Source organism: Astyanax mexicanus, chromosome 9, assembly GCF_023375975.1.
Source record: "Astyanax mexicanus isolate ESR-SI-001 chromosome 9, AstMex3_surface, whole genome shotgun sequence".
NCBI classification, from domain to species: Eukaryota; Metazoa; Chordata; class Actinopteri; order Characiformes; family Acestrorhamphidae; genus Astyanax; species Astyanax mexicanus.
The window spans coordinates 18,673,964-19,116,486 of NC_064416.1; the positions used below are offsets into that span (position 1 = coordinate 18,673,964).

Below are 442,523 nucleotides of genomic sequence, written 5' to 3' on the forward strand. Positions count from 1 at the left end.
GTTGGGAATGAGGTGGGGTGGTGTGGTGATAATCAAAATCCTGACCCATCACCTTCCTAATACCCTTGATTTTGGAAGAAACAATAAATAAGCCAGTGTCACACAACTTATTAATTATTGTACACAATTCTAATAGCATATGAAAGCTGTAAATGATTGAAATGAATTATCCAGTTCACCAGATACAGATGTGTTAAGCTGTGAGTTATTTTCAGGTGAACTGGATGACTGGCCTGTGCTGTAATGCTGAAGTAAGGCACTGGAGCAGAGTTTATTTTCAGACTAGCTTGTGCCGTGTAGTCCTTACCTCCACCCACCCATTATAATCCTGTATAATTCAACAGCAGGGTAGAGGCAGGCTATGCCCAGTGGCCTGAGCTGAGTGCAGAGTGAGCGTATGACTAAACCCACACTGCTCGGCTCTGTTCAGTCCCTGCTGAATAATTACCACATACCCACCAAACTCTCCTGTCTATGTCTATTTCTTCAGTATTCTCCATCCACAAGACTTAGGTGTATGATTCTTTCTATATTCTCATGACCGCAGTAGGGTTCCACCGAGAAAGAGAGAACAGCAGAGTATATATCCATCCCGCCTACAATTACAACTAAAATCAGCAGCGTGGGATTGCACAGATGAACACAGATTTCATGAACACTGTCAACAACTGTCAGTAAGTTATCCAGCTCAGAAAAACAGATAGTTAACACTTTTCTTGGATGTTCCATTTTATGGCCTTGTTGATGCTCAACTGACATTCAACTAACAATCAACTGCATGTCTATTAAATGCAACTTAACCCTATACTGACTGTAAATAATTCAAAATAGAACCTATCACTACACCCAACTCTAACCTTAACCATTAATCAATCAACCTTAAAATCCAACCCTAACCATAACCTTAACCTAATTTAAAAACTAAATCATAAACTGCTGTCTCGATTAGCATTGAGGCTAAAACTTTTCTAAACCTATTCTAAGCCATGATGAGAATAAGCCTATTCTCATCATGGCTTACATGCTATTCTAGACTTCATAATGCTGGTTCACCATAACCTACAGACATAAGTGAGCTCAAACAGCAAGACCTGGGGTGTTTTTATGTCTCAAAGTCTGAACAATATAACGTTGCAACCCTAAACCTATAAGGCACTGGCGGAGCCATACCCCCAGGCAATTGGATGAGACTAACCTGCTGGTGGTGGGGAGGATAGAGGGAAATGTGAATCAGCCGCTTCTGAAAGCAGGAGGACAGGTTTGATTAAAGGTTCTTTAAAGACAGGAGGAAGCTGGTGATTGGTCACGTAAGGTGACAAAGTGAGTCTTCTGGTGGAAATATGGAGAGCTTACAGTTCTGTTTGCATAAACAGCCAACTTTCCTTTGAGATTTGTTTTTTCTAAAATTCGATTTAAACAATCGCAGTATTTAACCGTGCTTACAGTATCACGATATTTTGCAACGTATTAAATCATGGCTCCTGGAATCATCCGAGTAGTCAGAGTAGCTGAAAAGAGTATGAGTACTTGGAGATGTCGGAAATCTGTGAGGAATTTAACTCAATGCATAAGAAATGCAATAATTTGCAGTCTTTCTGAGACTAGAAATTCATTCCGAACAGGCAACCTATGTCTCAAGGGCACTGTTCGACAGAGAGTCACTTACGCACAAACCTGAAGCACAGATAAGTCCTCATAAAAACATGCTCAAGGGCACAGTGGCAGTAGGAAAGGCAGGATGGTACAGTGTGTCTGGACTTCCTTACGCCTCATATATGATGGCAGCAGGTGCTGGGCACTGGCCTGGAGAGAGGGTTTTCCACCTGTCAGCTTCTGGTGTTTTCTTTTCCTTCAGGGTGTGTGAAACTAAAAGTCTTTTAGCTGAACTCAAGATATTTAGTTGATATTGCCACTATGCAAAGACTCTAAGCACGATTTTGCATTATTTACAGGGTGATAAAATTAGTAGCTAATGTTTTATATATTTCATATGATGTTTGTTTTGGCTCACATTAAAGTTTCTATTGACCAGTGGCGTGCAGTGAATATAGTGGGTACCCCTTCTGCAACCACCCCCCCATACCCCCCCACCCCTCCGCCAGCTGACCGACACATAGATCTACATATTACAATAACTACGTGTTCTCTCTCTTGACTTAGTTATATTAACTTAATACAAATCAACAGCCCACAAATACAGCTACAAACTACAAAAGTATACAATAGACCCAACAATAAATGCTTAATTTGCCTACAAGTACAGACGTTCAACAAGGATCATTCATTTGTATGTCTACAGTACACCAGGGCAGCCAAAACATTAGGTACACACAAAAACTCACCAGTCAGGTGGCCTATTATTGTGATTTAGTTGCACATTGAAGGAAAGACTTTAAAAAGGCCTTTTAATATAATATGACACAATATCTGTCTCATATGCAGCTGCAATTCCACGATAGTTAGCCAACTATTGAATTAATCCAGCATAAGCTCCGTTTATGACTAAGCAATGCGTAGCACCTTCAACACAGCGCTAAGAAGGGGTTAGACAGCCATGGCCCCGCCCCCGTAGTGAAAATCATGAATCTGATTGGTTAGACTTGCTTTGACTTTGCTAATAGATTCATTACTACACCCTTCTCAGTAATTTATAGTAATAGTAACAGAAATTTTAAAAAGCTCTTCCAAATACTTTGAGCCCAAGTGTATTTACTGTATGACGTGGCTGGTACTTAAGTTCCTGCTATCTTTAACACCTCTGTTATGCTAATACTGAAGTTTCTGATTTTCAAATGGGGAAAGTCATTTTAACCAGCCTTCTATATCATGAATGCCAAAGTATAAACATACTAAAGCTCCTCAAGAGCCTACATCTCTCTACATTTCTATTCTGTGATATAATTATAACAATATAACAGGCATGTTGCTTTAAAGCATGGTGGTGGGTGGATAGCCACAGATCTTCCAGGATGTACATAATTGCAATGTTAATTGGGGCTAAATGCAGAGTTAAGTGGGGCTAAATGCAGAATCTACATGCTGTCGTTCAGGAAAGTGTCTAAATGAGAGAATGGCTTAATAAAATCTCTAATGTTTGAATGTAACATTATTTTAAAGTGGTCTCTAGTGCCAAACAGTAATAACACTGATACTTAATTCAGGGGTTGGGGGAGTTATTCTTGTAGATGTACGCTGGCACATTTAATTTCCCGCAAGGATAAATAAATTAATTAATTAATTAGGCAAGGCCTATCTATATTTACCAGTCCTGCTAATTGTAAGGGAATTAAGTGTAGCCATCTGTGGTGCATGTGGAAACAATTGGACTGCCACTCAAGAGCTCCAGGGCAGCACCTGACTGGATGAGTGTCAGATATAAATATGGCATGTCTGAAAGCTTATGTGGAAGTTCAATGTTTAGTCAGTCTGTGCTGTTTATACATTAGTTATAGGACTAGGAAACTACTGTAGCTTGCATGGCTTTAATGTAAGTAATAAGGAAGAAGACAGGAAATGAATGTTAGTGTTACTTTAAGAATACTATAAGTGTTTGAGGTCTGCAGGCTGTGGTGCCACGCTGGTTTATAGACAGCGGTTTTAAAGAACACGTCTGGTTCCTAGGGAGGAGAGATTAATTTGGTTGGAGATTCATAAACTCCCATCCGTTGCCTGGTGTAGGATGGAGCTCTCCACTTGTTTCTGTGTATTACAACTCATTAAAACAGTAATGGGTGACCACCAGAGAGGGAACACTGGCTGTGTTTTAAATGAGTGAAAGGAAAAGGATCTTTTACATTTTTATGCAAGTTTGAAGTCTAGTACATAAGTGCTACAGCAGGGGTCGGCAATTATGTTTGACCGCAAGTCAGATAATTTCCAAGCCAATAAGTTGCGGGTCACAAATAAAAAAATCAGTTTTGGAAAATGAAGTGTAATGGAATGAAGTGCTACAGACTTCAGCCCAGAGGGTTGTTGAACCCAATTGCAGAACAGTTGATTTCAAAGCAGGTAAACCCAAGAAAAAAGGAAAAAAATAAAAATAAACACACTGCTCCTCACGCAGGATCGTCATTGTCCTGGTCCAATACACTACAGCTGCTCTGGCTAATTTGGACACGGCTGGGAAAAATGCCCTCATAAGGCTATAAGGTGCCCGAGAATGGGTGGAAAAACTAGAACTGGCCGAAACTAAGGGAAGGAATGTAAATAAAAGCTCTCCAGTAAAAGCATTTGGACCTGTGCTACAGTATATATTGCATATAGGTGATTATTATTGTATTATTAACAGTATTTACATGCTTTAAAGTAAAAAATGATAGCCAAGACTGAACTTATATTTACATATATTATATTTTGGATATGGGAGTGATAAAAGCATGTCCAATGTCCTACACATTTTCAATAGAGGATAGGTTTGGTGTCTTTTAGGGACAAGATCTTGAGATGGCATCAGTATGTGGATAAGCATTGTCCTGTTGAAATGTAGGGTCGAAGAGGCAGTAATGAAGTTCAAATGAAACTGAAATGCTTTTAAGCTATTTTAAAATATACATGGAGATGTTATTCAAATTTGATATAAATAGATGTGTAAATTGGCTCTTTGCTTTTTGCTCTTTACACAAATTATCTCTATGTGGACCGAGCTGATTATGCATAAATCAGCACAAAAAAAAACATAATTAAAGTTGGAGAATGTGCCAGAACTTCATACTTATTTACTTAGCTAGTTCTCCATTGGAGAACTCAGCCATAGAACTTTTGTTTCTGAACATCTGTGTCTTCAATTCTTGTTAATGAGCATTCGATGCGACAATCGCAAAAAACCCGAATTCCCTTCTAGGCTCATTAGCAGTGGTGTGGCTTCCGGTTTTAATAAGGTGGCGTAAAGCGTAGTCTGATGATGTTCTTTGTTGAATGGGAGAAGTGAGGAGGAACCTGCTAGTGTTTAATTGACTCCTCTATGTGCTCTTCCCTCTTGAATTCAGCTCTACAGCGCTGCTGGACTTTGAACACACATTACACTTTTATCTTCTGTCACATCTGCAGGAACGGCTGGCTGCGTATCTGATGCATGTGTGGAACACGTTCTTACAGGAAAAGGAAACGGCTTTAAAGAACTGCGGCTTAATTGACGTCTTCCCTGTTTAAAACACAGCTGTGATAAATCCATCACTGAGATCTGATAGAATTAAAGACCGGTATTAGTGCTCTATCAACACACTGAAGGAATCCTACCCCAGTCTCTTTCTGTCTCTCTTTCCTTTTCCCTTGTATCTCTATTTAGCTCTTTCTATCTTTACCATTACTTTCTTTGTTTTCTTCTTTTCCTCACGCTTATTCTCTCTCGCCCCTTTTTTCTCTTCTTTCTCTCTCTCTGTCTTTCTAGATTTATATTACTTTCCTTGCTTATTTCTTTCTTTTTCACACACTTTTTCTTTTCTCTTACTTTCTCCCCATTTGCCCTCTTTCTTCTCCTCTTTGTCTCACTCCTGTCTAGTTGCCAAGGTTTCTTTTTTTCTTTCTTTCTTTCTTTCTTTCTTTCTTTCTTTCTTTCTTTCTTTCTTTCTTTCTTTCAATCACCATATCTCTTTCCTGTCTCTATATTTCTCTTTCTCTCTCTCTCTGCCTATCACTTTTTTCTACTCACTGTATTTAGTATATATTTATCTCTGTTTCATCTTTTCCTCTCCTAATTCTTTCTTTCTTTCTTTCTTTCTTTCTTTCTTTCTTTCTTTCTTTCTTTGTCTTTTCTATCTCCATCATATCTTTCCTATTTTGACATCTATACAGTATATGTATATATTGACATACTGTATATAAATTAGTGCAATGTTTTCAAAAATTAGCATGGAAAAAAAGCCACCTGATACACAGTCTTCCACACACACACACACACACACACACATACACACACACAGCAAAACAATTAACCTAAGCCTGATCTGCCATCTGGACTCTCTCCATCAAAGGAACCACAAATAGGAATTCTCTCTCTCTCTCTCTCTCTCTCTCTCTCTCACACACACACACACACACACACACACATGCAGATCATAATTCAATCTGAATCAACAGCGCAGCTTCTCACTGCGGCCACCTGCACTTCCTCTATCTCTGTGTCCAGCAGGAGTTGAGGAAGTAAAGGAGAGGCCTAATGACCGCACTGCTGGTCATCACCACACGCTCAGCTGCCTCCTCCTTCTGCTCCTGCAGCTGCGCCCATCAGTCAGAGGCAGGGAGACCCCCGTGCCCACCACAGTCACTCAGAGCATGTTCTGGGTAAGAGGGTGAGGCTGTCTCACACAAACACAGCTGGACTTGCTGTAGAGGGCACACTGCTGACCCAACAGAGAGAGAGAGAGAGAGTGGGTAAAGCGACAGGGAAATAAAGTGAGTGATGTAGACAGAAGAAGATTCTGGACCAAAAGCCTCGGGCTGAATCTAAGCTGCATTGTCCCAGCTTTATTTTGAATTTATGCTATTCTGGCCCAAATGCACTTGCGTTTGCCAGCTGTGTCACTTATGCTAACACTCTGGTTGCTGAGAATAATATAAGAATCAGCCCATGTAACTTTTGCCAACACTCTGGTTGCTGAGTATTATATGGGAATCAGCCCACCCTGCTTGTGCCAACACCCTGGTTGCTAATTATAATATGGGAACTGGCCTGTGTGGCTTATGCCAACACCCTGGTTGCTGAGTGTAATTTGGGAATCAGCCCCCCCTGCTTGTGCCAACACCCCGGTTGGTGGGGATCAGCCTACCTTGATTTCCCCTACACCCCAGTTGTTACGTATAAACAACATTCGGCCCAATTCTGCATGGCCACATGCTAAGCTTATGCTGCCATACATCGGCTAAGCTCGGGTTGATTCATTGTGCTATTTGGGATAAACTCATTTTGCTCTTTTACATCCACAAAAATGTTTTATTATGGTTCATTGACCAAATGTTATCATTTATTTGGCAAAAAATATATATAATTCATGTTCATAGGACTGTCTTCCATTGTCTTCTATACCTTCAAATTGTATTTAACAGATTGTTTCTGTTACTGTTCCTTTAAGACTGCTACATTGTATGTAAATGATTACTCGTCTGATTGTTTGCCCTGTGTTATGCCTTATTCAGCCTTGGGTAAGCATTGGACTTTTAAAATTATTATCAGGGTTAAACTGCTAAAAGGCCTAATAAGCAGTTTTGTGGCATCACAAAAACAGCAAATTCTCAGGGGATCACTGTTTTGAATCCTAGATTATGCTGCTAACCATCAGCAGCCAGAGTCTGAGAGAACTTTCTCCTAGTGGTGGGTAGATGGCCTTCTCTCCCCGCATCGCTTCTAGTGTAGTGTTGGTCAGCACAAACTTCTGCTAGCATATGTGTTGGAGGAGGCATGTTCTAGTTCTCACCCTACTAGTGTTGAGAGCATTACTAGTGATAGTGGAGGGTATATGGACCGGGTTGGAAAATTGGCCTACCATATTAGGAAAAATGCAGCTGTTTCTATGCAGTATAATTCTCTATCTGAAAATGATAAATAAAAAGTTGTTTTCTTTTATAATATGGGCCTATTACAAAACAAATTTATGTGATGTTAAAGAACTTCAACTGATTGTAAAGAACTTCAACAAAAATATACAGCTTAGGTAGGTAGGGACAAACATGCAATGTTTTATTTATACAATTTATACATAAATTTATTTAGACAGTGGAGTGGACAGAGACTGAACAACCCCCACTCTCTCTCTCTCTCTCTCTCTCTCTCTCTTTCTCTCTCTCAGCCAGATGATTCATATTTAATGCTCCAGCTATATGGAAATGGGCCACAAAAGAGCAAATGTGAGAAAAAGGAAGCCTGCTTTTACCGCCTAAGCTAGGAGCTTCTAGTAAAAGACAGGCAGATCCTTTTCTCTTTATTCCAGTTCTCCATCTACCAGTAGTGCCACACCCAGAGGACAAGCAGGCCTAAATGCCGCACAAAATACACTTGTATTAGAGAAATGGGCTTCAGTGTTTGGCAGGAACCCAGATTCTGTTACTAAAGATAGTTTCAGGCAATGGGTTCACCTTCAGAGGGCTACAGGCAATCTTTTTAATATTAGTACAAATTATGTATAAAAATTGCATTATAATATGTATTATTTTTCTGTGCTAACTAATAAACTTACAAGCTAATAAACAATACAAAGAAGCGTATGTTCTTCTTTGTATTGTCTGTCATGGATCAGATATCTGTCTGTTTTAGACTCTCACAACTCATACCCCACTCCTGTTTCCTCATCCGGGTTTGCCAGATGTGGAACACAATAGCAGATGAACACAGTGTGCTGCAGCCTCTCTATCCTTCTAAAAAGCTCCATGAGCAAAGATGTAGCTAAAAGTGAATAAATATTGGCAATGCGTTTGATAGACAAAGAAAGATTAAAACCCAGAAGGACTACAAGACGGATGTCAAGATGTCTTCATTTCTCCTGAACAGGAAAAATGGAATCACTAAGCCTAAGCTAAGGTTATCTAACATAAGCTAGGCAACTAATTACATTAGTATGGATGGGAATTCTAAGACGTTTCAACATTCAAGTGTCTCATTTATCACTGTGTGGTTGTGGTCTGTGTGCAGCTGGGTTATCCAGGCAGTCAGTATTTGAGATAGGTAAAGTGGTCCAGACTGTACACAATCATGATGCAACATGCTAACGTGACCTGTCAGTCACAATGGAGGAGTAAACAGGCCACAGCTGTTTATAATTTTGGTAGTAACCAGCATAACAGAAATACTGTACTGTTTACATGACTGAAATGGATTGGTTGACACTATAATTGCTCAGTCTATCTATGACCATGATATAATATATAATAGAATAGGATAGAAATATATAAGTTGCTAATGCAAAAGTATCCTATGCAGCTGAATATTCTCATATATTTCTTGCTGATTTTGTGGTAGAAGTGTAGTGTTGATTGAGGATCCATTAGCATCCTGCCCATTTTTAGGGGAGGAAAGGTGTGGCAATGTGGCTAGTCATTGCATAGAAGAGAAATGGGCAACGGGGGGCTTAGTTTAGCAAAATGTCCTGATTTCCTTGCTCTAACAGACCTACTTACCATGATAATTGACAGGTTGGGAGTTCAGTCATGTGTGCTTGAGCTGCTAAACCATATTTTATTGATGTCTTAATATTGATAATATTATAATATTATAATATTATAATATTGATGTCTTCAAGGTAAGCTTTTGAGAAGACAGCAGTATGTGGACTAGCATTGTCCTTAGCTGTTTGTAGTGTACATTCAAAAAGGTTGCAGGACCTTATTAAGGTAGCGGACTGTTCAAGTGCCTGTAATGAAAACCAGTGGCGAGCTGGAATCTACTACCTTCAAGCTTCATTCCTGTTGCGTGATTCCTTCACATATAATGGATGCAGCTACTCATATGATGATGAATACATACTGTATAAATACATTTTTGTGCTAATTTACCCATGGATGGCTGTGAAATACATTTAAAGTGCATATACATATCATGTATTTACATTACAACCCTTTTTATGAGGGTTCTAAGACTTATCGTACATGTAGTCATTTCCTTCAGATGTCTGGTTTACAGTAGGTGGAACATAACTCTTAGCTGAGGCACTTGTCCAAGGCCATGTGTTCATATGAAAGCAGTTTTATTTTCAGAAGCTCTCTCAGCCCATGTAGTTGTCATAGTGACCTAGTTGTGAAAGCACTGATGCTTTGAGATCTGCCAATTGTGTGCTAAAGAGAGATCTGTTTCACGAGAGGATCTTGAAGCTGGCACACGGAACCGGTGGCACTGATCCATGCAGCGTACGGATCAGCTGCTTTACAACCTGCACTCCTCCAGCTCGCTGGAGTTACGGCTGCTGCTTATGTTCTCTGCTCCAGTGCAATCCTATATCAGCCCAGCTGCAGACTAACAATCCCACATGTCTCCAACAGTGGGATCAGAATGATTCTATGGAAAAACAACACTTTGTTTGTGTGCTTGTGTGTTTGTGAGTTTCTGTTATAGACTCTGATCCAACCTACCGCCAATTCCCACAATCCTATTTCAATACCAATGGTTGCCAGCGTGCTGCAGTGTGCCTCTGTATTCGTCTAAAAAGTTCAGTAAATATTGCATAGGAAATCAGTTTGAAAGATAGATACAGCTCAGATAGATCCCAGAAGGACTACAAGACAGACGTGGATCTGGCTGATTTTCTTCTCAACAGGTAAACACTGTGCTTCAATTAAAGCAAGGCAGCAAGTATTTGAGCTAACTATAGTGATCCAGACAAGTGCTGGTTAATGCTGTTTAAGCATTTGCAGCATATCTTGACCAGCAATACTTTAGCCAGTAGGCATTTCTTTAAATTGTTTATTACAAAGCAAAAAATCTCTTTTTGTTTTAGCTTCTGATTCTGCCCACTACCCATTCCACAGTACTATGCTGTTGCTAAACCATGGGTTGCCAGGTATGGAACACTACGCAGAGTGCTACAGTGTCAATATTCTTCTAAAATGCTCCAAAAATGTTGGAAATTAGTTTGATAGATGGAGACAGCTAAGAGCCCAGAAGGCCTACAAGACAGATGCAGAGTTGGCTAATTTCCTGAATAGGTATAGGTAGCTAAACAGGTAGCTAAGCACTGAGCTTCAGATAAGTTAAACTAACCCTTTAGGCATTTTAATATATTTACCATTTTAATGCTCGCAACCGTACTCACTATTTAAGATGTGTAAAATGATCCAGATAAGTGCAGGCTAATATTGTTTTACCACTGGCATCTTTTGAAAGCAGAGCCTCACTTAGTATGATTGAATTATGATTGAATTGTCCATTACAAAACACAAATCTGTGTGTTTTTTGTATTCTGATTACCCATTCTAAAGTTTCATTATCTCACCCTGGGTTGCTAGGTATGGAACATTACACAGTTACTGCTGCAGTGTCCACATCATTCTGAAAAGCTCCATAAATGTTGGAATTTAGTTTAATAGACAGAGACAGCTTAGAGCCCAGAAGGACTACAAGACAGATACAGCTAAGGTTAGCTAACCTTTGCTCACAATTATGCAGCTGGGTTAACCAGACAGCAAGTATTTAAGACAGGTAAAGTGATCCAGACTAGTTCTAGATAATATTGTCATGCTACAACATGCTAACATAAATTGCTATCAGTCGCAACGAAAGGACATATGGGCCACGGCGGTTTACTACCTCAGCAGCATCCAGCATGAGAGAGATATGAAATCCTATATCAGCCCAGCTGCAGACTAATGATCCCATACTGCTCCAACATTGAGAGCAGATTGCTTCAGTGGAAAAATAACTTGTTGTTTACATCTGAACGTATTTGTTTGTGAGCTGCGGTTTGTTGTACAATTGTCATTTGAAGCAAGAAAGATTAAGCAGGCCTGCAGACAGCATGTCGCATGTCAGCAGAACTGCGTTGGGTTTTTATTTGTTTATTTATTGTTTGCGAAGCCAATGCATGATAGAAACAACAAGATTTAGAATGGATTTTTTTTCCTATAAATATCCCATTCCATAAGCATTATACAATCAGTCCGTTCAGCTCTAGCCAATCTGCTTAGGCCTGCAGGGTTATGTTTGCATCTCATTTGCCGCTTTCCTTCCCCTAATTATGTTTCCCCTTCGTAATGAAATGTTTAACGGGCACAGTTTCATTTCAGGTCTTGGATGCGTGCGAATGATTGGACTGTATGTGGACGCACGGCCAGATGTTTGTTTAGGGAGCCTTATCATCTTTGATCTTCATCTCATTAGAGAGAGAATCGAGCATGGATGGATAGGCTCTGGGTGTGCTGCTGTAATCTTTCTGACACACGGATGCAGATATTCAGCCTGTTCCTTCACTCATACCGACAAAGGTTCGGGTTTTTGTTATTTTTGATCAAAAGAACTTCTGTTTTTCTTGTTCTGCTGTTGGAATTGCTGTTGTATAAAAGCAAAGACAAGTTTCATTACATTCTGACTAAAACTTAAAAAAAAAAGAACATAATATAGAAAATATACTGTATGAAAGAAGGTAAGTGTAAAGAACTAGCTAAAAAAGTGCTCCCACTTCATAAAAAATGTTATAGCAGTGTAACTTTAGGTGAAGTATGGATTGTTAGGGGATAATTACAGTTAATTACAGTACAGGTTATTTAATTACTCATGTGTATAAAGGTCATTTTCACATATTAGAATATTTTTCTTCTTAGTCCCATAATTAAATCTGAATCGTGGATTTTAGTATTCAAGACCAATTATAGTCCCAATTACATATCACACAAAAGCTGTTGGAGAAATATAAATTTTTACACAACTTATTCTGTGCACACTTTATTACATGAACAAATTTACACACACTGTCGCCAATTAAACACAAGTCAAAACTGATGCTGACACATATGTATTTACATAACCTGTATAACTGTAACTAATGTGTAATAGTGCATACTTCACCAGTAGTTACACTGTAATTATATGGGTTGCTAACGTGTAAGTACATAGTTATTAGATAAACTTGTTAGAAGGCGTGACTGAAAAGTAAACATCTGTGTAGCTAATGCTCTGTGACTTTTAATACACCCTGAGGATTATTTATTTGCAGTGCAATCTGACTGAGATATTCCTAATATATTTACAGTGGAGGAAATAAAAGAAAGTCTATAGTTCTACAGAGTTTAAAAGGTTCAAGTAACAAAGTGAAAGTACACATAAAGAATTACTTTGATATTCTGTGAAAATGTACTGTAAAAAGTGTGCAAACATTAGCTAGATATATAAAATCATTGTAAAGTATTAAGTACAAAGTCAATTGAGTGTAGTTTTAGTTTAAGCTAAAAAGGTAAATTTGACATTAATGTAAATTTTAATAAACAGTAAAGTAACTATAAAAAAGTAAAAACAGAAAAAGTAAGCATAAAATGTTGGCTTGAAAACCAAGTATTAACAGAAAATACACTATTAAAAGTGTGGATGCATTCATTCTAATTTAATGTTTTTTCTTTATTTTAATTATTTTATAGATTAATATTGAAGAAATAAAAAGTTTTTTTTCTTTCTTTCAATTGTTTCTTTCTTTTTTCTTCTGTAAAGCAACTAGTAAATCACCCTTGTGTAATATAGCTGGAGAAAAAACAATATATATTTTTTTGTATTGCTATTTTTATTATTCGCTGTAATGGTAAGAGAAGTGTAAAATATTAGCTATTTACAAGGTAAACATAAAATGTAAACAAAAAAATACTGTAAAATTGGCATACATATTATGTGAAAAGTAAAATAAGTATAAACTTTAATCTGAAACAGTAAAGTGAGCATAAGTATTGCATGATTTGCAGTGAGTGTGTTATCATGCTGTTTTAGCATGCAGTAAAGTCCAGCTGTTGTGTTACAATTATTTTAAATTTGCCCAGGGCACCCGCCCACCATGTTTCCTTTCACACCTTTTCTCTTTTCCAGTAACTTAATGCTGGTCAGGTCCTGTCCAGCGGCTGTAATACTCTCACCAAGGTTGCAGAGTGTTTAAAAAGCCAGCCATAACAGTCTGGCAGACACAAACCATTAGTGTCATTGTGTCTCAGTGCCACAGCCTGGTATCCATCAATGCAAAGTCCATCCTGCCACCGCAATCCTGCATGTATAACAAATCAGACAGTGGTTCCTGTATGTTTATAGAATGCCACTACTACTGCCTCAGCAGCGTAAACCTTTCTGATTCGTTTCCCTCTGGGCCATCTTGATCTTAAAGTACTCTCAGATTCAGTCAGGACTTTTAGATGAGTGTGACAGCACTCAGATACTGAAGCCGAGATTTATAAAGTCAGTTTTTCTGTGTTTGATCTGCAGCGTTTGGGACTTGAACAGATGTGTGTTGTCTTGCTGGGTGTCAAACACGTTTATTTCATTTATTCTCTCAGACATGTGTGTCGCAGTAGACAGTGCAGAGCTGCCAGGCTGGATGGTTCGGAAATGCAGCCTGAAGGCTCCAGAAGAGCTGGGCTTGCATCAGGAGCGCTGGGCCGGACTGGGACGTGATTAATTGCTGGTGCTGTCTCAGACACACCAACACCACCTGTTGACGACAGAGACGGATATTCTAGATAATCCACACCCAGCTGATGAGAGCTACTGCTGCCAGAACCAGACAGAGAACCACTAGATCCATCCAATCCATGTTTTCCTCCACATTCCAAAAGAAATATAAATGAAAAACAACATCCTTGAAAACATGACACTTTTGTCATTCTAATAGATGAGCCACATCATGTTCTGCTGAACAAAAAGGAAATATTAGATTGGAGTGTTATTAATCCTTATGCAGAAACTACTGTGTATTTTATACTGTGTATAACAGTTTAGCTTATCTTGCAGAGACCCTCTGGTGTCACACCTTAGCCTGTGTCTGTCTTGTATTTTTCCCTATTTTGGTTCCATGTGCTCCTGTCCTCTGTTTTCCTGTCTTTTGTTTCCCAGCCATGTTCTCTTTAGCCGCACCTGTCTCATTTGTAACCTCACCCCCTTGTTACTTCTCCAGGTGTTCCTTGTCTGTGCCTGTCTATAAATATAAACCCTGTGTGTTCCTTTTTTCTCTAAAGGAGCACATGGGACCAAAATCACAAGACACAAGACAGACACAGGCTAAGGTGTGACATCTGGGTTCTATTTAAGGGCCTATTTACATTTTTTGTGGTTTGTGAACATTGTGCTCACTAGAATTGGATTGGCCACCCTACGTTAATTTTTTTTTTTAGTTCTGGAATTGCCAGTGACTTTAATGTTTTTCAAAACTGTGGGGAACTAAATGTTTCAGGCTCTTAGCTTCTATCAGAAAATGGTTTTGTCAGTTATAGTCAATTGGTGTTGATTATTTCCTTTGACTAAGCCTTGAGAAATGCAGTGTGTAGGTTTTACACTGCATTCCATTCCATATACTGTTCAATCAGTCATTGATACTTAAGGGGCCACTAAACACCAGATTTTTGCTGACTTTACCCTAAGTTCAAATGTAAAAAGGCAAAAAAATGGTTGATGTATGGGTTTAGAGGCAGGGCTGGAGGGAGAGCTGATTGGCAGAGCTGCAGCAGTAGTGCTCCTCTGATAGTGGTGAGATTCAGATGGTTGGACATTAGCAGGAGTCCAGTATTTTTGACTGACTGATCTGCAAATCTGATGGTTCTATGCACCAAAGTACAGGACACATCATTCTTGCTTATAGCACAGGTCAGACTAAGAGGGCGCTGCAGAAGTGGAAATTACCACAAGAAAGTGCTATTAATGGAAAAAATATAGTTTAGGATTTATTGGCTCTTTAAGGAGAAACTATTGTAAAACTATTGGAACAGTAGCCTTATGTAGCCTATCTTGTGGAGTCCCCCAAGGTTCTATTTTAAGACATATAAACTGATGTTAACTGATTCATGTAGTAATGCAAGTTAAGACATGTTTGCTACAGGATTCTATCAAAAAAGTTATTTCAGAAAACCACACATGGTTATTCTATAGCATCAATTTAAGCTTTTATATAGCTTTCTTTCTTTAATTGTCCTTTCACTACAAATACACCTGCAAACTTGGTGAACAAATTCAAGATGGTGTGCAAGTTTGAATGTCTCTCTTGTTTCTGCTAATGGCCACATTCCTCACTGTCTTTAGCAGAAGGTCAGATGCACTGGCCAGTATCCTGGCTAGGGTGGTGGTCATTCATCAGCACATGCAGTTCTGGAAGTTCTGGAAGGATGTGTTGGAGAAACCTTTCACTGGAACTCTTCAACTGCAACATCTCAGAATGTCAGAAACCTCTCTTTAAAAATGTTCTGCAGATTAATGGATCCTCATCAGTCCAGTCATGCAGTTCCATTCTCAATCATCAGTCTAGGCCTCATCCGCTGTGTGTCTCATTTAGAATGGCAAAACACATTAGTCAATATGATTTGGTTGGATATTTGCAATGACATTATTTGTTTAACAAATTCCTTTATATCATGATCCATCATAATTTCTAATTTAACATTTTATAAATATTGTATAAACTATTTCATTTCATCATAATACTGCTCATATAAAATAATTCTAAACATTCATTAAAAATATTTTTTTTTATTATTATTTGCTTGTATTTTTTTAAATACTTACAGATTGTCACATACCTGGGAAAATCTTTGGATTTTGAGGGCTGGGTGTTAGGAGTGTGTAGCAGACTGTGTAGAAAGAGGAAGAGAGGGAAATCTGAAGAGAGAAGATAACGAAGAAGCTGCATGTACAACAAGGATGAGTGCCCCATAGTAATGACAGGCTGCTGATTAGCGGAGGCCCAGATCCAGGCCAGATAACCCAGCCTGCCTCAGGAGACTTACTCCAAAGCAAACTTACACTGTTTTTCCATCATTAGTTAAATAACTTCGACACTGAGAGACATTTTCAGCAATGTTATCCTGCTACTCTCTTGTCTTCACTTCACCATTCTGAAGTAATGAGTGTAGTAATGTTACTGGAGTGGAGTGGAGTGACTGTTTGGAAAGCTAAAACTTTATATTTTGAGGGAATCACTGTTCTAATGTTTCTTGTAAACTAAAAGTGGTACTGATGCTGTAGTGCCACCAATGCCAATTAGTAAACATGTTTATTAGGTATAATAAATGCAAAAGAAATCAATTACAAACTAGGAAAGTGTCCTTCATCAAGGTACTTTTAGAGGAGCTTATTGATTAAATTGCTTTTAAACAACATGTCACATCATAGCTTTAGTGAATACTCTTTAACACATAACTGGCCATTGGCCTGCCAATTGACCCAAAATGCCATTACACACTAGTATAGCTGAAGAATTGCCCCATGAGTTTGCACAGCTGCAGTAAGTGGAGTTACTAAATAATACATCATAGTATTTAAAATGCTTTTTGTCCTGCATTGAGTAAAAACCAAATCACCACATCAACAGACATTTATACATTTCTAAAGAGAAAATGTATACAGTTTTAAAAGTAATGGTTGCAAAATAGTGTCAGATTGTGATACAGCTCAGTAAAATAAAAGTTAAAAGGACCAAAAAAAAATGTTGATTTGTATGTGCAACTCTTTGTCATATTTATTGAGCTACACATTCAGTAGCCTGGAGTTGTAGAGGTTCCTTACTGCGCCCTGTGATATTTTTTTTCCCTGCAATACAAACTTTCTCAAATTTCCTGCAGATTTTGCAGTAGGGGTGGGGTGTCCGTGGTGCATTCAATCAATTTTGAGACATTTTCAAATTCAATTTTATGATCAGTTCATGTGCGACATAACTTTGATTAATAACTTTGATAATGAATTTTCAGATTTTCAGACATTTTTAAATTGGGGATAGGTCTAGCGATTTGGCTGGCCTGGATGGCATAGTATCTGAGTCTTCAAGGCAAGCAGTATGTGGACGAGCGTTGTCCTGTTGGAATGGTGCACCATAGTGTGTGTTTAGAAAGGCTATTCTAAGTCTCTCCATGACTGTCTGGCATCACAAACAACCAAGTTTCATTTCTGTCAGTTAATTACTTTTGTGTGCCACTAATTCTTGTTGATGAGTGTATGTGTACAGAGCAGAAATTCTGCATGCTGTTGCTAGCTCATTGTATCTATTGACTGTTTATTTGACTCCATCTTTTGGATTGCTGAACTGTTGGTATATGATGGAATCCTCCATTGTCCTCCACTGGAAATGGCTGGTAACCCTTCTTATAGCTCTCTGGCAGGTAAAACGTCTGAAGAAACGATGACTGCCAGTGACCTGCCATTATCTCTACCATCATTTTATGCATATCTTTCTAATGGTTTGGTCTTTATAAACTTTAACTGCAGGTCAGGAGGAGTGCCATCTGGCTCCTTGTGATAAAAGCCCTCTTTAGCTGCAGCACTATTGAGAACACTGCTGGAGTCTAGCGCCCATCCAGGAAGGACACCTGCATTTGACAGGCTAAGAATACTGCCGCAAATAGCTAAACAGCTAAAAATAAGGCCATCTGATGAGTAGTATCTCTTCTCCTCGTGCCATTTCTACTCCCTCCAGGAGCTGGGGTTCATCTCATTTGGCTCTGAGAGTGTAAGCTGAGGAGAAGTGTGGACAAAGGCTTTGGGCAGGGCACCTCTTTGTGGTGATAACGAATTTCTGAAGAGCTCTCTGGTGATGTTAGCTGGGCAGTGTGACCTCAGATAAGATTTTGTTATGTGTGAGGGATTATCTCCATTGCACTCACACTGCAGGAGAATTGAGACCAGTTCTCCCATACTGACAGTCACAAAAGGTTGGTCTGAAAGGATTATCTTCCTAGATTTTTCTGTGGTGTGGGCTATGCATTATTTACTTATCTGATCTACTCACAGCTCAGTCATGGCCATGCATGAATTTGACTCGTAAATATTAAACATGTTCAATATTTACAGCTCAACATCCTCCAGAGTGAAGAAGAGCGTTAAGACTCTCATATGAAACATAGTGTTGATGCCATGCATGAAAGATCCTTAACCAGTGAGAGCTAAAAAGAACAGACAGCCAAGCTGAACAGAGAGCCAGGGTGAAATGAAGGACAAAATTCATCCATGATAACAGAGAACATCATAAGAAGGTTTAGCAACATTTTTAAAAGGTTACAGGAAAGTTATCTTGCAATGTTACAGAAATAATGTCCCAAAAATATTCTCAAAATGTAAACATGACTAAATAATGGTTTGCTAAACAATGTTTTTGTAATGCTTCTCCCATAATGTTTCCAGCTAGATGAATACCAACATTATGGAAAGTACTAAAACTAAAAATTGAAACACTGACACAAGTGTCTTTGCAGTGAGATTACCAGAATATTAAAAATGTTGAATAAATATGTTCCAAGAACATCCAGAAAACTTGACAGATTGAGCGTTCTAAGAATGTCAGAAATGTTCTGCTAAACAAAACCTGTTAGCTGGCATGTTAACATGTGTATTCTAAATTTATTGATTTGTTAGTAATAACCATAATGCAGAAACTGGTAGGAATTATTTGTTATTTTATCTGCTTGGTTCAGCATATTTTGTGGAGGCCCAAAGGGTTCTAGTATAGGGTCAATTAAAATGATTGTTTTAATTACAGTGTGCAGCAGATAGGAAGGTAAAGAAATTAAATGCATACACAGTTTAAACACAGTTTAACCCCTTCAGTGGCTGACCAATAGTCTAATGACACACTACAAAAACCTGTCACACCTGTCACCTGTCACACCACATGATGGTTGTGTAGTACAAAACACATTGTTTGCTTTCTCAGTCAATGCACAAACTGCCCTCCAGCACTACAGTCCCCAGAATGCATCCCTGGAATTTAAAACCTGTTCTCCTGTTGCTCATTAAGTTTTGATAAATTAACCTCTCTGTTTGTACAACTTGTTTGAAAAGTTTTGTCTGTTTGTTTCATAATTGTATCCTATTGTCTTACTGGGTAGCCATAGCACTTGGAGGAAAGCGTGGTGACCCAGCTTCAATACATCAGCTAGCAAAAACCTGTGATTTGGGGAGAGAGCGCCATTTAACCACTCAGAGAGAGCAAAGCCAATTGTGCTCTCTCTCTCTCTCTCTCTCTCTCTCTCTCTCTCTGACTCCAGCTGCTGATGGGAAGAAGTATGGACTACGATTAAAACCAGTGATCCTCCAATTACAGTAGCAGCACCACTCTGTAGTGGTGCTCAAGTATTCATTCTCTGTTTGTATGTTCATATATAACCCTTTTTTATCCCTTTTTTAATGTAATTTGTTTGTAATTGGCACTAACTTCTTCACGTATTGCTAATTTTTCACACAGCTGGCACAAATCTGTGTTTTGCTGTTGTATGCCATGTGTAACGTGTGTGGGCTTTGATGGCTGAAGGAGAACTAAGAACAGTCTTAAGAAAATCCGTAGAATTTGCCATTGTGTGGGAAGACTGTGACATTTTCAGTGGTTAGGATTTTTTAAATCCTGGAGTGTGGGCAAGGCATGCGAATACAGATTTGATTTGTTTTGGTGGAAGTGTACAGGGTCTTATACAAGAACTGACCCACCCTTTTAAAAATAGAGTTTTTAAGTGGATATTTGCTTGAATGGATGTGTCAAGGACAAACAAGGAAAAGCTAAAAAGGTCAACTTTATTACATCACTCCAAAGGCATCATTTTAGCACAATTTTTGAAAGAGCACGCTGGGCTAGATTAATGGAATTTATTTAAAAATGAGAGATTAATAGCAAATAGCGCCACAGAACACATTTGATCATTTATTTTAAGAGTTAAGCACAGTGTTTTAGGTTCTCTAATCACTTTTATTTACATATGAAACACTTGTATGTGGCCTTTGACAGATTTAGTTGGTTTTACAATAGTGATAGGACAACTAGTGAACTTTTATGCCAAATGTGGTTCAACTATCCTAATGACATGCTGTCAAATATATTTAGCCAATTGCTATTTTGGGTGAGTTTGTTTAGAGACACTTAATTGAAGACCCCATACCAAGAATAACCTTATCAAATCCAGAGTGACCAAAAAAGAGCACTAAAGGTTAGTTACTTATACTGACCTCATTACCATAGCAACCCATGCGGATATATTAGTGTTGTCTAGACATGCAACTCTAATCTGATCACTTTACAAGAAATAGCAGTGTAAAACATCATCCTAACAGATGTAATTTTTAGAACGAAGAGCTAAGAATTTCTATTGTAACTCAGGACTTACACATTTCTGTACTGGGTAGGGGGTTCATCCTTTAGTTTACCTCTGAATTTGACCTTCAAACCAGCTCTACATAGAGTATCCAGTCAGGTTGGGGGTGTAAGTGGGGGTCTGTTTCCTGTCAGGGTGGTAATAAAGTGTTGCCCCTGCCCCTGGATTAGCTTTTTGTCCATTCTGTGTGGTGATCATTTGCTGAGGCTGAAGGGCGAGGGCTCTTTTATCAGGCTGGAGATGGGTCTGTCATTACTCATTGGCCCTTTTCCTGTGTTCCCTGCTGTGTGGTGGCATCATCCTTGATCACTCATGTTATGGTGGCTAGGGCTCTGAAACCACGGTGCAGATGAGGTCTTTACCTTCCCCTCAGCATCCTTATCAGACCCCTGCTCTCTAGCCATCAGTGATACATTTGACTGCCTGGAACACAGTCATCTTAAAGAAAATAGTCTATTTACTGTCTATATATGTGTATGTGTGTGTGTGTGTTTGTGTGTGTGTGACTGTGTGGGAGAGAGACAGCTCTGAAGCTAAGTGGATTTATATAAAATGCGTCTCATGCCACTGTGCGTCCTTCAGCTTCAGAGACACAGGATAGCACTGCACTTTTCTTAACTCTTAGAAGTCAGGTTTAGAACTGATACTGAATTATTAAAAACGAAAAATATAATACATTAATAATACACACTAAATAGACACAAGTATTGGGACACCTTCTCTTCTGAAAGAGCATTGTTCCTTTTGAAATCAAGGGAACTGGAAAATAGTTTATACTTCTTTTTATTTTGTGAATCTGGAGCCTCTACTGTCCAGGGACGGCTTTCTACAGGGGTTGGACAATGAAACTGAAACACCTGGTTTTAGATCACAATAATGTATTGTCCCGACGGACAGTTCTGGTGGAAACAGGAGAGTTGAGGTGCATATTGAATTCTGCCGTGATTTGAGCAGCCGTGGTTTTATGTTTTTTTGGATACAATCCGGGTTAGCACCCGAACATCCCTTTCAGACAGCTTCCTCTTGCGTCCACAGTTAATCCTGTTGGATGTGGTTCGTCCTTCTTGGTGGTTTGCTGACATTACCCTGGATACCGTGGCTCTTGATACATCACAAAGACTTGCTGTCTTGGTCACAGATGTGCCAGCAAGATGTGCACCAACAATTTGTCCTCTTTTGAACTAACTCTGGTACGTCACCCATAATGTTGTGTGCATTGCAATATTTTGAGCAAAACTGTGCTCTTACCCTGCTAATGGAACCATCACACTCTGCTCCTACTGGTGCAATGTGCAATTAATGAAGATTGGCCACCAGGCTGATCCAATTTAGCCATAAAACCTCCCAAACTAAAACGACAGGTGTTCAGTTTCATTGTCCAAGCCCTGTAACTTTGTTTTGTAATTCTGAATCAGATTCCAGTGGAGTTTTTGGGTGCCTCTGTGTCTATGTTACCTTCTGGCTCTCTCCCTTTAGTTAGGCTATTTTATTCAGATCTGCCAGAGTCATTAACCACAATGATCATGTTGTACATTGTCTGTTCTCCATTAATCCAGGCAAAATCAATTCCATCTTCCTCCAAGTTATTGACCACCTACCTGTTCGGTCTGTTACCAATGCAAGTCACCTGTCCAGCCAGTCTAATGGAGCTTCTAGTAATTCCCCATGGCTCCACATGACCTACCACAGATCAACACAGAACAACTAGTTGCTTACTCTCCACTAACGATTACACCAAAGTTTAAATGAACACTAACAAGAAAAGTTCTAACTGCTTCCACTGCTGGCTATTCACGTGAATATATTAGACCTTTGTGTATGTATAATGACTTTTAACATGTATTTATAGTATTTAAAGTAGTCTGCCCACAGGATGATGGGTCCCCTGTTATATATTACTCTTGATAGAGCATGTGATAGTACATGTGATAGTACATGTGTACAAGGTACAAGTGAGCCTTGGTTCCTCTCAAGGTTTCTTCCTCCTCCAGCTCTGAAGGAGTTTTTCTTTGCCCACATTGCTCACTGGGGGTTATGTATTGTATGTTCAATGTTTTGGCTGAGTCTTGTGTTCACATTTCTGTAAAGCTGCTTTGCGACAGCATTAGTTGTAAAAAGTGCTATAAAAATAAACTTAGAGTCAGATTCTGTTTTCATACTGATGCCATTCATTGCATAATTGCAATTCTGTACACGTTTAAATTGTGCATATTTAAATAATGTAAGATCATTACTCATCTCAGAGTATTTGCTATTAACTGCTCAATAACTTTTAAGAGGTAAACCAAAGGTCTCTCTAACCTGTAAAGTCTCAGATCAGTGGAGCTATGATGGGAAAATGAAGCCTCAGAGCTTTATGTTTGTCAGATTTTGTCTTTGATCCAACTCCAGTAGCTTTAGCGTGGGTGTTCCTCCACTTTGAAGCGGCACTTTAGGAGCCAGTCGAAGCTTTCAATTCTAAATTCAGGCCTATCACTCCTCCAATTCATCTCCTCTGTGATGTGTAAGTGTTGGCCTCGCGCTCTCTCACACTCTCTCAGACCCGTACTCTTATGACTAATTAAAGGGCCGCTGCTAGAAAACTTGGGAGAGGCTCTTTCTGTATCCATCGCATCTACAGGACTAATACTCTCAGAGCCGAGGCTGATTTTGATGAGCGCTGCGTTTGTGTGTACTGCAGTGTAACCTCGCTGCCATCAGCAGACAGCTTTACAAATAACTAGCTCTTCAAGCAAGGCCTTATGAGGCTCATTTGAAAAGATTCATGGTTTTGCGCGCAGGCGTCGTGACTTCAATTTCAGATTTGTTTGTGAGAAAGTGCCTCACACTCGTATATGAGCAGAAAATTACTGCAGGAGAAACACAAGCTGAAGCACTTCATCACAGCAGCACTGTGAGACGCACTGTGATCTCTTTCCATTCAATACTCCACTGAGCACTCTAACAAAAGCTGAATCTATAGGGTACCAACAAAGATTCTTGAACTTGGTGTAACAACAATAGAATCTTTCCGGTGCTGTGCAGAAGCCTTATTTTGTAAAAAATGTAATAGTTTTAGACAATAGGAATTATACACACTATTTTAAACTAGTTTAAACTACTAGTTTAGTTCTGGAGCTTCATGAGAGAAAGTTAACAGGCACTAATCCTGTATGTATTGCCCATACTGGGTAAATAATAGTTGGACATGTTAAGATAAAGTTACAGGTATCATTCTTGCATTGGTATGGCAAAGTTTATACACTGCATGGCCAAAAAATAAGTTGCCACCAAAAGAAAAAGGTCACACCCTCTAATATTTTGTCAGACCGCCTTTGGCTTTATTGCGGTTTGCACAATTTTTCACCAAGATCTTGCATTGATGATGGTACAGTCTGACTGCTGCACAAAGTCTTCTCCAGCACATCCCAAAGATTCTCAATGGGGTTCAGGTCTGGACTCTGTGGTGAACAACTATGATCTCATGCTCCCTGAACCATGAACCCTGAACCCTTTCACGATTCCAGGCCCATGAATCCTGGCATTGTCATCTTGGAATATGTTCGTGCCATCAGGGAAGAAAAAATCCATTGATGGAATAACCTGGTCTATATTCAGTATATTCAGGTAGTCAGCTGACCTCAATCTTCAGCACATACTGTTGCTGAACCTAAACCTGACCAACTGCAGCATCAACCTCAGATCATTTGCTTAGTTAAATCCAGGTGGCAACTTTTGGCCAGGCGGTGTATATACTAGATGCTAGGCAGTGTTGCTTTTATTTCATTTAATTTATATTAGGTCAGCAGAGGAAAAGCTATAAATATATGGTTATGATGGAGTTCACTTGGAGGTGGATATTAGGGACCAGGCAAGGTGGAATGTCTGTTGTCATGTGGGCACCTGGGATTAAGAAGGTCTGAGACCCTCCAATAAAATCTCAGGAGCTATTGAATGTCTCAAAATGTAAACTATTGGGGGTCAACAGGAGTTGTCCACAGCTCCTTAGAAACCTATAGGTCATGGGTCCAAGTTCTGCAGCAGGACCAGGAGCAGGACTTCTGGATCACTGCATTTTGAAACACATTTTGGGTCTTGCCCAGATTCGGCCTTTATTACAAGGATAAAGTGGATAAGAAGCTAGTGTTAGAGTAATTTATTGTTGTTCAGACTTGTTAGTGCTTTATTTCATTTAGGCAACTCTCTTCCCTCTGCAGTGGTATCTTGTGGTGTGTGTGTGTGTGTGTGAGTTTCAGGCTGTAACGGCTCGAGGACCCTGTGTTAATTCTGTTCTCAGTGAAATGGAGCCTCGGACTATATTTGACAGGGCTGGTAATGAGTTGGGTGGGAGATGGGGGCTTGGGCTCAGGCTGGCTTCATTAGCGGCTCATCATGCAGGAGGATCTGGAGGCTGGAGCCGAGCTCTCACTCGCTCGTCTCTGAGACATCTGCTGCCAGGAGGCTGCTCTGGGGCCAGACAGGTGGCATCCCAGGCCCTTGTGGCATTTTTTTTAGGCAGCTGTGTCATTCTGATGATGACACATCATTTCGCTGGATCCCGCAAGCCCCTCCGCTGAGAATCCTGTCCCAGCTATTGCCTCTTCCACTCCACAAAGCATAATACCCATCACAGCAGCAGAGACAGGAGTGTGTGTGTGTGTGTGTGTGTGAGTGTGTACTGCGCTGTTCTATGCCTCTGCCTCCCTGACGTCTCAAACGGCACCTGTCAGAATGTGAGGTAATCAGAGGAAGAGAAGAACAGAGTCTATCTTCAGTTCAGAGAGCCCTGCTTTAAAAACACATTAACAACTCAATTGCCTTTCAGATCAAATCATAAAGCTGGTAATACAGTGAATGCTCAAATAGCTCAAATAGCAGAGTTTCTGAAAACATTCAAACTGGTTTAAATTGGAAAAACAAACTGTAGGGAGTGGGACATTACTGGGACAGGGCTTTATATGAAAATGCACTGATGTTGGTGGTGAAAAGAACCAAGGACCATCTTAGATACATAGAGAACATTTTAGCATGGTTTAAATGATGGGGAAAATTTAAATATAAACTCCTGAATTTAAACTATTGTAGAATAGTTTAAATTGTTTAACTGCTGGGAAAAATACATTTTAGAAAAGTGTGAATTCTGTCTAAATGTAATTTGTATTTTTTTACATTAGTGTTTCATTCTGTAAATTAACTCTTTTTAAATTAAATGCTTTTCCACTTGGTTCAGTTTTTCCACAATTCTGTGCACATACTGTATATGATATCAATTCTTTAGCATTAGAAATTATTTTGTAAGGTGAATATTGCAAAGGTGTTAAAAGTATTTTGACATTCACTACTCAGGTAGAAGTATAGATACTAGGATTTTAAAATATTTATCTTGAAGTTGAAGTATCAGCTTAAGCTTTTTAAGTAAGTAACAAAGTAAAAGTATAAAAGTACTGATTTTAAAACTACTTAAATATAAAAGTAAAAATAATGTAAGAGGAAAAAAGTTTCAGTTGCATATGTGCCCATTGAAAATGAATGCGTTTTAATACAATGTAAATATCGTCGATGTCCAATGAAAAACAAGTATCTCCATTTTTGTCCATTTTTAGTTTACTACATATTTTGAACAGACAAACTATCCCTTACACTGTGCCAAAAAATTATTGATGAACGCACCAATAGATGACCTGGAATTAACTCCTGGTATATTGACTTCCATTGAAAGTTTAGAAGGTTTTTTCTCTCTCCTGTAAAGTTGCTGTTTTGGAGAAACTTATTTTTAAGTGGACAGCGACGATATATTAAAGAAGCCTAGTTGGGACATTTCTAAAGCTGGAGTTCTCTTGAGTCTCTGCACAGATCATCTTCATGCTCGGATAAATAAGTCTGCTATGTTCTTGTTAGAATGTGATGTGATGTGCAGGTGTGTTTGATTTAAATTGCATGTTCCATTTGTTTAAATTTGTCTATTAAAAACAATGTAACATGGGGTTAGGCCTTTGTCATAAACTATATTTGGAAATTCTGTTTTAAATTCTGTGTAGTTCACGTCTAGGAATCTGCCCCATGATGTCCTGATGTGTCAGTATGTCTGAGTCCAGCTTATTAAAAGCACTGTCGCTCTTTATCTATCTATCTTTCTCTCTCTCTGCTTTTGTCTCTCCCACTCTTTCGCTTTGTGGTATAATGAAAGCACATTTGTCACTGTGTGACAATAATGATCTGTTCTTACGCATGAGAGAGTGCTTTTTAATGCTCACTCATGGGAGGGGATTCGGTTTCCACTCTCGCTGAAAGTCATTTCCAAAGCTTTTTAATTTTTTTATTACCCTAATTAATCTGAATTTGTATCAGATAAAAATAGAGCCGGTGAATGGAATGCTATTATGAGATATTCTGCACTTGAGTAGCTCTGAATGCTCCTATTTGTTGCAAAACATAAACTCAGCCACCTTGGCTCCGTTATGAATATGAGAAAATGGATCTGCGTCTGGTGCGCAGTCGGCTGGGTCTGATTATATGATGGTATAATGGTCTGTTTTCACACGGCTGCACTTGCGCAGTCATTGCTGGAGTTCCGTTCCAGCTGTTCTGTTTAATATTCTCTTTGTGCTGCTTTCAGAGGTGGAGAGAGCAGGTACGCACTCCTGCAGGTACATCAGTCTCCGTTTGTGCTGAGGTGACAATCAGCTCCAGGCACAATGAGCTATGAGGAGGATGTTGTGGCTACGGAGCTTCAAGTGTGAGAGAGGGAGGAAGTTGCACACATCTAAACTCATGTTAATGAACATTAATATATAAATGTTTACTTATTTATCAATATATAATATAATAAATATCATTAACCTTTTCAAAAATAGGTTTAACTTTAGTACATTTTATGTAGCTTTTTTTATTTAATGTAAATCTTCATATTTCATCTAAATTACTACTACTACTACTACTACTACTACTACTACTAATAATAATAATAATATAAAAATACATACATACATAGATGTATAATAAATAAATATATATATTTTATTATTTAGTTACACAAGCTTTCCTCTTAACTAAAAAAAAAAAAAAAACACACATAGCATCACAGGAACAGTCCTTTCTCACAAAGCCCACTTCTGTCGGTACAACTTTAAAATAATGCTTATTTATAAAAAATAGTTTACAAATCAATAATTAATGGTTATTAATTAAGTTATAAACCATTAATAAGCAGTTACCACACATAAATAAAAAGGGCAACAGTGGCCTGCCATGTACCAAATATTGATTTCACATTCACTTTTACTGTTAAACCTCAGATTTTACTAGATGCTTATCTTACTTTATCTTCTCCATCAGTCATCATTACCATTTTTGTTAATAACTATATTCATTTAACTATAATAACAAACAGACTTTTTGTATTATTTTATTATTAGATATTTAAAATAAATATATTTTCGCTGTTGTTTTTTCAGTTTATGTGTTGAAAGTGCTTATTATTGTGAGTATTCACAACTTTATTTATAACCATTAATACATTCATTTTTAAAATACTGTGGCGGCTCTGGGTTGTGTGTGTGGCTGCCTGTAGGCATGGTTCTGTTCTCCTGTGTGCGAGGATGACAGGGGTGGGGCATCTCCCTTGGGAGGGGTTATGCAGAGAGGGTGGGCACCACTCTGGATCTGCCATCTGGGAGACACACAGCTGGGTTGGTGGCCTTTGGGCTATTTTAGCTGTGGGGGGAATGGTTTTAGCTCTCCTAGTCTTGTTAAAGGCTGTAAGTGAGTGGCAAGCCTGTTCAATAAAAAAGCTGTTGAGCATTCAGCATGAGTCTCACGGGTCTTCCTTCCTCTTCCACGCCACAATACTTATAAACCCTTTATAAAGGAGCTTTATTTAAAAGTGGTGCGCTTCTGTCTTCAGTTGTATATTTTTATACAGACAATTTATGTATGACATTTATAAAATTACAGTAATTAGTATAATGAACAGTGCATTCTTATAATTTAAATTTGCTTTCCCCAATATATATATTTGCATGGAAAACTGAAGAGTTTACAGTGTAGGCTAGAAAAAGTTTTTTTTATAAAATACACTGTTCAGTAGGCCACTTGGTACTGGTATCATTGTGTGTATCATATTGATTTAATACTAAAAAGTTAGTTCACCAAAGTAAAAATATAGTTGTCTTTAACAGATTTGTGTTTAGTTACATTTTTAGGAAGTGAGAATTTGGGAGATAATACAATAGAACAATACAAAATCTACAAAATAACTACACAGAATGTTAATGCAAATTCATTATGAAATCACAGATATTCTTTTTTTACATTTTAAAAAGCCCAGTCTGATATGTCAGCAATTTTTTCAGATCTATTTTTCTCAGAACAAAGGGGCATGCCTGGAGAAAATCAGACAGAACAGCAACAGTTGCTTTTTGTCTATAACTATTTTGGGTAAAACACATGCCTCTGTTGCTTCAGTTGCTCTGATTCTTGGTTTGTTCATGATTGATTTAAATTTTTTCAAAGTCAGAGACCCCTTTAACCCTAATACCCACACTGCAATGGTTTTCCCAGTGCAGTCTGAATGGCTCCCCCTGCTGGCCAGGCATATGCAGCACGTTTGCCCATGCTGGCACTGTGGCCTGTATAAATCCGGCCTGAATATTCTGCAGCTCCCTGATAAATGAGCTGACAGCTCTGCTTCTGTCCTCATTTACTTTCTCCGGGACTCAGGAGAAACAGGAACGAGGAAAGGTGTAAAATAGGAGCAGAAAGACGGAGCAACACTGAGGCACGCGCTGCAGGTGAGCTATATATAGTAAGAGCTTAATGTGATACATCATGCTCCTGCACTGTGAGGAGATGGACTTGGGGCGAGGGCCAGCTGCTGCTCCTGTACCCACAATCCAGTGGTGGACAGCAGAGAGGAAGAAAGACAGTTCTTCCCATTTTAGAGCACTGGTTCAATTCTGAATCCAATATAATCCAAAATCCAAATCTATCAGTTTTACCAGGTGTGCCTGTAAACCTGTGCGCCCCTCAGTGAATAACAATCAAGGACAACAATACGACCACCTTGTTGATATACAGTGAACAGCCCTATTTGAGTAATGTTCAAATCCATATTATGTCAAGAACTACTCAGTTAATTTTAAATTTAAAAATAAATATTTTAGGAACTGAAGATCAGTAACTGTGAAAAATTTCAAATACTTTGAAAAACACGTTATGATGAAACTGGCTCTCATCAGGATCACCTCAGAAAAGAAAGACCGAGAGTGCCCTCTCTTGCACCAGCCCCAGATAAGAGCCACCTAAATGCTTCACAGAGTATTTTGGATTGTAAACTTTAAAGTTACAACATGATTCTTTATGTGTTTCTTTATAGTCTGGATGACAATATTTATTAACATATAGGAAAATAAATAAATAAATAAGAGCATTAAGTTGGCATGTGTGTCCAAACTTTTGATCATTACTGTACGTCTTTTTTATGTATTAATGTATGACAAGTTTTAACGATAAAACTTTTATATATTTAAAACAGCATACATGTCCAATACTTCTGCAATAAGCATTTGCCATTTGTAATTCCAGCATGGTCTATAATAATAAATACTGAATGAATCTTCAGACGAAGTTCATTCATCTGCTTTCAGGTCTTTTTAGTCCATTCAAACCCGTGTGGTCTGGGGTCTGGGTAAGGTTTCCCCCTCTCTAAAGTATTTTACTATTAGGTTCTTCTGTTCCAAAAGCTATTGAATAATGCAGTGTTCCCTCCATCCTGGCGTTTAAATGAACTTTGTAATGGTGATCTCTTCCTCTGCACCATGGTTCTGAGATGCTTGCTTTTAAAAGTTCGGTTTCAGAGCCATAAAACACACTGTGGTCCATGACGACTGGAGCAATTCTAGAGGTATTGACAGGGCTATCATGTGTGGTCAAGCTTCACCCTATCTATTCCAGCGTTTTAATAGCCTGAACAATACTTTTTTGTTTCCTGTGCTTGTTTACAACAGCATACTCCCTCTGCTCTGAAGTAGATCTTTGGCTGGTGCCTTGCGTACGGCTCTTTTAGCATCCATGATTAACATATTGCATCGCCAGCTGAAGCTGATTGATTGCGGGCCTGTCTCCTTAGCTCAACATCAGCCTGAGTTTTGCCTGGACGCTTTGATCATATGCAGATTTTTGATCTAGAGGATACTGCTAGGCCTCCATTCTTAGCAATGCGCTTTCTCATAGCAGCCCCGAAGAAACAAGAAGAGAATAGCAGTCTGTGTGCTTTGAAAGGCTTTCTGTTTCAATTAAAGTGGCCATCTAAGCTGACGTTGAGCTCCAGACCATGTCTCAGTGACCTGTCAGCGCTGACAGAGTGGTTTAGCTATACTAACACAGTGAGCCCGTCCCGCTCGGAATAACTCACAATAGCTATTGTTATTGGTGCCAGGGTCTGCCTCGATCGTTATGCCATGCGTTTCACTGCATCAACATTGGTTAAGGTTTGCTGCCTTCTTCAAAAATAAGAAAAGAAAGCTTTCATCTACTGATTCTAATTTAATTTACGGCTTCAGAAGGATAATTTTGCATATGGGCTGCATTTTACCCTTCGCTACACTACATGCACTATAACGTAACCTAGCTGTTTGTGGGCAAGCATTAAACTGCTGAAAAAACCTAGTTGGGAGCCGTGCTATGAGAGGCAACATATGTCAAAGCAAGATGTCTTGGCTGATATGTGTAGAGCTGATAACATCAACCAGTGTCTGTATTGGTAAAATCCATTGAATACAATATTGCTAGCATATTTAATGGCATGCAGTAGAGGAAACATGGAAGGTTTTTAACTTTTATGTTGTGCATTTTACAGCAAGGCAGCAGAATAGAAATTCGTAAAAAAAAAAACGTAGGTGGCTCTGAGTAGACCAGCAGACTAAGGCGCTGCCACTATGATCGGGAGATTGCTGGTTCGAATCCCATTTATGTAGCTTGCCATCAGCTGCAGGGCCCTGAGAGAGCACAATTGGCTCTCCACCCACATCACTCAAAAGGGTGATGTCACTCAACACAAGGCGTCTGTGAGCTGATGTATCAGAACTGAGTCGCTGCGCTTCCCTCTAAGCACGCTGTGATGATACTCTGCGATGCTACATCAACGGCAGTTGGAAAAAAGGCAGTGGCTGACTTCACATGTATCAGAGGAGGCATCAGAAAGTGGTACAGTAGGTGATCTCAGAATAGAATTCTGCTTGAATTAAAATGTTAAGGACTGAAAACTAAAGTTTTCACCAGTAATTTCTAATTCTAACATTACGTTTGTTAGTGTTTTGTGCTTTATCCTCAACATCAGTTTCATTGGCTCTTAAGTAAAACCCTGTGGAACACCACAAGATATGTTATATCAACCAACAGTCGCCAACAGTTTCTGCATTACAGTTAGTAGTTAAATAAGGTAATAAACCTTATAGTTAATACAGCAAGGGTTTTCCAGCAATTTCTTCACCAGATTCCACCAACACTTTCTTGACCTATTCGTACACTAGATTTATTATTTCTGCTACAATGAATATTCTAGTAAGGAGAAGATTAACTGGTTTCATTTTATGTTGCATATGCATTATTTTTGTCTTGTATAATTTTAAGTGAAAAATCAGTAAAGGACCACTAGACAAAACCTAGGAGATATATAAGTTGTTAATGCTTGATACACAATAAGAGGAAAAAAGAAGAACTCCAGAAATGATATAGTATAATGTTTTCTCTTAGGTCTGTTTTCTTCCTCCAGGATGCCTCTGAGATTTTGGTTTAGAAGTTTCTGTACCCCTTTATAGACTACTGAAAACACTTCCTTGCTCTATTGTACCTGCTCTCCATCCGGAAGCTTTTTAAAAAAAAATAACAAATCCCTCAACATTTCCACTATAGGGTTGTGAGGCCAGATTGCTTTCATTTCTGCTCAATAGACCTCTCTCCACAGTTGCAGTGTCCATCAAGAGTTTCCGATAACCAATAAGCCTCTACTATTGCTCCTGAGAACAATATGTAGACTGTGGTGGGAGTTGGTGCTTCATTGATCGCTGAAGTCGAAGCTATTCTTCTTTTTTGGATTGCCATCGAGCCGACCAGCAAAGGTGGCAATACTATAGGACAGCATGTGACCAGGCCATAGCGCATTTATTTTAAACCTGAGAGAGTAAATAGTAAGATATATAACAGATCATAGAGTAAGAGCATAGAATGAAAACCTCAATATTTAATCAATCAAATAAAAAATCAAATGTCTGTATATTTAAGTGTATTAAAAAAGAGTAATGTTTTCACTTCACTATTGGGAGAAATTGGGGAGTGTGTGATCTTTAACATTTCCTTTTCAAACTTCAACACTCCCTTCAACAATCAAGGACAAACCAAACTCAATAAAACAGGCTCCTCCAACAACTTCTCTTTCCATGTTCTAATCATTTGCAGCTGATGTGCTGCACCTGATTCTAATTTTAAGTGTTTAAAAAATGGGGTGGTTTCTTAACTTTGTCTTTACAACAAAATTGCATTTATACTAATTACATTTAATGACAAGTTTAGTGGCATGTTTTATTCCAATGAAGATCATATGTCTGTATTTTTAAAACATTTCCATGGGTCTACTAATTATTTCACGTAACTCTGGACATACATTATCTTCAGTAAATGCTTAGAATAGAGCAGGAGAGCTAGACACAGATATATATCATCTTAGCGAATATGAGACACACACACTGTACAGTTTTTTTCCAGCTTTAGTCTGAATAGTAAAGTGGTTCCACCTCACCAGGCGCATATTGTTTTTGACAATGAGCTGATGAAAGCATCAGCGCATGATCTGAGCACACAAGCAATGGCATCTGTCTCATTAGAAGAGAAATGAAAGGGGTTAGCTGTCACCAGGCTCAGCATTTTATTTCCACCCAGTGATCTTTTTACTACTTTTACATCGACGAATAGATATGCAGACAGGTGACATATAAGAGCGGGCATTGCTGTAGTCTATACCCCTTAAATAGGGGGTTAGAGAGAGAGAGAGAGAGAGAGAGAGACAGAGAGAGACAGAAAAAGAGAGAAGCTAAGTACACATATGGACCCACTCACTGAACGCTAGTTAATTCTGCTTTAAAAGCCTGACTCCCTGTGTTTCCTCCTCCCCGAACCCTTTTCATCAACTCCCCCCTCACCCCCACCCTCCCCAGTGCCACCCAATAGTGAAGTGAAAACACATTGCAATTAAATCTGCCCTCTCCTCCTTATATTTCCCTTTCTCCTCCTTCTCCTCCCTCGCTTTGTTTTCCTCTAAAGCCTCAATCATTCTCTCCAGCCTGGAAAACTAAAAACACTGGAACCCCAATGTGCTGAAGGTTCACATCATCTTATACTCATTAATTGAATTATACTTCCCTAGTAGAAGAAGCTGCCAAAGAAGAAGGCAGATACACCCTGATGACCCTCTCAGCACAAAATGTGGCAGCTCAACAAATCACACCACATTTTTTGCTTTCCTTCTGTTTAACTTTAATATAATCAGTTCAGACCAGCAATGAGCCACAGGCACTGTCGTCTGTAAACGTTCCGTCCCCACAGGGATTCGGGAGAATCATTAGAGAAGTGTTCCCGAAACCAAATCAAACACTTGCGTCTCTAGGACACCCCCAGGGTAACTGAACGATGACCAGAAATTGTTCACAAATCACCAGGCATTAAGTGAAGACAACAAGCAGAAGTTGTGCCTCAAATGGACCTGAGGGCTTCATAACTTTGCAGGCCTTCAGAAGTTCACAGAGTTCAAAACTCATTAGTAAAGATTTTCACAACCTTTTACAACTTTTTGTTTTAAACTTTGAGTATGCATATCTATTTATATATTTATATGAAAGCTGTCAACATTAAAGTGTTTACCCACAAGATTGATTTGGAACCAGTAATGCGTTATTATTTTTTTTAGCGCGATTTAATTATGACACCACACCATTAGAACACAGAATCGTTCTGCTATATTTACCTCAGACAGCTCTGACCAATCAGACGAGACAACATGCTCGCATGGTTTATTGGTGTGCATTTTGGTGGGTTTAGGGTAATGCCTGTGTGAAACCAAACAAAAGAGAGGGAAAAAAAACTCATCAACTGATCTGGGTCATAGACACCAATTACAGGTGTGAAAGATTCCTTTTTTTATACTCAGCAAATTTTATTCTAATTCAGAATTACAAACAAGCTGAGATGTTTCAAATAAAATAAAACAAAAAAAATCTCATTTGTTTTATCTCCCCTCAAACATATAAGCATTTATTCTAGTATTTTAATATAAATAGAATTGCATTTTACATTTCTTAAATTAATTATTTTATTTATCTTAAGAAGAACAGTGTGATTAATCACAGTTTATCACAGAATACTGTTGTGATTAATCAGAAATCAAAATCTTTAAATCGATTGACACCACAAATTTATATACAGTACATATGCATGGGTCATCTTTGATATTTAAGCAACATAACACTTTCTTGTATATTTTCAATCTGGCACTTCTGTATAGTGTTTAATATGTTCAAATAGCATGATGAATGGAGCAATTTCTTTGTAATATTACTGTACCTTGCATTGAAAGTTAGGAAGGTTCTTGCTTCACAGCAGCTTGGGAATGTCCACACCTGTATATGTTATGAGGAGTCATCTTGCTCAACAGGTTTAAAAATGGACATGTGGATTATTGTAGTTTGAGAATGGGTACCATATGGATAGAATATTCCATTTTGGACGTTTTGCTGGCATTTAACATTCCTTAATCCACAGTTTTATGCCTATTGGAATTATGTAAAAAAAATTGCCACCCAGAGTGGACAGTGCAGTGGGTTGTAATGACTGGTTGTGTGACATGAGCAGGCAAGCCATTCTGGCAAAAATAGATACACATACTGTACAAGTACTCAGATATCTGGATACAATATTTTTGGTATTTTAGCTGATTTTTTTTTTAAATACATTGCTGTAGTTCATTGAAGCACTTCAACTGAAGTAGGCCATCAGTCTCTTAAACTAGTTGTAGGCAAATGTATTGTTTGGAGTCTTGGCCGAGGAGTCATACTGATATAGTGGGCTTCTCTGACCAAGGAATTGAACTCTAGTCAGCTACATGAAAGACAGTGTAGGTATTTTTTTTATTAAAGGACATTAATTATACATCATATAGAGTTAAACCATTGTAAACATTCAAATCTTCCATTTGTTTTACTTTTATGTCTCACTTTTACAGAAGAACCCATTCCTCCTAAACTCTGGTCTCCCATCTTCATTCCTACATTTTTGAAAGTTTGCCTCCTCCTACACCTACTCAGATAAGCACTCTGATTGGTGGGAGAGCCAAGAAGAGTGACAGATAAACAAAAAAGAGCTAACAGTGACATTCAAAAACGCAATCCAACACATCCCAGCATCAGTTCCTGCAATATATTACATATACTGAAGTGTTTTTTTTTTTTTTTTCGGTGACTGATGTGTGCTGCCATGGTGACCTTACACACTGACTGTGTATCATATGTGTGATGAGTGTGATGAGATTAATATAGGAGACAAAACCCAGTCCCTTTCCTAAGCCCAAAATCTGGACGTCTATATAGACGTGATAATTATATGCTTTCTAACAATGGAGTGATTTCCAGTCATCACTCTGTTTTAGTGCAGAACAATTCGATTGACATGCCATGAAACATGTGTTGGGAGTAGAGTCTTATAAATATAGCCTGAAGTGCTCCAGAGTAACACACACCCTGATGACTTCTGATGACTGCAATGCCAAACATGCCTGACTCTTCTCCCAATCACCAGACTGAGAACCCTGCCCATGTATGAGAAAGTTATGCGGCAGAGTTTAGGAAGAAACTGTCTCTGCTGACCGTATATCGACCATATATCTTAGGACACTTAAAAAACTAGTGAAGAAAATAACAAATGGGAGGTGAATTAAATGGATGACAAAGGGTTAATCATTGAAAGGCTTAATTGCTATGAATAAAGAATGAATGAAATTAATGTAATTTCTCAGTATTTATTAAAAATGACAAAGGAATAATTCATTCAAAAGCCATACAATTATACACAGTTATTTTTTAAACTGTGCAACATTTCTTGCTGAATAAATACTTAACCCTTTCATGCATAGAGGTCACTACAGTGTACAGCTGTTTAAAATTTTTTTTTCTTTAAATATGCTTGCAATTTTGGGCACTGCTGCATATAGTCCACTGTAGTGGAAGCTATTGCATCATCCTATACAAAAAAATCCCATTGGTTGGTCATTGTAATGGGAAAAAGAAGTCAATGAAATCAAGATGGCCAGCAGACAGGGAAAACCACCAAACACCTTGGCTATTTTTGTTTCTACCTTTTATAAAATTATATCACCGCAGGTAAAAAAATATATAATTACATCAAGTAACATCTAAGGTGACATATTATGTAAAGATTTTCGAAATTTTGATTTTATATTGGAGGGAATTGTAGATTAATCATCTGTCCACTTAATTGTACATCATGCATCATTAGCTATTTTTCAACTTTTATGCAATGTCAATTACTTCCAGTGTTGTTTTTAAAATAATTCATATTGTTTAATGTTTTGGCTGTAAATCAACTTCTTTAATTGAGGAATGTCTGCCAGTACAGACAGTTGCGAGCAGAGAAGTAGGGTCAAGCAGTGATAGTGAAGGTGAGTCTGGAAATGTTACTGAGGGAGTTGAGGCTGAGGAACGGAGATGAAGGAGATGAGGCTGTTGAAACTAAGGGCACCCCAATATCCAGTATGCCCCTGGAAACCACTGGCCCCAGCTCAAGAAAGTATAAAATGCCAGCACACGAAGAACCAAGTACATCTGCATGCAGTGTCTTGTAGCTTTGTGCCCTGTATGCTTTGGCAACCATCATAGAAAATAGTCTCAGAAATTAGCAACAAGCATGATTTGACAGGAAATATGATACATGCTATAAAATACTATAAGAGAATATGCTCACTTAACAGTTCAGAGACTTGACAAGAATACAGTATGATAATTCCAGTCACAATCAAGATTCTATAAGGTTCTACGGTTCAGAGACATTTTCTTGTGTCACAATATCCTCCTCAGTTCCACTATTCCAACAGAATACCATATTACAACTGTATAACTGAATTACATTTGTGTTTTTTTTACAACAAAAAATGCATGAAGTACACTTGAGTGGACAGATAAATATTTCTTTATCGAATAAAGATAGAATATATATTTTTTTCAAACCTTGTTTTACATCCCTAAGGATGTATAAAAACACTTAGAAAAAAATCCTGACTGAGTTTATTATAATTCATGCATGAGAGGGTTAATACAAAAGTTCCTTTAAACTTTTATTAAAACTCAAAAACATTTCTTTCTGTATTTTGCAAAATCCGAAGTCATCTCCTTCTATACTGTCCCAGCTTTTCCTGTTTTGGGGTTGTAGTAATCCTGCATTAAAACATTATTTTCATTATAATTGTAAAAAAAAAATACAAAACCTAAAAGATGCAATACTTTATGATGTGCATGGCTCTACGTTTTCTCTACGCTAATGTTTCGGTTCCATAAGGAGACCAATGGTATATTCTGTAAGGTAAATTTTACTAAAAAAAAATGTTCTACCAGGAGACTCTAATGCTATGTGCATAAACAAAAATAAAGGCCGCATTAAATCATTGGTTCTACACTACTTTTAGGCTGTTACAAGCATTGATTCAAACCAATCTCTACTAAGGAACCTTAATTTTAAAGAATAGGGATGATGTGTGATAGTGATCTAAGCTGTAGGCTGGTGGTGAAGATGTTTTTTATCTTAGTTATCCTATAATTAAATCACTCATTAACCTCTTCATTCCTCCATTTAGGCCATAACACATGTGATACATGTTTGCAGGTTTATTTAGGGGTATTGTATAAAGAGATGCCTCTTCCTGGGAACACTGGGACACATGGGAAAATAAGAGGAGAAGAAGTCTGTTAATGGTGCAGTAATTTATTTACTCTATGCCTCATCGGCAAATGATGAGAAGCATGTTGAGGGTAAGAAAAAAGTGAGTCATGCCCCGGGGCCAGCACATAAACAATCAATGTGTTTGCATTTAAAGTGTTGTTTCAAAGAGGCAGAGGCATGGGACCTCGCCGAAGCAGGGAATAAAGTGGCTAGAGGCTTGGAGCTGAGAATGAATGAGACACAGGGGACAGAGTGAGCCTAAGCCCTACGGAGACCCACATGCTCCACGCTGGAGATGAAGTTTACACTGGGCTGAAATGGTGTAAAATAACTGGGTAAACTATGTGCCTATGTAAGACTGGTGATGGTTCTTGTACTGTAAAATGTCTGACAATGAGACTCTAAAGAGGCTTTCACACATGCACTGTAACCCAGAATTATTTTTTGATAGCACTCAAAGAAGCTGAGGTGAGAACAAGTCAGTAAGTGGAAAGTAATACGTTTATTATATGTTTAGTTCACACTGCTGAAAGACAAATATTTAGCATGTTTAGTATCTGACCCAGTCGACTCCTAGGAGGAGAGAGCTGCGGCTACCAACAGCCAATGGGATTGGGTAGAAAAAGAGAACTATGGGTCTAAAACACTTCTTCTGAATAAGTAAAGCAATAAGTAAAGCACTTTCCGTTTCCCTTGGTAAACCAGGAAATGACTGTTAAACACTAGAGGGAGATCGTGAGTGAGTCCTCTTTCAATGAGGATGAATGGAGATAAAAAGATACAGAATTAAATTATAAATAGTTAAATTAAAAATGTTTGTTGAAAGTAAAATAATACATTTTACTTAAAAAGCTAAATTTTTGTCCATTTAAATTTTTCTACAAAAAATGGATTTTACCATTTTATGGATTAAATACCTTTGCATTTCTGCTACTGAGTGCTGATTGGTTGGTGAGTTGATGCTTGAGTTATAGCTAAAGCTTGTTTAAAAGGCATTTAACTGGAGTTTATACCTTAAAAACGTATATCTACAATACAGTATAAAAATATGGGTTATCAATTAAAACCAAAATATGCTACATATGAAATTAGATCAGTTATGCGGATGCGGTCAGACAATTCATGGCTATGAAGTGCATATACATATATTAGATATATATAAAAGAGAGAAAATACTTAAATTGATAAATTAATAATTCAGATGATTAATAAAGTCCTGGATTAACAAAACACTGGTAAACTCTCTGGAAAGACTGCACTAGTGTTTTTTTTTTTTTTCTTGAGCCATCTACATTTTAATTTCATTTGCATTTTCTATACCGTCCCAGCTTTTCCTGATTTGGGAATGCATTAACCCTGCATTAATAATACATTATATTCATTACAATTGTATCAAAAAACGATTTTATACAGAACGTAAAAGAAGCAACGATATATGACTTGTATGGCTCTACAACTTCTAGTTAAGTGGTTCCTGTAGGTTCCATCTATTACAGAAACTCATCAAGTGTAACAGGGTGAGGAAAGGGGCTCAAGTTCCTTAATGCAAAGATTTAGTTTCCCTTACTTGCAGCAGGAAAGTAACAATATTATCCCATTCATTACACGGCCCTGTGTGAAAAATGCTGATCTGAGTTGTTCAAAGGTTCAGTTGAAAACAAATATTTCCCGGTTGGCACAGCCACACAGTTCTAAAATGTACTGTGCCTATATAGTGAATGTGTTTTCAAACAGATGCTCCGCTTGGAAGGTTGGGGAAGAAGGAAAGCCAGGAAAAAAAGAGAAAAAAAGAAAACCTGAGGAGAACCTAAATCTGGTTTTCAAAGGAACAAATTGCAATTATCCTGCAGCGATCTCAGTACATTGGAAATGCCAGTTGTAACTGCTTCAGGTCTAAGTGACTGAGAGGCCTGTCATGCAGACAGTGCTCTCTTGGGAGGGATTTGTTAGATTGTCTTTATTTTCCTTTTGATGGATGACAAATTAAGAAAAAAAGCTCTCGCCAGTTTTCAGGTTTGTGTTGTCTAGATTTATGGCTACAGCAGAGAGATATCAATTCTGCACAGCACACACACACACACACACACACACACACACACACAGTTGCAGCCTTTATGTGGGTATGGAAAGCTGTTAAGGTTAAACTAAAAGAAACATTGCCTTTAACCCAGGTTAAAAGGTATGCTGTGTGTGGAGTGCTCATGCTGGGTAAGATCTATACTTATTGGTTTATAAGACTAAGAGAAAAGCAGGGCTGAATTTATCCTCACATTTGCCGCAAGGTCACAGAGATCATGCTATAGGCATTTGCATTACTTCACACTGAAACTAATGGCAGTGGGATATTAATACATCATTTTAAGGTTTCTTGTTACAGTCTGCTTTAACTGGCTGTTCTGGGAGGCTCTTAATAGCTGTAGATTTTTCATCAGCCTCAAACAGAGCAGTGATCACAATTTACCTCTCAGGATATTAAAGCTTTGCTCTCTGGGGAGAAATGAATTTTGCATGATTGGTATGTTTTAGGAAGAGTAAATGTTATTTATGGTAAGGCAGGTACTCTTGACCTAGAAAGGGTCCTAAATGACTCTGCAAACAGTTAGCTGGTTCAAGGACAAGGCTTGAACTGGTGTAGATCCCTTATGAGAGCGCGGGGAGGAGGGGAAGCGTGGCACAGTGTCTTGCTATCCCATTGTGCACAGCTGGCTCCTCTCTAAATATGGTTTATAACTGTAAATGTTGTTCTGACTCTAAAAAGAGTGGGTTTTTGTTGTCGGGTATGCCATGTGTAAATAAAGTTTGTAATGTTGTGTTGGTATCTATTTCAGGCACCTCCCTGGGTTTTCTCTGTGGTAAGCATATTTGTCTTTAATCCCTGTGTGCACAACAAGTGTGCAATAAGCCTAATAAACATGTAATGGGTGGGGAGCAGTAGCTCTACAGCGCAGAAGGTTGTAGAACCCAATTGTAGAGCAGCAGAATACGAAGCAGGTAAAAACTCGACAGGAACCCCTCAACAGAGGTGGAAAACAAAAACCTGAAACAGGCGTAAAAAAAGGCAGAAAACAAAAAGCAGAAAACGTGCGGAAAACAAAAACCCAAATATCCCAAAATAATGAAGAAACTCTGATGAATATCAATCTGTACAAGTGTTTTTTTTCTGTAAAGATTGGTGAATAATTGTTTTTTGGAGTCATCTACTGAAATGTATTTCAGATTCTCCTCAGGTTCTCCTATGGCTTCATTTGATTGCTTTAGAAGCTTTGTTTTAAAGTAGGTGGTGTTGGGAGGTCCAAAGAAGAGAGACGCTCATCCCTGGCTCCCACAGACTTAAGAGAGAGAGAGGGATAGGGGAAACTCGAAAAGGGAGGAGAAAGCCGGCTATGCTATGCTGTCCAGTCTTACTCCAAGTACAGGCAGGAAAAGAGAGCCGGAGCTCTGAGAAAATTCCGGCATAGATTTGCTCCCATGACCAAGCTTTCTTAAAAAAACTATGCTGCCCCTTGCGGATCTTTCCTCTCATATGCTACAATATCTTCATAAGAATTGTCTTGAATTCGTTCTTGAGAAAGTATTCAGGAATTGTTTGAAAAATGCAGACTAGATCACAGCTTTGCTCTTATGATAACAGATGCCATTGTTTATTTAATTTGAACTTGTATGTAATGCATGACAGAGTAATTAGACACTTACATATATAAAAGTATGTTTGGTCTACGCTTAACACTGTACTAGAAATAAACAGATAATTCACAGATAGGACATGATTGGTTTGTAACTATAGGTGTGTTGGCAATACTTCGCAAAGGTATGGACAAACTGAATGGACATTTATACAGAGACTAAATGGGTAATGTGAACTATCTTGAAAAATTCAGATGACTGGATCTAGCAAACAGTTTGTGATTTGTGATTGTGGAAGGACATGTGACAGAGGTTTCAAAGAGAGAGATGCATTGTGGAAAATGTTGTCTCTAGAGTCAGCAGGGACAGAGGCCTGAGAGTGCAACAAAATCCAAAAATAAAAACCTTTGATGAAAATCAATCTGCACAAGTGTTTTTTTCTATAAAGATGATTAAGGGCCAATGTTTTTTTTCTTCATCTACTAAAAGTTATTTTATAATCTCCTCAGGTTCTCCAATGGTATCCTTCAATTGCTTTAGAAGCTTTGTTTTAAAGGTGGCGGTGTTGGGAGGTGCAGGCTCTTTGCCGAAAGCTCTTTTGATCGACAGACAGGGGTGAAAGTGCAGCCAGTAAAGGATGCAGACGGCCTAACCACTGGACCCCCCAGCCGTTACGGCCCAGCAGAGTATGGATCCTGGTCTCAGGCAGGTTTTACTGTCCAGAAGTGGCCTCGCTAATTCCCCAACAGTCACCAATACCTGCTCTCACCGGGAGAGTATGTTTTCACCATAAAGCAATGAGCCGCTCTTTACGCGTCCTCAGTTAAACATTTACATAGAGGTGCTGTCCGCTTTGATCCCTGCAGGCATTAAAGTGCAATTAGCATGAGCTCATCTGTCTTCCTCTGCTCTTCTCAGCGGCTGGGCTGGTTGCAGCGTTTGTTAATGCTGTGAATGACTGCGTTTATGAACGGCTAAGATTTCAACTTCATCTATCAGCCTCCTGTGCGTGCAAGCGTCTCACCATGCTACATCATCATTATTCTTAGATCCGTCTCCCTGTAGAGCTTGTTAGGAGACACTCCTGAAACATCCCATCTCCTATAAGCTAATGTGCAGCCTAGTGTCAGTTCAAACAGAAGTTAGTTCAAGACCAAGTTTGAAGGGATTTACTTTATAGCCTAATGACTAAAAAGAAAACATAGAAAATATTGGGACACCTGTCCATTTATTGTTTCTTCTGAAATTAAGAGTTTTATATACTGCCTGACCAAAAAATTAAAATCGCCACCAAAAAAGGTCACAGATTCTAATATTTCATTGGACCACCTTTAGCTTTGTTTGTGGCACACATTTACTGTGGCATTGTTCCGATAGGCTTCTGCAATGTCACAAGCTTTATTTCAGTTCAGTGTTGCATTAATGTATCTTTGATATTTGAGCATTGATGATGGCAGAGTCTGACCACTGCACAAAGTCTTCTCCAGCACATCCCAAAGATTCTCAATGAGGTTAAGGTCTGGATTCTATGGTGGCCAATCCATGTGTGTAAATGATGATCTCATGCTCCCTGAACCACACTTTCACAATTCCAGCCCCATGAATCCTGGCATTGTCATCTTGGAATATGGCCGTGCCGTCAGGGAAGAAAATGATGGAATAACCTGCTCTATATTCAGTATATTCAGATAGTCAGCTGACCTCATTCTTTCAGCACATACTGTTGCTGAATCTAGACCTGACCAACTGCAGCGTCAACCCCAGATCATTTGCTATGTTAAATCCAGGGAATTACTTTTTTTGGCCAGGCGGTGTAAAAGAGTAACTGTAAAATAGTTACTCTCTCCAGGAAGACTTTCTACTAGATTTCCTAGAACATTGCAGGATTTGATTGCATTCATTTCCAAAAGCATGAGTGAGGTCAGCATCCCATCCCCAACCCCCAGACTCATCCTAAAAATATTAGAAAAAGATCATATTTGCAGACAACACCATTCCACTTCTCCAAAGCTTAATAGGGTGGGCTTTTTAACCCTTTAGTCCACACCATGCATTATACATGGTGTCCATAGTTGTATCTTTATCTGCTTGCCTGCATATTTTTTTGCTGTCCAATAAAAAAAAAAAATGTGTAGCTCAAAAAAACAGCAACTTTAAAGGAAAGAGAGAAAAAACTTATTAACATTCAATGAAAGTCAAAATTAAAAGAGTTTATTTCAGGCAAAATTTTGACACAGTGTAAGAGACTGTATATTAAAATCATCAAAAATTAAGATTTTTTTTTTGGACAGTGACGATAAATACTTGAGACTTTACTTAGAGTCACACTTAACAGAGATATGTAATTAATGTTTGGGTGGAGGAACATGCCTCTTGCCCGCCTGTTATCAAGCACCCTATAAATACCATCTACCTAGCTTATGTACCTACATCAAGATATCACAACCCTCCACCTTCCCATCTCCCCCTTTAATTCCTATCTTTCCTTTCTTTCTGACTCTACTCATCAAAAAGGGGGGACCAGTTGAACATCGCAAAATGACTCAGAACTTGAATTTTGTGACTTCTAAACATCTTTAATGTAATATAATGGAACTCTTACCAGTCTCCACAGCAATGCTGTTCACTTTGATGTTCTAGATTAAACCTAGACATTTTCATTTTAAATTAAATTTCATTTAGCTGTTCTGTGGATGTAGCGGTTTTAGAGCTTCTGCTGTGGTTTTGATTAAACTGATGCTTTTTTTATTATAGTAAATGACAGAAAGAACCAATTTAGCCCAGTTTAATAAATATCACAAGGATATTTAATTTGTTGATTCCAATTATTTTCTAATTGTGTTGTTGTGTTGTTAATCTGATACCATATGGCAAATCTATGCATTCACGTAAAGGGTAGGGCTACAATTTATACAGATATTGTATAAAACATGCTTGTTTAACCTTATTAAAGTTACATTTAGATTACATCAGCATATTTGTAATTCACAGAAATGATTATGATTTTTCGAAAGGTCAGGAAGACCTTGTTCCCCATTGATAATCAGGCCTCTGTACCTGATTGTCTAACCTGTACTGTACCTGATTTAAACTTGATTAAACTGCTGTCGGCAGAATAAAAGGATGCATATAATCACAAAATGGGCTTTTGTACTAGGTAGTCTGCTAAAAACATTAAAAATGTTAACATACTTCAAATAATAAAAATTATTACTATACAACTGCTAGTACTACTAGTAACATCTAACTACAGTCTTTCCTCTTTTACTTGTGACTTTCTGTAATTTTGTGATGTCACTTCAATATTACCTAACATTGCGATTAGTGCCTGGATTAAAGAGGGCCAACCTACACACCCAGAGAAGATGAAGCCAAAGAGTTACGCACAAAGAAAAATACCCATTATGCAGCTTTGTAGGTTGGCAATACTTCGCAAAGTGGCTACAAACTGATAGGGGTATTGGAGCAAAAAGATAAATTACACACAGATCAAACAAATCTGTAAGAACAGAGTCCCCCATAAGAGGTGAATTATGGGTATTGTAGTTATCTGAATCAAAGGAGACATGGGAAAGGCCTGAAAGTGTGCTAGCAATATAAAAAATATACAGTTTAAATCGAATTTACTCAAAATAGTAATGTCAGTAAAAAAAAAAAACTTCCAAGGTCACATGCTGGTGAAGGGACCTAACATGCCTTCAGGTGTGACCACACACTGAGATCTACAGCTTTACACCCTTCTCCTCTAAATAGGTATAAAGCCTCCCTGCCAAGCACACACTTACACCACACACACAGATGAGCTACCTCAACAAATAGAAACACATACACCTCAGGGAACACACTGATGAACATGCTATTCCTGTACACCTCTCTCATGCAGAACCTCTGTAGGCTAATAGGATTTTACACACACACACACACACACACACACACACACACACACACACACACACACACACACATACATACACCAGCATGGGTGAAAACAGCAGATCTGATGTGGCACAGAGAGAGTGCCAATCAGCACAGGCATCCAAATCAACAAGCAAATGAAACTTCACAGGGGGCACGTAAAACTGATTATGTACTCATAAATCCATTTAAAAAATGTTTAAAAAGTTCAACTAATCTTCATACCAGTAGTAAGAGCTTATTGCACTGCTGCTATTATTAATTATACCATAGTACTAGATCTTCATTATCTATCACAATATGACCTACAGCTTAATAAATGGTCCAAACCTCCATAACCAATTATTTGTTGACTTGAAATCAGGGTCATTTTATCCTTGTTAGTTCATGTATCTGGGCTTATTAGGAAAAATCCATCATTATAAATTGTTTATTTTGTTTTCCTGTGTTTTATTATTCAGAAAAAATAATGCTAAATAACAATATCTGATTTTGTCCTCTTGCCACCCCAAGACAGATGCCGAGCTGGATATTTTTCTAAATACAGTAGATGGAAAAGCTTAAAACTTAAAACCCAGAAGGACTACAAGACAGATGCCGAGCTGTATATTTTTATAGTAAACAGGTAGGCACTGAGCTTGAGCTAAGGTTAGTTAACCATAACTAGGTAAGTTATTACATCCACTACTGGGGTTGGCATTTTAACCCTTTCAAGCCTGAATTATATGTCAGTGTTGAACAAAAAAAAAATAAAATAAAATAAATAAATAAATAAATACTACTACTACTACTACTACTACTACTACTACTAATAATAATAATAATAATAATAATAATAATAATAATAATAATAATAATAATAATAGTAATAGTAATAATAATAATAATAATAATAATAATAATAATAATAATGTTTTTTTCTGTCTGCAATGCATTCTAAGGAAGACTCGAATATTTATTATATAAAATCTATATGAACATTAGTTCCATTTAACTAAAATAAATTTAAGTGTTTTTTATGTCTATTGGATTGGAGGCCTGTGCTTTTTAATTTTTAACATTTTATTTTTTTAATTTGGTATTGACCTTTTTGTTTACAAGCTATCCATAAACGCTGAAATTACCATGATTGTTTTTTTATAAATTAAATAAAATGTAATCTTTCTAATAAAATAAATTTTTAAATCTTTGGTTCTAGTGCTGTTTTTTCCAGTGCAGTGGGCAGGGCTAAGCTATTGTTTCATTGGCTTATAAACATTTTCTTTGGCTCATTTATAGTCTATTCTGAATAAAAACAGGTCTCAACAAGTGTTATGTCCAACAAAACATTTGAAAAAATAAGAAAATATATAATGTCCATTGTAATGGATGCTGGGTCTGAAAGGGATAAGTAATTTTAATGTTTGAGAGTTGACATTCATTCTAAGTGGATTACCAGGCAGCTAATATTTGAGATAGGTATAGAGATCCAGACTAGGGCCACAGCTGTTTATTACCTCAGCAAAAACTAGCAAAACAGAAATATTCAATAGAAACCAAAAAGGTTGACATTGTATTTAGTTAATCTATGGACATGAACGGGTTAACTATTACAAGTTGTTTGGTATGTTTTAGCAGTCTGTCAGCTCTGCTGCAGTCCGTGGAAGTACGTTGAGGAACGTTTCGATCTCTTTTTATCTGTAAAGCTTCTGTAATTCTGTGATGGAATTTTAATGTGCCTGGATGCTGAGCAGAAATTGAATCAACCCTACACAGAGCCCTTAAAGGCCTGTTTGTTCCAGTCATTTAAGCCTGCCCCTGCTCATGTGTTTCCAATAAGATCCAATCTATCTCAGCCCAGATCAAATGAGGACTGTAGATGAAAAAGGTGAATATGAGCTCGGGGGGAGGAGCTGTCTGAAAGCAGCATATCTGCACATCGACTGGTGCTTCAGCGGAGACACTAATCTGCTTCTGTACGTCATCTCTCTGCTGTAATTGAATTCTCTTTACCTTACATCAGACTCTTAGAAACCACTTTTCCTTAGCGGTTTAATGTTTTACATTCCTCAGACCCTCAGTCACATTAATTGCTGGAATTTTGGAATATGCAACTGACTGTTATGGTTGGTTTTGAAAGCGAATATGCACAAAAAAAATTAATTGTCTTGATTTGAGTGTGTACAATGAATTCACATTTACTTATACAGACAAAATTGTGTTGATGCTGTGTTGGGCTGTGTGTTGGCATGAAATTAGAGATATGATGAGGTTACGATTCAATATTCTGTAATATATAACGATATTGCAAGCAATATGATATATTGTGATTGCTTACAAATAATTTTAGGAATCCTGTCATAGATTTTATAAATGATTTTAAAAAGTTTAAATTTTTTTACAATCAGAACAGTGGGATCTAACGACAGAATAGACATTGCTATTTAGCAGTCAGGGTTTAAACACAGCACTAAATAAACCACTTCTGACTCCAATCTTTACATATAAACTAATTAAAAATTAATACAAATGATACAGTATTGTGAAACAAAATATCACAATATTTAATAAATGTTTTCTTACATCCCTAATTAAAACCAGGTCATTGTTTTGTTGAAATACTCAAAGTATTTTCAATCTAGCAGATGGTTTTAGGTTCTGAATTTTCAATTTTGAGGAAGTCCTGAGACCATCTTTATTCTTTTTCATTCCACCCAATCCATCCAGACCCATAAAGTGATGCTACCACCACCACGTGATACAGTGATTTTCTGTTAAATGATGAACTTTGTCATATTTGTCCATAAAAACCATCAGAAAATGAATTTTCACGTTTCTGGTCTGTTTTAACTTTAGTTGTGGTTGAAGGTGTTGTTTTTGAAGCCTCAGTCAATGAAGTCTTGTATACTACAAGCATTTTTAAAAAAAATTAACTGTGTACAGAACATCACCCTTGTGCGTCTATTACAGTTCTGACCAATGCATTCTGGGAACACCCCCAAGACCTGCTGCCTGATGTTTTACTGATTTTTATATTAATTTGTCTGAATGATTTGTCTAGCCACTGTCAACGTGGTTCAGATTTGTATGATTGCTTCAAACATGTCAACTTTAACAACATCAAGACCGTTCACTCTGGTTCACTGTTATTGTGGTTCATTAGGTTTTTTAATGTTATGGCTAATCAATGTATCTCAGAAGCTAAGTCCAGATACTGCTCAATCCAACCTACTAAAATATGTTTACTATATCAGAGTGATTAAATGAATAATGAGGGAGCTATGATCAGAAAGAAATCACACAAGACACATTTGCTAGTCATCAGCGAGTGAAGTATTGGCACAGCTGATTGCTGTAGGTAGAATCCTGAGTCCTCCTGAGGATTTATCCAGCACTCTCAACTGATTGCATAATTTATTTCTGAAACTGCAGCATCAGCAGCAGATGCCCATCTCATCCCTGCGATGGAGATTAGAGGCTGACCGCTGTATCATTTACATATGACACTTAAAAAATAGAGCACAGGGCTGCATTTTCAGGCAAATGAATGCCATATGAAACTGCCCCTAACACTTGGGGTTAAGTGAGGGTATAGAGTTACAGCAGCGTTACTGATGTTAGAAAGCTGTGATTTTCACATATGTGTCTGTTTAGGGATTAACCCAGACCTCTGGGACCGACCGCTAACCTCATTCATTGTGAAAACAAAACAAAAAGATTACCTCCGAAATTCACTTTGCATGAAAACAAAAATAAGAACGAGATTTTGACAGAGAGACAGAAAGAAAATGGGAATGGAAAAGAAAAAGAGAGAAAAGTATAAACAGAGAGAAAAAAGAGAGAGAGAGTGAGACAGACAGAGATGTAATGGTGAGAGAGAGATAGTCTTGGTTTTGCCCAAGGTTTCTTCCTCTTAGTATGAGGGAGTGTTTCCTCGCCACTGTTGCCACCACGACCTTCCCACTGTATCTCTTGGACCTGTATCTCTGAAAATCTGCTTTGTGACAACATTTATTGTAAAAAAAAAGTGCCATATAAATACAATTTTTTGGTAACACTTTACTTGGATGGTCCATTTGATGGCCTCATTTATGTTCAACTGACATTCAACTAACATTTAACTGAATGCCTATTAACTGCAACGTAACCATATATTGAATGTAAATGATTAAAAATAGAACCTAACCCTACAAACAACACTAACCTTATCCCTCAATCAACCCTAAAATATAACCCTACACTTATCCCTAACCCTAACCCTAACCTAAACTTTAAATCTAACTCTAAACCCAATCCTAAAATGTTAAGATTAGAGTTTGGGTTAGAGTTGGATGTAGGGTTACATTCAATAGTGAATCATTTACTTTCACCTTTCAGTTCAATTGCATTTAATAGACATGCAGATGAATGTTAGTTGAATGTCAGTTGAGCATCAACAAATGGACCATCCAAGTAAAGTGTTACCTTTTTTTAATAGAAAATAAATAAAGAGAAGAAGAAAATGGGTTATGAGAGAGAGAAATAGATGGTAATAGTGAGAAAGAGAGAGGGTAACAAAATAGAAAAAAGCAAAAAAGTGTCACAACTGTGTAGCAAGGAGATGACGTGAAGAGCTAGTATTTTTTGAAAATATAAACAAGAAAACAAACAAAGAACCAGAAATAAACAAAGAAACACAGAGTACATAGGAAAACATACGCAACCTTAACAGCCGATAAACGTACAAGAACCGACAAACTAACACTGGAGACACAGGAGCTTAAATACACACACACAAGGTGGGGAAGGAAACAGGGAACACCTGGGCAAAGGTAACGAGAAGGCGGAATTACAAATGAAACACAGATGAAAACACTTAAGGAGGAGACACGGGACCAACACACAGACCACATGAGGAGAGACACAAGCACAGGGGAAAGGTAAGCAAACACAGAGAGGAACACGAGCACAGAAGGGAAACGACAGGGAACAGGACAAGGATTTGACAAAAAGAGGGAGAAAATGTTTTTTTTATCCACAATTTTACAGATGATGAAAAAATGTACATGAAAGGGCCAGAACCCAGTTTTCCAAATGCATCTTAGCATTATGATTATCCCAACATGGAGACATAACTATACTCTCAAACATGGGGATCGCAGACAATGTGCTGTCATGGTTCAGATCGTACCTCACTGGGCGCTCGTTCAAGGTGTCGTGGCAAGGACAGCTGTCCTCAGCCCGCTCCTTATCCACTGGGGTTCCCCAAGGTTCGGTACTGGGACCCCTTCTCTTCTCCATATACACCACCTCTCTTGGTCAGGTTGTCCGCTCACACGGATTTTCCTACCATTGCTTTGCTGATGACACCCAGCTATACCTGTCGTTCTCACCTGAAGATCACTCAATCTCTGCACGGATATCGCAGTGTCTCGCTGACATATCCTCATGGATGAAGGAGCATCACCTTCAATTAAATCTCTCAAAGACTGAACTTCTGGTTATACCAGCAAAACCATCTTTTCAACACAACTTCTCTATAAGCATCGACTCTCTCTCTCTCTCACCGACAAAGGTTGCTAGGAACCTGGGTGTTCTGGTTGATGACCAACTCTCCTTCACGCACCATGTGGCCTCAGTTGCTCGGTCCTGCCGCTTTGCGCTCTATAACATCCGAAAAATTAGACCGTTCTTGACGCAACAGGCCACCCAACTCCTGGTGCAAGCGGTCGTCATCTCACGCCTTGACTACTGCAATGCCCTGCTAACTGGCCTCCCGGCCTGTGTAGTAAAACCACTCCAGATGATCCAGAACGCAGCAGCACGTCTGGTCTTCAACCAGCCAAAACGGGCACATGTCACCCCGCTGCTCATTGAGCTCCATTGGCTACCAGTTGATGCTCGCATCAAATTCAAAGCTCTTACAATCGCCTACAAGGTGATGACAGAACAGGCTCCTTCCTACCTGCACTCGCTCCTGAAGGCTTACGCTACCTCCCGGCCGCTGCGCTCCTCCAGTGAACGTCGCCTCGCTTTGCCAAAAACTCACACAAAGCAATCCAGACTGTTCTCATACAGAGTTCCCCAATGGTGGAACAAACTACCTTCCACTACCAGATCAGGAGAATCTCTCGCTATCTTTAAGAAACTCCTGAAGACAGAGCTCTTCAAAGAGCACTTACTCTCTTAACACCTCTAACACACTAACTACTTCTAACCTCATTTCCTTCTTCCTCTCCTTCACTCCTCTATCCTATTACTCCCCTTTGTCCTCCTTTTATCCCTATCCAAAGATGTTTTACCTTTAAACTTATTTTACATTGTACTTGACTATTGTAAGTCGCTTTGGACAAAAGCGTCTGCCAAATGTAATGTAATGTAATGTAATGTAAAGTAATGTAACAAAGTGCTCAGTGTGATGCTCACGCAACCATTTAAGAATTACAATAATGCACAAAAAATAGTTAGGTTTTTTTTTGGCTGCCTGTGGCCACTGCACTGGAACGTTTTAAGAGCTGATGCACTCACACACCCTATACCTGCACTACTGCTTACACTTGCACTGTCACACCCATTTTAATTCCCCCTAAAACTGTGACTTTTAAAGAACTTTACGCACTCATTCATTTGTTTACCAACTAAAAGCTTTAATACCACTATATTTCCACTAATGTTTATACAGGTTCTGTTTATACTGGTGCTGTCACCCCCCCCCCCCCCCCATTACTACTGCATCTCATGTATGTCTATATCTGTGACCTTGTTGTATTGTACATTTAGTGTCTCATTCTTTTTAACTTTCTTTTTAAAACTTTGGGAAGGAGAGTAATGTAATTTAAGTCCTTTGTATGTCCTGAACATATGCAGTATTGACAATAAAACAACTTGACTTGACTTAAAACCCAGAGACAGAAAGAAAAAGAGAGAGACTAATAGAGGCAGATCAGAAGAGCAAAATAGACAGAGAGAGAAACAAAGAGAGAGAAAGAGAGAGAGAGAGAGAGAGAGAGAGAGAGAGAGAGAGAGAGAGAGAGAGAGCAATGAAACTCTAGTCTCACAGTGAGTTCATGATCTTGGTAAGAGAGAGGATCCTAATATTTGCTGATAGCTTCCACATGTCACACTTAGTGAGTGTGTGTGTTTTTGTGTGTGTGTGTGTGTGTGTGTGTGTGTGTGTGTGTGTGTGTGTGTGTGTGTGTGTGTGTGTGTGAAATACAAAAAAGTGACTCTTGCTGTCAAAAGCTGAGTGGCTTCATCAATTTTACTTCATCAGGGTTAGAAGATGACCCGGCTCTAATTGGACTTTAAAGACTTTAATGAGTCAGACTGCCTCTCACTTACACTGTTTTTAATGTGGAGCAGCGGGGGCACTGACACAGTCAAACAGACCAGCTTAAAAGAATGACTCTGCCATGAGGCAGCAGCTCCAATGGCAGCATTCCTAAAGCCCAGCGTGAGCAGTGTTTTCAGGGATGCATTAAAACATTGTGCTGTTGTAACCGAAAACATCAGCTCTATAGAAATGACAGATTTACAGATTTGTTGAAAGGGATGCAATTGGTAATCTTAGTTATTTTTTGTTTATTTATTTAAAATTTTACCATTTTTATCATTTTTTGATTTGCATAAACCTTCTCTATCACTGGCACTGGAACACATGATGTGTGATGCCATCTATCGCTACTTTTTGAACTGTTGCTTAGCAGCAAACACACTTAGAGGAATTCTCTGAATCCCCAGCTATGAAACATCAGCTAACAGGTGCCTGTGCTGACCAACGTTACACTAGGTATGACGTGGGGAGAGAACGCCATCTAATCACACAGAGAGAGCAAGGCCAATGGTACTCTCTCGGACTCCGGCTGCTGATGGAGAACAGCATGATTCAGAAATCAAACCAGTGATCCTCGGACCATAGTGAAAGCACCTTAGTCTACAGGACCACCTGAAGCTCTGCTATCTTGGTTTTAACAGGGCTTATGAATATGAAAAGCTGAACTGAAACACTGTATTTGAGATGGCAACACATGCTGTTGGGTTTTTGAAAAATAAGAAAAATATATAAAATGTAGAAGGTACTCAAAATTAAACCAAAGTTCATATTGTTTATTTTCTCCAATTTTAATCTGGCATTAAGAAAGCAATTTTATATCACTGTCATTGCTGCCAGCATAGCCAGGCTGCCTGTGCCCAGCATTGATCCTCAGGGCCAGTTTTACATTGTGTTACAGCTTATTAAAAGTGTCCCCAGGCTAGACACATACACACAATGATCATTAGCTCCATTAGTATTCTCCTCACTTTTTATATCACCACTTTATCACCTACTCCGCCAAGCGAAGACAAAGGAGGGAAAAGTGAAATGCAAAGGTAATGGCCTACCACACAACTCTGTTAGAGCACTAGACTATAGCCTTTACATTCACACCAGTTCTTCTCATTCTTGCCCAGATTCTTCAGCTGTGGAGAAATCACCAAGAGAGTGAAGAGAAAAGGGTTTCGAAAAACAGCACACGAGTTTGAGGAGAAAATAAAAAACATTAGAAATTCAGCAGTAATGACCCATTCCATATATCCTCCTGAGCCCCGGACTTTAGCTTTGTGTGCATATTTAATTTCTTCAATCTATTCAGGAGGACCTAACAAGTATAAAATCTTAACTTTGTATTTGTATAGGAAGTTGTTTTAACAAAAAAATATTTATGTAAATGTATTTTCTCATACATAGTTTCAAATATAAAATTTGATTACATTTTTTTTTCCTGTCCCATGTTTCTGTCTGGACCGGCTGTAGAAACCTTTGTCTTGTTTTCAATTACTAAACTATAATGTTGTCATGTCACCACTAGATAGCACAGCCGTTGTCTCCATATGAAGCTAAAGAATTAAGTATAATGGTGTAGAGAAGCAGAAATGTAATGTCCTCATATGAGGGCACTGGGTCTCAAGAGTATATACCTGAGATGGAGCATCAGAGATTTTTTAAAACCACTTTCAGCAGCCAAAACATGTTTGGGATGTGTTTTCCAGTTTTAACACTAAAAAACAAATATGAAAAGAGATCTTAACAAAACCCACATAAACATGAATAAAAGACTATTGCATAAACCCCATATTCTGAGACCAAGCCACACTCAGTGTCTACTTTCAGTAAAAACATGATAAAAATAAAGAACATATTTGAAATTTCAAACACAATGCTTACATTTTCTATCCAAAAATAAATATTAAAACTTTTTTTCTGGGTTTTAGGAGGACACTTGAGGAACAGAGGACAGAAAAAATACTGCTTAGAGTTGCACAGTGATAATGGATTTATATGGCTTTATATCGGCAGATAATTGTTTTTTTTTTAATCCTACAGAAATTGCTGTAGTATTACTATTGATCCTTTTCACACAGGAGAGTTCTTGGTGTTTACATTAAATTTCGCTACATTTTCAGAGAAGTAAAAGCCAAATCAATGTGTAGACCTATGCAGTATATGTATCCCAGAACAGGGGTGTCCAATCATGTACTAAAAGATAAAGAGCCAGTGTGGTTGCAGGTTTATAATCTAAACCACCAGCAGAACACCTGGTTCTGATGGATCTTTAAAAAACTGATGACATGTTCTTCTGCTAGGCTGAAATTAGAACCTGCTGAGAATGTCACAGTGGTCCAGCAGGCTAAGGTACTGTCACTGTGAGGATCACCGGTTTAAATTATTAATTAATGCTGCTTACTATCAGCAGCCGGAGTCTGAGAGAGAAAAGTTGGCCATGTTCTCTCTGGGGTGGGTTGATAGTATTTATTCCCCACTTTACTCCTTGAGTGATAACGGTCAAAACAGGTGTCTAGATGCTGCTAGATGCTTTCCTCCAGGGATTGCATAACTGACCTTGCAAACATGGTAAAAAAAAATAAAGCAAAATTAGAAATAAAATTGCTAGCCCTTTTCTGGTAAGATTGGTCATGCCAGAAAGACCTAAAATGCTGTGATAAATAACAGTGTATTTTTTGCAGAAGGAAGCACTTAATAAGTAATGACACAAACATTACAACAATAGTTTGTCCTTTCTTCAAACAAATGTAGTTTTCTTTGTGTGCTTTACTCTGTGGCCTTTTTGAACTTTTCTTATATAATAGACTGGCATTCAAACGCTCCGGGTAATTTTCTCCCAACACCACTGTCTGTTTTTCATACCTGCTGTAATTCCAGCATTAATGTTTTATTTCAGCAGAAACAGATGAGCAATAATGGGTGTAAAGCGTTCCTTACTGGGTCAGAAAAAGACCAAAGTCAACCTGTTGTTGTGCATTTGACAGTTGGGGAATATAAATGAGTCTCTTTGTTCTGTGTTAAGAACAGAGAGTCTTATCTTTCGCATACTATTGTATGAGGAGCGGTGGTAGATTTGATTTTATTCATAATGCAATTACATTTCTCATTTTTCATTCAGTACATTTCCTTGTACTACTGTAATCTCCTTAAAGTTTATAATGGATCTCTATTGTCTGAGAATTGAGTAGCCTTGGTGCTTCATTCACACGCATTAAAAAATGAGCTGGGATGAAATGTGTCTTTTACATTTCAGATAAGGAATGTTCTTATGTACACGTCATTTAAATTCAAAGTGCTACATCTGCACCGCTTAGTAGATTTTGCTGTAACACGTCTCCTTAAATTTCCAAAAGGATGCCATCAAAGACACTTTTTGAAAATAACTCATTTCTAATTTCACCCCCATTTTCTACCCAATTTAGAACAAAACTATCCAATTTCTTCCTATCACAAGCAACGCCCCAATGCTGGGAGGATGAGGACGAGCAGAGTTAGGCACGTTACTTTGAAAAAGTGATTAGTTATAGTTACTAGTTACTTCTTCAAAAAAGTAACTGAGTTACTAACTGAGTTACTTCACTATAAAAAAAGTAACTATTGCTTTTTGCTTGTGTTAATAGCGTGTTTCATAAGCAAGATAAATAGAGTGCACAACAGCCTCCCTGGTGACTCACACACACAACGCACACACACACACTTGCGCCTTTGTCTGTATGCGCGAAGTAAAAAAAAAAAGTTCATTGAGCGGCTAAAGTAACGTGCAGAACGGGGTCTCGGAAATGGTAACGGCGTTATAGTGACTGTCATAGTAATTTGTTAGATTACTTGTTATTGAAAAAAGTAACAGCGTTAGTAACTCCCATCACTGACGATGCCATGCCTTCTCTAATGCATGAAGCCAACTGCTTTCTCTTTTCAAAATACCTCTGATGCAGCATCTCTAGGCAGCAACCATGCTCAGAGGCTCTGTCTGATACATCAGTTAACAGACACTGCTTTCGCTTCACAGTAGGAATGATGTCGGAAGAAAATATCTTCGACCCACCTCTGAGAGAGCAAGTTCAACTGTGCTCGCTCAGACTCCGGCTGCTGATGGCAAGCAGCATGATCAAGGATTTAAGCCTGTGATCCCTGAATCAAGAGGATGGCATCATAATCAGCTGGACCCCTCTGAGCGCCTTTTTATTTTTTTCTAATTGATTTCTAATTTTATCCTCAGTTTGGAAGGCTAATTACCCCATGCATTCACTAGGACTCCCCTTATCACTAACAATGTCCACCGGTCTGTACACTATGTCAGTAAACCTTTCAGAGCTCTTTACCTTCTATAAAATGAGCCACAAAAATAACCCCCCCCCCCCTGCTAAATAAATAAGAATTCAGTTAAAACCCTCTGGAATATGTGTTTTCACAATGTTTCTGATGTCACTCTTGGTTTGTTCAAGTCTGTGGCAAACATCAGTTAAATTCAGATGCCGAGCCAAAAGACTTCCTCAGACACGCCATACTCCTGTCAGCTTTTGGTCAGTCATTGTGTAGCATAGCTTTTGTCTACATATACATAATGAACATATAAAGGTTAAAGTGGATTATAAGATTTTTTTATAATCATGTTTTTAGAGTGCATAAATCAAGTAGCCACTCCCATCCCATTTCTTATCCTGTGCAACCCATTGCTCATATATTTTCCTGACATCTTGTAGTAGAACTACTTTACTCCTCCTCTCTAGGTACAACTAATCCTGTCAAAATAGGGCTTTAAAGTGGTTCTGAGTTTCGATCTGGGTCTCAGGAGGATATAGCATATCTTAAAAACCTTTTAAAGCATCCCAGTTGTTTAGGAATTTATGAAAGTCACTCTGCAATTTTATCCTCTTCTCATGCCCTGCAGTTCCTGAACGCTCGATGCATTTCTCATTAGATTGGTTTATGGAACATTATAGATCCTGTGGAGCTTAAAAAAACCCTGTTAACATTGTTTAGCAGTGTATTGGCAGAGATCCTGTGTAAACCACCCCTCTCTGTAATGGACTTTATAAATGGTTTACCACCTCCACCTACTCATTTTTAAAACCCATATATCTCCTCACACTGCACTGCCGTCCAGACGCTGGTAATGTATTTAGGTCATTTTCGAGTCTGTTATGAATATATTGAAAGTTTCATCAGATAGATTCTCCAATTAACTCTGCATAGTCTGAGCAGCAGGAGGCTAAGAGTGAGTGGAGGCTGCTCTTCTGAAGTCAGATAGAATGACTGAAATGACCCGTAGGGCAGTCACTGCAATGCTTCAAGCAAATATGTTAGAGCCTGGACTGTTCTGAACTTTACTGAACTGTACAACACTGTTCAGATGTTTGGAATCATGTGTTATAGTAACAAGTGTAGCTTTTGCAGGTTTAATATTAACTTACACAGTGTAGATAATCTGAAGTCACATCCATAAGTATTTGGAAAGAGTCACATTTTTATTATGAACTAAACTGTTCTTTTTAGATCACTTTGTTACATTTTATCTTGTCTCGCTTTTTTAACCAAATGACAGCCACAACACATACAATTAATAAAGAATTATCTTATCGGATGTCTTCACTTGCATCTACACTTCTTTGGACCCAATATACAGTTTCTCTGATTTTGCTATTTATAGGTATATGTTGGAGTAAAATGAACATTGTTGTTTTATTCTATAAACTACAGACAACATTTCTCCCAAATTTCAAATAAAAATATTGTCATTTAGATCATTTATTTGCTGGAAATTATAAAATGGCTTAAATAACAAAAAAGATACAGAGCTTTTAGACCTCAAATAATGCAAAGAAAACAAGTTCATATTCATAACGTTTTAAGAGTTCAGAAATCAATATTTGGTGAAATATCCTGGTTTAATCACAGTTTTCATGCATCTTGGCATGATCTCCTCCTCCAGTCTTACACACTGCTTTTGGATAACTTTATACGACTCCTGGTGCAAAAAATCAAGCAGTTCAGTTTGGTTTGATGGCTTGTGATCATCCATCTTCCTCTTGATTATATTATAGAGGTTTTTAATTGGGTAAAAAAAAAATAAAAAACTTTTTTTCTGTCTGTCTGTCTGTCTGTCTGTCTGTCTGTCTTCTACCAAATTCAAAATCCACACTTCCAGAATCCCAGACCAATTATCTCTTTAATTTGTCATGCAATAATAAGGGAACCCACCATGCCTGGCTTAAAATCTTGATCAATTTCCAAAATTAAATATGTAAAGAACCATCTAATCTTCTGAGAGGTTCTTCAGATTATCAAATGTGGTTCTTCCATGGTTCCCCTCTAAAGAATGTTTTTCAGCACCCTTTTCCATTTTCAACAAAGCGTAGCTGATAAAATAGTCCACCCCTGATTTGGTTATGAATTTATGGGAATTGCTTCTGTGCTTACAGCTTGCAGATTTCATACAGTACCACATGCCAGCTCAACTCTGTAGATGCTTCCACTGCCTCGTAGGAGGATGATCTGACTGCTTGAGAGAGCCAAGAGCCAGCTGGTGCTAGCAGATATTTGTATACTCGTTGGAAGTAGAGGCTCACTGGTGTCCTTTGACTGCCTAATGCCGCTCATCACTGCCTGTATATACCCTACTGTATGTTTACAGTGTGTGATTAGCCCAGCTCCGCTGCCAAAGAACACTAGCCACTTCCAGATGGCTCGGTTTCAGACACTCACTGTCTTCTCCCTGAGGACAAACGGGAAACAAATGACCCTCTCCAGGGGTTTTCCTTGGATGAACTGGGACAGTGCAGTGATTTAGAGTTGCTTTATTTTAGTCAGTTTTTTAGGCTGAATTAGAGCTTTCAGGACTGCACTACCTCACAGTATATAGTATGGAATGTAGAATGTGTCTATAAAGTATATAAACTGTAATGTTTAAACTGGATGTGCATTTTAAAGCAGTTCCAAACACCTTTCCAAGTTTTAATTTGTTGGTTGGATTGTGCATTTCAGGCTTGTATGGAGCTTTTTAAATGTGTTTTTTTGCATAGCAACATTTTTCCCATAGGAATAAAGGCTGTGCAAAAGTTTGTGAACTCTTATTGTGCAAAACATGATAATACAAATACACAAGTAACACCAAACCAACCGCATTGGGGTACCACTGCAACCAATTGGCAACATATGAGCAACCACTTAATATGCCATAGCAACCCCCAAGCACAACATAATAGTAAACACCTTAAAAAATCTACAAAAACTTTAGAAATCACTTTGTAATACTAAAGCACCATCTAGCAGGTATTTATATGCACCATAACAACCACCTGTGATATCATAGCAACCACTTAGTAACACCATAGCATTTTTATCAAGACTTTAAGGCTTTTTAGTTTGGTCTGAACTGAAGTAGCAGGTGTGAAAGAGGTTGTAAACCAGATTTTGGTCCAACCAAAAGAGATGTTCATGGCCCAGATCTACTGAATTATAGTCCAGTTCAGCTGCAGTGTGAAAGCACCTTTACAGAAAGATGATGCAGCCTTTAAACAAACCAGAAAAAAAAATAATTAGTGTTGTGCCGAAATCTGACTCCCTTTGGCATGTAGTTGCAACATACAGTAGTAGGACACAAATGGAAATTTATTTATATACTGTAAACTTATTTATGAACAGAAATAAAATATGAGTCTGAGGATAATATTTCACACATATTCTTCCGCAGGAATGTTATGTTATGTTAGGCAAAAAAAAATCAAGTAGAGGTCGCTATACACCAATCAAGTCTATCTACATACCAAATGCCCAAAAGTCATTTTTCTATGGTTTCTCCCAATAGAATGTTTTCTACACCCTATTCCATTTTCAACAAAGATTAGCTGATAAAAAAGTCCACCCTAGATTTGGTTATGAATTTATGAGCGACTTGAATTTTCTAGGAGTGACTTGTATTTCTATTATCATACAACATTGTACTTCTGTTTCTCTGCATATTTTATTATCTGTTCTTCAATGGTCAGGGCCCCATATGACCACCACTATATTATTAGACACTATTAGACACTCCTTTAATAAAGAAACAAATGTTTTTAATATGGCCCCTAAAAAATACAGAAATAAAAATAATTGCGTTGCTTTTTTCATATTGAGGATGTTAAAGATTTAATATTATATGTTTTTAGCTCAATAACTGATTACTTAGCTTTGGGTTGATGGGGTTAAACCTGTATTATCATTCTTTACAAGTATAAGTCTGAGTGGTCTAAGTGGTTATGTTCTCCAGATATATGTGCCGTAGTGGTTATGGCGTCTTTTGTCATGTATCCAGTGACAGCTTGGTAGGAGTTTTTCATTTGAAAAGCTACAAGCAGCATGAGAACATTAATGGAGGTACAGGTTCCATCTCTCACAGTGAGACCAGCACTCAGGACTGGCCACTCTCACATACCTGACCTCCCTCGCCTGTTCTCACTCCCACTGCTTCTCTTCCTCCACTCAGCTCCCATACATCACCTTCTCCCAACTACCCCCAATTACAACCCAAAAGTAGGCATTGCTTGCTTGCCGTTCCCATGGCGACTATAACATTCAAGTGTTCACATTGTTAACAGGCCTTTCACTAAACCCACCCACCTCATTTTACAGGAATCCACCAGCTTTCATGGGTCTGTGGTGCAGATCAGGTTTAACAGAGTGTGTGTCCGTCAGATTTGCGGATTGGCTTTTACTGGGCGTTGGATTCCTGTACAAAACTCACAAGTCCCTCTGGTCCATAGGAGAACAACCACTGGCCAAACCACTGGTGGACTCTCTGGACTCCTGGACTGGAATGAACTCTGAATGAACATGAATCTGGAAGGACACATCTTTAGATAACATTCTCTTAGTTCTGTTAGTAAGTAGAAGCTGCTCTGTGTTGTTTACTTTGTTGAGTCTTAAGGCTTAGATGCACTAAGCTGACTGGAGGCCCTCAGCTGTTGTCTGGCTGTTGTTGAGTGTCTGTTACAGACCTTTGACCCTGTGTGTTCTGCACTTATGGTGCTACTTGGACTTGACAGTAGTCTGTGTTGGAGGTGAGCAAAGCCTTTTGGCATGTGCCAAAAAATTCCAGAAAACCACCATCCACCACTGGAAGATTGCATTGCGCAACAAATTCCATACAGTTGGAAATAACTAAGGCTATGTTCACACAGCATGTAAAAGTTGTCCAAATCCGATTCCCTGACAAAATCAAATATTTACCTTGAACTGTTCACATAATCTTTTTAATCTGACCTACTGTATACAAAATCTGAATGATTCGCACTTTGAAAGTTGCACGACTGCATTACAGAGCAATGCTTCACATTAAGTTTCACTTTAATTCTTGTCAGAATCTCAAGGGCTATGAATGAGTTCAGACTGCAGCTGAGTTTATCACAGAGAAATTACTCCAGCCCACAAAAAGTACACGTTATCTGGACATGGTCAGGTTTTTATTTTTTTATTTTATTTTTACACTGCAGCTGCAATCTGTAGCCACGTTTGGCCAGTTCATTAAGAACACTGCCTGGCTATGACACAAGCTTCTAATATTATTATTGGAGGAAACACTCAGTCCAAATATGTATGAGGTATGTTATCTCGTTTTCCTGCAACTTAAGTTATTAAATCGCTGCTGCTGCCCATTTTCCTGTCCACTCATGCTCATTTTCTGTTTTCCTCACGGCCATTTTTCCTTCTCCTTGACATACAAAAATAGTCCCCTGAATAATGAGTCGCATTGCCATGAATTGGATTTATTTCGGATTTCAATTTTCAGTATTGAAATGTCAGATTCTGTTTTTTTTTTTTTTTTTGCTGTTCACACAAACACACACATGGCACACCTGTATCACATATAACGTAAAAGATTGTATTTGAGCCACATTTATCTGCTGTGTGAACGTAGTCTAATTTACCTCATCACAATGCTTTCTTTGGACTGTGTGAGGAAACCCATGTAAATATATAGAGAACATAGAAACTTCACACAGATAGGGACTTAAACCCAAGACTTCAGCACAAAGAAGCTAATTTGTTAACATAGTGCCACTCAAAAAATAGTTTGGACTTTGTTGGACTGTATGTATATACTGTTGACATTATTTAACAAGTCAATACATTTATGATCAAATGATTTGGAATATCTATGTAAATTATCTCATTATTAATAACAAATAAATACAACAAAGAAATACCTTCATGTTAACCTTCATGTTATTTTATTCTTTATTGTAATCAATGAACTTGACTCTGACCTGGTCAAAGGTTTTCAACTAACTCCACCTAAAAACACTGGATCTTCCAGGTGGTGGATGGTGGTTTCTGGTTTTTGGCCTAGCTTTAGACTGGGAACTATAAATATCATATTCTCCACCCAAGTATGCTGTAACTAGTTACCTTTTAAAAGTGTTAAATTGCTGAACTTTACCTTTAAGGACACTCAACTTAGCATAACGAATGTAAAATATGTATGTTCTGTGTAAAATGTATGCTATCTTATATTCTAATAAGGTTAAATCAGGTGAGCTGGTGAATTACCTCCAGCAAATACATGCATTGTCTGGGGGCATTCTAAACTAGCTCACAATATATTGCTGCAGTAAAAAACTCTCAAAGTATCAAGTATAGGTAGATAAAGCAGCAAGCCCATCTTTACAATATTTTCCTGTGTGACAGAAAGATGAAGTGCAGGGACTAAACAAGGGCTGTTTATTTGAGGGATGGGCCTCGGAGGAACCGTCAAACGTGTTTATTTGTTTTTAATCACCACATGTGTTTACAGTGCCCGAGTGCTGTACTAGAGGCATAATTAATAAAATGTGGGCCGCTTTACTGTTTATTACGTTTTTTCTTTGATGGCCTTAACAGGAGACGGTCCCCAACAACTGTTTGGTGGGGGTGTTTGGTTTTTATGAAGAGTATAAAACTTCAAAAGCCTGCTTCTAATCAGCAATATAAAGTTGTTTTATTTTTTTTTTCATTAACTGCTTTGTGTGGAAGAGGATGGAAACTGGCATAGGCCTACAGGGGCAGTGTAGCCACCACTGCTACAGTGAGTGCAGGCTGGAGGTCTCTGTTGGGAAAATGGTCTATTACAACTTGTGTTACAACAGCATTGCTTACAAATGTGCATGCAACTGGAATACAAAGCCTGAACAAGGATCTCATTGGGTTTCTGTTCCATAATGAAGGTGAATGAGTGTAAAGAGCGAAATAAACAAGGAGAGGCAGTTTGTGAGAAAGAGAGCAAGAAAAAGGCAAATCCTTGGCTTTTCAATGCTGTATTGATTGGTTGAAGGTCAAACTCTGCTTGTGTTGTTTGTTATCTGTATGTCTGGAGCCAGTAGAGGGTTACTGCCTATGTTGTAGTTGAAAAAAAGGACACAAAAACAACACTTCCTTGGATACTGAGCTAAACTAAAAGGTTACTTAATATTATTATTTGTTATTTCTTATATATTAGTCATGAAAACCAACAGCATTTGATCATCATTTAAAACATATTGAGTAAAACTTTAGAAGAGTGATACTGTTTGTTGAGAGGTAAAATAACTAAATGAAAAATAAAAATAAATTGTGCACTAAAGGTACAGCACATCAGCTGCTGATGACCAGTACATGGTTAGAGAGGTTCTTGGAGGAGCCTGTCTTAATTAAACCTCAGATATTATCTGCTTTCCAAAGCCTAGGCTGCAGTCAAGGTGGGACAGGTCTTTAGTGGAACAGTTTAATGAAGACTCTTCTTCTTTGTAGCCTATTTGATACATATATGGAACAGTATAATAAGACTGACTGTCTGCTCTATAAATACTTTTAAAGAATAGACAGGGTTCTGCCCAGCAATCTAAAATTACAGTATTAAAATAGTTTATTACTTTAAAGTGAGTACTTTTTGTTTATGAGACACATTTAGGTTTAAAAGGTGTGCACTGTAAGTAAGTATGAAGCAACAAAAACTCTTTTACAGTTAATTTAAAGTTTTACAGTTTAAAACAAATGCAAAATATGGGTAAAGTTCTGACAAATAAAAAGTGCAATCATATCATATTACTTTAAGTCAATCAGTAAAAGAAAGAGACCTTGGTCTGTGAAAAAAATGTTATTTCCAGTGTGAACTGTCTAGTTTATCTATGCCTTGAGATGACTTTCACCACATCCTCTGCAAAGCCCATTTATGGAAATGTTACATCTGAAAATTACTCCAAACCACTAGAGGGAGTCAGCAAGTGAGTCTAAAAACAAAAATTAAAATAGTAAAAAATATATTTTTTCTGGGTTGAGACAATCCATAACATTTTCAGTTTGAAATTTTTTAAACATCAAGAGCTTATATAAAGCTCAATTGGTCCATATAAACCCATTCATGTTGGACTCAACATGAACCAACTTAAACTAACCTAGAAGAAATTCATAAGTATGTATCTCCTCTGTATTAGAAATTCTGTGGTCATAGTCCAGCTTATCAAACACCTCAACAAGCTAAAGGGTACAAGAAACAAAAAAGGCTAGCCTCAGAGCATGCTGGGAGTTCTTCTGATTGCTTGTAAACCCCCTACTATATTCTGTGCTGCTGCAATATCTGCAAAAAGCTTACTCTATGCATTGATGTAGCACCACCTGATGAGTTTTGTCTAATGTATTACAGAAGGAGGCGGGGGGAGGACATCTGGACTTCTGTCTAATATATTTTGTTCATAGTATAAATAGAGTTCCATAGACAGGATTCTTGTGCCGGTCATGGTGTTGATGGCCTAAATAAATATCTCTGCTGTAACTGTGACAGTCGACCTGCTGTGGACCTTCAAATGATGTCTGTTAAAGTCAACTAAAGTCATGTAATGGTTTATTACAATTTACTCAACTTTTCATTACAATCATACTTTTTGTTATCCTGCTTTAAAACTTCAGAACAAATATATGTGTGTCACAAAAAGGGGTTCAATACATGAATGTCCAGAAAACACTGACTTGGCTTTCCTTTACAGACTTCATTGAAGGTCTACAGCTGGTCAACATTGGAAATTATAGCAGAGATGAGAGCTGTTGATGCCCTCCACTAACCCATCAACGCTATCATGGACATTATTTACAGGATTTAAAACTTTTATTCCATTTCTGGCTTCTGTATAGTCTGAGTTTAATAAAATTATGAAAAAATCCAGTCTTTCTCTCCATGCCTCAGCCCTGTTCCTCTCAGATGCAGGTGTTGGAGCTGGCCTCCCAGCGGCCTTCCCTCCCATCAAGCTTCCCCTCATTGTTCCAGCTCGTACGGCTGGGCTCACCTCATTCTGTCTTTAATCTGTTCTGCATGTTGAGCTGTAATGAAGCACGTGGGGCTCCGGCTCCAGCCTGTTATCCATGACAGCTTTGTTGAGTGACGCCCGAAGGCACGTCATAAAAAACTCAGCATCTTCTAAGTGAGTTGTTTGTGCTCCAGCGTGAAGTGAATCATTATGGAAGCTGCACATGTGCCATCCCTGTCATGCCTGTCACTCTGCTTTCCTCCCATTTCTGATCCAGTCACTTGTGATGGCTTTAAGGGGGAGAACAGCAGTTTTTTTTTTGTGGAGGGCTGGTCAGCAGCAGCAGCAGAAGCATATTTCTGGCTCCAAAATGGCACCACATATTCAGTCAATCAATTTGTCACGTCCATTAACCTTAATGCTTTTCACAGTGACACGGGAGCGCGAGCTTCGGCATCAGGAACAGGCTGCCGTTGTTCACAAACAGCTAGATGTTAAAAACAGGGAAATGGAGCGAGCTAACCGTGTAATTTAATATGCCCGAATTGATTTGAGAAGCCATCTGACTGGCCAAAAGTATATCCCTGTGGGCTTCTGGGCAGTAAAAGCCAGCTAGTTTCAACAACAGTTGCTTCTACAGCTTTTAGCACTTCTTAAGTGCTGGGTTTCAGTTCAGATTAGTGTGGAACCACACCACCGTTCCAGTGCAAACATACAGACAGATACGTGGTCAAAGGATTAGGTCCAAGTTATTGGTGAATGGGGAACAGCGTAATGACCCAAAGCTCTAAAATGAGACCAGATGGTAAATCCAAGCCACACAATAGAAAAGTTAGGGCAATTTCAATGTACAAATGGCAGATTTACTGTACATTAGTTACATAAGTTAATGCACACCACTGACAGTAAATCGAATTATACTATAGGGATTAAAAATGAGCCATAGCATTTTGGAATCATGTACTGTAAGTAGATAATGAGCTCATTCAGATATCATTAAATAAATTGCAAATGGGAGGCCAGAAATGTCTCTTATTCTCTAAGCAATGTGTCATGGTTATTAGCTTACTGTTAATTAATAGCATAAGTGCTCGTTCTTGTACATCTGGGTAGAGAAGCCTAGATGAATTAAACATTAACAATAAAGAATACGCAGTGTATTTGTTCAGATCCCACCAAGGCCGTCAATTATATTATGTTCACATTGTTTTATTTAGTTTATTTTTTGTATTGTTTAATTTGTTGTATTTTTTTTTTCAGAATTACTGCCCGAATATTTGAACATCCATTTGAAATATGTTCTAAATGTTAATAAAAAAAAAATTAAACATTCTTAATGCTTCCCATTGCTCTGGGTTCTTATTAGAAACACCTTCAACTTTGTCTATCACTCTGGATGCTTTATAAAATTGCTAAATTGTTTTTTAAAAGCTTTTTAGCTTGTAATTGTGATGAAGTTAGAACATTAATTCCTTGTAAATCTGCCTGTATTATTTTCCTTTGTTACCATCTTGTTTTCATGTTTTTGACTACTCTTTTGCCCTGCCTTTATTCTGCTGGACTTTCCTGTGTATGATCCTGTTTTCCAGACTCTGGTATGCTCTGGTATGTTATTTACATTTACTGCCATACTATTATTGACCCTGCCTGTCCCAGACTACTCCTGTAAGCCTAAAGCCTTTATTAATAAACTGTGAGTTTGCTATCTGAGTGGGTCTAGCTTGAAACATTTTGTTCTAATAAGTTCAAAAGTTCTAATAACATTGTGATGCAAACCATTATTACAGCACACATTTTCAGAATGTTCGTGGAAGGTTATTTTTGTGAAACGTAATAAGCTAACCTTCCTGGAACCTTGCTAAACTTTCTTATGTAGTGCATTTAGTGTGGTGAGGGTTTCTCACAGTGTTAGCAGCATTAGCTGTTTTTCACATTGACAGATCATAGAATAATGTATCATGCTGTGTAACGACCACATTAGAGCTAAACTAATAAGCCCATACTACAGAATATACACTACACTCACTACATTCAGTCACTCTAGCACCAGTGTGTACGGTATGAGGTAAGAGTGAGGCCATAAAAGTGAAATTAGTACTGACGCCCTGAGTGGATACCGCAAACATTCATTTACTGTAATCTGTCAATGTCCTTTGATAGGTGAGTCATTTTAAATGCTTCACTCTGTCTGTTGTTGATTTTGCTGAGTTCAGTGATTAATGTAATGAGGGCTGAACAGTGGAGTTTGTGTAAGGTCTTCAGGTCTGGCTGTGTGTAGACAGAATGTCAGCGGACCCTTCGCACCTGAGTCACGTTTGTGTCAAAGGGAAGTCCCAATAGCTATAGCAATAAACAACATGTGCTTCTGCCTTCAAATGAATGTGCTCTGCCTGATTAGAGCTAATTAAACCAATTACATGACACTGGATGATAATGTCCTTGAGCCAGGAGAGCTATTAACGTGGGAGGAGGTTCATCGTGACCACCTAGCACCATTGAAAGGACTGGGCAGGCTTTAAGTGTGTTTAGTGTCCTGGATGACTCAACCTCTTATGTGTCATCACGGGCATGATTCAATGGCGCCACACGACGCTCTGTGTTTCGTCCATGCAGATGGCGAACACTCATGGCAGGACAGGCTGTTGTCACGCTCTCCGTGTGTTGGCCTACAGATAATTGTCACAGAAGGCCGCGGCTACAGTCTGAAGAAGTGGGATATTTCTGTACTTGAAAACACACAGCCTAAATTTATCCGACCCTGAGCCGAGCTGCTTTTGTTTTCACACTCCAACAACCACATACAGCCTTCTGTGCTCTGTGGCATTTAGTGCCAGTGCAAACTTACACTAGTTATATATTTGTGTTTATGCAATGTCTATTGGTAATAGTACATATTTCTCATTTGTATAAGAAATATAATGTACAGCTTTGGAAAAAAATTAACCCTTTATGGCACAGATTTGTTTCTATATTTTTTTTTCTATATATTTCCAACAAAAGTAGTCTAGCTGCGTAATGTTGCTTTGAGGCAACAACAAAAAAAAAAACAATGTTTTAGTTAGTAAAAAAAAAAGTAAATGTGATATTTTAAGACATTTTGTGAAAAAAATAAAATAAAATTGGTAAAATAATCAAAAAAGTAGTTTGTTGCCTGAGGGCAACACCATGCCATAGAGACCAGTTCAGTTTCTGAATCAGTTTCTCTGATTTTGCTATGTATAGGTATATGTTGGAGTAAAATGAACATTTGTTTTGTTTTGTTTTATTCTATAAACTACGGACAACATTTCTCCCAAATTACATATAAAAATATTGTCATGTATGGCATTTATTTGCAAGCATGTGTCTTTAATTGGCTGGACATGTGGATGCAGGATAGTACTGTTTACTTTTTATATGTTTTTCGTTCAATGTCAGGTAATTTTCCATCATTTTAATGTGCTACAACAAAGACGAATGCACCTACATACTGTGAATACATTGCTGAAGGTCCAGTTATAGCTTGCTCTATTACTCTGCATCTGGCTAATGTAACTGTCACACTTATTGCAGATGATCTTTCCCTCAGACAGCTAAGCTGCTCATCTGAAACAAGTCCAGTCAAGAAGAATGCTTCAGAGCTGTCCTGATATTGGTGGATTTTTATTTTCTGCAGCAAGAATGTGGTCATTATCAATGCATCGATTTAAGTCCGGAGGGCGGCCCAGGTGTGTTTACAGTAATAGATCTAAGATGGGACAGGCAATTGGGCTCTGTTTCCTGTCTCTGCTCCAGGTGTAATCCCTTCCACTCATAACAATTAAGTGCTTAGGACTGTGTGTTTGACCTGAGACCCATTCTGCATTATGACTCATTACCACTGTCAGGAAGACTGCACTCTGTCTGCATGCTAATGCTGCGGCAGCACTCTACAGCATGCCGTCTGCGTTCTACCAGCTGCCACATGAAAGCAAAGGTCACTCGCCATCGATAAGACAACAGTATATCCACCATATGCTTAGGAAGTTTTGAAAGGACTTTATTTGTAGAGCAAATTGTCTTCTGTGCTCCACGAAGCACGAACATCTGTGGAATACTGTGTGTTTCTTGCTTAAATTATGTGGAATAACTGTGCGGGAGGTGTTATTTACAGCAATGGAAGCATGTCTAATCATGCATGAGCTCGGCAGACAGCATTTTGCCCACCCACATGCTGTCAAATGCATCATTTCTATAGGATATGTTTTGAACACGGCCAAAAGCATCCTGTAAATAAATGTTAAACATCTTTTTTTCTTGGTATCTAATGCCAGAGGTATTAACTATAAAAAAAAAATACTTGTTCAAGACAGCATGATTATGTGAGGTTTAAATGGGTGGAACATGGGCTAGGTGGGTTCTAGAAGAGAATGGGATCAGGGTGGGCTTCTCTAATGGGTCCAGTCATTTTAGCCCACCCTAATCATACATGTGTTTCTTCTAGAGCCCATGTGCAGTGTACAACCCAGATGGGGCACGTGTTTAATCCCTTTTGGTCCCATCACTGACCCTGGTTGGCATCCATATGTGTGGTCTGGCCAATATGGAACCAATGGACAAAACATTTTGGTTCCCATTTGGGCTACCCATATTGTGAATTTATTTTATTAGAAACGCTATAGTTAATAGATAAAAAAAAAAACTATTTTTGCCTTTAAAAATTGATTCTTCACAATATGGATTCCAGAAGATTCTATGTAGCAAACACTCCTTTGTGATTATGATCTCTACTGACATTGAGGCCTTGTCATGAGCTATTCAATCCTTTTCTGTGTGGGCAACAACACACTGCCCCAACTGCTGATGTGTTGATACAATGAACCCTATAGGTGCTCAGTAATATGTGCAGGACATCCTGTGTCCACATGTGTTGCTTCTCATGGCAGGACTTATAACTGGCATTTTTGAGCTGGATAATGCTCACCCACATGCAGCAAGAAATGGCCCAGAAATGTCTTCAACAGATTTGTTCCTCACCAAAATTTCTTTGGCGTGCTCTGACACCATATTTATCGCCAATAAATAGCATTTATGGCACCAGATGGGACACAGCTTTAGCAACCTACCTGTATGTCTCCATGCCCAACTGTATCTACTCTTGTGTCCATGCTAAAGCTGGCTCTACAGGGTGCTAGAGCCTCCTTTCAACATAATTTGGATCAATTTTCCAGTCAGTTGTCCTCAATAAACTTGTTTTATAATTCTAATCACTGCATTCACACATATAAAATCTTATTTAATTTGAATAACTCACTATTGGCGTGTAATGTTTTTGTCAATGAGTGTACAGTATATATATACTGGTACATTTCCATAAGAATAATAAACTCTGGGACAAATGCACAGGCTAATTTTGTTGTGCTGCTGTGTAATGACTTTGAAGGAGGATCTTTTTTTATTTGTTTGGTTTTAGTCAGCTCTACACACATTTTTACTGTCTATTTTTTTATAGTCTTCTACTTTCTCCCTACAAAACAAAATATATAATTAAATTTTCTCTTGCTTTCTTACTATCCTAAATTAAGTCAAGGCATTACTTTGCTCTAAATCTCTCCAGTTCTGGTGAAGTTCCTTTGGACTCGTTTTGTATGCCCTGGAATCTATTTCTTGAAATCTTCGACATGAGAGAGTAGAGTGCAGTCCAATCTGGACAAGGCCACAGATGGCCCTGAACAAAGGAAGCAGCCGTGATCAGCTCATCTACTCTCATTTTACTTGCAGTCACTCACCACTTGTATTTGTAATTACTTACATGAAGAATTCATTATCGGTGTCTGGCTAGGAGCCTCGTGGGTGTTCCTCCTGCTACCAGAAATAAAAACAGTACTCTCATTATCATCAGTGTCCGCCAAGTAAGATTCACCGAGATGACCAGAAGAGTTTACACCACGCTTTAGTCAAATTAGTCCTGCAATATATTAGATTGCGGAGTCGGAGTCAATCTGTAATCATCCTTTGTTAGTTTTCTTTCTAAATGATAGGAGTGTGAAGCGGTGAGTAACAGTGATCGATGCGAACGCAGAGCGGAGTCAGCAGTGTGGCATCGTGGGAGTTGGAGAAGTTTACACAGCAGGATTACTGGAGGTATGTCCGCTAAGCGCCTGGTAAAGAGATTTGATTTGAGTGTTGTACCCACTCCTTAAACAAGACATTTACACACTCCACTTAAAAGCTACTCAAGCAGCACTTAACAGCTCCTGTGAGAGTAGAGCAGTCATTTGGAGGATTTTAGAAAAAGTACCAGTAGAGTGTAGACCTACAACATACACCTCAAAAAAAGATATCAGTACAACTGGATAGAATGAGAGCAAAGTAATGTCTTGTATTTATTTAGGATGGCAAGAAAACAGGATAAATTGAATTACACTTTGTGGTAAACATAAAAAGCAATAGTGACAGAAGAGGTGTATGGAGTATGTAACCGCAAACCAAGTCCATCTCAAGTGGAGCCATTGGGGGTTGAGGGCCTTTATAAAAGAGAGAGATAGGAAAGCACTATTACTTCACTCTCTGAGATGAGAACAACAGGTGAGATGACAAAGAGGACAGGGATGGAGCTGGAAGATGAAACGGAGTAAGACACCAAAGGAGGTTGAACCTTGTATCAATGCTGGTGTAATTCCAAGGGATACTAACAGCTCAGCAATATATACAGGACATCTAGCTATCACATATGTTGCCTGTTATGGGAACATATTTACAAATTACACTTTACTATTTTGATACTATGCCTTGGGTCAGTGCTGGTGCAACGCCATCACTTCAGCCACTTCACAGAGTTCAGCCACCCCAAGTAGTGATATGAGGGACACATAACAGCTCAACAATATGTACAGGACATTTTACTAACACACGCACACACGCAGTAAGGGTTTAATAGGAATGTCTGATATCTCTTTTGTCAATACTTTCTTGGACTGCCAAGCCTTTGCAAGACCAGCTGGAGTGCCAAAATTGAAGCCTACAAGTGTGCAAGATCTAAAGGCCCAGCTGTAATACCTGTGGGAAAATGTGTCTCATTATGTCATACAGAACCTGTAGCTCTCCGTACCCAACTGCACTGTATTGTATGTCCCCTTGTATCCAGGCTGAAGGCCTTTTGCTTTAATATTTTGAAAACATATATCAACATTCACAAAAGTAAAGCTTTATTTAATTCCAAACACCCCTTGTTGTGTATGCTGTGTTGTCAATAAGTGTATGTAAATACAGTAGCTTTCATTATCTAAAAAACAATTCAGCTCCTGGTCTAAAAAGGTCATATTGGGCATCATTCACCAGGATCTTTCTACGAATTTCTTTAAATGTGTTCTTGGGAAAAGTCCTAACAAGGAGTTCAGGATAATGATGGGTCCCAACTGAGCAAATCCCTAATGAGAGAATATTGGTAAATGTCAGATTTGTTGGGGAAACTGTGTAGGTGGATTTCAAGAAGTTTTTTCCCCCTATGAATGGTTAGTAAATAATGCTCAGTGTTTACATATGGTATCAGTGTTTAAAAAAAGTAATTATTTTACTCTATCTTCCCATGAGTTTACTAAAAATATGCACACATGCAATCAGTGAACATATGCAGAAGCTTGAGGCCAAAGGTAAAAAGCTCCAGGCTAAACCATTTTGCAGTTTTTACAGCATGTTCCTTTTGGCCTGGTGTGGGGGGACTCTGGTCCCTGAGGATTGCTAGCACTGTTTTGCGCTTTTCCTGCTCACTCACACACTCGATTCAGCTTACCAGTTAATTGCCAGGTTTAGCAGGTGTGTTAGAGTGGGGAAATTAGCGAACTATATTGGGATTCAGCCCCAGTCCTTCATTCCCGCTCTAAGCAAACTGGAAATAATGTTAGAATGGCAATTATGTATAAGAAGGAATACTTCTATTCCGCTATACCTCTAATATTTTGCATAGACTGTAGTCTTGATGGATCCTACATATTTCACATTAAACAAGTTAATCTCAGTCAGATCCATAATGATCAGAAGAACAAATACAGCTGCTTTGAATTGTCAATTATTATTCATTTTTTGCATTTTAACAAAAATGTCTGGCCCTCAGACACAGTGCTGGATGTAATTATTGGATGTATCTACAGAATAAAAAACAGCATAAAACATTTTCAGGATTTTGAAATCTGAAATGGACATGTTCCCATGACTAATTCACTGGCTACAACTGAAACTTTCAGCACAAAGAGATGGCCATATCTCCCAGCCAGTGACACAGAAAAACAAACACACATTATGGAGATTATACTGATCATACAAATCTGGGTTATTAGAAGAATAGTCTAATCATCTTCCATAAACTCACAAACAATAGGACAGCTGGGGATACATTGTTCTTTACGAAGAAAACGTTACAATGCTTATGAATATGAATCTGACACAATGAGAACCAACATAATCTCTCAAGAACTGAAATGACCTCTAGAAATGAATATTTTCATTTTATTTTCACTCTGAAAGATGTCTACTGTTTAAATCAGTTGAGCTACATTTCTTCAGGAAACTCTACTCTACTACTAGACTAACACTTTTTGCATCTCCGTTGTATTTAAGCAGATTGTATTTAAAGAGTAATTCCCTGAAGTAACTTTATTCTTAATTAAAGCAAAAGAAATGCATATATATTAAAATATTAATGAAATTTTTCATGCAGTGATTCCTTAAGACAACTTTAATATGGATTTTAAGCAGCTATTGAAACATTGAAATATGATGTAAGTGAACTGGATTATAAATTCATGAAGTATATGTCTTATCAATTCTCAGACAGAGAATTATTTTGTTATTGCATATTTTGCCAAATCGATGCCATTTCTCTCCCCAGGAAATTACATGTATAAATATGCACACACATTTTATTATTAAGCATATAGTGTCTTGTACATTGACCTAATTGCAAAAGTAAGATATGTTATTAAAAACAATAATAACTACTACTTAGAACACTAAAAAAATAGCATTAGTTACCTGGCCCCTCTCTCTAACTATAAATTTTACCATGAAATATAAAAATCTGGAATATTCACTGGAATAAGTCACATCTACAACAGGAAGTTACATCAGCAGGTTCTTCTGAAGACCATGGGATGACCAAAATTAAGTTCCCTCATTTGTTTTTCTGTTTGATCTGATTGTAACTATGACTGAGGAGTAGGGTTGCCATTTTTCCTGTAAAATACAGAACACCCTTTATTTGGCAATAACATTTTGCATCCTGTATTGAACCAATACAGGCAACTGTAGTGAGGAGGTAAATCCCAACATTCACTCTTGTTACTTAAATTAATTATTTGATAGTATTTGTTTATTTTTAAAATACAGATTTTGAGAAAATCACTAAAATGTTCTTAGTGGCCATTTAGCTATTTTTTATGTGTTTGCTAAAACTCAGTTCTGTTAATTTCAGTCTTGTTACATACATTAATACAGATATTTAAAAAATATATATTTTAAAAAACTCTCCCAATGGGTTAGCAACTAAAAATGCAAAAAAAAAGGTTGTCTATGAACTATTAATATTTTAAATTAATTAGGGGTAAAAAATAATAATAATATTATTAACTCTTTTCTGTTTGTTTTTGTGTGTGTGGTGTTGAGTTGATCTTATCCACTAAAAAAACAATATTGTTAGTTATCTGTATTTGTGAAACAGTTTCTTGCCAAAACAAAACAGGAAAAAAAGCAAAACTAAACTAAGCAGAGGTTAAAGAAGTTGGGAGTGAAGCTCGTCCAGCTGCTGCTCCTCCTGCAGAGATAAAGCAGGGCTGCTGACTGTAGGAGTCAGTAAGCCTCCTCTCTGAACTGCCTCCATTTCACCGGAGTCAACTCCGGTTCCATTTCCGCTTCCAGAGAAGCGCTGCTGCTGCTGCTGTCCGGCTGAACTCGGCAGGGTTTGGGAAGTGCTGGAGCTGAGAGGAGCTGCTGTTTATAAACTCCTGAACTAACGTTAACTGTTACACGCCGCTCAGTGCTGCACTTCTCTGTACTGAAGGCTGGAGCTGCTCTGAGGGAGGGAGCAGAGCCTGTAGGAGTGCTGTGGGAACTCTGTGGAAGTCAGAAAGACAGCAGTGATTTGTTTGGAGTCGGTGGGACAGACGGTTTCTCTTTAAATCACTGAGAAGAAGGAGGAGAAGAAGAAGGAGGAGGACCCACTCCACACAGGTAACACAACTTTAACTCAGCTTCTCACTGTTACTGCTCATTTCTTCTGCTTTCTTATGCATTTTGGCTCTTCTACTTAAAGGAAACAAGTGTTCAGCTCTGTTAAAGTTTGGATTTAACCTCGTGTTTGGTCTCCACAGTCTGACTCTGAGACTGAAGGTGAGAAATAATTAGTTTTTAGAGGTTTGGACACAATGTTATTACTAATTTAATCTAGCTATAAAATAGCTAGGTTAGCTGTACACAGATAACTTAGATACGTTAGTTGGCTTTATTAATCCCTGAAGGACATTCACATATTAGCTAAAGTAGCCCAAGGTTCAGCAATAGCAAATAGTAAAATAAAACCTATGAAAATAAAATGTAAAACTACAGAAAAAAAAATATGTGCATATGTTGTACAAAAAGTGTAATTCTATTTGTGGCTAGTTTGATAAATTGTATTGTGCATTGTTAGCATTCATTGAGCATTTAGCTTTACTGTTGTAACTTATATGATGTGCATGTGTTTAGCTAACCTAGTGTGTTTGTTTGTTGTTGTTGTGGTTCAGAAATGTTAGTAAGTTTGAGTGAACTAGAAAAATTGAGTGCTTTTAAAAACCAACTCTGGAAGTTTTGCTTCAAGAATTTCTAATATTGTTAAACTGGTACATACACATGTTTAAATGTCCTAAATAAATAAAGCATAAATAGAACTAAAGCACTGTTTATAAACGAAGCCAACTTACTGGCTCATTCACGCGAATGGCCTCTTGAGTTCAGTATGTTTATATCCATAAATTGTATGATAAGTCTTCATGGAATATGTATACATTTTTGTTTGGTATGTAAACACACATATTTTTATATACACTTGGACATGACTGTAACTCTATACAAAGCTATACTGGAACACACATGGAATTATTTTGTAAACAAAAAGTGTTAAACAAACCAGAATATGTTTTATGCTTTTATTTTCTTCTAAGTATTACATTTAGCTTTGAGGACAGATCTGCACACGCTTGGTATTTTAATCTCCGTGTCTTCATGTAGTACAGTCACCTGGAAAAGTTATCTAAGCGTCTTGAAGGCTTTCCTTCAGGCTGTGAAGCTCCAGTTCATCCTAAATCACCTCAGATCACCTCTCAGTTGATCAGGTTTAGGTCAGGAGATTGTGGATGGCAAACACTTTTATTTGTTTACTACATAATTCCATATATGTCCCTAAAAATACATTAAATAAAGAGAACCATTAAATGTGATTTTGACTGGTACTGTATAAATAGTAAACATATTAAGTAAATCAATCTAATTTAGTTCTACTTTAGTTCACATATGTAATGTATGACAAATTAAATCTGTCCCACATTACTCATCTTAAAATAATCTAAAACTAAAGGTTGTTCTGTATACTATGTAAAACTTTTATAATGACTTTAATAATGATTAATAAAATGCTCCAACTTTGAGTTAAATCTGTTCACATTGACTTCAGTTAAAAGTTCAGAATGATTGTCATTCTCTTTTAAAAATTGTTTTTGGATTATCCATATATGATTGTGTATGTTGATAAATGACTGAGATTTATGGTTCATATTTGAAGATGTCCAACTTAAATGATTTAGCATATAAGGAATAAATAGATATTTGTTGTATTATGGAAATACTATATATGTTTTATATAAAGGAATTCCATCCTTTCTTATACGTCATATATTTGCCATTGCTGTATATTAGATTTCTCTCTGGGAGACTAGTACCAGACTAATATAAGACGGTGATTAGGGCATAATGTAGTTGTGAGGTAATGGTAAATTACTCTGGCACACAGTATTACAATGGGACAGTGTTTGTGTGCTTTCTGCTGGTCATGCATTACCAGCCTGTGTAATCATAAGTGACTCAGTCAAAACTCCAAACTCATGGTGGGGGTGTTTGGGGGAGCCCATACAGACATGAGGAATGTGAGGAATTAAAACACACACATTCTCAGCACTTTGAGAGGCAACAGCTGAGTAATGATCAATATAAGAATGTGATGAGAGACTTTATGCTGGCTGTTGCTCTCTGTTGTTAGTCACCCATCAGTTTTGAGGCCTAATTTGGGCCTTTGTGTGTCGCTCATAACCAGTGTTTAATAATTATTTGTGTTTAGGCCTATTTTTCATTTCAGATTTCAGACATTGCAGATTTTTTTTTAGACTGGTGTTATATTATGTTATGGATTGTTGCGCTTTCTTCATGCCATGGTAAAAATGAAACTTGTTAAATTTGAGACCTGTGCCTGTTTTTTTGGTGTCTGAACTTTAGTCAGATCTATACAACATCGTATCAGTGGGTAGACTGTGGCTGACAACTTTCGACAGTTGATGAGTGGTTAATCAGTACTGCTTTGAATATATGTATGTTAGTGTTAATTTATTATCAATATTACAGAATACAGCTTTGGGGGAAAAAAAAGACCACTTTAAGTTCAGAAATCAATATTTGGTGGAATAATCCTGATTTAAATCACAGTTTTCATGCATTTTGGCTTGTTCTCCTCCACCAGCCTTACACACTGCTTTTGGAGAACTTTATGCCACTACTGGTGCAAAAATTCAAGCAGTTCAGCTTGGTTTAATGTCTTGTGATCATCCATCTTCCTCCAAGAATTGAACATTTCACCTAAAATAATATGTTTACACACACATGCAACCTCACACTCCTTGACAAAAATGACAAGTCTTTGTCTTGGTTAAGACGACCAACAAATCCATGGTGTCAGGGTGTGGGGTACAATTTTGTACAATACCTGATCATCTGTGGTGTTTAATACAGGTGCTTTGACAGCCCAACATTACGTTAATAAGATCCTGTGACTAGAGGCCCTACATTTTCTGAAGACATGCTCTAGCTTTTTAAACATGATAATGCTCATACACACACTGTTGTTTTTTGAGTTTAGCATTCATTATTTTATTTACTATGCCATGGCCAGCTGCTTCACCAGACTTATTGACCTCTAAATTTTTAAACATTTGACATTCCTGGAGAACTTTACCTTCTTGTGTTTACATTAGGGATGTACCATATTGAATTATATGCAATAATATCGGCAAAATTGTGAACGATATTATACCCTGAAATATCATGCCATATCACGCCTCTAATTATCAGGGTACTACCTTTTTAGCTGTTGTTAGCAAAAGAAAAATTCACACTTCTTACTTTACCCTTACTTCCTACTTCCTGTTATATATCTACTAGAGACAGATTATATCTGTTCAGTGTCATTAATTTGACTTATATGTAGATATGGATATATGGAGAGATTTGGAGTGCATTATTAGCTTTGGACAAAAGCGTCTGCCGAATGTAATGTAATGTAATGTAATGTAATGTAGTATCATGAAATTCTGGATCATTGACTTTCCTGAGACAAATCTGATAAAATTCTTGTACTTTTTATTATCTCAGTTAGGGGTGTGCCATATCATATTATATGCAGTAATAAAATTACATTTTATTTTGTTATATTTTGTTTTATTTTGTTCTTGGAAAATTCTTGTGTTTTGTCATATCACCAAAAGTTTTCGCAAAAATACCATAAAATATTGTGAGATTATTTTAGGGCCATATTGCTCACCCCTAGTGTACATATGTAGTCACCTACTTTGACTGTCATGTTTTATTCTGTTCTCCAGTGTATCGTATTGGATTCACCACAGTGTAGCTCTAGAGAAGGGTCTTTTTTTTTCAGAGAGGAGCCTGAACCTTTCTAATCTAACCCTGACCTCACATTCCTGTCAGGCTTCCTGCTTGGAGCAGGTTACTGCCCTTTGTGGCCTTCCACTGGGGGAAATTGGCGTCAGCTTCCTGCCTCTGTCCTGAACTGTGTTATATGGCACGTGTGGTGGAGCCTTTAGCTGGATGAGGCTTTTCCACTCCCTGCTCTGTATATGTGCTCCATCTTGCCCCTGCTTCAAAAGACTGTGGCCTGCCATTAAACCCACCGCACCCAGCATTGAACTCAATCAAATCAAACCCCCTCAGCTGGTTCTCATTGTTTCTGTACACTTGAATTGGCCTCTTTAAGGAGCTGAACGAAGCCAGCATATACCGCTAAAGCTCAACTTAGCAAACATCCTACTTAACGTATGTCGTGGCAGTTAAAAGCTGTAGCAGCAGCAGCAGCAGCAGTATGGGTCTTCACACTGTTTATAGCGTCGGTGGGTTGTGCTCATCATGGCGATTATTTTGCTTTTCCACCCTGATGTTCGTGAACGTTCCCTTTTTTCTCTGTGGTTGGCTGAATGAGCACACACACACACACGCACTCACACGCTGATACTATGCCGGAGGCCCACAATGACCGAGCTGTGCGTTAAATCAACAGTTTTGTTCTCCCTTTGACCTCATTGGCGCAGGCCTGCAGTGCCAGGCTGCTCAGTGCAGGCAGTGAGCTCTGGCCACTGGCAGAAACAAGAGTGTCTCTGTGTGTTTGGGAGTGGACTGGGCATTTCTGGCCGGACAGTTTGTTGGCTGTGACTGAGCAGAAACCGAGAAAACCACATGACATAAGCTGCCACACTTGCATCACCAATCAACATCATACAGCACAGCGCAGTGCTCGTCATGGTGGCTTACATTACAAATTGCCACAGACTGTGACGTCCGAAGTTTTGTCATGTAAAAGCCTTACAATTTTTTATATAATTAAATTTGCCATTGTTTACACATTTTATGGTGATTGGACCAATAGAAATGCTCAAATTTCCTTGGAATTAGGGTTGTACAATATATATCAGATCTCAAATAATGCAAAGAAAACAAGTTCATATTCATGAAGTTTTTAGAGTGGAATAACCCTGTTTTTTAATCACAGTTTTTATGCATGAAAACTGCATGAAAAATGTCCTCCTCCACCAGTTTTACACACTTCTTTTGGATAACTTTATGCTACTCCTGGTGCGAAAATGATTGCTTGGGATGGCTTGTGATCATCCATCTTCCTCTTGATTTTATTACAGAGGTTTGATTTTGGTAATATTTTTAAGTGGTCTCTTATTTTTTCAGAGCTGTATATGATTCTTAAACACTGTCTATATTTTAATGTTTTATCTGCACCATCTGTCACTGACTGACATGCATTATATAAATTGCTATGTTAATTTTTCTAAAGTTTTTAGGTATAGACATCCATTTTTGATGTATGATATAATTTTTGCTCATATCGTCCTGCCCTACTTAGAATGTAATCTTTTCTGTTTGTAGTGACTGAGGTTTTTTCCTTCTTCTATAAAGTTTGTACATGTATCGTATCTTGGAATGGAATCTCAGTGGTCAGGTCATATTTTAAGTCAAACTTTATCATTGATTCTTCTTAAAGCTATATGATGATAGAGAGAGAATAAATTTATTTACTCTGAAACAACAAAATTCCTAGCAATGTGATCATTTACAGTTCATATACAGCTGTGTATGAGACAGTGTTATTGGAGCTTAACATGCTTGGAGGAGAACACTAATTGCAAGATCTGTTACTTCAGCTAAGACATGTCCTGGCAGGCTAGCGTTACATTAAGCAATACATTCCTTAATCAAGCCCAGCTGAGCAGCATCAGGCCTGTGAGCACAGCCCTGTGAATATATTTATTCAAATACACACCTGTATCAGCAGTGTGTGCATCTTAAAGTAGCTGAATGCATTCATTAAAAAGAGTATCCACAAGATATATATGTTCACTATATACATATGTACTGTATGTAGTGGAGGACTGAAGGTACACATAAAAGAAAATGAGGAGTAGGGGTGGGCAATATTATATCGTATACAGTATACCGTGACACAGAAATATCATGATATTAAAAATCCATATCGTGATAATAGGGCTGTTCTTTCTTAAAAATAGTCTATTATTTACTGTGAAGCTTTAGGTGTATTTATTGTATAATTGTTTCAGTTTGCAGTTTATATGCATGCATTAAATATTCTGCAATATTATTTGCTGCATTATATTATTTTATGCTATATTATTTATTTTGCCACATTATGATTATACTGTTATACTATTATACTATATTCCTGAAATGAATTAATTATTTTAGTTTTCCTATATCGCCAAGTATATCATTATCACAAAAATACCCTGAAATATCGTGATATTATTTTAGAGCCATATCGCCCACCCCTAATGAGGAGTTTACTTTATTTAAGTACACACATCATACACTACACATTAAGAATATATTATATCAACAGATGTATTGGCAAAGAAAAATGATTGATATGCAGCATATACAAATGTATGAGGTTCACATTTGAATCAAGTATATCCAATACACATACACAGAACACATTAATATACATAGTCCAGTCATTGAGCATTATATAAGAGCAGGTAATGAATAATTACATTAATAAATTAGGGCTCAGCTAGAATGTTAGACTATATGATGACTTGTTCACAGCTATGTTGTAATTATAAACAAAAAAGAAAAATCATCATAAGGATGTCACTCAGTCACAAGACCCGAAGCAGCCCAGGAATGCTGACTCTCCGTTCAGGCATCTTGTAAGATGATATCGAGTTTTATGGTGGGTGGTCAAGCGCAGGGGAATAGGAGATTACTAAATTCATAATCTGGACTCTGACTCTCTCTCTATCGCTCTCTCTCTCTCGTGTTGTGGAGTGTTATGCATCTCTGTAATGTAAGCTCTTGTCTATAAGGCGAGCACATTCTGTGACTATATTTTAACACCTCAGCCTGACCACATGCTGGGCTTTACTGTCTATTCTATTTTAGAGGAGGGTTTGGAAGTTGTGGCTTTCAGGCAGCTGAACTGTGGACATCAAGAAAAGCCTTTGAGCTACAAAAATCCTTATAAACACTATATGTGCTTATAAACACAGCATGCTGTCCAGAAGAATAGAGGTTTCCTGTTGTTTCACTTGCTGCACTGTGGTGTGAGTGTGTAGTTACTGTTCAAGTGTGTTATTTTGATGCTCTGTGTTTTTATGAACCAAATGAACCCATGCACAGCAATTGGCTGCATGTTTTACCATGCCTTTATGGAAACGCTTAAGTAACTGTAATTCATGCATGAACGCCTACAACTATACTCTCTTGCAATTAATCAGTAATAGGGGTGGGAGTTGCAGGGCGTCTTGCAATACGATAGGATCACAATGCTTTGCGCATGTGAAAGATACTTACAATACTGTGATTCTGCGATACTCAATATGTCATAGGACAATTCTCTACAATGCTTCATGGCATCTGTGTTACTAAAGAGGATTGTAGTATGTGTTTATTGGTGTTAGTTTCACAGAATTCCACGACCAATATTATTCACCACAGGTTTACCCTATTCATGTGATTAGTGCCATCATGTGGAGTAAAGAAGCATTATTATATTTTTTGCACTGTAACGTACACTTTAAATACTTTAATTTTCCAAAAAATCTAAATATGAATGCTAGCAGTCAGGATGTATAGAACAGTAAAGCCACTATGCAGAAGTACAGCGTTAACAGAGTTTCAGTGAAGTTTCTCCAGCACTGAGGCTGGATGCAGCATTAGCATTAGCCACAAAGCACTGTGCTAGCTCTTTCGCTGCTCAGGGGCGAGTACGTCGAAATGTAGTCTAGGTGTTTGCCGTGTTAAAACAAGCTATGTGGCATGAACCCTTTAGCTGATAACACCCTGGGTCACCAGAACACACTGGGTATCTCAGTCTAGCGCTATCAGGTGGCATGTACGTTCCGCTAGTACTAGCGGATAATACTAATGCTGCTGCACCCAGCCTTAGTGCTGGAGTAACTTCACTGTAAACTCACTCTTAGACAAAATATTTGAAATCTAAGCTTACTGTAAATAAACGGAAGCGCTTTACTTACCCAAATAAATGGTTTTCAGGAGAGAAATCTGTGTAGATTAACATTTCAGCACTCGTTTGACTTTGCTCACTTCGATGTAGGCATCCTCACCAGCATCATTTAATGCGCTTTATAATCCGGTGTGCCTTATGTATAAAATTGTACCAGAAAATAGACGTTTATTGATACAAAAAATGCAGTAGACAGTTTTTATTTGTTTCTACTGAATGTTTGGAAATTTTATACTGTGTAAAACATCAACACTTGTTCTGTTGCAGTAGTATATTATTGAAATGTATATTTATTTTTTTATTTTAAGTGTTTTACCATATCACCAGGATTATTGTTATCTCAAAACTAAATATCATAAAATGTCTTAAAAATATCATGATCATATTTTAGGGCCATATTACCCACCCTACCTTCAAGTGTAATATCTTTCAGAGTAATCAGTATTGTCTTTGTTTTAGCTTCAGTCCATTTATTTTTTTTTGGAAACTCATGAAGCCTAGTACTGGTTAGTCTAGTGATATACTTGTTCTTTGGCCATGTGCTCAGGTTGACAAATGGCTGCGTTTTGACTAATGGTTATATTTGTTTGTGTCTTATGCATGTTACTGGAGGCCTTCACTACAGTGCAGATCAGGCGTCTGATGTCCGGTAGACAAGAGACACGGTTGGCTTTGTCCCCACTCCGTTCCTTCAGCCTTTTCCACCATGTGTTGGACGTAGTGGTCTCAGATTTGTTTCTATTCCACATTAACACATTTTCACATCAAAAAGTAAATCAATCCGGATCTCTCGCCAGCTTTTCTCATGAGCATATGGACGCTTTGCAGTGTCAAGCACACATCATACAGCTGCTTCTCAAAACTTTCCTCTAGTTTGATGTCACTGAATGCTGCCCCGCCCTTAGTGGTTTCGTTTGTACTGCACCTTAATTTCTGAAGGACGTGTACCAACACACCGAAAAGACTCCATATACATCATGCATATGTGGCCGCATAGTTAAACCTTAGTGTTCTGTGTTGTCCAAAATCAACTGGAAACTGAACCAAAATCAAAATCTTATCACTGTCATATCAAAACTATATAAAAATCTCTATCTCTCATACTAGAAAAAATGTCAAAATCTGAATGAAAATTGCAGCATTAGATGTGTTGACCTGTTGATGCATGGCCACCACAAGACCTCTGAAGATGTTCTGTGCTATCTGGCACCAAGATGTTAGCGGCAGATGCTTTAAGTTCTGTAAGTTGAGAGGTGGGGCATCTATGGATTGCTTCAGTAAGCCTTGGGCACTCGTGACTCGAGATGTTGCCGCTTGGACAACTTTTAGTAGGGACTGACCACTGCATTCCAGGAACACCCACAAGACTGACCAAATATTTCCATATTTCCTTCTTCCAACACATCCACTTCAAGAACGGACTGTTTGCTTGCTTGCTAATATGTAGATTCCAACCCTTGGCAGATTCTACAATGTGTTTCACTTCAGCTGTCAGCAGTTTTACTATTATGGCTGTATTGTGATGTAAAATGCCATGTTAAAAGTCATGGGATAGGAACTGGTATCATGTCTCATGTCCCATGGCACATGGAAGGTAAAGACTCTGCACTGCCCTGTGAATTATTAGTGTGGGGTGTTCTGCATTGCATGTAAATGTGGTGATTTCTGCAAGAGTTACTTGTCTGTTTTCACGATCATTACCACCCACTGCGCTGTATCCACTGCAGGTAATTTAGCCTACTATAACATATTTCCAGTACACACGCTGCACTATGGCTGAGACATTTTAACATCCACACGATTTCAGAAGTGGAATGTACCAATCCATCAAGCAATCACTATTAGGATTTACTCAATAATTCCTCACAACTTATACAAATGTTGTCATTTCATAATCTAAAATCATAGATGATAATTTAAATACTTTAGAAGAGACACCCTGTAGTCATTGGTAAATATAAAAGCATAACTTGCCTTTATTTTCTGTTTAGTCATGATGCTAAATAGTCTGTTACCTCAGGCTGGAATGTTCTGTGGAAGGAAGTCCTCCATGAAATGATCTCTGCAGTGTTTTGTTGGTGTTTCTGTTGGGCATCCTGCTAGTAATTAAGAAGTCTTATCTCCACTGTCTCTAACCGCTCTGTCTCGGATTGAGTTTGGACTGTGCGGGTATTTGCTGCTCACATTGTTTGCTATCAGGGGACAGCACTGAGCTCAAGGCTAGGAAATGGGTGGGCAAACAAAACAAGCAGGGATTTTGCAATTTCACTTGTTTTCTTAGGCTTTATTAGAGTCTGCATGAGAGTCTGAGAAGTTACAAATGTGCACACAGGTTTTTAATATATTGAAATATTGAAGTACAGCGCATCATGTGCAACAAATGAAGACACCCAATGAAAATCTTTGTCTTTTTGAACAAATTTAAACATTTTGACATTTGATCTTCGTTTGAAGATCTTTAGATATGTAGAGACCTAATGTAACTAAAGTAGGGATGGTTTAAAATGCCAATAAAGCACTTTTGTTGTTTGGCTAAATAAGTGAAAAGACAGTATATCTTTTGCTGAACAGGGATTTAATCTAAAGTCATATTGCATTGTGTTCTTTAATGTTGGGATTTATTTCAATAGTTCAGGAAGTAGCTAAATTAATAAAAACCTGTGGAAAAGCTGTATTTAGTATTTAGCCATCACTCAGATGATTTATTTCATTCTGTTTCAGTAAATCCCTAATCTAAAGACACAAAACTGAGGAAATTTAAAAAACAAAATAATAATAAATAAATAAAAAAAAGTGAATAAAAATGCTATTTTCTGGTGAGGAAAAATTCAGGACATCCCTCAATACTTAAAGTTTGAGGTATGGCACATCATCTACAGATGATCTTATATAACCCTGAGACCTTATGTTAGTTTTACATTTGATTGAGTCATGAAGTAAGTGGATCATCATGGGCAAATCCAAAAAGCTCTCTTCAGGCCTTCAGAAAGAAGATGCAGTTAATGCAGATGGCAGGGCAGTTACCACCGCTTCTGTGGTTATCATTCATCCAACATCCTGACCTTACCAATGCTCATTTTGCTAAATACTAACAGATCTTCACAGCATCCTAAAGAAAATCTTCCCAGGACACTAGAGACAGTTAACCCCTTTTATTTAATGCAGTTGATTACGAAAGAAACTATAAATGAGCATGAGTCCCAATACTTTTGTCCATATTATTTACTTTTGTTCACACTGCTTGATGTCTGACACCCACACTTCCGTACAAGTGTTAGTAATTCAGACCACATGCTTGTTCTGATTTTAGAGACGTGCGACTTTCATAGAGCGTAACAGACTTCCATCACATTGTTTCATGACATGCAAGAGCACACTTTAAAGGCGGATGTTTTATGGGGTGAAAATGAGATCATTATGGATTGGACGCTGAAGAATGAAAGCTGAGATATGCACTCAGAGTCAAAGACCCCGCAGTCCAGTTCTTATCCTGTTTCAGCTCTGGAACTGTGCAGGTCAAAGCCATGTGACAGCTTGTATTGAAGACATGTGCTAGAGTTCACGGGGGCGTCACAGACAATAGAATAATTTAGCTAAGTGAAGCCAGACTCAGTCGAGTCTGTAGAGTCTGGCATTGGAAGTGTGATCTCTTAAAGTTAGGAGAATATGCACCACAACTGCTTAACCCTGCTGAATGTATTTTTATTATAAGAAAGACATCTTTTTATTAAGAGGGAAAGACTGATCGTACAACGTTGTTTGCTTTTTTATTTATTTATTTTTGTCCAATTTTCTCACACTGTTAAAGGCCAGTTACCCCACCCCCTCACTGTTTAAATCTAAATTTTGTCTTTTTTAATAGTTTAGAAACATAATTTTCAGAATAGTTCATATGGTCTATCTGTGCAAACTCAAAACCTTTTTTTTTTTTGTAAGTTAAATATATTTTTTGATGCATAAACATCAACAAAACGAAACAAGAAAAATGTTGAATGTGGAAGTTTTAATCCAGTGTAACTTACTTTGTATATACAATTGTTTGTGGACACTTGGGGCAATTCTAGTATTGGAGATTTAGGGGTTCTGAAAAGTGCTGCAATGAATGGTTGATATCCGCAATGTTAAAAATTAGTTTACTTATTGTTTGTTCATAACAGTAATGCACTACAAAAAGTGCCCAAGCACAACAGATTAAATATTCGTACTTTCCCTATTTTATCATCTTTTTGACATTTAAAGAGTATTTAAATCCCTTGTTGAGCTGTTTCTTTCCTTTAAAGTGATTGAGAAATTATAGACTAATCGAATAGATAATAATCAGATTACTCGACTACCAAAATAATCATTAGTTGCAGCCCTAGTGCTAAGTACACAATGAGCCAGATACAATTAGCAGATACAAAGGTAATAAAAGTGTATACGCATACGCAATGTTTACTTAAAATGTAAAAAAATAAAAGGTAGTTAAAATTCTATTTAAATTAGCTAGAGACACTTCTCATCTACGTCACAAAAAAAGATGTATCGTGATGACAAATGTGTCCTGGCCTGACACTTTAAACACAATGTAAAAGCAGGTTGGAGGGGAGTTTTGCTCAGGCACAGTACAGACAGCTGGGTCTAGTGTGAGTACACCCTTAGATCGCTTTCTATACTCAGCTGTAGAAAACATTCCTGCTGAGTCATGAAAGGGATTTTCCATAGACGCTTAAGCGAGGCACCTGGAATCTGGAGTTTTTCAGGTTTAGACTTGATCTTGAATCCAGTCCCCAGTGTCTTTATAATTATTTCATGATTTCATCAACACAAATAAAACTATTATTAAATCTGTTCTCCTAGTCCAGTCTGGCCTGAGGGGTGTTGTAAATTAAAATGTGGGCCGGCTGGTTGGTTTAGAATTCCCTGTTTAAGATGAAAAAAGATATTAAAATATCTTTTCAGGATTTTCACTATATTTTTCCAGAAGGTAAAATTTAATTCTGATACTACTCCATGTCATGATATTAATATTACATTATATCTATCCAGTATACAAGTAAAATTTTGACTATATTTGGCAGCTATAATGTGCTTGTTTCCTTAAGTATGAATGTCTTAAAACGTTTGTTACATTCTGTGTACAGAATGTCCTGCAATGTGACTACTGCACACATGCACTTTCATTACAATCCTGTGACACTTCTTAAATTTTTGAGTCAAAATGTCATAAAATCATTGTATTTTGTATACCAATCTCGTAAAAATGCCAAAATCTTGTATTTTCATTGTATCCCCATTACCTTTTTTACTTTTTGATCAATGCATTGTGTTGAAATTCCTTGATTAATGGACCGATAGCAATGCTCCAAAGTGTAAAGAAAAAAATGCTGGAATCAAATTATTTGCTTGAAGATAAAAGTTTGCAAATTTGCATAATATGGACTATAAACTGAATACGGCTTAGTTTGAGAATTGTATCATTAAATTAAGGAGTCAACCCAGTTGCATGGGCAGTGTGATTGTAGAGCTGTCAAAGTGTGTTTGGTTACTGTACTGTAATGCTATTGTCTGATTTAAAACTTCAGAGAGCTGTCAGCCTATAAAAGAGCAGGACATTCTAAAAATCAGGTCACCTCTAAAATCAACAGATTCAACCACTATAAAAGGAGACTCCACCACAATAATCAAAATGAAAATATTTTAGCATGATAGCCTATCGTTACATCTTCTGTATACTAAATGTCATCACAACTTTGCAAATGAAACGCCTAATTCATCTTATACATGATAGGGCCTCACTCAAACTCTGGTAATTCTGTAATGTCGCCTTTTCTTCAGCACGCTGGCCAGCATTTAGCTTAGGTGTACGGCAGTGTCCGGATTTGGTGTGGGCATTCCTAAACTATCTGTCCCCTGAGGTAACAGTTCATGATCAGATTACATCCTGCTACCCAATGACTTAGTAGGTCTGTGTACTTTCTGTTCAGATTTAGCCAAATCCTGCAAAGCTGAGAGAGCCAGTATTTACAGTACTGATAGAGGGAAAGCAACCCGAGAACTAATGAAATATTCCAAAATGTCAGGGAGTGCGTCACCTGACGTCAGTCCAAATCAGCAGCTGTTCACTTCAGACAAGGGACACTTCAGACAAGGGACAGACTTAGTCCCTGGCCATTACAGGTATATTACACTTAAAAAAACAAAATGTAAAAATCTTAAAATAAAACTTAACTTTTTTTAAAACCATCAGTTCATAATTTTATGTGAGTTTGTCATATGTTACTAATGTGACATACTTTAAATTTAATATTTTAGCGCTTAACTATTAAATGATTGACCACATGTATTTTGATACATGTGAAATTTATTTTTTATGAAAATCTCACTGGTGTTACATTAATTTGGTACCCACTTCTTTTAAATAAATACACACAAAAAATAAATACACACAATAATGACTTATTGGCATTCAGCCAATAAGTCAAGTAATAACATAGTATACGTTTAAATGTAAAGAATTAAGACATTTTGCCATTACAAAAGTGCGTGCTGCTGCGTCTTGATGTTGGTGTTTAAGTGTTGAGGGTTGATTTGTTAAAGCATTGTTGGTAGAGATACTTCTGTAAAGATACTTCTGTATCTTTTTAATGTCTGCATATTTTTAAAATCTTAATGGAAAGATTACACTAGAATTTCCTTTGACACATTTTGCCGTGCTGGATCTTTGTGATTGCTTTGTGCATGTGTCTGTGCTGTTTCTGAATTTAAATAATATAACCAAATAGTCTTGTAGGCAGTCAATTTTAAGATTTGACTTTTTTAAGTCAAAGTAATTCTAATCTACAATTCAGATACTGCCTCTTCAGATTCAACTTATCTTCATTCCAGTATCTAAAGTATGTTTGGGTTGTTTATAAACCACTGCTGAAAGTACTAACAATATGCTGTTAAAGTACTTTGGCCACTCTGGCTGCAAGATAAAGGCCAGTGAGGCCAGGTTCTGAGAACAGAGCGTGTCTGAAGCTGTTTGTTTGGCAGCCATGTGGCCACGTCTGTCCCACTGATATAAACCATATTTGACACAGCTTTAATTCAGTCATTAGTGTATCTGAAGGCAGCAGAGAGCAGCTTTGATTGCCTTGTGTGTCCCAGCAGCAGCAGGAGCAGCAGCACAAGAACAGACTGGTCCTGGGTCATTTACAATGCAATCACACTAATTCATTCTCTAGGCCCTTTCCTGGATTGCATTTCCGGACGCATTATTGAATACTCCCAAATATGAGCATTTTATTTTCCAAGAAACCATTAGGACCTTGACATTTGGAGCAGCTGAACGATATTTACTCAGAAATGTGACTTTATTAATAGCCCATTAAGAAAAGGCCAGTTTACTGCAGGCAGAAAGCTTTTTCCTCTATATATAGCTGTCCTCAGGTGACCCGACTCAGGTTGCGTATTAATAGCTGGCGTGGAGATGAATGGATGCTTTTTTTGAAGTTCAGACTTGAAATGTCACTGCGGCACTCCCACATTTCCCTTTCCTATATGTGAATGTTTTAATTCAGGCCCTGGCCTGCGTGTGTGTTTCTTAGAATAACACTCTGAGGTGGCCCACTGTCAGCACATCAATTCAGCCTGGCAGTCCAGCTGCTAGTTATGACATGAACTCATTTTTATAGGTTTTCTCTTGTTGCTGTGTTGAGTGTAGAGGCTGACAGCAGCAGTATTACAAATTAGTGTTTAATGATACGTGAAATGGCCCATGTCTTGCTCCCAGTTGGCTTCCAACATCAGTAGATGTTTATATCTGTTTGAATGTAGGTTGAGCTTTCAGGTGATCAAAATGTAATGTGAGGGCAACGTTTAAAAGGCAAAATCAATTTGCTATAGAATAATGAAGTTGATGTTAAGGAGATTTTTTTTTCCTATCCTCCTTCTATGTTCTCCCTCTGCCTCCATTGATTCCTTTCACTACATTTATTATTATATACATAGTCCTTCACAGTCTGACATCACAATCAGGAACTGCTTTTCTGCTCATCATCTCCAGAGTGCTGATCATTGTTACCTGTTTTTCATTTATCTTTCTGTTTTTAAACATCTTTGAAATGTTTTGCGAAGTATTGCAAACACTTTTCTTTTGTTTTTGCCTTCTTGAATTGTCACTTTAGGCTATACTCATGTTCAGTATGTTTGCTGATGCTCTTGTCTGCTGCTTCATGCACCACATTGTAATCCACTGTGTTGTTACCGTAAGCCTGCTTCAGTTTGTTTGTCATGGGTTACACCTATGTTTTTTCCAACTTTTTACTCCTTTGAATGCCTACAGTATTGTCTATTGTAACTTTTAGAAAGCTGATATTTTGTCTCATATTGTGGTGTTTTTTTAGGTAAATTCACATTTACTTGTGAGGTATTGTTCCCAAAGCCCAGTGTTGTGTTTGACGGCAAACTGGTTTTAATTTTGAATGAAATTTGTATTCAAAGGCTTTCTGAGGTTCACTTGATGTCCAGTCTGGTGGGTTTTATTTTATTTATTATATTTCGGTCATGAAATTTGTACAAAACTGCTTTTTTATCCCCTAAAATTAAGTAGGCTTGGGTAGGCTTATCTGTTGGATTTATATATATTATGTAACCTCTCTTTTTTAGTGAGTCAGTAAAATGCATGTTCTCTTATTGAAATGTTTCTAAGGTTCTCATGAATGGAGATGAAGCTGACCCTAATGAATAAATAGACAAATCAGCAGGGTTCTTTATCTGCAGTTATTGTGACATGTACTGGAAGAATGACACTTTGGAGGAAGAACCGGTAATTTCTTCTTTTTTTCATCCTTTTTTTATGGCAGTTGGTTCAGCTGCAGGGTTTTGTATGCCACAATGGTGTCCTGAAATGGGTTTCTGCAATGAACCCTGCCGAGCAAATTAAACTCGGGTCAGCAATACAAATCTTCACCACCTTGCGCAATATCACACCTCCCAATATGAGGACTGCCAGCACACAATGCCTTATGCATTTCCAATCTCAGGCTTTTAAAGCCCTAAACCTTCTTTCCTCAGCGTCCACAATGTCCGTGTTTAGATAAAGAAACAAACCACCAGGGATTAGAGCTGGGCAATGAGTCTAAAAATAATTTTTCCCAATAGCGAATCCACATTTAGGGCAGCAGGCTAGATTTAACCATGTCATGGGAGTTAAATAGTATCTGCATTATGTTAGCAGTGCTGCTGTTTAGTGCAGTGTTCTGCTTTTTCTCTAAAAGTATTGTTCCATAAAAATATATTGCAAGAACATTATTTTCAATTAGATAGAAAGTACAGCTTGGTTATTTCAGGTCGTTTGTGTAGGTACTCCCTGTACTCTCTTGTTTCGCAATAAGGTCACTTTATTGTCCAGTACTGGATTGAGCATGGGGTCAGTTTCCATTATTATTCAGGGTCTGTGGTGCCAGATAAAGGCCTTACACCAGGTGAACTTTCTGTACAGCACTGCACTGCACTGAAACTTAGATATAGCATTGTATGTTTTCTAACATGGATCAGACACAACATTAAAACCACTGTGCATTAAAAAGAATGTGTGGGTCCTCCTCTTGTCTCCAGAACAACTCTGATCCTAAAAAGCACAGACTGCATAACATATCAATGTGTCTTCTGAAGATAAAGTATCTGGCTCCCAGACTAATATTGTGAGGAGAAGCCTCCATGGGTTACATACTGTAAATGAGCCTTGATCGTCTATTGTAGTGTTGGTGGTTCTTCGATTGTCTTTTCTTTATGGACTTTTACAGTATTTTATGTACAGTATTTTCAGAGTATTCTCTGTAGTGGTCACACTAGGATTTTTTAATTTTTGTTTTTACTAAATAATTTATTTAACAATTTTATCCCACTCTTTCCCCAATTTGGAAGGCCAAATTACTCAATCCACTCAAAAGGACTTCCCTGTCACTAGTAACGCCCAGTCCCCTTTTCAATCTACCGTTGAATTATCAGACATAACATTAAAACCACAGTTGAATCACCAGTTAGCGGCCCAGCTCCCATGCATTAACTAACAGATGCCAGTGCTGATAAGCATCGTCCTTGGGATTGATTAAGAGAGAGAGCAAGACCAGTTGTGCTCTCTGTCTCTGGCTGCTGATGCCAAGCAGAATGCTTTGGGATTTAAACAGTGGCAGCGGCTTTGTCTGGATTTTTATATATATATATATATATATATATATATATATATATATATATATATATAGCAGTGGTGGCTGTTCCTTAGTAGGTGAGGTAACTTTACATACAGTCCATTATTAGCACTGCTGCATTCATTTTCATTTTGATTAAATGTATTTAACAAGATGGAAAGGGGGCTATATGCAAAATGCAAAAATCCACAAAATATTGAATATTAACTTTACCAAGCTCACTGCCTGGAGTCTGGGCTTTATGTAACATTTATGAGAGAATCTCTTTTACTGTAAAACGTCCCTAATGTTTAATATCTCTTCCTCATATCTCATTTGCCTTTCTCTTTTCTCTCTCTTCCCCCTTCTTGATTCCTTTCTGTGTCTCTCGTTCAACATATTGGCCCTTAACAAAGTGGCTCACTTTTTAATATATACTTGCCCTTCAGTGTAGTTTACATTTAATGTAGATCCCATACATGGACAGGTTCCATTGGGACCAGATAACCAATGTTCTTCATTTCACCTGTGAGATATTTTATTGGTATGGCTGATCAGTGAAAATAACTTTTCCTTACTATATTAAGAGCATTTCCAAACCCAACAAGTTGCTTACTGAATTTCTCGAAGAATTAAACTGCCTTGCCACCCTTTATACTTGAATAACAGGTTTAGGTACCAGCTGAGCCCAAGCTAAAAATACTAAAAAACAGATATAATCAGACTGTAGAGTTCTCCTTATACTGACAGAGCACAGATGCTCATTGTATTAACTGCTTAAACTACATGAAGCCATCTGTGGTTCTTGGCTTTTTAAGCAACTGTTAGATTTGTATGTATAGATTTTTTAAAATAATTTATTTATAATGTTGCCTAATTTTCTGCCCAATTACCCAATAATTTCTGTTCTCCAACAACTCCTGTTCATATGAACTCCCTCTATAACTAATAATGGTTCCAACTCTAAAAAAGTAAAGCAATAACAATATGTCACCTGAGGCTGCTGCTTGGTTTAAGGTGGGACAGAAAAAAATAGCATATAGGTAACCTCTGCTATCACTGATTTATTAGGGGTGGACAATGATAAAAAAAATAAACATAAAATTCTAAGTGGACGGTTGACACTGGGATATAAAAAAAAAATAAAATAATTTTCATCAGATTTGTAACAGAAGTCAATGATCCAAAATGTCATGATACTAATAATAATGCACTCCAAATATCTCCATTTACCAGACCTAAAGTAAAATAAATAATAGTGGACAGATATAATCTACTACTATAACAATGGAACATGAGAACAGTGAATTTTTTCCTTTGCTGAAAACAGCAATAAAGTAATACCCTGATGTGATAATTAGGGGTAGGTGATATGGCACGATATTTCACGGTATAATATTGTTCACAATATTCAAAAATATTGGCAATATTATTGGGTACGGTATGATTATATGGCACATCCCTTTTGAAAGAAAATCCCAGCAACCCACCCCTGGAGAGAGCATGGGCAGTTGTGCTCTCTCGGACTTCAACTGCTTATGGCAAGCAGCATGATCTGGGATTCACCACTCAAAGACTCTTTTCTCCCATCATTATAATCTTGCAGATCTTGCAACTCAGTCAGTTTGCATTGCTCTGCATGTAGTTACCAATTAGTAATTCCAAGGGTGTAATAAAAGTCACAGAGCATAAGTGGTTTAAGTTAAAATGCCTCATGCGACTGCTGTGGGGAAACCTCAAAAACATCTACAGTATGTTTAGTAGCGATGTTATGTCACATAGCTAAGCAAATGGGGCTTTAAATCTTTCTGAAATCATTTCATGTGGTCGATTTTGAATGAAAAGTGTGCTGTATAATTATAATAGTCTATTTTTCCAGCTTTCTTCCATGTGAAAGTTTTCTGTGAGCTTGTGCTAGATGATATATGAGCTGACATATGTGTGACCATTATATCTCAGGTTACAGTGCTTTGGTTTGTGCTCTAAGAAATGAAAAATACAGAAAGCTGAAGGTTATCTAATCTCTGTTTCACTGTTTTAAGACCTAACATTACTCACAGTTAAAACGTAGAGTAAATGATGCCTCTAAGATTGTTTGTTTGTGTTTGTCTGGCACATGCTGTGGCTTAATCTTGTAACTCCACTTCAATTCTCTCATCTGTATTACTAATTATGTGAATGTGCTCTCCAGTTCTGGCCGAGGTGTTGCTGTAGGGCTTGTCAGAAATGACCTCATTGTCTGACTGACCTGGTTTGGTTTTTTATCTTTTCTTTCTCTGATGTAAAACAGACATGTGCTTACTGTAAACACATGTTTAGTCATTGGACAGTTCAAACAAACATTTGGCTGTTGTATGTCCTCAATTAGATGCTAAGGATATGTTAGAAATTGGCCGAAAACTGAAAGAAGAGAAGCGATAACTCCTATTTAAACCCAAACAGTATTTGGACATCTGTGTATTTTCTTGTAAATAACAGTCTGAGAGAGTCAAGTTTTTAAGATTTTTTTGTGGAAGTTCTTAGTTGTGATCACTGACTGCTTTTCCAAGGCTGAATGTTTCTGAGCACTGGTGGTTTTTCCACACAGATATGAAATGCTTACAAACCAAGCTGGAACTTTGGGCCAGACATTTGGAGTGCATTATTAGTATCATGACATTCTGAATCATTGATTTCTGTTACAAATCTGATCAAATTCCTGTATTTTTTTATATCTCAGTTAGAGGTGTGCCATATCATATTGTATGCAATAATACAAATTAATTTTATTTTTGTTGCAGTAGTCTACTCTTGAAATATTTTTTATATTTAAAAAATATCGGCATCAGTTTAATTTTTGCTAAAATAAATCAAGAAATCACTCTTTTCTCTAAGAAGAAAATCACGTAATAATGAGCTAATTTCTCATTTTTAAACCATATCATGTAACTAATTAAGAGCTAAAAGTGTGAAGAAGATTTGTTAATCTTTATACCCTCTAACATTTTAAATACAAATATGTTTATTTATAGATACTATGGCTTTAAAATAAATCGAATTAAACGCATAACATTGTGAGTGACAACAAAGTCAAATTGCACTACCCATGTGCAGTAAAATGTACTCATGTGACCTAATGAGGCTGGAGGTGGAGTGAGGTAGAGCGAGGTCCACAGTAAACACACACTAAACTACTTGCCTGGTTGATGTTTGCTTCGTTTTTTTTATTTTTTTTTTTGCACATTGCTTCTGACACATGGCTGTAAGCTCATTGTGGATGGTACAGTTACCCTTTCATTGTTGAATTCTTTATCATCTAAATCAAAGAGCACACGCGTCATCTCTGTAAATATGCGTGCTATGCGTTCTCTGGTGAACATATGCGACGTAAACAAAGGCTCCCTTTCCCCCATCTGTTTGTAGAAATATGACTACTGCATGACTGGATTTGGGATCTGTGAGCTGCGCTGCCTTCCTCTCCAGATCTTAGGATGAGATGTCTGGTGGAGTTCTGCTTCAGGGATGTTGCATAATTGATATCATCTCTAAAACCGCTGTTCAGGAAACGCTATTTTAGGTGGGCCAAAATGTATGACTTTAATATATGGCAATCTCAGTTCAGCCCCAGTTCTGAGCACTTAATGCCAGGCTTATTGTCACGTACAGTGTGTCCCAGTGTTCTACAGAGAGAGCGGATTATTGCTATAGGCCCACTTTCCCACACTGTGTTTATTTGCCAGGAATATAATCTCTGCTGGAAGCACCGTTTCCGTCTTGCACTTTTGCCAACATGAAACATTCATGTGGTTTTCATGTGCATGAGGCATTCTTTTACTGAACGCCAAGTCCTCCTGCGTGCTCCACGATAAACTGCGGGAGCTAAAAACAGTTATGATATTTTTCTTTGTAAGAACTGCTGATCATTTTGTTAGAAAAACTAATTATAACTACAAAAGACCTAAAAGGGAAGATGTAGCAGACTCTTGAGTGGTGGTGCACTGTTGTACTGTGCAGCAACACCTACACACACACACACGAAAATTATTACAAGCAGATGTGTAAGTGATTTTATAATTTGAAACTATTACTAGCAGTAGAAATGCTTCAAAATATTACTTTACTAAGAGTATTCATTTACTGAGACTATATTAGCAAACTTTAGTATAGTAGTTTAATCGCACACTAAGATAACACTTTACAGTAAGGGTACATTTAATGCAATTTCCTAATTTCCTTAATTTCCTAACTAATTATCAATTGTATAAGATTTTTATGAACTAAACTCTTAATGCATTACTATTTATAACATTCCAAAGCTTTAAAATTTAATAATGTACAAATATATGTCACTGTAAAGCAGAAAGTAGACGTTTCAGGATGTGCTGCCCTTAATAGAAGGCATTAACACTCACAGCAGACAGCACAGTGAATGGTAATGATTGGACAGTTCTAGTCAGAAGCTTCCTGTCATAGATAAGTGTCTCTATTTCCAAAAGACATGTCAAAAGGCATAAATTTCAATATAGTTAGGTTAGAAGAACATGGACTAAACTCTTAAAGGATAAAAGATAAATATTATTTTTATTTAATATATTTTATGCAAGAGTTGTGTAGAAGCACTATGTAAAAGTTTGGGCAACCTAAAGGACTTACAGATAGCTTTTCCCTTTTGTATTAAGTTGTCCGGCCTTATTCACCATGTTAGTGCTATGTCTTGTTTCATCGTTAGACGAGGTCAGGTGAAGTAAATGGACTTCTCAACAAACCTTGTCCATTTAATTAGCAGTCATGGGCTCTGCTCAGCAGCTACATAGCACTCTGAAAAGTAAACAAATTGATATATTCAAAGACGAAGAAAGTAAATAAGGAGATAGATCATAGTGATTTAGCAGACATTTCATGCATGGTGCACTATTCTACTGGGCAGCAACACTTACACAAATATGGCCTTCATGGAAGAGACCTCCTCAAAAGAATTAAATTACATTCAAATTCACTTTTTGTGTTGCACTTTTCACAACTAATGTCGCAAAACAACTTTAAAGATCTTGGTATGAGCCTCCATTAAGCATGCAAGTTGCAACAGTGGCAAGGAAATTCTCCTCTTTAATAAGTTAAAACAGAATACTTATCACCATTTGCTGTAAAAATTATTCAGAATATTCAAGATTCAAAGAGTTTATTGTCATGTGCACAGTAAGAAACAGGTTTCCTTGTACAATGAAATTCTTTCTTTGCCCCTCGCCAAGTATGCCGCATAAAGATAAAAATAGAAAATATACAATAAAGAAAGAAATAAACTAACTAAATATAAATATTAAATTGGTGTTAAATTTACATCCAGGATGAAAATATATACATGAAAACTGTAATGTGTTATGGATATTATTTACAAGTAAGTACATGTTATCTACAGCAGTGGAATATGAAAAAAGTGCAAAAGGATCACTGAAACATGTGATTGTGTCAATTTAACCAGTTATTACCCAACTCTGAGTTTTTCTGATGGCAGCTGGCAGTTTTTAATGTTCCTCCTGCCTTCAAACTGCAGCAAGTCTTTCTTTTCTCTTGGGACTTTTTAACTAGATCCATATGCATCAGCACAAAACTCCTCACCTTCCCCCTTTCCCTTATTTTTCTATTCATTTTCAAAACATTCAGAAGCTCTTAAGCTTGTCCAAGAAAATCACGACTCTTTCAATATGAAGTTTATTAGCCAGACCGGTTGGTGGGGAGGGCTTGGGGGGAATTGGGCTTGATTTGCCAAGTTGTGGTGAAAACAGCTGGGTTGGTGTGAGCTTGGCTGCGTTTGCAAGTCTCTCTCTTTCTCTCGCAGTCTCTCAATGACAAGTGGAGGGAGAGAGAGGAATCATTTATATCCTAAGCTCCTGTAGGTTTCCAGTGCCTGCTGCTTAGTGGGAGATAGGCCAACAGCCCTGCAAAGTGGTCTGGCAAGAAGGCCCTTTATACATGGGGCTATTAAGTTTTTTTTTTTTTTTGCTCGTGAGGCTGTTATTAGATGTTCAGACAGTGGGGAGTGTGTGTATATATATTACACCTCAGGGTTGCTGCATACTGACTTCTTTCCTAATCAGACTTTTGGTTAAGGAGTTTTCTCAACTTTTACATTAAAAGCAGTAGTATTCCTGATCCTAATTTATTTGATCTATTATTACACATTCATTCCTGCATTTTAAACCTGTACAACGTTCCTAAAAAAGTTGGGAATGATGCAATTGCTCTCCATATGTTTGACAGTATTTATTAAACAAACAAAACAATATACTCAAAAACAGAAATTCACACAAACATATTTATATTAACCACCAGAGACGTCCCTAAATCTGTAAATTAACACTTTAATCAAAAAACTTTTATAAAGAATACAATGGCAAAGAAAGCAAAGTAACATCTTTACCTCATTAGGGTCAGTTTAAAAAGCTTTGTCTCAAGCTGTGTTGTTATTGTGAATGACTTCATAACATTCTCATAAATTGTTCAGTCCTTGCTGCCAAATCCTAATCTAGTCCCTTTTTAGAATCTATATCATTTGATTTTAGTTGCAGTAGACCCAATAAAGTCGTGAAAATCTTTCCTCTGCAGATCACTGTTCAGTTCTTTATTTGGGTAGTGAATTAAATCACTCCTCATTAAACCTTTTTCATCTTGATTAGCTGTTGGATGTTGTTGATTGTTTGTGTACGTGTTGTTTTGTCAGTTTGTTTCTCTCTGAGCAAGCCTGCTGATTGTGGGAATGATGGTTAGGGATGATATGCAGTGTATTCCCACTCTGTTGGTGGACATGCAATATGAGTCATTGAGATACAGTGACTCTTTTTAGAACAGCTATCAGGGAGGAGATGGCCGGACACTGGAATGGAATGTTAAGGAGAGTTTCGTTCTGGCTGTGAAGCACAGATGACTCAGATGAGGAGCTGGCAGGATGTGTATCTGTTTGGGTTGAGGTTTTTCCAAGATAAACCAGTGTTTTGGTTGCTTTGATCTGCCTTGCTGTGATGATATGGTGCTAGCCTTTTGTCCCCACCCTCCACCCGACACCTCCTAAAACACTGGTCAGGTCCACCTAACAAAATGCTGGACGTAGCATCAAACTGTCTGACTGCGTTTGTTTAAGACAAACTCTAATTAAAACTAAGGTTGTAATGATACAAGAATTTTCATTTGATTTATTTGCTAAGTGTAGGCCTGTCACAATAATTACATTATCGACTTATCGTTCAACAAATGAACATGACCTCAATCATTTTAAAAATCATGATATCTTCCTTTGTGTTTGCGTTTGCAAAATGCACTTACTTATATTGTGACTGTGGGCGTGGCTGCAGTGACCTGGTAGTGCAGAAGCACAGAGAGAGACAGACACAGGAAGTGAATGAACTCAAAACTTACCTTTATTAGGAAAAATGCCCTCGAACAACACTAAAAACAAACATAGTAACGGCCCAGTGCATCTCTAGTCGCTTAACTCGCTTAGTGTCTCTTAGGTTCGTGTTTTCTCAGCCTTCCTCTCACCGTCAGCGTATCTCTTGAGTGATGGCTGAGGCAAAGTCTTTGTGCTGGTCCAACACAGGCCAGCTGGGACAGCCCGGGGCTGCACGTCATGGTACAGGGTGGACCCACGGTTCCCCTGCCTCCACACTTTGCAATGAGTATATGTAAATATATATGTTAAAGAACCTACTATAACCTACTTTGGTTCAAGCTGGGAACTTTTAGGGTTCCAAAATATTAGGTGTGTGAACAGGAATTGAAAGTTTATTGTCTTTAAAAGGTTGTAATTTCTTTATGATATTATGTTATATTAGTGCCGTTTAAAGGTCTTAAATGGCAAATCACATTTATCGTTTATCACAATAATTTCTGGGACAAAATATCATTCACAAAAAAAATGTTATCGTGACAGGCCTAGCTAAGTTTATTATTTCATTTGTCATGATCTTGTACGCTAGTAGCTTTTGGAAACATTAAATCATATGTTACATTACTTTTGCCATGTCCAAAGGAAGCTAAAGAACACTAAACTTTTCTATAAGATGTGTGCGTGTGTGAGTCTTTCTGTATCGAATGTGGAAGAGATTTCTGCTAGAGTCACTTTTTCTACAGATAATTCTAGCCAGACACTGCCTTGCCCAGTCATTACCACCTACTGCACTGCCCAGTGTGGGTCATAATTTTAGCCTTCTGTATGAGGTATTTCCAGTTCACACACCTGCATTTCTGCAACTTCAGAAACTTCAAAATCTCCCATCCTTCAGTCACCCACTATCAGGCTTTAAGAACTTGAGTGATTAATGTTGCCTTGCCATGAGCACACTGTGCACCACTTAACCTCACTCACAAGATAACACCTCAAGTTATCTCAAGTTATCACTCAACACTTCAGGATCGATTTACACAATGCTATGCCATAACAATTGGCATGCCCCTTTAGTTTCTTCAAGAACCATCTCTTAAAACTTCTTCAGGAAAACAAAAGTGGTTCTTGTAGGTTTTTGGCATCTTGTTCTAGAAGAGTGTACTGCAGAATGCAATTTCAATGAGGTATGGATCTTCAAAACATCAGACAGGTCTTTTGCGGTGCTCCCAGTATGTAACTGTCAATACCTACCAAAGGTGCTTTATAGAAGATTAACTGGATTCATGTGTGCTCAAGCTTCATTGATGTAATCCATTGAGACCCCACCTCACAACTTCCATACAAGACTTATCTACAGGTCTGCTGCTTTAGTATTGGTGCTAGATCCCACAGAACACCTTCAGAGGTCTTCAGAGTCTTAAGAGTCAGTGCCTCAGTGGTTCAGAGCAGTTTTGGTGGCATAAGTGTGATATTAGATATTACAGGAAGGTGGTTTCAATGTTATGTCCTGATTACCTTTAAAGGCCTCTTTATTAGTTGCCGTTCTGTAGCTAATTGGTTTTGCTCTGTTCACATTATTCAAACATATATATTTTTTGTAATATATAGTTTTCAAAGTTATGAATACATACACTGTGGTACATTTTTAGTTCACTCAGGCTGTGAGTATTTTTATATGAGTGCTCTGCCTAAAAGAAATTAAGGTGTTTGGCAGTGAGCCTTAAAGAGTAACGGCAGATCTTAACATGTACCTGAGGCTTCATCCATCTGTTAGAGCTCCAGCAGGGCCACCTACTGCAGCTTCTCTCTCTGATGCCCCAGTCCTGTGAGTGATGGCTTCTTTTATTCCTTTACCCTCCTCTGTGTGCTAAATGGCCTGTCTGGTTGATTGATGCAGCTTATGCTTGAAGAGGTCACCCTGAAAGGAAAGGAGACTTCTGCTGGTCTGAGAATCCTGAGCTGGGACTTCTGCTCTTCAAATTTATATTATTTTTCAACAAGTTGTTGAGAACTTAATGCATAACACTGGGATGTATTGCTAGACTGCCTAGTGAGCTGGCCTAGAGGACACAATTTTGCTTAGTGACTGATGAACTTTTCCACCAAACTTCAGTGACGAGAGGTAACATTGTTATAAGTTGGACTAATGTTGTATTGTTCTAGTTTGTAAATGAAATATTACTGCAAAGGAAACAACTAAAGTGATACATACAGCTCTGGAAAAAATTAAGGGGCCACTTCAGTTACTGAATCAGCTTCTCTTATTTTGCTATTTATAGGTATATGTTTGAGTAAAATAAACAGTTTTATTCTATAAGCTACGAACAACATTTCTCCCAAATTGCAAATAAAAGTAGTCATTTAGAGCATTAATTTGCTGAAACTGAGAAATGACTGAAAAAACATGCAGAGCTTTCAGACCTCAAACAATAATGCAAAGAAAACAAGCTCATATTCATAAAGTTTTAAAAGTTCAGAAATCAATATTTGGTGGAATAACCCTGGTTTTTAATTGCAATTTTCATGCATCTTGGCATATTCTCCTTTACTGGTCTTACACATTGCTTTTGGATAACTTTATGTATAACTTTGTGCTGGTGCAAAATTTTAAGCAGTTCAACTTGGTTTTGATGGCTTGTGTCATCCATCAACATTATCAACAACATGATTATGCACCCTCAGCAACTATAGAGCTGTTAGCATTGCTGCACTACTGTTACTGTTACTGTCTTTCTAACATGCCATTTGTATCGCTACCAAACCATAAGCATCATTAGTAAAGGGATGCAGGCCTAACCCACCCAAACTACCGTATCATTAGCATTGCTACCGAGTGCCCGACATCGAAACTGCAATCCTAGCATTGCTTCCACACTGGCCGTCTACCTCATTCAGCCTTGCCATTGTGATATTAGCATCATTAATGCAGTGTTCGATTCAGCCAGCATTACTATGGCAGCATTAGCATTGTTACCACACCTGTTGCTGGCCTGACCAGTCAATGATTCTATGCAGCCAGTGGTGGTCCAGCAAAACCAGACTTGCCTGTTTTATACTCGTTTTTACTTGTTTTATGGCCTTTTTTGAACGAGAAGTTCTGAATTTAAGGACTTTTTTTACAGGACAATATTTGTTTATGGGTGATTGCTTTAGTAAAGGCTCACAGAACATTTTCCACTTGTTACTCACAGGAAAGTCAGGTCAAGGAACAGGAAGACTTGGCTTGTGTATTTATAGAGTTTCCTGTTTTATATTACTTTTTTTTGTATGATTGTGGATATGAGTTTCCACAGCCAGACCTTCCACTGAAACTGTAGACTTTTGTTTATGACCAATTACAATGGGAATTATGTGGAAAAAATTCTGTGTGTTTACTTATAGGAAGGGATGTTATGGTTTGGGATGGTGGTATTAAAGTGCTGGTATTATAGATTTGCAGTGTTTTATGATATTGCTATAAAAAGTCTTAACATTAAATTCACCTGCTTGACAGCTCTGACCCAGCAACACCTGGGGTTCACAAGACCTCCACAAGAAGGTGTACTGTAGAATCTAGCACCAATATATCTGTATATTAAAAACCATGTTCTAGCTTGTTTCCAGTTGACTGGTTGTCCTTTGTTTGAGCACCTTTGGTAGGTACAGAGCAATGTATACTGGAAACATCCCACAAGACCTCCCTGATGTTTTGGAGATGTTTTAAGCCTGTTATTGTGAACCATCACAAATGTTGGCCCTTGTCTAAGTGGCTCAGATCCTTACGGTTGCCTGTTTCCCTGCTTTATGACATCAGTTTCCAACCAGAACTGTCTGACTTGCTGTGTATATTTCAGCAATAAAATCAACAACACCTGCCTAATGTTGAGAAGGTCCCCATTGGGCCACCACAATAGATCTGACTATTCGAATCATGGACTACACAAGGCCTCTAACGGTGTCCTGTTGTACCTGGCAGCAAGAAATTAGTTTGCAGCAGATTCTTCCTGTAAGTCCAGTACGTTTTTTTTTTTTTTTTTTTTTTTTGTTAATAACTTTTTATTTGCATTGTGGGGAGAAGGTGATTACAGCAGTAAAGAGACAAAAAATACAGAGAATTAGATATAGTGCATTACAAAAGGTTCCTGATAAGACTAATAACTGAAGACCAGTTTCTTATTGTTTTGTCTGATGCACCCTGGAATCTAGCACAGGATTTTTCATGGATAGCAATATAAAGAACATTCCACTTCCAGGCATCAGATAGTGGAAGAGCAGGATTAAACCAAGCTGTTAAAGCAGCAAGTAGAAATCTGCGATGAGGAAGCTGGAGCTGCAGTATAGAGTTATCATTGAGTGTTGGGGAAGGGGAAACAGGAAGGTTCAGAGCTGTTAGCACAGAAGCCCAGAACTTATAAACAGTGGGACATTCCCAAAACATATGCATTACTGTGCCAATTTGATTATTAGCACAGAGGTGACAGTAGGGATCAGGTGCGAGCTTCATTTGGTATCTTTTTAGAGGTGTTGTGTAGATTCTGTGGATTAACTTGAAGTGTATCAACTGATGTGCAAGGTTCCTTGATGAAGAAAAAATATTGTCCCAAATCCTGTTCCAGTTAGGTGGATTGTTTTGCTGCAGCTCCCTTTCCCAAGTTGCGGATATAGCAAGTTTCTGTGGGATTTGGGAGCAGAGGTGATTATACAGATGAGATACCATCCCACTGCCTGGGAGTAAATACTTATGCAATGGGTGCGCAAAGAGAGAAGCATTCAGCGAGATTCCACATGCACGAAATACAGAACGAATTTGTAGATAAAAAAAATGTGTGATCTGGGAGAGAGAAGGAACTTTTTAGGTCTTGGAATCGCATGCCCTTATAATCAAACAGATCTCCTAGGGTCTTTACACCCCTAGAAAACCAGACACCATTCCACAAGGCTGACCCCCCAATAACAGTTCTGAGTTATGCCATAAGGGAGAGGATGAGGTAAATGGAGGAACTTTAATATATTTAGATCTAATTTTCTGCCAGACCCGTAAAGAGTGACTAATAATAGGGTCAAATTTAATAGATGCTGATCTGGGATTTTTAGAGAAAAATGGAATATCATGTAGACAATGGGGTTTAACTGAGGCCGCTTCAGTAGTACGCCAGGGAATTTTAGACTCTTCGCATAACCAAATTTGAATAGCTCTCATTTGAAAGGATAGATAATAAAGTTCAAAATTCGGCAGTGCTAAGCCACCCAATTTCTTGGGCCTTTGCAAAGTAGAGAAACGCACACGGGGTCTCTTGCCAGCCCAAATAAAATTTGTAAGAATAACTTGAAGGGATTTAAAAAAGTCTGTTGGAGGAGCTAGGGGGATCATTGCAAATAAAAAATTAACACGGGGGGAGAATAACCATTTTCACAATGGATATTCGTCCTTGAAGTGACAAAGATAGATTAGACCATCTCTCCAAGTTTGCTTTTATTGATTTAGGAGTATCAGAATAGTTTAATTGTATTAGGTCTGTCAGTGATGGTTTGATTTTAATTCCTAAGTAGGTAAAAGTCCAGTAAGTTTTGAAGCAAGGCCTCCATGTTGGATCTGTTACAACAGCATTTTTTTTGTGATCATATATTGTCAGGGAAATACTTGCATTATTATTGCAATTTGTTTTATGTCACATATATTATAATACCAAAATATCAGGGTAATGTAATGCAACATTTAATTAAGCTATGAAAGTCAGCAAAATTATACTGCCTATATATTGAATGATAAGTCAGTAATTGTCATGATGGGCCTACTTCCATGGAACACATCAGTGAGATCGGATGTTCTAATCCACTTGTCTAGCCATGGCAACTTTGCCTTTGTCACAGTGGCTCATATTCCCATTTTGCCCATTTTCCTATTCCTGCATCTACTCCAAGAACATACCACTTGCATGTTCACTTGCTGCTTAACATGTAGATTCCATCCCTTGACAGATGCCTCAGTAGAACATAGTGTTTTTCACTGCACCTGTGAGTGGTATTAATGTCATGGTTGTCAGTGTGTATATGTCACCCTTTGCTTGGTGCCATTGTAAAAAGGTTAGTTTGCGGTAGGTTGGTACTTTAGCAGACCAGGATTTTTGTCAAATGTCTGTCTGACATTACATCACTAAATCTTGAGGCTTTCTATTCAAGCATTACATAATAAGGCTTCATGTTTGATAAGGAACATTACTGAAAAGCAGTAAAAGTATAATTGTAATAGCAAATATAGAAAATATTTAAGTAAATCTGCTTAAAATGGTCTCTCTTCTGAACTTCAGTTTAAAATCAATATTTTCTTGAATACAAATCAACTAGTTCATGGTCTGCAAATCTTTAGTTTCGTTATGTTTGTCTAGTTTTGCTAAGTGAGAACAGGCAGCTTCTCAAGTGTCCTATAGGAGATTTCAAAGCCCTCAACATTTTTAGAATGTAAAAAAGTTATTTTACTGCAGAAAACAGAGTTTTGTATCACCTAAACCTGTGGCCCATATACGGCATTTTAAGGGGTTAATCCAGAGCGTGATGTAATATAGAACGATCTGTTTACAAATAGATTGGCAAATTTAATTGTAGTCAGTAAGGTTTGGTGTCCTTAAGTGTTTCCACACTGTTCACACTGTTCACCATTACATCATAGCTGGAAAGACTTTGGCAGTGTCTTCACCCTGCCATTACTCTAAGCACTCACACGGTCATATCATTTGCATTTTACCCTGCGCTGATTGCCTTCATATGACCGGAGACTGAGTGTGTGCAGGTCGTCCTGCCTGGAAGTGTTCTGATGGACCGACTGTGTTTGGATGAGACTATTAATGAGGCAGAACTGAAAGAGCTCCACTCCCATTGTCCAGCTTTCAGCGGCACTCCAACAAACAGAGGGTGTCAAGGAGAGGCCATGCAACCGTGTCTCTGTGTTTACTGAAAGAGAGCCAAATAAATAGAGGAGAGAGGATGGCTGCTCCACAGAGAAAGGTGGAAAGGTTCACTCAGTCTGAGGATACTGGCATGTGAGGTGCTGAGCACATGGTGGGATAAGGCAGGTGATGGATATTTTAGTAGAGCTGCTCTCTCTTTTTGTATTGTTCTCTTTAAATGCCTACACTCAGACTGATGCTCACTGAAGCAGAGGATTCACAGTGGATTGTAGTGTATTGTCAAAGAAAAGGTTGCATTCAATTCTGTTTAGAATGAAGATAACTGTTACCAGGAGGCATAAATTATTAATTTAGATTAATATAGGCAATATTTATTGAGCTACACATACAGCTCTGTAAAGAAATAAGAGACCACTTAAAAATGATACATTTCTTTAAATTACCAAATTGAAAACCTGTGAAATATAATCAAGAGGAAGATAGATGATCCCATGCCATCAAACCAAAATGAACTGCTCGAATGTTTGCACCAGGAGTATAAGACTGGTGGAAAAGAATATGCCAAGATGCATGAAATTTGTAATTAAACCTTTAAACTTAAAACGTAAAACTTTATGAATATGAACTTGTTTTGTTTGCATTATTTGAGTTCATTAAGAGACTTGCTTAACTGTCACATTGTTAGGCATAGCATTAATCTAGTAATAAATAAAATGTATGTACATGTTTTTATAAAAAAGTAGACCTTGGCTTTTAGTTGATTGCTGATAATGATTGAGGGCAGGATCGGATGAAGGGTCTTAAACTTCAAGCAAACATAGTAGTGTAGAATAGTAGTGGACTTTAGTGATGTTCTGCATTGCCTCTCAAAATGACATGTAGATTACTTTTTGAAATCAAACACTTTTTTTCATAGAGTTGCCAAATTTGTGCATCAGCTGTAGGAGATTATATCTTATTGCATAGAACTAAACTGTGAAGCTCAAAGTGGAAACACACCCAAACATGCTGGGTGTCTAGCACTACATTTGGATGTGATCTCTATAGCTGGTCTGCACCATTTTCCAACTCTATTTGTTGGCTCTGCTGTATTCTGCTTCTCTGATACTCATTGTACTAGACTGAGTGACCCGACTCTCAAGAGTGATATCCAGTTAGTTAAAAACCCTTTACTCTGCTCCCCCTTATGAGTGTTAATACAAAGGTTGAAGAATCAGAGTTTATAAAGCTTAGAAATATGACTCAGCTGGCATTTTCTAATTGCAGTTGGCGATTTGCCATGGACCGAATTTGCTAATTAAGTTCTTCTGAATGTTCTAACACATGTCACTTCTATTGGAATGAATGATGAGTGCTTTTGACTAACTCCTACTGAAGATATGCTTTGCTAGACTTTTATGTAACTGAATTATATAAATGAATCAGGATCAATACTTTCACTTGACAATAAGATTATGCTACTGCATCCACCTGTGATGGTCCTGTAATTATTTATAGATATAATGTGAGGATGGCAGACAGTTTGACTTTCGTATTGTGATTTAATTTGTGGCCCATCCTCTTCCTTTAGGAAGATACCAGAGCCGTCTCGCTCTCACCATAGGGTCTGGGATAAGGATCTGTAATTGCATTTAAACAGAAGTGTCTGCTTTCCTCTTTACATACATCTCTCTATTTCTCTCTCTCTCTCCTTTTCTATTGCTTTCTCTGTAGCCCTGTAAAAATGGGTTAGCTGGTGTGTGGAGCAGCCTTTCCCAGAAAAAGGGAAGTGCTTGGATCAATGGAGATTAGGTTTAAGGAAAAACAATGCCAATTGGCTGCCAATTGCCTAATTTAATGTATGCCGAGCAGAGTTCTGCTCAAAGCCACAAGGAAAAAAGTCATTAATTGCATCTTGGCTTCATTTTTGGAGTCAGGAATACAAACTAAAATAATTCTATTTAGAAAGCCACGTCTTACTATTCCTGTGCCTTATTTTCCTGTGCTGTATGAGCATGAGTATGCTGGCCCAGAGAGAGAGAGAGAGTTGTAGAATGAAGTAGTGTGGGGTGGGGGAGAAGCTAGGCCTTGCCTTGTGGTTAGCCATAATTTAAGCAGTGCCGCGAGTGCTGTGGTTCAGGGCATGCCTAGTGATGGGCATGGGAATACTTAACAGTCCTCCAGAAAAAAATGAGGCCCTCTATAGCACAGAGCCAAGCAGCAGCTGCTGCCTCCACACAGTTCCCATCCATATACACAGCATGAGCTCATGGAGTACCACCTCAACCTGCGCTGCGAGAACATCCAGATCCATTACAGTTTCACTGTGGAACTGAATGTGGAGGAGAATGTGGTTAGCACTGTCTGGGCTGGTTATAAAATATTTATAATGTATTTGATATGATTTTCCTGTAGATATGAATTTGTTGCTTTGTGAACATTATCGCAGTGATATTAATGCATATTTTGTGCAAGTAGTTGAGTTTACTGAGAGTTGCTGCAGATGTTGCAATCCCAAGTTGTCTTTTTGTCTATTTTTCTTTAAAGAAGAATTAAGCATTTCTACATAAAAATAAGAGCTTAAAATTTGTTGTCATACTCCACTAAATGGGACAATGCTATCTATGTTCATTGTAACTGTAGTTTTTCACGATTATAAAATATTAATGTCCATGTATTGTATAATAAGTACATAATGTAATTGTCGTGACAGGCCTAATCCCTAGTATTATTATTTTACCATCTCAGTTCACATGCTTCTTTCGCTTCATGCACTTGTTCTGTATCTATCAGCTGTATTGGAAGACCAGGGCAAGATCTATCAATTCTCTTTTAATGTGGCATATGGCAAATATTTTTTTTTAAATCCGTTAACAATCTTAAACTGATGTGCATTTGTGCACAAGTGGAATGCTTCACATTGGAGATGGAAAGATCAGTGGGCTGTGTGTCAGCCAAAATACGTCATTGCCCAATATTTCTCTAATTTAGCTGATCTGATTTGGAATTAAGGTTTATACAGCAGCTCAGTGTGGCTCACTGTTGTGGAAGTAACCTGCAGTACCTCATCTAACCACTGAATGGAACTTGAGGTGGGCACAGCTACCAATACTCAGTGGATGAGCCCCGCCTTCGTACAGGCTGCAGCCAATGATGCGTTAATCAGCAGCCAGACTATGCTACAGTCCATGCTGCAAACTTGCTCAGTCTGGAACTTGCTTTTTAGTATTTTCTGCAGTTCATATGTGGAGAAAAGAGGATAAAGATTTTAACTTTACTAACCAGATGATACTGCTTTCAACAGTCCATCTTTTCAGCCTATTCTGTGAGTAGCAAAAGTAACAAACACCACTAACCACACTCAACTTTTTAATGCTAACTAGGAAAAAAACAATTTTCAGTTATGTTTCCACTTTGAAATTTACAGTGCAGGTCTTTGTTATTTATATTACTTATATTATTGTCATTATTAAAATAGTAACTTAGTTATGTGTTTTTGAAATAAAATATAGGCTTTTTAAGAAAGATGACTGGAAAACAACACAGTGTGCTATCTATTCATGCAGTGTTGGCATTAAGTAAACAAAAACATATAATTATACAAATAACTATTTGCATTATTATTACCTTATTTTTGACAGATGCTTTTGTCCAAATCGAGTTACAGTAATGATGTATGTTTAGCAATAGAGGACAGAGTTCAAGTTAAAAAACATTTTAGACAGGGCCAAAAGGGAAATAGTGGGATAGAGGAGTAAAGGAGGCGAAGAAGGGAATGAGGTTAGAAGTAGTTAGTTTGTTAGAGGTGTTAGGAGAGTAGGTGATCTTTAAAGAGCTCTGTCTTCAGGAGTTTCTTAAAGATAGCGTCTCTATTAAAATCTATTTATTTTTGCTGAGTGAAATGCTTTAGTTTGTTTACAGCAAGCTTAGATTCCCAATGTTTTCTTAGAGGTGGCTGTAATTAGGTGTGGACATCCAGTGTGGAAGTTTTGGCAGTTTTTCTGTGGCTTTGTTTATATTGATATCAGGATTTAAAAATATATTGCAATATAAACGTTGGCCATATTGTCCTTCTACATTTGTTTAAACAGAGACATCATCCTTAATATTTATGAGCTCTGTAGCTTAATATCTCGGTACTGAAAACCTCCCTTATTACTGTTGTTCTTTTTTTTTTTTCTTTCTTCAGCAGTTGTTGAGTTGGATTGATGTAAAAGTTGCCTGAACTCTGAATTGGCTGTTCAGACTTAGATTGTATTAGATTTTAATACCACATTTAATACTGCACTGCCACACAGATAAAACACCTGTGTCACTTACAATAAAAAATATGTGGTTTGGATTTGGACCACTTTTACCTGCTAGTTGAACAAAGCCTTAATCTTCACCCACACAATTTATATGATGTGGTTTGTTAAAAGTGTAAAAAAAACTCAAAATACTATATCTTGAAATATTTGCTTTTTTTGGCTTTTGTGTTTGTTTTTGCAGTTTGTAAAATAGTTTTACATGAGTGAGTTTGTTAATAACTTTTAACCTAACTTTTATTACAGTTCATTTCAAGTTTGTATTTAAACCACTGTATTTAAAAGTCTCTTTTTTTCTTTCGACAGGCCTGGCTGCCACATCTACCAGAGACAGCCTTCATACCAAAGCTGGTAAGAGACAAACAGTATATATAATTGAACTAGACTTGGCACAACATCTGAACCTACCTCCTTTGTTAAATGGCTGTTAATAGTTAAGGGTTAAAGTTGGCCCAGCTGTTTGTACTCAGTGGTTGGGGGCACACAGGGGGCACTGATATGTTAATTAGGTTAACCTCATGAATATACACTGCATTAATGTAGTTAGTGATATCTGGGCTTCTGCACAGTGAACTTGCTAAGACTGTATGAGGGGTCATTATTTCTAATGTTTTTTTCTAATGTCCTCCCATGCATGAACTGGAATAATGGCTCGTGGCCAGCAGGATGATCCCTGAGGCTGAATTAGAGTTTAGCTGGTGAGGGAGAGAGAGAGCGGTTGGCTTGTTGGCTTGCCTCCGCTTGGCCAGTCTCTGTGGCTTTGTGTCGGTGGTGAAAGGAAACAATTATTCTGCTTTCTGCATTTATAGCCTTGTCCTGTGGGAGTGTGTTACCTGCAGGGTTCAACCACTTTCACAAAATATTAAAGAACATCTCAAAGGGCTAGTAATTACTCTCTGCTTATATGCACACATTTCTGAAGGCCTAATAAGCAGTCAAGTTGTCCTGAGTGCCATTCTGTCAGAGGGCAGGGCACTAGATATAGATTTAGCATTCTAGATCTTCCTCCAGAGTAAAGTTTTTATGTTGTTTTCTAATTGAAATGCTTCAAATGGTTGTTTAAGCGATGCCATGTGGGTTTCATAAGAAACTATGCTTTTAAAAAGTATGCATAGTAAGTATATAAGTATAAAAAATATATTTAAAAAAAATCTTTTTTTTTATACACAACTAAAAGTGGTTATTTTATGGCATTGATCAATAAAGATTTGTGAAGTGTGAAGGCCTTTAAAAGCACTCAGGATGTCTTTTTCACTGTTAAAGGTTTTTATAAGTCAAAACATGATTTTATATCATTTAATGTACCAAAATTACCATTTCTGTCCAACACCTAACAAAATGAATTTTTTGTCCAAAGGCTAAATACCCTCATATAATTTCACTTTGTTTTTTAACCATAGCCTAAATATATTTTTGATTTTTAAAAGTATTTATTTATTTAACAACAAACATGTATGTCCCAGCAGATGAATTAACAAAACACTATACAGTGCTTCAGCTACATGGCAATTTTTGTCAGTTGTGTCCCACTGCCTCTGCTTCAGAATTTTTGAAAACATTGTTTTTTCAATTTGTTCTACATTGTTAAAGCATGCTACCATAGTGTATAGCCATAAGTCGAACTGCTTAAATAAAGTTGATAGGATATTTCGTCAGTGTTAAGAAACTTTTAAAGGTCTCAAGAACCTTAATTTAATGTAAAGTTTTTTCAAACGTAATTGTACTCAAAGAACTTTTAAAAACGTATGTTAGATGGAGATTATTCTTAGTGCTATCATTCTAAGTCATACTCTAGGCTTGTTCCTAGGCTGTACCAGCAGTGTTTGGCAGTATTTGACATCGAGGCCAGGAAGAAAGAGAGCTGCAGAGGACTTCTAAATATAATTCTCAGGTGGTTGTGTGACTTGAACACACATATACCCACACAGTACCTCACACAGTGTAGAAAACTGCTGGCTAAAGTAAAGCTCTTTGTCAGCAGCTCACTAAGAGTTATTCCTCCGGCCAACTTGGCTCCTCAGGAACATGCAGGATTTTGATCAGCTGAAAACCCCTGTTTGTTATGCTGGTGGTGCAGTGCTAAGAACAGGCTGGCTGGCATTGACCTCGGGCAGGTACAGTTCAGACCTGCAGTGTTCTCTGCCTGCAGCTCAGCAGCACGGCAGCATCTGGCTCTGCTCTTTATTATAGTGAAGGCCTTGTGCAGGGGCGTAGCCCAGGGGTGGCCGGTGCCACACAGGGGTAATGGGCTGCCTTGCTGAGCTAGAAAAGTGAATATTATTCAAAACCCTAATGCCAAACCAGGTCATTAAGGATGTTAACTGTGTTTAGATTTACACAATAACCACTTTTTTGCCCCCCCAGACCCAGAGGCTAAACTGCCATGCAAGTACAGTTTAACCTGGTATATCACCCAGATAATTACTTGTTAATGTTAAACTGCTATGAAATCTGCAGTCCAAAACACAGGATGATCTTCTTCCTGTATTTACTTTCCTGGCAGGTTTGACCAATCAGCAGAGAGAACATTCTCACATGGTTTGTTGTGATTTACATTTTTGTATTTTTTGGGCCAAAACAATAGTTAACTGTCTCAGATTAGAGCAAACAAACTATATGCGTGAAAATGCCCATAGTCTGTGGAAGTTGTGGACTAATCTACTGTAAATACACAAACATGCAATGTTTTGTGCAATTCCAATATACATTTTTCCAACCCTGAATAATCCAGCTAATATCCAGCTAATATCCAGCTAATACCTAGCCTGCATACTTTACTTGCTTAGCTCTCAACCAGTAGAAAGTGTTTTTTTCCACCATGTTCATCATTCAGCAATTCTCCATACAACATCATTGCTATGGACTATGAAGTATTCAACTGATAAACTAATTACAAAATTAAACAAAACTTAAGATTTAAACATAAGATTTAATCTGTAAGGTTTATTTGTCTTCTTGTTCTTTGCTCTTACTTTCCAAACACTGATTTTATATATTTGTATTCAAATGAAGCAGTTTATGGGTGTAATATGGTATAATAACCTGTAGTGAGGTAAGCCTATAAAGTGGCCTATCTACATGAAATGTTTTCCTTGAAATTAGTTGTTCAATGTCTAACTGAACAAAAAAGTGATGCTCTGAATTGGCTTGACTCTATTATCTACCATTTGCTCACGAATGAATAAAACACATTACATCCACTCAGTTCTGTCTTTCAGCTTACTCTCAGCACTAATTGTGTTTATGTAATATTTTATTCATATGGAAATGATGTGCAGATTCAGTTATGTAAATTCAGTGCATCACTTTGTATGCCATTTCAGTAACAGCATTCATATACTGTACAGAATAACTTAATTTCCTTCTCTTTTATGATTTTTTATTTTTTTTTTGTCTAAACTGCCCATCCTATTGTAAAAGTTCTGGCTGTGCTACTCATCCTAAGCTCAAAGAAATGTTAATGAAAGTGTTCAGAAATGTCACTGTGAAAAGTCCTGTTTCATGTCTGTCTTATCATGGAGGGTTTCTAGTTTATCCAGGTAACTTTTAAGTTTGATCTAATTCTGGATTTACTGTATTTTAATAGCGTGTGCTACTAATGCTTCTTTGAGTGAGAATTTCATTAAGAACAATGAGCCTCATTTACTAACCATTCTTAACAAGATATTTCCTCTTAAATCCCAGCTATGTTTTTTACAGAGATTTTGAACAATGGGATCTATCTTTATAGAAACAGATCTGTATTCTGTGGATTTAAAAACATTGTGGACCTGACATTGACTTTTTATTGGGGATTTTATTTTTTATCAAGTTGGTTGTTGCGTTGTGAATGTACTTTTTGACTGTAAAAAATTTCTAACTTAATGTTTGCTAAGGTTTAATCTACGTTTCAACCCTCTCTTCCTTATGTCTCTCATCCTGATGCCAGGTATGATAGATGGATAGAAATACTGAGTTGTGCATTATGATACCACTTCCTGTGTTATTTTGAATTAAAGCCCTCTTTTTTGTAGTTGCGTTTACATGAGATTTTATGAAATTTTGAAAATGCAGGTAGCAGAAACGGTGAGATAAGTAAGGGTGAAGAACTTGATGTGAATGTTTTTTAATAATGTAAAGGCTTTTCACACAGATACTGTTCTTTAAGAAATCTAAAGCGGTTCTTTTACAGCATTTCTCAATCAATTCTTTAAAGTATTTTTTATAAGAGCGTAGCAGTGAAATTCAAAAGAAGGCTATGGTCTCTTTAACTGTTATTGTGAAAGGAATCAACCTTGACTTCGTTTGCTTTGGTTTTGCAAAGCTGACGCTTGATCAAAAACCTTATCTAAGCTGAAGTGACTTGGTGGAATAGGCCCCAGGCCTAGACCTCACATGAACTTCTTGTTCTTTGCCCTTACTTTCCAAACACTGCTTATAAATATATTTGTATTCAGAGGAAGAGGTTCATGGGTGTTGATCTCCTGTACTGTTGGTGAAAAGATTAAGAGATCTGAAATGAAATGAAATGAAATGAAAAGGTCTGAAATGCATTATGTGTGTGCCTACATCTCATTAATGTTTTTTAATTGCTACATCTGAGCCATTGAACTACCATTCAATAACTGACAGTAGACTTTTCCTGACCTTCACAAAAAGACTTTGTGAAAAAAGCAGCATCTTCAAACATTTTGTGTGCTGTTTAGATCGTGGCCTTCGCTCACATGGGTGTTTCTCACTGCAGTGAGACAAAATTACAGAGTTGGATGTGACGAGGTTTGGTTTAATGTGGTTTTGATGGTGAATAAAAGAATGAGATGAAAAAAAAAGCAAACAACCCTTGGGATGCCTTTAAGGGGGCTGTGGGTTATCCCCTAAATGACCATGTAAGAGATCATATCATATGCTCTCAATGCTTTCAGTGCTGCTGCTGACCATGCAACCCCAACCAAAAAAGTGTGTATGGTTGCTTCTAATGTTGTCTATGATGTTCTTGTTAAGACACCATTACAACATTGGTGTCAAAGGTAGGGTAGAGAGGGTATAATGTAGGGCTGGATAATATATGATTTTAGCATCGATATCACAATGTACACCAGTCAATTATAGTCAATTTCCATGTGCAAATTCAACGTACATTTTTCCAAATGTTTTTGCTGTTTATTGTATGTTAAGGAATTAACACTGTTAATTATACATAAGAGTGTCTACCAGATATACCATTTTAATTTACTCCAATTATTGATGCACAGACTGGATTATTAGTATTATTATTATGACTTTGCTGGATTATTGACTTTTTGTGAAATTTGGTAAATATCTGTTTGTCAATATCGCAATATATATTGCGGCACAACAAAATTTTAGTTTTTTTTTCCAATATCATGCAGCCATAGTATAACAGTAATACCATGTACCCTTGTATTTCCATTTTTTAAATATCTCCAAATGAGGACAGCACTTAAAAATAACGACATGCCCAATGTATTTAATTTCTGTTCAGTGTCTGTCTACAAAATAGCATGATGTGCTTCAGAACAGTTGAAAACACACCTAAGACCCTTTACTTTACTGTGTGCGTTAAAGTTGGTGGTGGTGGTACAGTAGATACAGAGCCATCTGCAATACCTGCACAATTTTCTAGCCCCTGTAATACTGGATACAGCAGTAATAATTTGAGGATAGGCAGGATAATATGGCCAACACTTTTGTTTCAATATATTAATTTTTGAGGAAATTATATAATTTTGATATCAATTACATGTTTTAATAATTATTAATAATTGTTCATTGTTAATAACAATTATTAACAAAACACACAAAAAAATGCCCTTTAATGAATGTCTGTCATGGAAAGATGTTGTGAATAATGTATAGAAGTATGCTTAAAAAATATATCCCTGTTACTGTAACATTTTCTATGGTGATGTATATTGATAGTTAATTATTGTCCAGCCTGTTTTAGATGGTATATGAAAAAATGTCAGAGAAGTGCATATTTGGCAACGCAAGCGCATCTCTTAAATTAGAATTAAATAATGCTTGATTACATGCATTTAATATTACATATTAATATATATATATATATATATATATTATAATATATATTATATATAATATATTATATATAATATATATTACATATAACTAAAATGGCCAGGTACTGTTTTTTGGCAAATGTTGGCTTTCATTCCTTCAGCCCAGTGACCTATTGTCCCTAAAATCACTGGAGGAATAGCATAAATTTGTTCTCTGGGGCGTTTAGTCAGGTGATAGTACTACATCTGCCAGGCCTGGCAGGTGTTGTGGTAGTGTTTCATACCCGTCATTGGTCTGTACAAGTTATTGGAGTGTTGGGAGCAGTTAAGCTTCCATAGCTGTGTTCCTCAGGCAGATAGAATTCCCTGCATTGGAACTTGGCCTGCTCTCAGACAGGTAGGAGAGCAAACAGCTAAATATCCACTCCACTAACTCTTGAGTTCTTTGGGCTCTTTGGACTCCGTCACGTTTTTCTTCCTCCTTTGGCAAAATGTTTTCATTTCAGTGGACAAAACCTTGGGTGACTGCACAGCCTTGTAGCCGTTTTGTTTGCAGCATGTAATGGAACAGAACTGAACATTTTCCTGCTGTGTGGGTTTTTGAATTGCATTCAAGAAGCTTTTTGAGATCTCAGCCTCGCTCGTCTTTGCTTTTCATTTTCATATTTCAACAAGGAGAACAATTTTCTAGATGAATTGCTTGCCCTTTTTTTTCATTTACGTTTGTCATCAGCATACCTTTTTCTTTGGATATGAAATATGAGCTTTGTTTAAAAAAGGACAGGCAGACCTAAACTCTGTAAATATTGCTGAATAGCGTTTTTTCAGCCTGGTTTCATAACAGTGAGTGTTACACTCGAGTTACAATCTGTGGCAAAACAATTTGGACACTTGTCCAAATATTTTTTCTTAGAAAATAAAGGTATTTTAAAAAGGTTGATCTTTCTTTTGTTGGAGTAGCCATCCCTGTTGTCCAGGAAAGGCTTTCTACTTGATTAGGAGCATTGCTATGAGTATTTGATTGCATTTAATGAGTGATACGCGTTATACGTGTGGTTTGTTCACAATTGTACCTCATCCTCAACCTCTTATCCCAGATGGATTGAATGGAGCAACACACATTCTCTGCCCCACATTGGTCTCAGTGCTGGGAAAGGGGTGCTTTATAGTCCTCTAGCAAATGTCTGGCATTAGGCATTGAGCAATAGGTTGATGTTTGTTTGCTCCAGAAAATTCTATTTTTTGCAGTACTTGTGTGTAAGTGTGTTTAAGTGTGTGTAAGACTAATGGTTGCAACTGAAAATTAGAGTGGTGTGTATCTAAATACATTCTTTAGGAATAACGGAACAGAATTTCCAAAATTGTTATAAAAATGAAACTAGACAAAAAAATCATTATAATATACTTTTTTGTGACATTACATTTATTTGTAATGGTAATTTTTACACTATTGAGTTGTACAGTGTACACACAAGCCCATTAGGTGATGGGAGAAGTGTTAGTAATTTAACTGTGATTAATATTTGATTTTGGTCTCCTGTTTCTCTTCTGTCAGAAGACCCATTCTTTTCTGGTCACGGCTGATTACGAGATAAATTGAGCTCTGCTCTCTAATAGATTCATTTTAATGGCTTCACAGTTAATCGATTGTATAATTGATGCATTTGCATGTATAAAAGAAAAAACAATTTATTGGCGTGTCATTAAGGAAAGCAAGAAAAGCATGATATTGTTAGCCTCATGCAAAAACGCTGTATGTCATAAATGGCAAATCTACAGCATAAAGAAAAACAATATTTTAGAACTTTTAATGGAAGTCAGTGTGGAAAGGTTTTATTCCAAGTCTTATTGGAGCAGTTTCATTGGTCCATTCATTATTAATGTTTGACACAGTGAAAAGAACAACTGGTAGATTTATATCATGACAAAAAGCAATATGAGAAAGATGGAGAGAGTTGCGACTATATTCTTCAAAGCAGTGATGGGAACCTCAAGGCTGGACTCCAGCACAGTTTGGTGTTTTCCCGACTTTAAAACCCTTTAAACACATGTATTTGAATATTTTTATCTGAATTTTTTTTGTCTGCATTTTGGCCTTTTCTCCACATGTAACTTCATGTTGGTAACTGAAAACAAAGCAGAGATTTTAAAAACTCTGTTTTCAGTGTGGTTGTATGGGAACTATGAAAACTCTTATGGAAAAAAAAAAGAAATTATGCATGTTTGGCTGAATCTCAAATACCTACTTAGTCTCTACATAGTGCTTTAAGATTTAGAATGTGGAAGGAAATATAAAACAGAAATAGAAATGTTCCTGTCTTTGTTTTCTATATAACCTGATGCATGTGCTTGACTTAAATTAGGTGTATTTTACATTTTATGTATAAATATAAAGCAATATCACTGCATAACTGCAAAATAAAAGAGCTAAGCTTACTATAAGAAACTTTAAAAAGAAGCTTAATAATATGTTCAAATGTACAGCTTTTAGACCATTTAAAATTAAGTTCCTTTGATTTTACCAAATTGAAAACCTGGAATATATTTAAAAGGAAAATGGATGATCACAAACCATCAAAGCAAGCTGTACTGCTTGAATTTTTGCAATCGGAAAAACTAATTCAGAAACTAAAGTGGTCTTAGATCTCTCTCAGGTTTTCCAGAGCTGTATATATTTCTTTTTTGTTATTTAAATGCTGTTGCTTCTCCCTTGGTTTTGGGTTAAACCACCACCACTACCACCAGTCCACTGCAATCTGGGTCAGCTATGACATAATGTCATTTAACCACCTTAAAGATCATGCATGGTGGCTTAGGATAAACTTTCCATCTTCTTTTATCCGGGTGAGCTTTTGACATCAGTTTATAGGAAAATGGGGCAAGGTCTGAAAGTTGCTATTTTTGGAGCTGGATTTGAAGGTGACTGCCAGATTAATGGAAGCAGTGGAACAATTTAAAGACATGATGAAATAAAGGAGCAGCTAGGTCTGCTGTTGTTGGAAGACACTGGATTTCATCAAGAGAATACAGTTCAGCTTAGTGGCAGCCTGAGTGGACTGAACTTCTAGGAGCAGCTAGCAGACAGTGGGTTATTTTTTATGGATGCCATCATAGCTTACTTAGGATCATGAATGCTTTTCTTAGCTTTCCTTTTTTTTTGTCCTGCATCCCATGAAAATCTCATTCAGAAATGGGGCTTAACCTTTAGCCCCTGTGAGCATTTTTCTCCATAAAGGTCCACCTTAAGCTAATTCATTTAGCCTGCCTGTGTTTTCATTGTATTGGCTTTCACTGGGGATAGGGATGGTAGTAGATTTATTCAGTCAGGTCTGTGGTTATGGCTCGGTTGCTCAGTTTTTAAAGCTGTTAAAGCAGTTGAACCATCAAACAGTATTACTATCAGAGATGCTCACCTTGGGCATGCAGTGTATGCAGATCCTTCATATGTTTCCTTTTTTTGCACTGTACTCTGGCTAACCCTCACTGCACTGCTATGGAAAGCACTATGGACATTCAGCTCTGTCCACTCTCTGCATTGCTGAGCTTTATGTCATACTATGTTTCTGACTCAGAGGTCACCAGCTTTAGCTTTAGCTTTAGCTTTGTTTACTACTTTCCCACACATAATGTGACATGCTGGTTAGGTATCAAACCTGTCATTAGCTGAATTTGACGTGTTCAAGGAGGTAAAACACAAAATTCCAGTGTTGTGTGACCCACAACCATCCTGTAGCTTCAGCTAATTTCAGTAATTAACGTCTTCTTTATGACCTCTCCCACAAACAAACGCTTAGGGGCTAAAGCAGAGTGTAAGCAACACAGTTCCAACTTGTCATTAGCAGTGGCAAACCAAGACTCTTCGACCTAGAGCTTCAAAAACTTGGTCAAAATATGAGGCAAAAAACCACCACTATACAATGTTGCTAACTTCAGAACTACTACTGAATGTAATGGTAGTATTTTAGCAGTAAGCTAGGTTAAGCTAGCATGCTGTGTTTGGTGAAACACAGACCTTTAACCATGACAAATACTATTTAACAGGCATTACTATATATTTAACATTTTTATTAGTGTTTGGACAATTTATGCAATTTTATAGTATATAGAATATAATTTGTTTTGCCCAACTTCTGAGACTGGTAATCAAAAAGTTCATGCCTGTATGTAACTTGCTAGTTAAGGTCTTGTGAGAGAAAACAGTAATTCCTGTTTTTCTAAACTTATATACTTATACTTTACATTACATTACATTACATTACATTTGGCAGACGCTTTTGTCCAAAGCGACTTACAATAGTCAAGTACAATGTAAAATAAGTTTAAAGGAAAAACATCTTTGGATAGGGATAAAAGGAGGTCAAAGGGGAATAATAGGATAGAGGAGTGAAGGAGAGGAAGAAGGAAATGAGGTTAGAAGTAGTTAGTGTGTTAGAGGTTAGAAGTAGAGGTTAGAAGGTTAGAAGTAGTTAGTTACTTCTCATACTTAATATTTTACTGGCCATTCTTAATAACATATATACAATGTTTAATGTCTGTGGAATTTGTTTAACTCCAGCAATGTAGGGTGAAAATATAAATAAAGGCTATTTGGGAATTATAATGTAAGCAAGCTTACTAGCAACTTAGCTCAAAAATTGCTGTTTATATCTCAACTTAATATTTACTATCATAAGCGCTGCCACTGTGAGCGGGAGGTCGCAGGCTTGAACCCCCGCTCATGCAGTTTTGCCATCAAGCAGCCGGCACTCAGAGGGAGCAAAATTGGCCCTGCTTCCTCCTGGTGGGTAGATGGCGCTTTCTCCCCACATCACTACTAGGGTGATGTCCACAGCACAGGGCGTCTGTGAGCAGATGTACCGGAACCAAGCCGCTGTGCTTTCCTCCAAGCCCGCTGGCTGCTCTGCAATCCTGCGTAACCAGCAGCTAGCTAGCTAGCTTTAGCTAACTTGTTGGCTTACATTAACAGGAGGCTGAAAGCTAGAGATGGGAACTAAAATAATGAGCTTTCAGCTACATAGCTAACATTTCTTACTGTTAGAATCGTGGTTGAGACAGTTGTTTTCAGTTTAGCATTTTGAAAACACCATAGTAAAGCTAATGTTAATTTTATTCATAATTATTTAAATCTTAGTAGATTTTTAGGTGTTATAAAGAAACATTAGAGCTAAGAGAGAAAGTTATGAGTCTATGAGTAATATACAAGTTTAAACAATTGAATTTAATTTATCATGGTGTAATAGTGCTTTTTAAACTCAGCAGTTATATTGCTAATTACTGATAATACCATGATAGTTTTTTGTTATTGATAACATGATAGAAAAATGTCCTACTCAGTATGCTAAATGAACAAAACACATTATTTCCAGCTCGTAAATGGTTGGTTAATCATGTTGATCCATCCGTGATGGTGTGTTGTCCAAGTACTCTTGCCAGCTTCCTACTCTGCCACACATCTGTCAGTGAGCTAAACAAAGCTGGGTCCAAAGCATGGCACGGCAGCCCTGGAGTCTGCATTGTTTGCCGCATGTCTCTGGTCTGGGTGTTGTCCAGAGACTGCAGGGCCCATTTCTCCTAATCGCAGCTGGGTGAGGAAGAAGCATGGAGGTATTTGTTACATGGTGATAATGGAAGCCACGTTGCTTTTAACTATGTTTCTTCTTTCTTTGGTCAATATGATGTAATTCCAGTGTCAATGTAAAAAGTGTTAGCCATGGTAAAGTTGTATATTATAATATTTAAATATGTAAATATTTTTACATGAAGACTATAGGAAAAAATGATATCCAAATACTCACATAGTACATGATTTGTTTTCATTTTTTTTCTGCACATCATCCAGTTTAACAGGTTTTTTTTTTACTCTCTTTGTAATGAAATGTACAGTCTGATTGTATCTTCATTATGCCTATTGAAGCATTTTGTTTCTATGATAAAATATCATCATTTTGCCAGCGGTAGGTCAACCTATTAAACATGTATTTTCAATTAAACTGTCTTTATGGTAGACATCCCTCTTTTAGAAGAGATCCACTTATCTTGGCAAGCTTGAAGTGAAGGACTTTGTCCTTACTGTTGGAGTGTCTTTGAGTGGTTTAGAGTGTTTAGCCCATATCTGCAAGTTGTTTACTTTGTCATTCAGAGCTTAATGAAGATAAATGAAGATCTTGTACCTCAGTTCGGCCTCCTGTGGAAGGGTCAGCGGATCTAAAAGAGAAATGGAGCACATGCTTTGGATGACCAGGCTTGATTTAGACAGTGTGTGTGTGGGAGTGTGTTTGTGCAGTGCTGACCAGCTCACTGAGTGGCTTGCATGGTTCCAGGGCCTGGGCTATCTGCCCCCTCGTTGACCCCTGTGTGGAAGAATGCTGAGCTATGGATGGACAGTGGTGTGGGCTAGGCTAGACATGGGATTAGTTGCAGCGACTACATTTGGCTACATTTAGTCTAGTCTTATTGTTTCTTTCCGCATGTGGAGTTTGGGGGGGAGGGGTGTTTGTGGGTGCTGGTGGGTGCACATGACCGGGTGTGAAATGTGCTGGATGCTCTTAGAAGTCTATCCATTCAATGGTTTAACCAAATATAAAATATAGATACATTATACAATGGACAAAAGTATTGAGACACCTGCTTATTCATTGTTTTTTTCTGAAATTCAGGTTTATATAAAAAAAAAAAAGGTTTGAGAATTAGAGGACTTGATTGCATTCAATTACAAGAGTGTTAGGTCTCATCCCCAACTCTGGACCAATCATTCCAAAGAACACAGTTCCACTGTTCTTTGGCTTTATACCTTTCTATAACCTCTATCCTATGCCTGTTCGTATTGATCTACTTAAAGCAGCACTAGGTAGGATTTCCTTGATTTTTGATCTTTTTAAAGAAGTAAAATTACAGCTTGCAGCGCTCCATAGAGGTGTAATAGGAGAAATAGCGGTGCTCTTGTGTCTGTGCCGGGCTCCTCTAAGCTCAAACCAGACTCTGTAAGTTTTCCGAGGCGGCCGCGACCAACGCTCGCGAGAACTGCAACCTGCTTTCCGACCTCTAATTCTAACAGTTCTGCAAGGACTACTGGTTCATTCTTTACAAACTAACATACAGACACTCTGGCAGAAGCTGGAAAGAGATTGAATATGTCTGTGAAAGCCAGAAAACGAGAAAGAAAGAAACATTTATTACACTCTACAACTGTAGGGGGAGCCCACAAACACAAAATCTCAATCCTACCTAGTGGAGCTTTAAGAGAGACTAGACGAGCTGTAGATGTGCCTTTGCATGTCAGCAATAAGTATTTATTTTAAAGGGTGTTGAATATAATGTAATTTTCCTTACAATAAGAAATACATATTTTTCATTATTATAGTTAAATAATTTAAATCAAGCACACACAAAAACGCTTTATATATTATATTATTGTTAAATTGGTCGTTAGGTAAACTGACTACTGTAAATAAATGTAATAATAAATAACCGCTAGATTATCACAAAAAAGCTCTCTACTCACCCTCCTAATAAAGAAAGCTAGTTATAATTAATGGGATTCACAAAAGACCACTTTAATCTTAAGGGCTACAGTCTGATGTGTGGAGGCATCAAATATCAAGCCTACTTTGTAATGTAGAAGTGTGTGTGGAACATATGTTCCTGTTAGTTAAGTTAAGTGGCTTGTTGGAGGTTCTTGGAAGTTGTAGTTTGATTAAAGGTTCAACCTGGGCTGCACAGGTTGAGAACCACTGTTCTACATTGTAATATTGGTAAAAGTGGTTCCTCTGGCAGCCCAAGAATTTGGGTCTTATCAGTTTCTTTGTTAGTGGCTCCACCTAGTGTATGCTTAAAGGAATAACACATTTATAGAGTCTTTTTTTTTTTTTCTCCGTAATTGATGTCAAGTCGAGTAGTTTCGTTGACAGTACTGCATATGCACAGACATACAGAGGGTTGAAATTACATTACTCTCAATTCTCTGTATGTCATTGTACTGTGTGAAGTATAAATAAACAAAGATGCAATGATTGGTTAATGACTGGCCTTTTGAGTTTAATCCACCCCTGAGTGTGTAGTTCCAGTCATGCCACAATTAATTTACAATTCACGTTTAGGATATTTACTAAAATACACCATTTCTAAAACTTCCATACAAGTACAAGCTTAAGTAATAGAGAACCACATTAACAGTCAGAACTTGTTCATGTTATAGATCTGTTATGTGTGTGTTATATATCTTCTGACAAGTAATCTGGTAAGGCCTTGCTTCAGCAGTTAGCAGCAGAATCAATACTACTCAAATTGAAAATATTTGTCAGTATCTGTAGTTTAACTGTACACAGCAGTGTGGGTAATTGGAATCCTCGGTGGTGGTACATTTGATGCCACTGCTCAGACTCGATTCCCCTTGCTCACGTATTCAAGATCATTCATAGAACTGCACTCACTGAGTCAAAATCAATAAGCTTGTAAGATGAACTGAAATGATCTCCTGCCATGTTCTGCGGGAGTTTAGACTGCAGCCACCAGAGGGCAGTAGACCTCTTAAAACCAGTCAATGTCCTCAGTAGTCCTGCAGATTCATCAAATTTACATTTCACATTGCCCTTTTTATTAAAGACAGAAACTACAAGACAAGTGCATTAGTAAGGTCAGAATGTGATCACCACCTCATCTCACCCCAAACTACCCAATTCACTTCAGAAGTATTGGATGGAGCACCATTAACACTCCACAGCTCATTGCTCGGGGGCTTTATACCCTTATAGTCCACATCTGGCATTAGGCATGCTATAAGGTGCTAGAGGGGGATAGTATGATGATTGTGATTTGATTTTCTGATTGTATTAACACTATACTATCTTATAAGTTTTATATTAAGCATATTGATACAACCATTTTTTTTCTCTAATTTTTTCCATTTTCTCCTCAATTTACACGGCCAAATACCCAACCCATTCATTAGGACTCCCCCCTATCACTAGTGATGTCCCAACACCAACACCTCCGATTCATGTAAAGTCAACCACCGCCTCTTTTTGAAATGCTGCTGATGCAGCATTAACTGAGTAGCATCACAGCTCGCACAGAGTATTTGAATAGTACTTTTTAGGGACCTGTCTCTACTGATGCATTTTGACTGTGATCCAATGTATTGTTATAATTAAAAATTGTGATTATAATATATTTACTGTATTGCTCAGCCCTAAATCCTGTTTAAAGGTTTGTTTATCCACTCCAGAGAACCTCATTCTATTAGCAGTACTTCTCTACAGCGACTAGACAAGCTGTGTATTTGTGTGCATTTGCACATCTACGTCAGAAACTCATTGCCATTTGCCCTGACAAATGTCTGTGTTTACATTTTCACAGGGTTTACTATTTTAAACTAAACATACCGTGTTAAAAATTGTAAATAAATAAATAAATTAATTAATAAATAAATTATTCAATAATAGATTTTATTTGTTTTCCTCTTATCCAGATCTACTTTTAAGTACAAGTGTCTGCAATTTTTTGCATATGCACTGTTTGGAAACCCTTGTAAAGTGTATTTTTTGTTTGAAAATATGCTTTAGCTTAGTGCTGTATTTAGGTCTGCTTTATAGGGCTGGCCCGAATAGCGTTTTTTGAGCTCCGGATATTCGGCACTGATTCGAAGCGAATATTCGAATATTCGTTTTTAAAAAAAGAGGTAAAAAAAAAATAAATAAAAATAAGCAAATCACGGCCCCTTTAATCCACTGAAAAATGTTCAATTTGCTCTGACCGACGAGACATATTCACCCCGGATTTTTGGTGTTTTTATCCCCCATATTTTTGTGTTTTCACCCCATATTTTTTCTGTGTTTTTAGCCCAGATTTCTTTGTGTTTTCATCCCGGAATTTCTGCTGCCCCACACGCGGCTTATCCGCTGCGTAAGCAGGCTAGGAGGCTGCTGCACGGTTTCTCCGCTGCGCAAGCCAGCCCAGTAAATTGCTGTTTGTGTTTTCACACTTAGGCTATTTGCTTAAAAAAACAAACAAAAAAAACCGTTTGTTCAGGAAGTATTTTATATTCTTAAACATTGTTAATTATATTAGAGGACAGTCATTGTAAACTGTACTTGGTCTATTTCGGTTAAAGGTTTTGTGCAGGGCATATTACTGATTTCGTATTTTTGCACTTGGGCTATAAGCTCAATATTAAATATTTCGTTTGTTTAGAAATTATTTTATATTTTTAAACCATGTTAAATTATATTAGAGTAGAGGAAAGTCATTGTTAATGACGTTATTGTACTTGGTCTATTTCGGTTTAAGGATTGTGCAGGGCATAGCTGTATTACTGATTTTGTATTTTTGCACTTGGGCTATAAGCTCAATATGAAATATTTCGTTTGCTTAGAAATTATTTTATATTTTTAAACCATTTTAAATTATATTAGATAAGAGGAAATTCGTTCAGACATCATTTTTGTAGGCCAGGCTTTTGTAACCGATTTAGCCCCTACTGTTGCCACATTACCCCTTACGTTTTATTATATAAATCAGTTTCGAAGAGCCTGCATTTTTTTTTATCATGTATAATAGAGGTCTGCGTGAGACTGATTTTTAAACCTTCCACGCTCCCGCGTTTCTGTCTCGTTACCGCTCCGCAAAAAAATTGCATCTTTTAATCCCGCGCCCGCCCGCCACATACACATTTCTGCCGCTCCCGCCCCACGTTCCTAATATAAATTAAATAAACTACATTTAATGCTTCAAATTTACTTATAAATTTATTAAAACAGCAGCGCTGAATAGTGCGGTCCCGTTCCTTACCCCAGTCCAAACACCATCTGTGTGTGCGTGTGTGTGTCGGTCCATCCTGCGCGTTGAGAGTTTTCTTTAGGTTTTTTTTTTTTTACAATTATTACAGTTTTATTAACTATTTATTAATTTGCTCCCGCATCGTCTGGATTAAACTCCCGCTCCAGCCAATAACAGTTCAGTTCTGTCCCGCGCGCAAGATATTCTGACGGGACCCGCGAAAACAGAAGTGGTTAGAGTGAGGTGGAACTCTTGAAAGGAGAAAAAAAACGAATATCCGAATACCAAAATTAAAAACCGAATACCTACTCAACGAACGAATATCCGAATACCCGAATATTCGGGTCCAGCCCTACTGCTTTAGCTGTTACCCTTGATCTTGAGGAATATGACGTCATACGTTCTGAAGTGTTAGCACCCCCCTGCTGGGCTGACATGCTCATGCTCATGCAAGAAATGCTTTTGCTTTCTTTTTCAGTGCCTTTCAGAAGTGCTGTGATAAGAAAAGCAGGAAAAAAAAAAACTTAAATTTGAATAATGTCTGGAAAGATTTGGGCACAGCCTTCACTGCTGGATATGAACATATTTATTAACCCAGATAACCCAGTAGACCAGATAGCTGTGCTCATGTGAGGGGAAACAAAGAGACATTCAGTTGTTGAGTGTGCTAAAAAGTGCAGCAGCGTGCAGAAAAAAGGCATGAGCGGAAACCACTCGAGGCCCCTCTTAGTCCGAATATTGATCTCTTAGCAAGATGGAGACAAGAGCTCCCAGGCCCGTCCTCTGGTCCCTCATTAGTGTCAGTGTCTGCTCGGCTCTCTTCATCCGCACTCTCTCTCTGATCGGGGGCACTGGGTCTAGGTGGCTTTAGCTTAGGCTCATACACTCTCACACAACCTTAGTGTGTGTGTGCGTATGGATTGTGTGTGTGTGTGTGTATGTGTGTATGTGTGTGTGTGTGTGTGTGTATGTGTGTGTGTGTGTGTGTGTGTCTGTGTGTGTGTGTGTGTGTGTGTGTGTGTGTGTGTGTGTGTGTGTGTGTGTGCGTGCATTAGTGTGAGGGTGTAAGGGTATGTGTAGGTGGGAGTAACAGAATCCCGACGTGATGTGCTGTTACGCTTTAACAGGGTAAATATAGCTACAGCAGGCAGGACAAGAGGCCCTCATTGCCCTACTTGATCATACATAGAAAGAGAGAGGGAGAGGGAAAGAGAGAGAGAGAGAGAGAGAGAGAGAGAGGGGTGGGGCAAGAGATATAGTCAATCATTATATCAATCACCTCTCCATGCTATGCCCTTCCATACAGCAAGCAGTATCTATCAGGCCAAATGGCAGGATGTATCACATTGCATAAGGTTTAGGAGATAAGAGGAGGCTCTGTGGGTTAGGCATGGAGCATCTGCTGTGTCCTGATCTTCCCTCCTGCCTCTGTTCAGATTAGATTTCCAGCGTGATTTTCCATATCGCTCTTAAAAGTTTAGACACGTGCATCTGAAATGCTACAGAAATCTCTGGTGTGGGATCATCGTAATTAGCGCAGTGCTCCCAGAATAGTCTCTTTTTTCTTTTTTGCCTCTGCCTCCTCGACTCGGGTGCCGGAATCGAGGCCGCCCGGCGTCAGTAGCCCGAGTTGAATCAGCGGGTCAAGGCTTACGAGGGCAGCCATTCGCTGGACGGATTGATTGGCGAGCTTTAAATCAAAGCTATGTTGATGATGCCACTGTAAGTCTATTATTATCAGGCCTGGCAGGATTACCATGCCTTTTACGGCCCCATTAAATGTGTTGAGTCATTCTAGTCGTATATCAAGGTGACATGGGACGGCTCGTATTTTCCACACGTTATATAGCGCAAAGGTTTCCTCTATAAGCTCGCTTTGCTGTCTATTCCATTCCTATGTTTTATTTATCTCTGCTTTTATTTCAGCCTGTTAATGGCTGCATGTGTGTTAGTAGGAGAGTTATGGAGCAGGAGCTCATCTCTAGATCAGATCCTGTTGTCATCCTCTTTAATTCACAGAGGCAGTAAAGTGTATTTACTGGCCTATTAAGGCGGAGTTGGTAAACAACAGCATCTGTGTTCTCTTTCGCCGACAGATACGCAGAGACTTTAGTGCCCAGCTTTTATTAATAGTCACGTACTCTGCATAATTAATGCGGTGGCTAATGAACATGTCATAACTCTTTACGTCATCATATTTTACACAAAGACTTGTGTCTCTGAAATGGCTACTTGCCAAGAACAGGTAAAAAAACAATCATATTTCAAGTAATTTAGGATAAATTCTTTTGGTCCATTCATTATTAAATTGCTTTATAAAATTTAAATTGATACAATGTAAGGAAAAACTGTCAGATTTGCATAAAAAATCGTACAAGTTTTTTGCATAACAGCTGTGAAATTAAAAACAAATATTTATCTGGAGTCTGTACATTGCTTACTCCTTACAGACATTATTCCTGTACTAGTTTTTACCAAATTTGTACTAATTTTTACCATTAGTTCTGTACCATTTCTGGGAGTTTTTACATTCTGAATTGTTTTTCACAGTGTCTGGGCACTTATACATTTTCATCATTCGACAACACATCTCGAACTTTGCAGCATGTTCAGGTTTTATTGAAGGTGCTCTGCCGTATCTAAATGCGCTGTGAGAAAGCAGGCGGTTCAGCTGCCCTGTTTGTTCTCCAGCATGAAGATTAGTGTATAATTGGACTGGAGTTCCATGTAATGCTCGCCTTTGAAACAATAAAGGAAGCCCATAAAGTTGGGATCTTGTTGCCATAGAAATCGGTCACAGATATTGACTGAGAGCTGCATAATCTAGTAAAAATTCCTCTAAAGCTTGATGGGTTTGAATTCTGCCGAGGGACCATGGCATTCCAGACACAATTGGGAATTCTCTGTAGAGGCATTTGGCATTCAGCACCTTCCATACATTCCATCAGATGAAAACGGCTCTACTGGCTATTTTAAAATATTGTTGCTGTCACTTATATTCTCAAATTGCAATTTTGCGGGAGAAAAAAAAAATGCTTTTTTATTATTATTTTTTTTTTACTTTTCTGTAGAAGTAAATGTAAGATTTTATATATTTTTTCTTTAGCATCATTTTGGTGCGTTTCTATTGGTTTGTGCATTGTCACACTGGTAAACAATATATTGTAAAATTGTTTTAAATGGAGATTTTTTTTTAACCATAGCTATATACATACAGATAAGCCTGTCATAATTATTGCATTATCGACTTATCATCCAATATATGGACATACAATATATTTTGGACATATCATGCCCAAGCAGAAGAGCCCATTATTGTGAGTGTGCTGGCATTATAACTTAAATAAATAAAACTTAAATACTGTTTTAAATTAAGATATTTAAACATTTTTATGCTCCAAATCCCATGTCTTGATGGTATTTTTGAAAATTACATTTATATATAATTATCAAGTGGCATAAAATGTAAACAATAATGATAGTAGTAGTAATTTCATGCAGCTATGTTAAATGCCTAAAATAAGACTGCTTGTATTGTGGTGCCTCTGATTTGATTGGCTGATGCACTGTGCATTGGTTAGTTACGTTTTCTTCACCTAATGTGAATTTAAAGGCTTGTTATAGTTTTTACTTTAGTTCACTTTCATTTATAATACTTTGATTCATAATATTTAATTCATGATTGAGTTATAAATAAAACAAATGAATTAAAGAAAAAAGATTAACATAACTACAAAGTCTTGTAATGGGACTACAGCTAGGAGGTAGGTGGAGTATGTGGCGAGGGCTATGACCAATAGAAATATTTGGTGTAAAGTTCTGTTACATTTACTAATTAAAATGTTTGTCCTCTAAATAGTTTTTTCTTACACAGTAATAACGTGATTTGCCAGGTTAAAAGACTTCAAAATATGAGAGAGATGAAATTCTGAGGTGGTCTGTTTGCACAGCTTGATTACAACTCTCTCTTTTCCATAAGCACAGTGGGATGTATTCCCGAGGCTCTATTTGAACTGTAAGAGTAAAATCTCCTGTGTTCAGACAGTGAAGTTGCCTTGATTTGTTCTCCCCCATTGTCAGTCCTCCCTGTTGGGATTTTAGTCCTATTCAGATAAAAAATAAAATAAAATGCTATCAAGGCCTCCAGCCGAAAGAAGCATTTGGATTCCGAGAGAGAAAAGGAACAAAACTTGTATCCTGACTCAAGCACAATCTCTGTGGTTTTCAATTAAAAATGAAATGTGTCTTCACTAAACTTTCTTTTTATACCTGTGAGTGTTTACAGGACTTTTGTTTGTTTCTGTTTTTCAAAGTGTAATATGAATGAATACACTATATTTCTCTCTCTCTCTCTCTCTCTCTCTCTATATATATATATATATATATATATATCGCTTCTCCTTTAGAATTGTATGAGATGTTATGATATCGCTATTTCAAAACTTTACAGAGGGATGAAGAGAGAAATAAGTGAAGAAGCAAAGAGTAAAAAAGTGAATTATCGTAGCTAACATTGAGTTTTTTATTGCGGACCATGCCTGGAGGAATGAAGGTGGAAGTGGATGTGGAGCTTGTTTAACACAAAGTAAAACAGAGAACCGGTACTGCTGTATATATGAAGTTTTAATTTGGGGTGAGGTCCACCCACTCAAATCACTCAAACCATAGCACATCTACGTTAAATTTAAGCCATAACGAGACCACAGAAGGCCACAGTAGACAGTGGACCTGCTGCCACTACTACGTAGAATTGTCTCCTAAAAGAAGTTTGGCTCTGTTGGTTCTGTAATTTGTTATGTAAAATTTAATGCATTTTGCAACAGTAATTGTACTCTTGTTTTCTGTACTTGTTATTTGTCGAATGGCTTGTTAAATATTGGGCCACATTTCCATTCAAATCTCAAGGCTGTGTACTCGCTCTACTACGAGAGAAGCAGCAAAGCCATTCCGCTGAAGTGCAGTGTTATACAGGAGTTTCAGTGAAGTTTCTTCAGCACCGAGGCTGGAGCAGCATTAGCATTAGCTGCAGTGACTAGTATATTGGACTGTAGTCTGCGTGTTTACAGTGTTAAAAGAAGCTACCATTAGCGCTGCTAACCTCAGCTAGGCGCTGTTTCTAACCACGCTGTTGAAAATATTGGCAATCTAAGATTACTGTAAATAAGTGGAAACACTTTACTCACCCAAATAAACAGTTTTCTGCTGAATAAGAAGGGTAATGGCGACACCCTTGTTTCCTTACTATTGTCACCTTAAAATGTGCCTAATCCAGTGCGCTTTATGTATTAAAAAGACTGGAAAATAGACATTCATTGATAGTGTTCCTTATAATACGATGTGCCTTATAGTCTGTAAAATATGGTAATTGTAATACACTTTTACATTACGGTTGTAAATTCATATTGCACTTTGATCTTCCCCTCAACTGTATACATGTACTTGTTGACAAGCTGAGGTATACAGAACCAGCATCTGAAGGTAATATTGTATGTGTATTAAGGTGAAAGAGTTATATTACAGGAATTTACAAAAATAAGACTTTAGGTGCAAAGCATTAGGCAGTTCCATCCATCAAGAAGACTTGTGCAGCTTGAGAAAAGTTACATAGTGCAGTATTCATGTTCCAGCCCAAAGTAGGAGTGAAAGACATATCATTCTCCTTGTTAAAGTCAGTGGTGCTTCAAACAACTAGACTCTGAATCTAACATTTTACGTTAAATACATATGTATTACATATTACTTAGATATTACACAAGAATACTTGAACCAAGAAATGCAGCATTGGTAAGCTATATATGTATTCTGGCCAGAAACCCTGTATATTGAGTTTCTGTATTCGTTATATTTTGATCTGTTTTTATTTGTGTATGAAAATGGTCTTGGTTATTATTGCATGACCTTTACTACAGCCGTGTTTTTTAAGCATTTCTGTGAAGCTCAACGCTGCAGTTTGTTTAGTGTGTAAATAAATAAGCAAACAGTACCAGTCTGTTGTATGCTCACATAACGTCCTGGCCTTGGACAGTGCATCAGGATTCAGACTCAGAATTGTTGTTGTTATTTTCCAGTTCAGGTCAGGTCCTTGCCTCAGTGAATATGATGCTGCTCAGAGCAAACACACACTATAAACACTCAAACATATAAGAAATGGAGGCTAATGGGTGTTGTGGAACTTAGCTATTCATAAAAGGAATCATTTACAGGAGTACACCAATAGCAAAACAACAGGTTTACAGTTCTTTACTGAAAAATGCATTTCATAGCTTTGTGGTCTCCCACCAGCTCTCTTACATCTCCATCCATAACGCACAGTCTAGACAGGTGCCCACATACGCCCCTCAGGCTGATATTTCCAGTGCTCGTTCTGTACCTTTCCATAGGTTAAGGATGGGTTTAGAATAAAGGTTAAGGATGGGTTTAGAATAAAGGTTAAGGATGGGTTTAGAATAAAGGTTAAGGCTGGGTGTAGGTGTAGATTAAGGTTAGGTTTAAATACAGGTAGGTTAAGATTAAGTTTAGGTGTTGAATTTTGAGGTGTACTTTTAACAGTGTGTAGATTAAAGTGTAGATTTAGCTGCAGATTTAAGATGTAGGTCAAGGTTCGACTTAGGTGTAAATTAAGGTTAGGTTAATATTAAGTTCAAATGTATATTTAGGTGTAGGCTGAGGATAGGTTAACATAAGGTTTGGGTGTAGTTTAAGCTATAGGTTAAGATAAGGTTTTTGTGTAAATTAAGGTGTAAATTTAAGATTGTGTATCGTATCGTATACTATAATATCGCCAACATTTTTGGATGTAAATCGTGAATGATATTATACCCTGAAAGATCACCATATCACCCACCCCTAACTATCACATCAGGATACTTCTGTTGTTTTTAGCAAAATAAAAATATCTGATATAATTGACTATTGTTACAAATCTGATAAAATTCTTGTATTGTTTTAATATCTTAGTTAGGAGTGTGCCATATCATATCATATATGCAATAATAAAATATAATTTTCATTTTGTTGCAATAATGTATTGTGGACATATATATATATATTTTTAATTTAGTGTTTTGTCATATCGCCTCGAGTATTGTTATCATGAAAATAACATGAAGTATCGTAATATTATTATTTTACACCCCTAGTGTCGATTTTAGGTATAGGTTAAGGATAGTTTAAGTGTGGGTTAAGGTTAGGGTGTGATTTAAATTAAGGTGTTGGTTGAGATAAGGTTTAGATGTATATTTATCTATAGGTTGAGGTAAAGTTAAGTTTAAAGTAAGGTGTAGGTTAAAATTAGGTTTTGGTGTAGATTTAGGTGTAGGTTAAATATGGATTAGGATAAGGTTTTTGATCAGTGTAGGTTAGAAGTGGGTTAACATTAGGTTTTGAATGTAGATTAAAATGTTAGTTAAGCTTTGGTCAAGTCAAGGAGCTTTTATTGTCCTCACAGCTGAGCACAGGTACGTAACGAATTACGTTCCTCCAGAACCATGGTGCAACGTGAAACAATACAAAAGACACAAAGATACAAAAGGGCAAACATGTATTGAATGTGCAACATAGAAGTATAACACTACAATAAATATAATAAATACAGCAGACATCACACAATTTAACAGACAAGACAGTGCAGTACTGATTTGGTATAGTGAGGATAAGATGCAGAGATGTGTAACATACTGTAACAAATAGAGCTTACATGATCACAGCAATTAATGAGGTAGAGAGTTCATAGTTCTTATGCAATGAGAACTAAAACGGGCCAAAACGGGCATGTCACCCCACTACTCATTGAGCTCCATTGGCTACCAGTTGATGCTTGCATCAAATTCAAAGCTCTTACAATTGCCTACAAGGTGATGATGGAACACCTCCTTCCTACCTGCACTCGCTCCTGAAGACTTACGCTACCTCCCGGCCGCTGCGCTCCTCCAATGAACGTCGGCTTGCTTTACCAAACAAACATTAAGACAAACAATCCAGACTGTTCTCATACAGAGTTCCCCAATGGTGGAACAAACTACCTTCCACTACCAGATCAGGAGAATCTCTCGCTATCTTTAATAAACTCCTGAAGACAGAGCTCTTCAAAGAGCACTTACTCTCCTAACACCTCTAACACACTAACTAATTCTAACCTCATCTCCTTCTTCCCCTCCTTCACTTCTCTATCCCATTATTTCCTTTTGACCTCCTGTAGGCCCTATCTAAAGATGTTTTTACCTTTAACTTCTAGGGGTGTGACGAGACACTAATATGACAAGACGAGACACGATATTGGGTTCACGAGAACGAGACGAGACAAGATTTAAAAATAAAATTTTAAAGACAAAATCATATAACGCAAACTTAACAGACTGGTTTCTCTTACACATTGATTCTATAAGAAATAGAAATAAGAATAAGAATAAAAAAAAAAAAATAGTGCAAACAATAACCGCGGAGCTCAGCTACTGTCGCGCAGAGCTTTTTAACTGTACTGAGGAGCTCACTTACTGTTTTTTTTTTGTTTTTTTTCCCGCGAGACAGGTTTAAGCTTGACGAGAAATATCGTCAAATATAATCTCGCGAGATCTCGTGCCACGATATCTCTTCACACCCCTATTAACTTCTATTACTTTTGTACTTCACTATTGTAAGTCGCTTTGGACAAAAGCGTCTGCCAAATGTAATGGAATGGAATGGAATGGAATGAGCAGCACATTTTACAAACAAAAAAGCACCATGTTTCATTCCCGCAGTGGCTGCTGTGACTGCTCGCACCGCCAACTGAAAGAGGTAGGAGAAAATATTGTTCCTTCAATCCCCTCAACTTGAATTCCTGCCAGTCCAGGGGATTGAACTGTGATTTCTGGGCCCAAGTACACTTCTCAAACCAAATTTCAACTTGTAGCTAAGATCTTCTTTCCACCCAGCTGGTGATCATTTTAAACCTGAGGAAACTTTGTGTGTGTGTGTGTGTGTGTGTGTGTGTGTGTGTGTGTGTGCTGCTACACCTAAGCACCTTTTTGTGTGTGTGTGTGTGCTGCTACACCTAAGCACCGTTTTTGTGTGTGTGGAGCTTGTTTTCCTGTTTGTGTGTGTGTGTGTGTGTGTGTGTGTGTGTGGTGTGCCAAGAGCACATTTGCATACTTTTTGTCTGTCTGTGTAACTGAGAGCATAAAGAGAGCCATGGCTTGCTCAGGTGTGGAGCAGGGAGGCAGCTTTGTGAAGCGGGCGGTGATGGATGAGGGGTTTGGGGGATCACGGCTGTGTGAGTGGGCATTCGTTGAGCGTGTGACTGCTGTCAGAAAGCTGGCTGAGGGTTTTTGTCACTGTCACAGTGCAGCGTCCCACATCCAGACTCTCTGCATGACACCGAACACAGGGCAAAGGATAAACAAAGAAATGCGAGTCCATATCAACTTTATATCCAAAAATTTGTGGAAACCTTTTTATAACTTTATTTAATTTTTTCCCCCATTTTCTACACAACTTACAGAGCCAATTACCCAACCCCCTCATTAGGACTCCCCCTACCACTAGCAATGCCCCAAAACCAAAATGGGCAAGACTAGCACATGCTACCTCTGATACACGTGAAGTCAGCCACCGCCTCTTTTTGAACTGCTTCTGATGCAGGAGGAAAGTGCAGCAACTCGGTTCTTATACATCAGCTCACAGACACCTAGTGCTACGGACATCACCCTTTGGAATAATCTACCCACCCAGAGAGAGCAAGGTCAATTGTGCTCTCTCAGGGCTCCCTTAGCTAATGACAAGCTGCATGAACAGAATTCAAAACGATGGACACCCTTTCTAACAAATATTCAGCTACTTTTTTTGTATGCATGTGCAACTGCACACATACAGCTTGTCTAGTCAGTGCATAGAATATTATCAGGACATTAGGAGTCTCTGGAGCAATGAAACAATTAACTATTTGGTACCACGTCTAATGCAATGAGTGAGGTAGAAGGATATTAAGCTGTGCTCCATCTAATACTTCTGGGAAGTTTTATGGAGTTGCAAATTATATAAGATGGTTTTCATGGCATTACAACAATCTGTAGACAGCAAAGTGTGTGGTAATGATTGTGACCAGCGATATCTGCCTAGAATTGACCATGCAATCAGACATGCAATCTGGCAGGAATCACATAATGCATGAGCAACAGATGCATATTTTGGAAGTCTTTTATCATCCATGGTAGGTGGCAAAAGTCATGGGAGAGTACTGTGCAGTCTTTGGAAAGTACACAGAAAGCTAAAATTTAAACTATAACAATTACTATATTTTTGGGTGGAGAGCTTTTGAGATGTTTTAATGAACACAGTGCTGCTAAACCTTTTTGTTATTGTTATTTGTTATTTGTTGTTTATTCTTATATTAGTGTTTAAATCTCTTTCTGCCCAGATAAGAAGTTTTTTCAGTCTTCTCAATTTTCACAGTACTCTACTGCATAGTCTGCATAATGCATTTTAATGGGACTGTATTACATCTGTATATATTACATGAAGGATACAGAAAAAATATTTGAGGTTCACGTTTCCAGCCATGCTGCTTCACACCTTATGAGGTGACCACTCCCCAGCTCTTACAGCAGTATGGAAGTTCAGGCTGTGAAAAGTGAATTTCAGTGTGGCTTTGAAGAGCACAGTAATATACTGCAGATCCGGCTGTAGAACCTTTTCATTCTGTTCGAGTTCGTTTTAAGAACGAGCAGCCTGTCCCTGCATGCTTTCCTCATTTCCTTCATGAGGAGCTCCATTATAGTTCTTTAAAGGCTATGCAGTCTTAACGCAGGAATAACGCAGCGAGAAGCTTGTATGGAAGTCCAGCTCGGGTTAAGTGTGAATCCTGCAGCTGAGTGCTGGGAAAAGCATTGAGTGTAGTGAACTTCTTCACCTGCTGAGGGTGTCGCCGCTGTCCTGCTTTCTACATCTGGTCACCATAGCCTGGCCTGGCCTGCTTTTTACACTCGCGGACCCAAGCATTGTCACCACAGGGAGCCTCCAGCAAGCTGACAGACACTCTGGTCACTAGGACACCTAAAGGACAAACATTGGCCAGGCACCAGAGAGCTAGTATGCAGGGAACAAGCGTGTATATGTGTGTATATATGTGTGTGTGTGTGAGCAATGAAGGCGCCTGACTCATCATCCAGGCCACTGACAGTTGCTCGAGACGGCGGGATGGGAGCTGGTAGTGGAGCTATAGCCCTGCAATGCTGCAGCAGAGCTAAATATTATGAAGCGTTGCTTGGAAAAGGCCAGCGCTGTCCATCTCTGAATTAATAGGGGGCGTTAAAATAGGAGCCGTGATACATGGTATTAACAGCCCCCTCCCCCCACACTGCTGCAGTCCCCTCCACCTTTCTATGCTCCCTCCTTGTTAGGCTGCTCTGAGCATGGTAATGGAAAATGCATGCCGCAGGCCATGGAGTTCAGATACCCCATGCTGGGAGACCCCTACTGGGCAGTACAGCTCATCGGTATAGACAAAAATACTACAGTTTGGTTGGGTGGAAAAAATATGACGCCATCTTGATATGCTATACACTATGTCTTGCACAAGGGTTTGGGAATCTTGTGTGTCTCAATTGCATAATCAGCTATAAAACACCACAAGTGTACAAGTATTCTCAAAATCAGAAATTCAAATGTGGTCTGTGCAAATCTTGCAAGTCTTTCTGCTTTTCAAGGTGTTCTGTACCACACTAGATTTTCCTCAATTGAAAGTATAGCTGTCCGTAACTGTGCCCTATTCACTATATAGTACACCACTTTTGGTATCCTTTGTTTTGTAGTAGTGCTAAATATCAAGTTCGCTGTAACAGTCCTACAGTGCACCTCAATTTACTGTGCACTATTGAAAGTAGAATACTCATAATTAATTGCATGGTTTGGCTTAAAGATTGCAATGCAGCTTCCTTACAGTCCAAAGAAAAGACTCAATGTTCAATGTTTTGTGACCTTGCCAAATTCTATTCCCTCTAAATATGCTCTGTATAGTTATCTTGATTATTGCTTGTAGGAAATTCTTTCTCTGCCGTGTAGGCATTAATTACTGCCATTTTCAGATCTTTAGCCAGTTGCAGAGAGGAGCTATATGTTTGAGTGTTTGTATTGAAAAATGTTGTTTGTTATTTGTAGTACTGAGATGATGATGATTAAGAAAAGTAACAGTAACCTACATTGTGCAGCCCTGCTCAGCAGCGGCATCTGCTCCAAGCAGCCTTGAGCTGTCTAAGCCTGGGGCCCGATCAAAGGCGGGGCTGGAGAGCGCCCCCCTCATGGCTTGGCCTGGCCTAGTTCTAATGAAGCTATCAGATCCAGGGGGCTACAGATCTCCACTGATCAGCGCTGCTGTTGGCAGATAAATAAATAAGGAAAACAGAGAGGGAGGAGAGGGGCTCATATGAGCCCCCCATGTACTCATGAGGAATTTCTCCACACTCTGCTCTACATTTACTACCTGCAATAAAGCCCTGCGAGGGGTGGAGGAGTGGAAGATCAGTGAGCCTTGTGTGTGTGTGTGTGTGTGTGTGGGTGGGTGTGTGTGTGTTATGTGTGCGAGTAAGAGAGATAAATGTGATGGGGGACGGGCGAGTGTAGGCTTTGGTTGTCAGGAGTGTGTGCGTGTGTGTGCATGAGAGGGAGAGGGATGAGATAAATGTGAAGCTTGCTCTGTAGTTTGGAATAGCACCTGTTAAATGTGATTGCACAGCAATGAGGTGGTCATAAATCAGTTGGGTCAATCAGCTGCACACTGTTCATCAACCACCTAACTGGAGCTGCAATGTCCAGTTATCTTCTCTCTTCTTCTTCTTCTTCTTCTTCTTCTCCTCTCCCTCCATCCCTTCCTCCATCCCCTAACCTCCACTACTGCTCCTATCCATCAGGCTCTTTTCCATTACGCGCACTGCAGGCCCAGTGCGCGGAACTGCACCATGCATTTTCCTGGGCATAGGCTATTAATGTTCATGCCTGCTGAGACTCTGTGGCCATCTGTATTTCAGTTCTGCCTGTGGCAACTTGCAGCCCAAACACTGCCACTGCCCTGGCAGACCCACGGACACTAACAAATCCAAGCGCATTTGGTATTCAGGGCGTTTGCACGTAATCTGTTCCAGAAAAGCTTCCCCAGAGAATGGATGAATGTGCCAGGAAGCCCATGGCCTCCGGTGTGTCTGTGTGGATCTGTTGCCGGACTAAGGGCTTTTACGAGCACTGTATTGTCAGCAGAAGTCTGACAGACTTACGGACAGGTTTAAAGTGCAACTGATGACTTCTGCTTGAGCTTACCAGAAAGCTGCAGAAAACCTCAGCTCAAAAATTGAGCAGTACCCCCGGTCTTGCGAAGAGAAGTCCTTTTCTTTCATTTTTTTTCCTTTAAAAGAAAACTGGACCAACATACAATTAGAACACAACAATCAGGAATCAAAAGATGGTCATGATAGAGCACTGTGCTTTTGTTCCTTCTACCCCCACGTCCTGCCAGTCCTGGGGACCAAGCCAGTGAACTTCCATTCTCTAGCCTGCTTCTTCAACCTATAAGCCACAGCAACTCCCCACTTAGCTTCAGTCCCCATTGGCATCTCTTATATTGTCTGTTTTAAGAGATGGACTGACTATGTTTTTTAATGAGCTACTGTGATGTCTGCAGCAGACATTGGTGGACAAGCCTACTTAGTTGCAGGTTGGGTGGAATTGACTGATAGCTCTGAGATTCAAAGTGCAGTTGATGACCTCTGCTTGCTTGAGCCGGCTACTTACCAAAAAAAGTCCCACAAAGGAAGAACCCAAGGACTAGCAGTACCCACAGTCCAGTGAAGTCCTCAGGGTCAGGGGGCATGCTGAGGAAGCAGAGGGCACTTTTCCTTCACCTTCCCTGCTCCCCCACTTCCTGCCATTCCTGTGGATCAAGCCAGTGACATAATCAACCTAATTCCGTGGCTGTGAGAACACACACCTGGAACAGAGGGCAACCTTCTAAGGACCTGGGTGTTGAATGTCTTACTCAAGGGCACCTCAGCCATGAATGTTATAGAAGGAAAAGGTGCTGTTTTGGCACTAGTTGTGGTCTGCTTCCTGCTAATCCTGATGATCAAATCATTGACATTCCACGGAGCCCATATTGCTAACCTATGGCAAAACAAGACAACCAAATTCATCATACTTTTGCAGGATGCACAGATAGAATGTGTCCTTCTTTAACGGAAGCCATGGGCAGCTATTTCTGTGGGGCCCGTAGAGCGGTAAGGGTTAAGGGCTTTGTTCAAGGCTCCAACAATGGCAGTATGCCAAACCTGTGTATCAAACCCTCAGTCCTGTCATCAACAACCTACTCCAACTGCTCTAACCACTGAGCCACCACTACCAGAAAACAAGATCTAATGAGCATCATACATATGATACACGTTTTCTTCACAGGCCTCTGAGACCTTTGTCCTCTATTGCCCCCTTAAACATGACTGTTTTAACCACCACAGTAATCTAAGAACACATGCTTCATTTGTACAGTAGAGCCATGCTTTTGCAAAGCTCTGCCCAGGTCATATTCTTACATACATCTCTTTGACCTTTCAGAGGGCTTCCCTGACATGCCTAATCCCTCAAAATCCCACTGGCAACTTGTGCAAGAAGATATCCGTTCCCTTCCAGCTCATGGAACATGAGTGTGCTGTGAATATTTGCATGGGTGTGGTCTTACAGGAAGAATCAAGTTTAGCAGTGCCGTTCGCTGTCTCAGAGCCTCCAGGAATACAGCTGATTCCCTTGTGGTTGAGAAGGAAGAAAAGTGGGGTCCTTCTCTTTCTCGTTGCATAGCAACCTTACTAGCCAGTTGCCTGTTTTATCCTTTAAGCACAAGAAGACAGATAGGCACCTGTACGAAATGACCATTTCCATTCATTTCAGTGGCATCTATGGAGGAACACCAAGTTCCTCACAAGTTTCTGCTCAGTTCTAATCTATCTTGCTGCTGAACATGTCATTCATGGTATTAATCTAGAGAAATCTAGACATATGTGTAAATGCATGGCCTCTGTTTTAGAAAAAGTTACAATAAAAGCATCTACTGAACAAAAAAAGCCCCAAATATGTTTTTATTCATTCTTTCACTTCTGTCTCAGAGTCTCTATTGTTTGGCAGCGGGTCTTTCTTGATGTTTGCATTAGTTTAAACCCATCGTTCAACATTTGTTCCTGTTCATTTCTTCGTCTCCCTTGACTCCCTCTCTGTTAGCTCTGTTATTCACACTCTGAACTTCTCCATATCCCTCACAATCTCTCACTATGCTGCTGTCCAGCCCACTTGCTCTCATGTCCGCTGACTAAGGATACAGCGAGCAGATGCCACAAGATACCAACTACATGAAGGCATACAAGTGAGTTTCTCGTTTTTCTCTCTCTTGTGCTCTCCCTCGCTCACTGTATGTATATAGTTACTGACATCGAATCTGGCAGCTCTTATTTACGTTGTGTCCAGATTTCATAATAAATGGACTAATGGAAATATTCCAAAATTACACTTTACGCTACCTTCCATATAAATGTGAAAGTGTGAAAGAATGTTTTATTGAGTAATTTAAACATGTTCTTTGATGTATAAATTATATGCATGTGACTTGAGGTGAAACATGTGCAGACATAAAGCCTAATTACCATCCTGTAATGTTGCCTAAGATTTAAAACGCACTAATTTTCTATAACAAAGGTGGAAAGAAAAAAATACTACCAAACTCTGTTTTAGATATTTTGTTTGCAGCACTATTGAAGGCTCATAGGTCTTGCATAATATAGTATGATTTTAACACTGTAATAGAAATAATTAAAGTAAAGGAGTTTTAGTTACAGTATTTCATCTTACTGCATGGTGTGGATGTCATTTTGTTGTGTCCTCTCAGAGTAATAAAGTGATAATAGCTGATAAGCTTGTAGCCTTGCACAACTTATTTCCTCTTGCTTGGATTTTTTTAGTCTTATCTTTAAAAAAAAGCCTCCGTTTCCCTTCTGATGTGAGTTTAGCACCAGTTTTGATAAATTGAGGTAGTATTTTTGGGGAGGGAATTATTGAGAGAGGAAATGGTAAAAGCTTTTAGCCTAGCACCTATCTATTTGCTTAGTTGCATGTCAAGTTTGAGCTCTTCTTTCTGTGGACACTAGCATGGGAAAAGCTTTGAGGCAACCTATCTTTCCATAACTAACAGAGTCTGTAGTAGATGAGCTGCTCTCCAGTATCAACAACACCATTTTCTCCTGAATTCATTCCCCAGTTTTACCATTTCATAAGCTTTGACTCAAGCTATCTGTGGTGGCCTGAGTGTATGTAAATATTGGAGGTGTAAAAGCAGGTCAGAACTGTTTCTTTTGGGAAAAAGTCTCATTAAATAGTACAGTTTGATATTCTAGGGCCCCTGTTTTTCTCTTATGCTAAGTTGATTCATTGCATATGTAGTATGTGCATTGTTATGTCATGCTTGGATAAAAGGATAAAATATATGGCAGTTGGCATTCTTCAGCAGTGCTTTTATATATTGGGATTGTATTAGGTTAGAACCATATATGCAGGTGTGCTCTATTGTCATTGTTACTGAGAACATTCTGCGTTTATCAGTTCTGAAGTTCTGCACTGCAGAGAAATCGTTTGGTGATGTAAGACAATGGCAAGTGCTTTGGACCATGCAATGGTATGCAAACACGTTCTCTCTTCACTATTTGGTACACAGAGGATATAGTTTGCACTTGGTCTACTCTGTTGAATTGTTACACAGAAGCCTGAAATTATATGTTTGTATTATAATGGTACGTGTTCGTTTGCCACTTTGCTTGGCCACGCATTCTATTCATTTCAAAGAAGAGAGCTGCCGGATTGTGCTGCATAGAGATCAGCCTCATCCGTGCAGCAAAAACATATATTTCACATAAGTATGTACAGATGTGATGCCTGTGTAGACAATCAGAAAAAAAAAGTACATCACATACAAAACAAACTCTTTTAAAACATAGAAGCAAATGTGCCAACAGCAGTATCTGGATTTCCAAATAAGATTACAGTGAGAGCAAATTCAGAATCTTTAAAATACGACAGCCCACTGTTCTTTTGCTTTTTTTACATACAAAGCCATCAGGCATGACCACACATTGCTCATAACATTGCTTATATAGAATTCCAACAATAAGAGCCAATAAATACAGGTTCAAGTTCATTTTTATATGCTTCTCTCATAAATAAAATGAAAGAAAGTGTTAAGCATAATTGTTCACATTTAGCATTAGTTTGTTCAGTTTAATACTTTTCACAAACTACCTGTTTTCTAGATGTACAGGCTTATGCTAGCTGATGTAGCTTAGCTTTAGAATTTGTTTAACAAAATACTTCTCTGCATTTCTCTGTAAATTTTAAATCACATGATCTACTCTGGCTTTCTTAATGTATTACTAACAACAATCTGAGTGGCATTTTGTGTGCTTTTCTGAGGAATTAAACCTGGAGTAATGAAGCACCTGTATGCGACAGGCTTTGTGTTACATTGTACAGCTCTGGAAAAAAGTTAAAGACGACTTCATTTTCTGAATCAGTTTCTCTGATTTTGCTATTTATAGGTATATGTTTGAGTAAAATGAACATTGTTGTTTTATTCTATAAACTACAAGCAGCATTTCTTCCAAATTCCAATTAAAAATATTGTCATTTAGAGCATTTATTTACAGAAAATGAGAAATGGCAAAAAAAAAAGATGCAGAGCTTTCAGACTTCAAATAATGCAAATAAAACAAGTTCATATTCATAAAGTTTTAAGAATTCAGAAATTAATATTTGGTGGAATAACCCTGGTGTTTAATCACAGTTTTTGATATGTTCTTCTCCACCAGTCTTACACACTGCTTTTGGATAAGACACAGTTCTGCTTGGTTTTGATGGCTTGTGATTATCCATCTTCCTCTTAATTATATTCCAGAGGTTTTCAATTTGGTAAAATCAAAGAAACTCATTATTTTTAAAGTGGTCTCTTATTTTTTTCCAGATCTGTATATGCTCTTTTTAAGTGTAAAACACACCAAAGTTAACATTAGCTAGTTTTATCTACTTTTCTCTCTTATATTTGTTTCTTCTTTCTGTTTTTCTTCCTCTTGTCACACTTCCTATATCCCTCATTTCAAGTTAAAAGCCCTCTGCAAAGTTTTTAAATTACACATTTATAACCTTTCATTAAATTCTTAAGCTTCAGCAACAATAATTTTGCAGTGGAAGGCTGTTTCTGCTAAATATATGAATCGGATATGCTGGGATGGGGGGTTTTGCATACGTAATAACTTCTGCTGACTTACATGAACATATATATTTCATAAGGAACATCATTGCATTGTGCTGTTTTGCTTTATTTTATTGAATAGTCTGACAGGTGGGTTGACCTACTATATGCGTAAAGATTCTGCTGTGTCCTTGTAAAGACTCTATTTGAATATCTTCCTGAGGCATTTTTCACAGCCCAGTTGGCAGCGAGATGGAATATTTGTTAATTATGTTTTCTTAGCACATCATGCTTAGCTTACGCGTATAGTGACCCATTTTTGCTCTATATGCCATTCGCTTTAATCTTTAAAAGTGAATCACACAGGTCTATTATATTAAACATTTTTCTCTGAAGTGCAGTGGGAATTTTTTTTTCCTCTTTTATCCAGTTTAGCTTAAGTCTCAGAGGGCCCAGAAGCACTGAGCTATCTGAAAAGAGAAACTGCCATGTGACTGTAAACCTCAGATTAGGACCAAAGTCCCTTATCATCTTTGAGTTTTGATATTTTGTTCATTTTTATCTCCTACGTTTGAGAGTTTGAGCATTTGAGGGAGGGCACACATGTTTCTGGTCCACACAGAAGCTCATGGCCAGGCTTGGTCCATGATGTCATGCCTTGTTGCTCTACATCAGGAGGGCTTTATGAGTGCTGACAGCTCATCCTCCAGCTATGGCACACTCGCTGCCTTTGCACACAATGCCCAATGCCCAATTCCCAATGTGTCTCAGCTGGACCGGAGAGAGGGGTTGTACAGCTGCTACACTTCTCCTGGAACCCTACCCCCCACCACCCCACACTCATCACACTCTGCCCCACACCTCTGCGCATGCTGTGGGCCAGCTCTAAATGTTTTTGCCAGGCACAGGAATCTTGGCTAATTGTGCGTCACAGATGCCAGCAATTGCACAGTGGATCAGGAAGGAAATTCCTCATAAAAGTAGCCAAGTGGTGCAGCCCCATGCTGGTCATTGCGTTGTGCATGTGTGTGTATGTATTTGGGTGTTGTGTTGGATTTAAACCTGTATATTACAGTCACTTAAATGAGCCTGATATGCTGTTGGGTGGTGGCCGTGTGCCACCAGTGGAGAGCCAGTCTAACTTCTGGGGATGTTCTTGGGTGTCTGGCAACAAGACATTACAGCTGATCCTTGAAGTCATGAAGCTGTTAGATGGAGCAGACCTACTGTAGCTCAGCTGTCTCGGCTCTTTTGCTTATTTGCTGGCTTATTCTGGTCAGGTTCAAAGTGGGTCCTGACTTAACCCTACATGGAATCATTGGGCACAAGGCAGGGAAACACCTGGATAGGATGCCAGTGCCATTGCTCGGGTTGTTACAATACATGCTTTATCTAAGCCTTTCAAAGAAAATCATAGGACCAGGCAAATTTCCATTATTATTTAATTGATCTGATTGTAATACTAATACAGTGCATCTTGGTTGTGTTTACACTTGGCTTTCAGGCAGACAAATTAACTCAAACAAGCCCATGGGGGCGTATATGTCACAGACCCTTTAAACGATGTGGAAAGTTTGTTACAGAACTCTTTCCTTCCCTAAGTAACACATACTGAGAATATCACAGGACATTGTGTGAATGTGTTTGTTCATCCAACCTTATATACAGAATGTAGGAGTAATGGGTTAGTTCTAGAGATTAAACTAACTCCATTTAAAAGTGTATTTTTTGCTTTTACTGATCTGTTCCAACCAGTTTAACAATTCAAACGCTTTAATTACATGTTTACATTTCATATAACAAGTTCTGATACGATTATTAGAATGTACTGTTAAAATACAAGTAAAGAAATTGTCACTTATGTTACATCAAGATTTTGATCTTAAGATATTTAGTTATGCTCCCACAATAAGAAAAAACGTGAATGAGCTGCTTACTGAATTCATCTGGTTTAATTTTGAATTTGGCATCAGTATTCAGAAATGGGTCTGGGCTCTTACGGGTAAAAAAAAATATATATATAAGAACATGATCCGATAACCGAAAACACGTGTAAATACCATGTATAAACAGGCTCTAAAACTCAACCTTACTTGATCTTTTCTTTGTTTTAGTTGTTTGGTTCTGTTATGCATCAGTTATCAATGTATTTCTCTGAACACCAAATGGTAAAAATATAGTCTATGGTCTTTGTGCCAAAGTAAAATATTTCATTATTGTTCTATTGTTCTTCTGCAGTACAAGTACAATTAAATAAAAGTGTGTTATTTGTAGCAGGTTTTGCTGCAAGAATAACATGAACATCTGTAGAGGGTTAAATGTTAAAGAGGGTGATCATGTGGACGGCTGAGTGATGAAAATGTGTTTTTAAATTAATTCATTTTTCTTGAAAGATTTCAGAAGTGTTTCACCTGCAGGAAACTGAACCGAGGTTCATTTGAAAGTGAACAGTGATTTTGGTGGACTGTGGGTCAGCCGGTTGGTCTGCACCTGTAATTTGATGATATGCTAATAGCTATATCTCTGACCATCAAATTAAAAGAGTTGAATTATTGTGATTTAACTTACACGTAGGCTGAATAAGAACCTCCATGCAGGATCAGCGTTTTTTTAAACGAACAGGTTTGAATTATCTGACGTTTTCTAGGACTGAAAAGGGCGTAATATATTTTGTAAGACTCTGAGTCTATGAGACTGGGATCTCAGTGCAGTAGAGCAGCTCCAGTAGATGATAAGCATAGTAAGTGCCGTAATTCTTCTTGCTGAGGTGCTAATCCTTTCATCAACTCCAGGGACCAGAAAATGTCTCCAATTACTTCTGTTGAGGGTCATGTGGTGCAGCAGAATCTGCTGGGATCTGTTGGATTGGTGGTACAGGAACATTAGTGTCAGGGAATGATTCAGTTGCAGTGTTTAAATCAGTGAGTTTGATTGCACCCATAGCCGTGTTAATGGTTCATATAAATGATCATATAAATGGTATTTATTATTAATTAAGTGTAGGCACTTGGCTGCTTGAAACATACGGATGTGGAAAGTGTGTCATGTATAGTAATGAGAGGAGGGTAGACATTAGTTTTTCAGGCTGGAGGTTAGACACCTGCTCGCCGTATGGAAAGTATGGCCTAATTCTTTAAACATACTGTCTACTAATTAAGACTATTATGAAAGTGTTTGTCCTTGTGCAGACGGTATATTTATATGATTTTTATGTGGATCCAGTGTGGGACAATTGCAGAAACCCCGTAGTAACAAAGTGGCTGACTGGATGTTAGCCCATTATGCCATTACTGGAATGTAATTAATTATTTAATAATTCATTTGCCGTTTGACTGTCATTTCTTATTAATTTGAGTTTTTTTTTGTTCATAAAGTTTGATTTAACACTTATAAGGTTGAGATAGAGATAGACATGCTGTTTTGAATGGTTTGAATGTGTTAAAAAGATGGTAGTGGCCATTTTCATTTACTTTAAATTTAATTTGTTAATTTATGTCCATTCCTGCATTTCAGACCTGCAACATATAAACATGCAAGTTATGTAGCTGTGTGTACTAGGGGTGGGCAATATGGCCTTAAAACAAAATCACAACAATTTATGGTATTTTTCCTACTACAACAAAATAAAAATTACATTTTATTATTGCATAAAATATGATATGGCACACCCTTTACTGAGTGTTAAAAATACAAGAATTTTGTCAGATTTGTAACAGAAGTCAATGATCCAGAATGTTATGATACTAATAATGCAAATCCAAATATCTCCGTATATTCAGGGACATGAGAACAGTGTGCATTTTTCTTTTACTAAAAACACCTAAAAAGTAGTACCCTGATATGATAATTAGGGGTGGGTGATATGGCCCGATAATTCAGGGTTTAATATATTGTTAGCGATATTATTGTTTTTTGTTTTTTTTTTGCAGTTTACGTTTCTACAAACCCTGGGTTTTAGACTGTTGCACACTCAATAGATGTTTTTACTACGAGATCCATCCGAGGTGCCTCTTAGCCTAGAGAAGCAGACACTGATTCTGGACATGGTTAACACAAAGCTTCTGTTGTTCACAGTAAAGAAGGTAAATGTGTAAATGTACAAAAATGTAAAAACCTACAATTGCACATCCTGTTACTTTGGGTCCATGCCACTTGAAATATTCAACAACTAGTCTAGGTGGTATTAGACCACATGATACACAGTTTTCCCTTAGATCCAACAATCTCCTATCATCTTAATGACATTAATATATTCATATTATATTGGAAAACACAATGTGCACACTCACTCACAGACACTGAATAATTCAGTATTCAGGATATACAGTATTCAGCCAACATATAAATTGTATAGTATTACTAACTAAATACCTATTAGTGCTTTGCATCACTGACACTGTGTGTCGTTGTTGCTTTGTTGCTCACCATTAATGCTGAACTGAGTTAAGAAAGACTGGGAATTTAAACACAGTGGTAAATACTTACTTAACATTAATTTCACAATTGTTTCACACTTATATACCTTATTTAACCAGCATGCTGGTTACAAGAACAGTGTTTAACGTTAATGTAAGTTTTGAGCCCTGAGCTCTGCTTGTAGTATTGTTTTTCAATGATTTCTTTTAAATCTCTATTTTTTCATGTTTGTTTGTATAACCTCGGCTTTGAAATGTGCATGTGTGGGCAAGGCAGTCAGTTTAAAACAGTCAGAACAGCACAGGTAGTATTTAGGTTACATATTATGCCGAACTTCAGCAACATTGTCTTGGAACTGAATAACTATCTGAGCGTGTGGCTGCTGGCATGCACTGCATCTTCATTTTCACCACAAAGAGACCTTTTCCTCTCAGCCAGGCTGAGGCTTATTAAAGATGGTGGACTGATAAGGCTGCACTGCCTCCGGTCGTTCCACCCAGCTTGTGGATGCGATCTTCTTTGGCACAATAAAAAGCTAATGGCAGATAATTACCTCAAATTTGCCGGAGGCAGAGAGTCCTCATATCTCTGCTGTCTGTCTCTTAGATCTACTTGAGTTTACAGTGTACGGCGCATGCCTCTCAATCAGGCTGCCATCTGCTCTTCAGGTGCGTGGGGAGGCTGCGTTTTTTGGCTTTTCTTTTCAAATCCGCCTTCATATATCAGACTGACGGGTAGCTTAGCTCGAGCGAAGAACTATGAAGGGCAGCGAAGTCATAAACACATCCTTTACGCCTCTCAAATGTCTGTTCGCTGTTTCCACATCAAGGTGACGACAACTAATCTTCACAAGAAATGCTGCTTACTGTTGCTAAATTCTGGGTGTGATAGCCATCAAGCAATACAGCAACCGCCTTTTGACAGATATTTGGCTGCAGGTTTTAGCAGAGTGAAATAATAGCTGCTTTACCTGCACAGCAAAAAAAAAAAAACACATAAGACATCAGCATTGTGTTCTAGTGTCTCTCTCTCTCTATCTATCTCTCTCTCTCTGTGTGCGCCTTTGTAAGCTAAGTTTTACCAGAATACCAGGCGTTCTTCCCACGCTCGCTCTCTGACTCATCCCAATCTGCTATGTTGAGTCGATGCCACAGGTGGTACATGTAAGGCTTGCATGCAGAAATGTATTATTGCAGTGAATATGAATCATCTTCTGGTTCATCCATGTTTAGCCCAAGAAATACAAGAAATAGAATTTGTCACACAGCAAATGAGAAATGCCAGGGTAAATTGTTTACTGTTGAACATGCCGTTGCTGAACGTCTGGTAGATATTAGGTAAATATGAGGTAAAGCATAGAATCTCCTAACTTAACCTGGTGACTTTACACCAACCTGACTTTCTCTAGTTGTTTTTGAAGGGCTCACATCTCTTAAAATCCAAAAAGTAAAGAACAGTAGCTGTTAGTTTACTTCAAACGCTTCCAAATGTAGCCTTCATCCCCACATTCAATCAGTCATAAATCCCCCTGTCCAATGTTATATACTGTAGGTCCTCCTTGTGTTGCCAAAACAGCTCTAACCTTGAGGCATGGCCTCCTCAAGACCTTTGAAGATGTCCTCAGGTATCTGGCAGCAAGAAATTGGCAGCAGATCCTTTAAGCTGTCAGGTGGAGCCTCATAATTGAGCATCAGTAATGCTTGCCTTTGGGTGAGTTGATACTTGTCAGCTTGTCAGTTTGATTAAAATAAACCCAGGTGTGATTGCTCTCCTAATGTGATTCATTAGATTAAGTGTTAATGTTGTGTTTTGTTACGCACTCTAGTGCAGTTTGTTTGAAGTGTAAACACAATAACCCAAGACATCTTCCGAAACTTGCATTTTCAGCAGTATAAAGCTCTACCACACAGCAAGATTTTCTCAGGGATGTTTCCACCAAATTGCAACATCTTCTCCACCTGCATGGTCACCACATTTATTACTAATTTTGCATTTATGGGACCTGTTCAGATGCTATCTTCAGCCACCTACAGATGTTCAGTGATAGTTTTCCCCAATATTTCTGTAATATTCAAGTAATCGCTGACATGTAATCCTCATTATATTTACACAAGTGCCGTTCTATTCCAATAAGCCCTTCACAGTGCTTTATTTATTTATTTTTGGTAATGAGTGTACCTCTCGGGCCAGTGCTTAGCACTGAGCAGAGACCGTAAGCTAATTTACTTCTGCTGCAAAGGGGTACAAATGGATTTTAACTATTTTTGGTACATAAAGCCACCCAAATGACATAACTTAAATGTACTTGGAGTTTACAACAAGGAACACAATGAAACAGACTGTAAGAATCTGAAAAAAGTTCAGTTTAAAAATAACACATTATGCCATGATCTGAAGAAATTTAATAACAGATAAAAAAAAACTCATCCAGGAGGTCACTAAAGAACCCAGAACAATATTCAAAGAACTGCAGGTCTCAATTGCCACTGTTAAGATCAGTGTTAATGATTCAATAATAAGAATAAAACTATTTGAAAATGGTGTTCATGAGAAAGTTCCAAGGCAAAAAAAAAACACTCCTGACCAAAAAGAAAACACCGGCCCATCTCACATTTGCCAAGAAACATCTTGATGATCCTCAGGAAGGTAAATGTTCTCTGAACTGACATGACAAAATGTAACTTTTTAAAAGGTGTGTGTCCCGTTAAATCTGGAATTAAACTAACACAATTTCAGAAAAAGAACATCATAAGAGCATAAAACATGGTGGTGGTAGTAGTGTGATGGTCTGGAGCTGCTTTGCTGCTTGGACAATTTGCTGTAATAGATAAAACCAGGAATTCTGCTGTTTAATGTGTAATAGATAAATGTCCAGTCATCTGTTTGTGACCTCTAGCTCAGGAGTGCTTGGGTTCTGCAGCAGGACAATGATCCAAAGCACACAACTAAGTCCACCTCTAAATGGCTTTAAAAAAATAAATGAAGGATTCGGAGTGGCCTAGTCAAAGTCTAATTGAGATACTGTGGCATGATCTTAAACAGGCCATTTATGCTTAAAAACCCTTTAATGTGGCTGAATCAAAATAATTCTGCAAAGAAGAGTTGACCAAAATTCCTCTACAGAGGTGTGAAAGACAGTTATTGGTAATGCTTGATTGCAGTTGTTGCTGCCAAGGGTAGCACAGCCAAGATGTTAGGTTTAGGCGGCAAACACTTTTTCACACAGGGCCAGGTTGTTTTTTTGTTTTTGTTTTTGTTTTTTTCCTTTGTTAAATAAAATTATAATTTAAAAAGTTCTTTTTACATTTACTCGGGTTATCTTCGTCTGATATTAAAGTTTGTTTCATAATCGAAAAAAAAAGCAAAAACAAAAGAAATCTGTACGGGGCAAATACTTTTTTTAAGCCACTGTATAAAGAATAAGAAAGTAACATGCCTCTCATTTGTAGTAGAATGAATTCCAGGCCTGGCTGTTTGTGGGCTTGTTCACAACTCTCTCTTGAGTGTTTAAGTTTCTTGACTTTTGTCTCTTTCCCCCTTTTCCTCCCCTTCCTTCCTCACATCACTAAAATGAGAAAGGACTGGGCAGCCAAAAGGCTGCAACTGACTTGCATTCAAAAAGCCTCCAGACCTCCAGTTTAATATAACAAGGTTGCCTCCACTCTCAGACGTACACAGAGTGTGCTCTGGTAGTCTGGCCTCCAGTGATTTCTTTGCATAATCTTCTCTCAGTATACTCGGTTCACTGCCACAGACTGCTGCAGTATCTCACAGAACCCTCTGATTACTTCTCTGGCCTTCTTTCTGCAGCTGTTCCCCAAATAGCAATTCTTATCCCTATAAAACAACACTAGCCTGAGATTTCCATAGGCCATTAAGAGCGGTGTGGAGTAGCGGAGGCTGCACGGCTAAATGGAAATGTTGTTCTGGAGATGAACATTTTATTGGGAGGAAGCTGACAGACTATGATGCCACAACACTGTAACAACACTTTGAAGCACATGCAGATGTTCTGGCTGTAAAGAGATGTTCTAGTCTTGAGTGAAAGAGTCATGCACTCAGTGGCGTCCACTATACATGTTTTCCAGCACTTACTGATAACTCGATAGGGATAGACCTGAATAAAAAAAGTGGAATGCTGTATATGGATCACAGGGTTGTGGGCATAACAGCACTACTGGAAAAATCCTAACATTAGAGGAAACACTGTAGTATGAATACAATCAATTGCTTACTCTGCAGAACAACAATGCTTTTTGTACCATTTTTCGCCTAAATATTTCAGGTTGCAAATTTCAGTGACTCAGTGAGTAGATACAGTAGCCTTGTACACTCCAAAAAATAAAGGTGCTACACAAGGTTTCCTGAAGTGATTCAACAGAAGTATGCTTTTTTTTTTTTTTTTTTTTTTTTTATGGAAGCAAACAAAATTAATTGACATCACACAAAAACACCTTTAACAGCTGTATTTTGAAGAGTAGCCAGGTAGCAGTATGTAATTTTCCATGTATGCAGTAAACTTATTCATAGTTTTGGTATTCATATTTTAGATATAAATCAAGAAGCAAAACTCTGGTCTTCACTTCATGAAAAGGGTATGTTTGAAGTTCTTAAGTTCATTAAAACCTGCTGCTTTCTGGACACATAAATAGAAACTTGAACAGACATAGTACTTTGTTTTTAGTCCCATATTTGTCCAGTTTATATTTCTATAAGAACTTGCCATTATTCCAAGTGTGGGCTAGAGGGGTATAAATCTCCCAGCATTGTGCTGTGGTAATGGAATGGATGGTGCTCCGAAAATATACTTACTTCCATTGAGGGGCCCCATGGTGGTGCTACATGTAGTGCATAGTTCCTGGTGCCTTGTGGGTTTGGTTCCCATACTGGTCACTGTCTGTGATGAGCATGATGTCTTCTCCTAGTTTCCTCCAGATGCTCCAATGTCCTTTCGCCTCCAAAAAATACAAATGAAATACAAGTTACATTTGTACCCTCATTGACTCAGACCAGGTAGAATAGATAAGAAGATGGATGAATGGAGCATTTTTTTTTTTCATGTGACCGCAACAATACTCTCTTTTACTGAGTGTGCAAATATTTACGCAAACTTCTTAATCAATATTTACAGTTTACTTTTTTCATTTAATGTGTCAGACTATGCAAATAAAACCTATTTGCAAACCTAGCTGCTGATACACTGAACATAGACTTGCATACTAATAGTTCTTCTGAAAACCTCCAGCTAACAATCTCAATCATTCTCAGAGTTCCCTGATTATCTTTGCCAAGCAACTACTGCCGATTAATCAATCGCCGGCCATAAATGCTGGACACGTTTCAGAGAGTGAAATGAGGTAGCGAGCAGTTCCCATTAGTCTAAGATTTCCTGATGTAAGGGGTGGCAGAGCCGTCTCGGAGCCTGTCTTGCATCATTCAGCGCCGTACAATGCCTGGCCTGCGTCCAAGCACACCAGTAGTCAGTGCACCGCTGCCAGCCTCCACCGGACTCCCCTACTCCACACAGGAGATCATGTGCAGAGAGAATAATGTGCTTTGAAATCTGTGGAATGCTTCTGATAAATTCTGATACTATGGGAGCAGAGCTTGTGGGGGATTTCTTTGAACTTTCATAGCAGAAGTGCTAATTCAAAAGTACCAGAACAATGGGGCTTCGTTTTTATCTCTGAACTGCTTTATCTGACAAACATGTCCTTGTCGTTGAGAAGGCTTGCTGTGATTAATTGGCTTTATTCTCATAAGCAAAGTTGCTTAAAATTGTTTCTGGAGTGATAACATAGAATAGTCACTTTTGTTCCGTAATGATATGTTTGTAGTAGATATATGCAGAGGAACTTTCCCCTTGTTTTCTTGATTTAAAGATTTTTATCAGTTCTTTACACTTACTGTTCTCTATTACAAACATGGTTCTTTATGGTAAAGAACTAAAAGAACTAAAGGTGGCAAAACCATCTGCAACTGCCATCTTTTTAGGGAAGTATGATCAGTTTGGTTTGGTATCCTATACATTATCACATAGACTAAATTACTTAATTATTTTTTAATGAATTAAAATGCACTCATTGCTGACACTTCTGCAAATGCACACACTAAGCTTGTCTAGTCCCTGCAGAGAATTATTGCAAATAGAATACACCTATCCGAAACAAATTAGCCCAAAGATTAACCTTTTGGCAGCATGCCTAATGTCAGCTGTGGGTTAGAGAGGTAGTGTATAAAATCTGCCAGGTCTGAACTTTAGAGCAGTAGATTAGGTGGGCTTGTGATCCTTTTTTTTTTTTTTAAACTTCATCTTAGTAAATTCGTAAGAAACAATGAATGAGCTGGTGTCCCAATATTCTGTCCATATAGTGTGTTCATATATGCTTGTCTTGATGGCTTTGTTTTGGTTGGTTCCGAGATTAGTTTTTGATGCCATATATTTCTCCAACATCTCTAGTTCTGTACTTTTATGACTTTCTGGTTGGTGTGATTCTGGTTTTGGTGACCATTTCGAGGTGAATGCTAACGGCTAGCTTCTGTTATGACCTGTAATACTAAGAGGAGAGCATGCTATTCATCTTTTGAGAAAGTGATCAGTTATGCTGCCTGGGACTCCCAGTGACTGATGGATGTGGCAACACTGGTGATAGAACCTGCGACCTTTCAGTGATGGAGTCCATGCTTTGACTGTCACTCCGTTTCAGTTTATCTCAGCGTGTCTGATGTAACCAGAGATGTATAGTAACAAAGTAGAACTACTTTAATACTGAACTTTACTACTAAAATTCTGTATCTGTTCTCTATTGTTAGTAAGTAAGTATTGTTTTTTTTCTCTTTCCAATTTTTCTTCACTGCATATTTTAGAAGTTAGTATTACTTTTAATCTGATAAATTTTTATGTGCTGCATTAGCATTTACAATTACAATTATAAAAATGTTATGATAATTTCAAACCCACATTATCACTGCCAGTGTGATATAAACTGAAACTGCACTTTTTTATTGCGTAAATTAAATAACATAAATGTATTTGTCTTGTTTTCAATGAAAATTACATTACAAAACTATAATTAAAAAAACAATTGTTTGTACGGGTGGACGATATGGCCCTAAAATAATATCACGATATTTCATGGTATTTTCACAATAACGATATGACAAAACACTTTTAAATAAATTGTAAACATTATTTCAAGAATACACTACTGCAAGAAAATGAAAATATTATTTTACAATTGCATACGATATTAAAATATATTTAAAAATACACAAATTTTATCAGACTTTTAACACAGGTCAATGATCCAGAAAGTCATGATACTAATAATGCACTCCAAATATCTTCATATATCCAGAATTAAAGTAAAATAAAAGATACTGGACAGATTAAAAAAAGATGTGTATATATATATAATGGGAAATGAGAACAGTGTGAATTTTTATTTTGCTAAAAACAGCAAAGAAGTAGTAGCCTGATGTGATAATTAGGGGTGGATGATATGGCACGATATTTCAGAGTATAATATTGTTCACAATATTTAAAAGTGTTCGTGATATTTTTGCGTATGATACGATATGGCACAACCCTAATTGTTTGTTATAAATGAAGTGTTTTCTTTTGTTCTGTCATTTTTTTTGCCATTAAAATGCATCTAAACTCCATGACTCACAGCTCTTTTAGTTTAGTAGCTGTAACGCATACCCTCTCTGGTTGAACAGGTGGGCAGTCATCCTCTGAATGTTTTATCTCCTGCCCTTTTTGCCCTCTGAGTCAAAGTCTTTTTTTTTTTTAACACATTTTTCACACATCATTCCTTACTGATGCTGTCACTGCCTCCTACTCAGACTCCCTGCAAGGAAAGACCGAGAGAGTGAAAGGAGTCCGAGCGTCCCGACCGCAGCAGGATGAAGTGGGTGCAGCTGTCTGGGATTTGGTTGCAGTGATGATGTTCCCTGTGGAGCAGTATTATGCAGGCCTGCGCTGGGGAACCAGCCCCTGAGACCCTGTAGAGACGACACAGAGACCTGCAGTGAGCAAGAGACAGGCTATCCACAGATGGATGAGTGTTTGTGATATGCGTGTGTGTGTGTGATTTGCGTGTGTGTGCAGGAGAGGGCTGAGCTGAGTGGACAGACTGATCAGGACAGCTGTTGACCCTGAGCTCGGTTCTGGGTTATTCGCACCCACGTGTATGAGTGTCTTTGTGTATTAGTGTGTGAACGAGGCTTCACGAGAGAGTCTGTCCTGGTTTAGATGAATGTGCACTGCAGGATATGAGTGAAATATTATACTCAGTTATATTTCTACATACTGTGCTTGCAGTATATCTTGCAATATATAATAATATATTTTTGCTGTCATGCCTAAAGCTTGAATGTCCAAAATGGCAACTATATAGGAAAAAAAAGGGACTAGGTTAACTTTATATTGGGGGGAACCGAACAAAATGAAACATCTGCTGATGCTGAAAACACATTTTCAGAAAAACACAGCTTAAAATCATTGTTTGGTATAATTTCTGGTATAGTTTCTTCTTTGCATTTATTCGGCCAAACTTTTTTCAAATAGCCTACCTTTGTTCTCCCCCAGCATTCTGAAATACAGCATGCAAAGTAATCACTATTTTTACACCATTAACAAGCTCAAAGTAGCTTCACACTTCATTGGTTGAATTCTGGTTGCCCTGACATTTAAAACGAGGCACTGAGAGGCAGTTTATAAGTTGCCATTTGTTTGGCTTTGCTCTTCATTCTCATGCAGACATTCTGCAGATATTGTCAGCAGCAGCTGGAATTCATGCAGTTCCACAGAATTAATATGGCTTCCCCTGTCCTACCTATTCATTCGTGCTCATCGGTCGACGTATCTTGTCTTTTTAAATAATCTACCTTTTTAAGTTCTTATTGCTTAGTGCTTTGACTTAACACTATGCCCCTATCACTAGTATTATAAGCCTGTTTGACGCAATGGCTAAAATAACTCTATTTCTGAATGCTGGAGGAGAACAGCGGTGAGCCATTTGACAAAAGTTTTTACTCATTGTTTTGTCCGTTGTACACCAGATTTCTCCTTTAAGTGGAAGTCAATGTACAAAGATTTGGTTTCAAATAATTTTGAATCATTTCTCTAGGTCCGTTCATCATTAAAGGAGCAATTAGACACAATAAAAAAAAAACAACTGCCAGATTCACATTATGACAGAAAATGAAATGAAAAGTAGAGGTACAGTGTGCATTAGAAAGTTTTGCAAAACAGCACATGACCCTACACTGATGTAGGCCATAGACCTGCCTGCATTCATTTGATTAAATAGGTGACAACATTTATTATAAATCTTTGTTTAGGTATGTTAATCAATGTTCCACCCCATGCTCCACTCTTGAGGAGCAGCTCTTTTCTTGCAGGGCAGCACTCTCTATATCATCCACACATGTGCATCATCCCATGGTGCTTATCCAGATGTGCACTGATGTTTTACGTGTATCTACTTAATCCAGTTGGTCACAGATATTCTTTATTATAGGTTTGTCTAGCATCTGGAATTGGGAATGTGTGGTAAGTAGATCTGAACTTGACTAGGATTTAGGGGTGGGCAATATTATATAATATATATTATATATACAATATATCGTGACACAGAAATATCATGATATTAAAAACCCATATCGTGATAATAGGGCTGTTCTGTCTTAAAAGTAGTCTATTATTTACTGTGAAGCTTTAGGTGTATTTATTGTATAATTGTTTTAGTTTGTAGTTTATATGCATGCACTAAATATTCCCCAATATTATTTGCTGCATTATATTATTTTATGCTATATTATTTATTTTGCCACATTATGATTATACTGTTATACTATTTGACTATATTCCTGAAATGAATTAATTATTTTAGTTTTCCTATATCACCAAGTATATCGTTATCGCAAAAATACCCTGAAATATTGTGAAATTATTTTAGAGCCATATTGCCCACCCCTACTAGGATTTTCTTTGTTGACATATAAGCCTGATGTTTTATTAAAAGTCAACTACCTTTTGTAAATATATTAAATATGGTGCTGCTAAGTGGTTACTATGTGTTTAATAATGTGTTGCTAGGTATTCACTCTAGTGTTGATAGGTAGTTGCATTGGAGTTGCTAGATGGGTTTCTAGATACTGTTGCAAGGTTATATATTTCAATTATATTTTATGTAGTTGCAGTGGCTTGGCAGTTATCCCAAAATATGGTATACCATATAGTTTTTCAGGTGTTGCCAAGTGGTTTCTGTGGTACCTCATTTGATTGATTGGATGTTACTAAACTCAGACTGTGGAATAAACATCTGCATTGATTTGCACAAATGTTTGCTTTGGGGGATTATGCTGGATATCTGTATTGAGAAAATGAGTTTTGCTCTAGATAGCTGTAGAGCACCTTTTTTCAATGTTTAGGAACCCGAATGCATACCGAATCCTCTTCAGTATCTAGAACACAATTATTTATCTAGACTCCACTGTCACCATGAGGCTTATATATGAGACTTTCTACTGTTGTTTATGTCTCTCCTTTCAGAGGTTATGGACCTCACACGGGTCACTTCACCCCTTTGTTTCATATTTGCCCTTGCACGTTTAATCAAGCTAGGCTGACACTCGTGAGAATGTGGGCTGTTTTCAGTTAGAGGCGTCTCTGCCCCCTCCCTTTACCTTAACCCCCATTCAGGGTAATTGAGCGTGTAATACATCTCTCAAGGCGGCCAGTTATCATCTGAGCACAGAGAGGTGGTTCACCTCCAGAGGTCCACAGACGGGTAGAATAACACTGGCTTTTTAGTAATCGTATCCTGAACCATGCCACTGTTTATTGTGTCTGCATCCTGTCCTGATTGCTTGGACCCATCTCCACCGTCTGACTGACTAATGTTACTGGGAGGAACTGGAACAAAGCTGTGGTCGTTTCATTAACTCTCATTAAGGTAGTTACAATATCTAAGGGAAAATTTGTACTTACTGTGCTTACGTGTATTTCATAAACTCATTACTGAAGAATATCAGAGTTTACTTAGTGTTGCGTTTTAGGGTGTTTTCACACCTGTGTTTCGTTTCTATGGTCTGGATCAGTTGATGAGTTTGTTAACTTGGAGCATTTTTTCCCTCTGTTTGGTTTGGTTTGGATTGGTTTCACACAGGCATAAACTTTAATGCACCAAAATATGCACCAAATGCACTGAAAATTTGCCACACAGTGTTTTCAATAGGACGAACAATGCAGATGTACACGTAGTAAATGGAGTCGCACGATTTCAAGCAGTGAACGAAGCACCGACAGTGCATATAAACAGCATGGAGCAGCAGAGACAGCGTTTCTTCATAGCTTCGATAATTAGCATCATCTGGCTAATATATGAGATTAAACTGTGCCTTATCTGCAGCTTAAAAAAGGAGTATAATTAAGAGCACATTCTCACCACAAGCTAACTGCTTCAGAGTTCATTTAGGACCGGACCGAGACCACCTCCACTAGCTGCTCTCGGTACGATTGTTTTGATTCGCACTCGAGTGCTATTACTGTTTTCACACCTGCTCAACCAAACCGCACTATAGTTACAAAAGGACCAGAGTCCGTTTTAACCAGACCAAATAGTGCTGGTGTGAAAATGCTCTTAAACCTTGCCCAATAGATAGTAGTGTTGACATAACTCTGTTCACATAAAAAGTATATATATTTTTTAACTCATGTTTTATACATATATGATTTTCTGTGAACTATAAAAACAATTATATGATATTTTGTTTTTTTTAGACCTTTATTTCTAACTAAAAAACTAGATTCTGTTTACATTACAGCTGAAATAATCAGATAACTGCAGATACACATGCTCACACTTTTTTTTTTTTTTTTCTCTGTCCTCAAGAAAAGCATCTGCTGTCCCTTAAAAAGAATATTTTAGACGTTCCCGTTAGTGGGCGGATCACTGTCTCTCACTCTGAGACATTTTGAAGATGACTTTGACTTTTTTTCTGCCTTCCTCTAACTTCTCCAGCTTCCTGAGTTCTGAAAGCCTTTACCCTTCAATTTTCCGTCACATGCTGTCAGACTTCCACACCACTCCTACATGATACATCAGGGAAAAGTGGAGAAACAGCACTTTCAGAAAGGTTAGAGCAAAGCAAGGCCACACGTTATACCAGGGGCAATAGCTAATGATGTGTATGAAGGCCAGAGCAGCCCGGTGTTCTCTCAGGCCGTGGTTCCCAACCCTGGTCCAGGAGGACTCCCTGTCCTAGACATTTTTGTAGTGTCCTGCTCTGTCACACTTCCTTCAACTCAGGTCAAGCTTGTGAATTGATTGATTAGCTGGATCAGGGACATCTGGAGCTAGGTAAAGTCTCTAATGCACAGGGCTAAAATCTCTAAGTGCAATTAGGCCCCTTTCACATTTGTCAGGTCATGTGAGTGGAATCTGAATTGTATCCTGATGAGATTTTAGCAACATGTGTTTACACTTGGTAGTCAAATGTATCTCGGCTTAGTCAGACTGAAATCTGATTGGTGTGTGGGGAAGAATTTGTGAATTCGTTCTGTGTAGAAACTAGCAGCAAATACAGGAGTGACTGGCAGGTGACCTAGATGACATGCATTTATGATTGGTGTTTTGTTTATACTGGGAGGGGTTTCGCCTGTTGAGCGTGTCTTAGAGGTACAAACACATTTACACGTCTATTAAGTGGCTCAAATGCACCTCAGACAACCTCTTGATTTTGTTTGAATGATTGGATTTGTATAATATCATATTATACATAATCATAAAGTCATCAAGGTTAGGTTATATATAATTATAATGTAATAATGCATAAAAGGGACACTGAGGTACAGTTTAATAGATATTTTATGTATTGTTTTAAGAAAAGATATTCAGCCCCCAAAATGATCACCTAACGTGAAGAATTGTAACCCATTTCTCCTAGCGGAACTGCCCCAGCTTACTGATGTATACTGCACATTAATCAACACTTATTTTAGTTTCTGCACTATACAATGCCACATAGTTACATTATATTACAATATATGTATAATACTAATAATGCATGAATGGCGATACTGGTCTCAGATGTTTGCTCAAGGCTATGCTTATTTATTTGTGCCAATAATCACAAATGAGGCTCCAATGCCGTGTAACTTGTGCACATTTCTGTGCTAAAAAAACGATAACTCTCAATCTCTTAAGTTTAAATGATACATTTATATTCAGTTACAACTTCCACAGCATGTTTTTTCCATGAAAGTTTTATTCATTTGACTGATGTGGTCCCAATGTCACATAATCATGCTGGGGTAATTGACTTTCATCTTTTTTTTTTTTTTTAACTAAGCATAATTTCATCTTTCTTAAAAATACAGTTTGGAAAAGTAAAAAAAAAATGGTTTAAATAATGTTTCTGTCATAAAACTCAAAGTTATTAGATTGACTGTTTCATTGCACTACTTATTGGCAAGCACAAAAACAAACGCAAGTACTCATAGATGGTTGGGGAAAAATGGTATCTAGTCATCTTTTTAAATGGCTATATTCTGTAAACTATAACACAATAATAATATACGTACATACTGTGTGAAGAAAAAGACTAAACATGGATAGGCAGCATTTAGCTACTATTATGCTGTTAAATAAAATACAGGCTAATAATATTCCTGTTTAAGTGGCTTTCAGCTCAGTTTAAAACACTTCGTATCCTGTAACTTTTCATCCATCTGTATGTTTCATTTTCTTCCTTTTTTAAATATACTGCATTTTTTTTTACCTTATCTTTTTTTTATTCTCCTTGTTGATTTGTCATTTGTCTATGAATGGTGCTAAACAAATACATAAGCCTTGCTTTGGCTTGACCATTATGTATTGTTATTGGTATCTGCAGAGGTGTATGTGAGGAAAAAAATGGATATCAGCCCAGAATCCCTCACTGGTGCATCCTTAATTAGAGTGCTGGTGTTTGTGGGAGAATGTTGGGTAAGTGTGCAGTGATATGACCTTCACTCCTCCCTGAGCCGTGCAGTAAATCAGGAGAGTGTTACACATAGTGCTTGTGATGGAGGGGTTTATAACACACCAATGTTACGATGCTCTGCACTCCCCCTGCACTCCTCTGCTCTTATAGACAGACAGAACTGTGTTAAATGATGGAGGGGAAGCGGTGAGGTCGTTCCTCATCACAGAATGGAAATGCTGCTGTAAGTCATAGACGGAAAGCCATGGGATTGGGCATATATGCGTGTATGTGTGCATATTTGAGTGTGTGTGGGCCTCTAAATCAGCCTGTAGGCACCTACTGCACCCTTCTTCTCAGCCTGTGAAAGGAGAACTATCATTCACTCAGCACAGCAAGCACAGCTCCCCCTTCTTCCTCACTATATCTCATCACATGGCGCTGTATCAGTCATGGTTAGATGGGTATCTGTGAGAGCGCTGGTGTAAGTGCATACCTTCACATTAATATACAGTTGTGTCTAAATATTTGGACACCCTATGAAGATCATTGTCTTTTGTCACATATTTAAAGAGTTGGCGGTAATGTATTGTAATCAACTAATCAATTAGTTAAACGTAATTATTACAGATGCAATTTTCTTGTAAGAAAACTGTTAGGATGCTCTGTCCTCTAATACTGTAGCTTCTATTTCCCACTTTAGCTGAAATAACATCAAAGACAATGACATGCCAGAAGTCAAGGGGTAGCCGTATCCTCTATTACCTTGATTATGAAGTGTTTCCTTAAGTGGATGGCTTTGAAATGCCTACCTGTATAAGGTGTGAGATGTGATGTAGTGATCTCGTGATGTCAAACTAAAAAAAAAACAGTGTAATATGTGCACCAGAAATGCATTGTAGAGGGCATTACCACCCAAAGTAGACAGTGCAATGAGTCATACTAAAAACAACCCTACACACAAATCCTGCAGGTCATTGCAGAGTTCCCCAGATTTTGGAACATTTTCTGTAATGATCTGTCTCTGATTCAATCTCTGATTTTGACTGAAAAAAGTGTTAACCACTCCTCCATGCAGAATTCTTTCAGCTGTGATGTTTGCTGGGTCTCTTTCATAACAGACCATTTCAGGTCACCCACAGCAGCTCAATCAGGTGTTTGGGTTTTTGACTTCTGCATTTCTTTCTTTTGAACCATTTGATTTTGGGTCATTGTCATGTTACATGGTCCACCTTCGCTTAAATTATCTTTGAGCACAGAATGGATTCTATGATGGAGAGCTTTTTCCTGTTGTAACAAAGCAGCCCCAAACAATGGCATGTGCATCAAATGTCCATATGTTTAAAGGTGTTACAAAATATTTTTGTTCTTTTTTTTTTTTTACTGTATTTATTGCTTTGTTGTTGACTATGTTATCCGCTTTTCTAGCACGTCTTGTTTAGTTTTAGACTCTACAGTGTCTGTGTTGCAGTGAAGGTCAGATGGATGCTGGCATTTGGTGGAGGCATCTAGTCGTCTGTTTTAAGTAGAAATGCACATGGCTCTTAGATTTCCTCAAGCTGTGGTGCTGATGCTCTTTAAAATTTTATGCTCTGCTCCAGCCTGGGGAACACATCTCCCTTATTTTTTTTATTTCTCCTTATATTATGTTTTATGGGTTCTCCCTCTTCTTACAAATGGATCTGTGGCATATTATTCATTGAACGGGGTGCTGAAAATGAGATTGTGTGTATGGGCATGTGCTTGTGTGTGATAATGTGTTTCTGTGTGTTTGCTTCAGGTGTCCATGTTCTCTCGTCCGTGACTGAGGAGCAGACAGTGGACACATTCAATCTATCCAGAGAAGCTGCAGGTAAGACCGTCCTCTTTGAGCTGAAAGAATGCATTCATTGAGTAGTTTAAGGTGAAGTATAAACAGTAAATGCATTTTGTAATGTGTAATTGGGATAAAAAATGCCTAGTTGCAGTTTTACAATCCTATTTACAATACTTCTAGTATTTCTTTTTACAGAAAACAAATTAAAAATAAATTATATGCTCTGGTTTAAAGCACAGAGACATCTCAAATTAGCACATAGCCTAGCATAGCATTTGGCACAGTTTTTAGGTAACTAGCTAAAGTTATTGTAGCCAGTCAGTACATTCATTAGCATTAACCGTTAGCCACTTTAGAGGCTCCAAAGGCCCCTGTTCTCAGGATAACCACATTTGTACATGCTTTAGTCAGCTTAGTGTTCCAGAGGCTTCCAGGTGCCAGATAACCACATCAGTCCTTGCTTCGGTCAACTACCCTTAGCTTTTAGCTCCTCCAGAGGCCTCCAAATGCCAGACAACTGAATCAGTCCTTGCTTTTGTCAGCTAACCTTTGCTTTTATCCACTCCAGAGACTTTTGAGCACCAGAGGACCTCAGCAATCCTTGCTATGGTTTGCTAGCATTAGCTTTAAGCTATTCCAGAGACTCCCAAGTGCCAGATAACCACATTTGTCCACGTTTCAGTCCACTTAGTGTTAGATTTTTGCTGCTTCAGAGCCTCTAAAGTGCCAAATATACACACAGTCTTTGCTTTGTTTGGCTAGTGTTAACTTTTAGCTACTTTAGCAGCCTCTAAGTGCCAGTTTCTGTCTTCTAACCTTCAGTTTTTGTCTTGCTTGGCTAGCCTTAGCTTTTGGCCTCTAAGGAAGTTCCCAGTGGCCAGACAACCATATCAGCTCTTACTTAAGTCAACTAGCCTTAGATTTTTGCCTCTATAGAATCTTCTTTGTATTGGAGAACCTCAGTGGTCATGACATTGGTTGACTAGCATTAGCTTTGATCCACTCCATAGTCTCTTGCCAGAAAACACCTTCAGTTAGCTAGCGTTAGCTTTTAACCTTTTAACCCAGAAAAATTCTCGTTATTTGTCAATGCAAAAATAAATGCACCTGACACATTTATTGGTTTACATGATAAATAGTAGATGGTTTGTATGCAGTGTAAGAAATAAATGATTTATAACCGACACACCACCAAATGCATGCCTCTATGGCAGTGATGCATCTAAACTTAATGTTCACACTATTAATAGTAAAACACTGTCTTCAGACAGTCCGTCATCTCTCAATTAGGCTTCAGATGAAGACTTGGCTCTTCTTAGACTAGCTGTGATATCTAATGACACATCTGCACCTTTCATAACACTGGATCAAACTGTGGACTAAGGAGTAAAAATAGTGCATATGTAGTCTGACTGGTGCTTTCTGTCTGGATTTTTCACAGCGGTGGTGGAGAAATACAGTTCAGTGCACACATACATTTGGCCCTAACACGCTGTTCCTCCTCCTTAAAAATGGGCCAATTCCTAAACCCTAAAACTGTGAAATAACGTTCTTGACACCCTAGTCTAGTCGAAACTAGTGAAGTAGTAAAATATGGAAGCAACTTCGGGAGTATTAGTAAATAATGCTGTCCCATAAAGTAAAAATTCTGGATTCTTTGGAGAATATGGTGGTGTTGATAATGAGCAACACATCTCCTCCAGACTCTGCTAGTTATGAGAAAATGGGTTGCCGAGTGAACCAGGCCTCAAGACCATGGCTTGTCCTGTTTCAGTGTCTGCTAAAGGAGACAAAAGAAAAAAAAGTGTTTAATTGTGAAGCATCCCAGTCAGCTAAAACCACTTCAGCTTGTGGCCCAAATGTTGAGCTTACATCCTGACACAATGTTGCATGTACCAATACCCCAGTTGCTGAGTATAATATGGAAATCGGCCCAAGCTGCTTTTGCCAAATTTCCAGTTGCTTGGGGTGATTCCTTATGCTGTCTGGAAAAATATGTGTCAGTCACTATTTGGACTTATATAGTGTCAGTCTAAGGTTTCTCCACAGGCATACATACTTACATATATATGTACTCCTTTTCCTGGCATTGCAGAATGGCATAGCTGTGCCTGTGTGTGTGTGGGGCACACATGCGGAAGTTGATGTGTGTGTGTGTGTGTGTGCGATTTCGGAGAAGGTGCTTTACTCCTGAACTCCTGATAAGCGCTGTATCCTCTATCCCGGAGGCCGGACACTTCAAAGCCAAGCGTGGCTAAAAGGGATGGCTAAAATTAGTGAGAGGCCACATAACCTGCACCCGCAGATCAAAAGCAAGCTGAACTCTAGTAGGCAGGAGCGTGGCCAGGGTGTCTGTGACTTCATTCATATCTGTATATTTGTTTGTGTGTGTATGTGTGTGTGTGTGTGTGTAGTTGTGCTGTTGGGCCTAAAAGTGTTATGGCAGTTCTGCTTCCTAAGTCCTGGTATCAGACTGGGCTTTTGTGGGCTATGGGAGGTGAACTAGTGGGGTGTCTGTGTGCTTAAACAGAGATTGCGTGATGGTGTACATGTAATCTATCTGAGTGTGTGTGTGCTTATGCGTGTGTGTGTATAAATGTACTGAGTCTTCAGCTGGTGGATCATTCAGGGGTATTGACAGAGGAGGTCACTTAAATATCAGCGACGCTACACAGTGGAGCCTGCTCGCTCTCGCTGACCACAGGCATGAAGCCCATCAGCCGCTGCAGTGCAGAGAGGTCAAACGTAACTCAAGCCCAGAGAGAGAGAGAGAGAGGGAACCAACCAACCAAACAAGTCCAGCTAGGGCAATATCCCTTATTCTCCATTTGCATTTATATTTCCCACTAGCACACAGCCTCACTGATACCCCCTCCAGGGACTTGACTAGTTCACCAGCGTCTTCTTAATTGGGTATTGATCACTCGGCGGGGGAGACAATGAATTACCGCCCGGCCAAAAAGGCGGAGGCATGCAAGCAGCGGAAACACGTGTTCACTCTGCATTTGTTTATATAGCTGAGTTATTGATGATGCCACACGAGATGCTTGATTAGGCCACAGAACCTTCAGATTGTGTTTATTTTCAGAGGTCAGGATACAGAGGCCCTTGTGATTCGAATGGGAGTTATTGAGGGTAAGAGCTGATATCATGCACATGTACAACAAGTACATTACAGTACTGTGCCGGGGGTGTTGGCAACTATTTAGCATGTTATTTAAACCCTTTAATCTTGTCAGTAAAGGGGGGTTTCACTGTAAAAACTCTAGATCTTAAAAGAGCTTATGGAGTTTAAAAATATATAGTTAAATAAATAACTAACTAAACTAAACTAGAATTTCTTGTGTTGAAGAAAGTAGTTGAGATAATGGGACAGGTAAAAAGGAAAAAAAAACTGCTTCAGGATGCCCTTCTTCACCATTGTGTGGATGTGATATTTAATCACCCTATTTAATATAATTAAATTCTGATTTGCTAAGCCAGATGTTTGATGATGACTATAAATAATACTGGACTCCCCTGTATTTGTTCTAATATTAGTGTTTTATAAATAATGTAAAATAAATAAACATGTAACTGCCCAGATAAGGAGCTTTTTATTCTAATTTGTATTTAAAATTGAAACTTTTTTTAAGGTTTAGAAAAAATAGTGTTAGATCAAAGGTTGCTGTTTACCTTTTTTGACTAAATAATGCAGGACTTGTGACATCACCAGCCCCGCTCCCACCTACACGCTACACTCGTCTCAGAGATCCGGACCGACAAAGAGCTGGGTCAGCACTTTAGAGTCAGCAGATCACTCAAAACCTGAGGAAATAACAAAACAATAAAAATCAGTCCTTTTATCAGGCATTTAAATTTTATTTTAAAAGGTAAATAAGAGCCTTTTTTGGGGATTAAAACCATGATTTCCGTTGTAACTGGAAATATTTGCGCAAAACTGAGGTGCACAGCTTTCCACATGCTGTCAGCCATGTGGAGACCTTGTGTTTACACCTGCTCCCCCTCCCTCTGGCGCTTCTCAGGCAGCAGCAGCCTGTCACTCACACAGACGCAGATACAGCGCTGCTCACTCAGAAAATTACAACGCTGAGTATCTACTTCTTGGGTCAAGAATCAAAACATTGCAACATGACGTGTTTGATTTAATTGTCTAAGGTGACATCACACATCCTGCAATGTGATTATTGCACATGCGCACGTCACAAAGACTTATATATATCATGCAGCCATAGAACAAACTGTTTTTTTTTATTTAAGAGTTCCACAAGGCTCAGTTCTTGGACCTCCTTTGTTCATTGTGTATCTGCTTCCATTGGACATACTATATGTTGCTTTAATCTTTTTTAATTGTTTTATTGTCATGAGGATGGCACTCAGGTTTATCAAGAATTTGATTAAATGTATCTTTTCATTCTCCGGTGAGGAATGCCAAAACTGATTCACATCAAAGCTAACAAGCTCAGCTTTGCTCATTGCACCTCTGTTTTCTACAATTAGGCCATAAACTCATTCAGCTCTCAATGTCCCGGAGAAAGTCCATTTATCACATATTCACGATTGTACATATTTCACCACAAAACAAGGCAGCACGTTCGTGCACACAAACAAACTAATGAACAGATATAAATAACACTACTCTAAACCAGCCCTCTGCATGTGTAATTCATTCTCGGCACAAAAGCTTCCTGGCGAATCTCTAGGCTAAATTACCCGCTAATTTCCATTGTCGCTGCTCTAATTAGCGCACGTTCAGGGAGGGAGAATGGATATCTTGTTTAGTGACGACGCTGCGTGAACTGCATTATTGCTTGTGTGCTTTAATTCCCAATGCAGAGAGCCTTGTGCAGTAAGTGCTGTCCCGAACCATGCTCGCGGGAAGTCTGCAGAAGGATCCACTGAAGCGCTGAGTACACACCAGCACTGCTGAAACACTTAAAAGAGACTTGGCTACACACACAAGGCCTCCATCGCCATTCCTCAATGTCACCCCCTCACATTTGTCAGGATTTCAGGCACGTAATCAGAGCTGCAACACAAGGTTTTACTTCTTTTATGCTTCTGTTTTGTTAAAGCCAGTCACACACTTTTTAACTTTATCTGCCAAATCTGAAAATTGAAATAAATGAAGCTTTGGGTCTTGCAGGTGTTTTTTCTTGTTAAGTTGCTGGTTGAAACAGCATATTGATCCACTTATAGTCTGCTTGTGTTTCTTCCCAGATGGCCACCATTGTTGATAGATGTTATCTGTTACCTGTTTGAATTACAGTAGTTCTGAAATCACCGAACAATACCTAATGCCAATGCCAATGTCAGTCACCTGCATATAGTTCCAGTGTCATCCAAGCCACTGTCATTTTGCCGTAGAGCATCAATATGGCCAATTGTGATAACAGTGGTGTGGGTTTGATACTAAGGTTCAGTAAGCTGCCATTTGTACATGTGCTTTAATGTATTACAGTGTGTTTGCTCAGTAGTTTGTTTACTATGCCGATGGAATTTATCCTCTGTCTTTATTGGAAACAAATTGGTTAAAGGCAAAAGCTGGGCTAGTAGCTGGACATCAATGACTTGACCCTGAATTGGATTGGCAACCACAGAAAGCAGTTTATTACTCCAGCTATACTTCCTCCATCTCTGTCGCCACGCAAGGGGTTCCACAAGGTGCAGTCCTTGGACATTTTTGTTTATTTACTACATACTTCCCATTCGAAAAACAAACCCTGTGTTGGTAGTGTAGCTGGTTAGGCAGCTTTTGACCAGCATATTTTCTGTTTTCTTCATGTTTATCAATCAGCTTGTTTTATTTTTCTGATCAAGCTTGGTCATCCTGGTTGTTGCTCAGGTTGATCATGCTCATAGAGCATCAAGCACAAATTAAAATATATCTTATGTTGATCCTGATGGCTAAGATGGTCAATCCTGATCTGGGTTAGCAACCTGCAAATCTGAAAGTAGAAAATTTCTTGTGTTAAATAGTGATAAAACAGAACGTATACATATAGAGTCAGCTCTAAGCAAAAGTGCTTCTCAAACTATCTCCATGTATAAAGTTGTCTTCTTCCCCTTGGTTCAAAAGCTTGAAGTCATCCTTTACTCAACTTTCAACCTCCATTGGGCAAGCCAAAGGCATCAAAGCTGGTGGAAGAATAGTTGAGGTTTGTCCGTCTCTGCTACCACCAAATAAGTCATTGTACTAATGTTAATTGTTATAAAAGTAGCAGCATTTAGAATAGTTGCTAATAGAAGGTTGCAACTTGTCCACGTCTGGTAGCAGGAGCTAGACGGTGGGTAGCAGGAAACTCTGAACTGTCCAAACTTCCATTAAGATCAAGCTAAACGGGCTTCCGGTCCGCCATGACACCGAGAACGGCCGCATAACCTTCGTGCTCCTCGACAATTTGGAAAAAAACGACCCTGAAAACTCGAAGTATTCACGAAAAAACAGATTTTTCTGAAGTATGAAAGACGGGGTTGTCACTAGAAGCAGAAGTACAGCATTTCCAGTGGAAAATATGGAAGCAGAGATGAGGGAAACTAACGAAAGCAGCTCCTCAGAACACGAGGAATATGGCGCCGACCAGCCCCGGGCTAGCCTTGAGAGCATTTTGAGTGAAATCAAGGAGTTCAGACGCGACAATAGACAACAATTGGCGGACATAAAACAAGAGTTGGGAAACACAAATAAAAGATTAGACGAAGCAGAAGGCAGAATTGAGGAATCTGATCAAAGAATTACCTCTTTGGAATCGGTTCTAAAGCGGGTAATACAACAGCAAACTGCGCTTGAAGCCGGGCTGCTCGACCAAGAAGGACGCTCACGCCGGGAAAACATCCGCGTCTATGGTATTCCAGAAGGCGCGGAGGGAGGCTGCATGGTGAGCTTTTTGGAAGCTCTCTTGAAAAGCCAGTTGGATTACCCCGATGATACAGAGCTCCGAATCGAGAGGGCGCACAGAGCTCTTGCGCCAAAACCCGCTCAAGGTGACTCGAAACCCCGCTCTATTGTGGCTAAGTTCCAGAGTGCCCGAACGAAGGAAGACGTGCTCCGGCGTGCTTGGCAAAAGAAGGAGATCTTTCTCGACGAGAAGAGATTCTTCGTTGACCATGATTACCCACCCACAGTCCTCAAAAAACGCATGGAATACACAGAGGCTAAAAAAATTCTGAAGAGCAAGAACATCAGATTTCAAACACCCTTTCCGGCGAAGCTGCGGGTTTTCTACGAGGACGGGGTCAGGCTATACCAAACTGCAGCAGAAGCTACGGGAGATATGGCCAAGCGCGGATTCACAGTGAAGGTGCTGCACACACCTCCAACCCTCCTCGAAGAGATTGAAAAGTTGTTCGTGTGGCAGGTGGCTGAGAAACACGGACGCCGAAAAAAAGATAAACTGACTGTGCAACCAGAGGAGCACTCAGTCCCTCAGTACAAGAAAAAACTGCACAGTTTCAGACGGAGGTCTCCTGATCGTGAGTGAATCTTGTGAACTGCTGCTTTCTAAACACATGCAGTTATATAATTTAAGTATTATGCCCTTCTGTATTACATATACCATCTTTCTTTAAAATGTCGAGGCTACGTTGTCTCTCCTGATTTTGTTTTAAGTGAGAGAAGCAGCAAGTAACGCGACACAGTTCTCACTAAGGGCCCCCTCCCTAAAACGGAGGACTTTTTTTCCCCCTTACGAGGGTCTTCTTACATCAGACTCTCAGAAGGTTCAAACTAAACGAACCTCAACCTTGGAAGCCAACGTTCTGTTGATGAACAGTTTGTTCGTGTTTATAATTGTTAATAGTTTTCAATTGTTTATGTTGATCAGGAGGATGCCTAATGGTTTAAATGTTAGCGTTTTCTATGGAGAGGGAATGTATGTGACGTCATGGGACAAACAAAATGACCTATGAAGAACTTAAAATAATTACATTTAACGTAAATGGTCTGTTAAATCCTATTAAGAGAAGCAAAATTCTGTCTAAAATGAAGAAAGAAAAGGCATCGGTGGTATTTTTACAAGAAACTCATTTGAGTGATCTGGAACACGAAAAGTTAAAACGTATGGGTTTCTCCAAAGTATTTTTCTCTTCATACAAAACGGGGAGTAGAAGGGGCGTAGCTATATTGGTATCACAACAGGTACCTTTTGAGTTAATTAGTTCGACTAAAGACAAGGAAGGCAGGTTTATTTTAATTTCGGGAAGGGTGGATGAGATGGAAATAACACTGTTGAACGTGTATGCTCCTCCGGGCAGCAACCTAAAATTCTATCAGAAAATGTTTGATTTAATGGCAGAGGCTACAGGAGTATTAATATGTGGAGGTGACTGGAACATTCACCTTAATCCGAAAATGGACGCATCACATACGTCGCCTAAAAAAATAACATTATTACAAAAAAGAGTCAGACTTATAATGGAGGAATTAGGAATAATAGATTTGTGGAGGGATTTTTACCCAACTGGACGCGATTATACTCACTATTCATCTCCTCATTCAATGTATTCAAGAATTGACTATTTCTTTACTTATAAAAAGGAACGACATAAAATGTTAAGGTGTGAAATAGGAACCATAGACCTTTCTGACCATGCACCAATCTCGATGTCTGTATTGCTCAGAAATACTCAAAGAAATAGAACATGGAGATTAAATTCTAGTGTGCTAAATAATCCCCAATTTATAAACCAAATGAAACAAGAAATTAAAATGTTTTTGGAAGAAAATGATAATGGGGAAGTGGGACCTGAGTTTGTGTGGGACACACTAAAAGCTGTGTTTAGGGGTAAAATGATTAGTTATTGTTCCTTTAAGAAGAAGATAAGGCAATCAAAATTGGCCGAATTAAATGCTAAACTAAAGGAATTGGAAATTAAACATAAAGCAACACTAGATCCAAATTGCATGACAGAAATTCTTAAAATAAGGAATGAAATAAACATAATGTATACTCAGGAAATAGAAAAAAATATATTATTTACAAAACAAAAATATTATGAAGCAGGTACAAGGTCAGCTAAATTGTTAGCAAAAAAAATTAAAAAGCAACAGGCAGACAGCACCATATATAAGATAAGAGACCCACAAACTAAAACTGTGCTCTGTAAATGTGAGGAAATACAAACAGCTTTTAAAAAACATTATGAAAAACTATATTCGCAACAGTGTTTTGAGGACGAAGAAAAGATTGAGATATTTCTTAAATCACATGACTTACCGACCTTGACTGATGAACAGAATAATGACTTAAAGTCCCGAATAACAAAGGAAGAGTTAGAAGCAGCCATCACGCGTTTGAAGGCAAACAAATCTCCCGGTACAGACGGGTTTCCAAATGAATGGTATAAAGTTTTTCGTGCTGAATTAGTGCCATACCTGCTTGAAGTATTTAATTCAGCATTGATAGAGAGGAAAATGCCTCCTTCATGGAAGGAGGCAATCATTTCTGTAATTCCAAAAGAGGGAAAAGATGCGCTTGATTGTGGATCATATCGCCCTATTTCGGTCCTTAATGTTGATTATAAATTATATACAAGTATATTAGCAAAACGACTTGAAAATATTTTACCTCTGATTATAGATAAAGATCAAACAGGATTCATAAAAAACAGGCAGACACATGATAACATAAGACGCACCCTGCATATTATGGACCATATTAAGCAACATAACTCCACGGCTGCTTTGGTGAGTTTAGACGCCGAAAAAGCTTTTGACTCTGTAGATTGGAAATTTCTGTATAAAGTTTTGAGTAGACTGGGGTTTGACGAAGAAATTATTCAAAGTATACAAACAATATATTACAAACCAACTGCTCGTATTAAGATAAATGGTAGCCTGTCTGAAACTATTGTTCTGGAACGGGGTACGAGACAAGGCTGTCCCCTGTCTACATCTCTCTTTGCATTATATATAGAACCTCTAGCCCAGTGGATTAGACAAATGCACACCATAAAAGGAATTACTGTGATGGGTAAAGAACATAAACTAGCACTTTATGCAGATGATGTCTTGCTGTTTTTGAGTGATCCATCTAACTCCTTTGTTGAATTAATGAAAGTTATAAATGCTTATACTAAGTTTTTAGGATATAAATTAAACATTCAAAAGACCCAAGTATTGTCTTTTAACTATATTCCTCCATTATATGTTAAACAACATTATAATCTCAAATGGGATAATGATTCAATAAAATATCTAGGAATTAACTTACCCAAAGACCTTTCTCAATTGTCAGAGAAAAATTTTGGACCCCTCTTTGCCAGAATTAAATCAGATATCCGAAGGTGGGATGTGATTCCATTTCTTGGCCTTATTTCTAGGGTGGAATCCATTAAAATGAACATACTTCCTCGTTTTCTTTATCTTTTTCAAGCATTACCAATTGGAATCCCTGCAAATACTTTTAAAGAATGGGACAAGATTATTTCCAGATACATATGGCAAGGTCGAAAACCACGAATTCGACTCCGTACTTTACAACTCCCTAAAAAAGTGGGAGGAATGGCATTACCAAATTTGGAAAAATATTACCTCGCCTCACAGACAAGGCCACTAATCTATATGTGTGACCCCAATTATACAGCAAGATGGAAAGACATAGAGGCCTCAACTATAAAAGACCCACCAATCCAGGCACTACTGGGGGATCGGGAATTGGCCAAGAACAAAATTGAAAATATAAAAAACCCATATATTAAAACTCCCTTAATTACATGGGTTAAAGTGACAAAAAAATACAATTTAAAAGAATCTCTGAAAGTAATCCGGTGGTGTGCTTATGATACTGATTTTATACCAAATAAACTAGATACAAGATTTAAAATCTGGTCTTTAAAAGGGATTACAGCGTTCTGCAATATCATGGTAAAATATAATTTGCAAGACTTTCAAACTATAAAAGAAAAATATTCCCTTGAAAATCAAGACTTTTACCGTTACCTTCAGATTCGGCACTACTTTAATAAAACAATTAAAATTAATTCATTTGATGACAGCATATTAAAACTATTTATTGAGGCATATCAATCTCAGCCTCTGACAGGAATAATATCTAAAATGTATGAAGGACTAATGGAATTGACAGGAAATTCTACTGAATATATTAAACAAAAATGGGAAAAAGAAAGTTGTCAATCTATTTCAAATGAAAGGTGGCCAAGAATATGTGAGCAACAATGGAAATGCACTAGTGCACATAATTGGAGGGAATTTGGGTGGAAATGTGTAACTCGTTTTTTTATTACACCTAAACAGAGACCTGGAGAGAACCAGGATTGCTGGAGATTGTGTGGGGGTGAGGAGGCCGGTCACTGGCATATATTTTGGGGCTGCCCAAAATTAGGGGCTTTTTGGTCTGATTTGCACAGTACACTACAAGAAATACTGAACTTGGAAATTAACTTTAGATTTAATATTTTATTCTTAGGAGAGATCAATCCTCAAGTAATAGGATCAAACAGATACCTCTGGAATATTTTTTTGATTGCCAGTAAGAAAGCCATAACAAAGAGATGGCGTACACCAGATCCCCCAGTAATGGAAGAATGGATAAATATAGTCAACCAAATTTACATAATGGAGAAAATTACATTTGCTATCAGGATTCAGATGCCAAAATTTGCAAAACTATGGTCAAAATGGACAGCTTACATGAAGACTACAAGACCAGATTTTATCGAAACACAATTAGAATAAATTACTATTCAGAACTCTCATTTATGTTTTCTTTGATGTATTACTATAATTTAAGGCATCCTCCAAGAAATTTGCCCTGTACATGTTTGTTTGGTGTATAATTGAGCAGATGTGTAATCAATGTTTAGAATGAGAAAATGTAAACTGTCAATGACGCCTCTTAAATATGTACACACTGGAAAAATAAAAAATTGAAAAAAAAAAAAAAAGATCAAGCTAAACAGCGAGCAGTCAATAACTGTTTACTGATTAAAACTACCTAACTACATCTGATTAAAACTGAAGTAGAGTGCCGGAAGGTAACATAGACACAGAGGCACCCTGGATTATTGGAATTCACTCTATCCACTGTTAATAGTCCTGTGGGCAAAATCTAAACCCAATAGATAAGTTCTCAGGCTTGAAGACAGAGACTTGTCCCACTCTTTAGAATGGACTTTTTGTTGTTGTTGTTGTTGTTGTTGCTTTGCATTCCTAAAGAAGGCCATTCAGAAAAAAATATATTTAATAAAAAATGGAAATGCAGACAACAGGGAGATTGTCATGAAATCTCTGAAAAAAGGAGCCTAAGACCTGTCAATCTTTATCAGAGAAAAATGTGTGTAAAATAGTTTACAGCTGCTGGAGTTTCTGTAATTCTTTTGGAACGCAGCAGAAGGACCTGAGAGGTTTTGGGAATTTGGTTTTTGATTTTTAGGATGATGTCCAAAATGTTTTTGTAATCATGGATTTAATTGTGATAATCACAGACAGCTATTTGATAATTTAATTATTTTATAAGTAATTGACACCATTAATATACAGCAAATGTAATTTCATATAGCCAATCTAACATTAGTATTTGTATTTATAATGGTATCCACTTTAAAAATTTAAAGCCTTAACACTAAGCATGTTAATAATTGTGATTAATCACAGAACAGTGTTGTGATTAATCTGACAATTTTTGACTCAACTAGTTGAAACATATTAGAAAAAAAATCTAAAACCATTTTTAGCACTCTAATTAAAAATGAATCAAATAAAGAGACTAATGTAGGATGTAAATCCTATAAGGTGTGTGCTGCAGTGCATCAAACACCACTATTACAACACAAGCTCACAAGTCGTAGCACCATCAAATTTTCAGCTTCCTGCTTGAAGAAAAGGTAAGCCTTTGGCTTACAATATGTTTTATTCACAGGGTCAGCAGACTCCGAGAGATGTCAGTTCATTTTATATTTTAGCGTGGTTCAGCAGAAGAGGAAAGTCTTGTTCTCAGAAAGTACAACTGGTTCCAATCCTGTGCCTGTGTTGGATTGGACTGAGAATGGAATAAACTTTACCTCTAAACTTACAGCAAACCAATCCGTTATGAAACAGTATTATGTTTTCTGTGGACGTCTGTGTGCTCTGAGATGGTCAAACATTGAGTCATGAACACTTCCAAATGGAGGTCATGAACACAGATGCACAAAACCTACCTCTTACTCAGACCACACTGGTAGATACTAGGGTTTGCAGTGTTGATATAAAAAAAAAAAACATCTTACTATTCTTTAAGCACAGAGTGCTGTTTTACAGGTATTTTCTTATTCAAAAGCCCTGTCCAGACGGGATTAGTTTCTCAGAGGGTCCTAGGGTAACTTTCTCTTTTATGGGGGGTCATCTGTGATTTTATTCCTCTCTGAAATGACCGTGTATGTGTTTTTCTCAGACGTCCTCTGAAAAAATTACATGCTGAATTACCTACTGTTTTTCACTGAACTCCGTGGTCCTCTGGTAATTGTATTCCTGTCCAGGCACACATCTCTGAGTTTCATCTCCTCACGTTTAATAAAATGGCTAAAATGTGTCTATTGTCACATACCATAAATACACTTTGGTCACACGTTTCCAAGGAGATCCACGTAAACACAACAGCGAGTGGAAATGGAGGAGCTACTGAATGTGATGTCGTGACTGAGAAATCCAAAAAAAAAACTCACTGGTCCTCCTGTTTTTTAAATTGCAGTCCGGATGCAAGAGTTTTATCACTAAGTACAATTGTAAAATATTTTTCACAGGTGTCCCCCGGATAGGGCTTTAAGTATGCAGTATATGTTAAAAAATGTGTGTTTTTTCAAGATGCAAACTCCTTTATATGGACTATGAAGGAACATAAGGAATCCTGTAGTAACTTAAAAGGTGGTAAACTAACCTAAATACTCTGTAAAGCATTTAGGTGACTCTTATCTGGGTGCTGTTAATTTACGTTTTTTGGGGCTGGTAACTCTGATGAACTTATCCTGTGCAACAGAAGTAACTCTTGGTCTTCCTTTCCTGGGGCGGCCCTGATAAAAGCCAGTTTCATCATAACGTTTTTGATGCTATTTGCGACTGCACTTGAGGTTACTATCTTGAAGTTCTTAAAATTTATTGGATTGACTCATCATCATTTTTATTTTATTTTATTTTTTTAGCTACTTGATTAGTCCTTGCTATAATATGGAATAGAACATTACTCAAATGGGTATATTCACTGCATACCAACTCAACCTCTTTACAACTTTACAACTGATGCTCTCAAATACGTTAAGAGGAGCAAGAAGTTCAAGTACTTAACTCTTGACAAGTTCAGCACAGCTGTATGAAAGCCATTCCAGGTGACTGTACCTCATAAATCTGACGGAGAAAAATCCAGGCAAGATGTGCAAAACTGTCATCTAAGCAAGAGTTTGAAGAATCTAAAATATAAAATGCATTCTGGTTTGTTTACTAAATATTTTCCAAATTTTATAATAATGAAAGGCACTGACTATATGGTATGTCCAAACTTTTGACTGGCACTGTATTTTTTAAAGATAGTAAGCTGCCTCTTCAACCTTATACTCTATTCTATATAATTTATATTTAACAGGATGCACACACAAACTAGCTTAATGTCAGTTAACCAAAAGTCCTTTACAGATTTCACTACACAAGCACAAGCCCATCTTTTGAGATTCTTTCTGGCAGGTTCTAAAACATTTAAGGAATCCTGTGAAAATTACTATTTTAAAGCCCCTTTCATGGGTTGTAAGTATTTTTTGCTCAGTAAAACACTAGCTCCGCTCAAGGAATTATTCATAGTTATTATCATATTAACACCTGGTTTGGTAAATTCATGCCTATTGATGATTTATTTAGGTGAGCTGATAATGTAATTAAACACATCCACATGCTCTTACAGGCTGGGAGAATCCAGGAGAAATCTGGAATGTTCAGATTCCTAATGGGATATTAACTATTTTTTTATTCTAATCCTGTTACTTTTTACAGTGTTTCTTTATTTGCCTCTGTTAGAATATGTGGTGTTTTTTATATCCCATTTTCTCCCCAATTTACAAGGCGAATTACCCAACCCACTCATTAGGACTTCCCCCATCACTAGTGATGCCCCAACATGGTGCATGTGAAGTCAGCCGAGTAGCATGAAGTCATTACCGAGTAGCATCACAGCGCGCTCGGAGGAAAGCGCAGCGACTCGATTCTGAACCTTAGGCTCACAGATGCCTTGTTCTGATCGACATCACCCTTTGGAGGGATGTGAGGAGAGAACGCCATCTACACACCCAGAGAGAGCAAGGCCAATTGTGCTCTCTCAGGATTCCGGCAGCTGATGGCAAGCTGCATAACCTGGATTCAAACCAGCAATTTGCTGGTCATAGCGGCAGCGTCTTAGTCTGCTTGACCACTCTGAGCCCTCAATTTGTGTTGTTTTTAATGCAAAGACTTTTAGCTGAGGTAAATGGTTTTGAATGGCATTCATAGTTAGACATAAGTTTTATCCCATTTTGAAAATAACAGTTACTTCTGAATTAATTTGAATTAATTGCCCAGTGCATGTAGACCTTTGGGGCTTGTCTTGTTTCTCTCTGTTAACACTGTGGTAGAAAAAGCTTGTGTACAAACTGCAAACTGCAGAGTGATGCAACTCAATTTCAGTTTCTGTCTCTCAGTGTTTGTATTTACTTGTGCTCATCTGCAATCCCTGTTCGTGAGGAAGTTATATTGAGACACGACTCAAACTTTGAGGAGCTGATAGAAACATCAGCAAACAAAATAACACCTAACGTGTCTTCAGTCAAGACTAAAGCAGCCTGAGGCTTCCTCATGAAGATTCTCAAAAAATCTGCAGAGAGGAGTGATGAAATGTTGAAGTACTGAAATCCAAACTGTTTTAAAAGATAATGTCTATCAGCTTCCAGAGGGTGTTTTGTCATTCAGTTCCAGTTAGAAATAATGACGTAAGATATGGATTGCAGGAAGATCATGCATTAAGTAAATTACTGAATCCTCGCCTTTACATTGTTCCTGTCAGCTTGTGTCCTAGCAAAGGTCCAGTTCCTAATGAGCTTTCTTCATGAAAAGGTCTTTTACCGAAATAAAGCAGCTCATTTGAATGCTGCAGCATGTTGACCCCTAATGAGAGCGCTAGGTCCACATTGCTTCTTATAATGAAAATAAAAAGCAATTGTAAAAGCGCAACACCAGCCAGGTTGTTTTTATGAGTTATAGAAGTTATTTTGTCGGCCACAGTCACCCCCTCGCAATCACGCCGGGAAAAGCAATGTAAGCCGGACTAATTTTAGGCTCGATGTCATTTAGAGTTGCTCAGGCAGATGGTCAGTGGTGTACTTGCTAGCAGATGTTGTAAGAAGCTGAGGCGTTACTAGATTTTTAATTTGGACACCAGTGCATGAAGGTTTGCAGAATGAAGGTCACTGCGGATTTTCAATAATCTCAGAAAAAAAACAGACTGACATTATATACTCTTGTTTATTGCAGGAAAATAACATGGCCATATTTTGATATCATTCAAGTGGTGTGCTGATTTCTTGTTTTTTTTGTTAGATATCTGCAAAAATCAATGGATAAACTATTGAAATAATACAAAATTATACTCCAATATAATCCATTAGTCTGCACATGAATTCTTAGGTCTATAACCCAAGCCTACAGTGTTTGTGTTTAAGTGCATCTGGATAAATGTATTATTAACCATTTAGTTTAAGAAAGGGTAAAAATGGTATTTGATTGCTACCAATATATCCACTAGTGCTGTGCGATATGATGATAAATATCGTGGGGATGATAGAAAAGTGTCTTTCGTGCTACTAGGCACTCAAGACATTAAAAAAAATAAATAAATGATGTGCTTTAATGATGAAATGGTAAATGTTACAACAGGATTTTAAAAAACCCAACATCGGCGGGATATCAAATAAGTCAGACATGGTCTAGTCTAGGACTGAAAACAGATTGCAACCAACAGGTAACCAAAACTAGAAGGGATCATACACAGGATAACAAACAGACAGAAAAGTGCTTGGTGTGCATTGACGGATGCATGTTGGCAATACTTTGCAAAGTGACTGAGGAATGTTGGGGTACTTTTACAAAGACTAAGGGGGGCACAAGGCAAAAATTATGATTCATGATGTTTTACTGATGAATGTGGGAGTTGTCTCTGAGTGGTTGGTGTGAAGCATATGACCGAGGGAGGTGTATTATAGGAGTTGTGGTTCCTGAAATCAATGAAGACCGAGGCAAGGCCCCAAAAAGGCAGATTTCTTTTTTTCCTTCCTTTTTTCTTTTTTCAGTAGAGTTGTGGTGAAAAAAATATTATGCTTTGTTCTTATAGAATGATATATGACAAGGCAATGGCTCCCATCCAAATGGCATCGCCCAGCCTAACTTAGTCTATTGTACCATTGTTTTTAGAACTGTAACATATCTTAGTCAATAGTTGATAATGTTGCTGTCGTTTTGGTGTGATGTGTCGTTGGCTAGCTAAAAAGATTGTAAGTGGTCCTCTAGACCACTTTTGTGGTGCCCTTATGCCAGGGGTGTCCAATTATATCTGCAAAGCCAATTCAGCCAAGCAGAATCATGTCATCAGCTGTTTGAAGTGGAATCAGGTGTGCTACTGGTTGTTTAGAATGAAGACCTGCAGCACCATCAGCTCTTTGTGGATATGATTGGTTACCCTTGCTTTATGTGGACTGTGGCACAGGCACATTGTGGCCATCCAACCTGGTTTGTTAAGCAGCCTGTTTTACTATGACTATGCTATGTATGTAGTGTTATAGAGTAACAATAAATAACAGACACACCATAAAAGGAATGTCCTAATGTCAGTAATGCTGTTTGACAGCTTTAACTGACAGCTTGACCTTAATTGTAATGGTTCCAATTTACACTGCATATTTAAATGTTGAAATCAGAGCTCATTTATGTGTGTGTGTATGTGCGCGAATTAAGCAATTTGCAAGAAACACTGCATGAAAACAGCCTAATTCCAAATAGATGCTAATGAAAATCTTTCAGGTTTTGGAACTGCATGTTTTTAAACCCAAATGAGAAACAGTTGATTAAAGATTGCACTATGTGCCCTGTTACACTGCTTAAATGCATCGTTCCATCATTATTTTTTATTTTAAAATGTCTAGTTGTTGTCTCTAGTATGAATGAAAGCCCTGTGCTCCAATGTAATGTAATTTATTCCCATGGAAGGAGAGGGGTGATAGGATTCCGGCTTTTGCTCATGAATATTCATACATGCAAACATATTTCCACTGATTGAGTCGCACACACATTTTTTGCAATGTCTTATGTTACTTTACAACATGTGTAATGCCCTGCAAAGTGCAGTTCAGGCACTGACCAAGTTTTAGAGTCACTGTCCGCCAAATCCACAGGAGATCCTATGTAAACACACGGAGGTCCAGAAAGTAAAAGTCCACCCCAGGGTGGAATTTTTACTTTTAACTAGTGTAAGAAAAACTGTTTTATAAATACACCTACATATCTCAATTGTACTCCGCTGGTGGTGTTCCATAGACAAATTCTAACCATTTGTTCCTCAGCGCTGAATTATTGCGCAAAGCGTATAACACTGATGTGTTATTTGCACAAATAACACAGGAAATGAACTGTCATGTTGTTCCTAGAGCCGTTAGCTCCTGTCTAATGAGACGTGTCTAACGAGAAGTGTAATTAAGAGTGGACGTAGACACAGTTTCCTGTGCAGAAAACATATACAAGACAAAAACTGACTGTATTTAACAAAGAACAAGAAGCAGAAGGAGACCTTTAATGTTAGGCCTTGTGAAAAGCCTACTTTGTGTTAGCATGTTAAGCCTCTATGCAATAGATTAACATTGCATAGATTTAAATGTACACAACTAATCTGGAAACTTTCATTTTTACTATGTATATTGGCACAGGCTTTCTCCCGTAATTCACTCTTTTTACAGAGTCTTGTGAAATTGGTAATTTTTAAACATTGTGTCAGTTCAGAAAGGAAGATACTTTTTATGGTCCTACTATGTAGTAAGAGTATCTATGTGTATTTACACATTAACAATCCATGAAATAACTTATTATTGTGTAATTGCACTTGTCAGCATTGATTTTTACTTGTGCTTAATAGTGCATAGTGTGTGTTAATAATAATAAGTTTGTGTGGTATGTATTTTTGGAAATGATTGAATACTACAAATCATTTTTCAGAAAAAAAAGAACATATTCTGATATGTATAACTGGCCTTAATACACAGGTGGAATTACATAGAGTGCACAACTGTACTTATTATGTAACAGTGCATACTTCACCAGTAGTTGCACTGTTGTTACAAGAGTTGTTAATGTTTAACTACACAGTTATTAAACACTTATTTTGAAGTAAAGCTGAATAATGGATTAAATCTCTTACACTATAGTTCTCTGTGTTTGTCAATTTCTCTTGCACACATACCCACACACACAGCTTTGGCTGTTCTAAAGCCAGCTTTGCAAATATACAAAGCAAAACAATCTAAATTTAAGCATCTTAATTTGTGATTAATTATGATTAAACACAGAATATTGTTGTTATTTAAAGCAATCACCTTTTTTCGGTAATCAGTACTTGTTTTAGGGTAAATGCTAGAAGAGAATAAAATTGTCTCTAGTGCAAGTCATTTCCTGAATACTTTCCACAGTGACTCAAACCTGCTTAAATAATAGTGCTGTATAGAAGAACATCATTGATAGAAAAATACTTTTCTGACTGCTTATCAGGACTCTAATATCTCTCATATCTAGACTGATACAGTATTTTATTATAGTCATTGGCGCTTGTAGAGAAAAGACCACCGAGCTGTTAGCTAGTAATTTACCTGCCAACATGGCATTAGTTCCATCAGCAGATCACAGCCTTTGCACCTACTTGCAATAATTTTCCTAGTCCAGAGAGCCCAGACTTTTGAACCTGCGAATGTTTGAACCAATCATCATTAATTTGTTCTGAACATTGTATGAAAGAGCTTGGCTGTGCAGGGACGTTCAGAAAGGGCATAGGCAAAGTTCTGAGTGACTCCCACAACTGGAGCTAACCTCTGGCTGCTGTAAAAAACCTGCACAGTATCTAAGTCTCTAGCATCATGTGGTGGATATTGTCTGCAGCTGTAGAACAGTGGTCACCAGCCCTCCTCTAGAAGATCATTTTTTCTGATGATTTTCTGATTAATACCAACACTTAAGATCACAGGAAATGTTTTTCTGATGTCTCTTTAATGAAGGTCATATTTGTGTGGGTGTCACAGCACAATAGAACAGTGCACCACCACCAACGCCACTACTGAGTCTGCTACAAGTGACAGCAGTCAAACTAGGAAGCTTGATTTGCTATCACACAAACAGCTCTTACTGATTTTTTGTGGGTTTTTTTATGTCTCTTTGTATTTTTGCTGGCACACTGACATCCACATCTGTTCATTTAATTTAAAAAAATGCAGCTCCACAATTAGCAAGTGATCAGCTCAATCAAGGAGAGCCCATCTTTTGTAGTTTAACAGCCAACTGACATGGCAATCCACTAATCTCACAAAAGATTTTTTTTACAGGGTTCCCAGCTGCAATATTGCCAACCTACCTCCCCTTGAGTCAGGATCTTAACTCCATCAGCATTACCCCTTTTTACAACCAATTATCACACTACTCATTAACTGCATTAAAACTGAATTATCACACAAAATGGTCATCCCCAAAAAGCCCCTAAAGAGATTTTATCTTGTCCTGTGTTCTTAGCAGAAGTAAATAAAGTTCAGATACCTTGTTATGAGTTATATGAGAGCTCAAATCTTTTGGGGTGGTGAAATCCTGCCCCCTTTTATCTGTCTTACAGTGTAAAAGAGAATGTTTGTTCTTTAAAACTTTGTGCCTTTTAAAGGTCAGTTTGTTTTCTACTCACTTATCTGTTCGCATTTGCAGAAATGTTTGACTAGGATAGCCCATGTCACCATAGACCTCCAGGAGCAGGCATGGCAGGAGCTGTCGTAATGTGATATTTCAAGAGTGTATTCAAGAGCCTGTTAGATTCTACCTTTAGGATACTTATGCAGGCATGTGAAAAGGCGCTCAATTAAAGTTAATAAGATAAATGAAATTAAGCCGATTATTGGGATGAAGAGGGCAGCCCTCCCCACACTTACACACACACACAAACACACACACACACACACACACACAGTCTATAATTAGTGAAACTCTGCCACCAAAGGAAACCAGATTCTTCTGAAACTCTGCATTAAGGTCATTACAGTTTCTGAGAAAATCGGACGTTAAAATGCTTGGTCTGAATTGGGTTAAATAAGAGAACGTCATCAATGTATATTCGGCTCGTGACAACTCCTTGATTTGCCTTGTTTCATTACAGCAATCACAGTATTTACCGATGCTGATTCACCACCGGAACAAACGAAAGCGGAATGAAGCCTTTGATGTTACAAGTGCTCCACTCCAATACTTTAGCTCTGTGCATGCTGGGAACGTTTTTAAATTTTTCCCATGAAAGCGGTTGTCAGGGTTACAGCTCTTTGACTTACGCCTTTGCATCCCGAGTCAGAGGCTCAGGCTTGAATCTGTAAAGTGCTGTCTCCAGCTCGAAGCTGCGCTCTGTCGTTCGTCTTTGTTAGACGTCTTCCCATCTTTGCTCCTCGTGGTGCCGTCTTGAGAATTCTGTTTGTGATGTTACTCTGGTGTCTCTGGCTTTACAGATTCATTTACGTAAGTTTGACAAAAGGAAAGACTGAGGAAAAAAGGGAGAGGGAGTGAAATAAGGACCCTGTTGCTTTTTCCGTCTTGTGTTTGACAGACTGACAAAAGGGGGAAGTGGAAAAGCAGAAGAAGAAGGCAGGGAGAAAGAAAGAGGAAGGACGCTAGATATTAATGCGTCACAAGTACGGCAGAATGTTCTATTGGTAGAAAGGCAGCAGTGAGGGTTGAGATTTATGTGAATGGCTCAAAAGTGAAAGCGCTCTGATGGTGCTTGAGAGTGGAGGTGCCCTCTGTGAAAGCAGCAGACCAGAACAGCAGTGAGCATTAGCATTCAGAAACAGGACGTTTCCTCGGCCCACTGCTGTCTGTGCTGTCATACATGCAGTAATAGCATCACTTGGGTATTGTGTTCTCATCAGGTTGTCTTGTTTCTGCTGTTGACGGCCTTTATTTTTACTCAGGAATTATGCAGTTAGCGATCTGTGGCGTGAAGCTGTCAGAGTGTTGCTAATTAATTCATCCTTTTCCTAAAGTAAACTCTTCTTAGTCAATTAATTTGACCTGAATTAGGTATGTGCAGGTCTTTTTACAGGAAGCATAGTTGCTTATTATAACAATTTAGTTACACCTGAAAGACTCTGGAGGCGTGCATGTGAGGAGAAAAACTTTTCATACAACGGCACTTGTTATGGGGTTAAAATGTCGTGGCTCATTTTGCCCGTTTAGATGAGGCCATTTCAAATTATGGAGGTGCTGTGTCAGTGACCTATATCCTGATGTTCTCTGTGGTTTTGAGTCACACTTTCAGTCTAAAATGATTAAACATTCAATTATTTTAGAAATAAACAAAGCTTAAACATGATTTATTTATTTTTAGTCTGAATTAAACACAACCAATGTAAATTTGCACTTAAGGTGCACTGTAAATACTTGATTTTTTTCAAAATTTGACTGTGCGCCTTATGATTCGGTGCACCTTATATATGTATTTTACCAGTCAGGTATTAAGGAGCAGTAAAGCCACTCCAGTGAAGCACAGCATTATAAAGGAGTTTCAGTAAAGTTTCTCCAGCACCGAGACTGGAGCAGTATTAGCATTAGCCAATAACCACAGCGCTAGCTGTTTCGCCTTTTAGAGATGAGTGTATCTGACTGTAGTCTGCACATTTACTATGTTAAAACAAGCTATGTGGGAAGAACCGCTAGTTGATAGCCCTCTGGCTTACCGGAAGTCAGGGTTCCTTAGTGTAGTGCTCTTGGGTGACATTTACTAGCGCTAAGCAGTGCTAACCATGGCTAATGCTAGTGCTGCTGCTAACTGCAATACCTACTGGAAATCTAAGCTTACAGTAAATTAATGGAAGTGCTTTACTGACCCAAATATACAATTTTCAGGACAGAAATCTGTGTGTATTGACATGCAGTGCTTTTTTGCCTTTTTTAGAATTACAGCTTGAATTAGAGAGGAAACATGGTGACACCCTTGTTCCTTACTATTGTCACTTGAAGTACGCCTTATAATCCAGTGCGCTTACAAATGAAAATAGACCAGAAATTAGCTGTTCATTAATAGTGCCACTTTGAATACGGTGCGCCTTATAGTCCGTAAAATACGGTAACTAAGAATTAATGATATACAATGTAAAATCCGTTCCCTACTGCAGTCCATATTCAATATGTATTCTTCTCTCTTAGTTTTAATGTCGTTTGATGAGATGGTGTCCGTCGACGCTGGGGTCGTATACAATCAGAAGTGACCTGAGACCAGAGTCTCAGCAAGCGGCAGGTTCATTTCAGCTCTCTATCAGTGGGGCCAGCAGTGTAAGCCAGAAAATGTCACAGCCTGGCAGGCTTTATAGCTTTTAACATAAAGACTAGAAGTGCGTGAGGGGGTTGTGTAATGGAGGACCTTGTACTGCTGCAGTAAGAGAGAGTTGGAGTGGGGGGAAAAGCCTGCGGAATGGCAGGACGAGTAAAAAAGATGAATGACTAGATGATTGGAGATAGAGAGGTGCTAAAAGTAAAGGAGAGTGTAGATGGGAGAGGAAAGATTGACCCGGTCGGTGAAAGAGATGTAAATGGAAAGAAGAAGGAAGAAAGTTGAACAAATGATGAGATACAGGAGGGGAAAGTCTTCACAAATGCGCTTAATGGATGGACCACAAGAAAGGGCGGGCAGAAATATAACCTCACTATATAAAGTGAAGACATTTACATTCAGTTTACATTCAGGCCAATGATGATGGCCAATGACGATAGAGACATATTACATATCAATATTTTTTTATTTAAAGTTACTACACATTTAGGATAAACATGTACATTGTGTGCAAATTTTGATTTTTTTCTTAGGTTTATAGCACCCCATGTATTGGTGTCAAATTGTTGCTTTAAATAAATGTTACAGTTCATGACGTGCAGCCACGATAGGGAATACGTGGAACCTCAAGCTGATTGGTGTCTGACTATGACTATGAGTAAAGATGAAAACAGGCATGTTAGAACACTGGCTAGTTTCCTTCAAATTAGCAATTGCAGCTAACCCACTCCAAACCTGCTGAACCCAACTGTTAGCATCACGGCTAACCTCCACATGAGGGGGTTAGCATTTGAGCAAAGCGCACACTGCTGATTATTGTTGTTGTCCTTGGAAGAATCATGGCTTTAGAAAACACTTTTAATGGTGTTTGCAAACATGGCAGTGACAGTTAAATTGTTTTAAATGTTTGTATTTTCATACATAAATGGTGTATCAATGAGCCTTCCTTGGCATTGGGATCTTAAGCTTGGGTTGTGAAGGTGCTCAGCCCAACATTTCACTAAAACAACTGTGCAAACATCAAGGAAATCGTAGAATCACAGTGTGACAGCAAAGTGGGAGCTTGTGAAGCATGTAAAATATCTCAGGAGAAGCTGCAGCGTGTTTGACTAAAATGCAGCGTGTTTGACTTAAATGCAGCATGGTTTGTTTGTTGAGAATCAAAGAATACCACAGTGTGTTTGTTCACTAGGCAAGCATGGTAATATGACAGATAATTCCTAAACAGCAGAACATTGCTGAGCAATGCTGAGCTATTATGCAGCTGTACCTTTGTTCATTTATTAATCCAAATGGATTTAGTCTCTATTTACACAATGGAAAGAAGCTAATATTGCGTTCCATGACTTTGCATATAAAAACTGAAGAATGCTGCACTGGGTTAAGGGTTTCCAGCATTAAATGTGTCCATGTAATTTCTGCCAGTCAGTTGTCTGTTTGCATGGACAGTTTCAGCCAGAGACTGCTGGTCAAGATCATTCGAAATCTCTTCCATGATTTATTCCAAGTACACAAGTGACAGTGCAGAACAAGGAATGGTAAATGCCAATTAAGAGTGTGCCATATCGTATTGTACGCAATAATGTTGCCAATTTTTGGATATATGGAAATATTTGGAGTGCATTATTAGTATCATGCCATTCTGGATCATTTACTTCTGCTACAAATCTAATAAAATTCTTGTATTTTTTAAATATCTCAGTTAGGGATGTGCCATATCATGTTGTATGCAATAATACAATTTAATTTTTATTTTGTTGCAGTAGTGTGTTCTTGATCTTGATCTTTTTTTTTATTATTCAGTATTTTGTCATATCGCCAAAAGTATTGTTATCGTGAAAAAAAACAACAACAAAAAAAAAACATGAAATATTGTGATATTATTTTAGGGCCATATCACCCACCCCTACTGCCCATACAACGTTGATAATGGAGTGTCTTATCAGTCTGGCTTCCACGTTTTGGTCCTAGTGTTATCTTTCCATAAGCATGTTAGCCAGTGATAACATTTCACAACTTATGAATGTGGTACCACTAAATAATCAACGGACATGCTGTTATCCTTGCACTGCTAGATACACTATGCATGTGGACACCATTTCTAATGCATTCTAAGGCATTTACATATTTTAAATTCCACCTTTCCCTGAGATACAGACACAGCTTGTCTTGTCCTTGTACATAATTAATGAACAAACACATACTAATACTTTTGTCCATATATTGTATCTCAATAACATAATGCTCAAACAAGAGTGTATTGGTGTACAGCTCTATAAAGGAGGTTAAAGAGGGTCAAGCACATGGCGGTAGGTACTGTATATATTTTGAAATGGATTCAGCGTACATGGAAGAGGTAGAGAAAATGGACTTAAGGAAAAAAGGAAATGAAAGAGGGAAGAATAAGGACACAGAGGGGTTTGCTTGTCTGTGATGGGCTGCTTTTTTGTCTGATGCTGATCTGAAAGGGAAGAGGATTATCTGTGTTATGACATTAAGGTTGAAACATCTTTGGCATCTGTGGCTGCTGAGAAGGATTTCCCCTCTAATCGGACTAAAGACTGGTGAAGGTGGGGGGGGAGGGGTGGAGCGGTGGAGGTTTTATATTGTAGGGAATGTGACTAGGGGCTCTGGAGACCTTTTTTCTTGCTAATTTCTGTAGAATGTGGATGCACCAGTTTATTATTGGGTGTCATAAAGAACTGAACCAAGCTAAGACCTGTTCTAAGAAGACTTCCTGTTAACAGCTTATTGGTCATACATACAGAGATGTGTAACATTACCAGGGAGGTCCTAGTTCAGTGCAATTGCAGTTCCAAATGTGTGTCTTTACAGAAATGAATAAGATTAAAAAAAAACAACACTTTGAAACATTTTGAATGCTTGGTTTTCTGCCAAGTTTGCTGTGGGTGATATATTTAAATTTTTGTGAGTAAAAAAAGTGCCAGAGAACTCATTTTATTTCTCAGCTCTCATTTACATATGAAAAAACTTGACTGTTTGTCTAAAGAACTGCCCTATGATTTCTTTTTTCATAGTAGCCTATCGGTTACACATACAGAACAGGCTAATAAGGCTTTGTTGGAATGTCACCAGAAGCACCCTTCCTTTTGCAACTAAATAGCAATATTTGTATGTATTTTTTATTTCTTTACAAAATACATTTTTACATAATTCTGCGCTAAAGGCTTGGGTTTCTGTTTCTCTTCATGTTTTTTAGTGAACTCTGTGGGTAACCAAAGGGCGGGAAAGATAAATAAGGTGAAATTAAGGGTGGTTCCTTGGTAGAACTGTCCTTTTCTTGTTTATTGGTCACACAAATGGACCTGTCTTGAATGAGCTGCATGGTGGCATCAGCAGCATGGTGATTCCTCTTACAATTGCATTGTGAAATTCATACTGGTTGTTTTGCTTGATCAGGTTGACCATGCTTGTAAACCCATGCGTTTTTCAACATGCATGTAATGCTCTTACTGGTGTTACATCGATCGGTATGTGTAATTATCCCAAATCATCATAGTACAGACATTACATGTTGTTTGTTATCTACAGTAAGGGCCCTATTTCAGTGATCTCTGGGTGAGACATCAACTGCACATTGTTCAGCCGTGATTTAAGGCATCAGTGTGACTTGCTATCGTAACAACAAAAAAAGTATGCCTTGGGCAGCTTGAAATGCGCAGAAGGCATGTACTAATTCTTTTAAATAATCATGTACGAGGTTAGGGCATAATGTGAAATAAAGCAATTAGTGTGTCACTTGAAATTCCCTTTAAGGTCCAGGCAGGCACTGAATTTGGCGGATTGGTATTTTAACAGCGCAGCACTTCTGTACTTCTCAGCAGAGAAAACTGACTTGCTCATTCACACTGTGAAGACCCTAAGTGTGAACAAGCATGAGTTCTACCTAGAAAACTTAAGCTGTTAGCTATTAGCAAAATGCTAATCTTCACTCACACTGATTTGAGGTCTGACTATGGTGAGTGTATATTAACCATAGGAGCTAAAACAACTGCCTTCTTCCATCAAAACAGCAAGACTTTTTTTTTTTTTTTTGTCTTTTCTTTGGGAGGGTTGAGTTTTGGCAGTCTGGTGAATAACAGTAGACGCTGACTCATCTATTTGAGCTGAAGGCAAAGAAAGAATAGAATACATATTTTACAGTTTTATATTCTCACATCCTTCCTCAGATTCTCCAGCTCTTCGTCCTTTAACAGCTTTCTTAACCTTAGGGCTTAAATCATTTACAAGGATGTCCTTTCTGTTCACCTTTCGAGCATGTGAGCATGTATACACTGTCTGGTTGTGTGCTGATAAATAGTGCTATATTTTTAAAACTAATGATTTTGCATCCATGGCTTAACCTCAGTCCACACCCAGCACACAGTTCCTTCATTCCACCCCCTTTACCAGAGCGCTCAAAATTTATCTAGTCTCTCACAGCAGTGTATTCATCAAAATGTAAAGCGTAGCACCTCCCAGATATATTACAATACAGCCACGGGGCCTTGCCGTAAATCAGCCGTACAATGCCCTTGACATCTATATAATGCTCATAAAGTTCAGGATTCCTGTTTAGTGTGTGTGTAAGGGTGTGTATGAGAGAGATGTTTAGTATGGTTTTATAGACAATATGTGTTAGACTGTAAGACTAATCAATCATTAAAAAAAAAAAAAAATTATTTCTGCTACTGTTGGACTAATGTTTCTGGATACAAAAAAAAAGATTAATAAGCTTTCCTGTGAAAGAAAAAAAACGATCACACATTTTATTTTCTATTCTTTAGCGCTTTTCAAAACAATTTAGCTTTCCTCTGTGACTGTTGGGCGAGCCACAGTATAAGATATTGTGCTCAAATGATCTCCCATAGGCTTTCACGGAGCTGAAATCTAGACAGAACACTTTTTAGAAACTCTGGGAAGCTACAGCATCTCTAATGATACATCAGTGGATTATAAAACCGAGGGACTGTTAGCTGTTCATAAAACTGGACAAAGAAAAAAAAATCCACTGTGTGCCCAAATCTGTATGGACACTTTTTGCAATCAGTCATTTCCATACAAAATTAAGAAGCACCCAGAATGAAGTGTTTGTAGCATCCCACACATTTTCAGTTGGGGATATGTCTGGTGATGTGGCTGGCCATCACATAGTATTTCCACATAGTGTCTCCAGAACAAGCTTTTACCATGTTAAAACAAGCTATGTGGGACAAACCACTACCCTGGCTTATCGGAACACTCAAGGTTCCTTAGTGTCGGGCAGCATTTATTCGCATTAGTGATTAGCCGCTAATGCTAATGCTGCTGCACCTAGCCTTAGTGGAAATCTGGAAATCTAAGCTTACTGTAAATAAACAAAAGCGCTTTACTCACACAAATAAACAGTTTTCAGGAAAGAAATCTGTGTATATTTACATCCAGCACTAGTTTGACTTTAAAAGAGAATATTTCTTTCAGGAATTACAGTTTTGACCTGCTGAATAAGAAGGAAAACATGGCGCCTCCCCAGTTTCTTACTAATGTCGCATAATGCGCCTTATAATCCAGTGTGCCTTATGTGTGAAAATAGGCTAGAAAATAGACTTTTATTGATACGCCTTATAGTGCGAAGAAACTGTGCAAAAAATAAAACTAAGTACAGACCAAACACTTCATAATGCATGCAATGATGTCTCAGTGTAGGACAACCAAGCAGCCTCTGCTCTCTATCACTTTCTGTGTAAGATAACTGCATCAGTGCTTTTGTGCTATGCTTTGTTGCAAAGTGTGCTATGGTCCTTTTTGTGTAGTGCCCCAGAATTATTTAATTTTCTATATATAATCCTAGGAAAGTGTATTTAAAGTGTAAAATCGAAGATTGGAGGAATTATTACACGAGATATTGACTGGAATCTTAATTAGTGTCAGTTATCTCTTAGTCAATATAATGATTGCCTTTAATCTCTGCTTCAACACAGGCTTATCTCGGACAGTTTCGCATGAACAGTGTCTGTGGCAGCTCTGAATATGCTGGAGTAAATGTATTTAATGATGCCGTCTGGAACAGGTCTGTGGACTCAGACTTGGGGGACGTTGGCCTCGCCCCAGATACCCACAAATCAGTTCATTTTAAGCTGTATGAAAATAGTTGTGCGCTGTAGTTTCACTTTGGAGCTGAGTGGTGGATTATAATTGAGTGTGGAGAATAAAATTGGTGGACATAAATAGCAGAAACGGGATGGACAGACAGCAGTAAATCCTACTTCTTCTTATAAACTAGAGCAAAATCAGGGAAGGAACGTGGTTCTCTGGAACTTAGCTCAGATTACCAGGTATTCACTGTCAACTTACTTTTAGTGCATTTGGCTGAGGTTGTTATTTTGAGTGACTTACATTTAAATCACGTTGCCCAGGTAGAAGAATACAGTGTGTGAGGTTTTGCCCAAGGACTTGCCCAAGAGATGTAGCAGAGTGTTGTCTGGCTGGAAAATGTAAACCTACTCTCCACAAGCAAGGCAGTGTTTAGATTAGAAGTTAGGTATATTTTTCTGTGATGCTCCCTCCACCATGCTTAACAGCTGGAAAAAGTTGAAGTGGGATGATTGGTGTAGTGTACAAATGTCTAGCAGGTTTTATATATGGAACTTTTAATTACTCTACATCTGAAAAAAAGAAATGGTGTGAGGAAAAACTGATCAACAAGCCTTCATTAATTTTCTCATTCTTATTTTAGTCTTTTTCTTTGTCTTCTGTTTGTTTTCACTGCAAAATGAAACAACATACAACCTTTGCTGCTTGTTTTTCATTGACATCCATATTGAATATTTAAAAAAGTGGCATTAGATCAGCTTTCATGTTTTGTTTTTTTTTGTTTGTTTTTGGAAAGTGTTTCTCCTGATCTTGTAATTTGTGAATCTAACATTGGTCAGTTGTGTAGTGGGCAGACCACAACAAATAAAAAAACAAATCCTGATTTTAGAACAAGAAGTTGTGTAGTGTTAAGTGTACCATGATCTGACTCTTCTTAAAGTGTGTGCATGTCATGAAACATTTTCCCAGATATATTTTGGATTATTTACATGCTCCAGTGAAGCAAGCAATTGGCTTGACTGGTTTAAAGCTAAACCAAAAAAACATTCTACTGGCTATGAGTGTATATAGTTTTGGATGAGCATTTTTTTTACATGAGTTACTGTTCAAAGTACTTCACATTGTTGTTATGTTTGCAGGGTTCACGTTGCATGTGGTTTCTGTTAGTATCACATGACTGACTGCTGGATTGCAGTATCTCAGGATCTACACATTAAACGCAGACAGCTTGTAGATCGATAAAAACGTAGCTCATGCAGATCTGATTGTCCAGAAGAGAAACAGGACTACATGCCAGGCTTGCATTATTGCACTGAACTCTGCAGACTAAAGAGATCAGTGAGGGGATTGATACAGTTCCTACAAAGGCATTATGGTTTTGGTGTGAAGTCAGGCCCCAGATAGTCTACAGCATTTGTCTGCAGTTGCAGATTAAGCATAGATAAAAAGCTCTAAAATGTCACTTCTTCCAAATTGTGGATGATGCAGTTAGAATACCAATGGAACAGACTTTTGTATTGTATACATTTTGAGTGTAAGCATCATTAATATCACAATATACAGAAGGTACTGAAAGGAAATTTGTGCTTTGTTGTGGGGGTCTTAAGATTCTTAATGTTTAAATCCAATAAAAGGCCTATTTTTTTCTAAAATGCCTAAAACATACCTCTCCCAATGACCTCGATGTCACAGACTCAATTTTCACACAATGCATTTTGCAGTTACAAAATGTCATATTTAAGCATGCTTACTTTTTTTTAACACTGGCTGAACTAAGCAGAACCAGCAGCATTATTATGGCTTTTTTTTATAGATACTTTCATTACTTGATTTTAGCTAGCGTAGATGCTACTGTAGGTATGGAGGTACGATTAGCCCAATTATGTATTGGACACTACTTTCAGTGTACTAATAGTTTCATTTTTGTTAATGCAATAATGTTGACACAAAAAACACACACAAAAAAAAAAAAGTTTAAATGCACCCAAGACCCATTTAAAACAAATTCAAATCCGATCCCTCAAACTAATTCAAATGGTGGTCTAAGATGTGTTTAAATCATGTTAGCAGTAGCAGTATAAGCACATCTGTCTCTTTAATGCAAGTTCGGAAACTGAAACCCTTCTACAACCAAAACACAACCAACAATTTCAGCAATCAGATTTTAGTCTGACTAACCAGAGACACATTTGACTACCCAGTATAAATGCAAGCATGCATGCTGCTGATTTACAATCCAGATACTAGTCACATGAGGTGACCAGATGTAAACAGGGTTTAACTCTCTCCAGAATTTTACTGTCTGTATTCAGAATAGATCAAAGGTAATTATTAGAAAAAAAGCAGCATTGCCATCTGATAATAGCCGCTATTTAAAAGAAAAAGAAAAAAAGATGTAAATTGATTTTTCTTGTCTCGTTTAGCGAGGCCACACTACTAATAGCATTCTATTAAGTGATCCTGTGCCTGCCTGACTATTAATTGTTTGCTGCCACCACAGCACAAGCTCTGAAGTGGCGTTTTTTCCCATAATAGATGATTCTTTAAAAGTCATTGTCAGGGATTTTTTCCTCTAATTACAAGATTCAGGCTGACACATTTTTCATTTAATTTGACTGCTGTGTCTACAGAATGTACCCTGTTTGAAATATTTCTGAAGTGTTTTGTTTTAGTTTTGCATTGTAATGAATTTACACACACTGCCACCTGAACTGACTGCCACCTGATCATAAAATCATCTCAGCTTAATATTTGTCTTTACTCAGAACCCAGACAAATGGCATTATACCATACGTTTGTTTGGTTACTGTGAAAAATGATTTACATGATTTCTTATTTGTTAGGGATACACTAAAATATATATTTTTGGCAGAAACGGAACCTAAAGAAAAGAAATGTTTTTGTCCAAAGGGAAAACAAATATGCTTTTTTTTCAGGTTTTCATTCATTTAGCCACTTTGCACAATTTAATAAATGTACAAATGTTTTGGCACACCCTAAAGTAAGTGTTTTAAATCCAAACTATGTATAAAAACATATAGAATTATTTAGTAAACAAAAAAGTTTTAAACAAACCAGAATATTTTAGATTCTTTAAAGTTGGCACCTCTTGCTTAGATGACATTTTTGCACATCTTGGCTGTATTGTCTTAGTCAGCTTTGAGGTGCAGTCAACTGGAATGGCTTTCAATTAACAGCTCTTCTCAAGTTCTCAGTTAATTACTTGAATTTCTTGTCGTCTTAATGTGTTTGAGAGCATCAGCTGTAAAGTTGTAAAGAGGCAGAGTTGGTGGTATAGAGTGAATAGCCCTATTTGAATAATGTTCTAATCCATATTATGACAAGAACTACTCAAATAAGTAAATGGAAAAAAAATACTGGAAAAACAAAGTTAAGGTAATCTGTAAAATTGTAAGAACTGAAAGTGTTGTAGCATTAGTGTATATGTGCTTGTTTTAGTTTTGTTTTTAAACTTATAGTTTAATTAAACTCAAACATTATGTATTTTCATCTACAAACATTTTTAGGTTTATGCATTTCAACTTTCAGCTGTTTTAATTGGCACCTACAGTTTACTCAGATGTGTAAATGCACACACAGACACCTTGTCTAGTCTCTCTCTCTCTCTCTTTAGAGAAGTATTGCCAGTAGAATAAGACTCTCTGGAGCAGATGAAGATGTGTGGATATAAAGGAACTTTTAAAAGGTGTAAAGACCATTATACTATATAATAGTTATGTAAGAGTGTGAAGAACCATTACTTGATATAAATGTTGTTGAAGAGGGTAAAAGTGTAGGTTATTTAGACCTTTAAAGAGTTCTTTACACTCACATGTCTCTACTACAAACATGCCCTTATGCGAGATGAAGAACCTGCCTTGTTTGGTCCTGACTTTCAGACTAGTTTCAGTAGCAGAGCCATAAACCACAGTCCAAAGGACCAAAGTTTGGTCTGACCAATAGAGTTTGTCTCCTGTAGTGCGAAAACACTTTTTTTTGTATGTGGCTCAGACTTTCTGACCAATTACAGGCTAGTCTTTGAACAGCGTAGAAAAAAAAAAAAACATCATTGTTGTGCCAAAATCCAACTCCCCATTGGCATGCATGTATGTCACGAGGCAGTATGGACACAAAAAATAATTAATTTATTTGCTGTAACAGTAGATTAACCCTTATTTATAATATTTTACACTAATTCTGCTGTGGAGTGCATGTATCTGCGAAGGGGATCCGGATTGTGACAGAGAGCTAGAATTTGTCACAACACCTGGCAGAGCGACTTGCCGAAATCAAAAACTAACATTCTACAAAACGATTAATATGAAGTATAGAAAGATACAGCTCACAGAGCTGATTTCGACAGGATGTAGTGAATTTTTTTTTTAGTCCGCTCAATAAAAAGTGCAGTGTAAAACCGAAACTAACTGGGCCAAGTTTACACAATGTACTAAAGACACGAACCTTGGTGCAGACTCTTTAAATTGCTCAAGAACCTGAACAAGTACATGTTTTTTTCGCACATCTCTGTTACAAACATGGTTCTTTCTGGAATCCTGAGGTGTTTCTTCTGTTGAATCACTTAAAGAACCGTTTGAAGCTTAACAAAGCGTATAAGGATAGCATGAGCTGAATAGGTTGGGTGAAAATAGTAGTAAAACAGCCAGAAAATGCATGCATTGCACCATTCTCACATACAAACACACTGATATAGAGTCATGCAAAAAGGCCCATTTCTCATTACTGCATTGAGAGCCTGATTCGGTGTGATACACAGCCAATCTCCCTCGCTCTGAGCTACCAGCTGCGGCTAAAGCAGGAACTGCAGCGTGTCATTCTGTAAGAGATTCATCCGTAATGAAAATCAAAGGTAATTCCATTCTCCAGCATCTCACGCATCGCCCCGGATCTGCTGCTGCGCTGCGTGAGTAAGCGGCGGTAACGTCATTTTAAATGGGTTTTATTCCAATTAGAGAGCGATTAAAGCATAAGACAGTAATGAAGTCCTGGACCAATAACATGTTCCAGTAATGAAATGTTCCACTGCACAGAAACACGGTAAATACTGCAGCGGTGAAATGAATGAGAGAGCCAGAGCCGGGCTGCTGAAGTGAGTGGGCAGGCAGGGTTACAGCGTGAGCGATGTAGTGGCTGAAACTGAATGAATTGGACTTCTACGCTCTTTTTTTTTTCCCTCTCTCTCAGTCACAGCAGAGCCAGGTCAATACACAGAGTAGATAGAATAAAAATGCAGAGGGATTCCAGGATTGCAGAAATAGTATGCAGCAATTTTATTATTACTATTTTTTGGTATCAGTTTGATTGAGCATATTTTGTGGAATCCCACAGGGTTCTGTCTTAGGGTCAATTAAACAAATTCTAATATTGACAGTAATATAGTTAAAAGAGTAAAAAAAAAAAGTGTAAGTTGGAGGGTCTATGCGTTTTGGCTCCAGTAATGTTGCTAAAACACATTTGATCAAATTAAATCTTGCCCAAATTAAATGCCCAGTGCAGGATGTCTCCCAAATCATAATAAAAATGCTCAGCAATGTCTCAGCCCTTTGTGGCTTAGAGTTTAAGAGAGGAAACCGACCCACAGTCACTTTTCAGCGAGAAGAATGTCTGATGATAAACAAAATTATTATTAATTTGATTAAATAGATGATAATATAGAACTAAAGCCAGAGGTGGAGGAAATGTTCAGGTATGCAATATTGACCTAAAATAATATCTCAATCATTTTTGTAATTTTGCCTTATTCAAAATTAGAATTTTGTGGATGTCTTATATTTTATAAGGCTGCACTTCTTAAAGAATAATAATAACTGCTTTCTAAATATATTAATAGGAACAATATGTTTAAGGCTTTTGTTTAAAACAAACAAAGACAGTAAAATTACCAGTGCCAAGTAGCAAACAGTGCTTAAGCTTTAAATATTGGGTGTTTCAATGTAAATAAAATAAATAGCGTCAGATTGGTAAAATTAATTCTTTTTAGTATTAGTGGGTTTCATTACTTAAAAAATATTAAATATTCTATGAATAATCATGAATCATTAAAATGCTGGTAGTTCCCTGTATTTGAGGGGGGGACTAAATCATTGTGCAGTGTGTTATGCCTGGCAGATAAGAGTCTTTTATATTTTATTATAATATCTCAGGGTAATTGTAATGCTTTTTAAATAAGAATATTTTAATGTGCAAAGTTATTGAGTTTAACAAAGAGCTTTAATGAAGGAAGTAAATGCTAGTGTAGCTGCAAATTCCACATTCAACAACCTGGAAATAGGAAACATGCCAAGAGACAGACACAGAGACAGACACAGAGACAGACACAGAGACAGACACAGAGACAGACACAGAGACAGACACAGAGACAGACACAGAGACAGACACAGAGACAGACACAGAGACAGACACAGAGACAGACACAGAGACAGACACAGAGACAGAGACAGACACAGAGACAGACACAGAGACAGACACAGAGACAGACACAGAGACAGACACAGAGACAGACACAGAGACAGAGACAGACACAGAGACAGACACAGAGACAGACTATGCAGTGTTGATAATTTGGAGAATGAAGCATGAATGAGAAGTGTATGGCTCGATAGGTAACTTAATGAAAAAGGTTCTGTACTAACCAGCCATGCCGATAAACGGTCACGCATGACACCTCGAGCGGACGCACTCACACTCACAACTGACATGAGGGACTGGTCACCTGCCAGTGTGAGCGTATGGCTACAACGCTGTTCTTAATGTGCATATGCAGCATTCTAACTAGCATGAACGTGATGGATTTGATTGTAGTTTTTCAGACAATCGTTTTTTTAATTTGTGCTAAAAGGCACCAATTTATTCATAATAAAGCTTACCTATATGCAGGTTACAAAGAGTTCCACCAAAATTATAGAATGATGTATTATAATATGCATATTTGTCTTCATTGAGTGCTTATTTGATATTTTAGATGCTTTTCATGCTTACATAAAATCTTGTCTATGATAGTATCTTAATTGTTGTGTTAACAATGCGTGAGTTGACATTATGAAGTATGCTAATCACTTACTCAGAAGCTTCAGCAAAATAACTCTCTCTTTAGCAGACGCACACACACACACACAAAACAGGAATGAGGAATATAGAGATGCTTTTAGGTCTACCTGTGCACAGACTTGCCAGTAAGGAAGAGAAAAGAAGCAATTAAAAGTCTTTACTTTAAGGCTCTCATTGATTCCCCCTCTCTCTTATTCTCTCTGCAGACGGCGCTGAGTGAATTTAGAAGCCAGACGGAGAAGAGCAGCTCCATCCTTGGCCGTGGGCCCATCAACGTAGACTAAAGGACTAAAGGTAAATCAGAATTGTGTGTGGGGAAAGTGCTGGAAGGAGGGGGCGCAATTTTATCAACATTAATGGGCAGATTAGTGGGGATTTAGCCCTGTTTAGACTGCTTCTGCCAGGCGGTGGGGTTCAGTGCTCTCTTCACAGACCTGAAGTTTCCTCCTCCTTCTCCTCCCTCCATCCCTCCCGCTGTGAGGTGGGGTGAAGTCAGGCGAATTGATGAGGTGAGCTGGAAATGGATAAATCTGCCTGCATTGGCTGGCTTTCATTTTTTGCCACTGCTGTGAGGCAGCCTGATCTTTTATCACTCCCTCATCACTCCTCCTCCCCGGGCTGTGCCCCGTCACTCTTCCATCGCTCCATCATCAAAGCAGATCTGCTCAGGTTCAGACTGACTGTCACCCTTCCGGTGTTAATATGTGTGTGTGTGATGTTAGCCTGTGCGTGTGTGCCTGTTGTTGATGCTTCTAGCCTGGATACAAGAGAAGGTATGGTTGGGTATAGAGGCATTGGCATACTGGTTCCATATACAGGCACCATGCAATATATTTGCCCACATATGTTACATCTGGACCTCCTGTACTGTAGATTCTGCATACTTCTGCATACTGGTGTCCCAGTTGGCCCTATAAATGCTTGATTGACAAAAAAAATCAAGTTTCAGTTTGGCAGAGACATTCCTAGGAATCCTTGCTTTATGTGGTTGAGCATTATCCTGCTGAAAAGCACCAGTTCGAAGCCCTGCCATAGGAGTTCACAGATGTGGTTGCAGGATGTCTTGCAAATATCACTGATCTGTTAGTATTGCTTGTATCATTACTAGTGGTAACTGACTGTCTTATGCGATAAGATTCTGTTTTGTTAGCTGGGCAAAAATGTCTTCAAGTGTTTCATAGAGGCATGTCTAGCAGTACAACATTTCTCTCCTAGAAGTACCATATTTTTTCACACTATAAGGCACAATTAATCCTTAAATTTTCCCAAAAATCGACAGTTAGCCTTATAATCTGGTGCACCTTATGTATGAATTGTATTAGTCAGGTTTTAAAGAGCAGTAAAGCCACTCCGCAGAAATACAGCATTTTAAAGGAGTTTCAGTGACGTCTTTCCAGTAATGAGGCTGGAGCCGTATTAGCATTAGCTGCCAACCGCAGTGCTAGGTCTTTCGCCGCTCAGAGGTGAGTAAATCGGACTGTAGCCTCCATTTACTACATTTTCCTAAAACGAGCTATGTGGGACGAACCCGTAGCTGATAGCACTCTGGCTTACTAAATTAAATTAAACTAAAATACTGGAAATCTAAGCTTACTGTATTAATGTAAGGGCTTTACTCACCCAAATAAAATTTTCAGGAGAGAAGTCTGTGTAGATTAACATTCAGTGTTTATATAACTTTGAAAAAAAGTGTTTTTTTTTTTTTTAAACAATAACAGATTTGTTTACTTAGGCACCCCCCAGCGGCAAGACCTTAAATTAGAAGGGGAAATATTTGTGTGTTTTTTTTGTGGGTTATTATAAAGATAATTTAAAAATAATAATGATAGCCACAATCATCATATTTATGCAGCACTTTTTATTTGAATTAAAAACTGCTTCACACAGGAAGAAAAGTACATCTTTGATGAAGATAAAACGTTACGTATCCGATAAACTTGTTCATGCATAAAGTTATATAAACAAATATAAATGTGTTTTTTTTATATTCAGAATAGATGAATAAATACAGATATTTGATTTTCTGTGAATGTCATTTCTATTCAAATATTCCAGAGCTGTTCATGTATGTGGACTTCATGCATTATAGATGTGAAAGGAAATATAGAGCATAAGCATCACCCCCTCCCTGTCACTCTCTCTGTGTAGTAATATACACTATATGGACAGAAGTATTGGGATTTTCCTTTTTCATTATTCGTCCTGAAAAAAAAAGGTATTAAAATAGTTTATTCTGGTTTGGTTTGAGTGAATGTTTCAACTGTCCATGGAAGACTTTCTTTTAGACTTGATAGCAGAGCGTAGCTGAGTATTTGATTACATTTATCCACATAGTTAGCTGAAATGGCCAGGATGTTGGATAATCACCAACTGAAGAAGAAGAAGTACAATGTACACTGACATGCCAAAAGAGCGCAGCGCACCGAGACCGGAGCAGTATTAGCATTAGCCACTACCCATGCTAGCTCTTTCGCTATTCAGAGGTGAGTATTATCTGCATGTAGCCTGCGTGTTTATTGCGTTAAACAAGCTATGTGGGACAAACCACTAAACCACTACCGGAACACCTTATAGTGCTAAAAATACGGTTCTGTACAAATCTCATAGGATTTTATAAAATTATCATTACATGCTCATTTCTATTGTAAATATTGTTTTATTAATTCATTTTGGAGGATTTCTATCGGTCCATTTATGAAGAAATCAGTCATTTTAACACAACGTAAATAGCAACTGTCATATTCAGATGACATTAAAAAGTGAGGAGATATGGAGGAGGTGAGGAGATATGTCCTGACGTCAGTGGCCGCTCTTTTTCTTTTTTATTGCACGCTGTTCATTAATGATGTGCACTGGGGAGTGGTTGCCTGATCTCCAGGTCCAGGTATTCTCTGGCTGTTCCTTAGAAGTGTTGTTGGAGGTGATTGAGCCTCTGGAGGCTCTCCGTCTCCTGTTAGAAATGTCTACAGATTTTATTACATAAATCCCTGAGCCAAGGAGCCGGGAATTGAAAACACTGCATCCTATCTGCATGTTAATTGCATGGTTTTTGTCAAGTGGGCCTTGGCTCTTCGGAGCAGTGCCGAGATACTAAATAAATGATGCGCCTCAGGCCCGCTGCATGATCTTCCGGGAGGCTGTGTGTGTGTGCGCGCGCTGATATGAGATGGAGGTTTCTGAACGGCACAGCCAGCTTCTCCCCGCCGTCCTTACTCTGCCACTTCTACTCGCGCCGGGTTTGCTTCATTTATGGGGGTTTTATAGCAGTTCCCCATGACCCATTATGTTTCTGATGCTGAAGAGCCTAAACGAGGAGACACTGAAGGGAATTTATCTGTGTGGGAGGCTGTAAAAAGTTTTTTTTTAATGAATGTTTTTAACCCATTTTCATCTCTTTAACTTACCAAGGCTATTTTTGATGCCTTTAGGGCATTTAAATATATATATATATATATATATATATATATATATATATATATATATATATATATATATACAGTACATATCTGTACAGTAGGCATTTACTTGAAAAAACATATCTATGCTATTTGTTGTATAGAAAATGTAATAGTATCTCTGAGTATACTGAGGATTTTGACCAGACGGGCTAGTCTTCACTCATCATGTGCATCACTGTTGCTTGGGCACCTATGGTCCTGTCTTTGGTTCACATGGTTCATTTGTTTGTTCTTTCTTGAAGCACTTTTGATAGGTGCAGACCACTGCATACACTGCATATTTGACATTTGGCAAAATCTCCCTGATAATTTGAAGGTGCTCAGATCCATTCGTCTGTCCATCACTATTTAGAGCTTGTCTGAGTGGCTCAGATACTTAAGCTTTCCTGCCTGAAAAATGACTGAAAAATATGCATAGTTAATAATACAGTGTAGGCACAACCTGGGATTACAATGTTTGGTTGCGTAAGGTTATGGCTCACGAAACGGGCTTAAAATGTGCTGAAAATTTTATATGATTCTAGGTTTAGTGGAAAATATATAATATGAAAGAAAGATGTCTGTGTTATTTGCAGCTAGAACTTCATTCACTGTTTCAGCACAACGTACAGTATGCAAGCATCAACAAAGAGGGCAGCCAGGTGCACACTTTTCACGCTGATCTGTTTTTGGAGTGCGGTAATCTTTTTTTTCCTGTGTGCCTCATTTGGATATAGGAGACCTGAGGTTAAGTGCAGGACTTACTCAGATTTTTACAATGGTTGTAGGTCCAGGACACACTCTGCCTTGTATATATTTATTGCTTTTTCTTTCCCTTAACACTTGATTCAGCTAATTAGTCATTTTACAGTTACTGGAGGTATAAAAAAGAAGAAATTTACTAAAAAATGTGCAGGTAAGATGTGCTCTGCTTTTTCAGATATGTCAGGATTTTTACAATCCTGTGGAATAAAACCGTGCTTTAACCGTGCCTTCCTCCCTCAGCAGTCCTTCACTGAATGTGGAGGAGAACGAAGGTGCAGAGGAGTAGCGGCTGCAGGAAGGAGGTTGTGTTTGGGGGAGGGGGTGAATGGAGGCATGTTGAGGAGAGGAAGGTGGGGTGAAGTGGGGTGAAAAGGTCCGGTGGAGTAAAGTAGATATCCAATCACTGCAAGCTGTCATTTTCAGTCTGCCATGAGTGACTGACTGAAGTCAGGGCCTCTTGGCTCCCAAAGTCCATTTTAAATCTCTTCAGTCCATTGCCTCTTTACCTCGCGTGAACTGCTGCAGCTCATCATTATCTCCCTCTCTCTCTCTCTCTCTCTCTCTCTCTCTCTTTCTCTCTTGCTCACTCTATTCTCCTTTCCACTTCCTTTTCCCCGTCCCACATCCCCATGGATAAGGCAAGACAGAGAACCTGAAATTGAAGATGTCAGCAGAATAGGGGCTAATTGATTTTAGACCCTGTTTACACCTGGTCATTTAATGTGTGTTAAGTATCAGGATTATATCTACATGATGGGCCAAGCTACATGAAATTGCAAGTGTAAACACATTTAAGAGTCATTTAAACCAGATACAAATCTGAACACTCAAATCTTTCTCTTTCTTTTCTGCACAATACTATGAATACAGCAAGTCAGTCAGCTAGGAATTGAAGATGTGAACAGTTTAGGTGCTGAATAATTTTAGACCCTGTTTAGACCTAGTTATTTAATGCATTTTTATTATCAAGCCAAACCATATAATGCAAATTTAAACACTCCCAAGACGCATTTACACCTAATGCCAATCCGAACACTGAATTTTTTCTTTTTCACCACACACATCCCCATTAATAAGACAAGAGGATTCCTATTAAGACAGACAGAAATTGCTGCAGAAAGATGTGCACAGTCTGAGTGCTGAATGTTTACACCTGCTCACTTTTTTTGTTGAATATTACAATTATTATATTTTGATCAGTGTAAAAAATAAAAAAGTCTAAACACACCTATGACTAATTTAAACCAGATACAAATATGATAACCACTTCAGGAGGTGGTCTGAGATGAATTTAAGCCGCAGTGTCAGTGCATAAATCTCTCCAAGACTAATTCAATCAACCAAAACTATTCCAAATACAATGGAACTATACTACTCCCTATGTAGTAAACTATTAGACATGTTATCTGTGTCTGTGAAGATAAAAAAATAAATACAATTGCTTATCAATCTGATTTCAGACAGTGAATGCATTTCAGAGAGGCACATTTGACAACAAAGTGTGAATGAATTTGGTTAAAATCTTATCAATATGAAGCCAAGAAACAAGTCACGTGAAGTTACCAGGCGTAAATAGTTTGTACTCGCCATAGTCAGACACCAATCAGCTTGATAAAAGCTTAACATGTATGTTAATGCCTTACAGTTTAAGGTTTTTAAGTTGAATATATGATTTTATAATTTGTGTAATGTAATGTGACGAATATACTTACTGTTGGAAAAGTGACTGTACATAAGGTTCATTACACTTCACAGATCTCACACACTTACAAGCATGGTTTTCCTATGGCATTGCTTAAGGATCTACATCTGAAGCAGGTTCATTTTAAGCCTGTATATAAAGCTTGAGATATCACTTCATCAGGATTTCTGGCATCAAGCCCACGAGATGAAGTATAATGATGGCTAGCTGCAAGACATGTGTTTCAGAGGGGGAACAGAAAACAGGCAGCTACAGGAGCAGATATGTGAGGTAATGTCAGAGCAGAAGAGAAAATGATGCTCACTCAGCTTTCAGAGAGAAGCAGTGAAGGAGAACACACCCAATTACGCTCCTGAGTTCCAACACCTGTTTCTGAGCAACAACAGCGAGTGTCAGCGCACCAGTCTAGCTCAGCACGAAATGCACACTGAGGACGTCATGCTCAACTGGCAAGCAGCCAGACCGCTGCTGCCTCCCTTGAGGAGTGAATTCGATGCCAAAGATAGAGGAGATAGCAGTGCTGGTCACAATATGACCACCGAACAGCACAGTGTACCTAGAAAACCTGCTGTTTGCGGCTGTTAATCATGCTAACATTGCCATAACAAACACAAGCTTACTTTGGATTTTGAAAAGACTCTCTCGCAGAAATTTCCAAATAATTCCAGACAAGGAATTAAGCCTAGTCTTGGACAACACAGCTCTTTGAATTTAAGTGATATATACAGCTCTGAAAGATATGAATAATCAGTTTCTTTAATTTTACTCTTTATAAGTATATATTTGAGGAAATTAACATAGTGGTTTTATTCTTTAAACCACTGACATTTCTCCTACATTACAAATACAGGTATTGTCATTTAGAGCATTTATTTTCTCAGAAAATGAGTGGTCAAAATAATGAAAATTTACGTTGTTTTAAACCTTAAATAATGCAAAGAAAACAAGTTCATATTCAGTTAGAAAAAACAATGCAAAAGTTTTAAAGAGTTTATGAGTTTATAAATAAATATTTGGTAGAATAAGCCTGATTTTTAATCACAGATTTCATGCGTGCTCTCCATAAGTCTTTCACACTGCTTTTGGATAGTTTTATGCCCCTCCTGGTTCAACATTTCAAGCAGTTCAGCTTTGTTTGATGGCTTGTGACCAACTTACATGATTACATTTAGAGTTTTTTTTTTTTTTCAAAACGTGAAAACTGCCCATTTAGGGTGTAAAGTTGGATTAGGCTTAAATTAGTGTCATACAACTATGCATCTGTTTCTGGACTGTTTTTACACAGCATCCCCACATTTTTAAAACATATATTTTGTGATTGTTGTTACTTATTTTTGGCTGTTATATTTGCACATTGGTGCAAAAAAGTGGAAAAGTGAATGAAAACCAACCCAGTATTCATTATCACTCTTTTCTATTGTTATTATTTGTATTTATATAGCTACATTCTGTAGCTGGAGCCCAGTAAAGCCAAGATGAACAGTTTAAAGACAGCACTCAGAAAAAACCTCTGTACCTTCCATTTCTGACCAAGCTAAGGCTTTCATATAAATTTGATATCTGAATTTGAAGTATAATGAAGCTGGTGTCATCAGTGAACTATGGGCAAATTATGCTTAAAGTGGTGGCCTTCAGCTCTTTCTCAGTACTGTAGTTTGGAGAGCTGTATCATGCAAAGATCCATAAACACTGCATTTTTCTTTGGGCCTAAACTCATTTAAAATGTAGAATATTGATTTGTGTGACCACACACACGTTTTTAAATGATCATTGCTCCAGAGAAAACGGTGGCATTGTATTTTGTAATTGTTTTTTCTTTTAAAATACAGTTGATCTATTTAATTTACTGTATGCAATGGTTCAAACTGGCAAAATCAGTGGTGTTTAGTGTTCATTATTAGTATTCAGCTTGGAGCGTACTGATGTCAAGATGAACATTTTAAAAACAGAGCCCACCAAAACCTCTGTACCTCCCTTTTCTGGCCAAGCTAAACTCTATATACTGAACTTTGAAGCCAGTGACATCACCTGTGAGCCAGTTCCGCTTCACGAGGTGGCCTCTTCTCTTTCTCAGTAGTTGGGAGAGGAACTACTTTATGATGTGCTGTGAACTTCTGGCAGCAGTGGAGGAAATGTATCACTGCAGGAGAGATGAAGCACTGTAGGGGGTGAAGTTCACTGCTGAGCTTTTGCCATTCTGTGCAGAAGATATCTTAAAGTGGGCCTGAACCTGCATGCACTGAAAGAGAATCTGTAAATATATTCCCACAGACTGATTATCATTGGCTGCAGGGATCTGAAATGCTGCAAAGATTTTTTTTTTATCTTCATGCGATGGTGTGACAAGGATCCTCTATTCAAACAGAGCTTAAATTACTGTTTCCCTTTCTAGTTCCGAGGATTCAACTCATTAGCTAGCTTATTAGGAAGCTCCCTTGGGAAACGCTAATTTGAATGGTGTTATTCTACCACGTAATATTAAAGTATCCATAATGATAACATTACAGCAAACATATGCTCAGCTTAAGGCTACTGCAGAAGATTCTGTTCTAAGGATACAGGAAGAAGCAGTGTGCTTCAGGCTACTGCTAAAAAGCCTGTCTTGAGGATTCTTGAGGATACATGCAGTGTGCTTTTAGAAAAAAAAATCTATAAGGTACCAAAAAGTGTTCATTTTCTTTTTCACAATAATAAAAGTAATTCAAAATGTTATTTGAAGGTCTCATTCTGCTAAAATCCACTTTTTCTAGTTCTTTGTGAAAAACTACAGGTCTTTGAGTTTGAGTATATGCATACTGCGCATGAAACTCTTCATCAACCCCCATTGTCTGCAGTAGCTAGTAAAAGAAACTACTCAGAAAAACTAGTTGATCAGGAAAAGCTCTGTGTCTACGTCAACCCGTCAGTTCACAGCCTTGCCCACCTTGGCTCGGGACCGCCGACAGATTTGCTAAGCTGGGGGGCGACGAGCAACGCTGAGAGTCTGACGTTAAGCGAAGTTTAAGGATTAACTTTGCCTAGCACTTATTGATATATCTTTAACTAAAGCTGAATCTCAAAATAAAAAAAAAATGTACTTTGAGTTTTAGATCTGTAAAACTGACTGTGGGGGGAAGGCAGGTAGGCGTTCTCTGCTGCATGTATGAATATTTATGAGCAACAGCTGAAACCCCTTCTTTCTTCAGATACCTGTAAATCAGCTTATACATAAATACTAGAGTACTTTTTTTCACACAAAAAATGTCTCGCATGGCCATTCATTCATACTAGACATTTTAAAATGAATGAAAAAAACGATGGATCTAGGTATTTTCTAGATGGCTGACATTTTCCTCATATTTCTGATCCAAGTCTTTTTAATGCTGAGTATCAGCTGACACATATCTGATTCTGTCTTTGTGTTTATATACATAAGACAGCCCCACAGTTTAAGTAGGACATGCTGCTGATATAATGAGAGATTCAGATTTATTTGTTTATCTTAATTAGTGCTCGTTTAAAACAAAGCAGGTCATGTACATAGCTCACCTGCTGGCAAAACAATGCAATATGTGTTTATAATGGTTTTAAATAGTGTCAGATATTGTACAGACTCAAATATTTAAGTGGACTAAATATAATCATTAATTTACCTTACTGAATTCTTCCAGTTGAGAAATAATTTCTGTAAATGAAACTAGATGGTGCTTTGAGCACCGTGGTTAAAACAAAAAATCAGAAATAGGTAACTAGTAATTTTCTGATCTCTTAAAATATTTTAAGTTGCTGGACTGGATTTGAATAATCCCTACAATATCCATTAAATGTACCCCAGAACACATCAAAGAACAATATTTTATGGGTCTGGGTAGTTGGATTTGTAAAGTGGCTGATGTTTTTCTGTTTTTTGTTTTTTCAGATGTTCCAGCTGTGGGATTAATAGGTGGTTATTTTATCTTTACACTGTTAAAACTGTTGAATTTGATATAGAACCCATTTTATGGATCTAGGTATTGGATTTTGAGACATGTCTGATTGTTAACTATATTTCTGTAACTTTATAACCGTTGAATTTTTGACTGAACTACTTGAAGTACCTTTTGAAATGGGTTTAGGTAGTTGGTGTTGGGACGTGGCTATTTTTTCCCCCAGTATATTTGGAGCTTTTTAATGGCACTATGTAGATGGTTTTAGGAAGTAGGTGATGGTTTCAGGAGTTTTAAACTCTTATAAACATTAAATTTACTAAATAAGTCCTTAAAGAACCATTTTTATGGGTTGTGGTATGTGTGTTACCCTCTGCTTTTGAAGGTTTATATTTTATAACCATTAAGTTGAGTAGATAATTTTTGAAGAAACATTGTTTATGAGTTTAGGTAGTTGGTTTCAAGAATTCACTAATGTTTTCCTCTATTTTTGAAGCTGGAAAACACTAGAATCAGTAAAATTGTCTGGGATTGAACTTGTTTTTTTTTTTTTTTTTGAATTGCATTACTTGCATGAATGGCTTTCCATACATTGGGGCACATTTGCACACACTGTTTACACTTCACAAGGCGGCTCCGAAGCTTCAAAGACTTTTTATACATTAAACATTAGGCCCTGTGAGCTGGTTTTGTTTGTGTGTGTAGCATCATAGTTCATTTATATTTCTCAGCAGTTATAATAATAATAATAATAATAATAATAATAATAATAATAATAATAATAATAATAATAATAATAATGTGTTCAAGAGAAGCGAATCAGCATGTGTTTGTTTAATGTATGCTGATCTTTACGCTTGTATTTGAGGAATCAAGAGTGAGTTCTGATATATTGTGTGCCAGTAGTGTTGATCTGTAAACAGTGTTTTATTGAATAGGCTGTAATAGTGAGATAGTATGGAAGCCAGCTCAGTGATGCACTAACAGTCTAACGGTGGACTCCTTTAAAGTTTTGAAGGCCATGAAGGGCACTCTCACCAAGCGAGAGGAGCTCCTTTAGATCTTAACGAGAATGTTATGTGTGGTCAGGGCACCCGCTTAGTTTCAGTGAGGTAAAACAGCTGGTGCACTGCAATGTTGAAGGAGTTACTGCAGCTGCACTGCCCTGTATGTGTGTGCGTGCACAAGCCTGTGTGTGCACATGTTTTTGTACCTTTGTGGGGACTAGACGTCCTTAAAAACAAGGTGATATGTCAGACTTTGTGGTTTGTGAGGACATTTTAGTAGTTTTGGTCCTTGCAGCTTAATTTCGAAACCATGAAAGAGTGAAATGACTTACTTTTGGTCACTGAGGTTAGGGTTAGGGTTATGATTGGGTGTTGGGGTAGTATAAATTAGCTACAGTTATTATTATGTGAATGGAAAGTCCTTAAAACGAGAGCAAAACCAACCCGTGCATATTTTAATGTATGTGTGTGTAATTAATGTGTGTGTTTGTGCTTCTGAATCACTGAGGAAAATACACAATACCAACGTACCAAGCTGGCTCAACACATTTCCACTTATTTCATCCTGGACCTGCAGGTTAATAGTCTATTTGTTTAAATCACTGATCGATTAAGCCATTACAGAAAGTGATGCTGTTTTTCTTTAATCTTTCAAATGAATTGATTGAGAGGTCTAGCAATTACCTCACCCACCCACCGACCCACCCACCCGCTCCTTCACTCTATTCTCAGTTTGCTCTGATTATATTTAAGCAGCGCTCTTTTATTTTTTCCTCCACTTAACCAGCCAGGTTCCCAAAATACAACTGAGATTTGCTCAGGAACTCGAGCAGTCATATTATATAATCAACGTCTAAGAGATGAAAGCGCGGATACGTATTGTAAGTAAGCCCAGTTAGCCATGTCAAGCTTTTATCCCATGCTTTATAGGTTTTTCCATCCCCAGCCACCCAGCACTCACTCACTTTAATTCACTCTTAATAGCTTTAATTGCTTATGGATGATGGTAAGAACAGACCCATCAGTCTAATTATGATGTAAAAGACTGGACCAGTAGCAGCTGCAGTGGAAGTGTGCTGGTCTGGAGACAGAAAAGATGGACCAGGGTAAGTATATTTGTCTTTTTCCAGAGACTACAGCAAGGCTGACACGTCTGGCCTCTCTCTTGCTTTCTTTCCTTTTCTTTTTTTTTATATACTCTGTGGAGGAATGATCCAGATATAATCAATGTGCATGCTCTCGCTTTCTGTTTTTGTTCTGTCCCTCTACTCAAACTTTAATATAGTATTAACATTGAGGCTATTAAACTAACAACTCAGTGTAATGTAATATATAAGTAAATCAACTATGTAATCAGTGCACAAAATCCACCGAAATGGGATGGGATAGCAGTAAACAGTACTAGTCCAAAGTTTGCACACATCTTCTTATTCAATGTTTTCAGTTAATACTGACATCATTCAGACCTGAAGGAACACATAAGGGAAACATAAAAGTGTTTAACAATCCAAAGCATTTAGGTGCTCTTATCGGGGGTGATTTTAACTTGCGGTTTCTGAGGCTGGTAACTCTGAGGAGCTTATCCTGTGCAGCGGAGGGAACTTTTGGTCTTTTTTTCCTGCAGCGGTCCTGATGAGAGCCTGTTTCATCATAACCTTTTGATTGTCTTTGTGTCAGCACTTAAGGATACTCTCAAATCTTTTCATATTGACTGACTGACATTTCTTTCTTCAAACTAATTATTTGTCTTTATTTAGTTGAGTAGATCTTGGTTGGTATAATATGAAATAGAACGTTGCTCAAATAGAGCTATTCATTTTATACCAACTCTACACATTCTCTTCACACATAAAGAAGGCAAGACATTTACAGTTGTGGTCAAAAGTTTACATACACTTGTAAAAAAACATAATGTTATGGCTGTCTTGAGTTTTCAATAAGTTCTACAACTCTTATTTTTCTGTGATAGAGTGATCGGAACACATACATGTTTGTCACAAAAAACATTCATAAAATTTGGTTCTTTCATAAATTTATTATGGGTCTGCTGAAAATGTCACCAAATCTGCTGGGTCAAAAATATACATACAGCAACATTAGTATTTGGTTACATGTCCCTTGGCCATTTTCACGGCAACTAGGCGCTTTTGGTAGCCATCCACAAGCTCCTGGCAAGCTTCAGGTCGAATGTTTGACCACTCTTCTTGACAGAATTGGTGCAGTTCAGCTAAATGTGATGGTTTTCTTGCATGAACCCGTTTCTTTAGCACTGTCCACATGTTCTCAATGGGGTTTAAGTCAGGACTTTGGGAAGGCCATTCTAAAACCTTAATTCTAGCCTGGTTTAGCCATTCCTTTACCACTTTTGATGTGTGTTTTGGGTCATTGTCTTGTTGGAACACCCAACTGCGCCCAAGACCCAACCTTCGGGCTGATGGTTTTAAGTTTTCCTGCAGAATTTGGAGGTAATCCTCCTTCTTCATTATCCCATTTACTTTCTGCAAAGAACCAGTTCCACTGGCAGCAAAACATCCCCAGAGCATAATACTACCACCACCATGCTTGACAGTAGGCATGGTGTTCCTGGGATTAAAGGCCTCACCTTTTCTCCTCCAAACATATTGCTGGGTGTTGTGGCCAAACAGCTCAATTTTGTTTCGTCTGACCAGAGAACTTTCCTCCAGAAGGTTTTATCTTTGTCCATGTGATCAGCAGCAAACTTCAGCCGAGTCTTAAGGTGCCTTTTCTGGAGCAAGGGCTTCTTTCTTGCACGGCAGCCTCTCAGTCCATGGCGATGTAAAACACGCTTGACTGTGGAGACTGACACCTGTGTTCCATCAGCTTCCAAATCCTTGCAGACCTGCTTCTTGGTGATTCTTGGTTGACTCTTGACCATCCTGACCAATCTCCTCTCGGCAGCATGTGATAGCTTGCGTTTTCTTCCTGATCGTGGCAGTGACACAACTGTTCCATGCACTTTATACTTGCGTATAATTGTCTGCACAGTTGCTCTTGGGACCTGTAGCTGCTTTGAAATGGCTCCAAGTGACTTCCCTGACTTGTTCAAGTCAATAATTCGCTTTTTCAGATCCACACTGAGTTCCTTTGACTTTCTCATTGTAGCTTTTGTAGCTGAGTCTAATCACTGGGTCAAATGAGCCCTATTTAAATGGGCTCATGAGAAGTCAACAGCTGTAGTCAATCAGAATCACTTACAAGAAGTGAAGAGGCCATGACATGAAGCTAATTTGATTGACACAACTCGCTACATCACCAAAATTGACAAATTTTGTTGCTGTATGTATATTTTTGACCCAGCAGATTTGGTGACATTTTCAGCAGACCCATAATAAATTTATGAAAGAACCAAATTTTATGACTGTTTTTTGTGACAAACATGTATGTGTTCCGATCACTCTATCACAGAAAAATAAGAGTTGTAGAACTTATTGAAAACTCAAGACAGCCATAACATTATGTTTTTTTACAAGTGTATGTAAACTTTTGACCACAACTGTAAGTAATTAATTATTTATGTAAGTGGTTTGCTAAATAATTCCATATTACTTTTCATAGTTTTACTCTAGTATTACTCTAATCAAATCAAATCAAATCAAATTTATTTGTATAGCGCTTTTTACAACAGGTGTTGGCACAAAGCAGCTTTACAGAAACATGATTACAGGACAAAGAATCAGGCAAAACATTACACATAGAAAATACAGAATACAGAACCCCCAGTGAGCGCGGAGGCAAGGAAAAACTCCCTCAGAGCTGCAGGAGGAGGAAGAAACCTTGGGAGGACCAAGACTCACATTAAAGGGGGGACCATCCTACCACTGGTCAAACGGCTTTTAAATAGAAATTTAAAAAGTCTTTTATACATCTATATAGGTTTTATGTACTCAGGAGTGTAATAGCGCCACTAATGGCTTGGATGTAATCTGTAGTGGAGAGTAAGATGGTCGATGAGCAGCTGATCTGTGGTGGTGGTGGAGAAGAGCTGACTTCAGAAACTTCCATCAGTCTGGCCGGACAGGAGACGCGAGAGCCTGAGGGTCCAACATCGGTATCGGGTCAGACAGGTGGGCAGTCAGTAACTCGGAGGAAGGCAGAGAGATGGAATTAGTTTTGACTGGATTTATGCAAAACTGAGAATATTAAAACATTATCAGAGTGTGGCAAATGACTCCAGCAGAACTGAATAAAACAGCCTAACTAAAGGCAGAGAGCCAGAAGGTAACATAGACATGGAGGCACCCTGAAACACCAGCATCCACCCACTCCACCGTCCACAAACCTGAGTGACCGTGTGCAGTGGGAGAACAACAGCACCAGCATCTCAGTTTACCACAAATTCCTCTGTCCATGAACCCCTGAATCTGCAGCCTTATCTAAAGGGAAAAACATTAATTACCAAAAGCTAAACTAAACAAGTAAGTTTTCAGTCTAGACTTAAAGATTGAGACTGTGTCTGAGTCCCGAACATATTCGGGGAGATTATTCCAGAGTTGAGGCGCTTTATAAGAGAAAGCTCTTCCTCCTGCAGAGCTCCTCTGAATTTTAGGCACTACTAATAAACCAGCACCCTGTGATCTGAGTAATCGCGGTGGTTCATAACAGGAGATGAGGTCTTGTAAATACTCAGGAGCGAGTCCGTGTAGGGCTTTATACGTTAACAGGAGAATTTTATAGTCTATGCGGAATTTGACTGGAAGCCAGTGCAGTGCTGATAGTACTGGACTAATATGGTCAAATTTTCTAGTTTTAGTAAGGACCCTGGCTGCAGCATTTTGAACTAGCTGAAGTTTATTTAAGTTACTGCCGGAACATCCAGACAGTAGCGCATTACAATAATCTAGCCTTGAGGTAATAAAGGCATGTACTAATTTTTCTGCGTCATGCAGTGATAGGGCATTTCTTAGCTTGGCGATGTTACGGAGGTGTAGAAAAGCTGTTCTAGTAACATTAGATATGTGTTTATCGAATGCTAGATCTGAATCTATGATAACTCCAAGGTTTTTAGCTGCTGAACCAGGGGTGGCTGAGAAGTCAGCCAGATTTAGCATTAAGTCTGATAATTTATTTCTAGCAGCTTTGGGGCCTAATAGGAGAACTTCTGTTTTATCACTATTTAATAGGAGGAAGTTGTGCGACATCCATGATTTTACATCTTCTACACAATCCTCGATTTTCTTTAATCTCACTCTGTCGTCAGGTTTGGCTGATATGAAGAGCTGCGTGTCATCCGCATAACAATGAAAATTCACATTGTGTTTTCTAATAACTTTGCCCAGTGGGAGCATATATAATGTAAATAATAACGGTCCTAATATAGAGCCTTGTGGAATTCCATATCTTACCTTGGTATAACTGGAAGACATATCATTTATCCTCACAAACTGATAGCGATCGGTTAAGTACGATTTAAACCATGCTAAGGCAGTTCCGGTTACACCGACCATGTTCTCTAGTCTTTCTAAAAGGATAGTATGATCTATTGTATCAAAGGCTGCGCTCAGATCGAGAAGTACGAGTAAGGAAACACAGCCTTGGTCGGCGGCTATAAGTAGATCGTTTGTTATTCTAACTAAAGCTGTCTCAGTGCTATGATAAGGCCTAAATCCAGATTGAAATTTTTCATAGATCTGGTTTCTTTGCAGGTAAGAGCAAAGTTGTTGGGCTACAGCTTTTTCTAAAATCTTAGAAATAAACGGTAAGTTTGAAATAGGTCTATAGTTAGACAGTACACTAGGATCAAGATTTGGTTTCTTGATCAGAGGTTTAATTACAGCTGTTTTAAAGGCTTTGGGTACATGGCCCAGGGCGAGCGATGAGTTTACTATCATTAACAGAGGTTTAATTATATCTGGCAGTACCTGTTTTAATAATTTTGTGGGAACAGCATCAAGTGTGCAGGTTGTGCTGTTTGAAGAGGAGATAATTTTCTCTAGTTCTAGCTGTGGAAGTGGGTTAAAGACTTCCCACCTAACTTCAGTAACAGGGTTTTGTTCTAGATCAGCCAGACCAGATGACAGAGAGGATGTAATATTTATCTGTTTAATTTTATCCCGAATGTTTTCAATTTTACTATTGAAGAAGTCCATAAAATCGTTGCTGGTGTAAATGGCTGGAATCTGAGGTTCAGTACCTGCCTGGTTTTTAGTTAATTTGGAAATAACACTAAAGAGAACTCTAGGATTATTTTTATTTATCTCGATCTGTGAGGCCAGATATGCTGAGCGGGCTTTATTAAGTTCTTTTCTATATTTAACAAGACTGTCTTTCCACGCAGAGTGAAACACTTCCAGTTTAGTTGATCGATATTTACGCTCTAAATTTCGTACTAACTGCTTTAAGGTACGAGTTTGATCATTGTACCACAGTGCGAGCTTTTTCTGTCTCTCTATTTTGTGTTTAAGGGGTGCTACAACATCTAAGGTAGAGCGAAAGGTATTTTCTAAACCTTCGGTTAGTTTGTCTAGTTCTACTGGGTCTATAGGAGAGTACATTAGAGTTGATAAGTCTGGAAGCTTATCTGTAAATTGTTGGGCTGTAAAAGGCGTAATTGAACGTTTTACAGAGTAGCTAGGGGATGTACGTATATTATGCCTAAGATGTAATTTAAATGAAATAAGGTAATGATCTGAAATTGCGGAGGTTTGAGAACGAATATTCGGGTTATCTATGCTCACACCCAGGGTCAAAACTAAATCCAGAGTATGATTACAGTAATGAGTAGGTCCTGTTATATTTTGAATAATACCAACTGAGTCTAAAATCGATGTGAATGCCTTTTTTAATGGATCATCCAATTTTTCGAAATGAATGTTGAAGTCTCCAACTATAATCACTTTATCATTACTTACTGCTAAGTCTGTGACAAAATCACTAAATTCTTTTAAAAATTCTAAATAGGGCCCTGGTGGTCTGTAGATGTTAATTAAAGAAAATGCATTCTTTTTTGTAACTGGATTAATTATACTGGTGTAAAGAAGCTCAAAAGAAGTAAAATTTTCATAGTGTTTCTGATTGCTAACTAAGGTACTTTGGAAAAATATGCAGACCCCACCTCCTCTACCGGACAATCTCGGATTGTGTATATAATTATAGCCTGCAGGGGTGGCTTCATTTAATGCTACATATTCATTTGGCCTAATCCAGGTTTCTGTCAGACACAGAACATCGAATTTCTGATCAGTTATCATTTCATTCACCAGAACTGCTTTTGAATTTAGAGATCTAATATTAAGTAAACCAATCTTTAGGCTTGAAATGTTAGTACTACAGTCTGGATATGATTGTTTAATATAAGTTAAGTTATTTAGATTTACTGTTTTAGTTTTTTGATGTTTTTGTTTGACTCGGGGGACAGACACAGTCTGAATACATTGGTATCTAGGTAACGTCTCTTTGCAGCTCGCAGACGGTCGGTTAAGCCTCTCTGTCTGCGGCCTGGTCCCGGCTCTGGATTGTCAGCAGCTTCTAATACTACTCTGCCGACTAACTAAAAGACTATGAGCTATGCTGCATGAAAGTAAGGCAGCACCCTCCCGCGTGGGGTGGACACCATCCCTACCTAAAAGACCAGGCTTGCCCTCAAAGTGTAGCCAGTTATCTATAAAGCCCACATGATTTTCTGCACACCACTTGGACATCCAGCGGTTCAGCGAAGAAAGCCTGCTGTAAGCTTCATCACCACGCCTCATTGGGATGGGGCCAGAGCAGATTACCTCCTCGGACAGCGTCTGGGCCTGTTTAATCACCTCTTTAATATTAGCCTTAGTTATTTCAGACTGCCGCAGACGAATATCATTGGCCCCTACATGAATTACTACCCTCGAATATCTCCTATTCCCTAACCTAAGGTTGCCACTAATGTCCGGTGCTCTGGCTCCCGGTAAACAAGTAACTGTTGCCGCTGGTGCCCCTAAAGGAGTAGCTAATTTCACGTGTCGGACGATAGAGTCTCCTATCACCAGAGTACCTTTAACAGGCTCCTCAGTTGGTGCTTCACTGAGCGGGGCAAACCTGTTTGACACGTGAACTGGGGGAGCGTGGTGTTTAGGTGGGCTGGCTGTGGCCTTTGCGGTAGCATTAGCCTTAGCCTTTCGACTATGCCGCCGAGACGTTACCCATTCGCCCCGCTGTGAGGGCTCTAAGGCCGGAGTCGAGGGGGTACTAACTCTCCCTGAGACACCCGGGGCTGCTAACAGTGAATCCTGCTGTCTATCCCTTATTAAACCCCGGACGTGCAGCTCTAACTTATTCACCTTATCCACCAAGGAGCTAACTATCTCACACTTAGTACAAATACCACTATTGTTACCAGTATCGGTGGATAAGGGATCTAAGCTATACATGCCACACTCTAAACAGGTGTAAACCTGAGCAGAAGCCATGGAGAAAAAAAGCACTCACCTTGTTTCAGTTGAAATTAGAAACTTACACAAACAAACTGCAGCAGCAAACAGCTAATCCAGCAAACCTGAGGAAAAAGTCTATAAAAGTAGACTGAGAGTGGATTAATAGGTGTGTAGAGCAAAGAGGAAGCAGACTAAAAGTGGATTAGTAAGTGTGAAGAGAGTAAAAGAGAAGAAAACAGAGAAAAGTGTAGAAGCTGAAGATTAAAGCAAGCTTTCAGCAGCAGAGCAGCACAGCAGCTCTATAATGCAAAACCTTTTAAAATAATTTACTTAATCAAATCAAATCAAATTTATTTGTATAGCGCTTTTTACAACAGGTGTTGGCACAAAGCAGCTTTACAGAAACATGATTACAGGACAAAGAATCAGGCAAAACATTACACATAGAAAATACAGAATACAGAACCCCCAGTGAGCGCGGAGGCAAGGAAAAACTCCCTCAGAGCTGCAGGAGGAGGAAGAAACCTTGGGAGGACCAAGACTCACATTAAAGGGGGGACCATCCTACCACTGGTCAAACGGCTTTTAAATAGAAATTTAAAAAGTCTTTTATACATCTATATAGGTTTTATGTACTCAGGAGTGTAATAGCGCCACTAATGGCTTGGATGTAGGAAACTTAAGGAAACTTTCAAATCTTAAGCACTTAAAGATACTTTCAAATCTTTTCATATTGGCTGACTGACTGACATTTCTTAAAGTAATTTAACTTTCTTTACTTAGTTGAGTAGATCTTGCTATAATATTAAATAGAACATTACTCAAATAAAGCTATTTACTTTACACCAACTCTACACATTCTCTTCACACATTTAAGAAGGCAAGAAATTCAAGTAATTAATTCTTTATGTAAGTGGATTACTATATAATTCCATATTACTTTTCATAGTTTGGATAACTTTAAGTATTACTCTATAATGCAAACCTTTAAAAAAAAAAATAGTTGTGTGTGTGTGTGTTTTACCACAGGGAAAGCTTTGGGAACCCCTGCATCTGTGTAAGTTATGAGGTGTTATATTGTGAATTTGAGTGAGGTTGAACACTGGTCAAAGTTTGAGCAAGGGTTGGTGGTGGATGCCAGCTAGATCCACACATTCCATTTCTGAAGCTGTGCAGGCATTTAACATTACTGAGTCAACAATGTTACACCTGTACTGGGAATACATCATAGAAGTTATTACCATTGTTACTGGACAGCACAGGCAGAGCTAAGGCAGGGTTACACTTGGATTGATTGAAGTGATTGAAAGCCTTGATTGGAACAGACTGTCTGTAGGACTTAACAAGGGCAGAGTATCATATTTTTTAAAGCATTATTTTTTGTTGTTATTATTTGTTGTTTTAATCATCATTGGTGACTGTACATGAACTATAATTTCTACCAGAAGACTTATGCAAATTTTCTTTAAATGATTTTGTCATATCTTCTTCCAAATTTTTACATTTGTGATAATTGGTCAAGGAAAGGTGAGCATTGGCGTCTCCTAGCAGTACTGTAATGCTGGGATTACATTTCACTGTTTAAACATTGCACACTACTGGACAAACTGGGTAGATGTGTTTAGCTGCATCTCTGAACTTCATTGTTCAGACTGAGGAGACATTTGACAACATGGCTGCCATTTTTGGGTTTATTTTTATAGAACTGAAGGGAGGAATGAAACCCTATTGATGCACTAATCTGCATTAGTCTTAGACATTTAATGATTCTAAATGCAGACTCTCTTTCCATGTCTCTCACTTGCACACACTCAGAAACCCTTCTTTACTCCCCCCACCATATGTGTAATCACACTGGGACCAAAAACTGGGAAGAAAATAGCTGTTGGCAGCTGGTAGTTAATAAGTTTATCATTGCACGTTTCCCTCCTGCTAAAATTACTCAATGATATAGCACATAAGGGGATGTGGGTGAATCTGTGTGTGTATGTTGGTGTGTGTCTGTTGGTGTGTGTCTGTTGGTGTGTGTCTGTTGGTGTGTGTCTGTGTGTGTGTGTCTGTGTGTGTGTGTGTGTGTGTGTGTGTGTGTGTGTGTGTGTGTGTGTGTGTGTGTGTGTGTATCTGTGTGCGTGTGTGTATCTGTGTGCGTGTGTGTGTCTGTGTGCGTGTGTGTGTCTGTGTGCGTGTGTGTGTCTGTGTGTGTGTGTGTCTGTGTGTGTGTGTCTGTCTGTTTGTGTGTCTGTCTGTGTGTGTGTCTGTGTGTCTGTCTGTGTGTGATACCAAAGTCCTCTGGAGCTCACACACAAAGCAAAACACAAGTCCCACCCCTCTCTCTCCACTCATACACATTCTGGTAGCGGTGGTCCCTCTGCGGGTTCTGTCTTGCTCAGTTAGGTGTTTCATCTCGACTCACCATCAATAAATAAGAGTTGGCAGGACTTTTCCCAACATGTTCACTCAAAGAGCCGTGTCTTTTTCTTTTCTTTTTTTTTTTTTCTCTGGCTCCACAGTCTCACACACGTATACTCAGACGGATATGCATTAACATATTTCAAATGGCATATTCTGTCTGCAAAAGCTTGTATACTGGATATGAAAGGGAAAATATGTTGCATGCTTTTGTCTCCTGTAGACCTACAGCATGCATTAAACTTAGATTGGTGCTTAAAATAAAAAATGCCTTAAAACAGGTGTAGAAACAAGAAAATGTGCTTATTTGTATTGCTATATCAAAGATATAGGAGGCTTTTGTTCTTGTTGGATGTTTTTGTTCTTTCATAGTGAATGTGTGAGCTAATTTAGAGCACAGATTAAATACGTAACTGTAAAATATTGTTTTGTTTTAAATTGGAGTACTGGTGAAACATGATCTGGGTATTTTTATTCATGTTTTTACAGTTGAAAATGAAATCGCTAAATCTAATCGAACGAAAGAATATAAAGTTAAATACTTTTAGTATAGAATGAATAGAATATGGCTATAATGATATTAATCAAGGCAAACTACACAAGATTTCCACTGAAAAAATATGACCACCTTTTGCCTTGGGAAAATGGGTTAATTTATTAGATATCTGCTTTATTATGACCCCAAATCAGAAAAAAATGACAGAATGCAAATGAAAAAAAAAGTGTTTGTTTTTCTTACATTTGATTTGCTTTCATTAACCCAATATATTTTATGCAGGTCTGCAGCACATAAAAATAGAAAGTTTGTCCTTTTCCCACTTAAGAGTGTAAAAGTATTTTGTCACTAAGGATAAGAGACGATTAAGTGTTTCAGGTGTTATTTTGTCCTATTCTCATTTTCCCTGCAAATGCATCTTAAGGGGTTTGACAGTACAGGGTTGTCATTGTCACATTTTTCTATTTAAAATTCTCCCCACGTTCTCTATTGCGGGCAGGTAGGCTAGTCCAGCAGCTGTACGCTCTTATTCCACAGCAATGGCTTTGTAATATGTGCAGAAGCACTGTCTTGTTGAAAAATGCATGGATGTTCCTGAAAATGATCAGCAGGTCATGCTGAAAGCAGCTTATGTTCTCTAAGGTGTACTTCTCTGCATTATCCCAGTCATCATAGATGTGTACTGACACATTCCCATTCCAGGACTGAGCCTGGCTTTTGGTCTACCTGCTGATAACAGTCTGGATGGTCCTTGGTGGTCAAAACCTTTTTCTACTGTATGATGGTCCATCCCAGAAACCTCTGAGCCCAGAAAAGTTGACACCACTTCTTGACTTTTGGAAGACTTTTGTTTTGCAAATTTGACAACCAGTGTGATCATTTTGGGTGACCATCATGGCTAAGTTGAGAGAGAACGCTCAGTCAGAAACTTCACTTCAACTACACACTTTATTTTTACTATGGGTGAATAAGTTACTGAGGTCTGAGTCTCCATTGCTCCACCAGCCACTCAGTCGTTCAGTAAAGCTGAGCTGGAGCTGTTTTACATGTGATGTAAGTACGTAAGGATGTGTAATGTGGATCTGAAATGGTGAAATGCTTCTACTTTCAGTTTAGAAACAAAATAATATGGACTGCCACGTTAATGTATCTATTATCTATGGAAAAGATTACACATGATTCTGGAAGGGCTCTTTCTATTGTTTTTTCTATAACATATTCTGCTTGATTTAATAATAAATACAATTCTGGGCAGTTAACTCTGTTTCATAAATTAGCAGAAGCATCTTAAAGGCATTCTGCTGAATAACTTCCTTTAACAATGCTAGGAGATGTTGCCACTATCAGGAATTAAGACTAGCCTTGGACTATACATTATTTTGAATATAAAGTTTCTTTAGAAAGGAAAATATTCTCTGTCTCTTTATTTCTGGGAAACTGACTTAGGGACTTTCAAGCAAATCATTATTGGTGGTATTCTTCTGAGATGCTGTGCAGATCCTCATACAATTAAACAGTATATATTTCTCTTTCTAGTTCTGAGGACTCAAATCATTAATTAGCTTGTTATGATGCTCCCCTGGGTATCTCTCGTTTACTCAACCAAATAATATTAGTGTCCATAAAGACACACAAATTACAACAAACATATGCACAGCTTTAGGCTTCTGCAGACCTGAGTCCGTCCTGAGGATTCATGAAGATACAAGGCACATGTTTTATCAGTGGTGAGGCAGTGGTGAATCAATAGATGAAGAGCTGGGAAACCTAGGAAACAAAGTTTATATTTTTATTTTTCTAATGTGAATTGCATTACTGCCTGCATATTTAAAACTATGAGTATACATAATGAGTTCAGAGTGTACCCATTAGTAAGTCATTTTACTGCAGTCATATTATATTAAGCATATTATAAAATGATGAGGTAGATAAAAAAATATACAGATATGTTCATAAGCACTCAAAGCAGAATAAGTAATTGGGATTTCTGTATTTGTACAACTTTTAAAGAGTGCTATCCACATGTTTGGTATGTAATGTGTAATTTGTTGTTGCCATGCTACTGCATTAAGCATGTGCATGTGAGAGGGACCTTCAGACCTTCACATTACAGGTTCCTTTTCTTCTTTTATTGTTTAAAGGGTGACAATAGACCACCTCAACTCCCTGTAATTGGACAAAAAAATTTAACCATCTAGAAGTGTTTTTTATATATATGTATGCCTATATTGTACAATATTAGCTGCAACCTTAAATTATCTGTTAATATCAGAACAATCATGAACTCATATAGCGACTGTGCTGCACCTTCTCACATATATACACACACATATATGGCCCCAAGTGCTAAATGCAGTGTGGCGTGTGTGCTAGTTAACGATAAGAACAGTTTGGCATTCAGAGCAGCCCACCAGAGCAGACCCTGACTCCAGGTAGCATTTTAAAAAGCTCTCAGAACATACAGGACAGGTGATTGATGACTTCCACTCGCAGTAAAATGATCCGACTCCTTCATCTCACACCGCCTACTTTACATTCAAACCTTTGATATTAAATTGCAAATTATCTCTGCATTTGTAATGAGATGACTGCTTGAGCCATGAAGGCATCCAGAAGTGCCGGGAAACTAGTCTAGCTCATAACTGGGCTGAGGTTGAGCTGAATGCGTAACTAGCTCAGACTGCCTGATCCTGTCTCGGGATCTTGATGTTCAGAAGTTTAAATTGAATTTTTGCCTTTTTGTATTTCAGCCTTGTCATGAATTTGTTTCTCACAGTTTTCACATTTCAAATTAAGTAAGAATATGTCTGTCAGTCTTAGTTATATATGGAAGAGATGCGTCATATTAAGCAAAACCAAACTTTGTGTTAGTTAAAGTGTCTGTATTGGTGTAAAGAGGAGGTTTTGCTGTGCTTAAGGGGGTATAATCTAGTGTTGACATAAATGTGTAGAGTATATATGGCATTTTTTAAGTCTAGTACTAAGCCTGTTCCTACTTATGGTTAGTTTGTTTAAAGTGACGGTCCATGTGTTTTGAGAATTTCTGTATTGAAAATGTGTAAGTGCACCTGGCATGTAGAAAAGTACTTTAGAAAGTGCATTTTGGTGCAGTTTCCTTTCAGAGTGGATAAATCTGGTAATTTTTAGCAAAAACTCTCTCTCACTCTCTGTATATTTGCCAGCTCTCCTCAGTTATAACTCTTTTTTTCGTTGTTTAACAATACCTGAATGAGCAGAAAAGCATATCTTTATGTTTGCAGTGGCTCTTGTATCATTATATGTTGGGATAAGAGTTTAGCAAAACATCAATTAGAGGGCAGTTAGAGCAAAAAAAGACCAAAAAAACTTTAGTTTTTATTAAAAAGTAAAACTAATTTCCTTTTTTTTTGCCCCATATGGCAGTGGTTGTGTTTTACTCGAACCATTGGCTACACTAGCTAAGTAAATCCAAACTTATATCCATTTTTATATATATATGTCCACATTTAATGTTGAGCATAAAGGAGTCTATAAATTCTATGTCAAATAAAGTGTAGTACTGGGGAAAATATATTGTGAAAAATATATACTGAAAGCATTATGATTTATTTTGTACATGTAACAGGCAGCACATGTGGTCTGAGTGTGTCTATAGTTTCACTTTGTATAGTAGTGCATGTCTGCTTATTCAGTTCTCATCATTTGTTTAGTCAGTAATCTGCTTAGAATTAGTTCAGTAATGAAAAAGCAGGTGTTTGGTTTAACACATGATTTTAATCATCTTTTGTAATACACATCTTGTGTTATTTATACATGTATTCAAGTCTTTTTTTTATACCTTCTACACTATTCTTTGTGCCATCATCATAAAAAAAAATAAAAAAATAAAAAAAATATCTGGCCTGTCATGTTTACTAAAAATCACCGGATGAAAAATAAAAATAAAAAATGTGAAAACAGGTATTTTCATCCCCTCCCTTCTCCTACTGACTTTTTCATGAAAATATAGAGCTCTTCCCAGCAGTCCTCCAGAGTCTGAAGAGTGTCATCCTCCATTCCACTCCAGCGTAAAATGAGAAAAGAAGTCAGAGCAGGATTCAGTGGTCTGCAGTGCTTGTGAGTCTGTGGTTCTGATTGAAATACTAATGTTGACTAAAGATTGAGCCAGTGTGTAAAATCACAAACCGCCACCTCAGGACTGGAGCGTGGAGTGCACAGTAGGAGGATGTCATTGCTCATGAAATATTCCTGGCAGGGTCCTGCCTGCTGTAACCCTGAGTAGAGCTGTAATTGCTGGACTGATGGTGGAGCCAGGGTACAGTAGGCATTGAGGATATAAATGAAGGAGCTGGGTAAACAAAGCAGGCTTGATTGCTGCCCCAGAGACCTTGGATCAATCGATGGACTTTGCTTAAAGTGTTGAAGAACTGCACACACATACTGTAGATACACACAGCAACAAACTGACGATATACAAAGCAAAGTTTCAACTTTAGACAACAATTAGCTAACATTTGCTTAATGCTTTCAACTTAGATGAAGGACTTTGCAAGTAAGAACTTTTAACTTGGACACATAACAATTTAAACTCCCTGTTAAGGAGAGACCCTGTCACAAGACACTGGTTTGTCCCTCTTCGGACCACCATCCAAAAGTGTTTACACCTACTCATTTCACTAATTTCACTGTAAGATCTGTAAGAGTGTTTTACTTACCATCCAACATGCTTTAAACCCAGAGGTGGAAAGTAATGAATTACATTTACTTAAATTACTGTAACTGAGTAGATTTTATGAGTAATTTGTAATTTTTAGTAGTTTCTAAAATAGGTCATTTTATTTATTTTTTTAATATTTTTATTTAATTTATTAAAATTTGTTATCTTATATAGAGATGTAATTTTAATCCACTGCTGTCAGGCAAACAACTTAGACTCCTTTTTTGCTGTTTCTTACTTTTTAATATAAAATATGAATCTGACAGTTCTCTACAATTTGTCAAGGTTTTATAATAAATGCATCAATACAAATGTTCCAGAATTACTTGAAATCTTGTTTTTCTTGAAACTAAATCTTTTTACACTGACATCCAGGTTTAGACAATTGCTCCCTTCTCCTGTAATCATGCACATTTGGAGATACAAGGTTTTTGCATGGTGTTTACTATATATTTATTATATATATATTTATTTACAGCTTTACATCTACTTTAAAGCTTTCCCAGAGCACTAAAAGCTGTTACTGCAAATGGCTCGAAGTCCTTATTTTTTCATTAACTGGACAGGGATTAAGCTTAGCCTTGGTCTAAACAAGCACAATTGGTGCTGTTCCACTATTTAAAAAAGTCCAGGATTAGGCTTAATGTGGGTTTGGAAAATCTGCCTACAGTGTGTATCAGTGAAGGAGCACTTCAGTAGTCTGTTCAAGTAGTCTCTTCTCTACTGCTGTTTTCACTTTTCTCTCACCCTTTCTTTCTTTCTCTCTCTCTCTCTCTTTCTCTCTCTCTCTTTCTCACTCAATCCACACGGTGCAACACAGCCAACTCAGCAGAACACTGAAAGCCAAGATTTGACACACTGGTTGAAACCCACTAACTCCCCCCATCCATGACCAGCTTTTATCCGATTTTTTATAGGTTTGTCCACCCTTCGCCACTCTTCTCTATCAGGCTCTAATTCACTCCTAATAGCCTTAACTGCTCATGGATCACGAGAACACCAGACCCATCAATCTAATGATGATGCAGGAGGCTGGACAGTTCAATAAAAACGGGGGCAGAGAAAAGAAAAACACATTTGTTCTCATCTTATTTGTTTTAGAAGTGGTAGATCTTGTGTTTTCCACAGGTTTTCTATTTTAAAGGAATAATCAGTAATATATTATTTTGCACTTACTGCATTTTTGTCTGTCTTCTGATATTTAGGAAACATATTAAGTTTAAGCTCTGGCATAAGTTAATTAGCCAGTGTGTTCTTCTTTGAAGATCCTGCCCACGGCCCATCCCACAGCTCATTCGCCAGTTCTAGTTCCATACCCCTGAATGCCAGTAGCAGATACACCAAGCATTATGCAGCCTTGGCTGAAAAAAAAAGTAAACTGTTAGTTAATATTGTCAATATGTTTGAAAGATGGCGACATTTTAAACCCTAGAAGAACTACAAGACAGAAGACAAGCTGGCTAATTTTATCCTTACCGGATAAGCACTGAGATTCAGCTAAGGATGCCTAGCCTTATCTAGGAAGCTAAGAATCATTATCTAATAGGGATAGGCCTTTTTTGTGTTTCGAATCTTGCCTTCATACTAATTGGTCCATGTGCAGCTGGTTTATAAATGCAGTGAGTATTTGAGTGTAGTGTATTATCCATTTTAATGCTGGTTAACAGTCTTATGGTGGAACAGCTGTTTACTACCTCTGTAACAACCAGTGTGACAGAAATATGCAACAGAATCCAAATACTTCGCACTATATTGACTCAGTATAGCTACAAATGTAATTTATATGTTGCCAGCGAACTCGTTTTTCACTCATTTGTATTGGTTCATTGTTCTCAACCTGGAATCTCACATGGAAAACAACAGAATAAAGGAAACACATTTGCGCTATTCTGAGGCGTTCGTTTGCAGTGTTGTACTCGTACGAATGTGCCCTGCTAGTGATTTATGTGTCACAATGATGGGACCGTAATCACGCGCATCTTATCGTCTCAGCCTTTTTATTGTTATCTGTCTCCTGGAACTTACAACTCGGATCGCATCCTTTGTTGGCAAAATGTCAGCTTCCGTATAAGGCTCATCATGCACGATGTGCGCTCCCAGGCAGCTCCAGTGAAATGAATGGAGTAAACTAATCTATATCTGTCTGCAGGTATATTTATATCTTCATGCTCTGAATGAGCACACTGAAAACAAGGCAAGCACACACACACACCACAGTATCAGAATCAGAGGGAAACACTCGAGGGTTCGTGAAAGGAAAAAGAAGAGAGTGTTACGGGACTGATGAGGGGAAGAACTGATTGAGAGACAGAAAGAGAAGGGCAGGGATGTGGATGCCTGCAGCAGTGCCCACTATCAGCCTATTAAGTAGCTCTGCTTCTGGGCTCAGTGACCTGAATCAGCAGATGAGACTGCAGGTACTCATCCACTTCATCATTAATCTCCCATTTATCAGCTTCATCCTACTTTACACATTTTCTGTCCCAGGTCCTCCTCTGCGCTCTCCTTCTCTTCTACATATGAACTCTTCTGTTCTCTCCAGTTATTCTCTTCTGTTCTCATTTCCAGCCTTTCTCCTCTCTTCACTCCCTCCATAATTTCCTCTTCTCCTCCTCTCATCATGCTCTTATCTCCTCCCTTTTCCCCTATCTCCCAACTTCTCTCCACTCTTCTCCATCTTCTACTATAGTGTCCTCTCCTATTAATCTTCTCTCATATATTTCCTCATCTTCTCCCTTCTTTCTCTCAATCATCTTCTCTCCTTTCTTTTCTCATTTTCTCTTTTCTTGTCACATTTCTCTATTTCTTCCTTTTTCCGTTACCTCCTACTTTTTCTCTTCTTTTTTTCCCTTTCCGCTCCTCTTCTCTTCTCATTCCTTCCTCTCTCATTCCTTCATCTCTCCTCCAATTATCTTGTTTCCTCACCTCTCCTCTTTTCTCCTATCAGCTCCTTTCTTATATTCTTATTGTTCATCCTATACTCCTATATTCTAATGAATCCCTGTATTTTCTTTTTCTCCTCTTTCCACTCTTTTATTTTTTCTTCCCTTTAGATCCACTCGTCTTCTCTTTTCTCCAATCTTTTCCTCTCACCTTCTTCTTTTCTGCGCCTCTCCTCCAATCAATTCTCATCTCCTGACGTTTTCTCTATTGTTTCTCCTCTCCTTCCACATCCTCTTTTTGTCTCACTTCTGCTCCTTTCTTCTTTTATCCCATCGCTTCCTCTCCTTTTTTCTCCTCTTTTTTCAATGATCTCTAATTTCCCCTTCCTCATAATCTACTATCTACTCCAATCCTTTGCTCTCCTCTCATTTCTTCTTGTATTTTCTTATTATTTCTTCGGCTCAATTGTCTCCTCTACTATCTTATCATTCTGTACCTCTCTTCTCTTGTCTTTTCTCACCCCATTGTTTCTTCTCTACACACTCTCGTTCCTACTAAAATCCATGCTTTTCTTTTTTAAATTCTCCTCCTTGCATCCCCCCTACTTTTCAATCCTCCTCTTTCCTCTGTTCTACAGTCCATTTTTTTCTTATTCTCTGTATTTTTCTTTAGCTACTGTTCTCCTTCTTTTTTTTCCCTTTTTTCCTCTCTCCCTCCCTCCCTCCCTCCTTCCCCTCTTTTCTTTTCCTTATTTCTTCTTTTTTCTTTCCTTTTATTTCTTCTTCTATCTTTGCTTCTCTTCTGTTTTTTGTGACTGTTTTGAGTCAGGGGGACTTGCCTTCAGCTCTGTCGATCCCACCTTGATTTTGTTAAGCAGTGGAAAACATGAGTGAGGGTTTTGAAACTTCAAAGTGAGAAGAAAGCGCTGTGAAGGCCAGTGAAGTTTCAGGTCTGTAGACCAGTTTAGATTTCTAAACTGACCCAGTCTAAATGGCAGTCAATGTGGTCTGTGTTCTTGTGGACTTAACAATCTGAGCATGTCACTGTTTCATAGTAGTTCATTAATGTGGCGAGGCGGCGGGAGTGCACAGCAGCTGTTCATTAAAATTCACTCAGGTCTAGCGTTTGGTGGGGGCTTGCCAAATTTGCGCATCTTAAGCCCCTAACCAAGATTAAGCATTCTCCGCTCTATGGTTCTGATTCAGGCTGTGAGGAAGGCTCCAATTACCAGTGTTTTATAGGATAAATGCATCTACCCAGCCTGGACTCCCACTGGATTTGGGCATTCTTCATTAGGAAGCGGGCAGATATAGGCCCTGATCGCGGCATTAGGTGAACGAAGCACTTGTTGTGCCACCTCTTTAACCCACCCCCCCTACTTTGCCTTTCTGTTCCGAAGCAGCCCGCTAGCAAAACAGATTGCCACGTAACTCCGCACTGTTTGGCTCCAGCGAATACTCCACTTAACATCCACTCCCCTGTTTTTCCCCCTCGCTTCTGCTTTGTTGTCTTCTCGGGATGCGGCACGTTGCTGAGACCCTGGAGCACTGACAGCATTTCATAGGCACCCTGTGGCGCGTTCGAGCTGCTGTGTGTTTGAATGTGTGTGTGAGCGAGGCTGAGTGAAGGGTAAAGGAGGTGTGGAGGCTGGAGGGGTGGCTGGGTGAAGAAGTGGGCGACTTCGTCATCTTCAGTTCCCTCATGTTTGTCAGCATGAAAGACGCATGAATAGTGGACAGGTCACGTGGAAGGAGCTCTGGTAGGCCTTCTCACAAGGACTAAGATGATGTTAACGTGCCACCACACGAGGTCTCACACACACACACTCTGACACACACACACACACACACATGCTCAAATATAACTGTGAGCACTTTAGAGACCTGCGTGAGGAGGTGAGGCATCTTGTGTAAGTGGTGTAGAGAGAGAGAGAGCGAGAGAGAGACAGAGAGAGAGAGCACGGCTGTCCCCCCACTGAGCAAATGTGTGTGTGAATGACAGAGAGGGCGCCAGAAAAATAGAATAGCTGAGAGGAGCTGTGGTTAAGAGGGCAATACAGGAGAAAAGAGAGCAAGAAAAAAGGCTCTTGAGAGAAAAGCGCAAAAGGAAATAACTGAAAAGTAAGTGCAGTAGCAGGTGGTCTGGATAACATGTTGTAATGTTCTTCATTATTTGTATTTTTTGTAGCATAACATATACTGTAATAAACAATGTTTCTCTTTTTTTTTTTTTTTACATTTTTATGCTTATTTTGGTTACTGAGTTGCATATGAAAAACAATGTTTCTCCCAAATTCCAAATATAAATATTGTCATTTAGAGCATTTCTTTGCAGAAATTGCTGAAATAACAAAAAATCAATATTTGGTTGAATGACCCTGTTTTTTTTTTTTTTTTATCAAAGTTTTTATGCATCCCAATAACATTAGACAGGCCTCGAAAGGTGACCCTGCTATGCAGTGGGCTATTTCTACCAAAGGAGTTCAAAAGAAAGCCAATTGGTGAACCCATTGCAGGATCATGAGCATCCAAGACAATAATTGATGTGACCAATAAACATCCAACCTCACAAATTAGATGAAAGAAAAAAAGAAGAAAAAGATCTCCTACTAACCGCTTAGTGTTACATACTGAAAAACACCTTCAGAGATCTTGAGGGTTCAATGCCTCGAAGGGACAGAGCTGTTTTAGTGGCATTAAGGGGACGTACACAAAATGGTTTGTGTACAAAATTTGCAGGTGGTTTCAATGTTTTGGCTGGTCATTGTGTATTAAGAAATTTTGTGGCTACACAGCTCTGGAAAAAAAAAGAGACCACTTCAGTTTCTGAAAGTTTTCCGTAGTTTATAGAATAAAACAACAATGGTTATTTTACTCAAACATTGTTGTTTTATTCTATAAACTATGGACAACATTCCTTCCAAATTCTAAATAAAAATATTGTCATTTAGAGCATTTATTTGCAGAAAATGAGAAATGGCTAAATAACAAAAAAGATGCAGAACTTTCAGACCACAAATAATGCAAAGTAAACAAGTTCATATTTATTAAGTTTTAAGAGTTGACAGAAAGTAATAATTAGTGGAATAACCCTGGTTTTTAATCACAGTTTTCATGCATCTTGGCATGTTCTCCTCCACCAGTCTTACACACTGCTTCTGGATACTTTATGCCACTCCTGGTGCAAAAATTCAAGCAGGTCAGTTTGATTTGATGGCTTGTGATCATCCATCTTCCTCTTGATTATATTCAAAGGGTTTTCAATTAGGTAAAATCAAAGAAACTCATCATTTTTAAGTGGTCTCTATATATGAAGCAGGATTTAAGTGCTGCACACCCTCCATTTTCTTCCTGCCGATTTTATTTATTTATTTATTTTTTATACTTTTTCTGACACATTTTTTGGTGACATTTTAATGCATCCCTATTTACGCACCTTCTAATCTGTAATGCATTATACAGAATTGGGTCTGCTCACTACACTGTCCCACTATCCCATCTCTCTGGACACTGCTTGTAGGCTGCTCTCTGGCGTGTTGCACATACAGAAAACTCTAGAGGAAAGGAACAAAGCACTGACCGGCATGTTGTGACATACTCAAACCTTTTGTCTTTCTTTTGGGGCTTTTATTTTGGATTGGTGCTCTCTCATGTTGTCTCTGTGTGTCTCTCTCTCTTTCTCTCTCATGTCCTATTTTTTCCATGCTGCCAGATTTAAAAGAAGGCCGTCCACTTCTTTCACTGGTTTGCCTCTCTAAGCCCTTTCCTCCGAGCACTCTGCTGTCAAGCAATTGTCTCACTGCAACAGCTGCACTTGACAAAGCCAATAAATCACTCTCTTAACACAGCAGTGGAGTGTGCTCTCTCTCTGTCTGTCTGTCTCTCTCTCTCTCTCTCTCTCTCTCTCTCTGTATCTCTCTCTTTCTCTATCTCTCTCTTTCTGTTTTTCGCTCATTTTTTAGCACAGAGACATAACACTAGTGCATTGTTTCACTGGCTAATGCACTTGATTTTGCCGTTTTTAGTAGTTTCATCGATTCATCAGATGAGTATAATCTTGCTTTTCAGTTGGTCTGTTACAATAATAGCGTACATTATACATAACCTATTTTACAGTATAGAGACATGACTTCAATCATTTTTGCTGAGTTCAACATTGCCAATATTGATTTTCTTATTAAGTGGACCCCATTAATATGATTGAGCCAGTTTGTAGACTTCGTCTAAAAGCAGTATTTATTTATTTTTTATTATTTTTAATAATATGTAATTGCATTATTATGTAATATTAGTGTTTTATCAGTATCATATGATTATCTTTAAATTACAGTGTTTTTGTATATCACATTTATTACTGGGACAATCGTCCAAACAAACATAATCTCCATGACAAGACCTAGTTTTCACCTTGATCGGCTATGGATGGTGACCAGCCAATCAGTCTCATTTATGTGATTGGGTAAGGGTCAGATTATTCGTACATGCCCTCCCATGGGTTTACGTCATTTGACAATGAAGTGAGAACAAACTTTTCTGTACCTGCAAAGCTAAAGTAAGTAGTGAAGGAGCAGCTCTGAAAACATTCAATACAACAATTTTAATAAGACATATTTAATCATATTTAATAAAGCTTGCAAAGAGCAAGAGGCTGAACCTTGAAAGAGCAAACTCTGCTGTCTTTCTTCTGCAATGAAAATACCAAAGCAATTACGACACTAATCAAAGAATTCATAGCACAGGGTGACTAACCATTATCTGTACCCGAGGACAGAATCGATTCCAGGACTATACACATATTGCGGTTCATTATTAGATTTTATAAAGGAGAAGGTTTATTCTATTTGTTAGTGCGCTTAATTTTAACACTTTGATCATTTGAGAAAATTGCTTCGATTTTTATGTGAGAATTTCAATAAAGGGAAAGTATGAAGACATGCTGCGCAAAGTACTGTGCAAAGTTTAAGGCCCTAAAAGCATTAAAATAATACAGCAAAAAACTTCACTAATACACTAATATACAAGTTAAAACACTCATATTTAGAATAAATATAACTTACTTTCATTCTAAAAGTAGTGCTTTCTTTTTCACCACTGTGCTCATTCCCAACATTCCCAAAGTTCTCATCATGGGAGTCAAGTATTACTTAGAGTTATCATATTAACACCTTAGTAAATCAGTGCTTAAAGACGTTAAATCAGGGAAGCTGCTAATAGAATTTAACACATCCTGTAAGTGCTGGAAACCTGGAGACATCTTAAAACAAGCTTTGTTCTTTAGGAAGAAAAGAAAAAACTGAATTGGACAAGAAAATTACACTCCGCATATCTCGCTTCTTAGGTTACATTGACATTCCAAAAGTTACTAGTGCTGTGCTCCAAACCTAGTGATACTAAAGGACCCAAAGCATGCTGGCCAGTGTTCAGCCTCGCTAACAAGATAACAGACAATTTACAACACATTCAGAGATCCCAAGCTATCCCCTGTAGTGAAATTGCATGATCTAATGTTCTTTTAGAGGTGTTTATCCTCATATTCCGTTAATCTGTCATCATATTGAAATTTGCCGAGTGATACTTGATAACATATCTGAAATGATTTAGGTTTCAGGCAAGCTAATTCCTTAGTCATTGATTTATGCCATAATGCCCTCCCCCATTATAAGCTGCTGCTAAATACCTTGGTGCCTAAGCACTCCCACTCCGCTGTACGTGGGTAAACACATGCATTCGTTGGCACAGATGAGTCATCTCGCCCCGGAGAGAGACGTTTCGCTAGTGGTGGGAGCCAACCTCGCTTAATAATTAGGCAAATTACATTGCGCCTCTCCTATAAAGTATTTTGCAAACATTTGAATTACACAAGCTCAAGCGGCTGGCTGTTCCGCAGGTCTCGCACTGATTGTTCATTCGTTTAGTCATTTATATTTAATGAAACACAATAACAGGAGCGGTGTCAGAGCTCTTCTGGGTGATTTCCTGCTCTGCAGCCGGAGCGTGATTTTCCCAGGCTCAATATCCCATCTCTCCATACAGGAGATGGGCTCTCATCCCTCTCCACAGTCTCTACTGTATTTCTCTCTCTTTTTCTCTAGATTTCTCTCTGTTTACCTCTGTCTGAATTACAATAGCAAACACATTGCCGTACTGTAGCACCTATCAAACACCCACTTAGCAGCACCGCAGCAACCATCTAGAATTTTATAGAAATGACGCAGTGACCAACTTTGTGTATCAACAACCTAGTAATCTGTCTCAACCCCTCAACAACAATCTGGCACCGACATAGCAACCACCTTGAATATCGTATGCTACAATCACACAGCAGGTAAAAGAGGCCCAAATCTGATATTTTGCATCATATGTGACACAGACATGTCAAACAATGCCTGGCCAAAAAAAAAAAAAAAGATACTGTAACTGATGTGGGGTTGCAGCAGTTGGTCAGGTCTAGGTTCAGCAACAGTATGTGCTGAAAGAATGAGGTCATCTGACTAACGTTACCTGAATATACTGAATATAGACCAGGTTATTCCATCATGGATTTTTTCTTCTCTGATGGCACGGGCAGATTCCAAGATGACAATGTCAGGATTCATGGGACTGAAACTGTGAAAGAGTGCTTCAGGGAGCATGAGATCACACATGGATTGTTCAACACAGAGTCCAGACCTTAACCCTATTGAGAATCTTTGGGATGTGCTGGAGAAGGCTTTGTCTTGTGACTTTGCAGAAGCTTATCAAAACAATGCCACAGTGAATGCAGGCCTCAATTAAAGCTGAAGACGTCCAACGACATATTTATTTATTTATTTTTTTATTTTTTGGCCAGGCAGTATATATGTAGCAGTTTGACAGAAAAAAAAACTGAATCTGACATTTTTAATTCCAGTTTGGACCACTTTAAAGTTTATTGAAATCTGGTACATATCCGATTTATAGTGAATAAGCTAAAATAAAGATCGGATTTTGTGAGAAAAGCTAATTTGGGTTAGTTTTACCTGCTGTGTGGACATGTGAACCAACACATTTTTTATGTAGCAGCATCATAGCAACTACTTATTAACATCCTGTCAATCACCAGTTTTCACTGCCAGTGGTGGCAATTATTGCTTAGTAATTAGGCACATTTTACCTCTCCTATAAAGTATTTTGCAAACATCTGGCTAATCCACAGATCTCGCACTGCTTGTTCATTCCTTTAGTTATTTATATTTAATGAAACACAGTAACAGGAGTAGGTGATTTCCTACTCTGTAGTTGGTGTGTGATTTTTTCTTTTTTTTCTTTTTCCCAGGCTCAGTATCCTATCTCTACATACTGGAGATGTGCTCTCATCCCCCCCCCCCCCCTCTCTCTCTCTCTGTCTCTCTGTTTCTCTCTGCAATGTCAGCAAACTTTAAAGATAATTTAATCAGGGTCTGTTTCATATTTCTTGGTAAGGTGGCCTTACTGTTTGAGGAGCGAAGTCGCAGTGAGCTACGACTAGCTGGGGGGAAAAGTGTGCCAATAAGTGGAGCTGGTGGGAAGCGGGCACCACGTCAGAATGCATAAAGCCAGAGAGCTTGTGAATAGTGTTGCGGGCACCACTGTTCCCACCAGCACAACGCCTCTCACCTGACCTTTTACCAGCCCTGTCCGACTGTCTCAAAATCTCACTTTGTACTTTTTTTGCTGCTTGTTCGGTTGCTGCAGTGCCTTTAGCCAGACACAAACACAAACAAAGAGCCCACCACTACACACACACACACACACACACACACATCTATAGGCACAGACACAGCCTGGCCTTTCTGTCCGACAAGGTAATTATGAAGTTCATTCTGTCATCTTTTTAGCTTTTAGAATGAAAAATGATGGCTGCTTCAGCATGAGCAAGCTCTGTCACCTTGAACAATGGAAGCTCTGGCATAATTAGATGCGCTGCGCAGTTGCACAGGAGATGAATATTAAAGAGTGTTCAAGCGAAACCCAACCAGGCCTTGAGGTGCTGACCATGTGTGAGCGGGAGGCAGGACCTTAGCGTAACTGCATAACTTCTTTCCTCTTTATGTGAGGCTGGAGATCTGCCCGTTTTCTGCTGGAGGTTATAGAGCAGACTTCAAGCAGTGCAGAGTTCAAAACTTTAAATGTGGCCAGTGTTTGTTGTTAGCTTGTGTTAGTAGTTGTATATCTGTTGTTGTATTCTTTCCTAAGGTTATGGTTAACTCTGTTAACAACAAGCACAGAAGCACTGATCCACCAAAGCTGAAAAGACTATGGAGTTCTTTGTAACCTGTTACAGACAGTATCCAACAACAACAATACATCCAACAACAAAGACAGCATTGCTTTCATAATGATAAAGGTAAAGGCCATCGCCTACATGCTGCTACATTTACTGTGGCTAGTGTCTTATATCCACTAAGGGTCAGATTTTAATGAGGAGAACGCGAATGCATTGCTGAAGAGAAGTTAGGTTTGATATTTACCTTTGATACTACCTTTTTCTTAGTAGTTGGTTTGTTATTTCTTTTAAGGTTTTCATGTTTCAAACTAATAGAAAAGACAATACAGTAGTGCTGGAAGAGTGCACCGAGAGAATCTGGCTGGGGAGCAGTGAGGGTTAAGGGTCTTGCTTAAGGAGCCAACATTGGCAGCTTGCAGAGCCTAGGTATCAAATCTTACAACCTTGTTATTAGATATTGCAATACCTGAGCAATCACCTAAAACATAGCAACCACCTAAGACACCATAGCAGCCAACTTTGACACCATAGCACCTAAGAAACCATAGCAATCCGCTTGCCATACAGACCATTTGGCAACTCTTTTAGCGACACCATAGCAATCCCTTAACACCACCATCGCAACCACCTGGGATATCATAGCAACCACTTAGCAATACCATGGCCTCCACTTATCAACACTGTAGCAACCACCTGTCATTTTCAGTGAGCACTTAGCAATACCTTAGTGATCACCCACTGCAATACCAAATCATTCTACTAACCACCTACAAACAAACAGCATAGCAACTACTTATTAAGACCTTAGTGACCACTTAGTGGCACCTTATCAATCACCTAGAAACCACTTAGCAATACCATAGCTGTGTTTTGGGATACCACAGCAGTCCTTAATGACCTTAGCATCCACCCTGCAAAACAGATTGCAACCGCTTAGGGACTCCATAATAACCACCTGGGATACAATAGCAACCACCTAGAAACCACTCAACACCACCATGTTAACCACTTAGCAACATCATAGCAGCCACCTAGTAACCACTTAGCAATATCATTGCAACTATTTGGAATACCACAGCATTCACTTAGCAAGCACCTATAAAATCCTATTCCAACCATGTAGGATCGCCAATAATAACCACATGTAAACCAATAGCAACCGCTTACCATCACAAGGTTAACCACTTAGCAACAACATATAGCAACAATTTGGGATGCAATAACATTCACTTAGCAATTATATAGCAACTGTCTATCAAGCAACACCCTAGCAACCACTCACCTACAGCACTTTGTCATTGCTCGGTACAGTACAGTACATGGCAACGGAATGCAATTAGCATCTACGAGAAATAGTAGCAGTAGTGCAAATGAGCAATAAATAAATATAACCAGAATAGAGTATAAGTATGCTACTTATATATACATGTAGAAGTTGCATTTTATTTACAGGACAAATAATAATAATAATAATAATAATAATAATAATAATAACTTTGTCTAGTAAGTATACTATGAGAGGCAGTGTTAATAGTCCTGTGAGTGTAGTATGAGTGTTAGTGTTATCAGTGAGGTGTGGAGTTCAGCAGAGTAATGGTGGTGGGAACAAAGCTGGATCTAAAATGACTGGTTCTGGCCCGGATGCTCCTGTATCCGCTCCTGGAAGGAAGAAGGTTGAAAAGGCTATTGAATGCTCTCTGAGACTCATGAACACATGTCTCCAGCTTCTTATCTGGTACCCTCTAGCTTTGAAGAGAAGGTGACCAAAATGTGTCTTTTTTACCGTTCTCAGAAACCTGCTTTTGATTTGCAGGTTAGGTCAAGCCTGTCCAGCTTAATAGAAACATCTGACCAGTTCCCTTCTTTTGAAGCTGCTGTTATCCTGAAGGCTTTGTTAAGATCACCTTGGATGTTTAAAGCATTTGCTTCTTTAGGATACAGTAAAATCTGTTCATATTTTAGAAGCTGCTCATGCAGTGTCCTTGTAATAATACATATATTCATTATTGAATAACTTCACATCAATGCACATAATTCCAGATGTGCAGTATACTGAGTGCTGAATGTAGTAGTGAGCATGTTTTCATTTCAGAGGCTTTGTTTTGTGTCCTGTCTCAGGAGAGAGGAGACGGTAAAAAGGCATAAACTTACAGGAGTCAGGAATAGAAGTGCTACAGGTATCAGTTTCAGGCAGATATCAGCAAAACAGCTGAATTTGATATCTAAGGGGAAAGAGGAATTAATCCAATCCTGTAACAAATCTAGCTTTAGAGATCACACTCAGACTGGCTGTATGCTGACTCTGCATTTCTTGCTGTGGGGAAGTGCAATGTTTGAGTAGTCTGGGTGAAAAAAGATAAATATGCAGTAGAGATGCTCGTCTTAAGTGTGTACCTTTAGTAAAATAGCTTATTTAAAGCTATATGTTCCTTTTTTAAGAATGAAGATTTATTGAAGAATTTAAGTTGTTTTATGTTAATATTATCTATTTATTTAACCTTTGTTGGTTAAAGAAGGTCCCTTGGGATTAAAATCTGTTTTAATCACATTGTAGTAGTTGTGAGGGATGATGACCAAACTCTAATGATTTTAAAAATTTTAACATCTTCTTTTTAGATATTGATATGTTGTTTGTTTTAAAACATAGTTCAGAATTAAACAGCAAACTTTAAATCTCAGTAACCAATTGTTAGTTTTAAATGTATGTGATTTTTGATTTCTAGCTAAAATGTAAACATTTAAATACAAGGTCAACCTGATCTTGGATTTAAGAAATGGGACTTTGATTTCAAACCAACATTCAGTGTCTATTAAAGGTCAAAATTCAGTTTTAATCTATAGTTTTTCATGTACATCTCTAAAATTTTCCCGTTTTGGCCGGGAAACTACCGTATTTTACTCCTCTTTCCCGCCGTCCTCCCGTATTAGTATTTTCCCGTATTATATTAAAATAAAAATATATATATTATTGAGGAGGCAGGGCACTGACCGCTCTGTGACTCTTAACCAATCGTGGAGCTGGTTCAATGAGAAAGTCCCGCCTTTCAGGAGAAACAGCCAATCAGCTTGCAAAGGAGGGTCGGTGTGGGGAAGCCCCCCGTCGCTGTGAGTTCAGGCAGCTAGTCGGAGCAGCTGATGGTAAAACATATATGGATATACAGCGATTTTTCTAAAAGAAAGGTAACGGTATGCTAATCATGGAAAAACTGTGATGAGATTTTTCTGATAGCTGCTTAAAAATACTCTAAAATAAAACACACAGATTAAACCTTTTAAAATAAAAAAATACAGCTTGTGACTCAGTTTAACTAGAAATGTGGAGAGGACCGAAATTAACTGAACTGATCAGGGGTGGAGTGATCAAAAGAAAGAAGTATAATTAAAAAATATAGCCGCAAGCGGCAATCATCGGGTTCAAGCACCAACTTGCACAATGGTGCCTACTGGAGCATTGAATGGTGATGTGTAAGAAGGTCTAATATGATTGGAGATGCCCTGTCACATTTAGAAATTATCAAGTTTTTCACCTGTTATTAATGTTGAGCAGAGGCCTTTCAACCTGATCAGTGCTTAAATTCACATGTAAATCTAGTGAACTTTGTAGGATATTCATTAAGTGAGTTAGAACTAGTCAAAAGGTGTCTACATGTTATTGGTATTGATCAGGTGGCTTCAACCAGAATGTTCACAAAGTGGTATTCAGATTGACCTTTGAACCTTTGCAGAACAAGCTGAAATGTTTGACCAAACAAGTTTAAATTAACACAAAGGAGTGAATGTTCTGATATGACATGTAATTACGAAGTTATTATAAATCTAGTTCTGAATTAAATGGCGCTTCATCAAGCACCAACTAGCACAATGGTGCCTACTAGAGCATAGGATGGTGATGTGTAAGAAGGTCTAACACAATTGGAGACATTCTGTCACATTTAGAAATGATCAAAAGTCTTTCACCTGTTATTAATGTTGAGAAGAGGCACAAAGGAGTGAATGTTCTGATATGACATGTAATGTCAAGTTATTCTTAATCTAGTTCTGTATTAAATGGCGCTTCATCAGAGTGATATTGTACAGAGGTCTTTAACATTGTGAGATTACAGCAAATACTGCAGAGTTACAGCAATTTAGGTTAGAAATTCCAAGGACACACAGATTGCTTGATGCCTGGAGAGTATTGTATGTGAAATTTTCACAAATGTTTTTAATGAACATTTACCTAGAGACTCTACAGTGTGCAGCAAGACTGAAATGGAGGTGATAGGCCAAATATCCAGAGAGTAGTTTCAATATAGCTATTTTCAAACAATTAGCAATTATGAATGAACAAAGCACTTTTTAAACATAGTTGTATTGAGAAATTTGTCAGAGCCACTGTACTAAATATGGCAAAAACAATTAGATGTCAAAATAGTACAGCATGATTGACATATACTCGTTTTTTTGGAACAGCGCCCCCCAGTGGGCGGATTGTTTCAGCACTTTGCAGGTCACTACAGTTTCTCCACCTGAACATAACTGCCAAATATCATCCAGATTGGGCAACATTCAGCCTGCCAAAATGTCTGCTGAATGCTGATTGGCTGATGGTGTTCAGCCATGTTGATTGATAAAGTTGCCCTTTGAACATCCTTTAGAGGCTGTATGATAGATTCTGCATGCAAAGTTTCAACTTGCTAGGTTGCACGGTTGCTGAGAAACAGTGCTCCAAATTTACCTCTTGAAGTGAATGGGGCATATATCCGGAAGGACTAATTTGCATATGGCGGCCATATTGTTTACATATTTCAACTTTTTCTTAATGAATATTGAAGCGCATGCTCTCACGAGTGTTTTGATACCAAACATGCCAGGATTGGTCAAAATTCCTAGGACTAGTTTGCAAAAGTAGGTTTTGCATATTATGCAAATTAGCAAAAAATCTATATAGACGGAAGTGCATGGTCCAAATTGGAAAGTTGTTGGTATTGACCCAAGGAATCCATCAAAAAAAGAATTTTGAATGTAGGTCTTATGGTTTTTGAGTTATTGAGAAAATTGTGAAAAATGAATTTCCTTGTTTATAGCGCCACCACTTGACCAATCGGTGCCATTTTTGTTGTCCACCGAGATGCACTGATCCTACATCTACCTACCAAGTTTCATTTCTCTATGACTTACGGTTTAGGCTGCACAACTGTTTTTACAGGAGAAAAAGAATAATAATAATAATAAATATAGCCGCAAGCGGCGATTTACGGGGTTCGAGCGTTACAGGCAAAGAGACCCCTGGAGGCCAGTTAGGCTTAAAACATGTTGCCGGTTGACCGGCATCGCCAAACTGGATGAGGATGACCAGCATGACCGTGAAGACCAAGCTAGATTACCAGCATGACTAATCTGGATGACAAACTTGTTGACCATATTGACCAAGCTGGAAGACCATAATGACCAAACTGGATGACCAGCATGGCAAAGGTGGTTGGCCAGTATGACCAAGCTGGAAGACCACCATTACTATGAGGACAAAGCTGAATGACCAGCAGGACCATAATGACCAATGTGAATGGCCAGCATGACCAAGCTGGGTGACCAGCGTGACCATAAAGACCATAATGGCAATGCTAGATGAGTGGTGTGAGTAAACTAGTTGAAAAGCATTGATAAATTGAGCTGTAGTGTTCATCAGGTTTTATGTGGTGTCTTACTGCACTCTAGTGGGCATTTGGTGAAACAAATTCAGTTCTTAAATTGAAAAAACACAAGGCATAAAAAGGGCATATAAATAACCCGTATATAGTATATAAGTTTTGACCTGATTAACATTCCGCCTGTTAAAAGCTTGCTGGAATGTGATTGGCTAATAGTGACCACAAAAGTGTCCATATCAAATTTTCATTTGGTGTACCATTAGTGCATGGGCCATAGATGATAATTGGCTAGGATGACCTTGATAGCTTGTATGGTTCTAGAGAAACAGCTATCGAGCATTGGCCCCGCCCCCTGGGGGGATGTATGTCTACTTAAACTGACAGGGTATCTGAGAATCATGTAATGATCAAAGGACTGAAGTGGTATTAGTGTCAGGTTAAGCATTCAAAAGTTATAAGTGTTAAAGACATTTTACTGCACCATGGTAGAACTCATTTGCATATGGCGGCCATATTGTTTATAAATGTAAATATTTTTTTTATAATTATTGAGGAGTAAGCTCTGCTGAACTGTTTGACACCAAACATGTCATGATTGGTCAAGGATCCAAGGACAAGATCTCAAAAGTAGGTTTTGCATATTATGCAAATTTAAAAAAAAACTTAAGTGGGTGGAGCATAAACAAGAATGACCCAGGCGGCTGACCAGCATGAACAAGAAGGATAAAGATGTTCAATTAAGCAAGACAAGCAAGATTGAATAAGTTCAGCAGAGCTTTAATTTAGAATAATTCACCTGTAGCTGTTTCACCAAATGACCACCAGAGCGCAGCAAGAGACCACATATAACCTGCTGGAAATCTATCACTCTATCAGAAAGACAGAACATTCCCTATCAGTGTGTTTCTATTTATTAAAAAGAGAAGAAAAGTCCGATTGGGCTCCAAATTGGTACTCATGATCAAGTGGTCTGTATATACATGTATGTAAATTTGTGTGTTGATAGGGTCAAAGGTTCCTGACTTCTGACCATTTAGGTTTGAAAAAAGTGATAATACAGGCTTATGGCCTACAAAATGGCTGTTGCTCTTTGGCCATATTAGAGGCAAAAAATATCTGATTTGGCTCAATATTTGCAATCAGGATCACAATATCAGTCTATATATGTATGTCAATTTCTGTGTCAATAGGGTCAAAGGTTGCTGACTTCTGTCCATTTAGATTTGAAAAAAGCGATAATACAGGCTTGAGGCCTACAAAATCGCTGTAGTTTTCCAGCCGTTGTAGAGGCAAAACATGTCCAATTTGGCTGAAAATTTGCAATCAAGATCTGATTATCAGTCTATATAGGTGTATAAATTTGTGTGTTGATAGGGTGAAAGGTTCCTGTCTTCTGTCCATTTAGGTTGGAAAATAGCGATAAATAGAATAAATTGAAAATAGTTATTTTTTCACTGTAGAGCCTACCGAAGACTTATTTGGCTCATACTTGGCACATGTACTTCAAATGTCATTGTTAATTAGTAGCTTCAACAGTTTTGGCATGTTTTAAACTTTGACAGAGTTTTGGCCAAATAACTCTGAAAAGGCTTTCACGTACATGTTTGATCAAGGTTTATGGGCCTCAAATAGTTAAAATGTCAAGATTTTTTTGATAATTATTTACCTACAGGCTCTCAAGATTGCATCAAGACCAAATTTGTTTTGATTGATTAAGGACTTAAAGACAAGTTCGAAAAGAGCAATTTTTACTCTTTTGGCCACTGATGAAAATCTTTGCATTTTTGGTAAATACATGTAATTACAAAGTTGTAAAGGCTACAGCAAAGTATACAACTAAAAAAGAATAACAAGCCTAGGCCACTTGTACCTTTAGATATAACTGATTTTCTGCTATAGCGCCCCCTTGAGGCCAATCAACGCCATATTTTAATGGATGATAGAAGGCCCTGAGATACATGTAGGGTATAAGTTTCGTCCTGATTGGTCATTGTTTAGCCTGTCAAAAGCTTGCTGGAAACTGATTGGCTAATAACGATTGCAAAAATTTGCATATCAAATTTTCCTTCTGTAAAACATTAGGACATAGGCCATAGATGATACATGTCAAAGGAGAGCTTCATAGTTTGTATGGTTCCTGAGAAACAGATTTTTAGCTTTGGCTCCGCCCCCTGGGGGCGTATGTCTACACAGATTGACGGGCTACCTCTGAATCATGTTGGCATCAACGTTGTAAAGTGGCATTAGTGTAGGTTTAAGCATTCAAAAGTTACAGCTGTTAGAGTAAATTTGGGTGTGCCACGGTAAGATTAATTAGCATATGGCGGCCATATTGTTTACAAATTTCACAATTTTTTCGATAATTATTGAGGTTGGGACTCTGCTGAGTTGTTTGACACCAAATATGACAGGATTGGTCAATGACCCTAGGACAAGTTCTCAAAAGTAGGTTTTGCATATTATGCTAAATAGCAAAAAATCTAAGTGGGCGGAGCTTAGTGGTTCTATTGACCTTTTTGATTTGCCATTAACCAAGGAATCATATAATTCAAGAATTTTTGCTCTAGCTATCAGGGCGTAGGAGTTACACGGCCAAACGCGTTGACCTTCGCCATAGCGCCCCCTTGAGGCCGATCGGGCTCATCTTTTGAATCTGAGTAGCGGTGAGAAGTACTACCATATGACCAAGTCTCAGCCCTGTAGGCCTTACGGTTTCTTCTGCCCAATCACTTCTATGGCAGAAAAAGAATAAGAATAATAATAATAATAATAATCAGAACAATTACAATAGGGTTTCTAGCACTACGTGCTCGAACCCCTAAATATAGCCGCAAGCGGCGATTTACGGGGTTCGAGCGTTACAGGCAAAGAGACCCCTGGAGGCCAGTTAGGCTTAAAACATGTTGCCGGTTGACCGGCATCGCCAAACTGGATGAGGATGACCAGCATGACCGTGAAGACCAAGCTAGATTACCAGCATGACTAATCTGGATGACAAACTTGTTGACCATATTGACCAAGCTGGAAGACCATAATGACCAAACTGGATGATCAGCATGGCAAAGGTGGTTGGCCAGTATGACCAAGCTGGAAGACCACCATTACTATGAGGACAAAGCTGAATGACCAGCAGGACCATAATGACCAATGTGAATGGCCAGCATGACCAAGCTGGATGGCCAGCATAACCAAGCTGGGTGACCAGCGTGACCATAAAGACCATAATGGCAATGCTAGATGAGTGGTGTGAGTAAACTAGTTGAAAAGCATTGATAAATTGAGCTGTAGTGTTCATCAGGTTTTATGTGGTGTCTTACTGCACTCTAGTGCGCATTTGGTGAAACAAATTCAGTTCTTAAATTGAAAAAACACAAGGCATAAAAAGGGCATATAAATAACCCGTATATAGTATATAAGTTTTGACCTGATTAACATTCCGCCTGTTAAAAGCTTGCTGGAATGTGATTGGCTAATAGTGACCACAAAAGTGTCCATATCAAATTTTCATTTGGTGTACCATTAGTGCATGGGCCATAGATGATAATTGGCTAGGATGACCTTGATAGCTTGTATGGTTCTAGAGAAACAGCTATCGAGCATTGGCCCCGCCCCCTGGGGGGGTGTATGTCTACTTAAACTGACAGGGTATCTGAGAATCATGTAATGATCAAAGGACTGAAGTGGTATTAGTGTCAGGTTAAGCATTCAAAAGTTATAAGTGTTAAAGACATTTTACTGCACCATGGTAGAACTCATTTGCATATGGCGGCCATATTGTTTATAAATGTAAAGATTTTTTTTATAATTATTGAGGAGTAAGCTCTGCTGAACTGTTTGACACCAAACATGTCATGATTGGTTAAGGATCCAAGGACAAGATCTCAAAAGTAGGTTTTGCATATTATGCAAATTTTTTTTAAAAATTAAGTGGGTGGAGCCTAAACAAGAATGACCCAGGTGGCTGACTAGCATGACTAAGAAGGATAAAGATCTTCAATTAAGCAAGACAAGCAAGATTAAATAAGTTCAGCAGAGCTTTAATTTAGAATAATTCACCTGTAGCTGTTTCACCAAATGACCACCAGAGCGCAGCAAGAGACCACATATAACCTGCTGGAAATCTATCACTCTATCAGAAAGACAGAACATTCCCTATCAGTGTGTTTCTATTTATTAAAAAGAGAAGAAAAGTCCGATTGGGCTCCAAATTGGTACTCATGATCAAGTAGTCTGTATATACATGTATGTAAATTTGTGTGTTGATAGGGTCAAAGGTTCCTGACTTCTGTCCATTTAGGCTTGAAAAAAGCGATAATACAGGCTTATGGCCTACAAAATGGCTGTTGCTCTTTGGCCATATTAGAGGCAAAAAATATCTGATTTGGCTCAAAATTTGCAATCAAGATCACAATATCAGTCTATATATGTATGTCAATTTCTGTGTCAATAGGGTCAAAGGTTCCTGACTTCTGTCAATTTAGATTTGAAAAAAGCGATAATACAGGCTTGAGGCCTACAAAATCGCTGTAGTTTTCCAGCCGTTGTAGAGGCAAAACATGTCCGATTTGGCTGAAAATTTGCAATCAAGATCACAATATCAGTCTATATATGTGTACAAATTTGTGTGTTGATAGGGTGAAAGGTTCCTGTCTTCTGTCCATTTAGGTTGGAAAATAGCGATAAATAGAATAAATTGAAAATAGTTATTTTTTCACTGTAGAGCCTACTGAAGACTTATTTGGCTCATACTTGGCACATGTACTTCAAATGTCATTGTTAATTAGTAGCTTCAACAGTTTTGGCATGTTTTAAACTTTGACAGAGTTTTGGCCAAATAACTCTGAAAAGGCTTTCACGTACATGTTTGATCAAGGTTTATGGGCCTCAAATAATTAAAATGTCAAGATTTTTTTGATAATTATTTACCTACAGGGTCTCAAGATTGCATCAAGACCAAATTTGTTTTGATTGATTAAGGACTTAAAGACAAGTTCGAAAAGAGCAATTTTTACTCTTTTGGCCACTGATGAAAATCTTTGCATTTTTGGTAAACACATGTAATTACAAAGTTGTAAAGGCTACAGGAACGTATACAACTAAAAAAGAATATTAAGCTTAGGCCACTTGTACCTTTAGATATAACTGATTTTCTGCTATAGCGCCCCCTTGAGGCCAATCAACGCCATATTTTAATGGATGATAGAAGGCCCTGAGATACATGTAGGGTATAAGTATCGTCCTGATTGGTCATTGTTTAGCTTGTCAAAAGCTTGCTGGAATCTGATTGGCTAATAACGATCGCAAAAATTTGCATATCAAATTTTCCTTCTGTTAAACATTAGGACATAGGCCATAGATGATACATGTCAAAGGAGAGCTTCATAGCTTGTACGGTTCCTGAGAAACAGATTTTTAGCTTTGGCTCCGCCCCCTGGGGGCGTATGTCTACACAGATTGACGGGCTACCTCAGAATCATGTTGGCATCAAAGTTGTAAAGTGGCATTAGTGTACGTTTAAGCATTCAAAAGTTACAGCTGTTAGAGTAAATTTGGGTGTGCCACGGTAAGATTAATTTGCATATGGCGGCCATATTGTTTACAAATTTCACAATTTTTTCGATAATTATTGAGGTTGGGACTCTGCTGAGTTGTTTGACACCAAATATGACAGGATTGGTCAATGACCCTAGGACAAGTTCTCAAAAGTAGGTTTTGCATATTATGCTAAATAGCAAAAAATCTAAGTGGGCGGAGCTTAGTGGTTCCATTGACCTTTTTGATTTGCCATTAACCAAGGAATCATATAATGCAAGAATTTTTGCTCTAGCTATCAGGGCATAGGAGTTACGAGGCCAAACGCGTTGACCTTCGCCATAGCGCCCCCTTGAGGCCGATCGGGCTCATCTTTTGAATCTGAGTAGCGGTGAGAAGTACTACCATATGACCAAGTCTCAGCCCTGTAGGCCTTACGGTTTCTTCTGCCCAATCACTTCTATGGCAGAAAAAGAATAAGAACTATAATAATAATAATAATAATAATAATAATAATAATCAGAACAATTACAATAGGGTTTCTAGCACTACGTGCTCGAACCCCTAATAAGAAAAATCTTAGCAAAAACAATAGGGTTCTACGCACCTTCGGTGCTTGAACCCTAATTATTGTGTAGGCCCCTTAGGACTAATTTTTACTGATGAAACATATCTGGTCCATGTCCTTTTAGTAAAAGCTCATGATACTATGTTTAGGTCACCAACAATCATTTTGCAGAATTTGTGCACCCTTTGTTCAATTTTAAATCCATTAAATAAATAAAAAAATATATCATATAAAAGAGTGCATTTATGCCAAAAAAGACATGAAATCTTAACTTTTTTTTAAATATATAGAAAATGGTTTTTAATTTGGCCGTATTAAAAGAATGACAGATGTAGGAATGTCCACAACATTTCATATTCTGATAATCTAATTGTAGTGTGTAAGTGGTTATTTTAGATTTTTTGTAAACCTGTCTTAAAATGTAAGGGATACTGAACCTTCGTTGGGCTAGTGGGACGGCTTTAAGCGTACAGAGGAAAATATCCCTTATTTTTAAATCTAAAACTTGACAGGTATGGTTAAAACATTGAAGCTTGACTTTTTTAGTGTTTGTTTTGACAAATATATGATTAATATATTATTTCCAGCCAAAAGAAACCAACCTATGTTCAACACTGAAGCTCATTGTCAATCCAGTGCAGGACCTGATGAGGATATGACTTAGATTTCCAACCAAAATTCAACATCTGTCAAAAGTTGAAGCTCAGTATCAACCCATTGTTTTGAGAAACATAGCGTTGATTTCAGAGTCTTTCGAATGAATTTTAAATGTTGTTTTTTTTTTCTTACAAAAACTCGGGTCAAACATATTTTTGTAAATGTTGTGTTTAACTTTGATTATTGTGTGACTTTGATTTCTAACCAAAATTCAACATCAGTACAATATTGGATTTGGAGGTCAACCTGATTTTCATTTTCAATGCTGTTCAACATTAGAGGTCAGTGTCTTTCTGACATTAAATTGATGGCCAGTTTGTTTCTGGTTGTATATATTGAACTCTTATTACTCAGATATGCCATGGAATATACAGTTTTATAGTTATTTTAACAAAAAGCTAACCCAGTTAGAATTAACCGATATATTTTTTTTTTTTTGTTAAAAATATATCATTAATTTTTTTAACAAGTTAGCACACAAAAATGCTATTGTAGCTGATGCTATCTGTAATGAATTGAGATGTTTTAAATGAGTAATCTGAAACTTCTGCAGTCAAGTGCCCATTTAAATGAAGAGTGTACTTACTGATTCAAAAGGGCAGCTGAGCATATGCTTGCACACACACACACACACACCTGTGAACCAGCAGGAATAACAGAGAGCAGCAGACATGCTGGAGCCAGGGCCACTGCATCAGAGATGCCTAAAGGACCTAGAATGGAATCACTGACCTGACTCTATAACAACCCAAGTTATCCACTCGCCCACACACACACACACACACACACACTTGATTTTCTGTGGGTCTATAAACCACAAATAGAAGTAGCTGGCAGCTTTCTCTCCTACAGTAGTGTTGGGCACCCATTTCAGAAAGTATTTACAACAAACTGTAGCATCCGTCCCCAGTGCCAAAACTCTGGCAACTATTCAGGTGTAAACAAACACTGTGTACTTTATTCATGTGCTTATGTGGAGTCCTAGGGAACGGCAGGAGATGTTTCCTCCAGACTGAAGGTCAGGATGCCAAAAAACAGACAGCGTTTCTTATTTCTAATGGTGAGGATGTGGGCACGGAGCAGCTCTTATTATACCATCAACAGGAAATAGTATCATGCACATACATGATGTGTATAAATCATAAAGGTTTATATATATATATATATATATATATATATATATATATATATATATATATATATATATATATATATATATATATATATAGAGCTTGTGGCATGGACAGCTGCATTGCCTTTATTGAGTAGGCAATGCAATTAGACGCATTATCAACACTTCACCTCCACCACAAAATCTGTAGAACACCATTAGGAACCTCTACTTTTCTAACTTCATGTAGAGATATCAGGTACCCTTTATCTTTCTTTTAAATGCCACTGCAATTTGACACTTCCTGAAGGGTGTGACTATTTTTGCCATTTTCTTTTTTGTTGGTGTGTATGTGTGTGTGTCCACTGAAAACAAACAAGAGCTTTTAAATGACATCCCATTCTAGAATTTGATTTCCCTTGTTTTTTTGTTGTTTTGTTTGGGTGATGGTTTTGGGGATTTCGGATGTTTAACTGGAACGCAGTCAGCTTAGTGTGACTGCATTCCCAGCTTTAACACCCAATATTTGAGGTACATGGGACACTTTTTGCTTCCATGCTTACCTTTTAACACCTTGCAACATTATATGATATAAATTGCTTATAAATACACCTGTCAATTATCAAAGCAAGGGAAATGCAGGAATTATGATTGTAATACAGTGTAACGTCAAACAACTGGTCATTGCCAGTTTATTGGATAAGTAACTTTATTTTATCAGGTTTTTTTTTATATAGAAATAATTGAGTTTAGCTGTGGAACTGTCTCAGCTATAGACCATCTCTACCTGCATACCTATAGCACTAAACACAGTCCGAATCTTCTGTGTTCTTGGCTAGCACTAGATTCACATAATTCTGAAGTGCCTCTAAGAAAAATAACCCTAAAAAAGCCAAAAAGGTCAGAGCGCTGCAGAGTTTTTTGCAGCATGTTAACAAAGACTGATGCTGGAACCAGATTTTCCAATAGCAGCAAGTCTGCCACTTGCCATTAGACTCGGCGCTTTGAGTCAAACAATCAAAGGCGGGCGAGAACGAATCCGAACGCCGCGCTTGTTACACCGCCATCATTTTTTCATAAGGCAGATGATGATTTTTACACATGGTAGGCAGATATCGTAATGCCTCCTTGGAGGGGTGTGGAGAAGTTATTTTCTACCTGTTAATCATTGTGAGTGAAAACCTCAGCCCCTAGAGTGGGATTTAAAATAGATGATGTGCACCGATGGGTTTGTGTGTTTTTTTTTTTACACTTTCTGCATGGGGTTCTCTGAAGCTGAGCTAAGCTGTCAGATCTACCGGTCTCACTCAGCATACCTTGTGAAGAGGGAGCTGATGGTGTCAGTGTGCTTGTGAGAAACGATGCCATAAGTCGGCACTCGCAGCACAAAGTGAGCGAGCGTGTGATGCATGAGTACCGTGGAGGTGTAAATTTTTGTGTGAATTGAAATAACAGCTTGATTGTTCACCACTACCTTTCTTTTTTTTTTTTTTGAATATGATTGCATTGTGCTACTCCAGTGAAAACATGAGAATTAAATGGCTATTAGGGTTAGGTCAGGGAATAGACTTTAACAGAGCTTCCTTCTCTGCAGACCTCCCATGAAAATCTAACTTCTTTAGTCTCTATCTGATGGTAGATTAAAGTCTTAAATTATTTGATCTAAAAATGTTTGTTCTAAAATGTCTTAAATTCATATCCAATGGTCTTTAAATGCTACGAACAAGTTATTCTACATTTGATGTTCAAGTAAGCTTACTGATTTAACACACACCGATCTAAACAAAACCAACACAATTATTTATGGTTCTGAGTTGTTTCGTCAGATGTTCATTGCTATCTTGGCAATGTAGTTGGTCAACCCACTCTCAGTACTCAATAGGAATGGGGAAACTCTACACAAAGTGGGTAGATAACTCCAATTTTGCAGTGGATGCTATTTTTAGTGTATTTTTTTTAGAAAAAAATCCATTTTGTTTCTTTAAAACATTTGTTTTTTGTTTGTTTGTTTGTTTTTTATAAAAAAACGGGAGGTATGGGCTTGATAAAAAGACTACAAAGTTGATATTGTCTGATTTAGTTTTGTAATATTTGGTTATTATGAAAGTATGTTAATATTTTTTTCTGAGTGATATTAAAAAAATCTTTTTAAAAGCATACCTGTGGCCTGCTCTTGGGCTGAACTTTCTAGGTTGGTCTCATCTGGCCATGTTGATCAGCTGTGTCACTTGAGTTATTTTGCAGACAGTGGGATGTCTGAATTTTTAATTCCTTTAATTTTTTTAAGTCCCTTAAATCCTCATATGCTTATATGTAGCCTACATCTACAGACTTCCTAGCTGGCAATTTAAGATTTATTCAGTTATTATGCGGTTGAATCAACTTTTAATTATGTTTTGATTTTAAAAGATGAATCAGTGTTGATATAGCAACGTTGTTTCAAGTTTTTTTTTTTTATGATCAAAATGCTTATAAATATCTATAAAGACAGAAACATTAATTGCAGGACAAAATTTCCACATTGATTTTTAAAAATATTTTTGAAGGTGGTCATCACTTTAACAATCAAGAGTAAACCACAACTACACCAACTACAGTTAGAATGTTGCAAAAAACGTCTTACAATTTACAAATTAGGCTAACTACTCCTGTTCTATGAAGTCTTTAGATAAACCTGTTAATACGTGATGGTGTATGCTAAAAGTTTTAATAAAATGACGTAGACTAATAGTGGTTTTCTTTGATTATATTTCTTTTGTACCTAATACTTCCTAGCTGATCCCCCAGTCCTAAACCCGGCCTTCCTGAATTGAAATTCTGGCTATGCCACTGGACCAGAGGCTGTAATCCTCCACTGGATGGACTCACCAATGCTAATCCAAATTGAAGGTACCTGGGGTGCTTTAGCAAGGTCCACTGCTTCTTCCCTCTCCTCTCTACACCATCTGTGTTCCCTGGGCTCAAGACGGGACTAGTGGCTCAGCTTGTGCTCTGTCCTCAGAAGACTGGGCCAATCAGGAGCTCGGAACTCTGACTGAGCTCCGGCTGTGGTGCCAGGACCTGGACCTGGTCCAGGGAATCTCATGGCCTGCTCAGGCCTGGCCATCTTGTGGGGAGGTACAGGCCAGCTGGTGGGTCTCGAAGCCCAGATCTTCATGAGGTCCACTTTATTCTTTAGATGCTTATGAAATTTTGGTTTCTACTGGTGGATTTTTGAAGTGACCTCTTATTAAGAGATCTGTTGAATTGCTGGCTTTGATGTGAAGTTAAATAGGAGCATGGTAGGCTCATTTGACACTAAAGTCTAAACTTGTGATTGGAACTGTAGAGATGTTTCTTGCATGGCTTTCCATTTATCTTTGATGGATCTGCTTGGTTTAGATACACCAGTCTAAAGTAACTATGTAAAACTCCAGCAGCACTGCTGTGTACCATGCCTGTTTCTGCACTACAATGCTGAGAATGACTGATCACTAGGGGTGTCACGATTCTCTAAATCCTCGATTCGATTTCATTTTCGATTTGAGGGTCACGATTCGATTCGATTCTCGATTTTCTTGTTTTTTTTTCTTGTTATTATTTTATGCCTCATAAAATTTAAATAATATATTTATTATTATTATTATTATTATTATAAATATTATAAATATTATTATTATTATTTATTAAGATATATATGGTAATGCCATCTAGTGACTTATTTTGGTAGCAACAGTGTGCACTATTAAAACAAGCAGTTTATCACTTACATGAAGCTGCAGTTCTTCATCTAACCACTAGTCGGAGCTGCAGCAGCAGCACAAGCCCCGCTCTCTTCACTCAGTCACTACTTCAGTACAGCCCAGCCACGGGCTACAGAGCTCAGCCAGTCCGTTTTTACTGTTTCTGTAAACAAATAAAGGTTTTAACCCCACTAACCGGATAATACAGCTCACTACAGTTCATCTTTCAGCCCAAGCAGCTAACAGCAGCAGGTTAGAACAGCCGACACGGAGTCACTGCTCGGATTACATTATAAACAGGTCAGTTAGCGCGCTGCTAACCTCAGGATGTTTATAACTACGGAGTTTAGTGGACACACCACGGCCGCCAGGTAAGTCTTTTAAAGGCTACTGAAGACTATTAAAGGCTATTAGAGGTTATTGAAAGCATTATTGGGGGGCAGAAATCAGTACAGGCTGGTTAGATAAGTGATGTGGTGAAACTGTGACTAGCGCTGTCACAGTGATGTTTATTAACGTCATTAAAACAGATTTTGTCAGGTATTGTCTTATAAATATTTACACATAACTTATATCTCTCCTGAAAAGCTTTTATTTTAGTCAGAAACACGCTTGTGTTTACTTTATCTGAGAGAAAGATGTTTTTTTAATTCAATGGAAAGCAACAGGTGTAGTCAATTATAAGTTTAAGATTTTTAATCCACCTCACTGTGATCTATAGTCAGTGTTCTCAAGTCACACTGACACACGCATTTCAGCGAGTTCACACGCTCTCACCTGCGCGCACCCACCCCTCCGTTAGATACAGATACAAAACCTGCGCGCCCAACCACCGCCCCCCCCTCCCCCGTTGGACAGATAAAAAACAGTGATCACACTCCCGCCGACACTCAAAACTTGAGAGCCCTGTCTATATTTCTATAAATCCGTTTTCAGTTTCTCCTCCGTGGTTGAAAGGCAGCTGTCTCTCACACAGCAGAACTGAGGGCGGGGCTGCGCTATTAAATGAATAGGATGCGCTGTGTTGGTGCCGCGCCATTTGCGTAGCGCGTGCGGGAGGGATCGTCGATCCTCTTTTTGACTTCGATACTCGAGACCATGACCTCTTTTCGATTCGATTTCGATAAAATATCGAGATCGTGACACCCCTACTGATCACCCAAATAATAGCTGCGCTGTGGTGGTCCTATTGGCTCTTGATTATTAAAGAACATGGTAAAATGAGAGTCCAGAAGTTAAACTTATGGTGAATAATGAAGAAGGAATTCATCCACCACATCTTCCAGTGGTTTAAGCAGTATTAAGTCCATGCTAAGGTGTTGATGTATTGGTGGAATTCTCTTGGCTCCTGGAGCTGTGTGTCAGCAGCTCGGCCTGCTCTCGGAGCCCCATCCGTCCATCCTCTTGTTTTCATCAGCTCCTATCTCTCGGGCTATAGCCAGAGGGCCATCTGCATCCTTCAGGCAGCGTATTAGAGCAGCCTGACCCCGGAGAGCAAATCCTAAGCGCACTGAGAGGAAGCTAGGGCCAGCTCACCTCACTGTGCCTCTGCAGGAGGGTACACTTCACTGAACATCAGCGAGGGATCTCACAGTTAGCCTCCCCAGACTAGCCCTGTTTACTGATTCTGAACTTGTCTACCCTTTTTCCTCTTGCCTCAGGGTTACAAGCTCTGTCCGGCTTGGAGTGTGTGCGTGTGTCTGTATGCAGAAACAGTTTGCAAGAGTGTATTTCTATCTGGACCCCATGCCACCTCCTGTAACCTGCTTCCATGAAACATTGGGGAGATTTAAGTATGTGACAGATTGCCTGGAAGGCTCCACATGAGTGTGTCTCTTTATAGGCTTGCTTCTCTGATGCCCATCCGGATGCATTAGCTGATATAATCGCATGCCTCTCGAGCTGGAAATAGGCTTCAGTTGTAGAAGCTGCAGATTTCACCTGGTCTGCAGGTTCTGAGGAAAGGAGGAAGAACATCCCAGGCCGGCGTCCGTGTAGTCAGAGCTTAGCATGTGACCTGGCACACAGATCATAAAACCACATCCCCTTTATCCATCTCTCTTACCCACAGCTTCCCAAAATAATGCCCCCTGCTTCTTTTTCACCTCTAATCTGGAGGTAACTTAACCCTCACCTCTATCTATAGTACAGCATGCATTGGGTGTTCTTGTTTATGTTTTGAAACCCTTAGAGATTCCTATTAACACAGGCACTAAAAACATGGCGTGTAATCTGATCTTGCTTTTCACGTGTAGGTCATTAAAACAAGTGAAAGAAATCTGTCAAAAAAAAAGTGCAGATTCTAAGCTGCCAATTGATAGAGAAAATGGGTAGGCCTAACAATCTGAGCGACTTTACCAGGAAAGGGCCAAATTTTCTTGGCTAGATGACGGTGTTAAAAATGGCAGATCTTATGGAGAGTTCCTGATAGTGTGTGGTCAAACCATCTAAAAGTTCTCCAAGAAAAAACACGGATAACCCAGCAATGCAGTTTCGAAGGCTTATCGATACAATCAATGGAAAACCACTTCAAAACACCTCGCAACTTTCAGAATTCTCAAAATTGATGCTGGAGGCACCCTGCCCAGCACATGTATTGCTTTCCCTTCTTTTAGCGCATTTGATTCCAATACTTCCAGTGTTTTCTGAATGTTTTGATGCAGGGAGTCCCCTAGTATGTTCAAGGATTGAGAAATCTGACTAAGGGTAATTGACCAAATTGACCCTTGCACCCATAGTGACAATAACAATGTTTGGTGCGTAAACCACCTCAAACTCTAAATTAATGGTATCTTCCACAGAGCATTCTCCAGCCTCGCTGCAGAGGCTGAGCATGCACTGTGTCAGTGATTGAATTTGCACCACCTGGGTAGCTCCTTGAGTGTGCCTTTTGTAGGTCAAACATGTTTGACAGTTCCCATGAAGCCAAATACATAAATAAAACAAAATAAAATTATAAATATAAAATTTAAATAAAAATAAAAAAAGATTTTTTAGCATTTTACTTTCTGCACTCTTGAAGTATGCACTATTTGAACAGCATTTTAAAGTAAGCTCAGATTTGGAGAATATGAATGTGGCCTCCTCGTGGAGATGGCATTCTGGAACTGAGTAGGAGTTGATTAAATCACTGGTTCTTGGTCAGCTTTGCTTTAGGATTATTGAGCTGTGTATGTGTGTGTGTGTGGATGAAAGAGTGTGTGTGCGCATTTGGCAGCCTCGCTTACATTAGTCATATGACAGAGAGGTGATAGCAGCAGTAACAAGGGTTCTCTCTCCAGTGACTGCTTCGCCCTGCACATCCTCACTGGTGCATCGGTCTAATCCGTCTCCTCAGCCCCTCTCTTCATTGTTCTCAATAAAACACTGTTTAATACTAAGCCTAATGCCGTGCTGCTTCACCTGTTTTCATTTTCATTTACAAAAGTATTTTGTCTATTTAGGGAAAAGTGAATGTCGCTTTGTGCAAAGTGTATGCCCCAAGAAGAAAGATATATCTTGCCTTTTATCACAATATACAGTCATATGAAAAAGTTTGGGCACCCCTTTTAATCTTAAACATGTTTAGTTCTAAATATTTGGTTGTTTGCAACAGCCATTTCAGTTTGATATATCTAATAACTGATGGACACAGTAATATTTCAGGATTGAAATGAGGTTTATTGTACTAACAGAAAATGTGCAATATGCATTAAACCAAAATTTGACCGGTGCAAAAGTATGGGCACCCTTATCATTTTATTCATTTGAATACTCCTAACTACTTTTTACTGAATTACTGAAGCACAAAATTGGTTTGGTAACCTCGGTGTATCCAATCATGAGAAAAGGTATTTAAGGTGGCCAATTGCAAGTTGTTCTCCTATTTGAATCTCCTCTGAAGAGTGGCATTATGGGCTCATCAAAACAACTCTCAAATGATCTAAAAACAAAGATTGTTCAACATAGTTGTTCAGGGGAAGGATACAAAAAGTTGTTGCAGAGATTTAACCTGTCAGTTTCCACTGTGAGGAACATAGTAAGGAAATGGAAGACCACAGAGACAGTTCTTGTTAAGCCCAGAAGTGGCAGGCCAATAAAAATATCAAAAAGGCAGAGAAGAAGAATGGTGAGTCAAGGACAATCCACAGACCACCTCCAAAGAGCTGCAGAATCATCTTTCTGCAGATGGTGTCACTGTGCATTGGTCAACAATACAGCACACTTTGCACAAGGAGAAGCTGTATGGGAGAGTGATGCGAAAGAGCCATTTCTGTAAGCCACAAACAGAGTCGCCTGAGGTATGCAAAAGCTGGGTGCCCATACTTTTGCACCGGTCAAATTTTGGTTTAATGCATATTGCACATTTTCTGTTAGTACAATAAACCTCATTTCAATCCTGAAATATTACAGTGTCCATCAGTTATTAGATATATCAAACTGAAATGGCTGTTGCAAACACCCAGATTTTTAGAACTAAAAATGATTGAGATTAATAGGGGTGCCCAAACTTTTTCATATGACTGTATGTCATAACTAAAAAGGTCATAGGAACCAATCAGCACAGTACACCAATTTACCATAACATGATAACCACCTGCCACCTGTGTGCATTTAATATTGTGTAGGTTCTCAAGACATGGATGTCCTGTGATATTTAGCATCAAGCCATTAGCAGGAGATCCTTTGAGTCCTGTAAGTTGAGGTGCGGTCTTCATAGATTGCATCATTCCTTGGGCTTGAGTTTAAATGACCCTTAGTGCTTTTCCACTGACATGGAACTGGTATCATTGAGGTTTGTGAACCTACTTTTCAATCGGTTTGCCCCATTTCCACCAATAAAAACAGGTTCAGAAACCAGGAGTGTTCGTTCAAAGCAGGAAACAAATACTAGGTGGTCATGGAGCCGCTGAGCAATGTTAAAGACGTATGATGTTTTCGTGGGTTCCACTAAAACTGGTGGGAACGTGGGCTGGTTTACTGAAAAGCACCACAGTTCTTATAAGCCCAAACTGAGTTATTTCTTTGAAAACAGTCACCAGTTCACCACTTGTTCCTTTTTAAATAACTTGTTTTTGGTAGGCAGTGATCACTGCAAACTGTGTTGTATGTCCAGCACATCCAACAGATGCTAGAAATCTGATGACTCTGAGGTCCACTCCTAGAACATTTTATCATGTTCCTCAACCATCAAACCATACCTGTTTTATGCAGTGCGGCCGGATGCATTGTCCTGCTGAAAAAGATCACTGGCATTAGGGGTCTCTACATTACCATGTTTCCAACCCATAAAATGTCCATCCTTGGAGCACTTTTGGTAGCTAGTGTGGGTGCCTTTGACCTTGTCAATGGTTTACTATTTGTCGTTCCTTGGAGCACCGTTAGTAGGTAGTGTAAGATCTGTCTGATGTGTTGGAGATGCTTCCTGACCCAGGATTAAATCTTCAGGAAATGGTCTGAGATGCATTTGTGCCATGTTGTGCACATAAGAAAACTGAAACGGCAAAAATAATAGAATTTCATTTTGAGTAACCTAGACTGCATTTGACTGCCATGTGTCAGTTTTATTTGGATACAATTCAGAAACAAGCATGTAATAATTTTACTTGCTTCCAACAAATCAACTTCAAGAATATTATGATTAACCTTAGGCTATTCTGATACTTGCTACCTAATACTGTAAATCCAACCCTTTGACAGGAGGCACAGCAGCTAGCCTGTCGATGTTATTCACTTTATCTACCAGTGATTTTAATGTTATGGCTAATCTGTGTGTATTGTTAGGATGAGACCTTTGCGCGCCTGGATGTGTTTCCAGTGCCGCCCTGTTTCTTCAGTTCTTTTATGTGAACTTTAATTAAACTTTCTGCCATTAAACAGATAACCAGAAGCTTACTTATACGCACTGCAATTCTTCTGAACTGGAATGATTCATAATGCATAATGTGCTCAAACACATTACGCACCATTTTGATTTGAGTACGCTAATCCGTCGACTGAGGGAATGAGGTCTCCTCTCCTTCCGTCGATGCTATCACAGAACTTTGTCACAATTATTCATTTCAAATCCTCACGGCAGAAATCGTTTGAAATTGGATGCTGAATAGAAGCTTATGTTTGCATGAGCTCCTCTGGAGCTGGAGGCTAAGTCGCCTTTGCGCATTGTTCTGTGTTTGGTTGACACGACTTTGGCCGCAGCAAATGAAAGAATCCCCAGTCCTTATACACTGTGGGAGGTTGAAGGTCCAGCAGCAGCGTTAGGGGGCTCGCGGGGCTGAGGAGGAGAGCTCTTCTGCTCGGAATGCTAATGCGACCGGGCTGTGTTTGCACTGCTTTGATTCGGCCGGTTCATTCCTATTTCTCACTTATCTACTCTGGCCTGATGGATGTGGCCAAAGTTTACCATTTGAAGGTGCTGTGCATCTCTCGCACTCTCCGTCTAGATTCTGTTCTCTTCATCTGTCTTTCCCTACCTCCCCGTGTGGTCTGCTGCTTTGTCAGTGCCGAGTTGGCAGGAGGCATAAATGTGTGCAATGTCTCTGCTCGACTCATTTGTCTTGTCTCTGCTTTAAGAGGTCAGAGTTACTCTGCCCACCGGTGGGCTTTAAGTTGAGCTTGATTTTAACCTGTCGCACCCTCTTTGCTTGATGGATGTTTGAGGTTTCATAAACATAGATAAATTCTTCTCTAAACTTTAGTTTCAGATGTAGACTGTGGCTTGCATTGCAGACACACCACTAAAGCAAACATTAATATAGACTGTATATATTTCAACTGACATTATTTTGTTAGGCTAGCGTGAAATGACAAAGTAGACGATTACAAAACATTTTTTTTTCATTGATTTAGATTAGGTTCTTTAGATTTAATCTTAGCATTTGAATAGCAATTTTTTGACATTGGAGCACTGAGCACTTACTCATAAGTATTTTAGTAGAATCTTTTATCTCATCTCTTGATGCATAATGGGGAGACAGTCAGACTGTAGGGCCACCCTGAAGCTGGTCAATTGTGCATCTCCAAAGTTCTGAGTATTTTTTTTTTTTTCGTTCTTTCTTGGATACAGAAATATACATTGTTTTACAGCTCTAGAGTGGTGCACCTGTCTAAGTGCCTAATTGTGAAGAGAGAGCAGGACCATGTGTTCAAAACCCATCAATACCACAGTCTCTCTTGTTTTCAGGAATCTGACAATATGATGATGAGGAGAATACAGTGAAGAAGCTCTAATCTTTAGATTAAAATAAACAGTAAATAAATTGAAATGGATAATCACAGAGTAACGCTGTTAAACTCAATATACTGTATATTGTTAACCAAACTGAGATGATTACAAAATCATCATCATAATTTCACTTTCTAACTGGTTACTCTGAAAACCCCTCACACTAAGAAACTGACAAATCAGTGCTTCATTTAGACAGAAATAAAGAAAGAACTAAGAAAAAAAGAAAAAAAAAAACTATTTTAAAAGGCCTGTCACTCTCCCTGCCTTTAGTTATGCTGATTAAAATGATGAACGACTGATGCTGTTTAAAACCAATGAACCCGTCTGCAGGAGTTCAAAAACAGCTGCTTTCAAATGAAATCTATTATGAATAAAATGTAAATCTCAAGTTATTCTTCAGCACAAGGGTCTCTATTAGCATGACTGGATGCTTCAACACATTTAATAGCACTTGTGGTCTGCTGGTAATGTTTACAATAATAGCAGCGTAGTCAGTTGGCAGGTAGCATGTGCAAATTATGTACAAGGACAGGCATGGAGAAAATAAATGATGTGAAATTGAATTTAAAGATTTGTTTTAAATATATCTCAGGAAAACAGTGGCTCTTATTAAGTCAGTAGTTGTAATGTTACATGAATTTAAACTGTAATATGTTATGCTGCTTCTGACTGCTGCAGCAAGTCATTACATTACATTAATAAGAGATTTAACATATTCTAGGCACGTTTTAACGGAATGGGCATCACCTAGGTGCCATTATTGAACATAAATATCATATTTAATGAATCACATCATATATCATATGTTTGTACTAAATGAATTAGCAACACAACGTATGTAAGTGTATGTTCTATTTTTAGAAACTCAAAGATTTAATTAGTATTTGTTTGGAATTGCATAAATACACTATATGAACAAAAGCATTCAGATACCTGCAAGGAGTGTGCCATATTGTTTCATATGCAATAATATTGCAAAGATAGAAAAACTCCATAATGTGTCTATTTATTTGTGTATTTGTTTTGCTATTTACTGTATTCACCTTTAATTAATTCTTTGAAGTTTATATGCAGCACTGTGGTTTTGTAATATATATATATATTTTACATTGCCTAATTTTTTTTTTATCTTTTTTTATTTTGTTACGCTATTGTTCTTTCATACCAGCCATTTTGATTCAGAGTTAGTTACTGTTTACAAAACAGACCAACATTTATAGATTTTTGGTTTCTACTGCATGTATGAAACTGTTATACTAAATAAAACTTTCTCACTTTAATTTTTTTAGTATTATATTCTTTTTTTACTTTGAAAAAACTGTCAAATATTTTTGTCATATTGCCAAGAATATTGTTATTGCGCACATAAACTAAAATATTGTCATATTATTTTAGGGCCATTACCCAGCCCTGACACCTTCATATTACACCCACTGATTCAGCAGTGTTGGAGACTTTTATACACTATGCTCCTCAGCACCTTGCGACCCAGTTCTGAATAGTTATGGTTTCTAAATGTTTCCTCTTCCAAATTATACCACTCAGAGCTGATGGTGGAATATCTAGGAAGGAAGACATTTCATCAGCTGAATTGTTGCAATGGTGAAATCTCATTAAGGCCAGTTTATGTTTCTGCTTTGAATCAAAGCAGAGTCTGTGCGGAAATATTTCCAAGAGGCCTATACATGGTTGCATCTGCATGGCTTTCCATTTAGACTTGCATTTAGAAGTCTGCTGATGTGGGTCACCTGACACTGTGTTGAATTTATTTTTGACCTACAAAAAACTGAGCAGATAAAGTTGGATTCTGAGCTAATGTCTGTTTGCAACAAAAAATAGTGAGGCCGTTGGAGAAGATGGCTGAATAAATGCTATCATAGAGCAATGCTATTATAGTTAGTGCAGTATGCTCCACTACAATGTGTATTGGAATTTCTAAGGAGGTTACAATGATCATATTTTGTGTGAATTATCAATTAGCCTTTGAAATATGCTGAATATGCTGAAATGCAGTGAGCACTTTAGAGCCACCCATTCTTTCCCACAGGGTTTGTAAAGGCAGATTGCATGGCAAGCTGCTTGAATTGTCTGTGATTTATACCTGTAGTAATAGGACTGAATGGACCACCTGAATTTGTTGATTAAGAGGGGACTGTCTATATTTCTAAATAATTTTTGCACCCAGCAAATGGTAATACCATATGGTAACTGCACAAAATAGCAATACTAAAAAAGTTGTACTAAACATAATGTAATATCTGTATGTCTTATCTACAGATGTCTATCAGAGCTGCTAATACTGAAAGTCGGGTCAGCACCAGTCTAGATGATACCATCATTAGCATAAACACTAGCCCACAATCTATCTTAAACATTTAGATAAGGAATTAGATAAGAAGAAGAGATATCGTAGCACTTGGTCAAGCCACACTCTACTAATCATCAAGCTCTGGGGACTTTCATTCTGTCGCTGAGCCTCATTACAAATGAAAACATCCCTTCTTCAGAGTAGCTTCGCCAATTGATCGCGTCTCGCTCTGTGTGACCAGCAAAGTATGCTGAACAATGGCGAGAATTAGCCAATTAGCTTCATCAAAGAGGAACCATGAGAGCTTCGATTTAAAATGACCTCATCCAGCCAACCAGGCGAGCTACAGCTCCTTCATTATGTGTGCATTGTGCACACAACTTCAAAGCCAATCCCCAGACTGTTTGGTCTATCTAGCGCGCAGCGGTTGACGAGCAGGGCAACATATTAACTAGGCTAGAAGGCATAGCTTGAGGGAACTAATGAAGATATTGTGCAAGGGTGAGTCCAGATCTTTTAAAAATGCAGATGCTTTTCAAGGTTCATGTTACACCATAGAAGAATCACTTTTGGTATCATAAATTACTGTGTTTGAAATACAGATGTGTGAGCATGGGGAATGTTTATATTTTTAAAGTAGAACTTGGGTCTAAAATGGACTTTTGGTGAAGTAAAACATGATTTAAAAAGAGGTACATTTGATGAATAGGACACATCCGTTCTTCCACAGCGTTCCAAAATCCAGTAATTGTAATAGTTTGTCCAAACACCCTTCAGACTGAGTGATACGAGGCATATTTTGCCCCCATAAATCTCTTTTTCCACCGTTATTTAGGCTTAAAGTAGCTGCACACTTTATTGTTAAAATCCGGAGAGCCCTGACATTAAAACGAGGCTTTATAACTTTAAAACTGCACAAGCAGTTTATTAAAAAACACTGCGCTCTGTTTACATCCCATAGTTGGTTATTTGCCTGGCGCCACCATCTTAACCTAAGTCATGATGAGTAGAGTGTCGAGCATTCACCGTTGACAGAACTACAGGTTGTACAGGTGAAGGAGGTGTGACCGGGTGTGTGCTTTTTGCAGGAGTTCTTCTGGCCACATCACACATCTTTATGTACTTAAGTCACATATACAGCCACTTAAAGAGGATCCAGCTCAGTTTTACTGAACACGAGCTGCTGGTGGAGCAATGGAGACTTCAGAAGGGGAAATTCAGACCTCAGCAGCTCATTCACTGATAGTAAAAACAAAGAACCGAAGGAATACATTTTCTGACAAAGCATGCTCTCTTTCTCTGACTAAACATAACCTGGAATCGGATTCATCCACTCTGAAAGTAGAATGATTCTTCCAGTTTAAAATTATTCTTTTGCATGCTCTGTGCAATTACCCATTCTCACCAGAGAGGGCCCTAAATCCCAAAACTTACGGACATCAGCTTTAATATTGTGTTTAATTAAATGTTGGTCATTTATATGCAAGGGAATTAATAGAAACATCGCCATACGCACAAAGTAGACGGCAACAATATCCCAAACTGTTATTAATTAAAGTTCACTGTCCTCAAAAGATAAGTAAGTGCATTATTATGCTGCTTTATTCTCATTATTCCAGTGGCATTAAAAGAGTGATATCATAGCAGGCTTATTTGTATGCGACAAGCACCCACCTTTGCCTAGAACACTGTGCTAAGGCACACTGTGGCATAGTGATGTAGATTAAGTCATGCATTGCAGCTCTGCTTTTATAATTAATCTGTGATTTTAGCGTTGAATGTTCACCAGGTCTTTATGCATGACCTTATCAGTCAGCATTCTTGAACATAGCGCACTGACTTTAGTGTCCTAAGTGCCTTATTAGCCCTCAGTTTGTAGACGCCTTAATGGGTCGCAGAGGAGTCCCTGGATAAGAAAATGACAATACACAGTGGTTGTCATTTATACTGATAATTATCTAGATGTCAAAGTGTCTCAGTGGCATCCTTGCTTTTGATTTAAGATGCACATTTCCCTTCCGTTTGGAGACCCAAAATATTGCAAACACGTTGTTCCAAGGTCGAATTCCCACTGCTGAGCCAAATGGTTACAAGGGCTGCATTGAACCGTTCTGGGCTGGAGCTGTTACACTGGATATGCTTTCTTTTTCCATTTGCTGTGTTAAATCAGGAGTAGGAAGTTCCTGCCTTAATTCCACAGAGTTAGCAAGTTAGTATGTTAACTAAATTAAAAAATTGAGAACTGTAAGCTTTCACAACAGCTACAACAGACATTGTCCAACTTCTCTATCGACTTTGTGCAACAACAACACTACAGCAGCGCTAGCATGCCGGCTACGGGTGTCGTCCAGCATTGCTACTGCAGCATTAGCACACTGGCCACCAGCCTCGCCCATACCTGTATTATTCTTATTCAACATCACTAACACGATGTTGGCACACTGGCTACCAGCATCATTCCAGATTATTTTAAGCCTCATCTCACATCGCTACCATGTTGTTAGCATGCTCACTACCAGCCCCATCAACCCCCACAATTCTCCTGCAGTGCTGGCATACAATCAGTCAAATCTCATTTAATTCTTCATCGCTATATAATTTTATTTCATTTTTTTACATTTTCTCCCCAATTTACATGGCAAATTACCCAACCAACTTATGAGGACTCCTCTATCACTAGTGATGCCCCAACTCCAGTAGGGTGAGGAACAGCACATTCCTCCTTTGATACATGGGAAGTCATTCACTGCCTCTTTTTAAACTGCTGTTGATTCAGCATTGACAAGTAGCATCACAGCGCCCTTGGAGGAAAGTGCGGCAACACGGTTCTTCTACTCTGGCGATTACTACCGGCTACCATGATATTAGCACACTGGCTACTAGCCTACCACAGCATTAACGAGGCCCATTCAGCTGTTCCATGGCCCCCAGATGTAGTTAGCTAACTGTGCTGTGTTTGTCCATGTTTAATTTACTCATAAATCTGTTTTATTTAAGCGATGTGGAAACTTATGGAAAAGTAACCAGAATGGTTAACCTCTGTGCTCTGCACTGAGATGGAAAAGCAGCCATAGATTTAGAGCTAAACAAGCTGAATGGCTAAGTATATCCATAGCCAAACATGCTGTCACATGGATTGCCAGACTCAGCGGAGTCGAGCTGTAGCTGTGAGTGCTGGATGGCTGCTTGTCTGTGCTTATTCAGAGTGGTCCTGTGGCATTTGGCAGCCCTGAGAGGTGTGTGGTCCATTTTGAGTGACCGGTGGCTAGCTGTTTTTACACCTGTACATGTGTGAAACAACAGTGTGCGCTCATTAGCAAGTCACTGGTGACTGAGTGGAGGAGTGAGAATACACCAGTGTATCTAGTTCAGTCTTCACTGTAATTCTTTTAATTTGCTCAGAAATCTATATTTCCTTTGAGTGATGTGTAAAAAGACAGTGAAAGAAAAAGAAAGCCTTCAGAACTGAGCTTTTACTAACAAACAGCCTTTCTCACTATTAGCTCATAGACTGAGACCTTGATTGTGTCAGATTCTTTTTATCCTTTGCAAGCTACATTATTGAGTGACATATCCTTTGAATGTGCAAAATGTTGTATTTATTGCATAATTAAAGTGTTTTTTTTATTATTTAAACATATTATGTTTGTTACTTTGGTTTTCAAGTCTGTTTGAATCGAATCTATCTGAATCGAACATATTTACCACACCGCTAATATATTTTTGTACTGCCTCTGAATGAAACTGGTTGAATGACTGGTTTATGGCTGAAGCCACAACGTATTAACATTGTAACAAAAACGCTAATTATTCTTAATTCTTACTGGACAGCATTGCAGTCCCCTTCCTGTGTCATCTTAGCATGATGTACTATTAGCAAACTGAAGGGTTATAGCTAGCAGTGGACAGTGAGGTGAAAAGATTATAAAAGCTAGCTAGCATCAGCTAATGTTTTTAGCTTTAGAATTTGACTTTGCACATAATCTTATTTGCATCTCTTTTGCATCATTTGATGCCAGGTTTGAGCTCCCTGTCGGCAAAAGTCAGGTTTGCTTGGTTAACAATCTGTATTCCCATAACTAGTAGAGTCAGAGGTGATGTGCTGCTCTCCAGCATCAACAACACTATATTCCCTCAATGTCGCTGACACGTTTTATTGTTTTACCAGTTCTGGCTGGGTAAATTTTAGGGAGCATTTTAAGATGGTTTACATAACAGTTTAAAGGATTTGGACATTTTTGTATCTACTGCATTTTCTTTTGGAATAACTACAGTGTTTGCGGTAGGGATGCTCCAAAGTGAACAAAATCCAGTATTTAGCCCTCAGAATTCATGTAAGGATAAAAGCTAAAAGTAACTAACACAGAAATGCTAGCTTTTGCCATCTTCTCTCTCCACTGTTTGCTACCTTCACAACAAATTGGATTACCTCAGCTGAACCAAACTGAAGCTAAACTCACAATCAGAAGAGAAAGTACAAGGGAAGTGAGTGTGGAAAGGCTAAAAGCTAACCAAGAAACTCATAGCTAATAGCTAATAGCACAGCTATTATTAGAGAGGGCACAATGCAATCCGGTATGACTGGTAATAATTAGTGTTTTTTTGTTACTGTGTTAAAACTATGCTAATTTATGGAGTCATATAAATGATTCTTGCTGTACATGCCTTTTTTTTATAGATAATTCTATTCTATGCTGATAATACTCCCTTTTTTAAGGTAAAACAGTGCCACATACATTCTTTTGTCTTTCTCTTAAAAATCTTCAATTTAAAATGCAAAACATCCTCACTCCACACTGATTGCTGTTGTTTAATACAAATTAATCAGCCTTTTTTTTTCTAATTAGGTGAAAGGCTTTTTGGCATTTTTGGCTAATTCATTTCAGTTTCCAAATATTCAGTGCATCCCTATTTTGAAGTCCATGGTTTGTCTGTTCCGTTAAGTTTACTCACATTATTAAGCTACACCAAGGACAATACTTTTTTACATTTTTGCACTAGTTACATAATATGACAGAATATAAATTAATTCATTGCTATTTTAAGAAACGGCAAACTTTTCCCACTAACCTAGACCTTATGGATTTCCTCAGTCTGCTGAAGGAGCCACTATAAGGCCTAAGCAAGCTGATTAAAGGAGTTTTCTTCCTATAAAGGCCACAAACTGCAGATCTAAGTCTAAGTGTGGTGGTAAGACTCTTAAGTATCCATTGATCTCGTTCTATCGTCCAGTGTAATCATTTCAACTTATATAGCTTTAGAACAATCCACTTAGTCTGACTTTGAACTTGCTTTTATTATTGCGCCACGGTAGTGCTTAAATAGAGTTATCCCTTACCCCCCACCAGCTCGGCAGGCTGTTCAGGCCTTTGTGAAAGGGGCCGGTGGAGTTTTTACGGGGAAGAAGCTGCTGGGGATTAAGGCAGAGCAAAAACAGAAACTGTTTTATCGTAGCACTGCAATACACACTGGTGGACACTTCGGTTTACATGCTCTTATCACAATGGAGCAGCAGTGTTAACCACAGTACAGGGTCTGAGACTGGTCCCCCCTAACAACAACACCCTCTCTTCCTCTTTCTCTCTCTGTCTCTCGCTCTCTCGCGCTCTATCTCTCGCTCCCGTTCTCTGTGTGATCTCTGCTCCTCCCCCAGTGGGTGTTTGCAGTGTGTGTGTGTGTGTGTGTGTGTGTTGCGTGAGCTGGTAGATTTATTCTGCTTCAGAGAGAATGGTAAAGCACAATCACTGCACTGCAGTATGTGGACCTCGACCTTCACCGTAAACCATGACCACTAACCGTGTCGTAAATACATCACATAAATACATTATAGCTACACAAATCTGTGATCATGGGCTTCACGTCTGTCTAGTCAATAATGACGGTGCTACTAGGATGCTGGAGGCGTGATATTATCATTAGCTTGTGGGTTACATTGGGGTTTAACACATTTTAAATTGCACCAATTTAACGTCTCTACTGATACAGATACCAGAGTCTATCTGAAATGATGGTACCAGATTGGAAATAATCAGTCAGTTCCACTGTCTGTGTCTGTAATAGCACATTCAGCATTAATAATTCAAACATTAACATTGTAACTACTGGATATTTATTCAGTAGTACAGATACATTTGAATATAATTCAGTTTTTACACGTGTACATACAAGAATCTCCTATTGGCTCTCTGTCATGCGTTTTCGAGTTAAAACTATACTATTAAAATGTCTCAGAAACAGGGAACACATTATAATGTTCATTTTTATTACATGTATTGTTAATGTGTAACTACAGAGACATTTATTAGAGACATTTAATATATAATAAATAGTGTGACCCAATAGCCATACACCAACATTCTTTTTTTGCTGGTATCACATGTATTGAATTCATATTATGTGTTTATTTTTCTTCTTCACTTTTTGACATGACATGACTCCAACAGTTGTTCTTTACACTTTGTATACATTTCATAATTAACCAGCCAATAGAAATGCTCCAGAAGGATGAAATTAATTACATTTTTATAACTAAAAGTAACTAGAGAGCAGAGTTATTAGTGAAAAGGTTGTAGGTTCAGTACCCATTTTCGCAACCTTTGCTGTTGTGGTCCTTAACACTTTTTATTTCAAGAGTGCTGTATATGCTGATAATACAAAGAGAAAAGCTACTGTATATATTGCCATAAATTACAAAATCCAGATTATATCTTTCTTCTTTTACTTTTTCTTTAAATCTTTCTGTAAGATTTTTTTATTATTTTTTTTTTTTATAAAAAAAATACTGTTCAATACTGTTTAAATTCATACCAACCACCTGGGATAGCACAGCAACCACTAACTGACAGCACAACAAACACACGCCAATCACTTGGTAACATAATAACAAACATCTGAGAAACCTTAGAAACCACCTAGTAACACTGCAGAAGTCACTTGGAATACTGTAACCAGCTACTTCCAACCACATAACACCATAGCCGGCACATGGAATTACTTGGTAACCACATAGTGAAAACTAATTTATACTTCTGCGTTGAACCTTAGCTGTAGTCTACATGTACCCAGCGAGAGTGCACTACACAGCAGAGCACGTTTATACTTCTGCATGCACATTTCTGTGGCTCTGCGTCACTTTGCATTTTAAACCGTGGTGCAGGACCGTAAGACGGACCAATCACAACTGCAGCTCTCCAAATTGTGCAACACGTAGTTACATTTCTGAAGAGGTGCACATCGGGCTATGGTGTAGGGTATGCAGAAGTATAAATTGATCTTAACACTATAGCAGTCACCTTCAATGCCATAACCAGCAACTAGCGACCACCTAACACCACCATTGCAGCCACATAGAATACTATAGCAACCACATAGTAATAGCATGTTCTTTTCAGAAAATCACTATGTTTAAAAAAATTAGAGGCTCAGAGTAATGATAATGAAGTTGTGTTGGATAATGAGTTCTGGCCCTGCTCCGACTCCAGTTATCCTCCACAGAACCATATTCCCCAAATGCTTTTCAGTGCTTACCTGCATTTCCAATTCTAAAGCTCAGTAACCAGTTCCAGGGCTTGTATTTCTTTCAGTGTGAGTGAATGTATTGACTGCGGAATATATTCTTCTGCGTGTCCTATCAGCTCAGACCAGAGTTAGCAGCACTAGACTCGAAGAAGTGGCCCAATTAATGGCTGTTTGCCGGCGTGCGAGCATTGACGCAGGTGGTATTGAATCCGCCGTCAGGGGAGTGACAGACTCTGGCCTGAGCTATATATGTATCTGCCGCTCTCTGCATGAGCCTCACTGTGAATTACTGCGAATGAAGCTCTGCTCTGTAGCCCAATAAAGCCAGACCTTCACCCATGCTGTCAGCTGCACTGATATTAGAAATCTGTTAAAGCCGAACATATGAAGTGTTGAAGATTCCTGCAGGGAAAAGAGGTTGCGCAGTGGTAAACAGACACAGCTCAGAGAGTAGCTTTAGTTGGCGCTAAATTGTGGTTGTGTGTGTAAAATGCTTTCTGTAGATGCATTATGAGTCAGTTCATGTTGCTGGGAAGTCCAGAAAGAAAAGAGAGTTCATGACATGGTGCTTACTTTCTGTGCTTATGATCAGGCAATTGGGTTCAAGAAAAGCAGCAAATGTGGAAGAACTCTAAGGATACTGTAATTGTAGTATGCTGACCATAGTGGATATGGTGGGTGTTTGGGATCTGAAGCAATAACCATTTCTGCAGGGCTGTTTCTGCATTGAGTATTGAATAAAAGACAACTGAAGATGTGTGTGATCTTGGTTTTCGTTGTAAGTGGATAATTTTCCATACAATAAATGAGATATCTGTGCTCTAAAGCTTTGAAATGTAGGCTTAGCCCCAGTAGGTTGCTGGTTTAATCCCCTAGAATAGCAGGAGGAGGTGCAGGAGGCAATTATCAAGTATCAGCTCTTTCTACTCCTCCAACATTCACAACCAATGTGCCCCCAAGTAAAGGAACAAGGTACACCACTCTAGGTGTGTGTTCTTACCCCCCAATTCAATAGTGTGTGTGGGTTCATTGCCTCAGATGGGTTAAATGCAGAGGTTGAAATTTATTGTACTGCTGTGGAAAAGATGTAAACTCTATATATTCAATTGATTTGGTCAAAATCATTCAGAGTCTACCGAATAAGAAGGCAAGTCTTGCCTTGACTCTGTTTGCAGATTTGGCAAAATGTCAAACATTTTTGGCTTTATATTAAAAAATTGAACCGTAGTGTTCATGCTTTATACAGCCATTTGTATAGCATAACGTGCTTCACTACCATGTGGATGGTATTAGTGCTATGCGCTAGTGCAGATCACCAATTAAGACACCTAATTAAATGTTCTCTTTGATTCAGGCCTTACAAGGTCAAGCATGTTGTTGTCTTCTGCTTAACCTGTTGTTATCTTAGCATCAAAGAACTTCAGTCAGGTTCTTTAGATAGTTGCTTCCTCTGAAACACAAGGGAAATGGATTAGAGTGGAGCCGTCGGCAAACAGAGTATTACTGAGGTTTACCATAAGAGCGCTGAGCTGAAACTCTCTCCCATCTGTCCTTGAGCTCAGCCTTCACCACTACTCAGCGCCTCACTGGTAGAGGTTTAGCACCAGCTCTCCAGTGTCTCACTGAAACAGTGACCTGTAGTGTGGATGACAAGCCAGAGGCAGTTGAATCTTTTAAGGTGAAGAATTCAGTAACAGCCTGAATCTCTCTCTCTCTCTCTCTCTCTCTCTCTCTCTCTCTCTCTCTCTCTCTATTTATTGCTGTATGATTATGAGCGTCTTCTGGGAATATGTTTTCAATTTTATGTTGTTTAAGAGTAATTACACATTTACGTGAATACAGTTACATTAATTTCATGTTTCATTAATCACACTAACGTTGGATGTAAATTCTATATTTGACAGGCTTGTGTTCTTTCCCCTTAGTTTTGTTTGTCAACAAATGAAAAACACTTAACCAAATAATTTTTACTCCTACTAATGAATGCGTTCAGCTTCTATTAGGCGCACCCATTGCCAACGCAGATGTGCAAATGCACACTCACACACACACAACTTTCCTAGTCCTTGAAGAGAGAAGCATTACTAATGGAATTGGACTCTCTGGAGCAACTAACCATGAACTTATTGGCACTATGCCTAATGTGCTAAAGGGGTATATAGCCCCCATTACTGAACTGAGGAACAGTGGACCTATGTTCTTTGAAAAGGTGTTCCATCCAGTAATTTTGGGGTAATTAAGTGAGTTGACCTCACTCACATTCTTGATACTGAATGCAATCAAATAATCACAGTAATGAAAATTTTCCATTTTAGGTTTCCCAATGCATGTGTCCATATGTGTGAATATTTTGTTCTGCAAAATAAGAAACATTTGTTTTAATTTGATCAGATTTTATCTTTCACTTAGCAAACGATTTACGGGGGCATCTGTGGTCTAAGAGTTAGATAGGTGACATTGGGTTCAGCAGGTTGCTGGTTCTAATGAATATGGGAAGGGAAGATGAAAGACAGACATGTTTAGTAGGGGGAAAGAAGTAAGTGGGCTTGGAACCTATAGATCATCAGTTTAGTTCCCTGGACTAACAGGGGGACTAAAGAGTAAAATGTCGAAGTTTATTTAAATCATTTTAAAATGCTGTTTCCTGTAAGTACTAACATGATTCATGGGGGAGAGGAGCTGTGGATTTAAAAACAGTAGGGTGTCAGTTCAGATCTCTGGATGAGCAGAAGAAGAAGTTTGGCCAGGTTAACTAAAGAGTAAAATAATAAATTATACTTAATTCCTATTTTAATTTCTCTTCTCCTACATGCAAAGACATGGAGGGACAGCACTGGGGCCAGTTTGGAACCAAAAGGTTGCCTGTTCAAATCCCTGGGTCAGGTATTTATAAAGAACAGGATTTATTACTTCAGTAAACACTAAAATGCAAGACACTTAACCCCATTTGCTCACTGGTCACTAATGTGTCGGGTGTGCATTTGTTCACTGCCAATATTCACTAGTGTGTGTGTATGTGTGTGTGTGTTCACTGCCACAGATGGATTAAATGCAGAAGCTGCATTCTGCTGTACTGCTGTGCAGTGACTGTAAAGGATGACCTTAATCTTGTCTCTAATGTGATATTGAGTAACAGTGTAAAATCTGCATATTCAACAACCTTCCCTTTATGAGCTTTTAATGAAATATGGAATTAAATACAAATGGTTTAGTGACTGTAAAGAAAAATTAGTACAGCAGGTTTGGTGCTAACCTCCTCACCCTCCTTCTCTCTGTCACCATCAGCCAATCCTTTCTCCCTGTGGTGTATTTTATAGACTGGTAGCTGTGATAAGCACTGATACAGGTGTGTGGGGGGAAAAAAAAAACAGAAAAACAAAGCCTGAAGGCAAATAATGCCCTTCACCATTACAATCAGAACAAACAGTCATTCTGAGCTCTAATACCTGGCAACCACCCCGGATTTTGTGTCACAAATAATTGTACAGTGCCTGCAAAACACATTTCATTGTTGCTGTTAGAAAGGAGTGAAGGAAATGATTTAGGATTGGTGCTAACATGATTATTGCCTCCTATGAATCCATGCCTCATTGTGTCAAATCACTGTTATCTCGCTGCACCTATGGGAAATTAAATTAGCTGAAAGATAAACGGCGGATGTCTTCTTAAAGAAGATCTCACAGTTAATTAAAAGGGTATGGAGCGCTCTCTCACAGGTAAATTAGATTTGGTGTCAGTGGGCCAGGGCACATATGAGGCACATTCTTACAAATCACGACCTTAAAAAAAGGCTTGACAAGTCTTCTTTATGTTTTTAGATAAGAGAAAAGAGCACTTCAGCATGTCATTGCTGCTACGCAAAAACTTGCACGAGAGCTGGGCAAAATTACTGCATTGTGGCATATTATGATTCATTTTCTTATTGAATCAAAAAAAGCTTCTTTAGGCATATGGAGGATATCATCAGTGCTTGAAGAACACTCACCGAATGTACATTGTAATGCATAGACTATAAAAAAAAATCTAAAAAAAGTAAAAATCTGCACAATGCAATCAGTCAGTGTAACATTCTGTGTTAAATTACGTTTTCTGATCGTTTGATACTTGGAGTTGGAAAAGAAAAAAAATGTTGTGAAACTTGAAATTTGAATTTTACCATTTAGTGTAAAGAAGTAGAAATGGTTTTACATCCATTTTTCCAATGATTTGTTTAGATTTTTTCATTTATATATATATATATATATATATATATATATATATATATATATATTATAAAAAAATTGTTACAGATGCAAAAATGATCAGAAAATTTAACTGATGAACGTTACGCTGCCAATGTTGATGCGTTTTGTCTGCATGTTAAAACATTGCAATAAATATTGTGTATTGTGAACATCATTAAATATTAAAGAAACCCTTCACCATATCATATCATGGTCTGTATTGTATGCAAAAAAAAAAAAAAAAACTTTTTTCTACTTTTGTAAATGACAGAGAGAAAAGAAGCAAGAAATCTTCTTGACTTTCAATGGAAGTTATTGTACAAAGATTCCTTCAAGTCAATTGGGAGCGTTTCCATTGAAATTATGACACAGTATAAAGAACAACTGTCAGATTCACATGAATTATGTATACATATGAATTATGTATACAAATAATACAGGAGATACAAAGGTGATAGAAATGTAATCTCTCATGACCCCATCTGTCAATGATTGAGTGGCAGGTAATCTGGAATATGTCTCAGGCTCTTCATAAGAAAGCATTGAATATCTATACGGCACACTCCAGTTCCCATGCTTCAAATGGTGCTATAATTCCTACAGAGTGGCTGCCAGTAGATGGTAGGACTCCTTACATGGAAGTGAGAGAGCATGGGGCAAAAGCTGCCTTGTACAGGAAACACCCAGGCACTGCAGTCATTTGTATTCTGTGGTTATAGTCAAAGAGCACCAGCAGTTGGAGAAAATGTGAAATAAAAAATATATTTAAAAAAAGTTAATGTTGGGCGATGTGACCTCATATCAATAGTACAATTGTTAATTAACTTATTTAAAACATTTTCCTTGATTGCGAAAAATTAGCATTTTTTTTCTCTGTAGTCTCCTTCTCCTTAACATTGCTTCCATGTTGCAGATTGAACAGGGCAGGGTCACATGACTACATATGTGTTAGTCATGTTTTTCACGAGAACAGTACCTGAAAACACGCACTCTTCTGATTCATTCATTAAGGCCTTGACTTGCTTCTTGCAGGAGTTGCACTCAATTGGCTTTGGTGAACAATGTGACATTATAGTGGAGAAAGCGAACAACCACAGACATTACGCAGGGGCTTTTTTCACAGTTTTGCACACACAGAAGGCACTACATGACAGCACCTCTGATTGGTCGGGTGCATAGGCAAATTAAACCACACAAAGTATGCCAGCTCCTAAGCTTGTGAAGACATGTTTGGCTTCATTCAATACTTGTAAACTTAATTTTGCAGGAAGTAAGCATTCATTTAAGGTTTGCCAACATTGCATGGCCATTCAACACATTAAAAAGGTCCAAAAGTGCTTGGAATCAACCTTTTAGTACGGTACGTTGAATATTTCATATAGCATATATTGAAGACGCTAAGTTTTGCTTACAGCGACAATGTGACAACTGCTTTCAGGCTACTCTGCAGTAACTGTATCAACTCCATATTAAACAAGCTTCTTTTTTTCATTGACAGCTGATGCACGTAAAATGCAGTTACATGCCCCTCCCCATTGCTCTAGTCTGGCTCATGATTTTTTAATTCATCCCCGGACAGGCTGAGCTTGTATAGGCAAAAGGCATAGTAATGATAAGCTTATTTAAGAGATAGCGGGGGCTGCAGCGATGGGCTCTAACCAACAGCTGCTGCCCTATTGGCTGCCTGCGCAAGGAGAGGAGGGGCTGGGAGGAGGAGAGGTAGCCAGAGTGTGTGTATGTGTGAGAGAGAGAGAGGGAGGGAGAGAGAGAGAGGTAAGGAGGGGGAGATAGACGCTTCAGCACTGGATAGGGACAGGAGGGAATGCCCAGTAGATGCAGCTGCCGATAATAGCTCACATCAGAGAGCGAGTGAGCTGAGCGCAGGCACACCAAGGAAAGGAGAGAAGAGAAGAGCGGAAGGAGAGGAGCGCACCAGTACAGCAGCACCATGAGCCTCTGGAGCTGGAGCAAGTAGATAACTGAGGCTCAGTGAGAGAAGATGTAAAGTGTGTATCGGTGCGGAGCTTCGAAGCTGCGAGAGAGAAAGGAAAGGGAAGTGGAAGTTAAAAGCCGCAAGAGAGAGATAGAGGGAACAGAAGAGAAGAGAGGGAAGGAAGTGGAAGGAGTGAAAGGAGTGGAAGTTGAAGCTGTGGGAACTCTCATAGCTTCCCGTGAAAAGCAGTGCTGAGGTCAGCAGGCAGCTGACCCAGACTGCCTGGCTTTCCTGGACGAGAGCCGGACACATGGGCAGATAGTCTTCTTGGACTTCCCACAGACCTTCTGTTCGGGCTCATCCCAGGGCTACAGAAGCTTCTTCAAGATTCTTCTCATTCACTAGATCACTTGATCTGCTTCATCAACCTTAGAATCTTGAAATGGGACTGGCTGCATTGGTTGAAGCTCCAGAGAGTTAGTTAGAAGCTTCCGAGCAGCGTATTCAGAGAGACATGGTAGAGTATGAACCGCAGAGTGTAGCCACAGCCCCAGAGCATGGAGAAGTCCAGTAGTGAGGAATCCGCCATCCACCGCAGCCCTTCCGTAGACAGTCGCGACTCGGACTTTGCTCGAGCGTCCACCTCTGGACGTCCCTTCTCGGGACGGGGGTTCACCGCTGGTGCCTTCTACGGCTCCACGGGCCCACGTACTCAACAGCAGCAACAGCAGCAGCCCGGCACGGGCCAGAGCGCCACTGGTGCGACCGCCGAGGACAAGAGCGGCAACAAGTACAGCGCCCCGAAAGGCAGCAAATACGTGGTCTTTTACCTGGATCTATCCTTTGTGTTCCTTTTAGAATTCAAGAAGTGCAACATGGCAAGGGGCTGCCTGTGCTGTTTGAAGTACATGATGTTCCTCTTCAACCTCATCTTCTGGGTAAGTGTTGTCTTATTTTGTTTATTTTGTTCCTCTCTTTTCTTGCTCTAAGCTCCCATTTCTGGGTTTATGTGTGAGTGGTTGTTTGTGGGTAGTATTTGGGTAAGTGATGGGTGCATGTCTGAGCTTTGATCTGCGCTCTGCAACAGCAGTACCGAGGATCTTTGATAATGGACGACATGCGTTTCTAAAAGTGAGCGCGGAGGTGTTGAGACTTTGCTATAATGTCGTTTCTCAGGGTTACGTCAGGCTCGGCGTGCCATGTGCTCTCATTTACGAATGCGATGCTATTTCTGTCTGCCATTGAGTGTCCTGGGGGGCCTCATGGGAAAAAATGAGTTTAGCTTGTGTGCAGCATTTGCTCAGAAAGGACGAGGCCCTGAAGACTTCTGGAAGATGGAATTGCAGCTCATGTGGTGTTGCTTACAATGTAATAAAGATCAGGGACATTTTTATACATTCACATAAAATAACTGTCCCCTTTAGTCACAGCTGTTTAAGCCTCAATTCTCAGCTTTTATAAAATCAGTGAAAATTACTTTGTGAAGTACTTATAGTCCAGTTGCAGGTCAATTCATAGAGGCTATCTTTCTGGTTAAGGTTTAACCATTATTAATGCTTCAGAAATGCAAGAAATGATGTTGCCCCTACTGCTGTGTTGTTACTGACTTGTTTGCCTAGTATGCACGTGTGTATCCCGAGAACACTCAGGCAATGGATTAAAGGCTTATGCAAGGATAGCTGTGTGTGTGTTGTTTGTGGGTTCTGTCCTTTGTGTGAAGGCACTCATGCAGAAACATTACAAAAACCATAGAGTTTACCTTACTATCACATACTGTGATGTACGCATGCATGCATGCATTCTCGCAAACACACACACAAACAGTCATGCATTTATTCACAGTTCCGGAAGCCTTTATCTGGGGCACATCTGATGCAATGTTCAGCATAAGTGTAAAGAACTGCGAACCAATGTGGCCTCTGGTTCTGTTTCATGAGCTAGGGTTCAAGAACGGAAAGAAATAAGAAAAGGGAGGTGTGTGTGTGAGTGTGTGTGCAAGCTCATAATTCAGATCCCCCTGGGGAGCCTGTCTGAGCTTTGATTCCTCTGTGACACTTGGTGTGTTGGCCTGCTGGGTACCAGAGTTGACAGGCTTTTCATGATTTTGGTGAACAGGCTTAAGCCATGAAGGTGTGTGTGTGTGAGTGTGTGCAGGCCTTAGCTCTACTGCTGTAGGTCATTATGTCACTGTGATTCTGTCATTGTCTGCCTGAGGGTTATACCCTCACTAATGCTCCCTCAGGGACTCTCACAGCTCAGCAGAGCTTTAACCCCCGCTGGGGTGAAACGCACATTAGGGCGAGCGAGAGAGCAAGAGAGAGCAGGAGAGAGAAAGAGAGAGAGAGAGAGAGAGAGAGAGAGAGAGAGATGGGGGGCAAGCACTGGAGCCCATTCCTACCAGAGGTTTAAAAAAAAAAAAAACGTGTCTGCTTCACACCACAGAGCTGTAACTAAGAGTAATACGACAGACTCCCACTGATCACGCTGTGGGTGGGTGGGAGGACTGTGCCTACCCCCTCTGAGTTCTGAAGGTACTTTGACTCCTTCTAAGCACTGATTGAAATTGACCCTTGGTGTGAATGTTCACTTGAAGGCCAGAGTTTCATCAGTCATCAGTCTGTATTGAGATATCAGGAGGAAGGAGTTTGAAGGAAGTGGTCCGTAGAATCACATTGGCATCTTATCACAGTGCATTTCCTTTATCACTTGACACAGTAATCACGGTAATCAATAGTACTTTAGTTCTTTAATTAGAACCTTTTGAACCATTCTAAAAAGTGGCAAAAAATAAACTCTTTCCACTTCCACTTTATGCTGGTCCAGTGATTTAAACCAGTAACCTTCTGGACGCAAGCCCATTGCTCTCACCCCTACCTACAGAAAAAAATTGTTTTTAAGTCGAAGAGGAGATACACTATTTAAAATGATTTTAATATAATAAGTCATTAGACTGTTTAGTCCCCCAATCTCACATCCTCCTGGTTTAGGAAGTTAAACCAGTAACCTTCTGGTCCCAAGCCCACTACTGGCCCTTTCATCACGAACACCAAACACAGTAAATTTGTAAAAAAAAAAAAAAAGGAACATTATTCTTTAATACCTGTGCCTCTACTTCCTGATGCTTCAGGGATTTAAACCAGCAACCTTCAGGCCCCAAGCCTACAACTGCTTATCCACTCGCAATACATGTTTGCAAATATAAGAGGGGATACAGTATTTAATATAATTAAAACATTTCCCTCTTTAGTCTCCTCAACCCTACGTTTTGCTGGTTTAAGTAATTGAACCAGCAATCTTCTGGTTTCAAGTCTACAGCCATATTGCCACACACCATATACAGCTCTGGAAAAAATAAGAGACCACTTAAAATAAGTTTCTTTGATTTTACCAAATTGAAAACCTGTACTGCTTGAATTTTGCCGGAGTGGCATAAACTTATCCAAAAGCAGTGTGTAAGACTAGTAGAGGAGAACATGCCAAGATGCATGAAAACTGTGATTAAAAACCAGGGTTATTCCACCAAATATTGATTTAATGAACTCTTAAAACTGTATAAATATGAAATATGAACTTTTCTTTGCATTATTTGAGATCTAAAAGCACTGCATTTATTAGTTTTTTTTTCAGCCAAATAAATGCTCTAAATGACAATATTTATATTTGGAATTTGGTTGGTGTCTGTAGTTTATATAACAAAACAGCAATGTTATTTTACTCAAACATATACCTATAAATAGCAAAATCAGAGAAACTTATTCAGAAACTGATTTTTTTTTCCAGAGCTGTATGTTTATAAGTAGAAGAGGCAATGCAGTTATGTGATATATTTAATATTAAGTAAATCAAACAGTTGATTCTTTAACCAGCTTCCCCATGTCAGGGGTTTTGAACAAGCAGCCTACTGGACCCAACCTATGGCTGCCCCTTCCGTCCCACACAAAATGTGTTTGTGTGTAAAAGAGGAGATATGTAATGTAACCTGAATATTCTTCCTCCTTCTATTTTGGCAAGTTAAAAGCACAAGCTAGTACGAATTAAAAGCACAAGTTAAGCCTTTGCTTTTAACACCAGATTAAGGGATAGAGCCACATAATCTAGTTTAATCAAAAATACATTTAACAGTCATTAATGTCGTATATAACTCTCAAACTGTTATGCAGTTTTTTTTGCTGTTAATGCTAGACTAAAAAGAAAAAACAGATCTTTACTGATGTTAAAAAATCTTTCAGTAATTATTACTCACATTTTATTACCTACTGGTCACTGCAGGTAAAAAAAAAAAAAAACAATATTAGCAAGTATTTTCAAACATGCATTGCTGTATCCTGACACCCCTGGGACAGTCTTGCTCTGGCTGTGGCACTCCAAGAATTGCAAGGTTACTGCCGTGTGGTGAGCTCAGTCCTGACACCCCATCCCCTGCAGAGCACGGTTCTTTAGCACCGCAGGGCCAGGTGCGGCCGCCTGCCACCTCTACCCACAGCTTACTAATGTAACTGGAGGCACAAGGTAAATAACGTCAGCCGCCACAGGCATGTCACTGTGCTCCTCTGTGGGCCTCCAGCAGTTGTTGCCGACCATCTGGCTCCTTTTTCCTTATGGGGATTAGTGTATTCTGAGCTGGGCAGCTTCAGCACAGATTAGAGCATTTAGTACCGGCCTGGACGGCATTGTGCTCTACTCAGGATTGAGGAGGCTGATTCCTCATGGCGAGTGACCTATCTGACTTCTCTGCTGACTGACCAACTGATGCCCATACTGGACTAATTACTTTGTCTTTGAATGGGCTTTGGAGGAGGCTGGAGTTTATTGACATCTTCTGCTTTGATATCTATTGTGTTTTTTTTTTGTTGTATATTCATACACTCGTCATCAAAGCAAGAGTTGAAAAAAATATGAGTATTATATTAGAGTGCAATACTGTTCAAAAGAAAAATAAAGGTTGCCAGTAGTAACACATTTGTAACACAACATGCCAGATGTCAGAAAAAAGTTGTAGAGGTTTCTTATAGTTTCCTGCAATAATCCATCCCATGCATTATAAATATTCTCACACAGTTCACACATTTACAGTGAAGTTTAAGATTTCATGGTTTGTCCAATAGCGTCCCATACATTTTCAGTATGGCAAGTATCTTGTTTCTTCTAAGCAAACTATTAAGACAGCAGGAGCATGTGAACAAGCATTGTCCTGTTAGGATAGCACACCTCAATATGCATTCAGAAAAGGTAGGGCAGCTCACAAACATAAGACCAAAGGTGACCTGGCATCTTACAAAATTGCACCCGACACCTTGACAACAGGCCTTCTGGACATGTGACTTATGGCAGCATGCTTTCAATGAAGGTTGCTTCAATTCTGAGTCACTCGCTTATAGACTGGCAGGACTACCTACAGAGTTTAATTTCTGTCAGTTGATTGCTTCTTCTATTTTTTATTGTATGATGATTGTATTTGGATGTCTGATATTTGGACAATGCCTATATTCACAGTTCTGTTTTGAATGCTAGAGCGTCCCCCGCTCCATTCTTTCCTTTTATAATCTGCTGCCAGGCTCAAGTCACACAATGCATTTCCATCACTCGTCTATCTAAGAAGAGAGGACAGTGCTATCATCCCCCTATCACATCCAAAGCGAAGCCTTATTTGACAGTCTTATTCAGCGAATACTGCCACTTCAGCAACCTGCTCTAACAGTGCAGAGGACTCTGAGGAAGCATTGTCGCTGCAGCTTTGTTTGGCGAGAGCAGTAACGCTAATGCTTAAGCATTCATAAACAGTGGTGCTAGCTTTTGGGACTGTTTGGATTTATCCGCCATTTGGTCAAAGAGAACAAAAGATTAGAATCGCATCGATTTAATCACCTGCACTGACATTGTTTTTAAAGTCGGATGAGTAGGCTGCCTAGGGAGAAAACACGGAAATTGAGTGGCAGTCTGAAGCTGAGGTTGTAGGTGTCAAATGAGAGACCTGATAGACTGGAGGTTCCTACTGAAACAACCATAATGCAGAGCTTTGCTGCACATCAACACGACTACACTACTGTTTTGCCATGGGGCTTCTCTGCAAGGTGCCAGAACAATCTCTCAGAATTCCCATTTTCTCTCTCGCTCACCCCCGCTCTCTCTTTCTCTCTGTCAGTCTTCTCTTCTCGTTCTCCACCCCTCTCAAACTACATGAAAGTTCGCTAATCCCCTTGCTGCTTTGGGGGATTTAACATTATAACTTTCACTTGACCATTTTCACTGTAAGCCCTGTCTATGTTCAGTTTTGACTGAAGCGGTGCTCGACTGGTATTCTGAACGCTATGAAAATTCACATTCTTAAGAAGAACAAGAGGATCAAAGCCAGCTTTCATTTCTCTGTTCTCTGGACCTGACCTGCCTGATGAAGTTTGGTTTGTGAAAATATATCATGAAATGTGTTCCAATAGATATTTTAAATATTTTAATAATATTGTTAAAACATACAGTGCTTTTGCAAAACCGTGCTAAAATATAACCTTATATACACACATAATAATATAGTATAATTTCACTGTCCAATGAAAAAAACAAGATTTTTGTCCATTTTTATTTTGTTGCATAATTTGAACATAAACTGTTTCTTGATTTAAGGGACCAATGGGAATTCTTCAAAATGACTTATTAAAATAAAAAGTTAAGGATGTTATTTTGCTCTCCTGTAAAGTTTTGTTTTTAGAGATGTGGAGACATGTTTTCCATTGGAAAGCGACAATATATAGCATTTAGATAGCTACACAGGGCAGGTCTATATTTAGGTATTTGTAAACTATATACAGTATATATTTTTCACTACATAAGAATTCACTACCTTTTGTTTTGCACAAAACTTCACAGCCATAAGGAATCCAATTGCACATACAGTATAAACACTCACTTTTGCACATTCTGCACATAACACCTAACACATACCACCACCTCCTTGTTTCTACACCTGTGCTTTTTTCAACTTCATTGAGCATATTGGAGCACTTTGTGGTTTTATAACTGCAGACTGAGATCTTTCTGTTTCTGTGCTTTGTTGCTTTCCTCCTTTCCCCTGTTCTTTAGTGGTCTGTGAGCAGGTTTCTGAAACCACTAATGAATAATTAGACAATGACCAACACAAACTGTGCAGCAATGCAGATGAGTGTCTATCCAATATATAATTATAGCTCATTGGAGATGAAAATGTTTAATGAGTGTGGAAGCAAGAAGATTATAATAATATTGGAAAATAACTGGCAACCTTAAAGGAACAGTCATGGTCAATGCTGACATTTTGCAGCATTTCTATTGGTCCATTTATTGTGCAATGTAAACAATACCTGCAAGATTCTATGTTGCTGAGATACATATGTATGTACATTTATACATATACAGAAAGATTCACAGATTAGTCTACATTCGTATATTTATTAACATTCTTTTTATTTATTTTTTTATTCTGTTTGCATATTTAATATTTGATATTCTTAAATATTTAAAATTTTAGCTTATTTATATCTGTATAGTCTTATATAAATGTTAACATACACAAGCTACACTGTTTAAAAGTAAATTCATATTTTATGCAGTGTACCGTTGCATCAGGAATGTTACTTCTGTTCTTCTGGATATTGACAAGTAATCTCAGTCACTATGATATAGCTTATAATTCAAGATACAGTTCATACAGAGTATGTGATATTTAATTTCTAATATTCAGCCGGACAGCAGAGATATTATAATTCTCTTTTGGTGGACCTTTTCAATTTGCAAGCGGAATCGGGTGTCAAATGGGTGAGATGGAACTGTGTAACTGTCGTCCACAAACTAGTTTGTTTAACATTCTCCCTGTAGAAGTTGATTAACTCCCCAGGGCCGCTGCTCCGCTGCAGGTCCATTTTCTGCAGATCCGGAGAGGTCAGTGCAATATGAACACCTCTATCAGCTTTGATTCTTTCCTGCCTGTGTGCTTAGCACTTCTGCAGCAGACCTCATTAGCTTCTCGGATCTATTGGGATATGTTTCAGTCTGTGGGGGGGCTTTGTGCGAGCGAGTGGTTGGTAGTTTTCTGCTCACCTTTTCTGTACCTACAGTACATCCATTTGTAAGCCTAATTCAAAAGCACTCTTATCTCTGTTTGCCTGCTCTGTTGCTCTTTGTTTCTCCTCTGCATACACATAATAGAGAGCTAAATGTAGAAGTCAATAACTAATCTTACAAAAAAGTGAGAGAGAGAGAGGAAGAAAACTGCTTCTGGTAAATGGCTGGGCTGAGACACTAATGTAGCGGACTGTGCTGTGGGATTTTGCGGCCTGGCCGGACCTGAAGCGGGGCTTTCTTTACTGCCCCCCTCCACGCTCTGCTCTGTGCTAGTGCCTCACCTTATTAAAACTAAATCCAGCCTCAGGGCCTTTGGCAGGAACTCGACTCTATCCTCCCATCTCCACAGCTGAGGACTTGTTTGCTTTTCTCACTCTATAGACTGATTAAAAATCACAATCTGTCATTTTGAATAGTCCCGTAACTGAAACTGAAGAAAATAGAACTTGTTCAAAGGTTGTCATTCTAATCGTGTCGTCATATTTTAGCTGTGCTCTTTTAGTCACACGTTTTGTTGCAGCAGTGCCACCTTAGCAGTGCAATTTTCGCCATTTATTTACTTTAGTAGTGCTATTTTCTTTATATACTTATTTAAAGAAGTGCAATTGTAGTCATAAATTAGCAGCAGTTTTATTCAAGTCATATGGGAGTAAAATGTACATAGAGAAAGGCAGCCATCCTTTGTTAACAACTGTTGTGTGCATTCATACTTGTGCGTTTCCATGTCAGTAACACCCTGAAGGTGAAATGTATAGGTGGGAATGCAAAGTTTGCAGGTTCTGGAGAGGTGTAGGTCAGTCTATGCCATAGTCTACACCTTAGACTACAGCATAGGGTATGCAGCTACGTGCAGGGCACATGTAGGCTATGGCATAGATTTGACTCAGAAGCATACGCTTATTAAGTCATTTTAGTTAACCTTACTATCCTAGTCCTGTACAGTTCATATCTTTTAGCTGAAAAACAGACAGATTGGAAAGAGATAGTTAAATAAATTCAAGTGTGATAAGTGATGCTGAATGCTTTATTTCGTTTAATTTATGTCAGAAGAGCGTAAGAATGTACTTAAACCTGACGAATGATTGCTGTTTTTCTTGGCTGCCAAAGTATAAATAATTTGGTCTTTTTCTGTTTAAATCCCTAGAAATTGTACTTAAAAAAACAGCATAATAAAGCAGATGATTAGGCTCTCCAACAATTTGTTGCAGACAGATTTCTTTCAAGACTTTCCAACCATGATGCAATAAATCAGGTGGACCCCTGTGATGTTTGAGTTCTTGAGATCTTGTAGTGGAGACTAAGTGCTGCATTAGTTGCTCTAATCCTACTTAATGTGTCAGCTCCTGCACCTCAGGCAAAGCAAGGGAGAGCTCTCCAAGATTTTATTTTTTTTTTTCTTCTCCTCTCTCTCGATGTGCTCACACCAGTATGCCATGGTGTACTGTATATGTAATGGCAGATGCACTGGACCAGAAGAACCCCTGCATTTCTGATTCCAAGATTTGGCCAACATGATGAAGAAGAAGCTGATGTAATATGCCCGCAGACCAATGCCAGCAGGATCCCCAGACCACCCACCCACCAGTGCTAATGCAATTACCTCATGGTTGCACATTCAGGGCACAGTAGAAGCTCAACGGTGCACCAAATCTGTGCCAGACGAAGAGCAATCATATGGACTTTTGTGACGACGGTATAAATAGCCGGATTAAATGTTCAGCATAACAGGATGAAGCAGTCATTAATTTAGTCGAGTTCTGCGCCCTGATAAAACCTATTTTCATTAACATATCAGAGGCCCACCACCATAACAAACAATCCGGCGTGCTATTTGCTGCGAGTATGCATGCATATGGAGGAAGTCATATTTCATCTGCATCCACTCGGTGATGAAAATATTCTTCCGCCTTAGAGGCCTGCAAACTCATTGGAATGGAAGACGATGATCCACCTCAGCCTACAATATGGGGCGGTTTATCTGTTTGTTTGTCGTGTGTAATTCGTCGAAATTAACTGACCGTGGCTTGGTGTGCTGGGAGATTTTTCACCCTGCCAGGCCCACAAGCTGTTCACACTTCTGTAATTTCTGCCACTGTATTTATTCTTTCATTGTCTAGAAAAGAAATGTCCCATAGGTTTTGTTTTATTTTTCAGGATGTTCCATGGCCAAGTTTTGCTGAAAGTTTTGATGAAAGTATCAAGACCATAGGACCCAGGTTTTTATATCTAAACCATGAATCCATCCAGTTTCCATTGGTTTGTTTGGGTATTTCTGGAAGGTTAAAGGAAATATAATGCACAGTTTTGACAAAAAAAATATGTGCAATTAAATCAGGATAACTTTATATCAATATAAAACTTGAAAAACAAGGATCCTAATGAACTCCTCAAGGGTTTTTCAGTATTTGATTTTTGGCTAAGAAGTCGCCTCGCTTTGTCTCCAGCAATATTGTTTCAACTAAGCACAATCTTCAGTGTGTAGATCTCTGTATGTTGCTATACAAATGTAATGCAATTAAAGTCTGCTGTTATTCATAATTTTATTACAGCTTTCATTATGTGTTTTCCATTAAATATCATATAATTATAACAAATAAAAACATTTTATCGATTTAACAGACCCCTAATGTCAACTCTACCAAGATAAGATCACAGATCCCAAAATCTGGATTTAATGTCCAGAGTGTAGATCTCTGCCTTAGACCTTTTTCTTTGGGTTTTGGGCCCTTCAAAAACATCAGAGAAAGGAATATGATTGTAATAAGGCAGTCTATCTACCTTCTAGCTCATGTTTAGCATTAAGCATTGTGATGCCAATGGGTTCATGTTTATCTGCTCCAGAAAGTCCTAGCCTCCTATTGGTAATTCTTCTCTACAGAGACAAAACAAGCTGTGTGTCTGCATTGGCACATCTGTGTCAGTCTGCAATTGATGCAAATGAAAGTAGCTGAATGCATTCATTAGAAGGGGTGTCCACAAACATTTAGTGTATCTACACTAGAGCTTCTTCTGAGGCTGTGAGTGCCAAGGCAAGTGCCAAGACTGCAATCTCCAGTGTGCTCCCTCCTGAGCTCCCTCCTGGCAGCAAACGTGATGCAAATCTCCACCTTACCACTGAATTAATGTGGATTGTTAGGATAGCACACTTCCACTACTCAGCACTTTTCCACATCACCCCAAAGCAGATTACACAGGAAATCGATGAGTTGGTGTCACACTCCCCTTGCATCTTCCCCTGACCTGATGCCTAAGTATCACAGTGGAGCTTGTCTGAATTAGCCTTTTGCCACACAATTAATGAGAGAGCATTTTTTTTTACTTGCATGCTGTCAGCAAAGCGAGAGGCACTACTGAGCCTCAGTTGATCAAAAGGAAATTTCAACCCAAGTCGGTTCAATAGTGACCATGTGAGACTGTTAAAGGGGCAATCAAGGAAGACCTTGATGCTGTTGACTTGAGTTTATCAAAGGTCAATCTTCCTCATGTGTCCTCGGTTTGATCCTCTAGGGGACAAGGGTTACAAAGTCCAGGCACTGTCACTGACTAAATCTACCCGCCATCTATCCCAGGCGCCAGCCTCAGTTGATTCTATTAGATTTGATTGAATTCCCATCAGAGCCTCATGGGCGCAGATAAGATTTTCATGCCTATTTCCCGTTTATTTCTCCAGGAACCGAGGGGGGAGCAGAGCTTAAAGAGTCAACACACGTCAGTCTGATTTGGCCTTTAGGGCATCATGTATTCAAGAAATGGGTCCCGCACAGTTTTTTGATAGCGGCCTCTTTGTCATCTTGGGAAGACTTGTGCTCACTGGCTGAATGCGAATAGGCCAAGGATGCGGCTGCGTTCCACTCTCGACAGTGATGAGAGTCCTTTCTAGACAGGCTCAAATCAGAGAGACCCAGACGCAGTGATTAATGAGGACCATATTAATGGCGGAACCATTATCATAGTTAACGGTTTGTTATTCTTTATAGCTAAGGCATATTGCTCAGTTATTTCTGACCTCCTTACCAGGGTACATTGCCTGTACGTGAACGGAATACTGTTTGTGTTTCCCAAGCCCGTACCGGCTAATACAGGATCAGGATCATTTCATTTGGATAAGTATAAGGTTCTGTAAAATCTCCCTTGTCGCAAAATCAAGATGAGCCCATATTGTTCAAAGAGATACACAGCAGAGCCTCTGAAAGTATTCTCCCAATCTGAATTCACTTCTCATTATTTGAATATGTAGAGGAGTGTATTTGAAGTGCCTCAGTCTCTTGAGGAATGGGGAAGACATTGAGAATATAAACAGAATACCAATGGCAGGCCTCACACGAACCCTATCAGTATCCCACCGACCTTTCCTGTCCTTTAAAATCTAAACCAGCCATATTTCTTTTAATTTCACTCCAAGCTGCAATTACCGTCAATAAAAGCCTACATAAAAAGATTGCTTTGCTTTGTAGATTCTTCCACTTCATACAAGAGTGGATTTTATGTGTTTACGAGTTGCTCCGTATGAGGGAGCTTTGGATAGCCCACAGCATCTGTGAAATTCTGGAAATAAATTGCGTTTAACGAGGTGCTGTTCATCACTTTGTGCCAACACCCAGGTCATAAAAGTGTATAGCAGACTTTTGCTGTGTTGGATTTGTCTGTACACTTATTTTACTGGGCTATTTTTTATAAATTCCTTAAAATCAGACATTGCATATGATTTTATAGACTTATGATTTTATTAAGCTTATACAGTCAAACTATCATGTATAAAAAGTTGATTTTGCCGAGTTCTGATTGGCAGACTAAGATGCTGATACTAAGGACCAGCTTTTGAGAATCTGAATCCTGATTCATGCTGCTTCTGCATCAGCAACCGGAGTCTGATATTGCTTTTTTGCACCAGGGTGGAACGGGCTCTGTTCTGGTTCTTCAACCTAATATTAAACTGATAGGTGCATTTTCACAAATCAAATATATGTTCTATAGGTTTAGCTGAGCTAAAATTGAGAGAAAATGGAGTAAAAATATAAAAGCAATGGCATAATTGCATGTTGTTGTTTTTTTGTTTGTTTGTTTTTTTTGTTTGTTTTTTTTTCTCCATGGGTCATGCTGTTTTGGCATTAGTGTGCTCGCTCTGGGTGAGTAGATGGCACTTTCTCCCCTCTTACTACTTCCATTGTGATAGTGGCTGGTGCAGGCATCTGTTGGCACATGTATCAGAGTAGGCAAGTACTTTTTCTTACCCACCTAGTGGAGATTCAGGGTATTGCAAGGACTCCTTGTGAGTGGGTGGGTTAATTGGCTCAGCAAAATTTGGTGAGACAATTAAGTAAAAAAAAAAAAAATTAAAAATAGAAAACTATTATTATTTACCACCAGCACATTACTGCAGTGCATGAACACACTGTGATCAGGGGTAGTTCAGACTGCTAACCCATGAATGATCTTATTTTCCTTTCAATTTAAGACTAAAACTGACCAACTGTGGAGAACAGCCGTGGTATAAACTCTGTGGATTACTGTGGAAAAGCAGCAGCTTTGCTCATTATCAGCTTATAAACTACTGCATTAAAACCCTCAGTACTGCATCTGCAGACCTGTAGATTTGGAAAACAGCTATTTTTGTGTTATAAATTTCTTCTCCAGCTGTAGTTTCCCAGCTCCAAGTCTTTCAATTAGATTATTACCAATGTGGTCCTAATTTAGTTAAAGCAGTGCTACCGCGATTCCCACCCCTAAAAATCTGTAAGCAGTTGTAAACAATTCTGGCCTCACATATTTGTAGGAGTGGGTGGCCAGTCTTATTCTATTTATGTTGTTTATCTGTTCCTGACCAGTTGTTCTAATGTAGTAGCATCTGAGTAGCATCCTAAACAGGGTATGTCTGGACTGTCCATCAGAAAATGCACAGTGTATGACAGCAGTCTGAGCTCCCCACCACGTCCATGTCTATCTGCTTTGATTGCTGACCCAGACTGACAACCCAAACTGCTGTCCCTTTACTATCGCGCCGTGCTTTAGCACCAATCGACATTGTGTGCTGTTTACGCCCCCCAAGCCATTCAAAGCGTAGCCTTTTCTCTTCCTGCTGTTGTTTGTTTCCTGACAAAAGCCATTGGGTTTTTAATTTTTCTCCATTTTGCAGCCACAATCTCCCATTCATTTGAGGCTAGATATCAGCAACGTGGGTTCATCAGTCATGTTTAGCAAAGAACAGGTGGCCGAGGAATTACTTGCCGCTATAAAGAGCCAATCAATATTATAATAGCCCGGAATAGATGGTGGTTTTTTATGTAATAATTTTTTTATGGAGGGTTTGCCTTCTCTCAATGAGTTATTCTTTATTAGAAAGCAATTTGGCGCAAACCATTCATGACACATTCTCACCTTGTGACTGCCTTTGATTAGGCAGACAAGAAATTTGTGTGAATAATTTGTCCTAATGGAATGTGCAGGAACCGTAGAAGTTTAATGATGTTGCTACAAAATGTGCCATAAAATAACACTGGGCTGTTGATTAACAAGAGGAAAAAAATGTACACTGCCTTTTGAGTGTCAAAGAGGCACAGGAAAAAAACTGAACTGTGCTGACACAATCTTATAAGCCTAGCACTGTTAATGTACCTGTTTACTGTTTATACTCATTTATTCCCTTTATACAATTAATTTTATAGCTTTTTGTTGTTTATACACAGTCAAATTTTATGTTAATGTGCTCAAATTTGAGCTTTGTTAAGGTCTGTTTATTTTATGTCTTAGAGTTGATAGAATAAACTGTTAATGTTTATAAGTTAGGATCTGGAAGTCCTAGCTCATCAACTTCTTTAGTTTTGTGGGTACATACACTATATGTCCAAGTGTTTGTTGCACCTCAGTTCAGCTACTTACTGTAAGTTGTAACTGTTCCACACATACAGCTTGTCTAATCCCTGTCCTAATGCAAGGCCAGAGCTAGAGGGGTATAAACCCCCCAGGATTGTGCTGTAGAGCAGCAGAACTTTGTTTTCTGGAATGATGGTGCTCCATTCAATACTTTTGCCATTTGGTGTTGTGAAGTTGGGCAGTTGAGTATGAAGTGTAGTGAGTGCTGATCATCCAGCATCCTGACCTCACGGATGATCTTGCGGCACTTAAATGCAGTCAGATCCTCACAGCACATACTCTATTAAAAGAGGCAGAATGTGGGCAAGGACAAAAATGGACGAGATATTTTTTTATATTAATTTCAGAATAAACAAATGTATTAGGACACATGCTTGTTGCATATGTTGTACTTACTGTATCACCTGAGTCCTAAAACATTGTTTAATCATACACCAAAACCATCTCTTCAAACTAACATGCATGTTTCTGTTTTGTTTTATCTCCTTCTGGTGTCCTACACAATACTCTTAAATATAATGGTTGTAAAAAGGCTTAATTATGATAACCCCTTAAAGATCCATTTGAAGCATCATTATTTTATTTGTAAAAGTATAGCTTCACCTAAGGTCCAAAATAGCTGTAGAAATGGTTCTTTACCATCTACTAGTTTAAAGGTTTTTCTCACGGTCACATGTTTTAAAAAATGCTTCTTTATGAAATTAAAACATGTCCTGCCATGGAATCACTCAAGGAAAAAAAATCCCCTTTAATTTAAAGAGAGTAACCTCATCTAAGATCCAATATAGCTTTGGAAAGGGGGCTGTAGAAGTGAAATGTGTGTATGTATAGCCTTTATAGACCTTTACACCATTAACCTTGCAATTAAAGTAATGACCAATCAGCCAGGGTCAGGGAGTGCACCAGAAAAGACCTCAGTATAGGCCACGCGATTGGATAATTGTGCCAAAGGTAATTTAGGACGCCATTCTCCAGAAATATCCAAAGACAGCTGGGTGGGGGCTGTAACCGAAGATGCTGCAGTAGGAAAGGGCGACTGCATCGAAAAGTCATCGATGGTCCTCACGTGTCTCTCCTGACTGCTGGCTTAATTGGCAGCTTCACAGCTTATTTGGCATCTACTGTATGTGTGTAATGGAAGAGCCTGAACTCTTCCACCCCTTTGCACCTTCTCCAGCATGTGCACCAGGCTTCATTTCAGTCCCATTCACCAAACTCACCAGTGCGATGATCCTTCTTGGCTGGCAAGAGGGCGATGTGCGAAAAGCCGTAACCTGAGGCATGTTCTTTTGAGCGCCTACCAATTCTGGAGGAGAGATGACAGAAATACCTGGGAGCTGCTTTTTTGAGCTCCTTTCAGCCCCTCCGTGAATATTTCAGCCCCGTTTCAGACTCCTCTAATGCGCTGCGGAGCTTACGCACTCGACTACTGGGAGCTGCTGCTTAAACATATTTACCCACATCTTAAGAGCGTGTGCCTCACTTTCCTTTAGCGCTCTTCACTCCTGAACTGGAGGAGGAACAAAAGCTGCTTTTATCTGTTACTTTAACACTCATCACTGCTTGATTTTTCATGGGGTGCTGACAGAAAAGACACTCTCCCCCTTCAAGATTCACCGAAGAGAATGTACAATTCAGCTTAATTTACGAACCACAAGCACAGAAAGAGGTTCTCTAATGATCATTTGTTTCCATTTTTAGCTCCCAGCACAGGAATAACCTTGTTCAGATTCTGTAGAGGTCCTTGTTCTTGATCTACAAAGTATGTACAATTATATATAAAGAAATGAGGACACTCCATGAAAACCTTTGCCTTTTTTTTAAATAGCAAGATGAAAGTTTTCCAGAGAACATATAGACTAATGCATCTGGAACAAGACTTACTTTCTTTTAGTCTGCTCTTGGACTGGAGTAAGGATTGTTAGGATGGATGGTGGAATTGCTGATTTCTAATTGTTGTAAGATTTTTTAAAACCACTTCCCAGACTCATCTGCATCTGCAATCTATTTTCCGGAAGGCCGAATAATTCTCGATGGATCTGAACATGGTAATACTGCTCACTTTAACGATCAAGAGCAAACCACACTAAGAGTGTTTTCACACCTTTCACACCTTAGTCTGGTTAAACTTGTCTCTGTTTTTTTTTTTTTTTTTTTTAACAGTTGCTGTGTTTTGTTTATACTGGTGTAAACACAGTAATCGCACTCTGTAGTGGTTGGTCTGTGATGAAAGAGTACTCTCATCTCCACCTGAACCAAACTTCGCATGCATGTTTTCTCTTAATGGCTCCTGGAGCAAGTTGTGCTGTGCAATAAAGGATGCAACAGAGCATGTAAATGGAGAGCTGGCTAAACTTTAGCAGCTAATTGTGGACAAAAGACCTTCTTCTTCTTCTTCTTATCATTAATGTTTTGCTGAAAGTGCTTTTTCTACATTTTCAGCTTAATAATTTTGGTTGCGGAATATTATTTAAAACGTGTTAACTAATTCGGCACAGATAAGTTAACTACAGATAAATACACCCAAAATGGTGAAAGTTGTAATAAAACAGGCTCCTCCAAAATCATCTCTAATGATGTTCTAATCATGTGTAGCTGATGTGCTCCATCTGTTTTTAATTGTAGAAATTGTAAGTATTAATAAATATGGAGGTTTCCAAACAATTTCCTTACAAGAAAATTACATTTATATTAATCAGATTTTTCAAACATTTTTTCTAAAAGTTTTATTTGGTTAATTGTATTGCCTCTATCGATATAGGTCAAATGGAAGGAATTAATGTCCATATGTTTAAATATGCTAAAGTGGTTAAAAAGGATTTCATAAGGCAGTGTAATTTTTCACATCTGTGTACTGTGGAAACAATGCCAGTTTAAAAACAGAAAAAGACTATCATATCACCTTGGCTTTAAGACCCACATGTGTAATGCTCACAGTGAATCAATAGAGAACAGGTTGAGAAAGTGCTTGTGTAAGCACAGCGTTTGTGTCATGTGTATTCTATGAAGCAGAAAGGAATGTGGAAATGTATCCCATTTGTGCTTCGACTCGGCACTCTGTCAGGAGCACTGATTCTCCTGAATTAAAGAGAAAGACCCAGCCGGGTGTAAAGAGCATAGCAAGATCAGAGCCAACCACATAGCACATGTGTATGCATGAACACGGACCACAATACACAGCTTTGCTCTGGCGCATTCGGCATCCTGACCGGAACAGAAGGTGGACAGCATCCAGGTAATGAGTTTACACTTGGCTGTCAGTCACTTATTCCTTCTCGCCTTTTCTAACAGAGAGATCCAAAGCCTTATTTTTCTTATAATAGCCCACTGAACGTCTCAAGCTTGATCACCTTTGTCCGTTTGTTGTCGCATCCTGGGCGATTGCCGGTTGCCTGATCAGCTGTCACAACTGAGGACTTTTCTGCAAAACGAGCCACGTGATAAGGATGGGCAAAGTAGGTTGCAGACAAAGAATGCCTTTCACTAGTCCTTTCACAAGAGCATCCCCTGTCCTGCTGAGGACGTTGTCCCAGCTCACTGAAGGTAACACTGACCTATTCTCAAGAAACCACATGCATCTAGACTGGTCACGCCCATTAGAGATAAGGCAATGCCTCTGTTTCCGCCCTTTTGACTAATGAACAGCATGCTCTCACAGTAACAGGCCCCGCTAATTGGACCTGCATGGTGCAGCATGGCATCATGGTCTAATTCTTAGGTCTAATTGCAGTCAAACAGGAATCCAGTCTGTCTGCTTGAATTGATCAGTTGAGCCTGTTCTCCGAATGCTTTGTGATGGAAGCCATCCAGTTACGTCATCCAGTAAAAACATTCAGTTACAATCTGTTCCAGTTTGAAACTGGAGGACAGATTTGGACTGAGGGCCCGCCTGCATTTATGTAAGTAGCATTTATATCTGTATCAGATGCCCTATGGCATTGTTCTTAGCGGTGACTCATTTATTTGGTGTCGTCCCGCAGTTAGCATAAGCAGACAGCCGCCCAGTCCTTTGAGGGGATTGCATGCTTCATGTAACCTTGCTTGTCATCTCGATAAAGGCTGATGTAGAGCGTGAAGCCCGTGGTACGAGCATGCAATGGAGTTTGCCTTTATAGCCTTGGAGAAAGTGTGCAAGGTGTCATGTTAAGTAAGATCAAATAACCCTTTTAATGATAAACTAGGCCACAGGATGGTGGGGGTGAAGTACTGCAAGACCCCTGCTGGTTCTCAGAACTCATTATTTTCTTTTCTTGCAGTTGTGTTTACCACCTGCTAATAATCCCATTGCCAGGAAACTATAGCATGGGTATGGGATTACTGAGTATTGGAGCTCTAACCAATTTGAGGCCTAAAACAGTTTGTAAGGGCTTTTGGGGGGTTATTAAACTTTGAGAGAATACAATTCTTTTTTCAGTTGTTTTATCTCTGCTGTGCTCACCTTCATAGCTCATAACTGTGAGGTTGTATAAGCCTCACTGGTCATTAACAAAATTCCCATTCAGCCTAATAAGAATTGTTAGTTTTTGTTTGAATATAAAGATTCAGACTTATTTCATTCCATAACATTATCACCACTACCCTTTATATTGATGTAACAAAGATTCCGTAACCTTATTGACCTGTTCCTAGCCACACTCACTTTAACAAATGTATTTGCTGCTCATAAATCCTTTTTATGGCAGCTACAAAAAATGTGTTACTGTTTGGTAGATTTTTGCCCATTTACCCTTGCAAAAAGTTTTAGATTCTTTGGCTGTTTCCACAGATTTTTCTGAATATGTTGGCCATGGCAAAATTTTTAACTTTCATCTTTTGATGTATTATATAATAAACTGATCTATCTGTGCTCGATCTACGCTCATGCTTTTTAGGCTGAAGACGTTTTTGTCTGTAGTCTTCACATTTGTGCAGTAGAACAGTGTATCACCACCACTTTAGGATCTGATAAATCATCCAATCTTACCTACAGTCTACATTATACAGTTAGTATAAGTTGTCTTGCGAGGAATCCTACAAGCAGAAATGCTCTAGAACTGCCTGAAAATGGCAAGTTCGAATCCCAGGTCTTGTCCCATTCGCCATCAGCTGTATCTAGAGCCAAAATGGGCACAGTTGTCCATGCTTTCTTTGGGTGAGTAGCTGGCAATCTCTTGTCTTTCTTCCTCATCAGTCTTGTTGTGATGCTGGCTGGCTGTTGATTTTTAGATTATTAGAGCTAGGGATCTGGTGCTTTCCTCAGAGTGGCTCTGTTGGCTACCTAGTATGTGATTCTTCAGTGGCTGCAGTTTAAAAAGGAGATGGTGGATGAATTCGTTTTTATCGGAGGAGGCATGCACTTGTTTATTGGTTAAGATGAAGAAGAAAAAAAAAGAATGGAAACACCATTTTGTGAAGCCTGTCCAACCCTAGGTATGGTCCCCTAGGTTGGTCATGCTGTGTATCCCTGCTGTCACGATCACTGATGAGGAAGTTCTCCACTCATTCAGGGTCACCTACCTAATAATAGATCGGAGCTATGGGTAATGGGTATATGATATTTCCTGCCCAGTTCTCAATGTGCAACACAATAGAGTGCTTGAGGTTTGGTATTTCCATCATATCTGACTCCCTGCCAACTTTCTCCATCTCATAAACACCATTCATTCCATATAGGCAGTTATATGGAGGGCAACGGGGGAGTAACTCAAGCAGCCAAAGCAGAACAAATGGCCTCATCAGCAGCTGCAGTAATGTGCACTCGTCCTTTCATGGCAGTGGAATGAAAACCAAGAGACTTGGATTACGCTGCTAAAACATGCAACAGGAAATTCCGACTCCATATCATGATAGTGGACGGACACCAAGCCGTAAACCGTAGGACGTTTTTTAGTACACATCTGCTGCACACAAACTGATAAGTCGGGATAACACGGCTCAGGGTGACTTAAAGCCACAAGGGGCTTCTGGTTCTTGACAGGAAGGTTGATAAAGACTGTTATCTGCCAGTGCGTGCGCGTGTGTGTGTGTGTTTGTGCATGCGGCTTTGCATTTATGTGTCTAGTTTTGTGTGTTAGCATTGTACTGTGTGAACTTTGACAAGGCCTTTCACTTACACACCCCACTCTTTGATTTCAGCAGTCACATGTCATAACATCACAATAGACATCAACCACTTAACACCAAGCTCCTGAGTTAAGCACTGCTTCCCAGCGATGTGCCGGAGCGAAATGAGGCCGCTCATTGTCTGCTAAAAAAGGCAGGAAAAAGGCAATCACTGGGTGAAAGTGGAAGTGAAATGTGCTGAAGAAAACTGCATATCCCGCTGCCTGCCTTTCCCAGCGGCTTCACCGCTCTCAAACCACTCCCCGCGGGTCCAGCTTAGGTGCTTTCCTTTTGGAGAATTGCAGTACGGCACTTGACTAAACATATAACCCATTCACTCACAGTGTTCCAGCAAACACAACGCTCTGGAGTGAATTGTGATTTGCATAGTAAGAGAGAGCCCACCTGTGGCACTGCTGGTGAGGGGAGTATTGTGTGGCAGCCAGCTTTCAGAGCGTAGGCCTGCAAAGACGAAACATATTTCCATATTTCCTTCTATTCAGTTTAAGAAGTTATTTGTACTTAATCATCTACTAAATTTGCACAAATTATTTAGTGTTATCCCATTTCTGTTAATGTTTTAATCCCTCTAGTCTATATATTGACAAGTCAGCCGTCTAATTGGTCCTAAAGGTCTGATTGTGTAATTTGGGCTTGTATGTAGACATATGGTTTCTCCATAGCAATGTTTCCTAACTGAGTATTTGCACATAGAAATGTATGGGAGTGTGGATATTAGTGCATCATTCTTAATGTACAATAATGCAAATGTACTAGTAACACCCAGCAAACCACATAAGATATCCTTAAATCTTCTTGACAACGCCCAAGCAACCACTTTGCTATCGTGTTGCCTAGTGGATCAGTTTCTTTTATATCTTGGTTGATATGGTTTTATTGTTGCATGTCTGTTTTGTTATGTTTTGTTTTTTGTGCATCACTTTACATCAACCATTTGAATACTATGGCAAGCATGAGAAATACCTTAACACCCACTTAATAAAAGCCATAATATAGCGACTCTTCTAAGATAACTAATCGAAATATGCTGGAAACCACTGGGAACACCTGAGCAACTATTGGATAAATATTGGATTTAATAAGAGTAATGCTTTCTTGCTAACGGCATTAAGTTATTTCACTTAAAAATGGCCCTGTTAACATTGCTTTATGGTCTACGCTTTTAGGTTCTGAGAGCTAGGCTTTAGTCCTTTACCAAGCAGAGTCACATAAAATCGTACATAAAACATAATGGATCATTTTATGTCATATTTAAAATACAGTGTCCCTATTGTAATTCCATTGACAGTTCTATGCATTCCATTGTAGTCTGGCAAAACTAGACTTATTTTTTTTCTTACAATTGCTTTAATTAAAGAACCCTTCAATAACTACTTGAATATGCCTTTACATAAGTCTTTTCAGCTTTTTTACTTTATTACAGCCACGTTCCATGTTTTAAAAGCTGTCCAACCTGAAATTGTGTTGTTTTAGTCCTACTTATCCCTAAAAGCTCAAATAAAGAGTGATTTTCTGAGAATGTTTAAGTACAGGACCAACAGATTGGCGTAACTTTGGTGCTGTAACTTAAATGCTTCTTTAAAAGCAGTCATCTAAACACTGGAGCTTCTACACATAGGCTACAGGCTTGTATATCTTCCTTTTGAAACCATACAGAGGCCATATAGTCAAATACTGTCCCAGTTTTGTCCCCTCTGAATATACAGCAGTCTTCTCATAACCCGTGAAAAGCATGGCAACAACATTTAGATTTGGGTTGCCTTACTAAACAAGTACCATTTTAGACCTTGCATGAAATAAATGTGGTTTTGTGGTCCGTGACATTTTGCCTAATAAAAGAAACAAGATAATGCCGAGCACTGCGATAAAAAGCAGCAGGACGCCCAGGGGGAGTCTAATCTCAATCAGATGTATAAAAAAAACTCTGTGTTTAAAGTTACAACATGGGTGTTGACCTATTTGTAGTGCTGACCGAGCCTGTGGTCAGTCCTATCTCTTTCTCAGCAGGGCAAAGAGCAGCAGGGTAGTTGGGTATTATTAGCAGGAGAGCTACAGTAACAGATATTTCCTGTTCCCCGCACAGATCCTGATGAGCTACGTGCTACACTATCAGCTTTCTTTCTGAAACACGCCCCCGTAATGCTCTGTTGTACGATGTACTGATTCATGCACAATGGGACACTTCAACAAATGATATCAGAGTGCGTAGGGAGTGATGGAAATGAACTATGAAGAGCGGGGGTGATTTGTGAGTTAATTTGTTTTTGTATTATAGCGCTGGATAGTGGTGAATAGTGGAGTATAAAGCCACTGTTAGTTAAATCTAGCCATTTATCCTCACCAATTCATTAGATCTCAATTTTGAACCTCTTAACTCTGCAGAACTGACACGATTCAGATGAATGTCCCTTATATTCATAGATCTTCTTATTTTCTAAGATGTATGCAGTACTGTGCAGACGTTTTAGATTTTAGCTAAGAACTAGGCATGCATGAAATATATTAACTATACTAACAGGAACGCTACCTATCTGTCTACCTGTCGTCAACTATTAGCAAGTAATCCAGCTCTGAAAAACAGGTAGCATCCTGGATAAACCAAACACTCATCTGTGTCTGATACCATTACATTTTTTTAACTTGTTCAGCTGCTATACTACCCCTCCAGCTCACTTTTGGCATTAGGCATAGTGGTTTATTTTTATCTACTCCAAAGAGTCCTATTTTATTGACAAAACTTGATTGTCAATATGGGGGCTGGATAAGCTGTCTGTGTTGGTGCATTTGCACATCTGCATCAGCTTAAATAGATGAATGCGTTCTTTAGAAGGGGCATCCACAAACATTTGTACTATATCGGACTATAATATATTAAGAGACCATTGTGTAGTAAGATACACATGAGCAGCCGCATGTGTATTTCCACGAGATGTACTACAGAGAATGCATTGGCATCAGTTACATTGTTGTTGCATGTGTTATTAATGTACATTGCACAGTTATTAAATACAGTCTCTTTTGTAGTGTGGAACCTCTAAATATTGTCCATTTGTTGGTGGGATAAATCTGTGAAAGCCCAAATTAGGACAGTGTTCTCGGCCTACTGATATATTGTTAAGGTTTTAATAGGCAGTAAAAGATGATAAACAATATGTATGCTATTAATTACTTACAAAAAAAAAAAAAACTCACCCCATCTATTCTCCTGCCCCTGTAATTGGCCTAAACAGAACAATATACAGGTGACCCCCCTCATTAGTGCTTCTTCCCCAACAAACTGCAGGACCGCTTCCACTGCTGGGAGGTAGGTATCTGACCTCAAGGCACATGCTACACCACTGGGAGAGCATCAATGGAAGAACAAAGAAAAAGAGAGGGAGAAAGAGTTTGTCCAGTCCTCTGCCACTGCTTGTGGTTTCTCTTTCCCCCTAGGTTAGGTCAGTGTATGTGTGTCTTTCTCCTTCAGTTGTGTGTTGTTGTTTTTTTGTTGTTGTTCTCTTTCTCTGTGAACTCTGTATCTCTGCCTCGTCCCAACGGGCTCCCTCTCCGCTAGCTTTATTTTTGTTTGCTTTTTGTGCGATAGATCATGCTTGTTCCTTTTATAGTGCCTGAATCCTGCTTAGTTCTCACAGAGTGGGCGTTAAAAGCTTTTAAACCTACATGAGACTGGTATGGCTACTTACAAAAAAAAAAAAAAAAAAAGGATGTTTTGTCTGGCCACCCTCAGAAAAGAGAGTTCTCCTGAGAGAAGGTGCTGAGATATTAATTTAATCAATTATTTGCTGTGAAACTGTTTTAAGGGTTTAATACACTTTTTCCCTAATGCTCCACATCATCAAAAAATAAAACATAATTAAAATTACAAAAAAAAAGCAAAGTCAAAAATCCTCAACCACAACACACAAAGACTTTCCCAAAGCTTAGACTGCAGTCATGGTAGGCTGTTTTCTCGGCAGCTGCCTCAGAGAAGACAGTTCCAAAGTGAAGGACCCTTAATATACAGCTGAGAAACACAGAGCACATTCATTATTAGGGAGAACCACCGAAATGAGACAAAATTAGAGTGTTTCTCATTACCACCAAGCTGCATCTTCTTATTTGGCAAATATTCTCATCTACTTGTTTTCAATCACTTTGTTCCTCTGTTTCATTCACATTTATTTACAGCCAAGGCCTAGAAAATCATTTTCCTGACAGTCTAGTTAACCAACTGTATAAAAAACGTTATAAAAAAGTTCTGCCATAAGTTTATTACCTTTTTCACGGAGAGTACAGACTGAAGGCTTCGGCCGTATCCGTGTTTGTATTTAGCTTTGAGCATGAATAAGCCATAAGGGATTAAACAAGTTGTAATTAGTCTTGCAAAAAATAATTAACTGTTTCAGAGCATTAACAAATTTTAGAAGTAAAGTTCAAGTAAGCAGAATAAAATACAAAAAAAAGGTATAAAAAGGTCAAATATATGACCAAGATATATCAAAGATATGACCCGTTAAAGAAAGATGTCCTCATCAGAGTTTTTTGTATATGAGACATAATGCTACGCTCATGACTTCACCTCCTGCGTTAATGTTTCCAAGAATCCAAGAATTTGGCAGAACTTCATTTGGACCATTTAAACAAACACAGAAAAGCTTCTTAGGCACTTGAGAAATAATCTTCCAACAAAGACAGCTTCAAGCAATGGAATATATTGCAGTACTTCCTTTTCCAGTGTCTCATAAACAGGTGTTTGGACTGTGAAGGGAAGAGAGGTGAAATACAGTATAACTGTGGCCTTTCTGAGCAGCTTCCTAGCAGAACACAGACAATAGAAGACCGAGGACTTCCTTTCTCCCTCTAGGTATATAGAGCTTGGGTTATTGTATGGCATTCTGAGTGAATCTGTAGGAGCTATACCGAGCTATATGCTGCCCTTAGGGACATCTATGTTTACCAGTTCCAATCCTCTCAGATCTATTACCCTCATGCCCTCCTCCACCTCCTCCTCCCTCATCCGTGTGTTTACTTCTCCTGCGTGAGAGTTTTGGCCAATGCTCCTCAGTCGCCATATGATGAAATGTCTCAGGCCGCTATTGGATTAGCTCCCAGTAATAATTGCAATTGTATGATTGTGTTTAGCTGATCTTGCCATTACCCTTTCTGTGACTTTCTGTGGATTTTTCTGAAGAGGTTTTTAAACATCGCGAAGAAAAAAATGACTATAACGAAATGAAAACTCTGCAGATGGCGCTGGCGGTGAAAAGCTCACCGCAGGCAATGACGGGATCTGTTGCGAAGTGCTGCTGGTAAGGGGCATGTGGCTACAGCTGTCAGACAGTGGTTAATATCCTCTGTCTAGTGCATATACCTGCCAGAAGTGTCTCGGCCTACGGCACAACTGTAACGTACAACCAATGACAATCTTTCAGACTGTCTGGTGAACGGCTTCCTCTGCCTATAGTTAGAGAGACGGACAGATAAGACAGATGCACTGAAAGACTCAGCAAGAGTGAGTCACATACAGCAGAAGGGGGATTGGCGTCAAACTCATTTCCATTCTCACTGCTGTCCTTCACAACCTTCTATTTTTCACTAAAATTAAACTCTGCTCCTCGCTCTCATTCAAATTCGTACTGATTTGTTCCAGTGTCAGCCGGAACTCTTTACTTAATCTTTGTCATGAAATTTGAAGTTCAACCATAAAAAGGAGAAAAGGAGAAAAAAAAACACACATGAAAAAAAAAACATACATGAATGTTGATGTTGAGCTCCATTAAATGAACACACAAACTATTGGAATTTAAAATGAATCAACCTGCAGTAAAGAAGTCATCCATTATCTCATGCTCTAACCACTGAGCCACCACAGCCCCACAAGGATTATGCATATCCCAGGTTTAGAGATCAGTCATGGGCTATGGTGCCCCTATAGCAGAAATAGTTAAGGACCTGGCACAAGGGCCCAACAGTGGCAATTTAATAAGCCTTGGTATCAAACACAAGCACAACCTCTGCTAGTAAGTGGTTCCAACAACTGAGACACCACTTCCCAACTCTTATACTGTATTGTATATTCACTTTTTACAACTGTAGTAAGCAAAGAGTCAATTTAAAGGAATGCACAACCGATTAAACTTGATGTTGAAGATGAGCTACAGCAGCAGAAGCCCACTTTAGATTCCAATACATTCAGGCAAAAGCAGAAAGCTAAGGCTGAGTTGAAGCTCAACTAAACTGGAGAAGCTTAGCCTGATGTGATGAGCCACAGTTTTTGTTACACGAATGGTAGGGTGTCCAATCTGGAGAAAGCTTGTGAAGACCATAGCCTACTTAAGTATTGTTGTTGCCATAATTTGCCCATCTTCAGTGGCCTCAACAATCACTGGATCCGAGTCCAGTAGAACACCTTTAGAATTTGTGGGCAGATGGTAGATTCTGAGAATAAGCCTACTACTGAAAAATCGGAATAAATTAACATTCAGTGTAACATTCATTGTCACTGGTCTGGGACCAGAATTGTGAATTGAAGGTTTCTAATAGTCAAAAAATCTAAGTCTGTTTTGCTTAAAAACAAAGGTTAGGGTTAGTTCAGTATTATTAAAGAATGCTTTTCCTAATGAATTGGTGATTCCCGTTTTTTTGAGTAGTGTTTTTTCTTGCCAGGTTCTGGACCTCCACCTCCTAAAAGTCAGGAAACCCAGCAGATGAATCCTGATGAGCTCATGATTGGTTTAAGTGTGTTAAAGAGTGTAATCACATTAATTATCAGCGTTAAATTTAGGCATGGCTTCTAAACATGTGAGGTGTGTATGAGTACTGTCAGCCCATCTCTAATAGCACACTGACATATGCGCTAGTGAAGCAGATTTGGACTAATTGGCTTTTGCACCTTCTGGAGCTGGAGGAGTTACAGCTTTGAGACGTCTGCAGAGAAAACAAAGAGCCTACTAGGCATTGATCCTCCACACTGAAGCTTCCCACACTGTTGGCTTTTCCCAGGAATAAACAAAGACAACATCCACACCCATACACCTTTCTTATGACTGTGAGTGTACTGTGTTGTGAAAGCCATTTGTCTCTATCCCAGTTTCTTCCCATAATTCCAAATGGGTTAAAAGTCTGTAGATGACAGCGGGTAATTCAAATCCTATTCATTCCACAAAGCACAAAACAAAGCTGAAAACAGAAAAAAAATCCAGAACTGAACAAAATGTAGACCAAAATATTGGATCACCTGCTCTTTTTTCAAAATTATTCTGCTGTCTTTTGAAGGCTTTCTAGTAGATTCTGGAACATTACTCTAAAATCTAGGATTTTAATACCCATGGTTTCAGAATAACAAGGAATAAGCAGGTGTCCTGATGCTTTAATCTATATTTATAGTGTGTATCAAAATATCACATTTCAATGTAACATATATGTACTTTTTCACAGCACTGTCTATATATAAAATTGATGCTGCCTCAGAGAAATAAAAGCTTAAAATATGCAGCCACGCTGAATTCAGATCAGTTCTCATCCACAGCTCCCTGAAAGTCACTTTGAAACGTGTGTACGGGTGTGGGTGTTCGTGTTTGTGGGCGATTTGGGTCTCGCAACTCATTTCTCTTTTTGTGGGAGAGCCTTTTAAAGTTTTTTTATTGTCTTGTAAAGATCCTGGAATGGAATGGCGAGAGATTCGCTGCATGTATATATCAAGAGCTAATGTGAGTAGCCTATTTTCAATAGACACATTACGCTAAGTGCTGAACTTTTGCCCGTTGCTTTAGGTTGTAAACGTAAGTAAATGCGTGTTGCGCATAATCAGCTTAGTCCTGAGAACCAGTGGCAGATTTACGATGGGGGTCTTCAAAGCGAGCTATTTTTGAGCAGGCTGTTCAGGTCTACTATTACACTCTTCTTCAAAAAAAAAATACTGGTATAGCTGCACTCAGAAGGAATCAACCGAGAGGAATGCAACTTGGTGGGTAGTTGTGCCAGACTGTCACAGAGTGTCTTGCATCTCGTCATCTTTAGTGATGAATACTGCTTTTGTCTTGGTGGAGAGTATCAATGGAGTGGGAGGTTTGTAGGCACCATGGTCAGGGCAACAATCAAAGATTCCTTGTTATGTTCTGAGCATCCAGAATGCCAGATCATATGTGGTCTTCATTGCTTATGGTAGTCCATCATATCCAATGATGGCATCCCACATCAATAGTCAATCAATAGTGCTCCACCCACTTTAGGTGGCAGCTGTATGTGATCTAGGTTTCACAGAGTGGTGATACCTCCACTTTTATAGTGTGTGCAGTTGGAGATGCTTATTTTGAATAAAACTCTACATTGGAGTTTGATAAAGTCCACTGTAGGTTTTTACCGTAGCAGAAAAGATGCAGTAGTTTTCAGGTCTGCATTACACCTATTTTGACAACCCAACATTAAGTTAATGAGGCCCTGCAACCAGTGGTCCTACCTTTTGAATGCACAATTTAGTTTGCTGTTACAACAGGACAATGCTCGTCCGTATACTACTACTGTCTGCTACCACACATCTGTATGTATAGTGCAATAAATGACCAATTTAGTCAAAATTTGTAATAGATTATCGCAGTTATTATAAATACAGCTCTGGAAAAAAAATAAAAGACCACTTTAGTTTCTGAATCAATTTCTCAGATTTTGCTATTTATAGGTATATATTTAAGTAAATTGAACATTGTTGTTTTATGCTATAAACTATGGCCAACATTTCTCCCAAATTCTAAATAAAATATTGTCATTTAGATAATTTATTTGCAGAAATCGAGAAAAGGCTGAAATAACAAAAAAGAAATATGCAGAGCTTTCAGGCCTCAAATAATACAAAGAAGTTCATATTCAAAGTTCAGAAATCAGTATTTGGTGGAATAACCCTGGGTTTTAATCACAGTTTTCATGCATCTTGGCATGTTCACCTCCACCAGTCTTACACACTGCTTTTGGAAAACTCTGTGCCACTCCTGGTGCAAAAATTAAAACATTTAAGCAGTTCAGCTTGGTTTGATGGCTTGTGATCATATATCTCCCTCTTGATTATATTCCAGAGGTTTTCAATTTGGTAAAATCAAAGAAACTCATCGTTTTCTCTTATTTTTTTCTAGAGCTGTATTTATCATTATTTCTGGTAATATTTATCTTCTTTATAAATAGCATTGCAATATGACCCTTCCTTCTGTGTGCAACTATTTTTGCAACAATATTTTTTAACAATGAGTGCAGAAAGTCATTATTATAGTATTCAGCTCACACTTGGCTCACATTCTTGAATTAGCAGCACGCTATGACTGCTGAATATTTTAACAGGCGGACATGTGGACAGGGAGAGAACGCTGTCCATAAAAACTAACACAGCTGCCCACAGCTGGGCATGTGAAAGAGTTAGTGTGTGTCAGCATCACTCATGCAGAAATCAACCCTGCCAGGCTCCAGAGGCTGCCTCAGTGTGTCGGTTCTTTGCTCACGGATTAGCTATGTATGCAGTACATGTGCACACACATGCGTACTCATACAGACCTGTGTCTGAACTCTGAATTCATGATCGAAAGCGTTTACCGTGACTAAAGAGACAGAGGCATGCAGAGTTCGTAAGCAAGTGTTGCTAGCGGGACGCTCATATGAGCAGCACTCAGAGGCATTTGTATAGTTAATGTTGATTCAATAGATGTATAATGCATGTCCACACCAAACACTCCCACTTCTCCCAGGTGACCAGTGCAGCTCACAGTTCTTCAAAGGCTTGTTTTCAAGAAGCCCTAGAACGTCAAACTGCATTTTCCTGGCATACTTGATTAATGAGGCTTCATTTCATTCGACTGGCATGCCGTGAAACATGGCATCAAAAGCTGTTGTTCCTTCTTCAAAAGGAAACACAGCAGAACTGAAACAGACCTGGGAAAAACGTTAGTTAAAGCTGGTAAAATGGTAATATGATGAAACGTGACAGTGACTCCAGGATGATATAGTGTTGTTGATACTTGAGAACAGCTCATCACCTCCAGACTCTTTACTATGGCTTTCCTTGAGCCTGTGTCCACAGTGGCTAATGATGAAGCAAAAGCCAAGGTAAAATCTTTGCTAGGCTAGAAGCTAATACTAGACAAAGCTAGCCTTTATAATCTCTTCTCTCCACTGTTTTTTTTACCTAAGTTGAACCAACATGAAGCTAAAAAAAGAGAAGGGAGAAGCACAGGTTCATCAGAAGGGAAAGCACTGGATTATTTATTTATTTATTTATTTATGTTTTTGCCAAAAATTAAATAGTAAGACAAGTGGGGTCAAGGCTAAGTGCTAGCCATCTACAATCAGTTCAGCTTAATAAAATTACATTGCAGTAACCGGTAAGACAACTTGTAATGATTACAGTTTTTTTTTTTTTTACAGTGTTAAAATTATGCTGTAATATGTGTATGTACAAAAACAAATCAATGCTTATTCTTGCTTATGGGTTATTCTCTGCATCTCTAGATCTCTGGATGAGGGTCAAACTCTATCACATGGTAAGCAGTTTGGCGCAGAAGGACGAATGCATTTGGCTTGGTTTCTCTTTATCATCAATTCCTCAATCTCTGCATTTCACAGCCTATGTCATTCCCAAAATTAAAACCAACACTGCAGTGCTGCACTAGAAATAGAGGGATGGGGTGCAAAATAATGAAAGAAAAAAAAAGAAGGGGGCATGACATCTTTCCAGAGAAAATGGATTGGACAGCTGCAGCTTATGGCACATTTCATTTAGTTTAGGCACATCCGAGGCATCGCCCCTCTGTAGTGTTTTTTCTAACTATTAGAAGAGGAAGATAAGCTTTTGGAAAGTGTCTGTTGTTCCTTATCAGTAAAGCTCCTTATGCTCTTCCTTTTATGTCATGTTCTGTGTGTTGTGAGTGAGGGTATGGGTTAGGGAGGAAGAGAGAGGGAGAGAGAGGGAGAGAGAGGGAAAAGAGAGGGAAAGAGAGAGGGAGAGAGAGAGCTACAGCTTCTGGTTTATTGTGCTTTTCCTGGAGATTCTGTAGTTTTGTGGTTTGCAGAAGCACTAGATAAAAAGATCCTAAACCTCGCTCATGGCCGTTACGCAATCCCCGATAGGTACATTACATCTTTTATTCATAACTTTAACTCACTGCTCCCAGCACAGCATCTACATACAAGCAAAAACACTTTCAGGTTGGTGTAAATTAACATCTGTAGCATTTTCACTGCTGCAGTATTCTAAATTTCACACAAAAATCTGCCACTCTCCTAAAATTGGCCAGCCAGAGCATGTGAGAAAGATGAAAGTTGTCACTGAATTCTGTAAAATTACAGAGAACATATACAAGTTGTTAATTTATTTGTGGTAACTGTGTTCTATTTGAAGTCAGATGTTAAAATTTCCATGTTCCAAGTAGAACATTTTACTTGGGAAGTTGGGGGAAAAAAAAACAACACAACAACAGTTATAAAGTTAGTGTCATATTTACTCATACACAGTATTTTTTTAACCTTTGTGTGTTTAAACTTTAGTTTAATTCAGCTCAATTAAAATGTGTTTGCATAGAGTTTTAATGAAGCATAAAGATCCAGAACCAAGCCTCTTTCTCACTCAAGTCTCACTTTATCACTTGACTGCCCTTGAAAATACAATATTCTTGAAATCAAGACATCATATTTTAGGGGATAATTAAGTGAGACAGACTTGAGTGAGAGGGTTTTACAATCTGCCTCTTGCTTTCATAGTGCATCTGTTCAGTGTATTTCTGGAACACAAAGGCAGAATGGAAGGGAAAATGAAATATAAAAAAGGCACTTGCCCTGCGTGTATTGTCCATGGGGCCAAATGGCTGTAAAACATATATTGAGTAGACATGTGTCAATATTTTATTGATATATGTAATTGCATTTATATCAGCTGTTAGCTGTGCTGCTCAGTTAATATTCTCTCTGATGAGGTCAAACTCCCTGTAGTAACCTTGCTTAAAATGATAAAACAATACAATATTTATGATATGTAATGGAATATTACAGGGATTTACTGTATGCTTTTAATTTAGTCAATAATCGCTTGAATTCCAGTCGGTTGTTGTTTCTGACCACCAGTGGATCATTCTTCTTAGCAGCTACTTTGAGAATGATAATGCACTATGTCCCAAAATGAAAGTCTTTTTACTGATTTCTTGAACATGACAATGAGTCAGATTTTCTTCAGTGGCCTCCTGGATCAATAAATTTAAATACATTTTTTTGGTATGCGGGCATGAGATTCTTTGCATGAAAGTGAACCTGAAAAATATCAGCAATGGAATAAACGATCAGATAGATAATAATGAAATAATAAAGAAATATGTCTAATATAAAAGCAAGCCACGAGAAAAGAGAGCATGGAACATGGTGTAACCACACATGTAAACAATGCTTCATGCTGTTTATGAATGCTCAACTCCCAGTTTGCCTTCAAAGTATCTGTTTTTCATATGTCAGATGCAGTATCTTCTTAAATAATGAGCACAGTGCTAAGCACAGTCAATAGAGGTTGATTTTCCCATTAGACAACCACTCAAAGACTTATTCCTTGTCCAAAATCGTTTTCCAAACTCAAATTTGCTGAGAAGTGCTGGCAGGATGCTGTACTAATTTGCCAGCCGTGTTACTCGCAGACAATGTCTGTGACAGTCATTCATCTTCTGTTAAAGAATATTAATTACAGCCTGCTACCAGAGGTTCACAACAGAGGTGAGACAAACAACGGTGGCAGTGAATCTTCCCAGGTACTGCAGCCTAACTAGATTTGGGCAGATCCAGAGAGAATCAATTGTTTGTGTCTTGTGACCCAGCAGGAGGGTGTTGTCAGGAACAGAGAGTGAGGGTGAGAGAGATGTATCAAGAAAGAGAGAGAGAAAGAAAGGAGAAATCGGTAGAAGTTAAAGCACGATAACTGCAGTGTGGCCCCTCAGGTAGGCGGAATCAATTTGCAAAGGTTAAGTCGGTTACTTAAGGTTGTGCAGTGTAATCACATGAAGGGAGTGGGCAGTGTGAATAATGCTGAGGTCTCTGGGCCCGGAGTCAAACCTTATGGCACTGTGTAGCGAGAGAGAGAGTGTGTGTGTGTGTGTGTGTGTGTGTGTGTGTGTGTGTGTGTGTGTGTGTGTGAGGCTGAGCTTACAAAATGAACTTACAAGGACTCTACAGAACATACATCAAGCACAGGATATGGGAATGTATATCCCTGTCTAGCAGTGTGTGAAAATGATAGCTGGAATTCAAACTGGTGTAATCAGTAGGGTAAACCATCTTTCAGCAATAGCTGATCGAACCACCAGGGCAAATGATTACTTTGCACACTAAATACAGAGTTATGTTCACAAATGGTAATTAAAAACCTACAAAATGCAGAAAAGAAACCTTATGTTAACCATATCCAAATGCAGCATATACTTCTTCTGGGCTAAGAGACATCAGGGATGGAACATCAAACATTGGAAACATATTGTGGTCAAGCAAATCAGTATTCTGGATCTTTTTTTTAAAAGAGATGGACACAGTGCTCCAGACTGTTTATCAGCAACAAGATTAAAAGCCAGGGTCTGCCATTGTATGCAATTGTAGCCTTAATGCTGAAAAGTAAATTAAGATTTTAGATGAACACACTGTATATGGTTAATAGGTTAATCTCTTTTTTAAGGACATCCATGCATTTTTCAAGAAGACAATGCAAAACCACATGCTGGATGCATAACAAAGGCATGTTTACAGAGAAATAGGACTGATCTGTCCCCAATAAATATAATGTATGCAGAGTTTTGAATCATAAAATGTGATAGCAGCGTTGTTATTTCACACAACTTTCGCACAGAATATGTGTTTGCTGGAGGAGTGGGTTAAAATAAAACTTGGGACGTTTGATTGCTTGGTGTCCTTGGTGCCAAACATCTTTGTCAAGTGTTGTGAGAAGTAATTGCAACATTACAAGATCTCATTTATTCATCTTATTTTGCAATGTGTTGCAGGAATGAGTGTACAGTATATAAACAAATTAAATGAAGCTGACCTGATAAAGCATTAAAAATATTGCGATCAAATAAACGTCAAAACAAATATAAGAAACACAAGACTACTTTTTTGCACTTCACATATTCACCATTTTTCCTGATTTAGGTTTGTAGTATAGCACATTCTAATTCTAGTATAATAGAATAATATAATGTTGGCACGCAGAAGCTGAGAAAAGTCAGCTGGAGAAAAGACTGGAGTAATTAAGTACATTGTAATGAGAAAATAATCACTGTGTTAATATCCCCAGGCATTGTAGGCCATATCCACGCACCTGACCAATATCAAGGTGTGTTTCTCAGTCCCCCGCCATCACGCACTGACAGGAATGCTTATTAGAAACTGCTCTTCACTCATTTTATTGCGGCAGGGAAATTAGACGGTCGGGAATCTGCCTCCCGCAAAATAAATAAATAAATACATAAATAAACAAAGTGGAATGGAACATGCCTCCACCACCTATCTCTCTCTCTCTCACCGCTCGCGTTTTAATTAAAATTACAACATGGATCAGGGGACATGTGCGCGGTAATGAAACAGAGTGTGGGATGAGGGGAGGAAAGCACCGGTACAGATGTGGTTAGAGGGGGAGATCACACTCCTGCCACTCCCTGTGTTTCTGTCTCTGCACCTTTAAACACTCTTCCTACCTGCTAAACTGGGTGATATATGTCACACTCAGGTGGGGTCAACCATTAACCAAACATGTTTATGTTTCTTTTTCACTTTAGCACTCAAAGCTCATTTAACAGTTTGTACTCATGACACAAGACAAGAATTAAGGCATCTTATGAAAACCTTAGTAATCAGGACATGGCTCAGAGTTGCAGGAGAACCCCTCATCAAAGAGCAAGACGTGTGGAACAGTGTTCTGGATCAGATGAATCTTAAGTCTTGCCGAGACGAGGGTTCACTTGGACAACTTTAATTAAAACAATCTTGCAAAAAAAAAAAAACTGCATTGATGACAGTATCTACCTCTAGGTCCCATGATAACATTTTAGAACTGCTGTAGATATCTTACAGTCTGCCCTTTGGCTAAACTCTCTTGGGAAGCTTTTCCTGACCATGTTTCACTTGTAACAATTTTTTTGGACAGTGGGATGGCTGATTGCTAATTGTTTTGAGATATTTTAATTTTTTTTTGATCCACTTACTTCAACAATCAAAAGCAAACCAAACTGTCTCTGTTTACACCTGGTCACTTCATGTGTTGATTCTGGGTAAGGCCACGATGCACTTAAACCTTATTTAAAAATCTGATTTTTCAGAATCAGGATGTGGCTTGAGAAATTTGAACTACGTTTTATAACAGTGTAAATGCATCCATATCTCCAAGAAGCATTTGACAGCTGGAATTTTTCTCAGTACAACCGAAAGACTAGAAATAATTGCCACGCATAACATGCAAATAAGCTTATTCTCTCTCACAGCAGTTAGATCAAACAAATGTAAATGTATGTAGCTAAAATTTTATCAGAATACAAGTCAGATACATAACAAAAGGAACTGCCCATGTGTAAATCGTTTCTTAATGTCCAAACTTTAAATAAGACAGGTGTTTTATTGTAAAATGAACCAAAAAATCTCACTTTTGATGTACTAGATTATCACTGTCAGCTTTATTTCAGGTTAGCATTCTTAGCTATTCCTGTTGTTCTTAGCTATTCCATCTCTACAGACAGAAGTAGGACAATACTGTGTGTATGACTGATGTACTAATGCACAATTATACTGTATATAGTACTATTGTACTACAGTTTTACTACTGTTGATGTTTGGTGCAGCCATGTTGGATTCTAAACTCTGGGTTGGTGAGCTTCTCCTGGCTTTAGGAAATCCAACTTGTGTGGACAATGTGGGAATGTCTTCTTTTTTTTTTTTTACATTTTCTATATACGCTATAGTACTAACCATGTCACTATCCCTGAAGATTGAATGTTAATATATGTTTACATACATTAAACATGACTGTGTGCAGTTCTTGAATAGTGCGGAGTGCTGCTGTGTTGTTGGTGCCCTTTTTCTTTGTGATGATAATGCTGGCTGAATTCCTTCTTTTCTCGTTTTTTTAGACTCGTCTTTAAAGAGATCAAAATGTTTTGTCAGACTGTCTTGAGTGTACTTAGCAATCTGAAGTGACTTGCAACAGCAGTTTTCTTCCTGGAAGTGAAAAATGTGTGTTATTATTTGTGCTGAGGAAAGGCTTCTCTAAATCAGTCAAGTCTTTTAGCGCTTTTCATTTTTTTTTTTTTTTTTTTTTTTTGGGGCAACAGTTTTGACTAATAAAATATTTACAGCTGCTTGTAAATTCTACCAAATAGTTTGATTTTATGGTTTTATGCATTAGCCAGTTTGAATTAATCGACTGTTCTGTCAGAGATGGCAATGTGCAGTTTGGGATCATGCTAATGGACCATCATTTTCTGCTAGTTTACGTCCTCTTGCTGTCCAACACAGTTCATATTCAGTGGTGCCTTGATAACCCTGTGTCCACTGCGGTGCTCCATGCACAGAGGTATTTTCAGTTCCAGCGGAGAGAATGACACTAATTAAACATTTAAACTGCTCCTCAGTTTTTATGACTTAAAGGCTTCATTTTTGCCAGTTTGCATTGCATGCCTGTGACTGCAGCCCTGGAGTCAACATCCTTGAACTAATTAAAAGGCAGCATATTGCAGCAATTCACTCCATGATACACTACTTCATGCCATTTCCAGAGTCTCGGCCTATAAGAAGCCAGATTAAATGGGCCATTCCTTTAGGGGTCGGAGATTCTTCCCCACCCCAGAAAACCATTAATATAGCAACATGTTTAGTGAGGCGATGTCATTGGGGGTCGGCGTATTCAATTATGCACTTGCTCTGCATGTCTTCCTCCAGCCAGGACTACATTCAGTTCCTCGCAGGCATCGCAGGGCTGTCGACATAGTGTCCTCTCACACTAGCGCTTCTCTGGAGGCCACGCGGTTCATGTTCGTGTTCATGTAAGTGTTGGGAAGATCCAGGAGGAGTGGCAGCGAGGTCCGAAGCGGACGGAAGGATGAAGCATAATGTCAGCCTGCAAATATAGCTCTGAAATCTGCCTGGCCACCTGGAAGCGATACGGCCGACTCAGGAGCGTATGTGCCAGGCCTGATGGATGAAGCGCACAGGCCAGTCAATCACAAGAGCTCCCATTTCCCATAATAGATCAGCATTCACCCCAAAAGATCTGCCAGAGACCCTCAAGGTCTGGGTCCAACCTTTAGGCAGAACTTCCAGAAATGGAGTTCCTAAAATAGTGGAAAAGAGGACCTTGAATACACAGCATTAGCTTGAGTTTGGACGCAGGCAAAATATAGTGTAATGTATTTAAAGCATGTGTGTAATCAAGCTTAGCATGTGGAGGAGTACAGTGTGCATTATGGTGTGATAAGTTTACTGTGCTGATATCCATCTCTGTGTTTGCAGTAGCTCCTGTCTCAGCAGTATTAGCAGTACCATAGTTTCTCTGGTATGCAGCAAACAAACAGTGGTGCTGAATCCTCTTTCTAAAACTGTGCTTGTGATTTAAGTACATAAAGACATGACATGACCAAAAAAAAAAAAAAAACTCCTGTGAGAACCTACCACAACAAATCATGTATCATATAAATTAATATGTTGATATGCTGAGATGTTGAGTTGGCGCTGGTATGGTAATGCCATCACATTAAAACCATTTATAAGAGAATGCTTTCGATTAAAGGAACAAGTCTTAAGAACTGACACTTAAGGCAAAATTAAACCAGTGTTTACACAAGTAAGCTGCACTACTCTGCTGTTTCCAGCACCTGCCACTTATGTACAATCTAAACAACAAGCTAAAGTGATGTGCAAACATTACAGCTGCGTCTGAATGTGAGATTGTTTGGAACAAAATAAGTGATTACATGCAACAGCTTCCTAAAAGCCTGCTAAAGTGATAAAAATTGTTTAAGTAAGCCTTAAATTAAGGCTGTTAACATTACTGTAACTAGTTCATTTCGTAGGACATAAATTTAACTGATTTCCAAAATCAGCAGACCTTAATAGCTTGTTAGGGCTATGGCTCACAGCTCTCAGTCATCATTAAGAAAAGCCAGGTTCTGAAAATCTAAACAAATTATACTCCGACTCAGAACTGTGTTCTCTGGTAGATAGCAAAACAAATTTGAAGTATCTATTGTTAAAGAACTACACGATGAATAAGGAGTTCTTACCCTTTTCTGATGTAAATATTACTCATTCCGTTCATTCTGACATATGGGAGACATAGTAAGAAAACTAAGGAGTTACTTAAGATACTTAAGAGCTGAATTTTGGAAACAGGATTAAATTGTTTAAAGAAACACTACAAAATTACAGCAAGTATGTCGCGATGACGAGTAATACTCTGTATGTTGATTATGTGGATTTTATATAACACTTTAAATGTTTAGTTAGTATAATGCAATGCTGGCAAATCTAAGTCTGTTATCCCAAACAAATATAAATACGAGCAACTAAAGTTTGAAATTACTGGTGGTTGTGACAAAGTATCTACCTACACATGTTCAGAAGAAAATTAGCCACCTCAGCATCTGTCTTGTAGTCCTTCTGGGCTCATAACCGTCTTCATCTATCAAACACATTGCCGTTATTTACTCACGTTTTACTCTGTCTCTGGTCATGGAGATTTCAGAAGATTTCAGAAGAAAGACTATACTACATTCTTACTACACATTTCGTCATGTTTTCAAAATAACATTTGGACACTGACATTTGCCTTGTTTCTGCATGTGCTTGAACTCCAAACTTGGGCAGAAAGTTTTTGAATAACACTCAGATTCAGCTAAAAAGTTCAGACCTGATCAAAGTTCTAGTTTGTGAAATGCATGCAGCCTTTGCACAAGCTAAAGATTGAACAGAAGTTGAGTGTAAAGTGTTTCTATCCATCACCTAAAACAGGCAGATGCCACAAGTTGTTCTTGGATGCAGTTTTGCATTTAATTGCATCCCACAAGCATTTGTTCTAGGATCACAGACTCTGAAACAGTCCATATTGTGTAGTGCAGAGACAGAGGCCTGAACAACACAAACAGAAATCACTCGCTTCTCACCGTGCCAACATAAAACGCTCTGCTGCGACTGTGCATATCACCCAGCTATGGAGCTGTAGAGCTATGGAAATGTAGGACTCAAACTCATGCTGCAGGGATTTGCATAATTCTGTGCCTTTTTCTGTTGTAATCGCAGTGTCCTCTGCCCCCGGCACTTTTTATTGTTGTTGTTGTAATGCTATCCAGTGTGTGTGTTTCTTCCCAAATCTGTGGGGTGTTTGTGAAACCATTGGTCATGTACAAAGCGAAGGGATAAGGCTTTTCTACGAGACATCTTCCCAAAGAGGCAGATGGGCCTTGCTTAAAGAGATTAAAGCATTACCAGTGATATTTAAAACACTCATTTCTTCTACTACTACGTTTTGCCTGGAGGTGTTCGCTGCATGGTGCTCTCTCTCTCTCTCTCTCTCTCTCTCTCTCTCTCTCTCTCTCTCTCTCTCTCTCTCTCTCTCTCTCTCTCTCTCTCTCTCTCACACACTCACACACACACACACACACACACATTCTCTCTCTCTCTCTCTCTCTCTCACATTCTCTCTCTCTTTCTCTTGCACTCTCATATCTGCTTCTGCTAAATTAAGTCTTAATTCTTCATCACGTCTTCTTTTTTCTTTTTCGCACCTTCTCTGTACTTATACGGGAGTGCTATCTAGGGCCGTACAGAAGTACAATCAGGGTCCCGGGGGCATATAATACTGTTTCATACCATTGGGCAAAAGGATTGTGATTAATAATTGTGTTCCAGCTGTACTGCGGTTGATGATGTTCATTCCCTAAACTTGCGCCATGTCTTTGAACAATTGGAGAGAGAGAGAGAGAGAGGCTTTCTAAATGGATTCAGAAGCAGCACTGGACTGAAACAGCACTCGATGATCTAGCAAGTGTAATCATAGCATGATTGGATTTGAGGGAATTTTAGCCATAGAGTACTGTCAATTGCAAAGTGCTCTGGGGCTTCCAGGTCCTGCTGCCTCTGCAGTAATGCAATTGAGATGGTAACACAGCCTATTATTTTTGCACTTGATTCCACTTAGATTCTCTGTGGTTATTTAATATCATTTGTGCAGACTGTGGTGAAATACAATCAAATGTTGCCGTTTACTCACATGTAGAAATAGACTCGAAAGTGGTCGGGACTGTGATTGGAAGCACTTTCAGATTGAATCTCTCTTTAATCTCCCCACCCCATAAAACATGCTCCCTCAGTGAATTCAGAATAGTTTCCTTTGATTTAATTTATGTATAACCAGCATAAAAGGTGGTCTGGGCTCTGCTCATATAAAAAAAAATCCTTAACAAATTTAGCTCTTTTTTAAGCATAGAATAAGGCCATGCTTTTATAAGAGATTTGCCAAGGTAAATATGCTAATTGTATTAAGCATTTTGTGTGTGTGTGTGTTTTTTTTTAAAGCAGATTACTAGAAAAAAAGGTGATTTTTATTTTTTATTCCCAAATGCTCTCTTCCTATTTTTGTGGTGCAGTTAAATGGGGCATCATTTAGCTCTAAACCAGATAATGAAAGTCTTCAGAACATTAAAGCCAGTTTTATGCAGATGAAAATCTTTTGCATTTTAAAACCAGGTGCATGCAATCTAAGCTCACAGGGCGGTAGATCTCCAGGACCAGGATAAGGGCCTGCTCTGTTTGATTCCTGGTCTTCCCGCAAGGAAAATAACTGAGTTATTTTAACAAGGAATAAGCCTACTCAAATAAACCTCTTATCTATTCTAACTAACACTCTATAAATTCAGTCTTCTGTCTGTAACTCAGTCATACTGTATCCCCACATACTACTGAAGAACATGACATCTGGCACTCTGCCTCATGGCACAAGCCTACTGAAGTCTGAAATCTTAAAGTTTTCAGAGCTATCCTTCCTTAGGCTTAGGTTTCAGCATATACTTGTGAAGATGTGCTGTAACTGCAGAAGCTGGATGAATTTCACAGACATAGACACTATGAAATAAAGCCTGTGATTGGTCTGTAAAGTTGAGGTGTGGCAGAAACAAACATGGCCAACTCTCAGAGGAGATATGGAGGACTCTCTGTGTGATTAATCATTAAGACATTACAAAGACCCATAACTAGAACTTGCCATCAGTAGCTGGAGCCCAAGGAAGCTTACTCTGGATGAGTAGACTGTGCTTCCAGCACTTTCTTCCAAGAATATTTGCTGCCCAGTGATGCTACACTGGCAGCAGTTTAAAAAGATGTATATATAATATATGCAAGCTTCTAACATTTTGAAGGCATGTTCAAAGTTGTTCAGCACAGCTGAACAACTTTGTAGTCTTTTCCCATATTGCTATATATGCTAATGGCATGGTCCAATAACTATTTATGATTAGGCAAGACTTTAGCAGATACTAATAAACTTTGGATTAACCATATCACCAAATGTTATTGGCCAACCAATATATCAGTCGACCCCTAAGTGAAAGGTTTGGAAGCAATAGTGCAACATTCAGTTCTAAATTTGTAAGTTTACATACACACATTCCCCATTTGCCTTTCTGGTGGGTAAATGGAGATGATAACCTGCAGGCATTTTACGTGTGATTTCACTCCCTCCTACAAAAGCACCCTATAATTTTCATCAGGTTATCCACATTCAGGTGTCTTCCACAGGAGGGCGGACTGCCGCTAGGTCAGATGGTGGGTTTGCTAGTCAGCATGCTCCCACAGAAAGCCAAAACCCAGGCAGATGAAAGGAGTCGGACAGGCGTGGGCTGATCCTGTCCGGGCATCAGACACTGCCTCACCCTTTATGTAATTGGCACATTTATGCCAGCTTCTCAATTCAAAATTAGACGTGTCCTGCTTGACATGCTGGGTGGGGAAGATGGCGTCTGAATGCTTGGCTTTGCAGAAGTCCCTGACTGACCCCCAGGCCTCAGTTTAACCTCGGCATAGAGGCGCACAGAGTCCAGGGCTGCGGATGGACTGATGTTTATCTCTGGGGAGGAACGAGAGGAAGCACAGATGGGTATGGCTGGCGGGCAGATGTTCGGAAATGAAATACATTTTTGTTTCGCCTTTTTCTGTACGGCCACAAATCAACAAGGCACTCGTTTATTTGGCCTTTGCGAATAAACGAAAGACAAAAGCATTGAACTCATTCATTTGCTAATGAGAACCGGTTGTGTTTGTTTGATATGCCACATTTGATGTGCAGCTTCTGCTAAGGCCTCATTACTTCAAGGCCTCTGTATTAACTCATTGTTAAAGCTTTTATGATGCTCGTTCACAGGTTTTGGCTTTCTGCAGAGTTGCTAGGCCTCTAACCTGTGTGGGTGAAGGTAAGGTCAGGAGCGCTGTGAGCTTATGAAAGGTAGGCTCTTAGAGAGCATCTTTTATTCATGCAATCTGTCTATGGGAGCCAAAGACACATAACCTTTCAGAGCTGGAAAGAGCTCTATCTAGCAACAATTCACACTGTATAAAAGCTCATCTCTCCTCTGTCCTCAAGCCATGGTCCCAGAGCTTCCTGACAAACTTCCTGCTGACCCGGCTGAGCTGATGGTTGTGGGTGGATGATGGCTGCACAGCATGGCTGGAAGTATTGCAGCATGAGGTGATGGCATGCATTCATTCAGTGTGCCAGAGAAAGCATTTGGAGCTTGAAACATGGTTATGCTAAGGCCGATAGCTGTCCAAGACTATGTTCAGAGCATCATTTTTCAGCTGATATTGTAACCTTTACGTTTCTTTTTTGGCGATGCAACTTTAAAATACTTTAATTCATAACCTATTATAGCATAATTCTTGTTTCATCTTTTTTTTTTTTTTTTTTTAGCTTTTTTATCCAGTAGTACTTACTAGGCATTTTTTTTTTTTTTTTTTTTTTTTTTTTTTTTTCAGGTGGTGTTGTTAAATGGTATGGGAAATATTTTCTTGGCAAACCTCTGAACATTGTGAATACTGATCCACCATTACTGAAGTCTATTTAAGTATTGTTTTGCTGACCATGTAAATCCCTTTATGGCTAAAACTGATCCATCTTCTAGTGTCATAAAGCAAATGAATTCTAAAACAAGTTTTGTGACCCTGACAATAAGCTTAGGGTTCTTCAAAATATTATTTGACTATAGATTCAGTAGTGGTAGACCAACAGATTTCCAGCATGCAGTAATTGCTTGATGCGTCCTTTCAGCTTAGACCAGAATTCTTTGCACAATTTTTTTAGGAATTTTACCAAAAGCAAAGACAACAGGCAATATGTGTTTTTTTTATGTTGTATGATAAGTTAACAGCACAATTATTATGACAGGCCTATATCAGATCTCTGCATATAGGCATTTATTTGAATACTTTAAAATCCTGACATATGATGTTCACACTTTAAAATATGCTGCCAACTAATGTCCAGCTGATGGCCATATGCTTCATTAAACTGCCACACCGATTTGCCACTTATGTCTGTCAAATATGATCTGAATGATTTCTAGCACAGCAAGAACATCCATCCTAAACTGTGTTGAGTGGTCTAATCATCTCTCTGGCTGTGTCAAATAAGCCTGTCTGAAATTCTGCTGCAGAGGCACGGAACAGATTACCCGCACCAGCCCAACACCCGAGCTTTCTCCTCCACACAATGCCAGCAGTGATTTAGAATTTATTAATGGTGATGTGTTCTGAGGTGTGGAGGTCCTTTCTTCACCAGGAAACACGTCTTTGTCTACCTCGCTTTGACCACCCGCTGCTGACACAGCACACACACACACACACACACTCACACACTCAAACACACTCTCTTACACAGATTGAGGTCAGGATTGAACAGAAGCTCTGCCTGACAGTTAGGACGGATTGTTCCCTTAGCCTCACAGAAAGACACAGCTAATCGCAAAGCCTCAAGTAACAGCCCTGTATCCAGCACACTTTAATCAGTGTAGATCAGTCAGTCAGCTGGCTGCTGTACGGTCCAGCACTGGTGGCCTCGATGAAGGACGGTGGGGTCAACTGTCACCCCTTATGCCCCTATGATTGCAAAAAAAAAACATCACTAAAGTGCCATCTATGGTGGCAAAAAGGAGACAAACTGATTTATAGTCTACACTTATTGAAGAAAAAACGTGATTAATTGCACACTAGGCTGGACTCAAGGAGGGACAGTGGGGAGCAACCGCCAGCTCTGGTGCCCCATGGTTAAAAGAGCAACAGTAAAGTGTCCTCCAGACTGGCAAAAAAAGAGACTGTTTGTTACCCTTTATAAGGGGAAAAAGTGACAAAGTGCTTTATTAGCTACACTTATTAATTGAAAAAAACTGTGATTAGGTACCCTTTAGGCTAGACTCAGGAGGGGCAAGGGGGAAAATGCTTCCTTAGTACCCCCATGGTTGAAAAGCATCACTAAAGTGCCCTCCAGAGTGGCAAAAAAGAGAGCCTTCGAAAAGTAGAGAAAATATGGTGGCATGTAGTGCTGAAAAGGGTTCTCCTACAGGTGAGAAAATAGATGATGTAGTGTCTGGATAGGTACTCCTTTAATAAGGTAGTAGTAACAAGCCAGTAAATTAAATTTGATGTGGTACTCAATAGGTGCTCATCAAAGTGGGCTAAATTGTATTTAATAGAAAAAGACAGAATAAGAAAGTAAATTGTTCTTAATGATGGTGCACAAAGTTTAAGAAAACTTCCCATTGTTAGACTTGCATCTATTCTATCCTTTTTTGTTTTCATTTATGTTTTGGGCAGACCCCACCTAGAATGTACAGGCCCTGTTTTATCGAGCATGTGCCCGTTTTTTTTTTACATTTTTAAAATTTTTTACTCCTGCCCTTCAAACAGCTTTAATCTACGGCTGCTGTCCAGACCATTTCTTTCTGTTTATGATGAAACTCCTTAGTTTTAGTAGAGTTCCAATTTGCCCACTATTCATATTATTTATTATTTTATTCCTCCCTTGCAACCCATTTATGGTCCTAGCAGAAATGAGGACATGTGAAAGCAGAAGTTAATGAAAATGTTCCTTAGATCCATTTAGCGTGAACCTCATCGATCAAAGAGTTCTCCCGGGGATGAAAAATGGAGAGTGAACATAAAAAAAAAAATTGATACAAATTAAGCACAGTACAGGAGAGTAGCTACACTCTGGCCACTTTCAGCTCCATGAAAAAAGAATTTGCCATCAGGAAAGCTGTGCGAAATGACTTCTTCACACCAACCCCTAACAGTAACTCTTCAGGAGCTCTCAGCACACACCCCACATGTCTTACATACAGTTCTGACGTGCAGACGGCTCGCCACAGATTTATTTCCATGATTCACCCACCGAGTGTAATTACATATTGTGTGAGAAGGCTGGACAAAAATGGTGAGAACAGCAGATGCAAGAAAAAGGAGTTATATTTTGCACTGAGTAAAATTGTAATTATAAGCAGCACATTCATTTTTAATAATATAATTAGCATTCCTAATTCAGTCTCAAAAGGACATTTTAATAGCAACATTTAAATTCTCAAGATTTAAATTGCGCATGAGAGGTTCTAAGACAGGGTAATTGACTGCCCACATTTCATGAATAATCTGAAATTTTTAATGTGCCAGGAGAATGGTGCCTACAATTATGAATGCTGACTCACACGGGATGGACAAAATGAGGAACACTGGTTGAAAAGCAAGACTCACTGAAGGATGTACTTCATATTAAAGGAGATACAAGGGAAAAAAAAGATTTTTCAAAAGATATTTCCTCTGATGATTCTGTTTGGATGATAATACCAGAGAGCTCTGTCAAACATGCCAGTCCGAGATCTCCTAAGACTCTTCAAATGCACTCTTTAAAAAAGGGCAGTTTTAAAAGAAGCTATAGAAGAACAATATTTGGTTCCAAAAAATTGTATCTTATTAATAGATATATGTAAGAGTGTGAAGAACCTCTATCTTGTAAATTACCTTTACAGTATAGCAGTATATATTTTTTTGTATCTTATAAGATAGATGCATTCTCAATCTCAATAGAGCATTATATATTGTATATAATATATTATATAATATGTTGAAATCTAAAATATAGTGGTAACAGTGTGTAGATGTTGCAGTTTCATAACTTGTAAGTATATAGAAATAAGGAAACATTTGAGACTTATCCAGACACATCCATTCATAAAACTCCAATTTTTCCTGTCCGCAAAACATTTTGGTTTGCCAAAAATGGCAGTTCGGACAGGATCAAATTTTGTTTTTAAAAATAGCCAGATACTTCTTGACAGGGCTTTATTACAAACCTACTTTGTTCTTTATGAAACCAAAAGTTTTTCTTCCCTCCAAGGCCATGGCTCAAACACCATTTGAAGAACATTTTTGAAGAGTGCGGCTTGTTGAGTCCATAACATAGGTCATTATAGCTATTGCTATTTTCAAACTTATCAACCCATTTAGTGAACTCTAGTCACCTGCGGACAGGCATACTGTCAATCTGATCCTGGATAAAGGTGGTCTGTCAGTTTAATGGAACACATTATGACCGCAAAACAAAACCCCATAGTATTACAGAGCTTCCAGACCCCATCACTGCAGGGGTTCAAACATTTAGGCCTGCACAGTTCTTATAGTGAGTGTGTAATACATGCACTCTTCTTATAAAGCTCTTATCTAGATGTACTTACTCACACTGGATTCATGTTCCACTGATATGATAATGCAGTGTTGGTATTCTTGCCCAATGACTTACTGCTGTTCTTCGGCAGGCCATGGAATTGAACACAAAATGAGCCGGGGAAAGCAGTGTTATTTCCCACTATTCTACACCAACCACCTGAGGATCTGCTGCTCCTCTTTTTCCCTTACATATTTAACTGATGCATGAGCTTCACGCTCATTAAATGTGTGCTTTCTACACAATTTCCAACTCCTATTTTGGGTTACAGCTTTGCAACTGAAGCTCCTGCAATCTGTGCCCCAATAATGAACTCTCTCTCTCTCTGCCCGTTCCCTATTTTCATGTTCTCAAGTCACTTGGATTTTTTCCCCCCATTTTTACACTACTTTGAACTCTAGATCAGCTGTGCATGCTTAGTATCATTTGTACATGAACTAAAGCATGGCAAAAAAAGGCTTTATATTACTGGTATGCTGTTCATTAGGCTTATTATTTGCTGTTATTTTACCTCAAGCTTTCTTTGTTAAATGACATGTCTGATGTTTGCTCATTAGCGTCTGCTTCTAATCTTGCACTGATATAGCGCTGAACTAGCCAATAGCGTGATTACGCTAATGGGAAACCATCCGCCATTCTCCTTTCCTGCAGACACATGGGTTTAACATTAATGATGAGAGCAGTTGCCCTATGCTGGTGCTGTATTCTTTGGAGAGGAGCCTCATACAGTGTGGACCCGTACCCCTCAACCCCTTCCCCCTTTCCCCTTCCCTCTCCTTCCACGGGAGCTGAGCCAGGCTCTAAATATACCCGCCATCAGCTGAGAGCCTGGCTGGACTTCAGATGACCTTACTGTGCGATGCAGGCTACAGAGGCCCCCTCAGCTTTACAAGCTGCGCTAGGGGCCTCCCAACCAGGCCTGCGAAATAGCTGCAGACCCCCGACTGTGCTGACATGAGTGTGTTCACAGCCCCTCACCTGATAGTCTCTCTTACACCTACACACACGTGTGTGCATACACACACACGTTACACATGCATGTAACTGATAACTGCTCATGTGAAAGTTTTGACACTCTTTGAAGAATTCAGAACACATAACCCTATCAACACACACTCACTGATAGCGGCTATTAGAAAGGCATGCACTCGGAAGTGTGAGAGTCTATTTGCACTTATACACAATGTATATGATGCGGTGAGTGGAGAGAAAGTTTAATAGGTGCGATATGACTGTGAGTAAAGTACAGGGTGCAAAGTAAATTTAAACTAGACCTTTAGGCATGTGAAAGAATCAGGACACCAAATGAAAACCTTTGACTTTGAACATATTTACAGTAAATACATGTATAACTTTTTAGCTCCTAAGCTTACTAAACATGGCTGTTGCATTTTAACTACAGACAATTGTTTGTGATATTATTAATGAATTGTCCAAATGAAATGATCCAATTAAATATATATTTTTCATTGCGTAACATGATTTACGCATTTGCAGCTGCAAAAGCCTCTTATTTAATTGCGGATGTATTTCACTGATTAAAAATGTACTACTCTTACTCTACACTTGTGGAGAAACTGCTAAAATAAAGGACATATCTATAGTTGCATGGATGTGCATTTTCTATAAGTGTATGAACAAATTTCAGTCAATACAGATTCATTTAAATAAATATGGTGCCCCTTAAAAATAAACACAAAAAGAAGCAAACTACAGTAAATGCCTGAGATTTAAATAATAATAAATGTTCATATTGTCACAGTCCAAAAGGAAATGTGTCTCCAAAACAGCTACTTCAAAGGAGAGAGATAAACTCTCTATTCCTAACTTACATTGGAAGCCAATATAAAATAAGTTTATTTCAGATGATTTTGGAGAATTTCTATTGGTCCATTCATCAAAAAATGTTGACTGCTTGTTTATTCAAATTATGTAGTAAAATAAACAAAAAATATGTAATTATTAAAATGAAATATTAAATAAAGACAAAGGTTTTCATGCAGTGTCCTAATTTTTCACATGACTATATTCAAGCAGCAGCAGGTACAATTGATGGTGCTGCCAAGCTGGCAGTGTAGATATCTATCAGGAGGTTTAAAACATAATCCAAAGTCCTTTCTATGGTGGTTTTCAGTGTCAGATCCTTTTTTAAAGGCGTCGTATGCTTTCCTGACTCTTACAGAAAAATAGATCCGGCAGCTGTGTCAAATCTAATTGGCCTTAGTCATGAGTCGTGACACGTCATTACTTTTTTTTGTCTCACACCCGTGCACTGTGGAGAGGCCGCCGTAAATGGCAGCACTAGCCAGCTATAAAAACAAGCAGGAATCTACATGTGCTGAGAGAGCTCTGGGGTAGAAACAGGTGACTGACCCTCCTCCCTGACACAGGAAGCTGACCTGATCTGACCTGGTCTGACCTGACACTTCAGGTCAGACTCAATCTGTGCTTTCACACGAGCTCTATTAACACCAGTAACATTCCTTCTATAGAAGTGTTGAATTGTTTCTAGGTAGATATTTGTAGATATGAAGCTGTTGTGTTCTTGAAATAGCTGAGTAACAGTTAACACACCATAAACACTGCTACATAGGAGAGAGACGAGTATGAGGGGAGCAGTTAAAAAAGCTAAACAGAAACCAGTTTCTATTCCCTCCCTTTTTTCAAGTGGAATGAAAAATGCATCAGCATTTAAGCATTAATCAAGTCATATTGTCAGAGTATAATGCTGCCCAGCAGATTAATCAGCATCATTAAAAGCCCTGCTGATGAAGTGCTTATTTATTTATACACTATTTTCTAGTCAATGCATAATTATAGTATTTCATTGTGATATGAACAAAAGTATTCAGTTACTTAAAAAAAGGCATTGATTACAAGAGTTATGATGTCAACAGCACAAACAGCTATTATTATTATTATTATTAATATTAACAATTAAACCAACTGAACATGCTCACTGGGAGTTCTGTATTGTATGTTCAGTGCTTTGTCTGATTCTTTGTCCTGTAAACCTGCTTTGTGACATCAGTTGTAAAAAAGCACTATACAAAAACATTTGATTTGATTTAAAACCTAGCCATGTCTTTCAGTTCTAAAGTTATAGTATAACGTGATGATGGTAACGGTAGTAATTGTCTGATTGTGTGATTTGAAATCAATATCATGATTACTTTGAAATTTTACCTCAATAACAATGTAATAATGAGCACATAATTTAATGCAAGATTGAAGAAAACAGTACAGAGCAGTACAGACACATATCTACAAAAAATATATACAAAATATATACGAAATAAATAACGATGAGCAACATTTTTTTGGTTTGAGGTTTTGAGTTTCGATTAATTTTTTATTAATTGCCCAGCCTATTTTTAATCAAGCACATGTTTGAGAAATTAGTTGTAGTCCAGAAACCGCAAGACTATTGTATTTGTATTTATTTTATTTATTTATTTATTTTTTTTTGTAATTTACAGTAATTATGGTAATTGGTGATGTTTATCTCAAGCCTTTAAACCAGTAAAATGAATCAAATCTGTTAACCATATTAAACTACAGCTCTGGAAAAAAATTAAGAGGCCACTTTTGTTTCTAAATCAGTTTCTCTGATTTAACTTTTTGTTCGTATTCATGTTCAAGTTTTAAGAGTTCAGAAATATTTGGTTTCATAATCCTGTTATCCATCACAGTTTTCATGCATCTTGACATATTCTCCTCCACCAGTCTTACACACTGCTTTTGGATAACTTCATGCCACTCCTGGTGCAGAAATGTAAGCAGTTCAGCTTGGTTTGATGGCTTGCAATCATCCATCTTCCTCTTGATTATATTCCAGAGGTTTTCAATTTGGTAAAATCATAGAAACTCATCACTTTTAAGTTTTCTCTTTTTTTTTTCAGAGCTGTATAAATCTTTCCTTTTTAGAGGGGTTTATTCACTTTAAATTGGCATTGTTTGCTCTTTTCATATCCATCTTACTCCATATGTATATTCCTCTATAGTCCCAGTACAGCAGTCTGATTGGTTTGATGGTGCAGTATCAGTGTGAGTTTTCTGCCTAGTATAGTGAGCCTCCTCCATGCATGTGTCCCACTAAATCAGCCTTGGCCTCCAGAGTTCCCGTGAGGTGTCATGTTAACCAAAGCTCCTCGGACTGTATTGATATCTTGGCTTCTCGCTCCCAGCTGCTGTCTTCCAGGAAGCTGGTAAGGACTCGTGTATTGTACTGCGAAGTTCTCAGCGGAGGATGTCTAATGCAGATGGTCGAATGTTCTCACAGTCCGGGCCTGCTGGAGATTAGGACTGGAGACTAGTGAGTCAGATCAGGTTTGAGTCAGGCCCTCGCTGCGGATTTGCACCATGCGGAGCTTTTAATCTCGGCGTGGTGGCCTGAGCCTGCGCTCTTCCTGCCCGCTGGAATGGACAGGGCTCAGAGGCCATGCAGACAGCATCAGAATGGATCGCTCCAGTCACAGAGATAAGCTCATCATTCCACACTGCCTCCCTCCGCCGCCAGCCGGATGCCTCTCTGAGGGCCCCCACTGACGGCACCAAGGTTGTTCAAGAGGGAAGGGGAGGATTTTCCATCCTGAATATCAAAAGCGAGCGTCTGTCAGCCTAGTTTTGGCCGTAAGAGACGAGACATAGCGTACCGCTGGTGTATCGCATCTGTTGTAACATATTGTCATATTGGCAGCGATGAAGGACTGGGGTAGGTCCCATCGAGCATAGCCTTTTCCTGTTGTTGTGCACTGAATATAGATCTGCAAGCTACGTCATAGTCTGATCTGGCAGAGCTGATATGTGTCTGCCTGGTACTGGGCATTGGTGCTGCAGTAGGGGGCAGCCATCAGTGGTGCCAGTTTTAAGGAGACAAAAATGGTTCATTAAAATGGGCCAGTATAATTTACTTAAGTCAAACATTGTACAAATAATTTGTATATGTTTGTCAGTGTCTCTACCTAATAAGCAATATAAAAGGCTTCCATAATGCCATCAACAGTTGCCATTATGTGCTAATGTACTCAGTACGTGTCCCTCAATTCTAAAATAAATAGCAAATGTGAGAGAAAATGGCTGTCAATGGATTCCAAAATGTGTCTAAATACACAAAAACAATATTCTAGAAAAACGTATGGTAGTCACTGCAAATGCATGCACTGCAACATTTCCATGCACATCAGATCACCTAGATCACCTAGGATGCATGTTACTTCCAACAGTGAATGTATTAATTTTTTACAACCATTTTTTTTTCCAGTAGGTTAAACCATTTACCACATCCAGGCAAAGCAGAGATTTGATTCCATGCCCCCTTAGTTTTCTTTTGAAAACATGATTGCTGACATATCTGGCTTAATCACGACCATTGAATTTCAGCACATCTTAAAAAAAAAAAAAGCCTTCAAAAAATGTTTACACTTTAGATAAACACGATTTTCATTCAGGCGAGTGCTAAAATAAATATGAGTTCTTGTCGAGGGAAGTGAGGAGGAGGCTGGAAGCACTTGAGAAAAGTCAAGAGTGCAAAAGGACTTTTGACAAATAGAAAGCAACACACAACACCAGTAAGAAAATGAATTAAATGTGCCTAAAGAGGTATGAAAACTGTCCATAGAAATGAATACAGTATAAATATAGTAAACACAGATGCTTCGAATTGTTCTTTGAATGAAGAACCACTGCTGTTTCCAGAGATGTTGTAGTGGTGTAAAGAACTTGTCCGTTGATGAATAACCTTTTTGATTATATTATTCTTTCAGTTTCATTCAGCATGTTGTTTTTTATCAGTTTCTAGTTTTAAGGACTTTTTCATATACATGCATACACATTTTTAAACCTTTCATAGCTAGTACTTCTTGGGCAGTGCCTAGGCAGGTGGTAGAGCCCCCAAAATGTCTGCTTAGGGCCTCCAGAAAGCCAAAGATAGCCCTTTAACATTGTTTCAGAGCTGAGAATCTGACACTTTCCACCAAGCACATCGGCTACCTAGTACTAGACGCTGATTTTAAAAGTATCAGAAGATGCGTGTGCTTATCTTCACCCTCCTAGGATTGGGCACATTGCAAATGATAGGGGTAGATTTGTCAAAAAATGTTCATGTATATGCCGATATACCGCTGAATAGCCAATATACTGGTACAATCCTCTTTGCCGAGCCTAATTTTCTGTAAGACTGTAAAAACCTGTCTAACACATTTCACCATGTTTCTAACAGCACTTAATTATATTGTGTGAATCAAAGTTCAACCTTGTGATGTTCCTGCTTCGAGTCCCATGAAAGCACAGCGTCAATTAGCCCTAAAAAGAGGAAAATTGAGTCATCAGATAGTCTTGCATATTTGATGGCAGCTTTCCGAGGATAAAAATACTGCCCTAATTTGCGTTTAAGTACCTGTCCCCCCCAAATGCTCATATTCTTCATTTTCCAACAGGTCTCAGTGTAATATTTATAGAGGGATAAATGTGGTAATATTTAATCATGCTTTGTTTAAACACACTTGTTAGATAAATGTTGTCGGCTCTACATTCGCACACAATGAAACAGATTCCTTCTTCCACAGACTGATTAGAAAATACATGTAGAGCAATTTTGAACAGGAGCTCATTACATTAGAAGACATGTGCATGAGGCAGGGGACAGGAGAGTTGGAGGTCTAAGGGATTACCATAATTTATAGGTAAAGGCAGGCCTCCTGACAAGCGTGTCACGTTTAGCTGCTAGTAGGGGTCACGGCACCAGCAGAGGAATGAGAGCACCGTGGTCTCTGTCGCACACGCTGCCGGTCACGGACACACAGCGGCTTGGTGGATTAATCACCCGTGCTGTCACTGCCCCTCGGAGTCAGGACATGGATGGGGTAAGACAGCTACTGTGGATCCTCAGCACCGCAGCCAGGATGGATTTTGTATGTTTTCAATAATATAAAATGAATGGAAGTTAAAGAGGCAGCAGAGAGACCCTGTTTCAAAGACAACTGTTACATTGTGAAACAGTATTGCGGGGGCTTTGTGCTAAATTTCACACACATTATGTATACATCTGACAGACAGATGGATGAAATATTGACAAAGAAAGACACGTGTAGGCAGATACACAGACTGAAGTAGTTAAGCAGATGGATAGATGGATGAATGGATGGATGGATTTAAGTATGTATGATGACTGGATGAACAGATATCAGAATCAGGCAGACAATGGCAGGCTTAATAGAAAGGCAGATGGACAAATGGATGGAAGTGTACATAGATGGACAGACAGGTGGATAGTGAGACAGGTAGGTGGAAAGTAGATCAATGGATGAAGAGAAGGATGGATAGATTGACCAACAGACAGATAGATGATAGATACATAGGCAAACAAATGGGAGGAATAGGTGAATGGATGGATGGATTGAAGTATGTATGATGACTGAATGGACAGATAGGCAGACAACGGCAGACTTAAGATGGACAGACAGGTGGATAGAGACAGACAGATAATAAATTAATGGCTAAAGAGAAGGACAAATAGATTGACCGACAAACAGATATGTGATAGATACACGTTCAGACAGACAGATAGACAGAAAGACAGACCGATAGATGGATAGACAGACATTCAGACAGATAGATGATAGACAAATGGACATAACAAAACAACCCATGGGCATATGAGGTGAAAGATAGACAGACAAGTAGAAGGATAGATGGACAGACAGCCAAATGGACAGACCATTCAATAGGAATATGGGTGGATGGACAGACAGACAAACTGTTAGATAAGTAGATTGATGAATAGAGAGACAGATGGATAGATAGAAGTGCATATAGTTCTGTAGATGGACAGACACACAAACAGATAGCTAGATCGATGGATAGACAGATGAATGGACAGTGGACAGCTTCATGTGGTGCTGCTGTTGTTATTTTTGTATGTCTGTCTCCTATGAGATTTTCTGGATTTAACCCAAACCTCAGCTCTTCTCTAGTCTAGCACTATTTTTTAATAATTCTGCAGCGCTGCCAGAGAACGCTGTTAAACAGACACCCAACCTTGGCCAGCTAGTGCTCCTTAACAGCAAGCACTGACTGAACAAATAAGACACTAAATGTGGAATGTTTTTTATTCTTTTTTATTTATTTTTTGCAGCCATGGCTAGAAGTGCATGTAATGAGTATTGATTCACTCCAGGTCAGTCTCGCGAGAGGCCCTGATCCATAAATTATTCTTCATTCTTCTCCCCACAGCGCTGACCTGCTCACCTCAGAGCAATAAAAAAGAAACCGTTCCATTTCAGGGCCTTTGCGTTCCACCGCACTTGGTTTTGACTGTATCGATGTGGCCGGGGAAGAAGCTGTGAAATGTATAGGCACTGAATAGCCATTGCTCGTTACAGCCAATCCCTTTCTGGTCCACCCTGCTGATTCATGTCTGAGGGGCATGGTAGGATGGCCTGGCGTGGGAGTTTAATGGCCGCTTGCTCTTTGCTCTGCTGCCCCTCCTCTCCAGTTCTTCTCCCACTCAAATAGAGAGGTCATCTTCCAAAACACATTTCTGCGCAGGCTGAGGGGCTGGACGTAAGTGCTGAAGCTCACGTGTGGCGTTTCTGTATTCGGACCTTACAGAAGACCTCATTATAGTCGGAGTGGTTGGTATAGCTTCCAGTCCAGTGTGTGGTCACTCTGACACTGTTTCCAAGGGGTGCTAAAGTAGCATAATTAGCATACTGGCTGTAAAGTGGCCCTGGTGTAATAATAAACTGATTGAGGTAGTTTCAGGTCTGCATCGATGCACTGGAATTAAAGCCTAACCTTACTTTGCTGAGGTCAGGAGTCAACACAGGCCTCAGGGGTCAGTGGATTCAGTGGGGGAGTTGACTAAGAAGTGTGCTTAATTGCCTGTAGACAGTCTCTCTCTCATTCTCTCTCGTCCTATGACACATCCTCTTTATCTCAGCATGGGCTGAGGAGATGAATACGGAAGCCAGCAGAACATAAAATAGAGTGAAATAAAGAAAAAAGAAAGATACGGATGTTATAATAAGAGCAATAAATTGTTCACATTAGACAGACCGGGTGTGGAAAAGAATGTTATTTCAAGAATAACACCCACTGAAATTTGAAATGACTCGCCGCCGTTTTATTAATGCTTGTTTGATTGAGTCTTATCAGATTAAACAGAAGGAGAATTTGAAATGGGAATGTTCTGTTTGGGAATAATACACTCGTCTCGGCAGTTTAATAAGACTCGCCTAAGAATAGTTCCGTTTGTCCTCATCTGAGGAGCGGGTGAATGGCTGGGTGACGAGTAAAAAGAAAAAATCTGCTTGTATTGTACGAATAGTAAAAGTGTTGTTATTACTGATATTCTTACAGGGTAGCATCAACGCTACAGTGCCCAAACACTACATTAACAGTACCGGGCTAAAGATATTTCTTTTCATTTAATGTGCCACATATCTTAATTTATTTCAGGGTTATGTGACATGCTAACTTTGACTTTTGAGTCACTTTCAAAAGTGGTCCAAGATAGGGTATGTATTCCATTGTAATTTCTTTTTGTCTGTAAAGATACCATTACTGATTTTGTCATTAGTCATCAGGGGGTGTTTTGGGTCAAATTCTGACACCCTATCAGAATCTGTCTCTCCGTTGTGTGGGTGTATTGCACAGCAGTATGCAGACATCAGATGCTCTGGGTTCCTGTTTCTTTTCTTTATGAACAACTATTAATAATAAGTTTTAACATCTCAAAAACAACAGAGCAGGCATAAGGAGTGCTGGATTCCAGCAGGGAGTTAAAATTTGGAGAAGTCAGCACAACACCAATGCCGCACACAACTATACACACTATTACAAAAACTCTGAAATTGTTCCTTAATCTTCCTGGATAATGTTGTTTCCACCCAGCATGATGTTCTTGTTAGCAAGCTGAAAAGTTTGTAGTTGGTTAACTTTTAACCCACTCCTTTGCCCAGGGTTGTCTTTCTTACCAAAGGTGTACCAGTTAAACAAGCAAATGTGTTCTCTTCAGATGTATGGCTCTGGTTTGGTTTAGCCAAGGTAGTCCAAATTGTTTTTGATGAAGCAGACGATGAAGAAAAGAGATGGCAAAAGCTAACATCAGCTAGTAGTAGCTTTTAGCCTAGTACAGATTCTTGATTGCTCCCACAGCATTGTATTTGTTTTGTGCCCAGTTTAAGCCTTTCAGATCTGCTGCAGAAAATAGCGCAAGAAAACCTATAGTCACAAGACCTAGTTAACTTAGCAATTCTGTAGTCTGAAGATGATGAGCTGCTCTCTAGTATCAACAACACCATATTCTCCTTAAGTCACTGTCGATGATGAGCTGCTCTCAAGTATCAACAACACCATATTCTCCTTAAGTCACTGTCACTTTTTACTATTTTATCAGCTTTTTCTCTACCGGGCTTGGCTGAGTTTATGTAAATATGAAGGGTGTAAATATAATTAGTCAAGACTGTTGTGTAATAGTTTTGAGGTTTTGAGATTATACCTTTTTCTAGCTCTGTTTTGGTCCTGCTGTGTTTTCTATTGAAGGAGAAACAACTTTGAAGTGTTTGGAGTTCATAGTACATAGTCTCAACTCTTTAGGTAAAGCTTTCTACAAGATTGAGTAGCATTGCTGTGAGCATTTGATTGCACCCAGACATGAGCGTTAGATGATCACCACATCCCACCTCATCCCAAACTCCCAAATTTATTAAAAAAAATAAATAAATAATGGGGCACCATCATCCTAGAGAACACCGATTCAGTGCTGGACATACTTCTGTACTGGTACCAGACAAACCGGAATCAGTATGGATGTGTGCTTGTGCCTTTGCTCATGTGTGTCAGCAATGTGTACAACTAGTTGAGTGTAGGTGGATGCATGCGTTAGAAGGGATATCCACAAACATGAGAATGTATCGTATCTGTCAGTTCCATGTACTGAAGTCTCATTATTCAACTGTGGTATCAGCTTTAGAGGCTTGCTGCATTCTTGTATTAATAGTGCATGTCTGTTTGGCAGGTATGAGGATATGAATGTATTTTTATGTATGTGTCTGTGTGTTTGTGACTGGCAGGCAATTTTTCTCACTTATGTGAACAAAGCTGGGACATGTTGAATCAGATTATAAGTCTTGGCGTATGGAAAGCCATGAACAGACGAATAAAGGCAAACACTCGGCTCCTGACAGCGACAAGGACTGTCGCCGAAGAATCCACTCTTTCTTCAGCTAAGGACAAACATTAACTTGCAAGAGAACCTTCGTAATATGGCACTGACAAGCGTGAAGCAGAGCACACTCACGAACGTTCACCATGAGCTTATGAAAGAACTGACAAACAGCTGCTATGTGTGCTCATGAAGGCCGACTGCAACTTCAGCGTTCAGCACCACACACACACAGGGGGAGAGCAGCGGAGGAGCTGTGAAACCTAAGGGCTGTGGCGCAGCATGCCAAATAGCAGTGTTTTTGTGTGTGTGTGTGTCAGTGAGCACTCACCTAATTGCCTGTTTGCTGGAGAAAAGCAGGGCACTTCTGCTGAAAGAGATGCCACGTTACAGTGAAAGCTGCGCTGGAAAACGGTACAGTGTGCTTGCTGACTAGGACAGGCATGGGCTGTTGAAGAGTGTAGTCTAGACTTAAGAGTTCACTTCACAGCTGCAGCTGTCTTATACATTGTAGGAATGTTACACCAACAGAAATGCTTCAAAAAAAATCACCTGGTCTGAAATTGGCATGAAATATGTCTAGATGTACACTTTTCACCAACCAACCATTAAGACCTGAAGTGACTTGGATAACATTTATCATCTTGTTGCAGTGTCATCTGTCAAGGGTTGGAATCTAGGCAAGAAGTGATCAAGTGTCAGTGCTTAAAGTTGATATGTTGGCAGCAGGACGTGGGTTGTGAGCTATATGACTGTGTCAGAACATCTCCAAAAGTCTTGGCAAGTCTGGATGGCTGTTTCTAGTATGGTGCTCCAAGGATTCATGAGTTCACAAGGTTTATTGGTGAGCTATGAAGGACTCGACTCACAGCTTACAGGACTAGAAGACATTGAGATGTCCTTTGAGACCTTGATACCCCCAAGGATCTCTTGGAGTCCTCTTAGAGTCTCACAAAAGAATGGCCTGCACTTTATCATAGTGGTATGTCGAATGGCATGGATATAAAAACAGGAATGAATACTGTGTCCCTTTTGCCATGCTCTTATAGAATCTATACAAATCAGCAGTGACCTGATGCATTGTCTAATATTGTTGGGAGCCTGATGCTGCCAGTCACGATAACTATCAACAGATGCTGCATTGTCCACTGTGGTTGGTTATTTAATTATTTTAGTCTACTGAGAGGTATTCCTTGTAAACCTGTGACACTGTGGATCAAGGTTTCATTTATCTGGCTCTCACTATATCAGGCCTTGATCCAATTCTACAATAATTTATGCCTCTTGCCACGAGAATGCTAGCTTTTTTTCAGATATCCTTTACAATTCACAATCAGCTTGAATACTGCCCTCCCTAAACTTGTATCAGACCTCAGATAGTAACATAATTAGCTGATTGGTGTACACACGTTCATAGACATTCAACAGTGTCTTCACCTTCTCTTATAAATTTACTGTTTACATGACACGTGTCTTTTTGGACAGGAACCACAAATGGAACATCTCAAAGAACTCACTCAAAAAAGAGGGAAATTCAAGCTGAGCAGCATTATTTCCATGTGGATGCCTGTCGATGCTTAATAGCACACTAACACACAGTGTGTCAGCAAACACTCACCTAATTGCCGGTGTGCTGAAGAACAGCAAAACACTTCATCCGAAAGAAATGCGTCATGTTCCAGTGAAAGCTGCATTGAAAGCTGAGCAGACATGGGATGTGTTGAAGAGTGCATTCTGCTACAGTAAATATGTAGCAATTTTACTCGTAGTGATAAAAGCCCCCTATCTTTTACTGAACATGTTTTGCTATGAGCAAACTGCCTTTCAGTGTAAAGCAAGCTGTGAATTATTTACCTCTTTAAGAGCAGAGGTCTTTTCAATGTTCTCAGATAGCAAAGGAAAGACCTTCCCGTGGTATGCAAAGTGAAAATTGATTATATGTCTTTGACAGCGAATTTCCTCTGCTGATGGTGGAGCAAGGAGGTTAAGCTGATGTGCATATTTAGGACTTCGAGTCCTAAAGGACTTTGTAATTGTACAGTACGTTAATGCCTGTAGGGTTTTACATATATATTTGTTTGCATTCTGTATATTCTGTGAAAGAGGTTTGCAGCGGCATGAAACTTGAATAATTTTTGCAGGTTTATTATTTAATTTTCCATTTTTTTAAACAAATTAAATAGCCTAATGTATTTGTTTCTTTTCAAAGAAAGAACAAGTAGACAAATTCAATTTATATTACACCAAACATTTAACATCTCAGCAGAAAATATAGCATATAGAATAGAGCATAAAAAGTAAAAGTAAAAATAAAATATGTGAATATACAAAGAGAGCTTATTCTATGCTGGTTGAAGTAAACAAAAAGCCATTGTTCAGTATAATTTATTGGGCTTTTCATTTAATTAATGAAGTGGGAGTTTTCATGCTGCCCCTTGAGGTAACACTTTATAATCAGCAATATATTTACATACTGCTGTCCCATGATGTTTAATATGTTAGTATGGAATGAAAATTAATCCTTAACTTTAGTGCATCTCTTTTGAAAGCTCTGTCAAAAACAATGATCAAAAACAGAAACAAACAGTGATCAAAAAACAGTGATTAAAAACAGTGAGAAGATGAGCTGACCGCTGGATAAATGTCTGCGCATCCATCTGTCCTGCTGCTCCAATTACAGTGTCCTATAGTAGCATTTCTAATGCTAAAAATGTAAAAAAAAAAAAAGTACAAGTCCAAAAATCCTTTCCTTAATGCCCAAACAGGCATTGTATCAACAGGCTGTTGTCAGAATGATTCCAGCAGATTCTTCACCAGCCATGTGATGAAGACCAGCTGCCCATGGCTTGTTACTGGCCCTGTGAAATGAAGCACACAGATTGAGATCCAAAGGTTTGCTGCAGTTGTTGCTAAATTAAATTAAAATAATCATAGAAATGTTCTTAAATGAAGTTAGAAAGGCTACCCTGGAGAGGAGAAACTTAAACTTCAACAGGACTCCAAGGCAGGAAAAATAAGCAGCATTCTTTTTTTTTTTTTTTGTAGGAGAACGTTTATTGTCTAGATGAAGAAAGGTTAAAAAAAAAAAAAAAAGACCAGCAGACATGTGATTTCAACACACCTAGAGTTTCACAGCATATATGTTGGAGAAGATAGATGTATGAATGTAGCTTTACCTTCCTGTCACTTATCCTGATGAAATCCTACCGTCAGCCTCTCCAGGGACGGGTTTGATGGATTTTTGCTCATGATCTTGACAATGGAGTGGGTTGGTTTATGCAGCTACACAAGCTTCTCATTCTCCTGTCAGGGAGAAACAACACAGTGTAGAGTAGTGTGCAGTATTGAAAATGGACACAAGCTTATATAGCTCATTGGATGACTCACAGTCGTCCTCCAGGGAGATGAACACATTCCTGGACCTTCTAATGCTGAACTATCTGCTGCCCTGCCCTTGGTTCCATTTGAGACATCTATAGAGTTCTGCAAACAGCTACTGTAGGTAACTACATAGATGATGATGAAGAAGAAGAAGAAGAAGAAGAAGAAGAAGAAGAAGAACACAGTACAACTCAGCGTTATTGATGTGAATCACCACAGTCTTCCACAGCTCCTCTTGATACTTAATTTGCCTGTGGTCATCTGCACCACAAATGTTTTTCTACATATCTACATAAACTATACAGATGGTCTGTTCAGTTTTCTCCTTGTTATCAGACTTTCACTTGAGGTCCTTCAGACAGATATGTGTCGATGCTGGTCTTTTCCCTTTTGATGATGCACACCGACATGAATCGAGTGCTAATACGACTGTCTTCATCCCTTTTTTTTTTTTTGGAACAGTCTGCACTCCTCTCAATGTGAGTGACATATAAACTAGGGTGATTTGCATCTAAGAGGAAAAAAAGAAAAAAAAAAAAAAAAACTTCTAGCCGTACATCGGCTCATCTCAATCTCAGGTCTGCAAGGTCGTTTAGGCTGGGCTGTGGTAAATGCTATGCAGACTGCGAACGCTGAATAATGCAAGGAAGCGGAGCTGCAGGAAGGCTGACAGATGGACAGCAGCTCTAGGCTGAGCCAGTGGGCTGTGGGTAGGCTCAGGGGAGCTGCTGGATGAACACAGGGACCACTGACTACTGACTACTCCCACACACTTAGCTTCTATCTCTCTCGCTCGATCTTTCCCTCTGTTCCTCTGCTTTTGTTTTTTTTTACCTCTCTTCTTTGAATATGTGAGAAGTATATTGGTCAGTCAGAGGGTTGGATTCTGAGAAAAAAAGTCCACCATGTATGTTTTATTTAATGTTTTTCTTAGAGATGCACCAGAATAGAAATTTTGTCTAAATGTGGACACATTTGAAACTTATTTGGACTTTTTAGCAGAAAGCAATAAAAACAAAATACAGAACATGTTTTTTTCACAGGTTTTCATTATTTGGCACATGTTAATTAGCTTAAATGTAATTTTGTCTTGCTTTTTAAACAAAAAAGTTTGGTATTAAATTACTATTAATTTAATTGTGGTTTTTTTTTTTTCATTTTGCCAATTTTAGTTGCCAAACAATTGGTTCTTTTCTAGTTAGTAACAAGTATGCAAGTGGTGGTAAAGCCATGTTGATTAGAGAATCCAATAGAGAATGTCCAGAATGGGTGGAGCTAACATAATCTAAGATACATTAGACAAGATTAGCAACAGTAGATGACCACATTTGGTTCCAAGGACAGAAAGCTGAGGCTGCAGTAGGCAGACTATTCACTGTCTGTTTACCAGTTTTTAATATAGTGGATTTTCCATCCTGCAAGTTTTTGCACATTATGAAAATATGCGTGTGATTGGAGACGGCTGGTCCTACTTGTGGATCATGAGCCACAACTTTAAATCAATAGTTTGTCTGAAAAGTGGTTCCATAATGTGCTCTTCCTGAACTGTCTGGTGTGTTTGCACTCTCAGAATTGTAGTGGATGTTGTTGGAGTGGTACCGAGGTATCAGTCCTTGTTTAGAGAGCACTTATTATTCTAACTGGCAACATCCATTAAAATGATATTGCTGATGATTCTACTAAAAGCATAGGCTGGCGTATCTTTTCATTCTGCTTGTTTTGATGACGCTACAAACCACAGAAGTTTATATCATCTACAGTTTTTTTGCAAATTTATTGAAATAAAACTCTTATAAAGCTTATGTCTTCTTGTGGTCCTGCACATGCTTATTCACTACAGCTTCAGTGTCCAGTCCAGATGTCCGGATTCTATGTCTATGCTTGCTCTATGACTTAATAAAACCTCAGCTGAACCCTCAGGAGCCACACGTTTCTGCCCTGCTGACACTGCTTTGGTGTAGCTCTGGTCAGACTCTGTCTCTGATGCTAGCTCTTGGCTTTGCCTCTGGCTGTGGTCCATATATAGCACTATGATGCTGATCAAGCAGTGGGTCCTGTGGGTTCTGCTCTGCCTGCACATCAGGAGAGAGGGCAGTGATTTATGGCTTGTTTGGCCTCGGTGGTGGGGTCTTAAAAGTGCTTATAAATGCTAGAAGCATGTGGATTTATAGGTGTAGGATCTGTTAGAAGAGCCACATTTTGTCGTCGACAGACGTCTTTCGGTTTAATGAGACGTTCAGCAGGTGATGAGTAATATTTGTGTTGAGAACAGGTGTGTCTGGTGTATGAGAGCATTTGTGTGTGTGAATGTACACATTAGTGTATACTGTGGGTTCTGTACAGCAGCTGCTACTTTGCGCATTAACACTGTTGTTTATCTATCTAGTGCTGACGTTGACAGCTGCTATGTGTGTGGAGTGTATGTATGCATATATGTGTGTATGAAGTTGGTATGTGTTGCGTTTATTTTTCATCATTGTCTGTATGACTCCGTTCTTAATTTGTATCTGAAATTGAGGAGCCTGTAGCATCATCAGCCTGAATCATCCAGTGCTGAATAAGAGCCAAAAAGCTGCAAACATTAACGTACACACACACACACAAATACATATACACACACCACATTTCAGATTCAGCTTCAAATGACTCCATTAGCATGAATTGTAATTAAGAATTATTGCCAAAGAAAGAAACACTTTTTCTTGTTCTTCCATTTCTCTCTCTCTCTGTCCCTAATGCTTGATTGCTTCTTACTCACTGCTCTCTCTTTCTCTCTCTTTCTCTGTCTCTTTTTATCTCTTTTCCATGCCCATACTCTATCTTTTTCTTTCTCTATTTTTCTTAATCTTTTTCTTCTCTCTCCCTCACTTTTTCTTTATTTATTTCTACACTGCTCTCTCTTCCCTTTCTCTCTCTCTCTTCCTCACATTTTTCCTTGCTATCTCTCTTTCCTCTCTCTCCCTATTGAACGCTTTTCTTTGTCTGTTCTCTTCTTTTTCTCACGCCCACACCCTCTCTCTCTTTCTACCTTGCTCTCCCTGTAACTTCCTTCTCTCTTTCTCTGCTCTTCTTTCTCTACCCATATTTTCTTGTTTCTTTGGTTTCTCATCATTACTCTTCTCTCTCCCTGTCTATCTCTCTTTCTATCTTGTTCTACCTGTCCTTCTATCTGGTTTTCTCCCTCTCCCTCTTTCTTTCTCTCTCTCTTTCCTGTGCTCTTCTTATCTCTTATTTCTCCCACTATTCACCTCCCTCCTCCTTTCTCTCTCATCATCACTCTCGCATGCCATCCCCATCCCTTCCTTCTTTACCTCTTTAACTCGTTCATCCACAATCTCATCCACGTTTTTTTCCCCATTTTTCATTCCCCTTAAGCTTTTCTTGCTTTTTTTTTTTCTTTTTTTGCTTCCCTCTCTCTAGCTTCCCTCTCTCTTGTCTCTTTTTCTATCTCTCCCTCCCTCCTTCTCTCTATCTGCTGGGAAGAGGCAGGTGACAGCTGGGACGGCTGCTGTCTTTTCAGACTGGTTTTCAATCACTGAACAGTTCCTTCATGAGCTGAACGGGGGGGGGGTGTGATCCTAAGCGGAGGAGTTGGAACTTCCTCAATGCAGGCTTTTCTCAGAGACTGACCACTGTGTGAGAAGTGGCCACTGTGTGAGGGGCCTGTGCATCGCTGGCCCCCACACAGTCCCTCAGTATACAGCACACTGCATTAACAGACTCAGCCCTGCTCAGCTCTGATCTCATTACCATGACTGCCCAACTATTCTACTTACACCAGTCTGAGTCTCTCAGTCCTCCGGCTAACTGCATGTTTGTGTGTGGATTTGATGAGTGCCACTGTAGCACAGGCTTTTGTAGGGATCTCATGTACACCAGAGCTCCATGAACGCTGCTGCCAGAAGCCTTTTTGCTCGGCGGAATGATTCGGAATGTAATCTTACTCAATTCGCCGCTACCCCAGGGATCAGCTGTTCCGTATCAAAGTTTAAACAGGCGCTATTGCTTTTTAATCTCCCTCTGCACATCTGTCGGACTTTTCAGGATTTCAGTGTTGATTCTCTATAGAACTCTAGAACCATGCTGCTCTCAGTTCCCATAGAAGTGCTGAATAATTCACAGGCAGATTCCATTCGGAGGCAGTGCAGTGCCGGGCTTGTAACATTGCGCCACAGGGGCTGGTTTGGGACACACTCACAGACACACACACACACACACACAAACCAAACTTCACACATGCACACAACTACACAACTACACACACACACACACAGTGTTAATGGCTTCACTCAGAAGTAAAAGTGCAATAAATGTGTCATGATGTTTATTATAACGTGTCTGTTTTTTAATGTATATTACATCCAGGGACCTCCAGTGGAACAAGGTGCTTGTGTTGATATATAACTCTGGAAAAAAATAAGAGTCCACCTCAGTTTCTAAAATTGTTTCTCCGATTTTGATATTTATAGGTATATGTTTGAGTCAAATTAACATTGTTGTTTTATTGTATAAACTACAGACAAAATGAACAATCAATTGTCATTTATAGCATGTATTTGCAGAAAATGAATAATGTCTGAAATAACAAAAAAGATGCAGAGCTTTCAGACCTCAAATAATGCAAAGTAAACAAGATCATGTTCATAAATTTTAGTTTAGAAATCAATATTTGATGGAATAACCTTAGTTGTTAATCACAATTTCCATGTATCTTGGCATGTTCTCCTCCAACAGTCTTGCACACTGCTTTTGGATACATTTATGCCACTTCTGGTGCAAAAATTCAAGCAGTTCTGCTTGGTTTGATGGCTTATGATCTTCAAAATCTGGTCAAAAGTTTTAGACATTTCATTAATAAAGTGCAAGTATAGTGAAAGACCTTAAATTATGTAAAGTCCAGTGACCAAAAGTAATCAGATAACTGACACAGCTTTTAAGAACTAAAAAAATGCTGTCCACAAATATTTGAATATTCAATATAGTGTATGTTATTTATATTGATTTTAGGTACAGTCTATAGAGGTACTGAGTGACTTTTTGTGTTTTTTTTTATGGCTCGGCTGGATGGAAATAGGTACTAGTGGGTGGTTCCATGATGATAGATTTGGTGTTGAGAGGAGACAGCAGGAACATCGACCAGTCACTGTCAATCTCACACCCAGACAGGAGGGTGGTTTTGCTTTCAGCAGAAAGAAAGACAGTCATTCCCAGTCATACGTTAGAAGTTCAGTATTGTGGTTATGGGTTGTTCACATCTTAATGGGCCTTTGCTAAGGACACGAACCTGTAATTATTTTATTTTTTATTTTTATCATTGTAGTGTTTAATTTAGTTGTAGGTTCTGCTTACACCTGGCGTTAACATGCCATTTTATCCAAATTATGTTTTGATGTCACATAGCAAATCCAAAACACATTGTGATTTGATTATGATCGGATCAGTCAAACCCCATTTGGAGGTGACCAAAAACAGATCTCATACGCATTTAATACAAGTGTAAACAGAGTGTGTTTCCTTTAATTGCATTCTGTCAAAAAACAAAGACCAAAGAGAGTCTTCATCTATCTCTTTTTGATGGGAAATTATTGTTTACAGGAAATAAAACTTTCCTGTGCTTTTTACACAGGAAAGTAAAATCTTATTGATTTCATCTCTTCATGATGGGGAAGCATTTAAATGAACATAATCTGGTCTATTCTTATATTTTCTGGAAACAAAATGCATTTTAAATCTATGTTTACAATGGACTTCTCTTGTCTATTCAGATATGATCCATATACAAAACACATGTTAATGCCAGGTGTAAGTGAGCCGGGTCTGGTCACACTGGGGATGCATTTTAATGCCAAACAGTGCAAACAGAATCCAGTCAAAGTATATTTAGAAACTATCCAGATGCAAACTGCATGTAAATGCCAGGTATAAACAGGCCCTTAGTTTACTGTTTGCCTGGTGTTTAAGTTCAGATGTTTCCTAATGGTCCTCCTAAATGACAGAGAATTATTCTATGATGACCTTCTACTTGCAGCTGTCTGGAATGCATTCATATTTTGGAGGCAAAGCATAATTTAATACAGGATTTCTACATTTGTCTGGCTCCTGTCAAGGTAACAAATGTGTTTTGTTCAGTTTTGTTCAGGTGAATAGATTCATCATTTGGAGCTGATTTGGCTTTCTCCCCATGCCTGCTGAATTGTTTCCTGAGGTATCTGCCCGTGACGTGGTGGATGAGGCAGGCGGAGATTCCTCGCTGTTAGATGAGTTTGACAGGGAGCTAAAGGGAAGGTTTCATCCATTCAACTTAATCCTTCTGTTTCTGCCATTTTAATCTTCTAAATCTCTGCATTTATTTCCTACTAACTTAATTCATCTGCACCATCTACTGTAGGCTAGAACTCTAGAGAAACTGAATGATTTTGCTTATTACATGAACAGCCCTCATCTCCCTAATGTTACTTTGGAATCTGCAAGCTAATTGAAAGTAGCATTTTAATCCTTCCACAGCTTCTTGGTGTCTCTAACTGCCTGAAATGTTATTTTAATCTATTTCTTTCACTGTCAAGGCGAGTACAAAACCAAAAAAACGTGAGGGGTTGAATGTGTTTTTTAAGTGATGATTAGTCAGTGAATATCTTAGGTGACTGTTTTTGTTTTGGTAGGTGGTTGCTGTGTTATCTTAGGCTGCTGCTTTAAGTAGTTGCTTTTTTCTATTAAGTGGCTTTCAGTTGTTATACGTTTTTTAACTGTTTGCCACAATATCCAAGTGGGCTACAATGGTGTTGCTAAAAGTTTGCTATTGTATCCCAGGTGGTTGCTATGGTATTGATAGGTAGTTAAGATGCTAAGTTGCTATGCTTTGTGCTGATATGTCTGTCTAAATGTGAGAGTCCAAACATTAGATAGTGGTTTGAAAAAGTCTGGGCACCCCTGATAATTCTCATCATTTTCTTTTAGAAATCATTGGTTGTTCAGACCAGCAATTTCAGTTAAATATATCATATAGCAGATGAACACAGTGATATGTGAGAACTACATAAATTTGGGCACACCAACAGAAAAATTACATCACTATTTAGTAGAAATAACAGCCTCTAAATGCTTTTTATAGCTTCTAATGAGAGTCTGGCATCTGGTTAAAAGGTATTTTGGACAAAACATCTCCAGTTCATGCACAGCCCGCTGTAAGTCACACCACAGATTTAGTAGATTTAAGCAGGGTTTAGGGTCATTTTATAAAGGAGAATCATGAAAATTATCATGAGTGCACAAACTTTTTCATATCTCTGTAAATGGGAGTATAATGAGTATAACACAAGTGTATTTTGCTAATAAAGTGTGTAAGAAAGATTTTGGCTAAAATATGGTTTGCCAATTTTTTTGAGCCAAAAGAAGGATGGTCCAAAAGCTTCTTTATGTTCAGGCAGTACTGGAGAACCATAGTGTGTTAAACTGAAGGTGGTTAAAATATTTAAAAAAGGTTCTTCACATCCACAGCCTAGCTCTTCTTCAAACATATTTCTGTAAGTTTTTCTTTTTACATCACCAAAAGAGGAATGAAATGTAAGGTTTAAAGTAGCATATAAAGGTAATTAAAAGTGATTTCTCACTTCTGTACTCACCATAGGGATCCCTAAAGAGAGCTGCGACTGTGATCGTCAGCCATATGTGCTGCCTAACTTATTAGAAATGATTTAATATGCTAACTCTTCAATAATTCTGCTTCTTAGCACATACTGTGAAGTTCACAGCAATGGGTGCGGGATCTATCGTCTGTAAAATCCAAATGGCACTGTTGTAAACAGCTTTTTATAGAGCAGTGCTTTCAAGTAAATGATCATTTCTAGTCCAATATAAATAAGAACAGCTTGAACTGTTTTTTTTTCTCAGCTCTGTTTAATTAGCACTGTCACAAGACCTGTGCTTAGAAAGAGACCTTGGTTTAATTGTCAGGTTTTCCTTTCTTTTTTTTATCTTTGCAGAGTGTTAAATGTTTTGGAGGAGATTATTATTCCTAATCAAAGGTTCTCAAAATGGCTTAAGAGCAAAAAAAAAAAGGTAGCTGTAATAACATTGGCAGAACGATGGGAGCTATAATTTATTTCATTAAGAGTGTTCTGAAATGTAGCTAGAATTGAAGCTGAAACTAAATGATTACTAAATTCACTACATATCTAGCTCATATTTTTTAAATAAACTAAAAAAAAAAAAGGTTTTTACAGGTTCTGTATAGCATCCTGCAACACATTTGCCCACATATGTTGCAGCTGGGCCTCCTGTAGATTCTGCACACGTGTATGGTTCTCTGAACTGGCATCCCAGCTGGTGCCATAAATGCTCAGTAAGCGAAAAATCATGTGTCCAGGCAGGCCAAGGAATTGTTGCAATCTAGTGGAGACATTTCAGGGAATTTGTGTGTGGGTGAGCATTATCTTGCTGAACAATCCCATTTGTAAGTCCCTCTATGAAAGGCAACACATGCGGACAAAGGATGTCCTGCACAATATTGCTTAATTGTAACCCAACATATATCTTAACAGACATTGAAACAGAAGCCTTGGAACTGAAACTATGTAATATTACACCTTTGCAAATTTGGGAAAAAGAAGGAAAAAAGAATTAAATACTGAAGCCATTTAGGATGCTTCAGTATCTAGGACTACTTTTTAGCCATGGCTTTGTCAGACTGAAAAGGCATGGTCTTCCAGAGAAAGCACAACCTGACAAAGTTCATTTTAAAGCAGACTCAACTCATTAATACGAGGAAAGCCAGGGCTATATCAATCATTAAAGTCCCCAGGGTTTTCTAGCAGTTCAGTTTGGTGCTTTTTAGTCAGCTTGGTTCTTAATAGATAGTAGATTTCTTTTAGATTCATACCAAGAGGCTAGAATGAATATACTATGATAAGAGGATATATCACAATAACAGTAACAAGATTTATACTGCAGCACCTGTTCACCCCAGGGATACTGTCAGTACAATAGGAAAGGGCAGTGAGTCTATCAGTATATACAGTATATTGACAAGCTCACACTTTAACCAAATGTAGCTGAGAGCACAGTTGCATTCATGTGATAAATTACAAAGGCGTTCCCTGCTGACCAGAACTGTCAGTCATAAAAAAAAACAGTTTTTATAAGACCCGACAGCACCACTGAGCCTCTAAATTAAGATAGACCCCATCTCTCTTATAAACTGTCTCTGCCAAAACATGTCAGAACTGTCCATTAAGCTGATTCTTTTAGAACAGCACCAGTGTTTTAGTCATTTAAAGACTAAGAGACTAAAACATGTGCTTTCGTAGTGTTTTGCCACAGTAGTTCAACAGTTTTACTTACAGTTCAACTTCTATCAGCTTTAATTTGAATTTTTGAGGCAATTGTTTCTCTTCCACTTTTCTATTCTTGATAAAAGTAAGAATAGAATAGTCTCTAGTAATCAAACAGAGCCTGTGGATTACAACTTTAAACGAGCAACCTCATGATGTTCTTGATCCAGATGACATTCACACCTACCTTGTTTGGTCCGGAACAAATCAGCAGCAGTAAAATTTTCCACAAACCCTGGTTGGGAACAAGAACTAAAATGTTATGTGGACCTTCCAAAAGTGGTGGTATTGGTCAAACTAAAGCATGGTCTGGTTTGTTTGCCACTTTACAACACTTTTTTTGGGTGGTTCATACTTTCAGTTTAATTACAGAACATTAAGGCAGTCTATTGTTATCTGTTAAACAGTAGAAGAAGAAAAAAGACACAGTTTTGTGCTGATATCTGACTTCTCTTCTTGTACATGTGCATTACACAACAGTATGGATGCAACAATGCCAATTCCTGAATCTACAGTAACTGTAGAATACCCTTTATTTTTAAACAGAAATGAAAAGGAATCCAATAGTAACCTGTTACTCTAATTCATCTGCATGACATGCATGCACTGAAAGGAATTGAACACCTGGAAAGGCAGCTTCCAAAATCACAGCAAAGTAACGTCTGATAAACGTCAAGTATAAGATGATGCTATAACAACAGGAAATTGCAAATCTCTTTTAGCCAACCTGCTAAACTGCAATGTGAAACCAAAACTAACCAAATGTAACTAAATAGACCAAATGTGTACACTGTAACAAAAACACGAACCTCGCTTTGGCCTTTGTTCCAGATTTTAGGTGTGAAAACGCCCTTAGGCTCAGTCAGGCTCTCTTGAGGTATTTGTAGAGAAGCTTTGAAAGTGTTTACTCCTTGTTTTTTCTGGCTCTCTTCCAACCTGCACTTTCTGCCACAGAGGCATCTATAGTTTCCCCGGCTGGCACTGGAAGATGGGTCACAGTAATCCATCTATGACTAAGCCTACGTTGGTATCCACAATCTCAACATTTGTCCCCTGCAGCAGACCCCATTTTAAAAATAGAACTGTAAAAAGGTAGTCTTCTCACGAGAACCTGAGGCTGCAATCCAATTTCATCACAAACTGGTCTCAATTTGGAGCTCCACAGTTTCTACCTCCAAGCAGTTCCACAGTCCCAAGTGTCTGAAACAGGATTGATGCTAGGCTTATGGAAATGCTTTAAAGTTGATCATTAAAACAGTAGTTTAACAAGAAAAAAAAAACACTGAATAGAGCACATATCTTTCTCTGCTACTGGGCAAGTGGTACAATGTATAGATATATAGATATATAGAGTAGGGCTGCCAATCAATATAAAAATTAACCAATCAATTAATTGAACAATGTGGTGTGATTAATCATAATTATTTTCTGTTGACACAAAAACATTTTATTTTGGCAGGAGAGAAAACATGGCAAAAGTAAGCTTTACAGATCTAGAAAAGCTTAGAAATCTGAAGCACAGTAAATATAGAATGAGAGGAATTCGGTACAACCAGAGCCAAAAGAAAAGTGAGAAACCTGCCAACTAAACTGGGCCAAAATCACAAACCAGCCCAGGCATCATCGTGAGAAACGCAAACAGCAACAGAGAAGCATGCCAGCGATGGTTCACACAGCTCTTAACCACACAGAAAAGGGCACTGATCCTCCACTTAGAGCCACTACTAGGAGTCAAGTCAATAGTGCCAAGTCAATAGTACCTTCAGTAGTGATGAACCAAGGGCACCAGCAAGATAAGCACTCGCAATTACCATACTGGGCTGCCAAACAGACTAGTTGGTTTGAAGGGCTCGTGCTGGCTGGCTATTGTAGTTGTGGAGCTGATACTGCGTTTCATTTGACCTCAGATGTTGTAAGATCTTAGCAGGAAATTTTAAATGGAACACCTCTAAAAGAAGTCATATTTTCAACTCTGCACATTGGGAAAACCTTGCCGTCCTGACTTTAGAATCAAGGATGGCTGCCTCAAAATTAACAGCTGTAAATGTAGCAGTATTGTACAGTTTATTAGCAATTTTGTCAATTTGTGCATCGTTTAATCAATTGCACAAACAGTACGGTGCAACTTTTTTCTATATACCTGCTTCTGTGGTGTTTGGATGTGAAGAGTACAGTATAAGGTCTTGCTATCTACTGGTTTGGTATATTTTGGCTTGTGTCATCATTCCCAGTGGAAATAGAATGCAGCATAAGTGATTATAGCCACATCATGATAAATGTGATAAATTGTTATTTTTTGTTTGTCATTTGTTTGTTCGATATTAAAATAAACCCAAACTCAATAACAGATGTAACTGGATTAGAGGGAATTTGAGCAGGAATTTTGTTCAATAATTTAATGCCATTTCCCTCTTCACTGGAGCAGTAACCTTTAAGACTATATTTCAATTGCCTCTTTTATTTCAGTGTAAAATCAATGATGTCTAACTGCCCTCCTAAAATAGGCCTGACCCTTCAGTACCATAGACTGTGCTCTCATTCTCCTCCCAAGGAGAGCAACTCAATCAAGGCAGGACATTTAAAACAAGAACTAGACCACAGGGTTTAATTCCCAAGGATTTTAGAAGCAAAATTGCCGTAGGACCGCCTTCCGAGTTTCAGTTCTACCCTGAATATTACGGCAAATACGAAGATCTTACTAATATTTCTGCCATCATTTTAATCATCAAAAAATCTTTTTATACTTATGAATACATAAAGATTAAATAAAATTAACTTACACTAACTACTAGTTTTGACCAGGACAGATTTTTTTTTTCTTTTATACCTTTTATTTACACTGACCTTTACATTCAGTGTCTGGCCTTGTTTCTTTATGCCTTTGGGGTCAGCTGAATCTTTATTTTTCCTTCACTCGAGACACGCTGTGTTTTTCTGGCCAAACACCAGGAGGAACGGAGCAGCTCCTGTAGAATAATATAAAAGCAAAGACCAGAGGGTCAAGCTGACAAAACTGCTTATTACACCTGCTTTGTCGAACACACTCACTGTGACCTCTCCCCAAGCCAGAGAGTGAAAAGGTTAATTCCTCTTCTCTTCCTTCTGACTCTCTCCTGCTCAAACACACACACACAAATACACCTTTACTTTCCAGCAGTGGCAGCAGGAGTCTCGTCCATCTCTACACTCACAGCAGGGTTGAAATGGTGTCTCTGCTCAGCAGGTTGCATTGTCACAGTGCAGGTTACTGTAGCAGCAGCCTTTCCTTCATCTTTCATTCTCTTTAGTACTTTAGCTTTCCTAAAGTACCTGTTTTTCTGTTTCAATTAAACTGACCTTGAGTGGAGCACGCAGGTCTCTGAGCAAGACCCAATTTATTCAAGTCAAATTGAGCCATCTCTCACAGGCAGTGCTGCACCTCCTATACACCCACATCTTTCCGCTCTCCTGCTGGGGTCTCGAAAGACATTCTCGATTCGAACAACTTCATGGACGTGGCTTGTAATGCTCACACTCATTTACCTACTGGATTCTCAGCAATCACTTGCTTGCATCTGTCCTTAAAAACTGTTGTTCCACTTTTAAACAACAAAACTCTTAAAAGCTTTGACTCCTTACATTTATGCCCCTACACTAAGGAACTAAGGAAGTAGGAAATACCTTAACAAGACTGAAGGTATATAAAATGCAACAGTGGCTTCAGCAGTTGTTGATACTGGAGAGCAGTTCATCACCTCCAGACTCTCCAGACACCTCCAGTTGTTACCTAATGACTGTGGCTTGTCACATTGCCAGTGTTTGCAGAAAGGGAGCTCAGACAAGGCAAGACTAGAAGCTAACCTGACTACAATCAATCTATTCAGCTTGCTAGGCAAATAAAGCAGAGATTATTGGGTTTGAAGGAAACTTCTGTTTCAACCTGTAAGTTTAGAGGCTTTACCCAAGCAGCTGTCCAGTCACAAGGCTGCCATGGATGAAGCTTAGAAGGGAGGAAACTTGTAGTAATCCACAGCAATTTATAATCGTAATGAGTGCATGTATGATCAATCGCAAGTTGCATATAAAAGAATGGCAAGTATCCATGCAATGCTAATACCTATTTAGTATGACAGAAATTCTTACCTGCCATGCAAAACCTTCCAACGATCAGGGACAATATTTTAGTTGGGTTGTGGAGATGACCACTGACAAACACAAAAGCACCATGGGTCCCACTCAGGAATTCAGGAGTGCTTTATATCAGTGACACTGCGTGTCCTTGTTGCAAGAACAAATGGAGGAGTCCCTTGCTGCCTCATGTTTGTTTTTGACTTTGTTGTTGTGAATCCATTTTTCCTTTTTAGCAACCTACACACCCAAGGAGCGGAAAAGCAGTCTTCTCTTCACTGTAGACATTTGTGGACGTGTTTTGTCAGAGTCTGTGTCATGCTGCTTTGTGGCCTATTCAGTGTAGAAACTCTTATAAATGAGGAATGCATCTTCATTTTCCTGAAGATTTTCAAGTAAACAAAGCTTTCCATCTTCATGGAACCTCTCCAGCTACCTTGACCTTGTCAGAGGCATTCCTTCTTTGTTATTCCATTCTATATGTAGACGAATGACAACCATAAAGGTAGTGCAAAAAGAATAGAGGCTCACACAACCTGGCAGAAACTTAGGTTAATGTCTGTGCACATTCTTCATGTACCTCTAATCCGGTACAACACGTCTCCTACAGAGTGAGAGCGAGCTGAGCCATCTCCCACACACACACATTTGCTCTACATGCTGTAATGAGAGGTACCGTGACAGTGCTGGGGTGGAGACACATCCTCACACACTAATACACACACACACACACACACACACACACACATACACACACACCCTGAGAGCAGAAGATTTTTTGAAGCTTAAACCTCCACAGCTCCTTAGCTCCTCAGTGATTCTGAAGCTCCATCATGAAGGACATCTTCACATGCTGAAGTGCTAAATTTTCATGCAAATTGCGATTATGCCTTTGAATATATACTCTAAGAAAGCACACAAGAGGCTACTGGAAAGAGTGATTGCTTCAGTGAAAGCCACAGCAGGGTATCTAAAGCTTGCTGCTTCAGCGATTGGCCAGGTACGCAAATGAGGTTTTCTGGTAAAGGCCATATTTCAACCTGACCGAGGCAACAGCTGGGTATTGTAACCCCAGATGATGGAAAGTTGACCATTAATGCAGTCTGTGTGTGTCTGTGTGCGTGCGCGCCCATGCATGTGTGTGTTGCATCTGTGATTGGGGGTGACATAAACGGATCAAGAGGTTAGCAAAGGATCAACCTTGATCCTAGGTCAAATGACCAGTGGCTAACCCCTTTATTGCCTTAGTTCTCACAGGCTCCATCCATGCCAACTGGCCTACTGTCTCTAACACAGTGATTGAAAAAGTGTGTGTGTACAAAAGGATCAGGCAGTATAAGACTAAATGCTATTTACAGTTTACAGCATGGTGGCTAGTTGAGTTGCGTGATCTCTGAATGAAGGCAGGTGTTGAGAAAATCTCACATATTAAAGGACCATTTGTTGCTGACTTCTCAACACATCACTACTCCACTTTGTCTCCTTAAGGCCCTGCTTCTCCATCTCGATCTCCCCAACTCCCCATTGGTCCACACCATCTCCATAATGCCCCACAACTTTACCTCGATCTGCGCAACACCTGGTTATTTTACACCCATGTTTTAATGCTGTATAACTCAACCCCATCCTCACAGAATCTCATAATTCTACCTCAATCTCCTTGATGCCCCATTACTTTAACTTGATATGTCCAATAACCCAGTACTCCACCTTATCTCCTCAAGACTCCATTACTCCACCTCGATACTCTTAACACCACATTATTCCACCCCATCTTCTTAATGCCCCATTATTCCATCTTTATATCTTTAATGCCCCAGTACTCCACCTCCATTTCTCGTAATTGCTCCTAACTGCTATCTAACACAGATAGTGACTGATATACTAATGAAAGCTGATTATAAAGAAAGTTGGACAGTAAATATGTTTTCTTCTAGCTTGTGTTTCATTATCAGGCTCCTAAATAAGACCCCCTTAGACTTGAGAGTTTGATGACAGCTCTGTCCAAATTCCCCCACTATATCAAGAGGAATGTGTAGAGTATTATGGTTCTCTGACTAGAAGATTTTAGATGTGTGCTCTCTGTTTGTGACCAGCAATAAAAAGTCAATCAGTTCATCTTAAAACACGTTCTCCTACTCCACCATTGGAGGTTTACTTCATTAATTTTGACTTGTGCTCCTTTAGCTGCTAACCACTGTTAGCATGTTATGTAATCGATCTCCAAGTTAAGGCATGTGTTAACAACTTAAATGGAAATTAGTGCAGTTTATTCATTACAACCAATTTTATTTGTTTCATGCATTTGGTCCAGTAACCTCCCAGTGCCCTAAATCGTCCACCCAGTACTCACTACTCACCACTCACTGTGTGCATAAAGCTCTTAATTAAATTCCCAAGATTGCACCAAATCCTTTTAAAGACTAGAGTGTGAAATGCGTTTCTGATTGATTTTCTTGTGTTATTTTAACAAGAGCTTTATTAATGAAAGAACTGAAGGCAAGAAGAGATTAGACACAGAAAGAAGAATAAAGAAAAAAAAAGAACAGAAAAGAGAGAATGTGGTTTGCAGAGAGTGGGCAGTGTGACTGGGTGTTGAATTATTAAACCAGTCCAGAGAGAGCCGAGTGATGCTCCTCTGTGTGATGCTGAGATCTTGTGACTCCCAGAGTTTGCTCTCTCTCTCTCTCTCTCTCTCTCTCTCTCTCTCTCTCTCCCTCTCTCTGCTGTTTTGGTCGCCCACCACAGAGACTCATCATGGAAGAACAAAGCCTCTGTTAAAGTCCTCCATCACAGCAGGCTGCTAATGCACCATTATAGGCCTTTCCTCCTCCCTCACAAGTGCCCTTCACTGGGCCTTCAGCAGCTTACCTTCATGCTGAGTTTACCTTCATGCAGAAAACTGCACTTATGCACTCGTCTATGATGAATGGCATCCTTCTTTCTCTCCAGATACATCGTATCCTCACATCCATTATTTTCTGCACATCCTCTCTCTCTCTCTCTATTTTCTTTTATCTCTTTTTCAATTATTTCTACATTCTTTATCTCTTGTTTACAAATTCCTTTCTTTCAAGATATAGTACATCTCTTTATTTACTCTATACATCCCTCTCTCGCTCTTTCTCTCTTGCAGTCTCTTTTTCTCTTCCTTTTACTCTCTATCTATATATCTGGCTCATAAATGCCTTTCCATCAAGATACAGTGCATCAGTTTTTACCTGCTTTTTACATCTACCTCTCTTCCTCCTGCTCTCTGTCTGTATCTCTTAATCACATATTCCTTCTTCTCAAAATACAGTACATCTATTTATTTTTTTCTTCACATCCCTCTTTTTCTCTCTTCACCTCCTATTCTTCTCCTCCTGCACTTTGTATCCTTTTTCTCTCTCTGCTTCTCCTGTTTGTTTCCCTAATTCTCTGCATCATCATTTCTCATGTTTTTTTTTCTCTTACCTGAATCTCAATCCCTTTTCATCCACACTCCCTCTCACTCTTTCTCTACCATCCTTGCTCATCCTCATGCTCTTTCCTCATATCTCTATCTTTTTTGATATTCCTTGCTTACTCTCTCAGTATATTCTGTTGTCTCTTTGTTTCTCACTTTGTCTCGATTTTTTCATGCTCATTCCCTCTTTCTCTCTTTCAATCTCACTGCCTCTCTTTCGCTTTTCCATTCCCTCTTTCTATCTCTGTCTCTATCTATCTCACTCTCCTGATTTCCCTTTTTGTCTTTTTCTATATTGTTTGTTTCTCTTGATTTTTCTCTCTGAATCTCCCTGTCTGTCTCTAACTCGAGTTATCTTGCTGTCTTTTTCTCTCTCTGACTGTCTCTCTCTTGAGCTCTATATCTCTCTATTACTCCTTTGATCATCCTTGTCTCTCAATCTTTATCACTCTCCTTTGCTTTATCTGTCTGTGTGCATGTCTATCTACCTCAATTTCTCTCACTTGATTTTCATTGCTCTCCTCCTGTTCTCTCTCGAGCTCTCTAAATCTCGCTTGCTCCCTCTCTCTCTTTATCTAGCTTTCTATCTTGTCATTTCTTCATCTTAATCTCCCTAATTCTTCCAATCGCTTTCTGGGTCTCTCTGTCTCACACTCACATCCGTGCCCTCCCTGCTTCTCGTCTCCTCCCTACCCCTGCTTAATTACTCGTCCTCAGGCTCATCTTTCTGCACATTCTCTATCTCACACCTCTTCCCTTCACTTGCTAATGTGCTCTTTATGCTATTTCTTCTCTCTCACTCTCTCTCTCTCTCTCCATCTTTCTCTATCTATCTCTCTCTCCCCTCCCTCTCCCTTTCCATCTTCTCTTTCTCTTTCTCTCTCTCTGTAGGCAGAACACTCCTCCAGGGGTTTTAATGGTGTGGGATTAGTTTTCAATCATAGGTGAGGCTTTGGGAGTCAAATGAGGAAAAATTGCACTGAAGCAGAGTTGGGATGTAGGGAGGTAGTGAGCGAGGGGTCGATGTTGCTGGATGTGCTCTGAATGCAGAAACCAGGTCTGATTTCGTTGCCCCTTCAGTCAATCAGTGCTACGCATATAAATCTTATATGAATGCTAACCTAAAAGTGTCTGGGTGTTTTTGGAAGACTTGGAGGAAAAGCAAATCTTCTACAAGTTCTTCGTTAAATAAATTATGGATTCGTTCCTGAGTTTAATTATTCAGTGATGCGGTGCGTGTGCCACTGGGAGAAATGTAGTGCATGAATGTGTATGCGTGTTTGCTGGCACTGTCAAACAATGTGGAAGCCACCGATTAGCGAACGTGAGAAGTGTAAACCTGAGGGGTCGTGTGTAATTGTTACTACACTCTGAATCTGCTTCATTAAAGCCCCAGTCGTCTCTCACCACTCTGGCCATTGCACATATAGGCCTAACCCCCGCAAGCTAACCTGCTAAAGTGCTTTTCCACCAAACACGGCATCAACACCTACTCTCAAACTGCCAAATGTGAAATAAACAAAGCTTCCCTGTCTCTCGGTGTGGCCTTCATCTCTCCTGCTGTGGGAATCTGGGCAGAAGGGGTGAGGATGACCTAATCGAGGGTGACTAAAGGTGTCTGCTCTGTGTGCACATACCTCAGACCAAGCGCTGCGTTTACGCTTAAGTGCACCGGTCACTGTTATGGAGAGCATTACCTGCCTGTTCAATTAGACTGCTAATTTAGCGTATATATGTGAGCGCCATTAATTATTCATTCTGTCTGAAAGTGTTGGAAATCAGCTCAAAGGCTTCCCTATTAGGCTGGCTGTGCTGTAGGTCTGTTAGTGTTTAATGGTAATGTGCTGTAATGCTCTCTTCAGCAGCGGCGCTGGCTGAGACAGGCGTGGCGGCGCTGTGATTTACTGTGTGCTGCCGGGCCGTATATCACCGCTGTGCTGGATTTCTTATTCAGGAGGAGATTGTGCTGGATATTTCATTCCATTAGTGAGGAGCGAAATGTCAGCCGTCTCCTCCCGTCCCGTAGCTGCTGTGTGTCTGACTCCGTCCCCTCCCTCCGCTTGTCTCTCTTACGACTGATGGATGGAAAGAACAACTCCAGACTGAACTGAGCCCTGCCAATCAGACGCACTTGTAAACAGAAACACACACTTAATCACACGACAGCACAGATACACAACACACGTGTTTCTTTTATCCACTGATACACGCTCAACTACACACTTAAGGGAGTGATTATATGACCTCACATCAAATAAATTCAGTTTTGACAGATAAGTCTTTGCTCCATCCCAGTGTACTGGAGTACATGTCTGGGTCTGTCTGAAGCAAGAGTAGGTAATTTTGGTCTTACTCAATTTAGTGTTCCTGCTCGGGAACATCTAATCCAACTTACCTGTAAATTGCAAGGTTTAGCTGGTCTTTTAGAAAAGGAAAATCAGCAATATTCTGTCCAACTGTTCTGTACTCTGTCCCCTGCTGCCCACTCTTTATTTGGAGGTCCATAGTTGGCTTAAAAAATGAATTCATTCACACATGTGCAGGACCCCTTAAATTTTCAAGGCATTACACAGTAGAGCTGTATATGTGAACACAAATATCCAGGTCAGTTGTACCGGACTTTGCCTGGACTAGTGTAAGTCCAAGCAATGCCCCATGTATAAGCCAATGTATAAATCGAGCAGGTCACTTTTTTAGAGCATTCAAAATGAGTATGTTGGCATTTCTTATTCTCAGTCTGACAACAATTCAAGGTCCTATGCTAATTTCGCAGAGTATTTTTTGTGTAACTCTGAAAAATGGACAGAACTGATTCTCCAGACATTTTTAAATTGTAAAAACAGCTTCTGTAAATTTGGTTAGGGGTTAAGAACCAAGGTGTCATTTGAAAAGTGTTTTTGGCACCGTTATGTTGACTTACCATTATGTTTGAGAAGGCTTGTTAAAAAAGAAATAAAGATAAGCTCTGCTGTTTTTGGCCCGCAGGACCTGCATACTTTAACACTGTAACAAAAACACTCAAACAAATATGAGGCCTTGTGCCAGTAGCAACCTTAACAAGAATTCCCATTACTACTCTGGAAAGAGGAAAAGATCTGCTCTCCAGTATAAACACCATATTCTTTTGATATCACTGTCACTCTTTTACAGTTTGACAGCTTTAATTAGTGGATTCTCACTCTATTGGCTATGTTAAGAAGCTCCTAAGTAATGATTCCATGTAGGCTGTAGACCTGTTACGATCTTGCCTAGGAGGATGAATGCATGCATGAATGAATGAATGGTTGGTTGGTTCGTTGGTTGGATGGATGGATGGATGGATGGATGATTGTGACATTTTAATAATCTCTGCAATTCATTGCCCCCTTCAGATGTAGTTTAACACCTACAGCATAATAATGCAGAAGTAACACGGAAGTGCGGTTTCATTTCTGTATGTCTTTTATATGCTGGTGTTGACCTTTCAGATAGACAGCGATGGCAGTGAGTTTTCTGCCCCCAGTGGAATCCATTAACACACACTAAGAGTTCATATTACAGTGTCTGCTGGAAAAAAGCATGTCCACCGGCAGATTCTGACAAGCTCCTGAGCCTTGAACACACAGTGTGCATTATATCTCCATTTCAGTATGGATTTGACTAAAGTGAAATCGCTTTCCTCGTCCGCCTGTGAGTGTGTTTTGTACTGTCGGTGTGATGGAGGGCATTGGAATGTATCTAGAAGGGCATGTATATTTGAAATGGACGTGTGGAAGAAGAATTTTGGTTGAGTGTATCACTGTTGCTGAGTCACCGTATTCATGCTGTACTTTAAATGAGAAAGTGAATTGTTTGTTAATCAGTGCCCCCTCTCTCTCTATCTCTCTCTTTGCAGTTATGTGGCTGTGGGTTGCTGGGAGTAGGGATTTGGCTGGCTGTGTCTCAGGGCAGCTTCGCCACCTTCTCACCCTCCTTCCCGTCCCTCTCCGCTGCCAACCTGGTCATCGCCATTGGTGCCATCGTAATGGTGACCGGTTTCCTTGGTTGCTTGGGTGCCATCAAGGAAAATAAGTGCCTACTTCTGAGCGTGAGTATAGAGTATTGTTACAAATACAAATACAAACAAGCTACAAACACACATATACAGTACATAAACCCACGCACGCTAGGGGTGCGCCATATGGTATCATACACAGTATATCTTGACAAGTATATATAGTGGGATTAAATCATCTATATTGTGATATTAGTGATGTGCTCTTTAGTATTTTGGTAGGTTTTTTTGGCTACATTTTCCTAATTGTTATTTTATACAAAATTAGTCTTGGTACATAGACTGCAAAATAGACAATAGTTTACGAATATGTTTCTGCTGATTGTTTTAAAATGTTAAAATTAGACTAAATTAAACTAACATTTATTGTGTTGCAGTAGTATATTAAAAAAAAAAAATCATTCGCACTCATCGCAAAATAGCAGAAAATATTGTAATATTATTTTAGGGCCATATTCCATAGCTGGCCTACAAGGCAAAAAACGGACCTGCACCTTCATACCTGATGGCGATGGTCAAAGCCAGATCTGCACCAAGAGCTCTTAGAGCTTCCAGTACGGCTCGGCTCGAACCTCCATCACTCAAAACACACAGAAAACAGACATCCAGACTCTTCTCTGTGCTGGCACCAAGGTGGTGGAATGAACTTCCACTGGATGTCAGAACAGCAGAGTCACTCACGGTCTTCAAACGTCGACTGAAGACACATCTTTTCAAAGAGTTCCTAAACTAATAATAAAAAAAAATAATAATAAAAAAAAAGGTTCCTAGGGTTCTTAACATGATTAAGCTCTATGTATCTCTTGATCCTAGTCTACAAACTAGCTTTGGATATCTTAAGTAACTTTGAAGCACTGTTGTAAGTCGCTCTGGATAAGGGCGTCTGCTAAATACCATAAATGTAAATGTAAATGTAAATATCTGCCTCTACCACACACACACACACACACGTATACACACAGAATTAAACGAAGCTATCCTGAAATGCACCAGCCCAGTAAACAGACCCGTGGCTACTTTCTAATGTGTTATCTCTGCTCTCCCTCGGCTGTTAAATTAATAAATTAATATGAATAAATAAACGCTCGTCGCCTCAGTGCATTTTCAGCTACATTCATTTTGGCTTAAATTGCTGTGCACCCCAGTTTCGACTTGTTAAATGTTTTAAAAAGTCTTTATCCAGAACATCAAGGGCTTCAGAAGAGTTTTAGCTCCAGGTGTGATATGAACCATTGTTTGTCTTCTGAAGTCCCCAACTGAGCTGCTCTCGCTAATGAGCTTAATGGAGCTAATGGAGCCGTCCATAACTCTCCAGGCTGATGAGGTTGGGATCAGAGCTGGAGCCGGGGGCTTCCCTCACTTCACTCGCTGCACCTCTTTAATAGCAGGGCTTTAAAGCGGGAGCTCCCTCACACATGGAGTCTCTCTCTCTTTCTCTCTTCCTTGCTCATTGCTCGTTCTCTCACGCCCTTGTTCACATTCTATTAAGTATCAAGTACAAAGCCATCATCTCTTTTTAATAGAGCCGGTCATAGACTAATTGAGAGAGCTTGTGACATTCAGGGCTTTTGTGTCACTTATAAGCCTGAATTATACATCGGTCAAGATGACTTTGTATTTCATGCACTAGTAATGACTCCATCTCCATATTTAGCGGTGCGCTGATCCAATGTACAGTATTGCTATCAGTCTAATATAAGTCAGGCTCTTAGAATAACTGTATCAGATATAAAAAGTATATAATCCAATCTGATCTATTAAACCATTTTAATGTTTATCTTTAAAATGTGGTAAATGCAGGTCCATGATAAGTTTCTTAGATTTTTCCAAATTAAAAACCTCTGGAATATAATCAAGAGGAAGATGAAATCACAAGCCCTCAAACCAAGCTAAACTGCTTGAATTATTATTATTTATTTTTTTTTGCACCAGGAGTGGCATAAGGTTCTCCAAAAGCAGTGTGTAGGACTGGTGGAGGAGAACATGCCAAGATGCATGAAAACTGATACACCAAATATTAATTTCTGATCTTTTAAAACTTTATAAATATGAACTTTATTTAGAATTTGGAAGAAATGTTGTCCGTAGTTTATAGAATAAAACAACGTTTATTTTACTAAAAAATAGAGAAACTGGTCTCTTTATTTTTTCCCAGAGCTGTATATATACAAATGTCAGAACCAGGTCATATTCTTACAAATATATAAAGTCTATAAATATTTGCATCTACATTAATTATTTGAATTAAAACGTATTTGATTAAACTATGATATTCTGAAAATAACATTTGACATGTTTGACTGTCCTCAAAAATGCATTAAAATTCATGCAAAGCTAGCCTAAGGGTTGAAAGTGAGGGGAAAATTGACATTGGTGTCAGATTGGTTTCAGTATTGGCAAACACTTCAGGTTGCAAAATCGATATTGATATCAGGCAGGAAAAAGGGATATTGTTCTGCATCTAACTTTATTTATCCCCACTAGACTTCTCTGATGACCTCGCACCTGATTTTGAATAAACACTGGGAGACATGCATTTTATAAAGTATTCATACACTGAAGAAACGTTGAAATAGAAGCTCTCAGGGAAAGACACAGCGAAAGAGAACAAGAGACATGCCGGGGGAGCAAGAGTTTTGTTTATGAATGATTCAGCATCTTCATGCAACCAAAACCTGTAATCGCATGAGCGGAGTTGAGAATTTAGAGCAGAGCTGATATTTTAATACCATTTTTCAGCACTTAAACCTCTGTAAATACTTATTAGATAGAGCTGGTGTGTATTTGAATTGCCTGACCTTTTGGGTAGTTTAGCTCTCCAGGCAGTACATATATATATATAGCATATGCTGCTCTCTGAGAGAGTAAGAGGAGACATTAGAACGGGGGAGTGTCCTGCAGGGTTTGGAGATGAGAGATCAGCCTGTTGTTTCTCATGTGTTCACAGCTCTGTGGAGGAAACTCACACACTCAGAGAGTCCCGCAACTTTATGTATTTATGTATTTCACAAGTAGAGGCAGAAAAGGCAACCAAAGGAGTAAAAAAAAAATAGAAAAAACAAAGGCTATGTTCACACAGCAGGTAAACATTGCTCAAATATGATTATCTCACCAAATCCAATATTTATATTTTTAATGACGCAAGCATTGCTTCACATAAAAGTTTGTTTTTTATCCTCTAGAATTACAAGAACTATCAGGTAATTCCAGTGCCTGATAGCTGGTCTTATCACCAAAATATATATATTCAAGCTCACTGCATTCAACCATGGACACCCTTTTTGATTTACATCTTTAAAAATTTGCATAGAATAAGTTGCATTGCGGATATGTATCAGATTCCAGTATAATTTATTAAAGTGGCCCAAATAAAACATTTCAAATTGAAATCATTTACACTTCCGCACAGATGGCACATCTGTTTCACATATGACAAAAAAAAAAAAAAAAAAGATTTGGGCCATTTTACCTGCTTTGTGAATATAGCCAAACATGTGCACGTTGACCCATTTTAGCCTAATATAACTCCAGCAATACAGGCCATATCTCAACTGTACTAGTAAAATCTTATTTATTACATTTATTACATTTATTACATTTATAACTATGACATGTTTACTAGCAATAATAAATATAATCAACTACAGATCTGTATAGCCATTCTTACTAGAGATATTTTGTTGGCAGAATGATAGAATTTCTTTAATCTTGTAACAGTAAAACTAAGGTATGCATTTGCTATTTAAGTAATTTCTTGGTGATATTGTGTTCCTAGATTCTCATTTAACAGCATTTCAGATGTTTATTTTATGTTTTTATTTTTATTATTTTTTTTAATCATATAAAATATAGAATTCCACCAGGTGGCTGATGTTCATTTCTAGGCTATAACTAACACACATTGTACTGTAATACAGTCACTGTAATGCAGTGGACTAAAATAAAATCAATAATACACGTTTTCTGTGCTAAATAATACATGCACAATATGCACAGCTCTTCGATTACAGACTTTTATGTAAATGTAATATTTATAGATATCTACACATCATGATTACTGTAGCTGTGGCTGTTTGATGCACAGTGTTCATTGCTGGGGCTCAGCTATGATTGCTGTGTCAGAAATATCATGTAAACAATGAGTGGCTTTAAATATATGCTAGTCTGCAGGTAAAACACATACCGATTGGTAAAGCAAGGAAATTGGTAGATATGGATTCATACAATCAGCAGACATTCTATTTAATAAAGGGAATAAGGTCAAACAGCTGACGATTATATTCATAACAATATAATCAAAGATTATGGAGGGTTGAACTACGCATCTGTCTTTCTGGTAATATGATTTGATTTTATAGATCGGTCAATCTGATATTATTACTAGTAAACATTTCATGGTAGATATCTGAAAATATAGCCTGCTTCTGAAATTTGTACTAGTAGAAACTGCATTACGAAACTCCTGAATAAAGTTTTTATTAGTAAAATTGAGTTTTACAGGTGGAATTTTAGGTTAAAACTGCCTGCCATACATATGTACACGGCTGGCTCTGGCCATAAGCTTATAAATACACTTGCAACAGTAACAATTTTCCTCTAATGATGGGGAAACAGTGCAGTAAACTAATCATTTGGAACTGTCAGTGAAGGGATTCAATAAACAAGCATCTTAAGGGCTTTCAGCTGGGCCAAAGCTGTAGCTCTTACCCGTCCAGACAGCCCTGATCAGCAGAATGATGAATGGGAAGCGAATCAGGACCTCAGTGTGCTAATGTTTACTGCCTGACAGGCGCATGCTCTATAGAAGGTTGAGTAAATATTTAGCAGAAAGAGAGAAACAGAGCGCAAGAGTGAAGGAGTGTGTTTTGAAGGAGAGATGATTCATGTGAACAGATATCCTCCACTTGCTTCATTTCGTCTCCCTCTCTCACTCGTTCACTGTGCATCCTCTTCCTTTTCTAATCACTCATTGGCCTTCTCTCTTCTTTCTGTTTGCAGTTCTTCATCGTCTTGCTGATTATTTTGCTGGCAGAGCTGATCTTGCTCATCCTCTTCTTCGTGTACTCGAATAAGGTAAGCACTTTGACAGATTTCACGTCCCACCAGCGTTTGAACAGTAAAGCCAGGCGGACACTGTGCGATTTTTTTAATCGGATGCGTTCTGGAGAGCTCACACTGCACGTTTGAATCGTTTGTCGTGTATGAACAACGCCTGCGATTCATCTGCACACACTGTACGGTCCGACTGACCTGCTGCGACGTGGGAGCTTACACTGCACGTCTAAACGCAGCCCGTAGGCGGAGCTTTCTTTGCGTACAAACTCTCGCTTCAACACAACATGTCGCCTTGCAAAAGAAAGCGCTTCTTTGCTTATTTGTGCCCTGTTGTGTGCTGAAAGTCCAGACGTACATGGACTCGCAGGTGGCTGAGGCGACGTGGACTCTACGTGGTCCGTTTTACAGAAGGAGAGCGCATAGAAAAATGACTGCGCGTCAGGCTGCGAAAGAAACACCAGCAGCTTAAATAAAATAAAATGATTTTATTTTTTATTCTGTTTATTGTTTATGTAAAAACTGGTTTTGCAACACTGAATATTAAACAAGCAATCGGTTATTCACACTGGATAGGGACCCTCATTTACAGTGCCGCTGAGCATTAACAGTTTAAAAGGGATTAAAAATATATATAAAAAATTGAAATAAAAACTGACATTTATTATAGACGAATAAAATATATACGTAAAAAAGGAAAAATAGGACCTTTTAAAAAGATCATAAAAATTGACATAAAAGGTAAAAAAAAGGATATCTTATGAAGATATATATTTAATGATTTGATTAATAAAAGAAGAAAAAAAAATAAAATGAATAAATATAAAATATAAACTCATTAAAAATTCGTTTAAAATAACCCAGGCTTTCTGCAGAATATTCAAAGTTTCAGTTAGTTTCAGTTTCAAATCATGAAAACAGCTCACCAAAACCTCAAACTATTCTTTATATTTGACAATATTTACTTACAGGTCCTTTGCTTGTACTTACAGGCCCTTACTTATTTTTATTCAACTGAACTGAGTTTCATATTATCTGTAGCCTCGCGCTGAATTCAGCTCCGCGCTGCAAAAGAGAGCGAGAGAGAGGCGCAGCGCATTTTGTCCGATTTATCTTTATTAATTATCAGTACGTTTATTAGCTTTAGTAAGTTTAATAGCATTAATTTTACTACACTTCTCCGACCTTATTTATTAAAACGTTTATTTTAGAAGACAGAGGTTATTCTGCGCGCAATGCCGCGCGCAATGCCACGCGCTGCTCTAAGCTGGCTTTGCGTGGCTAATATTCTGGAGCACTGGACGAGATTTTAATTAATAAATTAATATATTTATAATTTTAATAAATTTGCACTGGCGAAAAGAAACGAATTATAAAATATAGCTTTATATTTCTGTGCATGTTTTAAGTTTTATATAATTGACGGGCAGCACCAGAGGCTGACAATGTGCTTTATTTTTCAGATATAATAGCAAAGTGAAATAAAATACATTTTTCTTTTCAAAAACTCCAGCTATTGACTGAGAATAAGCATCTGTTGAAATTCTTAAACAGCAGAATGCCTGTGTCTGCTATATTAAGCTATAAGTCTGTGTACCGAACATAAATATAAATCCTTATAACTGACAGAAATAAATATGACTAATAATAATTTATAGTTACTGTGCAGATTTTTGGGAAAACAGGTCGTGACGTTAAGAAATCGGCCCGCAAAACAGCTCACACTGTGAGACAAGCGACCAAAATTTCTGGCATGTCAGAAATCCCTGGTCGCGTCCGACTGCCCATTCGCAGCTCGTATGGGCAATTAATCGGACATCGCTTCCCCTCTCACACTGCACGACAAACGACGCACGATCAAGCTAAAATTCGGCCCGATCATGAAATTCAGTCGCATCCGACCAGATCGGGCTTAAAATCGGGCTAAAATCGCACAGTGTCCGCCTGGCTTAATAAACGTTCTCTGAGATTTAAGCAAATAATTTGGACTGTATTAAGCAAAGCCTCTTTGAAAGACCACATGAATGCATTTCTATTTCCACATGTTTCTATTTCCACTTACCCTCTGAAAAATAAACATTGCTTATTTTTTATATATATATATTTTTTTAACCAGTGCTATAGTTCTAAAGAAACCCAGCAAAGAAATTGGTTATAATGTTGGCATTCCATTCCCGAATGAGCAGTTACACATGCTTTCCACATATAAGAGACATTTTATTGTCATGTTTCTGCTGTTTAACAAAAATAATAATGAATAGGCCACACATCTTCATTCCTACATACACACCACAGATTACAATTTTGGGTTCTTAGAGAACCATACTTGTAATGTAGATGTAGAACTTCTAATGGTATAAAGACTAAAAGAACTCAATCTATTACAAACACAGAGCCTCGTTTCCCAGCATCTTTCTTCCAGAATCTTGATTTTATGTTGCACAGAACTGTTTGCAGCTAAACATTTTGAATTGTGATGAATCTCAACTGTCCTTGTAAATTAAATCTTTACATCTGCGTTAGTAGGTGTTTGGTGAATATTGTTTCTGTACAAAACCAAAAGTGGTTCTTCTATGGAACCTTCTACTATCAGGCTCGTGGTCTTGCCTGAGATTTTTGAGACAGATCAGTGTCAGCCTGTTGCTCCAGTTGTCTGGCAGACTTACTATAAGCCAGCTGCCCCTTCAGTCTGTCTGAAACGTCAGGGGTCGTCCCACACAATGGAGCCTGATCTTGGCCAGTTGGTGTTGAGTAATTAGACTTAAGCTTATTCTTAGTGCACATCTCTATTTTGTCCTTCTGGTCCAGTCTCATCCGAGTCTTTCCCATGCCCTTTCCCACTCGAATCTGATGCGGCTGGAATGTTCAGGGCTGTAGTATGTGACCTTTTGACATTGCCCAAGATTACTCTCCATCAGGAGGGTGTGTGGCTTCCCTGTCCTCTCTTCTGATAAAGCTGGTAAAAAATTGTCACTCAGCAGATGCTCTAAATGTTCTGTGCTGAACTGCGTTAAGTTTAAGCTGGAATTTCCATTAAGTCTCCAGGACACAAGGAAAATGCTGAATCTGGGGAAGACTGGTACTGGGCAGCATCCACTTATTTCAGTGTCAAACCATCTCCAAAAATGATCATGGCACACATTGTTAATAAGGGGTAGGGTATAGCTATTCTTAGGTTCTTAACTATCAGAAATTTAATTCACTTTTCTTATAGGTTCAGCAACTAAGTAAACATTCTGTACATTTTTAAATTAGCCACTGAATAAAGTTTAGACCTCCAGTGTAACACTGATTGTCAGATGATATACTGTACTGAAACTGCAGTAAGAAGCTGGTTAGCATTAGCGTAGATAGCATAGTTGAAAATCTATTAAGGAGAAAGTCAAGTAGCTGGCATTACCATTGGCTGTTGGCTCACCACTTTGGCTGTTGGATCATATATATATATATATATATATATATATATATATATATATATATATATAATATTTTTAGTCATACTGCCCAGGCTGATAACAGCCTAGCAAAAAAGATGCTGCATTATTTGAATTATTTTGGACTTCCGGCAAAGATCATACTAAGCTGATGAAAAGTGACAACATACACTTGACAACTGACAACCTGATCAGTTAGTAAAGAGCAATTTAAGCAATATTAGCAACTGCCGACCAAATATCATCTTGGACAACAACATTTTCAAATCGATCAGGCTCTCTTAAAGACTTACTGGTAGGTTATCATTGCCTACAGTTCCTGCCTGACTCTCTCTCTCTGTGAAAGCTAAAGTAATTCACTTACCCACAATCCATTTAGAGATGGGGATCTGTGTGTCTCTGAGGCATGCTCTGTCAGCGGGAAATACTGTACGCCCCACAGCCTTATCTTAGCTTATAAGTCACTCTCGGCTTCAGACTGCAGCCAGGCTGCGCGTGGCTGCGTTTCAGCAAACAACACTTGTTTTTCAAGCTTGAGCTTTCCTTACACCTGATAAAAGTCAGTGTCTCAGGTGTGTATTTCTTTTCTCTCTTTGGGCCTTTATGTGTATATCCTTCTAACTGTCTGTCCCACTGCACACTAGCGTTGTTACAGATCAGGGTGCAAATCCCATCAGAGATCGGATAATGAAGCAGAGATAGTCAAATACTGTATAACTCTATACACACTTTCTAGTGACACACAAGAGAGTAGCGTGTGTGTGTGTGTGTGTGTCTGTATCCTCTATATATATATTTCCATTAGCATACTAAGTGACACTATAAAATGCCAGTTAGATCTACACTATACAGTATGAGTTTTAAAGTCCTGGAAATGTGTTTTTTATATAGATTTTATTTATTTAAATATTGCTGTGAGGATTTGATTAAATTCAGCAGGTTCATGTTTTTATGCTCTTGAGAGTGCTATTCTATTAGCAGTATTTTTATACATGGACTAGACAAGCTGTGTGTGTGTGTGTGTGCGTGCATTTGCACGTCTGTGTTTGCAATAGGTGCAACTTAAGATAGCTGAGTGCATTGATTTGAAGGGGTGTTTACAAAGATTTAAACACACTATAGTATAGTGTGTTTAACACGGTTCTTATACTTACTGAATTAAGTGATGTTCTCTCAGCAGCCGGGCATCAAAATGTGGTGACTCTTCTTCTGTCACAAAGCACAAGGGTTTGCAAGTGTGTATGTGTGTGTGTGTTATATTGTATATATGTTGCTGCAGGCCTGCAGCGTTCAGCATCACAGTTAGATCTCATGCATGACTATCCATTGAGAACGCATCAGTGCAGATTAGGCCATGATTCTATCTTTCTCTCTCTCCACATAATGAAAGATAAAGTGATTACCATGTATCTGTCTCTTTATTAGCCTTTAAATGCCACTCAGCTGTCTGCCAGTCAAGGACAGAGTGGGGCTAGATAATCACCCGTGTCATTCACCGAGATGCCGTCACATTCTGGCCTGCGTAACCCAGCATGATCAGACAGATATGATGACCAGAGAAGGTCAGAGCAGAGCAGGGCAGCGTGGATATGAGCTTGGAGAGATTTGTATCCATCAGGCAGAGCTGCGAATTCCTTTCATTTCTCGCCCATCCTCTTTAGAGCCTCGGTTCGGGCCTCTGTGAGTCAGCCATCAGAGGAATCTTTAATTCAGCCACTCATTTGATCTCCAAATCACAAGGCATTCATTATCACGGCTGAGGAAAAGATAAACTGGCAGCGTATAAAAGGGCCATCAACAGAACGCATTGATGCCACCTTCCACACTTCAAACCTAGGTGGTGATTACTTAATTATGGACGCTTTCATTTGCACTCAGCGCACGCAAGGAGTGGGAGAAGAGGATGAGGAGCTAGAGGCAACAACATAGCTGACAGTCACAATCCCTTCTTATTTGATTCTGTCACAGATGTTCTCCTTCGCCTCAGTGATGTTAGTCTTGCCTGCAGGTGTATTGGAGAGATGCAGGTACAGTCAATCCCCTACCTCACTAAACACGCCTGCTGTGGATTACGGTGTTGCCCATTACACACACACAAACACACACACACACACACACACACACACACACGCACATCGAGCCACGCTCTGGCCCTGTAGTGACCTGCCATCTGACTGCAGCAGATGGTGGAGGCCAGGCACCAGATTAGAGCATCCGTCTTTACGCCTATGACCTCATTCCAGCGTGCGTGGAGCAGGACCCCGGCCAAATGAAGCCATATTAGCTGATTTGAGGAAAGCACGCTAGTGCTGGGCTTTCTGCAGGGGGCTCGCAGACAGATGAGGGGTATTACCAGAGTAGCGCTCCTATGGCTGTTAGGCCGGAGTGGCAGCCCGGTAATGTAGTGCAGTGACCGGTGCTGTTTAGAAGCTAATGGAATGCCATTAATGTTGCGGAAGCAGTGGAATTTCTGAAAATGTGGCAGAGCGAGACTGTGCACACTACACACATGTGATATCTACACATATAATAAGCTCTTAGCTGTGGAGATCCATTCAACAGCTAAAGGGGAGTCATTCAGAGAGCCATTCAATACTACATTTTTCACTTGTTAATCAGTGACAACAATGAACATTTAGTGAAACATTGACCATTAGTCAAGTCAAGTCAAGAGGCTTTTATTGTCATTATGTATGAGTACAGGTACACAGGTGAAATTACGTTCCATTAGTATGGTCAGGATGGATAATGTTGTTCCATCCTACCTCATTACTAACTACCCAATTCATCCTAAAAGTACTGGGTGGAGCTAATAGTTCTAACAGTGTTTTATAACTTGGTTGCTGTTGGGCCTTATACCCCTCTGGCCCCACACATATTCTGTTGGCAATACTTCGCCTTAGAGTCAAGAAAAGGTGTGTTTGTGTGCTTTGGCATGTCTGTGTCAGCAATGGGTGCAATTTAAAGAAGCTGAAGGCATTTATTAAAAAAAATTCAGGAACCTTTTTCACTTTCATTCTAAGTTGATTTAAAAAGATTTTATTCCAAGTTGTTTTAGAGCATTTCTGTTTGTCTACTTATTGTAATTTTACACAATTTAAAAAAGACAAGCAAGACAACAACAATATAATAAGCATTATAAATAAATTGTGTTTCTCATTTTTGTAAATTAACTGGTATAAAATCTCAGTAATGCATGACCTCTCATGGCTGATAGCTTTATTTAGTGGACAGTAGTTTTACAGTAGTTCTGTTCATCATTCTGATCCACGCAGACATGGCCGTGTATGGCTCTGAGGAGATTTGCGAAAGATTACCGCTCGTGTTCTCTTGGGACCCTCGCGCTGTTGTCTGTTTGTTTATTTTCAGTGCATTCTGACAAAAACAAACACAGCTACTAAACTCAAAGACCAACAACAGCATGCCGAGCCAATTTGCACGACAGTTTGCCTCATGCTATCCAAATATCTGCAGAAATGTCATTTGTCATTAGCGTGGGGTATTTATTGCACTACATTTAGTGCAGTGTAATGAGATGAGGGACTGACAGGGGTTTAGTAGAAGGCAGAGTGTGTGGTCTTTAGCTAACAGCATGGACACACTCTCCGAATGAAAATTGCAGCCTGTAGAGCTGCCGGATGCAGGGTGCACTGATGTGAATGCAAATAGGTGGCAAAGTAAAGGAAAAGAGCGAGAAATCAGACAAATTGTTTCCAACTCCCAATGCCTGTAATTCAACCAAGGCCTTTGATTTGGCCTCTGATTGCATGTGTGCTATGCTCGAGACTCCACGATTTGCCTCTAAAAAAGTTATTTTGTATTTTATATTTCTTTTCAAGGTCTGAAATGTAGAATGGTTGTGAATTTATTTATTTATATATGTAGTTAGTTATTTTTCTATTTTCTTTGGTATATTGACTATACACAGGCCATGTCCATATTTGTCCGTACCCGTTGGCTATTTTTTTCCTGAGGCTTTTTTCCACGCACATCACTTTACACACTCCAAACACTGTTCGTTTTCTGTGAGTCTGCAGAGAAATCAGACACACACTCAGACGCAGTGTTTTAGTGACACAATTTTAAAGCCCCCCAAGGCTCTAAAATAAAAACCATTGAAAAGAGCTTGAGAGAGAGTATTCACACTCAACATGTCTACTCAGAAATTATTTCTTATGGACAGAAAAAAATATATATCTCTATTTGTTCAGTTGTAGCACAGGTTCAAGGATGTGACTAGTTACGAGTTGGGTCCAAAGGGGCTCTTTGAGACCAAAACATAAAAAGAGTTTACTGAAAAATCAATTTTCCCTTTCAAATAATTTGTTAGACATTTTTATTCAATCTCCCTTACTTTACAAACAACTTTAGTTTATGGTGGGCTTTAGGAAAATGTATTTTATTTATTCACATTTATTTTCTGATGTAAAGAGCTTGTTTGTTCAGGTGTGGCTGCACAGTAGAACCATGCACCACCACTCCAGATTCTGCTAAATGATCCTGAATGTCTTTTGGAATTAAATGGGGTTTGATTTTTTTAAAAGCTGTATTTTTAGCAAGCCTATGACCAGTTTTCTCTTAAACTTGACCCCTGCCAATTTCTGCTAACTGCCAAGCATTAATTCCTACAAACGAAGAAAAAATTGGCATAAAAAGCTGCATTGTCCTTATACCATTGTCTTGCTTTGTGGGCATCCTTTGTCCTTTGACCAAAGATGCTCAACCATTTGCATCAACTGCGAAGTAAGTGTCTTTGGTTCTGATTGGCTCTCTTGTAATCTTGTTGAAAAACTGTATAGGCCCTTTACAACACCCTTTACAAATATGGTGTTCACTAAACCACCATCAGATTTGTACATAGATGTGATAGTTTAGGCGTGTCAATAGAACAATAAATTCAAATTGGCAAGTTTTGTTTCCATATCTTCGCTGTCCAATTAAAAACATGTATCTCCAAAACAGTAGCTTTACAAGAGAGGGGTGGCGCGGTGGGTAGCACTTCCGCCTCACAGCAAGACGGCCTGGGTTCGATTCCCGGCTGGGGCGTCCCGGGTCTTTCTGTGTGGAGTTTGCACGTTCTCCCCGTGTCTGCGTGGGTTTCCTCCGGGTTCTCCGGTTTCCTCCCACAGTCCAATGACGGCACGTTCAGGCTAATTGGAACTTGATTGAAATTGCCCCTTAGGTGTGAGTGTGTGAGTGGATGTGTCTGTGTGTCTGTCTGCCTTGCGATGGCTTAGATCGTAGAACCTTGTGATTAGACAGTACCTTTCCTGCCACGAAATAGCCGACGAGCTGATGTGGCATTAAACTCGACTACCCAACCCAACCCTTTACAAGAGAGAGAAAAAAACGTTTTAACTTTCAATGGAAGTTGATGTAAAAAGAGTTTATTTCAGGTAATTTTGGAGATTTTCTATTGGTCCATTTATCAAGAAAATGTGACAGGCTGTTAGAGACAGTTTTATGTTCAAATTATGTAAAAAAAAAATAAATAAATAAAAATCGACAAAAATGGAGATACTTGTTTTCCATTGGACAGCAATGATATATAAAATGTATGACCACACTAGGCAGTTTATACTGCTTTTGATGGAGTAACTGTACCTACTGTCCAGCTTTCTACTAGTCTGACACATTGCTGTGAGGATTTGATAACATTCAGGTACACGTTAGTGAGGTCAGGATGTTAGATGATCACCACCCACTTATTATCTATCATTTTAGAGAACAGAGTCCGACTGCTCCACGGCTTATTGCTGAAGGGCATAATACCCCTCTAGGCCACACCTGGCATTAGGGATGTTTCCAGTATGTTTATGTGCTCCAGTATTCTCTACAGGGGCTAGACAAGCTGTGCTGATTCGCATTTTTTGTACATCTGTGTCAGCAATGGGTGCAACTTAAAATAGACAAATGCATTAATTAGAAGGTTTTTTTAAGTGTTCTATAAATGGTTCTAAATCTCCTAAATTGATTAACCACAGTAAAAGGCAAGTCAAAGTTCTAACAGCGAGGAGTTAAAGTGAGGGCACACTTTGGATTTGGATTTAGCCTTTAATTAGAGACAAATGATCTTCCACATTAGACTGAGGTGGCAGGTGTAATGAGTGTGCTGTTCATCTTAAATAAAATGAGATAAAACCCCTGCTGCAGGATCACAGGTCAGGCCTTTAACAAGCCATGCTGTCCAAACAGCACTCAACACACACACACATCTGCTAATCTGCAAGAGCTCAGCCGACCCTACCAAGACGAATGACTGAGAAGAAACAAACGTGCAACAATTGCAAGCATGTGTCTGCTGCAGCTCACAGGCTTGAGTTATCTGAGCTTGATTTGCACTGTGTTTGACTTTGGCCCCAGTGGGGAAAGCTTTATTTAAACATTAGTGATGTATGCATTCGTTCAGGGCAGCTCTGAGCTATGAAACAGATCACTGGACGTGCACTGTATTGTTCTTCACCTAAATAAATGGAAGCTACAGGAACGGCCCACCAGTTTTCTGCTATTGTAATCGACCTGAATGGTTTTCTAAATAGGCCAGCATTTCAAAACAGTGACAGGCCGGCCCTGCCCACCCACCCATTCACAGTTACCAGTACTGTAGTCTGTGAAATTGGCTAATTCAATTTGTGCATAATAATGAAGATTCTAATTATACATTTCATCAAATGAGGCGCTTCAGATGCAGTCTTAGCGGAATGTTTCGGTCCGCATGTGGCGACCCTTAATAATGCATATCCGTCTCTAGTGTGGCTCAGTTCACCTAAAAAAAAAAAATAGAGATGAGCTCTGCCGGTGTCAGCATGTTTTCTTTTTTTTTGTTTTGTTGTTTGAGATATGATGCCGTAAGTCTAATCCTTATGGGTCCCAAGCCAAAAGTGGGTCATATTAGAGCAGTGTGCACTGGGGTAATTGGGACGCCTCTCCTCAGTCGTGAAGAAGTCATTACCATGCATTTTAGGCCAGTAACACAGTATTTCAGCCAGGCAGCAGGAGAGGTTACGGCATTCTGTGATAAATTTGAGCAGAGAGGAGCTTTGTCTGTGCGTGTGTGTGTGTGTGTGTGTTTGTGTGTAGGTGTGTGTTGCTCTGTTCTGACTCTCTCGCTCTGTGTATAATGAGCATAAGGAATATCTGAGTGTGGAGGTTTTGAGATGCTTCTGCGCCGCAGATTGATGATGCTTCTCCACCTCTCATTTTTCTCTCTCCCTCTTTGTCTCGGCGCTGAAGCAGGTTCAACAGAGCCCGTGGGGTTCTCGGGAGCCCAAACGCAGCACATAAACACATCGGAAATATCGACCATCCTAATGAGCAGAGTTTCTTCTCTCAGACAGACACACGTCTTGAATCATTAGCCTGCACTTGTCATCAGTGTTATAGCTTGCTGAGTCACCGTCTAAAGCTCTGCTAACCCCTTAAATCAGGGGTGCTCATTTCTGCTCCTGGAAATGTACCACCCTCCAGGGTATACGCCCTCCCCCCTGATCTCACACACCTGATCCGGGTCATTAAGCCTTTAGGGATATGTAAACATTCTGAACTGGTGTGTTATCTGAAATCTTCGGGGTGGTAGCTCTCCAGGACCAGGAATGAGCACCCCATAATATCTTTGCTTTATTACACACAAAGTCTTGTTATTTTATCAAGACAGGACCTACAGTGCAAATGAGCTGGCCTAATTATTGACACATAAAAGTGTGCAATAAAGTATAGACCCGGTGATTGAGGCGGTGATTGGCTTCACACGTGTCAAAGGAGGCGAGTGCTTGTCTTTATGTTGCCTTGTGTTGAGTCCTGCTTACTGAATGGGGATATATAGCTGCCTGCAGCTAAAGTGGTGGGACAATTACACAGATAAGTTGGTAGAAAAACGGGAGAAAATTAGAAATAAAAAGTTAATCATTACCGAAGGCATACAACTCATGTTAATATTGCCATTTTGTTCACTGTGTTAAAATTAAAACATAACCGGGTGGTCTATTTTATGTGAAAATGGCACATTTATAGTGTAAACTAAACACAATTAATAATAAAAAAGGGTTTCCCTACAGTATTTTGCATAGTGGGGTGATTGGGTTAAGTTGGAAAGACATTACCTAATCTGAAAAAGCAACAAATAAACAGTAAAGAAGAACATTGAAACTTGCATTTGTTTGCTGCCATGGTTTAAAGGATGTAATTTATCGTAATGGGGTGGTAGGTTAAAATGAGGAATGCACATTGGTTTATCTTACCATAAACCAATGCTTTTATTTTGAATACATATCTTATGTAAACAGGTACACTCATCCATAATCCTGAGAATATTGTTCTGAAAAAAAAAATAATAATAAAATAGATGGAAATGTTGACCAATACAGACACGTAGACATGGCTATAAATAGTGACCAATGAAAAATAGTTATAAGTAGTATAACTCTTAATGAAATTGAACACTTGAATTGTGAGCTTTAATGTTTGGATTTTTTTTTTTTCTCATACAATATTGTAGATGTAAGTCCACCCAACCACCCAATTTGTAGAATGACTAAGTTGCAGTGGATCTTGCAGTAAATTGATGATAAGTTAATAAAAGCCTCTGGATTAATTCTAAGCCTGGTTAGTGTTTTATTTGAAGCATTAGCATAGACATTTTTGACTGCAAATTGATTCTTCTTCTCAAAATGAAGCATTTCTAATATGTCTGTGATTAACAGGGAAGGTAAAGATGTAAGAACAGATTAAAGCCTGTCTAATTCATAGCTCAGTCCAGGAGCCTGTCTTGAAGAGAATCTTCTAAAGGCATTCATTTGAAGTTATATTGCTTCCCCTGAAATAACTCTACCATGGCTGGCACTTTTACACTGCCATTTCCTACAGTAATCACCCCCCATCTCCAAGCTAAGTGCCTTCCATCCTCCACTGTAGTTTGAAAGCTGTAAGGCAGTGACCATCAAGCAGCTGATGTATAGACCTGTATCTCATTAGGACGTCTGATTAAATATTTATCTTTCATGATCATGTCTTGGCACCCAGTCAAGTTGAAACAATACTGATGCCAGAGGAAACCGGTATGATGATAATCATACATCCACCCTCTTCCACCCACAAAGCTTGTGCCCCACTTTAGAGCTACGCATTGGCTGGGGCGATCCATCACTTGCTTGGCTAATAACATTAATTTAATATAGTGGTCAAGAGGGGCACCAGATTACGGAGATGTATTAGAGCGGGGAAGCCAACATTTTTCACCACAAAGCTTTATATATTATGTACAGAACTGTGTCTCTTTCTGCCTGTCAGACATCTTTCTTCTCTATTGCTAATTGCTGATAGATTGGTGGTGGTTTAATCCAAGCTATCTTGTGCTCCTCAGGTCAGTGAAAATGCCAAGAAGGATCTGAAAGATGGCCTGGCTCTCTACTACTCGGACAACAACATTGGCCTGAGGAACGCCTGGAACATCATTCAAGCTGAGGTGCATTTCCACTGTGCATTATCTCTCAAATTAGAATATTATATTATATTTGGGAAAAAAAAAAAAAAACTTTAGCAAAACCTTACAAAAAAATCACACATTTATAGTCAGCCAATTCAATGAATAGCATAGTGGATAACATCATATGCTCATAGTCTGTAGCTTAATATATTGCATATAACATCTAATTAATCTACAAGAGAAAAAAAAATCTCACAAAAAGGCTGTTAAGATAGACTGCATTCATCTGTTCTTTTAGCATTTTCTTTTGTCACTCATTCACTCACTCATTCTGACTGTTCTCTCCTGTCTCTTGGCATGGTGCAGTGGAAGTGCTGTGGTGTCACTGGTTTCACAGACTGGCATGAGGCTCTCAAGGAAAAGGTGGTACCGGACCGCTGCTGCCAGGAGCACTATCAGGACTGTGGTCGAAATGTCACCAATGAGTTCTGGAAGCGGGTAAGTAAACCAAGCTGGGACAGCTGAGCTGCAGCACACAAAAGTATAGTTTTAGGGGGAAAAAAATATATACTTGTGTGATTATGAAGGAAAAATGCTTACAAGGGTATTTAGTACAGCTTATGTATGATATCCTAAGATTTAAATTCTGGATTTAAATACATTTTAAATACATTTGCATTTACATATCTATTTATGGCGTGTGGCAGATGCTCATATGAAATTATTTACAGATGTGTTTTGGTATATGAACATATGAATACAATTTCTTATGCAAATAGACTACAGTCTGAAGATAAGGTCAAGCTAAGATGCGGACAGGTTGGTTGTTGTTGTTCAGTGGGATTGCTAAAATAGAACAGTCATAAAATTAAAATCACTGACTTTGATTATCTTTTAATAATGGTATCTATCAAGGTAGGGTGGTGTCTTGATTCTTATTAGGGTTGAGGATTAGGGGGAATTGTTAGGGCGACATGAACTTTCAAACAGGGACTTTTTGAGAGGAACATTCAAAACAGAGAATGAGAAATTATTGCAAATTATCATTTATTTTACATTTATTCTCAAGGTTGTCAGAACCACGCAAGAACATTCATTACATGAATTGGTTTAAAATCAATATTTTTAATTTGGCTAATTATTTTTTTTATTAATTATGTTTAAAAAGAACATTTACTTTCAGTATAAAAATCATTGGAACTTAGTTTTTTTTTTTTTAATATAGAAACCGGTTTCTTGACCTAAAATGAATGCTACATAAAGGATGCCGGCTCCTTACCCTATGCACCATGCCAAAGTGGAGCAACCCAGTTTGTTTGCATTTAGTACAAAAGTAATGATTTATAATGTTTTATAGTGAACTAAAGAGTTCTAATGTGGGTTTCTGATCCGTTGTAGAAGCTGCTTCCACTCAGAATAGTAATTGTATGCTATGTTTGAGGTTATGCACTGCGAGATTACCGTTTAGCTGATGTTTCTTGGCTGATATTTTTGTGTTGGTTTAACAACGAGTTGTGTAGCCTGCAGTGCCATCAGTGATTTATTCTCTCATTTACATTTACACCTTATCCTGCTATAGTCATGGAAAGGGCAAGGTTCTTTTAGTCCTCGCTGGCATTGAGAAGTTTTTAATAATGAATGAAGATACATGCAGAGATTTGGGAGACTATCCTTTCAAGTTAAGAAGAGAAGCTCTAGGCAGTAACTGCTTTTTATTTCTTGCCACACAGTAATGTTTGTGTGTTTGCCTACATTTCTGTATACCACACACGAACACACAGGATCTCTTTCATCTGGGACTTTGACTGCCTGTAAATGAAGCCGGTACATTGTGTCTAGTGTGAGCTATTCGAGTGAAAGCTGTGTTTTCCTCTCTATTGTTTGTCCCTGTCCATCATGAGCCAGTATGTCATATCACACAGTCATTCTGTATTCATGCTGTATCTCAGCTGCAGTGGTCCGACACCACAGTTACTCGCAGTCAGCTAAGATGGAACAGTGTCTATAGAGCTCTTTTATCGGCCTCTTCATATTCTCTGCTCTCAGCCAGGGACTTGCGTATTCAGCTGTTAGACACACCTGGGATTTCAGAGCTCTTTCAGTGCCAAAGGTAAAATGAGGAAATATTTCCTGTATAGCACATAATTATTCCGGTAGATGTCCATATAAAGAAGGTCACAAATCATCTACCTGGAGCTAAGTGTTGTATTTGATTAAACGTTCAATTCGAGTTGCAGGTTAGTGGCTCTATTGGTTGTTTAATTGAAGTCACATTTGAGCTGTTATAGTCCCCAAACATTAGACATAGTGCACATAGAGGTAACTTCACTGCAGAAAAAAAAACAGTCAAATGGTTCACTAAATAAAAAAAATTAAAAAATCACAAAATTAAAGGAAATTAAATTGTTTAAAAAAATGTCTGCAAAAATCTATAATTTACTATTCATTACTGGACACAAGCATTTGACATACTGTATAGTGTTTGTATAGTTACCAAAAAAATACATTGTTTAAAAAAAAGTCTGAACAGTAATGTTCCATACAATTCCAGTCAATTGTTTTTTTTTAGACATTTTCTGGTGTCCCAGCTGCCAGACATTTACCTTTTTTTTTTTTGTAAACAAGCTGTTAACCTGTCAAAAAAAAAAAAAAGACCAGCACCATTCCATTTGAGTTGCATTCCATTCCATTTCAGTGACTGTTTTGGCTGCTAGATTGAGAATAAAGACCATAACAGCAAACATGTGAAAGGTTAACCACTTTGTCATGGTCAGTTGTCTGTGTTTTACAAATTTGTATGGTTTAATGTTTAAAGTAGAAATGTAACAATACAGCACATCATATTCCATCATTCACTATGAGCCTCTCAATTCAGTACACACAGGTATTGAACAATACCTTCAGCTGCCTGGAGCGAATAAAGTACTCAATATTGTCAATATTTCATGAAGTGTAGCAAAAATGAATCTAGCGAACCCACAGCAAGGACAGACTACCCACTGTTCGGACTACAGACTACAGGGAGAAAAGTACACTCCTCATAGGCATATGTTAGCTATGTGTATCAAGACACCACCAGCCCATACTCCAGCTATAGATGTGTTCTTTTACAGCAATGTTAGAAAGTCATAAAGAATAATATCTAAAACCATCATTTGATTCAATGCAACGGTCACTGGAGCTATGGGAGTCTTTCGCATATTAATAACAACCCTTTGGTAATTATAAATAAAATAAATAATCACGAAAAAGTATTTTTAGGTACAGTACCAACGCTGTCCTAATACTGTTTTGTTGTGAGTGTTTTGTACAACTTGTCTATCCTGGCAACAGTTGCAATGAAAATGTATTTGTAGGTAAAGCATTAATATTAAAAAATGAGTTTGTTCCAAAAATAAAACCATATTTGTGTTGTTTTTTGCAGGGTTGCTTTGAGAAGGTGGAGGAGTGGCTGGATGATAACAAGCACCTTCTGGGAACTATTGGCATGTGCATCTTGGTTGTCCAGGTAATGCTTGTGTGTGTTTTGTGTGTGAGGTGTGTGTTGGGCTCCATCCCTCGATGTGTGAGGTTGGAGGTAATGAGCTCTGCTTGTTGCCTGCTGTGTAACGCTGCTGTGCTGAAATATTGACGTCTGTTTGAGCAGCAGTAGCACAGTCAGCTGAAAACAGTGTGTGAGATTGTGTACAGTCTTAGACAGACTTTTATACCCATACTGTGGGGGCATTAGCTGCTTACACCGGTGTATGAATGATATGAAAGCATTTTTTTTTTTTTTTTTGCTTTTGTTGGAGTAACTCTCTACTGGACAGGGTAGAGGGTAGAGTGGGTAGAGGGTAGAGTACTGGACAGTACTAGATTTGGGAACACTGGTGTATGGATTTGATGGCATTTAGGAATTGCAAGAGCATTAGTAAAGTCACAATATCTGATTATCTAAACCCAACCTCATTCCTTATTATCCATAAGATTTCAGTTCCACTGGCCCATATCATGTATGACTCCTAACAAGAGCGTCCACATCGTTCATACAGGTGTGTAAGCAGCAGGGTTTCCAGAGAAAAATATTTTCAGAAATGAAAATACACAATGAAATATTCATGTTCTTTTGTTTAAAACAATTGTCATATTCCCTTTATCGAAATGCAGAATTATTCAATTATTAAACTCAATAGTTAGTATGGACATAAACCTAGCTAGCCACATGTTTCAATGTAACAAAACACCTGAACCATCTTTTTTTTTTTTTTTTTTTTTTTTTATTACTCCTGCATTAACACATATATGCAATAAAATACTCGCTTAAAAAATACATATTTTTTATTTTATTAATAATATTTTTTTTATTAAAAAAAATACCCTGAACAGCTTTATCCTTCACTGAAAGCACCACCCACTGCAGCTTCTATAATGATGCCTTTAATATGATCTACAAACCATTACAATTTCTTGAAAGTAGTCCTTTTTGTTATTAATTTTTTCAAGTTTAATTACTAGACATCTATAGGTTGAATACTGTAAGAGAACACCTGACCTTCATAAAAAACATACATTACAGTGAATATTTCATTGTTTTTGTATTTTCACAGAATCTCAAGAAGGCACATACATACCACAAAACCTCAGTATTGGAATGTTGATCAAATAAATCTGTAAAAACAAAATACTATATATAAAGAAATAACCCCCCAAACAAACAAAGCATACGCCCTATTCAGGCAATGAAAACACGGCCCCCCACTCTGCCTTTTTAAGATAATGGCTGTTAGACGCAGACTGCACACACTGTTTGATGTGAGGATCCAGGTCAGCCTGAAATGGAAACTTCAAAGCAGCTGCATTTTTACAGTGCATCTCAATTTACCTCGTTGACATAATGTTTCTATGCAGCACACATTACTTCATCTGAGGACAGAAAGATAGCTCGCCTTGCCCTCAAACCACCCATGTGAGGGAAGGCCAATTTCCCCTGGTCCTCGTGAGATAAGGACTGGTTTTAAATGTGTTGTAGTGCTCTATTTACATTCCCAGATCCCTTGCTGCACGCCATCACTCTTGCAGGAATAAGTAAAGGATATTTTTGTGAAAACTTAAATGATACTTTGTAAAACTGATTTTAATTGCCTACAGAACCTTTCAAAATATGGTTCTTTTTTGGTTGGAAGTTATAAAGTTTGTTTCTTATGTAAATTTGACATTTTGGAGATTTGTTAGTAGCTTGTGCATTAGTTGATAGCCCCCCACAGTAGACTTGTCCCATAAAACAATGTCAGAACTGTCTGCAATTTCAAACAGCTCTACAGGTCACTTCTTTTTTAAGCTAAAACAGTGAAATTTGGCATACACTCAATCTGTAGAGCAGCTTTAGACAATATGATATTTTTACCGATTCAATGTACAGTTTTTGTTAAATTATCATACAAATTTCCCCCATAGGACAAACATTCCTTCACACACACACACACACACACACACACTAGAGTCTGTGCACTGTGTTTGAGCAGTGTAATGATGTAAGTGCAACACATTACCGGCATGGACAATTGTGTTTATACTTACCCTTTTCTATGAAGCATTGCTCATACTCATCTCATAAAAGAGTACAAGTTGGAAACTCCTGAGCTTTACTTGTCCATCCTCTAGACGGGGAGGGGTACAACAAAGTCTGTAAATAAAAATATGATAATCACGTGTTCACACTAAGAATGTTAATGAGTGCTGGCAATTGTATATTTGTGAGTGTTCTTTGAAACCCATATTTGCCAAATGTACTTTTTTTGTAATTTATAATAATTTGTGATATAATGTTTTTCATTTGAAGCAGATACTGTTTTTAAGGTCTGTGTTCTCATTTCGCTCTCTTGCTCTCTCTCTCTGTTGTTTTTGTAGCTTCTGGGCATGGCCTTCTCCATGACGCTGTTCCACCAGATCCACAGAACAGGGAAGAAATACGACGCCTAGCCCGACCCACAGTACTGAGGAGGGGCTCCTCTGCATTATCATTGGACTAAAACTGGAGACCCCTCCTAATCCGCTGTATACCACCACTGGCCAAGTCCTAACCTTATTCCCCATCCTCACCACCCCAAAACCACCCTGTACAGACATCAGCCACACGTCCCTTCTCTTCTCTCTCCCAACGCCACTCATCTGCCAAAGAGAAAGAGGGACTGAGAGGAAGGAGGAGTTCCGACTGTTTGGTTTCAAAACTCTGGGGTGGTTGTTTCCCTGTCTTTTTCCAGCTCCTGTAGAACCTTTATTTTGTACGCTTGGACTAACTAACATTGCAGGAAATGGAGAATATCATGACTACAGTAAAACTGTGTCGCTTTACTAATGCATAATTCCCACCCTGCAAGGCAAGGACAAGACTTAAAAGACTGATAACCGTGCCACCCCCTGGGTGGTCTGCATTTGAAGTGTTGTTCACACATGTTCGAACCCCCTCAGCAACAGAAATGATAAAAGGTTCCATCTTAGCATGCTGCAGTTTTCTACTCGGTGGAAACCTTTGTCATTTTAGCAGAAGGCTATGTTGTTTGTCCCCCCTCCCCTCAATTTGTTTGTTTTGGTTTGTTTTTAGCCCCTTCTTCCCCTTTAATCTTTAGAGATGGCTGGGTAGGTGCATATGAAGATCAGAGATGTTAGCATATTCAAGCTAGTGTATTCAAGGCTGCATTTGCTCATATGTTCAGATTTGTGACGGGCAATTTGAGAGAGGTTGCTAATGGGTAGGAAATTGCTGGCGAGAAATGAGCCTTATGTTGAGATAAAGGAGGACAGACAGCTGTGGATATTTTGAGCCATTTTTCAGTATGTTTGATCACCCTGCCATGAAGATACTCAAACAAGATCACTCAATCAACTTACATCATATTTATATCCCTGTCTAACATCAGATAAACACAATACTTCCATACACAGCATGTTTCAGAGCCAGTGTTGGCGAGTTTTCAGAGCCTGACAGAAAGAGGGAGTGACTGACAGAAAGCACACAGAACGAGCTGAGGTTTGAAAGATGGATTCCGGTTGTCCATTTCTGCTCACGGAAGGCCAGAGTTCAGCATTGGCAGCTATTAGTTTCTGCTCCATCATGCTCAACATCGATATGATGGCCTAAAGCTGCAGCCCAGAGCTTCTGCTGCTGCCTGACAGTTGGTTGCAGCAGCGGAGGAGTGTGTATTGGCAAGAACTTGACGATACAATGTAATGCGCATTATGCTACAGGGGTTCTGATACAAAGTTTTGAGATTTATACTCCAATACTTTATAATAATGTTTTATGTGCGATCAAATTTAGTATAAAAACAATCATATTCATGTAATTTAAGTAAAATAAATGTTTTTAGACAATAAGATCAATAGGATCCATAGACAGAGTACAACACTGCCATCTAGTGCTCATGGGTTAAACCCAACACCTAAAAAAAAAACAATGTCTGCCACTAAACTATTCATTAGTTTTCCATATGTTTTTGTTAGGATCCAAGATAGACATTGACACTATGTCAAGGATCTTGAGCGAGCACAATTTCTCTTGGTTGTGTAGACGGTGCTCTCTCCCCTCCCACTGTGAATCTTCTGTTGGCTGATATATCAGAGCTGGGGTTTTCACACTTACCTTGGAGCACAGTGACTGCATAGTGATGCTGCATTGCTGCAAGTTCTAAAGGAGGCGTTGTCTTTCTTCACATGTATCGAAGGAGGCATGCAGAAAAAGAGTAAAATCATTACAGTGTTGCAAAACATCACAATGCTCCAATATATACATTGATATTTTGTGCATCCCTACAGCAGTGCCATATCAGTCAGGCCTATGTTCATTAATGTGCATTTACATTGTGTCTTCATGGAAAGGTGTGCATTTGTGTACAGATCCCACTACACAACTTTTACAAAATCTTCTGATTCTGGCCCTGATCTCTGAGTCACATTAAATCCTCTCATATACAGAGATGCCAAACAATTGAGCACCCCACACAGAGCTTTCAGACTAAGACTACGCAACAAGCCAAAGCGTGGCTCCAGACGGCTTGTGCATCATTGATCGTACGTCTGAAAGGAAGAGCCTGGGATCTTTTTTGTTGCAGCTCATCTCAGCCAGTGTTTTTCTGTTCTTTCTGTTATTTTCTTTAAGGCTAGAACACAACACAGAGGTTACGGTTGTTTGCGTTTCCAACCGACATTCCTATTAGGTGATCTGATTTTGTATCTGCGCCTCTACGATGTTCCTGATGGTGATCCTGCTCCCGTGACTGTCATCTTTGCCAGAGCCCCCAGCTCCGAGGGGAGTGGTAGGAGCTAGATCAAAGGCAGTGCTTTTCCGACATGACTGCAAACAAGGCCTGAAGTGAAAGGCCATTTACCAGCTTAAAGTGTGGCGGCGTTTAATTGCATGCTGTAGGACATGGATTACTTTGTCCAGACTGCAATTGCGGTTAGACATCCTGGCAAAACAAAGGATAGAGGGCGTGTGAGTGGGGTTGGGTCATCACACTGTTCCCTGTCTTGTCAAACCTGGCACCAAGACAGCTGTGACCTGCTCCTTAAGTGTTAATCTAGGAATTGTGGAAGAAAAAGTACTGTATGAGTGTGATGTGCTGATGATGATAGTACTCACTGAAACGCGTCTTTCTGGGGTTTTCACTGTTGACTGTAGTTTTGGATGAATTGGTTTTAAACAATCAGGGACCAGAGGTGGCCAGCAGTTCAGATTTTCATCCTGAATATGCAGAGAACAGAGAGGAGTCAGGTTCTGATTTGGATGAGCAGAAGAACGCTGTCACTTGTGCATTGCTGCTATGAGAAAAATGTGTTATTTGAGGTTCTTAAGAGGAAAAGGACATGAGGGTAATGATTAACAACAGCTGAGAAACATTGAAAACTCTACCACAGTAACCCTGTTGCTTGCTAACATTTGGGGATGTCAGAATGCTGAGAATGTGTGAGTTGTTGTGCAGCAAATAATAGCAAATGCTGATTGAACACAATGGATAGGCCAAAATAAATCTTTCTTGTTTCCTCTTTTTTTTTTTTTTGTATGACAAAACATTAATGCAAACAAACCTGAAACTGGATTGACAGAATTAGAGAATCAGTGTGGATACTATGTATTTGTGTTTCCTGCCAAGTACGTGGCAAAACAATACTAGCCCTGCTCTCATGTTCTTGATATGCCATTATATGCAATTAATTCATTTGAGTTTAATTCATTTCTGAAAGATATTAACTGTATATGTTCTCCAAAATTACTAGGAATGCACCAAAATTGGATATTTTGATTAAAACGTAACATAATGAAAATTGTAAATGTATCTTTGTCTTGCTTTTTAAAGAAGAAAAAACATTACAAACATGCAATTTAAAAAGACATTTTAACATCCCAGGAGAGACAACAAAGCACAATACATTTACCGCAGCAGTGCTACTATTTTAAATATAAATTTACAACAGCAGTACTACTATTTTAATCATGAATTTACTTGAGATGTTCTATTCATTTAAGACATTTAGCTAGCTAGCAACCACAACAGTCCAATTTTAGTAGCAATTTTAGCACTGCAGAAAAAAAAAATAATATTATTAAAAATATTAAACAGTATGCATTTATTTAATATGACTAAATAAATTATTCATGGATTGTTGCAAGTTATTTGGTCTTTCACATATTTGGCTGAAGACCAAAGGTGCTTTATTTTCAGTTGCCAAATATTTGGTGCATCCCTAACAATTACACAAGGTTTAACCCACTGTCTCATGCAGTTGCTTTACTGATTTTAACACAACAATGATAGTTAAGTGGATTTATCTGTTAACAGCTTTGTTTGCTTAAGTTTTTTTTTTCATACTTTATTTTATCCATGTTTGTGTTATTCAAACGCTATTTATTCACAATGAACCTATTATCACTGAAAATCATCTCAAAAACAGTATAACCAGCAGATGAGAATACATAAGTGCGTACATTCTTGCTTTTTCTGACTGCAATGAAGTATTAGACATCCTGGGGGGGAACATGCCTGTTACTTTTAGAATAAATGTTATATTATTATTTTTTTTTTTTGGTTGATGTTTTTTTTTTTTTTTTTTTTTTTTTCTTTTGTACATTTGTTGTCATGTTTTGTCTGTTTTTATTCCAATGTTATTTTACTTATTTTATTCTAAGCACACCCTGTGTTGGCTGTGTACGGAGGTGAGCTCAGTATCATGAGAACAGAATTTCCAATCTGGCGGCCTTAACGTCAGGTCAGCAGAGGTTATTAGTTTATGCTTGTTGTTCACAGTGGGACTATATAAAGTATTTATGGTGGGCAGATGCTTGCAGTGCATTCACAAGTGTCTTTATTTAAATGTATACAAGCAAGGCACTTTTGAATGTGTAATACAGTTTGTTCATATACCCATATAAATACAATATACACACATCTCCACTGTGAATTGGTGTCTCTCTGCTGAGCTGGGGCTGGATTCATAAAAGCTTTCTTAAGAAAAAAAGTAAAGATAATTATACGTTAAACATATAATTTTCATAACATTCTATTAGAAAGGTTCTCAAATATCAACTTATAAGGCTCTCTCTTTATTGTTTTTTTGTTATGTAGCCTGTATGTAACTGTAATTTTGCTGCTCATCACAAACACAGTAAGACCCATTTTGAATTTACCATTATACCATAAATTTCCCATATGAAGGCAAAATTGTGAAAATGCAGAAGACAAAAAAAAATCAGTATTAAATGTGGCCTAATGTCAGTCATTAATTTACCTCATGTAGACAATAGCAGTACTTAAACCATCTCTATTAAAAACTATTTAAACTGGTTACTTTAAAGGCCAATCTTTGAGCTCTTACAGTGTCAGACCAAAGGGAAGATATTAGGTTAAATAAGGTTAGAAACATTGAATTTTATTTTTGAGAATACAGATTTTTCCTTTTTCTATGTGAAAATTATTTCTTTTTTTCCTAGGATACTTTTGTGAATGCAGCCCTTGATCCTCCTTCAATAGCTTCACCTGCTAAAATCTATAGCTGATCAGTTCACTTTGCTCACTAAGCTAATTATTAAACCGGCCCAACATAGAAATATCAGAATTCACATCCTGCACAGATTTTTTTTTGTGTTGTCTGATTGTATATTTTGGTATGTCCTTTTCTTAACTGCCATTGAAACCAATTTTGTATCCATTTGTTGTGTATCTAATATCTTTTATTTGTTTATTAGCTCTTGTTTTTTGCATTTGTATTTTTCAGTTCAAGAGTGTATGGTAACTCAGTTCTGTACATGTTGCTGTTTGTTGGTACTGTATTCATATTCTGACACTGTTGCAGGGAAGCATTTTATCAGCAGATTTGGGTAAACATATGAAACATATCCAGTTGAATTGTTCCATCCTTTCTTTGAACCATGTTCTGGAATAGACTCATTTGATTCAGGAAGAAGGGATGTGGAAAGTAACCTAATTTCTACCACTTTTTTGCATATCTGTATTTTTGTACTACAGTCCTAAACCCGGCACTAACCTGCATATACGAGCTGTGGAAGCGTACGCTCTTGAGTGATGTGTTTGATGTAGTGTCATGGTGGGTGGCAGTTCTAATATCTTGTCAACCCAACTTTGTCCTGTGGAGTTATTTTTTTTTTTGCTACATGTAAGGCACTATAAATATCTATATTAGGTGGTGCACTAAATTCTACTATTTTTTAAATAAAGAAAAGTGTGTCGCAAAATTCCATGATAATGTAGAGTCATTGACTTTCTCTGAAACACTGATTCTCAAAATATTTTTTTTTAATATGCACCATTGCAGACACTAACTTTATTTAAGTACCACTGCTAAATCTACTTGAGTTGAGTGGTTTTGTGTGTCTGCAGCAGGCAGAGGCTCTAGCTGTTCCAAACTGCTTTATAAAGGCCTGCTATGAAGAGCCACAAGTGTGAGTGTCCACAAGAGACACAAATAGCTGAAATGAACCGTTAAGGCGCATGGTGACTGTGAGAGAGAGAGAGAGAGAGCGAGAGCAGTGTTTAAAGCCAGTCACACAACGAGATGATTTCTTATTTTTCCTCACACTAGAAACAGTAAGCACTTGGTGTGAGTGCATCATTATTTTTCTACTGAACTTTACTGACTGGTTAATCTAACTTATGTACCATTTCATCTTGGCTTTTTTTCAAAACACTTTTTCTTCTATGCAAACGCGCTCTGTTCAGGCTTTTTATTGATCATTTTGTATTAGCTCCATGTAATTATTAAATAAAGTTATTAGAATTCATTGAGCACATATTTCTGTCTGTTTTACAAGAATAACATGTGTAGTAAAGCCATAAACCAACTGCATATGACATTATACAAACCAAGACCAGGATATGTCATGTCCAAGACATGTAGTTATCGAGTCCAAATCAAAACAGAGACCGGGAGTGGTCAGGTCTAACAAATGTTACCATAGAGAGAAGCTTTAGACTATTCTGGTCAAAAGATAAGACCAATAAAAAAAGACACAGTCAGAGACCACAAGTTTATAGTTTTATGACCTAGGCCAGACTTAATTACTACAACAATATTATGAGGGTTTCTGGACATAAATATTTTAAGCAAGTATCTATCTAAAATGCTGCTATCCATTGAGATAGCCTTTATATGCCTTTTCCTTGTGGATATACAGGTTTATAGGATAACAATGATTTACAAATGTCAGTGTCAATAATAAACAAAAAAAAAGAAGGTATTGCTTAAAGCAGTACTAGGTAGGATTTCCTTGATTTTTGATCTTTTTAAAGAAGTAAAATTACAGCTTGAAACTCACTGCAGTGCTGCATTGATGTGTAATAGCAGGATTAGCGGTGCTTTCGTGTCTGTGCCGGAGCTCCTCTGAGCTCAAACCAGACTCTGTAAGTTTTCCGGGGCGGCCGCGACCAACGCTCTCGAGAAATGCAACCTGCTTTCCGACCTTTAGTTCTAACAGTTGTACAAAGACTACTGGTTCATTCTTTACAAACTAACATACAGACACTCTGGAAGAAGCTGGAAAGAGACTGAAAGCCAGAAAACGAGAAAGAGAAACTAATCGGCCTGAAACATTTATTAAACTCTACAGCTGTAGGGGGAGCCCACAAGCACAAAATCTCAATCCTACCTAGTGGAGCTTTAAAGTATTATCAATATTTCGGAGTATCATGCCTCAGGCTGTTTTTGTTCAAAATCAAGCAAGGTCAAGTTCAAGAATGCACTTCACTAACCGACCGGACATATTAAGAGATTTTTTAGATAGAAAGGAGGGACTTAGATATATATTGGCCATTTACCTCTTAAACACTACATAACCACTAGCCGCTCCAGACTAGATTTCCCTCATTCCTATAATGTATCAATAACTCAGCCAGTTTCTTTGTTTTTAAAGTAATTTTCTGGATAATTTTTTATCATATATAAAAGTCTCTGTGATTAAGAAGATCACAATACAGCATGAATAATTCATCACAATCTCAAAGCTGTCAGCTTATCTTTTTAACAATCACCATCAATATTAAGGCAGTCAGATAAAGCCAATGGTTTTAAGTGAACTACATCATGTTTTTGTTTACTGGCCCAATATGTGCTTTCCCAACTCATTATGGGAGATTTGGGCCAGTTCCCTTCATGTATATAAACTCTAGTCTTAAACTGCAGTTCAGTTGCAGCATAGAGGTCACCACTGAATAGCCCATTTTATTTTTTAAGTTCAAATTCAGTTTAAACCTACTCTGTCCGAACCTGGACACCTTGTCAATTTCTCACTATTGCTTTAACTCTTTACTTGTGTCTTTCTTATGGGGATTTGGACAAAAGTCAGTCACATAATTCATTTTAAGATTATTTAGAAAAAAAGGACACTCATCATTTACCAGCCTATTAGTTTTACAATCCGGTTATTTTGCCTCAGCATGAAAAAAATATTTTCTTGTATATTGGGTTTGTTGAAGAAAAAAACGGTTTTCATAGCTTTATACAGTGGTGCTTGAAAGTTTGTGAATCCTTTTATTTTATTGTATTTTGTTATTTTTTTCTGCATAAATATACATCTGCAAAAAACAATCAAATTTTCAAAAGTAGATAAAGAGAAATATTATACATTGACATTTATTTATTATCCAATATTACATATTTGTGAGTGCCAAAGTCTGCTCTTCACAAAACGTTTCAGAAAGTCTATCATTAAGTCATTCACAGCTATTACAAAAATGTTGTGCTATCCTTCCTAGGCTCCTTCTTTTTCTGGATTAGATCTTAGATTGGGTACAAAAAAAATCCGCCCAAACCTATGTCACGTTAAAACCTGAGAGCTCTGGTTTGATTTATGTGGGGTTTTCTTTTAAAGAAGGTACATCATTGTTTAAAGTTTGAAAACTCTGTGTGCCGAACTATCATTATTCGATTATTTTCAGGGAAATACAGTTTGATGTTTTAGGTCACCTTGAATTACTCAGGCTGAAACACTCCTTGGTTGCATTCAGAGACTTTTGCTACTTTTGTTTCTGTCCTCCCTTCACTTACTTATAGATGCCAAACAGTGTGCTGGAATAAGTAGCTTAAGCAGATTTGCATATTATACTTGGTAACTGGGGTGTCGGCACATGCAGCTTGGGCCGATTCTCATATTACACTCGGCCAGGATATTGATTCTGAGCATCTTAGCCAGAATCAGGCCTAGATTCAACTCAGATTGGCATATTATACTCGGCAACTGGAAAGCTGGCCAAGACAGCAAGGGTCAATCGCCATATTATACTCAGCAAATGGGTGTTTTGGCACATGCAGCACTCAGCCCGGATATGAGCATTTGAGCCAGCATTAGGCCTGGATTTAAAGTGAAGCTCAGCCAATGCAACTCAAGCACGGCTAGCATATTATACTCGGCAACCGGGGTGTTGGAACATGCAGCACTCAGCCCAGATAGGAGATAAGCTCTGGGTCAAGATTCAAACTGGACCAATGCAACTCAGGCTTAACACATGATTTATGAAATGTACTATACTAAATGTCGTAGATGTTGGTTTCTGTGACTTCGTAATTTACTCCTTAATTGGACTAAGTGTTTATTTTATTTACACAAGTAAAAACAAGTAAAGAATATTTGGTCCTTTAAGCTCTGCATTGTTAGAGGTAGCTCAGCCCAGTGATCCGATAAGAGCACAAAGCTATGCGTTTGGCTGTCAAAATGAGGAACAGAAATCAAATCCACAGCCTGCCAGGTTTGACTGTGTGCTCATGCTTGCATCACTGGCTTCATTTTGTCTACATTAGCAGGCTGTGGTAACAGTATAACAATGCAGCAAAGCTTCAGGACTATTCACCAGCAGCCAGGCTAGAGAGATGTTTTGTGTAAGGTGATTCTCTGGCTCTGGAGCACACTAGCAAACACGGTGCAACAGCTGCTGCCTTCCATTATAGGCTGTGGGCTCAAACTGAAGCACGGCAGCTGGCTTGCATGGGGGGCGAAATATACGCTTAGTCCAGTTTTTTTTTTTTTTTTTAATTACTTATTACTTTTGATTTTTGACATCACAATGGACAGGGACTTAAATCTCAACAGGGCAGAAACCTTTTCCTTTATCAATCCTTGGATCCGATATTTTCTCTTCTTCTTCAGCTTCTTATTTTGGGTAAGTGAAGCCACATAGCTCTTAGCCCCCAACCACCAGTTCCAAATGTGTTTTTGAGCAACAAAATGTTTCCAAAGTGCAAGCGGACTACAAGCTCTAAAGCTCTATGGTGTATTTTTACACCGTATATTTATATTACATGAATAAAACATTAGAGTGCAAATTAGAGACTTTCCTGTGTGCAAAATCGTAGCCTTGCAGTAGCGGTTACAATGCCCAATTGCTTTTAATGTTTTAACATTTACAACCCACTATTGATCAGGGTGTTTTTTTTTTTTTTTTTTTTGCTTAGCTGCAGATTTACATACAATTGCACTGGCCTGTTTTTGCACATGAAAAGCCTTACAACAGGAATAACAAATTTGCTGCAAAACTGCAAAGTGCTTCATGAGATGAGGAGGATTTCCAGCAGAAAAAAAGCAGATAAATCATGTTATTATTATCCATGATCTCTACTTCTTGCTGGTGAGAATTATATGTTTAGACTATTGTTTACTTGCTAATACTGGCCATCTACCTGCTTTGGAGATTGAGGTTATCTAGAGTGCAGTGGCCAATCCTGAAGACCTTATTTGACACTGCTTTGACACTGCTATTGTTTGTGGTTTGCAGTACCACTACTATTGATTTTTCTTTTTAGTAGCCAACTAATCTGACCCTTTTTTTTTTTCAATTAGTCAACAAATTCTGGGGTCAACTCAATTATTACCTCCTATGAGTACAGTTTCACCTCACCTGTTGAGGTCTCCACAAGTGTTGTCCATTCTCATTAAATTAAATAATGACGGATGAAACTCAAATATAAAATTTAGGATTAATAACTTGGATGTATTGGTCTAATGCAATGCAGTTACAAACAATTAGTCAACATCTTGACTGCAGAACAGAGGAGATTGGTCAAACCCATTAAGAAGGACCCCCAGATATCATTAAGAATCATCCTGAGCTCTGCTGATGTATGGTAAGCATCAGAATAGTCTATGTAGAATTGGGCCGAATGTGGTTTATACTCTGCAACCAGAAAGTTGGCAAAAGTGTCTCAGGGCCATTTTTTAAATTATACCTGGCAACCAGCCGAGCCAAGAATTTGGGCCACAATTGGGCCTAGATTCAAAAAGAATTGAAGCAATGTAACTGCTTGACATGTTGTATTTGGCTTAAAAATGGTCAGAATCATTTTTGCTATCTAGGCCAGCTCTGTCCTGGAGTACCTTCATTTTAGCAAGTTAGCATCTACGCTAGAAAATGACTCATCCTATGCATAAAATCCTAGCCACACTGGGCAGTTCCTTCAGTGACCGACTGCTTCACCCCGAGTGTGTGAAGGAACATCAACACTGGTTCTTCCTTCCTGCTGCAGTAAAGACTGTACTAACAACACTGCTTTCAGTTCAACCAACACTGCTCCCAGTAGACCACACATGCATACACTACACTTCACTGTGCATGCACTCTCACTAGATGCAGAATTTATGCACAGCGGATGTAAATATTCTTGATACTACATTATTTATAATTATCATATCCTAATACTTTGCTGCTGTAACAATGTGATAATTTTATCATATCTCTATCGCTCTATCACTCTTTGAAACTGTCAACACACAATATCTGATTGACACTTGGTAAGGCAGACTAACAGAGTTTGACTGACCGTCCCAAAGCAGTGTGTGATCAGTGTTCATTTTGCGAGTGAGTGAGCGGAATGAGTGGCCATGTGTTGGGCTGAGAGAGCGACAGAGTGGCACACTGCAGAGGCCCAAACTTAGAGCCAGGCTGGCCTGCTACCACCAAAATCGCCCTTGCTCTGTTTGTTTACTGCAAGCTGCGCCCATGGACTTCATGCTGCCACATAATCCATCAGTCCTTTGTTCCAGTCACACCGGCTTACTGGGATATTCAGTAACATAAGAGTCCTTCCGGACAGGGGGAAACAAACACTCCCATACAATCTAAAAAATAAACTGACTCGGATTTACAAGACTGCCACAGTAACAAGATTTAAACTTTCTTTCATATGTGGGGTTAAATTACTGCTACACCTACAGGGGCAACATGTTAGCATAGTATATATTTAACGTTGCAACAAAAAATCTTACCAAAATAACACTAGGCCTCACTACAGGTTTTACTAAGCTGAAGCGTTGGTTTGTTTTTAGTCTTACCTGCACCTGCATCCCCAGGTTTGGCCATCTCAGGTCTTACCAATGAAACAAAACAAAAACAGATTTGGCACTTTTCCTTCTGATGTGCGTTTCAGCTCCTTTTTTCTTTAGCTGAGCTAGAGAGTCCAGTTTGTTTTTTTTAAGGAGAAATCTTGTGTGCAATGGACTTGTCGAATAGCCCACCTCCAATTTTATTTCAAGATGGCTGCTCCCGGAAAACTACATGAAGATAGTGTCTATAAATAGTCTTTTTTTAATAAACTACCTGTGCACTTTCAAAGCTCTTAGTGTCCTGTATTAAATGTCAGGGCCCTGACATGTTTGGTGCATCGGCTAAAAAGCACTGTATTTTGGAACGCTAGGTTCTTATTCACAGTGGCTTTCTCCTTTTTTTTTTTTTTTAGCCTTGTCATGATGTTCGTTTACCTCCATGATTTGCTTCTAAACATACTGGGACTGAGCTCCACTTATATTTTCATGATGCCTATTTCATGTAGGAACCAGTATTCCCATAAGCAGAGTCTGGAGGGATGAGCTGCAGTCCAGCATCAACCACATCTTATTCTTCTGAAGTCACTGTTTCACCAAAAAGTTTATATAAAGCTTTCCTAATATTTCCACCAAGAACAATCCAAAATATATACTATTAAAAGACACAATAATGGATTGTGGATATTTTAGCCTAATATACCACTGCTGATTGACTGATTTAAGTTTAACAACTTCTTAACTTAATAAGATACTGGACAGGGTGTAAATAGGTTCTTCTATTTCTTCTAGAATTACCAAAATTGGTTCTTCTATCGCACTGCTCCAAATAATCCTTGGCACCCTTTATTTTTGTAAGTGCAACAAAATAACACTGATGAAGAATGAGAGAGAATCACTCAGCAACTGAGCCACCTGTCTCAACAACACTTTCTCACTGAAGACATTTACACATTAGCACACAGTGCTCCAAATAACTATCACTGGAGAACACTGCAGATTGCCTGTAACTGTCAGGGGTGATGGACAGACAGAGTGGATGCCTGCATATATAAAAACAAACACAAGGTTTAATGGTATGAATAAAGCTGATAAGGACAGAGCAGAGAGAAAACTGTAAAATATTATCAGAAGTCAAAGACATAAGAGCAATGAACAGGGCAACCAGATCCAAAAGGGCAAAGATAATGTGAGAGAAACCGATAAATAGTCGAACATCGAACATGTAAGGCACACAAACAAAATAATATTTGCTATGCAATGACAGACGTGTTCACAATACTAAGAAAAGAACATGCTTGAAGCACTTAATCTAACATCCTATAAATACAATCACCAAGTTTTCACCCCTCTCCTGAGTCTCCTTCCAATGAATTACGGACATCAACACAAGTTGTGGAGACAAAATACTTGGGCAGAATGATTGGTCTCCCTCTTTTTCTCTGCACAAATGGTCTTCAGTACTGTTCTTTATGTTGCAGGCTAGCTCAGGAAGATCAGATGTAGCCTACCCAGGAAAAAAAAGCTGGATGGGGTAGCAAGAGAGTCTGATCCCAGATCATGGTTGAAGCCTTTGTCATCTTGGCACATAATGCAGTAGTAAAAAAATATACAGGAAAATAGATCTAAAGCTTTATCTCTCCACAAAGAAGATATCTTGCAGTTGTTTTCCCAGAAGCAGATAAAGCCCAACCCAAAACAGCAAAGGATTTCTAATGTAGAGTCACCAGTGACAATATGATTTATCCCTAAACTAGGCCTTGCCTTAGGGAACCAGCCCTTAGGGGTTAAACTTCATGACTTGAACATATGTGGTGCTCAGCTGAGAACATCTCCTAACACTTATCTCAAACACACCAGATAAAGTATTTCCTCCAATGTTATCATGTGGCGATATCTCCAGAGACAAACTGAAGACTCCCTGGCTTGTTCTCTCGTGTGCTTCGTGCATTCAAGGGGAAAGGGGTTCTTTTAAGAAACAGCCCTACCAGTCCCTTGTCTGTTTGAATGGACAATTCTAGCCAGATTCTACTGGTCACAATAATTACCACCACTGCTTCTCTCATGCCCACTGTGGGTTGTAATTAGGGCTGGCCCGAATAGCGTTTTTTGAGCTCCGGATATTCGGCACTGATTCGAAGCGAATATTCGAATATTCGTTTTTAAAAAAAATAAATAAAAAAAATAAATAAAAAAAAGCAAATCACGGCCCCTTTAATCCACTGAAAAATGTTCAATTTGCTCTGACCGACGAGACATATTCACCCCGGATTTTTGGTGTTTTTATCCCCCATATTTTTGTGTTTTCACCCCATATTTTTTCTGTGTTTTTAGCCCAGATTTCTTTGTGTTTTCATCCCGGAATTTCTGCTGCCCCACACGCGACTTATCCGCTGCGTAAGCAGGCTAGGAGGCTGCTGCACGGTTTCTCCGCTGCGCAAGCCAGCCCAGTAAATTGCTGTTTGTGTTTTCACACTTAGGCTATTTGCTTAAAAAAACAAACAAAAAAAAAACGTTTGTTCAGGAAGTATTTTATATTCTTAAACATTGTTAATTATATTAGAGGACAGTCATTGTAAACTGTACTTGGTCTATTTCGGTTAAAGGATTGTGCAGGGCATATTACTGATTTTGTATTTTTGCACTTGGGCTATAAGCTCAATATTAAATATTTCGTTTGCTTAGAAATTATTTTATATTTTTAAACCATTTTAAATTATATTAGATAAGAGGAAATTCGTTCAGACATCATTTTTGTAGGCCAGGCTTTTGTAACCGATTTAGCCCCTACTGTTGCCACATTACCCCTTACGTTTTATTATATAAATCAGTTTCGAAGAGCCTGCATTTTTTTTTTATCATGTATAATAGAGGTCTGCGCGAGACTGATTTTTAAACCAACTCTTCCACGCTCCCGCGTTTCTGTCTCGTTACCGCTCCGCAAAAAAATTGCTTCTTTTAATCCCGCGCCCGCCCGCCACATACACATTTCTGCCGCTCCCGCCCCACGTTCCTAATATAAATTAAATAAACTACATTTAATGCTTCAAATTTACTTATATATTTATTAAAACAGCAGCGCTGAATAGTGTGGTCCCGTTCCTTACCCCAGTCCAAACACCATCGGTGTGTGCGTGTGTGTGTCGGTCCATCCTGCGCGTTGAGAGTTTTCTTTAGGTTTTTTTTTTTTTTTACAATTATTACAGTTTTCTTGCTCCCGCATCGTCTGGATTAAACTCCCGCTCCAGCCAATAACAGTTCAGTTCTGTCCCGCGCGCAAGATATTCTGACGGGACCCGCTAAAACAGAAGTGGTTAGAGTGAGGTGGAACTCTGGAAAGGAGAAAAAAAACGAATATCCGAATACCAAAATTAAAAACCGAATACCTACTCAACGAACGAATATCCGAATACCCGAATATTCGGGTCCAGCCCTAGTTGTAATTTTAGCCTTCAATGACTTATTCCTAATAAACGACACTCAAAACAGTGAGGCTTCAGATTCTGAACAATGAAACATAACCATAATGTTCTTTCTATGATCTCAAGCAGCCTCCCAATGTCTCTCACAGATTATACTGACCATCTTCAGTCCGTCTTTAAGCGTTACCTTAACAGACCTTATCACCTGCTGTTCGAACAAACGTGAGTGAGTGGAACTTTGTGTCAACCTGACCCAGAGATGCCTGGACTCAACTTGTTCGATTAGACTGCTCTAATCTTAAAATAGATGCCATCCGTTTCTGTCTGGTAAAATACAAGTCAGCCCAAAAAATGTCAGATCTACAAAATACTGATGAAGTGTACAGTTTTTGTACCAACACTGAGAAAAGACACACAATTTTACCCATGGTTATATATGAATCACTCAAAAGAACTAAACATAGATCATAAAGTAAAATGGATAACAACCATCCAACCCAATTCATCCAGCTGAATATTGAATAAGAATATTGTTACCCCAGAGAGATCCTGCCTCATCCCTCCACACGGTAAACATGTTGGTATAGCTTGCTCGGAATTTGTCTGACAGTTAAATAAAAAAAAATATATATATACACTACCGTTCAAAAGTTTGGGGTCACATTGAAACGTCCTTATTTTTCAAGGAAAAGCACTGTACTTTTCAATGAAGATAACTTTAAACTAGTCCTAACTTTAAACAAATACACTCTGTACATTGCTAATGTGGTAAATGACTATTCTAGCTGCAAATGTCTGGTTTTGGTGCAATATCTACATAGGTGTATAGAGGCCCATTTCCAGCAACTATCACTCCAGTGTTCTAATGGTACAATGTGTTTGCTCATTGGCTCAGAAGGCTAACTGATGATTAGAAAACCCTTGTGCAACCATGTTCACACACCTGAAAACAGTCTAGCTCATTACAGAAGCTACAAAACTGACCTTCCTTTGAGCAGATTGAGTTTCTGGAGCATCACATTTGTGGGGTCAATTAAACGCTCAAAATGGCCAGAAAAAGAGAACTTTCATCTGAAACTTGACAGTCTATTCTTGTTCTTAGAAATGAAGGCTATTCCATACGAGAAATTGCTAAGAAATTGAAGATTTCCTACAACGGTGTGTACTACTCCCTTCAGAGGACAGCACAAACAGGCTCTAACCAGAGTAGAAAAAGAAGTGTTAGGCCGCGTTGCACAACTAAGCAAGAAGATAAGTACATTAGAGTCTCTAGTTTGAGAAACAGACGCCTCACAGGTCCCCAACTGGCATCTTCATTAAATAGTACCCGCAAAACACCAGTGTCAACATCTACAGTGAAGAGGCGGCTGCGGGATTTTGGGCTTCAGGGCAGAGTGGCAAAGAAAAAGCCATATCTGAGACTGGCTAATAAAAGAAAAAGATTAAGATGGGCAAAAGAACACAGACATTGGACAGAGGAAGACTGGAAAAAAGTGTTGTGGACGGATGAATCCAAGTTTGAGGTGTTTGGATCACAAAGAAGAACGAAGAACGTTTGTGAGACGCAGAACAAATGAAAAGATGCTGGAAGAATGCCTGACGCCATCTGTTAAGCATGGTGGAGGTAATGTGATGGTCTGGGGTTGCTTTGGTGCTGGTAAGGTGGGAGATTTGTACAGGGTAAAAGGGATTCTGAATAAGGAAGGCTATCACTCCTTTTTGCAACGCCATGCCATACCCAGTGAACAGCGCCTGATTGGAGCCAATTTCGTCCTACAACAGGACAATGACCCTAAACACACCTCCAAATTGTGCAAGAACTATTTACAGCAGAAGCAGGCAGCTGGTATTCTATTGGTAATGGAGTGGCCAGCGCAGTCACCAGATCTGAACCCCATTGAGCTGTTGTGGGAGCAGCTTGACCGTATGGTACGCCAGAAGTGCCCATCCAACCAACCCAACTTGTGGGAGCTGCTTCTAGAAGCGTGGGGTGCAATTTCTCCAGCTTACCTCAACAAATTAACAGCTAGAATGCCAAAGGTGTGCAATGCTGTAATTGCTGCAAATGGAGGATTCTTTGATGAAAGCAAAGTTTGATGTAAAAACAATGTTATTTCAAATACAAATCATTATTTCTAACCTTGTCAATGTCTTGACTCTATTTTCTATTCATTTCACAACGTATTGTGGTGAATAAGTGTGACTTTTCATGGAAAACACAAAATTGTTTGAGTGACCCCAAACTTTTGAACGGTAGTGTATATATATATATATATATATATATATATATATATATATATATATATATATATATATATATATATACATTCATAGCAAGTGCTCTGGTTTATACATATATGATCAGAAAAGAGAATCTGGAAGAATTTGGAAGCCCAATGTCTGCTCTTAATAATAAAAAGTTATTTTAACTGTAAAAAGGTGTAATAGTATTATGATGCTAGTATATTATTAGTGTGGCACATTGTCATAAAGCTTTTTCTATAGTGGTGCTTTAAAATGACAGTACTTTCGTAAATTTTTGGGGCAATATTTCGTCCTGAAGATGTTGTTCACAACTTATACATATGTGGATATTCCTAAACCATTCACTGACACATTACACTTTATTATGATCAGTTTATATACTGCTGTCCCAGGACATTTGGCATTTGGTCAGTGTATCTGAGATATACTACGGAATACTTTTGAGATGAATGTCTTAAACATTGTTTATTTTAAATGAATGTTTATCATTTGGAATGTATTTTTACTTTCTTTCAGGTGTTCTCTTTGCTTATTGTTGCTATAGGAGTATACGCTAAAGTCCAAAAAGCAACAGGTATGAACATTTTTTTGTCTTTTCTACTCAGCAAAGGAATCTATAAATCATATTTCAGAAGCTGGCATGATACTATAAATATTTAATACAAAGCTACTTGGATGCCTTGGCTAATCTGCAGATACAGCATGGTCAGTTGGGTTTATGGGTTCTTCACAGACACAGTTCGAGACTCATTCCTCATCGATCCAGCCATCATTCTGATAGTGGTGGGGGTTGTGATGTTTTTTATCACCTTCTGCGGCTGCATCGGCGCTCTGCGAGAAAACATTCGTCTGCTGAAAACAGTGAGGATCTGCTCTAATTACCTCTGAAAAGACTCTAGCTGCATTGCGCCTGCCAGACTAATGCTTACTACCCTCTTCCTCTCTAGTTTTCATTTAGCCTCACCCTGGTCTTCCTCACCCAACTGGCCATAGCAGTCCTGGGCTTCTTCTACTCTGACCAGGTAGGCAGGCTTTATCCTGTAAATGAGTCATACATATTTATGAACGTAATTAGATTTGTCTTTCCCCATTATTTAATCATTATCCTACAATTATGACTGTCAGGGCTTTCAGTAAGATGTTCTCACATTCGACTATCAGCCTATTCAACTGCCAATATAAGGAAATATGCATGTAAGTGCTAAGTATTAGACAGAACTGTCCCTTGTAATCAGTAAATGCTGTGGTCCCAGAAATGAGCCATGAGGAACACCATGCACTGAAAGGTTTTGTCCTTACTTACAACACACCCGTCGCAGCTTTTGAGTATCCTAATTCATTACAAAAATTGCAATTAAAAAAAACTTTTATCTTGTTCAGTTTTTAAAAGAATGTTCACCTTAGCAGCTGGTCCAGTTTCATAATGAATGGACAAATATAAAGGATCCAAATTACTTGGAATAAAGTAACATAATATAAAATAATGAAACATGAGACAGTTTTTCTATAATTGTTGTGTCCAAGTTTCTATGAACACATTCCTAACACATTATAAAGCATTCATTATGTATATAAACATGTATTATGTATTAAACATTGCTATAAATATTTATAAAAATGCACTTAAAACACATAAAATAATAATTACTTTTATTATTTTTGTGATCATCATCAGCATCATAAGCTGTTTGTTATCCATTAGTAAAAAAAAACTATTAACTATACATGCATATGCCTTTTTATAAAAAACAAACACTTCGCCAAACTACAAAAAATGTAATGTAAATTATGAAATCAATTACTGTATAATTGTATTGTATAAGTGTTATACAATACATATTAAATTACATATTAAAAATAAAGTTTATGATGAATTAGGTTTACAATTGTATCATACTGCATAACAAACATGCCATATGAATGCATTAGAATGTGTTTGAAATATGTTTTTTTTTTTTTTCCTTTCCTTGTGAATGGCAAAGTTTTTTGCCTAAGACGATAAAGTAGAGCACTGGGGTCCCCAGCACCAGAATTGGGAGCCTCCTGTCTTAGCACTACTCACATTTCAAGCACTGTGGCCCTTCAGTGTGTATCCCAGTGTGTTTCCTACAAAAAGCTCAGGCTCCTTTTAAACACCAAAGGTACTGTGAAGAAAAGAACATTAGGAAAAAAGGAAGATCTCTCAGGGGGAAGTGATTAATTACCACACTACAGCACATGTTAGCACAAACGTCATACCATTTTAGCCCTCTCCCTAGCAATCTCAGTACAGGCATTCCACAGGGGCTGACATGTTCCCAAAGACACCTGCATATGCAACAACCTGAACAGATGCAGAGGAATTTAAAGACGTTGAAAAATACACAAGGCATCTGCTTGCCCTTTCAGACACGGGACGCTTTGGGGAGGTTTGTGAGGAAAGCCATTGTGCATTACCGTGATAACCTGGACCTTCAGAATCTTATGGATTACATTCAGAAAGAGGTAAGCAAGCGTTCAAGCATTCATCTGAGCATTTGTTCACAACATACTCGTTCTTAGCAATTAGTCTGTCAGGAAGCTAGTCGGCCGTGAAGCAGGCGTATCTATAGCAAAAGGCATGTTAAACCACACTGGTGGTCAAAACAACTCTTTTCAGTTCAAGTACAATTTAGCGAAAGTCTGTATCAATACAAGTCTGTATCAGTGGATATGTAAGTGGCTTTTAAACAGAGCTGTGATTTAGGAACATTGAATCTGCTGAAGATATTGGCAGCAAAATTGTATTAGGCTTTTTGAATGAACCTGTAATTTTAGGCCAGTTTGAACAGTTTTTGAGTACAGCTGTGAATTGTTTATACCCGTTTTTAGCATCTTTGCTACAGGCTAGTTGAAATCATGATTAGTTTGATTATGATGCTAATATTGTTAGTAATATTCTTATATGCAGTAGACTTGCTGTGTGTGTGGGTGAGCATTATCCTGCTGAAAATGCCAGTTGGAAGCCCTACATTGTAAAGCAATGTCACTAAAGACCCAGTTCCAGTCCGTAGCTGTCCAAGGCTCTTGTTTATGATGTAACTGCAAACTAAGTTGACAATAGCCTAAATGGAGGACAATTTGTTAAAAATGACCACATTGCTTATAACAGTCCAATGCTGTGTCCTGTCAAGGTCTGTTAAGTGGGCAAATGTTTGTGAGTAAGTCATAGAGGCATGTATAGCTGTCAAAAATTGCTTACCAAGAGGTCCACTAAAACAAAAGAGCCTCGTGGGTAGCCATACATGGTTTGTCATTGGGTGCATCATATATTAATTCAGCACATGTAATTTTTATCATCATTCATGATGAGTAATTGATGAATCAAGTCAGATTCAGAGAGCATGTGACCTAACTGTTTAGTATCTAAATACACTTATGGCCCCTTTTGCCCAGTTCAAGTGCTGCGGCTGGAACAACTACACTGACTGGTCCTGGAATCTGTACTTTAACTGCAGTCAAGGCAACCCCAGCACAGAGAGATGTGGAGTGCCGTTCTCCTGCTGCACCCCAGTACCTGGAGAGGTGAGCTTTAGCTGCTGCTTAATTCATGTCTGTATTATGTAAGTCAGTAATTATGGAAATTTAAAAGACTTGTGAAGCAAAGCACTGCACATATCCCTCTGCAGGAGGTCTATGAGGCAGTATCCATCTGTAGGAATTTCTCCCTCGTGATGGACCCATCGTAATAACACATGCTAATAACTTTTAGACAGTGATAAATCTGCACAATAATAATGCAATGTCATCTGCAACCAGGTCTATTTCAAAAGATGCTGATGGCTATGCTTATGGTCTCTGTGTAGATGTGTTGTGTTAAACTCAAAGAACTCATTTAGAAACTGGAAGCTGAGACATTACTGCCATCTGCTGTTCATGAAGAAAAAAACGAGGAGATAAGACTGCTCAAAAACTATTGAACCCTTTGTAAAATAAATAAATAAAATATCATCAGAAGTGCATTCATTATTCCTCTTGAGAAACTGACTCATGACCTAAACCACAAACCACACAAGTTTTGAAGGATCTGGAAACCCTTGCATTCCTTTTTAAAGATTCATCTGTCTATGACAGAGGAGGGCTGACTGCCCTTTTATTTTTGTTTATTCCATTTCGTACATGCTACTCATTTACGCGTCTCCTGTCACCTTGTTGATTATTTAATGATTTTAGCTGTTGATTGCAGAACATACTGTTAGTTTGGGGTGGGATTTTTGGTGACAGAAAACAGAAGCAAGAGAAAATGATAGTAGGCCATTTCTCAGGATGCAGTGCCCTTTAAGGCCCTAAGATTAATATTTGTTAATTTTATCAATTCGCAAAATTGATAACCTGTAACTGATTCATACTGTCACAGCTTACATATATATTGCATTATTTGAGAAGGCTATTAATAGTACAAATTAAAATAGTTAAACTTTCTAATTTATTAAAATTACAATTAATGTTATTTACAATATGTTTTTCTTTAAACATTATGTACATATTCATACATATTGCAGCGTATTCTTTCTCATTCAGCCCCATAACACTTATTTCCCCTTGTACTTAACATATTTTTTGTGGAAGTAACAAAGTATTATTGACTGTATGGTTCAAACTGAGTTTAATCTTCCGTCCTCTTTACATATTAAACATTTTATATTCAGATCAAGTTATCATGCTCAGTGTATTAATCTTGTGTAAGTGTATTACCTTGCTCTATCTTTAAACTAGTTAACAACAGTTCAGGTTAAAAAATATATGGCGTAGTGCCAAGAACAGACATATATGGTTTGGTTTTGTAGTGTTTGTTGGCATAGAAAGTGAGCTACTAACCATTTTAGCATACTGTCACATTCAACATTTTGTGTTGAATGTTTTATTAACCATTTTATGATTTGACAAGATTGAAGATTATTAATTTTGTCTTCACATAGGGAAACCAATTCCTAAAAATGTCTCAGTACTGTAATAGTCAAACCTTCTCCATGTTCTTTTAGGGTGTAATCAATACCATGTGTGGATTTGGGGTTCAGACTCAGACGTACCTGGATGCTGAAAAATCCATCTATCCTGTAGGCTGCGCAGAGAGAGCAGTGACGTGGATTGAATCTCATCTGTTGCTGGTTGGAGCATTGGCTTTGGGTCTGGCCCTACCACAGGTAAAACAAATAGATTTGTCAAGTTGCATATCATTTATAGCACAGGTTCATTTGTTGAAATGGCATTTCTAGGTGTGGTCTATGATTCAGTTTAAATGTGTAGTTTATATTGTTGTTTATTCCATAAAATACATTACTGTTCTGTGTTAAATGAAGTGAGATCCCTAGAGAGTATAAAGCAAGCCAATCAGTATTAGTTTTACTCAGTGTTTTGTCATATCGCCAAGAGTATCGTTATTGCGAAAACACCATTTAATATCATGATATTCTTCTCGCCCACCCCTATCTAACACTATTATATTTATACACCATGCGTGTATGTGACCGAAATGGCTCCCTATTTACTATTTAGGACACTATTTAGGTACGTCTGCCAGTATCCAAATTGTAAAGTGGAACTGGAACGTAATTTTTTTAGGGCACCATAAACTCCCACAATGCACCATAATTTATCGTACACATCGCTGATTACTGCATGAGCTGAATGTTTGCCAAAATGCATTGTGAGCTTCACGACTAAGCAATAGACAGCCGCACAAATGGTGCTAACAGCGAGCCATCAGGGTTGCCAGATTGTCATATTTGTATCCGGGTAAAACCAAGTCACTGGGTAAAACGTGTTTAAAATCCATCAACATGCAGAGAAACAGCCCAAAAAGCAAACAGCTGATGTTCAGTGTTACAGGATGCATTCCAAGATTATATTAAATAAAACACCTTATTTTAAATATCACTAATTACAAAAATATATATATTTAAAATGATTGTATCTGCATGTGTGTATTACATAAGTGTCAATCAGAAAAGTAATTACAGTACATAAAAGTAAACGTGAAAGCAATGAAAGAAAGAAATACTCATACATACTAACCAACACAAACACACCACGGTAAAGTTAGTTTCATTTTTGATATTCAACTTTTCGGCTCTAATAACTTCTGAACGGAGGATGGTAGCCATCAGATACTTACATAATCAGGACAGTACGACCACAGAGAGTGACGCACACCCTTCCTTATACTGTTTGGGTGAAATTTGCGCAACGCCCTTTTAGCGTTAATACCGAAAAACTAAGCGCACTTTTCCTGTCAGAATAAAATGCATGTACTTCTAGACCACCTCTACATCTGTACACACTCATTTATTTACCTCCAAATCACTTCAGTGCATAAAAATGCCTATTAATGTTCCCACATAAGAATAGATGGCTTTAAGAAAAAAAAAACACCAATAGCTCCATATCCTTAGGGTTCATACACATCAGAATAACGGGGATGTATACTTTGAGTCATGAGGAAAATTGCACACCCATTAATATTATGCAAAATGCTCTAATTTTTTATTATATTTTATATATTCACAAATTCAATAGCATTTCAGCAACTGTGTATGTCACAGCTAGGTGGCAGCAGACATGCACACCATTTATATTTTGGATACAGTGCCAATTCTAGTGAATATTACATTTTATATATTTAAAAAATCAATAGAATTTAAACCGAATTACACAGAACACTAAAAATAAGTGTGTATGATACAGCTAGGTGTCAGGAAACACACACACTCTTTGAAATGTGGATACATTGCCAATTCTACTAATTATTAAATTATATACATTTTAAAATGTAGTAGCTTTCAAACCGAATCACACAGAATAATAAAAACAAGTGTGTATGATACAGCTAGGTGGCAGCAAACACGCTCACTCTTTATATTTATGATACACTGCCAATTCTACTAATTATTAAATTTTATATATTTTAAAATTCAATAGCTTTTACACAAAATCACACAGAACAATAAAAACTAGTGTGTATGATACAGCTAGGTGGCAATAAACACACACACTCTTTAAAATTTGGATACACTGCCAATTCTACTAATTATTAAATTATATACATTTTAAAATTCAATAGCTTTCAAACTCAATTACACAGAATAAAAAAATATTGGATACAGTGAGCCATAGTATAAACAACATATCATAAACCATAGTTTTAGCCATAATATAAATAACGCTAAAAATAGCTGTGTATGACACAAGTCGGTGTAAAATAAAGGGTGTTATGCAAATTTGGTTATGTAAAACCAAAACATCAAAAGAAAACTTTTTACTCTCTGTGGTCATAATACATGTATTATTAATTTGATATTTGAGACAAAAATAAATAGGTGGATTATTTAATAACAAGGTGATGTAATGATTAAGGTATACCATGTAACTAACTGAATGTTATACATTATACAAACATATAATACATAATATTACATAATTACATAAAACTGTTACAAACACAACTACATTTAAACTTTTTTATTAATGTACAGTTAAATGTACTGTATGCTCTCTGTTAGAATAAATATTGCCAAGGACATTGTAAGCTATTGGTCAATTTCCAAAATGAAAGGGTGTGCAGTTCTGCCCATGACTCAAAGTCACCGTAAGAACTTTTGAATGGATGATGGTAGCTAGCAAATGACAACAAAATGACCACAGAGAGTAAAGTTTTCTTTTGATGTTTTAGTTTTACATACCCAAATTTGCATAACACCCTTTATTTTACACCGAAGAGTGTGTGTGTTTCCTGACACCTAGCTGTATCATACACACTTGTTTTTATTATTCTGTGTGATTCGGTTTGAAAGCTATTACATTTTAAAATGTATATAATTTAATAATTTGTAGAATTGGCAATGTATCCAAATTTCAAAGCGTGTGTGTGTTTTCTGACACCTAGCTGTATCATACACACTTATTTTTAGTGTTCTGTGTAATTCGGTTTAAATTCTATTGATTTTTTAAATATATAAAATGTAATATTCACTAGAATTGGCACAGTATCCAAAATATAAATGGTGTGCGTGTCTGCTGCCACCTAGCTGTGACATACACAGTTGCTGAAATGCTATTGAATTTGTGAATATATAAAATATAGAGCATTTTGCATAATATTAATGGGTGTGCAATTTTCCTCATGACTCAAAGTATACATCCCCGTTATTCTGATGTGTATGAACCCTAAGGATATGGAGCTATTGGTGTTTTTTTTTTTCTTAAAGCCATCTATTCTTATGTGGGAACATTAATAGGCATTTTTATGCACTGAAGTGATTTGGAGGTAAATAAATGAGTGTGTACAGATGTAGAGGTGGTCTAGAAGTACATGCATTTTATTCTGACAGGAAAAGTGCGCTTAGTTTTTCGGTATTAACGCTAAAAGGGCGTTGCGCAAATTTCACCCAAACAGTATAAGGAAGGGTGTGCGTCACTCTCTGTGGTCGTACTGTCCTGATTATGTAAGTATCTGCTGGCTACCATCCTCCGTTCAGAAGTTATTAGAGCCGAAAAGTTGAATATCAAAAATGAAACTAACTTCACCGTGGTCACAAACACTTGCTTATTCAAATTTCCATCAGCTCTGTCTCTTCAAGGCTAGCTATCTACAACCCTGATGACATTTCCAAACTCTTAACACTTGGTAATTTTGTCCATCGTTCAAAGCACAGCGTTTACTCCAATGTCAGAATACATTTGGCATAAAACCACACAATCTGGCAACAATGTCAGCCGGACGGTGTACGCTTTTAATTTCACATTTTAGTTTCTTCACGTAGTTCATTATTAATGTGAGGATTATGTTTGTAAACAGACAGATAGATTACTCATGATCATCACAGACCTGCACTAACTTTAATTCACCGCGGTCACGCCATCTGCACTTAGAAAACGCTCGGTCGCGCTATCTACACCGAAAACTGGAGTGCGCGTCTAAACCGTGTTTTACTGTAGCAGCGTGCACAGCGCACGCGGAGGAGCGGAGACTGGCGCTTCTCGTGCAGAGACTTAAAATGGAACAGAAACGAGTTTTACACCTAAATAAACATGATTTAACGAGATCTAATCCACAAATATACACCAGAAAGACCACTTCTTATCTGTAGAACAGTGTAACGTTTTGAAAAGGGTTGGAGTGTTATTAAATAAGTAAATCAAATTGTTATAAAATCACATCCCTAAATTCTTAAAGATCTTATTCTCATGTATCCCAGATATATGTTTGAAGTGATATTACTGTATCATTTTTGAGTAATTGAATACCAAAACTATCTATTCGGTTTTGTATAAAAGGGATTTTGGAGTGCTATAAATCTAAAAGAAAATCTAATTCTTCTTAAATCAGAACATGACATCCTTAAAGAATACCTTCCATACTATTTATGTCATGCATGTATACTGATTGTACAGTATCATTTTGGAGTAAATGAATACCAAACTTAGGAAAAATGTATATTCGGTTGTGCATAAACCAGATTTCGGTGTCCTATAAAACCTTCAAATCAAATTGTTATCCAATGAAACCAAGAAAGTCTTGAAGAAAACATTCCATTCTATTAATGACATGAGTAACAAGTGATATTACTGTATCATTCTGGAGTAATTGAATACCAAACATAGGAAAAATGTCTATTCGGTTGTGCATAAACCACATTTCAGAGTCCTATAAAACCAGCAAATCAAATTGTTATCCAATGGCACTAACAAAGGCTTGGAAAACACATTCTATACTATTAATAACATATATATCAAGTGATTTTACTGTACCATTTTGGAGTAATTAAATATCAAACATACAAAAAATGTTAATTCACTTTTGCATAAATCAGATTTCAGAGTCCTATAAAACCAGCAAATCAAATTGTTATCCAATGCCACTAAGACATTCTTGAAGAACAGATTCCATACTATTAATGACATGAGTAACAAATGATATTACTGTATCATTTTGGAGTAATTGAATACGAAGCTTAGGAAAAATGTCTATTTGGTTGCGCAAAAACCTGATTTTGGAGTCCTGTAAAACCAGCAAATTAAATTGTTATCAAATGCTACTGAGACTGTCTTGAAGAACACATTCCATTCTATTATTGACATGAGTAATAAGTGATATTACTGTATAATTTTGGATTAATTGGATACCAAACTTAGAAAAAAATGTCTATTCAGTTGTGTATAAACCAGATTTTAAGGTCGCATAAAACCAGCAAATCAAATTGTTATCCAATGCCACCAAGAAAGTCTTGAAAAACACATTCCATACTATTAATGACATGAGTAACAAGTGATTTTACTGTACCATTTTGGAGTAATTAAATATCAAACATACGAAAAATGTTGATTCAGATTTCAGTCCTACAAACCATTAAAACAAATTGTTATCCAATGCCACTGACAAAGTCTTGAAAAGCACATTCTATACTATTATTGACATGAGTATCAAGTGATTTTACTGTATCATTTTGAAATAATTGGATACCAAACTTGGAAAAAATGTCTATTCGGTTGTGCATAAACCACATTTCAGAGTCCTATAAAACCAGCAAATCAAATCGTTATCCAATGGCACTAACAAAGTCTTGAAGAACACATTCTATACTATTATTGACATGAGTAACAAATGATATTACTGTATCATTCTGGAGTAATTGGATACCAAGCTTAGGAAAAATGTCTATTCAGTTGTGAAAAAAACCTGATTTCAGAGTCCTATAAAACCAGCAAATTAAATTGTTATCCAATGCCACCAAGACAGTCTTGAAAAACACATTCCAAACTATTAATGACATGAGTAACAAATGATATTACTGTATCATTCTGGAGTAATTGGATACCAAACTTAGGAAAAATGTCTATTCAGTTGTGCAAAAAACTGATTTCGGAGTCCTATAAAACCAGCAAATTAAATTGTTATCCAATGCCACCAAGACATTATTGAAGAACACATTCTATTCTATCAATGACTTGAGCAACAAATGATATAACTATCATTTTGGCTTAATTGGAGACCAAACTTAGAATAAATGTCTGTTCGGTTGTGCACAAACCAGATTTTAAGGTCCCATAAAACCAGCATATTAAATTGTTATCCAATGCCACCAAGACATTCTTGAAAATCACATTCCATACTATTAATGACATGAGTAACAAATGATATTACTGTATAATTTTGGAGTAATTGGATACCAAACTTAGGAAAAAATTCTATTTGGTTGTGCATAAACTAGATTTGGGAGTCCTATGAAACCAGCAAATCAAATTGTTATCCAATGCCACTGAGACAGCCTTAAAGAAGACATTTCATACTATGCATGACATGAGTAACAAAGAATATTACTGTATCATTTTAGAGTAATTGGATACCAAACCTAGGAAAAATGTATATTCGGTTGTTCATAAACCAGATTTTGGAGTCCTATAAAACCAGCAAATCAAATTGTTATCCAATGCGACTAAGACATTCTTGAAGAACACATTACATACTATTAGTGACGTGAGTAACAAAGAATTTTACTGTATCATTTTGGAGTAATTGGATACCAAACCTAGGAAAAAATTATCTTTGGTTGTGCATAAACCAGATTTCGGAGTCCTATAAAACCAGCAAATCAAATTGTTATCCAATGCCACTGAGATAGGCTTAAAGAAGACATTTCATACTACGCATAACATGAGTAACAAAGAATATTACTCTATCATTTTGGAGTAATTGGATACCAAACCTAGGAAAAATGTATATTCGGTTGTTCATAAACCAGATTTCGGAGTCCTATGAAACCAGCAAATTAAATTGTTATCCAATGCCACCAATACAGCCTTAAATAACACATTCCATGTTATTAATGACATGAGTAACATAGAATATTACTGTATAATTTTGGAGTAATTGGATACCAAACTTAGGAAAAAATTCTATTTGGTTGTGCATAAACTAGATTTGGGAGTCCTATAAAACCAGCAAGTCAAATTGTTATCCAATGCCACTGAGACAGCCTTAAAGAAGACATTTCATACTATGCATGACATGAGTAACAAAGAATATTACTGTATCATTTTAGAGTAATTGGATACCAAACCTAAGAAAAATGTATATTCGGTTGTTCATAAACCAGATTTCGGAGTCCTATAAAACCAGCAAATCAAATTGTTATCCAATGCCACTGAGATAGGCTTAAAGAAGACATTTCATACTATGCATGACATGAGTAACAAAGAATATTACTGTATCATTTTGGAGTAATTGGATACCAAACCTAGGAAAAATGTATATTCGGTTGTTCATAAACCAGATTTCGGAGTCCTATAAAACCAGCAAATCAAATTGTTATCCAATGCGACTAAGACATTCTTGAAGAACACATTACATACTATTAGTGACGTGAGTAACAAAGAATTTTACTGTATCATTTTGGAGTAATTGGATACCAAACCTAGGAAAAATTTATCTTTGGTTGTGCATAAACCAGATTTCGGAGTCCTATAAAACCAGCAAATCAAATTGTTATCCAATGCCACTGAGATAGGCTTAAAGAAGACATTTCATACTATGCATGACATGAGTAACAAAGAATATTACTGTATCATTTTGGAGTAATTGGATACCAAACCTAGGAAAAATGTATATTCGGTTGTTCATAAACCAGATTTCGGAGTCCTATAAAACCAGCAAATCAAATTGTTATCCAATGCCACCAATACAGCCTTAAATAACACATTCCATGTTATTAATGACATGAGTAACATAGAATATTACTGTATAATTTTGGAGTAATTGGATACCAAACTTAGGAAAAAATTCTATTTGGTTGTGCATAAACTAGATTTGGGAGTCCTATAAAACCAGCAAATCAAATTGTTATCCAATGCGACTAAGACATTCTTGAAGAACACATTACATACTATTAGTGACGTGAGTAACAACAGATATTACTGTATCATTATGGAGTAATTGGATACCAAACCTAGGAAAAATGTATCTTTGATTGTGCATAAACCGGATTTCGGAGTCCTATAAAACCAGTAAGTCAAATTGTTATCCAATGCCACTGAGACAGCCTTAAAGAAGACATTCCAGAGTATGCATGACATGAGTATCAGGTGATTTTACTGTATCATTTTGGAGTAATTGGATACCAAACATAGGAAAAATGTATATTCGGTTGTGCATAAACCAGATTTCAGAGTCCTATAAAACCAGCAAATCCAAATGTTATCCAATACCACCAAGACAGCCTTAAAGAACACATTTCATGTTATTAATGACATGAGTAACAAAGAACATTACTGTATCATTTTGGAGTAATTGGATACCAAACGTAGAAAAAAATTATATTCGGTTGTGCACAAACCAGATTTGGGAGTCCCATAAAACCAGCAAATCAAATTGTTATTCAATGCGACTAAGACATTCTTGAAGAACACATTACATACTATTAGTGACGTGAGTAACAAAGGATATTACTGTATCATTATGGAGTAATTGGATACCAAACCTAGGAAAAATTTATCTTTGATTGTGCATAAACCGGATTTCGGAGTCCTATAAAACCAGTAAGTCAAATTGTTATCCAATGCCACTGAGACAGCCTTAAAGAAGACATTCCATAGTATGCATGACATGAGTATCAAGTGATTTTACTGTATCATTTTGGAGTAATTGGATACCAAACATAGGAAAAATGTATATTCGGTTGTGCATAAACCAGATTTCAGAGTCCTATAAAACCAGCAAATCCAAATGTTATCCAATACCACCAAGACAGCCTTAAAGAACACATTCCATGTTATTAATGACATGAGTAACAAAGAACATTACTGTATCATTTTGGAGTAATTGGATACCAAACATAGAAAAAAATTATATTCGGTTGTGCATAAACCAGATTTGGGAGTCCCATAAAACCAGCAAATCAAATTGTTATTCAATGCCTTTGAGACAATCTTGAAGAACACATTCTATACTATTATTGACATGAGTAACAAGTGATATTACTGTATCATTTTGGAGTAATTGGATACCAAACTTAGAAAAAATGTCTATTCGGTTGTGCATAAACCAGATTTTAAGGTCCCATAAAACCAGCAAATCAAATTGTTATCCAATGGCACAGCCTTAAAGAACACATTCCTTACTGTTAATCACATGAATAACGAAGGATATTACTGTATCATTTTGGAGTAATTGGATACCAAGCTCAGGAAAAATGTCTATTCGGTTGTGGAAAAACATGATTTCGGAGTCCTATAAAACCAGCAAATTAAATTGTTATCAAATGATACCAAGACAGTTTTGAAGAACACATTCCATACTATTAATGACATGAGTAACAAAGAATATTACTGTATGATTTTGGATGAATTAGATGCCAAACTTTAAAAAAATGTCTATTTGGTTGTGAATAAACCAGATTTCGGGGTCCTATAAAACTAGTATGGAATGTGTTTATCAAGAAGGACTTGGTTCCATTGGATAACAATTTGATTTGCTGGTTTATAGGACTCCAAAATCTGGTTTATGCACAACTGAACAGGCATTTTTTCCTAAATTTGCTATCCAATTACTCCAAAATGACACAGTAATATCACTTGTGACTAATGTTCTTGGTAGATTGGAATATTTTCTTCAAGACTGTTTTGGTTTTATTAGACAACAATTTGATTTACTGGTTTTATAGGATTTGGTTTATGCACAAACGAATAGACATTTTTCCTATGTTTGGTATTCAATTATTCCAAAATGATACAGTAATATGACTCGATACTCATAACATTAATAGTATAGAATGTGTTTTTCAAGACCTTATTAGTGGCATTGGATAACAATTTGATTTACTGGTTCTATAGGACTCTGAAATCTGGTTTATGCACAACCGAATAGACATTTTTCCTTAGTTTGGTATTCAATTAATCTAAAATGATACCGTAAAATAATTTGTTACTCATGTCAATAATAGTATGAAATGTGCTTTTCAAGACTTTATTAGTGACATTGGATAACAATTTGATTTGCTGGTTTTATAGGACTCTGAAATGTGGTTTATGCACAACCGAATAGACATTTTTTCCATGTTTGGTATCCAATTATTTCAAAATGATACAGTAAAATCACTTGACACTCATGTCTAGTATAGAATGTGTTCTTCAAGACTTTGTTGGTTTTATAGGACTCTGAAATCTGGTTTATGCAAAAGTGAATCAACATTTTTCGTATGTTTGATATTTAATTACTCCAAAATGGTACAGTAAAATCACTTGTTACTCATGTCATTAATAGTATGGAATGTGTTTTTCAGGACTGTCTTGGTGGCATTGGATAACAATTTGATTTGCTGGTTTTATGTGACCTTAAAATCTGGTTTATACACAACTGAATAGACATTTTTTCTGAGTTTGGTACCCAATTAATCCAAAATTATACAGTAATATAACTTATTACTCATGTCAATAATAGAATTGAATGTGTTCTTCAAGACAGTCTCAGTAGCATTTGATAACAATTTAATTTGCTGGTTTTACAGGACTCCAAAATCAGGTTTTTGCGCAACCAAATAGACATTTTTCCTAAGCTTCGTATTCAATTACTCCAAAATGATACAGTAATATCCTTTGTTACTCATGTCATTAATAGTATGGAATGTGTTCTTCAAGAATGTCTTAGTGGCATTGGATAACAATTTGATTTGCTGGTTTTATAGGACTCTGAAATCTGATTTATGCAAAAGTGAATTAACACTTTTTGTATGTTTGATATTTAATTACTCCAAAATGGTACAGTAAACTCACTTGATATATATGTTATTAATAGTATAGAATGTGTTTTCCAAGCCTTTGTTAGTGCCATTGGATAACAATTTGTTTTGCTGGTTTTATAGGACTCTGAAATGTGGTTTTATGCACAACCGAATAGACATTTTTCCTAAGTTTGGTATCCAATTACTCCAAAATGATACAGTAATATCACTTGTTACTCATGTCATTAATAGAATGGAATGTTTTCTTCAAGACTTTCTTGGTTTCATTGGATAACAATTTGATTTGAAGGTTTTATAGGACACCGAAATCTGGTTTATGCAAAACCGAATATACATTTTTCCTAAGTTTGGTATTCATTTACTCCAAAATGATACTGTACAATCAGTATACATGCATGACATAAATAGTATGGAAGGTATTCTTTAAGGATTTCATGTTCTGATTTAAGAAGAATTAGATTTTCTTTTAGTTTTATAGCACTCCGAAATCCCTTTTATACAAAACCGAATAGATAGTTTTGGTATTCAATTACTCAAAAATGATACAGTAATATCACTTCAAACATATATCTGGGATACATGAGAATAAGATATTTAAGAATTTAGGGCTGTGGTTTTATAACAATTTGATTTGCTTATTTAATAACAATCCAAACCTTTTCAAAACGTTACACTGTTCTACAGATAAGAAGTGGTCTTTCTGGTGTATATTTGTGGATTAGATCTCGTTAAATCATGTTTATTTAGGTGTAAAACTAGTTTCTGTTCCATTTTAAGTCTCTGCACGAGAAGCGCCAGTCTCCGCTCCTCCGCGTGCGCTGTGCACGCTGCTACAGTAAAACACGGTTTAGACGCGCACTCCAGTTTTCGGTGTAGATAGCGCGACCGAGCGTTTTCTAAGTGCAGATGGCGTGACCGCGGTTTTAATTCAGAGCTCAGGAGTTTTAAACACAGTTTGACTCAGGTATTCGTGTTTAAGCGACCAATGCGGGCGCATGTTAATGAAGAGGGAGTGTCCGAATTCACTTATGTTTCACCACTATTAAGTGAACGAACTACTTGGGTCTGCCTATAAAGCGCGACACTAATGAGGGAGTAGGGAGACATTTCGTTCACAGCTCAAGATCTTTATCTTTTAGACCTGAATTATCTCCAGGACAATATTATACTTTTATGATTATGACACTGATTATTTATTTATTTAAATAATATTTCTTCAATTGTATTGCTAGGCTTTACAACTCTAGCTATAGTATGTGCCTTTACAGCATAAATGTGGACTATATTGGTAAACTATTAGTTTAATGGAAGGAAAATACAAGTAAAGTCTGCTGTGACCCCAAACACCCTCACACCAAATAGTATTAACGTTACACCAAATGGTTATGAATACACTGCTTGTTGTCCTAGATAACATTACTGTTTCAACTACCATAGTTTTGAAAAGTTCTCTTTTTTTCTTATTTTTTTTTAATAGTTGACATATGTGCAGAGCTCTGTGTAAACAAAAGCTCCTTAAATAACAATAGTTCCAATATATGTATTTATTTATTTTTGTCAGCCGCTTACCTTTAAAGTTTGGACAGTCGGACTTGTCGGTGCTTCAGTTAAAATGGAGAAAGGTCCTGCCCTCATGAAATAAACGTCTGTGGGTTTTAAATCCTGGTTTCAGAAGTGCTTACAGTAAAACACCTGTACTTTAAACATGGTATTATTCGTAATATCCAGGTAACGAGGCTGAATGAAGCAGACATAGTATTTCAGCTGGTTGTAGACAGGTCCAGTTTATCACCGTGGCCACGCCGTGTGCACGCTCAGTGCGGTAAACAGACAATAACCCTTCCATAATAGAGTCTCTGGTATCCACTCCCAGCTCGTCTAGAGCCGCTATTTACTCACTTTATTTCGGTTTCTCCACTTTAAGTGCTTTATATTTTGCAAATATTATAAAATCTCGTTTGTTTGTAGTAATTCTACAGCACGCCACAGTGACTATACTTTACACATGGCGCTGGCGATGTGGTGACGTAACGCACAGAGAACACACGTGACTGTCAGCGGCTGTTTGGCCAAACTGAGCTTTCCTAAATCTATTTATTAGAATTTAATACATTTCTCAAATCTTTAAGTTTAATCAGTACAACCAAACAATTACAGTACAGTACAACCAGAAAGTTATTCTGCTATTATGATCTGTTTAATAATGATGCTCTATCGTATATCAATTAGCCTTCTTCAATTAATGTCTTGTTTTTATTTTATTTTATTTATCTCTCATATAATTATCATATGTTACCTAATTCTGTGTATTTCACTGTTTTATCAGCATGTTGGATCCAACAATAATTAAGTTTGAACCTACCAATAACCTGGCTACTGTTAATTAACTTGGCTACTCTGGCGTTATTTGTATACTTGGTTGTTAAATACATAATAATGATGTATAATGATGTATAATAATAATAATAATAATAATAATAATAATAATAATAAAGATAGCCAATTGCTGTGTTTTCCTAAATAATGCTGTCTACAATCTGCACCTGGGAGGTTAACCAAATTAATTTGATTAATCGAATTACTGTTTTAATATGATTTACAAAATGGGATAATCGAGATTGTAAATAATGACATATTTAAGCTGTTAGGGGGAATCTCTATCAGAAACCTGTATAGATTTTTATATATGACCCTTTTCATTAAGGAGGTTATGTTTGCACTGTGTTTAAAATAAAAGCTGCGTGTTAGGTTGAAAAGGTATGCTTACTATTCATAAAATAATAATTATACTAATTAATAATTCATAAAAATCAATAAATAGATAAATAAATAAAAAAATAAATGTTGAAATTAAATGTTAAAAAAAACAATAGCTCACACATAACTTTTAAACGCTTTGTCAGTTAGTTAAATACAATTTTATGGCAAATACAGTCAAAATATTTCGCATTTTAGCACTGTTAGCATTAACCATATTTTATTTTTATTTAACTATTTTGCAAATCCAAACACCATTAAAACATGTTCAGAGGTCTGACAGTACTTTAATATTTATAGTAAGTGCTAATAAACAGTAAAATACTATATTTGTTTGTACAATTACTGTTCATGTCCAGTTTAGTGGGGCTCCCCTCTTTCTGAGAAGAACATTTAAATTGTAGGGGAAATTCCAGATAATATTTTCTACTTGTAATTTGGAAATTTCAAGTTCAAATGGAGCAAAGCTTAAGTGTTAATATAAACAGTTTTTCAAACACAGTAAAGCTATTCCATACTGATTTATTATGGGCAAAATATTTTCATGCGCTCACCATTCTTCTTTTCCTCTAGAGTCATAATTTAACAGGAAATGTGAATAAAGTATTTCTCTTTGTGCAGTTTCCTCAGAGTCCCTGAGGCCCCATTATCGACTGCGCTCATGCACTTCTCACAAATATACTGAAGGAAATATGCACATAGCTGATGTTCATGGGGTGCTTAAAACTGCTACAGGAGATCTACCACCATACTGAGTTTATATCAAAACTGATCCAGCCAAACATGGTCTTTACATCAGTGTGGTATAACATCAGATAATTAGAATTAAAATACACTTATCAACATCATAAAAAATAATAATGCACCCTGGAATGCTGCAAAACTTGGCATGCAGTTAAGTCTAAAGCAGACATGAAAATAGGTGAAGTCTGATTAGACACTGGGTCTTTTCTCTAGAGAATGTGAGAGTTCTTTCGCTGCTGCCCAATGAGAAGACAAGCTACTTTTGGGTGGTGTACCTCTTGGTGAAAGATCGTTGACTGCTATACATATCTCTATAATACACTCCCAAAACATTTTTTTCAGTTGAGCGAGAGAAGCAGGATGGTCATTTCAATGAATTGTCTACTATAGGTCATCAGCTTAGTTACTTTCACATTCATTTGGAACTTTATTGTCTTAAGTAATGAATCTATGTTCTGCTTGGGATCTGACGAAGGTCGGATTTAAGTATGAAGGGCTAGTCGTAAGTGCTTCAATCCTGCATTTGCTGTGGAGTAATACCTCCAAGCTCACTCATATCTCATTTTTTATTCAGACTAGAGGTAGCCCAACAGGGTGCCAGAGCAGGGTGCCAAATGTATATGTACATTTTCTCCCCAATAAATGTATCCTTGTAAACACTTATTTATACAGTAAAACTATTACTTGCACACATGTAAAGTTTTATTCAATCCCAAAATTCATTCTTAGTGCATTATTTTTTATTTTTTGTCAGTGTGTTCATATAATATATCATAAAAAAACAGGATTACAAATTTTTATTGGACTTTCAAACATTCAATCTCCTGGGGCAGAATTATGAGCCTTTGTGTTTAATTTTATTTTTACATTAACAGCATTTAGCTAACACTCTTATCCAGAGCAACTTACAAGGTTATTCCTATTAAAGATTTGTGCCAATATAGTGTTAGGCGTCTTGCCCAAAGATTCTTATTGGTGTAGTGCAGCATAGTTACCCAGGCCTGAAATTGAACCCTAGTCTCCCACATGTTAGCTCACTGGCACGTGGTGGTGTTATCCACTGCATCACACCAACTATGTAATACATATAGCTTTTACTATATATATTATACCTTTAAATACAATGCCATGCATGATGACTTCAAGGTAAAGACATGTTCCATAACTAAGTCTCACAATGTTTGACCTCCTCTGACCTGCCTCTTTTTTTTTTCCTGTGAATGGTAGATTGCAGGTATTGTGCTGTCTCAGATCCTCATCTCTCAGATCCAGAATGAGATCAGCTCCGTGCTGTAGAGCCTGAAGCAGAGAAGACTGCACAGCCAGATGCTGAACATACAGATGGGTGATGAATTCAAGGGAAAGGGAAACCCCTGAATAAATGATTGGAGAAACATTACGAGTGTAGATGTTTCCAGACAGGTATTCTACATACACCAAGCAGTTAATGTGGTACCAACCTCTTGGCCTAAAAAATAAATGTTGACCTCAATTTGGTATACATACCATCAAGAGAAAAAAATCCAATACTATGTTCAGACTGCAGGCAAAACGGATCATTGGATATTTCTCAATTCAGATCCATTGAGAAGACTGTCAACACTAATCGCAAGTGATCAGATCAGATTTGTGTGTCTGGATGTAACAAACATGTGTAACAACTGGTGGTGTGAGTCAGTGTCAGTAACTAACCTTTGGCACTCTTCTTGGACCCTCCACACTTCTGTCAATCTGGATTTAATTAGGTCATTGTGTTCCATATTGCATGTGATTAATCACCTCGAATAGTATTTGCATTTCAAATCACCTTTAGTTATTTTTATACTGTCCAGACAATCAAAAATCAATTGGAATAGAATTTAGATACGCCAAAAATCATATTACGATGGACCAATCACGAGTACAAGCTAGTACATACACAGAAAGGAATTTCACAGGATTGTAGTGCATACTTATTAGAAAAACTAATACACATTTAAGAGATCTAGGAATAAAAATCTCATTAAAAGGTTTTGTTTGGATATAACAAACAAAAAAGGATATGATGTGGTATTAAATATGACGACTATTATGTTTTAAAGAACGAAAATATATTTTAAAGGACATAACAATTGCACAGCTAAACTTGACTGAAGAGATGGAATATTTTGGGCCAAGATTTTGGAAGTGAAGCACAGTGCTTTCCACCACCATCATTATCAAAACACCAGTATCTCTCAGAGGATCTCTGCAGCACATTTCCAGACGTTTCCTGGATCTCTGCCAAAGGTGCACTGAAGCTGTCCTGGCAGCTCTGAGAGACCCAACTATAAGACACTTTGAACCTAAAAATATAAATACTAATACTAATAAATACTAATCTTAGAGTGTTTATATGTTTATTAAAAGGTTTATTTAACGGATGCTACATTAACATTCAAGCAATTAATCTGAATAAATCTCAATGTATTATCAATATCAAATTTTTTATGTGCTGATTGTCAGAAACTGTGTAGGGCTAATATTCAGACTGCAATCAAACTGGATTTGTTGGATCTGCAATCAGATTGAGATGACTGTCCGCACTGGTATTTGCGAATGATCTTACTGGATTTGCATGTACGTCTCCAAACATCACAAACATATCTGCACAGGTTGCTGTAATAAGAGTGTAGGTGTTTTGTGAGCATCCACAGCATCCAGACTAAGTTACATCATTAAAAATTGTAATGATATTTTAAACCATATCCAATATGGAATAGATTCGATTTGCAAAAATTTGATTTCATTAGATTTCTGACTGTTCAGACTATTAAAAAGCAACCTGAATACAATCTAGATATGCAAAAAACAGATTTGGGCTTGCAATCTGAACATAGCCTTAGCTTCTTGGCAGTTATAGATGTAGAGAATGGGCCCTCTGGATCAGTCGGTCAGTGAGAGGGGAATTAGGCCTCACTGAGTCTCTTTCAGCCAGTAGACACCTGGACAAAAGAGAACAGATAAATATAAATAGCAAAATATAATACTCATTTGAAAATCAGTATCAAATTGTCAGTTCAATTATAAAGTTATGAGTATTGTCTGACCTGGCATATCTTTGATGGTGTTTGTCCTCTGACTTAATCGCAGAATGAATGAGCAGCTGACTGAACACATCCCTCTGTAGAACAATAAAAAAGTGACATTAAGAAAAGTATGAAAAGTAGGAAAAGTTGCTAACACAGTTAAATAAGTTATGATTAAAAAAAGAATACCTGCTGATGTGGATGTAAGGTTGTGTCCTGTTTATTAATGACTAACATTGTACAGTTAGTAGTAAAATATATTTTCCCAGGTAATGCAAAAACTTAAAAACAAAAAACTTAACAGGAGAAGGAAAAAAGCTTTATTGAGGGTCATGGGGCACTTTATTTTGAGTAATTTCAGAGCATTTCTATTGGTCAGTTTGGACACAATGTAAAGAACCACTGCCAGATTAATGTCAAATAGTGAACAAAAATGCAATTTTGCTTAACCAAATGTAACATTAAACTGTAAAAATGACAATTGTACATGACAATTGTAATAATCAATCGTAGTAAGATTTCATACTAATGAATCAATTAAAATTCTAGGCACAAGAATCAGAATAACTTGACTGGTGACTTATTGTGCTGATTTTGATTTTAAAATACAAGTGTAGCTGATTATAGTTGGTGTTCTTAAAATAAGTTAAATAATCTGACAATGATTGGTAAGATGCTTGCTGTATATTTTATTAATTGTCTGGCTTTAAAAGATCCACAGATGCAATAATGTGTGTTAATCAGCTGATTAGCTGTATGATCTGGTGTGTTAAAGGGGCTTAAAATACTGAAAAGTACAGTTGGCCACCATGAGAGAAATTAGGTTTTTAAGTAACTGACCTGTGCATCGCTGCCCCCTATCTCTACAAAGTGGTATCTGATTGGTTTGAGAATTTCCACTGCCTTGCTGTAGTTCCCTTGGTCATATTCCACCAATGCCTCACACATGGGCAACCCAATAGTCTCAGCCAACTGGTGCTCATGGTTTTCTCCTGGTTCTCTGTGGAAAGAAGACGCAGACTGGGTCATATGATCAAAATCGTGCTTCGGAATAAAATTTCTTGTGATGTATTACAAAATTGCTATGTCTTATCTAACATATTTATATATATATATATATATATATATATATATATATATATATATATATATATATATATATATATATATATAACTGCAAAAGCTTAAGCCAATAGCAAAGAGGAAATGACTGTGGAGTGTTCTGTTCATGCAGAGAAGATTTCCAGCTTTTAACAGATGCTGCACTCAAACACTTCCCTCTGAGGACATCTTCCAGTCAAGTCATATTATGAAACATGACACTGTCTTTCTAAGTGCTCTTCACTTGTTTATTCATCTCACTGATAAAATCTTTGCAGATTCTAGAAATGGTCCAGCTATCCAGGTAGAAATTGGAATCACAGTTAACCAGTCTGAGAGCAAAGACCTACAGCAACTCAATCTCACAGCTAACCTGTGAGTTCTGCACACCCCACCCTGTGCCCCTAATACACCCCTATGCTTCCTAGTGCTTTGGCTGTTATATAAGGGCTCTCAAGTGTGTTACATAAGAAGACTTTAGCTCACTTGGCCAGCACTCGCAGACTCTCCAGCAGACGCTGCGTTGTACTGGTGTTTTTGCAGCCCAGAGACACCATGAGGAAGTGCAGGTCATTGAAGAGCAGAGTGTGGTCTTCAGAATGCGGCTCAGTCACCTGCAGGAGCTCCCGATAACGGCCCTTTACATTTACTCCTACCATAGCACAGAAACACGTACTATGAGAAATACTGTTGGCTTGTGACCATGACAGGAATGTAACAAGCATTTTGAAATCATAAAGCCATAAACTGCACGATACAGAGTTTATACACAGCATTTATACTGTGTACACATCCATAATATTAACACCATCTGCCTAAAATTGAAAAGGTCCTCTTATGTCACTAAAACATATGGGCAGATTTTCCCAAAAGCATATTAGCATGTAGAACATCTTAGCATGGAGAGAGAGCATGATCAACATCCACGACCAATTAAGAGCAAGGATGCAAGGATGCTTTTGGAAAACCCATCCCAGGGCATTTAAGACATGGACCCAACAAGATACACCAATACTTTATCAGTACATCCTTTAGCCCTATAAGTAGTAATGTGGGGTCTTCATGGATTAAATCAATAAACCCCCTAGGTGCTTATGATGCCATTCACAGGTGGTTCATCTCTGTTGGTAGGTACATTCACTGCATACTGGGACCTGGCACAAGACTTGCCTGATGTTTTAGACATGCCCTTACCTAGTTTGTCTTTACATCACAGTTTGGCACTTGTCAATATATTTAACATCGTTAGGCTTGACAATTTTTTTCTGATTCCTACACATTAACTTCAAGAGCTGACTGTAGTCACTGTTGTTTACAATAATTAGTGTTCACTTCAGCTGTCAATGGTGTTAATGTTAAAGGCTCATTAGTGTATAATTTAAACACTGGAGGGCTTTATTCCAGAGGAGTTTGCCATAAACACATAATTTCTACTTATCAGTTCACAGTTTGAAAAATACCAGAAAAATATCATAACTTAGGAATTAAGCTCAGGTGTGTTATTAGTAACTTGAGACCTAAATTAATTAATACAGATAGCATGGAATGTACACATGCATAGAGATGAATTGAGAAAATAATGTTCTGGGGCTATTAAAAAAAAAAGGTACAAAAGTATGTTTATCCAGTTTTTGTTGCAGTAAATGTCTCTAATCTCCAGTGAAGGCTGTCTACTAAATTTTGAGCTTATGCTGTGAGGATTTGACTGCTGTGTCATTGCACCAAGTATGCTTAATGAGTCGATTCAAACTAATACAAACCAATACAAAGGCCTCACCCTCCATTTCCAGCCTGTAGAGCAGAGAACAGGCATCCACCGTATCCAGCATAGCTCCAGACTTTACACAGCGACGGGACACCTGAGACAAACAATTTCTGATTGTAAATATAAATTAAATAACACTATGCATGTATGGATTTTTATTTTGCATCATTTTGATACTCTTAGAAAGTATCAAAATGTATTAAACAAAACCATGTAGAACAAACATTGTTTTTTTTCACTCATGATCTTAGTTGCCTTATTTACTCAAGTAAATTAACTTATAAATGATAACTGTTCTGGTGCATGCATAATACTTAGTAAGCAAAAACATACACAACATACAGTATATTAGTTTCTCTTCTTATTAGTGTTATTGATCATTATTACACCTAAAGTCATTGGGTAACAATACTAACTTCTAACTGCATTCTCCTCCCTGTGTAACAAGGGAGGCAAAAAGCCAATGTAACAAAAAGCCAATGTAACTGAATAAATGTGTCAGCTAATGCCACAAATGAAAAAAATAAATGAATATTTATTATCAAATCTTTAAAATATGAATTACATAAAAATCTATCAGCAAATAAGCAACTGTTCACTTACCCTGACCTAGGTAAAGCCAGCTTTACATTCATTAGAAGTATAAAGCTCACTATTCACATTTTGTACTTAACATTGCATTGCTTTTTCTCATCCTGCTTGACTACACAAATAAACAACCATACAAACATACACACATATTATAGATCTAAGAGCAGGTTAGTTATTCAGAGCACAAACCTGATCATCATATATCTTCAAAGCAGCTTCATATTCTCCCTGAGAATCAGAAACACAGAATTCAGATCATCAAAACATATATCACTAATGCATACTCTCATAGTGTGAGGGTGAAAACCTTAAAAAAAACCTTGAATGCATTAACTATTTAGCAACCAAAATTATTTAGCCAAAAATCGTACTTTTGATGTTTTGCATGAAAATACCAAATTATTCATATCCAACAGTGATAAGTCATACTGTGAGTTGTTGGATTTGTATATTTGGGATGTTAAAAATGTTTAGTGTTAAATATTTTTAAATTGTAGATTTGTAATTACATTTTTGAAAGATACATTTAGATCATTTGTTTATTTAGGTTATTTGATAACAAAAGTGACAAAAAAACTGCCAACATTTTAATTTGTATGCATTTCTACACTTTATCGATATAAGGGCTTTTCCCCACTCATTAAACCCATTACATGTTCATCAATGGAACCACTAAAAACATGTGAAGCACCCTTAAAAAATATGAGCTGTATGCCAGGGCCAGCAAAGAAATTAGAGGCATGTGTGGAAGCACTAGTAAAATCCTGACTGGATATCATGGATCTCAGTTTAAGCTTACCTTTTCTACATGATAAAGAGCCCAATGCCAGTAATTATGGCAGGCCAACATGTCGCACACCTTTAAAAAAAAACAAAAAACACACACAACACAGCTTAACTCTGTAGATTCCAAAAGAAAAACAAAAAAACAAGCACATATAACATGCATCTAAGAATCACACAAAGACTGACCTTCCAGTTCTTCTCATTAGACTCCATGAACTTTAGACCCTTTTCAATCTCTGCCTTCATCTCATGGACATGAGCTACAGAGTGGACACACCAGCCATCTTCAGGAGTCAGAGCAAGGCCCTAGAGTTATACCAGTTTCAACAAATTAGTTCAAGATACTTTATCAGATGTACTCTCCAAGCCAGTGAACCTCCCAATGAATATAGAAACTTAATTACATACTATATAATTATAGAAACAAAAATATTACCTCTTTTGCCACTTTTTCAGCTTGGTCATAGAAATGAGTCTCAAGAAGTCCAAAGGAATATAAGCCTTTCAGATAACTAAAGGAAAACATGAAACAGCATTGATAAAATGAGATGTTTTACTCTGAATTCCCAACGTACTACAGCTCGCTGTGTTATATGAAAGACATCAGTAAAAATAGAACAAAAGCAATAAAACTTTCATTCAGTTTTGGTGTGATGTGTTCCACCCTGTCATTTCTATGTGTGTGAAAATCATATTTAAAAGATAAACTTTTTTGTATTATTGACCACTGCTTTCATCTGAGCAATGTAAATTTGTATTCTTGGGCTGTTTTAAGATAAAACTTTAAACCAAAAGTAGAAAAATCTGCAATATGTACCTGTACAGGGGCATGTGTGGTTTCCAGTGTGGAAGCACTCTGGCCACAGAGTCCCTCATTTGAACCTGCTCACCCAAATAAAAAAAGCCATCATGGGAAAACTTCAGGGCCAGCATGTCTGTGGGATGCTCCACCAAAATATCCTCCCACACATCACAGGCCTTGTCCAATGCTCTGAAACACAATTTTAGGATCTTGCACTTTTTAACTGCTCAAAATGAAAATTTACTTTTACATGAAATAATGTCTTTTCATTTAAAAAAATGTAAAATGTACTACAAAATATCACGTTAAAAATACATGTTTTAACACATTGTTAAGAACCATTTGTAGTTGTAGTTCACAGTAACTGTGTGTCTCAGGTGTCCCGCTGCTGTGTAAACATATGGACATTTGATCCTTATTTAAACAATACTAGGATATTATGCCCCTTGAGATAACACAATATAGCAAGGGGTTTCCTCTGTGCACACCCATTATAATTTAACATACAGTTTTACTTATTTAAAAAGGTACATGCTGTGCTTTAGAATTAGCTGATAAGAGCTACATGTAGAGCCAGTGATGACATTTAAGGAATGTTTGAGATTTCTTTACACACCTTTTGGTCTGCTCTTGGACTGAAATTGCAATCTCTATGGTTAATTTACATCCTCCCTATCCATGTTCAAATAATCTGCAGCTAATGTGCTGCACCTGATTCTAATTTTGCACAGTTTTAATAGTAATAAATGTGAGGTTATCCTAATTTCATCTTCACCTTCATTATTTTCTGCCTTTCTTTTACATTTAATTAAGCCATACGACTCCCTCATTATCACAAAGGAACCATTGTGACTCATTAAAATAACAGTGGGTGTATGAGAGGCAAATTTAACAGTTAATGACATGCTTTTGGTTAAAAAAAAAGAGCAAATTCAGCTTGGATACATTTAACCTTGTGAAAATATGTAAAGCCAATAATTAACCAATGTATATGCTCACCCCTTTAACATATCTAATGCTGTGTGTGCACTAAGTGCATTATTGAAGGACAGATAAGCAGGAAGGTCTTTCTTCAGTTCTTTGAACTGAATAATGATCATGTCTTGCAAATTATAAACTAGTACTACTCACCCTCTGGAGAACAGGTCAACAGCTTTAACATGCAGTTTCTCTCTGGGTGTGAGGTCTTGGCTTTTGGCTAGATCTAACGTCCTTTTCACAGCTCCTGCCAGCTTCTCATTACGCAGTACTGAACTTCCAGTACCTACCAGCTCCAGTCCAGTGCCAATCACATGACCCATCACTACAGCATAGTGAACAGAAAAATATACTGAGTCAAGTGTGTCAACATATCTTTGCTGTCATGCCAAATACATTTGCCTCAAAAAGACTGAACAGATTTTACAGCAGAAAGACATTTTAAAGCATTTTTGTTTGTCCATTTAAGATGATATAATGTACAATTTAATTTTATCAAAACTGAAAAATGTGTATGCAAAATGCATGAATGGGAACATAAAACAACTGGGATTTTTAAAAATTAAAAGAAAGGTTAAAACCATAAAAGAGTTCTAATTGAGATTACATTAAAAGGCTTAGTCATTTTAAATGCAATGAAACTATGCTTACAGAAACCACACCCTACCATTATAAAGCTAATTTTGTGATTTTTTTTTTTTACCAAAAGTTACCCATAAAAGCTTGTCAAATACAAATGCAATACAATTGAATAAATTGTTTATTTATTTTCTTCTTCTGACAATATTTGCTTTTTTTTTCCACTTTAGAACTTTTACTGATTTGTAAAATACAGAATAAACTAGCAAATAATTGAAGTGAATGCATTCTAATTTTGAGATAACTATTTTGTTCATGGACTTCATTGAAATCTTTCAGCACAACCTTTCAATATTCCAAGCTCTATCCACATACCAAAGTTAGGGTCAGCTGCTTGGACTGCTTCAATGCACCCCTCGATTCCTCCCAGTGTCTCATCATTACGCCAGGTTACATACTGACAACAAGCAGAACAGCACAGAACCCAAACGATTAACTACTGATAACACGGAATACAGTCACACACACTACATTTATGATTTATTATTACTTTACTTTCTCGCTCCTCTTTACAAGTTCTTTCACATACAAGACAAGACATCCACATTCACCGATCTCTACAATCTTATCTGTGAAGGCTTAGTGTGCCTGCAGATTTTAATTCCAGCTAAGCAGAAAAACATTATCTGACCAATTGAATAAGTAGAATTGGGTGTGCTGCTGGTGATTAAAATAAAAACCTGCAGCCACAATGACCTTTTGCAGAAAAGTATAAAGTATCAAGGTAGGAAAATATACTTTAGAAATGTAAAGAATTACATTTATTATTTTTCTTAATTTAAGAAGTCTACAAGGTGCACATAAACTGGAGAAAATGTTTTTAGTTGAAAGAAATGACTTAGGAAAATACTAAGTAAACTGATAGTTAAACGGAGGGAATGTCTTATTAAAATTGAAACAACTGAATGTTAAATACTGAAGAAAACAATTATTAAATTGGAGGAAGGCTTTATTAAACTGAAGGAAAATATACATAAACTGAGGGAGCAATTCAAATGAAGAGGCTATTTATGAAATGAATATAACAGTTCATACTCTGTACTGTGTAGAGCTAAAGATTTCTCTTTATTGTTTCCAAAAACATCCCCTTCTAATATTCTTCACTCAGTTTTATAACTCCTTTTGTTTAGACAGAACCTCTTTTTAATCACCAATGCACTGAATTCATGTTGATCTCTAGTGTCAGAATTGATTTTTTTAGTGCACATGGGGGTTTTGCTTAAAGGCCCTGGCCCCTTTACTTCAAAATGATGATACACTGGACTTGTATCATTTCCAGTTGTTGACTGGACCTGAAGAGCCTTAAATGGCTATCGATTTATTGTTTTTAAATATGTGAATATAACAGTGACATCAGTGCTTTATTTTTAGGAGACTGCACTGCAAAAAATAATGGCAAAAAAAATGACAAAATATATGTAGATTGAGACCAGCAACTGCAACATCTCAAAATGAGTAAAGTAAGATCTAAAACAAGCAAAAATAACTGATTTTGGCTTAAATTGTGACTCAAGAATTTAAATAATTTGACTGGTGATTTTTTGTGCTTATTTTGAGTCCAATAACTAATGATCCTAAGTAAGCAAAATAATATTACACGTACAATGCGTGATAAGACAAAAACTATTATTAGAGAAAAAAATAATATTTAATGCCTTGAACAAAGATAATTTCACTAGCTAAGGTTTAGTTTTTTTTTTTGTTTTTTTTGTTTTGTTTTTTTGCTGTGTGAAGAGGTTTGTTGCAAGTTCAGCAATTAATACTATAAATAAATTGTTTAAATTTTAATGTACTATTTCTAATACTGTCTCCATACTTACAGTATCTGAGGTACAGCTTAATATGTCTACCATTTTATACAGTTCACCATAACAGGGTGGATACATGCAGGAAATAAAAAGTTAAAATAAGTCTTATAAATATGATAAATACTCATTAAAATGAAGTTTTAGCACCAAAGGCACATTATTTTCATAATGACCCAATGATTCATTTTTTTCTTGAACTTTTTCCAGGTACTTAAGGAGCTCAAAATTGTCTTTACCTGATTCAGTATAGCGTCGTATAGTTTGCAGGCTTCATTGCTGGTAGTGGACAGGGGGAGACCCTCAGCCTCCCACGCCTGCAAACACAAACCAAACACAAAAATCAGAGGAGAAAATCTGGGTCAGGGGTTATCACACACACCCACATACCCGTGACCACCTCATGATAACATCCTCCCTTGTGTAACAGTTTTCCTGACAGTGGAATGTAACTAATGTAGCTAATGTCTGACGACATTCCTTCTAATTCGAGCTAAAGAAAAAAAAAAAAAAAAAAATCAGCATAGCTGTGGTGAACCACAGAGACTGCACAGAGAAGGTCAACAGAAGAACCTGCTGCTGCTGTAGGACACTTGCTTTAACCTTAACCTAATATAATTTAATTAAAATAAAGACAGAAAACAGTGAGCGCATTAATCATTACTGCAGGCAGAGACAGGAGGAGCCAGTGGAAATATTCTGTGCAGGTCAGGGTCTGTTACCCGTAACTAACACCAGAAAACACTCAGAAAGCCCGATATATAGCTTGCTCCTGACTCTGCAATTAAACACTGTAAATAAATAAATAAATTCCTTACCTTACAGTCTCTAAAACTAGCGGCCAGCATAGCTGAAAGCTCCCCTCTCGCCCTCTAAAAACTTTAACTTGACAGAAAAAAAAAACAGTTCGAGCCTCTCTGACGGAGAGAGAAACTGAAAAGCTGGACTGGATTTCTCACAGTGTGGATTTAACTCACTTTCCACTCACAGAGCCCAAAGCAGCTCACATTACCAGGCTCAAGTTACTCAAATCAGATTTTTGCTCAATGTGGCTCAGATAATTTTTTTAATGGTTGTGTGAACGTGCCAAATCCGATTTTTTTTTTTCAAATCAGATTTGAGTCAATTTGTCTGCGTTCACATTACAAACCACATTGCTTAAATCCAACATTTGGCTTAGATCGGATTTGGCTATCTTTATGGTTCACATTCACAAATGTAAGTGATCTGTATCTGTGTGTAATGTGAACGAATCTGTCCCTGAAACGCCTCACATGCACACATTAATACGTGAATAAACGTCACCTTCTTCACAAACAACAAAAACATATTTAACATATTTAAGAGACAACTTGCACCTTTATAAAGGTGAAATTGATGTGTTAGCAGTTCATACGCGGAGCATGAAAAGTGTGTCTTTTGCTGGAGTGGAGAGCAAACAACTCTTCTTCAGTACATGTTCAGATCGAGGAGGTGAAAAAGGCGGCTTGATTTTGCAGCTTTATCTGCAGAGCTGCATCAAATAGATGTGTGGGTATGAGAGAGAAGCACATAACGCATGCATAAAGAAAAAAGACGCATGAATTTCGATTTGACCATTTTCACATTAATGTTGCATTTCCATGGATTGAATACGAATCCGATTTACTACCAAACATAAAATGATTTAAATCAGATTTTTGAAAAAATTGGATTTGTCACATTCTCACAACCATGAAAAAAATCTAATCTGTGCCACATTGAGCAAAAAATCAGTTTTGAGTCAGCCTAAAGTTACGTGGTCCTAAATCGGATATATATCTGATCCATGAACATAAATGTGAGCGGTCAAATCAGAATTGATGCATCTTTTTGCTTTTACACATGAGCTACGTGCTTTTCTCTCGTACTCACACATCTCTTGGTGTATTTGGTATTTTAAGTGGTTAAACAAAAACAATATTATATGTATATATAATATTGTTTTTGTTTAACCACTTAAAATACCCAAAACTCTTTTATATATACCCAAAACTCTTTTATATATATAAAATAGATTTACATACACTTACTGCATCTTTAGCAAATAAAAATATGACACTACCCGGCCAAAAAAAATGTCAGGATTCACGGGACTGGAATTGTAAAAGTGTGGTTCAGGGAGCATGAGATCTTGTGACATTGGCACAAATCGAAACAATGTCTCTTTATGTTTTTCGTTATTTCTGTAGTTAACTTACTTTCTACTGTTGTATTTTAGATTGATATTAAAGACATGAAAGCAATTAAGAGGCACATATGGAATTACATAGTAACCAAAAAAGTGTTTTGCCTCCACAATCCCCTGACCTTATCCCATCTGTGATGGGTGATTTAGGATTAGCTTGTTCAGCACCTCCAGGAACTCTTTCAATACTCTAAGTTAACTATTTCAGGTGTCTACTTCATGAAGCCACTGAGAAAATACCAAGAAAGTGCAGATCTGTCCTCAAAGCAAAATAGAAGAAGAATCTAAAGTATAAAACATATTCTGGTTTGTTTAACAAAAGGAAATTCTTAAACCAATTGTCAGACCCTACACCGGTGCAGTGGTGGCTGGGTTTCTTCTAGTGTGTGACATTGCCCAGCCTCATGTGGCAAGAGTGTGCAGACAGTTCTTGGAGGATGAAATAATTAATAGCACTGACTGGCTCCACTGCTCGCTTGACCTAAATCCAGTAGAACACATCTGGAGCATGTCCTCAGACTGTCCGTGATGCCCTGGTTCAGATAAGGGAGGGAATTACCCAAGGCACCATCCGGTGTCTCATTAGGAGTTTGCTACGATGTGACCAGGCATGCATACAAGCATGTAGATTCCATACAAATTAATGACTACCATATTGAGTTGCTGCAATGCAGCATCCATTTGTCCCTACCACATTACCCAGACCATATCATATAAGTTTTTATTTTTTATTTTTCTCTATTAAGATCTGATGTTTTCAAAGTGTTTCTTTTCATTGAGTAGTGTATACTTTATCATTAATCATCAGTAAATTTTGCATTTCATTTGTAAATCAAGGAAGCAGAGTCTGGAGGAAGGGAGGAGAGGCACACAGTTCAAGCTGCTTGAGGTCTAGTGTGAAGAATCCACAATCAGTGATGGTTTGGAGAGACATGTCATCTGCTGGTGTTGATCCACTGTGTTATATAAAGTCCAAAGTCAGTGCAGTGTCTTCCCAGAAAATCTTAAAGTGCTTCATGCTTTCCTTTGCTGACAACGTTTATGGAGATACAGATTTTATTTCTCAGCAGGACTTTGTGCACAGCTAAAATCACCAATTGGTCTTATATAATTAAAACATTTTCTTAGACACTGATTTGAGCCATAATCATCAACAACAAAAGAAATAAACGCTTAAAATAGATCACTCTGTGTGTAATACATACATACACAAAGTTTTACAT

General features: G+C 38.3%; 3 protein-coding genes across 5 annotated transcripts; 2 read left to right on the forward strand and 1 right to left on the reverse strand.

Moving 5' to 3' along the window:
• Positions 1 to 76,576: 76,576 nt before the first annotated feature.
• tspan9a (tetraspanin 9a) lies at positions 76,577 to 397,125 on the forward strand. 3 transcript variants are annotated; one of them, XM_022679616.2, is made up of 11 exons: positions 76,577 to 76,932; positions 113,775 to 113,819; positions 168,664 to 168,735; positions 205,598 to 205,685; positions 284,548 to 284,627; positions 366,781 to 366,972; positions 371,938 to 372,012; positions 384,784 to 384,885; positions 385,213 to 385,344; positions 388,271 to 388,354; positions 390,736 to 397,125. In XM_022679616.2, exons 5-11 carry the CDS (start codon positions 284,565 to 284,567, stop codon positions 390,805 to 390,807), a joined length of 720 nt encoding a protein of 239 aa, XP_022535337.1. In that variant the 5' UTR covers positions 76,577 to 76,932; positions 113,775 to 113,819; positions 168,664 to 168,735; positions 205,598 to 205,685; positions 284,548 to 284,564; the 3' UTR covers positions 390,808 to 397,125. The 3 variants fall into 3 exon arrangements, with proteins under 3 accessions (XP_022535337.1, XP_022535338.1, XP_007250561.3); XM_022679617.2 differs by lacking the exon at positions 76,577 to 76,932 and adding an exon at positions 77,037 to 77,091; XM_007250499.4 differs by lacking the exons at positions 76,577 to 76,932; positions 113,775 to 113,819; positions 168,664 to 168,735; positions 205,598 to 205,685 and having other exon boundaries at positions 283,521 to 284,627.
• A 3,004-nt stretch (positions 397,126 to 400,129) lies between these two features.
• On the forward strand, positions 400,130 to 429,858 carry tspan33b (tetraspanin 33b). Its single transcript, XM_007250498.4, has 8 exons — positions 400,130 to 400,490; positions 408,847 to 408,904; positions 409,064 to 409,191; positions 409,278 to 409,352; positions 410,719 to 410,814; positions 411,745 to 411,873; positions 413,331 to 413,492; positions 428,808 to 429,858. The coding sequence occupies exons 1-8, from the start codon at positions 400,395 to 400,397 to the stop codon at positions 428,874 to 428,876; spliced, it is 813 nt and encodes a 270-aa protein (XP_007250560.1). The 5' UTR covers positions 400,130 to 400,394; the 3' UTR covers positions 428,877 to 429,858.
• An 83-nt stretch (positions 429,859 to 429,941) lies between these two features.
• On the reverse strand, positions 429,942 to 440,065 carry ttc38 (tetratricopeptide repeat domain 38). The gene is made up of 14 exons (XM_007250501.4): positions 439,913 to 440,065; positions 439,334 to 439,411; positions 437,605 to 437,686; positions 436,804 to 436,975; positions 435,688 to 435,861; positions 435,307 to 435,382; positions 435,057 to 435,176; positions 434,884 to 434,943; positions 434,274 to 434,312; positions 433,506 to 433,587; positions 432,215 to 432,380; positions 431,468 to 431,627; positions 430,649 to 430,722; positions 429,942 to 430,543 (listed from the first exon to the last, which is right to left on the reverse strand). Exons 1-14 carry the CDS (start codon positions 439,940 to 439,942, stop codon positions 430,456 to 430,458), a joined length of 1,401 nt encoding a protein of 466 aa, XP_007250563.3. The 5' UTR covers positions 439,943 to 440,065; the 3' UTR covers positions 429,942 to 430,455.
• Positions 440,066 to 442,523: the final 2,458 nt, after the last annotated feature.

Bases quoted from the DNA above. Each gene is read 5' to 3' on its own strand.
- tspan9a (XM_007250499.4), top strand. From the start codon at position 284,247: ATGGAGAAGTCCAGTAGTGAGGAATCCGCCATCCACCGCAGCCCTTCC. The intron at 284,628-366,780 runs GTAAGTGTTGTC...CTCTCTTTGCAG, and splicing joins TCTTCAACCTCATCTTCTGG to TTATGTGGCTGTGGGTTGCT. The intron at 385,345-388,270 runs GTAAGTAAACCA...TGTTTTTTGCAG, and splicing joins CCAATGAGTTCTGGAAGCGG to GGTTGCTTTGAGAAGGTGGA.
- tspan33b (XM_007250498.4), top strand. From the start codon at position 400,395: ATGGACAGGGACTTAAATCTCAACAGGGCAGAAACCTTTTCCTTTATC. The intron at 411,874-413,330 runs GTGAGCTTTAGC...ATGTTCTTTTAG, and splicing joins GCACCCCAGTACCTGGAGAG to GGTGTAATCAATACCATGTG. The intron at 413,493-428,807 runs GTAAAACAAATA...TGTGAATGGTAG, and splicing joins TGGGTCTGGCCCTACCACAG to ATTGCAGGTATTGTGCTGTC.
- ttc38 (XM_007250501.4), bottom strand. From the start codon at position 439,942: ATGCTGGCCGCTAGTTTTAGAGACTGTAAG. The intron at 434,944-435,056 runs GTCAGTCTTTGT...TTTTTTTTAAAG, and splicing joins CTAATGAGAAGAACTGGAAG to GTGTGCGACATGTTGGCCTG. The intron at 430,544-430,648 runs GTCAGACAATAC...TCTTTTGTCCAG, and splicing joins CACCATCAAAGATATGCCAG to GTGTCTACTGGCTGAAAGAG.